The sequence below is a fragment of the Puma concolor genome, chromosome B1 (genome assembly GCF_028749965.1).
Source record: "Puma concolor isolate L17-30 chromosome B1, mPumCon1.1.hap2, whole genome shotgun sequence".
Classification (NCBI taxonomy): domain Eukaryota; kingdom Metazoa; phylum Chordata; class Mammalia; order Carnivora; family Felidae; genus Puma; species Puma concolor.
In genome coordinates, this window is record NC_141670.1 from 144,678,818 (window position 1) to 145,255,533 (window position 576,716).

General features: G+C 41.7%; 4 protein-coding genes, 2 long non-coding RNA genes, 2 other non-coding genes and 1 pseudogene across 29 annotated transcripts; 5 read left to right on the forward strand and 4 right to left on the reverse strand.

Annotated features, from left to right (window-relative positions):
• The first annotated feature begins 19,741 nt into the window (after positions 1-19,741).
• On the forward strand, positions 19,742-134,312 carry LOC147581916 (uncharacterized). Its single transcript, XR_015250396.1, has 4 exons — positions 19,742-19,957; positions 75,908-75,966; positions 132,183-132,323; positions 132,728-134,312. It is a non-coding gene; the product is annotated as an uncharacterized LOC147581916 (long non-coding RNA).
• Positions 34,852-43,452, reverse strand: LOC112858748 (farnesyl pyrophosphate synthase pseudogene; annotated as a pseudogene).
• On the reverse strand, positions 47,939-375,933 carry SHROOM3 (shroom family member 3). 8 transcript variants are annotated; one of them, XM_086704805.1, is made up of 12 exons: positions 375,827-375,933; positions 375,114-375,560; positions 260,661-260,815; positions 113,226-113,357; positions 94,369-94,500; positions 84,327-87,525; positions 76,906-76,979; positions 70,636-71,532; positions 69,008-69,499; positions 65,542-65,692; positions 54,375-54,647; positions 47,939-48,925 (listed from the first exon to the last, which is right to left on the reverse strand). In XM_086704805.1, the coding sequence occupies exons 2-12, from the start codon at positions 375,279-375,281 to the stop codon at positions 48,557-48,559; spliced, it is 6,042 nt and encodes a 2,013-aa protein (XP_086560931.1). In that variant the 5' UTR covers positions 375,282-375,560; positions 375,827-375,933; the 3' UTR covers positions 47,939-48,556. The 8 variants fall into 8 exon arrangements, with proteins under 8 accessions (XP_086560931.1, XP_025777768.1, XP_086560932.1 ...); XM_025921983.2 differs by lacking the exon at positions 375,827-375,933 and having other exon boundaries at positions 69,008-69,496; positions 375,114-375,568; XM_086704806.1 differs by lacking the exons at positions 375,114-375,560; positions 375,827-375,933 and adding an exon at positions 323,180-323,373.
• On the forward strand, positions 87,944-93,970 carry LOC147581917 (uncharacterized). Its single transcript, XR_015250398.1, has 2 exons — positions 87,944-88,274; positions 91,746-93,970. It is a non-coding gene; the product is annotated as an uncharacterized LOC147581917 (long non-coding RNA).
• Positions 288,806-288,938, forward strand: LOC112859195 (small nucleolar RNA SNORA3/SNORA45 family). The gene has a single exon (XR_003223494.1). It is a non-coding gene; the product is annotated as a small nucleolar RNA SNORA3/SNORA45 family (small nucleolar RNA).
• Positions 375,934-396,097: 20,164 nt separating the features above from the next.
• CCDC158 (coiled-coil domain containing 158) lies at positions 396,098-502,128 on the forward strand. 14 transcript variants are annotated; one of them, XM_086704795.1, is made up of 25 exons: positions 396,098-396,242; positions 402,543-402,585; positions 409,417-409,559; positions 415,846-416,063; positions 420,090-420,199; positions 420,313-420,640; positions 420,996-421,072; positions 421,943-422,053; positions 423,145-423,259; positions 430,187-430,306; positions 432,533-432,730; positions 433,869-434,351; positions 441,892-442,081; positions 444,056-444,208; positions 446,957-447,069; positions 448,875-449,033; positions 450,149-450,241; positions 451,042-451,167; positions 488,451-488,611; positions 489,948-490,007; positions 490,902-490,961; positions 494,712-494,779; positions 497,665-497,823; positions 499,627-499,726; positions 501,919-502,128. In XM_086704795.1, the coding sequence occupies exons 3-25, from the start codon at positions 409,490-409,492 to the stop codon at positions 502,037-502,039; spliced, it is 3,393 nt and encodes a 1,130-aa protein (XP_086560921.1). In that variant the 5' UTR covers positions 396,098-396,242; positions 402,543-402,585; positions 409,417-409,489; the 3' UTR covers positions 502,040-502,128. The 14 variants fall into 14 exon arrangements, with proteins under 14 accessions (XP_086560921.1, XP_086560928.1, XP_086560925.1 ...); XM_086704799.1 differs by lacking the exon at positions 396,098-396,242 and adding an exon at positions 396,759-396,920 and having other exon boundaries at positions 450,161-450,241; XM_086704801.1 differs by lacking the exon at positions 396,098-396,242 and adding an exon at positions 396,759-396,920 and having other exon boundaries at positions 415,951-416,063.
• LOC112859184 (U6 spliceosomal RNA) lies at positions 445,086-445,192 on the forward strand. The gene has a single exon (XR_003223485.1). It is a non-coding gene; the product is annotated as a U6 spliceosomal RNA (small nuclear RNA).
• Positions 502,129-505,432: 3,304 nt separating the features above from the next.
• STBD1 (starch binding domain 1) lies at positions 505,433-508,710 on the reverse strand. The gene is made up of 2 exons (XM_025922356.2): positions 508,500-508,710; positions 505,433-506,373 (listed from the first exon to the last, which is right to left on the reverse strand). Exons 1-2 carry the CDS (start codon positions 508,699-508,701, stop codon positions 505,514-505,516), a joined length of 1,062 nt encoding a protein of 353 aa, XP_025778141.1. The 5' UTR covers positions 508,702-508,710; the 3' UTR covers positions 505,433-505,513.
• Positions 508,711-525,247: 16,537 nt separating this feature from the next.
• On the reverse strand, positions 525,248-561,858 carry FAM47E (family with sequence similarity 47 member E). Of its 2 annotated transcripts, XM_086704816.1 has the most exons (8): positions 561,624-561,804; positions 556,186-556,555; positions 553,845-553,984; positions 548,077-548,227; positions 545,112-545,294; positions 539,144-539,299; positions 528,732-528,809; positions 525,248-525,655 (listed from the first exon to the last, which is right to left on the reverse strand). In XM_086704816.1, the coding sequence occupies exons 1-8, from the start codon at positions 561,695-561,697 to the stop codon at positions 525,620-525,622; spliced, it is 1,188 nt and encodes a 395-aa protein (XP_086560942.1). In that variant the 5' UTR covers positions 561,698-561,804; the 3' UTR covers positions 525,248-525,619. The 2 variants fall into 2 exon arrangements, with proteins under 2 accessions (XP_086560942.1, XP_086560943.1); XM_086704817.1 differs by lacking the exon at positions 525,248-525,655 and having other exon boundaries at positions 526,949-528,809; positions 561,624-561,858.
• Positions 561,859-576,716: the final 14,858 nt, after the last annotated feature.

Here is a 576,716-nt window from a genome sequence, read left to right on the forward strand (position 1 = left end):
ACATCATGTGAATTCAGTATAGAGGGCAAATGGGAGTTCTGTAAGTTTAAAGGAAAGAGGATTAGTGTAGTGTGAAAAGATAAAGGAAGGCTTCATGGAAGAGGTAGACTTTGAGCCCTGAAGGATAGGTAGGATTTTGGGGGGAGAGGGGTGGGTGGGAAAGCACAAGCAGGGGAAGGGCAGAGAGAGGGTGCAGAGAATCCCAAGGGGGCTCAGTGCTCACAGGCTGACAGCAGTGAGCCCAATGTGGGGCTCAAACTCACAACCAGTGAGATCATGACCTGAGCCAAAGTCTAACACTCAACTGACTGAGTCACCCAGGTGCCCCAGGTAGGATTTTGATAAATGGAAAGACAGAGGGTCTGACCCTACAGGGAGGTGGAGGGTACTACACCCTGGAAAGAGCATGGTGGGTATGTCTTTTGTGTCTATGAGATGCTTCAGATTGTGTGTTAAGGATGCAGTAAAAGTCCATGTGATGTCAGGTTGAGCAGTGGGTCCGTGGTAGGTTTGGGCAGCTTATACAGGGGGAATGCCTTCTGCAAAGGGTAAAGGTGAGTTTCAGGCATTGTGAAGATGTCATAGTTTCTATTTCAGTATTTCTGAAAGTGTGGTCTGGGATGCTTTTTATTTTTTTTTTTTATTATTTTTTTTTTAATTTTTTTTTTTCAACGTTTATTTATTTTTGGGACAGAGAGAGACAGAGCATGAACGGGGGAGGGGCAGAGAGAGAGGGAGACACAGAATCGGAAGCAGGCTCCAGGCTCTGAGCCATCAGCCCAGAGCCTGACGCGGGGCTCGAACCCACGGACCGCGAGATCGTGACCTGGCTGAAGTCGGACGCTTAACCGACTGCGCCACCCAGGCGCCCCTGGGATGCTTTTTAAACATGCAGATTTCAGCACTGGTCCCCGACTGATAGAATCAGAATCTCAGAGGGAGTAGGTCCTTAGCCTTTTTGTCTGGGGCTCAGCCCAAGCAGATTGTGAGATGTTCTCCAAGCCTACATTCAGCTCTGCCTATCATTTTGACAGGAAGGCCCACTTCCGGTCGCATTACAATAAAAACCTTGTAGCCCTTCCAGAAGACTAAGATTCTTCTGCTCTGCCCCACCTTTACGGCTGTGGCTGGAACCAGAGGCAAGGTGTCACAGCCTCTGGGCTGAGAAGAGTAGAGCTGATCATGGATCCAGAAGGGGGGCAGGATACAGGCCTCTCTTGACCCGAAGGAAGAAAGCGAGAGCCTTATCAGATCCACAGAATTGGCCAAGTAGTTCTTCCTGTCACTGTTCTTAATTGGGTAATAGGTACAGACCAAGAAGAGAGGCTTTCGGATTTTGTTTGGAAAAACCCAGACTGCGTGACGTCTGTCAGCACTTAATCTCCAAGCGCACTGAGTACTAACAGACACAAAATGCAATCAGTGGCCTCCCATCCTTTGTAGTGGTGGGCGGGTTTACACTGCAGGTAAATAAACACTTCCATTTCGCACACATTGCCAATAGCTTACATTTTTTTTTTGCCTGCCACGGCGCTCCGCATGGAGTAGCCTGAACACTATTATTCTTAAATTAAAGGCTGTTTCCTCTGAGGAAGAAAGCCTGAGCCTGCTGGTAGTCCGCTACAGCAGCTTTTCTGAGTTCATGGTCCTCCTCACACCTTGGGAACTGCGTTAGCATTTTTTGAGACGGGTAAAAGTGGACCGTGCTGTTTATATTCTTTAAATTGAATCAAGATTCACCTGAAACATACAACGCTCTACCAGAAGTGGAAAAGATAAGCTAAAGGGCAGACACGCCCAGGTGGGCCTTGTCGTTTTCTTCTCTGCTTGTTAGTGCAGATGCCTGTTGCCGGAAGACCTGGGACACCAAGTTGGGGGGCCCTGGCTTCTGTGCAGTCCTCCACCTAACCATTGCCTCCACCTCCCTCTTCTGAGATGGACTCAATTAGCAGGGCTGCCTGGAGTCCCCTTCCCAAGATCAGGTTCAGGAGGAGGGCACACATGGGCTGCCCAGGGGAATCGCCAGTGAACATGCCTTTCCAACCCTGGTCTGTGTCTCCATGGTACCCTGGTGTCCTCTGTGGCCCCAAGCTCATGCCACTCAGGGCAGGCAAACTCAGGCAAAGACAGTATCTGAGCCCAGGAGCTCATTCTTCAATTAGTTGGCTCCCCTTGGCCTGGGACACCAGCGGCGTTCTTTCCCTAACTCTGCCTACTTCCTCCTCCTCATTTTATTTTGTTCTCAATTTTCAATCCCTTTGGAAGAGAAGTGCGATTCTAATTCCTCCTGGGTGATTCCTAGCATGGTGATGAGTCTTTGCTTTCAGCTTCCTGGCTCTGCTATCATGCGTGACCTTTGGAATTTCATGGCTCCCTGCCAGAAACCCTGGTTCTTCCCAGCATCTGTTTAAACACCGTGCTTCCGGTATCAATGCCCTTTGCCTTTCCAACCTTTTTGTCATCTGGCTCCGAGTTCCAAAGGGGATTTTACTGCCTGTCAGGTCAATAATGTTGCCCTGTGGCTGGAAGAAAAGCCTTAATAATACATCTTTTTTGTGTGTGTATAGAGTTGCTGAATTTTAAAGATTAGCAGTTGGAGAAAATTTCAAGCCTTCTTTTTACATCTTGAAAAGACCAGCCCTTAGTCTGGCATTCAGTGCCCTCCTCCATGTGGGCTAGCTTGCCTTCGAACCTTTCCTCCAATCACCACTACTTTCTTTTTGCTTCTACTTGTACTTTATCCAGTACCCTGGCCTCCTGGACTTTGCTTAAGCTGTTACTTCTGCCTGGATCACCTCCCCCCCAGCCTGTTTTCGATTTCTGCATGGTGCAATTTCCACCCACATTCTAAGTGTCAATGTCCATTCCAGAAAGCTTCCCCAGATCTCACTGCATCTGATTTACTCTCCCCACTCCCCCACACCAGACCCTGCCCTCCCAACCTGCTATTTTAAAAGAATTTTTTTAATGTTTACTTACTTTTGAGAGAGAGACAGACAAAGCACAAGTGGGGGATGAGCAAAGAGAAAGAGGGAGACACAGAATCGGAAGCAAGCTCCAGGCTCTTAGCTATCAGCACAGAGCCCAATGTGGGGCTCGAATCCACAAACTGTGAGCTCATGACCTGACCTGAAGTCAGATGCTTAGCCGACCAAGCCACCCAGATGTCCGGCAACCTGCTATTTTGAGACATAGCCACATTGATACAGCTGTACTGAGATATAATTCAGGTACCACTCAAATGCATCCATTTAAAATGTTGCAATTCAATGGCTTTTAGCATAATCACAGAGTTGTACAACCAGCCCATAATCAGTTCTAGAATATTTTCATCATCCCATAACCCAATTCCATACTCTCTAGCCATCAATCTGCTCCCTGCCCCCGATCTTCTCCAGCGCTAAGCAACCACTGATCTACTTTCTATCTCTATAGATTTGCGTGGTCAGGACATTGCATATAAGTAAAATCACACTATATGTGGTCTTTTGTGACTGACTTCCGCCACATAGAATAGTGTCTTCAAGATTCATCCATGTTGTTAGTTGCATCAGTAGTATTTCATCGAAGAGGCACAGTTTAAAAGCATTATAACATCTCTGAAATAAGGATGCATCTTCAAAGCAATGCTGTGCATATGTTAACTAGCAGCAACTTTTTTTTTTTAGTACTTCTTAATGATGCATCGTCCAATCAATGGCATCAAATGCAATGAAATGTTATATTCACATCTCTGCTCTAACCCCTATTGCAATCAGCGTTGCAGCCAACCCATTTGTTTATGTGTCTATCTTGTCCTGTAAACTATAGGCTCCAGAAGGATAGCAACTGTCTCTTCATTATCTTTGGATGCTTTAAATGACCTGGCATAGCACTTGGATTTTAGAAAGTGCTCAGTAAATGTGAAGAATATGTTCTATTCAGAGACACATACTTTAACAGTAACATGGCAGAGCAGGAGAAAGGTGCAAAATCTTCATGCACACTTTTTTTTTCATGCACACTTAATGAGTATGTGGTGTGCTTGTGATTGTTAAGTTTTTGGTGACTGATATAGTTATTTAACTAAATATTTAGGCACCTACTGTGTGCCACATCCTGTGTTCTAGGCAGACATGGTACAAAAATGATCATGACACATTCCCGCTCCCAAGGAACTCATATTTTGGAAAGACATTTATATAAATGGTTATACAACAAGGAGAATGGGTGTGGTGTAGGGGCTCCCAATTCCCTGAGACAGAGAGGTGGAAGAAGCTAATTAGAAAGTGGTGCCTGTTGGAGTGCCTTGGTGGCTCAATTGGTTAAGCATCTGACTCTTCTTGGTTTTGGCTCAAGTCATGATCTCACAGTTTGTGAGTTTGAGCCCCATTATCGGGCTCCATGCTGTCAGCTTGGGATTCTGTCTCTCTCCCTCTCTCTCTCTGTCTCTCTCTCTGCTTCTCCCCTGCTCATGCTCTCTCTGACTCTCTCTCTCTCTGTCTCTCTGTCTCTCAAAAACAAAACAAAACAAAAAAAGGAAGTGTTCCTTGTCGTTAATACACAGGCATTACAAACATGGGCTTTACAGTCTGATAGTCTTGAGTGACCTTGTGATCATGACATTGAATTCTCCATGTCTCTATTTCATTATCTGTATATCTCTTACAGTTTTAAGAATCAAATGAGGCAATGAATATAAAATACCTGACATATTAATAAATGCTCAAATAAATGATAGTCATTCTTGTGAATTTTAGATCATTCAGCCTTGGGGGATTTTACAAGTTATTTAGCCAGGGCACCTGGTGGCTCATTAGTTAAGCATCTGACTTTGGCTCAGGTCATGATCTCATTGTTCATGAGTTTGAGCCCTGCATTGGGCTCTGTGCTGACAGCTCAGAACCTGGAGCCTGCTTCGTATTCTGTGTCTCCTTCTCTCTCTGCCCCTCCCCTGCTCATGCTCTGTCTCTGTCTCTAAAAAAAAAAAAAAAAAAAAAAATAGATACTATTTAGCCAACCCTCCCCTAATTTTATGCTTTTGGAAGCAAAGCACCTAGGGCTTAACCTCTAGCTGGAGGAGGTGGAGTGGGCATCCAGGAGACACTGGAAGCAGGAGACATTAAAATGGCCAAGAATTTCTGGCAAGATGGGCACTTCGGAGGTGAGTTTGTGAAGGCCCATTCCTCTAGCCCAACCCATTGGCTCTCTCCTTTTTTCTCCCCCACAGGCAGCCACTTTGTTCACTTAGGCTTCCTATTCATGTATGTAAAATGTGCCCTGTATTTGGACAGCCCTTAGCAGGAAAGTCTCAGCCCAGCCTGGACCATAAGTTCCGGTTCCTTCCTGGGTATGATTTTTCTCTTCTCAACTAACCTGTACATTCCTTGGACTGTCAGGGGCTGAGGTTTCTGCATTTCTGTTCCTCAAATACTTAGCTTGATTGGCAAAGGAGTTCTACTTAAGTTTTTCATGTTTTTTTTAAACTTTTTCCTTTGAAATACTAACAAGTATTTTTGAATGAAAGAATGGGGAATGAGTATATTTGAGATGAATTATGAATAAATGCACAAACAAATGGTTACAGGGCTGGCTATAACAATTGTTCCTCAAGCAAATTACATTTTTCTTTCAAGGGGGAAAATGAAGTATAGAATGAAGCTAAAAGAATTATACTCCTTTATTAATATTTTTTCAGTTTTATGAATAACATCTTATAATATCACTGTTCAATCAACAGAGCTAGAATGATTGGGTTTTGATAGTTGGTTTCTTTTCTAATAGACATGGCATCTGGAAAACAGTGTTTTATTTTTTTTCTGCTAACTAGACAGACTGATGAAGCTGTTGGTCCCATGGTTACCAATCTTTGTCTAAAAGAAGATGCTGAAGGATATAGAAGGCTAAGAAGTATTTTTAGAAACTGTGTATGTTCTCCTCTCCCTCTGGGTGGTGGAGGAAGGGGTGGGACTACAGTTTCAGGACGCTGGTCTTTCAAACCTGGGTCTGAGCACAGGAAGGCCCATGGGTACACTGTCAGAAGTGGGGTTCTACTAAACAGAGGGCATGAGTGTTGACTCAGTTAATAAAAAATGTGACAGAAAATCTGAACTAATAGTAGTTTAAGCAAGATAAAGTTCATTTCTTCCTCACATAAAACAGCTCCAGATGAAGATAGTGCAGGGCAAGAATAGCTCCATGGTATAGGTTCCTTTCAGCTCTGTGCTCCATTCCAAGGGGTGTGGTCCTCCAGTTTCCAAGATGGCAGCTGGAAACCCAGCCACCTAACTGGAGGGACAGGAAGGAGGCAAAAAGCTCAAACCTCTTCCTTATAAGTTTCTTGAAGATGGCAAAGAACTCTTGTTTTTAATTTTTTTTTTTATGTTTATTTTTGAGAGAGAGAGATAGAGCGCAAGAAGAGGAGGGGTAGAGAGAGAAGGAGAAGCAGAATCTGAAGCAGGCTCCAGGCCCTGAGCTGTCAGCACAGACCCTGATGCGGGGTTGAAACTCACTAACCATGAGATAATGTCCCAAGCTGAGGTCAGACAGTTAACCAACTGAGCCACCGAGGCGCCCTGGCAAAGAACTCTTTTTTTTTTTTATGTTTATTTATTTTTGAAGAGAGACAGAGCATGAGTGGGGGAGGAGCAGAGAGAGAATGGGAGACACTGAATCTGAAGCAGGCTCCAGGCTCTGAGCTGTCAGTACAGAGCCTGATGTGGGGCTCAAACCCACAAACCATGAGATCATGACCTGAGCTGAAGTCAGACGGTCAATGAACTGAGCCACCCAGGCGCCCCAAGAACTCTTTAACTAATATTTCATCAACCAGAACATAACCATGGTGACACCAGGCTTCAGAAGAGGCTGGGAGATGTAGTCTTGATTCCAGGTGATCATGTGCCCAGATTAAAAACCACAGTTGGATTACCAAAAAGGAGAGGAAGAATGAATACAAGGATAGCAAGTAGCTATCTCTGCCATAAGGGCACAGGGTCCCAATACCGGCCCCTGAGTGTTAGGATAGGTGTGGATGGTGGGTGGGGAGCTGGGGCTTGTCAGCGTCTCCCAGGCAAGTTCTGCCTGGTAACAGGCCTATGTAAAGTGCTGTCCTGGGAGTTAGTAGCTCCCCTCCCCCTCCCCATAAGAATGGTTCACAAGACTTTGCCCTACCCCCTGGAAGGCCCCCACTCTCACCCTAGGATCTCTTCTGAATGCAACAGGAATATTTCATCCCTCTACTTCACCCCTTGACTGCTTTCCTTTGAGAGAGATTTAAAACTAGGCTCAGGCACTTGGTGAACATGTCGTCTTGGCCAAGTGATTGAACATCTCTGAAGCTCATTTTCCACACCTCTGAAATGTTAATAATCTATAATAAAACATAATAATAATAATCAGGCCCAACACAAAGTAGGTAATTAAAACAAATGTTAACTACTTTCCCAACCAAATGGGCTGTGTGAAAGTGGAACCCCTAGTCAAATTAGCACTTTCCTCAGATATTCCAAACTTTACCCATACTCTGATCCAATTCTGATTTTGTTAAAAAGGCCAGAACTTACGAAGAGCGTACTATGTGCTAGGCACTATTCTAAGTGTTTTGTGTGTTTTAACTTCATGACAATCCTATGAACTAACCTTTACTATCCCCATTTTACAGAGAAAGTTTAAGTAATGTGCCAAAGCTCTCCTAGCTAGGAAGTAACAGAAACTCTGGATCCAGGTGGTCTGGGCCCAGGGCCTGTGAGCTTAACTGCTAGTGATAAAACTTCCCCAGGAACTCTCCTCCCGCCCTCTCACCTGTTTAAGATTTTAATCAAAGCTTTGTAAATTTAGCCAGGATCTGACCCTTTTGAAGGCCCCCAACCCCTCCAATCCTTTATCTTCTTAACTTTGTCTCTTACAAAATCTTTTTGGCTGGGGTTAATGATCAGTTATTTAACAAATATTTGTGTCAAGACTCCGTCTTTCTCTTAAGAGTTCACAGTCTTATTAGAGAGATAAGAAATTGAACGACAGCTACACCATATGACTCAGCAATTACACTTCTGAGTTATATAGCCAGAAGGATTGAAAGCATGGACTTGAACCATGTCTAATGTTCACAGCAGCATGTTCACAATAGCCAAAGAGTGGAAACCACCCAAGTATCCACTGATGGATGAATGGATAAACAAAATGTGGTGTATACATACAATGGAATATTATTCAACCTTCATAAGGAATGAAATGCTGATACATGCTACAACATGCGTGAATCTTGAAGGCTTATTCTAAGTGAAATAAGCCACACACAAAAGGAGACATATGGTATGATGCCACTAATATGAGCCACCTAGAAGAGCTGGCTTCATAGAGACTGAGAATAGAATGGTTGTTGCTGGGACCCGGAAGAAGGGAGCATAGTGTTTAATGGGCACAGAGTTTCAGTTTGGGAAGATTGAAGAGTTCTGGAGATAGTTGGTGGTGGTATTTGCACAAGTGTGTGAATGTATTAAAGTCACAGAACTTTACCCTTAAAAATGGCTATAATTGCTAAGAGGCGGCAGAATAGAGGCACTTGGCCTGGTCATCTATTCGGTCGCTGATATGACCTTTGCCCATCTGCTCAGTTCCTTTTCCTTGGTGGGTCTCAAAGCCTTCCCATCTCTTGGTCTTCAGCGTGGGCCTGTGGGGGCCGTTAGGAGGCCAGGAGCCGCCTGGAAGAGTAGCTCTGTTGCTCCGGGGTAAGATGGGAATCCTGCGCGTGTGGTGCAGTTTGCTGAGGTCTGGACTGGAGCAAAGTGCAGGCAGTCTGGGGCTTAGAAGCTGAGGTCTGACGCCTGTCCTGCTATCTTAGCCATCCGGGTGAGTGAGGATGAGGGTGTGAATGAAGGGGGCAAGAGGAGATGGAGGGAAGTGTAGGGATCAGAGAAGGTTTGATAGAGCTCAGTTAGCATGAAGGAAAAGAGCACTCACAGAGGACGCCCGGATTTCCAGTCTGGGTGACTGGGTGGATGGGAGCGCCACTCCTGAGATGTGGAATACACGGGGAAGAATGTGTTTTTTGGGGAAACCCATGCGTTCCCTTTTCCACTTTTGGATATGCCGAGTTGAAGGTTCTTATGATACATTGGAGTAGCCAGTTACCCTAAAGGAAATATTGGTTTTAATTTTATACAGCAAAGACTCAGAAGGATACACTAGGAGGAGAGCAGATTGAGATTTAAAAAGAAAAAAGAAGAAAGAAAGAAAGAAAGAAAGAAAGAAAGAGAAAAAAAAGTGGTGTTTAGAGACCTTCCAAAGGGACTACAGGACCAGATGTACAGCTTGCATAATTTTGTGAAAGTCTGGTTTCTGATTTATGTTTATTTTCAGCCAGTAACCCACACTCATTTTGCTTCTCTTGGTTCTTCTTAGTGAAGACACTGATTGGGATCCAGAAGCATGTGTGAAATCCAAACCATCATCATTCCCAGTGCTTGAAAGGAAGCGGCAAAACCCCGTTGGTTTTGGTTTATAAAATGCATCCTTAATAGTGTGTCATTGCCCTTGCTGTCTCTGTTTCTGAGCTTGACTTCCCTTCAGAAGCATTTTCATTGGGGACATGTTTCTATTATTTAATTTGCTTTGTTTTTTAGATTATTAGTGTTGAGCTCCCATTCTACACCTAGTATCACTCCAGCTGCAATCTTCAGACATTAACTTCTGGGAGCACTGAACTGGCCTCAGCCTGTCCAGCCTGTCCCCTCCCTCAGCCAGCCCTCCCAGGCTTGTGGATTCAACTACAGCAGTCAGCAAACTCATACCTTTCTCCTTCTGCCTGAACTTGGGACTGTCTTTCTTTATACGCTAGCCTTCTTTTGAGTTTTCCTTCTTCTGAAGAAAGACATGGGACAATGACCTTTGGGCACTGTCCCTTTGCTTATCAGTTTGTGTTACAACAAAAACCCAGAAACAGTCTTGTTTTTGTGTGCTATGCTGTGGTATACTGAGTGCTTTTACATTCATTATCTTCTTATCACCTCCTGGACCTTAATTTCTTCATCTGTGAAATGGGGATTAACATATCTACTCATCTTTCATACTTCACACACTTGTAAAGACTGTGATTGATAAGGGATATAAGAGCCGATGGGAAATGACCAAATCTGATTTGTTAAAAAATATATATAGTGTTAAACTTATAGCTCTGTTTCTGAAGCTCCTCAGCAGCTTACACTCCTATTTTTTTGTTGTTGTTTTTTCAAAAGAAACTGCCAGCTCCCATTTTAGTGTTCTTTTACATGAGTAATATTAATTATAATAAAACTCCATTAATCGAGCACTTCCTGGAGCAGATAATAATTACATTAAGAATCCCATTGGGATGCCTGGGTGGCTCAGTCGGTTAAGCATCCTACTCTTGGTTTTGGCTCAGGTCATGATCTCACAGTTCATGAGTTCAAGCCCTGCATCGGGCTCTGCGGGGACAGCACGGAGCCTGCTTCAGATTCTTTCTTTCTCTCTCTCTCTCTCTCTCTCTCTCTCTCTCTCTCTCTCTCCCCCTGTCTCTCTGACTCTTTCCTGCTCTCTCTCTCTCTGTCTCTCTCAGAATAAATAAATAACTTAAAAAAAAAAATCCCACTTAGTTCTCAGCCTTGAAAGCGGGTACAAATATGCCTATTTTACAGGTGAGGAAACAGGCTCAGAGAGGTTAAAACAGCCAAGTCTAATTCACACCGTGAATAAGTGGCAGAGACGGGTTGTCAACCATGTTTGATGTGAATCTGGAGCCTCTGCCCTTAACCACTACAATTTCCTAACTCACTAGCTCTCCATTTTTCAAAGCAATTTCTTTTGCTCCTCCTCCGCCTCCTCCATCCCTTCCCTAAAAGCATCTTTACCCTCAGGCCTCTGAAAGTGTCTATTTTGGAAACCACAAGTAAATAAAAGAAACCTGGTCAGATGCTCTCCACAAGCTTGGGGCAAGTCTTGAGTGTGGGGTGGGAAGCTGGAGGCAGAGGGAAGGGAGGGGAGGGGGCTCCCTCCCTTACCCAAAGGTAAACACTTTGGACTGTTTGCTGTACCTCTTTGTCTTCACCCAGACAGGAGTGGACAGATCCATGGAATACATCTCCCAATGGAGAGGTTCTGCCTCCTCTCCCCTCCACGCCCCCACCCCTGCTCCTCTCAGCTTCCCAGTCCCTGGACTCCTCCCTTTCGACAGTGATGTTTTCCACCCGAAATCTAGCATGGCTTGGGGGTTGGCCAGAGGAGGGAGGGATTGGGGGCCCAGCCGGAAAGGGGGCTGGGGAGAGGAGGAAGATTAAGAAAAGAAAAGCAGCTGGAACTCATCTCCTGGGGAAGGTCCAAGAAGGAGGCCCAGGCCCTGGGAAATCTGCTCGCCTCCTGTTATGCACACCCCCCCCCCAGCTTCCTTTTCAGTCTGTGTAACCCAAGGATTCTAATCATTCGTGGCAGTTCCCCACAGCAAGCGGTGCAGATATCCCAGCAGACACAGGGACCCCCACTGCGAGAGAATACGTGCTTTCAAGCTGCAGGGAGCCCGTTGCCAGAACTTAAAAGATGTCCTTCCAAATGTCAACATTGCAAATCAGGAAAAAAAAAAAAAAAATCACTGGGTGTACATGACTCCGGTCAGCAGGATGGTGTGGACAGCAAATATGTGGATATTTAGTGACAAAGGATGATAAAGGTACTGAACTTGATAGGCAGAGAATTTTAAAACTTCAGTATTTCTGCAGGACTGGTCTCCAGAGGAGCTCCGCAGAGGGTCCGAGCCCATGTGTAAGGAAAGGAACCAGGAAATGAGTTTAACTGACTGAATGTGGGGGAGAGTAAGAGTATCCTCTAAGGAGGGTCTTAAAGTCATTCCAAGCTTGTTTTAAATTTAGAGAAAATTAGGTCATTCTGGAATCATCCTTTGGACCGAGCATGAGGTCAGGAGAAACTATTTTAGAAAATAGATCATATCATGTCACTCCCCTGCTTGAAACCACTGGGAGCTCCCATTAGAATAAAAATAAATCCTGAACTTCCTGCTGCAGCCTGCAGATTTCATGACAGACCCCTGCTGATGTTTCCCACCTCATTTCCCATCCAATAGGCTGTAGCCTTGCTGGCCTTCTTAGGTGTTGAGAGCATCTGCTCTTCCCTTTGGCTAGAAAAATGTTCCTGGCCTCAGCTTATGATGGTGCTTTTCAAATTACAGGTCATAACCAATTAGTGGGTGGTAAAATTAATTTAGTGGGTCATAACCAATTTTTTAAAAGAAGAACTTAAATATCATAGAAATATTAGACTATACCATAAAGTAAGGATGGGTATTGTTTTTATGAAATACATATGCGTGTATGTGTATCCTGGATTATGATGTAAAATAAAATTCTTACTAATGAATCTCAGTCCATAAGCTTTGACAGTCAGTGACTTGGGAGTTGGTGATAGGTAATTTAGGCTTTTCCACCCCCACCCACCCCTAACCAGGAGCACTTTTTTTTTTTTTTTAATTTTTTTTTCAACGTTTTTTATTTATTTTTGGGACAGAGAGAGACAGAGCATGAACGGGGGAGGGGCAGAGAGAGAGGGAGACACAGAATCGGAAACCGGCTCCAGGCTCTGAGCCATCAGCCCAGAGCCTGACGCGGGGCTCGAACTCACGGACCGCGAGATCGTGACCTGGCTGAAGCCGGACGCTTAACCGACTGCGCCACCCAGGCGCCCCAGGAGCACTTTTGATTTAAAAGAAGCTTTCTGATTTCTTTGTAGAGGCATTATTATAAATGTTCAATAGAAATGAATTGAGCCTAGGGCACCTGGGTGGCTCAGTCAGTTAAGCGTCTGACTTCAGCTTAGGTCATGATCTCATGGTTTGTGAGTTCAAGCCCCAAATTGGGCCCTATACTGACAGCTCAGACCTGGAGCCTGCTTCAGATTCTGTGTCTCCCTCCCTCTGTTCCTCCCCTGCCCGCACTCTGTCTCTCTCTCTCAAAAATAAATAAAGATTAAAATAAAATTAAAAAAAAGAAATGAATTGAGCCCGGCCTCAAAGACCATTAACCAGCTTTAAAAAGTTTTTATGGATCATACCTGAAAAACGGTTAATGTCTTATGTCTTTATGTTGTATGACCTTGTTGTACTCATAGGAGAATGGCTGCATATGGGATCCATGGTTAAAAGTCTTATGACAAGTTGGGCTTAAATGGCTCTGCTGGTTAAACATCTGACTTTTGATTTGGGTCCAGGTCATGATCTCAGGGTTGTGAGATCAAGTCCCATGTTGGGCTCAGTGCTGGGCATGGAGCCTGCTTGAGATTCTCTCCTTCTCCCTCTGCCCCTACCCTGCATGTGCTCTCTCTCTCTCTCTAAAGAAAAAAAAAATTATAAAGAAGATAAAAAATTTTTCAAAAGTCCTATGACAGTTATTGCTACTTAGCCGACCCAACAACCTTTCCCAAGTCCTATTCACTTGTCCTATTTTACTACGGAGGCTGGCAAAACTAAATGTTCCACTTTCTCGACTCCCTGGCAGCTAAGAAGGGCCATCACACAGATGTGGTCAAAGATATAGGTGAAAATCTGTTCAAATGTGGCTGAAATTTTTTTTTCCTTTTCTAATAAAAGAAACTTTGGTTGGCATTGTCTCCATCTCTTTGTTTCCTCCTGCTTTGAATGAAGACGAGAAGCCTATAACTGCTTTGGATCTGCAGCCACCATCTTTGGATGATGAAGGAAAGTCCTAGAAAATCACAGAGATTCTGGCGCCGATGGGAATTCTGCAAGTTCTGCTTGTGTCATATTTGCTGATGTCCCGAAGGCTAAAGCCGCGCTCAGAGTCAGTATGGCAGTGGACTACACAAAGGTGTGGATACCAGAACACATGATTCATTGGAGCCATTAATATAACAATCTGCCATTTCCTTCCTCAAGACACTTTATTTTCATCTGTTGAAAACTGGTTGTAGTATATTCATTTTATTAATATAAGACACTTGGCTGCCATCTCCAAAAAATTATCACAGTAAGTATGCAAATCTATGATGTATAAAATGTGAATGGTACCTTTATAGATGCAGTGTTGTGGTGCAGTGCGCAACCTGCACAACCATACTTATGGCCCTAATAACTCTTAGCAGCCCATGTTGTGTGTGAGGGTTAGTTTCAAGCCTTAGGTGTCTTTAGTACTTCGCATCTAATACCATGCCTGACATTTTATGAATACAGGTCTTCTGTCACTTTCTCCAAATTCTGTTTGCCTACCACAGAGCTGCCAGAGTTAGATTTTTAAGCAAAATAACAATGGCAACGAATATATTTTGAGCCCTTCCAATGTTCCAAGCACTGTGCTAAGTAGCTCACTTAATCCTTACAATAACCTTAGAAAGCAAGTGTCTTTATTATTCCCATTTTATAGGTGAGAAAATTGAGATTTAGACATATGTAACCTGCCACAGATAAGCCAGCCAGTACACGGCAGAGCAAAACCAGAAGTCAGGTCTATTTGCCTCCAAAGTACATGTCACGTGTCCTCTGGGATCCTTGGACCACCTGCATCAAAATTACCTACAGTACTTGTTAAAATGCAGAGTCCTGAGCCACATCTTAGACTTAATAAAGCTTGAACTTAGCATGGTTTATGAAGTTCCTCCTAATTTCGCCTTTGCTCCCCTAACTTCATCTTGGCTGGTCCTCTCCATTGCACTTGCTGCCCCCTGCACACAAGTACGCACACTGCAGATGCACACAGAGGCGTTGGGCATACTTGGAATATGCTGGCCCCTTACCCTTGTACCTGAATTCACACAATTCCTTCTCAGAATAACTCCACGTCTGCTTCTTCCCACTTACTCACTCTGGTGAAATTCCTTTTACTCCTCAAGTTCCAGTTGAAAAGCCAGCCTTTCTGAGAACCTTTCTTATTGCCCCTTCCACAGACAGGCTGCTGCTTCTTCGGAGCTTTTCTTGGTATTTACCAGATAGCTCTACTCCACACTTACTGACAAGTTGATTTTTTCTTCTCACCCTACTTGCTGCATCCTCAGTGAGGCATTTAGTAAGTCTTTTTTTTGTTTGTTTGTCTAAAGGTATGATTGACATGTAACATGAGTTTCAAGTGTACAACATAATGATTCAATATTGTATATATTGCAAAAATGGCCACAGTAAGTCTGGTTAACGTCCATCACCATACATAGTTAGGAATTTTTTTCTTGTAATAAGGACTTTTAAGATCTTCTCTCTTAGCAACTCTCAAATATGCAACACAGTATTATTTTTATTGGTTGATTGATTGATTGATTGATTTGAGAGAGAGAGAGAGAGAGAGCGCGCACTCAAGCATGTGGGGAGAGGGAGAATCTGAAACAGGCTTCCTGATGTCAGCACAGAGTCCTATGCAGGGCTCTGTCTCATGACCGCAAGATCGTGACCTGAGCCCAAACCAAGAGTTAGATGCTTAACCGACTGAGCCACCCAGGTGCTCCCACAACACAGTATTATCACCTGTAGTGATCATGCTATACGTTTCCATTTCCATGGCATTTGATAACTGGAAGTTTGTGTCTTCATAAGTTTTAATAAATGTTTTTCAAGAGTCAAATGATTTAAAACAATATTTCTAATGTAAAAATCATAATTTAATAATAAAGTAGGTCTTAAACCTCAGATTATATTGGAAAGAAAAAAAAACACACACACGACCACAAAGCAAGATCATTAAAAAAACAAAACAAAACAAAACCAGAAAATAGGAAGAGCTAAAATGTCATGTTCTCGACTTACAAAGGGAAATTCAGACTATTTTATTCTAAATGCTAGTATTTAGAGCAAATATAGAATCAAGAATATTTACTTGTTTTTGTTCTATTTTATTATAGAAAATTCAAATCTACCCACAAGTAGAGAGATCAGTGCACGGATTCCCTGAGTACCTATCACCCAGTTCCAATAGTTACCAACATTCTTCTGTTCTTCTTTCAAATGATGCCAACAATTAAGTTAATTTAAAAATACCCTTGGGTGTGACATTGCAAAACCAGTCATGCTTTTTAAAAGAATGACAGCAACGGCTACCATCTGGTCATTAGTGAACACCTAAAGACAGGAATCACTGTGTGATCATTAGTTTCCTCTCCATGTTGTTATCAGGGAGCAGGGAGGAAGAGGACCCAGACTGCCTTGGGGGGGGGGGGGGCTGACAGCTTGGGGGTGGAGGGGAATCAAAAACCCTTTCCCTTTGTTGCTCAAATTCATCAGAAGCTGGTTGAAAGCTTGAAAAGAAGAAGAAGAATTCGACCAGAAGTTTCTTTGAAGGGAAGCAGATAAAGGTTTTGACTGGAGCCCTAAATTCACAGTGACCTGTATCTAGACTTTACATGATATCCTTCAGAAACAGTCCAACTATATTGTTTTGTGAGTGTGTGTTAGGGATTAATTTGTGTAATGTAAACATCTAGAATATTTCACTCTTGTGACTTTATTGGCATTTATCAATTTCTTTAAAAGGTATTCTGGGGGGCGCCTGGGTGGCTCAGTCGGTTGAGCTTCCAACTTCGGCTCAGGTCATGATCTCATGGTCTGTGAGTTCGAGCACCGCGTTGGGCTCTGTGCTGACAGCTCAGAGCTTGGAGCCTGCTTCTGATTTTGTGTCTCCCTCTGTCTCTGACACCCCCCCACCCCGTTCCTGCTCTGTCTCTCTCTGCCTCAAAAATAAATAAACATTTAAAAAAATAAAAAAAAATAAAAGGTATTCTGGGAACCTCAGCAAATGGAAGTTCCCTGGGATGCTCTTGACCCCTGAAAGACTGGTGGAGGTTGGGATTCAGAAAAAGTTGAGGTCTTCAGTGTTGTCCCCACTTTTCATCATGAGGGGCTCCTGTCTGACGCTGGTGGAAAGAGTGCCAAGGTTACAATTGGGTCCAAGAGTGGCAAAAAAGGAAAAAAGACAAAGAAGTCACTGGTGACGGGGGAACATTTGGCTGGAGAGGCAGCAAGAAGGAAAAAACAGGAGAGAGATGTGGCGGACAGACTGAGACTGGAAGTGTGAGAAAGGGGAGGGCACCACGCTCTTGGGGTCCATGAAAGGAAATCTGAACTTAGCTTTTATTTAATCCAAATGTCTTCAACTTTCCTAGGAGAAACCAAGGCCCAAAAGGTGGAATCCTAGTAATTAAATCTGTAAAACCTTGAAAGCAAGTCCCACGATGCCTGCCCTAGAGATTTCCAGGCGGATGCTCACCACAGCACAGACAAATGGAAAAGGGAATTTCTGCCCTAAAGGAAAAGGAATACCCTGAGGCACCCATCTCCCCCCCCCCCCCCACACACACCAGAGCCCTCTCAATTAGATCCCAGAGGGCTCTCCACCCCCTCCCTGGGCTGTCCAGCTTCCCAGTAAGGGGGAACAATGAAGGAATTCGGGGTTTCCTACCAAGCATGCACTGACCAGATTGGAAGCAACCCCTTGGTAAAGCACGCAGTCAGAATTGCTGACGAGGTCCACCCTCCTTCCCTAGAAACCCGGGGAGTGGGGGTAGGGGAGGCATTGCTGAGTTGGTGATGTCCTGGAGAAAGGGTGGCCTTTGTGAAAAGTGCCGGTTCAGCTGGATGCTTGGGATGACTCCTCCCAACCACCCTGAGTACTCCTCCAGGAGGGAGAAGGGTGCACAATGAGAGGGTGTGAGGACTTGCTTGGCCAGGCTGGGAAGGCTTGTTGACCATGGCAGTGACAGGCTGTAGAGTGGGGAAGGACAACTAGGGTCCGGGAGAATAGCCAATAGAGAAGGCCTCTGGGGCGGTTCGTTAATGAGCTCATTCATCCAGGCAGGTTAAATGGCCAGCAACTGTGGTGCCCAAGAAGCAGTTCACACAGCTGAAGGTTATTGCTAAACAATATGCAGTCATGATGGTTTCCTCCGCCTGTGAGTCAGCACGCAGTATGTGCAGGAGAGGGTGTGGATAGACCAAGAGAATGTTCTTTCTCCTTTCTAGTAGCAAGTGTGGTGAGCATGTGCAATGGCAATAACTCAGAAATACATTGCCCAGAAATCTAAAAATAATGTGATTTTATTACAGCAATAATTATTAATAACATTTTGAAACTATTTTTAATTTGTACCGCCTAGTTAATTTGATCGACTTTAAGCTGTGCGGGGCTCTCTGTAATGAATCAACAACACATGTTAGGCTTTTGCGGTCGAACACCTTTATGTAACAAGCTGCATCCTTTTGGATGTTTATGCACGAAGACCAGCTACACGGAAATGTGGATGAGGCATGAAATTCCAAGATGGCAATAAACAGCAAACACAGGGAAAAACTACTTATTTGGGATGAATGATGCTCTTTGCCAACTGCCTGTTAAAGCATTTTGATTCCAAGTCAGGAAGGAGGGGAGGGAGGAAACATCTTCAGGGTGCATTTAGTAATGCATTCCTGCCTCCCGAGTCCATGCATCTTTCTTCCTTAGAACTCTGTTTTTATCTTTGTTCTCCTTATAGCCTCTTTCAACATTCTTCAGCTGATAGATAGGCAATGAGGCGTGAAGAAGGTGAAGTATCCAAGCTGGAATCCAGCACGAACCTGGTTCTCAAGGAGACTTACTCTTAAGACCTCACTACCTCTAGAACAGGCTTAATTCCCAGCCCCTGTGTCCCCCCCCCCCCCCCCCCCCCCCCCCCCCGCTTTGAAGCTACTTCCTCTCCCATTCCTGAGCATTTGTAGGCACAAAGCCAACATCAGGGGTGGCAGAGGAGCAGAAGGGCCATTCGGTTCTGGCTTCATGTACATCCAGAGCCTCACATATGGCCTCTGGCAGAATCAGACGAGCTTCTACCGGCGCATGCGTGCCATGAAAGGATCTTTAAAATATACCACAATTAAAATGTCTGTAACTTGTTTTGGCGTGTCTTCATTTAAACTTTTTTTTCATGTTTTATTTATTTTTGAGAGAGAGAGAGACATCATGAGCAGGCGAGGGGCAGACACAGAATCTGAAGACAGGCTCCAGGCTCTGAGCTAGCTGCGAGCACAGTGCCTGATGCGGGGCTCGAACCCAGGAACGGTGAGATCATGACCTGAGCTGAAGTCGGATGTTTAACTGACTGAGCCACCCAGGTGCCCCTGGCGTGTCTTCTTCATTTTAAAGATACGTTCAGAGCCTCAAAACGGAGAGGCCTCTTGCACCTTCGGAGACCTGAGCGCAGAGTTCTCAAAGGCACACACGCTGCGTAGCCTTTCGGTTACACAGCGTCAGGGTTGAGGAATGGAGGGTAGAGGTTCTCCGCATGCAGTGGTCCGCCTCTCTAAGAAGCCCGGGGGAAGACGGCAGAATCTATCTTGCAGGGTCTCCAGAAAGACTCCCTCTCTCCACCCGTCTCCACCGGCGCCCTCCACCGTCTGTGGCCTGTGCGGGCGCCCAGCAGACACGAAGCGCACGCAGACAGGGGCCCACGCTGTTCTCTGGACGCCCTGAGGCTCCATCCTCAGGGCCCGGAGAGCCCGGCAGTGTGGGGTCTGCTCACCCTGCTCCCTCCTGCCCTCACAGTGTCATCAGACGAAAACCTAATTTGCCCTTGGAAGCAAGGCGCCTTCTAGCGGGGGAATCTCAGCTGGGGGGCATAGGGGAAGGAGGCGCCATCATGCGGGCCCGGGATTGGATGTAAATGCACCGAGGGGAGCAAATGAGGGCGAGTCAAGGAGAAAAACCAGGTCTGAGACTTTAATTAGCGGCTTTCCCCCCTTTGGGATTCCTGAGAGCAAATGGAGAGGAGAGAGGAAGGGATCCAGAGAGAGAGGACGCTGGGCTGCTGGCTGTGGAGGAGCACCTGGGGGGAGACTGAGGCCCGCGGGGCGGAAGGACTGACAAGGCTCTGAGCAGGCCCTTAGGGCTGAGCACCCCCTTCGCGTGTGGTGTCACTGCCCCAGCACGGCCCCCCGACTCTTGTGGTCAACAAGGATAGTCGCCAGGGCCTGGGAGGGCCACCGGGTGCCAAGGTAAGGAACAAGCCGCCGCTGCTCTCTGTGCGCAGCGGGGCCCTCAGCCAAGGGGGAAGTGAATTAGAAGACGGCGTGGTGGGTGCTAATGTGGATATTCTAGACGGTGTTCACAAGGCGCAGTCAGGGCCCGGCGTGGGTTAAGTCAGTGTTGTTACAATAATTTAATGTTTATTGTTATTTGGGGTGCAAATGGGGGCCGGCAGCAACCGAGGGTGTTTGTCTTGTTCACTGCTCCCTCACTCTCACCTAGAGTAAGTCCTGGCAGATGTAATGAGAGCGTCCATTGACTAAGTGTTTATGAGATATTTATTATATGTACATATATGTATAATGTAAAGTTATATGTATGTAAAGTTATATGTAAAGTGTGCCTTTGTGTGTACAGATGCCTCATTTTACAGACGAGCAAACTAAGGCATGAGATAATCAAGCAGCTTGTGCAAGGTGGCATGGCGAATCTGGGTTTGAATCTGGAATGTAGGCTGGCTGGCTACAAAACTAATGTTTTTCATCACCATCCTGTAAATAAGAGATCATTTGAAATGAGATATTTTGAAATGAAAAATTGATTTGCGCTGGAGAATCTAAAGCCTTCAGAGATGAGGAAGCATTTCATTCAGGACTTAAAGAATGACTAGGAGACATGGGAGGGCTTTTGGGGGCTGGGGGGGATCTTTTATTTTCACCTTTCTGCTCTTTAGACACTTGAGAGTAGGGCACCCTAAAAGTCTTGCTCATATTTTGCATTCACTGCGGTTCATTAGGAGTTGGGCCAATTACCTGAGTTCTGAGGCACAGACATTATTGCTCATGGTGCAGGGAGACAGTGATCACAAGGGGAAAACGAAATTCCAGTACCTTTGTACAGAATTTTTAAAAAATATTCTGTGAGAAAGTGAAGAGGTGGGGCCATATTCAGCTGGATAAATGTGAATGGAACGAATTTTGTCTGAGTGGTCTACATTTTCCCACCTAGATCTTAACTCTTAGAAAGTCAACTTTTTCTTTCTGTCTAGACCTGTACCTGGAAAAAGAAGAGAAATTCATTCACACCAAGGTGAAAATGACTAATAACATTTATATCTCGAATAGGCATTTATTGAAAGAGCCTACCCTGCAAGATAGGTAGGTGAATAGAATAGATAGATTAGGGGGCACCTGGGTGACTCAGTGGGTTAAGTGTCCAACATCAGCTCTGGTCATGATCTCGGGATTCCCGAGTTCAAGCCCCATGTCAGGTTCTGTGCTAACAGCTCAGAGCCCGGAGCCTGCTTTGGATTCTTTGTCTCCCTCTCTTTCTACCCCTCCCCCACTTGCACTCCATCTCTGTCTCAAAAATAAATAAACATTAAAAAATTTTTTTTTAAATAGATTAAGACAGGAAAAGGAAAATGTTGGTAGAATCTAGGTAGTGAGTATATGTGTTTTTACGATAAAATTCTTTTATTTTTGTTGCATGTTTGTAAATTTTCAAGGCCTTATTTCCTATGTGGGAAAGGGGAGGAATGAGTATGAGTTTAGGGAAAAAAAAGACAAATTTTTGTTCTTAAAGAGCTTTTAGTCAGGAGAGGAGATAAAGCACATACACAAATAATTGGGTTCTAAATCTGGGGTAAGATTTTTAGATAAGTCAGGTCTTTTTCCTCTCTGTGTTCTTTTCTTCCTCCTGACCTAGGGCAAGGGTTATGGCTGACTGGGGAAACTGGAAGGAGACTGCTCCTCTTTTTGGCTTTTATATCTAAAAGTCCAAACTCTTAAGAAAAGGAGATGCCCTAGGACAAACAATCCCTCTTAGAAGAATAGAGGAGTGGTGCAGATTCTTAACCCCTAGATGAGAAAGAGATTCTGGAAATGGGGCCCTTCTGCCGGCTTATGTTAGGAAGTAGTAAGTACTCAGATTAGAAATGGCTGTGTGTGGTTTAGGAGAAGATAGCCACCCTCTCCTAATTTATTGACTGAACGAGGACCATTACACTGGGGCACTAAGCATAAAGCAGGACTGTCCCAGGTAAACTGGGAACACAGGCTGCCTCAGAAAAGACTTGAATGCCCTAAGCAGAGCACAGAAGGATGGAGCCCCTGGGCCCGAAGGGGCCTGTAAATAAGAGAAATCGGTGGATGTCCCAGTGATAACCTGGGTGATAGTTAATTGGTGGTGCGCTTCCCCAACCCCAAGTCTCAGCACTGCCTGAGCCCTGGGGGCCTTGGCACATCTCTGGGTGATGCTGGGAGTGGGGAGTGGGCCTACATGCCATCAAGGTAAAATGAATATCATTAAACCTGGAAAGGGAAAAAGGGAGAAGGAACAACTAGATGGTAATACGCTATGCGCCTCTCAAGAACAGGGATCGTGAGGCACCTGGGTGGCCCAGTAGGCTAAGCAGCTGACTTGATTTCGGCTCAGGTCATGACCTCATGTTTGGTGAGTTTGAGCCCCCTGTCTGGCTCCTCGCTGACAGTGTGGAGCCTGCTTGGGACTTTGCCCCTCTCTCTCTGCCCCTCCTTTGCTTTCACTCTCTCGCAAAGTAAATAAATAAACTTAAAAATAAGGATCATGTCTTTTTTGCTCAATACCCCTAGCAGAAGCATTTCAAAGTAAAACTTCAAAACTGTTTGTTGAATAAATGAATGAATAAGGTAAATGTATGCCCTGGGAAGGATGGTAATGCTGATAACTGAAATAGAGACAGGAAGTAAAAAGGGTTTAGGAGGGAAGATAGTTTTGGTTTTGAAAATACTCGCTTTGAGGTAACAGGGGTATAGTTCCCAGGACCTGAGTGCAAATCAGCTGGATGCTTGGGAGTGGAGCTTCAAGACAGGAGGTCAGTGCTGGGTTTAGGAGCCAGATGCATTCTGGTAGTGAATGTTATGGAATGAATATATCAGTTAGGGATAGGGGGCTGGGGCATACAGGAAACAAGGCCAAAGGAGACAATAAGAAACAATCAGGCTATTTGAATTTCAACAAGGCTTAATTTTAGTTAAAGGCATGCCTCTCTAAGGACGCAATTTAACTCACTAGGAAGGTGGGATGGAAGGGAATGGGCCACCTCAGACAACTGGTAAACATTATCTACGGAGGCTTGCTGTTGTTTCCAATATCTATTTTAAATTGGTTCATTTAGTAATAAAGAAACTTTTCCCTCACTGAGTTTTTACCCTCAACAATTCACTTTGCAAAATTTCAAACATACAACAAAAATAAAAGAATTTTGCAGCATGAACATATTGACCCACTACCTAGATTCTACTGATATTTTACTCTTCTTTTTGTTAATTTTTATCAATCCATTCTATCCCTCTACTCACCCTTCAATCCATTTAAATTTTTGACACATTTCAAAGATAATTGCAGAAACTCCTAAATTCTTTAGCATGCTTGTTAATAACCAGAATTTAGTACTTATTTTTTTTTAATATTTATTTATTTTGAGAGAGAGAGAGAGAGTGAGAGAGAGAGTGGGTTTTTGCAAGAGAGGGTGGGGCAGAGATAGCACCACAAACCATGAGATCATGACCTGAGCTGAAATTAAGAATCAAACACTTAACCAACTGAGCCACCCAGGTGCCCCTATTTTTTTCTTTTGATGTAAAATTTAAATACAATAAAATGCACCCATCTTCATAGTATAAGCCGAGTTTGTCCCCAAACATTTTGTTATAAAAGTTTTCCAAATATACAAAAAAGTTGAAAGAATTTTATAGTGATCCCTTGTATACTCACCACCTAGTTTCTTGATTAGCATTTTCTTTGATTTGTTTTAGCATAGTCTATTCAGTCATGTGTTTCTCTATCCATTAATCCACCTAATTTATGAGGCATTGCAGAAACTTCCTTCTCCCCAATACTTCAGCATGCATACCATAAATCAGAGCTAAACCTGTGTTCAGTTTTCTTTCTTTTGATGTAAAATTTACATGTAGTAAAATGCACAAGTCTTAAAGCGTACCTTTGCTGACTCTCAACAAATGCACATAACTGTATATCTCAAACCCTTTTTAAGACATGGAACATTACTGTCACCTCAGAAAGTTCCCTCATGCTCTTTCCCACTCAATCTCTGTCCTCTCTTTCCCCAGAGACGATCACATTTTAAATTTTTTCCACCGTAGGTTCAATTTGCAAATAGAACCATAAAGCATGTACTTTTTTTTGTGAAAGGCTTCTGTCCCACAGCATAATATTTTTTGAGATCCATTCATGTTATTGCTTATGTCAGTAGTTCATGTCTTTTTATTACCGAGTAGTAAGCCATTATATGAAATACCAAATGGTTATTCTATTGGTGGATACCTGGGCTATTTACAGTTTGGGAGTATAATGAATAAAACTGCTATAAACATTCTCATATTCTTTTTGTGGACATATTGGAATTGCTGGGTGTTAAGGGTGGTCTGTGTGTAGTTTTCTAAAAAAATTGTCCACTGATTTCTCTAATGTACTATTTCGCACTCATGTGGATGGTGTCTTAAAGTTCTGGTTGCTCCACATACTTACCAACGTTTGGAATTGTCCGTCTTTGTAATTTTAGCCATTTTTGTGGGTGTATAGTGGTAACTCATGGTGTTTTAAATTCGGATTTCCCTGATGATTAAGGATAGTGAGCACTTTTTTATTTGGTGATTGGCCATTTGTCTATCTTATGTGAAGTATTTGCTCAGCTCTTTTGCCCATTTTAAAAATTGCTTGATTGTCTTTTTCTTCTGATTATTAATTTTAAGGATTTTAAGTAATCTTTATTCTCAACATGGGGCTCGAACTCACAACCCCGAGATTGAGTTGAATGGCTGTTAGGAGAGCCAGCCAAGTATCCCTCTCTTTTTCTTATTATATTGTAGTTTTTTGTATGTTCTCGGTACCAGTTCTTTGTCAGATATATGATTTGTGAATATTTTCTCCCAATCAGCGGCTTATGAATTTGTTAGCTTAATGATAGCTTGTGATGAGCAGCTTTTAATTTTGATGAAGTTAAATTTTTTGTGAGCAGTTTGCCAAAACTTTGCCTACTCCCAAGTCAAAGATATTCTCTCATTTTCCTCTAAAAAGTTTATGATTTTAGCTTTTACTTTAGGTCTATAACTCATTTAATATTAACTTTTTTTTTGTATGGTGAAGAAGAAGGGGCCAGATTCATATTTTCTCATATGAACATCTAGTTATTACAGCTTTATTTGTTGAAAGAACTTTTTCCCCTATTTAACTGCTTTGGCGACTTTTTTTTTTTTTTTTTTTTTTTTTTTTTCAAATGACCATCTAAGTGCCAGCCTATTTCTGGGCTCTATTCTGTTCTGCAGATCTATTATTGATCCTTAAGCCAGGAGCTCACTTTTTTGATGAATTTAGTTTTATAGTAAATCTTGAAGTCTGTAAATGATGTAAGTATTCTAAATTTGTTGTTATTTTCCAAAATACTTCAGGTATCCTGCCTAGATTCTTTGAATTTCTGTACTAATTTTTGAATGTTTGTCAGTGAAAAAAGTCTCCTTAGACTATGATTAGAGTACAAGGAATCTATGATCCATTTGGGGGAAAACTGTTATCTTTCCACTTATTTAAACTTACTGAATTTCCTTCAACAATGTTTTTAATTGTAAATATAGAGTTCTTGCATGTCTTTGGCTAAATGTATTCCTAAATGTTTTATGTTTTTTTATATAATTATAAATTAAGTTTCTAGTTCAATTTTCTTTTTAAAATTGAGTTAAAATTGACATGTGACATGTTAAGTTTATGGTGTATAATGTGTTGATTTGATATATTTATAGAATGCAATATGATTGCCATTGTAGCCTTAGCTAACACTTCCATCACATTACATAATTATCATTTATTACTTTGTGGTGGGAATAATTAAGATCTAGTTTCTTAGCAAGCTCATTTATAACACTATTATTGTCTGTAATTACTATACTATGCATTGGATCTTCAGGACTTATCTACTGGTTCTAGTTCAATTTTCAATTGTTTGCTGCTAGTATATAAGAACCTAATTATTTTTGTCTATTACCATGTATCCTGAATCCCTGTTAATTTCACTTATTATTTTAACAGTTGTTTGTAGGTTACTTAGGAATTTTTTTGGTAAACAATTTTGCCATATGCAAATAGAGATAGTTTTACTTCTTCCTTTGCAAACTTTTGCCTCTTATCTTTTCTTTCTGCCTTATGGCAGAGGCTAGGACCTGCGGAGGCTAAGACTTCCAATACTATGTTGAGTAACAGTGGTGAGAATGGACATCCCTGTCTTGTTCCTGACCTTAGGGGGAAAGCTCTCAGTTTTTCCCCATTGAGGATGATATTCGCATTGGGTCATTCATATACGGTTTTTATGATCTCGAGGTATGATCCTTCTATCCCCACTTTCTTTAGAGTTTTTATCAAGAAAGGATGCTGTATTTTGTCAAATGCTTTCTCTGCATCTATTGAGAGGATTATATGGCCCTTGTCCTTTCTTTTATTGATGTGATGAATCACATTAATTGTTTTGCAGATATTGAACCAGCCCTACATCCCAGGTATAAATCCCACTTGGTCGCGGTGAATAATTTTTTTAATGTATTGTTGGATCCGGCTGGCTAATATCTTGTTGAGGATTTTTGCATCCATGTTCATCAGGGAAACTGGTCTATAGTTCTCCTTTTTAGTGGGGTCTTTGTCTGGTTTTGGAATCAAGATAATGCTGGCCTCATAGAAAGAGTTTGGGAGTTTTCCTTCCATTTCTATTTTTTTGGAACAGCTTCAAGAGAATAGGTGTTAACTCTTCCTTAAATGTTTAGTAGAATTCCCCTGGAAAGCCATCTGGCCCTGGACTCCTATTTTTTTGGGAGATTTTTGATTACTAATTCAATTTCTTTACTGGTTATGGGTCTGTTCGAATTTTCTATTTCTTCCTGTTTCAGTTTTGGTAGTATATATGTTTCTTTTTTTTTTTTCTTTTTTTTTTAATGTTTATTTATTTTTGAGATAGAGCATGAATGGGGGAGGGTCAGAGAGAGGGAGATACAGAATCTGAAACAGGCTCCAGGCTCTGAGCCGTCAGCACAGAGCCCGACGCGGGGCTCGAACTCATGGACCGCGAGATCATGACCTGAGCCGAAGTCGGCCGCTTAACCGACTGAGCCACCCAGGCGCCCCGGTAGTATATATGTTTCTAGGAATTTGTCCATTTCTTCCAGATTGCCCATTTTATTGGCATATAATTGGTCATAATATTCTCTTATTATTGTTTTTATTTCTGCTGTGTTGGTTGTGATCTCTCTTTCATTCTTGATTTTATTTATTTGGGTCTTTTCCTTTTTCTTTCTGATCAAACTGGCTAGTGGTTTATCAATTTTGTTAATTCCTTCAAAGAACAAGCTTCTGGTTTCATTGATCTGTTTGTTCTACTGTTTTTTTGTTTTGATAGCATTAATTTCTGCTCTAATCTTTATTATTTGCAGTCTTCTGCTGGTTTTGGGTTTTATTTGCTGGTCTTTTTCCAGCTCTTTAAGGCATAAGGTTAGGCTGTGTATCTGAGATCTTTCTTCCTTCTTTAAGAAGGCCTGGATTGCTATATACTTTCCTCTTAATGACCACCTTTGCTGCGTCCCAGAGGTTTTGGGTTGTGGTGTTATCATTTTCATTGGCTTCTGTATACTTTTTAATTTCCTCTTTAACTTCTTGGTTAGCCCTTTCGTTCTTTAGTAGTATGTTCTTTAGTCTCCAAGTATTTGTTACCTTTCCAAATTTTTTCTTGTGGTTGATATCAAGTTTCAGTGTTGTGGTCTGAAAATATGCACAGTATGATCTCGATCTTTTTGTACTTGCTCAGGGCTGATTTGTGTCCCAGTATGTGGTCTATTCTGGAGAACATTCTATGTACACTGGAGAAGAATGTATATTCTGCTTTAGGATGAAATGTTCTGGATATATCTGTTAAGTCCATCTGGTCCAGTGTGTCATTCAAAGCCATTGTTTCCTTGTTGACTTTTTGATTAGATGATCTGTCCATTGCTGTGAGTGGGGTGTTGAAGTCTCCTACTCTTAGGGTATTACTATTGATGAGTTTTTTTATGTTTGTGATTAATTGATATATATATTTGGGTGCATCCACATTTGGCACATAAATGTTTACAATTGTTAGGTCTTCTTGGTGGATAGACCCCTTAATTATGATATAATGCCCTTCTGCATCTCTTGATACAGTCTTTATTTTAAAGTCTAGATTGTCTGATATAAGTATGGCTACTCTGGCTTTCTTTTGCTGACAATTAGCATGATAGATGGTTCTCCATCCCCTTATTTTCAATCTGAACATGTCTTTAGGTCTAAAGTGGGTCTCTTATAAACAGCATATAGATGGATTTTGTTTTCTTACCCATTCTGTTACCCTATGTCTTTTGATTGGAGCATTTAGTCCATTGACATTTAGAGTGAGTACTGAAAGATATGAATTTATTGCCATTAAGTTGCTTGTAGAGTTGGAGTTTCTGGTGGTGTTCTCTGGTCCTTTCTAATCTTTGTTGCTTTTGGTATGTATGTATGTATGTATGTATGTATGTATGTATGTATGTATCTATCTATCTATCTATCTATCTATCTTTTCTCCCCTCAGAGAGTCCCCCTTAAAGTTTCTTGCAGGGCTGGTTTAGTGGTCACAAACTCCTTTAATTTTTGCTTGTCTGGGAAACTTTTTATCTCTCCTTCTATTTTGAATGACACTCTTGCTGGATAAAGAATTCTTGGCTGCATATTTTTCTGATTCAGCATATTGAATATATCCTGCCACTCTTTCTGGCCTGCCAAGTTTCTGTGGATAGGTCTGCTGCAAACCTGATCTGTCTTCCCTTATAGGCTAAGGACTTTTTTCCCTTGCTGCTTTCATGATTCTCTCCTTGCCTGAGTATTTTGTGAATTTGACTATGATATACCTTGTTTATGGTCGGTTTTTGTTGAATCTAATGGGAGTCCTCTGTGTTTCCTGGATTTTGATGTCTGTGTCTTTCCCCAGGTTAGGAAAGTTTTCCGCTATGATTTGCTCACATAACCCTTCTACCCCTATTTCTCTCTCTTCCTCTTCTGGGACCCCTATGATTCTGATGTTGTACCTTTTTAATGAGTCACTGATTTCTCTAATTCTTAAATTGTGCTCTTTTGCCTTAATCTCCCTCTTTTTTTTCTGCTTCATTCTCCATAAATTTGTCCTCTCTATCGCTGATTCTCTGTTCTGCCTCATCCATCCTTGCTGCTGCGGCAGCCATTCGAGATTGCAGCTCAGTTATAGAATTTTTTATTTCATCCTGATTAGCTTTTACTTCTTTTATATCCGCAAAAGGGATTCTAATCTATTTTGGACTCCAGCTAGTATTCTTATTATCGTGATTCTAATTCTGGTTCAGACATCTTGCTTGTGTCTGTGTTGGTTAAGTCCCTGGCTGTCGTTTCTTCCTGCTCTTTCTTTTGGGGTGAATTCCTGCTGAATTCTGTGGTTCAGCTTGTGCAGATTGTTGTGTTAATCCTCAGATCAGTTTTCTATGTGTGTAGGATGGTTTAGTGTTGGTCTGGCTGTATTTCATGGAGACTCTTATTACCCTTTTAATATTGATACAATTTCTAGATCCTTCCTGATATAGGATATTTGTGTTCTTGCTTTTCTTTCTGGATTAGATACCTTAGGGATTTATCAATGTTGTTGCCTTTTGCCTTTGTTAATTTCTTATCTTTTTAATTTTGTTAATTTCCACTTTTGCCCTTATTATTTCCTTATTTCTCCTTACTTTGGGCATACATCGCTCTTTCTTTAGCTTTTTGAAGTTGAAACTTAAGTATTGATTTTAGAGTGTTCTTTCCTAATATAAGTGTCTAAAGCTATCAATTTCCTTCTATTCATTTTTGTAAGTATATCACACAATTGTTGGTATGTTTCATACCAGTTTAAAATATTTTCTGATTTTACTTATGATTTGTATTTTGATCCAGGTATGTTATAGAATAGTGGTTTAATTTCCAAATATTTGGGGTTTTTCTAAGTATCTTGCTGGTATTTCTAATTTAATTCCACAAAGAACATAATCTGTATGTACAATCAGTGTGCTTATAATCAATATGCTTCAATCCTTTTTATTCATACTTATTTTATGGCCATGCATATAGTCTATCTTGGTACATATTATATGTAATGACAATGATTGTATTCTTCTATTGTTGGCTGTAATGTTCTATAAATATCATTTAGGTCAAGGTGGTTTGGAATAGTGGTCAAATTATTTGTGTTCTTACTGAGTTTTTTTTTTTGTCTGGTTTTTCTGTCAGTTGATGAGGGAGAGATGTTACAAATCATGGATTTGTGTTCTGTCCTCAGTTTTGTCCATTTTTGCTTTGTTAATTTTGAAGTTCTTTTAATAAGTACATAGATATTTATGACTGCTATATCTTTCTGAAGAATTGACACTTCTGTCATTATTAAACGTCCCTCTTTATCTGTGGTAATACTTTTCATCTTGAAGTCTATTTAATCTGATATTAATTTAACCACTTCAGTTTTATGACTAGTGTTTGCTTCATTTATCTTTTCTCATCTATTTACTTTCAATCTATCGGTTTCTTTATATATATAAATGTGTCTTGTAGAAAATAAACACTTGGATCTTGATTTTTATAATTTATTTAGACCGTTTCCACTTTTAAATTGGAGTGTTTAGGCCATTAAAATATAATGCAATTATTCATAAGGTTTAGTTATAGGCCGACAACACTGTTTTCTCTTTGTTTCTGTTTTCTGTTTCTCTGTTCTTCCTTTCCTGCCTTATTTTGGATTTAGCATTTTTTGAAATTCCATTTTAATTTACGAATTGGCTATGTTAGAGTTTTTTGCAGTTTTTAAATTTTTTATTTTTTAATTTTTTTAAAGTTTATTTATTTATTTTGATAGAGTGAGCGAGAGTGTGAGCATGAGTCAGGGAAGGGCACAGAGGGAGAATTCCAAGCAGGCTCAGTGCTGCCAGCCCAGAGCCAGACGTGAGGCTTGATCCTACCAACCATAAGATCATGACCTGCCCCCATGAACCTGTGAGATCATGACCTGAGCTGAAACCAAGAGTCAGGTGTTTAACCGACTGAGCCACCAGGTGCCCCGAGTTTTTGCATTTTTAACTTGATAGCTTAAGGATTACAATTACAGGTCTTGATTCTTTGTAGTTTTTTAAAATCCTTATTTTTTTCTGTTCTTCAAATTGGATAATGCCTATTGATCTATTCTGAAGTTCACTGATGCTTTCCTTTATTACTTCTGTTTTGCTTTTAAATCCATCCAGTGTATTTTTCATCTCAGGTATTATATGTTTACCTGATAATTTTACTTGGTTTCCTTTGTATAGTTTTTATTTATCTTGAGATTTCCTATCTCTTTGATTCACTATGCACCTTCATTAACAAACATTTTCCTTTGTCTCACTGAGCATATTTATAGTAGTTTAAAATGGTTTAAAATCTTTTGTGGTTTAAAATCTTTTTGTGTTAATTCTAGCCTGTGGGTCATCTCAGGGTTGCTCTTTGCTGATTATCTTTTCTCTTGAGATTGGGTCACAAATTGCTTCTTTTTCCTATGTCAAGTAATTTTGGATTCTAACCTGGATGATGTGAATAGTATATCCTGGAAACTCTGTATTCTGTTATATATTTCTCCAAAAAGTTTTGATATTTTTTTTTAATTTTTTTTTTCAACGTTTATTTATTTTTGGGACAGAGAGAGACAGAGCATGAATGGGGGAGGGGCAGAGAGAGAGGGAGACACAGAATCGGAAATAGACTCCAGGCTCTGAGCCATCAGCCCAGAACCTGACGCAGGGCTCGAACTCCCGGACAGCGAGATCGTGACCTGGCTGAAGTCGGACGCTCAACCGACTGCGCCACCCAGGCGCCCCTTGATATTTTTGTTTTGATAGACCATGAAGTTGGAATTAAATCTCAAGCTCTATCTTTGGGACAACTCAAATTTCAGTTCAATTATTATATCTTTATTTATTTATTTTTTAAATTTATTAACCTTTAAAATTTATATCCAAGTTAGCATATAGTGCAATAATGATTTCAGGAGCAGAATCCTGTGATTCATCCCCTACATATAACACCCAGTGCTCATCCCAACAAGTGTCTTCCTTAATGCCCCTTGCCCATTTAGCCCTTCCCCCCACCCACACCCCCTCCAGCAACCCTCAGCTTATTTTCTGTATTTAAGTCTCTTATGTTTTGTCCCCCTCCCTGTTTTTATATATTTTTTTGCCTCCCTTCCCCTATGTTCATCTGTTTTGTATTTTAAATTACACATATAGTGAAGTCATATGATATGTCATTCTCTGACTAATTTCACTTCGCATAATACAATCTAGTTCTATCTACATTGTTGCAAATGGCAAGATTTCATTCTTTTTGATTGCCGAGTAATACTCCATTGTATTTATATATATGACATCTTCTTCATCCATTCATCCATCGGTGGACATTTGGGCTCTTTCCATACTTTGGCTATTGTTGATAGTGCTGCTATAAACATTGGGGTACATATGTCCCTTCGAAACTGCACACCTGTATCCCTTGGATAAATACCTAGTAGTGCAATTGCTGGGTCGTAGGGTAGTTCTATTTTTAGTTTTTTGAGGAACCTCCATACTGTTTTCCAGAGTGGCTGCACCAGCTTGCATTCCCACTGGCAGTGCAAAAGGGTTCCTCTTTCTCCACAACCTTGCCAACATCTGTCATTGCCTGAGTTGTTAATTTTAGCCAGTCTGACTAGTGTGAAGTGGTATCTCATTGTAGTTTTAATTTGTATTTCCCTGATGATGAGTGATGTTGAGCATTTTTTCATGTGTCTGTTAGCAATCTGGATGTCTTCTTTAGAAAAGTGTCTATTCATGTCTTTTGCCCATTTCTTCACTGGATTATTTGTTTTTTGAGTGTTGAGTTTGATAAGTTCTCTATAGATTTTGGATACTAACCCTTTATCTGATATATCATTTGCAAATATCTTCTATTCCATCGGTTGCCTTTTAGTTTTGCTAATTGTTTCCTTTGCTGTTCAGAAGCTTTTTATCTTGATGAGGTCCCAATAGTTCATTTTTGCTTTTGTTTCCCTTGCCTCTGGAGACATGTTGAGTAAGAAGCTGCTGCAGCCAAGGTTAAAGAGGTTTTTTCTGGCTTTTTCCTCGAGGATTTTGATGGCTTCCTATCTTACATTGAGGTCTTTCATCCATTTTGAGTTTATTTTTGTGTATGGTGTAAGAAAGTGGTCCAGGTTCATTCTTCTGCACGTCTGCACTGCACTGCACTTCTGCACGTCTGGACTGCACTGTCCAGTTTTCCCAGCACCACTTGCTGAAGAGATTGTCTTTATTCCATTGGATATTCTTTCCTGCTTTGTCAAAGATTGGTTTCCATATGTTTGTGGGTCCATTTCTGGGTTCTCTATTCTGTTCCATTGATCTATGTGTCTGTTTTTGTGCCAGTACCATACTGTCTTGATGTTTACAGCATTGTAATACATCTTGAAATTTGGAATTGTGATGCCTTCAGCTTTGGTTTTCTTTTTCAAGATTGCTTTGGCTATTTTGGGGTCTTTTCTGGTTCCATTCTAATTTTAAGATTAGAAGTTAAAAATTAGTTAAAAGATTAACTAAGATTAGGGGCGCCTGGGTGGCGCAGTCGGTTAAGCATCCGACTTCAGCCAGGTCACGATCTTGCGGTCCGCGAGTTCGAGCCCCGCGTCAGGCTCTGGGCTGATGGCTCGGAGCCTGGAGCCTGTTTCCGATTCTGTGTCTCCCTCTCTCTCTGCCCCTCCCCCGTTCATGCTCTGTCTCTGTCTGTCCCATAAATAAATAAAAACGTTGAAAAAAAAAATTAAAAAAAAAAAAAAGATTAACTAAGATTTAAGATTAGTTTAAGATTAGTTAAGATTGTTCTAGCTTTGTGAAGAATGTTGGTGTCATTTTGATAGAGATTGCACTGAATATGTAGATTGCTTTGGGTAGTATCAACATTTTAACAACATTATTCCATTCCATGAACATGGAATATTTTTCCATTTTTGTGTGTGTGTGTCTTCTTCAATTTCTTTTATAAGGTTTCTATAGTTTTCAGTGTATAGATTTTTCGCCTCTTTGGTTAGGTTTATTCCAAGGTATTTATGGTTATTATATCTTTATTTTTGTTCATTTATTTTTAACGGGAGCCATGGGTGTTTTTAATACATGAAAAAAATTGACATTTCATCTCAGTAGTAAAGGGGTAAATTATTCAATAATAGAGCCTACCAGACAATCATTTGAATGCAAATAAAAGTATACCCTTACGTCATACCAAATATTGTCAACTAGCATTGTAGCAATGATTCATGAATAATAATGTAAATTAAATTAACTCAACAGAATTTATGTTAAGCATTATAAAAAGGGAGGTATACTGCCATTATATCAAGTTCAAAAGTTAATTTCTTAAGTCAGTGATACAGCAATTTAAGAAAGTGTACCCATTTGTTTCTTGCTGATTTATAATGTTCAAACTATGTATGTCAAAATGTACAGAAAACAGATCTCTATATCAATACATCAAAATAAATGATCTACTTAAAGTCTACATCTGAATTACATAACTCCTACAAAAATTGAAATTTGTACCTTCCATTATTACTAACAGAGCACCCTAAATCAACTGTCTTAAAGATAAATTTAGTCCTTCACAAAAGAAATAGTCCAGAGGTGTCCTTTACAAAAAAACAATAGTCCAGAGGCAGAATGGCTACAAGACTGGTTGGTTCAGTGGCTCAGTAACAACATTCAGGTACCAGGTTCTTTTTTTTTTTTTTTTTGAAGTTTAGGTAGTTTACTGAGAGCCTCCCTCTCCCACCCTTAGAATCTCTAGGTCACTTTTTCCTCTTATAGATCTTGTGTGCTAGCCCCAGGAAGATGGCTAGAGGTGGGGGCATGGCCTACTGCTCGATGAGGCTCATAGGGTGGCTTTAGCTGTCTTCACACTGTGTGAACACAACTGGCAGGTTCAGCTCCTCATATAGTGCCTTCACCCGGGGTACATCCTCGGCCATAATTCTCCTGAAGGACCCGGTGCTGTTCTGGAGAGGCCCGCTGCGGACACTAAACTATCAACCAGCTGCATTTGTTGTCCTGGATGTCAGTGCCAATCTTACCTGTCACACTGGGTCCCCAAAGAGATCAAGATAATCATCCTGAATCTGGAAGAACTCCCCCATCTCAGGATCTTATTGGCATTGGCATGTTCTTTCTCTTCGTCCGTGCACGCCACATACATGGCAGCAGTACAGGAAGATAGAGGGAGTAGAAAGCTGTCTTGTGCTTGACAATAGATTTGTACCTCTTTGCAGTGAATCTGCCAAGATCCCCATTGCCCTGGGGGGCTGTGATGAGGTCAGGGTCTGGCAGATCTCAGTCTGATAGGAACTCTGTAGGAAAAGCTAAAGGATAGCAGAATTTCATCTAGCACTTCTCGCAGATTGTCACGGTGCTGAGGATGGAATGGACCATCCAGAGACAGGAGAGGCAATTGCCTGGCTCAAGGAGGTCTTGGAGTACGGTGCGAATGGAGACCAGTGTCAGCAGAGTTTGACAGCACTGAGAGCATTTCAGGAGCTGGTGGAGCCAAGGAAGCAGGATGATGATAGTCTCTGGTGGGCTGGTGTGTGGAACTGCTCTAAGCTTTCTTCCTGGTGTCATGATGGTTATCAGAAGACAGGCATAGGTTTGGATGCCATCAATGACGCTTTGCTTCTGGAAGCATGTATCTACCATCTGCTGAAGCCCTAGTGGCAGGAGTAGCCTTCTTACCTGAACTTAAGTTGTAATTCGTTTTTCAAAGACATAATGAGACATTACATCCAGACAAGGAGGTGTCCAAAAAAAGATTAAGATTCCATTTCACCCTGCATGGTTTCTTGAATCTTTGAGGAAATCTTTTCCAGAAATAATCTGTCAGATACATCTTTTGTTTATCTGTCTAGAATTGGGTCCTATGAGCAGTCTAAACCAATTGCTAGCAATGAGAAAAGGATTATCATTAATGACAGAAACTGATCTGTGTTTATTCCCTGTCCTGTGATGGGAAATTGACACTCAAACTGCCAGTAAACTGTAAGGAAGCAGTGACTAAGATAGTCACTGAATGTCTGCCACAAGCACATACTGTGTTCTTAATTCATTCAGTAATAAGAAGGAGTAGAACCTAATGTTTGAAAATGCTATTATATCACATAAAAATACAGATAATTCTTAAGTTACATGGTATTTGTGCTCTACACACTTTCCCTATGTAGGCATCCAAATAGAATAATAGATGAAAAAATTAAAAGTGGGAATATTTTTAAAAATGTTTTATTTATTTTTGAGATAGAGACAGAGTACGAGTGGGGGAGGGGCAGAGAGAGGGAGACACAGAATCGGAAGCAGGCTCCAGGCTCTGAGCTGTCAGCACAAAGCCCAACACAGGGCTCAAACTCACGAACCACGAGATCATGGCCTGAGCCGAAGTAGGACGCTTAACTGATTGAGCCACCCAGACACCCCTAAAAGTGGGAATATTTTGAGTACATTTTAAAGCTGTATAGACCACAGTAAGTGTTACAGTTCTTTCTCTCTACTGGAGACTTCTGGCATTAACAATTTAGAATTATGCAGAGTTTTCTATCTCTTTTATATATAGATTTCTAATTATTTTGCTGACTCAAATACAGTTGAAAATATTATTTTAAAAACACTGGTTTTTTCTTTTAATTTTTCTTTTCTTTTTTTTCTTTTTTTTTCTTTTTTTTTTTTTTGAGTTTATTTGAGAGAGAGAATAGGGGAAGGGCAGAGAGAGATGGAGAGAGAGAATCCCAAGCAGGCTCCACACTGTCAGCAAGGACCCCAACGTGGAGCTTGAACCCACGAAACATGAGATCATGACCTGAACTGAAATCAAGAGTGAGACACCTAACAGACTGTGCCATCCAGGTGTCCCTAATTTTTATTTTATTTTAATTCCAGTGTAGTTAACATACAGTGTGATATTCATTTGGGTGTACAATGTAGTGATTCACCAATTCCATACATTGCTAGTGTTCATCATGATAAGTGTGCTCTTAATCCCCTTCACCTATTTCGCCCATCCCCCTTCCCACCTCTGGTAGCCATCTGTTCTCTAGAGTTAAGAGTCTTTTTTTGGTTTGTCTCTTTTTTTTACCCTTTGTTCATTTGTTTTTTAATTTCACATGTGAGTGAAATCATATGGTATTTGTCTTTCTCTGTCTTGTTTCATTTAGCATTATACTGTCTAGATCCATCCATATTGTTGCAAATGACAAGATTTCATTCTTTTTACGGCCAAATAATATTCCATTGTATATATACACTACATCTTTTTTATCTATACATCTATTGATGGACACCTGGGCTGCTTCCATAATTTGGCTCTTGTAAATAATCCTGCAATAAACGTAGTACTATATATATATATATCCTTTTGAATTAGTGTTATTGTATTCTTTGGGTAAATACCCAGTAGTGCAGTTACTGGATTGTAGGGTGGTTCTGTTTTTAATTTTTTGAGGAACCTCCATACTATCTTCCACAGTGGCTGCAGCAGTTTGCATTCCCACCAACAGTGCAGGAGTGTTCCTTTTTCTCCAAATCCTTAGCAACATTTGTTGTTTCTTGAGCTTTTGATTTTAGCCATTCTGACAGGTGTGAGGTGATATCTCACTGTGGTTTTGATTTGCATTTCCCTGATTATGAGTGATGTTTAGCGTCTATTCATGTGTCTGTTGGCCATCTGTATGTCTTCTTTGGAGAAATGTCTATTCATGTTTTCTGCCCTCTTTTAACTGGATTAATTGTGTGTGTGTGTGTGTGTGTGTGTGCTTTTTTTTTTCTTTTCATGTTGAGTTGTAATTTTTTGTCTTGTGATGAGAACTCTTAAGATCTATTTTCCTAGCAACTTTGGAATACATAATGCAATCTAGTCATAATGTTGCCCTGTTAACTATAGTCAACCCTCTGCATTGTATCCCTAGGGCCTATTTATCTTATAACTGAAAGTTTGTATTTTCTGGAAACGTTCACCCATTTCACCCACCTCATTCACCCACTCATCTATTGATGGACACTTGGGTGGTTTCCATCTCTTGGCTATTGTAAATAATGTTGCATGAACATGGGAATGCTGATATCTTTTTGAGATAGTGATTTTGTTTACTTCACATAAATACCCAGAAGTAGAATTGCTGAATCATGTGGTAGTTCTATTTTTAACTTTTTGAGAAACCTCCATATTATTTTCCATAGTGATTGTACTAATTTACATTCCCACCAACAATGCACAAGGGTTCTCTCTTCCACATCCTCACCAACACTTGTTGTTTTCTTGTCTTTTTGATACATGGACATTCTAACAGGTGTGAGGTAGTACTTTATTGTCATTTTGATTTGCATTTCCCTGATGATTTGTGATGTTGAGCACCTTTTCATGTATCTGTTGACTTTTTTTTTTAAGATTTTATTTTTAAGTAATTTCTGCACCCAATATGGGGCTCGAACCTACAACCTGACCTTCAGGCCACAGCTTTTAAGATGTGCAAATAGGCCTCTTTCACAGAAAGACCTGTTTTTCAGTCTGCTGCCCCTGCACTGGGTCCTGGGGAAATAGGTGCAGTGAGTCTGTGTGAATCCATTAAGAACAGTTTCTTAGTTTGCGATACCCGTGTGGGGCTTGTGTATGAAAGCCCCATTGTCTTTCAGAGCTGGATGTTTTGGGGGCTCTCTTAGTTGGAAATCTTAAAAGTTGGGGTGACAGATATGTGTTCAAATCTTTTCACTCCTCAAGGAGAAGCTGGGAGTTGTGGGTTCCCTCCTGCTTGTGTGTTGTTATGCCTGGGGTGGAGTTTTGTGAGATTGTGTCTTATCCTCTCCTACCTGTTCTGATATGGGTCCCCCACCCTGCCATTTCTCATTTACCTGATGTATAGGAGTAGTTCAGCTAGTTTCTGGATTTCCACCCTTCCCCCCGCCCCCCCCCCCCCCAGGGAATTGTTCCATATGTAGGTGTGGTTCAGTGTGTCCATGGGAGGAAGTGAGCCTGAAGCCTCTATGTCATCATCTTGAACCACACTCTGTATTTCTTTGTAAAAATCTCTTTGTTACAGCAGCTTAAACTACACCTAGCTATGATAAAAATACCTGGGAGTGTCTGTCTTCAGGATCTCTAATAACTGCATGAAGGATAAAACCCAGTTACCCATTTAGTCAATCAATAACAGATAACTAATTTGCCTTAGTTTCTCACTTTTTTCTCCACTGTTTTTTAAAGTTGAGGTATAACCCACAGTCAATATAATACATAGGTCTTAAATGTTCATTTTGATGAATTTTGACAATTTTTATATACTCATGTAACTATCACTGAAAGGAAGATACAACAGATTATTTCCATCATTCTAGAAGGTTCTCTTGCATTCCATTTCAGTCAATTAGCTTCCCCCCATTCCCAGGCAACCACTTTCTCATTTCTATCATTATAGATTAGTTTTGCCAGTTCTAGAAATTGATATGTGGAATCATACAGTACGAACTTTTTGTCACTTCTTTTGATTAATTAACGTAATGGTTTTCATTGACGTTGTTACATGTATATCAATAGTTGTTTTTTACTTTGTATTTATTTATTTATTTTTATTAAAACAATTTTTTTTAATATTTATTTTTGAGAGACAGAGAAACAGGGCACGAGTGGGGACGGGGCAGAGAGAGAGAGGGAGACAGAATCTGAAGCAGGCTCCAGGCTCTGAGCTGTCAGCACAGAGACTGATGAGGGGCCCAAACCCACAAACCATGAGATCATGACCTGAGCTGAAATCAGATGCTGAACCTACTGAGCCACCCAGATGCCCCTACTTTCTATTTTTTTAAGTTTATTTATTTAAAAAAAAATTTTAAATGTTTATTTATTTTTGAGAGACAGAGAGACAGAACGTGAGTGGGGGAGGGGCAGAGAGTGAGGGAGACAGAATCTGAAGCAGGCTCCAGGCTCTGAGCTGTCAGCACAGAGCCTGATGCAGGGCTTGAACCCACGAACTGCAAGATCATGACCTGAGCTGAAGTCAGATGCTTAACCAACTGAGCCACCCAGGTGCCCCTTAAGTTTATTTATTTTGAAAGAGAGGGAGAGGGAGAGAGAATGCATGCACATTCAAGCATGGGAGGGGCAGAGAGAGAGAGAAGAGAGAGAGAATCCCAAGCAGGCTCCACACTGTCAGCGCAGAACCCAATGCAGGGCTCAATCCCATAAATGGTGAGATCATGGCCTCAGCAGAAATCAGGTGTTAGATGCTCAGCTGACTGAGCTGCCCAGACGTCCCAATAGTTGTTTTTTACTGATGAATACTATTTCACTGTATTAATGTACTGCTAATGGTAATTTGTTAACCTGTTGATGGAGATTTGAGCTGTTTTGAGTTTTTTGACTATTGTGATTCAAGCTTCTATTAACATTCTTCTACAAGTCTTTTTATGGAGATATATTCATTTCTCCAGAGTAATTATCTAAAAGTGGAATTACTGGGGCGCCTGGGTGGCTCAGTCTTTAAACATCTGACTTCAGCTCAGGTCATGATCTCATGATTAGTGAGTTCTGGTCCCACATCGAGTGAGCTGGAGCCCTGTTTTGTGTGAGCCCTGCTTCTCCCTCTCCTCCTCTCTCCCTCTCCTCCTCTCTCCCTCTCCTCCTCTCTCCCTCTCCTCCTCTTCCTCTCCCCCTCTCCCAGGATTCTCTCTCTCTCTCTGTCCCTCACTCACTTGTACCCTTTCTCTCAAAAAGAAAAAAAGGGGAGTTGCTACACTGTAGAGTAAATATATGTATAATTTTGTAAAAACCTACCAGTTCTCTAGTGTGTTACACACTCACCGGCAAAGCATAAGAACCTCATTTGCTCCACAGACCCACCAACACTTGATTTTAGTCACTCTAGCGAGTGGGTAATGGGATCTTTTGTGGTTTGAATTTATATTTCTCTGATGATTTAAATATGTTCCTCACCTTTTCATGTGCTTCTTGACCAACAATATATCTTCCTTTGTGAAATGTCTACTTCTTTTGCCAAGCTTTAAAAACTTGGATTGTTTTTATTGCTGATTTGTATTCATGTGTCATGCATATTTGCATTTATGCATTATGGACAGAAGACTTTTTGTAAGCTACCTCCCACTGACTTCTGATCAATTTGATCTGAAGAGCTGTGGTTCTACTTTTCTTAGCAGGCAACTCCTATATCTTCAAAATTAGCTGGGCCAGTGTGCAAACTTAAGTATCCAGAGTGATGATGAGCATGCATGTTTCCCACTGTGCCCTTCAAAGATGCTACTCTCTTATCTACCTGTGGAGGCACATTTTTATTTTTTTATTTTATTTTATTATTTTATCTACCTGTGGAAGCACATTTTTATTTTTTATTTTATTATTTTATTTTGTTTACTTTTTTTTTTTTTTTTGAGAGAGAAAGAGCACACGAGCAGGGGAGAGGGCCAGAGGGAAAGTCAGAGAATCCCAAGCAGGCTCCACGCTCAGCACAGAGCCCAACGTGGGGCTTGATTCCGCCACCCTGGGATCATGGCCTGAGCTGATATCAAGAGCCAGACGTTCAACCAACTGAGTCACCCAGGCACCCTACAATTTGTTCTTAAACCCTGTTATATCATTTTCAAAATGTATTCAAAAACAAGTCTTCAGTAAGATTTGTAGAAAAGGTCAAGGAATCCATTTTTAAAAGAAGGAAAAATGGAGGAATAAGAGGAGTTGCATTCTCAACGCGACAATATATGACTGCTCAGGGTTTTAAACTCAGATTAAAATGATTATCCTTGGGGGCACCTGGGTGGCTCAGTCAGTTGAGTGTCTGACTCTTGGTTTCAGCTCAGGTCATGATCTCACGATTTCATGGGTTCAAGCCCTACGTTGGGCTCTGTGTTGGCCGTGTGGAGCCTGCTTGGGATTCCCTGTCTCCTCTCTCTCACCCTCCCACACTCACACTGTCCGTGTCTCTCTCAAAATAAGTAAACTTAAAAAAATTATTCCTTGATTAGGGGGAAGTTTCTCTGGAGTTTTACATAATAACATCAAAACACATTCAGTGATACATTATTAAACTGAGTTTATTATTAACTTCATTATTAAACTTCTGGAGTAAACTTTGAAAATGTGTTTCTATCCTAAGCTGAAGTTGCTTTTCTACCTGTCTATTGGCACAGAATCCTAGTCCTGGATGGACATCAGACTGTCTTCTTGCCCTTTATTTATTTATTTTATTTATTTAATTTTTTTAATTTTTTTAATTTATTTTTTTAACTTTTTTTTACGTTTATTTATTTTTGAGATAGAGAGAGACAGAGCATGAACGGGGGAGGGTCAGAGAGAGGGAGACACAGAATCTGAAACAGGCTCCAGGCTCTGAGCTGTCAGCACAGAGCCCGACGCGGGGCTGGAACTCATGGACCGCGAGATCATGACCTGAGCTGAAGTCCGCCGCCCAACCAACTGAGCCACCCAGGCGCCCCTTCTTGCCCTTTAATAAATCCATGTGATACCACATGGATCTGTGTTCTTTTTTTTTTTTTCTTTTAAGTGTCAGATAGGAAGATTGGTATTTTAAATTCTCATTCCAGTGCTCTGAACCCTCTTTGCTGGGTTGTTCCTTCTTACCAACTCAGCTCCTGTTGTCACATAATATAGTCAAATCCTGTATTCTGTTCTAATTAGGAAGGGACATTACTCTCTTTCATTCTTATACACATTTAAACATATTGCAAAATATTCCTTTAGGTTTTTTTTTTTTTTTTTTTTTTTGCTTGGATTTTTTTTTCTTGAAAATGAAAAAAAATGCATGTTTTTAACTTTACTCACAGGTCTTTGCTTTAGTTCTTTACTCATTCCCACTTGATCCTTTGTAAGTCACCAGAAAGAAAAAGAAAGAAAGGATATAATTGGACTCCCTTTGGGAGTGGACGGGCAGGACGATGACATGTGTACAGGGTGAGGTGGAGCAAAGCACACGCAGAGACAGAGGCTTACCCCCCTGGACACACCAGGAGACGTAGAGGGACATGGAAGCAGAGCAAGGCAGAGATGAACAGATAGAGAAGTTATGTATGTTCCTAAATAGGCCTAAGTCTAAATCTGTTGCTTTAGGCACTTTGAGGAATAAGGGCGTAGGAAGCTCGTTTGAGAACTTGCTTTCCTTCTGATCCCTTCTCCTTCAAGAGGTCTGAAGTCACTAGTTTTTCTTTGTTGTCATGGAAGTAGTTCTTGAAGAATTAACAACTACAGAATTCTTTATGATGCCAGAAGATGACGCTAGGGTGAAAATCCAGAAGGAGAAATCTGTGTCAGTTATCACCTTACTGCGTCTTCGCTCCATGTCTACTCTTGAATGTATGTTCTGCAGTAGTGGACAGATCGCTTCGATCTCCATTACGGTGACTGTGATGTTAGGCTTTCTCAGCCGAGGGCACTGGAGGAGCAGGAGGGAAGAAAAGGACTGTCCTGCTGGTTTGGCTGGTGAATGAGAGTGTGTGTATGGGACATCTGATGGAGTTCTGCCCCAACCATGGATTGTCTTGATGACCTTGCAGCCTTAACAGGCGATAGCCATCTCCTGGCCCTGTGGACGAGAGGCCTGTTCCCTGAAGGATTCATGCTTTGCATCGGTGATTCTGCCAACACCTGCTCCACCATGCAGATCACCTGTGACTCAGATGGTTTCCACTGAGAGGCTGCCCCCCACCCCTGCCCCCCGCAGGTCCCCACTGCTTGTGAACATCCTTGCCATTGGCTGCTGACAGACTGTACCCAGCTTGTGCTCTGGAGGGTTGCTTCCTGCTTGCCCAGGGATTGCAGACCAGCTCTGGCCTGGGTAAACCAACACATTCTTCTGCTGAGGGTGCACTAAGTTCTCCAGTGAGGTCTGAACCCAAGCCTTGGGGAAGGGGACCCTTTCCCAGATTGTCTTTCCTTAGGTACTCTCCCTTAGCTCAGGGTATCAAATTTCCTTATATCCTATAGGCACTCATCAGAATTAAGTAATTCTTTATATTAAACTTACCCTGTTCAACCCGCTGTGTCAAGGGGTGGCAATACTGATGTTTTAGCAAGAAACAGAGTTGTTTTTCCACTGATAGAATATTAGAGAGGAATCTATAGAATGAAGTAGGAATAAATGAGCTGGTTTCTTCATTTGCAGCTTTTTTCTTACCCAATTCTGATTTTAGAGTTTGGAAATTTGACATTTTTGTGTCATAAGCTAGACTGTCCAATCCATGCTGAGAGAAATTCTAATTCCTGTGTACCTGAGACTTGGGATGGGGCAACAGAAATCTAAGTAAGGTCCCCGCTGAAAAGGTCAGTCATGATTTCAGGTTAGTGCAGATCTCATGGCAGAACTTCAGATTACTGACATTGTGTGACAGGTTGATTCCTTTTGAGGAAAAATAGTGCAGTTGAGCCTCAAGATGTGCTTAGCTTGTTCAAATTTAAAGCAGATCTGGGAGAAAGTGAGCAGGGAAAAACACCCATATCATAACCTGGGGATTGCACAAAAAATGGGACAATATTAACTCATAATGAGTTGTTATTACATAAATTTATGTTAGTCTTTCTGTGATATTAATAAAGACTGTACAATGATTGGTATCAGTGGCCCTCAAACAGTGAAGTATATCAGGATAACCCAGAGAACTTAGAGATGCAGATTCCTAGCCCCCTTGGTGGTGTCTCAACAATGGGCATTTTTTTTTTAAGTTTATGTATGTATTTTTGAGAGAGAAAGCACAAGTAGAGGAGGGACAGAGAGAGAAGGAGAGAGAATCCCAAGCAGGCTCCACACTGTCAGCCCGGAGCCTGATTTGGGGCTCAAACCCACAAACCATGAGATCGTGAACAGAGCCAAAGCTGGATGCTTAACCAGCTGAGCCACCCAGGCACCCCAACGATGGGCATTTTTAACAAGCACTCCCATGATTCTCATGCATGGTATTTTTGAGAAACCATGCATTAGCTGGTGTCTGAATGAGCTTCCAGAAGAAAGGTGAGGTTTTTATTTAGAAATAAGAATTAAAAAAAAAAAACCCCAAACTGTTCATGTGTTCCTTTCTGATTTTAAAACGGTTTTTATCATTTTATCCCATTCTTCATCACCGAGTTAAGGCAACAATGAATATCTCGTCCCCAATATACTATTTCTGTGTAGAACGGCACCTTCACGTTTGATCATTTTATACTTTGCCAGAGATGGAGAAGTTACTTAAGGCTGAAAGTTCTCCCTTTTTCTTGCCAGTAATAAGGTGCATAAGACTCATGCTCTTCTAAAGAAACAAAAAATAATTTCAACCCAACAGAATAAAGCCAGTAACATGGAAAATTAAAGGCACTTGGAACAATAAAAGAATAAAAAGCCCATGTTTTCCCAGTATCCAGAAAAAAACCCAAAACACCCACTATCTTGGTAAAAGATGCTTGAATAAAATATAAACTTAAGGTAGTGCTCATATTAGGAACAACTGTGATCTTTTACACTCAGAAGTGATTTTAGATCAGATATTAACAGTGGAATAATAGGAAAACTGGGATGTCGCAGGCTGGGTTCTCTCTTGTATGCCTCAAAGGCCCTCACTTCAACAGATAGCTTCTGATTCTCAGGGGTTGACCCACGCTTGCTAATCTTCAAGTTTGGAAATCAGTTGTGCAAAACAGAACCTAAAATGTTCTCCTGGAGAGGAGGAAAAAGTTTTGGTTTCTACAGTGTCTCTTGGAAAAACTCAGACACTTTCACTATGGAACCTCCCTGCATTCTTTGGGGTTAAGCAGCCACCACAAGAAACAAAACAGCAGGAGAAAGCCCTGAGTCAGCCAGCATGTAGCAACATGCCCAGAACTTCTCAAGTGGCCCAGGAAGTTGGGAGACCTCCCAGTTGTCACAAGACCTCGTCCTTTCTTAGAACTTCACAGGTTTCTTGAGTATCAGCATTTGGATTATTGTGAGGCCACCTCACATCCACCACTTCTGACGGGACATGGCATTTCAGAAATGATCACGTCCACAGTACCGACTGAACAAACATCCTTGAAGTCTTGACCAACAACATGCTTATAACTGATTTGCTCATGATCTTGGCTGAGGATATTGCTGGGAGGAAAAAGGATGGCCTCCACTGTAGACGATTGTTTTTAATAGTGGGTAGAGAATGGAAAATAGGAAAGGGATAGAGAACAGGCTTACTGTTGGGCCTAAAGGTATTTGAAAGTTAATAACGGTGAAGTTAGCCGTCTCTTCTCACCAAGCAAGGGTCAAGTTTTGCTACAGTAGGGATCACACCCACCTGAGAATTCATTTTCAGAGTTGCATGTAAAACCTCCCTCATTTCATGTAACAACAGACAACAGTTCAGTGTAGCAGAGGAGGGAGTGATATCCTGGCAGGTCCTATGCTTTCAGGTGTTTATGTCATGACAAGCATCTGTTACTCTGAAGGCCACTTATTTTGACATGTATAGATCAGAAAAGTGATTGAAAAAAAGACTGTGCAAAGTGTATCCAGTCAAATCCTTCAGAGGAATAATTTTGGAGAGTGTTAGGAACTGGGAGCCCCCAGAATCCCCTTGAGGAATTTGACTAAGAGCAGCTGAAGACATTTACTGGCTGGCTTCCACCTGGTCTAATGCAGGGAGCCACTCAGTATCAGCAAGACACAGCTAATTACCAACGAGTTGATTTGGGGCTCCTGTGTTGGCCTAAGTCTGAGGAAATGTCAGATGCACTCTATTTCTCTACCTCAAAAGAACCATGAGGTGTGGCTGCTGAACACTGTCACTGGTTCCACAGAGTCCCTGGGAAATGGGAACTCTGGATGTAAGAGAGAAGCTTTGACGACATTCCTGGGAAACAGAGGTGCTCTCCTTCTGTACTGATGCAGTCAGCGTATAGCCTCCAAAAAAGGAAAGCTTTGGCTTTGGTGTTGATGGCTCACAAGAAACTTCTGGGTGGCCTGTTCATTCAAGCTCTTCAAAAGACATCTATATTGGGGACCAAAACTATAGTTTGGAAGTTCTTAAAACCAGGAGATACATTTCATTAAGTAATTAAAATGTCTAGGACAGAAGAGGGCATTTGGTCTCTCGAACAAATTTTCTCCCAATTCTCTCTAGTACTTGCCGCTCAAATGAGCAGAACTGGCCACTAGCCACGGGTCAAGCACATGTGAAAACAACAACAAAAAAAAAACCCTAAAAGCCTAGGTTGCACCACCTGCTCAAAGTACTAGGCCATCTCCGGCAGCCATTAGCACAGCCTGGCCGCTGGTCCTCGCCTCCTGCCACCTCCCGCTCTGTTTGAATAGACTTATAACTTGGGCTCTAGAGTACCCTCCAAAAAGTCATAACTTTGAAGCAAAATCACAGTCTTCAGATGCCCCGTCCAAATTCCAAACGGATAGTGCAAAATCACTCTTTGGATATTGAGACAGTTTTTGATGGTGGTTGATAGGCTTAAGAATTTAGGAAAACTTTTTAAAAAGCATCATTAAAACAGCCTACGAATAGATCTCTTGATGTAGGCTACATTTAGCCCAAATCCCCTGCAGAAGCACTGCATGACTTCAGTGGAATTGATTTGGTTGCTGACTTTCCTCTTACACAGATTAGCTGTCGTCCTTGTTGGTAAAATTTAGCTCTGTCTCCCCGCCCCAGCGATCGTGCCGTGAAGCACTAGGAAATGATGTGACAGCCATGTGGCACAAAACCTCCTTCCCGGGGAAGGTGGTGTTCCTGTTGGTTGTGGAAGTGAAGCAGCGATGACTGTCAGCAGAAACTGGGATTCCCCCGTACCCATTCTAACACAAACGAAAAAGGTACAAATCAGGCAGACAAGCCAAGGGCTTAAGAAAAAAGTCTCCACGCTCAATGTGATTATCTTTGGAATTCTTCATTTCATTAAGGTTTTCACAAAGTACAAAGCTCAAACATAACTGCCTATGTCCACCACAAAACAGAATCAAATAAGTGGTTAGCACACAAACATAATGATCTTTCTCATTTTAAAAAATATAAATAACGACAATGTTCAAGGTTTTACAGTTTTCTTCTGTGGGTGTTTCTCTTTAAGGCTTTATGTTGCAGACCCTTCATTAATGAGTTCTTACACCTGTTGTCAAGATATACCACCCACAAGCAAGGAAGGCCACTGTGAATACATTCCTGAGGGTGACACTCATTATGTTGCCTCAGCCTGTTAAAAACTAAATCGAACGCCCTCCCATCGGTTCTCACAGTTTCATTAATTTTCCTTCTACTAGAAAGTGATCATAGAAAGGAGTAAGTTCCCAGCAGCATTCAAGCTCTCAGATCAATCATGTAGGGTGAGAAGGAAGAAACAGGCTTTTTCCTGGATAGTTTGTTTGTTTTCCTTTCATCCAGAAAAACCCCAATAACCCATAGAGTTTAAATGGTGGTTTATACTGAAACATTTTTCAGATTAAATAGTGTTGAGAGAAAGGGTGATCTTTTGGTTGGGTGTTTTAGAAGAGGTTAAAGTGGGGAGGTTAATGTCGGAAAAATACCACTTAAAGTACACCCCCCAACAGGAGCCGTTTCACTCTCAAGGTTTGGGGGCAGAACCAAGGCCCCTGCCTTGGGAATGAAATCAGACGGGAGGCTCTCCAGCAGACACTTGACTTGTTCCTGGCCTAGCTTGATCTTGTCGTCCAGCTTTCGCTGCTCAATGAGGAGTGTTGACTTCATTTTCACGAAATGCTGGTAATCCTGGAGCTGCTCCTCTGACAGGTAGTTGGCCAGGATGTCCAACACTACACGCTCCCTCCGATCCAGGTTCTCCTTGAGCTCCCGGGCATCCTCGTGCTGCCCAGCCAGGACCTTCCTCTTCTCGTTGAGGGAGCTCTGCCAGGGCAAAACCAAGAGATCAGCAGAGGGCAAGGGCAAGGAAGGAAACTGCAAAAACACCTTTTACAGGACTGTGAAATCTCCAAGGGTGTATTTCAACTGTTGCTCTAGAGTAAGGAGGCTTACTTTTTGGAAAATCAGTTTATTACCCTTCTGTTGCATGTATATAGTTCTCTAACTTGTCAAATTATGTGGCAGCTTTAAGAGAGATTACATTAAACTGGCTGGGGTAAAAGCTCGGCTCTAGGCTTCTAGGTTTAAAAGGACAATCAGTGATTCCACTCACATGAAGTATTAAAGGTTGCATGTATCTATATGAGTAATCAAAAACATAGAGATACAAAGTAGAATGGTGGTTGCCAGGAGCTGGGGGGGAAGGGGTGTATATGGACTCGTTTAATGGATATAAAGTTTCAGTTTTACAAGAAGAAAAAGTTCTAGAGATCTGTTGCACAACAATGTGAACATACTTATCACTACTGAATACTTTAAAATGGTTAAGGCAGCAAATTTTAGGTTATATGTAGTTTATCATGATAGAAAACTAAAGGGGGCATGGTGCACCTGGGGGGCTCAGTCGGTTAAGCATCCAACTTCGGCTCAGGTCATGATCTCATGGTTTGTGGGTTCAAGCCCCACATCCGGCTCTGTGCTGACAGCTCAGAGCCTGGGGCCTGCTTCCGATTCTGTGTCTCCCTCTCTGCCCCTCCCCACCCCCTTGTTCTCTCTCTCTCTCTCTAAAATAAACATTAAAAAAAGTTAACTTAAAGGGGGGAAAGAAAGGCCAATCTTCACAGTACAAGTATTTACATTGATAGCGGTTCTCAAAGTGTGGACCAGCAGTGGCACATCTCCTGGGAACTTGTTAGAAATGCAAATTTTCAGGGGCTGTTTGATCTATTGAATCCACAGCTTGGGAGCTGGGGCCCAGAAATCTGTGGTTTAATAAGCCTTCCAGGCAATTGTTCCACAGCTGAAGTTTGAGAACCTCTGCTCTGATCCACAAACCATGGGAACATCAGATTTTCCACATCGAAAGAAATCTGTTACCAATTTTTACGCCTCTGAATCTACTATGAGAAGTTCTGTTTAACGATGATGGTAGTTTCATATTCTGAGCGTTTCTTACACAAACCCAATGGTAAGATAGCATGTGTAGGCTAATTTACTTTATAAAAATCTTTAACATGGCTTTTTACTCATCATGTTGACATATAATGAATCTTTTTTTTTTTTATGTTTAATCATTTAAATTTTTCAGGCCAAAGTCATTGAGAAATATTAAAATGAAAATCTAATTACAAGGTAGATCTGTAATTTTATTTCAATATAAATTGGCTATGTAGGCTTATGAAAGGCTCACAGGCCATGTGCCTTATCTTCCCTTGAACTAGCATGTCAGATCTTACAAAATAATGCCCAGGGGGGGAAAGTACAAAGTTTTAGGTTTATCTTACAGATATCTCCATTTTCATGGCTTCCTTCCCCTAATAAGAAAAACACATCTAAAACAACAACAACAACAACAAAAAACCCTTAGGTGAGGGGCCTGGTTGGCTCACTCAGTGGAGTATGTAACTCTTGATCTCGGGGTTACGAGTTAGAGCTCCACATTGGGTGTAGAGATTGCTTAAAAGTCTTTAATGAAATCTTGCCATTTGCAACGACATGGATGCAGCTAGAGTGTATGATGCTAAGCGAAGTAGGTCAATCAGAGAAAGACACATACCATATGCTTTACTCATGTGGAGTTTTAGGAGACAATACAGATGAACATATGAGAAGGGGGGAAAAACGGAAACAAACCATAAGAGATTTTTTTTTTTTTAACGTTTTATTTTTGAGACAGAGCATGAAGGGGGGAGGGTCAGAGAGAGGGGGAGACACAGAATCTGAAACAGGCTCCAGGCTCTGAGCAGTCAGCACAGAGCCCAACGCGGGGCTTGAACTCATGGACCACGAGATCGTGACCTGAGCTGAAGTCGGACGCTTAACCGACTGAGCCACCCAGGCGCCCCGAGAGATTCTTAATGATAGAGAACAAACTGAGGGTTGATGGAAAGAGGTGGGTGGGGGATGGGCTAGATGGGTGATGACGGGCATTAAGGAGGGCACTTGTGAGGAGCACTGGGTGTTGTATGTTAAGTGATGAATCACTAAATTCTTCTCCTGAAACCAATATTGTACTGCATGTTAACTAACTAGAATTTAAATAAAAATTTGGAAAAAAAAAAAAAAGCCCTTAGGGACACATGCACCCCAATGTTTATAGCAGCATTATCTATGATAGCCAAATTATGGAAGCAGCACAAGTGTCCATCAATAGACGAATGGATAAGGAAGATGTGCTTTATATACTATGGAGTATTAGCCATCAAAAAGACTGAAATCTTGCCATTTGCAATGACATGGACAAAGCTAGAGCGTATGATGCTAAGTGAAATACGTCAGAGAAAGACAAATACCATATGATTTTGTTCGTATGTGGAATTTAAGAAACAAAGCAAACGAGCACAGGGAAAAAAGAGAAAGAGGCAAACCAAAAAAGAGACTCTCAAATACAGAGAGCAAACTGGGGAGGTGGGTGGAGGGGCGGGTTAAATAGAGGATGGGGATACAGGAGTGCACTTCCTGTGGCGAGCACAGGATGATGTTTGGAGGTGTTGAATCACTATATTGTACACCTGGAACTAACATTAAACTGCATGTTAACTGGAATTTAAAAAAAAACCAAAACACCTTAAATACCTTTAGGGACTGAATTTGAATGAAGACACCTTTCAAAATGCTGTAAAGAAAAAGTGAAAACCTCTTTCTCACCTTTAAAAAATTAGCAAGTATTTTAAACATGAGGAATAGAGAGAGAATAATACCTGTGTGCCCATCATTAGCCATGCCAATTCTTAACAGGGGCATTTATCATATTTGCTTCAGATTAAAAGCAAAAACTGGAGATTCAGTTGAAGCCTTACATATATTCCCCTTCGCCCCACTGGTGACCATTCTACATTTTGCATTTGTTGAACCACTTCTTCTTCCTTCAAATTTCTATTATACTGGGTTTCTTAATGAAGACTGATCATGATAAAAACGAGTATGGATGTATTATGCATGTGAGCAAGCACACATCTGTATTCGAGGGTGTGTACATTTAAACGTTGAGCGGAGTTCCATTCTGGAACAACTCCTCTTCCCCTAACGAAAACTGCTTCACTGTTTCTTCTCTCACAGACCTGTGGCATCCATCCCAGCGGCCAAACAGGAAACTTAAAGTTAGCTTCCGCTCTGCCCTACCTCTCGTCCAGCTTGCCTTACTATTTCAAACTCATTCTCTCACTCCCTAGTCTGTACCCCTGTGGTAGTTGCCTAAGTGAATGGCCTGACTCCTTCTTGGTAGACTCTTAGCCTAAGCCCCACCACTCTCCAGGCTAATTAGGTGATGAAATTAGTTTATGGCTCTTCCTGGCCTCCAGGCTAAAGTCCTAAGTCTGTAAAGTGTGACCCACAAGGTCTCTGTGACTATTTTCTGTGCTGGATACTGCCTGTGCCTCTAGATCCACTTTTCTCAGCCATGCCCTGGGCCTAAGGAAGCTGAATGGTGAAGGCTGCATCAACTGGTGTCCTCTCCCTCTGGGCTTGATCATGGGTGTCATGGGCAGGAGACTAGAGGGAGGGTGCAGGAGGAAGAGCCTGGGATATATATCCCTGGCTCCTTCCTTGCCAGGTAGTGGGGACTACATTTGCTCACCATGGCCTCAGGGCTGTAGGACAGACACAGTTAGAATTCTGATAAGGGCTCTCTTCCTCCTCCAAGTGATGCTAACCTTGGGGGGACAGGGAAGCTTCATCATCCCTTCTTCCTCACCCCTTCCCACACCTTCACTGAACATTGTTTATCCCTTTTGAATGAGCCCTCTATTTCCTGTCAATTTCCTGACTGTACACTTTTTTTAATATTTCCTGCAATCCACGATTTTTAAAAACCAAGCAACCATGTATAGTTCTTGAACATGCCATGGTTGTTCTTGACTTTGTCCATGACATTGCTTCTAAACGGTGAAGCCCTCCACGTAGAATTAAGAAATTCTTCTATACCCTGGTCAAGTGTCACCTGTGCCAAGTCTTTCCTGGCCTCCCCCCACCACCTGAGAAGCGTTTCGTGGCTGTGTCTGTCGCTATGCTGCAGCATTGTGGATGCACTTGCTGCTTCCATACTGGTTTTCCTCACTACATGGTGAGTTCCTTGAGGGCGGGGCCTGTGTTTTGGCTGGTGTTCATCTCCAGAATGCGCAGCACCAGACATTTGGTAGGTGCTTGTTTGCTGAGTGGAGGGAAGGAGGAAAGGATGATACTTTTGAGGCAGGCACTTCTAGACGATTTCTAGATGAGGAAGCAAAGACTCAGCACATTTGCATGAGGAGGGCACTCACCGGAAGGGGACAGGAGCTGCAGAAAGTTTTTGGATGCCCAAGCACATTCAGAATACCATCTAGACTTTTTCTATTTCAAAAAATGACATCTTCCCTTTTAATTTAATACATTAGGAGAAATAACTGGGAAATCCCTGATAGCCCCGAAAGAAAGAGCTATAGATAGGAGGAGCCAGAAAGCAAAGGAGTCTCTTAGTGGCTAGAGTACTCATCACCTTTTAGCATAAATATCTACGTACAATAGTTACAGGTATGTTTATTGTCTGATTTGTCTTGATAGGGTCCCTGAAGGCAGGGATCTGTCTGCTTTGTTCATGAGCCTCATGCATCCCAGCAAATAGTTGCTGTACTGATGAGTAGGTGAAGAATGCTATGCAGCTCTGGAATTATGTTCATCATAGAGAATAAAACTTGGGGTCTGCAGCAGGACCCCTCAGATCCTGGTTCCATCACTTGCTGGCTTGTTGTGAGGATCCAGCGAGCCCAGTGCTGGGCAAAGAGGAAAGGACTTGAATGTTATCCAGTGTTGCTACCGCTGTTACTACCTGTCCTCTTTCTTCCAGTAGAGGGCGCAGTGGAGACACCTGGGTACATCGTCCCCAAGTGCCTGCAGACCCTTGCTCACAGATTCCCCGGAGCTTGAGTCCACGTTCCCACGTGGGAACTCTCCTCAGCCCCAGCAGGTTTTTTTTTTTTCTTTTTGTCCCTCTCTCCCTTTCTAATGTCACCCTCCCACCATGCTTCTGTCTCTTCCTTTTCCTAGGAAAGAAGGTTAGGAAAGAAAACTCTGGTACCTGTGTTTTTACTTTCCTAAGTATTCCCTGAGCCTGAAGTGCCAGCATTACCTCTTGGCATACAAGATGACTTCTTTGGTGTTTCCCAGTAATCTATACATTGGACCACCCTCCCTGCCCCAGAGATCATAATCTTCTCCAGAGAAGGGGTCATGTTCAATTGCACCTATGTGCGTGGGTTCAGAGGGAAAAGCCGTTGAACTAAATCGCTAGTCCACCTACCCTTTCTTCATTACTGGCATCTTCACCGAGGCCGCTAAGGACGTTTTCCACACGGGCCAGGCGCCCTGAGAGGGAGAGCAGCAGGTTTACCACCTTGTCCAAGTCCCCGATGAACATCTTGTACTTGTCAAACTCATTCGGCTTGCAGAGCTCACTGATCAAAGCCTCCACCTCTTCCCCCAAGGCATTATTGAGCTTGATGTCCATCAGCAGACTCCCTTTCGCTTCCTGCAGGGTCTCAAGCTTGTGGGTGAGGCTTCCAATGAGCTCGGCCTGTAACCCCAGAGGAGACACACAGCAAACGTTAGCCAGCGGAATTGTCAATGGAAAGAGGATTCATTTCTCCCAGGCACATCCTGTCTTTTCAAGGCTAAGCTGAAGGTCCCCTACTCTGTCTGGACTGCCTCTCAACATGACGCCACAATATTCTTTCCTTTCCCTGAATGTCTACAACTGCCTTTCTCTGAGCCTATTCAGTCTTCACAGGCCAACACTTGACTACACATCATCGCCTTGTAATGTTTCCCAATTGAGTCATGCTCTGTACAGCTCAGTTTTCCCAACTGGCTTGTCAACTCACTTTTATTTTACTATTAAGTTCAATTTTTTGAGAGAGAGAGTGCACATGAGCAGGTGAGGGGCAGCCAGAGAGGGAGACAGACTCCAAAGCAGGATCCCCGCTGTCAGCTCAAAGTGCGATATGAGGCTCAAATCCACAAACTGTGAGATCATGACCTTAGCCCAAGTCGGACCTCAACCGACTGAGCCACCCAGATGCCCCATTTACTCACTTTTATAAGGCTTTTCAAGACATGCTCTCTTTTGGTCCTCATAACGATACCACAGGCAGGTAGGGTATAGATTTCTTGTTTTACAAATAGAGAAGCCAAGAGTTAAAGGAACGAAGGGACTTACCCAAGGTCAGAGAGCTAAGTGGAGTATTGAAGATAGTTACCATTCAACAGAGCAGTTACTATGTGCCAGACACTGTGCAATAAACTCTACATGGATTATCTCATTTAGTCTTCCCAACAATCATACATATACAGCAGGTGAAGAAACAGACTCCGGTGAGGTGATGGCCCAAGACACACATACCATTAAGCGGGGCTGCCTTGAACTCAAGTTAGCTTGATTCAGGAACTAGCCTTGTACAGTCATCATAAATATTCACCGAGACCTTTATCAGAAGTCAGCCGTGTGATCTTTCCATCATGCTCCACTATCTCCACTTGCCTGAGTTATATAATTTGCCATTTTTATTGCAAATGTCTATGCATATGAAACAGTTACACAAGTATCCAATATATTTAACTGAAGGAATGAAGTAAAGGTCTTAGTGGTTTCCAGTTTGATTACACTTATACTAAATGTCTACTAGTTTGCTACAAGAGAAATTAAACTTCATGATTTTTAAATTAGTCTTTTGTTTTTCTCTTAGCCTAAGGTAGCCAGATGGAAAAAGGACATAATCTTTTTTTGGTTAAAACCTATTTCTTTACCACTAAAACAGTTCCAGCTCAAAAAAAAATTTTTTTTATGCATATATATAAAATCAAGCCATGTGGCTTCAATTGGAAACTTGGTAAGAAAGGATCACAATTTTGATGTTAGAGTAAAATCTTCATTTTTAAAGGAAGGAAAAGGGGAAAAATAGAAATAATTTTGACTAACAGAACTGAAGGGTCCTGAGGATTTTTGGTACTATTTCTTCATCACCAGAAAATACAACAATTACAATGACATGGGGAAATATTTCTCCATGTTGTGCTCATCTTGGAGCTGGACCATCAGAGGTACTCTGTCTTCCAATCTAAGGTTCAGAGTGTCCTTGAAATGTCTACGTTTTGGCCTTCATGGTGACAACTTGTCTTCTCGACTTGCCAAAGCCCAAAGGCTAAACAGTGACTAACACAATTCTCATCTGCTGCACTGCCTCGTCATAGGTTATAATCTTTGGCTTTCCTCAAGCTGTGTAGTTAAGACAAAGTCAATGCAAGGATACCTTCAGTAGAGGAAAACCCCGTACAGTCTATATCACTCCCCAACTGAGGAGTCTAAACCCAGAAAAAATGCAGGTGGCAGAGAATATTGTTTAATATTCCTAATGTTCTCCTGGAAAACAGATTTTCCAGAAAACCCCCACCAAGTGTGGCTGGCATTTTTGGTATTTGCCTGCTACCCAGCCTGCTAGGCAGCTCCAGAGACACGCCCAGCAGGGTGTGACGATCCTGCGTGGTGTTATCCGTTCTTACGAAGAGAACAGCAAGGAGACGGATGGAAAGCAGTAGGAAAAATAAACCCTGCCTGCTGTTACAGCTTCCAGCATTCCCACCAGACAAGGTTCAGAGAAGTCAAATGTCATTACAGCTGCTTTTCAGGTAGACGGTGAGAGACTCTGACATCTCCATGAAGTCAGGCCAGGAGGTTTTCATCTTGCTGCCTGCATTCCCTAGGCTCACCACTCCGTCACCGGACGATACCTTCTCACAGTCACACCAAATCCAAAGGGGCAGATGACTGCGCAGCATTTCTATACTCCAGCCTCAGGGAAAGGTCTCTGATTATTCAAATGTGGGATCCATTTCAGCCTCTTGTCTTGAGAAGTATAGTTTCTAGAAAAGTCTTGAAACAGAACTAGGAGATGGAAAAGAAGGTAACGGCGTTGCGTTTTTCATTCCTCTCACTAGGACTTCTTTTGAAACTAATACTGTGTCATCACTTCTGGAACTCAAAAGCACTTTTGTTGATAGTTTATCTGATATCATTAAAAAACAAACCCTCATCATGGCCTCAGAAGCTGGTATTTGAAGGGACAGGAGACTCTGAATGTGTGAATGAGCAGAGACCAGGAAGGATACGTCCGTCCTCACGTGTTGGGCGGAGTTTCTTCTGGACTCAGCTGGGGGCTCCTATGCCGGGTCAGTAGTGCCGAAAGGGCAGCCCCCAGGCAGGCCTGGTCCAGTGGGCGGGCAGCGGGCAAAGAAGTGACACAGCGGAACAGCAATGGGAGATCAGGCTCAGCAGCCTAATCCTCTCAGTCTGTCCTCTGCACAGCCTGTTTGGGTTTTCAAAGACCCAGACGCCAGGCAGAACCACAGCCTCTCTGTGCAGGAGCTGATGTGTACTGTGGGCTTCAGGGTAGAAGGAAGAATAGAAGGAGACGGAAATGTCCGGGAGTGATGCAGGGAGGATTCAGTGGGAAGAACCAGGGCACATTTCGTGGCACTCTGGTTTCTGAAAGCTATTTGCCGGGCCATAAGGTGATGTGTTAGCACGTATGGCCATGCTGTGATATAGAAGTTACTGAGCAATCTCATCCGTCACTCCTGGCCCAAATGGTACATATTTGGATGGTATTTGATTTTTTAAAATGCTTCTACACTTAAGTGACGGAAATTTGGATTTAAAACTGCAGTTAAAAGGGATGTGAGTAACTGAAGGCAACAAGGGAAAGTTGGCTATACCAAACAACCGTTTCTCTGCCAGGCAGACCTCTTCAAAAAAAACCAAAAAACAAAAACAAAAAACCAAACCCTACCAACTTCTAGCTGCAGAATTCACTGTGGGAGGGACAACAGGTCTTTTGAGGGGTTTTGTTTCAATGACATACTAGTCTCTCAGGAGCTACTTAATTTGCAAAGTCATTCACATTTTTTCACTTCTCATCTGGTGCGAACTGTTACGTCACCCTGTGTGCGATGCAATTTATAGGGTTTTTTTCCCTCTAAATATAGTTTAACAGACCCTCCCCCTCCCACCTCACCATTTGCTTGCAGCAACCCTGCTGGGCCCCTTCCGGCCTCCTCACTGCCTCCAGGAGTCAGGAACCTAGGCTCTGACAGAAAACTCACCCCCCATCAAACCACTTGACCTTTGGTGCCTCCATTTTCTCACTCATAGCCAGGGGATAATAATATCTGCCTAAAACTAATAATGTTTGAATATTAAGCTCTTTCTCTGTGCCGGGAACCACTTAAATATTTTACTATTCAATTACTACTCCCAATAACCTGATGAGACAGGTAGTATATTATTATCCCGGTTTTACTGCTGCACAAAGTGAGGTGGCTAGAAGTTATTTAACTTGCGAGAGCCAGGTCGTCTGGCTTCAGGGATCAGGGTTTTAGTCACTACGTTAAAATAGCTCATTGGAATGTTCTGAGGCTCAACTATAATAAAGCTTGTGCGAGCATTCTGGGAAATATAAAAGTACTATACACATTCAAGTTATTGCTACTTGTGCTATCATTAAGATTCAGCAATAGTCTGGGGAACACTCATTTTAGGGCGCACCTCTAGAGGAATACTCAACGTCTCCCCCACGTGACCATGCCACCTTGCCTTCTGCTCAGGGATCTGTGCTGACCATGTTCCCAATCACGTTGCTAATAACATGGCTGGCCTGTGCTGATGGATCATCTTCATCTCAAAGAAGAGTAATTCAGGACTCCTAGCTGCATGGCTGGAATTCAGGGGCAGAGTGGAGTTCAGGCTCCTGCTAGTAAAAATGATGAAGATGAAGACACTTCAACCACAGGCTTTGTTGTTTCTTTCTTTGGTTTTTTTTTTTTTTTTTTTTTTTTTTTTTTTTTTTTTTTTTTTTTTCAACGTTTATTTTTATTTTTGGGACAGAGAGAGACAGAGCATGAACGGGGGAGGGGCAGAGAGAGAGGGAAACACAGAATCGGAAACAGGCTCCAGGCTCTGAGCCATCAGCCCAGAGCCCGACGCGGGGCTCGAACTCAAGGACCGAGAGATCGTGACCTGGCTGAAGTCGGACGCTTAACCGACTGCGCCACCCAGGCGCCCCTTCTTTCTTTGGTTTTAAATGGGAGGATCTAGGCAGTAGTACATGGTTGTTTTCACAGCTGAACTTCATCCAGGAGAAAAGTCAGGGGTGATTTTTGTCCCAGTGACAGAAATGGGATCAAACCTCCATCCCATGTTGTGGGACCTCAACGAAAACAGGTCTTGGGGACTCAACTACCATTTCAAATATTCTCTGGCACATTCTCTGGCAAGAGTGGCTCTTTACCATTCACTTCCTCTCAGGAAGGCTTGTGATCAGAACGCTGTCCTATTTACTTAGTACGGTCTCTTGGTTCTGGGTATCAGGACTCTCTGACAAGAAACAGTATTAAATTTCTTTAAATTCAGCTAAGCCCAGGGGCGCCTGGGTGGCTCAGTCAGTTAAGTGTCGAATTTGGCCCAGGTCATGATCTCATGGCTTTTGAGCTTGAGCCCCGCATTGGGCTGTGTGCTGACAGCTTAGAGCCTGGGAGCCAGCTTCAGATTCTGTGTCTCCCTCTTGCTCTGCCCTTCCCCCCTCATGCTCTCTCTCTCCTTCAAAAATAAATAAAACATTAAAAAAAAATTTTTTTTAATTCAACTAAGCCCATCATCCTCCCTCCCTAAATGACCTGTTTCCCTATTTCAGTTATGACAGCCATGTAAGGCCAAGAGCTCGAGAGTCATCCTTGACCCTTTCCTCTCTACCATGCTCCACATCTAATCTGTCCCCACGTTCTGTCCACTCTGCTTCCCCCCCCACCTTTTTTTTAAATCCACCTGTTTCTCACAGCCCCTACTGCACTGCCTTTACACAGGTACCGTCACTTTCCCTGTAACACCCTCCCAACTGCCGCCTCTGCCTCCACAGCTGCCAGAGAGACTTTTCTAAAATGCCTGTCAGCTCTCTCCCTGATGGTAAACCCCAGGGTGGAGGAAGGATGAGGGACTCCTGGCGTTAGCCAACATGGTATACGCCCCCTACCGCCTCCGGCCCCACTTACCACAACTAACATCCCTGGACTCTGAAGGGGACTCTGTAAAGTGAAGGATGGCAGCGTGTCGGGACGGGGAGCCAAATGTGAAGTATGACCCGGAATGGGGGTTAGTTGCCTGCCTCCCCCTTCTATGTTCTAGCTCTGAAGTGCACGCAGAGAGTGGCAGCAAAACTCTGAGAAAAGTCCTGCCTTTCGAACAAAGGACCAAAAAAAGGGGCCTCCTCGAGCTAAAACGTGTGGGGAAAATCCTGTTTTTAACCCTCCTTATTTTCTTCCCCTAGCCCTGGCTCCCAAGAGTAGCTCTACTCCCTGAGCTGCACTCGCAGTGGGGGCACAGGCACTGAAAACCCCGAGAGAGAGAAGCAAAAACAAAAACAACAAGTCTTCTTTATGGTCAGGGGAAGTGGTCCAAACGGTGTGAGGGGAATTCCCACTCTTTTTTCTTTCTCTTTTATTGAGGGAGGTCCCAGCCATGCAGAACAGCATAGCAGCCCAGGCTGCTATAGTCATGAGAACTGGTCTTTCTAGCCAGAGGCCCAGGAAGAGGGGTGGCTGGGAGCCAGACAGTGTTGGCCGGGGGGGCGGGGGGGGAGATACTGCACGGTACAGCCAGAAAGAAGATCCCCTAATTCTGTGTATGAACTGACAGAAGTCCTAGGCTCACGCTCAAGTAGACCCAAAGCAGCACAACAAAGACTCTGAGAACTGAACTATGATAGAAGCACTAACCAAGTCCCACACTAACCTCTGAATGGTGCATGTTTGGGAAGGATCTGTGCAACACAGCAAAGGCTCTGAAAACCGAAATGATGTTGGAATTGGCACCTGAAGGTGGGACAGAACATATAGTCAAGGGGCACCTGGGTGGCTCAGTCAAGCGTCTCTGACTCTTAATTTCGGCTCAGGTTGTGATCTCACAGTGTGTGATATCAAGTTCTGCATCTGGCTCAGTGCTGACAGTATAGAGCCTGCTTGGGATTCTCTCTCTCCCTCTCTCTCTGCCCCTCCCCTGCTCTCTTTCTTCCTCAAAATAAATAAACTTTAAATACAAAAAGAACTTGTAGTCAAGCTGAATAGATTGCTTGCTAAAATGAAAACAAAAAAATCAACATTCTGTAGAGGATTTTAACAGAACCCAGAGGCTCAAAACGTAATACTCAAAATGTTCAGAATACAACACAAAATTACCCAATATTAAAAAAAAAAAACAAAAAAACAGTAAAACATGAGCAATTCCCAGGGGAAGACAATCCTGAGGAAACCCCAGTGCTGGGATTTCCAAAGCCTTTAAAATAACTTTTATAACCTTCCTCCATGGTAAAAGTAAACACTCTTGAACACAGAAGTCTTTGGCAAAGAAACAGACACTACAAAAAACTGAGTCAATGGAAATTTTGGAACTCAAAACTATATTTGAAATTAAGAGAATTACTGGTGGAATGAAGATAGTCCTACAGAAATTATCCAATCTGAAGAACTGACAGAAAACAGATTCTTAAAAATGAACTAGGGCTTCAGGGACTTGTGAGGCAACATCAAAAGGTCTAATATTTGTGGTACTCGAGTCTCAAAAGCAGAAGAAAGATTAGTGCATAAAAAATATTTGAAGACATTATGGCTGAGAACTTCCCTGAATTTGGTGAAAGACCTAAATGTACAGAATCAAGAAGTCAGTAAATGCCAAATAGGAATCACCAAAGAAAATCAGGCTCATGCACGTCATAATCAAGCTGGTGAAAATTGAAGACCAAGAAAAAAAAAAAAATTGAAAGCAGCCAGAGAAAAACAACACATTGCATACAGGAGAATCAATATTTAAATGACTGTGCAGTTTTTGTCAGAAACCATGGGAGCGAGAAGGCGGAATGACAACTTTAAAGTGCTAAAAGAAAAAGAACAGTCAACCCCCAATTCCATATCCAGTGAGAATATCCTTCAGGCATGACGGCAGAATAATGACATTCTTAGATGAAGGAAAACTAAGAGAAACCGTCACCAGTAGACCTATTTTAAAGGAAATGGAAGGAAGGAAGGAAGACTGAGGTTTTTCAGGCTGAAAGGAAGAAAGACCACAGAGAAATCTGGAACTTGAGGAATGAAGGAAGAGCAACAAAAATGGGCAGCTGAGAACCATCTGGGTCACTAATGATCTCCTGGGGAAAGCCAATTCTGCGGAACAACAGATTCTTTTTGCCTTCTGAAATATTCCACTAAGTCTCTAAGCCAAAGCCCTTTGGCCTTCAGAATAAAGAGTCATGGGACCTGTTGAAGCAGATTTTTGCCTAATAGACATAGCTGGGTTAGGCAAAGAACTTAAAGCTCTAATTATTAGACTGTCTTTAGATTTTTTGTTCAGATAGTTCAGACAATGAAAGTGTTTCAAACTTCTGTTTACTTGGAACATTATAATTCATCATCTATGATGTATACATAGAAAATATATAAAATAGAATTGGTTTAAAAGGCTGATTTCAATTTTTAAAAATATTTATTAATTGGGACTCTGGTTTCCATGGAGTCTTAGTGAATTTCATGACTAGTGATGTATCTTAGGTTACTAGTAACTTTAAATATCAGGTAATAAGTTATTTCTTTGGGAAGGTTGGTGGGAGGCTAGTCTCTGCCTTGGAACAATCTTGATGAAGCATAATTTTTTAAAATCACCCTTAGAAAAGCTTGCTGTATATCAGGAAGGGAACTGCATTTTCAACTCTATGCTGCAAATATTAATAGATGCCTTCTACAACATCATTTAAAACTCACATATTTTTGGGGTACCTGGATGGCTCACTCAGTTAAACGTCCAACTCCTGATTTCAGCTCAGGTCGTGATCTCACGGTTCATGAGTTCGGGCCCCAAGTTAGGCAGTGTGCTGACAGCACAGAGTCTGCTTGGGAGTCTCTCCCTCTCTCTGCCCCTCTCCATATTTTCTGTTTCTTAAAAAAAAAATTTTAAGTTTATTTATTTTGAGAGAGAGCACACAAGCTGGGGAGGGGCAAAAGAGAAGGAGAGACAGAATCTCAAGAAGGCTGCACACCATCAGCAGAGAGCCGGATGTGGGGCTCAAACTCACAAACCACGAGATCATGACCAGAGCCAAGATCAAGAGTCGGACGCTTAACTGACTGCACCACCCAGGCGCCCCTGTATATTTTCTGTTTTAAATTTTTTTTAATGTTTATTTTTGAGAGAGAGAGAGCGAGCACATGAGTGGGGAGGGCAAGAGACAGAGGGAGACACAGAATCTGAAGCAGGCTCCAGGCTCTGGGCTGTCAGCACAGAGCCTGACACAGGGCTCGAACTCATGGACCGCGAGACCATGACCTGAGCCGAAGTTGGATGAGTAACTGACTGAGCTACCCAGGCGCTCCATATTTTCTGTTTTAAGTCAGGAATATAAACACAAATGACGCTAATGAAAATTCTATTACGCACGGATAAGCTTGCAGTTCATTAAAAACATCTCATAGGATTCTCTAGTGCCATGCAGTAAGATCTGAACTCTTCAGGATTTCAAACAAAGCCCTATGTGACCTCCATGACCTTCTGGCCCCTGTGGAGCCTCCCAGCCTTATCTTCTGGGATCCATTGCCTTCCTGTGTGATCCTCTAAATTTGGTCATTTCTAACTGAGGCATGAGCCTTTTTGTTTGGCATTCCAAAGTATCAAACTGCTGGCGATACCTTCTTCAGTACAGACACTCCCTGTGTTTTTCCACATCTCTGGGTCTTTACCCAGGCCAGTCCCTTTGTCTTGAATGCCTGATGTTCTTCTCTTGCCCTGACTCCTGACTCATTCTGATTACTTCGGTGTAAAATGTGGCAGTATAGGTATCAGAGCAGTTTTGTGGAAATAAAGAGAATATAGCAGTATGAAAAACACAGCCCACACTTAACAAGGTAAGAAGTGCTCAGCACATTGTACCTAATGTTATTTCCTGTGAGGATTAATCCTCTGTGCCTTTATACTCTCAATCTAAAAATACTTTTGCCATATAATCATCAGAGTGAGAGGCTGATAATAAACTGATGGGAAAGCATTTTTTTTTTAAAAAGCAATGAGTAATTTGTCACACTGCTACTATAAAATAAGGTATCTCTACATGCAAAAAAATGAAACAAAAAAGTGTAAAATATTCAGTGAAAGGCGCCATGGCAACTTGGTACCTGTAATGGTGTTTATATAGCTCCCTCTTTGGGATAAGTAGAGAGACTAGAGCACGTGCCTCATCGGAGGACCCGTTCAATGGGGGCATTCGGCGGCATTTGAAGTAGGGATATGCCGGAAGTAGGGGAGCCATGAAGCCGGTGTTTAAATGGGAAAACCTCGGGCTGGGAGAGCTCAGTACTACAGTGCCAGCCGTGCGCTTGTGCGTCCACGGAGCCAGGAGCAGTGGGAGGGAGAAGAACACCCCTGACAGAGGTGCTTCTAAAATCCCCAAATCCTCCTGCCCCGTTACTCCCTGCTCGAGGGTCTATGTCCTGTGGTCTCGTTCCACACACAAACAAGAGAGCCTGGGACAGATGGAGTAAATGAAATAGAATCACCTAAGAAGGCTTCTCCTGGGATTGGTACCACTGAGAACCACTTACATTCCAGGCTCAGCAAGAGACAAGCGTTTGAACAGAGTCCTTTTTCAGTGTACGGGCCTGGCTTGTATGAAGAGCTGAAAACTCAGTGGCAGGTGGCCCTTCCGGGGCTGTAGGGAAGGCGGAATGGCAAGAACTTTCTCCCCGGCAGGCACAGCTGGGCTTAGATCTTCAGGGTATGTGGGAAGACAGCAGCGGCATCATGGTGTCATTTTTAAAATGTCTTACATGTAAAATTTCTGTAGGAGTATCAAATGCTAACTAAATTTCAGTGCTGTGCTTCCAAGCTATTCACTGGGGTGCTGCAGACAGAGTTGGGGGAACGTAAAGATTAACATTACCACCTCTCAGAAGTGTCTTTTGACAATCGGTCTTTTTCCTTAAAGTTTCTATATTTTCTGGTTTCCCTTTTGGCCATGAAACATGAAAGGAAAATTACAGACTGCGGGCATTGGCTGGTCAGCTCAGAGAAGAGAGCTGGGGTCTCTGTGTTGGACTAAGTGAAGGTAGGGCACCTGGGTTTTAGTCTCAGCTATGAGACTTTTAGGAAGTAACTTATTCCCTGTAATGACTTTCACTTTTGTCATCTGTAAAGATGAAAATGACAGGAAAGCTATGAGGAAGTCACTCAAAGTGCCACGTGAGTCAGGAGTCCAAGGACCGTATGGGCAAGGTTGGTGATGTGACAGACCTTTCTTCCTCTCCTGCCCTAAGGAGCCAGTATCCTTGCTCAGACCTTGACTCTCTTTTTGGAGAGAGCAGAACACAGGCCTCAATTCTTCCTTTACCTTCTTTTCATTGACATCCACCTGCTCCTCTTCCTCATTCACCTCCTCTGGCATATCCTTGATCTTGTTCAGAAGCTCAGCCTTGGGAGCAGACACACTGTAGTAGGCAGGACAGTTCACCAGCATGCCCACTGCCTCCTTGTCTTCACTCCTGAGGCATAAAGAACAAAAAAGTACACAGCACATTCCAGAAGCTTCATTTTACCACATGTCTGTGCATTCAGAAAGGTGTAAAAAATGCTATTCATTCCCTTCCCAGAAATTAGGATGAACAAATACTTACCAAAGAGTGATTACTATGTATAGGGCTCTTGGAAGCCAGGCAGACCTGGGCTGGAAAACACCAAAGGGAGTGCTGGGAAGGAGACTGGACATCAGGCCTGTGGATTTGCTAGATGACTCTGGATAAGTCATTTGACCTCCCTACGTGTTTCTCCTTTTGTGATAAATATGAGTTCCTGAGATACAGGAGTGCTGATGCACGGGGGCACTTGTACCCCCAATGTTTATAGCAGCACTTTCAACAATAGCCAAATTATGGAAAGAGCCTAAATGTCCATCAACTGATGAATGGATAAAGAAGATGTGGTTTATATATACAATGGAATGCTACTTGGCAATGAGAAAGAATGAAATCTGGCCATTTGTGACAACATGGATGGAACTGGAGAGTGTTATGCTAAGTGAAATAAGTCAGTCAGAGAAAGACAGATACCGTATATTTTCACTCATATGTGGATCCTGAGAAACTCAACAGAAGACCAGGGGGGAGGGGAAGGGGGAAAAAAGTTACAGAGAGGGAGGGAGCCAAACCATAAGAGACTCTTAAATACTGAGAACAAACTGAGGGTTGATGGGGGGTGGGGAGGGGAAGCGGGTGATGGGCATTGAGGGCACCTGCTGGGATGAGCACTGGGTGTTGTATGGAAGCCAATTTGACAATAAATTATATATAAAAAGTATGAGTCCCTGAGTGTGAGGGTATTTTGAAGGTGCTGCACCATCTCCAGTTGTGGGTTATTTCCTACTCTTCAGGGTTACCCGTCATCTTTCTGATGCCTACTATGATTGTTGCATGGACACTTGGCCATGTTTCCTTCTCATATAAAAGCATGACAGCCCAGATAAGCCTAAGAAATCAACAGCTTTCTGGTCAACGGCCAAGAGATGTGAAGTCTACTCCTTAGGTACACAGCAGGGGTTTCGAGGCTGGGGAACAAACTAGGAATTGAGAAACCTGATGTCTAGTGTTCTCTGCTTGACTATCACCAAGCTGTCTTTCAGAGTAGAGGTCAGAGCCTACTAACTGAATAAATGACTCTATGGAAGTAGGTGAGGTTCTCTTGGAGAGGTATTTCAATCTTGTGACTTTATTTTTAACATCTAGGCCATCATTTTACTTTGGAATAAAGAGCCACAGAAGAAGTCATTTTTACTCATTTCCTGTTTGATAGGACTATTCTTCTAAGCAATATAGTTACATTTAATTCAGTTAATTGAAAAAATAGGAAAAAAGTCTTCTGATATGCTCCCTCCCCCCCCCCCCCCCATATATTCATAGCATTACAAATGCTTCTCAGGCTTTTGACTGACTAAACCTCACAATGGCTAGTCTCATGCACAATAGGACATTGCTTGTTTTCACCAGAAGATGGCGCACGCCAGCCTTTTGAAATTCCTCCAGGTCTCCGTGCCTCAAAAGCTACATGACAATTTATTTCTAAATTGAGAGAACGAATGTTCTCCGTGATAATGCTAGGAAATACTTTGCTAAGGATGTATTTGTAAGTTGCCTTGGCCTTTTTACAGCAAGTGGTCAGAGAACAGAATGAATGGAAGCCCCTAACTCTGATCTATGACACCCACCCACAGGGAACTGACACACCCAGAGAAACCCATCTTTGGGTCCTTCGTGGAACCCAGTGGATTGATTGTCTTGCGCATTGTGGGTACTCAGTAAATGTGTGCTAACCAGCTGACCCTGGATAAGTCACTTCACCTCAATAAGTCTCTGTTTGCCAAATCTGAAGAAGGGGACGGACAAGGTGACAGTTCAGGCCTTGTATTAGGAGAGTCTCCAACAACCTATCAAAGAGCTTGTAAGGACTCCATCGCTCTTTCCTCTCTCCCCCTCCCCCAAATCAAAACATAGTATTCCTGTTGGTAATTTAGTTAGGATCAGTTGGAAATTTCTAAAGGCAAGCCCAAATTTAGACAAAAAGCTCTGTTTTTATTTAGTCTAGAAGCCACTAACTGTGGAGTACCAATCCATCAATCCACATAGTTTTCAATGAAAATTAAAAAGAAAACAAAAACCACTCTAAACCTTTCCCATAGTAGTCCTTTAAGGAAATCAAACATACAAGAAAATATGCGATCACCCAGGAGAAATCAAAAGAATGAAAAATACAGATTGCTCAGGGTCCTTTCACCCCTGTGGCTGGGGGCTGGGACGCACTGCACGACTGTAAACACGTGCCATCAGGGAGCTTCAGGAGCAGAGGCTCGCTGGCTGAACAACACTGTGAGACTGCATCCACGTTCAGATCTCTCTTGATTTTTAGGGTTACACAACATCCACCTAACTCTTGAAAAGGGCGAATGTCAGTGTAGTAAATCCATTTGTCTGGGCTTGCTGCTTTTTTTTTTTTTTCTGAGAGAGATAGGGTGCAAGTGAGCAAGGGGCAGAGAGGGGGAGGTGGGGAGAGAAAGAAGCGGGGCTCACCCAAAATGGGGCTTGAGCTCACCTAATGGGGGGCTCAAACTCACAAACCGTGAGATCACAGCCTGAGCCAAAGTCAGATGCCTAACCAACTGAACCACCCAGGCGCCCTGGGCTCTCTTCCTTCTTAGAAGTCTGTGCTCACCTCCACCTTGAGGAGGCCTCTGCTCTGCTCACCACTTCTCCCTGTCACTCAGCACTGACCCCGGTGGTGCTGTCTGCAAAGGTGACTCTGTTGCTTATTGAGTTAGGGGCACTGTGAAATCATTATGAGAGCAGGCACAGTCACCAGGCCAAGCTCAAATCCAGACGCCATCACTCACATGTTCTGGGGCTTTGGTTGGGCAGTCTTAATTTCTCTGCGTTTCAGTGACCTCACTTGTAAAAGGGAGGTAAGATTGGTCGCAACCTCAGGAGGTTCTTGTGAAGATTCAGTGAGATAATGTTTATATAAAAAATTACTACAAGGGCTAACACAAAGACATCAACAATATTAATGGTTTTAATGGCAATTGTCACCACTATTACTATTTTTGCTGTTGGGCAAGTGCCTAGTAACTCAAGGTCAGTCTGCCCCACCTTCTACTCCTCAGAGCCATTCTGCTAAGGCTGAGATGGCGTGTCATTCTTGGGTCAGAATCTTTGGAAGCAGGAAAATGTCACACAAGTTGTCCTAGACCTATTACCACCCCCATGGAAGGAGGTTAAATATAAGTCTCTTTGAGGGCATTACCAGGGACTTACCTCTTGCTTTCATATCCTGCACAGTTGACAGTTCTTTGCATGGCCTTTCTCTTTATGCTGTTCTCCTTCAACAAGTTTACATCTCGGGGAAACAAACCTTCCATCAGGTCCATAGTTGTCTTCATTCTGGAGTCTGGATCCAAAATGTCTGCCAGAGATTTGTCTTGGTGGACAATTTCCTTTGCCAGAACCTCTGTTCTGATGTCTTCTGAGGTCTTCTGAGGACCAGAACTAACATTCTTTTCTAAACTCTGAGTCCCACTGACTGGGTTGTGGATGGGAGATGGCTGCCCGGGGCCTGGCTGCTTGCCAAGAGCCCCAGCAAGTTGGGGCAGAGCGCCCATGGTGGAGGGTGGGTTGGTCTCGTTGGCTTCTGAACCCTTGATAGAAGTTTGCAATCTGGAAGCTGGTATCTGACTGCCAACCAAATGGACTGTACCAGGCATGGGCCTTTCCTTGGCAACCGTCACCTTGGCAAATTTGCTGGAGCTGCTAGGGATATTAAAAAAGAGAAGGTAAGAGAGGAGTCAACAGAAGGGTAGGAAGACTGAAGGAGAAGTTTTCCACATCAGGGCTGTGGCTTCCCACATGAGGAGTGGTGGGGTGGGGGCAAGGTAGTCATGCCCTGAGGTTATCATTCCCCACAAATTGCAAGGTCCTGAGGGCTTTCTCCTCACCCCAGCAGTTGGTCACATGGGAGTGTGTAACTTTTTAAGGGAACTAGTAGGAATTCAGTTTTGGTGAATGTTGCTGTGAGATTCTAGAGCTTTCTGGAAGGTCCAGGTGAACAGAAGGAGTTAATCGCAAAGGCAACGTGTTCTCTTGGTGTTTAGAGACTGCTTGTCCTGGGAAGTATTTGTTGGGAAATGCTTCTTCTCTATTCTTCTGGCTTCCGAGAGGTTTTCCCTCAACATTACTGACCTTTAGCTCTGTTCTTTATCCTTTCCAATGGACACGGAGTGACTGTGGAAAGAAAGCTGACCATATCCTGTCCATAATCCAGCTTCTTCTCTTTCTTTTGAGAGTGAGGCTACCTCTAGGCTAATCTACACCTCTCTCTCTCTCTCCCTCCATACACACACACACACACACACACACCAGTGTGTATCTAGCATGGCCTGAGACTAGGCAGGTAAACCTGTTTGGGGTTCACCATCAGGAGGCTCGCTTACACTCAAGAGAGGAGCCATATTTTCCAGTATCAGCTCTATCAGTAACAAGAGCGATACTTTTGTCTTCTATATGTCTTCCTCCTTTGTCTTATTTCTTAATTGATTCAGAACTCAAGCAGGAATGAGGGATGCTATTTATTTAAGACCTTTTGAACTTATCGTGTCCACAGAAGTGAACTATGCCTTTTGGGCTTTGGTGTCCATTTTCACTACTCTTGTTCCTCTGTTCTCGATGCTAGTATGGGGTACTAGGGTCACAGCCTGCCAAGGTAAACAAATGAAACCATTCTGCCAGTCGCGCGACTTAAGCTTCTGTAGAAAATGTCCACAACAGGGCTCTCCTGTGGCCAATGAAAGGAGGATCCGGGGAGCCTGCAGGGTAAAACTCTTACTGGAGAGGGGCACCCTTTTGTTCCTCAGCTGGGAGCTTGTCCTATCCAGAGTCTGCTCACTTACCTGGTACAGGGCTCCTTGTGATCCTCACTGTCCAGCTCTGCCTCATACAGAGCGTGGGGAGGAGGTGGAGGAAAGTCATCCAAGCTATTCACTGGGGTGTCCTGGCTCAGCGGAGGCGGTGGGGGTGGGGGAAGTTCAAATGTGGGGCTGGAAGCGGCGTTGGGGTACAAGTCCTTCACAAACACCTCATCATCATCATCTTCCCGAGGTGGTGGGGAGGCCAGCAGGACCGACTCAGATATTCGGAGGGAGATCCTCCCTGGAGTGCTTGGGGCCCCAAGAGGCGAGTCTAGAGTGCTGCCTGAGCTTGGAGGAGTCTGCTGTGTTTTGTAGTGCTTCAGGTCTCCAAAATCAGGTGACGAGGATTCTTCAGGGAGGCTGTCCTCTCTGACCGTGTGGGCCCACTTCACCCGAGGTGGGGCAGGCCGCTGAGGCAACGAGACCCGCTTCCTTGTTGCCTCTTCTAGCCCATGCTCCGGGCTGTTGGGCTCGTGGCCTCTTGGACTGGCAGGCTGGACCAGGCTGTGACCATTGCTTCTGTGGGTCACTGCTGGGGTGTATGGAGGAAGAGGCTGTTGCCCTGTCTGACAGTCCCTTCCAGTCAGCTGATCGGTCGCAGCCTGGGAGCTGGAGGGAACGGGGGAAGGCAGAGCTGAGCTGAGCGGGGTCAGGGATGCAGCCCTAGTGTCTGTGAGATGCCCTTGCATTCCTGTGGGCAACAGCCTGGGGCAAGGCGTTGTTCTGCTGGCCTGCCTCTGATGGTCCAGGGGTCCAGGACATTCGCTGGGTACAGAGGAATCACCAACTGCTTTGCAGCCTGAACCACCCCAACGAAGGCTAGGATGGTGTTTGAGCAACAGCATGTCTTCGTGGCCTCTTTCTGAACAACTGACGGACCTGGAGCAGGATATACAAACACAAGGGTTACAGCTCAGAAGGGGCAAACTCTGAACCCTAAGTTCATTACACAGACGGGAAAAGCATTTAGGAAGCAGGGCCTCAGAGGGCCTCAGAGGAGCCACACACTGTCCCTCAGGCTGCTCACACAAAGAACCAAGTTTAAAAAGGACGCCTGGTGCACAGTTGGTTAGGTGTCCAACTTCTGCTCAGGTCATGATCTTGCGGCTCATGGGTTCAAGCCCCACATGAGGGTCTGTGCTGACAGCTTAGAGCCTGGAGCCTGCAGTGTGCCTCAGATTCTGTGTCTCCCTCCCTTTTTCCCTCTTAGAAATAAATAGTAAACATTAAAAAACAAAATAAGATTCCAGGGGCTCCTGGGTGGCTCAGTTGGTTAGGTGACGGACTTCAGCTCAGGTCATGATCTCACAGTTCGTGGGTTCAAGTCCCGCATCGGGCTCTGTGCTGACAGCTCAGAGCCTGGAGCCTGCTTCGGATTCTGTGTCTCCCCCTCTCTCTACCCCTCCCCTGCTCACGCTGTGTCTGTCTCTCAATAATAAATAAACGTTAAAAAAAATTAAAAAAAGATTCCAGACATACAGTCCTACAGGAAATGTCAGATGGTAGACATGGGGGTCACAAGGCATTTCCTTTTATTAGCTCTCTCTCACTGACCTCCCCACCCCCTCTACACATCCCACATAAGGCAGCTTTTCGGGGCAGGCTTTGGGGTATAAAAGGAAACCGGTACATTTCTTCTGCCCCTTTCAGGACTACTTTGGGAAAGTAGTCCCAGTGTGATCCCCATGGAAGAGGTCTGTTTGGAAAGCACCTGTGTGGGCTGTGAACTTGACGGTTTTATTTACAGTTTTCCCTCAGTTTCCTCCTGTTTTCACTTTTTACAATGGAAGGTCAGGAGGGGGAGGGGAGTCTCCCCAAGGAGCTAATAAGCAATCATCTCTGGAGAAAGAGAGCAATAGCAATGGGCAAATGAGGTACGTGGTGAGTTAAACACCTGTCCTCTATCTAGGCTCTGAGGAAAAACCCAACAACTTCCCATACTTTTGTCATTATGCTCTAAAGGAAGAAAGGAAAACAAAACAGAAATCTGTAGCACTGCCTGCTGCCACCCAAGAGTTAATGTGGGGAAAAAACAAAGCGCCGGCAAACCACCCTAATTTGAAAATTCCACATTTGGCGCTCCTTGACTCGTATGCAAGTGAATCTGGAGAGCAGATGGAACTTCTCATTTTGCAGATCTGAGTCCCGAGGGAAGCTGTGGCTCAGTCCCCAGGAGAACCCCAGCCCAGGCCTGCCACAAAACCATCCAAGTGCCAGGCAAGGATAATGCAGCATATGGAAGGAGAAGACTGCAAAGAACCAAATTAGCTCTTCTCGGGATGTTATTTTTTCTGTATTATAAATGCAGATGGCTAAGGGGCCCATCTCTCTCTCGGATGCAGCCCCTCCCTTCCCCTCAGATATCCTTTTCATTCAGAGGCAGTATCTTTACCAGGAAAGTCTCAATATCTAAGATTGGCTACTTTGTACTTCTTGGTGGGTTCCCAAATGGGGGTACTGAAAACCCAGAGGCAGGAAATTCGCTGGGGGGCTTTTCTCTCATGTCTTACTCATGTTGGTATCCTCAGTACCTGGTACAAAGTCCTGTCTTGGGGGTGCCTGGGTGGCTCAGTCACTTAAGCTTCTGACTCTTCAGCTCAGGTCATGATCTCGCAGTTCGTGAGTTCAAGCCTTGCATCGGGCTCTGTACTGACATTGTGGAGCCTGCTTCAGAGTCTCTGTCTCCCCTCTCTCTGCTTCCCCTACTCATGCTCACGTGCTCTCTCTCTCTCAAAATAAATAAATGAACTTAAGAAAAAAAGGACTCTCTCAGTAAGTGTCTGTTGAACAACTCTGCCCAACTGCAGTTTAGACTGTAGGATATAAACTCTGATTTTCAAACTCCATACCCTCTAATAGGACACAGAATAACTGGAATCAGTTTTAATGACTAACCTGGGTACCTTCATTTTATTATATTTGTATCTTGAGACTTTTTTAAAAGGGGAAGCATCACTAAAAAAAAAAACCCACAAAATATAATATTTATCCTTTATTTAAAGCCCAAATAAACTTTGAGTTATATATATATTTTAATTTATTTTTGAGAGAGCGGGGGAGGGATAGAGAAAGATGGAGACAGAAGATCTGCACTGACAGTGCAGAGCCTGATGTGGGGCTTGAACTCACAAACCGAGAGATCACAACCTGAGCAGAAGCTGGACACCTAACCGACTGAGCCACCCAGGCACCTCTAATCTTTCATGTATTTTTAGTTTATGTTGAATCTTCTTAGTTTATAGGAGCCATACTTCAATTGTATATTTTTGAAGGTAATATTGGAGTTAAATGCTTAGTCTAGTTGAGAATGCTTCTCCTAGGGGATTGTTTTGTATGTTTTCAAGAACAAAAGATAGGGTGAAAGAGATGTTTGAGTCTCTTTTATACTAGAGTGTGAGAGGCAAACATCTGTTCACAGGTATCCAGGAATCCTAACATTCAAGAATGGAGTTTGAAAGCAATTAGTCTTCTTTTTTTCCTTCATAGCTTTTTTTAAAATGTGATAAACACAGAAAATTTACTATTCTATTTTTTTTAAGTTTATTTATTTTGAGAGCACACACGTGCGAGAAAGCCAACAAGGAAGGGACAGAGGGAGAGGGAGAGAGAGAGGATCCCAAGCAGGTTCCACACTGTCAGCACAGAGCCCGATGAAGAGCTTGAACTCATGAACTGTGAGATCATGACCTGAGCTGAGATCAAGAGTAGGCCACTAATTAACCTACTGAGCCACCCAGGTACCCCTATGACTGTATTTTTAAATGTTCAGTCCAGAAGTGTTAAGTATATCCATATTGCTGTGCAACAGATTTCCAGAACTTTCTCTACCTGTAAATCCAAAACTCGATACCTAAGCAACAACTCTTTTCCCTTCCCCCAGCCCTGAAACCTCTACTTTCTGTTTCTATGCATTTCATTAGTTTATAGATGCCTTATGTAAATGGAATCAGAGTATTTGTCCTTTTGTGTCCAGCCTGTTTCACTTAGCATAATGTCCTCAAGGTTCATCCATGTTGTAGCATGTGTCAGATTCCCTTTTTAAGACTAAATAATATCCCAGTATATGTATATACCACATTTGTATCTATTGATGGGCATTTGGGCTGCTTCACCTCTTTGCTATTGTGAGTAGTGATGCTATGAACACGGGTGTGAAAATATCTCTTTGAGATACTGCTTTCAACTCTTAAGGATGTATGCTCAGATATGGTAGATTTTTAATTTTTTTGAGGAACTGACATACTGTTTCCCAAAGCAATGGAGACTATTTTGCAATCTCACCAACTATTATTTCTGGTGGAGGGAAAGACATTTATTACTGAGCTATAAATTAGAGGTGGCAGGAGCCTAGTAGTCATGTTTGCACAAGGGGACCAACGTCTCCACATCCCTTTCGATATATCTGATAGTAGCCACCCAAATGGGTATGAGGTGGTTTTGATTTGTTTCTCTCATCATTAGTGATGTGAAGCACCTTTTCATCTGCTTGTTGGGCATTTTTTATCATCTTTGGAGAAATGTCTCGTCAAGTTCTGTTTAAAAAATTTTTTTTTAGTGTTTGTTTATTTTTGAGAGAGCATGAGCGGAGGAGGAGCAGAGAGGGAGACAGAATCCAAAGCAGGCTCCAGGCTCTGAGCTGTCAGCACAGAACCCAACACGGGGCTCAAACTCATGAACTGTGGGATCATGACTTGAGCTGAAGTGGGACACTTAACCAACTGAGCCACCCAGGCGCACGTTTGTTTTTTAAGTAGGCTTGGGATACCTGGGTGGCTCAGTTAGTTAAGTGTCTGACTCTTTGTTTTGGCTCAAATCATGATCTTATGGTTTGTGGGATCGAGCCCCGCCTCAGGCTTGGGATTCTCTCTCCCTCTCTCTGCCCCTCCTCTGCTGGTCTCTCTCTCTCTCTCTCTCTCAAAATAAATAAATAAACTTAAAAAAAAAAAGTAGGCTTTACGCCCAGTGTAGAGCCCACCTTGGGGCTTGAACTCACGACCCTGAGATCAAGACCTCAGCTGAGATCAAGAGTCAGATGCTTAACCAACTGAGCCACCCAGGCGCCCCTCAAATTTTTTTTGTAACTAAGGCATTTGATTTTTTTTTTGGTTGAGTTACTTTCGCCTTTGACTTCAGACAGTTCTCTTTTGGCAGTACGTTAGGTCACTGTTACTTTTCCCTTGTTTCTAGCTTGTAAGCAATGCACCCAAACCAACCAAAGTTCTCAGCCTCACCTTGAATATTTTCTTCACTTTAGGCACAGCTATGGGAGCAAGAGCACATAACCGTGGACGTCTGCTCTTGGCCATAAAGAAGGTAACTTAATACCCACCTCCTGATACCACATAGGCTGCTTTAAGGTGGCAGTATTAGGCTGAGCTACTGAGAAGGTGAATACAGTATAGAAACAAAGAGAAACAAGGATTGAATTAAATGTAAGAAAAAGAAACTGGCTTCAAAAAACATGGAAGGTAGGAGGGAAGATGTAAATGCATACTACAAATTATAGTAGATAGCCCTATGATGTTGCCTTAAAACCACATCAGGCACGTGCTTCAGGAGAAATTCCTTGGAAATTTCTACTTAAGCTCCATGTGAATAGCTCAAAAATTCAAAGTCTAAACAAGTATCCATTATATGTTTCTACTTAGGAGAAATGATTTTGATGACAATTTTTAACTTTCCTGCTATTTTTTTTTTTATCCCTAAATGCCTAAAAATTATGATTTGGGAGCTTTACTTTTTATTTTGTGTGCTTCCTGTAAATTTGTCTTGCTCTGTGAAGCTGTTCATGAAATGGTCACTCCTCCTCTAGTGTTCTAGTCACCAGACCTGACCCTTTGTGCACAAGACTGGAAGACAGCCACACAAAGAGGCCCCATGTGTGACAGCCATCATAGGATATGCATGGAGCATCTCCATGAACTATTCTGAGGCTACTCTTACTTGAAGTCAACCACTGCTTCAACAGTACACATTCTAAATCTATTTTGAAGAAGTCTCATCCTTAAAGGAAGTCATCTGTAAATAAAAAACGTAGAAGGTCCCTATGGTACAGACAAATGGCAGAGGCAGCACACAGTCCTATGAAACATCTTAATGTCACGTTTCCCTTCCTTGGAGAGAAGAACAGAAACATTTTTTAAAAATTTTTTAAGTTTATTCATTTCTGAGAGAGAGAGAGAGAGGGAGACACAGAATCTGAACTCTGGCGGCATTCCTAAGGCAGAGGGCATCATAAATACACGTACATACCTGGACCCAGGGCCAGCCAAATAACACGGATCCTTCACAGGGCCAAAGCTGTTGTTTTCCCCCAAAACCACATCCTTGAAACACAAGAAAGGCACAGCGTTATTCCCAAAAAAACAGGCACTGAAATTTACCAAGAAGGTGGAGGTAGAAAGGAGAAGGAACCTTTATTGGATGCCTACTCCTTACGGTCAGGTACCAATGCAGGACTGTTACATACTACCCCTCCTCATCCTCAATGCCCCAGGAAGTGTTGTGAACCCTGGTGCATTGAGGAAGACACAGATCCAAAGCACTTAACTGTCTCAAGGTCACAAGTGGCAGAGCCAGGATTTGCACCTCAGTCTGTCTCGCCGGGTGCCTCTCCTAACAAGGACATTTTCTAAGCAGAAGTCTGATAGCATTTATCTCCAGGGTTCAAAATAACCACTGGACTTGAAACAGAACAATGAAAATTAATTCAAAGGGCCAAACTTTTGAACCAGCAATAGGGAAATATGGGAGATGACAAGAAAAGGATAGTTTATTGAATTTAGCAAAAATCTCAAATGTTCTGATGTATTAGAAAAACTGTAAGTATCTGGCTTGTAATCAGGTTGAAGTATATTCTCTCCAGGAAAAACATCTCACCCACAGGTACTATCAGTAACTCTGGTAACTTTTCAGGGATTTTCTTTTGGTTCTTTCTTTCTATCTATCTATATCTATCTATCTATCTATCTTAGAGGGTGCGAGAGGCAGAGAGAGAAAGAATCCCAGGAGGGGAAGAGGGAGAGAAGTGGGGCTCAAGCTCACGAACCATAAGATCGTGACCTCTGCCAAAATCAGATGCTTCGTGACTGAGCCACCCAGGCACCTGTGTTTTTGGTTTTAGTAAGGGTATATATTGGTTTCCCAAAAGGGTGGTAGGTGAGATTTGTTTGGTTTGTGTGAGTTTTCGATAGTATAAAATTTGGCCCATGTGAACAGGTCCCTGATGAAGACAATGATATTGCTATTGATAATACACTTAATTTTCAATTATAAATTGAAAATTTATTGAATATAATTATTTCAATTATTTATAACAGGCGACAGGCAGAAAACAGAGAAATTAAATCCATATATGATCTTCCACTTAGTTTTAGCAACTCATTTCACCATTTATTCTCTCCAATGGGCTAATTGCTTTCCAATCTTTTTTTTTGGCCCAGTCAGTGGTAGAGGTACTCAAAGGCAACAGGAAAGAGCCAAAGGCAGTAGTAGGTCTGAAGGGAAAACAAACCCCTGAATATTAATAGCAGTGATCCCTTATTGCATTTACTGAGTGCCACTCTGCTAAGTACCTTACAATGCTCAAATTATGTGTCTGGAATTGTATCAGGCCCCTGATGGTCCTTCTGTAAGTTAACCTGTAATAAGAGGGAGCAGGGAGGGAACTGCAGCTCAGAGAGGTTAAGTATTTTGTCCACAGTTAAAGTGGAGGAGGGAGGATTCAAACCATCATCTCTTCAAAGCTCCAGATTTTTCCTTGGGATCTTCCAGGTGAGTAGAGGCTGTGCTGGATGCAATGAGATTTCAATGCTTTGAGAGAAAGGAGTTCCATGTGTCTCTTATTTGCTCAAATATTGGTAGAGGGAATGGGAATTCCTGCTCTCCACAAAACCTTCTGGTCCTTCTGAGGACCTGTTCCACTCCCTCTTGACAAGAATGTACAGCTTTGCCAATAATTAAGTGGGAACGCTTCTACCTCCCCCTTAAGCTCCTTCCCCACTAACAATTAGGTATATTTTTCCATTTTTCTTATTTCCTTTGAATTTCAGTATGAGTTTAACTTCTGTGGTCACATGAGTTGGCCCTCAGAATAAGGCGCTTAAGTTGATATTTATGTGGGTATGCGTAAGATACAGGAAGGAAAAAAAGACTTCATAGGATAGCAAAACACCAAAATAAATAAATAAATAAATAAATAAATAAATAAATAAATAAATAAATAAATAAATAAATAAATAAATAAAAATAAATAAAGGAAGTGAGACCCACTCACAGGCCATTGAGAGAACTCTCTAAACTTCCTGTTGCTGACAATACCATTTGGACAGAAGTCCAGCCTAGTACAAGCCCAAGGAGGCTCAATTTCTGTTGCATTTACTTGCTATGATTTGGACATACATTCACTGCCAAAGAAGACTTTATTTTCTATAACCTGTTAAGAAGTATAAAGTACTTAGGGCAATTTAGGAAAAAGCAATGGCTCTGGGAGAAATACAAGGTATTGAGTTATTCTAGTAGACACTTGGACAAGTGTCTATTTGTGTCTATTAGTTATCTGATTTTTGATGACGGACTTCAAAATACCCCAGTTCTTATTCTTCATTAGGAATAGCAAACTTAAAATTACAAACCTAAAGTCTATGGAGTCCCCATCCTCCCTCTTGCTTTGGGTTTTGAGTTACTTAGTTAGTATCTTCATAGCCAATAAAATATGAAGACAATAGTATTCATCTATTTTGGAATACCAGTTTCAAGTATCTGCTAAAATGAATCAAATCCACTTGAGAAATCTTAAAATTTTTTTTAAATGTAAATAACAGTAATCAGTAGATGTTAAAATGAAATCAATTCATTGACTGAAGTTTTCAGATAGATATTTAATGCTAGCCTCCTCCTTTTCCCAAACTTTTTTATTCAGGGAGGGAGCATGGTATAGGGATTTGCAGAATCTGGTGTCCAACAACATGGGGTCAAAACCTTGCTCCCACCACCTGGGGCAAATTTCCCATCCTTTATGTGCTCACCTTCTGTAATACAGAGATAACAACAGTATCTCCTTTGCACAGATGTAAGGATTATTTTTATGCTTCTAAAACATGTAGTTCGACAACTGGTACATACATAGTAAACATTTATTATTAGCTATTTGCAACTTTCCCTTTGGTGGAAAGGTGATTCTGTTTATGCACAAGCTTGAATGGGTGCTTACTAAAGGGGTGCCAAAATGAGTTACAAGCTGCATTCTACAGAATCAAGCCTACATCCGACATGGTAGGATGCATTAAACACTTTCCTCAGTAGTTAAATGATGTTTGTCACACCATCACATGGTGAGCATCTTATATATCAGGAACCAGGGTCTTTGAGAAAACAGGCAGAAGGAGAGAAGCCTCTAACTCAGCATCTGGAAAAACAACTCCCAGCCAGGAATCTTATTTCTCCAAAGGCTTCTTTTTATAGCCTTTGCTGTATTTTAAATCTATGCGATGAATAGGTGTAAATTTCCATCTCCCAAGCAGAATTACTTGGATGTTCTCTGGCAGCTTTGCAGGGCACATCCACTTTAAAAAGGTTAAATTTTCTAAAGCTTCATAGAAAGTAGGAAATAGGTAAGAATTTGGTGTGCCCTTCAGCTCCATCACTAATATCCACTGTTCTGTAATTATACTTTTCAAATGAAGAGAAGGTAAAGGAGAAGTAACAAGAGGCTGCATGTTCTAGAGAGGCCCATAGCTGGCTAACGAGAGGTCCAGGGCTGCTGACTGAGCAGGTCTCAGTCTACAAGTGGTGGCGGCCTTCTGTAGTTATTTAGGCCCAAGAGTGATCAATTTTTATTAACAGAAGAATTGATTTTTTAAGATACTTTAATTTTTTTTAGATGTTTATTTTAGAGAGAGATTGAGAGACAGAGTACAAGTGGGGGAGGGGCAGAGAGAGAGAGAGAAGGTGACAGAATCCGAAGCAGGCTCCAGGCCCTGAGCGGTCAGCACAGAGCCCGACGCGGGGCTCGAACTCACAAATTGTGAGATCATGACCTGAGCCGACGTCAGATGCTTAACCGACTGAGCCACCCAGGCGCCCCTTGGAAGAGTTGATGTCTATGCTGGCCTTGTTTTAGAGGCAGAAACAATCCTCGATAATGGATGTTTGAAAAGGAATCCTTGTCAAAAGCTTGTAAGATCCTGCTCTAGCATCTGGCTGGCGTGAACAAGCAGCATGTGTTCAGGACCATAAACAGACTCCATATTTTGGGTTTAACTGAGGCAGACAGTTTCCACAGGGTTCCTTAATTTCTCAGAGTTCTCTAAAGCTCGGATTGAGACAAATTCCTACTGAATACCTTCATTAAAGCTTAATAATAATGGTAAAGTTTCTCGAATTTATGCAGATAAAAAAACCAATAAAATATCCTAAAATAATAACAGTAATTGTGTGGAGCCTAGTTTTGTTTTTTTTTTTTTAACTAGTTCCACAAATAGGGTAGATGATGGCTGTGTGAAGAAGAATCAAGGAGCAGACCTTGCCATGGACCTGGTCTCCAGGCTGGCAAGGTCAGGTGCTGGGTGGGAGAACAGGAGAAGGAAGGTCAGGAGCACAGTCCTGGCTCCGTTACAATCTGGGGGATGATATTCTATTTTCAGAATTTATAGGAGCAAGGCAGCACAGATAAACTCTTTGATTTTGAAATGTTTCCCCCCCCTCTGGCATCACAGTCCCCAAATTAAATAATATCTAAATATGGTACTCTATTGCAGAGGATGTAAATAATGTTCTGTATTCGTCTTTTGAAAAAGTGTTTCAAATAACATATTTAGCTGGGATTTAGAAGAATTTCATCACTTCTCCATACCACCTATGTTTTAGCTTTATTTCCCAGTTTACCAGGCTTGAGAGGTATTTGGGGAGAAAGCAAAGGAACATTCATAGCCATCCAATCAATTCCCCAAGGGAGAAGGAGGCCATCTCATAAGAAACAAATAGCAGAAGATGATTTAGTTTTCACCTAAACATTTGTTTTCTGTAGAACATGGGAAGAAAAATTAAGAAGATGTTTGGATTACTATGCTCCTGAAGCCCATCAAACTCGCTGAAATTTTATGTTACATACGTGGGTTTTAAGTGTTTTAGTTGTAGGATAAGAAGTAGAAATTAGCTCTGTTTTTCCTTCTGAGGGGAGGAAAATGGTTAGGGAATGCTTATGGAGGATTGCCTCTGTACAGTTTTTTTGTGGGTTTATACTGGGGAGAAAAATGTTTCTGGATATTTTGAAACAGAAAATATCTCGATGGGTACAGAATTTTGTTTCAGAAATGGTGCAGCAAAGTACTTCTCAGGCAGTAATGTCTGAATCTTTCTTTTTTTTTTTTTTTAATTTTTTTTTTTTTTCAACATTTATTTTTGGGACAGAGAGAGACAGAGCATGAACGGGGGAGGGGCAGAGAGAGAGGGAGACACAGAATCGGAAACAGGCTCCAGGCTCCGAGCCATCAGCCCAGAGCCTGACGCGGGGCTCGAACTCACGGACCGCGAGATCGTGACCTGGCTGAAGTCGGACGCTTAACCGACTGCGCCACCCAGGCGCCCCTGAATCTTTCTTTTTTTGAAGCTGTTTCTACCAACTAATGCCTCCCCCCACACAACCCCCAATCCTTTATAAACCTCCTGCCCCATCCTTCACAGCCTGGTTCAAAGACCATCTCCTTCACCACACTGAGATATCACCTCACACCAGTCAGAATGGCTATAATGAACAAATCAGGAGACTACAGGTGCTGGAGAGGATGTGGAGAAACGGGAACCCTCTTGCACTGTTGGTGGGAATGCAACCTGGTGCAGCCACTTTGGAAAACAGTGTGGAGGTTCCTCAAAAGATTAAAAATAGATCTACCCTATGACCCAGCAATAGCACTGCTAAGAATTTACCCAAGGGATACAGGAGTGCTGATGCATAAGGGCACTTGTACCCCAATGTTTATAGCAGCACTTTCAACAATAGCCAAATCATGGAAAGAGCCTAAATGTCCATCAACTGATGAATGGATAAAGAAATTGTGGTTTATATACACAATGGAATACTATGTGGCAATGAGAAAGAATGAAATATGGCCTTTTGTAGCAACGTGGATGGAACTGGAGAATGTTATGCTAGTGAAATAAGTCAGTCAGAGAAAGAGATTCCGTATGTTTTCACTCGTATGTGGATCCTGAGAAACTTAACAGAAGACCATGGGGGGGGGGGGGGGGAGGAAAAAAAAAAAAAAGGGAGGGAGGGAGGCAAACCATAAGAGACTCTTAAAAACTGAGAATAAACTGAGGGCTGATGGGAGGTGGGAGGGATGGGAGGGTGGGTGATGGGCATTGAGGAGGGCACCTGTTTGGGGTGAGCCCTGGGTGTTGCATGGAAACCAATTTGACAATAAATTTCATATTAAAAAGATAAATAAAAAATTTTAGAAATGATCAAAAAACCCCATCTTCTTCAAGAGAAGCCCTGAGATCCCCTCAGTTAGAATTAATAACTCTCCCCTCTATAGCATATTATTTATCACTGCTCCCAAAGCATTCACTAGTCATGTTAGTTATTTATAGTTAAGTTCAAGTCCTTGTTCAGTTGTGAACCCCAGAAAGGCATGAACCTTATTTTGTTTTGTGTTTCTTTCAACCTTCTAATACAGTGCTTTTCATACAACACGTGTTCTACAGATGCTTGCTAAATGGTGGACTTCTCTGCTGGGGAAAACAGAATTTGAGAAGGGACAATGGAGGCGTGTTCCCCTGAGCTAACATAAATATGAATGCCTAATATATATATTAGTTCCTGATATCATCTTTGGTGGGAAGGGAACTATGAGGTGAGCCTTTGATCTGCAGGGCCTGCACAGCGAGGAGCCACTGAGAATTAGGGAAATTAATACACTCCTGGGACTTAGTGCTCGGGTTCTATTGCGAACTGTGCTGAAATTTCCAGTGGAAAGCACTTGATAAACTTTGAGTAGTTTGAAACCTTTATGAGAACATTCTTTTATGAGAGAATTTGAAAGCGTATGATTCTCCTATCTCCTCAAGACAGTGCACAGAAAGGATCCAGATGGGAGCAGGGAGACATAGGTTTGGTGTGGGTAATATAACTACACAGGATGATTGTGAGAATCAATGAGATAAAAAATGTAAAGCATACTTAGCTGAGGGCCAGGACTTCAATAACTATAACTATTAAAGTCAGTAATTCTACATGTTTTATAAATGCATAAGTCTAATAGAGGATGCAAAGCCAAAATCTTTAAAATTCCAAGACACAGTTTGTATTCCCCGGGGGTGGGGGACACAGTAAAAAAGAAAATCACTAACTTTTCCTAACCATGCATTCTTGCACTGAGAGATGGTGACTTCCTAAAATGAAGTGTGTACGTGTACACACACACACACACACACAATCTGTATGTATGTGTACCTCTATGTAAGATGTATGGGTCTATATAAGATACCTATACAACTCTATATATCTACATATCAATCTCTAGATCTCTGTAAGGGTACCGGGCACCCAGAAAGAAATCACCCCATGAAAACAAATGCTACCCTTTTGCATGTCAAAGGAAAATTAAAGGGGAGCCTCACTAAAGCTCCAGGGCCAGAAGGGCCCCATCCTAGGACCCTCTGATTGCACCTACCTGACGCTTGTCTGCAGTGGGAGAGGACCGTGATCTCACATGGACAGGAACCGCCAGGACATCTGAGCGCTCCAGCAGGTCCTCAGCAGACATGGACTTCCCAGCCCTCCTGGCTGCGGCCCCCCACGAGGAGGGCTCCCCAGGGGTCCTGTCCACCCTCTGGGTGCCCTTCGGCCCATAGTTAGCTCCAGCGAGCAGCTCCCTCGGGGCTTGGTCCCCACGTCGCAGTTCCCCAAAGACATGGCCACCAGCGAAGGAGCTGCTGCGATCTCTGGGGGCCCGTGGGGACTCCCCCACGTCCCCCACTGCTGCGGCGGGCAGGAGGGCAGCCTCCCTGCGGAGCTGCAGGCTCGGTTCCCGCAGCGAGCAGAGGCTGGAGGCCGAGGTGAGGCCGGGGCCCTCGGAGGCCGCGGGGCCGGGCTGTAGGTAGGTGCTCTGGGAGCGCTCCCGCGGTGGCCCGGGCTCCTGGAGGCTGCAGGCGGCGGAGGAGGGCCGCTTGCCGGTCTTGCGCTGGATGTAGTCGGCCAGGGCGCTCTGCTGGAACTGCTTCAGCTCGGGGCCCGACAGGCTGAGCGTCGAGCAGGCCTTGCCGTCGCGCTCGAAGATGCGGCGCCGGTCTGCCACCGTGCTCTCGGCGAAACGCAGCCCCTTCTTCTGCACGCTAGAGGGCGCCGGCTCGGCCTCCTCCGAGATCCCCACCTCGTTCATCTTCTCGGGCTCCGAATAGGAGCGCTTCTTCTGCTCGGGGGTCAGGCGACGGCGCGGCCCCCTTCGGGTGGCAGGGAGCGCGGGTCGGGCAGGGTCGCCCTCGGCCGGGGTCACGCTGTGCCGCTCACGAGGGGTGTGCGGGGAGGCAGAAGCCGCCGCCTCCGGGCTCCGCAGCCCCACGTGGGCCGAGGCGGGCCTTGGACGCCAGGCTCTCGAAGCCGCGGGTGTCCCCGGCTCGAGGTCCCGGCGTCGAAAGGAGGTGGCCCCCAGGACGCGGGACTGCGCGTCCTTGATGCTGTTCCGGTAGGCACGGCTGAAGGGGGCGTCCAGCACCGGTGACTCGGGCGTGCTGGGCCTGTCGTCCAGCCACACGGGCTCCTGCTCCGTCTCGCCGAAGAGCTGAAAGGTGCTCTGGCTGCGGAGCAGGTGCGTGTCCCGCCTCGGGGGCTCGCTGCCTTGGAGCTGGGGGCCACGGCCGCCATCCGCACCCCTCCTCAACTGCTGACCGTGTGGCTGCCGGGTAACCTCTTCCAGCTTTGGCTCCTCCTTTTTGAAGTGCTGCTGCTCCCCATTGCCTATGGGTTCAGTGGGGTCGGAAAAACGGATATTGCCTTTTGTCTCCTCAAAGTCCTTCCCGAAAGGATGAGAATTTGGAACCGTCCTGTTGGGCCTGTAGTTATGGCCATAATGAGAGCTGCCCACACTTAGGGGTCTCTGGCTCCCTTGTTCTCGCTGCTCTATCTTGGAAACCTTCTCCAGCACGGAGCAGTGAGGCTTCCCATACTGAAAGCCTTGCAGAGCCGAGGCGCTGCCGGAGCTGAGCCGCCTCCGGCCCAGACTGGATGTCTGCTGGTGGGGTGGAGAGGGAGGGTCCTCGTACCTTGGGTCTGAACTTGGGAAAGAGGCCAAGGCACTGGTTCTCGCCTCGGGCCTTGGATAGGAAACTGGCCTGTCCAGGTGGCTCCTGTGATCGGGAACAGCTTTCCTGCCAGAGTCCTCCCCCTTGCTGTTGACTACACAGGTGGACCTGCCATCCTGGTAGCCGTCCTGGGCTCCTCTTCCTGGCTCCACGCTGCTCTGCCTTCTTAGATTCTCAGGAATGTTCTGGAGAGAGGAGAAGGCTGACTTGGTCCTGCCAAAGTTGTTCGGCGGGCTCTGGAGGCTCTCCCTCTCCAGCCTGTGCTGCAGGTTGGCATTGTGGTCTGCGTGTAAATCACCCTCCCAGGGCTCTGAGGGCCTGGAAGATCTCTTGTCTTCACCCACTTTGAGGCTGTGGTGATTAGAATATGGTTTGTTGCTGTGGGTGCTCTTTCTCTCATCGGGATGTGGGCTGCTGCCGTGGAGAGGGGCGAGCGGTCTCTCCAGTGAGGTATCCTCCTCATTTTCAGGTACTGAAGGGAAATGGACTCTGTAGGGGACACATTTGGCTGAAGTTTCAGGTTTCCTCTCTACCAGGGACATTGAATCAGGTTCTAGAGGCTGGGAGAAGGCGAACCCAGGCCGGCTAGATCCATTTTGGTTCCCATTCTCGTCAAAGGTAGCCATTTTGTCACAAGCTCCGTGGGGAGCTATATACCCACTCTCCTTGGCCAGTGCTGGGTAGAGCGTGCCGTTACCACTCACAGAAGGCTGGGGCACCTGGGCAAAGTGTGGCTCCAGAGAAGGTACCGGGTAGATGCCAGTTGGCAGTAGAGGTTGGCCGGGTTGGGCCTTCTGGGGGTAATTATGCTTGGGCTTCGCTGGGGGGCTGTTCTCTGGACTCTTCTCTAGCACAGTATGCAGCTGTTCCTCTATGAAGGGAGATTTCAGGGAGGCTGCGACGTTTGCCTGAGGCCGACAGAACCGCTTCTGATCAAGGCTAGACCAAGAGTTGGGCCGTTCTCGCTGCCGAAAGGCTGCATAACTGTCGCTCCGAGCTGGGGGCGGCGGTGCGGCCGCTTTAGGAGCCAGGTTGGAAGTGGCCATCTCCGAGGAACCGGGACATTGCTGGCTCCAGGATGGGGGGGGCGCCCCCTTGCCCCGAGGAACACTGTGCCATTTATCATAGCCCTGGCCATCTGCTGATGCTTGGGCCTCCCTCCCTTGGAGAAGCAGGGCTGAAGAGTTCACCTCATACTCTGCTGAGACTCCCCTCCGGGGATCATAGACTGTCTTGACATAGCGAATGTCTGCCTGCCTCATCCCTTCTAGGAGGCCGCCCCGGGCAGAAGTGGTGTCCACGGAGCCTGAACGCTCCCGGCTAGAGATGCCGGGGGGCGGATACTCTAGGATGCTAGAGCTGGTGGAGAAGGAGCTGTACGCCGAGTCTCTCTTGTTGTGGAGGTGGCTGAGCTGGTCAATGCTGCTGGTGGACTTGGCAGGGGACAGAAGATGGCAGGGTGGGTATCCCCCACTGGGCTCCAGGCTCTCCATGCTCCCCTGGGAGCTGCAGTGGTCAGGGCTTCGCCTCAGGTATGCGTGGTCATAGCTGGAGAGGTCACTGGTAGAGGAGCTGGAAGAAAGGGAGACACAGCAGTCAGCACCATGAGCCGCTACCGTTTGGTAGGCTTGCAGGCACAGGACCCAGCTTATAAACGTACTCTTGTGCAAGATGTTTCGTTTTTGGAAGGGTGGGTGAAAAGGGCCATATTTGGGCCTTGCTCGGCCTCCTTGTATGTTGTTACTAGGAGTAATTGCCCGACAGTGTAACCTATGTGACTCTAATTAATCACCCAGGCTTGCAAGGGGAGGAACAGGGAGCAGAGAGGAAGCCATGTGACCAAATCACATTGATGTGATTTGCTCCGTGCTACAAATGACATTCTACATGTGCCAAGAAAGGAGAGAGGTGGGGGAGGAAAGGAGAGAGGAAGAGGAGGAGGGGTGAGAGACACTGCAATTTTGTCTCTCTTGGGGCTGTTTGTGGGAAGAAGAGGAAGAGCTCACTAAGAGACCAGGCACGTGAACCGGGTGAGGGAGACTCAGTGTGCACGTGTGTATGTTTTTAGTTAATATCTTTCCTTTTTATGGAATTGAAAGGCTACACCTTGGCAATCTTCCTGGAATCTCGACTGTACTAGAGACAATTTGTTTGTAGTGTGAAAGCTAAACACAAAGCTGAATGAGAGAAATACAGAGAAATGGGAGTCAGAGAAGGCTAACAGGAGAGGGAAGCTTACTAAGAAGTCTTAATCGCGGGAGTCCATCCCTATGAATGACTTCCCAAAGCCTGAGCAAAGCCTTCTTCATACACTCAGAAAGGTAAGCCTTTCTCCTTTACAAAATCCTCTGCCAGCAAGAGGGGGAATGACTTTCAATCCTGGCATGGCATAGCCCAAAAAGTTGCCTCAAAACAAACTTACTTATAATTAGCTTTAGTTATAAACTCAAGATATACTTCACTCAGCATGTTGGGGAAGTGAGGGCATACAGGAAGAAGTAAGTGGGGGCACCTGGGTGGCTCAGTCACTTGGGCATCTGACTCTTGATTTCAGCTCAGGTCATGATCTTGCAGTTCGTGAGTTCAAACCTTGTGTTGGGCTCTAGCTGTCAATGTGGGATTCTCTCCCTCCCTCTCTCTCTGCCCTTTCCCGGCTCTTGCTCTGTCTCTCTCTCAAAATAAATAAACAAACATGAAACATGAAATAAAATAAAAATAAATAAGGAAGGAATATAGGGTCCAGAAGTCAAACAATAATCTCAAAACTGTTCAAATGTTTGTGACTTACTGCTCTCTACTGAAGGATAAATCACTCAAAGTTTTTGCTAAGCTTTTCTATTTTTATTTTCTTAAAAAATTTTTTTAATGTTTTTCTTTATTTTTGAGAGAAAGACACAGAGTGCAAGCTGGGGAGGAGCAGAGAGAGAGAGAGGGAGGCACAGAATCCGAAGCAGGCTCCAGGCTCTCAGCTGTCAGCACAGAGCCCAACACTGGGCTCGAACCCATGAACCATGAGATCATGACCTGAACCAAAGTTGGACGCTTAACCAACTGAACCACCCAGGTGCCCCTAAGCTTTTCTACTTTTAAATGAGTACTGTTTAAGTACTGTTACAATTCATGGGGTTATTACTATATTTCTAGATCTCATGTAAGTAAATACAGTGTTTTATTGGCTAAGGAAGTGCCTTATTGGCTTTGTGGCTGGCATAAATCCAGGGTCTATGCCAAGAGACTAAAAGGATCATATTCTGACTCAAAACTGGCACCGGAATTCAAGGAAGAGTACATTTTCAGCAACTCACCTCAAGAATGTAACTCTCCTTTTTTAGAGAAAGTCAGTTTACTGAATGGAGCATCCTACTTTGGGAGGAACAGGTAGAGATTCAAGGGAGACAGGAAGGAACAGCTCACGAGCCAGCCAGATTACAGATATCAGTCCTGGCACTCAATGGCATGGCATATGTCACTGCCAGATTTTACCCCTCCTCCCTCCCTTCCCAGCTCTTTGAAATGAAGAGATTGTGTTAAAAATGTACATGACAGCTCAGCTGGGGATAATCCCACATGACCCACTTCTGCTTCCCTTTATCTCCTCTAAGAGAGATTCAGAGCTAACACTTCTAATGGAAATGGAAGCCGTATATCCATAATGGCTGTTTTGCTCACCAATTCCATGCAGGTGGTAGGCACGACTCAATCCCCCTCCAAACTGCTGAGAGTTTTAGCAGTCTTTCACTGAAAGGATAATTCACATCTACTTGGGAACACACAAAAAGTCAAAGAGAATAAACTGAATAACTGAAACTCTCACTACTGAGCGGGAACAAGGGTCATCACTAACCTATCTCAAAATGTAGATGATGTCTAGAAATACAAAATCACTGGTAGAACTATCTCTAGGCAGAGCAAGGGCAGAATGGGTTACAGAGCTCAAGGAAACTTAAGCCACCACACCTCAGGTGGAATGCGCCATGTGAGGACTGCAACATGCTCTTTGCTACTCGGGGAGAGCTCCACCCCTTTGGAATCCCCCTTCCCAAGCTGCGCGGGGAGTATGACCAATCGGTATGCTATGCCACGAGTGTGCTGACATCACCCTCTGCAAAGTTCTTCTGCCACTTTCTGGAAGTAGTCATTTTGACTATCTTTGCCATTCCTGCTTCCAAGATGGCACTTTAAAAAAAATTTTTTTTTAGTGTTTATTTTTGAGAGAGACAGAGAGATAGAACACAAGTGGGGGAGGGACACACACACACACACACACACACACACACACACACACACACACACACAGAATCTGAAGCTCCAGGTTCTGAGCTGTCAGCACAGAGCCTCATGTGGGGCTGGAATCCATGAACTGTGAGATCATGACCTGAGCCAAAGTCGGATGCTAACCAACTGAGCCACCCAGGCACCCCCCAAGATGGTACTTTTAATAGTGGGGAAGAACAACTTGGAATGAGGTCTTCACTCCCTGCAACGGTTCCAGCCCACAGAGACAGCCTGACTGTCAAGATAAGTATGTCAAGCTTCTTACTGTGGTCTGGCTAGCTCTCAACCTCATTTTCCATTAGACTCCTCTCGATCACTGCATTCCAGTGCAATGGCCTCTTTACTGTAACTCAGACCCATGAAAGGCATCCCCATGTCTCAGGGCCTTTGTACCCACCATTCCCGCCACACACTATGCTCTTCTCCTGGCTCACTTCTTCCCTTTATTCAAGTCTCTACTTGAGGGAAGATTTCCTGGAACTATCTAAAGAGCATCTCCTCCATTCTTCCCTGTTAGTCTGCTTACTTCCTTCACAGCACTTACCACTACTCAACGTTACCTTTTATTCCTTTCATTGTATGAAAGAGACTTCAGTTGTGTCTGTACTGCTTAAGATCTGAAGCAACTATGACAAGATGTTAATTCTGTGGTAGATCTATGTGTTCTTGTATTACTCTTTATTGTGGGTGTTTGAAAGTATTTTCTAGGGATGCCTGGGTGGCTCAGTTGGTTAAGCGTCCATCTCTTGATTTTGGCTCAGGTCATGATCTTACAGTCTCTGTTGGTCCTAGAAACTTTTTTCCAAAAAGCATCTAAATGGATTATCATTCCATGGAACAGACCTTGGTACACAAATATTACAGGGTGGGGGCTTTTTATGTCTCATTCAGCATTATACCATCTGAGACACAGTACTGGTTCTTTAGCATTTTGATACTGTTACTTCAGCCTCCTGTGAGGGGGCTGGATTACCTGACTTTTCAAGATCTCTTCTGAAGTACTTTAACTACTTAGGACCATCGTGTGGTTTCTGTAGAACAGCAGAAAGACAGTGACTTGGTCTGACAGGAAGCAGCTGCAATACAGTTTCAGTGAAATTCAGATCTAAACCAGCTCGCAGGCAGTTAAAATTACTTGTCCTGTGCTTCCCTCTGCCCCAAGCTCCCTGATTCTCCCACTTCTTAATGACAAACGGATCCATAAACTTAGGACTGAGATTGGGTTTCTAGAACTAAAGGAGGGCTACCAGAGGGATGCCACCCAACTGGTTCGGCACACCAGACCACTAGATGCCACTGTGCTCCTTGGAAACGCGCCGGAAGCACTTCTCCATCGACAGCCACCAACCTCAGGCCCTCTGAGGGGAACAGAGTTGGGGTGAAGCCCTCGGCACAGCTGCAAGCCTGAGGTGTGGACCAGACACACCAGACCACAGGGTGACCCGTGCCGGGGAAGAAGAGCATACCCAGGTCTGTAGCGCTGTGGGTCATGCGAGTTTGCCTTTCTTCCTTTGTAGCCCACACAGTGCTTTGTGCAGACGGTCGGGGGGAATCTGTCCTGAAGCTTGTATTAGAGGGGCACGGCGATAGATCGACCTACTGAAGCCCTTCTGGAGGCTGGACAGGAAGGAGGAAGCAGGACATGCAGAAATGCATTCTTCGGAGCTACTGCCCTTCTGAAGCCCGCTCTGCCATTCTCTAGCGGCCTCCTGGAGCTCACCACAGTTCCCGCACGCAGCTCTTCTGAGCGCTGGCTACAGTAGTCTTAACTTCGGCCCATGTTTTTCAGGTCACAGTATGACCAGATTTAGAGGCTCTGGTGCGGCGTAGGCGTGAGGAGGCCCCACAGGGCTCCACTCTTTAGGGACACTCTGGTAATGCACAGTTGCATTTTATGTGCATGCTGGTTTATGCCATTAACCTTAACATTTATTATCAGGTTTCACTGTGCCTCTGGTAAGTCTTCAGCCTAATTATTATCATTGTCAAAATTACTGAATGCTTATTACGTTGCAGGAACTGCACTAAATGTTTTACATGTTCTGTTTAATCCTCACTGTGATCGAATGGGATACATATTATTAATTTCATCTTATAGACAAGAAAAACAAGATCAAAGAGGTTAAATGATTTGCTCAAGCTCATCCAGTAGGTGGTGAAGTTGGGATTTAAACCTAGGTTTGACTTAAAAGCCCAAGTACCATATCACCGTGCCTTCTTTCCTTCACACTGCAAGGCCCTCCACATCTAACCTTCTAATTTTTTTTAATATTTATTTATTTTTGAGAGAGAGAGAGAGAGAGAGAGAGGGAGAGAGAGAGAGAGACAGAGCACAAGCTGGGGAGGGGCAGAGAGAGAGGGAGACACAGAATCTGAAGCAGGCTCCAGGCTCTGAGCTGTCAGCGCAGAGCTGGATACAGGGCTCGAACTCACGAACCACGAGATCATAACCTGTGCTGAAGTTGGACACTTAACCGACTGAGCCACGCAGGAGCCCCTATTCTTCTAAAGGCCCAGAGAGTGAAAACGCTGTGCCTGGGTACCAACAGCACCCTGCTGGTGGGCCCTGTTCTCTGAGCTTAGATGGCAAGAATAAATTTTTTCAAGGTTTACTGGGAGGGACATGGGCAAGGGAGAGGAGTGTCTGTAACAAGGAGGGTCACCAGGAAATTCTTTTCTATGACCTGAAACCTACCCAGATGTGCTAAGAGCCATGTCTATCCATGAGAAGTCTAGGAATTGGCTCTTGATTTGACCAGACCTGAGTGTTAAGGGCTCTGAGTCCTGTCCTTGCTAAATGCAGAGCCACCATCTGTCAGTTAAGTAATCCTTCCAGAAGTCACCCCCTCCCCCACCTGATTCATGAGCACTTGTATCTCATTTGTATGTAGGACCCATATTCTCTTGACCGTCCCACCTCTCTGCCATTACCCTTATCCAAGCACTTTCAAAAAGTCCTAAGCGAGAGTCTAACTCCCTGGCATCAGAAAATGGGTTCTAATTTGCATGGATTCTGAGTTTGTCATAAATGTAGGGGAGTCCTGACTGAGTACTTTAATATGTCTGGATGGTCAAAGTTTGGCTTCCTTCTCCCCAGTCCCTCTCAGTTGTGTAAGATCTGATGACTACAATAAATCCCTTCTCCCGGGACACCGGTGGTGGCCTTGCCTTTTTCTGACTGAACCTTGACTGACACAATGACTAGAAAAGCAGAGGAAGTATAACTCGGTTATGCACAGGGGCTCTGACACCTGGCTTGGACTTGAGTCTGGACTCAGGTCCTGATCAATTGTTTGACTTTGGACAAATTTGTCTCTCGAAGCTTCAATTTCAGGTTCTGTAAAATGGGGTTAAGAATAACGTATCTGTTTTAGAGGCACCTGGGTGGCTCAGTGGGTTAAACGTCCAACTTCGGCTCAGGTCATGACCTCACGGCTCCTGGGCTCGAGCCCCGCATCGGGTTCTGTGCTGCCACCTCGGAGCCTGGAACCTGCTTCAGATTCTGTGTCTCCCTCTCTCTCTGCCCCTCCCCGGCTAATGCGCTCGCTCGCTCTCTCGCTCTCCTTCAAAAATAAGTAAACAATAAAAAAAATAAAAGAACACTGTATCTGATTTAAAGGTGGAGATGAAGGTGTGTATCACAGGAGATAATCACAGGAGTGCACACTGAGTAGCCCTAAGTGTGTTCGTTTTTTTGGTTGGAGCTAAGTTGGATAACTAGCCTTAACAGAAGGATATAAAGCAAGTAAGGAGTTCAAATACATGAATAAAATCACTCCATAAAAAGCAGACACATACTGGGTTGAGAAGGACATTAAGCACTGAGGAAAGAAGTTTGTCAGTTTTTCTAGTGAAGTGCTACAGTGTGCAATTGAGAAAGGTCTGACTGAGAATGAGCAGACCCTGCAATGATCTCACATGGCCTCCCTTCCTGCCAGTCTAGCCCAGGGTATGAAGGTGACGTATACATTAAGAGTTTGAAGAGGAAGAGGAAGAGGAAGAGGAAGAGGAAGGTGGTGGATAGAGAGGTTTGATCCTCAGGTTGAGTGTAAGGAAATGTTCTCAAAACAGAAGAACACCTTTTCTGGGAACAAGAGCTCTGAAAGAAGCAAAGCCCTGCATCTCGGCTGGGTCACTTACCTGGAATGGTATCTTTGGGGCCAAGGACTGCCGATCGTGCCCGGAGTGATTTGCATCATGCTGCCCTCTGGTTGGTTCTCCCCCAATTTGGTTAAATGCCAAGAGTGAGGTCGGCCTGCAGGGTCGCTGCGCCTGAGGAGACATGGGAGAGAGACCTCTCAACATCAGGAGCATTCTCAGCAGAGTCTCGTCACTGATGTGATTTACTGATTGAAAAGCAGAGTCTGCTGTAGTCTTAGAGATAAAAAAATAATTAAGTAAATACTGGAAGGTAGAGCTTACTGCTTATTTCTCTTACTAACCATTGCTCCCTTCTGCTTTATAATATTTTTACTTTCATTTTGACATGATTTCAGACTTACCTAAAAATGTTGTAACTTAGTATAAAGAATTCTCACACAAACTCTAGTGCACTATGTGAATGCAAATTGGTAGTCACTATGAAAAACAGTATGGAGATTCCTTTAAAAAATTAAATAGAACTACCATATGATCCAGCAACCCCACTTCTGGGTGTATATCCAAAGAAACTGAAATCAGGATCTTATAGAGAATATCTACTCTCCCAGGTTCACTGCAGCATTGCCCACAAGAGCCAATATATGGAAACAATCCAAGCGTCTATCACCTGATGAATGGAGAAGATGGGGGACACACACACACACACACACACACACACACACACACACACACACACACACACAGTGGAATATTACTCAGCCATGACAAAGTAGCAGATCCTGCCGTTTGCATCACCTTGGATGGACCTTGGGGGCATAATGCTAAGTGAAATAAGGCAGACAAAGATAAATACCGTACAATCTTACTTCTATGTGGAATCTTTTTAAAAAAGACAAACTCAGGGGCACCTGGGTGGCTCAGTCAGATGAGCATCCAATTTCGGCTCAGATTATGATCTCGTGGTTCATGAGTTTGAGCCCCACATTGGGCTCTGGGCTGACAGCTGGGAGCCTGGAGCCTGCTTCTGATTCTGTGTCTCTCTCTCTGTCCCTCCCGTGCTTGCACTCTGTCTCTGTCTCTCTCTCTAAAAAATGAGTCAACATTTAAAAAATATTTAAAAAATAAAAAAATTAAAAAGACAACTCAGAATAACAGAGTATTGGTAACTAGAGGCTGGGGAGATGGGAGAAAGGGGAAGATTTGGTTAAAGAGCACAAACTTTAAGTTCTAAGATTTACAGGTTTGGGGATCTAATGTACAGCATGGTGATTATAACTAATAATACTGTATCATACACGTGAGTGTTGCTAAGAGATTAGATCTTAAATGTTCTCAGACAAAAAAGAAATTGTAATTACGTGACAGGATGGACGAGTGGCTAATACTATGGAGGGAATCATTCTGCAATTTATAAATGTATCAAACCAGTATATTGTACACCTTAAACTTATACAATGTTACACACTAATTATATCCCAATAAAAACTGGAAGAAAAAAAAAGAATGAATTTCACCTTCACCTAGATTTTTTGTATGTTAACATTTTATGCTTTATTAATTTAAAGCACACGGAGTTGCCTTGCTGTTTGTTGGTCTCTGCTTATCCACATATGAAAATGGGAGCAGTAATTCCTTGCCACCTCCCAAGGGACTTTTGTGTGGCTGTATGGTAAAAAGCTTTCTGGTGATTTTGAAGTCCTCTGTCCTATCCTGATGCTGGATAAATTACATTATTTTAATTTCTTGGTAAGAACTACATAAAAATTAGCAGCTACCTCAGGGTTAACACTGCTCTAAGCTACATGGTCTAAATGGCAAGATGTTCTCGAAAATAGTTTTTCATTTTGCAAGTCAAGGACTTCAACTTTTAAATATCCTGCCTTTATAACACAAAGAGCTGACAAAGCCAAACGGAAAAAAACGGGTGTCCTTTAGGTACGATACTGAAGAATAAATTTGGTAAGGATTACACTGCTATAGAAGGTCAGAGTCAGGAGAGAGGGGCTGTGCCGTACTTTTGGCAAAAAAGTGAGGTGTGCTAGGGTATCTCATGCTGAAAACGTTGGAACTGTAGGAACGCAGGGGCATTTTTCTGCAGTTTAGAAACACGTGTATGAGATCCAGGAGTGCATTTGGATACACTGAAAATAAAGCTGAAAGTACACACACCTGTTTCTTTTCTATGAAACGATAAATTGGCATTTGCTAAATTAAATGAAAAAACCGTTCCCCCAATATGAGTCAAATTTCAAAAGTGTTAAGTATATCAGAATAATATTAGGCCAGGAGTCAAGACATGGGTTCTTACCCTGACTTTATTAACTTGCTGTATGACTCTGTATAAGTTACTTTAACCTCTCTGAGCCTTTGTTCATGTAAAAAAAATGACGACATTAATCAAAGAAGCTGTATTAGCCTCATTTCAATCTGAAATAACTTTTAAAAAATCTGTAAGAGTGTAGGGAGGACTGCAAGAGAGATAATGACTTCCCAAAAGTGCACATATTTTTTTCTGAAGAAAAATAGGAAAAGATAGGAAAATGGTCTTCTGTGAAGCAAGAGATACAGACATACAAGATTTTTAGCTGTCAGTCAGTAAATGCTGATTGAACTGAGGAACGTATAGTCATATGCTAACATCTGTGTTGCCACATGGGCCAAGGAAAGTGAGAAAAATGGAAATCTCTCTTGATAAAACACTGGGGATAGACAGAAGGTGGAATGTGGCAAGGTTATCAGCTCTGGGATCAGATAGACCGGGATTCTAATGCTGATACCTCAAATCCAAAAGCTAAAAACTGGTGGTAAATTTCTTAATCATTCTGAGCTACCTCATCTGTAAAAGGCAGATTATAACAGAACCTATTCACAGGGTTTTGTAAGATTAAAAATGAGGTCATGTACTGGCACATAGTAGAGCTCAACGAATGTTAAGTATGATTATCTTCCATCATTCATTACTAAAGAATTGTTAAAGACTAGAGGGTTAGGGAGACAACCCCATCAGGGAGATCTACAATGCAGGACAGGAAAGGGGTGAGAGAAGCCTGGAGTGAATGGTGGAGGCAAGGGGAATGGGCAGGAACCGTTGATGGCACAGAGTCACCCACATCTGAGCTCCCCAGGAAGGTAGATCTAGAAGGTAGATCTAAGAGTAGATCACTACAGCAGAGAGTTATGGTGCTCACAGCCTGGAGGACCCTGGCCACAGTGGTGAAGCAGAGAGCTGCCAGGGCAGTGGCCATGACCTCTAGTCAGGGAAGTAAACACGGGCCAACAGGGAACAGACCTTGCCCACCTGGAAGCTAGGAAAGAATGAAAGCAAGTAATAGCACAGTCTTGGGGCAAAAGAGAGAAAGTAGGGTGCAAAGTCAGGAGATCAACAGTGGAAGGCAAAATATTACAACTGTCTGGCTCTTTGCCCCCATACCTCTCTAATCTCCCTAACAGGTCCCAGGCAACCCATACCCTCTGCCCCAAAGTTGAACCTGCCCTCTTCTCAGAGGGGCCATCTGGGAGCCCCAGGTTAATGGCTCAGTGTCTCCACAGTTTGCCATTCTTGCTGCTAGCTTCCCTCTGACCTTGGACACACAGCCTCCCAGAAACTGGCTCCTCACCTAGCTCCTCAAAGCCAGGCTACCTCCCTGGAACCTCAATTCCTCACTGACTTAGATTTCCTGCTTTGTCTTCCAGTTCCATCCAGGGATTAGAAATCCTTTCTGGTGCCCCAAGCCCCTCAGAGGCTGGCTCAAATCACACAGCCCTAAGTCCCACAGTCAGGATTGAAACCCAGTTGCCTATGACTTCAGACACTCAAGAGATGTTACTGAATAACCATAAAGGAAAAACTGAGAACTTGCTGAAAAAATATAGTCTCTTTTTTGCACGAGGCACCTGGAGACATTTCATATGGGTTCAAATGATCCAAATGGGTCCAAAATACATACGGAGAAAGAATAAACTGTCATCTTCCCACCTCATGTCTGGTTACCTAGGGAGAGGAGTTGGCAGGACCTGTGACTAGGGACTTTGAGAAGCCAATGGATATAGCTGCAGAGTGAGGTTGGCCCGGCACCTGAGGGTGGTAATCCTAGGGATGACCCTTCAGCAGCTTCATCTACCAGCGGTATCTGACCACGCCTACCTAAAAACACTGGTGCCAAGAAGCCTTCCCTGCCCAAGAGAAATAGACAGGCCCTGATAAACTCAAAAGGCTCTACAGAAACATCTCGCTTCTAGTCAAGGAGATGAGGCGTGAGCTACTGTTTTCCAATAATAATTTCAGGAGTTCCGGAGAAGCCCTCTAGTCTGAAATCTCAAAGGAAAAAAGAGAGGAGGTGCCCTGAAGTGCAATCTACTCACCCAGACTTTGTATATCAGTTAGTACAGCACCTTCATGAAGGGTCAGACATCCCACTGAAAGTTCTGAATCAGACTGAGGTGTACAAGGAGGCTGTGCACAGAACAGTGAAGACAAGTGGAGCTGTTTCACCTACATTAAGGGAAGAAAATTTCTCCTTGTGCTTTGGAGGCAAGAGCGAGGCTTTTCAAAAAAATGTAACCCATGAAACCTTTCTTTGGTTTCTTTCCCATTCATTCAGGAGACATCCAGGGAGACTTTCTATATCCTAGTCACTATGCTGGCAGTGGGGATACAAAGAGCAACAAAGGATCAGTAGACCCACATAATTCACAGTATAGAGGAGGGTGGCCAAGTAACCTGGGATGCGATGGGCTCCATGATTGAGACCCATACAAGATGCTTGGTAAACACAGGGGAGGGACTCACTAACACTGTGAGAAAGCTTCACTTTAACCTAGATCATGAAAGGTTTTCCAGATGGAAGAGGGTGGGGAAAGGAAGGTTTTCCAGATGGAAGAGGGTAGGGAAAGGAAGGCCATCTAGCTAGAATAGCATGACTAATGCATGGAGATGTACAAGAATATGGTAAAACAACACAAAGAAGCTGGAGAGGAGACGATGAGTAAAGGGAAGAACAGTAGATAAAGGTGATGAGGTAGGAGGGGCCAGATCTTAACAGGCCTCACTAGACAGTCTGGACAGTGTCCTGTGGATTTGGAAGCCCCCAAAGAACCTTAGCCAGGGAGGAGCATGTTCAAATATGGGTTTCAGTAAGATCCTGACAATGACAAGGAGAATACATTTGAGAGAGACAAGACTGGAGGCTTTTCTCTTGGCCAGGGTAAAAGATAATGAGGTCTGGCACTTAAGGCAGTGGCAGTGAACTTAAAGAGATAACCGATCATGGGGCACCTGGGTGGCTCAGTTGCTTGTGCATGGAGCCGAATGGCGGGGCTTGAACTCATGAACCATGAGATCATGACCAGAGCCAAAGTCAGATGCTTAACCAACTGAGCCTCCCGGGGACCCCTATTTTAAACAAAGAGAAGTATAAGCAAGTTTATGTGAGACAGGGAGCTAAGGATACAGGACAAAGAGGACACTCCTCAAGACTCATGAGAAAGTAGGAAGGGATGGCATTCTACAGTACATGTGGGCAGTATACCTCATTTATGTATGCGTAAAGGCAGTTCCACTGAAATAAGAAAGTAGGAGGTAAGATGTTGATGCTCCTAAGTATGAAAGAGGGCAGATGGGAGGCGAGTCAGGGAGATTTCACACCCAATGTCCTCTATTTTCATTATGATGATGCCAGAAGAGGGAAACATGAGGGGGTTGATGTGGCAGGTCGGGGCTCAAGGCACATAACAGTGAGACCAGAAGAGCTAAAATTTGATGAGCATTTGTAACTAAGAGTTAATAACTAAGAATTAATACTAAGATATGGTCCTGCCCTTAAGGAGCTTACATCCTGGTAGGGAGACCAAAAGAACGAATTCCTACAGTAAATAATACGTCACAAAGAAATAATTCCTACAGTAAAGATAAAATATATGTCCAAGACTTGTAATGCCAAGGCAGGAAACCTAACTTGGAGAGATTTTTCTCTCTGGAGCTTGGACAGGTAACTATTGGCCCTTGGGTGGGTGTCAGGTCTCACCACAGGTCTAAGACATTAAGAACAGAGTGATCTTGAAACAAACAAACAAAAGGTCTTAAAAAACAAAAATGCGTCTGTTGGGAGAAGGCTTCAGAGAGAAGTTCTTTTTTTATAAGATTCTTCCACGTGGGCAGTGAAGTGATGAAATGAGGGAAAAGAACAATAAAAACGAGGACCAGAATGGAGCCCAGTGACTCTTACGCTTTGCTAGGGGAAGTATACATCAGCACAACCTGAAGAAAGAGCAGTCTGGCAACATCTAGAAAAAAAAAGTTTTTTAATTTTTTAAAAATGTTTATTTTTGAAAGAGAGAGAGAGAGAGAGAGCATGAACAGGGGAGGGGCAGAGAGAGAGAGGGAGACACAGAATCTGAAGCAGGCTCCAGGTTGTCAGCACAGAGCCCGATGCGAGGCTCAAACCCACAAACCGCGAGATCATGACCTGAGCTGAAGTCGGATGCTTAACTGACTGAGCCACCCACGCACCCCTAGAAAAAAAAATTTTTTTATGTTTCTTCATTTTTGAAACACAGAGAACACAAGCAGGGGTGGCGCGTAGAGAGAGGGGGGCACAGAATCTGAAGCAGGCTTCAGGCTCTGAGCTATCAGCACAGAGCCCGACACGGGGCTTGAACTCACGAACCGCGAGATCATGACCTGAGCCGAAGTTGGAAGCTCAACCGACTGAGCCACCCAGGCACCCCGAAAAAAATTTTTAAATAACACATCTATCAAAAGATTGAAAAACAAGCTAAATGTTCATCAGTAGCAGACCAGTTAAATCTTTGCAGTACATCCATAAAACAGAATACTTTTGTGGCCATTAAAAGAATGGAGTAGCTCTATACATATTGATATGTAAAGATCTCCAAAATCTATGACAACTATAAGGTTGTGAGTACAGTATGATGCAGTATGCAAGAGAAAATATACGTAACCCCTAACAGGTCTTAGTGGAAAGAATATTTCTGGAGTGATGCTTGTGAAACTAGGAAAATGAGTGACTCTGGGCAGGAAAACTTATTTTTTTCACGGTTATTTCCTTTTGTAACCTTTGAATTGTGTATCATGCACTTGTATTACCTATTTAAAAGCACAGCATTTTAAAAATAGCTGGAGATAACCAAAAAAAAAAAAGTCAAACAGCTGTTTACTGACTTTTTCAATGATGCAAATAATTTAATAAACATTCCTAAAGAGCACAGCATGCTTTCATATTTTGGGATCACTTTGATCTTCAAGAAGATAAGGAAATACTTTCCTAAAGGGCATTACATCATGAGCATATCAATAAGGGTCAGAAGACAATTTAATTTTAAAATTTGAGCAGACTGAGTTTTGTGTGTGGGTGTAATTCAAACAAAGCCCTTTTGTTGCATTCCTAACCACAAACAAGGAAGCTTAACTGCGTGGGATGGGTAGGCTGATGAAACTGGAACTAGCAAGTGACATGGTGTCCTTCTTAGATGATTTTGTCCTAACACAGAGTCAGGAATGCAGAGCATATTTCTGAGAACTCTATAATAAAGAAGTTCAGGTATTTCAAGCAGTTTTCGTTGATCACCTACTGTGTGCCTTCTACCCAGATGAATTCTAGTTGGGAGTTCTGAGATGGCCACAAGGAGCTTACAATCTTGCTGGGGACTCTTAGATGCAAGAAAAAGTGTTAAACAGAATCAGACTTAATCATTCATTCAAAAAATACCTGAGTGCCTGCTGAGTGCCAAGCACCATTCTAGACACTTGATGCCTATTTTCTCACTTACTCTTTGTCCTATCTTTACATGCAGGGCTATTAATGGGGAAATGAGGTAAATAAGAAAAATTAAGCAACTTGTCCACAGTCACAAGGGTAGTAAGCACAGTTGATATTTTTATTTAAAAAAATTTTTTTAAACGTCTATTTATTTTTGAAAGAGAGAGACAGAGTACGAGCAGGGGAGGAGCAGAGAGAAGGAGGCAGAATCCGAAGCAGGCTCCAGGCTCTGAGCTGTCAGCACAGAGCTCGACGAGGGGCTCGAACCCACAGACCGTGAGATCATGACCTGAGCCGAAGTCGGACGCTTAACAGACTGAGCCACCCAGGCACCCCCCCGAAGAGCTGATATTTAAACTCACACATCTGGCCCCAGAGCTTGTGCTCTTACCATCTAAGCAACGAGCAGTGTAAATGAGGTAGGGTGGGCAGAGTAGGAAGACAGACAGTAAGCAGATAAACAGGATATTTTCACACAGTTCTAAGGGTTCTGAAGGACATAAAACTGGGTAATGTGAGAGTGAGATGAGGGTCCTGCTTTTGGACAGCATCTTTGAGAGGGGCATTTGAACAGAGACCTAAATGATGATGATAAACCATGCAAAGAGTTGGGGGCACAGTATTTAGGATGGAAGGAACAATGAAATGCAAAGGCCTTGATGTGGGAATAAATCTGGGGTTTTCAAGAAGCACAACAGTGTGACTGAAGCCTTAGGAGCAAAAAGCAGATGGTAGGAGAAGTCATCAAATGGTACTGGGCCACGTAAGCTCTAGAGGGACTTTGGATGTAAGCATCAAACATCTCACATGCTGCCCATGATCAGGAATAGGGTCTGAAGCTGGCCAAAAGGTCTAGAAATAGAGCGGGACTTCAGATGACCTTGAAGGATCGGTATGCTTTGCATAAATCAAGAAGGTAACAACCACAACTTGGAACATAAAAAATTCCAAGAGCTAGAGTTCAGTTTTCTGTTGATGCTGTGCTTCAATGAGCTATTATGACTGACACTTTGAGTTGACTCTTCTGGGTGCGCGAACATTATAAAACCTTGCCAGTTATCAACCAGACATGAGCTGAATATGTAAGAATACAAGATAGACTACCTGCACTACCAAATAAAACATCCTGTTTTCTAATCCACTTACTAACCCACCTACCTGCCCACCCATCATCTGTTTAGTACACAATATGCTTTAATAGATGACCAAGTCCAGGCAAACCATAAAAGACTCTTAAATACAGAGAACAAAATGAGGGTTGCTGGAGGGGAGGTGGGGGGGAGTGGTTGGGCTAAATGGGTGATGGGCATTAAGGAGGGCACTTGTGTTGAGCACTGGGTGTTAATCACTAAATTCTACTCCTGAAACTAACACTACACTGTATGTTAACGAACTTGAATAAAACAAAAAAACAATAGATGACCAAGTCCAACTTAACAAGATTCCGGTCTTAACCCCCCACTTTTGACCCCCCAAAACAATATATTAATATATTCTGTAAATCAGGTCTGAGTTAACGTGTCATGGATGTGGGTTGAGGGTCTTCCTGATAGACTTACTGAACACCATATGCTTGGCCCAGGATAAAATATGTTTCCTAAGGTTCCTTTTGTGTGTCACTGCTATTTTCCCCTAATCTATTTTTAAAATTATAAAGTCCTTCAAACATATATAAATGTATTCAAATTAATATAAAGATCACCACATCACCAAGATTAATCAAATCTTCATATTTTCCCCATTTTATTTGAGGTACTCTTTTGAATAGGTATAGGTACTCTTTTGAATTCATATAGTTTTTTTGTTAAAAAAAAGATCAAAGCCATTGAGAAGTCTTACTCTCCACATTTCCTAGCCCACTCCCCCCATTTCTCTTCAGTATTTAGAAAGCTTCTTCATACCATTTTTTCCTTTTAGCTGCCTGGTATTCCCTTGAATGCATACATCATATTCACTCACCAGACCCTTTCTGTAGATACTTTTTGATTTCTAGTCTCTTGCTATTACAAATAATGCTTCAGTGAATAACCATGCCCATACACTGATTTCTATCTATGCAGAGTTATTGCAGCAAAAATTCCCAGAAGTAGAATTGTTGGCTCAAAATAGGCACTTGTGATTTTGATAGTTAAAGCTAAATTGCCCCTTTCACACTTTAAAGAGGAAACAAATTCAGTATGAACAATTAAGCGTCACTGTACAAGTAATTTGCGGGGGGGGGGGGGGAGGATATTATATCTTTAGTATAGTGGAACAGATGATCTGTATTTGAACAATGCCTTTTTTAGGCATTTCCTGTTTACAGGAAAATGATAGGCCCCAAATACTGATGACAAAAATATACAGCAAGTGAAAACCATGACTGAGTCAAGCTACACTGAGCTGTACTCATAACACTGTTTTATTCCATAGATCCCCATGGAACTCTCTCTGGAATAAAAATTACCCCACATTGAGATAGGTTTTCTACATGTTCACAGGAGGCAGAAAAGCTCCTAAAATTTTTAAAGGGTTGAAAAAGCCCATTATCTTCCAAGATACAAAAGACAAGAAAAGAGAAAAGAAAAGGAAAGAAAAAAGGTGGTAATTGTCCCATAACACTATTGGCAAAGACATTGTTCTTGATAAATCCTTTACCCCCCCTTTACAGCATCGCTAACCTCTAGTTTCTAGGACTACAGGACTCTTCAAGACTGTATTTCAGACTTTTGAGATTGACAGAAAAATCCAAGCAAAGTTTTCTAAGGCTTTTATAATTGCCTCACCAACATCTGTGTCTTAAACAAGTGGTTCCGTGGGTAGAAAGGTATGCATTAGGTAATATAACCCCATAGCAACACACAGTCCTTTCTGGAAAGAGAAGTTCTTTTTAAATGTCACATCCTGGTAATACGCCCTGGGGACGTTTGGCTTTGAGGAGTGAATCATAAGTAAGAGTGAAGTGTGCTAATAGATAGACATAAGACGCTAACACCTAAAATTTGCATAAAAGATGAAAAACCTTTTCAAGTAAGATGCTTTACCCCACTTCTCACACCTGTCCCAATGTCCTTTCACTAGTGGTTTATCTCCTCCCCACTCTCTATTCTGACATATTTTTTTTTTCAGATTTAAATTTTATTAATGTCCAAACAAAGCTATTATCCTACAGGAGAGGGACCACCAATGGGGTGGGCGTCTTTCACTTAGTCACCAATGGATGATGGCGTTGAAATGTCTTTTTCTCAATATCCCTCTCTTTCTATCCTCCTCCTCTCAACTCTGAGGAAGCAGAAAAGTCAACTCTCCTTCCCACACTTCAACATTTGCATCCAAGCCATGGCAGAAGTTGACACAGACATTCTAACATCTCTGATCTCTAACAGCATTCATCTCGTCTTTCATGGACTTTCAAAATCCAATTACAATAAATAGCATAGCATAAATAGAGAAGCATAAGTTCTAATTATTGATAATTTCTTCTTCTCAAATCTCAATTTGCAATCGGTTATTTTATTTGTTGGAGGAAGAAGGAGAGATTGGCTTTTACCAATTTCTTTAGATATCAGATATTATGATTTTAGGATTTTCTTCTCTACTTCCGTGTGCCATAGAATGTGCCATAGAATGCTTCCGTGTGCCATAGAATGCTAGAGCTCATATAGGAAAAATCACTTCTGTGCTGGTTTGTTTTTATCTTCCACACACAGATGGAATAAACGTACCCTCATGGACCTCAGGGTAAGATAGTTGCAGAGAACTGGAAATATCGTTGTGTGTCCCTGCATTACTGCTCCCCTTGACAGAGAAGTTGCTTAGAGGTCTGCCAGAGGACTCCCATTGGATAAGTTAGAAGCAGTTCAGCAGGGCACAATAAAGGTGTGTATGGCTCTTTCCCTCCACCCAGTGGGCTTTGGGGCGGGAGGGGAAGGGTATCTACCACAGCAGCTGGAAACACTCCTCCTTAATATATAAATCCACACAAGACTGTCCTTGGAGAGTTTAAAGGAGGCCAAATACCAACCAAGATATTTCAAAATTAAGCTAATTAATTTTCATACAATGCCAAAGTATACATTGCTTTTCATTTGCCAAAACAGGCGGAGGAAGGGTTTTTGTGTGTGTGAGGCAAAAGCCTTACCTTTTGGGAGGGACTTTTTTCCAAACACCACTCCATTAAACAAAAACAAATAGATGGCCCCCAAACCTCCAACACTAAAGACACTGGCTCTTTTGGGATAAGTCTGATGCATCCCATTGTTTTTCTCTTCTTTATTTCACCTGCTTGTCATTTAGAGAAAGAGGCCACAAATAAGCAATTAAAGGCAACAAGAAAACAAAGGAAAGGACAGAAAGCATTCATTTTTAGAGAAAAACTTCCAACAGTGGTCAAAAGAATCTACCTTTAAAAATCATACCAGAAAGGGATCGCTCACTAAAAGAAAACTTTTAAAGATCATTGACACCTGATTGAAAAGATGACAGAGAAGCTAAAAACTCTAAGAATACTTGCTCCAGCCCCTCTGTTCCTACCTACCTGTATCTTCATAATAAATTTTACACCAGGCGTTTAACCACCACCAGCCACCCCTATCACCACTCACACATAACCTGACACCGGTGGGGGAGAAAATAATACAGCTCAGAAGAATGCTTCCCTCTTATTCCCTTTCAAATGAAAGAATGCCAAATAAAACTTGAAAAACCAGCCCTGTGATCCTTCTCTGTGTTGGATAAAATAAGCAGTTCATATTTTCAGTTTTACCTTTTACATGGTCTGATGATCAGAGGAATCTCCATAGTAATCAATACTCCAATCACCTTGAGATCTAGAACATGACCATGACTGCTGCACCCACCTGTTCTTTCCCATGCCATATGTTCTCTTAAGTGACAGTATTCCCTAGAAGCAAGCACTCGCATTAAGCGGACCTCTGAGCAAAAACTTTGAATCAAGATTATATAAGAATAAAAGCGGATTCAAATGAGTGGGAATGGGGAAAAGATAATCAAGCATTATACCTTCAGCTGTGATGGGGTTACATAATGTACAGCCGGCAATCTCAGTAACCACTTCTTTTCATGTAACTTTAAAGTTGAATGAGAAGACCCACCTTTCCTCTAACTTTGAGAACACAGTCACAGGTTCCTTCTCTTCCAACAAATGTTGGCAATGAGAACAGAGAAGAACTTGGCTGCTAGGACACAGACAGCCATTCCTTGTGAGAAATGGAAACAGTCATCTAGGAATTCCCCAGGGAAATGGGGAAGCAAAGCCATGAAGTACACAACACAAAGCAATTGCTAATTTGAAGGAGATAAAAAGCCACTCCAAATACGCACGTGCATCCTAAGACATATGGTGACTGTGGGGCACCTGGGGGGCTCAGTCAGTTAAGTGTCCGACTCTAGGTTTGGGCTCAGGTCGTGATCTCACGGTTCCTGAGTTTGAGCCCCGCATCAGGCTCTCTGATGTCAGTGCAGAGCCTGCTTCGGATCCTCTGTCTCCCTTTCTCTCTGCCCCTCCCTTGCCCCCCCCCCCAAAAATAAATAACATTAAAAAAAAAAAAGAAACTTAAAAAAAGGAAATATGATGACTGCATACACAGGAGAGAATAATTAAACATTCCTATGCAGAAATACTAATAGTACTGAATTACATGAATGTGCATATAATGAGAAACTTAAGCATGCAGTTGTTTTTTTTTATAAACAGGTATAACACAACATCAAAAAGACACCTGTGAAAGGCTTGTCAGTTGCGAACGCTGCAATGAAAGCACGAACTCTCATTCTCACATAGTAGTGGACTTACCTTGTGGCAAACAGAAGCATCCTAGATAACAGCCCTCTGGCCAACTGCATGTCATATTCAGGGCTGGGATAAAAAGCCATTTCTCCCAACTACTGCCCTCTCTGCTCCTGTCGGGGTTGCAAAGGCTTCCCAACAGTCCCCTGCACCTCCTGTCACACCGCCCAAACCACCCGGAACTCGCTTAGTGTGCAGCTAGCTGGGTGGGACTCACATTGCCAGTCACCTCTGCAAAAAGGCCAATTAAAATTCAATTCCTGCCAAATAAGAGGGAAGAAGAGAAGGTGACCCTTGGTAACTTTTCCGGCAAGAGCCAGCACCTTAGACAATAGCGTGCAGCTTAGAAATGCTAGAATTCCATTTTGTGGGCAGGAGGAGGAGGGAAGCAAGGAAAACCATCTGCTGATAAAATGCATCAAACTGGAATCAGGAAGTTCCCTTGAATGATCTCTGCCAAACCCTCAGCCTCCTCCACATGCAAAAATGCCACTGTCTGCAAAAGTGTGTGTTAATTGCTTTAAGCTTCCCAGTTTGGGAGGCTACTGAGGCAGGGGTCCAAATCAACATCCCCTGAGACCTGCTAGGCACACTGTCCGGAGAACACGAAGTCAGCAGCCCCGGGACAAAACTCACTGCCAAGGGACGTACAGAGTCCCAGCTGAACTAACCGTGTTGCTCCACTGAGAATTAGGAGTGAAACCCTGAGCTTGTGTTATCTATTTGTCTTGATTTATTTTACAGAGCACAGACCACCATGTGGTAAATGCTTAGTGAGTAAATGAGGCAGTTATTATAATGATGGTACAACTGGTGGGGGCGGGGGGAGAGGTTTGTGGAGGAAAGCACTGGTTCAGGAAATACTGAATTTCAAGCTAGAACATTTTGTCTCCTTTACCAACTCACTGAACTAGCTTCAGTAAGTTGACAGGTTTTATGGAGATGTTTCTGTTAAGATAAATGAGATCACAGGATTCCTACTGACAGAGTTAGATAAGAGAGCATTCAGGGGTCTCAGCAGGAAGGGAAGGATGGGATTGGATCTGTGAGAATATTAAGCCCTGGGCCAGAAAGAGTTTCTCTCTCTAAATCTGGTTGCTTGGCTGGTCACTGTCTACATCTGGGGGAGGATGGAGTTTCTTGCTCTTACTCTTGTTTTTCTTATGCGTAAATGAGAAAAATCCTTCCTGGCTATTTGCTCCATGAAAAAGGAACTATCTATAACTCTGACCCAGTGCACTTGGAATTGGCTCATGAAGTAGCCCCAGCACTTTCCAATTCCAAGAGTTGCGACTTATCACAAAGTAGACTTGCTCAATGGCCACTACTAACCTACCAACTCGACACTTGGAAGACTCCTAAGGAGCTGATAAGCACATCGTTTCTGCCCTAAGTGGAAGACCAGGACATCAGCACCTCACCCCTTTCCATATTTCAAGACAGGATTTAGACCAGAGCCAGCCTGAAAGAGAAACAATGACCAAAGCTGGAATAATGTAAGCAATGAAAATAATGTAAGAGCAAAAGTGCATTGGATTACAACACAGAGAAGAAAATAAACATGAAAGAGTCCTTACTGATACAGTTAAAATAAGTAGGGAAAGAGACAGCTCTTCCTTACAGAAGAATTCCAACTAATAAATACAGAAGGAATGAAGAAAATATGGAATCACCTTAGAACATTATAGTAATCACTGTTGCAGGGACTATATCCACGAATGGAGAAAGTCTGAGGACAAATAGGATATTCACATAGTCTCAAAGTTATCTCTGCCAAGATATTAATTACAAAGAGATGAATAACTGTACGGTAGAGAAACCTGGCAGACTTTACCTCAACCCAGTCATCAAGGTTGACATCACCAGGAGTAAAACATATGGACATAACGTAATCCCTGATAGGACATGCAACCAGGACGCCATCACTTCTGTGGTATTCTTGCCAAAAATGTATAGCTTCAATCTAATCATAAGACAATATCAAACAAACCGAAAAAGAAGGCATTCTACAAAATAACTGGCCCATACTCTTTCAGTGTGTCAAGGTTGGAAAAGACAAGGAAAAACTAAGGAAATATCAGATTAGAGGAAACTAAGGAAACATGCCAAATACAATATAGAATCCTGGAACAAAAAAGGGATGTTCATAGGGGAAAAAATGATAAAAACTGAATAAAGTCTTCTGTATATAGCCTGTAGTTAATAGCACTTTATCAATAGCAATGTCTCAGTTGTTTTTTTTTCAATATATGAAATTTATTGTCAAATCGGTTTCCATACAACACCCAGTGCTCATCCCAAAAGGTGCCCTCCTCAATACCCATCACCCACCCTCCCTGCCCTCCCACCCCCCATCAACCCTCAGTTTGTTCTCAGTTTTTAAGAGTCTCTTATGCTCTGGCTCTCTTCCACCCTAACCTCTTTTTTTTTTTTTTTCTTCCCCTCCCCCATGGGTTTCTGTTAAGTTTCTCAGGATCCACATAAGAGTGAAAACATACAGTATCTGTCTTTCTCTGTATGGCTTATTTCACTTAGCATCACACTCTCCAGTTCCATCCACGTTGCTACAAAGGGCCGTATTTCGTTCCTTCTCATTGCCACGTAGTACTCCATTGTGTATATAAACCACAATTTCTTTATCCATTCATCAGTTGATGGACATTTAGGCTCTTTCCATAATTTGGCTATTGTTGAGAGTGCTGCTATGAACATTGGGGTACAAGTGCCCCTATGCATCAGTACTCCTGTGTCCCTTGGATAAATTCCTAGCAGTGCTATTGCTGGGTCATAGGGTAGGTCTATTTTTAATTTTCTGAGGAACCTCCACACTGCTTTCCAGAGCGGCTGCACCAATTTGCATTCCCACCAACAGTGCAAGAGGGTTCCCGTTTCTCCACATCCTCTCCAGCATCCATAGTCTCCTGATTTGTTCATTTTGGCCACTCTGACTGGCGTGAGGTGATATCTGAGTGTGGTTTTGATTTGTATTTCCCTGATAAGGAGCGACGTTGAGCATCTTTTCATGTGCCTGTTGGCCATCCGGATGTCTTCTTTAGAGAAGTGTCTATTCATGTTTTCTGCCCATTTCTGGGTTATTTGTTTTTCGGGTGTGGAGTTTGGTGAGCTCTTTATAGATTTTGGATACTAGCCCTTTGTCCGATATGTCATTTGCAAATATCTTTTCCCATTCCGTTGGTTGCCTTTTAGTTTTGTTGGTTGTTTCCTTTGCTGTGCAGAAGCTTTTTATCTTCATAAGGTCCCAGTAGCAATTTCTTAGTTTTGATATTTGGATTATGATGATAAAAGATGTAAACATTAGGGAGAGCTAGGTGATGGGTGTACTGGAAATCTCTGTACTATTTTTGCAACTTTTTTATGACTCTAAAATTATTTTGAAATAAAAAGTAAAACCCAAAATGGGCAGGATTTAGGATCGGAGTATAATTGGATGAGAACCACTCCCATTTCCAAGTTCAGTCCTACATCAGTAACACTTGGGATACAGAGATCTCTTCCTCTAGGAAAGAGGAAGCCAGCTATTGCAGGGGCTTACAATAAATATAGTTGTGGAGTCAAGACACACACGTGAAATTCCTAGAGTATACGGAGTTAAAGGGATATGTGTGGGAGCAATGTATCCTTTTTAAAAAGGAAGTTGCTTGCCCATCCACTCCCTTCCTGTCCCCCTTCACACAGACAGACCACTGATGGCCAGCTTTGACCATGCTGATGAAGGCAACCCCCAAAAATTTTTTAATGTTTATTTATTATTGAGACAGAGAGACACAGAGCATGAGCAGGGGAGGGGGGAGACAGAATCTGAAGTAGGCTCCAGGCTCTGTCAGCACAGAGCCCAACATGGGGCTTGAACCCACAGACCGTGAGATCATGACCTGAGCCGAAGTCGGTGACCTAACCAACTGAGCCACCCAGGTGCCCCAACCCCGGCTCATTTTAAAGACTGTCTCTTCATGGATAGGACACCATCCAGGTATACAATTAGGTTCATTTGTTTATCCAACTGTTAAAGATCGATTTATAAAATCTTTTCCTTGTTTCAAGCTCAAACTCAGGTCTGTGTGATTCCAGTGCTCAAGTACGGCTTCAGTCAATCTATGCTTTTCCTGCCTTCATCAGCCTAATGGTCCCACACTTATTCCCAAGGGCCCCACTGGCAGCAGCGTGGAAGTCACACTCTTTAATCTGTCTTCTCCCTTCTCCCATCCTCATCTGCTATCGATCTGCTTCCTAAATTCATCTCGAATCATGTCTCCTCTCTTGTCCCATCACCGCTTGTGTGGTTCAATCCTGATCATTTTCTTCCCAGGCTATCGCAGTAACTTCTTAACTACAACCTCTGGCCTTGAGCACATTGGTGCTGATGCCACACCAACCTACACAGCCCAGTGGAGTCTTCCCAAGTAGAAGGCTCTGGTTCTCTACATTGACAATCCAAGGAGGCTAAAGGACATAGTTCTCAGGGCTCTGCCTCTTCAGGCTGGCCCCAGAACAGCCTTTGCCAGCTGGCTCCCTTGTAGCCAGCACCTTCTGCAAATCTGACCTGTCCTCTACCACTAACCGAATTCCTACAGCTGTGGGAGCACACAGGAGCACAGAGGATGCACAGGTGAGTAGCTGCAAATGTTTTTTAGGCTAACTTTACAATCTCAGGACACTCCTCAGTTAACAGAGGACAAGAGTTTTATATGATCATCAGTTCAAAGATGAATTAATCTTGCTGTACAATTTAACACATTTGTCATTTCCAAAGTGTAAGACCTTGGTTGGTATATTGCTGTGAGTGTTTTCCACTGTAGTTTCAAAAACAGTTACGGATGTGGTTTTTAAAAAGATATCTGAATCAGGGGTGCCTGGGTGGCTCAGCTGGTAAAGCTTCTGACTTCAGCTCAGGTCATGATCTCGCGGTTCATGAGTTCGAGCCTTGCGTCAGGCTCTGTGCTGACAGCTCAGAGCCTGGAGCCTGCTGCTTCACATTCTGTGTCTCCCTCTCTCTCTTCCCCTCCCCTGCTCACACTCTGTATGTCTCTCTCTCTCTTTCTCTCTCTCTCTCTCTCAAAAATAAACAAACATACAAAAAAAAAGAGAGCTCTGACTCAAATGATTTGAGGGAGCCCCAGACTACCTCCCGGGAACTTTAGGGTTCTTCAGAACCTATTTTGAAAACCATCATTATTGTACTCTGAGCTGCTATCAGACCTCTTTGTTCAGCCCCTCCTACCTGTATCTTGACCAGCCTTGCCCCAGTCCCTTTTCTTCCAGCAGCTGAATTCCTTTTCTGAACTGCTTGGCACAGACTCTGTGTCTCTTACCTGTGCTTCGGCCGAAGCTTAACTCCTCCTGACCATGCTGCTTTCCTGTGCTGGGTGTCCGAGGTGAGGGGCCCTGGGCTGAGGGAGTCAGAGGTACCGGTACCTGCAGGGCCTGGGTCTGCACACGCATCTCTGGCAAAACAAAAGAATGGGAAAACGGGAAAATATGATGGTGTTCATGGGAAGGGCGCACTAATGAATCAACAAGAAAAATGCATGAAAATTAACTGAGCGGTTAAAGCAGAACTGCAGGCTGAGTACAGACTTCTCAGCCTGCACCCACTGAAGTGCTCTGCTCCAAAGAAGGCAGGGCCCATGCCTGAGGGGCTTCATCCTTTCCCATGTTTCTGTGCAGCACTAAAGTAGACTTCCCAGTTTAAAATACCAGGTTTTCCAACCAAGGGGGAAGAAAGAGACACTACAATGAAGGTGAACTCCCCCTATATTTCAGCCTCCATCAGTAAATAAGTGAGAAACTGGACTCACTAAAGCAAATGGCCAGGCAACGTCCCTGAAACCCAGTCCCCACTGCCTCCCTTCTTTTTTTTAATGTTTAGAGAGAGAGTGCGTTTGCGTGAACAGGAGGAAGGGGAGGAGGAGGAGGAGGAGGAGGAGGAGGAGGAGGAGGAGGAGGAGAGACAGACAGACAGACAGACAGAGTCCCAAGCAGGCTCCGTGCCATCAGAGCAGAGCCCAAAATGGGGCTTGATCTCACAAACTGTGACCAGAGCGGAAATCAAGAGTCGGACGTTTACCCGACTGAGCCACCCAGGCACCCCAGACCGCTGCCTCCCTTCTCAATTCATTATAAGGAGAGTGACCCCCAAGGGGAGCAGGCCTCCTCTGTTCAGTGAGTGGCAGCTCAGAAGAGCATGCCAACTCTTAAGCCTTAGCTGTTTCAGATTGTCTAGATTCCACCGTGCTGGAGGCAAGCCTTTTATGTGTCCATTTAAGTCCACCCTCCCACCCTCCAGGTCCCTAACACCATTCTCTTTTCCTCCCCAGTCCCAAGCAGAGAAAATTTTAAGCCCTGCGTGACCAATATGTGGCACACATTCTGCCACAAGAACAGGTGTATTTCTTCCCCTTAGGAGACTCTCAGCTTCTGAATTTCCAAATGCCTAACTTGAAGGCCCCCTCTTGATCAGACGGTCGCCTGCATCAGGCTCTGAAGCAGTTTTGTCATTATTCTGCTCTGCTGGGTACCAGTGATGTGTTTTCAGTGTGGGTCTTTGAGGATCATTCTGAGACTAGGAGAGCCTACCGGTGGCCCCCACACATGTCCTGTGAGCAGGAATCGGAGAAGAGGCAAATGCATGCAGCTTCTCCTCTGTGTGAGCCTTGGCTGAGAAGAGGCGGGATTATCAAATGGCTGTCAATTTCTTTTATTTCAGGACACAGAGGGAGATGACCAAGGAGTTTCCATTTCTAAGATATGCTTCCTTAGCTAAGTACCCTTACCCCTTTCTGTACATTACTTTTTCTCATCAAATTTAGGATTCCTGGAGTTGAATATGGTCAATATAAGTCTAGGCTTGAAGTCTGAAGGCTCAGTTGAGGTTCTGTCACTTAATTGAAAGACATTGGGCAAATGCCCTCTGAACCTAGGCCCCACATCTGTAATATGAATATAAGAGGCAGGGCACAGCATGACTAGGGGGCTGGTTCCGTAGGCAGCCTCTCTGATTTGGAGTCCTGACTCTTCCTACTGACTAGCTCTGTGACTCTGACCCCTCTGTGTCCCGGCTGTCTCATCTCTGAAAGGGGCGTAAAAGAACACCGTTTTTCATAGAGCTGTTGAGAAGCTGAAGCTAATTCAGATGAAGCACTTAGGATAGAGCCTGGCACATGCTCAGTACTCAGCAAATTAGCCAATATTATCATGCCCATCTTGCGAAATTGCTGCTGAGTCTTCTAGATGATGTCTGTTACCTGTCTAGCACACTGCCTACAGGTGGTATTTGACTTACTTTCACAATCATTTTACTGCAGTACCTCCATGTTAGAGGTCCTTTCAGCAAAGATGTTCTACGAAACAGACACCACTAAAAAGACCGAATCTATGCTTGGAATAATCGCAGGAAGAGCTTTGGCCAGAGAGTTAATATGTCAAAGCCTTTTGCAGAATTCATCCCGTAGTCCCCAATTAGGATTACTCCTACAACCCTCAGAGGCACCAACACCACCTGGCTTAAACCGGGGGCGGAAAACAGACTCAAGGGTATCTCACCATCAGATGTGTGAATGTAAATATTACATGTGCATCACGAGCACACCCAGGACCACTCACCGGTATAATCCATTCTGACAGCAAGCTTTCCTTTCTAGTCTCCTCTAGATGCCTATGTGTCTGCTAGTGGAGAACAAAGGCCAAGCCTGAGCTTTCATAAAACCTCTGTGGCGTTTAATACCTTCCTCATTTGGGGCCTGAACCACAATTGCTGGCTCTGTCCTTTCTTCCACAGCGAAGCCCTTTCCTCTTTCCTCGCCCGCTCCCCCTTCCTGGGAGGTGCCAGGTGATGGAAGGTCCAGGAGGGCACTGTCACGGGGAAGTGTTGGCAGGAAGGACAGGCAAATGGGAAAGAGATGGAAGCACAAGGAACAGGAGATGATCTCATCCTTTCAAGGACTTTCAATACAGGATTCCTCGCAACCCTAGGAAAGCAGAGACCGGCACCCCAGCATTGCTCTCCAGGCCACTGGCTGTCTGGTCACCTGCCACCTCCAGGAGACCGACTGAGGTCAGCAACTGGGTGTGAGGGTTCATGGAACTCATGTAGCTTGTTGCTGACTGCGGTCCCCCCACTCTCCCCCTTGCTAAACCACAGCACGGCCTCCCTGCTAATCTACGCCTCCCCCCACCCTGGATGGGCTGGCTCCAGAGGCCAGATGGAGGTCCTGGCACTCTCTGAGTGGGCTTTCTGGATGTATCATACAAACTAGAAAAGAGGCTAGAGAGAATGCAGGAAGAATCGCCAGCACTTAGAACACAGCTTTTCTGCCTTAAACTCTTTCCAGAATCATCTGGACGACAAACATTTAAAACATTTATATGTTCTAATGAAAAAAAAAATCCATGATGAATCTAGACCTAAATTAGTCCTGGAATGAGTGTTGGGAAGCCTATTACCCCAAAGACCTCCCCGTTGGACTCCTCACTTCGCCTTTTAATCCCCTCGCCAGTTATCTTATCTGCACCTTGAACTTGGCCTGTCTCTGCAATGCACATTTTCCCACCCACCTAAGGTTACTATGCTTCCGGCCTCTCAGCAGAGTGGAACTGGCAAAGCCTACAATGTGCTCTGATCTCGTGCCCCACTGGTGTTACTGTGATTCCACACGCCCGGGACAGATTATTCCAAGTCTTTCCTATAGAAGGAGATGTGTGCTTTCCCATATACCAGGAGTCATTCTCACAACTTCTCTATAAAGGCAAAACCTAATTGTTTGGGCCCCATCTTCCAGATGAATACGCCGAGACAGACAGGTTGTATATCTTGGCTCAAACCATACATGGAATCACACTCACACAGGATAAAAATCACCAACCATTAGTTACTCTTCTTCCTTTCAGTGTAAAAGCTTCAAACTTGTCTACTTTATATCACAAATTCTGTAGGCCTTCGAACTACACCCAGATTTGGTCAGAATGGGTGGAGATGGTGATGGTGGGGACTTCAATTAAACATGTTGCCAAATGAGCTTATTTTTTAGTTAAAAGATACTCAAAGGTAGACACCCACAGATACACTGCAGAAGCCTTAGACTCAATGAAACAAGTTCAAGTGAAAAAATACAGAGGTAAACCATATGCCTCTCCAGCCTTATGGAGCTACTTCCAGATCCCAAAAGGCACCACATTCTCCTGGCTTATCCATACTTGCCCTTCAGGTTTCGGTTTGGACATCATCTCCTCCGGGTGCAAGTTGGCATGAGGTGCTGCGCCCCGTGCTAGCTATAGGTGTGCATTTCAAAGCGCAATGCACACTGTCTTCTGACCACCTGTTTGCTGGTCTGTCTTCCTCTACATGCTTAGAAAGGCAAGCAGACCAGCTTGCTGCCTGGCACACTGAGTTGCTTGATAATCATTTGTTAAATGAACGAAATATTGCCAAATGTTCAACAGATCTGTAATGTGTCTTCTTTCCCATCTCCTTTTTGTTCACTTAACTGGCTGGCAAAGCTAATGAGGGTTGCGGGGGCGGGGGGAACTGTTTGTACATTGCTTCTTGCTCTTCCCCAGTCTCAAGATCAAGGTTTAGGAGGAGCTAAAAACAAAATTGTGAACCACAATCCTCTTGTCATCTTTCTTCCCCAGACAGTTAAGAAACAAGAAATCCAGGCCAACTGCCTCCATTTCTACTTCCTGTGATGATTACACTCATATTTTGTCCACCCTCTCCTCCCCCACCCCCAATATTCCTAACTCATGAATATACACTGGCTACTTTACTATTTGATATTTTAGTAGAGTTATTCACTGCTTTCTGAACTGAGTGTCAGCCAACATCAGAAGTTCCAGATCATTCTGTTCCCTGTGGCTCTCCTGAACAGCATGAAAATTGGGGGGAGGCCTGGAGAAGCTGGAGTAAGAGCTGTGAGGAACTGAGCCAGACATTTTAAATGGTCTTTCCAGATCCCTTTAGATTCCTGCTTTCTACTGAGTTTAAATACTTTTATTTTGTCTTGGGGCAGAGTGGCAAAGAATCATCTCTCCTTGGCAGGGACTGTTACAACATTAGGGAAATGCAGCAATTCCTCCCTTTTTGTGGTGTTTCATCCAACAGGGAAGAGCTTCCTCACTGGCTGCTTCCACTCCTGTCCCCCTTCAATCCAGCGTCTACCCAGCAGCCAGTGACACTTTTAAAAAATGTACATGGCTCAGGGCACCTGGGTGGCTTGGTCAGTTGAACATCCGTCTCTTGATTTTAGCTCAGGTCATGGGATCGAGCTCCTCGTTGATCTCTTTGAGGAGCCTGGTGACTGCTTGAGATCCTCTCTCTCTCTCTCTCTCTCTCTTCCCTGTTCACACTCTAAAATTTCTTTTTAAAAATTAAAAAATAAAAAATAAGTTAAAAAAATGCAAATGGCTCATGTCACTTTCTAATAAAACCCTGTGTATCTACCCCCTGCACTTCAGATAGAATTCAAGTTCCTTAAGTTGGCTGTTGAGGCCCAAGTGACCTGGCTTCCAGTCCTCCCTTACACATCACCCTCCTACTTCGCCCTGACCTCACAGGCCAGCCTTAAGCTCCCATCCCACCAACCTCTTCACCTTTACACATGCTGTTCCCACTGCCCGGAACAGTCTTCCTCCCAATTTCTTCACTTGGCTGGCTCCTCCTTAGCCTTCTGGTCCCAGGTCGAACATCACCCCATCTACTGCCAAAGTCTCCTTCCTGGCACCTGGTCTTTTCTTTCATGGCACTACTGGCCGCATGTAATTATTCACTGGCACATGGTCTATTTCCTCTACTAAATGGCAAGCTCAGTGAAGTCTGGGCCCCTGGCTGGTCTGTCTCCAATTTTGTTTTTTTAAGCCACTACACACCTAGGGCCTAGCACATTGAGTGGTTCACAGTAGGCACATAATACAGATTTGTTGAATGGATCACAGGAGACTGTAAAAGGACTAGTTGGGATGCTTCCAGAATGGAGCTCTCTGCCTGTCAACTCTTAAAGGTATTAAGTTCTTTACTGCACATGTTTTGGGGAAGGTGGTTCTCTCTTCTTTCAGTTGCTTTCTCTACAAGACTGTCAGCCAATTTCTTTGAGAAAGCACAGTTTGGCCCTATTGGTCCATCTCATTAGCAGCAGGGTTTGTGGGGTGGGGAGGACCGGTGTTGAGGGACCTTGGCCAAGCCTTCCAAACAAACAGTTGGCACGGCCTGGTGCAGTTTCGCTGCCTGATGTTTTGAAGCAGCCAGAATGCTTTCTCAGATTAAGCAGACAGAAGTGCATTTATATAGGCCTGAGCCTGTCCTCAGAGCCCACTGGAGAAATTCCCGTGGATTTATGCTGGATGCCACTGTGTGCTCATTTTCATAATTTGCCTTATTAAAAGTTGTGTTCTTGGTTTCCTGTGTGTTTGTTTGCTTTGTTTTGTCCTGTTCCATGTCCATCATGCATGAAGCTGGCCTAATTACCAGGTCTCTCTCGGTAGCAGGTTTGAGGGTCATTACTAAAGGCTTCCCACACATTTCTCCTCCGTCTCCTGGAGGGGGTAAAAAGCCTGGACTCTTGGTTTCTCTAGTGTCTGGAAGAAGAGTGGAAGAATTGATGCCATTGGGAACAGATTTCTATTCTTAGCCTAATATAGCTGTTCTCCATTCTTGGATGATTGAGCCATTTATCAAAGTTTTCAGACATCCTCAGTGAACTGTCCTTTCTTTAAAAGCCCCCCGTTCCTTTTGGTTCCTATGTATTTAGACTTAGCCTTCTGGGTCAGGGTCCCTCCATTACTCTCTTTTTTTAATTTTATTTTTTGCTTTTAAAATCACTATTTACCCACCTAGGAAGCTCACTCTGTATTCTCTCAGGCCTAAACCCTATCTGGTGCTCTCCATCATAGCGATGTCACTGATTTGTATTTAAAAACCTCTTCTTTCTGGGGCACCTGCTATGGCTCAGTCGGTTAAGTGCCTGACTTTGGCTCAGGTCATGATCTCACAGTTTGTGAGTTCGAGACCGCATCGGGCTCTCTGTCAGCACAGCTCTCTGTCTGCTTCAGATCCTCTGTCCCCGCCTCTCTCTCTGCCCCTCCCCTGCTCGTTCTCTACCTCTCTCTCAAATAAATAAATAAACTTAAAAAAAAACTTAAAAAAAAAAACAAACCTCTTCCTTCTGCTCATGCACCCTCATTTGGCAGCTTGCTCACTCCAGGAAGGCCACACATAACCCTTCAGTCAGGCGTTGTCGTGATCGGTAGGCCTCAGACCGTGTCCGTCTGTACCTCCTGCTCTTGCTGCTGCTTTTTCTCACTTCATATCCCTTGAAACCTCCCAATGGATCCACGTGTACAATTTGTACCACCGGCATTCAACGTATTTCTGATGATGTTTGAAACCACAGTAAGCTTAACCATATCTAGATCTTAGGTAATGACTTCTATGTTGACCTTGCACAAGGACTAGAAAAGGGTGGGTAGGGGAAAAAGCCAGATGACTGGCCAGATCTTTTCACCTACCTAATAAATATTTAATCACTTCAGATTTACCTTTGACTGTAATCCCTCCACCCACTGAAGCCTATGCACAGGCAGCCCAGAGCAAGTGCGTGAGAAAACCAAGGGCACTCATGCAAGGCCCTATAGTTAAATTGATGATATCTTTACCACTGGAGGAGTACAGTCCTCCCCTCAAATACTCAGAGCCTGACCTTAAATCAACTCTGATAAGTGGCAGGCTGTGTAATATGGATTAATGTGGATTCTGGAGCCAGCTGCTCACATTCTTATTTGGGCTCTATTACCTAATAGGTGTTCGACCTTTGGCAGATCACTTATAACCTCTTATGCCTCAGTTTCCTCCGCCACAAAATAGGATAATAATAGCACGTACACCAAAGGGTAGTTGTGAGGCTTAAACAAGTTGATATGCCTAAAGCACTTAGAACAGAGCCTGGCAATAAATGTTAACTTAGAATAGAAACTTACATTTATTGGGCACATGGTATGTATCCGATACTGGACTTTAAAAACAGCTATTCAGTGAATTTTCTTATCATGTGAAACAGTGATGATCCTCATTACAGATAAAGAAAGGAAAATGAAATAAAACAAGTAGAAATGGGAATGGCTGAAGGCCACACCCTCTCCTCCATGTCACCCCTCGTTAAATGCCCCTGAGATCACTGGCTTTGAATACTCTTTTCCTTTTTTTTTTTTTTTAATATTTACTTTTGACAGGGAGAGAGAGAGACACACACACAGCGAGAACAGGGGAGGGGCAGAGAGAGAGAGAGAGAGAGAGAGAGAGAGAGAGAGAGAGAGAGAAACACAGAATCAGAAGCAGGCTCCAGGCTCTGAGCTGTCAGCACAGAGCCCGAAGCGGGGCTCGAACCCACAAACCATGAGATCATGACCTGAGCCGAAGTCGGACACTCAACCGACTGAGCCACCCAGGCGCCCCGAATAATCTTTTCTTTTTTTTTAATTTTTTTTTCAACGTTTTTATTTATTTTTGGGACAGAGAGAGACAGAGCATGAACGGGGGAGGGGCAGAGAGAGAGGGAGACACAGAATCGGAAACAGGCTCCAGGCTCCGAGCCATCAGCCCAGAGCCTGACGCGCTCCGAGCCATCAGCCCAGAGCCTGACGCGGGGCTCGAACTCACGGACCACGAGATCGTGACCTGGCTGAAGTCGGACGCTTAACCGACTGCACCACCCAGGTGCCCCTGAATACTCTTTTCTTAAGCATTGCCACATGTTAAGCCATGCATGCCTGGCATTTCTTCCACATCACCCTTTTGCTACTTATAGGAGACAAAAAGATATGCATGAAAACAAAAGACTAGCAAATATACCAGAATGTTACTACTGGGTGATTATAGATGATATTTTTCTTTTTCTGTATCTTGCAAATTGTTTACGATTAACAGTATAATTACCAGAAAAAGTAAATTAGCCTTATTTTTTTCCTAACTAAAATGAGTCTAAGAGTCTGGTTTCTCCATATTTTTAAAGGGAAATCTTTGTCAGGGAATGAAAGTGGATAGATCTCTCCTGGGAGGAAATCTGGGCAGTGGAAAGACTACACTCGTGGCAGGTTTACTTTGGGAGCTCTAGCAACCACTGAAAATCCTTGTTGGAGGAGGAAGCAGAATTTCTGGGAAGCCAGTATCAGTAGAGAAATGAACGCTTCCTGAGAAAATTCAGCCTCCATCTTTCTTTTCCAACACCCCCTCTCATGCATTCCCAAAGAACCATGCAAATCTCTACACTGAACTGTAATAATTCCTTACTTTATTCTCACCCATTATAGCTTAAAAGTACCTTCCATACATTATTCCTTTTGGCCTTCATAATAATCCTACATAATAGAATGGGTACTATTTAGCCCCACTGAACAGATCTACATTCACAGCCTCACAGAGAGACACTAACTTGCCCTAGTGCAGGACTTGTAAGATACACAACTGGCATATGAAGCCAGGGCCCCTAACTCCAACTCTCACCCTCTCTCATTTCATATTACTTTTGGATCCTACAGTCCTAAAAGTCCATAGATACAGGTGACAAACATTTAATACCAAGACTTCTTCAAAGGGAAATCTTCTTTGGAAGAAAATAGAAAGCTACTGAAATCCAAACGGGACCCTCTCCAGCCCTAGCCTAAATGTCCCTAGATCTAGAGAGATGATGAGGTCAGATTTTGAAAGACTCCTCATCCTTACCTCTGCCGCCAAAACTGCATTCCTGTTTTTGACTCAGAACTTCCTAACACTGGTCACGCTGCTGAAAACATACAGCACATGTTTCATGCCAAGACTCAGAGGCCACTTCTATACCCTGCCCAATCATCCAACCCCTCCATCAACAATCACTAAGGTCCACAATGGACCACACGATGGATTAGGCCCTGGGCTTGCAATGGCAGTTGAGTGGACCCCTCCTGTGAAATTACAAACTAATGGGAAGACAGGCAAGACAACTGTACAAATATACAATGACAAACCATGGTAAGCGCTAGAGAGAGAGTACATGAGACCACAAGAGTAGTCCACACTCAGCACACCTTCCTCTCCTTTCCATTCCCTCTCTTTCATTGTCTATATATATGCTTGTTTCCCGGGGCGCCTGGGTGGCGCAGTCGGTTAAGCGTCCGACTTCAGCCAGGTCACGATCTCGCGGTCCAGGAGTTCGAGCCCCGCATCGGGCTCTGGGCTGATGGCTCAGAGCCTGGAGCCTGTTTCCGATTCTGTGTCTCCCTCTCTCTCTGCCCCTCCCCCGTTCATGCTCTGTCTCTCTCTGTCCCAAAAATAAATAAACGTTGAAAAAAAAAAAATTTATATGCTTGTTTCCCCTGGTCATATGCTTCAAGGAGGGCAGGTTATCAAAGCACAGTCCCAGATGCTGTAATTACCCTATGGAGTGCTCCGAGCCAGGCCATAATCATTACCTGCACAGCCTAATGTAATCCTCACAACCAGTCTCTAAGGCAGGTACTTTTATGCTGTTACATCTCCACTTTCCAGATGAGGAAAAGGAAGCTCAGAGAAGCAGAGAAAATTGAACACGCTCTACTGGAACAAAAATTAAATCCAGATCTGGCTGATGATAAAGTCTGTGCTCCTCACCCCCATGCAATAGTCTTAGTTTCTCTTTTCTTCCTTGGCCAGGTAAGGTGCTCTTCTAAGAGATGATGCCCAATGAATATTTAATAAAACTATGCTCCGAGTGGACATTTGGCCAGCTTCCTGGTGGGCTCCCTGCAGTTGCCCACTCTGTCTCACGTGGATGGGCACTGCTGTCTTCCCGGAGGGAAGTTTTGTTGCTGATGCCCTACTTGGACCAGACCGGTATGTTTTTGGTCTCATGAGGCAGGTGGGGAGGGATGCACAGAATATAATGCAATCAGCCCCCAGACCCTCAGCTGACACAGCAAAGAACACAGGAAACAATCTTGACATCCTACATCATGGGAGGGTAAGGTTGGAGCCAAATACAAAATGTCCCAGTCCAAATTCCTATGGCTTCCCTCTCCCAGACCACAGTGCATGGCATAGTCCCAGCGATGACCACTAGGACAGGGTGTTAGAAAGGATCTACTTGAGGGGCACCTGGGTGGCTCAGTCGGTTAAGCGTCCCACTTCGGCTCAGGTCACAACCTCAAAGTTCGTGGGTTCGAGCCCCGCATTGAGCTCTGTGCTGACAGCTCGGAGACTGGAGCCTGCTTCTGATTCTGTGTCTCCCTTTCTCTCTCTGCCCCTCCCCTGCTCACACTCTGTCTCTGTTTCTCAAAAATAAATAAATGTAAAAAAAAAAAATTAAGAAAGGATCCACTTGAGGTGAGAGGAGCAAGAGAGAGAGAATAAGCAGCAATGTGGTAGAAGTAACATAGGAAAACATTTGGTAACACTTCCTCCCTTCTTTCCACACATTAGGAAAAAGCAGTTGGGATGATTAAGCGGAACACCCAAAATGGCCATATGCGCACACACTAACATAGAGGGAGATAATACTGGACCGGCAGCCGGGAGACCTGCACTGGGTTAGGACAGGTGAGCTATAGGGTTTCTTCTACCTGTAATGGTCTATGAACCCAGGTGAGACAAAAAGAGCATAAGTAACAATCCTGAGTGAGAAAACACAATTTCTGAGTACCTTCATCCATTAAGTGATGAGTGCTTTCTACAGGCAGGTTCCAAGTTAGAATCTGTGTGGAATAAAAGACAATTTCTGATCTCCAGTCTCGCTGGAGACACATACACACGATTTGGATCAGATTGACCTGGGTTGCATCTGAGCTCGGCCAGTCCCTGGCCATGATTCTGACCCTCAGGACCTCATGTATAAAAAAGGGGACAGAGTATTATCTGCCTTGTGGCAAGGCTGTGAGATCCAGGGAGACTGGCTCGTGGGAACCACTACCAGACACAGCCACGATCACATGATCACAGTGGTCTACATGAGAGAGACGAACAGGATAAGTCATCAAGGGGTGTGACCGCATGGTTGGTATAATGACGGGCTCTTTAATTCCTCAAAACAGGAAAACTGCAAATGTCCAAAGCATTTAGGGAGGGATATAAATATTTAACTCCAGGGTGGAGGATTTTTTGCACATAATTAACAAGAAATATGGAGCATGAGGAAGGCCCCTTGGGAAGGGACGAACACAGAGGACCTAGCAGCTGGTATGAAAGAAATAGTTCCTCAACCATAAGGATGACAGAATTAGCCTAAGGAGCTCTTCCAGGGGCCTCCTCTCACCAGAGGAGCCCCAGGCACCGGACAGAAATGGCACTTCAGGGAATATATGTGCACGGATATGTTAAAAACATGACTTTGGGCCCAGGGTGGTTTTTTTTTTTTTTTTTTTTGAGTCCCTGGAGTCCTCCCACATCAGGCTCGGAGCGAGACATCCCTCCCCTCCTCCTGGCTCTGGAAGGTTCCTGGGGTTGCAACGTAGTCAGTGGGAGCCAGCGTTTCACTCTCCATCTACATGCAAACTAAGTCACTCCTGTCCTAAACCTGCCCAGAGAAGAGGGGTGGACCTTAAAACTGGAAATGGAGACCGTCATTCATTGAGAGAAAATAGGTCCCTTGCTCAATTTGGCATCAGCTGAGGAATCTTAGAAAAAATGAACTCACCCCCTTGTTTGTGAGGAAGGCCTAATCCTCACTTTGCCCAAGAGGATTATTGGGTGTTAGAAGGAAGCTTGCATGCACTTTTTTTAAGCTCGTGCCAACTGCATTTGTGTCCACAGTATCCAAGATTCGTTCTGCTGTTTAGGGGAGATAATAGACATTCCAGGCTATTTTAATGCCTCTGAATCACAAACCTGAATGTTTCCAACCTTTGCTATCACCCAACACAGGACCCTGTCTCCCAAGCTTTCCCACAGCTGTTGCTTTATATTCTTGGGAAGCAAGTCTGAATGGAAGCCAAGGTACCAAGGTGGAAAAGTAATGGTTTGCCATTTACAATATACCTTTCCAAGGTGTTTGTCACTATGGTCCACAGGCTGAGTTTCAACTTAGCCCCATCATTTTTCCTTTCCTTTGGTTACTATAGGATTAATGTAATACAGTCTAGAAATTTTATTTCTTTTAAATCCTGTATGTCCCTACTCACTCCAACACTGTCCTATCCTCCTCAGGGGAGTTCTGGACCCACGAACATATGTCACACAAGAGTGGGACTGACCTGACAAAATCTGTCTTGAGTTTAGCATAGCATTCTCAAAACATCATTTAAAAATATTACAAATTGGCACCTGTGTTAGGCTTTATAATTTAGAAAGTATTTTTACATGACAAATTTAATTCTTATAACAACCCCGTGAGACATGGCCCCCTTTCACAGAAGTGAAAACTGAGGCACAGGTAATTTTTTTAAATGTCTATTTATCTTGAGAGAAAGAGGGAGAGCATGCACATGAGCAGAGGGAGGGGCAGAGTGAGAGGGAGACACAGAATCCCAAGCAGGTTCTGTGCTGTTGACCACAGAGCCAGACATGAGGCTCATTCCTACAAACCATGATAGCATGACCTGAGCTGAGATCATGAGTCAGATGCTTAACTGACTGAGCCACCCAGGCACCCTGAGGCACAGATAGTTTAAATAAGGCACACCTCATTTTATTGTGCTTCACAGACATTGTGTTTTTTTACAAAACGAAGGTTTGTGGCAACCCTGCATTGAGCAAGCCTATTAGCAGCATTTTTCCAACAGCATTTGCTCACTTCCTGTCTCTGTGGCACATTTTGGTAATTCTTGCCAACATTTCAAACTTTTTCAGTATTATAACATTTGTTACGGTAATCTGTGATCAGTGATTACAACTTGCTGAAAGATCAGATGATGGTTAGGATTTTTGGCAATTTTTTTTTTTTTAAGTAAAGGATATACACTGGTTTTTTTTTTTAGACACGATGCTATTGCCCACTTAAAAGACTACAGCGTAGGATAAACCTAAGTTTATATGCATTGGGAAACCAAAAAGGTCATCTGACTCACTTTCTGGCAGTGGTCTGGAGATGAACCTGCAGTATCTCTGAGGTATACTTTTAAGTTGCTTGAGATCACAATGAAAGTGGTAAAGCCAGGACCCAACAGATTATAAGGCTCCAAAGGGTGGCCTTAACCACCTTTTATAACAGTCATGTCGCCTACAGCTCAGTTAGATTATCTGCAGGCTGATGGGTCTCTAGAAAACAGGGTAGCCTTGCCCTAGGAAGAACAGAACAATTCATCCAGTATGGTCTTCCTCGGAAGTGACGATTTCTGGTGGTTTCTAATTGGTAACTACCTTTCCTTCCCTTCACTATCAAGGCTGTTTAATTTCCACCTGTAGTTACAAGTTCTATCTTGACTCTGAGGCCAGCTGGACTCCAAAGGAGAATCTCAGGAGAGAGCTTCAAAACAAATTCTTAGCTAGTACATTCTCATCTTGAGCCTCAAGTCCCTGGGCTACACCCCAGTTTCCAGTGCCTGCCTGATCTTCCAAGCTGGATGGAAACCTGTTTTTAAAAAAAAATTTTTTTTTTTTTATTTTGAGAGAGAGTGAGCACGCAAGCAGGGGAGGGGCAGAGGTTCACAGCAGGGCTGTGAAGCCTGATTCGAGGTTCGATCCCATGGCCCTGGGATCATGACCTGAGCTGAAATCAAGAGCCAGATGTTCAACTGACTGAGCCACCCAGGTGCCCTAGAAATTTGCTTTTGACACCAATTCCTTCAAGAACACAGTCTGGACTTACTATTGTTGACTAAGCCATAAACAGATGGTATTGGGAACAAAAGCCAAAGGGAGACAGGGAAGTGAGGGGTCGTTTTTATCTGACTGGGCAGAGCAGGTCCTTCCCCTCTCCACCTGGCACTAACACACAGAAGGAGATGGCATCAGGCTGGAGTTTGGCAGGTCGTGGACGGGGCAGCCAGGCCAGCCCAGGGCAAGAAACACCCTGTATATCACCCCTCATCTCCCCTCCCACTGCAACCCAACTTGCCAAGCCTGGAAAAGGTACAGCACCCATGACAAAGAGAAGGTACTGGACTGTGACCCCACGTCACGAACCCACGGATAGAAGGGTGGCCTCCGCCCAGCCAGACCTGGCTCAGTAGGGGAGGCGGCCTTTTCTCACTAGCATTCCAGCTGCTAGCGGTGAAGAGGTAACCATGGGAACTGACACAAAGGGCTTAAAGTTGAGGGGCAGAGGCTGGAAGCAATGGTGAAGAAGCAAAGAGGGACTTCAAGAGACAGCCCTGCAACTCTCCTCACGTTAGCCATGCACATCTATTGTGAGTCACACTCAAAGATAAGTGGAACTTGCACACGGCACAGCAGGCTTGAAGGGTCAGGGACAGCCAGAGAGCAAAGATCCTTGCAGGTTCTTCCTCCAGATTGCTTCTCCCCCCCCTCTCCAGAGAGAAGAAACCTCAGGGTTTCATCTGCCAGGAGTGTTGCAGATGGGTGGGTGGACACAACTGGTACACAATAGCCTTTAAATACAAGGCTGCAAGCAACACTTCCTAATGGGAGTCCTCCTCACACCCCCAGCTTCAGCCCACTGCTTCCAGGGGGACTTCCAGCACGTGCCGGGGAACCTCTCTGGAGGATCCGTAAGTAGACCTGGCACCATTTGGGTAGTTGAGGAAAAAGTCCTGAGATTCTGGCTGTTTAGCTGCACTGCAAAGGAGAGGCTTGGATGTTGAGAACACTAACACAGAGCACCTTGTACAACAACGGGGACTTGCAGAAGCAAGAGGCTGCTCCAGTGCAAAGGCTCTTATCTACACAGTAAATCAGATCTATAATTTCTGTAACTACATTTCTCCCCTAGACCTCCACACATTAAAAAAATTAAAAAATAATAAAATAATGTTTATTTTTGAGAGAGACAGAGTGTGAGCAGGGAAGGGGCAGAGAGAGAAGGAGACACAGAATCTGAAGCAGGCTCCAGGCTCCGAGCTGTCAGCACAGAGCCCGACGTGAGGCTCAAACTCACAAACTGTGAGATCATGACCTGAGCCAAAGTTGGAAGCTTCACCGACTGAGCCACCCAGGCGCTCCACCACACATTATTTTAATTGGCCAATGTAACTCTTAAGTCTTCATTAAATCAGTAGGGTTCTCAACCTGCACTTGGCTTTCATTTTTTTTAAATTTTTTTTTTTAACGTTTATTTATTTTTGAGACAGAGAGAGACAGAGCATGAACGGGGGAGGGTCAGAGAGAGAGGGAGACACAGAATCTGAAACAGGCTCCAGGCTCTGAGCGGTCAGCATAGAGCCTGACGCGGGGCTCGAACTCACGGAGTGTGAGATCGTGACCTGAGCCGAAGTCGGCCGCTTAACCGACTGAGCCACCCAGGTGCCCCTTGGCTTTCATTTTTTTAAAGTTCTAGCTCAGGTTCTTCTGCATCTATTGAGGAAATGCCAATGGAAATAGGGAACAGCAACATCCCAGGTCAGTTTACTTTTCCTCTTACTATGACAGGGCTCTGGAGACCATCTTTCACCTGGCCTTCCCTCTTGGACCAAGGTAATCTAGGTCAATCCTTGCAAGGGCTTCACACAGCCTAGACCAAATCCTAACAGGTGGCCTAGTTCTCCATATGTCTTTATTCCCAAATTGATTTTTTTTTTTAAAGCTTATTTATTTTGAGAGAGAGAGAGCGTGCGTGAGCACAAGCAGGGGAGGGGGCAGAGAGAGGGAGAAAGAATTCCAAGCAGGCTCCACACTGTCAGTGCAGAGCCTTATGCGGGGCTCAAACTCAAGAACAGTGAGATCATGACCTGAGCCAAAATCAAGAGTCAGACTCTTAACTGAGAGACCCTGGTGCCTCTCCCAAACTGACTTCTTAGTCGGAGCCATTGGGGTGGTAGGAGGGTGAAGGACAGGGTCAGAGAGCGTCACTGACAGGCAGAGTTTTGAGAGTCTGGGGAAAGAATCTGAAGTGTTCATTAGCACCCCCCTGCCCCCCATCCCTTGGTCAACTAATTCCTCATCACCCGTGTTCACTTGTGTGCCATCCATAATGGTGGCACCAGTGCCACTTATTGGTGTTACTTTCTCCCTGTAGTAATTAAATCTTAAAAATAATTTTACCTAAAAGGGAAAAGCGACTGACCTCCATTCCGAGAGACTCCTCAGTTGAGGAGCAGGATCCTGTGGAGCTTCAACCCTGGCACCATCATGCCCTCAGCAAGCTATTTAATCTCTTTGTGTTTGGGTTTCCTCACCTCTAAAGGGGAGAACAATCACAGGTAGTGTGAAGAAGATAGAAGACATTCAGGTAGTGCTCCACTCTTAGCAAGTACTCAATCAATTTCAGAAATTAACACCCACCAAGGTGCCAGGCTATTTACTTTTACATGTACTTTGTCATTGAATTGTGAGAATTGCCTGAATCTGACACTATTGACACCTCTTTCAAGGTATTATCATCACAGTTCTGCAGATGAGGAAACTAAGGCTTAAACAATTAGGAACTTGCCCTAAACCACTAGCAGATAGCAGAGCTCAGATTCAGACGTAGGGTGCTCTGTCTCCACAGTCTTAGGACCTTTTCACTACACTGCCTTTTTACACAAGAATATCTTGTTATTCTTATTTTTAGGAAGATAAAAAGAGAAAACCTTAGGAAGAAACTCTGGTGTTTAATGGGGGTGGGAATGGGGAGAGGACAGGATTTAAACTTCCTCAAGCAAGAGGCTTTATAAAACAAACAAACAAAAAACAAGACTAGCCTAAGACGGAGCCCTTTGCCCTGAAAAAAATTCCCAGAAAAATGGATACACATTCACACTTAAGAGTCGGGGCATCTATGAACCCTTGGGTGTGAAATGTCTTATCAGTCATGATTGAATTCCCAGGGCTAATATGTTCTCAGTAAATGTGTGATAAATGTTTACTGAATGAATACCAACCCAACAACAAAATGCCTCTGCTGGAGTTGGCAAAGCACAGAACATCTTTCCCAAACACTTTGTTGAACTGAAATAATTAAAGCTTAATAGATTAAATAAACTATTATCATATTGACCACTCTGTCCAAGGTATTTTACTGAAAATTGAAGTTATATAGTCTGTCTCTTTAAAAAGAAGCACAGGGATGCCTGGGTGGCTCAGCTGGTTAAGCGTCCAACTTGGGCTCAGGTCATGATCTCACAGTTCGTGAGTTCGAGCCTTACGTTGGGCTCTGTGCTGACAGCTCAGAGCCTGGAGCCTGCTTCAGATTCTGTGTCTCCTTCTCTCTCTGCCCCTTCCCTGCTCACACTCTGTCTCTCTCAAAAATAAACATTATAATAACATTTTAAAATAAAATAAAAAGCAGCACAGTATCAGTTTGATATAGAGTTCAAGCGTTTCGTTGCCCCCTCCCCCCACATCTTTAGAAAGAGGATGTAAAATGTAACCTTTTCACCCACCTCTGGGTTCCCAGAGGAAGCTATCAACCTAGTCTGGGAGTTCAGCTTCAACAAATTTCATAAAATCAGTCCTCTAACACAGAGGGGTTTGCCTAGTGGGTATTTCCTCTCCAGGGTTCACCTCTGGTGGCAAAGAAAAGCCACACTGGTACTCTGAACAAGTAAGGTTGTAGGCAAGAACTTTAAATTCCCCATAACCTCAAAAACAGAACTCATTAAAAAAAAAAAAAAGATATATAGAATGCTAAGGATATCAGTTAATAGGTTACAGGATCCTTGATAATCTTAAATGAGATGGCTTTTACAAAAAGTACAAATAATTTTATATACACCAATACCACATTTATATTTATCACAGCGCATGGGATTATCAGCTGACATTTACTGAGCCCTCGCTAAGCTAAATACTTTCATTAACTCAATCCACACAACAACTCTATGAAGAAGCTTCATTATTGTCCAAAGCTTTCAGATTCAGAGGCATTTAATAATTTGCTCAAGGCAATATATACCTAGAGGCAGAGATGGGATGTGTACTCTGTCTGGTCTATCTCCAGAATCTAGGTTTTTTCTTCTCCTGATTGAACTAATGTTTTGCATACAGTAAAATGCGTAAGTCCTTAAGTGTTCAATTTGATGGAGCTTGAAAATTGTGTATATCTATGCAACCATCTCTCGAAACAAGACCTAGAACCTTTCCATTGCTCCAGAGAGCTTCTTCTTACCTCTTTCCAGTCACTCTCTCCACCCCTCAAGAGGCAGCCACTAACACCTGCCACCATAGATTAGTTTTGCCTGTTCTCGTTCTTCATAAATAGAATTGCTTTTGTATTCTCTTGTCTGTTTTTTTTTTTTTTTAGGTTTATTCATTTTTGAGAGTACGAGGAAGAAGGGGCAAAGAGAGAGGAGGGCAGAGGCTCTGAAGCAGGCTCTGCACTGACAGCAGTGAGCCCTACGCAGGGCTCAAACCCACGAACCGTGAAATCATGACCTGAGCCAAGGTCAGATGCTCAATCGACTGAGCCACCCAGATGCCCCACCTGTGACTGGCTTCTTTAACATAATGGTTCTGAGATTCATCCAGCTGGTTGTATATATCAGGAGTTCATTCTTTTTGATTGCTGAGAAGTAGGTCATTGTATGGATGTACCACAGTGTATCCATTCTCTTAGTGAACACAGGGTTGTCTCCAGCTGTTGGCAATTATTAATAAAGTTGCTATGAACATTCTGTACAAGACTTTTTGTGGACATTTGTTTTCATCTATCTTGGGTAAATAGCTAGGCATGGAAATGTTGGGTCATAGGGTTGGGATATGTTTAACTTACAATAAACCTAAATTCTTAACCCCTATCCTCCCTCACAATGGCATTAGCTTATTAACATCTGATTTCTCCTCTTACAGGACAAGAACCCAGAGGGCAAAGAACCCATCTCCATTTCCAGGGCTGCCTCCCACATAGTAAATGTTTGCTGAACAAATGAAAGACCATTGTTACACTCCTGTTCCTTCTTTGGGCGTTACTATAGCATAAGAAAACATGCTTGGCATGCATGGAGAAATATGACAAGCTGGCGGGTGTGGAGGGGAGGCACTGCTCATTCAAGCAAAGTGAAAAACCGCCCAGCCAGGAGACTCTTGACTTCCCCATTTTCCTCTTGAGGTGACCTTTCCTAGAAAGTGAACCCCTCCCAGTGATCCTGGGGGGAGAAAGCGTGGTGGCTGCTCCTGATCCAGTGACGTGACAGAAAGGGAGGAAGGTGTCACTGCAATTGAGGTCACACAGTGGTTAGAATTACAGGATACTTCTGTCAAACGGGAGAGGAGAGGAAGCAGCAACCCATGAAATCCCGACCTTCTGAAAGAAACCACAAACCAGCAGCACCGCTGGCCCAGGGGAACAGCCTCCAACAGAAGTTACAGGAATACGTGGTCTGGACAAAAGCGCTACACAAGAACACATTTTGAGGAATAAAGTAAAACGTAATGTTGACGTAAAGATGTCATCAGATTTAACATACAAAATAGGAATCCTGAAGAGAAAGTTGAATCCAGAGTGAAGAGAGCTCCCAAGGACACCATCTTTAGTTGAGAGTTTTAGGACACATGTACCCCTCCCCCACCTTTCAGGAAGAACTTTTAATTCCTGTGAATCAACCCATTCATTTACTTCAAACCACACAACTTATGCTGTATTCAACTTCTGTAACTTCCTAGACAGCAATTAAATCATTGCTGATTTTTCTATCCATAAACAGAAAAGAATTGGCAAGTCCTAGGAGTAATTATAAATCTTCCTTATCAAAGGAGGATTTTCATTTTATGTAAATCCAAACAGGGCTTCACCTCTTACTGGACTCAGGTGCTTTGGGGGTGGGGGATCTTTATACTCTTTGGTCCCAGGTTATTGAAGGCTGAAATAGAATTAGAATTCCTCGATTTGGGGTTTGGAGATGTGACCCAGTCTTCCTTTATCCAGACAGTACCGCACTGAAGGCAGATGGATGTTTATCCTATTCTTAAAACCGCCAGGGAATTAAATTCTCTACAACATCCCTTGGTAACCTTCTCCAGGGTTTTATCAAGCATACAGTGAAGAAGTTCTGATGTAGAAACCAATAAAAATATTAACTCTACCAGCCTAGCTACAAGCACTGGTAAGGGATATGTGTTTGGGCACTTTGCCTTAATGGTAGAGATGTATTTACAAAACAGGCTATACAAACAGAAACCATTTGTCAGGAGCAGATGTGGGAAGCTGACTCAAGAGAAATTGCCACAATAAATTCTGCTCCATGAACTCTGTGAAGAAGTTATTGTTGGTTACAACCTTTTTTAAAGTACAAGGTTATTCCCTGGTCATTTCCTAGTTTTAGTTCCTAAACCAGATTTGTGAGCAATTAAAAAAATGTCTGCAAAGTTTTCAAATGACTAAGCTTTTATGAAACACAAGCCTTAACCTACAATATAAACATTGTTGTGAATAACCGTTTACTTCTTTTTCAGTTCTGTATGATCCACCTTTTCTGCAATGACCATGTGATACTTTCACAATCAGGAAAAAAAAAAAGATTTTAAAAGACAAAAATAACCATCAAAATTAATTAAAATGGAAACCAACTTCTGGTGAAATCATTTTGGGGTGGGATTTAGCTATACGTCTAACACGCCTTTGATAACTAGTCCTTAAATATTAAATGACTAGAAACAGAAAACGCACAGAACAATCTTTAGAAGCCTCTGTGCTAATCTCTCCGTGGAGATTATACGCATGTGGGTGCTCGTTCATTCCCAGCCCAAAAGCCTCCCTGCACAGAAGTTCACTACACCACTATGATTAAAAAAAAAAAATAAAAAGTAATACATCGCAGAGAAAGAGACAAACATACTCCCCCACCCCCCACCCCCATGCTCCCAGTATTGAAATTTTTTTTAAGCTTTCCCTTCGGCAAAGCACTTTTATCCCTCTGGCAATTCAGAGTAGAGCGTGTGTCAGGTATAATTTAATTCCTTGATTTAATTTCTGCTACAGACCGGAGAACACACCTTTTTAAAAACTGCCTTAAGATCTGGAACAAGTCGGGGGCGGGGGGTGCGCCTCAAAGCACATTTGAGACCTTTCCTACAGAAACCAATCCAGTAAAATTACGAAAGAGAAGTCTTTCTAAACCCAGTAGGGGCCCTTGTGCGGAGCGATTTATCAAAATTAAAATATTTCACAGATCATTTCTTCTGAAAAGTTTTCACGCTGTCAATAATCTGCAATTATTTTCCTCTTGGAGTGGCAGTTCCTGCCTCCATTAAAAAAAAAAAAAAAAAAAAAAAGCCAAGGCCCAGGAGTGTCAGGAGACCTTTGGAGAGCGCCGCCCCCCTCCCCCCACCTGGCCAGCCCCGGGACCCATCCCCACAGAAAGGGTTTTTCCACAGTCGCGGAAGGGACTGAAATAGACACCCTTTAGAAAGCAGACGGCGGGGCACGCCCGCCCCCCTCCTTCAAAGACAGCAGTGCGCCCCGGCCGCACCCACCGCCGGCCAGGGGGAGCGGACCCGAGCCCAGCACTCACCATCGCCGCTCGCGGGGCCGCCGCCGCCTCCCGGGCGGTGCAGGACTCCAGGCCGACGCCAAGTTCAAACCTCGCCGCCGCTCCAAGGAGGCGGCGCAGGGCATCGCCGGGCGTTTCGGCCGCGCTCAACAATGGGCGGCTCGGCCGCGCCCTGCGCCGCCGCGCCCCGGCTACTGCAGCTGCGGCGCGGCGAGCCCGGGGCGCTCGGCTCCAGGGGCCGAATCTCGGCGCGGGGGACCCGGGGGCGGGGGGTGCGGGGGCGCCCGACGACCACGCCTCCGGGCCTCTGGGGCCGCGCCGGAGGGGCAGCGCTCGCTCCGCGCTCGCCACCAGGTAATCCCACAGGAAGCCTCCCGGATTGGCCCGGGCGCTCAAGACAGGATTTGCATTTCAATGGCAGAAAAGGCTCCCCAAGGTTTGAAAACGGATTCCGGGATGGAAGAGTCCGGCTGCCCTCGCCCCTCCGCGGGCTACGTCCTCTGGTCCTCGTGGTATTAAGGGGACCGACACACATGCTCCCTGTCTCTCCTTTCTCAGCTCACCCTCAGAAAGGTGGCTTACCTCCCCCCACCCCGCCCCATTTTGAAATGAAAAGGAATCCGAGAGCAAAATACCAACTTTAAGAAGCCCGCGCTCGCTTTTCAGGGGCCATACAGTTAGTAATTGATCAAATGAAGCATGAATGAAGCAAGGTAAAAAGTTCACAGCTTGGAAGGAAAAAAAAAAAAAGCTCACATTACAAGGAAAATAACCATCCTTTTTCTTCGTATGTCCTCTTCAGTAGAAGTCAACCGGAGAGATCCAGGTTGTTGCCGACCGGCTAATGCTGTTGAAACCTCCCTTCCCAGTCCCTTTTTGTTTCCATGAGCATCATCTCTACATGAGAGACAGGTGATTATTCCAGTAGTTATGGCTGTTATCTCTCGGGAGCTTGGATACAGCTTTGCAAACTCTTGGGTTTTAGACAATATACACATTTGCATTTGTTTTGCTTTTACGATACAAGTGCCCAGTTGATAGTCTTAAGGAAGGTAGGGTGTTATGTTTAGTTTCATCTTTCTTCAAAGGCTCTTCCAACCTCTTTCAATGGGGGTGAGAGTTTTTTCTTAGAGCACCTTTCTTAATTGCTTTCACATGTTGTCGCCAGAAATTAAGAAAACAGGTCTGAAATTGGTTTTATTTCTTCTCACTCAAGCAGAATCCCTGTTGTTAACATTTCAGGTTCTATATTTAAGGCAGTAAATATATATATACAGACACAGAGAAGAGAATGCCCAATTAAGTAGGAACTAGAAGCCTCGGTTCCAGGAGGGTTGATACCATTTGTCTTTACTTGGCTGTATTCTTTGTTATTAGAAGCATTAGCTACCACAGCAACCACTGAATAAACCTCTTTACTGAAATCTTTATGGACAGGCTTCCTTCCCACTTCCAAAAAGGTATTATCCCCCTTAAAACTGGATTTTGTCTTCAAAATGATATTACAAACATGCACAAACACATCCACACCTATCATGCAGTCAACAGGGTACGCATATACACTGTTGCTAAGTGTTGGAAGCAGGAAGGCTAATGTGTGCCTGCCCTGTGTGTAATGTCCTGTGGAAATCTAGTTTTGGGTGAAGGTGATGTTCACAGCTTAAGCTTTAAATAAGTGACCAGCCCTTCAGTATAGACAGCACATTGCGTCTGCCACCATGTTGAGGAAATAGCAAGTATTAGCTAGAAGACTCAGCCAGGAGCTCTGCGGGAAGAACAGATAAGACCTGTGGCTTCTTTATCTTGTTTTCTCAGTGCTCAGGGTCAGGTGAAATCTCATGAGGGTGGAACAGATCCCTCTATTCTTATATGAAATATCACTTTAAATTGGTGATTAAAGCCATACTTTGGGTCCAAATCTTACCTTCCATGCAGCCTGTATTATACCAGTGAAATCCGTCACTATGGTGAGAGACCCTGGGCTTCCATTGTACAGTTGTATCTGTAACTCAGAGGCATTGTCAGATATTTGTAGATGAAAGGAAAACAACCTATCTCATGGGATCAAAGCTGAGACTGGAAATGAAGAAATCTCTGCAGCAATACAAAATTATGCTAACGTCTCTCTGCACAAGCTAGAGGTAAGTTCCCTCACCTGGCGCCTCACCTGGAGTTCCCTCTCAGTGCTCCTGCAGAATGATCCATCCCTTCCTTCACAAAGCATAACTTGTAAATGACCATGAAACAGTTACACATGTCAAGTATATGTATGGGTAAACTCTAAGACAACTATTAAAGATGGCCTCTGTAAAGTCATGCTGTCTTTTCGTTCCTATTAAGACTGTAATCAGGAATCATACTTTCACACTAGAATCCAAAGCATTTTTTGTAACCCTAGGATTAGGGTCTCAAGCAAAGGCCTTTATGAAACCTGGCTGTCACCTGCAAAGCTACTTAGAATCTTACAGAGGTCAGAACCCAAGGAAAAGATAGGATAGGCCTAGGTAGGTAAAAGTTCACTCGTTATGTGTGCCACTACAATTTTTGTTAGTATAGCACCCAGCTGCCATGTGCATAGCTTAGGGGGTCAGATCTGGGATCCTGCATCAAACCTGCATAGGTCTAAATGGAAGCCAAAAGGAAGAACAGAACAAAATTAGCAGATGAGACTGGAAGGGATTGCTTCATGGACATGTAAGAGACAAAGGACATTTTCAATGTTATGGGGGGGTCACTGGTTAAGTAACAGTCACTCATGTCAGCAGCCTCAGGTCACTAAGGAGACAAGGATGGACAGCATTCTACTGGGAAAGTCTTGATTGAAAGATTAGAATTGCCTCCTGGAAACTGGAAGCAACATAAGTGTTCATACCGAAAATGGTTAATTCTGAAGCATATAATGCAGCATTTACAAGAGGTAGACCTATATGTAGTATCCAGAGATTTCCATGTAGTTAAATGACAAAGCTATATACACAGTATATACAACGTTTATCATGCTTTACAAAAGTCTAAACATCTGAAAGCGAATACTAAATTATTTCTAGAGTGGGGGTGGGGGGGTAAATATAAATGTACCTTTAAAAATTTTTATTTATTTATGTAAAGGTTTTTTTTTTAATTTTATTTTTGAGAGAGAGAGAAAGAGAGGCAGAGCATGAGCGGGGGAGGGGAAGAGAGAGAAGCAGGCTCTAGGCTCTGAGCTGTCAGCACATAGCCCAATGTGGGGCTCGAACTCACAAACTGCAAGTCATGACCTGAGCTGAAGTCAGATGCTTAACCGACAAGCCACCCAGTTGCCCCTAAAGCTTACTTATTTATTGTGTGAGAGAGAGGGGGGTGTTGGGGAGGAGTGGGGGAGGGGCAGAGAGAGAGGGAGAGAGAGAATCCTGAGCAGGTTTCCCCTGTCACCACACAGCCCCACACAGGGCTCAATCCCACTGACTGTGAGATCAAGAGTTTGATGCTTAACTGACTGAGGCACTCCTTATTTGTTTATTTTTAAGTAATCTCTACACCCATTATGGGACTTGAACTCATGACCCTGAGACCAAGAATCACATGCTCTTCTGACTGAGCCAGCCAGACACCCCTAAATTTACCTTTTGCTTTTAACATTTCTAGAGAATTGGGGCATTTTTAAAACAATAAGTATAATTTTAAAACAGTAAGTATAATTTACTCTTTGAATTGAATGTTTACAATATTGTAATAATTATGTGTTCTGAAATATATCAGCCAAATAAGCTAATTTTGATAAACTGAATATTTTATTTCTTCCCACACGTGCTCCCCACTTTCTCAGGCTGAGGCTTTGCAAGACAGCAGGCAACCCAAGGAATAAAGTCCATCCCCCAAGCTCAGACGGAGCTGCCACATCTTGAGGGTGAAAACTCAATTTCCTAGAGCCTGGGTACTGCAAGGCTAAGAGGGAATAAGAGAGGAAAACGTGGATGATTAAAAATAGAGAGGAGGGAAGACAGAGGAAGAGAAGGGATGGAGAAAGGAAGAGGGAAGGAATGAGAGATGGTAGCTGGAGGATAAAAGACAAGGGGGGAGGGGCGCCTGGGTGGCGCAGTCGGTTAAGCGTCCGACTTCAGCCAGGTCACGATCTCGCGGTCTGGGAGTTCGAGCCCCGCGTCAGGCTCTGGGCCGATGGCTCAGAGCCTGGAGCCGGTTTCCGATTCTGTGTCTCCCTCTCTCTCTGCCCCTCCCCGTTCATGCTCTGTCTCTCTCTGTCCCAAAAATAAATAAATGTTGAAAAAAAAAATTAAAAAAAAAAAAAAAAAGACAAGGGGGGAGCGCAGGAGGGAGGATAGAAAAAGGAACATCTAGCTCCTAGAAACATGAAGATGTGCTGGAACACATATGTTAAACACACAGGGAAGAACATACACCAGCCTTTGATGGAAGTTACCAGAAAGAGGTAGCATGGAAGAATGTTAACTTTATTGTTTTACTTTTATTGTGTCATAGTATTTGCCATAACATCAAATAATAACATTTTTTAAAAGTAAACTCTACCCCCAGCATGGGTCTCAAACTCACGACCCCAAGATCAAGAATCATGTGTTCCACTGACTGAGCCAGCCAGATGCCCCAATAACATCAAATAAGAAAACATTTAAAAATAAGGCACATCGTAAATAAGCAATTATGAAGAAGGAGGAAAATCATCCAGCAAACCTGCCTTTGATTGTAACTTGGGCATGTCACAGCCTGAAGCTTTAACCCTTCACCTAGATGCATAGTCTAATAAATAGGATATTTGTTATCGGAGGGATTTATGTAATGCGGGGTAACGAGTTTTCAGACAAAAATTTAATAGAAAGTTGTGAAATTCAAGAAGTTATCAGATTTATACACCACCAGCGTCTTGGATGACAATGTCTAGAAAGTCAATAAATGTCAACTAGGACTGCATTGACTGATAACAACTTTCACTAGTTCTGGTCGTACTGCTCACATATGCATATGATCATCATTTGTTATCGCTGTGTCACCAGTGACATTACACCCTTTTCTGGACATAAGGAAATAATTTCTATGCCTTGAATAATATGAGAGTACAATGTACAGAGAGTCCTCTTCTGGACATGATTTAGATGATACCAGCAAATTCCACTTATATTTTGATTGACAGAATATCATTTGGAAAGTTTCGGGACAGCCTAAGATAAGATTTTCCCATTGACTCCCCCCCCCCTTCTCTTTCTTTCTCTCTCTTTGACCCGTTTCATTTCCGATACCACCGTCTGAGTGCCTGCAGAGTGCCAGACTTTGAGGATATCAAGTTGGATGAGGTCCTAGCCTTGACTTCAAGGTGCTCATCAGAAACTCAGACATCTAAAGAAATTATTTCAGTACCACGAGATAAGAAGAGAGTGTGGTTATCAAAAGTATGGGCTGGATTAAAGAGCTTGCTAGCTGTGTGGAAGGTTAATTGATCTTACTAAGCCTTAGTTTTTTCCTCTAGGTAAGAATAATTATACCTCCCATAGGTTTTTGTGAAGATAACATGAGATAGTTACTGAGTGTGTGTCTGGGGGGTGGGAATAACTGTTCGTTATAGTCCTGTCTTTCCTCCCAGCCAGTGCCATCCATTGACCAAAGAAAGGGTGACTGAGCAGAACTCATAGAACAAAGGCAACCAGGCACAAGTCTTAAGATTTTTGAGAACACTCAATTAGAGCCAGTTTTCCCTCCACCACAGACATTACAGCTTTCTAGGACTAACAAAGCAAGGCAAGGCGAGTCGGAGAGAAGTGAAGGGGAATTAGAAGCTAGAGCAACTCTGGGTCCTATGTGGGGCAAGACGGTAGCTCCAGAAAGGCTTAGAGATTTGAGAGCAGAAAGTATGTGGGCCCTGACCCCAAGCAAGAGTCTGGAGATCTGGCTTAGTCCCAGAGTCGTTGGAAACTCGGTCAGGAGTAGGAGTCACAAAGAAATGTCTGTGTGGTGTGCTTAGGCAGGAGAGAGCTTTGTGCTTCCCACCAATCCTCCCAATCAAGAGTGGTCCAAGAGAGGCAGGATGTTTCTGGTAAGGCCAAGACAGCATAGATGCTGGATGGATCTGAGGAAGCTGTAGATACCACTGTCCCAGCTTGGATGGTCAGCAGACACATCAGACAGCAGCATAGGGAGATGGTGACATGGAGGCCAAAGGTGCAATTTCACTTAGCCTCCCTATGACACACACACGTACCTGCCTAAGGCCCTGACAACTCTCCAGCAGCCCCAGAAACAGGAGGAGACTCGGAATTAGCTGATACTAAGTTTCTCTCTGACGAATGAGGTCCCAAAAGAGAAATTACAGTCAGTTTCTAAAAAAGAAACGGTTACCTTCTTCCATAACTGTGTTTGTGGCTCAGGATTTGTACCCACCAGGGGTGCCTGAGGGCTCAGTCAGTTAGGCGTCTGACTCTTGACTGCGGCTCAGGTCATGATTTCATGGTTCGTAGGATCAAGCCCCATGCTGGGCTCGGTGCTGACTGAGCAGAGCCTGCTTGGGATTCTCTCTCTCCCTCTCTCTCTGCCCCCCCCCACTTGTTCTCTCACTCCCTCTCTCAAAAATAAACACTAAAAAAAATATGTAAAAAAAAAAAAACCATTTGCCTGGGTGGCTCAGTCGGTTAAGTGTCCAATTTAGGCTCAGGTTATGATCTCACAGCTTGTGAGTTCGAGCCCCACATCAGGCTCTGTGCTGACAGCTCAGAGCCTGGAGTCTGCTTTAGATTCTCTGTCTCCCTCTGTCTCTGCCCCTTCCCTGCTTGCTGACTCTTTCTCTCTCTGTCTCAAAAATAAATAAACATTAAAAAATTTTCAAAAAAAAAATTTCTACCCACCAAACATATAAAATAAGCAGCACTGTGTGGCTAATATGTGAGAGCTAAAAAAAAAAAAAAAAAAAAGATAGCTATTTTTTATTTTGATTAATCTATGTACTGGCAGCAGAGGAGAGGCTATGTATAGCAGGGAAGGGTGCAGAGATGTTTGAGAGAGGTCCTGAAGCATGTGCATGGGCTGACTGGCATAACAGGAGGGGAGAAAAAGGTCAGCTCAGAAAGTTTTAAGGTCCTGAAGCCAACTGGGGGTCAGCAAGTAACACGGCTAGGCAGGGGGCAGGTGATAAACAGTGTAGATGGAGAGGTGGATGATGGGAGTGAAGCCTTCTGGGCTATCTTCAGGACTTACACTTTATCTCGTAGGCCATGAGAAGTCACTAAAAGTTTTACACCAGTGTCATGACCAGATCGGCACCTTTAAGAAGTCACACTGATGGTGAATGGAGTCACAGTGATGGAGGAAGGCTGAATGGGAGGTGCAGGCCTCACAGATTTTGACCATAAGGCCTAAGGGAGAATCCCAGTCCTGTGAGGCCAGCATTGCATCATGGTTCAGAGTACAGTCTCTGGAAGCAGAATACTTGAACTGGAATTCTGGCCTCAGGCTCTACTATGTGACCTTGGGCTGGTCATTACCTGCCCCATGAGGCAAATTCCTCATCTATAAAATGGGAGCTTAAAAACTGAACCTGATTCACAGGATTGCCGGAGGTTTCGTGGTAATAACTCCCCATGAAGCACGTAGAATGGAGCCTGACATAAAGTAAATGCTTATTGCATTTTAGCTCTTATTAATTAAGCTGCACATAAAATCATGATTAGCTTTATATGGGCAAATGATGATTATGTTGGATAATTATGGTAAAATCTTCAACTCCTGGTATTCATTTAAATGTTGGTCACCAAGCAAAACTTCAGGAAGAACATCTTCCTTGTAAATTTACTTATAAAAGGCACAGGTCAGGCTGCAATTCAGACTAGCCCGCACTAGTGATTACAGTTGTTTGTGCTGGCGTAGGTGTTTATCCTTTTCAGCTCCGAAGCTCTAACAGGGTTGATGTGAACTGCTAACAGCTGCTACCTCCTGTTAGCGGAAGCAACCTCCTAGAGCAAGGTGAAGTGCGCTTGGTATGTGAAGGGCATTTGACTCTTAGGAAAAGGCATGTGATAGAGGTGACACTGAGTACTGACGGCCCAGAATCCTGAAAGGTAAAACTCCACAAGTGACAGGTCGTTAACAGCCCGGGTTCATCGGGAGTGCAAACACTGGCGTGCCCTTGTCACTGGGGAGAATGTACACGGGGGAAGGGGGGAGGCGGTGCGGGCAAGGAAGGGCAGACAAGGCTGAGCCAGTCAGCATTCTCAACCTAACCGGTGCCTGAGCAGAAGCACCAACATGATCTTCTGTCAAGGAAAGCAAGTATTTCAGTTGATGTCCAAGAAGCGTCAGAACTGAGGATTAAAATCTTTTCTGAGACATGATCCGAAATGTTCCGATGGAAGCTTTAAATATTTTCTCTTTCCATGGGCACCTGGGTGGCTCAGTCGGTCGAGGGTGCGACTTCGGCTCAGGTCACGATCTCATGGTCCATGAGTTCAAGCCCTGCATTGGGCTCTGTGCTGACAGCTCAGAGCCTGGAACCCGCTTCGGATTCTGTGTCTCCCTCTCTCTGGCCCTTCCCTGCTCACAGCCTCTCTCTCTTGAAAAATGAATAAACATTAAAAAAAAAAATTTTTTTTTTAAACACAAAACTTTTCTTTCCAGAAAAATGTACATATGTTTCTGAAGATATAGATAAAGATAAATAAGGATTTGGGGGGAAATCTGAGGAGGAAGAAGCATACCCATTTAGAGATGGAGTTCAGTGCAATTCCTGTCATGGTTTGCGCTTTTTATTTGGGTAGAAACTGCTTCTCTGAGAACCCACATGATGATTGGTGGGGAGTGAGTGCCACTGAGACTGTGCAGGAGCTAAGAAAGACTGAGCGAAGGGCAGACCTGGGGTGGAAAACACCTGCATGCCCAGAGGGCGGTAGGTGGAGAGCTTTAAAGCAAGTACCTGAATCTGATCACGGGTGATACCTAAGGAGAGAGTAGGTGTGGAAATGGAGACTGGTGTGATGTTTTAAGTTGGCATACAAACTGAACAGCTGATTTATAGAAATCTGTTTTAATGACTAAAAGTATGTTATTCCACTACGTGCTAACCTCTGATTTATTTTTGGTTAAAGAGCTGCTTCCCTGACCAAGAGAATTCATCAGCGTCACCAGCAATGGTTTCTTTATAACAATGCAAATCATCTACAAACTTTTTTTTAAAGCTTATTTATTCATTTTTTGAGAGAGAGAGGGGGAGAGACAGAAGATCCCAAGCAGGGTCCACACTGCCAGTGCAGAGCCCGATGTGGGTCTTGAACCCGTGAACCATGAGATCATGACCTGAGCTGAAGAGTCGGACACTTAACCGACTGAGTCATTACCCACCCCCACCCTCACCACAAATCACTTTTTAAAAGAATTGTTCAGGGGCGCCTGGGTGGCGCAGTCGGTTAAGCGACCGACTTCAGCCAGGTCACGATCTCGCGGTCCGTGAGTTCGAGCCCCGCGTCGGGCTCTGGGCTGATGGCTCAGAGCCCGGAGCCTGCTTCCGATTCTGTGTCTCCCTCTCTCTCTCTGCCCCTCCCCCGTTCATGCTCTGTCTCTCTCTGTCCCAAAAATAAATAAAAAACGTTGAAAAAATTAAAAAAAAAAAGAATTGTTCAATGATTTGGCACTTTTTGTCTTTGCCTTGTATCAGAATCTTAGCCTTTCAAAAAGGATGTCTTAATTTTATTCAAAGCATCAAGACACCTGTTCCACTGGCCAGTCTTTCTTCCTAAGACTGTGTTATATGAAATCTTGACCACGTATAAATATTTTAAACACTTAAATTTCATCAACATTGCCATATACTGCTTTAAGAACAACCCAAGGTGCTATAGAAGTGTAACTTCAAGAGACAAAAACAAGTTGCTGGGGTAAGTTGCTAGGGAAAAGCAATTGGAATTTTTGAAATGTAGATGACTCACTTTGATGATTTACTGCTACTAAGGTTTAGACAATATGGTATTTGATGTCTACATGTTTTTCAAAAGGGCTTAAATCCTCTTTGGTGCTTTAGGTTTAAAAAAAAGTCACCTTATCTTCATTTGTAAGCTTATTTTTGAAAATAAAATTTTCCACTAGCTAGTTGGCAGCTTCACTGGTCTTGAAGTATTAACTTCTCTGGCTCCCAAAAGAAAAACAGAGAAATTAAATGTAGCTCCTGTTTACTTTTTTGGCAGTCTCACTTTATTGACTTAAAGAAGCCAATTCATCTCCCCTTATTCTTTAAAAACCCACAAGCAATGTGCTTTTAAAAAGGATTCTAGCCACTGAGCATCACGCTAATAGTTCATTTTCTAAGATCTCTTTCATTCCCCTCAAGTCCCACAGTTTTATGTTGTACTTTCACATGTAGATTCAGGCGATGAAAAAAATTTTTCTTTACTCTCCAGCTGATTTGTTTTTAAGCCCAACTTTCTCCCAGTAGGTGTTCAGGAAACTGTTCTACTCCAAGCCGGATGTCAGTGTTATTTCACATACTTTAGTGCTCTTGCCTAGGAACCAGAAAATAAGATGGGAGAGAAAACTTACGTTTAAAGTTCTTGTAATCAGCACCTTTGGGAGGTGTCTGGAGTGTGCTTATACTGACCAAAGGCGAGAAGATAACAGCGTCCTGGGCAGATCTCGGTAGACTGTTGGCTGCCATTTTTTGCTGGTAAACCAGAAAGAGCTGAGCCACAGCCTATCAGTTATAGTAAGAGCACCCTTCATTTTGTGCCTAGTACTAGTCACGCACCATGCCTCAGGCTTTATATACCTTAGTTCTAACTTTTACAATAATACCTCGAGATTATCACCAGTCCCATTTTATTTTTTTTTTAATTTTTTTTCAACGTTTATTTATTTTTGGGACAGAGAGAGACAGAGCATGAACGGGGGAGGGGCAGAGAGAGAGGGAGACACAAAATCGGAAACAGGCTCCAGGCTCTGAGCCATCAGGCAAGAGCCCGACGCGGGGCTCGAACTCCCGGACCGCGAGATCGTGACCTGGCTGAAGTCGGACGCTTAACCGACTGCGCCACCCAGGCGCCCCACCAGTCCCATTTTAAAGACTAGAAATGAAGCTCAGATTTTAAGTAACTTGCCAAAGTGCAACAGCATCTCGGGGACAGAATGAAGAATCTGACTCTAAAGCCTTGTCCTTATAACCATCCTGGATGACCAAGATAACACTGCAGGTTAAACTGCTTTAATAATAGGACAGGTTTTGTTTTCTCCTAGGGGGTGAAGGAAAGTGAACATATCCATTCTCTACAGGCAAAGTTTTTATCGGCATTCAGAGCACCAAGAAAAAGAAAACTACTTAGAAAAAAACCCATTTGCCTTATGAGTCTAATGGAGGATAAACAAAGGGCCATTTCTCTCTAGAACGATCTTTTTTTCCTCTTGGTAAATGGAAAGTTACTTTCTTTTCCTTTAAAAATGATGCCTTTTCCCAAATGAAGGTCACTTAACTTTGCCTGATTCCCTCCTTATTAACTCAGCTATAAGGGAGAGTTTTGCTAACTACCTTTAATGAATCCAGTAGTTACCATTTTTGCAAGCATGCTTTGGTTTCCCTCTCTGGAATTTTATTTACCTACCCGCCCACCCCCCCCCACCCCCCCCTCTCTGGGTTGGGGTGAGATTCCTTCCTCAACTCCAATCTCTCTTCTAAGGAATTCTAGCCAACCTCCCAGGACCAGAAGTATGTTTATTTCACAATGAAACTTCTCTGATCCTTAACCAAAAGCAATTTCTCTCTCCTCTGAATGTTCAAAAATACATAATTTAATCATCAACTATTGCCTTTATCACATTTTACCTTGAATACAGCTATTGGTGCCATTAAAACAGAAATCTCCCCTCCTAGACTAATAGTGTTTCAGGAGCACGGATTGTCTGATGCCCATGGTGTGCAGCATGTGTCGGTATTGGGTAAATTAATGTTCCTAGACCATTATACACATGGCCATCATCTCCTTTTTGAGACCAAGTTTTTCTTGTCCCCCTTTCTTTATAAGTCATATTCTTTCAAGATCTTTCCCCAACTGCTTTAACCATTTCCCACCCCAAATTTATGAACTAAATTTTTGGTGCTTATTATATACTGCTTTGAAGCATTGTTTGTTTTATTATGTGTATGCCCTGTATTCCCAATTAGAGCTACTCCTGGGGCCAATGTCTATCTGGATGATGGGATTATCACTGTTGTTATTAATGACTTTGATTTATTGAATGCTATTCTCACGCACTCTGCTGAGGGCTTCATTTACCTTATCATATCCCTGATAGAACACTGGGGTCCCCTGGCTTTGTTCCTCAGCTTGCATCAGCCCTCAGCCTTCTTTACTGTAATACAGTCCAGGGGGTTGATGACTGGATGGTGAGATTCTGGAGGGCAGGGACCACATCTTTTCTACTCATCTGGGAACTTACAGTGTCTATCGCCATACATGATAGAGAATAGATCCCCAAAAAATATTCCATTGCAGTTTTTTTTTTTCCATTTCCTTTGTCTTGGATTAGGAGTTGTTTGTTTTTTTTTAAGTTTATTTATTTATTTTTAAGTAATCTCTACACCCAATGTGGGGCTTGAACTCATAACTCTGAGGTCAGGAGTCACCTGTTCTTCTTTTTTTGTTTAAATTTTTTTTTAATGTTAATTTATTTTTGAGAGACAGAGAGAGAGAGAGTGTGAGCAGGGGAGGGACAGAGAGAGAGGGAGACACAGAATCCGAAGCAGGCTCCAGGCTCTGAGCTGTCAGTGCAGAGCCCGATGTGGGGCTCCAACTCACAAACTGTGAGAATCATAACCTGAGCCGAAGTCGGACGCTTAACTGACTGAGCGACCCAGGTGCCCAAGTGACCCGCTCTTCTGACGGAGCCAGCCGGGCACCCCTCCATCAGAGTTTTGGAGCTACATAGCTGACAAAACAAACAGTGGTTTAAAACCTAGTTTTAGAAATACCAGTGTTTAATTCCATATTCCTATCAAGTGAGAACTCTTCCTCTGTCTGTACTGGAACTGCCAGATTAAGAATTTGGCTATTTTTCCTTAAATCCAGCATGAGATCCCCACTCTTCAGTAAATGAATGTGCTTTAGGCAAAAGAATGAAAACCCGTGTGCCCTGACGCTGAGCTTCCCAACATGCTCCCCGTCTGCATCCCACCTTGCTCATCTCTGGTCTATGTTTGTATTCGTCTCTGAAGGGAGCAATGGTCTCCTCTCCATGTGCTGGAATGAAAAGATCTGATCAGAACCTAAAAGCTCCCCCACAGGAAACTGTCTGAGCCTGTGATTTACATCCCTGGTTTTCTTATTAACTAACTGCCAGCCTTCAGAAAACTGGAGCCAACCCAAGTGGGGACCCTGGCAGCTGGTGTGAAATGTGACACCAGAGACCAGCAAGTCATGGCTGCTGGAGAGTGGGGGGAAATGCAGAGGTTTGTGCGGGAGGGAGAAAACGTCTTCTGGAAGTTTGATGTGTGCTCCTGGGAAGGAGTATAATTCTGTCTGATTAGAAGACAACTCACCCTTGATCACTCTGTTAGACAGACAGCCAGAGACCAGTCTGCTAAAGGTTCAAGGATAGGATTCGTTTCCTCCTTCGCCTATCTCAGAATGTGTAGGAGAAGGGAAAAGATAAGTTACCTAGAGAAATGTGGAGAAGTGATCACAGTTCATGGAAAACAGGTATCTTTTATTTTTCATAAACATTTAATTTTTTTACTTCCTGACATGTGAGGTCATGAGAACATTATACAGAATCAGAAGAATCCATCTTTTTAGTTCTAATTTAAAAACAACAGTTGGGGTGCCTGGGTGGCGCAGTCAGTTAAGTGTCTGACTCTTGATTTCGGCTCAGGTCATGATCCCAGGTGGGATCCAGCCCCGCGTCACACTCTGCGCTGAGCGCGGAACCTGCTTAAGATTTTCTTTTTCTCTTCCTCTCCCCCTCTCACACACACACTCTCTCTTTCTCTCTAAAATAAAACATAAAAAATAAATAAAAGCAACAGTAAAGGGGGAAATGAGATACTGTTCAACAAGCATCACAGTTTCAATTTAAGGAGATGGAAGGTTCTGGAGATCTGCTGCATAACAATGTGAGTGTACTTAACATTGCTGAGTGGCACACTTTAAAATGGGAAAGATGGTGGGGCACCTGGTGGCTCAGTCGGTTGAGAGCCCGACTTCAGCTCAGGTCACGATCTCACGGTGCGTGGGTTCGAGCCCCGCGTCGGGCTCTGTGCTGACAGCTCGGAGCCTGGAGCCTGCTCCCGATTCTGTGTCTCCCTCTCTCTCTGCCCCTCCCCTGCTCGTGTTCTGTCTCTCTCTCTCTCTCTCAAAAATAAATAAACATTTAAAAAAAATTTGTTTTAATGGGAAAGATGGTGAATGTCATGTGTTTTTACCACGACTAGAAATGTTTATAAACTTAAAAAAAAATTAAGGGATAAATAAGAAAAAGAAGAAAGTAGCCAAATACATTCTGAAGAGGAAAATACATTACTGCTCCTTTGGCTGCTATTTCTTCTCCATCCCTGCCCTTTTCTTTCTCTTACCAAGCTGCCTCACAGTTACACATCAATATCCTTTGTCTTTATGTGGACAAAAGAGGAAAAAAAAGAGAAAGATGTAAGAGTTTGCAGACGCAGTGAGGAAGGCTGTGGAGAAATGTCTCTTTCTGAACCACCAGCCAATTGGATGTTTTAAAAATTACGTATGTAATGTTATGGCAGAAGACATGTTTTTTTAAATTTTAGATAAACTTTTTTTCCACAAGTGTTTTTTTTAATATGAAATTTATTGTCAAATTGGTTTCCATACAACACCCAGTGTTCATGCCAACAGGTGCCCTCTTCAATGCCCATCACCCACCCTCCCCGCCCTCCCAGCCCCCATCAACCCTCAGTTTATTCTCAGTTTTTTAAGAGTCTCTTATGCTTTGGCTCCCTCCCTCTCTAACCTCTTTTGGCCGAAGACATTTTTGAAGTCTACACAACAGACTAATTGGGTTCTTGCTAATGGATTCCAGATCACAAGTCTGAGAGAGATCCCGGGAGCTAACAGGACAGTCATGCCAACAGGCAAAATAAAGAACATAAGAATCCCAACCCAATTTCCTTTCAAATTCTCTTCCTATCCCCACCCCATCCCATTTGTTCTTTCTTATCCAGTTGGGACAGTAGTTTATATTGACTGATTTATTTTAGAGAAGGAACTGTTTTTAAAATCTATCCTAGTTTAGAGTTTTTTCTTTTGGAGATAAGTGTTTGTTGATCAAAGCAACAAGCAACAACTGTTGTTTTAATTTATGTTTCCTTTAGTTTTGCAAATTTGGGAAGGAGGAGGGCTTTTTTTATAAGAGGTAATGAGGCAGAATCCTCTTAATGGCGAGGATATTTTCTCACCAGATTAAAACCCATGTATGCTAAAAAAAAAATAATGAAATAAAAGTAGCTTTTCTTAAGGGAGTAAATAAATTTTAAAGCAAGAAACATCCCACACAGTTTGAGCTTACTGTTCCTATCAATACAAGCTGGGAAGGGAGGCAAACAGGGTATTTTCTCTCTCTCTCTCTCTTTCTTTTTTTTTTTTTTTCAACGTTTATTTATTTTTGGGACAGAGAGAGACAGAGCATGAACGGGGGAGGAGCACAGAGAGAGGGAGACACAGAATGGGAAACAGGCTCCAGGCTCTGAGCCGTCAGCCCAGAGCCCGACGCGGGGCTCGAACTCACGGACCGCGAGATCGTGACCTGGCTGAAGTCGGACACTTAACCGACTGCGCCACCCAGGCGCCCCTATTTCTTTTTTTTTTTTTTAAGTCCCTGACTTGAAGTAACAGAATTAATTCACGGTAAGAAGAATCTGATCAAAATATTTAAGACAAATGACTGCTAACGCGATCACCTTAAATGCCAACAGTAGGGACAGATTTTTTTTCTGTTTTATTTCTCTCTGAAAATATATTACCTTAGTTTACTTTAGGCAAATGAACTCCGAGCTTTGTAGGAACATCACTTCATTAATATTTGTCCCATGCATGCAATTAGAACAGAGAGTCTTGTTAATGTTCATTTTTTTTCAAAGAGGGATAAATAATCTTGACTTTCTCAGTGTATCCTTACTACATCGAGTTCCCATTTCCTATATCAGAACTCTGAGAAATACTCTTTCCCTTAAGCGTGGAGGCATAGAATCACATAAATAACAAAGTCAATACCAGTTAAACCTGTCTCTCTACAGATTCTTCTTTCTGGGTGTTTATCCATCTAGCACACATGTTTTATTGAGCAGCTACTAGGCCGTGGGTGCCGTGTGATGGAATCTGTCTGGCAGGCTGGAGGACTGTAGGAAGGCATCCTAAACCAGAACTGATGAAATGGGAAAGGACTCTCAGCTGAGGTCGAGAGAGTGAATGGGAGTTAGCTGGGCAAAGAGAATGGAGGGAGGAGAGCTCAGGAAGACCCAGGAATGGGACGAAATCAGTGTGGCTGGAGAGGAGCCCAAAGGAGGAAGTGGCTAAGGGGGTGGACAGAGCCCGAGGCTTGAGCCGGCCCTGGACGTGTAGGTCAGGTCCCGGTTAGGAGTTTGAAGCTTAACCAAAACGCAATGGGAAAGCATTGGAACACTTGAAGCAGAGGGACGGGGTCACATCTGTGCTTCAAAAGGATCACCTTGCCTGCAGTGCCACTGGTGGGAAAGGGACAAGGCCAGAGCCCAGTCAGGACATAGCTGCGGGAGTACCGCCTGGAGGCGATGTATTCTCTCCACCCTAGAATATAAGCTCCAGGAGGGCAGGGCTTTTTGCTTGGTTTACTTCACTCTAACTCAGGCACCTGGTGTGTGGCACATAGTAGGTGCTCAAAGATTTGTTGAACAAACAATTAAATGGCTGGCATAGGGTAATGTTGGAGAAGAGTAAAGGGAGAGGCACATAGAGAGAAAAATGATAAATCTACGATTCAATAGCTATGTGTTTTTCCCAAATAAAATGCTAACTTTAATAAAAGTGTACAAATCAATGATGTTTAATAAATGCATACAGTTGTGCAGCCATCACCATAATCCAGTTTTAGGACATTTCTAAACCTCTGGAAGTTCACTTGTGCCTAACCCCTGCCCCCACTCCCAACCTCTAGCAACTATTGATCTGTTTGTTTTATAGATTTGCCTTTCCTAACGATTTCAAATAAGTGCAAACATAAGCTATGTTATCTTCTGTGTCTGGCTTCTTTCACTTGGCATGTTTTTTGTTTTGTTTTTTTTTAATTTTTTTTTTTTTAACATTTATTTATTTTTGAGACAGAGAGAGACAGAGCATGAATGGGGGGAGGGCCAGAGAGAGAGGGAGACACAGAATCTGAAGCAGGCTCCAGGCTCTGAGCTGTCGGCACAGAGCCTGATGCGGGGCTCGAACTCATGGACCGTGAGATCGTGACCTGAGCGAAGTCGGACGCTCAACCGACTGAGCCACCCAGGCACCCCTCACTTGGCATGTTTTTGAGGCTCATGCATGTCGTGGCTTGTTTCAATAGTTCATTCCTTTTTACTGTTAAATAGTTTTCCATTATAAATATGCCATATTTTGCTGACTCATTTCCCAGGTGACAGACGTTTGGACTGTCTGCACATTTTCTCTATTAGGAATAGCGCTGCTGTGAATATTTGTGCACAAGTCTTTGAGAGGACAGGGGCCTTGTTTGTTTGGATTAGATGCAGGAGTTGGTGAGAAAAATGGAGGGGTCGAGGAAGACACCCAGATTTCAGGCTGGGGCAACTGCACAGGTGACACTGCAACACACTGAAACGTGGGGGAGCAGATGTGGAGCAGCTGTGATGGGAAAGTGGCCTCGGTTTGGGGCAATGGCCTCTGAGACAGGAGTGGATATCCCCCGCAGGCAGGTGGGCACATAGATTTGGAAGGTGAGTTTGCTCAAACTAATGTCTAACAAGGGACCATTTTTTGAACGGCTTGTTGCACATTTCAGATTTATTTCTCTGGCACGGGCACCAGGGTGGCTCAGTCGGTTAAGCATTTGACTCTTGGTTTCAGCTCGGGTCATGCTCTCACAGTTCCTGAATTCAAGCCCCACGTCGGGCTCTGTGGTGACAGTGTGGAACCTGCTTGGGATTCTCTCTCTCTCTCTCTCTCTCTCTCTCTCTCTCTGCCCTTCCCCTGCTCTCTCTCTGTCTCTCTCAAAACAAATAAGTAAATAAACTTAAAATAAAATGCAAAAAAAGATTTATTTCTCAGTCATCATAAAAGCACTTCTCTGGAACTTAGGCTCTTCTCTATATCAACCTGACCAAAGAAGAAATTCGTAAAGACACATCGCATGCTCACTTTGGTTTGCATAATAATTATAATAACATCTTCTACTTGCTCAGCATTTCCTTTCTGAAAATTGTGGTAAAATGCACAGTATACAGCTTGACACCTTAACCATGTTTACGTGAGCAGTTTAGGGGCCCAAGGTACGTTCGTGCTATTGTGCCTCCATCCCACCATCCTTCTCCAGAAGGCTCTCATCTTCCCAAGAGTCGGTTACGCGTCCGACTCCTGGTTTCGGCTCAGGTCATGATCTCACGAGCCCCATGTGCATTGGGCTCCTTGATGACAGTGCGGAGCCTGTTTGGAAACTGCACTGATTAAACACCAACCCCCATTTCCCTGTCCCCCCATCCCCTAGCAAGCACCATTGCACTTTCCGTGTCTATGAATTTAGCCACTCTAGGTACATCGTATAAATGGAAGCATACAATATCTGTTCTTGTGACTGGCTTGCTTCACTTACATGTCAAGGCTCATCCCTGTTGTAGCATGTGGAAGATTTCCTTCCTTTTTGAGGCTGAACAATATTCTGTTCCATGTATGTAACACGTTTTGCTTATCCATTCATCTGTCACTGGACACTTACATGGGTTGCTTCTATCGTTTTTTTTCCTTCAAATGTTTATTCCTTTTTGAGAGAGAGAGACTGAGAGACAGAGAGAATGTGTGGGGGAGGGGTAGAGAGAGAGGGAGACACAGAATCTGAAACAGGCTCCAGGCTCCGAGCTGTCAGCACAGAGCCCGACGCGGGGCTCAAACTCACAAACTGCAAGATCATGACCTGAATCGAGGTCAGATGCTTAACCAACTGAGCCACCCAGGCGCCCCTCTCTTTTGAGTAATGTAAATAATACTGCTACAAAGATATCTCTTTGGGTCCCTGCTTCCTTAGCATGTCCATTCAAGGAATTAAAAGATATGAGAGCTGAAAGATCATCATACTTTAACTCAGGCAAGCTGTAATACACCATCACTTGAAATAATAGGTGATCACATGACCAGTTCAAAATTATAATTACAAATATCCATCTGTACTGAGTGAGGCCAGAACCTTTTCCAGCTTTTTTTGTTTTTAATTTTTTTTTTTAATGTTTATTTTTGAGACAGAGAGAGACAGAGCATGAACGGGGGAGGGTCAGAGAGAGAGGGAGTCACAGAATCCGAAGCAAGCTCCAGGCTCTGAGCTGTTAGCACAGAGCCCGACGTGGGGCTCGAACTCACGGACCGTGAGATCATGACCTGAGCCGAAGTCAGACGCTTAACCGACTGAGCCACCCAGGCGCCCCACCTTTTCTAGCTTTAAGAGACACTGGGAATCACCAGACTTTTCCTAACCTCTAGACCCACAACGCAGCAATCTACTCTTTTTTTTTTTTTTCTTTTTTAGGATTTTGGCGATACTATTTTAGCCCAAAAGGAAATCCCTTATAAAATTCTTGCTTTTACCCATAATCCTTAGGGTCCTGAAAATGACCCACTTCTGTTTGGTTGTGTGATAAAGCGTTCGGTGGGAATTTCCGAATGCACTTAAAGTTTTCTGTGGTATGTCAGGTCAGGCAGGTCTGAGCTGATACAGTCGAATTCACCAGGACAGCACTTAACAGGGAATGAAGTTATGACATGGGATCAGGATGTCATGCCAGATGTCAGAGAGAAAGATTAGACATAGCAAACACCAGGCAGAGGTTCTGAAGGAAGGGGCAAGCACTGTCCCGGCTCAGTTAACTTGTATCTGTCTCTCAAAAACACCACACTCTCCATACATGAATAGGGCAGGCAGTTCGTGGAAAATACTAGAACGGGGCAGTGTTTTCATTCCACCAGGCTCATGGGAGACTAATGAAAATTGCCAGGAATTAAGCTAATAAAATCAGCAAGCTTAGATAGCCATCAACATCAGAAAACACCATTTTAGGGGTGTCTGGGTAGCTCGGTCCGTTAAGCGTCCGACTCTTGGTGTCAGTTCAGGTCATGATCTCACAGTTGGTGAGTTTGAGCCCCTCATTGGGCTCCTTGATGACGATGCAGAGTCTTCTTTGGATTCTCTCTCTCTCTCTCTCTCTCTCTCTCTCTCTCTGTCCCTCCCCCACTTGCTTTGTTTTTCTCGAGATAAATAAACTTTAAATTAAAAAAAAAAAAGAAAGAAAATGCCATTTTAATTGTAAGAGATGTGGCAAAAAGCAGCCCAGTCCACAGGAGAGTCCAACACTCCAGCAAGGCCCTGGCTCTCTCGGCTGCTAGGGAAGGTAAACTGTATGGATCTAGGCCTTAATAGTACTCTCCTCCCAATGGCTCTTTCTTGTGTCAGTCTCTAAGCTCTAGGCCCAGGGTACTGAGGGAAGGCCAAAACCCTCCTAGCGCCCCATCCTCAACTGGTATGGAGGGTGGGACAAGAAATTAAACACAAGCTATCAGGGGCAGGGACATAGGAGATTTAAAAACAAAACAAAACAAAAAAAACCACCCAGGATCCCAGCCAGGTCACCACACTGCATGAGTAAGTGTGTGCCTCATAGGCAGAGCTGTGGCTTTTCTGCAGACCTGAAGTGGTTCATTTTTACTCAAGGCCTTCAGAAGTCCTGTTACACAGGCAACAAACCTATCCCATCAATTTCTGGATATCATTGTCAGCTGAGGAAAACCCGGGTGACAAATGTAGAAGCCTCAGTCCCTTTTAGGGAGGGACACCCTTCTCTCTACATCAATGGTTCTTACTTCAGGCTGCACCTCTGAACCACCTTGGATGCCTTTATTATTTATTTTTATTATTATTTTTTAATGTTTATTCATCTTTAAGAGAGACAGAGCATGAGCAGGGGAGAGGCAGAGAGAGAGAGAGAGAGAGGGAGACACAGAATCCGAAGCAGGCTCCAGGCTCTGAGCTGTCAGCACAGAGCCTGACGCGGGGCTCAAACTCACAAACCACAAGATCATGACCTGAACTGAAGTCAGAAGTTCAACCGCCTGAGCCACCCAGGCGTCCCTAGGGATGCCCTTAAAACCAGAAGCCCAAGACCAACCCCAACCAAAGGAGTCAGAATTTTAGGCAATGATCCCAGGCACTGTTATTTTTTAAAACTCTCCAAATGATGCTCATGTGCAACCGAAATCCATAATCACAGCTGTCAGTCAGCTAGGGATTCGAGCTGCAGAAACTGAAGAATTATCCATTAACAACTGCACATATTTCATAAGGCGATACAGAGCTTCTTCCAAAGAAACACAACTTAGGAAGCTGGATAAGTTAGCTAGGGCCGCCATAACAAAATACCAAAAACAAGGTGGCTGAAACAACAGAAATTAGTCTTCTCCAAGTTCTGGAGGCTGAGTGTTCAAGATCAAGATGGCAACAGGTTTGGTTTCTCCTGAGGCCTCTCTCCTTGGCAGGCAGGTGGCTGCCTTTTCACTGTGTCCTCGTACAGTCTTTCCTCTGTGTGCATCTCTACCGCCTCTTTGTGTGTTCAAATTTCTTCCTTTTATAAAGACATGAGTCAGACTGGATTAGGGCCCACCCTAAGGGCCTCATTTCCACTTAATCACCTCTTGAAGGACTCTGTCTCTAAATACAGTCACATTTTGAGCTGCTGGAGTTTGGGACTCTAACAATATGAATGTGGGAGGGTACAAAACGCAGCCCATAAGAGAAGTTCTTTATTTTTATTTTTTTTTTATTTTTAAAAAATGTTTTTATTTATTTTTGAGACAGAGCACGAGCAGGGGAGGGGCAGAGAAAGAGGGAGACGCAGAATCTGAAGCAGGCTGCAGGCTCTGAGCAGTCAGCACAGAGCCGGACGTGGGGCTTGAACTCACGGACCATGAGATCATGACCTGAGCTGAAGTTGGCCGCTTAACCGACTGAGCCACCCAGGTGCCCTAACAGAAGTTCTTTAGATGAGAAGGTGCTTTTCCTAAGTAAACCCTTTGGCTTCACAAGTACCAAACGTTTTATTTACTTAAACTCAATTTTCAGAATAGCCCATTAAAAAAGGTATTTTTTGAAATTATACGAATGCTGAACACTCCAGATAGTAACTATGGGCCTACAGAGAAAATTCTGTTTTATGTATGTATGTATGTATGTATGTATGTATGTATTTATGGAAGAGAGCGTGAACAGGGGAGAGGGGCAGAGAGGAGAGACAGAGAGAGAGAGATAGAGAGAGAGAAAGAGAAAGAGAGATTCTCAAGCAGGCTCCATACTCCACACAGAGCCTGACACAGGGCTCCATCCCATGACCCATAGATCATGACCTGAGCCAAAACCAAGAGTCAGAAGCTCAGTGACTAAGCCCCAAGAAAATGCTCTTTTAAGTGGCCAGAATTAATGTCAGGGAGTAGCCCACCTGTTTTAAATATCTGGCTCATTCTCTTCAACTGCTAGGAAATAAGAGCCCAACACAGTTGGTATGTATAACCCAGATAAGAAATTGTTTGAACAGTTAGACAAGGTGTCTCAAAACTGTAGCTTAGAGTGAAGTCGGTGTTATGACTCAGATTTCTGTAGAAACCAGGAAGGAAAGTGGATGAAGTGAACCAGGGAAATGGGGGCACATGTAGCACCCATGCCCTGTCTACTTGCAGAAAGTGGGTACGCTATTCTCAGGAAAAGAAAAGTGGACATCTGGGCTTGTATGTGAAATTTTTTGGCTTTTATATGTTGGAAATTAATTCAAATAAGCAACACTACCATTCTGGGGGCCAAATAAAACACAACTTCAGGAGAGATTGGGCTGGTTTGCTGCTAGTGATTACCTCTGGTGTAAAGCTAATCTTAACTTGCCAAGTCTTGTGACATTGCAACCGCCTTCTTTAGAATCCATCTTCAAAACCAGGGGGCTAAGAGTTTCTTGAAAAGTCGGGCATATAATTCCTTTATTCCCTGTTGGAGGAAATGCAAAGTGCCCATGTCCGGTGAGATTTCAAGCACAGAATTAAGGACTCTGAAGACCATAGCATCTAAACAGGAGAAGGTCAACTCCATTGGCTCATTTCCTTCCTTAGCTAGTTTCAAGCTGAAAAAAGATAACTTTTCTTGGAATGGATTTAGCAAGTTTAAAATTCATGGTTTGGAACTAAGGAAAACACTATAATCTATGCATAATTTTCAATGTTTTCTAGGTTGCCAGAGATTTATATGGTGACCTAAATCAACAAATCTCAAAGTCCCTTTGCAGGATCAGACACCTCTCTAGAAACAAGGAGGCATTCAAGTATGGTGGATAATTCAAGTGTATTCTAGCCCGGGGAATATAGAGCCATGGCTCTGGGCTCATCTCTAAGTAACCAACTGTACGAATCAATTTCTCTGATCTTTAGCTAGACTGTAAAGATCTTGGGACTTTTCATCATTAGATCCTATTATTCTAGTTACCAAATTAAAATATTAGTTTTCAATTCTATAAACACCAAGACATGACACAAATCACTTGTTTAAAGCACTTTCACCTGTGTCTCGATTGTCTAGCGTTAATATTGCTAGTTACTTAACTTGATCATTTTGAATGGGGCTGTCAAACTCAACATTGGAGAAGCACTTAGATGCTTTCAAATGTAGTAAGTTTTATAAATGCACAGACTACAAATGATAAGGGATAATTATTAAAACCACGGTAGGCATGATTCTTTTGGAGAAAAATATATTTGAAATCTCTAGCTTTAAAAGCAGCTGGATAATGGAAAATGATGTTTGTTTTAAGGCTTCACCATGGAGTGTTGTGGTAGGCAGAATTCTAAAGGTGGCCCCGAGATTTCTGTCCCCTGGTTATCCAATCAAACATTAATTTGGGTACTGCTGTGAAGGGAGTTTGCAGATGCAATTCAAGTCCCAAGTCAACTGCCCTTAAGATACAGAGATTATTTACTAAGTCTGACCCAAACAGGTGAGCCTTTTTTTTTTCAATGTTTATTTATTTTTGAGAGAGAGAGCGAGAGAGCGAGAGAGAGAGAGAGAGCTCGTGCAAGTCGGGGAGGGCCAGAGAGAGGGGGATAGAGCACCTGAAGTGAGCTCTGCACTGACAGCGGCGAAATGGATGTGGGGCTCCAACTCACAAACTGTGAGGCCATGACCTGAGCCAAAGGCAGATGCTCAACCAACTGAGTCACCCAGGCGCCCCCAGGTGAGCCTTTTAAAAGTGGAGTTTTCCCTGGACAATAGCAGAATAAGAAGTCAGACACCTTCAAAGCATGAGGGGGATTCAACAGGTCTTACAGTCTTGAAGATGGAGGGGGCCGCAGGAGAAGAAACGCACCCAGTCTCTATAAGCAGAGAGCTGCCCACAGTGAGAACTGAATTCAACCAACAATCCGAATGAGCTTGGACATGGATTCTCCCAAGAGAATCCAGATAAGAGCCCCGCCCAGGTGGCATCTTCATTTCAGCCTTGTGACCAGAAGCAGAAGAGTCCACAGAGTCTTATGGGATTTCTGATCTAGAGAACTGTGAGCGAATGCTGCTTTAAGATGCTATGTTTTGTGGTGATTTGTTACAATGCATTAGAAAAGGAACACAACTGCTACAACCAAATGTTGAGAAGGTTCTGGAGCAACTGTTACTGGGTTGTAAAGCAATAGAACCACTTTGGAAAATGGTATGAAAGTTTCTTATAAAGTCAAAAATACATCCACTGTATGATCCAGAGTTTCACTCCTAGGTATTTACCCAACAGAAGTGAAAACATATGTCTACAAAAAGACTTGTATGCATAGCAGCACCTGGGTGGCTCAGTTGGTTAAGTGTCCAACTCTTGATTTTGGCTCGGGTCATGAGCTCACAGTTCATGAGTTTGAGCCCCGAATCGGGCTCCACACTGACAGTTCAGAGCCTGCTTGGAATTCTCTCTCTCTTGCTTCCCCTCCCCCGCTTTCTCTCTCTCTATATATAAATAAACTTAAAAAAAAAAAAAAAAGACTTATGCACTAATATCCACAGCAGCTTTATTTGTACTAGCCCCAAACTGAGCATAGCACAAATGTCCATCAACAGGAGATTGGATAAAAAATGAGCTGCTGGGGCGCCTGGGTGGCGCAGTCGGTTAAGCGTCCGACTTCAGCCAGGTCACGATCTCACGGTCCGTGAGTTCGAGCCCCGCGTCGGGCTCTGGGCTGATGGCTCAGAGCCTGGAGCCTGTTTCCAATTCTGTGTCTCCCTCTCTCTCTGCCCCTCCCCCGTTCATGCTCTGTCTCTCTCTGTCCCAAAAATAAATAAAAAACGTTGAAAAAAAAAAAATGAGCTGCTAATAAAAGCAACAACATGAATGAAGTTCAAAAACATTATGTTGAGTAACAAATACCAACACAGAAGAGCACATACTGTGTTATTTCATTTATAAGAAGTTATAGAACAGGCAAAACTAATCTATGCTGAAATAAATCAGAACAGTGGATGCTTAGATGTAGGGGATGGACCCGAAGAGGCACAAGGAAACTTTTCAAGGTGGTGAAAATAGTCTATATCTTGATAGAGGAATGGATTACACCAGTGTGATACATTTGCCAAGATTCTTGGAAACATAACACTTAGGATTTATATATTTCAGTTTGTAACTTATCTCTTAATAAAAATATATTTTAAACCAAATTAAAAAATAATTTAAGCCTATATGTGACAAACTGGTTATCATTAAAGTGTTAATGACTCTCTCCTGGGGGAGAGATTATATACATTTATAAGCAGACAGAGCAAGAGTGAAACCAAAGAGACTAGTCCCCATTAGAGGCATATGGGGCCCTAAGCAGCTGGGTGAAAGATTTGGGGACAGTGAGACCTATCTAGAGGACGCAGACCTCTCCACGGATTTAACTGAATAGTCCTACAAAGGGCTAGTATGGGTTTCTTTTATGCCCAATTCCAAAATGCTGAAGGCTGAATGTGAAGATGCCATGGTGCTGAAGCTACCCAAAGCCGGAAGGCTCTGGAAGGGAGTGGGGTGCACAGAGATAAGTGACAGTTCTCTGAGCCCCCCCTCCCCCACCCGCTGTGTGAGGGAGATGGCTGAGGGACAGCAACTGAGGGACAACAACACTTAGCATACTGAGCACTGAAGGGCTCTGGGGACATTATCAAGCAGCTTCATTCTTGGTTTCTTTAGTATTAACATATTGGGGAATACATGTATTTTGGATGGGTTCCCTTGGTTAAAATGAACTCATCTTTTCTTATTTTGTGAAAGAGGCTTCTCAAAGCCCATAGAAATTTCACAGAGATTCCTCAGACTTATACTTTGGTTCATGTGAAAGGTTTCTTCTTCTTTTTAAATGTTTATTTCTGAGAGAGAGACAGAGCAAGAGTCGGGGAGGGGCAGAGAGAGAGGGAGACAGAATCAGAAGCAGGCTCCAGACTCTGAGCTGTCAGCCCAGAGCTGGACATGGGGCTCAAACCCACAAACCTTGAGATCATGACCTGAGCTGAAGTTGTATGCTTAACGGACTGAGCCACCCAGGTGCCCCAGTAAAACTTGTTTAAAAAAAAAAAAATGTTGGGGAGGGGCGCCTGGGTGGCGCAGTCGGTTAAGCGTCCAACTTCAGCCAGGTCACGATCTCGCGGTCCGTGAGTTCGAGCCCCGCGTCAGGCTCTGGGCTGATGGCTCAGAGCCTGGAGCCTGTTTCCAATTCTGTGTCTCCCTCTCTCTCTGCCCCTCCCCCATTCATGCTGTGTCTCTCTCTGTCCCAAAAATAAATAAACGTTGAAAAAAAAATTAAAAAAAAATTTTTTTTAATGTTTATTTCTGGGAGAGAGAGAGAGAGAGAGAGAGAGAGAGAGGCAGAGCATGAGTGGGGGAAGGGCAGAGAGAGGAGACACAGAATCCTAAGCAGGCTCTAGGCTTTGAGCTGTCAGCACAGAGCCCGACATGGGGCTCAAACTCAGGAACCCTGAGATCATGACCTGAGCTAAAGTTGGAGGCTCAACCAACTGAGCCACCCAGGCACCGCCATGTGGAAAGGTTTCTAAACACAGCCAACAACTGTCGGCTAAAATGTTCTCAGTGACACAAACACACACACGTGGTTCTAAACGAAAACGACCAATATGAGAAGTGATGTTTTACAGTGTGGGCTCTGATTTTTCCAAGAAGTCCCAATGGTTGGAGAGTGTGGAGGGAAGAAGTAAAAGAACTCATAGTCATGGGGCCAACCCATTTGGCAGGTGTCTTGGCCTCTGTCTGCAGAAAGCCCCACCTGTAAATGCGAAGTAGTAGGTTCACGTGGGGCAGCTGTTGCTAGGGAGCTGAGAGGTGGCCTAAAGGATATTGAGTATTTACAATGAGAGTTAAAGTAAGACAATCTAACTAGAGGGAACATTGGAACCAAGCTTTCCTGGCCAACCAGGGAGGGAAGAATGGAATCTGAATGAGATTTTTAGATGAGTCTTTGGGGTTTTTTTTTGGTTTGTTTAACCATAACAACGATTTGAAGAAACTGTACCAGTGAGTCAGTAATGGATCTGGCTACACACACCACGATTTAGTTACAAATTCCCTAATTATTTCCCCCAAAAAGAGAAAGGCTTCACCAGGAAATGATACAGAGTGTAATTGAATCCGCTGGGTTTTTGTTTTTTAACGTTTTATTTATTTTTGAGAGAGTGTGAGCAGGGGAGGGGCAGAGAGAGGGGGACAGAGGATCTGAAACAGGCTCCAGGTTCTGTGCTGACAGCAGGGAGCCTGATGTGGGGCTTGAACTCACGAACCGTGAGATCATGACCTGAGCTGAAGTCAGAAGCTTAACCGAGTGAGCCGCCCAGGTGCCCCTGTGGGTCTTGTTTCTTATGGAAGTGTTAGGTATTTGACTGTCAGTTTGCAGCCTGCTCGATTTTGATACTGAGAAGTGTTTGATATTTTGACTTCATGTGGAACTGAGACTATCCGCTGTTTTTCCATCCAAAGGTGCCTTCGTTAGCCACTACTTGGGTCCTGTCAATCACACACACATACACACACACACACACACGCTGGGGGTGTTCCCACAGCACGCTGCAGGACATAATACTTACCACATTATTATAATTCGCTGTTCCTGGTTTGTATCCTTCACTTGAAAAATGAGGTACTTGAGGGTATGCAATGGTCTGTCTTATTTATCTTTCATGCTTAATGGTTAACAGAGTATCTATCACATAGTAGGTGGAAATATTTTTGGTCTTGCTATTTCCTGTTATGTTCTCCATGGAGATGAAAACCAGCACTGTATATCTTTTTCTACATGCAGACACTCACTCATTGCTCAATCTCATATCTAGCCATATAAACTTTCCTTTGATTTCCTACCTTTAGGAACTTTCCCCATTCCTCCAGAAATGAAGGGGTTTCTGAGTGACCTGGTTAATTCCAACTAGGGCAGTGAACATAAGTCACTAAGGCTTATGGTTTGGAAACCTGTGATTTCGTGCTCAGCTTCCCATCCTTACAATCTGGTGGATGGTAAAAGGATGTGATTTGTGCTTTCTTAATTTCCACAGCAATAGCCATGGGGTTGTGGGAACTTATTATAAAATATACAGAAAAGTCCTTGGTAAATGCAAGACAGGTACTGTTATCAGTTTCGTGTTACTAGTGTAGAAAAGGCTCAGAGGTGGAAGTGATTTGCCCTGGCCTATGCATTCAAGAGCATATCTGAACCCCAAACCAGTATTTTCCCCATAGTCCTATGAATTTACTGAACTCCATAAAGAGAGGACCAATTCCAGGACTGTCCCACATGACCACAAGGGAATACCTGGTGGCACTGATCTGAGAACGCGTGTCCTGGGGAAGGTCCTAAAACCAGCCCACTTTGCAGGGGACCAGGTGCTGACCTATCTTAACTTGCTGGCCCCAGAGAATGCTCTCTTTTTCTTTACCAGGAAACCCAATAGTCACAGAGCCGAGAAGCAGGTTTGCTCCATAATTGGCACAACAGGCCAATGGATGTCACTGTTGCACCACAGAAAAAGAATCCCAGTCCCAAGGGGACCTTGAATGGCAGTACATTTTCTATTTGGTACAGAGCAGAGCACACCTTGCACAATAGGAAAACTATTTGTAAGTGGGATGGTAATTAATATTTCACTGCTACTTTTGGAGCTAGTAAGGAGAAGGCACATTTGGGTTAAGGCACATCGTTCAAGTTAAGGCAAACAGCTTTGAGCAGAGTGAGTAGGTACATATGAATGTGTATGTCACTTATCAGGGGAAAAGATAACAAAATGAATCCAACTAAGCCCTCTGACTTCAGATATTATGTTTCTTCCACTTTACATGACTGTTTTCACAATTAGATCATGAGCAAAATTATTTAAAAATACATATGCTGATACTTAGAATGAGATCTCTCACCATATCGATGGCCCAGCACAAACATTTGGAAGGACTTTCTAATCCTCAACTTAGTACAAAAATCAAAGGAATAAATATATTTATTAGGCACGAGCTCTATGTCAGGCATACTGTGATAGACTTTATACAACTCTTTCAGGTAAGTATTATTATTTCCATTTTTTCATATGGGGAAATTGGGGTTCAGTAGGAGTAAGCTACGTTTCCAGTTATACAGCTGGTAAGTGACAGCATGGCTGTGAGCCCACGTCTGCCAGCCACAAAAGTTCTGCACATCCCCACGTGCTCCAGTTCAGTCCAAACCTTGTCTAATAGCCCACTGTGTCTTCATTATTGGAGATACCACAATGAGTATGGTACCATCTCTGCCCCAAAGAAACTCTTAGGCAATTGTTGACAATTGTATTACAACACAGAGTGAGAAGGGCTCTTGGCAGGTGCTATTGAATCGAGAGAGTAGAGAAAGCCTGGAGGAAATCACATCTAAGTTGAGATATGAAGCATGAGTCAAGTATGGTGGGGCCAAGGGGAATATAGATCAAGGGTGTTTTACCTGGAGGGATATCCAGCGCCTCAGCATATAGTGGAGGAACATTACTGTTACCTACGATTTAAACCCAACCAAGATTTTTTTTTTTTTAACTTGGACTGAGTGTGAACTCTAAATAAGGAGTTATTGCCTAGCAATAGTTTCTAAAGAGAACCACAGTATAAGGCCGTGCTTGGGGTGGAATGTCAAGCCCTGCCTTGGGACTCTGGTACCACAAATGCATAAGGAATATCTCCTTGGGTTGTCTTCTCGTTGGAACCCAAGCAGGAGCAGTAGGAATAAAGAATGAGGAATGTGCTCTCCTGAGGCCCTGACCCCAGGACCAGAGAATCCCTGATTCTGCAGGGTTAAGAACAAGCCACTGCAGAGGGCCCTGGCCTGAATCTCTATATTATAATTTCTAGAAGTACAAAATCATGAATGTGTCTCCATATTCAGCTCTGGTCCAAATCCTCACGTGCACAGCTAGCAAATGTAAGCAGCGATAGGTAATCTTCTTCTATCCCAGTTCAGAAATTTCTTTCTCTGGCAGTGAAGGAAGATGATCCCTAGAGACAAATACCAGTGACATTTCCTGGCAATTCTTAACAGGCGTTACAGATGTCACAGGTCACAGGCTATAATCAGTCTTAAATTTTCTGGTGATGAGAACTGTCACTGCTGTCAGACAGGCTTAACTGGCCTTTTTGGACACTTGCTTAACATATAAGTAAATTAGGCAACTAATCCTACACTTTTGTGTCTTGTTTCTCCTAGGAGCCTTGAAGACTAGATTTGGAGAAGGAAAGGTGAAGGGAGAAATCCTAGAGAGAAGTAGCACTGAAATTTCTTTGTGTTTATTTTAACCACATCCATAAAATTCAACTCGTAGCCCAGTGGCCATCTTCCAATTTTTCCCACCCAACAGTCATTCTCAGTCACATTTAATATTTGCAGATAGAAATGACAAGGGGAGTGGAGGTCCTCTTGCTGGACCTCTAGAACTTAATGGTAATGCTAAAAAAATAATGCAAATTATCAAATCATAGAACAAGTACTTGTTATACCTATGTCCCTGGCTCTGTGTCAGTGAGCATTTAAACAAATGGGCAGAACAATGGACTATGGGGTCTCATGACTTCACTGGTAGGTGCCAGGAACCTGAGAAGAAACTAAAGCTGCCACTCAGGTGGGTGATATTTGCATGTGATACTTGGCAAGATACTTCTTTATCCCCTCAACAATTTGGAATGCATGAAAATTGTAAGTAAATATATTGGTACCATTTTCATGAAAATCAATCATTCCTCCATTCAGTAAATACTGAGCACCTGCCAAACATAAAAGCCACTGGTGACCAAGTCCATTTCTTTCTGAGTGAATTCATATTCATCAGTTTCATCCACACTTGGTCAAAGCCATGTAGTAGGATAGGATAGGGTGGAAGTCAGACATTCAAATAGAGTTCGAATCATAGCTCCTCCGTTCACTAGCTGTGTGAATTTGAGCTTTCCTGGAAGCTTCAATTTTCTCATTTGCAAAATAGGGACAAGAAAAAGTTGGTATGATAACATAATTCAATGGCTACCTCACCGAGTATTTCTTATACGCTAGATACCAAGAGTGGTACCTGACAACAAGTTTGACAGGCAGCCACCCTCTATCGTTCCCTCTTTCTCATCTCACATCCTCAAAGAGTCACCAAGTCATGCCATTTTATCTCTGAACCATTTCTCGAGTCTCTCTTCTACTTCCACTGCCCTAGTTTGGGCCTCATTATCTCTTGGCCTCCTAAGTTGTTCCCCCTGATTTCTGTGCCCCTTAAATCATTCTCTACATACTGACCAAAGCAATTGGTTTAAACAAAAACATGTCACTTAAAACCTCTCCATGGCTCCGCAACTCCTGCAATAAAGCACAAGCTCTTAGAATGGTCAACAGGTCATTCTGTCTACCCCTCAGACTTTTAGCATTCCCTGCCCAACATGCAACACACACTAGGCTTGTTTTCCTCCCCAGGTCTTGTTTTATATTTCATTATTGCCCTTGTGTGACTCTGTTCAGTGTTCTCACCTCATCCATTTACTTATTTTTTTAGACTCAGCTCAGACCAGGCAGCTCAGGACAGCCTTTTTTGATGCCCCAGCTCCAACTTCCAAGCTAAGTGAGGTGCTTTCTACCCCCACCTCCTGTGCATGTCTAGCTCACTGCATTTAATACACTGATTGGTCATTTATTTATACATGAGTTTTTCTCTCTTACGAGGCTCTTTTCTCTAAGACAAAATGTCTTATTCATCCTTGTATCCCCATTAGCTGGTACAGCTCCTGGCACACAGCAAAGGCCAGTAAAAAAAGTAAATGAAGGACTTAAGCCAGCAACGTGACTCCCAGCTCATGCTCTTTGTGTACACCTCATATCTCCAACATATCATGTATCTAGAACAGTGGTTCACAACCAGAGGCAATTTTGCTCCCAGAGGACATTTCACAATGTCTAGAGACATTCGAGTTGTCACAACTGGGGGTGGAGGGCATGTGCTTCTAGCATCTAGTGGGTAGAGGTCAGGGTTGCAGCCAAGCATCCCACAGTGACCAGGACGGCCCCACCCCACCCCCCACAACAAAGAATTATTCAGGACAAAATGTTAGTAAGAGCCAAGATTGAAAAATACTGGCCTAGGACAGGGTCTGGCACATGGAAGACAACCTTTTTTGATGCCCCGGCTCCAACTTCCAAACTAAGTGAGGTGCTTTCTCACTTAGGATTCCTCAGTAGGATTGAGGATATAGGATTCCTACATATATAGGATTCCTAACCTTGGCAGCTAGTGGCAGAAATGATAATCATGCTTGATGTAAATCATATAATTATATGGTATACTGTTTTAAGTTTATTGAGCAGTCCTTCATGATATTAGCTCATTTCACAGCATTAGACCTAAGGGAGTTCCGTTCTACTTTTATAATTATTCTTTAAATAAAGAAAGCAAAGTTAGGTCCCACTCAGAGGGATCAATGGAGTATGATGCATGAGTCTCTCTCCTACTTCTCTCCCAGCACACACACACCATGTATCTGCTCCAGGCCCACATCCCCGAACAACCAGCTTGAATACCTGGACCATAGGCATAAACCTGTATTAGCTCATCAGCTATGATGTTGTTCAAATGTGTGTGTGTGTGTGTGTGTGTGTGTGTGTGTGTGCGCACGCGCGCACGTATTCAAGTGCATTTCATACCCTGTGTGAACTCATAATCTGGAATGCCCTCTCCAGGAAGGCCTGGCTTCCCTGGGATCTTAAGGAAATGAAAGGTTAAACAATTTTAAGTTGTCAGGTGAGTTTTTTTTGTTTTTTTTTTTATTAGCTGTTTGACATGGCACAGCTGAGGCAGTAGCCTGTGACACGGGACACAGGCTGACCTACTTTTCCGGGACTTTGTAGTCCCATCAATGATGCATAACCTCTAACACATGTTCATACTGGGCAATTCTTTTCATCTATGCATATCCCACCACCTAATGTTTGGAGATGAGGTGCATGGTGAAGAGGCTGCCTGAAGGTATCAAAGCTAGGACACAGGTTCTAAATTCACCACAGTAACCCCTGCCTGTAATTCAGCTGCGTGACCCTCTGTCTGAACCGTGAGGCAAATTTATGATCAGTTTCTCCTGGTTATCTTTAGCTCCCCTTTCAGTTGCCCTTTTATCAGCCCGGATGTCTTCTGCTTTTGAGAAAAGCCATATTTCTTGTCTCAACAACTCCCTTTTCTCTTTATCTAGCTCAAATTATTAAACCACCAAAACTGACTGCCAACACTGAAAATGTTTGCCTCTGCTTAATACACATTGGCACAGAAGTGGCTGTGCATTTCTTTTTTGTAATTGAATTTAACACAATTCATCCTAGAATTTCCAAGCCGAGATGAGGCATCCTGGGCCCTTTAAGGTAGCTTTGAGTCCCAGTATAAGTAGGAGTGACCTGCTTTATTCTAGAAAACCTTTTTAGGGGCGCCTAGGTGGCTCAGTAGGTTAAGCGTCTGACTTGGGCTCAGGTCATGATCTCACTGTCCGTGGGTTCAAGCCCCGCATCAAGCTCTGTGCTGACAGCTCGGATCCTGGAGCCTGCTTCAGATTCTGCGTCTCCCCCCTCTCTGCCCCTCCCGTGCTCATGCTGTGTCTCTGTCTCTCAACAATAAATAAAGAAATTTAGAAATTAAAGAAATTAAGAAAAAATTAAGAAAAAATCTAGAAAACCTTTTTAATTCTAAAATAATGGTTTTATCCACTTTTAAAACCATAGCCAGGTCAAAATTCAGCAGTAGTAAGTTGGACTCTGTGAGGCTTTCTTTGCTAATGACCTGATTTGCTGGATAGATAACCAATGTCCAAAAGTGATAGCTTATGATAGAGAATTTCCCATGGACTATCATGCCATTAGACAAATCTCAAGGAAGTTAAAGCAAATTTGTAATGAAGAGACTTCTGTTGGTTATGTCAAGGATGTGGTACCCCTTGGCTTGAGCAATTTAGTTCATTTATTATTTAAACAGAAAATGAAGCACTAGCCTGCTCGTAGGTTTCCTGATGACTTGTTAGACACTCCTTTAACTACTGTGTAAGGATAAATGAGGTCATAAGGGTGGGGCCCTGAACTAAGAAAATTAGTGTCCTCATAAGAAACACCAGACAGCTTACTTCCCGCCCTCTTTCTGTATGCACACTGTTGTATGTACCAGGGAAAAGCCACATGAGGACATAGAGAGAAGGTGGCCATCTGCAAACCAGGAAGAAAGCTCTCACGAGAAACCAAGTCATGCTAGAACCTTGACCTTAGAATTTCCAGCCTCCAGAACTGTGAGAAAATAAATTGCTGTTTAACCCATGCAGTCTGTGGTATTCTATTACGGCAGACTGAGCAGACTAGCATAGATGGTTACTATCAACTGTATTCAGGAGTGAGCCACATACCAAGGTTATAATAATTACCATCACAGCAATCATCTAACAGTTGTCACTGTGTGCATCACAGGTCATCAAAATGCTAGGTTTTGGAAATTAAGAAAACAATCCCACTTGCAATTGCATCAAAAAATAAAATACCCAGGAATGAATTTAGCCAAGGAGGGGAAAGAGCTGTGCACTGAAAACTATAAGACATTGGTGAAAGAAGTTGAAGGAGACATAAATAAATGGTAAGATATCCCATGCTCATGAATGGGAAAAATATTGTTCAAATGTCCATACTACCCAAAGCAACCTACAGATTCAGTGTAAGCCCTATCAAAATTCCAGTGGCATTTTTTTCATGGAAAGACAGTGAACAATACTAAGACTTGCATGGAACCATAAAAGGCCACAAAAAGCCAAAGCAGTCTTGAGAAGAAGAACACAGCCAGAACTATCACACTTCCTGATTTCAAACTATACTTCAAAGCTGTAGTAAACAGAACAGGGTGGTGCTGACATAAAAACAGACCCACAGATCAATGCAACACAATAGAGAGCCCAGAAATAAACCCACGCATATATGGTCAATTCATTTATGAGAAAAGACCCATGAATATACAATGGAGAAAGGAGAGTCTCTTCAGCAGATGGCATTGGGAGAGCTACAGAGCTGTAAACGAAACAAGGAAACTGTACCGGCATCTTACACCATATGCAAAAATTAACTCAAAATGGATTAAAGACTGGAACATAAGACCTGAAACCATAAAGCTCCTAGAATAAAACATAGGAAGTAAGCTCTTTGATATTGGTCTTGGCGATGATTTTTTGGATTTTTATACCAAAAGCAACATAAGCAAAAACATACAAGTGGGACTGCATCAAACTAAAGTCTTCTGCATGCAAAGGAAACCATCAACAAAATGAAAAGGTGGCCTCTAGAAGGGGAGAAAACATTTGCAAATCATATTTCTAATAAGTGGTTAATATCTAAAATATGTAAGGCACTCATACAGTTGAAGAGCAAAGATAATTTTTAAGAATTCAAGTTAAAAACGGGTAAAGGGAATGAATAGATATTTTTTTCAAAGAAGACATAACAAGGGCTAACAGGTACATGACAATGTGCTCAACATCACACATCATCAGGCAACTGCAACCCAGAACTGCAATGAGGCTTCACTTCATGAGTGTTAGAATGATTATCAAAAAGATAAGAAATAGCAAGTATTGGTGAGGATGTGGAGAAAAGGGAACCCTTGGGCACTGTTGGTAGGAATGTAAATTGGTACAGCCACTGTAGAAGACCCTATGGGGATTCCTCAAAAAGTTAAAACTACAATTACCATATGATCCAGTAATTCCACTTGTGGGTATTTATCTGAGGAAAACAAAGATACTCACTTGCTCTTCCATGTTCATTGTAGCATTATTTCCAATAGAAAGACATGGAAACAACCCAAGTGTCTATCGATAAATAAATGGATAAAGAAGTTGTGGTATATATATACAATGGAATATTATTTGGCCACGTAAAGAAAGAAATGCGGCCATTTACAACAAGATGAGTGGACCTTGAGGGCATTATGTGAGGTGAAATATGTAACACAGAGAAAAACAAATACTAAATGATCTCATTTATATGTGGAATCTAAAACGACAACAACAATAAAAAAAAAACCTCACAGATACAGAGAACAGATTGGTGTTTGCCAGAGGCAGGGGGGTGGGGGATGGGCACAATGGGTGAAGGGTAGTCAAATGGTGCAAACTTCCAGACATAAAATAAGTGCTGGGGATGAAATGTGTAATATGGTAACCAGAGTTAACAATACTGTATTGTATATTTGGAAGTTGCTAAGAGAGTAAATCTTAACAGTCTTCTATCACAGATAAGAAGGATGTATCTTCTTATCACAAGGAAAAAAATCATAACTAGGGGTGGCGCTGGATGTTAACTAAACTTACCGTGGTAATCATTTTGCAATGCATAGACATATCAAATCATTATTTCGTACACCTAAAACTGGTATAATGTTATATACATCAACTATATTTCTATGTTTTAAAATGCTAGCTTTTTAACTCTGGAATTATTTTGTCAGATGGGGAATCAATTATAAATCAATCTTATACACACTATATTTTATTGTTATCCTTTCAATATGTACTTAATTTGAGAGACAAACTAGTTTATCTTTCATGACATTATCGTAAATACATGTAGCACATTCCTTCCAAAAAGTTCAAAGGATTTTGCTCAAAACTTCTTACCACTTTTGACTGAAGCCCTAGGATGTAGGTGAAAGGCTGATTCCATTGCCCCATTTTTCATCAAAAATCATTTTGCTTTCTCTTGGTATTTGATGAGAAAAGCTGCTCTTTGATTTGGAGATCTTTTTAAAAATTGACTTTGTTCTTTTTTAATCCCAACTGCTCTAGGCATCATTAGCTCCTTTTAATAGAAGTTTCAATTTCCTTTTATCCCTTTGAGCATGGGTTCCAATATCCTCAAAGCAGCACCTTTTAATTGCCCTGGAAAAGGTCACCCTTTTCAGAGTGGAAACCATATCACACATTTTACAAAGTCAATGTAGGTCTTTGAGATCAGAAGGGGATGGTTGCAGGGGGTGGATTTATTCCCCAGCAAATGTTTAGGTGGCATGTGATTACATTTTCAATATAATTACTATATAATTACATATAACCACTCTTTCCAACACATTCCCTGCTATAATTAGTTGTTGTTTATTTAAAATTCATTTGTCTTTAAGATTTTGCCCTTCCTTTCCACATTGGACAGTGCTCTTTGTTTAGAGAGCTATTAAAGATACTATAGTAAGCGGGGGAAAAAAAAAAGATTTTGCCCTTCTTTTCTTATTTAGCAAATGGCTGAAGAACAGTGTTAATTTTGACAGTGGTTTCCTTATATGTACCGACTTTTGATGACATTTTTCCGTACAGACCCCCAATCATACACTTTTTAGAAAATGGTACAAGAGCGTCTAATGTACTCCCACCTTCATATACCCTCACCACCCATTTTCTTGTATATCCCAACACTAATTTTTCCAGAGAAGTCTAAGGTGTAATCAAATCTTACATGTACATGGACACAGTTTATAATCAAAGAAAGCTTTTTGAGGGAAACCTACTCTATTATTTTACTTTCTTCTCGTGTTACAAAAACTAATCTGGATCTGGAGTGGGGACCTAAATCCTGTGGTAGAGGAGGGAAGTAGTAAACCTTTCAAGGCAATCTGAAAGAGTTCACAGAAACTTGATTCCATCAAGGCAGCAGCAGTAAGGTGGTGGTGGGGGCGGGGAGGGGAGCTGCTAACAAAATATCCTGGTCTTTAAGAGGCTAGCTCTCCACTTCAAAGAATCACTGGCATCCAGAAATACTCTACAATATTTTATCTCTTCAATTTTTAAGACACTTTTAAGAAGCCCCAGGAGTCACGACTTAACACTAATGAAATTTAAGCACCGTTTTCCCACACAATTCCTAGCATATAGATGGACCATGGATGAATATTATGACAAAAAGTGGCATATAAGAAAGATGCTAAAATACACCAAATGAAAAATGTAGGTCCATAGGTTTCTTTTCCCTATATTATTGCTTGAAGAAAAATAAATTGGTGAATTGATTTATTTACAAACTTTCCAGAATAAAGTTCCTTGGTTTCCCCTTGTTTTGAAGAATTGGGCAAAGTCCTACGTTTAGTGCACCTGATCGAAGTAGACCATCAAGAACAAGGTAAGCAATTTGCCTCATCCGGTCCTCCCTGAAGTACTGTGTTCTGTGTTACATGTCACCCATCTGAAAGGGTCATGGACAATCTGGAACACAATCAAGGAAGAAAAACCTTAGCATCCAGGACTCTAGATCATGACACGGGAATGGTGGGTGAAGGAATTCAAGACTAACCTAAAAAGACAAGAGTTGGCAGGGAAATGGTAACTGTGCTCAAAAGGTTGCAAGGTGGTGAAGTGGAAAAACCATTCAATGGCTTCTGTTTGGTCCAAGAAGGATGAAAGGACTGAAGGTAGGAGACAGCTCAAGCAGGGGAGGGGCAGAGAGAGCCAGAAAGAGAGAATCCCAAGCAGGCCCCCCCTGCACACTAAGGAGCCCGATGCGGGGCTCAAACCCAAGAACATGAGATCACGACCTGAGCCAAAACCGAGTCAGACGCTTAACCAACTGAGCCACCCAGGTGCCCTGAGACAGCCTGTTTCTGTACTTAGTGAGTTCACTTTCCCTGACAGTATTCAAATGGAAGCTCCTTGCCTACTTCAGGGGGCTGTTGTAAAACATATGAGACAAGAATCTGAACTGCTTAACTTTTCAGTTCCCTTCTGATGCCGAAGCACTGTGAAAATGCCTACCTTGGGAAGAAATAATTTGATAATTTTATATGTCCTAGCTAGGCTCTCCTAGCACAAAGCAAAGGAGTTGCTTTATTCCATTAAAGGGGGCTGTTTGTTAAACCAGTCTAGTTCACTTAGACAAAACAAAACAAAACAAAACAAAACAAAACAAAACAAAAACAAAAGAACAAAGTTCTTGTAAGGACGCTCCACCAAGATTGTTTATCTACGCTTATCCACTTAAATTGTCTGTTTTGAAATTTGTGTGTGGGTTGTACTGGGTGGATAGATAGAGCCTTGCTGCTGCTGTCATGTCACTCGATTGGAAAGTGGGGAACTCCGCTTCACCCAAGGAACCTTTGAGACTCCCCTTCCCTGGCCTCCACCAGCAGGAAAGACACTGAACGAGGTTCGAGTCCTAGGAAGTGTCCCCTGGGACTGCTGGGAGATAGTGGGTCACATTCCACACTAACTAGTGACCCACAGGGAGGGGATGTGCTTCTTTAGACAACACCCCTTTTCCGTGCAGGTATTTGTGAAGTGTGCCTTAATGAGAAATAGCAGAGCTCACCTTTATTGACTAACTTTTCCTCTGCAGCTGACTGCAATATGATGCTATGGAACCCCCTTCCTATTACTCAGGTAAAAGACTTGTAAAAAGAGATAAAGGGAAAGGGTGGTGCTAAATAAACAGGCTTTGCAGGCACAAGAGCCTGGGTTCAGGTTCTGACTCTCTAATGTCTAACTGTATGACCTTGCACAAGTATAAGTTACTTAATCTCTCTAGTTTCCCCATCTATAAAGTGGGGCTAGGAATAGTTGCTGGATCATAGGGATACTAGAGAAACGCCAGCTTCTGTTATTTTCCCAGAAACAGAAAACTGAGTCCCACTCGAGCTTGCTTCTCCTTGAGCCCTGTATCCCAGACACAGAAGGAACAAAGTGGCATTGAGGTAAGAATCTAGGTCATGTCAGACGTATTGCTCTGTTAATCGGAAAAGAACATGAATCCAGACTGGAGGTCATGTTGAAAGTGACTGTGAATCCCTGTGTAACTTTTAAAGGCAAGAAAACTGTGTGTCCTCACACGGAAAGATGTACAAAATATATTAAATAAAAAAGCATATTACAAAACAGAGTGATTACCTCTGAGCAAAAGGATTATTATTAACATAAATGATGAGAATGAAGATAATATGATGACATTATATAAGCATATATAAAAGAAAAAGGCTGGAGGAATTTTCACACAACAATGGAGAATGATTTAAGGAGCAATTAGGATTGCTCAGGATATTCACTTTATATCTGCTATTTCTGGAATATTTTGATGTTTATTGTGAATATTATTTTTTTAATGCTTATTTATTTTTGAGAGAGAGAGGGGCAGGGCATGAGCGGGGGAGGGGCAGAGAGAGAGAGGGAGACACAGAATCCGAAGCAGGCTCCAGGCTCTGAGCTGTCAGCGCAGAGCCCGACGTGGGTCTCGAACTCACAGACCGCGAGATCATGACCTGAGCTGAAGTCAGATGCTTAACCAGCTGAGCCACCCAGGTGCCCCTATTGTGAATATTATTAATTTTTAAATTAGGAAAATCAATGTTTAAAAAGAAGCATATTATCCTGTTACAGATTCTAAATTTTAATGAATACTGATCAGTATAAACCAGAGTAGGCAACTAATAATGATGATAGATAAGCTAATGTAAGAAATGCTTCTCTATTCTCCTTTCGAAATGGTGATAACACACATCACATTTTAGAACCTCCTCCATCATACATAAACCCTCCCATGAACTTGTTTAAGTATTTGTGGTGAACACTTTGAGGTATGCAGTCTTACGACCTGTTTTGAATCCTGGCTCTATGTCTCACTCACTGTATGATCTTGGGCACGTTTCTTAATCTCCATGCCTCAGTTAATTTATCTGTCAAACAGGGCTAATAATAATAATACCTCAAAGAGGTGTTGTGAGGGTGTATTGAGATACTATGTAAAAATGCTAATAGTGACTGGCATAGATTAAGCACTAAGAGTTCAGCCATCATTATTTGAATCCTTATTTACAGAAAATTGTGAATACAAATGATGCACTTGTCTCAAAACAGTCTCCCCACCAAATCTGGAAAATCATTCCCACTGTCACCTTTCTAAGATCAGAATTTGATCACTTAACTCATAGATTGTTGCTGTCCCTTCTGACGTAGGCTCCTTGCCTCTAGCACTTAATGCTCCAAGCTGTCTTGCCTGGCATGGCTGGGGCATTGCTGGGTTCAGCTCTTCTGAGCTCTCCTTTTATCTTTTAAAGCCTAGCTCAAATGACTTCTGTGATTCCCACTGTTGAAAATTTCAATTGCAAACAATTTTATTTGTCCCTTCACACACTGGCCTCACCCTGCCTTTTTTGTACGTGACACCAACATTTCAAACAGGACCCCTCTGCTTCAGCCTCACTGGCCCATTCATCGTTCCCTGGGAACCACAAGAGTACCCCCAATTCTGAGCCTTTGCCTCAGGCAATTGCCCACCTCCCACTCTCAATCCCATCATCTCAGATCCCAGAGAATAATACTATATTCAAGAAAGCTGTCAGACCCCTCCAATCCATAGTTACCTCTGTTTTGAATTCCTAGAGCATCTAACATCCTGGCCCAAGTTCTCATTGGAAATTCAGCTATAGTCACTGAGGTGGGTATCATATGTAAATTCAGGAAGCATTTATTGATCAGGCTTTGGGAATTCAGAGGTGAAGAAGACAAAGACCCTGCCCTCATTGAGTTCATGTTCCATTGGAGGAGATGGAGAGTAAACAAACAATTGCTTGGTAATGGCTGGCCACGTGCTTTGTCAGAGGCACATACAAGGCACAGGGGTAGCCCAAAGACAGAAACAACCACAAAGGAATGAATTAACATTAAATGCACGAAGTGTGTGACTCATTTTTCCCTCTCCCACCCAAGTTTGCCTGTTCTCTGGCTGATCAAAAACATGGAGCTGGATCTGAAATATTTTAAGATCCGTCCTACTTAAGCTCTCAAAATGACAGGCTCTGACCGGTTTTCCCTCTCTGGCACCAGCCTCTCCCTGGAGTATATTTCCACCTTCCCTTCTACTTAGTTCACCTCTATCTGCCTATTTATTTGTTTAAAATGTGAACCAACTGGTCAGGTATAGTAATCTAATTCTGCATTTGGTTTGAGGCCAATGCATTGAGGGCATTCAATAAATAATGTTGCCTGGTGTGCCTTTCCTAGATCCTGGCTGCATACGTCTGAGATGAAGCTGGGATCCAGGAGGCAAGCTCAAGAGATAGTGGATGAAGGGTGGTGGACCTCTGGAGACCTGGGGGGCAAATTCGCTCTGATTGCCTGACCCAGAGAGTATACACCTGTGTTGGGTTTGCTGCAGTGAAGGCTATAACATGAAAATGCTACTCCCCTGAGTTGGCTAGGGTGTGGCCTTCTTCCTGACATGGTTTTCCCAGATTCAATCTGGGTAAAAGTATATAAAGCCTTCCTCCCTGTGGGCACACAGCCCATGTTCACGGGCCTTCATTAAGGAAATTCTCCTTCCTGCGAGTGGGTGGTTCTGGGAGGGGTGAGGCAGGAGTCTCTGTTGAACTGCATGGGCCCTCCCAAGGGAGGAAGAGCGGTGGGGAGAAGACAGGAAGTCCTTAAAAGAAAATTTCATGGACAACGTGTGTCCACCTATCCATCAATCCATCCATTCATCTAATCTATCTACCATGTGACAGGCAGTGAGGTTATAAAGATGAATTGCATAGGATTCAGCTCATGGGAGACAATAAATAAATATTTACTAAATTAATGATTTAAGTTTATGCATTAGCTTTCCTTTGACTACCATTTCCTACTGGAGGATATTCTGTATTTGCTGTATGACATATATTATCTAGCATATTTCAGCCCACAGTTAAGAGAGGCGTCGTGGCCTGCATAAAAAGGATATTCCCTACATTCTTGGACTTACATCCCAGATTCCCTCATTTTTAGCCTCATTCCCTGCTGCCTTCTCCCAATCTCCATTTGTGCATCCACTGTTTGATCCAGTTTCTCCTGGCTTCTGACTGATACTTCACATACAGATCACTTTCAGGCAACACTGCAGTTTCAACTGAGCCTCCGGGTCTCTCGGCTAAGCCGCATCGTCTGAGACAGCAAGGGGTTGGAGAGAAGTCAAGGGAGTTGGCTCCCCATTCTAGCTAGATCACCTGGCTTTGGGGTAATTTGGCTTGCCCAGCTGCATCTCCCATTCTGCGTCTGTAGAATGGCAGTGATGCCAACTGGCCCAGAGATAGAGCAAGTGTTGGTGAGCTCATAGCTGGAAAGGGTGATGTATCTGAGAACAAAGCAATCTTAGGAGATGAAATTCTGATTTTATGGTCCATCAATACCAAGGCTCATACTGTTTCTGGCTTTTCTGCTCTGTGATTTTGGCACATTACCTCCAAGGAAGGGGTCTGAGTAATTAGCATGACTCATCTTCTCAAGCACAGACCGCCATGTATAGAATGGATTTGGCACAAATACGAACACCCGTTGTAGCTGGCTGCTAATCAAACACTGCCAGCAGGTGAGCATGAAGAGCACCTGGTTTGGAGAAATGCTTCTGATGCGGGAGAGCATTTTTTAAAGTGTCACTCAAAGCTAGATTCAATTAAGCTACAAGTTTGGAAAGAAATCATGTTACAAAATGAGAAACTGATATTTATGCTAAAAGATGCAGAAACTGCGGGTTACAGCTACCAAAAAAAAAAAAAAAAAGAAAAGAAAAGAAAAAAGAAAAAGAAGAAGAAAAGTAAGAAAGAAAGAAACCATAGACACACACACAAAGATACTAATGAATTACTTTCTTCCTCTGTAGGGTATACAAACATATCCTTTGAGCATGAACTGTGAAGGTTTCTCCAGAAGAAAACTCCCCTTTATATCTGCTTGTAATAATCTGGCAGCCAGCAAACAAGTTAGTGAGACACACAAAAGAGCAACTAAAATCCAAAACAAACATTATTCTCAAAACCAGAATGGAAAATGGCAAATCAATGTATGGAGTATAAAGTATGGATAACCATAATTGCTCTTATATCGTAATGTTCAAACATAAGAATGAACAAACATGTTATTTCTGTTTTAAAAAAAGAGACAGGAAGAAAAAAGAAAGAAAGAAAGAAAGAAAGAAAGAAAGAAAGAAAGAAAGAAAGAAAGAAAGAAAGAAAGAAAGAAGAAAAGAAAGAAAGAAAGAAAGAAACTTGCCAGAATTAAGATTCTTTTGCAGAAAAGGCCATCTAACCTAAAATCAGCCCAAAAGTCACTGGAAGGTGCATTCACCATCCATTTTGCTCTTGCGTGCCAAGCGAGCACTTTCAATTTACCTAATGGAGGAAGTAGGAGTGACAAACGCTCTTTGACTACCTTTGCATTTGCCACTTCTCCCCAGAAGCCCTCATGCAGGAATACTGGCTAGTAGGACACAGGCCAATGCAGCCCTCACTTACGGATTTTGCTGCCTTCTCGAGTTTTGAGTTCTGAGCCTGGGGAGCATCAGAGCCAGGCAGCCGCCCTTGCTTAGCACCATATCCGAAACAGGCCAGCAACAAGATTGGCATGGGAGACGAGGGCAGCCCAGAGGGAAGAGGAAGAGGCTCTTACTCACCATCTACTCAGAGCTGGCACCGGTTATAAAAACAAGAGAACTCCCCCATGCGGGAGCACCTCCCAGCCACCTTGCCTCATCACCAATTTGCAGTAATAGGCTCTGCTGTGCCCATGAAAAGGAAGAGAGCTGGACATGGCAGAAAGGGCCAACAGCAGAAAACAAACAAGAGAACCCAAACACTCCTCAGAGAAAACACTCATTTCAAGGGGGGCCTTGTGATACCAGGGGCACTTCAACGAAATGCACATCCCTCAATAGCAGGGATTTTGGAGTTCCATTTGGATTTATTAGGGACTCAGTAAGTAGCTACTTTCTGGGGTTGTTTAGAAGGTCTCTCTGTAACCAGAACCAAGCCTGCTTAGGGTTGCTAGCCAAAGGTGTTAGCAGTTCTTTGAAACCCAAGTTAAGGTAGGTTCTGAGACCTCTCAAAGATCTGGCTTCTGGCTGCTTCCAGGGGACTGCCTTACAAATGTGTGTGCGGGATGATGACTCCTCCCTCCCCAAAGCCCACTCTGGTTTCTACAGAGGCAAGAGCTTATAGATCCATGAGAGTTCTGGGTTTGTATATGTTATTCATGACCTAAAATATCCCTCCCTCCTGAAGAGCTTAGGTCACTTTGAGGTTTGACAAAAGCTTTAGAGTCTTCAGAGGTGGCGAACACGCCATCTCTCTGGATATGATCCCCGGAGGACTCCTTCTCTAAGACCATACTTCAGGGGAAATAGACATGAAAGATTTCTGTCTTTCTAAATTTGCTTTAAAAAAAGTCAGCTATGTTGCCTTATCCCTGAAGGTAATTTTAAAGCTGTGCAGATGATGACTCAAAAGAAAATGAGAAGGGATGATCTTCATGGATGACTCATGCTCTTTAAGGTGTTGAACCCACTTGGCCGGGTCCCACTGCATCCTAGACAAATTTGACTAAAAATATTTTTTGACTAAAAATATTTTTGATTTGTTTAACACTAATACCTGGAGTTTAAAGACAGTCCATGCATTGACAATAACTAACAACCTATCAACCAACCATGTAACTTTCTCTTTGTAGGGGTAAATAGAAGTATACAGTATCAGACAATTCATTTCAGAAGTTTCTATACATTCAGTGCTATTTTTGAAAAAAATTTAGAATGGACAACAGTTGAGATTCAGTTCTCCTGGTGACTCACCTAACAGGTTGGCAAAAGATTTTTTTTACCTCCCCCAAAAGACCACCTTTTAGGCATCCAGCTCTCTATCCCTCCACCTGCTCTCCAACCCCTGTGCCAATTTTGTGCTGTTGCCAGTCCCCCTGGGCTATCCAGATGCCACTCATTGCAGAGATTCAGAGTCATTAAATCCTGCCAGACCTGACCTGGAGGCCTGGGAGGGGAAAAGCATTACAGAAGAGGCGCCAATCCCAGAACCTAGCACACTCCCTTTCAAGGCCCAACACACACAGACTTAGCGAGGTTCCAGTCCTTGGCTTTGACTCATGATCCCCAAACCTAGAGACAAGGGTGTTTCCCCAATGCAAGCAATTGAAAGAGTTTCACTTCTGACTGAGGACAGTCCCACAGCTTCTGAAGTTTGGATTCATCCTTAGAACATATAGATTTGTCATTCAGGGTAGAATTTTCTACTTTCATACTTTGTTTCTCCTGTGGTGAGATTCCCATTGCCCAGAGAAGCCAGTGACTCTGAGGTTGTCTTTGGCTTCTAAAGCCCCTAAGCGTATCTTCTCAAAATGATATCACCACCTGTAAAGGCTAAACAGAGAATGGAAACATTCCATTTCACACAAGAAAAAGAGAAAAGGAGCCTGAATTATTTGGAGTAGTCTCTCTCTCTCTCTCTCTCTCTCTCTCTTTTTTTTTTGAGACCTTTCCTTCTCTAAACATAATGGTTCTTCTGTTGTCCTCATTATTTGCTACCAAGCTTCCATTCCTGATTATATCACCAGGGTGAGGCCCAGCCTTCGATCCTTATGTTTTCACTAGACCTAGAAAAACAATGTGAAATAGAGAGCCCCTCCCTATGGCATCCACGGTGTTTTGGTTCACCCCTCCAGGCCCATCTTTCCATGACAGAGTATGCCCATTCAGAAAAGCACTGTAAAATTTTCTTTCTTGTGAAAACTTCTAATTACTTAAATAAATGTGTATATTGCATAGAACTATCTTTCCTCCCATTCAGAACTGAATTCAAAGACTGTAACTCTTCAGAAATTATAGGCAAATGGGATTGCCAGGCACATTAGGAAAAGTGACTTTAAATCAGTAGTAATTTCAGGGATGAAGTGAAAGCCTGCTTCTGAGTCCCTATACTTTATGTGAGAATAGTCACATAGCATGTCCATTAATTACCAACTTGTTTCCCCTTGGGTTCCTAATGATTGGAGTATCTGTCGAATGAGCAGAGATGTATGTTTGTTTCTGCACTGTTAAGTCTGCCGAATGATTTAAAATAGCTGAATGTTCCTTCAAAAAAATTTTTTAAGGTTTTATTATTAAGTAATTTATATACCCAACATGGGGCTTGAACTTATAACCCTGAGATCAAGAATCTCATGCTCTACCAACTAAGCTAGCCAGGCACCCCATTCCTTCAAATATTTATCCCATGGCACTTAAAGTAATGAAGAACATGTTGAAATTTCTGAATTTCTATAGAAATTCAGAAAAAACAATCTTCAAATAAAATAAAGGGGGCATCAACCACTCATTCTGCCTGTTTATTAAATATACTCAGGGCAAGAAGAGTTCCCAGGAACACATATTGAAGAATTGGATTTAGCAACATGAGAACTGGGTAGTCCCAACTCTTAGTTTCAGATAGTCTAGAACCAAGAGAAGCTGTTGGAACACCAGAAGGATAATTTTCATATAAGGTGCCAGGGCCAATGTCCACATATTCTATGCAGGACAATGATGGACATCTCTGATGCTGAAATCCAGGACTGGTGTGTTAACACTAACCAAATGCCAGAAGCCTTCCTGGGGTTCTGCTTTGCATTTTGGCCAACGCTGAAGATCCCAGAAGATCTCATGTCTTGAGTTGCTCCTATGGCAGAAGATATAATGGAGTTTCTTTGAGCACCTAGGGTTACTGTGCCCCAAGGATGCATTAGAATATGGAAGGGAAAGATATTTGAGGGATTCCCAACAGGAACTCTGATGGAAGTCTCAGAGTAAGTACCATTAGAAAGATACTGTTCCATTTCTCGAGAGGTCTTTTCAATGTGGTCTGGGCAGGATGGAAGTCACTTCGAAGAATCGTGGTAACTTGAGCTCCATATTTCTAGAATTCCAGAATCTAAATTATAGGTCTGACTGTCCCCACATCAAACTGTAGAAATGAATGTTTTCATCAAGGGATTAGAAGTCATTTTGTGACCAGCTCATGTCAGGTTCCAAAATGAAGAGGAAAGCACTAGGTCCCGTAAGAGAAAAGATTGTATTTCTTCCCACTAGCAGGAGGATTATGATCTCAAGAGTATGGCTGATCAGGGAGTGATTTTTGAACCAGAAAAACCTGAGGCCACTATGCAGTGCCATATTGATAAGAAGACAGTCAGAGGTATGGTGGCCAAGATGATCCAGCAAGGACCCTTTCCTACCTTTAGCTGGACCGCTTTGAAGACATTTAATGTGTGGTCTTCCAGGCCTACATAATCTTCTGGGTAATCTTGAAGACAGAAATTATTAAGATTGGGTTCCAAGCCCAGTAAGGACAGGAGTTTTTGTCTCCTTGCTGTATCCTCAACATTTAGAATAGTGCCTAGCACAAAGTAGGTGCTCAATCAATATTTGTGGAGTACATGTAACGATGCTATTTCTGGAATTAATGGATAGTCAAGCATGCTCTCAGGAAAGCATGTGGAATTGTCACAAAAAGAGCCTTAAAGGATACATGGCCTATTGATTTATTGATTTTACTTTTGTTTTAGTAGGCACACGTGTGTGTGTGTGTGTGTGTGTGTGTACACAGTTCAATACATCTCTATTAAAGCCACATAAACATTTTTTCCTGCTTATGTAATAATTGTTATTTCAAAAAAACTTGGAAAATAACAAAGTCAGCCTTTGATGAACAAATTAACACTCACATATGAAATATGCTTGGAGAGATTGTCTTTAATCAGTTTGGAATTGGAGGATGCTTTCTCTTTTTGCAACACTGCAAATGAAGAGCTTAGAATCTGATAAATTATAAACCTAATGAGGCTTCTAACTCCTTTAGCTAGTTATTAGCTGTCAGGAAATGATCGTTGTTACTTAATTATAAGACGAAACTAAACACTGGGAAATGTTGAAAGTGATCTGGTTGGCCAGTATTCTGAGGACTAATTCCACAAGCATGCCTTCCACATACCAATTAAAGCTGCATCACCCATAATAAAATGCTTCATGCCTTCGGCTGTGTTCTATGCTGTCATTTTCAGATTAGAACAACAAGACAATGCCAGTCTAGGGCACTTCCTGGGCACCAATGAGTGCTAGGCTTTTCTAATTTAGAGGATAAAGACTCCTCCTACGGGCTTGTTACTCCTCAGGAAATACCCTTATTTTCATTATAACCCCACCCAAAATAAGAATCGGTCTTAGAGATAGTAAAAGTATCCAATCAATCATCTGTTTTACTAGCTGTCAGGTAGGAAAATGCCAAAACACTTTCAAAAGAAAAATGAATATGCATGACAGTCTATCTCGATTTTCAGGGGCAATTCATTATCAAGGTGAAAATGAGTTTTGGAGGGAGAATGTGGAGTAATGTTACAGGACTAGCATTCTGTAAATGCAGTCTCTATTGGTATGCAGATTTTTTTTCTTTTTTAAACACCGCTAAGAGGTTTCCAGAATAAAATTTTCATTTCTAGCTCACTTCATTATTACTGGTATGCAATTTTTTAGCAACACTGATTTTATCAAATGCCATCTGCTTTTCCTTTCTGGAGTCTCCTTTCCATGTGCCTTGAGAGAAAGGATGTTCATTAAGCAGCAGGGGGCTGGAGCTCCCAGATTGCCTGGGTTCCAATCCCACACTGCTGTATAAGCGTGGTTAGGGGTATTTGGGTGACAGGAAAAGGAAAAAGATAAAATAAATAATTTTGTTGAAATACAAGCATTTCCCAAGTTAAGTTCAAGCTGTGTTGCAAGATTTCAATTATAAATTAACTACCTGGATTTTAGAGGAGGCCATGTGATCTTATCAGAAAGGGATTAAATAGCCCCTACCATTTGAAGTATTAAATGAACTAATCACCACTAAACAGCACACTAAGTGCTCCATAAATGCTGGCTTTTATTATTTTTGCCTTTTGTTCTATCTGGGGATTGCTGCAGAAAACAGCCCCAAGAAACTAGTGTCAAAGAATGATTAGAACTGCATGTATAAACATCAAGGGGACTCCATGAAAGCTTAATCCGCCCAACTACACACAGGAGATCAAATGTCCTATGAATGTATATTAGTTTTTGGTTTTTTTTTTTTAAACTGAGTTGAATCCTTAGCAGCTTTTTTTTTTTTTAAGTTTATTTATTTTTGAGACAGAGAGAGACAGAGCATGAATGGGGGAGGGGCAGAGAGAGAGGGATACACAGAATCGGAAGCAGGCTCCAGGCTCTGAGCCATCAGCCCAGAGCCCGATGCGGGGCTCGAACCCACGGACCGCGAGATCGTGACCTGAAGTCGGACGCTTAACCGACCGAGCCACCCAGGCGCCCCATATTAGTTTTAATTCACCAAACACCTAAGATTAGGGACACCTGGTGACTCAGTTAGTTAAGCGTCCAACTTCAGCTCAGATCATGATCTCACGATTTGGGAGTTCGAGCCCCGCGTTGGGCTCTGTGCTGACAGCTCAGAGCATGGAGCCTGCTTCAGATTCTGTCTCCCTTTCTCTCTGCCCTCCCCCGTTCCCTCTCTCTCTCTCTCTTTGAAAAAGGAATAAACATTAAAAAAAATTTTTTTTAAACCCCTAATATTAGCACCTTTCTAACAATACTGGTTACAGTCCTACCTCATCACTGCATCCCTATCTGAAATGGTGAAAGAAACCACAGATATAAATAAATCGTCTGCACTTGTCTCCATGCCATCATCACCTGTTCTCTTCAACCCCTACAGTCCAACTTTCACCACGTCATTCCTTTGCACTTGCTCTTGTCAAGGTCACCACACTCTGTTTGCCAAGGTCAGTGGTTTGGGATCATCTCCTGGGATCCCTTGCAGCAGTTTTCATCACAGATGACTATTCCCTCCTAAGAAATCTTTTCCTTTCTGGAGTTGCACAACACTAAGCCCTCCCCCAACTCACTGAAGTTGCTTCTCAGTTAGTTTCCTTTGCTGGGTCGGCCTGCTCTCAAGGTTGATGTGTCCAGGCTTTGGTCTTCACAGCTTTTCTCTCCTCTCTGGAAATTCTTGCAGGTGAGCGAATCAGGTCCTGTGACCTTAAATACTATTTATATATGTTGATGACTCTCAACTTTCTCTGTCTAGCTCTGATCAGCCCCTTGGATTCCAAACTCTTTTGTACAGCTACCTCTCCAGATAGCTGATTGGTATATTAGACATAATATGTTTGAAAGGAACTCTCACTTCTGCTATTCATGAGCACCTTCCACCCCAACCCCTGCCCTCCAGACTCATGGTTCTCTGGTTTTCCCCATCTTACCCAATAGCTCCATCATCATCCTAACTGTACAGCCCCAAACCCACAGTCACCTTCATTATTCTTTCCCTTATGTTTTATTCAGTCATCAGCCAGTTGACACTATCTCAGAAATCTGTCTCAAATCCTATCACATTAGCCATCTCCACTGCTACCATCCCAGAGTGACCTACTATTAACTCCTTAGATCAGTATATTAGCTTCCTGATGGGTCTCCTTGCTCCTACTCTTGCTCTCCTATACCCTATTCTTCAAAAAGGAATCTCAGTGTTATTGCAAATAAATAAATTGATAATATTGTTCCTTTGCTTAAGATCCTCTAGTGGCCTCCTGCTACACTTAGGCTACAATTTGGTTCCTCCCTATGGTCTACGAGGTCCTACCCGATGTGAGCCTAGCCTACTCTGTTCACTATGCTTAAACCATACTGACTTGCTTTCATTATCTCCAACATCCCAGGACTGTTCTCACCTCAAGGCCCTTGCTCTTAAACTTTTCCTTTGCCTGGAATGCCTCACACTTCCATGCAGCACGTTCCTTCTTATTATTTAGATTTGTAGTCCAAAAGTCACCTGACCCACCTACTTAAGGTAGCTCACCTAAGCTCTCTCCATCTCTTGACAGTGTTGTTTCCTTCATAGCACTTACGACTATCTGGATTTATCTTGTTCACTTATTTAGTTTCTTGTTTATTGTCTATGTAACCCCGTGACAATGTAAGTTCTGTGAAAACATATACCTTACCTGTCTTGACCACTGCATTTCTCATGCCTGCCATATAGTAGTGGATACTCCATAAACATCTGTTGAATGAAAGAACTGTCTCCAAATATAATGTCGGTTTGCAAACTATATATAATAACCCATTGGAACTTATTAGCTAATCCAAATAACTCACCAATAGCTAAGAAAGGACTAGAACCAGGGACAAATTGAAGTGGAGCATATGTCTGATTGCAATCTATAGTCAAATAAAAATGATGTTCAATTGTATGCCGATTTAGCTCTTTCCAGCCTTCTCCAAGTCATCATCAAGAATCATCAAGGGGTGCCTGGGTGGCTCAGTCGGTTGAGCGTCTGACTTTGGCTCAGGTCATAATCTCATGGTTCGTGGGTTTGTGCCCTGCGTCGGGCTTTGAGCTGACAGCTCAGAGCCTGGAGCCTCTCTTGGATTCTGTGTCTCCCTCTCTCTCTGTCCCTCCCTCACTCACACTCTGTCTCTCTCTGCCTCTCAAAAGTAAATAAATGTCAAAAAAAAAGAATCATCAAAAGCTGATGGCAGAGTTACCCACATTCTCTTTCTTCTCTTGCCTTCTCTAGTTTCCAAGTCGAAGAGGAAAAGAATAATTTATTGTGACTGATTAAAGAAATTATTCCTTATTCACCCACCTTTCTAGAATTCAAAAATCATTCCCCAGTTTATTCAAAACCAGGCCTGCACAACTCTGGAAGGTGCCTTCCAGCTCTCCCTTTGAGAGTGGGTCAGCTGAAGTTCACTCTGTGGCTTTTTACACTACGGGATGCAAGTGCAGCCAAAATTACTGCATTAAGACAGCTCTCCTGTGTCGACTTTTTTCTGAAGGAAACAGTTGGTGGCAGAAATGATCTTTGACTTTACCTCTCTGTGATCACCTTTCTTGTTCCATTTAATAAAAGTGTAAGTGCTCCAGATGGCATAAAGAACGGTACTGAGCTAGAAGGCCATTTTACTCCCAGGTCCGTTACCCTCACTACAATTCTGGTGAAATCATTTAACCTCTCTGAGCCTCTCTTTTTATCTGTAAGATGAGAAACGTTTAGTAGATGGCCTCTAGCTCTAACTGTGCATGGTGTGGAAATATTTGTGTCCAGGAAACACCGAATGATTAAACTAATTGGTGTAGCGGGTTATGACTGATGCTATCCTGCTATCCTCAAAAAACAATAGAAGGTGGGGTCAACTTGGCCCGAGGATTGGAACACATCTTATGCCATGGGCTGCAGCTTCTAGAAATGGAGCTTCCAGGAATCAGTGACTTCCCGTGGGATATTTCATGGTCTTAGGTACCGTAGAGGTGCCAAATACTCCAAATGTACATCTCCAGACCCATCTTCAATTTTGAATGCCAGATGTCTCGCTGGAATTCCTTTTGCCCTTGCCTGCCTGCTCCAGCCTTTCACAGCCAAAACAATTCTTTCATTTATTTTTATTTATTTTTTAATTTAAATCCAAGGTAGTTAACATATAATGCAATATTGGTTTCAGGAGTAGAATTGAGTGATTCATCACTTACATATGACACCCAGTGCTCATCCCAACAAGTGCCCTCCTTAATGCCCCTCACCCATTTAGCCTATCCCCCCACCAAAACAATTCTTTTAGAACACTAGTCAGTCATGTCTGCTCAAAACTCTGCAATGTATCCTTATTTCACTCAGAATGAAGGCTAACTAGAGTCCTTACGATGATCTGCAAGTCCACAAGTGGTCTACCTTTCCCCACTCACCGGTGACTCCTTTGTCGTGATCTGCTACTGCTCTCCCCCTCTCACTCTACTCCAGCCACGGTGACCTCCTTGCTATTCTCAAACACACCTGCTCCTGCCTTAGGGCCTTTGCACAGAAAATTTCCTTATTTCAGTGTACCCATGGCTACCTCTTTTGCCTCCTTCAAATATAACTTTTGCATTATGGCCTACCCTGATCAGCCTGTTTAAAATGACAACCTGTCCCCCTTGTAGAATTCCTGACCCCCATCCCATTTTTTTCCATGCGCTAATCTAATATTCATTATAATGCAGTTATGTATTATGTTGAATTTTCATTGTCTATACCCCTGCTCTGAATATAATCTCAATAAAAGCAGGGATTTGGGTATATTTTGTGTCTAGTACAAATAGCCATTCCATAAGTATGTGCTGAGTTACGTGAAGAATGAGTATCACCATTAGTGAGGAGTATCCCAACATCTGTGCCCCCCCCACCACCGCCAGTGCACGCAGTTCCTAGAAAAACTTGTGCAAGGTTCACAGAGTATTGTCCAAATTCCCTCTTAATTGCTCCCATCCTGTCAAGAATCTCTCATGAGATAAAACGTGCTAACTGAACCATAATGGCACATAAAGACGATTCTTGCTTTCTTTGATTTCAGTTTTTAAGCTTATTTATTTATTTTGAGAGACAGAGAGAGAGAGAGACCACGCACATGAGTGGGGCCAACGTGGAGGCTTGCCTGGGGGCTAGATCTCACAACCACTGTGAGATCATGAACTGAGCCAAAATCAAGAGTCTGCTGCTTAACCAACTGAGCCACCCAGACACCCCTGCTTTCTTTGATTTTAAGACTATTTTCTCCATTGAACCGTGGATTTTAGAAATAGAGAAAACCCAGTGATCCACAATCAACTAATATGCTAATAGTGAAAGGAATACCCAAATATCCTTCTAATATAAGATTTAGTTTCCCTTCCTCGACTACTTTCCTAACATCAACTTGAACTCTATAATTTTTTAAAAATCTCACCTTCTATAATTTTTAAGGTCATTTCTACATTCTTTGGGGAAATCATACCTGTATTTTCAATACCCTTGCATACAGACTTGATAGTCTGCTCAAATATCATTAAGCAGGATTTCTAATTCCAATAGCCCCATTTGGTAATCCAACAGAGAGAAGGAGAGTGGAATCATCTAAAAGGAAATTTCCATCAAAGGGGAGGGTGTTAGTGTCAAATTATAGTAATTCACTTGGTTCTAATAGTCCACAATCTATAAATTGGAGTCAATACCCCAACTTCTGAATCACCTTTGTCATTGAAAAGCAACAGTAAGACTTCTGCAAAGCAGAGTAATGTGTATGTGCTTAAACCCATGATAATCACAGACTTTGTGGATTATCTTAGGAAGATTGCTGGTTTTATTGGTAGTTGACTTTCAGGCAGCTTAAAACAGGCAATCTCCCCAAATCCTTGTCACCTCCATCATCATATACGGAATACAAATAATAGAGAACACTGCACTGGATAGAATCCACTATCAAGTGGACATTTCACTGGAATAATTGTAAAAGACTTGAAAACTTAGGTTTCTTAAAACATTAGGACTAATTCAGCCACAAGTCCCAAAAGAAATGGCTGTTGGGTTGTATCTCATTCTGAGAAATAAAACTGCAGGTCTAGAGAATCTGACTCGGTCCCCAGGTTTGAGACTGTTTCTTAAGCTTTACGTGGACCCTAGGATCTTACCCCTGCAGGTTACATTCCAGAAGCTCCTGGATTCACCTCCTCGGACTAGTCAGGAAGTTGGGAGCAAGTCCGATAAAAGTGTTAGAGAAAACGCCTGTATTAGTGTCCCCAAAAGTGGTGTGATCCTAATAAATAATATAGCATGGGCGAACATAGCCTATGTATCTTGACATGTCTATAGAATTCTGGGAAACAATCAAAGACTCATCAGCCTGGCGATTGCTAATCACTTGAGCTTTTGTGGCAGACTCCCAACAGTTTGAATTAAAATCCCAAAGTTCTCCAAACACTGTCTGTGGTCACAAATTCAAGAATAATGAGAGAATGCTCCCATCAGCCGCTGTGTCATCATTGTGCATTCAACAATAGTATTCAACAATGATATGCACCAACATCCAATGCCTAAGAAAACAATAGTGCTTTCATCATGAAGAAAAATATACAGTAAAGAACAGGGGCTGTGGGACACACCAACCAAATTTCAAACCCCAGATCTACCACATACATACTAAGTGATCATGTCAAGGCATTTCACCTCTGAGCCTCAATTCTTTCATCCGTAAAGAGGGATGATAGCACCCACTTGCCACGGTTGCTGGGATGATCAAAGATGATGTAGATAAAATGCCTGGCATTGACTCTGCACAGTGGTAGTTACTTTATGTAATTCTACCCACACTAACCTAAGATTATATTTCTTAATCCCAGCAATTTTTTTTAATGTTTATTTATTTTTGAGACAGAGAGAGACAGAGCATGAACGGGGGAGGGTCAGAGAGAGAGGGAGACACAGAATCGGAAGCAGGCTCCAGGCTCCGAGCTGTCAGCACAGAGCCTAACGCGGGGCTCGAACCCACGAACCTCAAGATCATGACCTGAGCCGAAGTCGGACGCCCAACCGACTGAGCCACCCAGGCGCCCCATTAATCCCAGCAATTTCTTAAGTACAAACATCATTATCAGGCATTTTTATTATTCAGGCAACATGGAGATGGTAAGCAATATTTGAGATAGACAGTGGGTATGTACACTTAACAATGAATAGTTTAAGGAAGAAAAATTTTAAGCCACCTTTATAGTAGAAACGCAATAGTAAGGGGCATTGGTTAGGCTCAGCCTATTTTATTTAAATACCAACAGTTCATGTTCTGGCAGATAGGTTACTTCTAACGTAGCAGGCAATCCTCTCGTAATTCACTAAAGATAAAGGGCAAATTTAAAATAATCTTGATATTAAGATAATAATTACGTGATTTAGGGCAAGCCCGGTGTAGTGCCCCTACATGCTTCCTCATCATAGCCCTATTGTGCTTCAGCTTGAAATCTGTATAATGCCATTCCTACCCTGCAACCAGAAAAGAGCTGACTCCTGCAGACTTATGAAGCACTCCAGGTACATTCTGCCCCTCTGCTCCTCTCTCCAGGAGTAAGCTGAAAGGTCAAGTTACTTCTCTGCATGTAAAGCAAGCTGAGTGACATCCAGACTCAGTTGAGCCTTTGACAACAATTCACCGAACGTCTACTATATACCAGGCACCGTGAGGAACTCTAGGGGTGCAATGGTGAACAAAATAAACACAGTCTTGCTTACAAGTCACTTAGAGTCTAGAAGGGAAGACAAATAGTTTACCATACGCTGTAGTTGGTTATACGGGTAAACGAAGACAGGATATTATGAGAATACTCACCGGCTTTAGGGAGGGGAGGGTGAACATTCTAGAGAAGTAACGCATGCCAGGGCAAGGGAGAGAATAAGCATGGTACGCTCAGGCACTGGGAGTGGTTCAGTGATTGGAGTGTGAAGCAGGGAGGGAAGCAAGTCTTCCCTGGTCAGCTGTGAGGCTGGAGAGAAAAACCTTGCATACAGAGTATAATTCCTGACCTTATCATGAAGACAGTGCTGAGCAATTAGGGCCTTCAGTAATTCAAGAGAGAAGAGATAGAGGGAGGAAGGAAGGGAGAGAAAGAGAAAGGGAGAAGGGAGGAGGAGAGAGAGAAAGAGGGAATCATTGTTGAAAATGGACACATTTGTCTTACAAAAGAAGAATTCTCTTGTGTTTCATTTTGGCATAGTTGCATAACCAAGTAGCTGCTTCTTGGGGTTAGGTAAAAAAAAATTAAAAACAACAAGTTGAAGGCTCCCAGCTTTTCATTAGGAAAAATAAAAACGTTTTCTAATGTTTATTTATTTTTGAGAGAAAGAGAGAGGGAGAGAGAATGTCAAGCAGGCCGGGGGGGGCGGGGGGGGGGGGTGCTGTCAGCACAGAACCTGTCACGGGACTTGATCTCACAAACTGTGAGATCACGACCTGAACTGAAATCAAGAGTTGGACACTTAACCGACTGAGCCACCTAGGCACCCCCATTAGAAAATTTTAAACTATATGTTTCGTAGTACCTACTAGAATTAATGGGGGTATGACGAAGCTGAACCTGTAACCCCACTGCCACTGTAGCCTGGAAATTATTCTGGCTTCCAGGAGAAGCAAAGATTTGGCCAATCATCTCCAGGCTAATCCAGGAACTGCACCCTAAAAGCTGTGAATAAACGAGGAGTCGGACATTAAAATATTTCTGCTCTTTTTATGCAATTCAAGGGTACCTGAATTACCGAGAAAGGCTTACATATTAGCTCTGCACATAAGGACCTTTTCGCTTCCAATAATATCATAGTATGTGATATCATGGCAGTGGGGTTAATAAGGGAACAATAGCTCATAAAGGTAAAAATTATAAATCATATGCTACGGTTCCTTCCAACTCAGAAAAGTATTAAAATCTGTTACAGACTGCCTCAAAAATGTTTGCAAATATGGCAAGTCTCATCCGGCTTTAATTCAGTCTTTCCAGTGCTCAAGATTATTATTAAATCTAAAAAGGATTTGAGGCTGTTCTGGAAGATGCAACACACACGCTTACCCCCTAGTAGTTCAGGGGTGCTTTTAACACACGGACTCACTTCAAACATTTCAGTCTAATTTCTGTCCGGCTTCTTCAAGCCCGGCCTAACTTTTAAAACACCACAATAACCACTCGGTAGAAAACTGTGACAGAGGAGGAATGCACGGCCCCAATTTTTAACAAGAAGTGGTAATGGCCCTTGCTGGGAATTCTCATGCCCCGCACCCACTCTTGGAAACCTGCAGAACAAAACAGGACTCCAGGCCTTCTGAAATTACTCAGGCTGGAGCAAATGCTGCTCATGCTCCATCTCCTGGGAAACTCAGAAACTTCCCAAGAATGAAGTTCCAGCGGCAAAGCAGGCAGCTGAGTGAACCCTGGAGCTGTAATATACTGTCTTTTGCAGACAACAGTGCTTCAGTGTCAAAGCCACAAGACCAAGAGCAGGCACAAAACCTCTATCAGCAAGCACAAAACAGTGATCACAGATAGGTGGCCCAGGACGAGAGGGGGACAGAAGGGCGACACGCCGAAACGTCTGAAAGCAGGGCATGCCCTCCGCCGTTTGTCACTCTGGCATTTTAATGAGAAATAAAGGGGAAATGTGAAGGTTTTATGATAATTTTATTGATGTACTAGAAATAGCTCTTTTAGAATGTCTATTTCACTCCAACAGAAATGAATATTCTCTAAAAATATTTGATTAGAAAAATTGAAATAATCTGAATTTAAAATGCATGCACATAAATTACAAATACTATCATGCTGGGGATTATAAGCCAAACAGAGCTAAATACAAGTTTCAGACTTATACTCTCTCCACTAAATGCTTTAGAAAGGAAATGCAGAATCCTCAGTTATGGTCCATCTGAGAGCACAGGGAATTTATTTACTCCTCCCCGCCCCCCCCCCCCCCCCCACCATGGTCTCTTATTTCAAATTCCAAGAGTGTTCTTTTTCTTTTAGTCCCACACTCAGCTCACACTGCTGAAAAACCCTTTGGTGTTTCACGTAAAAATGGAACCGAAACAGGAAAGGGGCAGAAAAAGATTGATGTATAATAATCTTCAAAGAAGTAGTTTTGTTAGTTACAGGGGAAAAAAGGACTTTAAGAAATATTGAATTGACTAATAATTTTTAAAATTCTTATTACTGTTGTCACCTTTCTTAAAAGAAATATTTGTGTCAATTAGATGAGGAAAATAGAAAATGTTCTTACTAACTCCTTGAAAAGTCCAGACCATCATTTGGACCAATGAAGGGTTCTGAGTGAGAGCCCGGTGCTTTCCTTGAGCCCTCTGGCAATTAGCTTTCTAGCCGGGAGTCAAGTTTTATAAACTGCTAAGTGACCAGACAGACAGACTGGCTCTGCAAGGTAATGTTTTCAATTTGACTCTTGCTTATGATAGGTCTTTGACCTTAACAGTCATTTGTGGTCCAAGTGCCACTCGAAGTTCTGACTTAAGGTGACTTCTTGCCTTGCTGTCTACAGTATTGGGACAGCAGGAGATGCATGTTGTAGGGAGGAAGGAGGGAAGGAAGGAAAGAAGGGAGGCAGAAAGAAAGGAAGAAAGGGAGGAAGAGAGAAAGGGAAGAAGGAAAGAAAGAAGGGAGGGAGGGAGGGAGAGAGGGAGGAAGGAAGGAAGGAAGGAAGGAAAGAAGGAAGGAAGGGGGAGAGGAAGGAAGGAAGGAAGGAAGGAAGGAAGGAAGGAAGGAAGGAAGGAAGGAAGGAAGGAAGGAAGGGAGGGAGGAAGGGGCAAGAAAAAAATCAAAATACATTTCCTGAAGACAAAATATCTCAAACTTAAGAGTCATAAAAGAAGTCAAAAGCATAAAATATGTCTTTTAAGGAGCTCCTTTTCCTAAAATAAACAAATATATCACTAAAAGAGTAAACAGAGGTGAGTTGTAAATCAAAATCTTCTACCTAATGCATTCCTAGAGTTTCTTCCTGAGAGCAAATGCCAGTCAGAAATGGGTGCTCAGGAGCCCAGACAACTCAGAGGTCAAAAGAAAGCTGACTCAAGTAATTTTCATTAGAGAGATAACATCACCTGGCCCTCTTCAGTAGCTTTAATAGCTAATGTCCCTCCATCTAATTCTCAAAACTATAAACTGAGAAGAAAAAACCCCTTTGCTTTTAGCCATCACCGCCCATAATTTAAGCAAAGACAGCCTAGGGAACAATAAAAATATTCATGGCCTTCAATAAGATTTACCATTGCATTCATTATTCTTTGCTGGCAGACTTAGTTCCCCATGGCCTCCTTGCCTCAACTAAGGGAAAAATATGCCTTTCAGATCCTACTTTTTGTTCCTTCTCAAACCAAACTCCATGGAATATAATCTCTCTTTGCTTAAAGAGGGTTCTGGAAAGCAAAAGAAGCTTTATCTGCCTGTGGGAAATAGAATTAGTTGGAATCCTAATGGAAACTTCGGGAGGAATACTATGGTGAATAGTTAAATATTTACAACATAAGAACCAGTTCATTTGAAAACAAATGTAACAAGTGCCTGGCTTCCTTCCCTGCCTCAGGAATCAAGAATGTTCCCTTGCTGAGAGCTACCATTTTATTGACATTCAACTAAGAACTGAGTCCGGGAAAAGAGGACAGGAGTGAGCTTAGGAACTACATTGTAGTAGATGAGTTCATCCGCTGTGGCTATCCACTAAGTGACAAACTCACAAAGAAGAAATCTCTGGGGGGGTGGGGAAGCACAATTTTAATATCAAATACAGGAGTGTTCCTATGGAAACTCATCAGTTTACTCATCCAATTGCCCAAACTAAATAAGTTACAAAGAATAGAAGAAAATCCAAATTACATGAGAATTGGAAAAACAGAAAACCAAACAAGTAGAACTACATATCTATATTTTTAAAGTTTATTTATTTATTTTGAGACACACACACACACACACACACACACACACACACACGCAGAGAGAGAGACTCCCAAGTAGGCTCCACGCTGTCGGTGCAGAGCCTAATGTGGGGCTTGAACTCACAAACCATAAGATCATGACCTGAGCCTAAAACGAGTCAGCCACTTCACTGACTGAGCCACACAGCTGCCCCAAGAGCTGTATTTTTTATGCAACTGGGACCTGTAACTCATCTAAGGGAAAAGAAAGAATGGGGAAGAGAAAATAAAGCTTTGCCCAAACCACTGTATAAATAACTGAAAGGGCGGGCCTACGCCGGCCAACTCCATCTTGTTCTGTGTCCTTCACCTTGACCACACCTCCTCCCCTTGAGTAAACCCCCCCTCACCTGCCTAACAGGACTCGGACCCTTCCCCAGGACCCTTCCCCAGCCAATCGGCTGAGGCCATAGCCATTACCTCACCAACTGCCCCCAGGCCCCAATAAAACCTTTGTCCTTTTGAAACTCACTCTCTTTCCCTGGTATCTCACCGCTGCGTCAGTGCAGGTAGGGGATTGAGCTCGAGCTAGCTCGAATAAAGGCTCTTTGCTTTTGCATCGGACTCGGCTCCCTAGTGGTCTTTGGGGATCACGAATTCTGGGCATAACATAACCTCCAAGGGTCAATGTCCCAAGTTTGCTTCGGTACACATGTGGTGATTTGGGGATTAGGAAAGCATATAAAGTCATTCTTATTAGAAATCCTTCTTTGTGCTATTTGTGCTTTGCCTTCGTCAGTGAAAGTCAGCTCAGCTTCTCTGCAGTGATCCTTCTGGAGCATCAGTGACATTCTCAGACAACCTGTAACTGGCAGATCACCTGAGCCTGCACTGGTGGTTGTAACTTCCTGGTGACCGTGTTGGCCAAGTGGGAGGCTCCCAGCAGTGCTTAGACTCTGCCCTTGATTGATAGAGACTTTTTTTTTTAATCTGGCAATAAGAGGCTCTTGGAGATGGAAGCAGAAAAACGAAGGAGAAAACCACAAAAATCCATCAAAGTCAGCCTCACTTTTCCAAACTTTTTCAATCACAGGGGGCTGCTTTTGTGTTTTTGCATTCCCTCGAGAGGGCTGAGGATTTTAATTTGGGTGATCCAGGACCATCCATATCACCTAACGTGCACATAAAGTGCTGCTCTCTGGCAGAACCTGAGCTCTGAGGCCAGAGGGCTAGCCCAGGGCAAACACCCCTTCATTCATTCATCTGCTTCTGGGATAGGAGTGACTGTTGAATTATTTTAAAGATGCATTAAAGAGTGGAGAATGCCTCTAGGCTACAGTGAAAGACAAGAGTCACAAAGGAAGATAGTTGTGGGGTCCCCTAACCTGGAGACCCGCACCCCCTTCCTCTCACTGGTCCTACAGTTGGACATCTCCAAAGCATCCCTGTCCTTTCAGCGCCTGCCTTCTACTCCACTGACATTTATTAAGCCTCCACAGTTAGGCTTTGGAGCTCATGGTTGTCCAAACTTCTCCCTCTCGATTGTCAAATCTGGCTGGCCCTTCTCAGGGTCCACCCCTCCCCTCTTTGATGTTGGCATTGTTAACCCCCTTCCTCCCCTTAAAACTCTTCCCCTTAGTTTCCAGAACAGCGTGTTCTTATTCCTCCTTATGTCCCTTTTGCTCTACTTTTTCTTCCTGTAAGTACCGATGTACAAGGCTCTTCTGTCTTTGCTGCTTCTGCTCTCTTCCTCAGGGATCTCATTTTTTTTTAATGTCTTATTTTTTGATAGAGAGAGAGAGAAAGAGAGAGAGAGAGAGAGAGAGTGCATGCTTGGGCAATGGAGGGGCAGAGAGAGAGGGAGACACAGAATCTGAAACAGGCTCCAGGCTCTGAGCTGTCAGCACAGAGTCAGATGCGGGGCTCTAACCCACAAACTGGGAGATCAGGACCTGAGCCAAAGTTAGATGCTTAACCAACTGAGCCACCTAGCACCTCAGCGGATCTCATCTTTAATGGTCACCTCTATGGAGATAATTCCCAAATCTATACCACAGCTTCAGGTGCCTTCTCCAGCTTTGTTCTTCATTTCCAACTGCCTGTTGGGCACCTTCATGAACAAAGCCAAAGACCAGTCCAAGATTAAAAGCATCATTTTTTTCCCATCAAGAGAGACCCAGATTCACCGTCCTGAGTGGCCTGTTTCTATGAATACACAATCCCACAAGTCAATGGGTTTTAAACATCCTTCCCTAACAATTAGTGGTCAAACCCTATTGCTTCTTTGAGCCTGCTGATCACCATGGCCCCTCATTTCGATATCGCTGCCCTAATTCAGGTCTTCATTACCTTCTCCCTGAACTGTTCCATGTGTTTCTCTTACAGCAAAAACACCAGCTCACCCTCTCACTGCTTTTCTGGAAGAATAGGAATCCCCCAGTCTCCACTGAGCTTCTTTCTACTTACTTCAGGGAAGTCACCACTTGCTCTCACACGCCTATGGAAATAAATGAACAAGAGATCATGGAATTATTTATTTGGTGTTTTGGAAATTTTAAAAATAAGCAAACACTGGTATGTTCACAAATTTCACGAAGATGTGAGGACAGGTGGTCAATGGTTTCATTAAACCTCCTCGAGGGCAGGCTGCTCTCTCATGAGGGGATTGGTGCATATAGCAAACTCATATCAGGTCTAAGCACCATGACACAGGGAGTCACCGAGTGATCATAGGGCTCAGCCTGAGAACTCATCAGAATATATCATCCTTCTTTCAAACACATTGTAAGTCAGAAGGTCAAATGAAGTGTCCTCAGCATTCTATTGAAAAAAAAAAAAAAGGTAGATTGTGTTCTTCAAAAATGACCAATCTTGTTAAAGACAAAGAAAGGCTGTGCACATGTTCCAGACTAAAAGAGGCTAAAAAAGACATGATAACTACCTACAATACCTGGCCCAGGGCTGGATCCTGTACTGGGAGGGAAAAAAAGGCTATAAAGGACATTGTTGTGTCAGTGGATAAAAGTAAAGTTTAACGTGTTGCATCCATGTTCAAACCACCAGAGTTGGGAACTGAATATCCCTATTCTTAGGAAACACATGTGGAAGTATTTAGAAGAAAGAGTCACGCTATAACTTGCCGACAAGTGGTTCAAAAAGTATCATAGAGAGAAAGCACTTATGATAAAGAAAATAAGGTAAAGGGTAGGTAATACGTGAATCCAGGTAAAGGATACGGGGGTGTCCTATGTGCTGTTCATATTCTTGCAACTTTTCTTTAATTTTTAAATTACTTTCAAATAAAAAGTTAAAAGACTGAAACAAAAGTAAGTCCTTGTATCTGTACTAATGATCTGCAGGGAGGCCCTGCATATTGCAGAAAATCAAACAGTATCGGAGGAATGAATGTCCACTGCGTGAACCTTTAGTTTAATACCTGCTTATGTAACATTTGTGTTCATGACATTCAACTTTCCATGCTTTCTGACATCTTGTTCCTAAACTCAGCTCGGATTAGAGTAATATGAGGATAAATTTGAGGATTCCATACTACAAAAAATATGTGTACAAATACATGTAGTATATGCAAAATACAATATATGTATTCAAACACGATTGTGTTTGTTAGTTTCAAATTGTCATTCCAACAGTTCATATTTTAATGCTAAAGAATTAGCTTTCTATAGGACTACGCAGACATCTTAAGTTTGGCTTTCATATATATATATACACACACACATATATACACACACACACGCACACACACATATATATACACATATATATGTATATATATATTAATATATATATATTAATGTTTATTTATTTTTGAGACAGAGAGAGACAGAGCATGAGTGGAGGAGGGGTAGAGAGAGAGAGAAGGAGACCCAGAATTCGAAGCAGGCTCCAGGCTCTGAGCTGTTGGCACAGAGCCCAATGCGGGGCTCGAACTCATGAGCTGTGAGACCATGACCTGAGCCAAAGCCGGACGCTTAATCGACTGAGCCACCCAGGCACCCCGGCTTTTACATTTTAATTAAGATACTCTGTGTTAATTCTTGGTCAAATAAAATAAGAGTGGCCAATTTCTAGAACTCAGAATATATCATCAGGCTGAAACTACATCTTAGAAAATTAAATTCTTCGATGATTAATAAGCAAAATACCCTTAAATGGTTAAGTTACATTTCTGTAATGCAATGAAGTAATCACACATATTAGTGTAGGTCTGTAAGGCTAAAGGTCTCTAAGTCTGAAAAATACCCAGCTGCGATCAAAGGTAAATTTCCTCAGTTACCAAAAACTTCCTTCAAATCCTTTCATCAAATGTATCATCATTCTGACAAAGAGTCTTTGTAACGTTGGATAGGAAAACATTCAGTTAAAGCATATACCATTCAAACCCCAACATGGGCTGTTATTTGAAGGAAATAAATTGTTTAGGGAAGAAAAGTAGAATTTAGTCCAAACACAGCCTATCATTCTGCATAACGATACCTATCAATCTCCTACTGTGTGCAATGCTCAGTTCCAAATATTTTATTTGCCCTCAATCTTCTTACTCTTCCCACCAATGCTATGAGGCAGGAATTATCATTAACTCCATTTCACAGATGACAAAACTGAGGCACTGAAAAGCCGAGTGATTTGCTCAAGGTCTAGTCTGAGACAGAACTAGGACCTGAACACAGGCAGTCTGGCTCTGGGGTCTAGGCTCTTCATCGCCAGTTGTATTTATTTGGATAAAATGCAAACCACTCTGACTCAGCTTTCCTGTGTGAAGTAAGTTGATTTTTAAACACACATTTGCTTACCTTTGACTTCTGAGACTTCCTCCCATTTCATATTGCCTATATAACCTGCTTAACTTCACTATCAGGTGCATGTTAATTTCTGCATTAGGGAAACCCATATGGTAGACAAAGAAGCTGGATTATTGTTTTCAAAACATGATTTACAACCCAGGAAGCAGGAAGCGCAGGAGGGTTGATCCTTTCAGAATTCCAAGCCAGATTATTAGAATCATAGTATGTCTAGGGCTACTTAAGAACAGGGACTCCATGTTACCTAGGCCCCGTTGGACACCTGAATGTCTTTTAGAATACCCAACACCAGGCCACTGTTCAACCCTGACCCAAGGCCTCTTCTATTTTCAAACAGCTCTAATTCCTAGAAAATTCTTCCTAAAGTCAAATCTGACTCCTGCTTCCCTTTAACTTCAGGCCATTGGTCCTAATTCTGCCATCTGAAGCCTAGTCTTGCTTTCACATTTTTGACATATTGAAGGGAAGACACAAGCCATCTGCGTCTTCTAATATGCCCGTATCTGATGACCACGAAGCTTGAGATTTAGATCAGCCTGAGAGTCCACAAAGTGAAGGCTTTCTCTCCCTCCCTTGATGTATTCCTCACATTATATATATATGTTTGAAACTGAGGGACTGGATGGACTGTCCCTTGATCCTTAAACCCAATCAAAACTCCAGATGCCACCCAATTCTGAACCACCTCCGCATTCAACAGGGACAAGAATTACAGGCAGAAGCACTTTCGGCACCTTTCTAGGCTAAATGTCATACCGGCCACAGACCCCTTTTGCTTCACTCCCTCACATGCCTCCATCGGTGAGTTCACTCTCGGTCCCCTCTAAAATTCTTAGCTGTAAAACAGCCACGAAGCAGCAGGATGATGACTTACTTTCAACTTCAGCCAGGATTTGTAAACACCGTGATAAATGAGGAGAGGCACTGGAGCTGCATTCCTCCAGCAGGTCCTCTTAAATGAAAACATACTGCATTTTAGCATCCGTTGGCATAAATCATTTGTTTCCAATCAGGGCGGAATTTCCCCAGCATTCCTGCCAGGCACCTTATCTGTCTGATCCCCCAAAGAGCACACGTTGGTAGAAATTATAGGTAACTAGTCCATCACTGTATCCCGCAAGACTAAAGAGCACTGATTTCAAATCGATTAACTGTGCTTTGGGTTGAAGGTGGTACTTGGACTGTGGACTAAGTAACGGGACTTTTTCAGGAAAGAGAAACAAAATTTTGAGTTTTTAACACCACAAGTTTAGACATGTTTTCAAATGGGCTTGACCTTTCTGTGGCTCTGTGTTCCTGCTCTTTTCTTGCCTATTTTGTGTATTCATTCCCCACGCTCACATTCTCAGCTAGCTTCCTCCTTTGCACCCTGATAAGGTCAAGTGATCTCAGAGGGCAACCAGGCATTTCTCTGCGGGTGATGCAGAGCTTAACTCCATCTTTGCTGAAGAAGGGGGAGGGGGTGGCAAAGGCCAACTGCAGAAAACCATCTGGATCCACTCACAGTCCCACTCTGTAATGCCCTTCCTCAGGACACAACCCACCCATGAGCTTCCCGAATGCTGGAATAGCATCTGCAAACAGATTTTGGCTCACAGGCTTGATTGGGTTGGCCTGCATTGTGTTGGTCCACACAGTGCTTTCAGCTTGAACATTTAATCATTTGGGATCATTCACACAAAAATCCAGACTTCTGGCAACACTGGGACTGTATGCCTTCATAATAATAATCTATTGGCGCTGAGAGTCCCCTGCCTTCTTGAGAGGGGGCGTTAGCCTTCCAGTTTGCTTCAGTCCTCACCACTCCCCATCGTGTTCTTGGATAAAGGGCAGTTTACATTTTGTACCTTGCCCACTTCATTCATTTGTGTTTCTTCCTTGGTCTTATAGCCATCTAAGTTTGCAAGCCTGGCAGATGTTCTATGAAAGATTATTAAATCAATTTTCCTATCTGTAAAATACTGGCCTTCTAGCTCCATGATTATATATATGATTTAGTGGCTTACCGAGCAAAAGTGATACCGTGCTGTTTTTGGTCCCATTTCCTCAGGAATGAAAAAGAGGAAACAGCACAGCGAATGACAGCCATGACTGAGTGACTTCCTACTCCTCTAGCCCTCCTCTCAACTACACTTAAAAAAAAAAAACATTTTTTTTAATGTTTATTCATTTTTGAGAGACAGAGCATGAGCAGGGAAGGGACAGAGAGAGGGAGACACAGAATCCGAAGCGGGCTCCAGGCTCCGAGCTGTCAGCACAGAGCCCAACGTGGGGCTCAAACTCACGAGCTGCAAGATCATGACCTGAACTGAAGTCGGACGCTCCACCGACTGAGCCACCCAGGCGCCCCTCAACTATACTTTTACTTGAACCTAGGTAGGACCCTCTCTTCCTTGGCAACAACAAGAGAAGCCAAACGGAAGTTGAAAATGAAGTTCAGGTTTGAAGGTTTTTCAACTCCTACACTAATCTGCCCATCTGTAGCATGTTCCCAGGACTACCTGGGAGCTTTTCATCAAAGCAAAGGAAGGAGATGTTGATGAAAAAGATTAAGACCTTTCCCATGTAACATTGCTACCTAACTCCTTGCAGAATAACAACTCTGCTAAAATACTAACAAGTCTATGGAAAACACTTTGTGTGAGCTATGCACATACGTTCATAAAATTTGACGGCATAGAATAACACTTTGCCTTGGCAAAAAGTATGGTCAGTGGTTACTTAAAGGAGTTCAGGACTCTTGGATTCAACCTTCCTACAATTGGAGGCACACAAATAAGGAATGAGCTGACCTGTCAGGTACAGAGCTCCCTGACCCTGAAACTGTGCCAAGAGAAACTGGTGAGCCTCTGTGCTACGTATCATACAGGAACTTCCTGCATTGGACACAGTGGTGGGGTGAGGGCTAGGGAAGTATGGAAGTAACAGAGGACCATCCTATAACACCCCCTCCAGCTTCACATTCTGGGAATTCTCCCTTCTCCTTGTTTTTTGTTTTTTCTGTAACTTAGAAGTCCAGTAACTTCATGTGTACCCCCCACGCAAGAAGGTAGGATGATGGATATTATATGGCTTTGGCTCTATCCTGGTTATTCAATAATGTTTAAGAAGAACCTAAATTCATAACTTTGTACTTTTCAGAGTATTTGTGACATGTGACTAAATCTTGCCTGAAATAAATGTCATTATGAAACTAAATTATTTTTCAGTATAGAAAATTTAATAATAATAGCAACTAGTACAAAATATGAGGACCACTAAAGTTCTGGCTAAAAGGAAACAAATTTAACCCTGACGAAAACCTCTTTTGAGGCTACTTAGTATCTCACAAGTAGTGACCTGGGATTTATTAGCAATTATAGAGGAAATTACAATCTACTGGCTAATACACCATTAGGTTTTCAGTTTGTCTCCACAAAGTTTTAAGTATTCCTATATTATGAGGACCACTTCCACTCCTATTTATCTTGTTTGACTAAATAAACTAGTTCCACACCCCAATATTATTGTCAATTAGCCAGAGCTTTAACTAGAAAATCCTTCCTTAGGTGACACAAGATATGCAAGAGATGCCCGTAGACTAAAATTTTGCTATTTGTGTTTGATAAAATATTCCTGGACATTGCCATATCTGGAAGAAAAGAATACCTCCAAAACAAAATGCAAGATTTTCCCCGGGGTGCCTGGGTGGCTCAGTTGGTCTAGTGTCTGACTCTTGATCTCAGCTCAGGTCATGATTTTATGGTTTGTGAGTTCGAGCCCTGCATTGGGCTCTGTACCAACAGCACTGAGCCTGCTTGGGATTCTCTGTCTTCCTCTCTCTCTGCCCCTCCCCCCACTATCTCCCTCAAAAATAAGTGAATAAACATTTTTTTTTTTAATGCAGAATTTTCCCAGAGAGAGTTTAGAGCACAGGAATAGAAACATGTGGGGTTTATAACAATGGGGGTTGGTGGAGGAGGGCAAGGTGCGGATCAAAAAGAAATGCGTCTGAGTAAGTTTCTCTTTGGGCAAAAGGCAATTAAATTGCTCCAGGAATAGTCCAAGAAGTAACGTGTATCTTTTTCAACATGTGACTGATTCAGTCAGTATTGTACAAACACACTTGCCGGGCAGGTGATCTAGACACCGGGTGAAGATGGCTATAATCCCTTGGGCTATCCCCCAGAAACCCAGGAACCAGCAGAGGGTACGCCTCCAGGGACGTCTTCCCTCATCAGGCTGAGCTAGAGGCTGGGCAGTTCCATGTGGCTGTGGTAGAGTTCCTGGTATGCTGTGCACATTAAGTAAATATTAAAGAACTTCCTCCATCCAGCTTAATGGGAACCCAAGGGCACCATGACCTTAAGAAGCTCTTATCAATGGACAGCAAATACAAAAACAGTAAGGAGCTTGCCCTAAGGTACAGCCAGAAGGTTTCCCAGGTAAAAACTGGGAGTCTTTGTTCGTTGAGAGTGCCAACATGCCCCTTTAGCACCTCCAACATATTTCCAGGAATAATTTAATATCATCTCATATCATTTCCTTTTTTTGCTAAAGTGACTCACAAGAGATGCTTCCCCTTCTCCCCTTCACCTCTGCCATCTCTCTTAGGAAAAAATTCAGCATTCCTGATAAGAAATAACCAAAACAAGATCGTTTGAATTCCACCGAAACCAATTCATCATGCAGTGTTAAAAAAAAAGAAAGAAAGAAAGAAAGAAAAAGCCTTCCACTCTCCAAGTTAAATAATCAGGAGAGGAACAGACTTTGAGAGACAGAGAGAGGGCACGGAGTCAACTAGAATCTGATAACTGAGGCCAGAAATGAATAAAAAATCACCTTGAAATTCTGGAGATGGGCGGTGGTGGTGGTTGCCCAACAACGAGAATGTACTTAATGCCACTGAATGATACACTTAAAAGCAGTTAAAGCGGTCGATTTTACGTTGCATATATGTCTTAGTCTGTTTGCACTGCCATTATAAAATACCATAGACTGAGTGGCTTATAAACAAGAGAAAATTATTTTTCATAGATCTGGAGCCTGGAAGTCCAAGATCAAGGCACCAGCAGATTGTGTCTGGTGAGAGCCCCCTTCCTGGTTCATAGATTAACTGTCTGTTGGCTTCTGCCTCTCACGGCAGAAGGTGTGAGAGAACTCTCTGGGGTCTCTCTTGTAAGAACACTAATCCCATTATGAGGGCTCCACCCATATGACTAATCACCCCCTAAAGACACCCACCAACACACTGGGGATTAGATTTCAACATACAAATTTGGGGTAGAGGGACACATATGCCATCTATGTCAGCATACTTTACCACAATGTTTTTTAATGAGGGAAAATCACCTTATAACCAATGCTTCAAGCAGGTCCTCCCATCCCCACCCACAGTGGAAGACAAATAGATTGAGATGGTTAAACCTCCAAACGGTTTCCGTTTCTCATTTGAAAAAGGACTACTGCACTCAAGTGAAATCAACACCTCTCATCACCAGTCCCCAGAATCCTAACCCCACCTTAGCTGGGTCTGCAGAGAGCTTGTCCATTAGTGAGAAGTTGCACGTGGGGAGAGGGAGAGAATCAAGATTTGGCTTGCAGGGAGATCTGGCTGCGGATCCTTCCACAGAGAGGCCAGTAGCATTTTATAATGAAACCCCAGATTACAGAGGAAAACATGGACAAGTTAGGGATGGGTTCCCAGGGGGCATCTCACTGGAAGAAATACACATACAAACCAAACAAGAATCACTACAAGAGTGTATCAAGATATGTGGGACGCCTAGGTGGCTCAGTCCGTTAAACGACCGACGGTTGATTTCGGCTCAGGTCATGATTTCACAGTTTGTGAGCCCGAGGCTTGGGATTCTCTCTCTCCCTCTCTCTCTGCCCCTCCCCTGCTCTCACACACGCTCTGTCAAAATAAATAAACTTCAAAAAAAAGAAAAAAAAGATACGTGGCCATTTGAAAAATATATAAAAGTGAATGGTATAAAACAAAGGGGTATAGTTATTTCTGCAAAAGAGGAGGTGTAACCTCCAAATTTCACATTAATACATATAATGCTAACCACTTGGCTTTTGTGCATGCGTGTGTGTGTGTGTGTGTGTGTGTGTGTGTGTGTGTGTATTTTCTCATTTTCAAAGCAGAAAACTCCCCCGAACCCATTCTCTTCCTTCCAGAAAGTCAAAATTACCAAAAATTAACAGCCGTGGTCTAGCTAAACAAATAGAACCTTTCCACAAACGCAGTAACTTAACTCATACCTTGATGGCACATCACTCACTGAGAGCAGGAAAGTAAACATTCTCTGAAATGAGGGTGGTTTTCTTTGGCTAGACACACCACATGGCGGTTACTCTCTGTCCTGATTTTACAATAAAGAAAGACTGGCACTGGCTTGTTTGCTTTGGTTTGACAGATGATGGTCAAGTGCAGCACTGAGATTATATCCACATTGCCCTTTGTAAAGGAAAATAACATACCATCAGGTTTCCTTGCAGAAATGCTTCTCTTTGCTTGTCTAGGGGATTCTTCAAAGCCCTTCGCCCTTTGCCCTCCAAAAGATAAATAAAAACAAAGCAAAATGTGTACCAGGTGGCGAGAACCACCTGAAACAAGTTTGATAATCTAAACTGAAGGCTAATAAGATGTTTACAATTCAGGAGTATCTACTGAAAAAGTGAATTAATGCTGCCTCTGCTGTTAACTTCAGTCAGAATCTCAAATGGTGTGGGTATATGATAACACTACATTGTCCGTTTAGTTGAGTGTTGGAAAGTTGTAGATGGACACAAAGCTATATTCTAACACTGTTCTTGACATCTGTTCTGATTCTAATGGGGCCATTTGAAAGGAAAAGTTTGCTACATTATTTGGCTTTTCACATATTAAACAAAAATGTAGGACTGTGTTCCTAAAGGCAATATTGGTCAGAAACAGATTCTAGAAATGTTCTGTATAGACTATGAGGTCCTGAGATGATTACTTGGCTTTACAAGGCTGAAAAGTACACTCTAGAAATTAAATAGCTGTTTTTCTCCATTCAGCTATCAGGAAATTAGAAACATATACAAGCTTTCCAAAATATAAAATTGTTAGGAAGAGGAAAGTTCCTGATAATTGTATATACCAAATTCACTTAGCAGGATTTTCCAAATACAACTCACTAATTTTTAAAAATTAGATTATCAAGTACATTTTATGTTTTTAAATGTTTGTTTATTTATTTTGAGAGAGTACATGCATGAGTGGGAGAGGGGCAGAAAGAGAGGGAGAGAGAGAGAGAGAGAATTTCAAGCAGGTTCTGTGCTGATAGCATGGCTGATAGCATGGCCCCGGCATGGGGCTTGAACTCACGAAACATGACATCATGACCTAAGCCGAAATCAAGAGTCAGGTGCTCTGTTGGGATGAGCATTGGGTATTGTATGGAAACCAATTTGACAATAAATTTCATTAAAAAAAAAAGAGTCAGGTGCTTAACCAACTGAGCCACCTATGTGCCCCTCAAGTACACTTTAAACTATACTGAACATCATTTATAACTTACTGATACATGTATAATAATATTATTATTAAAGCAGCCACCATTAATTAAATGCTTGCTCTATATTGGAGTTTTTCAATCTTGAACAAGCATCAGAACCACTCAGAGTGCTTACTGAAACTCCTACTACCGAGTTCCACCCTTGAATTTTTAAAAAATTATGGTAAGATACACGTAAGATTTTTTACCTTTAACCATTTTTAACTCTACAGTTCAGTAATGTCAAGTGCATTTATACTGTTGTGCAACTAGTATTATTCCCTGTGCTGTACTTTTTATCTCACACCTATCTGCTTTCTGTCTCTATAAATGACACTGCTCTAGGTACATCATGTAAATAGAAGCACAGAATTTATCTTTTTGTGACCTGCTTATTTCACGTAGTATAATGTCCTCCAGGTTCATCCACATTGTAACATGTGTCAGAAATTCCTCCCTTTCTAAGACTGAATAATATTCCCCTGTTTGGCTAGACCACATTTTGTTTATGCATTTATTATGGATGGACACTTAAGTTGCTTTTGACTTAAGCAATAGTCTTTTGAATATTATGAATAATACTGCTATGAACCTGGGTGTACAAATACCTCTTAGACACCCTGTTTTAAATTATTTGGAGTCTATACCCAGAAGTGAAATTGGTAATCTTATGTTTCATTTTTTAAAATGTTTATTTCTTTATTTTGAGAGAGAGAGGGGGGAAGAGAGAGAATCCCAAGCAGGCTCTGCACTGCCAGCACAGAGCCCAATGCAGGGCTTGATCCCATGAACCATAAGACCACGACACCATGACCCAAGCCAAAACTGAGTTGGATGCTCAACTGACTGAGCCACCCAGGCACCCCAATCCTATATTTAATTTTTTGAGGAACCACCACATTGTTTTCCATAGTACTTCCACCAACGGTGCACCAGGGTTCCAATTTCTCCACATCCTCTCCAATGTCTATTTTTTTAAATGTTTTTATTTTATTTTGGAGAGGGAGAGAGAAACAGTATGAGTGGGGGAGGAGGAGAGAAAGAGGGAGGCATAGAATCCGAAGCAGGCTCCAGGCTCCGAACTGTCAGCACAGACCCCGATGCGGGGCTCGAACTCCTGAACCATGAGATCATAACCTTAGCTGAAGTCAGACATTTAACCAACTGAGCCACCTAGGTGCCCGTGTTTTTGTTTGTTTGTTGGTGATAGTAACCATCTAGTGATGGGTATGAGGCGGTATCTTATTGTGGTTTTGATTTGCATTTCCCTAATTACTAGTAATGTTGAGCATCTTCTCATATACTTATTGGACATCTGTATATCATCTTAGGAGAAATGTCTATTCAAGTTCTTGCCCTTTATTATAATCAGGTTGTTTGTTTTGTTGTTGAGTTTCATATATTCCAGATATTAACCCCTTATCAGATACATAATTTGCAAGTACTTTCTCCCATCCCTGAGTTTTTTATTTGGAGCCTGAGATTTTGCATTTCTAACAAGTTCCTAACTTACACTGATGGCCCAGAGGCCCACTTTGAGAAACTGCTCTCCACAGCAATATTGTGAAGCGTGTAACACATATTATCTCAGCTAAGCCTCACATTATCATTCCTGTTTTACAGAAGTGGAAACGAATGCTCAAAGAGGTAAAGCTTGCTCCAGGTTTTCCACTAAGAAGTAGTAAAGCAGGGGCTTTCACCTCATGCTGAGCTGGCACCACACTACACCATCTCTGCCACAATTAAGTCAAAAAAGGTCCACAGAGAATATGGTCTAATGACCAAGTCAATGGACTTGAGAGAACAGTTGATGCTTTGCAAGTTCTGTCTCTCTTCCTTTAAATCGGGCCTAAAGTTTCTGGACTCCTTTCATTGGATGCTATGTTCTGGCTTTGTTAATGTGAATTGAGAAAGCAAAGGGATCTGCTTTAAGTCAATGGGGAAAATGATGGTGGTGGGAGGTGTGGATGGGACATGCTGCCGAAGAACCATAGACCAGACTGACCTGATGAATGAACTCGCTCAAGGGCTAAATGTTTAGCTTTGGTCGACTAGGCAGACCTTGTGCTTCCCCCCAAAGCTGTCTGTGTTTAGACATTTCTCTGATAGCAGTAACCAGTCAGGACCGGAGCTAGTCTATAAGGGCCTTTCTTTGCATCATGATGAAAAGTGTCATGTCATGGGCACTTCTCAGGACCTATGCAGCCAGGCCCGCCGTGCTTGGCCAGGTCAGCAAGGGTGGGTGGGTTTCGGCACCTGTGCGCTCGCTCTTTAACTGGGCACGATTCAGTGAGCAGCTAGAGGAAGGTGTGATAAGGTGGAGAGTCAGTGCCACTGTTGCTATACTTTAACAACCCTGATAAAAATTAGTGTAACTACTGGTTAAAGGGTATATATGGCCATAAACATACACATACATATACACGCACGTATCTGTATTATATAGAGATATATATGGCCTCCTGGTTAGTCATTTCCATGGATAGCCAAAAGCTGGTGTTAACTTAATATCCATGATGGTTTTATGTACTGAGAGTAAACACAATTCATAGTTTAGTGAATTCATCAATTTCGGTGCGTACCAGCACATCAAATTAGTGACCTATTCTGATGTAAAGCTGGCCCTTTAAGGCCCGCCTATTCCTTAACAGGCATGAGATAAAAATCCATAGAAATCAAGCGCAAACAGTATTCTTGCAGAACCTGGTTCTTTGTGTTGGATTCCACAGCTGCAAGCCAAAGTGTGGTGGTTCACGGCACTTATACATAGAAAATGTGGAGGTCTCTGGATGAAGACATGGGCTTTATTCGTCTTCAGATGTTGACATTCCCCAGAGCCACCACAACAAAAACAGAATTAAGACGTAAAAGGAATTCAGAACCTTCCTTTGCTATCCCAAGCCTGGGAATCTTTTCAAATTTAAATGAATATCTGTCAAACTAATTAAGAGAAGATGCAACGCTCTCCTTCTGTGCTCATTAGAGAACTTTACTGGTCATAAATTCCTCAGAGAGTGGGAGTGAATAGATCTCCACACTCTTGCTTAAGATTCCTGGCTTTGTTTATTTCCAGTTTGGCCTGTTCATCTTCTAGATCCAGAAAGACCACAAAACATGGCTTGGATCACATTTTAATTGTATAAAACAGAAAAATCAGAAATGATGAGACCCAAAAACTATGATGAGATGTTGCAATGGATTTTTTTAGTCAACAAAACTGGGGGAAATGACAAGTAATCATTTATAACGGAGTGGCATCGTTTTCCTCTAAGATGTTTTATTAGTAGATCGCAAATCTCAAATGTTTCACAGACACACACACACACACACACACACACACACACACTTGAGTTTTCCCATTATTTTTGCATATTTTGAAATTGATGTTTAGTAAACTGATTGGGTAGAACATATGCAAATTGTGTCTGTCTGGGTACAATGTGACATACCAAGACCACTACCCATATGCCCCTATAGCATTTATTGGACTCCTGCCAGCTACCCAGTGCAATACTGTGTATGTAATTTAATGTATATGTATGAAATTAGTAACCGGGTAACTCTGTAGGTAGAGCTTTTTACCCCCATTTTCCTGATAAACAGATTCAGAGTGATTACCTTGCATTATGTGAGTATGCAGCAAAGTCAGGAGCAAGCAGGGTATTTCAAAATACTTGTTTGTTTAAAACATAGTGCATTGTGCCTTTAACAAATTTTTAGAAATTTGAAATGATAAAGAATACTTCTGCACCTAAAATTGCATTATTAGAAAGAAATTTAACTGTAGCTATTAGAATTTCTACCAATGTCTTTAAAGATACATCTAGAAAACAAGGATTTTTCCATCTGTTTAAAGCCTACATCTTTTCCTTGGTTTTTTTTTTTATTTGCCCTGGGATTTATGCCACTGAAAATACATTTTTCCCTTTTTCATCAATTCCACTAGATTTTCCCTATAGGTGTCACTTAGCTGAAGTGCACAGTGCTCTCAACAACTTGGGCAGTGCCTTTTGACCATTTCTTTATTACTTCTTCCTTTTTCTATTTATATCTTAAATAGGATAATTATAATTTTTTTTTACCCATGTTAGAGGGACGGGTCACACTTACTCGCTCTCTGACAGCATATCAGTAGTTTAAAGGGATATGGAATAGCTAAAGGGATACAGAGTATGGGGCTACAGTGCCAGTCAAATTGAAATCTAATTTATTTTTTCCAACTTTCCTTAGGATCTCTGTAATAGGAATTATTCTCTCCCACTGATGTGCCATAAAATGGTTCTTGAAAATCTCTCTTCTGGGCTGACGATCACTGACACACTGTTGTTCTCTGGGTAAATTTCCACTCTTGTTTTTCATTAAAGTTGCCATCAAAGCCACCATTTCCCCTGCTGTGTCCACACTGTTAAAAGTCAGGGTGAAATAGAACCAGTCTATCTTCTTCTAGCAAGTTCTTCACATGTACCCCCATACTGAAACTCATCAACAGAGGGTTTTTACAGCCAACGTTGTAAACGAGGATATTTAAATCTTCTACAATGTTGTAGAAGAGGATATTTAAATCAAAACAAGTTTAATGTTTACTATTAAGGCTTTGTTCAGCACTGAATTAAATGTGCACCTATTTGCCCCTTGAGGAATTCAGTCCAAAAGTCACATTAGATTGATTTTCACATGTTAGAGATGAAATTACCTTAGACATCAACTAGTTCACATTTTTGGTTTTATAGATGAGTAAATCCCTAACTTTATGGACACAAATAATTAGTCATTTATTCAAACTTCTATCTAGAATGAATAGAATATAATTCCCAGATCTCTTTCTCTGAGTACAATATCACTTTTTTTCTCACAAAACTTACAACTGCAGTGTTTCTATACCTCCTTCTCCCCTGTCCACACTGCTTTAGGTGGCTATGATTTCAAAAGTTACTGACACAATTACTAACCTCGATCTTTGAAAAACAATGATTTCTAAAATGTCCAAGGCATTCCTCACATGGATGATTCTCACTTTAACATTTTAACAAGAAAATTCAGACTCTGAAGAGATCATTCTGATCAACCGCTTTGTTTACTGAAATAACACACAGGCAATTTAGATGCTGACAAGACGCTAAGTAGGAGGCATATACTTAAATGATAAAGCTCAAAAGCAATCATGTGTCTTCACTTAGGAAATAAAAGTGAAAAACCAAAGCTGTAAAATCATCTCCACCTATTTGTGCTCAGCATTTTAATTCTATCCTGCTTTAGGGACAATAAAAATATGTCAGCAATTTGACACATGTCAAATTTGATATAGTATATATTTGATATCCATATCCCTTAGAGCAGTTATCCACACTCCCTGGTACTACACAGGCAAGAAGGATTGAAAGCATCCTCTTCTAAGGCAATCAGAAGCTCAAATTCTAATATATGGCCCCTGTTGCCTGAAGACTGGAATGTATTTGAGCCTTAGGATTTTATTCCAGTATTTCATATGGTGTTACTGTACAGAAAGTCACAGGATTCAGTTATAAATTAATACATCACAGTCCTTTAAAGATTTCAAAGTATGCATTTTTCAAAGATAACTGTCTCAAGGAACTCAAGATGATCAACATCAGGTGCATATACACCATGTTGGATTTGGGCAAGCTGCAGTGGGCTCATCTATAGTCTCCTGCTTAGTACAAACACGGAATAATAAAATATGATGCAATGTGATAATGATGACGGCAAAAATAACACAGATTGAGCACTTTGTGTTAGTTACTTGCATTAGCTCATTTAACCCTTATAATCATCCTCTGAAGAAAATACTATTATCCTTATTTTGAAGATAAAAAAAAAAAAAAAAGACTTCAAAGTTCAGTGGTCTCAGAGAGTCAGTGCCAGAGCCAGGATCTGAATGCAAGCCATCCGGCTTCAGACTCTCCCCTTTCACTCTTACATCATGTTTGTGCAGTGAGTTTTATTTATTTATTTATTTATTTATTTATTTATTTATTCATTCATTCATTCATTCAATTATATCAATTTATTTATTTTTGAGAGAGAGAGTGCCATCAGGGAAGGGGCAGAGAGAGAGAGAGAGAGAGAGAGAGAGAGAGGGAATCCCAAGCAGGGTCAGCACAGAGCCCAACACTTTGCAGGGCTCCATCTCACGAGCTGTGAGATCATGACCCGAGTGAGAGTCAAACACTTACACGACTCAGCCACCCAGGCGTCTCTGTGCAGTGAGTTCTACTGAAGTATCTGAAGATGTACTAACATTCATCATAATGAAAAGTAATTTGACTTCCTACAGACTAAGAGAGATTTGACTTTAAAACTATTTCCTATAAATAAATTTATGTATTGTAGTCAATTTTACTCTTGCGTCCTATTTCCCAATACATGTCCATTAGTAAGCCCCAGACCTGGGTAATCTTTCAGAGATAAAGCAAAAGCTTTCCACAGAGAGTAAATCAAGAAAACTTACATGGCGGGGCGCCTGGGTGGCGCAGTCGGTTAAGCGTCCGACTTCAGCCAGGTCACGATCTCGCAGTCCGTGAGTTCGAGCCCCGCGTCAGGCTCTGGGCTGATGGCTCAGAGCCTGGAGCCTGTTTCCGATTCTGTGTCTTCCTCTCTCTCTGCCCCTCCCCCGTTCATGCTCTGTCTCTCTCTGTCCCAAAAATAAATAAACGTTGAAAAAAAAAAATTAAAAAAAAAAAAAAAGAAAACTTACATGGCTATCGCAGTCACTTGTCATGAATTTATATATTTTTAAAGTGTTCAATAAGGCACAATAAGGCGTACCAAAATGTGGGTTAATCTTATAATTAAACTTGTAAGATATAAATACATAATATCTGGGAGAGAAGTCCTTTGTCCAACTTTTCCCTTTTGAGATAACATGGTTATCTGTAGGGCTTTGTAATTTTCTTTTAGCTGTTATTAGAACCATATGAGTTTTTTGCATCATGAGCAGTACTTACAACAGGAATTGGGTTGGAAAGTACTCAATAAATAGTTTGTGAAAGAACAACAATCAAAGAGGACAGAGAAGAAAAAACAAAAGGAAGTTTCTGTGCCCACCCCTGGATGGCTTCACACTTGGCAAGCATTTGAAAAGCCACCTTTCTTTTCCTTAAAGGAGAGCACTGAAATGTGAAGGCATTTCCTCACCTCTCTCCTCTACTCCACCCTTTACAACCACAAAACAGCTGTGTGTCCACAGAGTGATAAACCAACCAGTTTGAAAAGTGAATGTTTTAGTCAGCCCGGTTGTTGTTTTCTCCCACCCACAATCGCCTCTGCCACTGGCCCGATGGCTTGGGGACTGAACTGCCTGACGATGTGAGAGTTACGTACAAAGAGGACAGCCCAGTCTGAGCCTAAAAGAAGGTATAGCAGTTTTTTCCCCTATATGAACTGAGGAAAATAATTTCAATTCTCAGAAAGCAATGAGAAGGCTTATCTCTTGCTGAAAGAGACAGTCCAAACAGCCATCAGTTAACTCAGGGTTTCTCAGCCAGTTGGTCCAGACAAGCCTTCGTTATGTGGACCATCCTGTGCAGTGCAAGCTGTTCAGTAGCATCCCTGACCACTGTCCGCTGGAGGCCGGTAGCACACCCCCTCGACGGTGGCGACCAAAAGTGTCTTCAGATTTTGTTAAATGTCCCCTGGGGGATAAGATCACCTCAGTTGAGGACTACTGGTTTAAATTTTTAACTGTCACTGAATTTTCTTCTTTCTCTTTTATAGCAAACAATTATGGATGGCTAATTTTTTAAAGAAATGTTCATTTGTTTATTTTGAGAGAGACAAGGAGAGAGAGAGAGAGAAAGAGCAGGGGAGGGGCAGACAGAGAAGGAGGGAGAGAATCTCAAGGGGGCTCTGTGCTGTCAGCACTAAGACCGACACGGGGCTCGATCTAACCAACCGTGAGGTCATGACCCGAACCGAAATCAAGAGTTGGACATATAACTGGCTGAGCCACCCAGGTGCCCTGGATGGCTAATTTGAAACATTTTGAAATCTTTTTCATTTCTTACTCAAAGGCATAACAGATTTCAGAGTAGTATGGAAAACAGACTTTCCACTTTTCTCTGTTTGATTTTCAGACTCAGTTTGATCCTCGTGTTGCTTCACAAGGATTCGGGGGCAACCAAGAACAATAATACTTCATGCTTAAACATGGAGTTCTTATCCTAGGCCCTTTAACAATATTAACTCCTGAATTCTCATTATTCCTCTTTTTGCAGGAGAGATAGAAGGACACTAGTTGTTTGTTTTCAATTCCAGAGCGGCATAAAAACATTTTCAATCTGTAAAAGCATAAATGAAGGCACTTACAAAAACATCACACCTGTGGGCAATGAAAACTGGCGGGGACATTCCAGAGCAATGACCAAAGTTACAGTCGCCAATGTCTTATCGAGACTATTTCTTGATAAGAAAGTTAAGCACATTTTCCTTGGGTGCAGCCGGCCGCTGAAGCCTCATGCTGGGAGTTAACGATAAATATTCTTTGTTGAATTATTAAATGTAATACCAAGGGTAGCTTCAGTAGCCTGAAGCTGGTCATGTGAAAGCCAAAAGTACCAGAGTTCTCTGCATTCTTTCTAGTGGTTTCTATAGTATAATAGTGTGCTCCTTTAGCCTGAATATAATTAGCCCGATATCCCAAGGCACGTCGGGAAGGAGCAATCAGTGTATGTCACCTGCCCTCTGACTCACATGGCATCATGGCGTGCACCTCTTGCTCCTGGGGCCAATTCATGAAGAAGGCAACATGGCGTGTAGTCTCTACCTAACAGATGCAGGCCCAAGAACTAATTAAAGTCTGCAAAATCAAATTGTATCTTTTCTTAATGTGTGAAATCGGCATTAAAAAAAGAACAACAGCGGGGCACCTGGGTGGCTCAGTCGGTTAAGTGTCTGACTACAGCTCAGGTCACAATCTCGTGTGGTCCGTGAGTTCAAGCCCCACGTCAGGTTCTTTGCTGACAGCTCAGAGCCTGGAGCCTGCTTCAGATTCTGTGTCTCCCTCTCTCTGTCCCTCTGCCACTCACACTCTGTCTCCCTCTGTCTCTCAAAAATGAATAAATGTTAAAAAAAATAAATAAACAAAACAAGAACAACAGCAACAACGGCCACCTCTACCACCACCACATAGCCAGACCCTATGCCAAGCCCTCCACTTTATTGTCCCTTAACCTTCATAACAGCACTGTGAGGTAGGTCCTATTCCCCCCCATGCTGTAGATGAGGTTCATAGAGATGTGTCCTGCCCCAAGCGATAGAAGGCGATGAACTTGGAATTCAAACCCAGAAACCATTCATCTCCAAAGCCTGAGCTACTCTACCATCATGGGAAGCACGGGGAGACAGAAAGAATGCCGCTGGAATGTCTGCCATCAGAAACAAAAGAAACAAAACCCTGCTTTCTCCAAAAGAATGGGAAAAGGTTTGGGGTTCTCTAGGCTTCTATCATTTTACTCTTGAAAGCAAGAATAACGGTGACGAACTAGCTATCTACAGCTGGGCATTACTCTGTGTCTGTCTTGAAAGGACTGATGGTCTATGGCAGGAGGTTTTGTGGTACTTGGACGGGGTAGTGACAATTTCTTTTAATATCAATTGCCCATTCTCTGAAGGGGCACAGCTCAAGATCAGGGTGTTTTTCCTCTGTCTCAACTACTCAAGCTACTATTGAAGCCTTCCTTTTAATCTTTAACCATAATGCTTATATAAGGAACTTTTTATTGTTATTCAATCAGTAACACCTTACCAAACTCTATGTCAAAGTTCTTGGGTTTATCAGTCTTTGCTGGGAAGCTATAACCTCCCATTGAGGTGCTGAAGCTAAAAACCAGGGAATCATCCTAACCGCCTCTCTCTCCCTCACCCAAAGAGCCAACTTGTCATCAAGTCTTCCTATTCTACCTTCTGGATATCGAATCCACCCACTCTTCTTGCCCCACCATAGCCTACGTGACTGCTCACCTGGACCAGTCCTCTCTCACTAGTTTTTTTTTTTTTTTTTCCCCTCCAGAATTGCCATCTTCCAAAATGAAGCCAGAATGGTCTTTCTCAAACACAGATCTGATTTTTGTTGCTGGTCTGCCTTTTAAATCCTTCATTAGCTCCCCATTACCTTCAGGATCCTGTTCAAACTCAAGGGCATCCTCACATATGCTCCCTAAAGAATACCAAATACATTCAGACAGGGCTACCCCCAGCCCACGCGGCACCTTGTGCAAATCAGACAAAACAACTTCTTTTCTAGGTGGTTGCCGCTGCTCCAGGGGGCAGGGCCTGGGCTGGATTGCAGCCCTGCTCCCACCCCATCTCTGCCTCTCTTTCAGTAGGTCACAAGCAGACAGTCGGACCCACAGCCCTGCCTTGAGGATCTGCTCAAGTACCTCTTTGTTTACTTTGTCTAGAAGCCTTTCCTTACCCACTAAATCCATCTACCTAACTCCTATTCTCCCCTCTGGAAAACAAGACCCTCATCTTCCTACAAGAAGCTTTCACCTATTCTACACCACCAGAAAAATTCTAGGCTACCATGGCATGCCTGTTATGGATTTTCTTGTCTATTCCTCCCCACCCCGAGATGCTGCATTCTGTGAAAGCGAGGACGCTGTCTTTCAGACCTGCGTGCCTGTAAAGCCTAGCACAGTGCCTAGGTTGGTGCAGACCAACGGTTCTGAATGTCAAATGTGCAGACCAATGGTTCTGAACGTCAAATGAATGATGCCTCCTCCTCCCAGCTACTTAGTCTTGTCACCGTGTAAGACCCCCAGCCACTTGAAGATTAGGCCATGGGGTCTGCTTCCTCAAATTACATAATCCCTACTCAAAGAACAAGAAGGCAGATCTCATTTAGTAATTATTTCATTAGCCTATGATTAAGAAGAACAAACATCTTGGATTTCAACTTTTTGTCCACTTCTGACAGTTCACTAATACACCTGTCATTGACTATTTAGTCCTTCACTGGATCCTGCTTCTTTCTTTAGCTTTCCCTTCCCTCTCCCAGACTTGTTCTACTTAACATCCAGCCAGATAGGGGGGTGCATGGGAATTTGTGGTACTCTCTACTTTCACAAATGTTTGGACATTTTCGTAATAAAAAAATAAATATTAAAAAATAAACAGCGCATCTGGCTGGCTCAGTCGGTTAAGTGTCCGACTTTGGCTCAGGTCGTGATCTCACAGCTCTTGAGTTTGAGCCCTGCATCGGGCTCTGTGCTGACAGCTCAGAGCCTGGAGCCTGCTTCGGATTCTGTGTCTCCCTCTCTCTCTGCCCCTCCCCCACTCATTCTCTCCCTCTCTCTTTCTCTCTCTCAAAAATAAACATTAGGGGCGCCTGGGTGGCGCAGTCGGTTAAGCGTCCGACTTCAGCCAGGTCACGATCTCGCGCTCCGTGAGTTCGAGCCCCGCGTCAGGCTCTGGGCTGATGGCTCCGAGCCTGGAGCCTGTTTCCGATTCTGTGTCTCCCTCTCTCTCTGCCCCTCCCCCGTTCATGCTCTGTCTCTCTCTGTCCCAAAAATAAATAAAACGTTGAAAAAAAAAATTTAAAAAATAAATAAATAAATAAACATTAAAAAAAAAGAAAAACTACTTACCCATACTCATTGAACCACAGGCTTGACTCTTACATTTATGCCTTTCTTGGGATTTTCCTTATCAGTCCTCCTTGGTTCTCCCAATTGCCATCAGGGGCAGGTCACACGGATTTCATTTATGACTTCACTCAGCAACCCTAGTCTCCTCCCCCTCAAATCTCTCACTATTTCCCTCCTGATACGAACCCAGAATTCTCTCTCTTCTCCTATTTAAATTAGGCCAAAGGGAGTGGAGCCACCAGACTTTAACTCCCTGTCAAAGGCACTTATATATCTGAAATCTAACCATTTTGCTTATGAAAAATATACTTTTCAATTGGATACAGAGCCATTTTAGGAAGGACTGGGCAGGGCTATCATGTGTTTTTGTCTGAGACAAATGATATTGTCTCCTTGCTCGCAACTATTCTAGGAGAACATGGCCCTGCCCAAGCCTTCACTGAAGGGATGAGGCTGGACCAGCTCGCCCCTGGCTACCAGTTTGTTGCCCATGGTGCTTGGAACTGGAGCCCAGAGGCTGAGTTAACCAGGTGAAGAAAGCTCAAGATCTGTGAGGGAATCTGGAGTAGAATCCAGCGACAGCTCTGTGGTGAGCCAGGGCCACACATAAGCCCATATGAAGAACAGAAACCCACAAGTCTGAGAACATGCATCAGACAGCATTTTGTTGCTATTATTGAAAGTGATACAAGTGACATTGGACCCACAAAGAAATTGAAGCACAAATGGGAACTTCTTGGGAAGGGCAAGAATGGAGGTGGCCTCAGGGATTAAAAACTATTGTCAGCTTTTCCCTTCCCCTATCAGGTACTACCGCTGTGTGTGTGTGTGTGTGTGTGTGTGTGTGTGTGTGTGTGTGTGTGTCCCCATCATATATATATATATATATATATATATATATATATATATATATATATAACTTTTTCTATAGAAATAGGATTCTTAAATGTGTGTGTGTGTGTGTGTGTGTGTGCGCGTGCGCGCACCCTTCTTCCTCACAGACATAATTCTGTTTCAGTTGCAATATCAGATGACCATGTATTCAGGAAGGTGGATCCTTCCATAGCCCCAAGAGATAAATCATTCTTGATCTACACCAATCATGGCATTCTGACTTCATTGCCAGTTATTAGTCTATTCATGGGCATAGGACACAACCCTAGCTAATGAGATCTGACTCAAAGAAAAATTTGCAGGAGGGATTTTGGAAACGCATTCTTCATTCTTGATAAAATACACAAAACTGAGACTCCTTCCTGCCCTTGGACAAAATTGTGTGAGTATATGATTCCTGGAGCTGCAGCAGCCTTCTTGTAATCATGAGGGGGCAAATCTGGGGATGAAAATCATCATGCTAAAGATGGTAGAATGGAAAGAGATGAGCCTGGAGCCTTGACATCACTATGCCATTCGATTAACCGTGGAACCACGTTTTCCAGGAAGCTAGTCTGCAAGAAGAATAATGGAACTGATGTTTAAAGTGAACTAAAATGAGGGACTATGCAATCCAGTGAGAAAGTGAATAGCTGCCTACTTGCCAAATCATAACAAACGCTAATGGTTAGTGTTCTCTTACCACGTGTCAGGCAGTGTTCCAAGTGCCTTAGACGTATGGTCTCATTTAATCTATACAACAATGCAACCAATAGATACTTTCATTATTTCCTACTTTTCAGGTGACTTGATAAGGTCCAGAAATAGTGAATAATTTATCCAAGGTCACAAACTCAGCAATGCCAAGGTGGGAACGCACACTAGGCTTCTGACTCCTTCTGACTGAATCATTTGGTTAAACCTAAAGAGTTCCTGGCTTCCTACAATTGGATTTCCATAAGCTTCTTTCATATCTGTGCAAAGAACCCCTTTTTTAAAAAAAATTTTTAATGTTTTATTCTTGAGAGAGACAGAGCGAAAGAAAGCAGGGGAGGGGTAGAGAGAGAGGGAGACAGAATCCAAAGCAGGCTCCAGGCTCCGAGCTGTCAGCACAGAGCCCAACGCAGGACTCAGACTCACCGCAAGGTCATGACCTGAGGTGAGTTGGACACCCAACCGACTGAGCCACCCAGGCACCCCTAAAGAACCTTTTTTTAATCCGAGCTGGTATGAGTGGGTTTATGTTCACTGTACCCAAATATTCCCCCAGGCACTGGCATTGGCCAGACTCAGGCTTTCTTTCTCCACCCCATAATAAGTCTGTTAGTCTCAATATCCATATGTTAGATGCACTGAGTCCAAATCCCGCATTAAAACTCTGAGTCAGAGGAATTCATGGTTCCCTGGTTTGTCCCCTCCCCAATTCTCACATGGCAGGTGTGTCTGAGGGCACAACTTTTTGGGGGAGCGCACTTTTATGGGCACTACTTCCAGTGGGATGTGACTACTAACATGTCAATGGACACCTGACAAGGGATGCAACTGTTGACGCTGGTTCAAATAACTGCCCTATTAAACCCTCACGTCTAATTGTACCTGTTTTGTAACCTCAAAATTTTTGTGTTAAGTGACAGCCCACAATCACATATGTCTCTGTAGCTCCGTGCGATCAGGAAGGCATTTCTATGGCCTTCCTACTGTTTATTCATGTCACACCCTCACTCCCTCACTCATTCAACAAATATTTGAGTATCTGCCATGCCCCAGGTACTATGCTAGGCACTGGGTATCAACAGGTTACATTCTCTGCCCTCACAGAGGGCAATAAAGTGTAATCATATGCCAGATCACTTGTTTCTCTAATCCACAGGACAGCCACGACAAATGAAAAAGGCACACAGGAGCAGACAGAACATTTTGTGGGCATATCCAATGTACGAGTTAAGAGTGCAGACCCTGCCGGCCGACTGCCTGGGTTCAGTCACAGCTCTGTCACTGCGTGACCTTGGATAGATTAGTTACTGAACTGGTTATATCAATTATATAACGATTAAATGGGGGTTAAAAGTGTAGCTGTGTTCATAGGGTAGTTATGACAGCATTTTAATAAATCATGTAGAACAGAACAAGTATAATACAAGTGTTCGTTCAATAGAAAAAATGAGCTGTAGCCTGTTCCACCCACTGATCATAACTTAGCAACTTTGCAGCAAGCAGTAGTGCTATGACAACATGCTAACCTCAGAATCTGCAAATGGAACATAGCATGGTCAGCCCCGGGGAGGACCGGGACTCCAGACGCCAGGACCAGGGCACCACTGCAGGAGTCTGACCAGCCTGGCCACCCCTTACCAAAGTAAAATAGAGCTTCTACAACCAGTTGTTTCTTGCTCTCAGAATCCCCACACTAAGATGTTGGTGAAAGAGAATTTGGGGTGCCTGGGTGCTCAGTCAGTTAAGCATCCAACTCGATTTTGGCTCAGGTCATAATCTCACGGTTGGTGGGATCAAGCCCCACAGCAGGCTCTGTGTTGACAGCACAGAGCCTGCTTGGGATTCTCTCTCTCCCTCTCTCTCTGCCCCTCCCCCACTCATGCTCTGTCCGTCTCTCTCTCTGTCTCTCAAAAATGAATGTTAAAAAAAATTTTTTTTAAAGAGAGAATGTAAGGTGACTTTCCTGCAGAGTTCAGTTTTCAATAAGCAGATCTTAGAAGAAAGGAGAACCACAAATTTGGAAGAAATTTTTGAAGTCAAGCTGGAGTCCAAATGTTGGACAACCCCTCTGACCGTTGGTTACCCATCCTCTCCCGGAACATTTCCATTGATGAGAATGTACATTTTTAGAGAGCCTTTCTCTTTATTGCTCATCAAGTTGCCATCAAGTTTTTTCTTTAATTGTTTCCAAACCATTTATTTTGGTTCTGGAGCAAGGATAGCCCCAATTCTAAATGGTGGTCTTCAAATGCCTGGAGAAAAGGTTTCCCTCTTTTCTAATTTCTGAGCTCGTCATCACTTGACGTGAGTTATGACCCATATCCTTCAAGTTCAAAGGAGGACATCAATAGAATCTAGATATTCAAAGGTGTGTCCGGGAAGGTTATTTTGAGAGGGGGTTCTTGAACTGCCTTTGAAATCCAATCTTGCTTCTGGGCTCTGGAGAGAAGGAAAAGACCCCGATTCCTCATTTTCATTATATCTGCAATACATTCCTTCCCTCCTCAAATCCTGTGGCCTAGAGAAGGGTATTGACATCAAAACTCAAACATGAGTACATTACAATAGCATATGAATTCAGTGGAATTCAATAGGATTTTGTAGCTGAAACTTAAGCCAAATGTCTCAAAATACACCTGTCCTTGGAGAGTATGGACTTTGTACTTTCATAATAGAAACAATGGTTTGGCTGAAACAAGGCCAATTTTTATTTTGTATTTATTTATTTTTTTAAGGCCAGTTTTTAAAAAGTACACTTTTCCCTCTATATGTGTGAAGATATAGAATTGGGACATTTTTAGGTGATAGAATTGAATACTTACGGAGCCAAGCTTGAGAGTTTAATTCTCTTAAGAACAATCGGTTTTGATCTCAACAAAGCTGTCTTCTGTGTGCTCACATCATCCTGTATTTAAATCCCAGGTAGCAGTAATAATAAACAAATGGACAATTGCTAACCATTATGGAAAATTTTCTATGGCATTGGCACTCTGCTAAAGGCTTTACACAAATGATTTCATTGAAACCTGTCAACAGAACAGCTCAGTGAAGTAAGTCATAGGGTTCATTCAGAGGAAAAGCCAAATGCCTTCTGGTGGCCCAGAAGGCCTTGACCTCTGTCCCTCCTTACACTGGCCTCTCCTCTTCCTCACACAAGTCCTTTATACTTTCCTCCCAGGGCCTTTGCACCTGCTGTTCTCTCTGTTTCCAGTGCTCTTCCCCAGCTCACCATAAGCCTCGTTCTCTCCCCTCCTTCAAGCCTTTTTTCAAATGTCACCTTGTGGGGTCTTCTCCAACATCCCTCTAAGAAACGGCAATATCCCTCTCTGCCATGATATGCCTATCATATATCACACTTCCCTGCTTTATGTGTTTCCATGAAAGTTATTTTATAATCTTCAACACAAGTCACATATTTGGGGGTTTGTTACCTGTCTCCCTTGACCAGAACGTGTGCAAAAATTTTTGTCTACATTTGTTCATGACCCTAAACCCAGCATCTAGAAGTAAAGCTGGCACATGGTAGGTACTCCATAAATATTTACTGGTTAAATTTTTTACGTGGGGCAATAGGCACAGAGAGGGTAAGTGGTCTGGCTTTTTATAGAAAGAAAGACTTCCTAGGAACCCACAGTCCAGATGTCCATATCCATTTCCTTTGACCATCAGGGGCAGTACATCAGATCTGAATAATACTTCATGAGTCGAAACACACACCATCAATCAAGAATATAAAGAAGTGTTTTACGTATGTTCTATATTCAAGAATGGCATATACGTACGCCTGTTGGACTATCTTGCAACTCCCCTGGGACATTTTACTTGGTAAGACTGGAAGGACATTTTAAAACGTCAAACTGAAAACGGAAGAGGATATAAAGTTCTCATGAAAATATTTTCGCAGGGTTGTACAACGGCAAGAGTGACGGCCTGTAATCCTCCTTCATAAATGCCATTCACATTCAAGGATTGTTTTCCCGAGTGCCTTTTATGTGATTACATTTAACCTTCCACACAATGCAGAAATCCAATTGGCAGATGAGGAACATGCTCTAAGAGGTTGCTTACCTTCCTAAAATAGCCCCATAAGTGCCAGAACTTGGGATATAATTCTCTTGTCTCTATCTGGTGTACCTGCCCCTGTGGAAACAGCTGCTGGTTAGGCTTCAGGTGTTCGTCATTTTCCAGACTCTCCTATCCGGAGGAACAAACTTGGTTTTTGTAGATGGCTAATTTAATGCCTCATCAATTGAAAAATAACAAACGACAGACACTACTTCCCCTCTGTCTTTTTTAAAGGGCTACTGTTAACACAGATTCAAGAGACTCATGTTGGAACACACATATGGTCACAGGAAAACTAGCATCTTTGTCTGAAGTTCATTTCACTAACTAAACAGCCAGGCTTATAAAGCTCACGTTATTACAGAGGGAAAAATGCAGCTGCCGACAGGGTCGTTAAATGCAACAAACACCAGAAAAATCTCAAAACACCAACCACTTTTTTCTGAACCATATATTTGCCAATTTTTTCTCCACGGCTTTGGAAACTTGTTTCCATCTCTACCCTTTTTCCAAAAAGAATTCTACCGTAGGCAAAAAATAAAAAAAAAAATTAAGACCTCAAAACCAAGTACAAATTGCTCATTTAAAGAGCAGGAATTAAGGATGTGGGGGCTTTTCTTCCTTAAAAGCTCATCATTCTGTAGAAAGAATCCGAATCCTGTCCTGATTCTTCGTGAGCAATGGAGCAGTTTTGGGTTTTGTGTTAGTTAATTTTAATTAAAAAAAAGGGGGGGGGCACCATTCTTGAGAAGCTGTTGCTACGAGACTTCCTGAGCCTCAACAGATGGCCACAGAGCGGTTCTCAGCCCTGAGCTCTGTGCTGTGAAGCCCTCCACTCAGGCATACCATTAACATTCCTGAAATACCTTTGGAGGCGATGCGGGCCAGCGCCCTCAGACTGGCTCACCCGCAGCTCCTGGGCTGGCCTCCCTTGTCAAGGGGCCCAGGCTGAAATCTGTTGTAAACGAATGATCAGGCCTCTCTAGGAAAAGGCCAGAGCAGAGAGGTTGCTGTCCTTCTCTGTTAAGCTTTGGACAAACATTAACAACAAATCCCTGGGGTCGTGAGCTGTTTGGGTGAGCACGTGGGCACACATACATGTGCACAAATACATGTACACACGTGTGCACATGCACATGCACGCACACCACCCCCCATGCCCCATTCACTTCCTTGTTTGTAAGCCCCTGACCCCCTCTCCCAGCCACAGAGTGATCCAGTTAAGACAGCAGCATATTTTTGGACTGAAGCATTTTTAGTGCCCAAACAGAACTGCTGAGCGAGAGGCTTAGGACTTTCTGATTTCTCTTTTGACAGAAAGACAGAAAAGGAAGGTGCAGCGCATAGGATTTGAGTTTCTACATCCTCGCTAGTTTCTTGGTGCTATTGGACAAATCATTCCCTTTCATCACCTTTCTCTCTCTTCCCAACTGCCATGATGATACTGACCTACATGCATCAGATGGACGGATTAATGAGGCGTGTTTAATAAACAACCTAGAAACCACTGCATAAATATCAGGTCAGTAAGACCAGCCTCCACTGCTGCCAGGGAAAAGATAAGGCAGGGACTTGGGAGACCGGACCTCGGGGTCCGAGTGCCGGGACCACCCCCCTGAAGGTCTGGTCTGGAATGCTGACCACAGTTATTGGAGGAAAAAGTCTCCTGGTAGCTTTATTGGTCACTGAGGAGCTTTGGTACTTGGAAAAAAACAAGGATTCTAAACAGCCATAGCTTTTCAGGGTGGGGCTCATTTAAATTCTATCCCCAGAGCTGTCGCTTTAAAACCGGGTCTGGACTGTACAAGAAAAGTCCTACTTAAAGTATCTGACGCCAGTGCTCACTGGATCACTTGACAGAACATCAGAGCAGTCCCAAGTTTCAGTTCACAGAAGTTTTTTAAAAGCTTTTTGCCCAATGATATCAGATGATAAGCTACAAATACCACACGGTCTCCATCATTTGACATTTATTTTTTAGTCCTGTCTGCCCAACTAAGAGGCCTGACACTGCTTAAGCTCCTGCCTTCCAAAACCATCCATTTGTCCTAAGGAATGGTCTCCCCTTTGTCTCCCAAATGTGAACATTAGGATTGCTGGAAAGGTGTTTTTTGTTTTTTGGGTTTTTTTTTTTTAATATGCCTTTTAGAGGTTTGGCCTAACAAGGAAGGCCATTTTTTTCCTATTAACCAGACATCAAAATTAAAATGAAGCTACCTATAGAGGAGTAGACATGAAAAGCTGCTTCTTTTTCCATGTGTCTGGAGCTAAGGACCCAGCTTGTTTGTCTGTCGCTGTGGCCACAGCACATTGAGCAAAGGGAACTTTCACCAAGCTGTTCTGGCTTCTGAGCTCACAGGCCTGCCCAGCTTAGCAAAGTCAGGGGCAAAAGGCTGAGATCAGGGCCATTCAGAGGGAGGGAGGGAGGGAGAGAACAAGAGGGGGAGGGAGAGAGGCAGCTGACGTAGGCAGCTTTCATTTGCATAACTGAATGTTTCAAGCAGAGCCAATGGGACACACAATGTGTGTCTGGGAGGGGGAGGCTGAGTGTGCTCTATTATGTCCCATTGTGTGTTGTCCACAACACCAGAAGGGACCTTCACCAAGCTGCACTGGAGGGAGTCAGGCAGGCATTCCACAGTTGTAGAAGGGATACTTTTAAAAATTGTCACCGGAGAAAAAATGAATTTAAGGTATTAATTCCCTGTCCCAATCTAACTCTCTAACGCTATTGTTCTTGGGATGAAATGTATGCGTGTGTGTCTTAACAACTGTGTTAAATTACATATTTGGGGGTCCCCGAATACTGTGCAGATATGTACAATGGCTTTCTATGTGAATGTGAAATGTGGGGTTTCCATGACTTCATTTTTAACCAGAAATAAAGAAGTTTTTCGACTAACTCCGTCTGCCTGTCTGTACCTTTTTAAATCACGGGGGTTTTTATGAATAGTGTTTTGTGGGGATTTTTTTAAAGATCATGATTAGAGCTAAGATAATATTTGTCCTCCTCCATACAAAAATGACTTGTCCTTGCCCCAGGAAATCATCTTTGGTTTATACACACTCTAGGTTGTAATTCCTAAGGGAAGGTAGATTTTTGAAATTTAAATTGATGCTGAATACACAATATTTATTTAGCTTTCCAACATCCATTTCTCCTTTAACTCCCTCGACATTTATAAATTTACTTGGCATCTACCTCTACCTACCAACCAATCTAATTTTTCACTTACCATCAATCACCTGTGCTATTTGACACACATAATATTTAAAATGGGGTGACCACACCCCACCCCATGGGTAATGTTATTCTTGATGCTTTCATTCACCAAAGCAGTCATTTTTAGTACTTATATTCAGTATTACTACTGTGCTGAATGTATTAGAGGAAAGTGTTTTTAGAAAAACAAGGTAGCTAACAGATGAGAAAGATGGAAATTTCCAACTGGCTACAAACATGGTAAGAAAAAGATCTATTTCAGGATAATTGACATAGCTTGCGAGGGAACAGTTTCTGAATGCTTGTCTGCTTTTCTACCACCTCTATCTGTACTCTCCATTATTGTTTACTACTTGAACAAATCATTCCGAGCTGGTGAATTAAGAAAGCTTTGTTTCATGGATGGTGTTTATATCTTTGGAGTTAATACAGTGGGAAAAGTAGTCTCAGAACCTCTTTGGATTTATAAGTGGACCTTCACCCACTTGTAGAAATTTCTCATTAAAAATATCAAAATCAAAGGGAAAATCACTTCCTCCCTATCACAACAAAACAGGCCAGGGGGTAAACACTAGTCCCAAGCCACTAGCCTTTTTGCCAACCTTGAATTAGTAAACCCAAGCATTATTACATGGATGCTGATAGCTGCCCAAGAGGGGAGACAGGACGGTCCCTGAAGTATCTGTCAATCAACTTATAAGGCAAATGAAATCAGGACAGACCTTAATATTCCTAAGCATGTCACTGTTGCTCGAATTTAGGTGCTTGAATTTAGAAACTGCCTTTTCCTCAAATATCAGGATGGGCGAAGCGAGCCAAGCAATACAATCAAACCCCTCAGGGAAGTGAAATTCACTAATTCTACCATGTTGAACAAACCTTAGAAAGAAAAACTGCTTTCGTTATCGCAAAAGGAAAAGTTAAAGACAGCTTTAAAAATAAGTGGTAATTAGAATCAGATTATAAATTCTGGGGTTGCATCATTGAAAGGAGCCAAGATAGTCAAACTGACTTTATCTTATTGCATGAGCTGGCATGTGTATTTGCTGGCCTTGATTAAAAGTTACTTTATTCTGTCATCACTTGGGCGTCTCATCAAATAGGAAGGAGTGCACAGTGAGGTGTCAACTGCCTGCAAGGGTCACAACAACTTGTCGAGTACCCCCCTCCCCATTTAGATCTTTATTTATGCCTTGGGATCACTTTGCCAACGCTTCTGACAGCCGAATAACATAGTGATTTCATCATAAAGGTCTAAACTAAACAACGACCCTGCCTCTCTTTCATTTACCTTCCCAATACTGGCATTTCTGTCAAGATCAATGTAGAAATAATGTCGAGAAATATCTGGTTTAAAGTGGACTTACCACGGGGCGCCTGGGTGGCGCAGTCGGTTAAGCGTCCGACTTCAGCCAGGTCACGATCTCGCGGTCCGTGAGTTCGAGCCCCGCGTCAGGCTCTGGGCTGATGGCTCAGGGCCTGGAGCCTGTTTCCGATTCTGTGTCTCCCTCTCTCTCTGCCCCTCCCCCGTTCATGCTCTGTCTCTCTCTGTCCCAAAAATAAATAAACGTTGAAAAAAAAAAAAAATTTAAAAAAAAAAAAAAAAAAAAAAAAAAAAAAAAAATAAAATGGACTTACCTTAAGGACGTCTAGGCCGGCAGGTCCGTTGTCCTCAGTTATCTGTTGAACACCTCTGTCCAGCATGACACTGTGCCATGCTGGCCTGCCGAGGGGGCTCGGTGGCTTGGGGGGAAGGTGACCTAGAGGCACGATTCTGGCACGGAAAGAAGCCACGGGCACCAGCCCCAGGAAGGCCAGAGCTAAGACACAGGTGTTTGACACCACCGAGGCACCTCTGCTCGGAACCTGCAATCAAACGGCTGCCCTGATTAGGCAAGTACAAAAGGCAGTTCAGATTACTACCCTCCTCCCAACCAATCGCCAGCCAGCCTGCCTGACAGCAGCAGGCCCCCTGTCGTAAGGGGAAGTATGCGCGGCCAGAACCTGAGAACCGGTTTCTACGGCGGCGGTGGCGGCCAGGTCCCGCGTGCACTCCCGCCCTGCACGCTGGAGAAGCTGTTTGTCAGACTGTTGTAAGGAGAGCTTGTGGTAACTGGCAAGCCATCTCCTGCCCTTCCCCAAAGAGTGTCTCTCCAGGTCCTTTGACCTATAAACACCACGCACCCTGAGTACAAAGTGAAGGTAAGGAAGAATGAATGGCTTTGGTAGCTTTAACCACTGAGTGCCCCTGTCTGCTCCCTCCCTCCCCTTGCGATTCTCCACTAGGGTTTCTCTGCAGCTGCATAAGTTCAATTTTTAATTAGTTATGCTTTGTGCAAGCAACAGTTTCTCATAGAAACTAGGAGAAGGCAAGGGAGAATCAAATACGAAGAAAAACCTTTCCACGGCTCTTGTGTCCAGCAATAAAATTCAATATTGTAAAAATCACCTCCGACAGAAAAACGTATAAACACAGTGCTTATAAAGCAAAACAATGACATTACAGCACTGCGTTTTAAAATTCAGCACAAGTGAAGTGCCATGGAGTTCACCTTTGTGGATGGAGTCCTAACAGGTTTCCTAAACTACAACCAGCTAAAGGAATTTTGCTTGAATCTATCATCTGAGCCTCTGAGGCCACAATCCTTTGCAGCTGTATGGAGAAGTAGTGCTTGATTCAAGTTTTGGTATTTGCCCCAGACTGTACGGGTCAGCTTAACAGTAACCATAGACACAAAGAGAGAGAAAAGGAATAGCGCACACGGAAAAAGCCAGTCTTCAAGTGTGTCTGAGTGCGCGGGTATGTAAATGCATTTTCATCAGTTTACAGCTGCTGTGGTGGGAAAAAACAAATTATAGGATCCACAGCTAATCTGTAAACCTTGCTACAAACTCGTAAGAAGACTTTTACATTATTTTTTAGGTGTGGAAAAAAAGAAGAGGGAAAGGGAGCATGCCCCCAGAGACCTGCTCGCGCGTGCACACGTGCGTGCACACACACACACACACACACACACACTCAAACAACAGAAGTCTGAAATCACAGAAAGCATTACAGTCTAAATACAGTAGTAATCTCCATTCCAGACACCAAGAAAGTCGAAAGAATCCCTGAAGGTGTTGTTACATTTCAAAGGTGAGACTAATTTTATTTAAAGACAGTTCCTGTATTAACAAGAAGGGCTGTCTCTCAGAGATAGCTCTTGAATTCCAGAGCTATTTATGTATCTATACTGTGAATTCTAAGGAAATAGGATTGAGGCAAGTGCAAGATGGGAACAGTGGTCAGGATGGGGCAGAAAATCATCTTGCAGAAGACAGATATCCCACTGGATCATGTACCACATGCTTCATGTACCACATGGTTCTTCCCAAAGTCACCAGCTATCCTCTTAAGAAGGCAAAATCCTTATCCCGGTTTTGTTTTCCTCCCCTACTCTATAACCTCCCCAAACACCACAACTGAATTGCACGTCCTTCCGTCCTAGGCTACCCCCACAAAGCCAGAGGTCAAGGGCAGCCGGGCCACAAAATTCATTTTGAATGTGTCAAATTTAATAACCTCCTGCCGCTGACCAGGAGCTTGCCTCCGCAGCACAGAATGACAACTGGCTACTCTTGACATCTGTCTATCACAATCACCCATCTAATATGGGAATGCCATTCCCTCAAATGGCAGAACACTCAACAATGGTTTAAACGAGCCAGATGTCTCCTCCCTCTTCATTTCACCAGCGTTTTCCTTCTAGTCCTGCTCTGCCCAACCCCAGCTCACTTCAAACCCACTCTCCTCTAACTTCGCTGTGGCAACATCCTCAACAGATTAGTGGCTCCGGGGGACTGTGGACATTGTGTAAGGTCTTCATGGCTGCTTTGTTACATTAGAAGAGAAGATTTCTTCATGCGGTTCTTTACAGAAGCTAAAACAAGCAGGCAAGTAAAAGAAAAAAATATTACTGAAGCACTGAATCACCTGCCTTTTCACAAATTATGAGATGAATAAGAGAATTGCTGTTCTATTTACAAAGAATGGAAACCTATGTAGTACTAGACTGAACCACATTAAACTGTTGATATTTGACCACTTTTGGTCTACCGCAATAGCAATTTCATGTGAGTCAACCTGTAGTTGAACTACAGCTAAGTACTACACAACTAGTCGATAGTTACTATGTTGCATTCTCTAATCATCACCACAATTCCATAAATACTATAATTATTGTTACAGCTTCACAGATGAAGAAACGGGGGGCTTGGGGAGGTTGAGGAATATGTTGAAAATGTCCAGCTCACAAGCAGCCAAGCTGGGATTCACACTGTGGCAACGTGACTTTTCAGAGCCCACGCTTTGAACCACCAACCTCCGCAAAGGAGAATCTGAATTCTGATTTTGGTATTCACTTAGCTTCGTGACCCTGGACCAGTTACTAAACTTCTCTAAGCCTCTGTGTCCTCTCCTTGGAAATAGGACTGATAATAGAATCCATCTGACATGAGGACCAAACACAATAATTAATGTAAGTAAAGCACTTAGCACGTTGTCTGGCCCTCGGGAAGAGCTCAAATGTTACCTAATAGTAGTGGTATGGGCGGGATGATCACTCTCCCACCTGCACCAGGACCAGAAGGGAGACAGCACACGGTGTGTCCCCATCACCCTTTGCCATGGTCCAGTGGCCACTCATGGGCAGAAAGACAGTGGAGTCTGGGGTCCTTCGGTCTGGAAGTGACACCTGTCCTAGTCAGCACACATTACTTCGGCGTGTAGGAAGTTCTTCACACAAAAGCGTACACCAGCTCCCCCTCATTTAGAAGAGAGAGCACCCACGCCAGGCCGGCCCCTCACAGACGCCCCTGGTAAAATCTGCTCTCAGCCCCGTCTTCTATTTCCTGCTTACTCTACTTCAGATTTCTGTTGAGAATCTGAAACCCTTTCACAAACACCTTAGACTTCTCATTCATTTCCTACCTCGCTTCTTTGGCAATCAGCAGTACAGGGTTATGCAATCCGTGTTTGAAGACACATTGATGGTCTAATCTAGAAGCAATGCTATGGAACCCAGAAGGCGGAGGTTGGGCTCTCCCTTCTGGTTCTGCCACTGACCTGCTAAGTGACCTTGAACAAGCCACTTATCGTCTCTGGGCTCCAGTCCTCACTCTAATCCTAAGGACATCACTAAGTGTCCTTCCAGCACTAATGTCTGCGGTAAAGAGAGAATAAAAGAATACTAGATGAGATTTTAAAGGAATACGGGATTTTTATTTTTCCTTTTCTCTAAAAGCTAGTACATCTACTCAGGGACACCCTATTTTCTTCTGTTTACCTTTTTAAAAACAAGCCCACAGGCAGGAGAGTTTTATGTTACTCTTGATAAATCAAGATAGAGAGCCTTGATCTCAGAATGCCAGATTTCCACTGGTATTTTTCCTTAATGATTTGCACATGTCCCTGTGGGGTGCGATTTGCGGTTAGAAATGGGGATCTGTGGAGAAAAAGCCTCACAACATAAAGTAGAAAATGTGGTTTCCTTACTTATTTTCAATTTCTTTTTGGCTATGAATCATAGTTACACTGTTCTCCAGAAGTGTAAGTTAGACTCATCCATGTGTAAGGTATTTGATTGCCTGGCACTTAGCTGCCAGGCCTTATATTTTTATGATATGCTCCAGAGCTCAAAGTACTTTTTACAGAGTATGCTTTCATTTTTATATTATTTTATTTTTAATCTTTTAATTTGAGCACAGCTGACACACAATGTTACCTTAGTTTCAGGTGTACAACCCAGTGATTCAACTTCTCTCTATGTTGTGCTACACAGAGTATGTTTTTAAAAATTAAAAGCTTGTCCTCAATACTCCCAGGAGGAATTGAAAGAATTTTATGAATGGAGGCGATAGAAACAATCTCTTGGCCTCTGGCCCGCTTTCTTTTCACAGAGCACTCACCACCTTCTAACATACTGTATAACTTATATACATATCGTATGTATTGTTCATTTCCTCTGCTCACAAGAATGTCAGCTTTGCAAGGGGAGAGACATTTGCTTTAATCGTGGCTGACTCCCAAGCATCTAGAGCAATGACTGACATATAGTGTATATTCAATAAATAAATTAAACTTTATAAAGTCACATAAATAATTCAGGTAGAATTAGTACCCTGCACATCTCACTTTTAGAAGTCACACTCTTTCAGGGTGCCTGGATGGCTCAGTTGGTTAAGCGTCCGACTTTGGCTCAGGTCACGATCTCACAGGTTGTGGGTTCGAGCCCCACAGTGGGCTCTGTGTGACAGCTCAGAGGCTGGAGACTGCTTCAGATTCTGTGTCTCCCTCTCTCGCTGCCCCTCCCCTGCTCGTGCTCTGTCTCTCTCTCTCTCTCAAAAATAAATAAACATTGAAAAAAACTTCTTAAAAAAAAAAAAAGGAACTCACACTGTTTCATTAGAAGGAAGAGTAGGTCACACTGGCAAGGATAATTATGATGACCAAGGTGATGATGATGCGTGAGGCGAAAAAAGTAAACTTTTGTGGAGTTCAGAATTAGTTAAGCTCAGCTCTGCAAGTTCCCACATAGAAGTTGCAGGCTAAAAGAAAACTGGGCAGGGAGCCTAAAAAGAAACTTAATAAGCTCAGTTTCTCTTTTCTAGCCCATTTTTGTTTAATTTCATGGGAAATTATCTTTGCTGGAGAACTCCACGTGTGTCTAAAGGAGTCAGCTCCTTGAGGACACTTTAAGGAAAGCGGACACGCCCCCAGCTGAGCCATGCTCACTTTGTACTTCAACATTTTTTATCCCAGTCTGACCGCACACCAACATCAAGGTTGATGAGATCATGCCTGTAGGCCTCTGAGAGTCATAAAAGATGTCAGTTAAGTCCAAAGTATTAATACACAATATCTTCCCGGTATAGTAATTGTAGGACAGACATAAACCAGAAATCAGAAGGCATGACATTTTTTCACTGCTGGTCTTAATCATGCGAGTCACACTTTTCAATTTAAATTCTGAATCTCTTGTGCTCCCTTTGACCTTAGGGTCTAACACGCCAAAGGAACATGTCAGTCCTGTTCATTTTTCTCTCTTCCCCATTCCCTGGTTCTTTGGGGAAACCTAGGTATTTACTCACAAGAATGTTAGTGGCCAGAAGGTAGCAAGGCACGGCCTTAAGCTCAGTCACACCTTCAAAGTCCCAACACCCCAGATAGGGAACCCCAAGTGAACATTTAGTGCTAAGAATAACAGGCAGAGGAATTACATTTGGGTTCACATTTTACCGTTGGGATGAAAAGAATTCAGAAGAAACAGCATTGTAGAACACAAATGACAGCATTATTGATGAGTCGTTTCAAGTTCAGGGAAAATTACACAGCTAACGTAAAAAATGAATGAGGTGTAAAGGTAACAGCAAATATCAGTTCCATTTACATACTTACATATGTACTTAGTTTATCAGCAGGGTGCTTACTATGTATCAGGAAGGATACTAAGTACTTTACATATTTTGTTTTAACTTCCAATAACCCTACTTGGAAAGTACTATTATTATAATACCTACATTAGAGCTAAAGCGTCTCAGGCACAGAGAGTAAAAACTTGCTCAAGGTGGGGCACCTGGGTGGCTCAGTTGGTTGAGCCTCTGACCTCCGCTCAGGTCATGATCTCCGGGTTCGTGAGCTTGAGCCCCGTGTCGGGCTCTGTGCTGACCGCTCAGAGCCTGGAGCCTGCTTCGGATTCTGTGCCTCCCTCTCTTTCTGCCCCTCCCCTGCTTATGCTCTGTTGCTCTCTGTCTCAAAAATAAATTAAAGTTAAAACAAAAATTTTTTTTGACTTGTCCAAGATCACAACAGTAGCAAGTGGTGGTAACAGGATTTGAACCCAGGCAGCCCGACTTGAGAATATATGCACTTACACACTACTGTATATGTTAGACTCGTTATGACTTAGAAACGTGGTGTGTACAATGTTTAGGAATTTGGGACGTTTTTCCAGCCAGCAGATTTCTCCTTAGGGAGAATATGCCATACCACCCCCAGCCAGATATCAGCAGAGAAGATCAGCTCAATGGCGCCAGCCAGCAGTAACGAGAGAGGCTGTCAAGCAATTAGCCTGATGATAATTTGGTATAATAAAACCGGCTTCAAATCATAATTTAAACAGACAGTGTGGAGAACATTTTCCCTTTCTCTTTCCCTATCCTCCATCTTGTGCCATAGTACAAAGAGGCAGTTTGGATCACAGTGAGGCTAGTGAACCCACATGCCTTGAAACGAAACGTGACAGGAGACACACAGGAGCAGGCAGTCAGCACCTTATGTAGGGGTTTTCACTCACTTGGCAAACATTTCATGAGGGCTCACCAGAGTGGGCACTGGAGAGGTCAGAAAGAGCAAGACGCCATAATTCCCTGCCTTTGTTTAGTATTAGAAAGTGTCAACCATCCCTCTCCTGGAAAAGACTCAGTCTGGACAAGGGGCTGGAGATGGAAAAAGATAGCTAGCCAACCTGGGTTTGGGTACCAGGCTGGCAAACTCAAATGCCTACTGGGCCAGGCAGAGTAAATGGGCAAAATGGCGGGTGTAAGGTCATAGGAAGCTGTGGGGCCCCACCTCACCCGAAATGGGTACACGGAGTTCCAAGCCGCTGCTTCCAGATCAGATGTTTTGCCAGAAGACAGAAAGCCAGATTCTTACGTAAAACATTCAGATTTTGAACACAGATGAAACAAATGTTTGCAGGCCAAATATTTCCACAACATGTAGTTTTCAAATTCTGCCGAAGAACTTAATTAAATTCACTGAGTAGCATTTTAAAAATAAATTTGCTTTCATAGTAGATTTGGAATATGTAGACCTTCTGACCCTTATGGACCCCTCATTCAAATCATTTTTAAAATTTGTATTAAGATGTGTAGCATAGACATAACATAGGTTGTGTAACATGCACTAATCTTACACAAATGGTAAAAATGATAGTGAATATTTCCAGCTTCTGCATAAGGTTCCTTCTAGACTTTTCCAGCCCTCTACTTTTGACTTCCATTATTAATTTGTTTTGCCTGTTATTGCCTTGTTCAAATCTTAATCACAAGAAATTGATAACAGATTTAGTTGCTTCAGGTCTGAACAAAATAAAATTGGATTTAAACAAATGAAGGTACAACCAAAAAGAATCATGGTAAACCCAAATCAAGGAGTCCACTAACTTAGCCAAGGGCTTCTTAAAGTTCCACACATCTAGAGGCGCCTGGGTGGCTCAGTCAGCTAAGCATCCGACTTTGGCTCAAGTCATGATCTCATGGTTTGTGAGTTCGAGCCCTGCATCAGGCTCTGTGCTGACAGCTCGGAGCCTGGAGCCTGCTTCAGATTCTGTGTCTCCCTCTCTCTCTACCCCTCCCCTGTTCATGCTGTCTCTCTCTGTCTCAAAAATAAATAAACATTAAAAAAAATTAGAAAAAAAATTTAGAAAAAAAAAGTCTCACACATCTATTCTTTCCAGTACCTAGCATTTTCTATGTGAATACCATATGCCAAGTATGCACTTGTCACTCTGTACAGAGTATCTCATTTAAGAATTACAAAAATCCTCTGAGATACAATTGAGAAAAAATCTATACCTACTGTACAGCTAAAGAAAACCAGACTTGCAGTAGGTTCTGAGCTAGATCCATGGCCAGTACAAAGGCAGGGCTGTTACAAAGCCCAGGTATTTATCCACCGGACTACAGAGCCTCCCTTAAAATTAGTAAATGGTGTGTTTTCTTAACGCTTCCCTGAGAGTGTGATACACTCCAATTCTTAACCAGGAGCATAATGAACCTTATTCAGTTTCGAATCTGACTAGGAATTCATGCTTCACATTATAAAGATTGGTAATGGTTGTAGAGGTATTGAAAGCCAATGTTTATCATGTAGGTCCCACATGCTTTACGGACCGAGTCAGCCAGGAACCCCACAGATACTTTTATTTTTATTTTTATTTATTTATTTATTTATTTTTTAATTTATTTTTGGGACAGAGAGAGACAGAGCATGAATGGGGGAGGGGCAGAGAGAGAGGGAGACACAGAATCGGAAACAGGCTCCAGGCTCCAAGCCATCAGCCCAGAGCCTGACGCCGGGCTCGAACTCACGGACCGCGAGATCGTGACCTGGCTGAAGTTGGACGCTTAACCGACTGCGCCACCCAGGCGCCCCTATAATGTGTGTGTATTACACATTGTGTGTGTGTGTGTGTGTGTGTGTGTGTGTGTGTGTGTGTGTATCAGCTACCTTTTATTAGCATATGTCCTACCTAGCTTTATTTACCTAATTTCCTGGGACTCATGAGAACAGTGTCTTGTACAAATGTAGTCCTGAGACAGGAGGCAGATTTGGATGTTTAAAGATTTTTCTCTTGGGAAATTTGTGCAGCATGGAAATGGGATTAGAACTTCCTATAAGAGGGGCTTCCTGGTGATGAGTGGACTGCAAAGGAATTGCAGAGAACTTGTTTTGAAGCTGTGTTCTGCGTAGCAGACTCATTGTTTTCACTTAGGAGCGGTTCTCATTAGTTTTTTAACAAGATTGAGAAAACATGAATTGTTTATAGCAAAGAATATTATTTTACTGGGTGCGCAACTCACATATATGTTTTTGGGAGGTGGGCGGGCATCTAAAGCCCCGTCATCTGCCAATACCAACCGTTCATGGCTGCCTGTAGAGAAGGCAGGCTTATTCACCTGAAACCAAGTGATTGGAAGAGTAGAACAGTAAGAGGACTTACGAGGCCTTCTATTCAAACCAGTGGACAGAACTGCCAGGCCCTTCCCAGTGGCTCATCCTTTCGGCAAATGGGAAGAAGTTAAAGGCTTGCCAATACTTTTTAGCTACACGGATATAGGCCACTAGGGATTCATTTACGCCCAATGCATTTTAGCCTCAGATATGCAAAAATTTCAAGTATATGTTACTTTTCATCTCAGTAGCCACACTGAGAGCAACTATCCTGTTTGACTCGCTTCTTCCTACATTTCAGGTAGCTCAGAAACTCAAGTAAGGTCTGGTAAAACACCCAGATTTCCCCAGAGCATCTGTTCCAAAATTTACATCTGAACTCTCAGATCTAGGATTATGTTCCACGGGCAACCTGCTGAGTTAGCCTCGCGACCTTTCCTCAAATCAATACCTGTTAAGCCATTTTTAACCCACGACTTTAATTTTTGCTTTAGTCGTGGTATTATTTTTTTTAATTTTATTTTTAAGTAAAATATTTTAATTGTGGTGAAATTCACATAACATGAAATTTACCATCTTAACCGTCTTTGAGGATGTGGTTCAGTGGTACAAAGTACAGCCCACCATCCTGTTCAGGATTCCTTTCATCTTATAGAACTGAAGCTCTGTAACCATAAAACAATAACTCCCCAGGCCCCTCTCCCCCACCCTCCAGGCCCTGGCAACCACCATTCTACTTTCCATATCTATGAACGTGGACTACTGTTCCCATAAGTGGAGCAGACAGTATTTGTCTTTTTGTGCCTGCTCGTTTCATTTAGCAAGAACGTCCTCAAGGGTCGTCCACGCTGCAGCATGGAATTTCATCGTCTTTAAGACTGCAAACTCCTTGTTTTTAACTGTAAAGTGTTTCCAGTTTATCTAGCAAGTTAATAAATCAACTAGATGGAGGAGGAGTACTTGTGTGTTTAATAAGACTTTAGGCTTGGATACCATAAGCGAAGGGGGTGATAAAATTTGTTGAAATGCTGAAAGCTGTGGTTCTTCACGGTGCATCAGAATCACCTGGGAAGCTTGGTAAACCACTGGCTGCTAAGCCCAAACCCTAGAATATCGGGCATAGTATAGTGGTATCTAGAGTGGGGCCAAAGACCTCGAATTTCACAAGAGTTCCTGGTCAGTGAACCATGCTTTTGAGAACTGCTGTATCCTATTGGGGGGGGGGGGGGGTAGGTAAACCTGAAGGATTCCAACACCAAATATTTGCCACAGTGCAAGAAGGCTACGCCTCCCACCTAAGATAGGAGGCACAGAGCAGAGTAAGAATAGTGAGAAAGTCCAGTCCTTGCAATCCCAGGGTATTGTGGGAATGAAGCGTAGAACGTGGCAAGTCAGAACAAAGCTGTGGGGACCACATCTGCTTTCGCCTGTCTGGCCTCAGGGAGAAGATGGCAAGCACAGGAGGTGAGTGAGGGGGATATTTAGGAAGCTGGGGACTCTTGGCTCCATCACTCCCTCTGAGGCTCTAGGGAAAGGTCACCGTGAGGAGTGCCTGGCCCACCTCAATTTAGGCAGACGTGAGATGCCAGCCGGTAGACTTGGAATGAGCGGCTATGAAGGTGTGAGATGATCCTGGGCCAGACCCCTGGGCTGGGCGTTGCTGAGATGGGGAACTTGGCAGACGCTGTGTCTGAAGCAGATGGGAACACAGCAGACTGAGTCTGCCAGTGGGAGTTGCTAGCAATCCCCAGGGGCAGGGCTCACGCCAGCTCTGAACACAGTGACCGGGAGACCATGGTCACAGCCAAGACACCAGGGGACAGCGTGCTCAAAGACCTACACTCGTTACTGCCCCAAGCCCTCAGACACTGTTTTGGCAAAGCAGCCAGGCAGTTGAAACAAAAGATGACATCTGAGAAAGAGGGCAATGTATGTTAAGAGACTGAGCATTACCTCAAGGGACTATTCCAACCATTAGACCAGCCTAGCTTCTAATTTGGCTGGGATGAAACTTTATATTTTTTGTTTCCTTGCTAACCAGCAGGTATGAGTTTGTGAGGAAGACCAGATTAAGTTCTGACAGAGTAAAGAATCACAGTTTAAAAAAAAATTTTTTAATGTTTATTCACTTTTGAGAGAAAGAGAGAGAGAGAGAATCAGCAGGGAAGGGGCAGAGAGAGAGGGCGAGACACAGAATCTGAAAGCAGGCTCCGGGCTCTGAGCTGTCAGCACAGAGCCTGAGGCGGGGCTTGAACCCACCAGCCGTAAGATCATGACCTGAGCTGAAGTAGGAGACTTAACCAACTGAGCCACCCAGGTGCCCCAAGAACTGTGTTTGTGTTTTTTTTTTTCTTCCTGTATGTCTAAGTTATCATTTGACTAGGGTTGTTAGGTAAAATCAGGGACATACTTTTACTAAAAAATTGTTATCTGAAATTCAAATATAACTGGGCATCCTGCATTTTGATTCGCTAAATGTGTCAGCCCTGCATGTGACCTACTACGATGTGCATGCACGTGGCTTTTAGAACATCCCCTTGCCCCACTGCTTACTTCAGTCCACAAATCTCAATCGTTACACGGTCTCATTATTGCACCACTTGAGGGCAACTGCCAAAGAGTTAAATCCCAATTTGTGAATCCTGGGTTTCAAGCTTGTGTTATTATTTCAGAAACAGTGGAGTAGCAGAGAACTAGCTGAGCATAAAACTCCCCCTGTAGACAATCTACAAATGGGCAAATTCAACCTGAGACATACCAATGGCTTTCTTTTCACTGTGAAAAGAAACATTCATTTAGATGAATGTCCATCCAAACATGGACATTCACATTTGAATTGTTGTAATACACCTGTAAGTGATTTCCAAAATTGTGAAATGAGCAAGCATTTCAGCTATTCCGTGAGGATATATGATGTATCCTCTAACCCTCAGCTCCAGGGCACAGTTTCTGGCCACTCCTCAGAGCTGTGTCAGCCACACAGGCTGACATGGCCAAGGTCAGCCTTTTGAGGTTGAGGTCACCTTGTGCCCATGACTTGAAGGCTTCTAATGAGAAGACCCACCTATCTATCCATGGCTCCAGCCAATGTGTCACAGGGATAACACCATATTGATTACCTGCAAAATCACTTTAAAAAATATGAATAATAGTTTTATTACTGCTATTTGGTATTAGGGTAAGATTATATTGTTCTCAAAAGACTTCAGCTGTTCTTAGCCATGTCTTTAGGGCTTGGCTCACCTCCAGCAAGGTTCTGAGAAAGGGAGAAAGGGAAAGGTAAGTTCGAATGAGGAACCAGGAAAGAGGTGTGGAGGAACGATTCCTAGGTGAGGAAAAATTTGAGCCAGACGGGGTGGATGTGCAGAGAGCACTGGGTCCTGAAACAAGGAGATTCATTAGGGTGCTGGCAAGAACAGGGCATAAAGACAGATTTCGTCTTCTCTAGAAGCTGGATCAGACCTCAGTTGAGTCACTCTGCAATGGATGGAGTTTTCTAGGGCTACGTGTCAGTACTCATAAAGCTAGCACTTAAACCCAGCATTATTTTTCCACCATCTACTATGTGGGAAAGAAGTGATACATGCTCCATGCTCTCTTACAAAATGATGAATGTGCCAACATTTCCATATTAAACAAGTGTCATAACCATTTAAAAATTACAGAACAAGTTGTGATCGGAATCAAGCGGTGGGGTGTGTTGTTTTGGGGGAAAATAAAAATGTTGGGCTGTACTGATTTTTTTATTTTTAGTTTATTTATTTAGTTTGTGAGAGAGAGAGAGAGAGAGAGAGAGGCAGAGAGAGAGGGAGAGAGAGAATCCCAAGCGGGCTCCACGCTGTCAGCATAGACTCCAACACAGGGCTCCATCTCATGAACCGTGAGATCATGACCTGAGCCTAATGAAATCAAGTGTCAGACATTCAAGCAACTGAGCCACCCAGACGCCCCTGTATTGATTTCTTAATAACCATAACCCACCCCCCCCCATCACTTCTCCCTTCTTGCTGTGTTGTTTCTCCCATTTCCATCTTGACTGGCATGTGAACTTGATCCCATCAAATGAGTTAGACAAGATGGGAAGGTTAATTTATTTAAGGGAATGCGAATCAACACTGCAGGGCAAACAAAAGACAGCAGTGTGCGACTGTCCTTAAAGCAAAACAAATAAAAGCACCAGCAGAATCAAACTGTGGTCACCCAGAGGCCGAAGAATCCACGTTGTTTCAGGGGTTTGAGCAATTACCGAAAACCAGCTCCTCTGAACACCTACTGGCTTAAACGTTGGGGCTCTTGTGTCAGACGGACTGGAGTTCAAATCCACACTTAATAGATGTGCCCCCTTGGCCAGGCTGCACAATGGAAAGTCTGGTTCCTGGCCTATTAAAGTAGCGTAATAATAACACCATTTCATGGGTTGTAAGAATTAAATGGGAGGATGAAATGCTTGGAATAGTCAGAGCCAACAAGTGAGAGCTTTCTAGAATTTGTTATCTAAAGGCAGCAGGCAAACTGGTAAAGCAGAATTGATTCCTATATCTGATCTGAATTAATCCACATCTTCAGAACCTACTATGAATCTTACAAATGTGACTGCCCAGTTGGTCCAGTTCAACCACCTCATGTAAATTCAGCGTCAAGTGCCCCCACTCTTTTATCCTCTTTCCTTAATTTTGGAATGTTAATCCCAAGAAAATTTAATTCTAATACCACCCACGTCGTCTGCATTTAGGGGACAAGACAGGAGTGTCCATGAATTATTACACAAAAAGAAAAGACCTCTCACTATTGGAGGGCTGTTCCAAAAGGGTTAAGGATAAGTCAGCCTTTTCAGAACATTTTACAGAAAGGTCTCAAACTTAAATTTGCAACAATATGATGCCTTGTAAACTGACATGTTTGTAAAGAGGAAAAATGCAAGACGGATTAAATAAAACAAAACAAAATACTGTGGGTCTTAAATTCCTGAACATGAGTTTATTTTTCTGTTCGTTAGTATCTCGTAAAATGACCTGGAGTTTTTGACCTCTGCCCCTGACTTTGAGACAGTGATGGAAAGGGGATGACGAATCAAGAAGCAAAGGTTGAAAGGGCCCTTAATCCAAACACTGCTGGTCTCAGTAGGGATGCTGTTCAATGTTCGTGGGGCTGCAGCCCTGGGACGCACTTACCATGAATTCCCACAGACGAATGTCGGTCCTCACGCCTCACCAAGTCAGTACTGTTTTTATGAAGGTGTCAGATGTGAAACTATGTAAACAGAGTGACACGGAGGCCATTCCTGCCTAGTGACCTGTACCAGAAAGTTCTATTTTTAGAAACTGCCGCAAGCTGCTCTGCCCTTGGAAAGAAGGCAAGCCCCACATTCTTGCTATTTTGGAACATTTCTGTGCATTTGGGTTGTGTTCTGAAATGTTTGTCAAAGAGTAAAGAGAAGAACCATCCTCGATCTCTCAAGCTGAAAATCTGAATTTTGAATTTTACTTATATATCATGGCCAAGAAGGGGCAGGAAGCTAGTCTTTTATTCCAAGGAATAACCAGGGGATCCCATCCTTTTGGGTCTTCTGTGGGCTAAAGGGACAAGGGAAGATCATAGGAATGGCCGACGCAGCAGAGGAAAGCTACCGGCAAAGTTACCTGGCAAGTTTGTTAAAAAGCAGGCCTCCCCCCAACCCCTAATCCTGAGAGTCTGATTTAAGGAAGAGTACAGACATCTGCATGTTAAACAGGCAAACAGGTGATTTTGAGGCCCTTAAAGTTCACACTTTGAGGGTTGCCTGGGTGGCTCTATCGGTTAGGCATCCAACTTCAGCTCAGATCACGATCTCGGGGTTTGCAAGTTGGAGGCCCACATCGGGCTCTCTGCTTTCAGCCCAGGGCCAGCTTCGGATGCTCTAGCCCCGGGCTCTCTCTGCCCCTCCCCCACTCATGCTGTCCCCCCAAAACAAACAAACATTAAAGTTCACACATTGAGGAAAACCCGCTACAGGAAGAAGATAGGAAAGCATGCAAGATGCTGAAGAGTGAGAAGCGAAAATCATCGAATAAAACATGAACACACCAAGTGATCAGTTCTTTTCTTTTTTTTTTTTTTTTTTTATTTATTTAAAAAAAAATTTTTTTTTTCAACGTTTATTTATTTTTGGGACAGAGAGAGACAGAGCATGAACGGGGGAGGGGCAGAGAGAGAGGGAGACACAGAATCGGAAACAGGCTCCAGGCTCTGAGCCATCAGCCCAGAGCCTGACGCGGGGCTCGAACTCACGGACCGCGAGATCGTGACCTGGCTGAAGTCGTGACCTGGCTGAAGTCGGACGCTTAACCGACTGCGCCACCCAGGCTCCCCTGATCAGTTCTTTTCTATCAGAAAGGAAAAGCCATACGACTGAGGCAGAGCAGAGCCCTGGCATCGGAGTCATTACATATGTATGCCCTGACACAGCTGGCTTGGTGGTAGGAAACTTGGCTTCTCCTCCTGGGCCTGTGTTTCTAGCCCGGTGACCTAAGGCTGAGTCCTTCCATTTCTGGGGCCGTCAACTTACAGAAAGTAGGCAGCAGTTTCTCCAGAATGACTTCTTGGGGGTCAGAAGAGGGGCTCTGCTCGTCCACTCCTAGACCAAAGTTCTTCTACGTCTACAGTCACAAGCAGGTCACCTCTTCCCCTTGATTTTTTTTTTCCTGACACATTGATTTCTGTCCAGTTTTGTTTGACTTTCACTGGCAGGAAACACAAGCCCCCATCCACCCCGTGTCCTGCTCTCTCACCTACATCTTCTGGACTCTGGGGCAGAAAAATTGGGCTAAAAGCAGGGAGGAAATCACTTCTCTTTGAAAAAGATGGGGGGGGGGAGGGTGTCTGGGTGGTTCAGTCGGTTAAGCATCCAACTCTTGGTCTCAACTCAGGTCATGATCTCATGGTTTGTGAGATCGAACCCTGAATCAGACTGTGCTGACAGTGTGGAGCCCCCTTGGAATTCTCTCTCTCCCTCTCTCTCTCCCCCTCTCTCAGAATAAATAAACTTTAAAAAAAAAAGAAAGAAAAGGATGGGAATGCCTCCCCCTAACAAGAAGTAAGTAAGCAGCAGGTGCAGCATCTATTGGGTGACTATTCAGTGATTGGATAGGATTGCACCAAACCCAGGGCCACATACTGTTTTCCTTGGCATATGTTGTCTTTATTATTACAGCCTTAATACAAAGTAGGGACAATTGTCTTCACTTCCCAGAGGAAAAACAAGGGAAGTAAGAGGGGAAAGTCAGTTGGCCCAGAACTCAGAGTTAGGAGTGGGTTGCACACCAAGGTCGGTCAGATTCAAAGCCAGAACTCTAACCACTGCCCAGCACTGCCGCTGGAGTAGGGGGCTTGGGGAAGGAATCTAAATCTCCACGTGACAAGGTGGCTGCAAGGCCCGCATTCCAGTTAGGCCGGCAGAGCTGGGGGACAGAGAAAAGCCACCAGAAGCATTCTGAAAGCCGAGTTCCCAGGACCTAACTCCCAGGCAAGAGCCCCAGAAGGCTACCTTACTAACAGGAGGCACAGGGGAGTGAATTAGGCCCATCTCGTTTCACAGAGGGGAGACATATCCTTTCAAATACAATCCTTCTTGGGTGAAGGATACAGGTGAAAAGTGTGGTCAGTTCAGTGACCACAGTGGTCAGTTCTTAACCATGAGGGAACAGAGAGAGCAGTGAGGGTGAGCCCAACCTATCCAGTGAACTTTTAATGTAAGAAAAAGGACTACCCTGTCTAACGACATAATTCATAGCAGCCAACATTTATTTATATGGCAACTTACTCTACCAGCGAGGGAGATATTGCCATTACGTCCCTTCTGCAGACAGCGAAACTAAGGTAGAGGTTAAGGTCCTCAACCAGCAAATGGTAAGGCTGGGATTCAAAGTCACACAAACTGGCTGAGAGCCTGTACTCATAACCACCATGCCACCCGGCTGCTGTTGGGTAGAGTTTTGTTTTCATTTCAGGGATATCCAGTGAGCACATATCATGTGCCAGGAACCATTCCAGGCACTGCAGACACCACACTGAACAAAATCGCTACTAGTATGGAGTTTATATTCTAAAGAAAGGAAGCAGAATGAGTAACTTTGCGAGCATATGTCTCATAGGTAAAAAAATAAAAAAATAAGGGGTGTTAGGGATACAGCACGAAAGGGGCTGCAATTTTTTTTAATTATTATTTTAAATTATTTTAAAAAAATGTTTTTTATTTTAGAGAGGGTGCAGAGGGGGAGAGAAAGAGAATCCCAAGGCTCCACGTTCAGCGCAGAGCCCGATGTGGGGCTTGATCCCATGACCCTGGGATCATGACCTGAGCTGAAATCAAGAGGTGGACACTCAACCAAGTGAGCCACCCAGGTGCCTGGGGCTGCAATTTTTAATTGGCTGTACAGGGAAGGCTGACATTTGAGCAAATACCTAAAGGAAGTGAGGGGGCAAGTCAAAGGGGTATAATAAAAACTTTTTTAACTTATTTTTTTAAATAAATAATTTAAACCTGGTGGTTCCATCGAAGAGCAGGTGACTCTTGATCTCGGGGTCATGAGTTCGAGCCCCACGTTGGATTTAGAGATTACTTAACTAAATAAAACTTTAAAAAAATAATAAAAAAACTTAACTAACATGCAGCCACTAGTGAAAAAACAATGATTCTCTTTCACCACTTGGTCGTTTAAGTTATACAGGTGAAGGACAAAAGCTTAGGAAAATGTCTCACTCCCGTGACTACACCATGAAATACTGTTTCAGGTGTCCAGGGCTCATGGGCCCTGCTTATTCACAAGTGACAGATAAAAATGGCTGATTCCTAACAGACACCCTTAAAGAAACATCCCAAAGAATCCTTTTAAAAATACTCCTTAGAGGGGCGCCTGGGTGGCTCAGTCGGTTGAGCGGCTGACTTCAGCTCAGGTCATGATCTCGCCGCCCATGAGTTTGAGCCCCGCGTCAGGCTCTGTGCTAACAGCTCAGAGCCTGGAGCCTGTTTCCGATTCTGTGTCTCCCTCTCTCTGACCCTCCCCCTTTCATGCTCTGTCTTTCTCTGTCTCAAAAATAAATAAACATTAAAAAAAAAATTAAAAAAAAAATACTCCTTAGAGGTGCCTAGGTGGCTCAGGTGGTTGACTGTCGGATTTCGGCTCAGGTCATGATCTCACAGTTCACAGGTTCAAGCCCCGCATCAGGCTCTCTACTGTCAGCAAAGAGCCTGCTTTGGATCCTCTGTCCCCCTCTCTCTCTGCCCCTCCCCTGCTTGTGCTATCTCTCTCAAAATAAATAAACTTAAAAAAATTTTTTTTTAATTTTAAAAATGCTCCTTAGATCCACAGTCCTCATGGAAACAATGTAGCAACCTTCCTACATAGACAATAAACACACTAACCAAGCAACCGTCCCCCCAAGGATGGATAATTTTACACCTCCTACGCACTAAGCAAACAACATCAGACAGGAAGTCGACAGCAGAATAAAGGGGGAGTGGAAATTTTGCATTTTTCAAATGCACTGACAAACTGTTACAGTTGACCCTTAAACATCCCGGGGTTTAGGGGCATTCGCCACTGCACAGTCAAAAATCTGTGCATAACTTTTGACTCCCCAAAAGCTTACCTACTCCTAGCCCACTGTTGACTGGAAGCCTTACTGAGAACAGTCTGTTGACATATTTCGCCTGTTACAGGGATTATAAACTGTATTGCTAAAATAAAGTCAGGTAGAGAAAAGGAAAGGGAATCATAAGGAAGAGAAAATACATGTACAGTGCTGTACTACACTTGTTTAAAAAACAAAAAACAAAAAACCCTTGCATAAGTGGACCGGAGCAGTTCAAATCCGTGTTGTTCAAGGGTTGACTTTGCTACAACAGCAGTCCTGCAGCTAGTAAGCGGAGAGTGAGCCTCTAAACCGTGAGGCAGTTGAACAAACGTTTTAGTAACAGAGGCAAACGTGCAAAGAGGCTGACCTTAGAGCGGTTATTTTACTAAGGACTAAAAAGTCTCTTCAAGACTGCCACATGCGAGGACTCCGGAGGCAACAGAACCATGAGGAGGTGGTAACAAATACCTATTTGGGGTCACCACCTGAAATAGCAATGGTCGAAGGGGCACCTGGGTGGCTCCGTCTGTGGAGCGTCTGACTTTGGCTCAGGTCATGATCTCTGGGTTCGTGGGTTCAAGCCCCGCCTTAGGCTTGCTGCTGTCAGCCTGTCAGTGCGGAGCCCACTTTGGATCCCAAGGGGTCATCTCAACTCAGCCAGACCCAGGGGTTTCTCTGCCTTTTGAAAGCTAAGAGTCTGCATAGGGCTCTTAGTGCTTCAAAACCTGTATTTTAAGCCTCTTCCCAGGACTTTAGTAGGACACCTGTGATCTTAGAGCCATGATAATTAAATAAGACATAAAAATATATCATCTGGAAGGAAAGTGGACAGTAAAACAGTGGAATTACCCAGAACAGGACAAAACTGCCAGGACCTTCCAAGCTTGGATTTCCCATTGAGGACACATGTAGTGTATTTAACAATGGGTGGCATTTAACAATTCTTTCTGGAAACCGTTTCTCTACCCATCACTCCCAAGAAGTGTGGGATTTGTGCTAAGGCTATACAAAGTGTGGTTTAAAAAAAAAAAAAAAAAAAAAAAAAACAGGGACTGACAAAATAAGTGAATATCCCATGAAGACAGATAGATGCTCACATGTTCATTCAACTTTACTACCTCTTGACATTGTCGTCATGGAGCATGTCCCATTAGATCGAGTAAGTTCAATGGCACTGAGCAAGCCATCTTTCTTTCGTGGTTTGTCTCCTGGCGGCACCATCCAGAAACGACACGTAGACTGAACATGGCAACTGTGGCATGATGGGTATGGTTTTACCCGTTCAGAACAGCTGGATGGCCCCCACACCTGCTGGCAAAAATGAGCTCCCGACTCAATGACATGTGGTAACAGCTCAGGCCACAGACATTCACGGGCGGGGGCCGGGGCTGATGGCAGAACAAGTGCAGCCCAGGGACAACCCCTCCCCTGGCCACGCCCACTTATCAGTAGCAACATCTCTTAATGAGCTTTTAAAGAAAATTCCACCTCCATATAGCAGCAATGAGAAACAGGTCTCACAGAAATGCAAGGAACAGGAGCCACTGGTGGGGTGGCCCTTCCCCGGCAGACCTCTCTAGACCTTAGTCCTGAAATCTCTGAAGCAGGGGTCTTTGTGTTTGCTCTTCAGTTCCCTGTGTGAACAAGGCTCTGGTCCGCCCTTGCCTCCCCTGGTCTGCTTCCTGATTCTCCTCCTGCTACTATCCTAATGTCCCCTTCCACTCTGTGGGTCTTTCTTCTACCTCTCAGTTCCTGCCTCCTTGTTGTTTCCCTTTATCACTTTGACTTACAGCTTAAACTGGTGGTTCTCAAACTTTGCACAACAGAATCACCCAGGCAGCTTTAAAAATGCTCGGTGCTAGGTTACACCCTATACCAATTCAATTAGAACTCTAGGGGTGGGACCCGGGCATTGGTTTGTTTTTTATTAACTTCCTATATAAATTCCAACGTGTAGCCAAGTTTGACAAGGAGCAGCTTTAAGCCATTTTGGATCAGGGGTGCAGATTTACAAACGTTTGGTTCATATTCTAAATCGGAATCACCCAGACTTATCTGTTCTAGCTGATAAACCCACATTTGGAACCGGGGGAAAGGATGCCACCATAACTTCTGAGTGATCTCAGAACTCAGACTTCATATCCTTCATAAAGGCTCAGACGGATATTTGAGTGCCATTCTTTAATAGTTGGGCATGGAGTGGTGACTCCCACTTGGAATACATTTGTTCAAAGTCAAGCCATGTTATCCCAGGAATGAAACCGGGTCTTTCATCATCAAACCTCCTTCGTTGAGAAGCGGTACGGCATTCCTTTGCATGCGGCTAGCGTTCAGCGCATAGCCAGTGAGCATATGTAATCCACTGAATAAAAATAGTGGTTATCATTATGGGCTACAGGAAAAAAAAATGTCCCTTTTCTCATTACAGTAAGGGAGTCTTATCGTGCACTCTTAGGAAACCTAATAATGTGTTACATGAATTTTCCATGGGAAGGAACAACTGGTTAGGAAATCAAATACTATACTTCTAGACAGTGACATTCAAACCTAGGACTCCAGGGGAGCCAAAAACTGCTCTGAGTATGGTCCCAGCAGGATTGAAATACCTCCTCAAAGCATACTGAGCAAATTCCCATGATGCCAGGCCTCTTGGAAAAGTTTCTGGGGGTCGAAGGCCACTGCAGCTGCCTCCTTCCCCTCCTCTCCACCACTTGCTCAAGTGGAAAAAATGTTTCAAGGGTAAGTTACCACAGTTCTCAGTTATGCTGGTTTCCCCTCTGGGGAAGCCTAACCCTGGGTCCCGAGACGGGATGTGGACTATACTGCAGCTTGGGGGTTTGTATTCACATCCAGCTATGTGCCAGCCCTTTGCTCAAATTAAGAACTGAAAAGGGCGAAAGAGCCAGAAGGACAAGTGAAGTCATGGTGAGGGTCACTGGGCATGGGATGGGCGTGGGGTGGCGACAAGAGGGGCATCACAAGTGCTGGGGGGGGAGGTGGGGGTGGGAGGTATCATATGGAAGACATGGAAAGCTTCCAAGACAGACGGCACAAGAGTGATACCGCCTGCCATCCTGGCCGCCACTATAGCTGCATGGTCTCCTGAGAGGGCATTGGTGTAACACACCCCCTTCTTACACTTCCACAGAGGACTCAGCCGCAGAGCACAGCATGGAGCCCTTTTTCACGTCTTGAGAGGCAAATCTTGGGACTTGCACACACATCTTTCTCATCTGGCTTCTGTGTCCAGGTAAGGTGGAGGAAGGCACCTGTGTTGTGCACCGAGGCAAGCACCTGGAGCTCCAAGAACAGTTTTGCAACGGTCTCTAAAAAGATCATTGCTCCTTTTCTAATCGTCCTCAACTCCTCCTGCCTGCCCACTTGCGAGTTATCTTTTGACATCCTACTTTTCCCAAAGGCCACATGCTGTGCCGCCTAGAGAGCATTACATTTTCAAATTGTTCAGCCTGTGCCACATGTGCTTATATAACCTAAGCATTTAATTCGGTGGAACAAAGATGCACGGGCAGATGAAAGTCACTTCCTAGAAAGCCCAGTCTGCAGCCTGAGGGGCCTTTCCTGTAGTTCAGCCTCCCGCCAGTGAGCCACAACTGCTGACTTGTTTTAGAATCAGAACTCTTTTTACATAAGTTCTTCGGGAAAGATGGTCTTTAGAAAAAAAAAAAACCCATTCTGAACTTGCGCCTCATTGACACTGTCCTTTAAAATTAAATTTCCTTCTAGCAAAACAGTTATAATCAGAATCTTTAAAATTCATAGATTCTCATTTGCATGAGTAAATCAAATCAGTTCATTAAATAGAAAAATCGGGGCGCCTGGATGGCTCAGTTGGTTGAGTGTCCGACTTCAACTCAGGTCACGATCTCCGGTTCGTGAATTTGAGCCCCACAGGGTCACTGCTGTCAGCGTGGAGCCCACTTCAGATCCTCTGTCTCCCTCTCTTTCTCCGCCTCCTCTCCCCCGTTCGCCCTCTCCCCCACCACCTCAAAAATAATTAAACATTAAAAAAAAATAGATCAAAACAGAATGCAGTCAGGTAAATTTTCATGAGCTGGAGCTGTATAATATATACTGTACAAAATCATGGAATAATGATTGGACATTTTATTACAGTGAAGCATTTTCAAATATACTGTCTTATTTTACCCTTCTAGCAACTGAGTAGGGAAGACATTATTATTGTTCTCCATTTTAAGAAGCAACTTAATCTCAGAGAGATTGATTTGTGCCCATGATACCATGGGAGATTGGAATCCAAGTGATAGGGACTCCCCTTTGGCATGCACCTGAGAGTATGCTGGCATACTCTGGTTGAGAGATTGTCAATTTATAAGGACAAAACACAGGTTTTTTACGTTCTAGAAAAGTTCAACCCATCCTTCAAACTTTGTTGCTTTGAAAATAGGGACTTCTGTACTTTTTAAAGCTCTTAATAAATTCTTTCCTTAAACTACCTTCAAAAAGTTAAAAAGAGACATCAGATGGTTAATCAGAGTAAGTTGCTTTAAGAATATAGACATTTTTAAGGGAACAGACTCAGGCAGGTAGTAGGGAGGGGAGGGGAGATAGCAAAATAGTGTGAAGGAAGAAGGGAATGGAGAGTGATCATATCCCAAGAAATTATTTTCTTTTGTAAATAATAACCATGAGTTGAAAAAGGAACTTGTTTGCAAAATCCTTTTCTTTTTTTTTTTAATTAATAGTGAATAAAGCTCATTTTTTTTTTTTATCCTTTAAGACTCTTGGAGCATCTGGGTGGCTCAGTTGGTTGAGTGCCCAACACTTGATTTTGGCTCAGGTCACAGTCCCAGATCCTAGGGTCATGGGATTGAGCCCCACATTGGGCTCCACACTGAGCATGGAGTCTGCTTAAGATTCTCTCTCTCTCTCTTCTTTCACTTTCCCTCTGCCCCTCTCCCCCCTGTCGCATGCATTCTCTCTCTGAAATAAATAATAATAATGATAATAATAAAACAAAAAGGCCTTAAAATGCATTCTGTTCATTACCAGATACTTCTTTTGAGATCACTGACTTGCAAATCCTAAATGAGCTATATCTCACAACTCAATCTAGACACGAAAAAGAATTCTGTGTCACAGAAATCTGACACAGAGGTAGCAAGTGTGTGAGCCACCCATCCCATTCCATTCCAATAATGTCATCTCACCCGTTTATAAAAAGAACTATTCTGCTAACCCTCAGATATGTGGGATGGGTTTGGGGGACGGGGGGAGGTGTGGGCCTGAGGGCTGTGGTGAACTTAATTCCATCCCCATTTTTGTTAAAGGGAGGAAGCAACTCTATTTTTTTTAAATGTTTATTTGTGTGGGTGAGAGAGAGAGACAGAGTGTGAGCAGGGGAGGGGCAGGGAGAGAGGGAGACACAGAATCTGAAGCAGGCTCCAGGCTCCAAGCTGTCAGCAGAGAGCTTGACGCGGGGCTCGAACTCAAACGGCAAAATCATGACCTGAGCCAAAGTCAGAGGCTCAACCGACTAACCCACCCAGGTGCCCCGAGGGAGGAAGCAACTCTAAAGCAACAAACGGTTTTACTTCCAGAGGCTGATGAAGAACCTGGGTGCACAAAGCAGTGACGTGAGGCCCCATGACCTGTGTTCTCAGAGAACAAGCTTCTCACTTAGGCTACTAGCATTTGGCCTTGGGCAAGTCACTACACATCTTTGGATGCAGTTGTGTCATTTCTTCCTCTAGGCAGAGCCATGGACCGAAAGTAACAAAACCTAGATTCTCACTTTGGCCCTACTACACCAGGCAGTTCACATATTCTAGGCAGATGCTTATGTTTTTCTGCTAATTCAACCCCCCTTTCTCCTTTGTCCCTCTTTTTCAGTAAAATGTGATCGACTCCTACTTCTCACATATACACATATAGTCGGTCAAAACAACAACAAAAACAACAACAAAAAAATTCCCTTCCAACACCATCAATTCATAGAATCATGAATGGGGAGGGAAAATGCTTATTCAAATTTCCAGAAATGCTGGGAAGGTTTGGGAGTAAGATTTCATTCTGAAAAGGGGCTCACTTTTCCCCACCCTTCCCTTACTGTTCTGAATCAGGCATACTGCCTCCTATGCGCAGAAGGAAATGGTCCTCTTATTAACTGGGACCTCCAATCACATGCTATGTTCTAGAGATTAGAGTAGACTTCTCACAAGAGGTAATTTACTTAACAAATATGCATTATATTTCCAGGAGAGCTCATGCTTTAATCACCATGCTATGTACTGCATATACATATCTCTCTTTTAAACCTCACAACCTTCAGATAGATTAAATGACTTGCCCAGGGTCACAGAGCTAGTACCTAATGCCATCAGACTTCATATCCAGGCAGCCTCAAACCTTCATCATCATCTCATGCATCCTCTCAGAAAGAATGAGTCTGACTTTCATGTGGCTACCCTCAGGAATGTTAAACCTGAAGATCTTTTCCTTTGTTTCCACTTTAACAGTTAACTTGGCTCTAAGACTTGTATTTTACGTGTATCTGTCAAATAAAGTCTCTATTGATTTGAAAGAGGGTTTGGAGTATTGACTCTTACTTGTGTACATGTCTGCTTTCCTAATTTAAATGCTCTGCATTCCACAAAGGTTTTCCTTCTTCAGTTTTCCTTCAGCTAAGATGTTTGTTTTCCTTTTGGAAGGTCTTTTCTTGGGCCGCCTTCTTACTTTATCATTTTTTTTTTCCCATTTATCCATTACTAGCTGTAGACCTTCCCTCTTTATATACCCAGCACCCAAAACATTCTCTGCCCCTGCAGCAAGCACACTGCCCCTTCACTCCCTGTTCCTGGAGGACTGACTCTGCCTTCTTCATGGGTCAGCAGATCTTGTAAGGTCTTTGACTCACAACTCACTCGAGACTGCATTTCTCTTGTCACTGTAGCCTTCAAAGAAGGTGTTTCCACGTTTGATTGTTTCTGCTCACTGGGTAAGACACCCTCAAAACGTATATAAACACCACTTCTCTGCTCAACATTCTTGGCACTTTTATGATGGATGTGAGCTGTTGCCCTCAACTACCCAAACCTAACTTGAATGGAAAAAGAGGCAGGTACAGTTAGACCTGCTGATATGTAAATTTTCACTACACAAATGATTTCTCTATAAAACAGAGCCTCCAGTTATGTTTCCAGGAAGCCACCTCAAACTTTTTTAAACGTACAGAGATCACTCAGGAAAAGAAGGAAATTTAATAAATGATATACACAAGTCACTCTATCATGAATGAATAGAAGGAAATGAAATCTCAGGACATGACAGGTGCTAGAAAGGCAAGACTTCTCAAGAAAATGACAGCGCTACTCAATACAAAGTCAGATTGATCCAGAGCAAAGGGGTTTACATTTACCCAGTTCTCTGAAAGGTCACGGAGGAATGTCCATCCATGTCTACCAAAGCATGTTTATAATCTCCATCTCTAAGTATGTGTGAGAAGTAAAGACAGCCTCCTTTTCCTTAAACTCTGAGAGTTCAACTATAAAAATCGACACATAATAGATGAGATAAGACATATTCAAAAGACATCTGAGAGACGAAATGTTTCCCACACCAGAAGCAGGGAATGCAAAGACTCTCCAGTAACCTTATCGATCACATTAGCATATCTAAAGAAAGAATGTGTCAATCAGAAAGGGGATTTGGTGTGGAGGCACAGGGAAGAAATGAGACTGGAGAGCAGGGCTTAGGCAGCATGACTCCCTGCCGTCCAGAGGGGAAAGGGTCCCCACTCACCAGTGAGAGCATCTGGGCCACCTGGCAGATGAGTCCCTAGTGGAAGCTGGGCCATCTGGCCATCAGAACAGATGTCGGCACTTGCTGGGGTCCCAGAGCCTGTACCTTCACCCTGACAGAGATCACCGTGCAACCATCTCACCTCACCATGGTCAGACTTCTTAGTTTTCCTGTCAGATAAAGTACTGGCTCTTGGACCACTTGGGATACTTGTTCTACTTAGAGTCATCTTTTGCAAAATGAGTTAATACATTAACATTGTGGTATACATCCTTCAATTTCTCGTGAGTTTGGATAACATAAATTAACATTCCTAAATTTCACGAACTCCTGGGCACTGTCATGACCAGTTCTGTACCTGTAAGGCTGGTGACCAGCCCCTTAACGATAATAAATTCACCAAGGGAATAAAGGAGGTGGGGGGGGAGGAAAGGAGCAGTAAGGAGGGCTTCTTGATAACCAGGCAATCAGCATATTTGGCAATATGGCAATTCTCTTCCATTTTGCCACATGCCCCTCTAACCCAACCCAGAATAATAACGATCAAATATTGCATACCTACTATGTACTTATTATTCTATTCATTAAATCCACATAATGTGCTTTTGTGGCAAGAATTTCTATTTTATAAATGAAAAAATTGAGGCTTAGAGAGGCCCAAGGTCATGCAGCTTGCAAATGACAAGGCCAGATTTCAGCCCTGAGACTGGTTCCTGTTCTGCTAGAACACATAATTCAAATCTCATGGCATCATCCACTGGAAGGCAGAACAGGAGGCCAGCATGACTACTTTTCATAGCAAAAAACAGAGCAGCTTTCTCCAGAAGTTAATCTATCCCTAGAGTCCCATCAAAACAAATCAAGCCTATGGATTCCGCTATTGGTCCTAAACAGATAGAATGCCAGGGTTCTAAAGTTGGGCTTTGGGTTTCAATGCCAAAGCGAGTTCAAAACCTTCAACACTCTTCTGAACACATGGAACAGGCCTCATGGTTGAGTCTTTCTATGCATCCGTTTGAGAAATCAGCCATCATGTTTGGGATGACTGCTTTTGCTTTACTCAAATCATGACCTGTAAGGAATTAGCCTATGCCTACAGTTAGCCAATAATAATGTAAAGAGCAGCAGCATCTGTTGCAACCATGTTATTACCATGAGTATGGAGAGTATTTCATTTCACCTTTCCAATCGCCCTATAAAGTAGATTTTTTAATCTCCACTTAGAGATGTGGAAACTGAATCTTCAATGAGGTTAACTAAGTTGCCCAAGGTCACACAGCTAGATGACAGCCCTGGGAATTTGAACCTGGGCCTGATCTAACTCTGTGCTTTGAGCCACTCTACATCCCTGGCCACCAGAGAAGCAATGGCTACTTAGATGGTCCTGAAGAGAAACCAAACACAGCCCAGCACTGAAGACTAACACAGTGAGACCACACCCAGGGCTGTGTTTTTGTGGTTGGGAGTTGCTGCTCTATTCCCCTATGCAAGGGCTCACTCAGTAAAGTTTGGAAAATGAATGAAGGTAGGAGTGAATGGTCCCATAAGAGGGTCTCTTATGAGTGATGAAAAGATTAGGTAACTTTTCACATCCTGAAAACAGTGTAGCATGATGAATGACTCCTAGAGTTCCAGCCAACTTGAACATTCTCAAATATCATAACATATAGTTGCCATATGAGGCAGCCAAAACCTGATTAGTGAAGAAATATCCAAATAAGCAAAACGCGCAGGCATAGGGCTTAATAGGACAAGGTAATGACTCGCAAGTGGTGCGGTGAAGCAGAACCAGGGGCATTTGGAGTCTCTTCTGGTTCTTCCACTTATCAGCTCTGCTGCCTTCAGTAATTTAGGTAACCTCTTGCCTGTAAGTGGGGCTAGTGATGGCTATCTCACCAGATTCTTATGAGGTTAAATGAGCTAACGTATGTAAAACACCGGAGTAGCGCTTGGTTTGTAACAGTGCTAAAAAATTTTTTTAACCCCTATCCCTTTTTATAAATACTTCCCTCCACCAAGATGCTGGCTTCCCAGGAGTGGGAAACATCTCATTTTAAGGCATTATAACCAATCACAACCCATACCTTTTCCAAGAAAAGAGCCACCACAATTGCAAACAGGAAAACAAGACAACACAAACAAAAGAAGGAATTTGCTTGTTTTGATGACTGCCGTGGTATAGGTGAGGCTAGTGGAATGGCACCTAAAGCTCCAAGCTAACTGCTTTCTCTAGTTCCACAATGAGACAAGGCTTCATAGCGCTCTGACCACCTCGGGGATTAGAGTCACCTTTCATTACACCTAGAAATTTAGGAAGTACTGTGAGGCAGAGCTCTACCAAGCCAATACCTGCTGGGAAAGCCAGTGTTTGAAAAGAAAGTGGTATCTGAAATGTCTTTACTCAACTTCCTCCTCACATGCCACAAGATGGGCATGGAAAAAACCAGGGCGGGTGCGGGGGCGGTAAACGGGGTGGAGGCAGGGAGGCATAAGGATCCACACAGGGAGGTTTAAAAAACAAGGTAGTGAACCCAGCTCTTCTAGGGAGGTGGGTCAGGGTGGGGGCACCGGCTCAGCCTACCTGCGTACCAGCAGCCTGAGGGTCTTGTAGGATCCTTTCACCAGGGAAACGGCCTCCCTCCTGGAGCTGCTCAACACAACCTCGTTGATGTGCACCACCTCATCCCCAGCCCGCAGCTTGGAGCTCACCGAGTCAGCTTTGCCCCCTTCTTCGATCTGCTCAGAGAGAAGAGAGAACCATAGGTAAGCTGCCCCAGGCCCTGCTGGACTTCTGCAGAGCAGACAGACCGGTTATGACCACGCCCCACTGGTAGCCAACCCGAGGGTATGGGGGGGGGGAGAAGGTAGGGATTGCCTCCTGTTTTCCACACCCTCTCGCACCCAGCACCCTGCCTGCCCACAGAGGGCGCTCGGAAACATTAGCCAAAGGGGTGAAACTAGTTTCCATCCAAAAGCAGCCATCCCATTCCGCTCTTGATCCCCACCCCTTTCCAGCTTCAACTCCCCAAGTCCACTCAAAATAACTGTTTTGTTCCTTTACAAGTTGAGTTCTTCTTATCTCATTTTTTTTAATCTAAAATTATAATTCAGTGGATAAGTAAGCTGTGGTACACCCAGACAATGGAGTGTTACTTAGCACTAAAAAGAAATGAGCTGTTGGGGCGCCTGGGTGGCGCAGTCGGTTAAGCGTCCGACTTCAGCCAGGTCACGATCTTGCGGTCCGTGAGTTCGAGCCCCGCGTCAGGCTCTGGGCTGATGGCTCGGAGCCTGGAGCCTGTTTCCGATTCTGTGTCTCCCTCTCTCTCTGCCCCTCCCCTGTTCATGCTCTGTCTCTCTATCCCAAAAATAAAAAATAAAACGTTGAAAAAAAAAAAAATTTAAAAAAAAAAAAAGAAATGAGCTGTCAAGCCATGGGAAAACATGGAGGAAACTTAAATGCATATTACTAAGCGAAAGAAGCCAATCTGAAAGGCTACCTACTGCATAATTCCAACTACATGACCTTCCAGAAGGGAAAAACTATGGGAACAGTAGAAAGATCAGTGGTTGCCTGGATTAGGGGGAAGGGAGTAAGTGTAAGGCAATGAAACTACTCTGTGTGAGAGTAGACAGGTTGATAACATGACATTATACCATAGATGTGTAACACCAAGATTGAACCCTAGTGAAAGCTCTAGACTTTGGGGGATAACGATGAGTCAGTATAGTTTCACCGACTAACGAATGTACCACCCTGGCAGGGGATGTTGATAATGGGGGATGCTATCCAAGGGAGGGGGAACAGGAGGTATATGGGAACTTTACTCCACTCAATTTTGCTGTGAACCAAAAACTGCTGTAATAAATGAAATCTATAAAAATGTTATAATTTATTCAACAAAGGGATTCAACACTGGCTTTATGCAAGAAATTGTTCTAGGTGCTAAGGGTGTAACAGTGGACAAAACAGAAACCCTTGCTCTTCTGGTGGTTAGGGTAGAAGTGGGGAGGCAAACCCTAAACATAAAAAACAAGTAACTGATGTAGTACATTAGAAGTTGATGATGTCTTTTAGAAAGTAACAGAGCAAAAGAATTGCTCGGTCCAGTCATCAGATGCCAATGGATGCTTGTGGAATGTCCATAATGATGAAAGAGATTTAAAAAAGGAAAAAAGAAAAGAAAACAAAAAACACATAAACAAAACCCGACCCATATTTTATCTCTTTTCAATAATTACTCACTAGAATTGCCCACATTTTCATAAACCTTCAATCGGTCTTAATATATATAAAATGGACCAAATTCCTAGACTGAATTTGTAAGTATGGCCCTTGCTGGCCTTTGTTTTTAATTATTAATATATGCTAAAACCGATGCTTTAACTAACTTAAAATGATATTCGTGAGTTTACTCTTAAATCACATGTTCATTAATTTATTAGAAAGGATGAAAATAAGAAAGCACATAAGAGGAAAAGGGACAGTGAGTCTTCCCCCTGCTCCCTCCATGTTACTCTCTAAAGGTAACTACTGTTTACAGTTTAGTTTATAAATTTCATTTCTTTTTCTTTTTTCTACAAAAATAATATCACACTACCCATACCTCCTCCATCTTCTTTTGGCACTTAACAGAGAGGCATTAAAGTGAGGTGGTTAAGAGTTTGAAGAGTCAAACAGAGACCTTGAGTAAGGGGAAGTCACTTACTCTAAGCTTCAGATTGATCATCTGCGAAATGAGAGACAATAATAATACCCACCCCAGAAAGCTGCAGTGAGGACTAATGAGATAAGCCACATGAATGGGTTAACACAGACCCTGGCTTATGGTAAGATTTAAAAAGTGGTAGCTATTGTTTTCATAATTCATATAGCATGAAGATCTTTCCATTCATAAAATATTCTACTGTAACATCATGGTGTGAATGTAACCCAGTGTATGTAGCCATCCCCTCTTGATCATTTCCTCCTGCCTTTCTCATCCTACTAAACTTCCCTGTCAACCTTCTGTAAATGTGCTTTTTTCCAAGCACATTGGGCATGCTCTAAACACAAGGTTACACCAGCGGTTCGGTGTAGCAGTTCAGTTTTGCTTCTTGGAAATCCAACTTAGATCGCTCTCCACACCTGTAGCACCCTTGAGCCACCTATGAAAACTGCATTATGCCATTGTGCTGAAGAGCTGGTGCGCTGGAACCAGAGAGCGTGGTTCTATCCCTGGCTGTGTGACTTTGAGCAGCTTATTTAACTTTATTGTACCCCAGTTTCCTCCTTCGTACGAAAATCATGCTCTTCGCAGAGGCTGTCATGAGGAGTAAGTGAGTTCTTCATTTACTGATAAAGCAAGTAAAGTGCTTAAGCCCAGCACACAGCATGTATTCACTGAAGGTTACCTCTAATTTCTACCCATCCTTTGAGGTCATGTTCAAATCCTGTCTCCTTAAAGCTTTTCCAGATCTCTCATCCATACCACCCAATTCCCTTACCCTTGCAATCTGTCCTTTAAGAAGTAACTCCGGGGGCGCCTGGGTGGCGCAGTTGGTTAAGCGTCCAACTTCAGCCAGGTCACGATCTCGCGGTCCGTGAGTTCGAGCCCCACGTCAGGCTCTGGGCTGATGGCTCAGAGCCTGGAGCCTGTTTCCGATTCTGTGTCTCCCTCTCTCTCTGCCCCTCCCCCGTTCATGCTCTGTCTCTCTCTGTCCCAAAAATAAACGTTGAAAAAAAAAAATTAAAAAAAAAAAAAAGAAGTAACTCCGTTTTCCCCCATTTTTAAAGAATCAGATGAGTAAAGTAATACACAAACTGTGAAGTGGCATCTAAATAGTTTATTATGTTTACACCACTTTCACATGCTGCTTGTCATTTTCACGCCCTGTCTTCCTGATTGCAGAGCCCTGTCTACCTGTGCCTGTTCCCTGCCCACAGCCCCAGCTCACCCCCCGCTGGAGCTGTGAACTCTTTGAAGGTGGGAACCGTGGTTCCATCTTCACTTGTGCCTCCTTTACCTCCCCAGAGCCTGGCACATAGGACCCCTCCAGAAATATCGATTCATCCAGCAAGTACCTACTGAGCATCTACTGAGTGCCAGGTATGGAGCTAAAGGCTGTGGGTACAATTATGAGCACCACAGACACAGTCCTGCTCAAGTTATGGTTTGTGGAGCCAAATCCTCCCTGTATGATTTGCCAGCATTTTCAATAAAATGAGAATGAAACAAGGCCGAGGAAATGATTGATTTCTTACAAGAAAGGATGTCAAGGAAGCCCATTTGTATATTTTACATTATATCCATCTTGTGACTGATTTATGTGAAAGCAAACAGGAGGGATAAGGTCATAAAGAGTTTCACTGTCATTCACTGCTCTCACCGACTATATTTATGACCCTCTGTATTTACAGAGAACTTCTCATAATCTCTTCACTTGGCGCAGAACTTTGAGGTTTAAAATGCTCACTTTTTAAAAGTCGATCAATATAATTATTTATAAGATTGAGAAAAAGTGGAGGTTGGGATGACTTTTTGAAATGGTATTTATTTATCAAACCTAAGTTGGGCACTTTGATTCTCTTATACTTTGTCAAATTTCTCCATACTCTTTCTTTGTGATTCATGCTATCTTGGGGCTTTAATTATTACCAGGGATGACTTCAATATCATAATGACATAATACTAATTATTATTAATGTAATGACAATGATATTAATCTTTTTACATAAGTCCCTATCCTGTGTTTTCAGTTTCTCTTTTCCTCTTCCCCCTTTTCCCCCCAACTACCCCTCCTTCATTACAAAACTTCTCTTCAACCCAGACAGAATCTCTGTCCTCTAAATGATTTCTACCTGTCTTAAAACAACCCACAAAACGGGGCGCATGGGTGGCGCAGTCGGTTAAGCGTCCGACTTCAGCCAGGTCACGATCTCGCGCTCCGTGAGTTCGAGCCCCGCGTCAGGCTCTGGGCTGATGGCTCCGAGCCTGGAGCCTGTTTCCGATTCTGTGTCTCCCTCTCTCTCTGCCCCTCCCCCGTTCATGCTCTGTCTCTCTCTGTCCCAAAAATAAAAATAAACGTTGAAAACAACAACAACCCACAATCCCAACCTTTGCTGGGGGGATTTCTGATTATGACCTTCTTCTAGGTTTTAAACTCCTTCAGATCAGAAACTTAGTGAACATATTCATTCACAAATATTTTGTAAGCAGCTATCTTGTGTCAGACACTGTTCTAGGACTGGAGAAACATCGATGAAGGAAACAGTATTCTCTCCTTTGCTGAGTTTACATTCTAGTACATTTTTCATTTATTGCATACCTTTGTATGAAACAACACACACATGCACTGAGGTAGGTCAGAGAGCCTGCAGGGAGGAAAACAAGGCTGGATTCTTTGTGTTCTTAGGGTGCTGAAATTTACCCATGTAAAGAACTCTCTCCGGGAGGTCAGGCAATTTCTGGGGAATCAGGGGAGCCCTGGGAGGTTTGTTCTGTGCTAGGATACATCCAGGGGCTCTACTCCAAAAGGTAGAGATCCAGTAGGACCAAGTGAGGCCTTGAGTTGAGCCAGTGGGCACAAAGTGTAGCCCCCTGGTCTAACTTGTTTCAGCTAACCAGATTAAGGGCCGCTCTCCTGTTGTGAACACTCAGGACGCCCATATTCCCCTCTCCTCCTTTGCTGCTACGGGCCCTTTCACCGACTTTCTTTTTGGTACCATCACTGTCTGTGGATATTCTGTTTGTTGACCACTCAGGTAATTGAGTGGTTGCCAAGAAAGGTGAAACTATTGACTAAAACCAGGCTGTGAATTACCTTAATCTATATTGTTGTCTCCATTTACTATCAGCAACGATAAATTGAGATACTGAGGTACTTTGGCTGATGCACCGGCAATGATATAATTGATTTCAATGTTCTGAGGCAAACTAAATGCATAAATCTTAAGTTGATGTCAATTATTCACACAGTTTATCTAAAATAACTATTATGACTTTAGAAAAACATTTACAAAAGGTTTAACAATAATTTTCCTGAACTATTCATCAAAGAGGATTATACTTCTTCTAACTCCAAGCCCTGCTGATACTGTCTGTCAACAAGACCGAGTGAAAAATGAAGCTTATTATTTTAAACCTTTGGACCAATACTTGAGCAGCTAAAAAGGTCACTGGCATTGTTTGTCCAATTTCACCTGCCGAGAACTTACTTATTCCAAGAATGTGATTGTCAACAGGTTAAATGACTTCAGATAATACACCATGTACAGCTGGTGGGAAATCCCTAGGCTAACAAAGTAGGGAGAAGGTGAGCATACCCCTGGAAAATTAGCATACCGTCTTCTTTCTCAAATCCTAAATGTGTCCACATCGACAGGATTAAGTTGAATTTTCTTTGACGACCATGTGAGGGATTGGCTTTTGAATTATTTATAATCTTTCACGTTGCTGTAAATTTAGCACCTGAAATAGTGCCTGCACATAATGATGATTGATAAACATTTATTAAACAAATGTGAAGGGGCTGGCTTTAGAGAAAAAAAATACAGGACTGAACGATACATAATATGATAGAAATATATTCAAAACACAGGTATGGGCAGAAATGCAGGAGTTCAGTGTGCCAGGGTCAGTAGCTGGATCTCCTTCTCTCTCCCTTAACCCCTCTAGCTCAGGCTAAATGAAGAAAAGGGGCACTGTCAATTTGCTGGTGTTAATTTTTTTAAATGTTTGTTTATTTTTGAGAGGGAGAGAAAGAGAGAGAGAGGGAATGCAAGACAGAGAGAGTGCAAGCAGGGCAGGGGCAGAGAGAGAGGGAGACAAAGAATCCGAAGCAGGCTCCAGGCTCTGAGCTGTCAGCACAGAGTCTGATGCAGGGCTCAAACTCACAAAACAGTGAGATCATGACCTGAGCTGAAGTCGAACGCTTAACCGACTGAGCCACCCAGGTGCCCCAGGACACCGCCATTATGGATTGGTCCTGTGTTCTGCTCCTGGGTTTGTGCTCTCCAAACCCAAATGCCCCGTCTCTCCGCTTCCCCAGCCCTATTTTCCATCTTATGTCATTGGTTTCAGCTTTACCATAATTATAAGCACGCCTTTGGCAGTGACCTAGTGACCCTGGTACAATTTCGATTAGATCAGGTCACACCCCTCTTTCTTGCATGACTCTACTCATCACACTCAGAGTAGAAATCAAAATCCTCCCTATCTGTGCACCAAGGACCCTGTTGGATTTGGCCACCTTACCTTTCTACTTCCTACCGCCCTCCTCCTTGCTTACTCAACACCAGCACCCACCTCCTCACCTCCTGGCGGCATGTGGAGTTTGCCAGGCACACGCTCATCTCAGCCCTTGTACCTGCTGTGCCCCCCAGGTAATCATTTGCTTTTCCTCCTCACCTACTCTAAGCCTTTAGACAAATTCAACTTCTGGGGGAGGCTCTTCCTGACCACTCCTCTAAAATTTCAGCCTCCCCTAATATTGCTTATCTCCCTTCCTGTCCTTATTTTTTTCTTTAGCTTTTAGAAACTCACTATAGGTTTCTGTTATGCTTCTTGTTTAGTGTCCATCTCCTCACTTAGAATGCCAGCTTCCTAAGGGCAGGGATTTGGGTCTGTCTTGTCCACTGCTGTATTCCCAGTGCACATAATAGCATGAGGCACATAGACGTGCTAATATTTGTTGAGTGCCTTCTGTGTTCCAGTAACTATCGCATCATCTTAAAAGTCACAACGACTCAGTAAAATATTTATCTCCCTTTTATAATTTTTTTTTTCCTTTTGAGAGTGAGAGTGTGTATGAGCAGGGGAGGGGCAGAGGGAGAGGGAGAGAGAGAGACTCTTAGGCAGGCTCCACACCCAGCCCAGCACAGAGCTCAAGAAGTGATGTGGGACTCAATCTCACAACCACGAGATCATGACCTGAGCTGAAATCAAGAGCCAGACGCTTAACTGACGGAGCCACCCAGGCACCCCAAAATCTCCTTTTTCTATGAATGCCAAAACTAGGGCTCACAGGAGCCAGATGATTTGTTCAAGTTTTCAAAGTCAAAAAAAAACAACAGAGCTGGGACTGGAATTCAAGATTTTGACTTCAGGGCCCTCAGTCTCCAGCCTGCTGCCTCTGAGGATCCCCAGATCTTTGTCCCTAAACTAACACTTCTTTACTTGTCTGCTAAACACTTCAAGTGCCTGAGAAATCTGACATCCTGTACTTCTGTGTTCTGACCCTTCTCTTTCAGAGATGCTAAGAACTCTGAAACTATTGTGGGAACTCTGCAGTCAACAGAGTGCAGCTTACCCATGAGAAAAAGTTGGTGTGCACCACTGCTGGGGCAGGTGCACATAAAACTGAACATGTAAGGAGGTCCATGTACGTACATTTCTGTCTGCAGTTGTAACTAAAATTGAGCCCGTCCTGTACAAGTCTACCACAACTGAATGAAGTTCACCTGCATTTTAATGTCTAAATTCTTGAATGATTTTTTTTTTCCTTTCCTGACTGCTTTCATTCCAGGATGACAAGGTAGAAGGAAGGGAGGAAAGGATAATTGAATAATTCACAGTCAACGCAAGGTGACGTACAATTTGTTTGCTGTGTTGTGCAGTTGCTGTTTCGAAGAGAAATATGTTCTCTGTAAGTACAAAAACTGTACTAAAGCAATAAGCAAAATAAAGAAAGAAAAAGATAAGTAGATTAAAAAATATATTGGGACACCTGGGGGGCTCAGTTGGTTAAGCGTCCAACTCTTGATTTCAGCAGGTCATGATGTTATGGTTTTGTTGGTGAGTTTGAGCCCCATATCAGGCTCTGTGCTGACAGCACGGAGCCTGCTTGGGATTCTCTCTCTCTGCCTCCCTCCTGCTCCCTTGTATGTGTGTGCGTGTGTGCATACTCCTCTCTCAAAATAAATAAATAAACTTAAATATATACATATAAAGAATCTCTAAAGCAAAGCTTTTGAGTGTTGCTTTTTATTTACCAGGGATTATCATTACTCACAGCTTGGTTTTAAACTATATGTAAAGTGGGAATAATGAAATAAAGTCAAATCAATCAAAGTTCCTCCCTGGAACTTTATCTGGCTCTCAGGTCCTATGAAATTAGTAAGCGTTCTTTGGAACCCAGGACTAGATTTCAACTGCTGAACTTTAAACAAAACAGAGAAACCTTCCCATGATTGTACCGAGTGGCATGAGGGTACAAATGTGAGTCCCCTCCATTCTCTCCACCTGCTTCTCATCTAATCCCAAATAATTAGGTATATACTGTTGGAAATTCCTTTTTGGATTACAGAATTGTGTATGTATTAGTAGAAGAAAGAACCCTAGGTTAGGACTCAGGAATCCTGTGTTCTGATCCTGATTCTGGCCCTTTTTATCTGTAGGGCCCCAGATGAGTCTATTATTTATAAAATATGTGTGACATTGTTTGCTGTGCATTTACGATAAGACAGTGCCTTAGAAATGGAAGTATGTGTTTCTTATACTTAAAATGACCAACAGGGAAAATGTCACAGTTTTACTTGAAATTGGAATTCACATATAACACTTACTATTAAAATTATATAATCACTTTCTTTTGTTACCTTCTAAATAGGAAGTATGTTATTTCCCATGCAAGGTTCATTCAGCCCTGAGCTGGAGGCAGGGCAGTGTGGTGTATAAAGACTGAGCGTTCTACAGCCAGAACAACATGGGTAGGAGTCTCACTCCCAGGACTGGGTGATCTCTGGCAAAATACATGCCATCTCAGAGCATCTGTTTCTTCAGCCTAAGTATGAGAACAAGAAGACTCACCACACAGAGTTAGTATGAAGATTCCATGAACTAACACATGGAAGTCTCCATACACATAGCAAGGCCTCCATACAAGTGAATTGCAGGGGTTTGTAGTTTAATTAATAAGTTTAATTCTTTTCTGACTGTTCCCACCACAAGAATCATGTGTTAGCAACTGCAGAGACCAAGGGGAAGACACTTACTGAGAGGAAGAGAGAGGTCATTTTCTTAAAGTCAAAGAATACGAGTTAGTTAACTTGAATTATATATGAAACAGAAGACAGCCTTTCCTTTGGAGGGAAGTTTCCGGGGCAGGAAGTTACCCAGTGACACCCTATGGACCATCCAAATGAGCTGCAGCCCCAGAAAGCCAAGACATGCCCATAATTCTTGATTTACTGCCCACTGAGTGGAGGAAACCAATCTCAAAGTAGGATAAAAGTCAGGCTTCAGCAAAGGCACCTCAGCCACTCAACTTTCTTCATTGCCTGCAGAAAGTTTTCCAGACTTCATTTCCCCCAACACAGATGATTCCATAAGTTTGGTGGTAATTAAGAAGTTAAGTTATAGGGGTGCCTGGGTGGTGACTCGGTTGGCTAAGCATCCAACTTCAGCTCAGGTCATGATCTCACAGTTTGTGGGTTTGAGCCCTGCATCAGGCTTTGTACTGACAGCTCAGAGCCTGGAGCCTGCTTCAGATTCTGTGCCTCCCTCTCTCTCTGCCCCTCCCCCACTGGTGTTCTGTCTCTCTCTCTCAAAAATAAACATTAAAAATAAATGAATAAAAATAAAAAAGTTGTCAGTGTTTATTTCCGTGTGTTGATAGATAGTCTGCCTCATCTTACAAAAGATTTGAGAAAACTCCTTGTAAATACAAAAGAATAAAGAAAATAGCTGAAGGAATCTAAGCAAAAAGGAAAAACTAAAATAAAATCAAAGCCGAGATTAAGATGAACCTTGAGAAATACATCACATACATGAGGATTCTCATTATCTGGGTATTCATTGTTCAGGTCTCCCCAGTTACAGGGTTTCAGAGGGAGACAAAGTCTTCATAATTTATAAATATTCACTAGTGAAGAGACACTAAGGCCTCACTCGAGTAGTTAAGCACTAGCCCCTGTCTCCTGCTACTATATCAATGTCTTTGACAGTCTGGTTGCATGTGAGGTTGCAAATCATCAATACAACAAGCAAATAAAATGCAAATCAATTGCATAGTTAACCAGAATATCTTTCAAAAGAGGCAGGATGTAAAATAAAATGCAAACATAGTTAACTTGACTATCTTCCTAATGAGGCAGAGTATAAAGGTTAAAACATTGCACGATCTTAAAATTTTGTGAGAAAATTAGGACCAAAAAAGTCAACATAATTAATTCTTCATTCTGAGGATTAGCACATGGTTGCAGTTGTAACTTAATTTTTTTAAAAAGGTTGAATAAACTTATTTCCATAGTTTGTTTTATTTTAAAACTACATATAATCTGAAAAAAAATTTAAAAAAATTTTTTCAATGTTTATTTTTGAGAGACAACATGAACGAGGGAGGGGCAGAGAGAGAGAGGGAGGCACAGAATCCGAAGCAGGCTCCAGGCTCTGAGCTGTCAGCACAGAGCCTGATGTGGGGCTCGAATTCATGAACTGTGTGAGATCATGACCTGAGCTGAAGTCGGACACTGCTTAACCGACTGAGCCACGCAGGTTCCCCCTATATATAATCTAATACAATTGTTTATAGATAATAAAAGCCACCTGGAGTATAGGATAGTGTCATTTTTGGCTCTTGGCCTCTTGGTAGCAAAAACAAAATGGAAACATAGTTAGCAAAGTCATAGGTTATTAATATAAAAACAGGAAATCATTGTGGAGCATTGGGGATGACAGTACTGAAATCTCCTACTGGAGAAGACTTAAGACCCTTAGTGGCTAGTAAGAGGTCTAAGAAAGTAGAGACCAGTCTTTCTAAACTACTTTGTGTTTGCCTTAACAGAGTCATAGGCTAAATGGCTAATGAAAACAGTGATGGTCATTAATGCTGTTCAACAAGTGTTCCTGGGTCTCTACCTTGGCTGCAGTTGAAGTTGCTTCTCTTTCTCTGAGTGCTAGGCTGGGACTCTTATAGTTGAGTGGAGCCATGTAACTATTTCTGATCAGTGTGTTTTGAGCAGAAGAAACATGTGTCACCTCCAGGCAGAAGCCCTCTAACATTTCCTTTCCCTTTGGCATAATGACTGGCAATGTTTGAGACAGTGACTGCTCTCCAGCAAGGGTCCCTGAGTAACTGAAATGAGCTGCCACCCTGAAGACACACCATGAGTTTATAGAATGAGTAAGAAATAAACCTCTGGTTTAAGCCACCAAGATTTGGGAGCTGTTTGTTACTGCAGCATAATCTAGTCTCTACTGACTGATACAAAGATCATCTTGCCAGTGATAGAAAATATAAAATGAAACAAAGTTGTGTGGAGACAAGTTGCATATGATGCTCAGATCCCTAAATAAAGATCCCACCTAGCAACAATGACATTCTGGATAATTTGGGCAAGATAGGTCCAGGAACAAGCCTGGATCTCTGATGTGTACTCTAGCCTATTTTTCTCCCTTTATTTTGTGGTACATCTCGCCCAGATGTATGCAGACCTGAGAGTCCCTACTTTTCGTATATATAGTGAATAATTTTAATGTATATTAAGCTTTAGAAATGGGAATATTTTTATTGAAGTGAGATAAACTGAAAGATTATCATTAACAACTGGGGGAAAAATTACTAATCATAAAAGGAATATAGAAGCAGGGATAAAAGGAAGACAGCCTGTTTGGGGAGAAACTACAGCTAATAAAATAAGAATGGCTGCAAAGAATGGACACTAGAAAAAGTGGGGAACCCTGAAAGCAAGAGAGTGGGGGAACAACACACATGAAGAAGAGTGTACAATAATTCCAAGAAACCAGGACCCGAGCAGAGAGGTGCTGAGGCTTGAATCCAGGAGCAGATCTCAGGTCGGGGATGGAAAAAGTAAAGTGAGAGTTCACTCATTTTGGAATTGAGCAGTGAACCCGGGACTAGAACCCTAGGCAGGAGGGTTTCCCACACGGTAAGGGAACTGAGGGCAATGAGTTTTGGCCAGGCCCAGGGGAGCCAGTATCCTGTGGATTAAGGCTAGGAAACGGACCCAAGCCTGGAAAAGATAGAGTTCTAGGCTTTTAAAGAGTTTTATTATTTATACTTCCTTAGTTTCATCCAAGAGGTTCTGGGTCAGTGTTCAGTGAGGTTTCTTCACATACCTCAGTCAAGTCCTTTTTGCACTATATGTAGCTGCCTGTTAGGGAACCAGAGAGGGTGGACTGAGGCATTGCAGCAACTTCTTGGCTGCTCTTCCTGACAGTTGTCTAGTCCCTGCCCTGCCACTGGATCCACTGTTGTTCCTCTACAGGCCACCAAAGAGGTCTAACTGTTGCAAGTCTGACTGTAGCACTTCTAGGTATAAAACCCTACAGTGGCTCCACATTTTTCATAGGATGATCCAAATTCCTGAGCTCAGCATCAAAGCTCTTCCTGGTTTCTGTCTGCCTCTCCTGCCTCATTTTTCCTACTCTCTCACCTTTGGCTGTAGCAAACCTGTGTACGGCTTTTGGGTAACCCATATTCTAGATGCCTCCAGTACTTTCCACCTGCAGCGGTCTCCTCTCCAACCCTCAGCTCCCCCATATCCCTCAAAGTCAACTTTCAAGACATAGTTCAGTGATCACCTTCTCCAGGGAGCCATCCCTGAACCCCTGAAACCAGTCACATACCTTTCCTATGCTTTTCCATATACAACATCTCGGCACTACTCCACTGAAAGGTAATTGTCTGTTTACTTGACTGTGTCCCCCACTAGACTGTTACACCCGAAAGACCAGACACAACTTCCTTGCTTTGGTATCTTTTGCACCTAACGCAGTGCCTACTCTTAGCAGATATTCAGTCTGTGTTTGAAGAGTAAGTGTAAATGATGTAACGCCAAGGTTGCGAGGGTTCAGTGTTTTCATGAGATGAGAACTTACTTGCCCCGCTCCTAGCCCATCCCACCATTCCCTTATTTGATGGGGACAGATAATTTGCCATTCCTGAGGTGTTCATGGTCTGGTTGGTGTTTCTCCAGTCTTTTCAAGCCCAGGGCTTTCTGGTGGAGCTGCTAAGTACAGTGGCTTATTCTCTTCTACCAAGGCCTGTGCTACTCTCTATTCCTATGGCTCCCCATAGCTCTGCACTATAAGGGTGGTGTTGAGGGCCCCACCTCCAGAGCCAGACTTCAGACCTCAGATTTATCGCTGTTTTAGTTTCCTATTACTGCTTAGTGGCTTAAAGCAACACAAATTATTATCTTGCAGTTCTGGAGGTCAGAAGCTCAAAATGGGTCTCACTGGGATAACACCTGTCTAATCAAAGCTATGTTCTTTCTGGAGACTCTAAGGGAGAATCCATTTTCTTGCCTTTTCCAGTTTCTAGAGGCTGCTCGAATTCCTTGGCTCATGACCCCTCTCCTCCGTATTCAAATCTAGCAATGGCCAATTGAGACTTTCTCACAGCGCATCACTCTGACACTGACCCTCTGGCCTCCCCCTTTCATTTATGAGAACCCTGGTGATTACATTGGGCCCACCCAGATAATTTGGGAGAATCCCTTCAACTCAAGATCCGTTGCTTAGTAACCTTAATTCCATCTGCAACCTTAATTCACCTGTTCCATGTGATACATTCACAGGTTCCAAGAATTAGGGTGTGGACATTTGGTGGGGGGGGGGGGGGCGGTGGTGGTGGAGGAGGGCGTGGTATTCTACTTACCATAACTTACTAGCTGTGTGACCTTAGGCAATTTATTCCTTTCCTCTAAAACTCTGTTTACTTCTCTGAAAAATAGGGAAGGTGATAATAATAGTCCCTACTCCTGAGAATTATGGAGAGAATGAAAGTAAATTATGATAATAAATGGAAAGCTTATCACAATACCTGACACAGAGTAAGGATCAACAAATGGTAGCCTTTATCATCATCATCATCATTTGCAGGGGGAAGTAGGTAAAGGTTCCATACACTCAATCCTCCGTCCTTGTTACATGCAATAGAACGAGCACCATCATAGAGACTTCCTACCTTTCCCCCCATTCTTCCTTTGCCCAACCCCTATTTCGAGACACAGAAGGAGGAGCAAGTCCAGCAAACACGACCAATAGACAGGAGACCACCGCAGTCCAAGCTGAGTTCTCTGAGCTTCTGGTATTTGAACTCTGTCAGTCAGCTACTGGGCTCTCATGTCATAGAAAGAGGCTCATGAGGGGCGCCTGGGTGGCGCAGTCGGTTAAGCGACCGACTTCAGCCAGGTCACGATCTCGCGGTCCATGAGTTCGAGCCCCGCGTCAGGCTCTGGGCTGATGGCTCAGAGCCTGGAGCCTGCTTCTGATTCTGTGTCTCCCTCTCTCTCTGCCCCTCCCCCGTTCATGCTCTGTCTCTCTCTGTCTCAAAAATAAATAAAAAACATTAAAAAAAAAAAAAAATTAAAAAAAAAAAAAAAAAAAAAAAAAAGAAAGAGGCTCATGAGATAGTCCTAGCTCAAAACAAGTTTTTCAGAGTCACCTGAATGTGTGGAGGAGCCCCGGGAACCCCTAGGCTGTGATAAGGGCAAAATTCTCCAGTTCCTGGAGCTTGGGTCTGTGTGCCTGTGTGTGCCCACATGCGTGAATCCACATCTGTGAACCTTTGCCTCCTTAGAACAGGTACTGGTATCGCTTTCCCTCTCACTGAATTCCCAAGCCCCCACAGTCATTATGTGACCCATCGCAGTGAACTCCACCAAACTTCAAAGAGAAGTTCTCTTTAGAGAACAGGAGGCCAGGGCTAGATGAACCCCAGGTAGCCTCAATTCCCCCCTCTGCTCCATTTAGATTAAAGATTTGGGCATTTCTTTACATTTAAAGGCATTTATTTATATTTTACTCCATTCTTCAAATAATTTTAGCCATCGCAGTTAGCATGGTTATGTCATGTTCCTAAGAAAGACCCTTTGTCTCATTTGTTTCCATTCAAGTCATAATGTTTTCATTTATTAGACTGATTCTGCTGTATTTATCCATGGAAAGATAGTATATTATGTATAATATACATATATGTATAGGACATCTATTAAAATGCACATATATGGAGAATGTATATATAAACCATTTTATAAATAAGAGAAGGAGGACTTTTATTAACCACATCAATGGAGAGTTCCGATCTTTGGAAAATAAATAAAATCTATAAATTACATATGATCTCATGTATTTTATAAGTATACAGAATAAGTCCACTTCTTCTTACCAAATAGAAATAGGAATCACAGGACAATAGTTAAATACACATATACGCACACAATGAAAATATATATAACCTTAATCTCATTTTATTTTTTTTTAATTTTTTTTCAAAGTTTTTTATTTATTTTTGGGACAGAGAGAGACAGAGCATGAACGGGGGAGGGGCAGAGAGAGAGGGAGACACAGAATCGGAAACAGGCTCCAGGCTCTGAGCCATCAGCCCAGAGCCTGACGCGGGGCTCAAACTCACGGACCGTGAGATCGTGACCTGGCTGAAGTCGGACGCTTAATCGACTGCGCCACCCAGGCGCCCCAAATCTCATTTTAGATAACCATTTCCAACTTGTCCTTCGTCAAATTCACATCAAAGTTTCTGACATGCTAAAATGATCAGGCTTTAGTTTTATCTTCTCTTTTTTTCTCTACTCCCAGTTTGGGAGAAATCCTAGTGATCAAAAACTGAAATCAGTGGCAGCAGGAAGAAAAATGACAAATCTCTAAGTGTTTTGAATGTTTGGTCATCCACTCCTAAAAAAGCCACCTTAGCTATCAGACCTCTAGCACTTAGTAATGACACTTTAGTCCTGTGGTTCTGAGACGAGTTTCATGAGTGCCCAATGGTACAGTTTCAGACCATATACTCTTCTGCTTCCCAAGGAAAGGTCCGCCTGAACCAGAGAATCATTATGAGGTTCATTTAGCTTTATGAACTATTTGTTTCCCAAAGTTTTCCAAAGTTTCCCCTAGGTTTTTAGATTTATAATATTGAGAAAAGTTGGACTTTCAACAAGCAGAACTGTTAACGTGACAAGGGTGACTATTTGTACTGCTATTATCTTAGAGGGATTGACTTCTTTGTCTCTACAAAAGAATTCTCAGGGGTGGCTGAGCTAGAAGGAAGTCAGGTAATAAAACTCATACAGGCTCCCCTCTTGTATAAGATAACAATAGTATTCTATTAGTCACTGTTGTGAATTACCAACATTTTCAAGCCACATGACATTCCGGAGGCCAGAAAGATACCTGAGCAGTAACTGGCAAAAGGATTTCTTCACTCAGGAGTTCTAAACAATGATTTGTTTACTTACCTTCTATCAGAGCCATATAGTGTTTAAGCTTTGGAACTAGACTGCCCAGGTTCAAATCCTGCCTCCATGCTTAGAAACTATGTGATCTTCAACAAGGTCACGTATTTGACCTCTCTGTGCCTGTTTCCCTTTCCATGAGATAAGGTTAATAATACCCCTCATAGGATTATTGTGAGGATTAAGTTAATGCACATAAAGTGTTTAGAAAAATGCCAGTTAGTAAATAGCCAGTAAATGTCAGTTACTCTCAGTACCTTATATTGTCTTCCATCAATTAGGAACACTAATACCTCCTTTTTATACCTCACAGGTTATTTTAAAGGTTGAAATTAGAAAAATTTCATGAAATACTTTAAGAAGCCTAGAAAAAGGCTTCTGATTAGAAGCCAGATATTGGAACTGCTGGAAGCTGGAAATCAAACAGTAGGAACGTCATCAGCATCAAGGCAAAGGATGGAGAGAAAGGGAGAGAACAGGACATTTGTGCCCATGCCTACTGTCTACTAGGAGCGTGACAGGCATGAAGCCATTTAATTCTCACCTATGCTTACAAGGTAGGTTTTTGTCAACAACAAAACTAAGACTCAGTGAGCTTACAGTTATAAATAGCAGAGCCACAATCCAAACCCAGATCCATCCAAAGCCAAAGCCCATCATTCATTCTCCCACCCAACTCTAAAACAGGCAGCAGCCACCCCCTTCAAAAAAATAAAGCCATTCACTGTGTTAGTGACAGCCAGTATTATGCCTGTGATCAAGGAATGGTGACATACTGCTCAGCACAGCCTTCTACTCTGCTGGTGGCCAACAGGTTCGAGGGAAGCCCAATGAAAGAAGACTATCCTATAGCAGCAGGGGCAGGGACACTGCAGCCATCCTGAGTCATCTCTACTGTGCTTGGCTACAGCCAAATGAGTACGGAAGGTGCCAGAAAACGAATAAATAGGAGTTGCATGAATAAATAATTGAAGAAAGGAAAAGGTACAGTAAGCGCTTAATACTTCGGGCTATTTTAAGTCCTTCACAAATACCCAAATTCCAGAATATTCCCTCTAACCCCACCCCAGCTTTGAACTGCTTGCTATCAGATTTCCACTAGCTTTGATACTTCTTTGTTGTAGTCACTTGCAAACCCTCAGGTCGTCCTCCTCATTCCCCGAAGATCTTCCCCCACACAAACTGACTGTCAGACTCCTCCCTGACATTACTCCTGCCACCATACTTGATGCCAATTATCTCGTGGGTGCTCCTCCAGCACTCTGGCAGCACCCCGGAGTCTTCCTGACTCTAGATCATCCCGGTTTCTCACTTCCATGGACAGACCCTAGCTCCTGTCATTACCAACATGCAAACCCTCCATAATGCCAGTTTCAAGCACCCCATTCTCTGACCACCTCCTCCTTTTCTTTTTTTTGTATCAGCTTTATTGTGATGAGTTACATATACCATAAAATTCACCCTTTTAAAGTATACAATTTAATGGTTTTGGTGTATTCACAGAGTTGTACAACCATTACCACAAGGAACTTTAGAATATTTTAATCCGACCCCCTCCAAAAAACCACCATAACTTTTAGCCTTCACCACCCCTCTCAGTTCTCCCATTGCTCCAGTTCTAGGCAGCCACCAATTTACTTTCTGTCTCTATATATTTGTCTACTCTGAATATTTCACATTACATAGGACGTGGCCTTTTCCAACTGGTTTCTTTCACTTCGCATGTTTCGGAGATTCATCCAAATCGTAGCATGTATCAGAATTTCCTTCCTTTTTTGTTGCCAAATAGTATTGTATCATATGGATATATTTTTTTTAATCCATTCATCAGTTGATGGACATTTGGGTTGTTTCCACTTTTTGGTTACCATGAATAATGCTGCAATAAACACTGCGTACGTCTTTTTATGTGAGGTATGCTTTCATTCCTCTGGGGTCTGTACCTAGGAATGGAATCACTGGATCATGTGGTAATTCTATGTTTAATATTTTGGGGAACTGCCAGATTGTTTTGCAGTCACTGCACCATTTTGTACTCCTACCCAAGATGAATGAGGACTCCGATTTCTCAACATCCTCCTCAGCACTTGTTATTATCTCTTTTATTATAGTCATCCTGGTAAGTATGGATACAATGATATCTCACTGTGGTTTTGATTTGCATTTCCCCCTCCTCTCTTTTTGGTTCATTTGTTTTAATATTCTGACTCCAGTTTTTGATTCCATAAAGACCTGCCTATGGTCCTCTGGCTCTTTCACTGCTTCTCACCCATTTCATGTGCTCACTTCCTTCCTTACCTCTCTTAATGCCCATCAGCTATCATTATCATTAGTTATTTGCATAAACCCTCAGCTCTTTTGCCCTTCTCTCCCTTCCTTATAAGTCAACTGGCAAAACCCCAGTCTTGGTTAAATTGAGATTTCTATCTTCTCTACACTTTTATCTGCATAGATGAAAGTGGCTGCTCTCAGTTTAAATCCATGACCTTCAACCTCAAGTCAGCTCTTAATGCTACTTGGCAATTCTAAATGCATTCAGTTGGCAATCCCAAATCCATTCATTCTTCCACTCCCCTGGTCAATCATGGCTTTGTCGTTCTCCCGAGACCTTCAACCCCTCATCACCACCCTCACATTGACTTTGTCTTCCAGTTTCACCAAGAAAATACATGCAGTCAGAAGATGACTCCTCAAAATCATACCACCACATGACTCATTCTATCTACATATATTTTGTCATCCTTTCTGTTACTAGGGATGGACCAGCTATAGCAATGCTTTGGTTTGTGCACAAGATCCCATCCTTTGTCATCTGTTTAAATATACTATTCCAGCAATTGTCCCCTCTCAGGCATTATCACATTTTTCCATTCTATTGGATTATTCTCACCGCTGGAAAACATTCTATTATTTCTTCATCTTAAATTAATTTAAATTCTCCCAATCCTACCTCCTTACCCAGCTCTAACTCCTTTTCTCCATATATGGCCTATATCTAATCTGAACTCCAGGGTAACATATTCAATTGCTTACTGATGGATGTTTATTTGGCATCTCAAATTTTATAAGGCTAAAATTAAACTCCTGGTATTCTTCCTGAATCTTCATGGTGTTCTTTTATGGCAAATAGCATCACTATCTTCCAATGTTTTGGATCAAAAACCTTGAAGAAGTTGCTCTCACGTTACACATTGAATCCTTCAGCAAAGCCTAAATTGCTACCTTCAAAATATGTTCACAATCTGACTACTTCTCACCCCCTAACTGATCTCTGACCTGCCATCATCTCCTACCTGGATATTTAGTGGGATCCAAACTGGTGTTCCTGCTTCTGCCCATATGTTCTTCCTACTCACTCCACATCCCTACCCCATAATGTGTATTCTTTCTCTCTTTTTAATTTTTTCCAGATTTATTGAGATATTATTGACATATAACATATATAAGTTTAAGGGGCACAACATGATGGTTTCATACATGCCCCATAATGTATTTTCAGCACTGTAGCCAGAGTGATCTTTCTAAAACTAAGTCAAACAAGGGCACCTGGGTGGCTCAGTTGGTTAAGCATCGGACTCTTGATCTCAGCCCAGATCATGATCTCACTGAGATTGAGCCCCACATCAGACTCTGCACTGTGTAGAGCCTGCTTAGGATTCTCTCTCTCTCTCTCTCTCTCTCTCTCTCTGCCCCTCCCCTGCTCACACGTGCATATGTGTGTGCACATGCTCTGTGTGTGCACGTGCTCTCTCTCTCAAAATAAATAAACTTAAGGGGCGCCTGGGTGGCGCAGTCGGTTAAGCGTCCGACTTCAGCCAGGTCACGATCTCGCGGTCCGTGAGTTCGAGCCCCGCGTCAGGCTCTGGGCTGATGGCTCAGAGCCTGGAGCCTGTTTCCAATTCTGTGTCTCCCTCTCTCTCTGCCCCTCCCCCGTTCATGCTCTGTCTCTCTCTGTCCCAAAAATAAATAAACGTTGAAAAAAAAATTTTTAAAAATAAATAAATAAAATAAAAAAATAAAATAAATAAACTTAAAAAAGAAGAAACAAGTCAAACATGTCACTCCTCAGCTTTAAACCATCTAATGGCTTCCCAACCCACTCAGGGCAATAACTCAAGTCCTCTTAATGGCTTTCTTGGTCCTACACAATCACACAATCTGCCCCCTCTGTATCTCCTTGACCTTTTCTTCTGTCACTCTCCCTTGGGGGTATTCTACTTCAGCCACCCTGGCTTCCCTAAGATTTCCTGACTGCCCAAGTACACATCTACTGCATGGTCTTTGCACTTGATGGTTTTGTTGTTGTTGTTTGGGGCACTTTCTCCCAGGTAGCCACCTGACTCATTCCCTCTCTTTCTTCAGGTCTCCTACATTATTCATAAGTTTAGCAAAGACTGTTCTAAATTAGAAAATTGCTGGCATGAGATTGGAAGGAGTTTGGAATAAAAGAGAGAAGAGAAAAGAAAAAGCATGTTTAAACTTTGAGGTTCTCCAAAGGCCAGGGTCTAGTTGCTTTACTATTTGGTTGAATCCTCACATCCTATGAGATGAGGATGATTATATAACCATTTCACAGATGAGATACAAAGGCAGAGAGGGATTAAGTCATAATCTCTCATAAATGTCTAGCAAATGGTGGAGCTAAGTGTCCAATCAAAAATCTAACCTCAGGGGCGCCTGGGTGGCGCAGTCGGTTAAGCGTCCGACTTCAGCCAGGTCGTCGGGCTCTGGGCTGATAGCTCGGAGCCTGGAGCCCGTTTCAGATTCTGTGTCTCCCTCTCTCTCTGCCCCTCCCCCGTTCATGCTCTGTCTCTCTCTGTCCCAAAAATAAATTTTAAAAAAACGTTGAAAAAAAAATTAAAAAAAAAAAATCTAACCTCAAAACCAGTCTACTACATCACAGATTTCTAGCTTCCTATTTGGTTGAGAGCAAGCTGGGATGCCTGTTACAAAATTCAAATATTTGCAAAAGTAAAGAAATCAATATGGCTTATTTTTGTAAATTCTTCACCTTGACTGTACCCTCAAGTGAAACTTATGTGTTCAACTGAGGGTTAGATTCCAGGGATTCCTGGCAATCTTTCAACTAATCATCTGGGATCATTTTTTCAAGATGAAATTTCCAACAAGTAGTCCACTACACATGGATGCTTGTCAGCAGATTTACTCCTTCCAGTTGCTACTAAGGAGGCATCAACTGCAGGGCCTGCTAGGGAAGGAACTGAAAGGAAAGTAATTTGTCAATGGCTTTACTCAACAGGGTCACTTCCCAAAATTCCATGCTGGGTGGCCCAAATGTTTAGAAATCCATGCTCCATAGACCTTCTTTTGAGATGAGTTGTAACACTGGTCCTCATGCAGATGCCTGAGAAAGCATGGGGGTGTCTGACTCCCCCTGTTATTATGCTGCTGTGACCCACCCCCACATCCATTATCTTTCAATTATCAGCTCAGCATTTCTTCCACCCCCTCTGGCCTATTCTTTGCTTCTGACCTCTGACTTACGTATTTGCTTTTCCCTGTCTGGAATCCTTGCCCAAACTGACTTCAATCACTCAAAACTCTGTGCTGTAAGGAGGGAGATGGATGTAGGGGAGCAGTAATAACCAAGTGACTCCAATGGAATTGTTTGCGGCATGCCTTACAGCCAACCTCTCTCCACTTATTTTATGGTGGTGGGTTATTCATTAAGTGACCATGAACCATCAGCAAGAGGCTGGTTTCTATTCTAGATTAGTTTTCTATAAACATTAAATCAGCTCAATAAAATAGCTAATGTAAAATTTCTTACCAAATCTTGTTTCAACTTCCTACAGTGGAAGTTGAATGAAATGATGGTCAGAATATTATGGAACAGTCCCCTACGTCTTATTAATTGCCATCAGTATAACTGCAACTTCCAGCTAGAAATGTTTCCCAGGTGCTAATTAAAGTTCATCAACCTAACAATCTGAAGAGGTCAAAGAGTATTGTACCCATTTTACAAAGGGGGAATGTGATGTAACTTGCTACAGAGCCCAATCTTAAATATGAGCAAGGAATTGGAATTCACACTGAGTGTAACTCCAGAGCCCATTAGGCAACACACCTTCTGATGGCTGGCAGTATCCCATGGAAAGATTAAATTTTGTTTTTCTTGTACTGGTTTATTTAAAAAAAAACAATATATTGAGTACCTACTGTGTGCTGGGTTTGGAAGATATATTAACATTTGGTTTTTATTCCCTTATAAGCTAGTTAAAAAGGAAGGGGATATAAAAAGGAAAGATGGCTAGCAATGTAAGGTAGCATTTCCAAGTGTCAAACGTGAATTAGAAAAAGGAAATGCTGTGTGAGCTCTGGTTCAGACCAGAGAATAACCACTGACGCCAGGCAGGACCAGGATGGTCTTTTAGATGGAACGGGTATTGACCTGGACCTGGTTGGCTCTTAGGCCATTTGCTGTAAGGGCTCTTGAATGATATAAAACTTGAGTTGGAGAGGTAATCTTTTCTATGGTCCCCAAGGAAGAAATTGAAAAAAGGACAATGGAACCTGCCCTGTTAAGGCCAGTTTCTCCTTTTAGAAAAAAATTCATGGTCAGTGAATACTTTAACATCAGGTGCAGACGTTAAAACAACCATCTTGAGGTTTAGACATTATTTGTGGTTTATCCAAAATTCAAATTTAATGTCCAATATTTGAATTTGCTACATCTGGCAACCCTACTCTCACTGCCACAACCTGTTCAGAACTCCCTTCCTTGAATATCTTTTATTGGCTTTGAAAAGAAGAACCTTTGGAAAGGGGAAGAAAACAGGTCAACTTTGCAGACCTAGGAGCTTGATTTGGCCACTGCAGGCAGAGGTGAGTTCAGAGGGGGAGAAACCTCACATGAATCAAACTCATAGGAGACTGACACATGGATCAAAACCACCCAGCCTTGTGGTTCTAAACTACCATGTTTTCAGCCAGTGCCTGGAATGGCCTTCTTCCATCATTTGCTTGGTAAACTCATTTACTCATTTATTTATTTAGTCAATTCATCCATTGAGTTAGCTAGTATCGGTTGAAGATTATATTAGAAGCTGAACATCTAGACTTCCTTCGCTGTTGCAGCAACAATCATCCCAATAACAGCTAATACTTTGGGGGGCTTGCCATGAGCTAGGCACTGTATTAAATGCTTTCTATCCGTTAAGCCATTTCATGTTTACAGAACACTATAATGTATGACTATTATTTACATTTGACCAAAAAGGACATTGAGGCATAACAAGGCTAAAACAAAACAAAATAAAACAAAACAAAAAAACCCCACTTGTTTTCGGTCATGCATCTAATACTTGTGGGAGGCAGGATTTGAATCTAGCAGTTTTCAGAGCCTGTATAGTGTCTAAACACTATATTAAGCTGCCTCCTTTTAAAAACCCTTTCCTCCTGATTCTCCCCTTCCCCAAGTTAGTTATTTCTGTCCCCAGGCACATGTACCACTGTGAACTTAGTAAACTTCATTAGTAAATTTGTTTCAACTGCATCATAGTAAATTTGAATTTGTTTCAAATTCGAATTAGTAAATTTGTTCTCTGCTTACATGTCTGTCTCCTCAATCAGACAGTAAGCTTCTCCAGGGCAAAGACAACACCTTATTTATTTTGTATCTTCAGTGCCTAGTACAGTTTATGTCCTAAAATAAGTGGTCAATACATACAGTTGTACTAATTTCTTGCTAGCTGTGGTAAGCTAGAGTGATCCAAGTATTAGTCAGGGTTGATGGAGGAAAACAGAAATTAACCTAAGTATTTTAAACACAGGGAATGTAACAGAGGGAATTGGTTGTATAGATAGTGGATGAGCTCCCAAGCCACGGTGGGAAGCCACCTGCACCCCTGCCTCCATCTCCAAGAGGCCGGAAATCTGCCTGATGGAGCCATGGCCGGCAGGATCTAGTGCATTAGAAAAGATAAAACCATCATCACGCTGTCTGAGCTCAAGAGACAGGAGATATAGCCTGGCTCTGCCTTCCTCCCCTCATCCCTCCAATCATTCATCTCTCATTGGCCAAACCCTGCTAGAAACCTGTTGACTATGGAGATTGAGAAGTGTGGCCTGCAGGGTTAGCCCTCTTGGGGGAGGGGCCAGACTGACTTCAAGGGCAAAAAGACCCAGAACAAGAGGCAGAGCACCCATCAGAAAATGCACCTCTTTTGTGACCATGCTGAGAAACTGCAGGGTAATGAAGCTGACCACCCCTGCGGTGCTAGGTGACAGTGTCATGTGCTTGTCCTTTGGTGTCCCATCATCATCTAGGCTCCATGAGGATACCACTTTTCTGCTAACTTACTATGTGTCAGCTAAGTCTAAATTCACTTGGATTGGTCTACATCTTTCTTTAGGTTTCAGGTGACAATGACAATGAACGCTTGCTGAGCTTCTGCTTTGCATCGGACATTGTGCCAGGTCCCGGGCCATAGATCCCAAAAAGTGAGAGAGCCTGTACATCACAGAATTCTTGGTCAAGGGAAAACAGACAACTAAACAGCTGATTTATCTGCCACATGGTAAGATATGACTATGGTAAGCACATACGTGCAGTTGGGGACTCCAATGAGAGTCACACCCACCTCCAAAGGGTTGGAAATGTAGGGGTATGATCGTTTTATGAGAGTTTAATCTACAAAATCAATGCAAGTGGTTCAGAGTGGAGACAAGCAAGGACAAATGAAAGATATGTAATAGCCCCTAAAGCTCCACGCAGCTCTGAAATCCCAGGAGAACTCTGTGTTCTACACACACATCGGAACACCACCTTAGAGCGCACCTATTATATACCACGCATTGAGCCAGGTTGTTCCATGCATAATTTCTTTTACAGGGCCTCTGAGTCTCTGAATTTCAATCCCTGAATGCTTGAACTTCATAAATAAAAATTTTACAAACGGAGAATGATGCAAGACTTTCTTGGTCCTGCTCACAGTCATAGAACCAAATAGTTGCAGAGCAGACATTAGAAACCCAGGCTCCAGATTCCCATTTCTGCTCTAAGACACAAACTACCCCAGACACAGGAGTGTGTTCTACCATTGCAAAAATAAAACTTGGCTAAAGTAAGACTCCCTTGATTTCCATTTAGTTGGTAGCTTCCCAGGCTGAGTGCCAACTCCTTTTTTTAAAAAATTAAGTGCATGTAATATTTGGATAATATTTTTCACATTCAAACAGTTGATTGGGTCAATAAAAGAAGGTGGTGGTTTTATATGTTTATCATTATGTTTTTAATTGTTTTTTTTTTTTTTTTAAGTAGGCTTCATGCCCAGCTTACAGCCCAACGTGGGGCTTGAATCCTGAGTTCAAGACCCTGAGCTCAAGATGTGGGCTGAGATCAAGAGTTGGACATTTAACCAACTGAACCACCCAGGTGCCCCTTATCATTTTGTTTTTTAAATACAAAACCTTTGCAGGGTATGTTGCATTTAAACGTTCTACACCAGTAGCGAGCTCATTCTTGGCTTTTCCACAACAGTGTTCTCTAAGATGAGATAGAGACTCTTCACCTCTGTCTTCTGTCCCCAGTCATCTACCGGTGGAGCTGGGGGAGCAGCTGGCTCCCTGAAGACAAATGGGAACAGCCTGGAAACAGGCTTTAGAGCGAGGAGTACAACAGTTTCTGACTCCATTGGGTTTCTCTGGGAAATCACAAAACCTCCCATAGGTTTTTACGTGTTTATTCCAGTTTAAGCATGCTACTGCCTTTTATAGTCTTACCACTTCTCTGACCCTAATATATACATAGCTACGGTGAGCACAGCAGTGAAGTGAACTATTATGAGGCATCCGTAAGTAAAATGAAACAAAACAATAGCTCATCAAGACACATTTAAAAAAAATCCCAGCCCTGATTCTTCCTGTGTATTGGAAATGAACCACAGGTGGCTCTAAAGTTTGAGGAAATTATTTTATTCCCACTGGAACAAGACACTGAAGTGTTTGTGCTTTCTAGCTACTTATTGTAAAAGAAGGAAACTTGAGGAGCAAGTGGACAGAGAGAGTTGGGGTTTATTCCAATGACCACCATCGCTGACATTCCTGGAAAGGAATTATTTGTTTGATGGCTTTGCTCATGGCTTTCAGGATTCTCCTTGTGCAATGGAGTGGGACGTAATTATCTGTTAGACATTTTCCAAATGCTAGCTGAACTGGATGGCTGGCCATGGACTCTACACACAGGGCCTGCTGTCATTTGGTAATCACTAGGTGCTGTAGTGAACACTTTTCAGGGGGGCGGGGATCTGTATTTAAATCTTTAAACAAATCCCATGCGGAAGATACAGTTATGATTAACGGATGCAGAAGTTCAGATTATGGTGATATTTCTAATCCTTTTCCCATCACAGCACCTCCATCTCTTGAGGGAAGGCTCAAGTTTGGACAGGGTTAATGTATCTTGCCGAGGTTAAGAAAGTGACCCAGCTGAGATTTAAACCCAAGGCTGTGACTACAAAAATTGTGCTCTTAAATGTGATTCTAGGAACAAAATCAATAAGAAATAAAGCCTTGGTATGCTATACCATTCAATTCGTGAGAAAGTTCTATCGTATTGCTAACATTGAGAAGATAGTACCAAATCACATGAGTGCGGTCAACATTAAGGCCTAGAGCAAAGCTACTAAGCAGTGTGATTTATGCCCTAACAAAGATATTCAAAAGAATAAAAATTATGTAAACCTTCCCCCTCCCCCCAAGCTAGATAGAGAGGTAATTAGGGGCGCCTGGGTGGCGCAGTTGGTTAAGCGTCCGACTTCAGCCAGGTCACGATCTCGCGGTCCGTGAGTTCGAGCCCCGCATCAGGCTCTGGGCTGATGGCTCAGAGTCTGGAGCCTGTTTCCGATTCTGTGTCTCCCTCTCTCTCTGCCCCTCCCCCGTTCATGTTCTGTCTCTCTCTGTCCCCAAAATAAATAAACGTTGAAAAAAAAAATTAAAAATAAATAAATAAATAAAAATATATATATTTGTTGGGCTAGAAGAAAAGCAAGAAAGAGAGTAAGTCACTGGTCAGTGTGATTAACAGAAAGTCCAAACCTGGGGTTAGGGGTGATAGAAACCCTCAGAAGAGTTTGAGGATCTCAGAGCAGGAGACTTGTGCCTTCACTCCCCATTAATAATCCTGCAAGGAAAGATTCTCACAGAGAGCCTACACCAACACAAGGGGCTATAGTAGAGTAGGACAAGTTAAGCCAGAGAGACCATCTGAGATAAATCTGCCACCACCAAGCCCATATTTCCTGGAGTGTCAGAGCAACACTCTGAGCAGCCGATGCTTTCCCATGGCTTCCCTCACACCCTTCCCGCGTGAGACTGGGCAAAAGTGGCTGAAGGAAAGCCAGTGGCTTGGGAATGCCCTTATCACCATGTGTAACTGGAAGCCAAAGAACAGAGGTGTACTATGGTCATCAGCAGTGAATGGCAGTGAGGATAGACACCAACAGCCAAAGCCAGTTCAGGAGAGACCTCCTCACAAGGAGAACCTCGCAGTGGCCCTCTACTTAAATGTCCAGATCCTGTAGAGAGTCCCATCCTGACATAGTTCTTATCCTGATGTGCTGGAGTTTTCAGAGAGAGAGTCTGCTGGTCTTGAATCACCGGCGAGGGTAGGCAGCACCCCCAGTGGTGCCCACATCAGAAACATGCACTCACTAGTTCCTAGATGAAGTAGCTTGGCAGGCATCTTTTCTCATACCCATGAGGGAATTGGCAGCTGCCGTGGTGTGTTATAAACCCTTTTCTCTTTCCTCTAGGACTACTTTGAAGTTCTGGGGAAGGAAAACCTCTCAAAGCAGACTGTCATTGTACAGGTAAAATTCTTTAGCAAGAACTGAAGAGAAGATTAAGGGTGTGGCTTTTTTTGAGGCGGGGGGGGGGGGGACAGAGGGTTGTGTCCCGGTGGTTTGAAGTCATGGAGGAAGGGCCGTTGAATACTAACCAGTGCTTTTCAAAAGAGGAAAAAAAAAAAAAAAAAAAAGGACTGGATTTTAAATCACAAGTAGTTGAATTTTACTTTGAATTAGAAAGATTTAGTTTTCTATTATCAAGAAGAAATTGGGGCTTATGAGTTAATTTAATTCAATTTTAGGGAAATAAAATTACTTCTTAGCTCACTTGACATTTATAAGAACAAAAATTTATTCCCTTGACACATTTTAGTGTAAATTCACTGTTAACTATTTCATTTTTTTTTTTACCACTTCAATTTTATCTCAAGTTTCAGAATGAGAGGCTTGAGGTCTTCCTAAAGGAGTTCTAAGTGCAGGAATTAAAAGGATCTTTTTAGGAGATGTAGCAGGGAGCACTGGGGTTGACACCCAGTATTCACTGCCCCCTTCCTTCACTCTGAAGCAGACTAGGTGACTGTGCCTCCTGTCGCATCAGGGTGAGCCACTGTGTGGCTGCCGGACTGGTTCAGGAAAGCCCAGCGTCAGCCAGTCAGCACATGACATGTGTTGGCCAGGGTGTTAGTTGAGGATGATCAGCCAGCACCAAGGGCAGGCCTCCTCTCTCTCGAGATGAACCCTGAAACATGGAGCCAGCCTTAGTTTGAAACTGACACCAGAAGAAGGTAAAGATGTCTGGCAAAGTACTAAACCAAATCAACCCTGAAACCACTGCTTCTGAACTTTCCAGTACTGAGTCAGTTGCTCTCTTACTGTTTAACCCAGTTTGAGTTGAGCTTTGTGTTACATGCAGCCAAAAAGCCCTGAAATGTTGCAATTGGACGAAGGGACTTTCTTAGCTTCTAAATCTCAATATATGAGTAAGAAACCTCATACTTTAATGCCTTTTTTTTTTTCTATAAGAGTATTCAATGCGAAAAGCCAACAAAGAAGTAAAAACACCTTCTACCAAGTGAAAAACCCAGGGCATCCTTTGTTTCCTGTATTTCACATTTATCTTCTGTCCAACCTGTGGCATCATTCTCCTGGTGACCTCCGCACAATGGGTCTAGCTTTCTTTCCCTTCCTCTCTCTTCTTTCCTGAGGAGGATGAGGAGAAGGAGAGAGAGAAGACAGGCAGATAGGCAGGCAGTTGGACATCAGCAACAGCTCCCTGCTTCTGATTGGGTGGGAGGAACATTCCTTCTTAGCTCTTATATAAAACCAAGAATGTGTGCTCCCATTGTTCAGGGATATTGGGTGACTCCAAGAGAACAATCCATTCCACAAATTCCACTGACAACTCATGACCAGGTGATGCAAGCAGGGGACACAATACATGTTGATTGTTTGATCTGTCGTGGCTCTCGGGGCTGGCAGCTACAGGATTATTATATTTCACTCACTGTTTCTCTCTCACAAACCACTCCTAGTCTCTCTTGGTTACCTCCCAGGCCAGAGTTTAGAACAAGCCACCGGACAGGAACTTATCAGAGTGCAAACATTGACTTTACAATGTGGCAGTTAAAAATAACCTGCCAGAGACTCCAAGTGCGTCAGGGAGGCGATTGTCCTGCATGGTATACGTGTACCCAAGACTTCCTCCGGGAGGCCTTCTCTCCCACATTCTTTTCTTTCCTTCCTGTAGCTACAAACTGATGATATTTGAAGGGAGCCACTGTCTTTAGGATGTTAGATATTTAAATTTCTTCCCTTTCCCATCTACTCTTTGCCTTTTGGGATAACAGACAAATCCCAAAGTTCCTGGTGCATAGAATAGCCATGCATAGGAGCCTACTACCGTTAACTCATTCATTCATTCATTCATTCATTCATCCATCCATCTGGCATCCAGATCATGTGGATGCAGGAAGAGAGGTACAATTCCCAAGGCTTGGTTTCAGCTCACAAAGCCAGCAACGAGGTCAGGAGGAAATCCGAGGCTAAAGTCCAGATTGCTCTGTGGGCAGCACACGGGTAAAGCTCAGGGCATGGCCAGGGAAGAGCAGAGTATAAAGCAAAATATTTTCAAATGTGATATAGGTGGGTAAATGTCCCCTGCTAAATAATAATAATTGGATCCCTACACCCATGCTGAAGCAAGGATGGGTTTAGAGTCAACACCCTGGTAGTTAGAGCTAAATTAGAGTGGGTTCTGTGCTTGGAAGAGTGAGATGAAAGAACCTTGAAAAACTCTACTGAAAAAAACTCTCAAAACCTCTACATTAAACAATCCAATTGGAAAATGGGCAAAAGACATGAAGAGACATTTAAACCAAGAGAATATATGATGAACATGAAAAGGTGTTCAACAGGACTAACCATTACAGAAGTGAAAATTAAGATCACATTGAGATATCATTAAATACCTGTTAGAGTAACTAAAATAAAAATATAGTAATAATGCCAAATGCTGGCAAAGATATGGAGAAATTTGATCTCTCATACATTGATGGTGAGAATGTAAAATGTCACAGCCACTCTGGAAAGTAGTTTGGTAGCTTCTTTAAAAACTAAACATACACTTACCATATGACCCAGCAACTATACTCCTAGGCATTTATCCCAGAGAAATGAAAACTTATGTTCTGCATAAGTACACAACTGATGACAGTAGCTTTATTTGTAATAGCCCATGACTGTAAACAACAAAAACATCCCTCAGTAGGTGAGTGGTTAAACAACCTATGGTATATCCATACCATGGAATACCACTCAGCAATAAAAAGGAATAGCATTTATATTATATAACATTACCAAAGTGACAAAATTAGAAATGGAAAACATATTAGTGGTTGCCAGTGATTAGGGACTATGTAGGAGTAACATGAAGGGGCTCTTTGTGGTGATAGAATTGTCCTGTATCTTAATTATACTAGTGACTACATGAATTTATATATGTGATAAATGGCATTTTCAGACAATATATGTGATATTCTTAAAGAGCCTAGGCCAGTTTTATAGATTGTCCCCAAATTTAGATTTGTCTGATTATTTCTTCATGATTAGATTCAGGTTAAATTTCATATATATATCATGAATTTATATATGTGATAAAAGTATACACATGCATTGTACCAATATCAAATTCCTGGACTTGTTACTGTACTATAATTAGGTAAGATATAATAAACATTTAGGGAAATTGGGTAAAAGATTCACCAGAACACTTTTGTACTATTTTTTGCAACTTCCTGTAAATCTATAATTATTTTTTTAGTGTTTATTTATTTTGAGAGAGAGAGAGCAGGGGAGAGGCAGAGAGAGAGGGAGAGAAAATCCCAAGCAGGCTCCAAACTGTTAGCACAGAGTCTGACATGGTGCTTGAGCTCATGAACCGTGAGATCATGACCCGAGCCAAAATCAAGAGCCAGATGCTTAATCTGCTGAGCCACCCAGGCTCCCCTCTATAATTATTATTTAAAAAAAATTTTTTTAACCCTACAAAGAATTTCTGGACATAAGCCAGATGCTGTGAATTCTGTGGTTTGGTCTATCCAGTATCCATTGACCAACAGTCTCCTGTTTACTATGCCCATGTTTCCTCAGTGGAACCCCCTCTTGGTCACTTTCCACCCAGATAGTTCCAGTGAAAACATATGACCTGGGCCTGAGTGGTGAATACATCATGTTCTCCTAAGCCAGTCTAGACTGGACTTTGCTGGAGCTGGGATAGAAATGATTGCTCTTTTGCACTGGACTCAAATCTGGAAGGATGGAGGTCTAGGAACCACATAGGGGGCTGTGAATGGTGCTGTTGCCAGGGAAACATAAGTGAGAAATAGAGGAAGAAATTCCTTTTAGAGGAAATCACGTAAGCCTTGTGTCCAGTCATGCCTGCCTTTGGACTGTTCTGCTTGTGAGCCAACACATCTCCTAAATTCCGGACCAGGTGGCCCTCTGCTGGTTACCATAACACCTATATACTTAACAGTTAATGTAATCCCAGGAGAGAAAACGGTCTACTCTTTCAAAAACCAAAAACACACACAGCTCTCAGGGTTGCCCACAAACCCATCTCCCTGTACCGGTGGTATTGATGGAAACCTGTTCTCTGGGGATCCTGGCCACAAAGCCACTGAAGCAAGACTTGTAGGAGCTGATGCTGAACCCTAACATCTCCCTTGTGGGAACCTAAGGGGTGGGGTGGGAAGAAGTCACGTCTCGTTAAACAAGGAGGAATACTGATCTCCTGAGGGGATAATATTTGGGTCCCTGTCTCTGCCTCTAACTCTACATGTCATTCTGATTTTTCATTTTCACATGTTATTTTGCTTACCATTTTGCTTCCAAATTCCCTCATGGGTCACTCTGTTTTTGCCTCCTTTCTCTGGTCTGCCCCAGTCACAATATCCATAGTTCTGACCCAGCCTGGTCTCTGTCCACCTCTCTCTTCTCCCTCATGAGGCCCCACAGAGGTCTGAGGCCCACGCCTTCCCTCTCCTGTAGCCCCTGCCTCACCATCTCGGTGAAAATGGGGTTCTTCCCAGCTGTGATCTGGGTCCCAGCTCCTCAGGTCTTGTGTGGTCAATGATCTCTGCTCTCTGTTATCTTCAGCCTGAACTTTCTGCTGGCTCCTTCTCCTCAGCCTGTACACATGCCCCAGTTTCTCTCCTCGTGTGAAAACAAACACTGATCCTAACCCTTTGCCTCCTGATAACTATTGCCTATCTCTCTGCCCTTCTCAGGCAAGTTTCTGGAAAGAACATTCTACCTTGATCGGCTCTATGCTTCCTTCCCTTTTATTAAATGCCCAGTCCTTGGCCATCTGGCCTCTGCCTTATTGAAACTGCTGTCAGAGACTTCCCAATTGCAAAATGGAAAGGACTGGTGTGAGTCTCAGTGCCTTCGGTCCCTGTGTGCTGTCTGATGTGGCCACCCACTCCCTCCTCACAAACACCCTCTCATGGACTTCACTGATGCCACGCTCCTGGCTTTCCTCCCACCTCTCTCCCTGTCCTCCTCTCCTTGGTCTCCTTTGCCAGGCCTTCTTTGTTTGCCCTGCTTCTCAGAGTGTCTGGCCTTCTACTTGTCATTACATTCTTATTGTCTCCCCACTATAACTGGGAAATCTCCTCAGAATCCATGACTTCACCTAACACCAATATGTGTACAAGTTGCCAAGTCCATTTCCTGGGCTTCAGGTCACCTCCCTGGAGGCCCTCTACCTGGGCCTTCAAGTTCCACATGTCCAAAGTGAGCATAGCCTAGATCTCCCTCCACCACTCTCTGTCTGCAGCCCTTCCTCTCTTCCTCCTGCACCCCCTGCAGGGAGGGACAGCACCAACCACCCAGGCACCCACGCCTCCCCTTCCTCTCTCTATGTGGTCAGCAAAAAAGCCCTCTGGGTTCTAGCTCCCCCCCAGCTCTCCCCTCACCCACATCCTCCCCTCCTGTGATGTCCCTTGTTTCTTATCTGTTTGTCCCACCTGGCTTGGCTCCAGGCTTCTCCACATACCTAGCCCCCAAACAAAAATGTGCTCTGTTTATACCTTGCTTAGAGCCCTGCCTTGGCTCCTCCTGGTCTTCCTGGTGAAAGGCTTCTCTCGATGCAGCACCCTCACTGACATTCTTCCTGCCTCTCTGCAGGCTCCACTCCCACCATCTTCCAGCATGCACCCTTTGCTCCAACCATTCCGGGCTGCTGGCAGCTCCCCAAGTGTGCCCTCACCCCTGCGAATGACCCCTACACTGTTCTTCAAAACTGTTGGTTTGGTTTGGGTGTCACTTCTCATGGAAACCCTTCCTGATGTGCCCAAGCCAAATTAGCTTCATTGTCTCTGTTTTTGTCACACATGCACTGAGATCATGATGATGCATGTCCCTCAACTGTGTCCTCCATAACTTTGAGATAGCCTATGGGCAAGGGCAGCAGCTGCTGCTGCTGCTGCTGCTGCTGCTGCTGCTGCTGCTGCTTCTTCTTCTTCTTTTCTTCTTCTTCTTCTTCTTTTGTATAGCCTATTTTTTCCCCAAATTTTGTTTTATTTTGAAACACTTCAGACATTCAGAAAGTTTGAAAGAATGGTGCAATAAACACATACCTTTCACCCAAATTCACCGTGTATTTACATTTCGTCACATTGTGCACTCTTCCATCCTCTCCCCTCCCTCTATACCATCTTTATGTGCTATGCTGGGTTGAATAGGGTCCTCCCAGGATTCTATCTACCCAGTACCTCTGAATACAACCTTATATGGAAATAGGGTCCTTGCAGATATAATCAAGACATGATGTGGTCATACTGGATTAGAATGGGCCCTAATCCAGTGATTGGTGCCCTTATAAGAAGAGGGAAATTTGGACAAACACACAGAGAGAATATCACGTTAAGATAGAAGCAAAGATGGAAGTGATACCTGGAAGAGACAAGGAAGGCTTGTCTCACCTACAGGCTTCAGAGTGAGCGTGGCCCTGTCCCCACCCTGATTTCAGGCATCTGACCTCTCAGACAATGAGAAAATGAATTTCTGTTGCTTTAAGCCCCCCAGTTTGTGGTAATTTCTTATGGCAGCCCCCAAAAACTAATAAAATTACTTTATTTAGAGAGAAACACAATAATATGCAGTTGACCCTTGAACAATGTGGGGGTTAGGGGCACTGACCCGATGCAGTTGAAAATCCACTTATAACTTTTGACTCCCCAAAACTTTACTAATAGCCCACTTTGACTGAAAACCTTACCAATGACATAAATAATTTGTTAACACATATTCTTTATGTTATATGTGTTATATGCTTATTATAATAAAGTAAGGTAGAGAAAAGAAGATGCTATTAAGATCATAAGAAAGAGAAAATACATTTACAGTGCTGCATTTATCAAAAAAATTATGCAAATAGACCTGCACAATTCAAACCTATGTTGTTCAAGGGTCAACTGTAGATATTAATATACCTATTAATATAAAATATAAAGTCAATGGGGTGCCTGGGTGACTCGGTTAAGTGTCCGACTTCAGCTCAGGTCGTGACTTCATGGTTTGTGGGTTCGAGCCCCATGTCAGGCTCTGTGCTGACAGCTCAGAGCCTGGAGCCTGCTTCAGACTCTCTCTCTCTCAAAAATAAAAATAAACATGAAATAAATAAATAAATACATAAAATAAAATATAAAGTCAGTGTGTAACATAAATATAAAATAGTTATTAATATATCTATTAATATAGATATAAAACCTTTTTTTTTACTGAATCATTTGAAAGTTTTAAAGATCATAACATTTCTCTCTCAATACTTTAGTATATATCTGTCAAGAGTAAAGACGTTCTTTCATAATTACGATTATCACCATACTCCAAAAATGTAGCCTCAATACAATATACTATAGATTACATGCAACACATAATATATAAGTAATATATATTTGAACTTCCCAATGGCCATAACAGTGACTTAATAGCTTTAAAAAAAAGTTCAGGATTCAATCAAAATTTAGTTATTTATTTATCATGTTTCTATAATCTCCTTATACTGCAACAGTTCCTTGTCTTTTTTTCTTTTTTCTTTTCTTAACATTGATATTCTTAAAGGGCCTAGGCCAGTTTTATAGATTGTCCCCAAATTTAGATTTGTCTGATTGTTTCTTCATGATTAGATTCAGGTTAAACAACTATGGCAAAGAACGACAAGGGTGACATTGTGTCTTAGTACATCACATCAGGAAGCATACTATGACATTCATTGTTTTGTTTTTTCTTAATTTATTCCTTTGAGTATAGCTGACCCATAATGTTTATTTCAGGCATACAACACAGTGATTTGACAGGTTATATGTCATGTGGTGCTCACCACCAATGTAGCTCCAGCTATCTGTATGATACTTGATTTGATTACCAATACTTATTATTGATAATGGTAAGCTTGATCACATGGTTAAGGTAAAGGACTGTGTCTTATTGTATTCCCAGTATTTATCAATAGGCCTGCGAGTCAGTAATTGTCCACTGAATGAATGAGTAAAAGAATAAATCAGTAAATGAAGTAGAGTAGTATGTACTGGAAGTAAAAAAATTTGAAAATTTAACAACATGTGCAACTTCACGTTAATCATCTACATCACCTCCTGTTAATCCTGGACGTCACTGGGCCACAGTGACTATGCCATCCACACTTGTACCATGTTAATGTTCTGCACTAAAATGTGAAATTTTTGTGCAAGCAGAGTGGTATTGGCTTATAGAGAATTCAGCTGGGAGCTGGGAGCTTTGGAACATAGCTGTCAGGATGGCTGGATGTAACACTCAAAAATAAAGCAAACTACATCTTACTGACTTGACTGTCATTATTTTCTTCCAGGATATTTTATTTAGGTCCCAGAAATTTAGGCCAGTTTTCAGAGTTCACTAATATGTTTGTAACAGCAAATTATAAAATGTTAATTTCGAAAATTATCTGTTTATCTTTCAACACACATACAGCCTTCTGATCACTTAAAACCTCAGGGCTTATTGCCTGTAAATCAGTTTCTGTCCACCATGTTTAATCATTGGTCAATATTTTTACAAAGATACTCACTTTAATCAAAATGAATGTTAGAGATAAGATCATGAATGATTAAAAAAAAATAAAAGCCTTTTATTATAGAACCAAATACTAATGGAACCATATGATTTAGCTAACTCTTTTGATTTTAACAGCAGCTACCTCAGCAAGTTACCTCATATCCAAAGATGGAAATAATGAACTTTGATTGCTATAACAGGAGTTGTTGATTCTCTTACACAGTGCGAATTCTCTTTTATAATACATGGTCCCTAGTTTTGGTTGCCCAAATATTGGGGAAAAGCTGTGGTAATTATTCTAAGTGGCTTTGTCTGGACTAACTTCCCACATTGTGTGAGGCACCGGCATAACCACACTGGTTAAAAAAAAAAAAGTTGATGAGCTCCCCTTTGCTTCAGTGTTTATGAGGTACAGCATGCAACTAACGGAAACGTGGGTGGCACTAACAGAAATTTAGTAGGTATAAAAATGCAGTCCATAGACCGTGCTTGTTGCACTGTATCCACTTCTGGACGTCATTCTAACAGAGATGGGGCAATCTGGATCACACACAGGAGTGTCATCAAGCAATGGTATTAAAAGGGAAGTCTTGGGAGCCAAACCACCTGGGTTCAAAGTTAGGCTCTGTTATTACAAGCTGTATAGCTTTGGGCACATGACCAAACCTCTCTCTGCCTCAGTTTCCTCATCTATAAAATGGGGGTAGTGCTTACCTCATAAAGTTGTTAAGGGATTTACATGAATTAATATATATGAGTTGCTCAGAATGACACCTGGCACATAATATGTAACCAATAAATGTTGACTATTATTACTAGCATTGTCATCAACATCACCATGATCATCAGGAACACCTGGTGAAAATAAAGCAGGGAAAATTAAAAAAAAAAAAAGACTTGGAGGGATATGACTCATCTTCTCAAAGGCTTGAAATGCTGCCAACAGGAAGAGGGATTAGATGATTTCCATGTGACCCGGGAGCACATCTAACATCAAAGGGTATCAATTACAGGAATTCAGAACGGAGCTCACTATATGGGCAATATCGTTTTAATGGTCAGAGTTACCTGAAGATTAGAGGCTTGCCCTAAATGAGGGGTGTCCTAGGTTACTGAGGTATTCAATCCTACCCTGGATGATCCTGTGGGATTTAGGAATTAGCTGGAAGACTGAATTAGATGATCCAAAAGAACCTAGCCTTGTGGGTCTATGGTCAAGTACACCCATTAAAGCATCAAGCAGAAGGTTGAAGAATGATTAAGATATAAGAAGCTCTATACATATCAGAGCCCCTATATTGCAACACTACCACAACTCACACCTCCCAAATCTACTCATGAGTCATCCTGATTTCTACCTGATACTCACATAAACAGGAAAGATGTAGTAAAGACATATCACCTCAATAATACACTCAGAATCACATACAGAAACATAAGAAGCACCTTAATTTCTAAAATCAGTCAGTGTATATAGTAAGAATCACATAGTCAAAATTGGCCTGAAAAGTCAAGAAACGCACCACCTTAGCAACTGCCTCTTTGTAAGCTGAGCACAGTTAGTTGTCCCCTGCCCGCCCCCACGCCCCCACAAAGTGTTGGAAATGATCTCTGCTTTTCTGGTTCAGCACTAAATAAAGGGGTTGGCTTGAATTTAAGTGCCAAGTTCTATGAAGAACATATATGTTTAGACAGTACATTCAGTCAGGGGGAAGAGAGATTGTTCCATGGCAAGATGAGAATAAATGAGACCAAGGAGATTCACGCCACACGCCGCACCCCCCTTCTCACTTCAGGACACACTCAATGAGTAGAACATCAAGCCAAGTTGATTCTCCTATTTTGCCTATTTCTTTTCTTTTTCCTGTTTATCCAAATGCACAGAGTTGAAGTCACTCAAGTTAAATGCACCCTTCTGAACATTTAGGAGCAAACTGGGGATTCTTGTCAGCAATCACTCTTTCAGTCCATGGTTTCTATGACTTCTCCCTGGCCCCTGAAGATGTGCTTGATTGTTTATCCAACGCCCTCCTCTCTTCTGGGAAAGGCACCCCCTTCTTTGCAGGAACTGCCCCTTCCTGGCTGCAGTCTGTGATTCCAGGGTACCAACCAGAGTGCCTCAGTGGCCACATGGCAGGCATGTGACCTAAGCAAGGCCAATCAGGAGCCTTCCCTGGGATTTCTGCATTTGCAGGGAGTAGATCTCAGCCTACTGGGCTGAAGAAGACAACAAGCAGAAAGAGGCGATGTTGAGGGATGGAGAAAGGGTTCCTGGCTCCACTCAATGTCCCAGTTCCACTTGTCTCTAGGGTCTGGCATGCCCCTGTCCTTCCTGTGGTGATCCAATAAATAGCTTCTTTTTGCTTAATTGGGTGTATGTCATTTCCAATAAAAAGAAACTTCAATACAGCCCTTAAGGGTTTGATTCCCTAACCTGTACCAATCTTAATATTCTGCAGGTAAATAAGAGAGTACACAGAAATAAGCTTGGATGCCTGGCACCAAACTTGTTATGGTACATGTTTGGAAATATGTTCATTTTCCAGCAGCCTCCATAGAGCACTACCAAACCTGAAGAGCCATTTAAATCCTTTCAAATCATTCAGATCATGTAACACACACACATACAAAGAAAAGGAAGAGAAGAGAAGAGAGGAAAAGGAGGGGGCGTGGAGGAGAAGACAGAAAATGAAAGAAAACTGTATGCCTTAATGAGAATTCACTCTACTTTTGCCTGTCTTTCAAAGTTACCAGATAGGGGTGCCTGGATGGCTCAGTTGGTTAAGCATCCAACTCTTGGTTTCAGCTCAGGTCATGGTCTCACAGTTTATGAGATTGAGCCCCGCATTAGGCTCTGTACTGACAGTGCAGAGCCTGCTTGGGGTTCTCTCTCATCCTCTCTCTCTGCCCCTCCCCTGCTTGTGCGCTCTCTCTCTCTCTCTCTCAAAATAAATAAATAAACTTAAAAAAAAAAAAGAATTCAAAGTTACCAAATAAAGGCTCCCATTTAACCACAACAAACATTTACTGAGCACCTGGTATGTGCTAGAGGGGGGTATGGGTCAGAGACTATACAGATGAATACATGTAGTCCCTGCCCTCAGGGCGCTGAGCACCTAAAGGATTCTTGAGGTTTGAGACTTCTCAAAGTACCTCTAACAGATTCATTGATTCTTTCCCCCCTATGTATCAGAAGTTGAGATAATTTGATACTTGATATGATTAGTAAAAGTGTAGCTCTCATTCTTCATTAGGAACACACATAGACACACATACATACAGTATCAAAATAACCATCTTGCAATTTCTAAGAATTATTTGAGTAGAAATTTTCCTACAACAAATACATCTCTTGTTTTGAAATACGACCTTCTGGATTAAAAAAAAAAAAAACTGAATTAAGGAAGTTTACCACGAATAATTCATAGCGTTTGCTTTGGAAGAAAAAAAGGCTTTGTGTCCCATTCCTAACATTTGCCATTGTTCTGTTGTAGCCACAATGCTGCAGTGAGGCAGCTAGTAGGTTGTTCAACCCACATCCTTTTACAGGTGTGCACCTAGGAGGCCTTGGCTCCAGGAGCAGTCTGAGGTCACAGGGTGACGAGTTCTGGCCCAGGGTGCTACTTTGCAAACACCTGGCCATTTCTTCTCTCTGCTAGCATACTTAGGTCCTCATTGGCCTGGGAATTAACAGAAGAGATCCCATGACGTTTAAGAAATTTCCAAAATGACTTCAGTCACTGACTGAAGTCTTAATTTCCAAAAAGAAAAAGAAAAAACCCTAAGATTTCTCTAGTAAGTCGGCAACTCAACTAAGAGAAATTCTTTAAATTTCATTTGCATGGACAAGAATCCCAAATCTTATCTCTCTATCTAGCACAGCATCTGAAAAAATGACAAGTTAGTCAGAGAGGAATTCTGAGAGGCCACACAATCTGAGTTTAGATCAGCAGAGCTGAGACCAGTCTGCTGGGCATGCAGGGTTAGGAATATTTTGTACTTGGGATGCATGCATCTTTACTGCTGGGAATGGGGAAGGGAAGGGAGTGGACCTCTGGACATTCTGTCTTTAACAGTCCAGGTAATTTGCCTACACCCATTCAGTGCCCACTGCTAATAAACGAGGGTGACTCACCAGTTCCTAGACAATGAGGGTGTGATCCAGGATGGGCAAATACATGGACTCTTCCCCATCTGCACCATGGCAGGCATAGTTCACCTATCAAAGCTCAGACTCCTTTTACAACAGAGCAGACCAGGCAATTGTGATTTAGCAGAAACCTTACTGTTACCCTTCAAAGGGTCTTTTGAGCACTAAGTATCTAGTCCCTTTGTAAGATTGGGGATAAGAAAGTCACCAAGTCATATCACCAGGGAATGTATTTGAAGACAGTTTTAATGATAATGAGATGAACAGAAGTCTCACAAAGTAGGAAAGGACTTTCTCAAGTGAGAACATAAATACCACATCAATGAATTCTGGGTATGATGAAAGTTTGGCTGGAAACAAAACTCCCTGCATTGGCTCACTCAGAGGAGGTTCCCAGGTCTCCCTATAATACTTTTGTTCACAAATTTCCCCTGTATTTGTGGACTGGAGCTGGAATTAGAGGTAGCAGCATAATTCATGAAAGGGACCCAGGACCAGAAGCTTAGAGAACCAAGACTAGAGGCCGAAGTCTCCATTGATTGGACTTTTCCCAGGGACTGGCACTGGGACTTTGTATTTCTGTAAGGTATTTAATGCATTATTTCTATTCGCTGATGGTTTGGGTTTCTTTTCTGTTTTTTTTTTTGTTTGTTTTTTGTTTTTTGTTTTTAATCATATTCATTTTCTCATAAATCATGACCAAAGTGCTGTTACTGGCGTGTCAGCTGACTCAGGCCATTCAGTGCAGGGACTACTCTGGGTTCCCAGGGAGGGGCTCAAGTAAGGTAAGGTCTGATGGCCTTGCAAGGGAACCCCATCCTTCACACCATGAGCATCTCTGCTTAGAGCTTCATCTGCTCTCAACGCAGAAAACTAATGGGGCAGAGACATAGCATAATTTGAACTTTAGAAATATTTTCATAATATGAAGGGTGGATTTTAGGGGGGGACAAGATTAGAGACTAGGAAACAACAATACTGCAATGGATCAGGCTAGAGGTGAAGAAATATGGAGAAAAAAGAATAAGTTTGAGTAGTAGGACGAGGTCAAATTAGCAGCCTCGGTAACTGATTGACCACAGAAGGTGGAGGAGAGGGAAGACTATGTGGTGGACCAGAGGAAGAGAAGGACCAGAACCCCCATCTCCTCTTAGTCTACTGTTCGTTTCCATAATTTTCCACTAACCTGACTTTCCCGACCTCTCTCATTGTATTTGTGTCATTATGTAGTATCATTTCTGATTATTAGAAGTGACTCACATGTAATCATAGCGATGCCAGGCCCTATGTCAATAAGCTGAGCTTTCTACCCATCTGTTGTTTGAGAATAGGTCAAGACCAATTCACGTGCAAGATTGACTTCATAAAGTTGTACCAGTTGGGTAAGAGTGATAAGTCATCGATCCTACGTCAGAAGAAAGACTTCTCAATGTGGGACTTCTCAGTATGACCATAAATAATGGAATTATATTTGGCGATGGAGAACCTTTATTCAGACAAGCCTCAGCTTGAATTTGAATGGTTTTTAAATGTAATATCCAACTCTAGTTAATGACTGATTCTGCAAACCAAGACAACTTTCACATCCTCAGTTCATTAATTCCACTGAAATAAAAACAAAGCCACTGAACCATTTAAGGGCAGATGTCAACTAGAAGACTGGAAACAATGGTCAATTTGTTAATTAGAAATGCAAAAGGTGGGGCGCCTGGGTGGTGCAGTCGGTTAAGTGTCCGACTTCAGCCAGGTCACGATCTCACGGTCCGTGAGTTCGAGCCCAGCGTCGGGCTCTGGGCTGATGGCTCAGAGCCTGGAGCCTGTTTCCAATTCTGTGTCTCCCTCTCTCTCTGCCCCTCCCCCGTTCATGCTCTGTCTCTCTCTGTCCCAAAAATAAATAAACGTTGAAAAAAAAAATTAAAAAAAAAAAAAGAAATACAAAAGGCAATAATAAATAGGCAATAACAATTTGAAGACCACAGTTCAAATGACCCCCAAAGAACAATGAGAGAAATTTTCTATTATGTCAAAAATCATGGAATCAGTCTCCCTTTCTCCTCTTTTAGTCTCAGTTTCTTTCTTGTGCTAAATATTTTTGTTTGTTTTTTAAATGTTTTCTCTTCCACTTTTCCCCATTGCTTTTTTCTCCTTCCCCATACTTCATTTTTTATTATAATTGGGTTATATTTCAAATAGTACTTCTCTTTTTTTTTTAAGTTTACTTACTTATTTTGAGAGACAAAGAGCGTGGGCTGGAGAAGGACAGAGAGAGAGGAAGAGAGAGAATCCCAAGCAGGCACTGTGCTATCAGTGCAGAGCCCAACTCGGGACTTGATCTCACTAAGCATGAGATCATGACCTGAGCTGATACCATGTCAGACACTTAACCAACTGAGCCACCCAGGCGCCCCTCAAATAGTATATTTTTCAAATAAAGTTTCATGCTTCATAGTTTATCATGATATAATTTACATACCATAAAATTAAATTCACGTGTCATAAAATTCACCTTTGTTAATCACACAATTCAGTGGTTTTTAGTATATTCACGTTGTCATGCAACCATCACCACCATCTAATTTCAGAACATTTTCATCACCCCAAAAAGGGGCTTCATATGCATTAGCAGTTACTTCTCATTCTCCCCCACACCCAGCCCTGGCAACCACTAATCTTTCAATCTGTATGGATTTACCTATTCTGTACATTTCATATAAATGGAGTCATACAACATGTGGCCTTTGTGACAATTTCACTTAGCACAATGTTTTCAAGGTTCCTCCATGTTGTAGCATATATCGGTGCTTTGTTCCTTTTTTATGGCTGAATAATATCCCACAGAATGGATATATTCCATTCAGTTTATCGATTATCAGTTAATAGATATCTAGGTTTCCCTTATTTGGGGGATATTATGAATAATGCTATTGTGAACATTCATATGAACATTTGTGTGGATGTGTGTTTTTACCTCTCTTGGGTATATACCTAAGAGTGGAGTTCCTGCTTCTATGGTAACTCTACATTTAACTTTTTCGAGGAACTTCTAAACTGTTTTCCAAAGTGCCTACAAAATGTTACTACACTTCATACTTTTCACTTAAATACTTAGGCTTTTAGAAACTGAAAAAAAAAAATCCATTAAGTTGCCTCTTGCTTTCTATTAGCCTTTGATTTAGTTTTTATAGGTCATTCATCCTCAGTAAACTCATGGGTTCTACCCCAGTCCAGAAACTGTAGCAGCAGAATATTATAATGATGAGCTAATGAATATGCAGTAGTATATCACTTTTTAAGGATCAAAAATGTCTGACCTAGATAAGAAAAAGCAAAGTCCCAAGTCCTCTAAATTTCTCCCTTATCTTCAGCATTTTCTCAATGCCTCCCAAGTGAGGACAGAGATTTGTCACTGTGAGTGTTTGCTAATGACAATGAAGTCATTTTCTTTTAAAGGCTTTCCTTCAGCAATTGCCCAGTTCTCCTTTCACCCTTGAAATAACTAGCTGTAAATGTGACCAAGGAGACGGAAGTATTGTTTTTTCCCAAACTTTAGAGTTGGAATCAGCAAACAGCTCTCCCTTCTCCCATAGTCAGCTTGAAAAGCATTTTCTTTTTCTTTTGTTTTTAAAAAAATTTTTAATGTGTATTTATTTTTGAGAGAGAGTAAGAGACAGAGCACGAGTGGGAGAGGGGCAGAGAGAGAGATGGAATCTGAAGCAGGCTCCAGGCTGTCAGCACAGAGCCCGATGGGGGGCTCCAACTCATTAACCACGAAATCATGACCTGAGTCTAAGTCAGACACTTAACCAACTGAGCCACCAAGGTGCCCCCTTGAACAGCTTTTTCTTGTGTTTACCTGGAGTTCTCTCTCTTTCAGAGACTACAACATATGCGCAAACATCTGTTAGGGAGTCGTGAAAGATCCAACAGTACAACAGCTCCATGGAGTGTCCTCTGAAGGACCTGGAAATCCAGGACCAGTCTCTGACACAGAATCAACCACCTGCTCCAGCTCCCTGACTGGAAACTTAACACCAGGCTGGCCTGAGTGGCACTGTGCAAAGCGGTGAGGCATTTTATAGGACTCGTTCATGCAGAGTGGGCGTGCTCCACAGTTGGGTACTTTTATGAAATTGCCAAGGAAATCAGTTACAATCCAAGACTCAGTTGTGATTCTTTTTTCCCTGCATTTTAGCAAAATACTAACCATTTTCCACCTTAGCCCCTCCATAAAGCTCTCTTCAGTTAGTCATCATTCAGGTCTATGATAGGTCTTTACTGGATTTTTTGCTAATTCTCCCTCCCTAGGAACGCCCTCATCAACCTGTAAGATAAATGTGTGATTCAAGTTTGTTGCATTCTTCCTGTCACCCCAAGCTCCCTAGAGCCATGTTAAGTCCTCTTTACCCACCCCAACCCCACTCATTTTGGAGGTAATTTGGGTAGTGGTTCCCAAAAAGGCCACCAAATTCAAAGATTAAGCATTTTCCCTCTTTGTGCCTTGAGCCCCATATACCCTGCAAAGGCTATAGCATCTAAAGCAGGCACATGAAGGTGGAAAGCAAAGTAATTTCGAGGAAATGGTCAGTATTCCAAATCTGCCAGCTTCCTGCTGCTGTTCTCCTTGATTATTCTGTTCTTACCACTCAGCAGGGAAAAAAAGAAGAAAGAAGGAGGAGAATTTTCTCTGCAAATCAAGACTCGGTTCATAAACTGACAGTAACATGGCCCTGCTTTCCTTTCTCTGGACATGTCCTCCCTACAGAGATCTAGAGCATCCCAAAAATCTGTTCAAGATGACAGCCAATCATTCTTTACCATCATGGGAGCAAATCTCAGGAACGAGCTGAATGCTATTGGGAGGGTGGGGGTTATAAACACAGTTTCAAATTGCTCAAGTCATATGGCATGCATTTAAACCATTAAATGCCTTCTTCCCAATATTATGTATCAGTTTCCTTCTAGTCTTTAACCTGACCCTTGGCCCTGTCTTTTTAGCCTTTCCATTCTACTTCCATCTGCACTCTTAGGCTGACTTCTGTCTTGAAGCACTCAGTCCTTGGAGAAAGGTCATGTATTTTGGACCTCATGCCCACTCCCTTAGGCCTCAGGTTGAAATTCCTTTCCTAAAGGTCACCTGGCCTGCACCCAAACCGGGACCCTGGCCTCTGCCCCTAGGAATCCTCAGAAGCACCCTCTCTAGCTCCTCGATTTTGCAACATGTTTGCCCATCTCACTTCATGGTCAGTCTCCTGCCTTTTCCCCACCCCCTCCCAGCCCACCTGGCCGGGGGTCACAGGCAACCAAGGATCACAATGTCCCAAACAGCTTTGCCTCTCCTACCACAGACTGGAACCGGGACACATATAAATGCAACCACAACACAAGGGTGTTTTATTTGAAATTTATTTCCCCGGGTAAGCACTACCAGCCCACTATGTTTTGGAGGAAAAAAAAGTCCTCATAGATTTGGAAGAAAGAAATTATTGTTTTTACCTCGCAAAGCACACAGCTGCCAGCCTGCCATGTAGCCCCCAGCTTATCACGGGTGAAAACTTGGCAGGTATTTTTCTGAAAAGCAGTAGCCATGATGAAAAGGGCCTTGGGAAGGGTTGTGAGAGAGTGTGTGTGTGTGTGTGTGTGTGTGTGTGTGTGTGTGTGTATGGCAGGTGCTGAGTAATGGCTCCATACCTTCTGTGTATATGTATTGGAAGAACAGGAAAATTCTGACGATAGTGATATAAGCATCATTCTAGGGACTTTAAACTTTAGCCCCATAGAAACCCCTAAGAGTGGGTTCTCATTTTAAGTCATTTGCATTCTTATTACACCCAGTAGGTTGGGGAACATTAGTTTATCCTACCGGCAAATGGCAGCCAAGAGTCTTGTCTTCCGCTGCCACCTTGTGTCTAAGTGAAGAAAGTCCAATTTCATAGAGTTGGTCTGGGAATGAGAAACCTGTATTTCAGAGCTGGAAGACATCTAAGAAATTCCCTAGCTCAGCTCCCTTAAATTTACAAATAAGAAAACCAAGACCCAGACTGAAACGAAGAGCGGCACACCGCTTCTCGGGACAATTACACTGGTAGCATGTACACGTGGGTCAAGTCCTCAACACCTCAGACCCTCAATGTACATGGCAGCAAGAACCAGTGTGTCCAAATCTATTATATGTCTCATCCAGTAAAAGCATTTCCAAGGGATTGCGGTCATCTGTAACACAGCCAAGGAAGCAAAAGTGAGAGCCAACATTTATAGAGCACCCGAATCGGATCAGATACTGCGGTAACTGCTGTTGTCTGTTATCTCAGTTCTTTCAGTCACCCTCTGAAGCGACAACTATTATTATCCTCATCTTACACTTAAGGAAACTCAAGTTAAGCAACTTACCAAAAATCACACAGCTCCCTCTGGCAGAGCGGGCGTTCAAACTTGGGTCTGTACAGTACAGAGTCTGTGCTTTTAACTCTTTATCACTATGCATCACATTGACTTCACCCCTATCCAGTTTCACTTTATAAGATCCCCTAAGCGCCCATTCACCTAGTACCTTTCTTCATCCACATCCTGTGATCTCCCTTCCTTCTGCTCTCATTTACCACGGTCCTCAGACCCGCAGCTACACCATGACTCACAAACTTGTTAGAAATGCAAATTCTCAGTTTGCATCCCAGACCTACTGAATCAGGATCTCTAGCGGTTGGACCTCCCAATCCGACTTTAACAAGCTCTCGGGGGATCCCGATGTCTATCAAGTTTGCGATTCACTGCTATGAACATATAGGTAGTCCGACCATTGTTTGAAATTAAAGCGTGAATGAACACGGCAATTTCGGGATGGGTCTGAAAACAGAAAACAGAAAACAGAGAGAATGTATTTAGTTTAGGGAGAGGCGAAACTCCAGTCTCACTTAGCTAGAGGGAAAAGACTCCTGGAATTTTTAGTTTCTTCCAAATACCACCTGACCCCTTCCCTGTAGGCCTTGAGAGAGAAAGGTTTTCCACTTAGCAAGAGAAGCAAAAAATGAAGAGCTTCACGGATGGGCACAGATGCAAGAGGAGACAAATTTCCATCCTCAGGCTGGTATCCGGTACCACTATCCTAATGCTCTTGCTCTCATCTGGGGCAGGGGAGGGGAGGGGGGGCACTGGCTAAATGTTGTACTCATAAGCTCCCAGGCCTTTTGGACAGTGTTCTAAAATTCTCAAGCCACTTTTTTAACAATACATTTTTCTGGTGATAAAGTAATACACGCTAATAACCCTAAAACTCTAGAAAACTATGGAAACTATAAGGACAGTTAAAATAACCCATTCTCGGGGCGCCTGGGTGGCTCAGTCGGTTAAGCGTCCGACTTCAGCTCAGGTCACGATCTCGCGGTCCGTGAGTTCGAGCCCCGCGTCGGGCTCTGGGCTGATGGCTCAGAGCCTGGAGCCTGCTTCCGATTCTGTGTCTCCCTCTCTCTCTGCCCCTCCCCCGTTCATGCTCTGTCTCTCTCTGTCTCAAAAATAAATAAAAAACATTTAAAAAAAAAAATAACCCATTCTCTAATTCCTCAGAGATAACATTAACAGTTTGTTGCATCTCCTGCCAGTCTTGTTCCATGCAGAGATAAATATTTTTCATGGCACATATAGATTGATTTGAACATTTTCACACTATAAAATAATACTGATGAAGACTCTCTATAAATCTTGATGTGACTATTAGATTTATAGGAAGAGAATTATAGTGTTAAAAGTTACAACCTTTATCTTTTGTTATTGGCAAACTGATTTTCAAGAGCCTGTAGCATTTTATAGTTCCACCAACAGTACCTGCAAGTACCCACTTAAACCCTTCCTGAGTCAACCCTGAAAATGTTCAGATTTTCCCAACTGTGCTGAGAGTGATCTGAATTTTTGGCATTATTCAAGGATTTGGAAGGTGAGAACAGCATGTATTCCATCCTCCTCCTCTATCTGAGAATGCCAGACCTAGATAACCTAAATGATCAGATAAGAACAAGTTCACTTTGGGATACATTAGTCTCTACATGGAAAAAGTTATTAGATGGGGCGTCTGGGTGGCTTAGTGGGTTAAGTGTCCCACTTTGGCTCAGATCATGATCTCATGGTTCGTGAGTTCGGACCCCACGTTGGACTCAATGCTGACAGCTTAGAGCTTGGAGCCTGCTTCAGATTCTGTGTCTCCTTCTCTTTCTGCCCCTCCCCTCCCCCTCTCAAATATAAACATTAAAAAAAAATTTTTAACAAGTTGTTACATACATGTCCAAAACTTCCTAATGGAGTATTTACAGAGTATAAGAAGTACCTACTAATTATCCTTACAACCCACATACGTAAAAAGAACTTTTTAAATGCTTTAAATCAGGATTCAAAAATTCGAATGTTTTCAGGAGTTACATAGGTACATAAATTACAGTAAACAAACCAGGGAAATAAAATAGTCAGCATTTTGGAGCAAATGTAGACTGTACACCAAAGGAAAAGCATTCAAATTTATGTTTGTTTTTTTTTAATTTTTTTAAAATGTTTTATTTATTTTTGACACAGAGAGAGACAGAGCATAAATAAGCAAGGGAGGGGCAGAGAGAGAGGGAGACACAGAATCTGAAGCAGGCTCCAGGATCTGAGCTGTCAGCACAGAGCCCGACGCGGGGCTCGAACTCACGAACCGCGAGCCGAAGTCGGATGCTTAACTGACTGAGCCACCCAGGTGCCCCTCAAATTTATGTTTAAAAAATGATCTGTGTATACTTGCAATGAGAAATCTGAAAATGAAGTTTAAACATAATCCCATTTATGACATCAAAAAGAAGAAAATACTTAGGAATAAATTTGACAAAAGAAGTACAAAACATTCTTAACATGTACAAAACATTATCAAAATAAATTAAAGAAGACATAAATAAGTAGCAGAACATCCATGGTCATGGATCAGAAGACTTAATATTGTTAAGATAGCAATATTCCCCAAACTGATTCAATGCAACTTCTATCAAAATCTCATTTGACTTCTTTGTAGAAATTGACAAGCTGATTCTAAAATTCATATGTATACTCCAGGAATCTAGAATACCTAATAATAATCTTGAAAAAGAAGAACAAAGTTGGAGAACTAACACTTTCTGATTTAAAACTTATCATAAAGTCATTAATACAGCATGGTACAGAGGACAGACATAAATAGAATGGGATAGAACTGAGAGTCCAGAAATAAACCTTCATATTTATAGTCAATTGGTTTTTGACAAGAGCATCAAGATAATTAAGTGGGGAAGGAACAACCACTTTAACAAAAGCTACTGAGACACCTGGATATCCAAGGGCAAAGGAAGAAGATAGACTCTTACCTGATACTATATTCAAAAATTAACTCAGTACATCAAAGACCTAAATGTAAGAGCTACAACTATGCAACTTTTAGAAGAAAACATAGGCATAAATTTTCATGACTCTGAATTAGACAATGGTGTCTTGGATATGATAGCAAAAGCATAAGTAACAAAAGAAAAAAATTTTAAATTGGACATTATCAAAATTTTAAATTTTTGTGTTTCAAATGACACCATCAAGAAAGGGCAAAGACAGAGGGCGCCTGGGTAGCTCAGACGGAGCACAAGTGGGGTTGAGGCAGAGAGAGAGGGAGACACAGAATCTGAAGCAGGCTCCAGGCTCTGAGCTGTCAGCACAGAGCCCTACGCAGGGCTCAAACTCACAAACCATGAGATCATGACCTGAGCCAAAGTCAGACTCTTAACCGATTGAGCCACCCCGGTGCCCCTAAATTGTATTTTTTAACTATAAATTTATCTCTTTGCCTCATTTAAGACTCAACTCCAGTGTTGTTCAACATTAACAATATGAATCTAAGTTTCTTTTGTTAGTATTCACTCTTTTGTGCCTTTCTCCATCCTTTTGGTGGAGAGGGCCAACTATAAAAATATAAATATAAAAATATATAATTAAATTATCTTTACAAATTATATCTGTATAAATTATCCCATTTATAAATGGAGAAGACTTGGGGATATAGGGAGAGAACTATAAGAGAGCTATATTTTCATCTTACCTAATAGAAAGTCAACAGACAGTACCAGCATCTGACAAAAATCAAGAAAAATCCATATAGGCACATTATTAAAAATATGGTCACAGATATTTTTAAAAATGGTTAAGAGTTGAGTTGTTGCCTCAGAGAATCAGGAATAAGGTAGAATGGCATGGGGGGAGAGGAGACTATTAGCACCTTTAGCCAAGTTGTTTTAGGATAGAGCATTCTATTTACCTTTCCCTACCTTCTGGATTTACTGTTAAGAATATTGATAATATTCACAGATATGATTTATTGAGAATGTACTATGTGCTAGTATAAGTATTATAAGTATACAAAGTGGAAGTAAAGTCAACTTCTGGGAAAAACCTGTAATATTAGGTCCCAAAACAAAACATACAAAACAAAGTGGATACCTTAAAAGATCTCCCCCTCCCCAAAAAAAGCATTTGATAAGATTCAACGCATATTCATGTTTCAAACAAAATCTTAGGAAAGTAGGAATGGAAGGACATTTCCTTAAACCTCCTTTAATCTTTTCGAGAACCTTCGTAAACTGAATGCTGTTATTATCGCCATTTATCAGATAAGGAACCTAACGTTCACCAGGCTTGTAAAGCAACCCTCTGTCTGGCTGCATGACTTGAGATCTTGCTACCATCAGATTCACCTTAGATTAATGGGACACAAGTACACAAAGTAGTCCTCAGGATGAAAAAAACAAAACTCAAAGCAGTACTCTGTATATTGTCTCATATCCACAAGAGGGCACTGGGGCTCATTCAAACCCAAGTGTAATGTTCAAAGAATGAAGTAATTGTATAGTATCAAACTGTAATAGTAAATTTGGAAACCCGCAAGTATATATTCTTCAAGGTCCATCTGCAACTTGGGCCACAATTGACAGCTTTTCACTTTTCAATGACAACCCTCCATAGCTAGTTAGAGTCTTCATATGCTTCTCTCTATCTATCTTCTAGATAGAGAAGTCTATCTATGCTTCTCTCATCAAGGGACACTCAGGCCATATTAAGAATAGACTGCAAAACCAGCTGATCAGTACCTCCTTCGTGTAGTGGTGATGTATGGATGCTATTTCAATGATTTTAAATTAAGAGTACTGAGGGAGAATATTCTTCTAGGGAGAATGTTTCAGACTTTGGGAATGGGGGAATATTGTGTGTGTGATTTGGAAAAAAAAAAGCATGATCAACTCTTCATTTGAGAAATTGGTTATTATTTCTATAATACAAATATTAAACAAAGGTGTGAGGGATTTTTATGTTTACCAAAAAGGCAGAAGTTTTAAAAACTGAGAAATCTTGTTCATTTAAACCCATTTGGGGCTGTACAAAATATTTTCTATTATAAAACATCAAGGTCTCTAAACGTTCATCTCCTCCTTCCATGTTTACAGCCACTTCCTTGGTTCAAGTCCGTATTTATCCACTATCTGTTTCTGGGGTTTTATAAATGGGGGCATAGTCTAGCCCAGGGAAAGAGCTGTAGTATTGGGTTCTAGAGGTGTGTCAAAACAGAAGTGGACAGGGGCACCTAGGTTGGCTCAGTTGGTTAAGTATCTGACTTCAGCTCAAGTCATGATCTTGCAGTTCATGAGTTCAAGCCCTGCATTGGGCTCTGTACTGACAGCTTGGAGCCTGCAGCCTTCTTCAGATTCTGTGTCTCCTTCTCTTTCTGCTCCTCCCCTGCTCTCACTCTGTCTCTCTCTCCCTCGAAATAAATAAACATTAAAAAAAACCCAGAGAAGTGGACATTTTGAGAGATGCAGAAAAAACATTTTATGAAAGTTTGCACCCATGCTTGGTTTTAAACAAAATCTTAGGAAATTAGGAATAGAAGGGTACATCTTTAAATTAGTAAAAGATATCTTCAAAACTCCTTCTACAAATATACTTTATTTAACTTACAAGGTAAAGGGTCAACATACAAAAAATGAATTAAATGCTACACATTAGCAACAACAACAACAACAAAAAAACCCCCAGAAAACAAAAATTTTTAAATAGTACCATTTACCAAAGCAAATCAAACACCTGGGAATAAATCTAATAAAATATGTATAAGACCTCTCTGCTGGCTATTACAAAATATTATTGGGCAAAATTAAAGAAGACCTAAATAAGTAAAAAGATAAACGATGTTCATGGATTGAAAGACTCAATACTGTTAAGATGTTAATTTCTGTTAAGATGTTAATTTCTCTAGAATAAATGTATAGATTCATCACAGGATTAATCAAAATTCAAGCATTTCTTTGTGGAAATTGACAAGCTGATTCTAAAATACTTCTGAAAACACAAAAGACCAAGAATAGCTGAGGCAACCTTAAAGAAGAACAAAGGTGGATGACTTCCACTTCCAGACGTCAAGACTTGTTTTAAAACTGTAATAGTCAAGGTTGTACAATATTGGCACAAGGTTAGAAAAGCTGACCAATGGAGTAGAATGCAGAGAGCAAAAATAGAAGCTCAGATATACAGTTACCTGATTTATGAAAAGGTGACATTGCAGTAAACCAAGAGAGAGGGTTTTGGGTTCACTGAATAACCATATAAGAAAAAGTATCAGGATTCTAATCTCACACCACACACAAAAATCGATTTCAGATGAATTACAGATCCAAATGTGAAAGATAAAACCATACAGCTTTTAGAAGAAAGCATAGGAAAACATCTATGTTAGGGTAGCAAACATATCTTTGAAAACTATAAAAAGCAGTAAGCATAAGAATACAAATTTTTAAATTAGAGTATATTAAAATTAAGAACATCTGTTCACCAAAATATATTATTACAAGAATGAAAAGGTTAAGTCTCAGATTAAAGGACATTTGCAACATTTGTCTTTGACAAAGTATTTGTACCCATAATATATAATTAACTTTCACAAATCAATAAGAAAAAGACACTATATCAAAATAAAAAGCTTGTGTACAACAAAGGAAACAATCAATAAAATTAAAAGACAACCTACTAAATGGAAGAAGGTATTTGCAAATGACATATCTGATAAAGTGTCAGTCTCCAAAATATATAAAGAACTTACACAACTCAATACCAAAAAACCACAAATAATCCAATGAAAAAAATGGGTAGAAGACATGAACAGACATTTCTCCAAAGAAGACATACAGTTGGCCAACAGACACGTGAAAGATGCTCAACATCACTCATTAACAGGGAAATGCAAATCAAAACCACAAAGAGATATCATTTCACACCTGCCAGAATGGCTGAAAACAAAAACACAAAAAGCAAGTGTTGGTGAGAATGTGGAAAAAAAGAAACCCTCGTGCACTGTTGGTAGGAATGCAAATTTGTGGAGCCACTGTGGAAAAGAGTATGGAGATTCCTCAAAAAGTTAAAAATACAATTCCCATATGATCCAGTAATTGTACTACTGGGTATTTATCCAAAGAATATGAAAACACAAGTTCAAAAGGTTATGCACCCCTATGTTTATTGCAGCATTATTTACAATAGCCAAATTATGGAGGCAGCCCAAGTGTCCATTGTTTGAGGAATGGATAAAGAAGTTATTGTGTACACACACACACACACACACACACACACACACACACACACACACACAGAGGAATATTACTTAGCCATAAAAAAGAATGAAATCTTGCCATTTGCAACAACACAGATGGATCTAGAAGGTATAATGCTAAGCAAAATAAGTCAGTCAGAGAAAGGCAAATACCATATGATTTCATTCACATATGGAATTTAAGAAACAAAACAAGTGAACAAAGGGGAAAAAAAGAGAGAGAGAGAGAGAAACCAAACCAAGAAATAGACTCTTAACTATAAAGAACAAACTGAGGGAAGCAGGTGAGGGGATGGGTAAAATAGGTGATGGGGATTAAGAGTACACTTATGATGAACACTGAGTGATGTATAGAATTGTTGAATCACTATACAGTACACTTGAAACTAATATAACACTGTATGTTCATTATACTGGAATTAAAATTTAAAAAATAAGAAAAGACAGGAAACCCAACTTAAAATGGCAAAAGACTTGGACACTTCACCAAAGATAGCCAAATGGCCAATAAACACATGAAAAGGTGTCCAACTTCCTTCGCTGTCAGAGAAATGCAAACTAAAACCACAATGAGACACCACTTTATACTCACTAGAATGGCTAAATAAAAAAGACCAAGCATTGGCAAGGGTGTGAAGCAACTAGAACTCTCATACTCTACTAGCAGGAGTATAGATTGTTATAACCATTCTTCACAAAGATGTGGATGGAGTTTAACAACAACAACCAGGGATGGTGAAGAACCCTGGGGCCAGAAATATCTTCCTCAGGGCAAGGATAAGGAGAGGGAATGGTTCTGAAACACAATGAGGCCTGTAGCTCCAGGAGAGGCTGGCCAACAGGAGCCATGGCGTTCATTAGAGGAATGCAGCCCCAGTAAACCTAAGGCCCACTTTCCAATTTCCCATCCACTATTGCAACTAGAAACCAGAGGGCAAGAGATCAGGCTGCTAGAGTCCATACAGCTCAGCTTCTTGGGGCCCAGAGCAGGGTGAAGGGAAAAGTGTGGATCTGGAGGCACAAAAAGAAAGTCAAAACTTCTTTTAGGGACACCTGGGTGGCTCAGTCAGTTAAGCCTCCCACTCTTGGTTTCGGCTTAGGTCATGATCTCGCAGTTTTGTGAGTTTAAGCCCCACATCGGGCTCTGTGCAGGCAGCACAGAGCCTGCTTGGGATTCTCTCTCGCTCTCTCTCGCTCTCTCTCTCTCTCTCTTTCTCTCATCTTCTCTCTCTGCTCATTCCCCACTCACACTGTCTCTGTCTCTCTCAAAATAAATAAACTTAAAAAAACTTGTTTTAGGGGTGCCTGCGTGGCTCAGTCAGTTAAGTGGCCGACTTTGGCTCAGGTCATGATCTCACAGTTCGGCTCTGTGCTGACAGCTCAGAGCCTGGAGCCTGCTCCAGATTCTGTGTCTCCCTCTCTCTCTGCCCCTCCCTGGCTCATTCTCTGTCTCTCTCTCAAAAATAAATAAACATTCAAAATTTTTAAGAAAAAACTTGTTTTAAAATAACAAAAAACTTTTGCCAGAAATGTCAAAACTGGAGCATGGACTCTGGAGTCAGAGTCCATTGGACCTGGGCCCAAGTTTGGCTCTGTTACAAACCAGCCAAGAGGTCTTTAGGCTATACACTTAACCTCTCTCTGCCTCAGCTCTTCATCTGTAAAATGGGGATAAAAATAATAATCTACCTCATAGAATTGTATAATAAGCAAAAGAAGGAATATAGGAGAAGAATTTAGCACACAACAAGTGTTTCATAAGTGATGGGTACTATCTTTAAATTTAAGTGTCCCCCTTTACATATGCTATTCTCATTTAAAGAGTTTATTAAATCTAAATATATCCTATATTTGTGCCTATGAGTAAGAAGCTCCTTTCAATAGAAGTGTTCCCCAATCTCTTTTCTAGAACCTTCCAAAAAGTGTCTCAAATTTGACTTTCTCCATCAAGACTTCCCTGAGCCCTCATCCAGAAGAAGACTTTTCTGTGCATTTAGAGGCCAATGTCCATTCCTCTCTAGTGGCACTTACCACAGTCCTTACTGAAATACAGCCCAATATACACATGTCTATTCTAACTTCCTTAAGAGCAGGAGCCATACCTAAATCTTAATTATTTTGGAGTTAACTATAGTGCCTCACAAAATACTTGATATATAAATGTTTGTTATCGTGAATTATATTGGAATTTTTGTGTATTGAATATTACTTGAAGCAGGTTTACCATCGGTTGACGTTTCTAAATTCTATAGTTACACTGAGTATTTGTTGAGAGAATTTCCATTCTGTTCCATCACTGGCAGCAAAAAGGAGCTAATCATAATGCTATTTACTGACCATCTTCTCTGTGCCAGGGCTTTACATATTATGTCATGTAATGTTCACAACCAGCCCTTGAGGTAGGGACAGATGAGGGAAATAAGAATCAGAGAGATAATATGATTTGCCCAAGGCCACAGCATCTAATTAAACCTCCACAAAGTTCTCTACCCAGACCTCCACAAAGCCTATATTATTTCCACGATGTCATGTGACTTCACACACTTAGTGTAGCCTGATGGCAGGTATGAACAGGAACTTCTGGCCTTTACTTGTTTCCTTCATTTGTACAATGAGGGAGAACCAGATGCACTCTGTTCTAAAATGTATGATTTTAAAGAAGTAGCTTTGTGTGTTCATATCATGTGCCTGTGTTGATTACTGCTGGGGACATTTCTTTCTTCATAAAATTGGTTAGAAAATACAGGTGTTCTCAGTTTCCATCACAAATGGGAGAGGCAGGTTTGGTGAAACTGCCTTCTATGGGACTCAAATTTCCCCTTCTTCAGTTTCTGGGTTAGAGTGAAGTCAACAAAAGTGTGATTTGTGTTTGCATAAAACCAGAACACAAAAGAAAAGATTTGGGCATTATTGAGTATTCCCATACTGAAAGGGCAAAGTTCACTTTCCGTAGCAAATCTCTTTATTCAGCAAATATGCCTTTTATCCACTGGTGATATCCCAAATCTCTCTAGCTTTCCCACTATCTTTGGGAGATAGGCAGAAACCCAGCCACCGTTTCGTTAAAATAGAATATACTCGATGATTAAGGGAGTGGAGTCAAGGTAGCATTAATTAACCATGAAATTTGTGAACTCCATGTTTGTGATTCATAAAGAAAGAAAAAGTAAACCGGTCCTCCTGATACATTGCCTAAAAGAGGAAGATCCCTCCTTCATCCTCTCTCTCCCTACAATCTATCCATCTATCCATCCATCCCTCCACCCATCTCTATATCCATCCATCTATCTTCCTTGAGCTATCTACCCATCTGAACCTCAGACCACCTCAGGAAAAGTAGGCATACAGCATTAACATTGCACTTAGGACAAAGTGGTTACCCCTACCTGTGGGAACTCTTTGGGAACCAAAAGTACAAGCTCTCCATCTGTCAACATGAAATAAAAAGCTGCCCAAAGAAGAATCCTATCTCTGATCATATAAAACTAGATTTTTCTACCTCACAACCAGAAAAAACAAACCTGCATGACTAGAGTCAAGAGAATAAACTAGAATTCACACAATGGGAAAGGACTGAAGACTTCAGATCACCTCACCTCACTCAAAACCCTCCAACGGTTCCCCATCCCACTCAGAGGAAGAGCCAAAGTCCTCACCTGGTCAAGGGTCCCAACATGATATGGCTGCCCCCTACTATCCCCCTTGCTTCCTCTGCCCTAGCTCCTCAGGGCCTCTTTCCGGATCTTCTCACATGTGTGCCACGCCTCTATAGGACCCTGGGACTAGCAGTACCCTCTGCCTTGTATATTCTTTCCTTTCATATCCCCATGGTCTACTGTCTTACCTCCTTGTTATTCTATTACAATTTCATTGATTTTCACTCTATTCTCTATTACTACCTTTCCTACTTCTTTGAGATAATAAATTATTGTTTAAGCCATTAAATGTGGGAAGTAGTTGTTACTTAGCAATAGATTACTGAAACACAAAGGAAAACAGTTTCTCTCCAAATGTGCTACTTTAAGAGGTTCTGAGAGAACAGTTTTAGTAAGCCCAGACATACCGCTGAGGTTAAGAATTGTTAATGTGTCCAGGGGGCCTGGGTGGCTCAGTTAGTTAAGCATCTGACTTCAGCTCAGGTCATGATCTCACAGTTTGAGGGCTCGAGCCCCATGTTGAGTCCCATGCTGAGTTCCTACAGCTTGGAGGCTGGAGCCTCCTTCAGATTCTGTGTCTCCCTCTGTCTCTCTCCCTGCCCCGCTCGCACTCTATCTCTCTCTCTTAAAAATAAGTAAACATTGGGGCGCCTGAGTGGCTTGGTCGGTTAAGCGTCCGACTTCGGCTCAGGTCATGATCTCACGGTCTGTGAGTTCGAGCCCCGCATCAGGCTCTGTGCTGACAGCTCAGAGCCTGAAGCCTGTTTCAGATTCTGTGTCTCCCTCTCTCTCTGACCCTCCCCCGTTCATGCTCTGTCTCTCTCTGTCTCAAAAATAAATAAACGTTAAAAAAAAACTTTTTTTTTTAAATAATAAGTAAACATTAAAAAAAATTTAAAAAAATTGTTAAGGTGTTCGGCTGATACGCTGTAAAATCAGAACTTATACCATGTTAAAGTGAATAAAAATGTGTTTTGCTCAGAGAGTTGAAATGACTTGTCCAAGATCACATAGCCAAGTAGGAATAGATCTAGAGATACAGCTGGTGTTTTCCTAACTCTCAGTTCACTGTACATTTATTTACTTGTTCTACAAATATTTACTGAGCACATTCTTTATTTAAGACACTATGTCATGAGATAAGGATACAGAGATGGTCCTTGTCCTTGGAGAGAGTACATTTCATCAGATGAGATAGACCTTAAGCAATGAATTACTTAATTTTGTTTGTTTAATTACAACTGGTATTAAGAGTCACGGGGGGAATAGGGTGCTTTAAGAGTATTTGATGGAGGGAGGGGATCCTGAAATAATCTGGAGAGAACAAAACAGTTAAGCTAAATCCAAAGGATGAGTAAGAATTAATTAAATGTGGAACTAGAGTGTATTATACTAAGTGAAATCAGTCAGAGAAAGACAAATATATGATTTCATTCATATGTGGAATTTAAGAAACACCTCAGATGAACACAGGGGAAGGAAAGGAAAAATAAGATGAAAACAGGGAGGGAGGAAAACCACAAGAGACTCTTAAATACAGAGAACAAACTGAAGGTTGATAGAGGGGAGGTGGGTGGGGGGATGGGCTAAATGGTTGATGGGCATTAAGGAGGGCACTTGTTGTGATAAGCACTGGGTGTGGTATGTAAGTGATGAATCGCTGGGTTCTACCCCTGAAACCAATACTACCCTGATGTTAACTAATTTGAATTTAAATAAATAAAGTAAAAAAAAAATAAATAAAGTAAAAAATGAAAAGAATTAACTGAATGAAGAAGGGAATGGGGAACATTCTAGGCAGAAGTAAAAGCATGTATCTTTTCCACAACATCAGTGGCTTCTTCTACAATATGGTGTTCCTTATTCTTTGATGCCTGGGTCAGCAAGATAATTAGGAGACAACATAAGAGGAAATATATATATATATATTATATATATTTTTATATTATATGTATACATATATAATTATATATATATAATTATATATATATTATATATTTTTATATTATATATATAATTATATATATATAATTATATATGGAGATATATATGGAGAGAGAGATCAAATAAGAGTGAAGCTCTCCTGAGATTTAACAAGAAAGTAACTAGTCCAGGAGAACATGTAATACCATGAAAACTGAAAGATGGGAATATTCAAGCTGTTAACAAGTGGTTTGGGTTATATACCACCAACAAAAAGGGTGTCACCAGAAAATCCTGTACCTCCAATAATTTGTCTTTGCCCACCTACTGCACAATGGGTCAGATACAGAGAGTGATGGCATCTTTTGGGGCTGGGGGTAGGTTAGAGCTACATGTTCAACGTGATTTCTCAGGTCACAACCACTTTTCATGGCTGACAATGTCTGTGAAGACGGATCATCCAACTCCCTAAAACTTTAGTGCTTTGACTTCCTCATCCCAGAAACTTCCCCTCCACTTGATTCAGACACCTGTGTTCATGACATATCCTAGACCTATCAACAGGCAGAAATGCTCTCACCCTCAAATCTTAAATGCTTACACTCCAAACTCTGAACAAACCTTCCCAGTCTCCCAACCTTGCCACAGGTTCTCTGTGTTGTACTCGCCACACATTTTCTCCTACCTTAACAACATGTTTGGCCCGTTGCCACCTGCGTTTTGTTTCAAACTGTTCCTTCCTACCTTCAAGTCCTTGCCCATCATGGCTGGTGCCTTGTCTTCCTATGGCATTCATCTGTCAGGACTACAACCTTGTGCCATCTACTTCTGTTTTATATCCAGGCTGTTGAGCGCTGAAGGAAATGATACCAATACACATTGGTGCGATATCATGGTCTCTCAACTAAGTTGACAACCAACACTGCTCCTATTCCCCTGAACCACACACTTCCCACATCAGATGTTCACACTGATCTTGTCCACTATCTCTCTTCCGTCAGAAAAAAAGATAAGTAAAAGCTCACAACACCAGAAGTACATCAACTTTCTGCTCCTCTACCATCAGATGAGGTTGCCTAGAAACAGAGCCCGAAACAGGGATTCATGTGTGAGTGATTTACTGAAAGGTGTTCTTGGGAGAAACCTGTATAGAAGTGACAGGGGCAGCTGACGTCTAGCCTCTCAGCCTGACCCCACAAGATCTCTGAAGCATGAAAAACAGCACAAGCACAGAGTTGTCCACTTGGAGGCAAGAGGGACAGATTTTTGTACTCTCTCAATCAGTCATTGGCTATCAGCCATCCCCAGAGGATGGTATGTAACCTGTAGGTGTTTTCTGCTTTCAGCAGAGGACAAGTTTCTATGAAAGAGTACAGCTAGGAACCCTAGCAGCCCATAGAACAACAGCTCAGGGTTAGCAACACCAGTCAACCAAGGGGACCTGGGCATAGCACCAACAGCAGCTCTCACAGCAAACCCACAACCTTATTTACATGAACACTCTCTCTCTCTCTCTCTCTCTCTCTCTCTCTCTCTCTCTCTCTCTCCCTCTCCCTCTCCCTCTCCCTCTCCCTCTCCCTCTCCCTCTCCCTCTCCCTCTCCCTCTCTTGTTGCTGAATTCCTCAGTATCTCCCACCCCACAACAAGCTCCTAACCCAGCGTGAATGATCACTGCAGCACTCATTATACTGTAGTTTAACCATCAGCTTACTTTCTTTCTAAACTCCCACGCAGTGGGGGCCATTCATTCTTGTCAGGATCCCTGGTGCCTAGCACATAGAAGAAACTTGTTCTGAATGAATATTTTTGACTCATTATGGTTCTAGAAACAGGAATTTCAGGTCGGTTAAGCAAGAATTTCTCAAAAAGAGAAGACCCTTTCACCCTTTGAATCAGTTTGCAGAAATGACAAGCTTAAGCAGCCCCTTTAGAACTGGCTTTGATGGATGACCTCCACTGGCCAAATTCCACATCTCGCACGTCCCAGTGTCAAAGGCTACCACATGAGGACCACAGAGAGCGCCACACAGAAGGCACCACAGAGCCCTCCTGCTACTCATCTCCAGATAAATGACCAAAAATTCAGGGTGTGTGGCTGCACTCGAGTTGCCAGGATTGGGGAGCTTCCCTTATCATTGGGCACCTACCTTAACCATTCCTCATGCCATGTGTGTGTCACTATCCGCACTTTCTTTTCCCCGTTCATCCTCTTGCTGCTTTCAGCATAAGGGCCTTGTGCCCTGAAGTGTTCACCATCTGGGAGATGCCTCCCCTATTTCTCCAGCTCCACCGTCCTCTCACTTTGTGGGAAAGTACAGTTGCCTAATCCAAAGGTGTTGGGTGATCTTGTTTGACAAACAGGAACAAACCAGCAATACACAATGTTGATTCTGCCTCTTACGGGCCACAGGCAGCTAGCTACAGGGTGAAAACCCAAGTGCCGTGTGGTCCCTCCATTTCTTGTAAAGACTCAGGCTGTTCACTTCCTTAAAGACATGCCATGTGGGTAGAGAGTGTACAGCTGAACGTGACAACTGAATGATGAGCATAAATCAAATCTGGAAAGGCCTGGAAATTTGGAAAAGAGCTTGAGAGATTTGGCAATCATTTTTTCTATTGAGAAAGAGCTAGTCCACAGCAGGGAGGGGGAAATCAATCTGGGGCACACACCATGAGAAATCAATTTAATGAGGGAGGGGGCAGTGAGCATGGAGAATGAGAAAATAAACAAGGGCCAACATACTCATTTCAAAATTCAGAACAAGCACCATAAATGGATATTAGGACTACAGCCTATGATAAAAAGTTAATTATTTTCATTTTTGTTAAAGCCATTTTGGGTAATAAAAAAGAAAGGGGTAGAAGAGAAGTTCAAGGGTAAGTAGAACTTACCTTTGTACCTCAGTATTCATACCCCTCACCCCTGGCTGAACCCTCTCAGCCCCCGATGGGACATGAGATCTATCAAACCTACAGAATCCTCCAGTAGCTTTCCCTCTACCCTTTCTTGAGCAACTTAGGCAAATGCCATTACATCAGTTATTTCCCCCAGAATTAGCATTGCTAGATTTAGCAAATACAAATATAGAACTCCCAGTTAAATTTGAATTTCAGGGGCGTATGGGTGGCTCAGTGAGTTGAGCATTTGACTTCGGCTCAGGTCATGATCTCACAGTTCGTGAGTTCAAGTCCCGCATTGGGCTCTGTGCTGACAGCTCAGAGCCTGGTGCCTGCTTTGTATTCTATCTCTCTCTCTCTCTCTCTCTGCCCCTCTCCCACTTGCACTCTGTCCCTGTCTCTCAAAAATGAATAAAGGTTGAAAAAAAATTTTTTAATTGAATTTCAAATAGATAATGAATAATTTTTTAGCATAAATATGCCCCATGCAGTTCTTGGGATATATTTATACTAAAATAATAATAATAATAATAATAATAATAATAATAATAATATCCTTATTTACCTGAAATTGAAACTTAATTAGGTATCTTGGATTTTATCCAGCATCTCCACCCAGAATCCCACCATCAGAACCAAATCTCATTGAAATTATAACACTAGTAAGATTTGTATTTGTTTCTAGCATGTTCTCTGAGAGGAATGTAGGGAAGACCTACCTACACCTTGCAACAGCCTCCACATAGAACATGGGAATCTGAGCCTAAACTCTAAGGTCAAGTGGATAAGATTGTACACATGATATAGTCAAATATTTTCACTGACAAATATAGAAATGTGAAAACAATAGGTGGCTTTCCCTGGTGCCACTTATTAATACGAAGTTAGGATGGGAGACTATATAGGATGTTTCTTTTTTTTCTTCCTCTCTTACCAGAATTTTCTTATTATAAACTTTATAAATGGCACACAAAGTTTTAGGAGCCACATGGTGAAACGGGTACGGAATTCTAAAATAATTTTGTAAATAAAAAAAAAATCAAGTGAGTAAAAGGAAGCATATAATGAAGAAAGTGTTGAATTTTGTGAAATCAAACGTGGTAATGTACCTTTTGAATCTCACTTTTAAATTCCACAATCAATTACTTTTCAATCAATCTGTCATTCAGACCTTCAGAATGCACGCTTGCCCCAGTTCAACAGCTCTGCAAAGCAGGCCAATTCTTGCGAGCACATCCATCACTGGGCTAAACCAGAAGACACTAGCAAATTCAAGGAAGGTAGGAGGAAGCAACTGAAAAAAGCAGCCGTTTTGGAAGAAGAAAATTCTTCCTTTGCCTTGTGTGTATCTAAGAGCTGTGGAAATGCTTCAGATTTACTAATGAGCCCTGTTGCCATTTCAGAAGCATATTGCAACACTAGAACCTGACAGGGACTTTCACCTCATAGCAAACCAGGTTGAAGATCAGGGCCAGGATGTTTGACCTTTAGAGACTTTTGTTAAAAAGCCTTCATTTTCTAGAAATGGTATCCGAAGTGCATTCTCCTTTGTAGGAACTCGCTTTCTTTGTAGGCTTCAGTAGACAATTCTGATGATCACTCCCCACATGGTGTTTTTCCAAAATTAATGTCTACATCAGTTTGGATGTTCTGGCTACAAATAGTAGAATATCCATCTAAAAATGACTTGGACAATGGAGGGTTTGTTTTTGTCACATGACACGTCAAGAGATAGATGGTCCCAGTGTTGCTCAGGAGCTCCCTAATGTCAGGGCTCTGAGTTAATGCCCAGTCTTGGCCCATGCCTCAAGACTACAAGATGGCTGCAGCTGCTCCCTGGGTGATACAAGTGCATTTGAAATGCCAAGCAGAAAGATATTTTTCTTACTGGACTTTTTATCATTAGAGAGAATTTTTTTCCTGAAAATCCCCAACAGGTATCCACTTGTGTCTCATGACCAGAGCTAGGTCATAGGCAAGGGAATCTAGGAAAGCAAGAATCCAGAATTTCTAGCTTCTGCATTAGTGAGATGAAGTTCTCCAAAAGCAAGGAGAGAGAGAGCTGCCAGGCTGCTCACGGACTGGTACACGTTGCACATTAGTGCCCTGCCGTCATCACAGGCCCAAACCATCACCACAGGCTTTTGCCCTTCCAACTGTCTTTATCTCTTGATTTCCCTATATCCATTCATGATGCCAGCAATCTTTCTGTCACTACTCTGGAGACCTCAGATTACTCTTAGACTCCTTCCCTTCCCTCATTCCTATAACCAACCAGTCTCCATGTCTCAGAATCATTTATCCCTTCTCAAGGGGTCTTCTCTCCCTCCTCTCCTTTTGGTTCTAATCTATCATATTAATTTGGACCCTTACCCTTATCACTTCACAGCCAGACTAAAGTGCAAAAGCCACCAAGCCATTCTGCCCTCATCCCAGGTGCACTTTTTCATGTTTCCCATCCAGAACGTTTTCAAGGATTCCACCATTAACCACAGAAGATATTTAAAACACTTTAGCCTAGTCCTTAAGATCAGCCACAATGGACAGCAGTGACTAAGAAAGCAGACCTTGTGGTTAAATTACTTGTATGATATTTGGCTACTAACTTAACTCTCCAAGACTCAGTTTACCCATTCATAAAATGGAGGTGAGAATACAGAGCACACATGGAAAGTGTCAATAAATGGTAATTATGATTTCTGCCGTTCTTGTTATTAAGCAGCAGGCACTCTACTATGAATTAGGATGCATGGGTGGCTAATAGACACATTGAGCCTGTCCTCATTGGGCCGATTTCAATTGCTGAAATAAAATCCAACTATTCCATATTTATCTTCATTTGACATCTTTGCAACTGCAAAAAGTAGAAATTAAGGTGTGGATCTTCTTTGTCTCTGTAAATTTTAAGTACTAGAGATTAAAGGCCACACCAGGGATTAAGGAGACACACAAATTACATTCTTCTCACTTGGCTATGGTCTTGGGAGTTTGCTTTTTCATCTTCAAATTTTCACTTCTCTTAATTTGACTCTTTGGCCACTTCCTGCAAATCAGCCATTAATAAAAGACAATATTGTATACTAGAGCACTCATCCTCTGTTAAGAAAAAAAAAGAATAAAGGGCATATGTTAAAGATAAGCAAGATCTGTACCCGGCTAATCCTTTCAGCCAGAAAAGAATTCCATGTAGTTAATGCTCCTGTTGCCCTCTGAAATTATCCCAGCAGTAAAACGCCAGGACAATGCCTCAGTTCACCATTTCATTTTGGCAAAGTGCTGGCAGGGAACTGAGCCCTGTCCTCCTTCCCTCCTCCAGAATCCTGGCCAGAGGCAGGCATGAGAGTTTCTCCATGATTCCAGTCTGTGCAGCAACACTTAATGGTTAGGGGCACCAACTCTGGAAATAGACCACCTGGGTTCAGATCATGGCTGTGTGACCTTCAGCAAGATCCTTAACTTCTCTGTGCCTGATATTTCTCCTCTAAACTGAGGATAAAAATTGACTGGCCTCATAGGATTGCTGTGAGAATCATGTGAGTGAATACATGTAACGTGCTTAGGGCACTGCCTGACATGTGATTAAGAGCTATGTAAGAGTGAGCTCTTGTCATTACTAATACCCTTTCCCTTGGCTTGGCCACCTGTCAACAGTCTTGACGGCTTACTGGAATACTTCCTAAACATTCCCCCAAAGCGCTCTATTCAAAACCTCAGGCCAGCCTATGAATCAACCAATTTCATTCTGTGGAAAAGAGTCCAAGAAGAATAAATGGGGAATGCTGGATACGGTGGGGCTAATGCTTTATCGGCTTCTTAAGAAATGTGGCCAGGCTAATGCTTTATCAGGTTCTTAAGAAATCTGGACAATAGAAATGCAAACTGCTTTGCTTAAAGGGGAGTCCATATTTTATTCCTCTCCAATGAAACAATGTTCTCCTTAAAAGTCAAACAGCATCCCTCTCATTGCCTACTCGTTGTAGGCTCCTACTCAAATATACATGCCACAAGAAAACTGGTAATGTCTGCACAGTTCGAATAGCTTTGGCTCATTAACAAATCAGACTCTTGACAAGTCCATTAATCCTAGGATCTCAACTCCAAGGTCATGTTCACTTTACAAAATCATAACCAGAGCACCTATGTATAAAGTCACTCTTATGATACAAATATGGTCTATTTTTAAAAATCTTTCTAGTGGTCCTTATTCTCACTTAGCAATGTTGTTTTTTTTTTAAAAAAAAAAAAATCAATGCTATAATTTATACACTATACCAGCCAAGCCAGATTTGTCTCCCATACTGTAAGTTTTTTGTTGTTGTTGTTTTGTTTTAACTGTCTTCAATAATACCTCTAATAAATAGCACAATACTGAAAACTTCCTAAGAAGAGGTTGAAAAGCAGTTTGCAACTTCTCCATAGTTTGAGGATAAACACAAGTTACAGGGCACATAAAAAACATGATGACACACATAGTAAAAGTTCTTTTCACCAGAAGACTATATAAATACTTTGACTGAATTGTCTGTGTTTCAGGTTTCCTAGCTCAGTAAATGACACTAATGAAAAGCAAAAGGACCAAAAGAAAGAAGGATGGCAAGCAACTAAGAAAGCAAAGACCCTGGAATAATCTAAAATCGACTGCATCCATCCTTTGAGAGTTGAGTAATGGAAACAGGGAACCTCTGTTTCCACTCTACAGTTCCACTTCTTAGTGAATACTGTCTGTGTTCCAAGTCCAGTAGCAAAATAATAAATCAGAGTGAATTCAATGCAAGTATGACCCTGTTCGAAGAGACTGCACATTTAGTACAATTCAGTTTTCTGTGGTTCACCTACTAGTTCACAACATGGGTTGGGGTGGGAGGTGGGTCCAGGATACATACCATTGATAAGATGACTTTTAATATGATAGTTAGTAAAGGAGATATTTGTAAATTGAAAAATTACTTTTCTTGGGGGGTGGGAGAATGGGTAAATAGGTGATGGGGATTAAGGAGAGCCCTTGTCGCGAGGAGCACTGGGTGATGAACAGAATTGTTGAATCGCTATATTGTACACCTGAAACTAATATAACACTATAGGTTAACTAACTGGAATTAAAATAAAAACTTTTTTAGAATTACCTTTCTTCCCAGCAATCCTACTCCTGGGTACATATCCAAGGGAATTGAAAATATATGTCCACACAAATACTGTGTATGTGAATATTCATAACAGCATTTTTCATAACGGCCAAAGGTAGAAATAACTCAGATATCCACTAACTGATAAATGGAAAACTAAAATGTGGTACGGCCACATAACGGAATATAATTTGGCAATAAAAAGAAATGAAAACATTATGCTAATAGGCCAGTCACAAAAGGCCACACAATGTATGATTCCATTTTATGAAATGTCCAAAGTACGTAAATCTATAGGGACAGAAAGAAAGTAGATGAGTGCCTATCAGCGGCTGGGTAAGCAGAGAACAGAGAATGACTGTTAATGGGTATGGGTTTTTTGAGGGGGAGGAGGAATAATAAAATGATTAAAAACTGATTGTGGTGATAGTTGAATTACTCCATAAATATACTAAAACCCATTAAATTGTACAGTTTAAATGGGTGAATTTTGTGATAAGTGAATTCTATTTCAATAAAATGTTTTTTTAAGTTTCTTTTCTCCCATTCTTCACCAAATAAATATTTATTAAGTAGTTAGTCAGTACAAGTTACAGGGTTACTAGTAACGTATAGAAGATACACAGTAGACCTTTGTCTTTTCACAAGGGATATTTCTGGAAACATTTCCAAATCATCAAATAAATGATTACCAGTAGGGCTGAGACATTGCACAATTATAGAATGTGTCATTCATTTTGGAATCTACGTGCATGATATTCCTAGAGTCATACAGAGCAAAATCTAATGGCCATACAGTGTGGTCCTGGCTACCTTTAAGAGACTAGCATGTGGCTTTCTTTCCTAGAAACCCCCCCCCCTTTTTTTTTTTTACTTCACAAGAATCACTGAATATGTGCTGATGGATTGGGATATGGATAGTTGCTCACCCAAGCTATATGGTTTATTGCCAGCACACAACAAGGATCTACAAGGAAAAGTTCCATGATCAACTCTACTGCTTTGACCCCACCTCATTCAAATGTTTATGAAGGAGGTTCCAATCCATCATGAAGTTACAAATTGTCAATCTTATCAGTAGTGAAATAATCTTTCTCTGCCTATTTGAAACATCCTTTCCAAAATATACTAATTGCCACCCTCTGTCTACTCTGGCCTTTTTGAACTACTAAATATACAACTTTCTGAGCTTTTGATGTAAATATAGTCAGCAATGCAAATACTTATGCTTTATCTATCAAACTTGGTTTGTGTTCACTTCCATTCCAACCAGCAGTGATGTAAGGTGTTGATCTCTCAGCAATTGGCAATTCACACATATGTGTGTATGTCTCATCTGTATGTCAGACAGAGTGGAAAGCAGCAAGTCACATCTATAACATTCCTTTTGTGTTTGCTCAAGTGGTAGGAAAGCAGAAAAAAACATGAATGACCCAACTGAGACCATAGTAATATCTATGCAAATGAATCATATGACCATGTGGGACTAATTCCCCAAAACCATTTATTCTATTTGGTTTAAAAAAAAAACATTTAATTATTACGATACATTTCAGACATATAAGGTTTAAAAATAATAAACATCCCTATGTCTACTACCGCCGTCCATAAGCAATAGATACAATTGAAGCCCTGATCACATTGTTCTCTTTTATGTTTATTCCGTTTATTATGACTTGGGAAAAGACAAAAAGGTGACGCATAAATCCTTTTCAGGAACCGCAGAACAAAACATGGGTCACAGCCAAGCCAATGTTCGTAAAGATGCTGCCTATAATCTGATATAAAGGATTTATCTGACCAAAGCTAATTCCACTCCCCCAAACCCATTCTGCCAGGATGTCTCAAATAATCATTACTAAAGCATCAAAGCCTTACCCAGGTATAGCCGGCAGATGGGTTCATGAAACTGTCATAAATGGCTACATCTCTATAAATATTTATTTCTGGAATAAAATCTCCCAAACGACTAAACATATAACTCTTCCCTCATAAATGTTCTATCAGTTTTTGTATTTATATTAGGGGAAAAATACTCAATTAGGAGTTTATCTACTTTAGAAACCTTCTTACCCACTCTAGCCAAAGAGAGGTTTAAGTCCTCCTTTTCACCCAGAAATTAAAAAAAAAAAAAAAAAAGCCCAGGGCCCAGGCTATTTTCAGACAGCTGGTAGCAGTGAGAGGCAGGAAAGTGGGGACATAAGGTAGGGGGTACAAGACATGGCTGCCCCCCAATTTGACATCTCAACTCCTGAATCCAGAGAACACAGGACATTGAAACAATATGGACAGAGGACTAGGATAGGTTTCCTATATGATCTGAGAAGGGAATGAGTTTTTTGATTATCTAATATTTACTGCGAATTTGTGCATCGCATTGGATTGCATCTCCTAAGAGAAACTAGAGGGAACAAACACAGGAAGGTGAAATTCTGGTTAGCAGAGTAGAGAGAAGGGCCAAGGGCTTCAGTGTGCTCTCCGTTTGACAAGCCTGGCTGGGCAGCGTGAGTCCTTGGGTCTGAGAGAGGAAAGTGCGGGAGGAGGAGGGGAGAGCGACAAAGGACTGGCTTGCCCTGGCCATTTTCTCAGATGTCAGGCCCACCACCCAGGCTCTGATACTTAGATTGTAATCACAGCCCTCTTGCTTTCTGCTCACAGATGTTGAGTCTCTGAGTCACTACATCTCAACCACATTTTCGCAATCTGAGTAAAATCCCTGGTATTAGAAAGAAAGGAAAATTGAAAGCCTGTTTCCTGCTGAACCATAACCAACCCTCTCGAGACCTATTTTTTAGTTTGCTTTTTATTTTGTGTCTTCTTTCTATATTCCCTGTTCATAATGAGCTTCGTTCCTCCTTTGATATAAAGGAAAATGTTAACTAAAGGTTATGCACAGAAAAAGAACCATTCTGCACACTTCATGTGTTGTTTATCAAGCATTTATGTCTCACTGTTTTCTGAAAACAAGTATAGATTACTTTATAAGAGAAAAATTGTATGTACATATACTCACAAATATATCAATCAGGTAAACCTTACAAACATATATGTGATAAAGTAGAAAGAAAAAAATCATGACAACGATTTAAAAATTTAAAAATGATTACAGTCACTGTAACTAAGCATTAAGAATGGTTTTGAGCCTCCAGACAATTCAGGCAAAACCAGAAAAAGGACAAGTTACATGTCATCTTGCTGCAAGGGCAATGGCCTGAGTCTCCCTCAGGAGGGGGGTGGGGCGTCTATCCTTTTCTCTTTCTACACATCAAGTTAAATCAAATATTACTTAGTTTCAGAAATGTTGCCTCTAGTGTCTCAGTCTTATTTCAGTCATATGAACTAGATAAGATACATTGCATGAACATTATCTTGTGTCTTTAATCCTTACTTATTTCTTCAAATTCATAGGAGCTCCAGACTCACAGAGATTGTAGCCAAACCTATCCTAGCTCCCCAGCACTCATGCACATCATAGAAACCCATAGCACATTCCCAGAGGCATTATCTTAATGCAATAGGTTATACATGGGGGATTAAGAGATGAAAGGAGAGGCTACATATCCTAATTCTTAATCTTTTGCTATTTCTGCTTAAGGGAAACAAAGACATTTCAGTAGACCAAAGGAAAATAAATTTATACATGACAAGTATCTAAGACAGGACAAAATGCTATATGGTCAAATCTTTTGAGAGTAAGTACAGTTGATAAGCAAATAGGCCCATGGACTTATTTGCAGCTCTTCTTTACGAAACAGAAAAAAATAGGACCCAGCTAAAAAACCCAATGTCTAGAGATGAATTGGATTTTGTTGGCACTAAGCTGGTTTACAAGAAAAGCAGTAATCTGATGCTTGGAGGCCACGGGCTCCTTAATAATGGATGGATCAGCATTTAGAAAACTATAGAAAACAGATCCTTCAGTGTTTAGTGGAGGTCATCTAATTGAAGCAAATGGCTTTGGGAGTCTAGGAAAAGAGTAGAGAGATCATCTCCCCTTGTGTATGGAACACACATGACTCTCTAACCTAATTAGGTAACTGACTCTTTCAAAACAAAGTTTCCAAATTACTCTAAAAAATGGCTGCCTCCAGGGGCGTCTGGGTGGCTCAGTCGGTTAAGCGTCCGACTTCGGCTCAGATCATGATCTTGCCGTTTATGAGTTCCAGCCCCGCGTCGGGCTTTGTGCTGACAGATCAGAGCCTGGAGCCTGCTTTGGATTCTGTATCTCGCTCTCTCTGTGCCCCTTCCCTGCTTGTGCTCTGTCTCTCCCTGTCTCTCAAAAGTAAATAAACATTAAATTTTCTTTTTAAAATGGCTACCTCCAGATTGAGATCTTAGAGTCCCCAGTGAAGTCTTATTTCCCCCATATGCCAGTCCTCAGCACACGGCCTGACTTGTAGAAATATTCTGCTGGCACAGCTGGTCTAAGATTGTTTTGTATGCTCCTGCATTTCACCAGGTTTAAATAAAATAAAATACGTTGTAATACAGGCAAGATTGTTTCATGTGATTTCTGTAACAAGGGGATTTTTTTTTTGAAAGAGTATTGTTTTGTGATTAAACCATATGGATCTCAAGGAATATTGTAGGAAATACCACGAGAATTCACTACTGAATGCTTTTTCATTCACTGTATTTTTTTCTCCACCTTAGAGTATTAAAGAAGGCTGAGGTGAACAGTGAATTTGCAGTGAACATATTTTGGTGAACCTGTCCTTCTGAAAGAACTGCATTGAGAAAGTTAAATACTATGTATAAATTCCAGTGATTTGCTTTGGATTCCTTAACGTTCTATTTCAGTTTGTAGTTCTTAACCCAAAAAGCCAATATTTGCTTTATAAGCTTTTGAAATGTCCAATAAACATATATTCAAAAAGCAATATGGAAAACAGATTTTATGTATTTTCTGCATTCAATATTTTATTTTAAAGTAGGTATACTTATTAGAGCTTCCAAATACTAATTTGATATTTCTAAAAATTCTGTAAATAGTAACTCTTCCATTAAAGTAGAAATTGACTATGGTAAAATGCAGAGTAAAAAAGTCCTTTATCTCTGACCCAGGAATTTTGTGTCTTCTACGAGTAACTAATGAATCTGTGGCAGGTTCTTTGTTAGCTTGTTAGTAGGGTAAATTCTCCTACTCTTCACAGTCCCTGACAACTCTCATTGAATTATTGTAATGGAAGTGTCTTGTTGAGACATGGACTGATAACACTCGTGTTTCTCTTCTCCTATTTTCCGAATCAGGGATGTGCATTAGTGAACATGACCAAAATCTCACTTTCATCTTCTATCACTTTGCTATGAAAAAAAAGTCATACCTATATATGTCCATAATGCTTTACATTCGTTTTTTTTTAATTTACTTATTTTTGAAAGAGATAGAGACAGCATGAGTGGGGAAGGGGCAGAGAGAGGTGGGGGAGAGAGAATCCTAAACAGGCCCTGAGCTGTCCATGCAGAGCTGGATACGGGGCTTGAACTCATGAAACCATGAAATCATGATCTGAGCTGAAGTTGGACGCTTAACTGACTGAGCCATCCTGCAACCCCCATAATGCTTTACATTCTTATGAAGGTTTGTATAATTCAATTTGCCAGGCTGATATAATTAACTCCTTTGGGGGAAAATTTCCAAAATCACATACATTCCTTAACATAGAACCAACCTGCCAAGTACAAAATCACCTGTACTCTCTGGAACAAGGCCAAGGAAAGATGCAGAGATGATGATAAAAATGATGCTGGACTAAATTTCCTGAACCATTCTCTAATCACATGACTTACTTTCTCAATAACATTTAATGGTTCTCCATAGCCAGCTGTCCAGCCATCTTTTTATAATTTGATACCCATTTATATATTTTGTTTACCAATTTATATTTTCAATTTTATTTCCTATTACTTTCTTCATACACTGTACAATTTAATCAAATGCAACCATTCAAAGTACGAAATTGTCCCATACTTTAAATTTTATTTTGAGATATAATTCACCTACCATGATATTCACCTTATTAGACTATACAAGCCCGTGGTTTTAGTATATTCACAGAGTTTTTCAACCATTACCATTATCTAATTCCATAACATTTTTATCACCCCAAAAAGAAATTCTGTTCGTTAGTAGTCACTCTCTAACCCACCCCCGCCCCCACTCTCTGCTCCCCACAGCCACTGGCAACTTTGTTGTTTCTATGGATTTGACTGTTCTGGGCATTGCAAAAGACTGGAATCGTACAACATGGGGTCTTTTGTGACTGGCTTCTTTCACTTAGCATAATGTTTTCAAGATTTATCAGTGATGCAGCAGGAGTCAGTATCTCATTCTTTTATATGATTGAATAATATTCCATTGTATGGATACCATATTTTGTTTATCCATCAGTTGATGAACATTTAGGGGTTTTCCCCCCACTTTCTGACTATGCTGAACAGTCCTGCTATAAACATTCATGTTTTCATGTACAAGATTTTGTTTGGACATATGTTTTCATTTTCTTGGGCATATACCTAGGAGTGGAGTTTCTGGGTTGTGCAGTAACTTTATGTTTAACTTTTTGAGGAACTATGCAATCGTTTTCCAAAGTGGCTATACCATTTTACATTCCCACTAGCAATGCATGAAAGTTTCAACTTCTCCATATCCTTGTCAACCCTTGCTATTGTCTTCTTCATCACAGCCATCCTAGTGGATGGGAGGTAGCACCTCTTGTGATTTATAATTTTGAGATGCATCTCTCTGATGACAGAGGATGTTGAGCATCTTTTCATGTGTTTGTTGGCCATTTGCACATCTTTTTTTGAGAAATGTCTATTGAAGTCTTGTGTTCATTTTTAATGGCATTGTCTCTTTTTGTTGTTGAGTTTTAATAGGTGGTTTTCTTCTTTTATTATTTTAGCTTTATTGAGGTATTATTGATGAATATAATGGTTCTTTATATATTCTACATAATAGACCCTATCAAATGTGTGATTTGCAAATATCTATTCCATTTTGTGGGCTGTCTTCTGAAACAAGTTTTTAATTTTGATAAAGCCAATTTATCTAATTTTTTTCCTTTGGTTGCTTGTGTTTTGCATGCCCTAGCTGAGAAACTATTCCCTAATTCAAAGTCAGAAATATCCCATAACTTTTAAAATTGAGATATAGTTCACATACCATTCTTAAAGAATTTTTTATTATGACTGTAACAAGTACACCAAAAAGTACACACAACGTAATTGCATAACTTAATTTATTATTATAGAACTACCATCCAGGTCAAGAAACAGAATGTTGCCAGATCCCAAGCAGGCTTCCTCCAGTATTCCATCACTCCTTCCCAATTATAATACCTTCTCGCCTCCAAGACAAGACTGTGGTTTTTGAAAGCAAGTCCCAAATTAGATCCATTTTTTTTTTTACTTGAACAGTGTTTATTACATTAGAATGAATTAACAAAGAACGGAAATTAATTTTGCCATTTAATAGTATCTCCTATAATTTTTGACTGGTGAAGAATTTTAAATTACTACACAAGGCTGTGTTTCTCAATCTGTTTTTGGCTTTTTCTTGTTTTCCCCCAATCTATCTTAGGTACATGACACATTTTGATCAGTTAATGATTTACTGTAGAAAAGGGAAAGAAAATAATAGTATTAATAAAATACCCAATAGTTATTGCATGCTTACTGTATGCGTGAAACTCGGCCAAGCATTATGTCAGTCAGTCATCACAATGCCCTTAATGAGATGTCTATTTTTATCACTTCCTGTATCTGCTCCCCACCCCTATTCTTTAATTTTTACCAACAGAAGTCCTAAGGCTTGACAAGGCTAAGTAACACGTCCCAGATCACATAACCAACAAACAGCAGTGACAGGATGCAAAACTGGGCAATCTGACTCCAGAGACTACATGACACAATCCTCAACTCTTCCCAGATCATTCTGACGCCCAAAGTACCTGAGAGCTGTCCTTAAATCTGGTTAGGAAAAAAAGATGCTCACTAAATCCCTGATATCTTTCCCAGATGTTCTTTCAAATGTACAGAGCCTTGGAACAGTATGTGTTCAATAAACAGTGTTTATTACAACACATTTTCTTATTGTTGGATGTTGGACCCATTCCTGATGCATTCATGTGTCACTCTCTGAACAGAAAGCTGTATCTGTATTAGGACTGAATAAGGCCTCTCTTTGGGTAACATTCCAACTGTCCCTGTTTTTTAGATTTGCAGTATAAGGGAAAGTATGTGGTCATAAAGAAAGAAGGAAGTGGTACTTACAAAAGTTAACTATCTTCAGGTAACCTTAGAGCTGTGTGATTCTTTAAAAAGATACCCATATCAGATTAAGGGTCACTCAGAGGTGCTTTCTTTGGTCAAGACCTTAATGGTTCTCTTTTGATATGAGGATAAGTGACATTTCATAAGAAAAATGTAGCTGGATATTATAAAGTAGTGCATGTGTGCACACGCACGCGCGCGCGCGCGCACACACACACACACACACACCTGTTATCTCTTCCCTTTAAAAAGACACAGACATAGCACAAGATCGGAACTTGATTGATATCCTTGGCAAATTTTTGAGCCAGGTTTTAATGAGAATATAACCAAGACTTAACTGAAGAACTCTCCACTATCCTCACTACTTTCTGTTTATGGCCCTACTGACAGGCTGTCACCTGATCATAGGGTATTTGTCTCATTTACAGCACACAGAAGTGAATGTATTAGATGAATTAAATTCTGCTTGAAATGTGGCATGCTAAATTGCCCGTGGCTGGCTTGGTGGCAGTACTCTAACAAAATAATGAATTCAGTGTAAGCCTAGAGAACACGTCCTTGGCAAAAGGCTTCTTGGCATTTTTAGCCTCATTCATTAAGTGGGGATACATTATCCAAGAGCTTCATTAGCAGCTGAAGGTGGGAAGAATCTATTAGGTCATGCAATTATCCCTTTATAGCCAGGTCAGTCCTGTTCCAATGACTGTTCTACACAATGTGGCAATCCAATCTCTCTTCTCAGCTTCGTGAAAAACTCTCAGTCAACAAAGATGATTTTTTATTACACCTTACCTTTATACATCACTTTTTCTTTTTATCTTTATGTTTTTCTTAATACTTATTCTGCCATCTAGAAGTGTTCCTTTATCTGCGGTTAATTTTATTGTAGCTTCAACAGTAACTCACTTTCCAAGTACTGTATGAAAAGGAGGGTTCCACAGAGTAGAGTGAATAACATTTTCTATCTCTTAGGAACTGGCTTTCAAGTATCTAGTGGTTTGTGGTTTCAAAGCATTTTCACACACAAAAACTCATTTGATCCTCACAGAAACCCTATGGGGTAGATAGAGAGACACGGTATAGTTAGTGGCTCTTAGTCTAGGGTCAAATGACTGAGTCTTTAGGTCACTTCAACTGCAAAATGGGGTTTATAATAGGACTTCATAGGTGTGCTGTAAAGAAGAAGTGAATTAACACCTATAGAGCATTAAACTTGGGCACACGTTAAATACTACTTGAGAGTTAGCTGTACTTTTTGTTTTAAAAATGTCGCTAAATCTTCCCTGTCAATGGTAAGTAAAGCTTTAAGTGAGAACTTTTCAAGAATTTTACCAGACCAGATAGGACTCAGCTGACCCATTCTTGACATTTTTCACCTTAAATCTCAATCTTCCTTTCTATAAAGCTCCATATCTTCACCTGTCCATTGTCTCGTCTTAGTTTCAAGTGTGCAGCACAGTTATTCAACATGTTTATACGTTATGCTATGCTCTCCACAAGTGTGACTACCATTTTTCACCATACAACATTATTACAATACTATTGACTATATTCCCTATGCTGTACCTCTTATTCCCATGACTTATTCATTTCATAACTGGAAGCCTGTATCTCCCACTCCCCTTCACCCATTTTGCCCATTCCCCGACTCTTCCTCCCCTCTGGCAACCATCTGTTCGTTCTCCGTACTTAAGGTCTTTTTCAGTTTTTTGTTTGTGTGTCTGTTTTGTTCCTTAGATTCCACACCTAAGTGAAATCATACAGTATTTCTCTTTCTCTGTCTGATTTATTTTACTTCACATAATACCCTTTAGGTCCATCCATGTTGTCTCAAATGGCATGATCTCATTCTTTTTTATGGCTGAGTAATATTCCACCATATATATACATATATATACCACATCTTCTTTATCCATTCATCAATTGATGGACACTTGGGGTTGCTTCCATAAATTGGCTATTGTAGATAATGCTTCTAAAAACACTGGGGTGGGGGCGCCTGGGTGGCTCAGTGGGTTAAGCCTCTGACTTCAGCCCAGGTCATGATCTCACAGTTTGTGGGTTCGAGCCCCGCATTGGGCTTTAGGCTGACAGCTCGGAGCCTGGAGCCTGATTTGGATTCTGTGTCTCCCTCTCTCTGCCCCTTCCCCACTCACACTCTCGCTCGCACGCTTGCTCTTTTTCTCACTAATAAATAAACATTCAAAAAAATTTTTTAAATAAAAAAATAAAAACACTGGGGTGCATATATCTTTTTTAATTAATATTTTTGTTTTCTTTGAGTAAATATCCAGTCAGTACTGGAATTCCTGGGTCACATGATATCTCTATTTTTTTTTTTTTTTTGAGGGACTTCCACGTTTTCCTCAGTGGCTGAACCAGTTTACATTCTCACCAACAGTGTAAAAGTGTTCCATGTCCTCACCAACACTTGTTATTTTTTGTCTTTTTGATTCTAGCCATTCATACAGGTGTAAAATGAGATTATGGATTTTTTTTAAGTTTTATTTATCTTGAAAGGAATGGCGAGGAGGGGCATAGAGAGAGGGAGGGAGAGAGAGAATCCCAAACAGGCTATGCACTGTCAGCACAGAGCCCGACCTGGGGCTCGAACTCACGAACTGTGAGATCATGACCTGAGCCAAAGTCGGACACTTAACTGAGTCACCCAGATGCCCCAAAATTATGGTTTTGATTTGCATTTCCCTGATGATGAATGATACTAAACTTCTTTTCACGTGCCTGGTTGGCATCTCTATATGTCTTCTTTGGAAAAATGTCCATTCAGGTCCTCTATTTTTTCAGTTGGATTTTTAGGGTTTTGTTTGTTTGTTGCTGTTGAGTTGTATTACTTCTTTATATATTTTGAATATTAATCCCTTATTGGATATATCATTCGCAAATATATTCTCCCACTCATCGGTTGACATTTTGTTTTGTTGATGGGTTATTTCACTGTACAAAATCTTTTTATTTGGTGTAGTTCCAATAGTTTATTTTTGCTTTTGTTTTCCTTGCCTTAAGAGATATATCTAGAAAAAAATATTGCTATGGCTGATGCCAAAGAAATTATTGTCTATGCTCTCTTCTTGGCATTTTATGATTTCAGGTCTCACATTTAAGTCTTTAATTCACCTGGAGTTTATTTTTGTGTGTCGTGTAAGAAAGTGGTCCTGTTTTATTCTTTTGCATGTTGCTGTCTAGTTTCCCCGACACACTTATTGAAGAGGAAATCTTTTTCCCCCTTGTATATTTTTCCTCCTTTGTCATAGATTAATTGACCATCTAAATTTCTGGGCTCTCCATTTTGTTCCATTGATATACATGTCTATTTTTGTGCCAGTACCCTACTGTTTTGAGTACTACAGCTTTGTAGTATATTTTGAAGTCTAAGATTATAATATACTTCTAGATTTGTTCTGCTTTCTCAAGATTGCTTTGCTATTCAGGGTTTTTTTGTGTGTGGTTCCATACAAATTTTAGTATTATTTGTTCTAGTTCTGTGAAAAATGCTATTGATATTTTGATGGAGATTGCATTGAATGTGTAGGTTGCTTTGGGTGGTGTGGTCATCTTGATGACATTTGTTCTTCCAATCCATGAGCATGGAATATCATTCCATTTGTTTGCATTGTCTTCAATGTCTTTCATCAACTTTGTATAGTTTTCAGAGTACAGGTCTTTTATCTCCTTAATTAAGTTTATTCCTAGATATTTTATTCTTTTTGGTACAATTATAAATGGAATTGTTTCATAAATTCTTTTTCTGCTATGTTGTTATTAGTGTATAGAAATGCTACCAATTTCTGTGTATTGATTTTTTATCTTAATACTTCCTGAATTCATTTATTATTTATAATAGTTTTTTTGGTGGAGCCTTCAGGGTTTTTGACAGATAGTATCATGTCATCTACAAATAGTGGCCATTCGACTGCTTTCTTACCAATATGGATGCCTTTTTGTTGTCTAATTGCTCTGGCTAGGACTTCTAGTACTATGTTGAATAAAAGTGACAGTGGATATTTTTGTCTCGTGCCTGATCTTAGAGGAAAAGCTCTCCATTTTTCACCATTGAGTATGATGTTAACTGCAGGTTTTTCATACATGGCCCTTATCATATTGAGGTATATTCCCTCTAAATACACTTTGTTGAGAGTTTTTATCATGAACAAATATTGAATACTATCAAATTATTTTTATCTATTGATAAAGATAATAAAAATCACATGATTTTTATTCTTCATTTTGTTGATATATCACATTAGTTGATCCATGCATCCCCAGAATAAATTCAACCCGATTATGGTGAATGATTTGTTTAAATGTGTTGTTGGATTTGGTATGCTAATATTTTGTTGAGGATTTTTGCATCTATGTTTATCAGGGATATTGGCCTAGAGTTTTCTTTTTTTGTAGTTTCTTTGTCTGGTTTTGGTATCAGAGTAATGTTGGCCTCACAGAATGCATTAGGAAGCTTTCCTTTCTCTTCTATTTTTTTGAAATAATTTGAAGAAAATAGGTATTACCTCCTTGTTAAATGTTTGTTAGAATTTGGCTGTGAATCCATCTGGTCCTGGACTTTTGTTTGTTGGGAGTTTTTTGATTGAAGGTTCAATTTTGTACTAGTAATTGGTCTGTTCAGATTTTCTGTTTCTTCCTGATTCAGCTTTGGAAATTGTATGTTTCTAGGAATTTTTCCATTTCTTCTAGGTTGTCCAATTTGTTGGCATATAAATTTTCAAAGTGGTCTCTTATAAATAATCCTTTGTATTTCTGTGGTGTTGGTTATTACTTCTCTTTCATTTCTGGTTTTATTTCTCTTTTTTTTTTCTTTGATGAGTCTAGTTAAAGGTTTATTAATTTTATCTTTTCATAGAACCAGCTCTTGGTTTCATTGATCTTTTCTACTGTTTTTTTCTTCTTCTTTTTTTTTTTTAGTCTTCATTTCATTTATTTCTGCTATGATATTTATTACTTCCTTCCATCTATTCACCTTGGGCTTTGTTTGTTCTTCTTTTTCTAGTTCCTTTAGGTGTAAGTTATATTGTTTATTTGAGATTTTTCTTTTTCTTTTTTTTTTTTTTTAATTTTTTTTTTCAACGTTTATTTATTTTTGGGACAGAGAGAGACAGAGCATGAACGGGGGAGGGGCAGAGAGAGGGAGACACAGAATCGGAAACAGGCTCCAGGTTCTGAGCCATCAGCCCAGAGCCTGACGCGGGGCTCGGACTCACGGACCGCGAGATCGTGACCTGGCTGAAGTCGGACGCTTAACTGACTGCGCCACCCAGGCGCCCCGAGATTTTTCTTATTTCTTGAGGTAGACCTGTACCACCATAAATTTCCCTCTTAGAATTGTTTTTGGTGTGTCTCCAAAATTTTGGACTATTGTGTTTTCATTTTTATTTATCTCCACTTAATTTCTTCTTTGATTTTTTTGTTGATTCATTGGTTGTCTAGTAGCATGTCATTTAGCCTCCACGTGTTTGTGTTTTTTTTCAGTGTTTTTCTTGATTGATTTCTAGTTTCATACTGATGTGGTTGTAAAATATGCGGACTATGATTCCAATCTTCTAAATTTATTGAGACTTGTTTTATGGCCTAACATGTAACTCATCCTGGAGAATGTTCCATGTGCACTTGAAAAGAATGTATATTCTGTTGTCTTTGGATGGAATGTTCTACATATATCTGTTACGTACATTTGGTCTAATGTGTCATTTAAAGATACTATTTCCTTATTGATTTTCTACCTGGATGATCTATCCATTGATATAAGTAGGTGTAAGCTTGGTGCTGACAGCAGTGAGCCCATTGTGGGGCTTGAACTCCAGAACCATGAGATCATGACCTGAGCTGAAGTTGGACCCTCAACCGACGGAGCCCCCAGGCACCCCTCCATTTTCAAAATTAAGTGTTGGAAAGTAGGGTGCACTGCTTGGAAGTCAACCTTATGACCAAGTCATTTCCCTAAGTTCTGGTTCTAACTTCTGCAAGCCAGGGCAAATGAAGACTCAGCATGCGAAGGTCATCAGAATTATTCAAACTATGATTAAGTTTATGAAAGTTGCGACTATATATCTTTATCTTGATCTTCCTATGCTTTCCCTTTTTCCTTGAAGATCACCAGTTGAAGTTTGTGTCTTCATTGGTAAGGTCTCTGAGACCCTAATTAGGATTATCAATGTATGTACAGGGTGATCACCTTTGCTTGCTCTAGACTGGACCTCACTACTTAGCTGCCTCAGCCGTTAGTTTCTCTTACCAGTATTTGCTCTCTCCTTTATAGTTCCATGACCATTCTCCTTCATTCATATTTTTAAAGTCAGACAGGCCTGGGTTTGAATCCCAGAGGGACTGCAAAGAGGCCATATGATTTTAGGTTAATTTAACTTCTCTAAGCCTCAGTTCACTCATCAATAAAATGGAGATAACATGCTTTCTTTTCTGCGTTCTGGGGAGGACCAAGGTTATATGTATAAAAATCATCTAGCACAAGGGTTGGCACAAAGTACAAATGCAACAAATAATTTCCTTCTATTACACTCTTCACAGAGAAGCGAAATACTATGTTAGCAGTAGTTTACTTTCTCTTAATCCCATATTATCATTGTATCTTCAGCCCAAACCCAGGCATAATCCTTCCTTACTTCTTATTATTGCTAAATGTAAAATTCAACAAATAAACCAAACAAAGAGATCTCTTATTGCCCTTAGAACTTGGTTTTTGTTGTTGTTGTTGTTAGTTTTGTTTAATTTGATTATTTTTTGCAAGGCTTCTGCTGATTCTAGACTTGGAATTATTGTTATTATTATAAGGTGAATGTTTTAGATTCTTCCCTGAATAAATGAATCATTATCACTGTCTGAAAGGCTAAATAAAGCATCCGGGAAACAGCAGGCCCCTCCTGCTGCATTTGGTAAAAAAGATATTACAGAGAGGCCATGCCTCGGTGCCTGATGCTTCCCGACAGGGCTCTCAGTAACAGAGGGAGTCTGCCTACAGGACACAAGACACAGATTCACACAACTGTCCCTGTAACCAAAACCTCTATCCCACTATGAACACTAAATTGTACCAGGTCTTGAAAATTCACAGGGCAAGTTGGAAGTGAACATAAAAGAGGAAGAACACGAAGGACCAGATGCCGTGGGAGTAGGGAAAAACAATTTTGCTTTCAGTCTATCTGATTAGGCTGTGCGAATGCCTTCTACAGAACTGTCCATCACCACCTCGCTTAGGTCAGACAAGAGTCTGACCCGAATGCCTAGGCAACAAAGGGCAAACAATGCCAAATTCAATTTTAGCTGATCCTTGAAAGAAGGAAAAAACATTCTGCAAGGAGCCCGTTGAGAGCACCACACGAACCCCATATTTTTCATTTTTGACATGTTGGAGTTTATATTAGCACTTTCTCTTTTTTAAATTTTTTTAATGTTTATTTATTTTTGAGAGAGAGAAACACACGCACACAGTGCGAGAAGGGGAGGGGCAGAGAGAGGGAGACACAGAATCCGAAGCAGGCTCCAGGCTCTTAGCTGTCAGCACAGAGCCCAACACAGGGCTCGAACTCTCGATCTGTGAGATCATGACCTGAGCCAAAGTCAGACGCTCAACTGACTGAGCCACCCAGGTGTCCCTGTTAGCACTTTCTGGTATAAAGTAGAAACCAAAATAGAGTGAGATAAGGAGCGCAGAGACAGACAAACACGCAAGCGCTGCTCACGATCTCTGTTTCGGCTCCCACTCCCAGAAACTTAGTGTCTTTCCTGTCTCCACTTTAAAATCTTATTTTCAAAAGTGACACTTTCTCACTTGAGGCCTAGGCTTTTTTCCAAGGGAAAGAAACCCAGTTCTATTCAGGCCTTTCATGTATGGCACACTTCATTAAGTTTTCCAAACACTTTTCAGGTACCAGAAATAGGTAAGAGTGTTCCCCAAAGCCTGGCAATCCTGTTTGTCAACAATCTAACATTCAACGGACTTCGGACTTCGGCTTTTTTGCACTGGAGGTGATTTTTGTGTCAGCTCAAGTTCTTGGAGAAACAAAAGCCCAAGAGGAACTCGATCTGCCAGACATGTTCTTGGGGGAACACCCCTGGAAGATAAGGGGGAAGGGTGGGAACAGGAGGGGAGGGCCTTCTGACCACAGGCAGTCTGACAACTGTGAAGGGAGAGCCGGAAGGAAGGAGGACCGAGGAGGGGGAGCTTCGGCCTGGGTGCAATCCTGGGAAAGTCCTGGCCAGGTTGAACCTCGGGCTAAGACTGCCATCACAGCAGGCATCGGGCAGGAATGCCCCAACCTTCATCCTTCATCTGCTCAGCCATCCACTGTAGCAGCCTGGCAAGCATGGCCTTGATGTGAACGCTGCAGCAGACAAAAGGTGGCAACGGTGGGAGGCTGACAATTATCTTCCTTACCGCAGCGTCTCTTGAAGGAAGATCTGGACAGGGCACCTCCTTGGCAGCTACGACTTCTTAGACTAGTGGCAGCTTTCAATCATTTTTGGAATAAGGTGGGTATACACACACACATACACACACATATACTAGCTCTTTGGATAAATAAGTGATGTGGATCAACTCTGCTAATGGGATTCAGGCGAAGTCTTCACCTTTGGAAAATTAAGGAGTCTATAGGTCTTTGAAAGTTTCTTGATATTGGTTCTAAATGCATGTGAATTCCTGGAAACGCAAAACACCACTGAAGATCAGTAGTCAAAGAGAGGACTTATGGCGCTCTGATGATAAATGAAGTTTGGGCTCAGGTTTACTTTACGGGATCCACACTATGGTTATTTCCTTAGCTCTTGAATGCATAATCGATGTAGACATGCTTGGAAACAGGTCTAATCTCCACACTGGAATGTGCCAAATAGAGCTAATACTGTAGGAGGGCCAAGTGGAAGCTCTTGGAACTATCTCCACCCCACTCTATGCAATAAACCACATCCCTGGGAGAACTGCCAAGATTAATGTCACCACCAAAGACTTAAAAGATACAGGTGTGGTGATTCCTAACATTTCCATTTAGCTTGCCTGTTTAGTCTGTGCAGAAGATGTATTCATCTTGGATAATGATCATGGATTACCATAAACTTAATCAAGCAACACCAATTGTAGCTGCTATTTTAGATGTGGTTACTTGGGCAAATGAACATAAGTATCTGGCATCTGGTATACAGCAATTGATCTAATTTTTTGCTCATCAAACAAGTCTCAAGCATCATCACAGGCTTTTGCTTTCAATTAACAGGCATAACAGTATCCCTTCAGTCTCTTACCCCAGGGCTATGTCAACTCTCCTGGTCTCTGTCATAGTCTAGTCCCCAAAGGTTTTGATCATCTTGACATCCCACAGAACATCACGTGTCCACTTCGTTGATGATATTCCACGTTCGTTCCTTCTCATGAGCAAGTATCTTTATGCTTATTCCTTATGTTAAATTTCCTCTGCTGAAATAACTAGTTTAAGTTCTATTCTCCTGACACAAATTCTACTTTCTAAACTCTTTATGGACCAAACCCAACATTATTGTCAAATGTCAATTTTTTTTCCATGAAAGGCTGAGTTTCCCCATAAAAGTCAGCTATCCTTCTTTTTTTTAATTTTCTTTTTAATGTTTATTCTTGAGAGAGAGAGAGACAGACAGACAGAGCGCAAGTGGGGGAGGGGCAAAGAGGGAGGGAGACACAGAATCTGAAGCAGGCTCCAAGCTCTGAGCTGTCTGCATAGAGCGCGGTGTGAGGCTCAAATTCACAAACTGTAAGATCATGACCTGAGCTGAAGTCAGATGCCCAACTGACTGAGCCACCCAGGTGCCCTTCAGCTATCCTTCTTATGATTAAAATAAGTACCATGTGAGATATTCAAACAAACTTTTCTATTGGACTCACAATTGCCTTTGACTCCTTCATATGATACTGGAATAAATTCTGGTCCTTTAGTTAATTTTTCATTATCTCTGGGGCAAAAAGCATTAAAAGAATTTTTTTAACATTCATTTATTTTTGAGAGACAGAGACAGAGAGAGAGAGAATGCAAGCAGGAGAGGGGCAGAGAGAGAGGGAGACACAGAATCTGAAGCAGGTTCCAGGCTCTGAGCTGTCAGCACAGAGTCAAACACAGGGCTCAAACTTGCGGACTGTGTGAGATCACACCTGAGCTGAAGTCAGACACTTAACTGACTGAGTCATTCAGGCACCCCTGGGGCACAAAGCATTTGTTGCCAGTTATGGGCTGAATTATATCCCCCCTCCCATGCCAATTCATATGCTGAAGCCTTAACCCCAGTGCCTCAGAATATGATTGCATTTGAAAATAGGGTATTTAAAGATGCAGTTAAGTTAAAATGCAGCTATTAGAGTCAAATGCCTTAACCCAGTATGACTAGTGTCTTATAAGAAGAGGGAATTTGGATACACAAGGAAATACCAGGGCTGTGCACACACAGAGGGAAGACCACGTGGGGGACACAGTGAGAAGGTATCATCTGCAAACCAAGGAGAAAGGCCTCAGAAGAAACCAAACCTGCTTAACACTTTGATCATGGACGTCTAGCTTCAAGAACTGTGAAAAAAATTTCTGTTGTTTAAGCGTCCGTGTGTGTGTGTGTGTGTGTGTGTGTGTGTGTGTGTGTGTGATTTTGTTAAGGCAGCTCTAGCAAGCTAACACATAGCTTATGGTGCAAAGATGTAGTATGGCTTTAAAAAAATTTTTTTTAACATTTATTTATTTTTGAGACAGAGAGAGACAGAGCATGAACGGGGGAGGGGCAGAGAGAGGGAGACACAGAATCTGAAGCAGCCTCCAGGCTCTGAGCCATCAGCCCAGAGTCCGATGCGGGGCTCGAACTCACAGACCATGAGATCATGACCTGAGCTGAAGTCGGCCGCTTAACCGACTGAGCCACCCAGGCGCCCCGTAGTATGGCTTTTAAAACCTTCCATTGTAAGAAACATAAAGGTCATAAAGACAAGAATGAAAGCATCCGCGTCTTGGTGTCTGTGTTGGTGTCTTGGTGTGTTTGTGGGTCTGTGTCTCTCTCTGGATCCCTACCTTCCTCCCCGCCTCTCTCTCTCTCTCTTGACCACTCTGTCCTGTTTGGTTTGGTTTGGGCAAGGAGGGAAGCTTTAGTTGACCCTCTCTTTCTCCTTCCTTCCCCCAAATTCTATTTCAATTAACCAGATAACACTAGTGACACTTACTGTGTATTAGCCACTGTTCCAGGGGCTTTACTTCTTTTAACTCATTAAAACTTCACATGATCTTATGAAGCAATTATCACCTTTTATCCCAGTTTTAAAAAATGGGAAACACAGAGATAACACTGTTAGCAAGTGACAGTGCTCGAATCTGAGCCCCCAAATTCTGGCTCTGGAGTTCCTGCTGTAAGTCACTATGCGACACCAGATTTTATACGAGAGGGAAGGACGCCTGTGGATGTGTCCATTCACCATTATGCTATTTTTACTGAACTGAAGGTAAATGGGGAGATGCGTTTTATCTTATACATAAGTGAAGGTCATTTTTAAACTTATATAGCCCTCAACACTTTTCCTTGGGTAATATGAAAAAGTTCTCTCCTTTGGTAATGGTAAAGTCCATACCCACACAATCCAGAAGAAGCATATACACACAACTTCTAAATTCAAATATAAAAATCTAATGGATAATGGATATTGCAACAAATGTGAGTTGGCCCTGTTTGATCCTCCCAAGAACATTGTGAATTAGAAGGAGCAGGTATATATTGGTTACCTTACAGATCAGGAGCTAGAGGCTAGGAGAGATTGACAAGGAGAGGGATGGAAGGCCATAAGGTACCTTCGGTAGCAACGACGGGTCCCCCAGCTCTTTCGCACAACTCTTGCCACTTCTCAAAGCAGTCAAGTAAATTGCAATACTAATGCAATACACTTGTTCAACCGTCCTGACATTACTTCAGCCAAAGCCCCGAGAAGACACAATGCGGTTAGAATGAGGATATTACAGTTTTCTGAGCCTTCGCGTAGACTGCATCATGACTCAGCATCAGTGAAAGGAAAATTGCCTCCATGGCACTATATCTGGCCGTGTGGGATTTCCTCCATTGATTTTTTTTTCCCCATATACGGCTCCAACTTGATCCTGTTTAGTGAATGAGGCCTGACGGCAAATCGAAGACTGAATAAAAAGCTCCCCGCTGAAGCGCTGTCACAGCCGCTCAACCTAGGCTCCAGGGAACTTTGGCAAGCGGAAGAATCCTTTGTCTTCAGACTATGACAAGAGTGGAAAAAAATCTCAACTATTCGGCTGTGTAGCATCACTCAAGCATGCCTTAATGGGGAAGGTCTAATGAGGAATGTGGTCTTTGAAAAATCTCGCTTTAAAAACTCCCAAAGCATTCTCACTGTACAACTCCACACAATTATAATTAATAGGATTCAAACTACAAACCAGAGATTATGTTACTATTTTACCCAGTTTGATGGCCACGGATGCTTCTTTTCTTTACTGGTTATGTTCAAAGAGATCTTGGCCTGTTATTATAATCAAATGTGTAGGAGAAAACATCCCCATTCTTCATGGATTCTATGGAGGTAGCAGGAATAAGAGAATAAAAGAAAAGCCAATTTTAAACTACCAAATGAACCGCAGCTGCCCTCGGCCCTTTCCAATCCTCCTGCTTCCTCTCCTGCTGTTGACCTATTAATGGATTCCTGCTCTTGAGTTTAACTCAACTTTTGGAGGGGAACTGGACCTAAAACCAGTTTGAACAGTTTTTGAAGATAACCAGAATTCCTTTCCAAAAACAGACACAGGTTTCTAGCAGATAAAATTTTCATTTACAATTATTCCTCTCTCATCGTTCCTAAAGAAATTCAAGCACATTCACCCCGACAGTGGACTTCATGCATAGGTATAATATTTCCAATTAAAAAAAAAGGAAAAGAGGGCTGAAATACTTCAAAAGTGTCTGTGTGATAGTATGTGAATTATATCTCAATAAAATTGTTATTTTTTAAGTATGTGTGTAGTTGAGAAGGGGAAAGAATAGACAAAGATGATTAAATATAGATTTTTTTTTATTTTAACTAGCTATCACTAGAGGAGGAAGTAATGGGAACTTATTGCTGAATGAGTACAGAGTTTCAGTTTGGAAAGATGAAAAGGTTCTGGAGATGGATGGTGGTGATGGTTACACAAAACAGTATGAACATACTGAATATTGCTGAATTATACACTTAAAAATGGTTAAAATGGTAAATATTATGTGTGTATATTTTACCACAATTAAAAAAGTCATCACTGTTTTTTTAATTAACCACCATGACTACAACAAGACTACCTCATTTGTTCTAGAAACATTAAAGAAATGAAAAAAGAGGAAAATACAACTCACTCAAAATCCTGCTATCCAGACACATTCATTTTTAATACTTTCATATCTATATTCTCCCAAATTTTGTCACAAACATGTAAGTCAATAAAACAGGAGTTGTACTAGCAATATTATTTATCAATTTGCTTTTCACTAAAAAATATATAAATACAAATATATATATACATTTCCATTTCCGTACCTATAGATAGATAGATACACGTATAAATGTGTGTTTGTATGTTATACACTACACTGACATCATCATTTTTACTGGCGCCATAGTTTTGGACATTCAAAGTTTTTTCCAACCTTTTGCTGTTTTAGATAACATATCAGTGAACATCCTTGCACATACATCTTGTGTGATTTTTTTTTAGGATAAACCCAGACTTCTAAAATTGTTAAATATGCATATTTTTAGAGCTAATATGTGGTGCTCTCCAGAAAGGACTCAACCAATTTGTATTCCCATGGAAAATGTATGAAATCGGGGCGCCTGGGTGGCGCAGTCGGTTAAGCGTCCGACTTCAGCCAGGTCACGATCTCGCGGTCCGTGAGTTCGAGCCCCGTGTCAGGCTCTGGGCTGATGGCTCAGAGCCTGGAGCCTGTTTCCGATTCTGTGTCTCCCTCTCTCTCTGCCCCTCCCCCGTTCAGGCTCTGTCTCTCTCTGTCCCAAAAATAAATAAGCATTGAAAAAAATTAAAAAAATTAAAAATTAAAAAAAAGAAAGAAAGAAAATGTATGAAATTACTTCTACCAAGTGCATGTTATCACCCTTCCTGATCTTTGTCAGTCTTATAGGTTAAAAAAAAGGTTTAAAATTTTAAAAAAGTTAAATTCTATCTCTTTTCAGTTTTTCTTTTTTTAATTATGGGGAGAATAAATGCTTTTCCTAGATATTCCTTGACTCTGTTATTCTCTTCTTGTGAATTACATGTTCATGGTCTTTGCCAATTTAGCTTTTATGTGTGGCTTTTTCTTCTTGTTTATATATAAGAGCTCTCTTATATTAAGGACCTTACCCCTATTTATCATATCATTTTATTTTGTGGAGCTTTTACTACATATTTTCTTTTCTTTTCTTTTCTTTTTTTTTTTTTTTTTTACATAACCAAACCTATCACCCTTTTATTTACCATAGAATTTTTGCGTTTGTTTATCATATTTTCCTTCCTCTAAATGACATAAATATTTCTCTACAATTTTAGTACTTTTATAGATTTAAAAAAATTTTTTTAATGTTATTTATTTTTGAGAGAGACAGAGACAGAATGCTAGTGGGTTAGGGGCAGAGAGAGAGGGAGACACAGAATCTGAAGCAGGCTCCAGGCTCCAAGCTGTCAGCACAGAGCCCGATGTGGGGCTCGAACTCATGAGCTGTGAGATCATGACCTGGGCTGAAGTCGGATGCTCAACTGACCGAGCCACCCAGGTGCCCCATTTGTATAAATTATTTTAAGGTGTGACATAATAGAGGTCGTATATGAAAAACTCGTGGCTAACATACATACTCGGTGGTGAAAGACTGAAAACCTTAACTCTAAGAATAGAAATAAGAGAAAGACGCTCACTTTCACCACTTCTGTTCAACATAATATTAGAAATTCTAGCCAGAGCAATTAAGCAAGAAAAGGAAATAAGAGGTCCAAACTGGAAAGGAAGAAGTAAAATTACCTCTATTCGCAGATGACTTAATCTTCTATATAGAACCACCCTCCACCACACTATACCACAAAATCTGTTAGAACTAATAAATGGATTCATCAGAGCTGCAGGATACAAAGTCAACGTACAACAATTATTGTTTCTGTGCATTAACAATGAAGATTCTGAAAAAGGAAATTAAGAAAACAATTCCACTTACAAAAACATCAAAAGGAAACAGTACTTAGGAATAAACTTAACCAAGGAGGCAAAAGACTGATCAAGTGAAAACCACAAAACATTGCTGAAAGATTAAAGAAGATACAAATAAATGGAAGGACTCTTCATGTTCATGGAGTGGAAGACTTAAAACTGTTAAAATGTTAATACTATCCAAAGCTATCTACAAATTCAGTACAATCCCTATCAAAATTCCGATGACATTTGTTGCAGAGATAGAAAACCCTAAAATCCATATGGAATCTTAAGGGATCCCAAATAGCCTAAAAAAGCTTTTTTTAATTTTTTTTTAATGTTTATTTATTTTTGAGAGAGAGAGAGACCAAGCATGAGTGTGGAAGGAACAGAGAAAAAGGGAGACATAGAATTCAAAGCAGGCTCCAGGCTCTGAGCTGTCAGCACAGAGTCTGACACAGGGCTCAAACTCACGAACTGCAGGATCATGACCTGACCCAAAGTTGGATGCTCAACCGACTGAGCCACCCAGGCACCCTGCCAAAAAAGCCTTTAAAAAGAAGGATAAAACTGTAGATCTCATACTTCTTGATTCCAAAACGTATGGGGTTGAACTAGCATACAGACAAACATAGACCAACGGAATAGAATATGGAACTCAGTAATAAGCTCTCACATATATGGACAAATGATTTTCCACAAGAGTGCCAATATTGAATTCAATATTGAAAAGACAGTCTTTTTAATATATAGTGTCAGGAAAACTAGATATCTACATGCAAAAGAATGAGGTTTGACCCTTACTTTATACTATATACAGAAGTTAACTCAAAATGGATAAAAGACCTAGAGGTAAAAGCTAAAACTATGAAACTCTTAAAAGAAGATATTACGAAAAAGCTTCATGACATTTAATTTCAGTAATGATTTCTTAGATGTGATACCAGAAGCACAGGCAACAAAAGAAAAAATAGTGGTCTTCATCATAATTAAAAACTTTTTTTTAATGTTTATTTATTATTGAGAGACAGAGAGAGAGACAGAGCATGAGCATGGGAGGGGCAGAGACAGGAGGAGACACAGAATCCAAAGCAGCCTCCAGGCTGCTGAACTGTCCAGCCTCTGAACTGTCAGCACAGAGCCGGACGTGGGGCTTGAACTCACAAACTGTGAGATCATGACCTGAGCCTAAGTTGGACGCCCAACCGACTGAGCCATCCAGGCGCCCCACATAATTAAAACTTTTGTGCATCACAGGACACTATCAACAGAGTAAAAAGGCAACCCAAAGAATGAGAAAGAAAAAATTCAAAACATATATCTGATAAGGCATTAATATCCAGAATATATATCTAAAAACTACAACACAACAGCAACAACAAATAATCTGAATAAAAATTGGGCAAAGACTTAAATAGACGTTGCTCCAAAGATGATATACAGATGGCCAATAAACACATGAAAAGATACTCAACATCACTAATCATTAAGGAAAAGCAATCAAAACCACAATGAGATCCCACTTCACACTAGGTAGGAGGGCTATTATTTCAAAAGAAAGAGGAGGAGGAGGAGGAGGAAAACAAGTCTTGGCAAGGATGTGGAGAAATTGGAACTCTTTGAACATTACTGCTAAGAATGTAAAATGGTGCAGCTGCTGTGGAAAAGAGTTTCTTAAAAAGTAAACAATTCCACTTCTAGGTATATATTTTTAAAAAATGAAAGAAGGTATAGTGAACTAAATATTTGTGTCCTCCCCACAAAACACATAAGAATGGCTGTATTTGGACTAAGGAAGTAATTAAGACTCAATGAGATCATGGGTGGGGTGACCTTGTCTGATAGATGTAGTGTTCTTATAAGAGGAGGCATAAGAGAGCTCCCCTCAAACCCTACCCTACCCCATCTCTGCCTGTAAGCCAAGAAGAGAGCTTTCACCAGAAACCAAGTTGGCCAAAAACTTGACCTTGAACTTCTAGCCTCCAAGAACTGTGACGAAATAGGAGTTCCTGGGTGGCTCCGGTTAAGCATCTGACTTCGGCTCAGGTCATGAGCTTATGGTTCACAAGTTTGAGCCCACATCAGGCTCTGTGCTCACATTTCAGAGCCTGGAGTCTGCTTCAGATTCTGTGTCTCCCTCTCTCTCTGCCCCTATCCTGCTCATATTCTGTCTCTCTCTCTCAAAAATAAATAAAAAATTAGAGAAAAAAAAAAGAACTGTGAGAAAATAAAGTTATGTTGTTTAAGGTACCCAGTAGTTTGTTATGGCAATACGAATAGACTAAGAAGGTATTTTAATAACATTTATATACCTACGTTTATAGCAACACTATTCACAATAGCCAAATGGTAGAAACAATTCATATGTCTATCAATGAATTAGTGGAAAGACAAAATACAATGAAATACATTCAGCCTTTAAAAATAAGGAAGTCTGACTCATGCTACAACATGGATGGATCCTGAAAACATTATGCAAAGTGAAATAAGCCAGTCACAGAAAGACAACTATTGATTCCACTTACATAAAGTACCTAGAATAGTCAAATTTATAAAGACAGAAAGTAGATTTGCGAGGAGAGGTGCCAGGGATTTGGAAGAGAGGATGGGGGAGTTGCTTAATGGGTACAGAGTTTCAGTTTGGGAAGATGAAGAATTCTGGAGATGGATGGTGATGATGGTTATACAATAATGTGACACTAAAATATACTCATAAAAATGGTTAAAATGGTAAATTTATTTTTTTTTATTTAAAAAAAAATTTTTTTTTAACGTTTATTTTATTTTTGAGACAGAGAGAGACAGAGCATGAACGGGGGAGGAGCAGAGAGAGAGGGAGACACAGAATCGGAAGCAGGCTCCAGGCTCTGAGCCATCAGCCCAGAGCCCGATGCGGGGCTCGAACTCACGGACCGTGAGATCGTGACCTGAGCTGAAGTCGGACGCTTAACCAACTGAGCCACCCAGGCGCCCCTAAAATGGTAAATTTAATGTTATGTATATTTTACCATAATCAAAACATTTTGAAAAGTGTGTTTGCCGGAAGAATTCAAACAATAGAGAAATACATGAAGTAGATGTATTTCACTTTTTATATGGAAATCTTTAATTCATCTGCCTTTATTTTGGTATCAGGAATGAAGTAGATCCAGCTTTTATCTTTCCTGGCTCTGACATTATTAATCCTTTTCCCCCACCCACCCTTACTGATTTAAAATTCCTCTTCTAGACAGTGGACCCATTTTTAAATTTTTTGTTTTGTTCCATAATGCTGCTGGCCAATTTGTTCCTGCCTTACACATATAAATTACAGAAAGTGTAATTTATATGAAGTAAAAGGTACAGATCTTAAAGGGTACAATTCACTGAGTTTTAACAAGCATACATCTAGAAAGCCCACACCGCTATTAAGACATAAGACATTTCCAGGGTGACTGGGGGGCTCAGTTGATTAAGTATCCGACTTGATTTTGGCTTGGGTCATGATCTCTTAGTTGGTGAAATGGAGCCTCACGTTGGGCTCTACAATGACAGTGTGGAGATTCTCTCCCTCTTTCTCTGCCCCACACCTGCTCATCCTCTCTCTCTCTCTCTCTTTCTCTCTCTCTCTCAAAATAAACAAATAAACATTAAAAATATATATACAAAACATTTCCTTCACCCAGAGAGATGCCTTGTGCCTCAGTCAGTTACCAAACCCATCTACCACAGAGGCAACCTCTGTTCTGATTTCTTTCACCAGTGCTTAGATTTTCTAGTTCTAAAAATTCACACAAATGGAATAATTCAGTATGTACTCTATTGTGTCCTGCCTTTGATCACTCAGCACAATATTTTGGCAGTTCATCCATTTTGTTGCATATAGTTTATTCCTTTTTATGGTTGAGCAGTATTCCATTGTGTGAACATACCACAATTCCTTTAACTGTTTCTCATTGTCAGACATTTAGATTGCTTCTAGTTTGGAGCTATTATCAATACAACTGCTACAAACATTCCCGTACAAGTCTTTTTGTGACAATGTATTTCCATGTCCCTTGGAGAACCATACTTGTAAATGACCATAGCTTTATAATAAATATTAATATTTGCTAGAGAAACTCTTCACTCTTTCTTTTCTTTCTTTCTTTCTTTCTTTCTTTCTTTCTTTCTTTCTTTCTTTCTTTCTTTCTTTCTTTCTTTCTTTTGAGAGACAGAGAGAGAGAGAGAGAGCATAATCAGTAGAGGGACAGAGAGAGACAATCAAGCAGGCTCCATGCTCAACATAGAGCCCAACATGGGGCTTGATCTCACAACCCTGAGATTGTGACCTGAGCCAAAATCAAGAGTTGGACGCTTAACTAAATGAGACACCCAGGCACCTCTTCCCTCATTCTTTTTGTATTTTCTCCAAAAAAAAAAAATGGCTATTTTTTACGTTATTCTGCCAAAACATGCCTTTGGAAATTTTTGGATTTTGATAGATTAATTTGAGAAGAACTAGGTCTTGATAATAATTTTCCCATCCTAAAATATGTCGTATTTTTCCATTTGGTCATGTCTTTTTTCATGTCCCTCAATAAAGCTCTTAGTTTTTGTCAAAACGTACTGAATATTTACAGCTAAGTTAATTCCTAGGTAGTTTTTATCTCTGATCACTATTAAAATTGGTCCCCCTCCCCCATTATTTTTTCTTATTATTATTGCTTTTCCATAGGGGAGATCCTGGCTTTTTAAGAATTATCTTTTTTTTTTTAATTTTTTTTTTCAACGTTTATTTATTTTGGGGACAGAGAGAGACAGAGCATGAACGGGGGAGGGGCAGAGAGAGAGGGAGACACAGAATCTGAAACAGGCTCCAGGCTCTGAGCCATCAGCCCAGAGCCCGACGCGGGGCTCGAACTCACGGACTGCGAGATCGTGACCTGGCTGAAGTCGGACACTTAACCGACTGCGCCACCCAGGCACCCCAAGAATTATCTTATATCCAATTGCCTTACTGAATTATTTTTCTAGTTATTCTACTATAAACATTTTTTTTAAGAATTCTTCAAAGATTTAGAATTTCTGGTCGTGAAACTGATGCTACATTGCAAAGCAAACATTCACAGGCTTAGTACTGTGAACTATTTTAAATATTTACTTTGCGGAGGATTTTTTTCCCAGAAGAAAATGGCAAAAAAATTGTGGTTTTCTAAAGCCTCACGAGATTGCTCTCCAGTCTTTCTTTCATTATCACACTTCCTCCTAATCAGTGATTTTCTCTGCCAACAGCCTCCACCACCATTTCTTTTCTTCTGCGTCAGTCACAAACTTTGGAGAAATCAAAAACAAACCATCAACAGGGAAATGTGATTTATAACATTCAAGAACACGCTTCTGAATTAAGTCTAGTGCATGTAAGAGCTAGAAGCTCTAGCAGGAAAAGATAGATGATTATTGATCAGTTCACTGCAAAACAGATACCTATCATCCCTTTCCACGAAGAGGAAGCCACGACACTTTAGCAATTGTACATGGAAACATTCACTGTAGATCCCTTGGAGCTGATAAAGTTTTGAGCAGCAGGTGCTAGAATGGAGGATGGCAGGGGACTCTGTAGACTTTTGAGAGACTCTTCCTTCCCCCCGCACCACCTCTTCTCCCATATGTCAAGTGTCCCCATTAGAAGTCAGAGAGGACAGCCAAGACAGACAGCACCGGTCGGAGGAGCAACGCGGCATCATCAATGACCAAGAAGCCCCTGCTCTTAGGTGACGCATGCCCCCCACAAGCTTTGCAAAGTGTAAGATGGCCCTTGTGAGATGCTTCTTTGTCTTCCTTATAATCTAACTAGGTTAGCAGCTTATTCACCTTTATGAACCCTAATGTGGTAAGATTTCACTATACGTCCATAGTCTCAGTGAATAAGAATTTCTCAAGCTTGAGTTGCCAGCACCCCTCACTCCTCTTCTGCAACACAACAGGTTTTTGTTACAACGTTAAAGGCCTTTGTGACCTCAAACTCCACGAACGAAATTCTATCCTTAGTAATTTAGCAAAAATTTTCATATTTTACATTATTTTACTTTCCCAGGGCACTGCACTTTAATTCCTCCAAAGACACACAGTACACAAAACACGGGCAGAATTGAACATAGAGATTTAAAATCCCAATATCTGGGGCGCCTGGGTGGCTCAGTCGGTTAAGCGTCCAACTTCAGCTCAGGTCCTGATCTCAGGGTTTGTGAGTTCGAGCCCCATGTCAGACTCTGTGCTGACAGCTCAGAGCCCAGAGCCTGTTTAGGATTCTGTGTCTCCCTCTCTCTCTGTCCTTCCCCTGCCCATGCTCTGTCTCTCTCTGTCTCTCCTTCAAAAATAAATACACATTAAAAACAATTTTTTTAAATCCTGATATCTGACAATGCGAAAGGCATTCTTCAATTCTTCCTTCAGAGAAAATCCTAGAATGCACTGCCTCAGTCTTCTGAATGTGGCCTATTCTTTGTCATTCCCTAAATTGACTCATGAACAACTTTTTAGATTGTCCTGTTCCTTTAAGTAATTAGGACTCTGCTATACACTTTTGAGGCCTTCATTTTGGTCATCTTCCTCTACTATTTTAAATTTCAGTTAATTCAGTCAATACTGAAGACTTGACATGGTGAGTGATAATCTACTTTATGATTCTTACTTACTTTCTATCTTTCTCTTTTATGTTCCTTCTCATTTTTATTACCAGGAGAAAAATGGCTTTTTCCTTACAATTCAGTGATTTTTTAATAAAGAGTTATGCAATCATCACTGTCATCTACTCTCAGAATATTTCCATGACTTCAGAAAGAAACTTTGTACCCATTTACAGTCACTCTGTATTCCCATCTCTAGCCTCACACAACCATTCGTTTACTCTGTCTCTATATATTTGCCTTCTTTGAATATCTCATATAAATGAAATTGCATAATATGGGTATTTTTTGAGTGTATCTGGCTTCTTTAACTGAGCATAATATTTTTAAAAAATTTTTTAATGTGTATTTATTTTTGAGAGAGAGAGAGACAGACAGAGCATGAGCAGGGGAGGGGCAAATCTGAAGCAGGCTCCAGGTTCCCAGCTATCAGCACAGAGCCCGATGCGGGGCCCGAACCCACAAACTGTGAGATTGTGACCCAAGCCAAAGTTGGACCCTTAACCGACTGAGCCACCCAGGTGCCCCCTGAGCAAAACAGTTTTGAGGTTAATCAATGTTGTAACATCTATCCGTATTCAGTTCCTTTTTCTCACAAATAGTATTCCATTATATAGCTATATCATATTTTGTTTATCCAGTTGATGGATATTTGGATTTTTTCCACTTTGTGACTATTGTAAACAATGCGGCCGTGAACATTTGAGAATGTTTTTACAGACGTGTTTTCCTTTCTCCCGAGCGTCTACTTGGAGGTCTAATTGTTGGGCAAAGATAACTCTTGCGTTTAACATTTCAAAAAACTGCCGTATGTTTTTCCAAAGTGCCTGCACCACTGTACATTCTCAGCAACAGATCGAAAGGTATATTTTTAACCTCCGTGAAATGACAGCGTGAATAGGACAAGCCAAGGAATTTTGACCAAGAAGGATTTTTCCCCTGCTTCAGAGATGGGAAGATGGGAGGTCATTTTCCTCTGCACCACTTTCTGAATCTCTTTGCTATCTCGCGGGCTCCCTGCAGTCAGGGCACTCACCAGTGTGTTCTGCGATCAACACCATGAAGTTAAAATGAACGCTGACTTGCCAAGACCTCCCTCGTGGTGATGAAAGGCCCCTCCCTGTGCCCACATCCACACAAACACAATTTTTAAAAATGCTTGTGAATTCCTGCGCGTACAGAGAGGCAAATACCTTCCTCACTCGCTCTTTTTTTACTGGAATATAACTCTATTGCTCTATTATTTAGAGTTCAGTCTGCTGTAATGATGCTTGAACGGAAAAAAGGAACAATGCCTTTTGCACCGTGGTATTCAAATATTAATTTAGGAAGGAGGGGACTGCAAGCATAGCTGGCCCCTCTTGAGCTGCCAATTTCGTGTAGCTGACAACGTGAATTGTCCTGCATAAAATCTGTTCATTATTCCATCCATTCAGCATCGCGCTGGGGTTTAAGGCAGACTAATGGCTGTCACATGAAGCTACTGCTCGTCAGTCTTCAGTGAACTCAAGCAAAAAACGAGGGAACTGGCAAAGGACAACATAGTGAGTCAAAGAATATTCATATTGAGGGGAAACAGCTTCAAAAGCAGCTTCTTGTATTGAATCTGGCAGTGACAAGTTACTTGAAAACACTACATTTTAGTGCTGGAAAGTTATTGTGTTATTTTGAGGTTGGGATGGATTCAAAATTACGTTCTATTTTATTGCTTGCTTAGGTACCAAACTTCACACCACTGCCATGTTATAACGTCAAATATGCTGGGCTAAAAACTGGTATGGCGCCCACTTTCTTTTTGTGCTATGTTTATAGTATGAATTGAGGAAGCATAGAAGCAACATAGGTAAAATTCTAGAGAAGAAACTATGTTCAGAGAGCCCCCCAGAGAATCAGATATTTTCTCTGTCTACTCTGCTCAGGGGAGCACATTTTCCTTAACCACTAACCTGTAAAGCCCATAAAACAGAGCAATCTGCAGAACAAACAGGACACTGGATTGTCCTCTCAGGAGGGAGGAGAAATTTTCATGGTGCTTGATTGATACAGCAAAAAAGAAGTGGTGATAAAAACAGTGTGACTCATCAACCCATTCAGCGGGGAAAGAAAAAGTCAGTCCTGTGAAGGGGCAGCAGATGAAGGAGATAGTTACAAAATACTCTATCCAAGAATGGATTTCTCTTTGTCTTAGCACCCAAGAAAACACAGCTCTCAGATACCATGGGAGTCCTCTGACTTGAAGTCCACGGCTCCATAGACTTTGGAAACAAATCTACATTAGGCTTTAGGATCTGGCTTTTCCTTAGGAAGCATTCCCTAAAGGGTGGTAATCTTGGTTTGCTTTTCCCCAGAAGCAGACTCTGACACAAGAGTTCAAATGCAAGTGCTAGTTTATCTGGAAAGTGAAGAAAACTGAGAGGGAAGTGGATGGGGGAGGCAGGAAAAGGAAGGTAGTCTATACAGATGCATTATCAAGCCCCCTACAATCGTGAGTCAGTGGAGCTCAATTCTGCCAGGGCAACTCTAGGAGCTGGTGGAAAACACTCACCTCAGAGTTATCCATCCCATGGATGAGAGAGCTGGGCTGTTGGTCAACTCAACTCACTCAGTCCCGGGCTGAGGGCTGCTCCCAGAGTCCTTAAGCAGGTGGCAAAGGGGAGGCAAAATAAAGTCTTTAAGCCAAGAAATGCGGGTGCTGACAGATGGAAGTCAAGCCAACATACACAGAAGTGAAAGGTGAGGGAACATGGTGTGGCAGTGACTGGATCAGCTTCAAGCGGTAGAAAATGAAACCGAGAACACAGGCTCTTTGGGTGCAGGGACCTTGTTTGCTGTTGTTTCCCCAATGCTGTCATATTTTTAGGCATTCAGTAAACACTGTGTGCACCAAATATGTTAGTGAACGCATGAAATAGCTTTAAATTCTGGCTCCATCATTTATGAAGAATCTCTTTTTTCATATGTAAAATCAAATCTCATTCTACAAAATAATAAATAACCTAACATAGGATCTGAGCCACAGCAGGAACTGAGTAAATATAAATATTGTTACTACGTATCCATTTCCTTCTACCTTGCAGTCCTGCCCGCTTTATTTTGCCTTCTTTTATGAAGAGAAAAGGTGACTGCAATACCTCCGAGGGCCTAGGTTCAGAATTTGCCCTACACCTGGGCACACTGGAAGGGTCCACACCACAGTGTCTTCATAAAGGTCAAATTCATCGGCTTACATGTGTATGGAAAGCTGTGATAGCAATTCTCTCAAGACACTGCCAGCAACTTTATTTAGTTGTAAATGTTGAGTCAAGAGCACCAATGGGCAACCGTGAAAGCCATCCTGAAGAACAAGACTAATTCTTTTATTTTCCTGCCGCTTATACTTAGGTCAATGGCTGCCTTGTTTTCGATATTCTGCTCAAAGGTGAAAATTTGAAAAACAACCACCCGCCCCCTCCCAAAAAATCAAGGAATACGAGGAAAACGTCACGTATTTTCTGCAAACTCATTCCTCAAAATTTACTCACTCTTCTATTCCTTTAATATCTTATCTCAACACCCAATATGTGTATTTATTTCTGGAACCCAGCCAGATCCTGCGTCTGAATTCCAGCGCTCACTTCCCAGTTTCCCTGAGGACAAGGCCTAAAAAATGTGAGCTTCTCAGCTATTCAAGATGATAAAACACACAAGATGATAAAAGCTTAAATTATGCCTATACGACTTCCTCCATTAAAAGTTACAACTTTTCAAAACAAAGGAGTAAGACGATGAGTTCTAGAAGTTTAATATTTCTTCCTACCTTCCAGCAAATGTGTGGTTTAGGATATAATTTGATACTCAAAGTGTGAGACACTTTAGTCCAACCCACCTGAAGTATGCTTGTTCCATTTAAATTGCCTGTGTTTTAATTTCAATTTCATATCATGGTTCTTTTTCATTTTCAGATCTTTAGAACTCTAGGATCTGTCTAAACTGTTTCCAGGAGCCAAGAATGGGTTAGGGAGGAGGCAAGTTGAGCTAGGACCCTACTAGGCAGCAATGGCTTTGAGCAATTGTGTGTGGAGGTCCCAGGATTATGCCAAGTAAACATACTGTTAGGAGAGCCAGAAAGTCTGCCTTTCAGGAAGTGTGGGTACTAATGGGACTAATGGGAGCAGGCAGGTTAGCCATGGAGAGAGTCAGCTAAGTAGTAGACTCAGCCGGAAGAGCAGTGGAGATTATGGAGTGATGTACAAATACACAGTAGTTTATTTATGTTATAAGGTAAGCCAGAGCTAGAAAGGGACAAACAAAATAAAGGTTGGTACAATGGACACTCCTCCGTGAAACACTTGTGGTGCTGATCTCTTCACCATGTTGGAATGCACGAACTTGAAGTACCCCGGAAAATCAGTCTCTATCAGTAAGAACCTCAAGCCTGATCCCCTGTACTAACTGCATCCAGCCCCTGTTAGCTTTAGACTGCTTAATATTTATTTAGTCAGTTAGTGTTTCTCCTTGGGTAGCTGGCCTGATTTGAGAGTTAAGGTTTTATTTCTCGTGGCCTATCCAGGTGATGGAATGTATCCAATCCAAGAGATAAGCCCTCGGGTTTAGGCTGGTGGGGAGTAGGAGTTTAAGTCAACTGAGAAGATAGGACATGATAGAGAAACAAAGGTACTGTTGATGACTATATGTTAAGATGAAACTCAACAAAATCCCAGTTGAAAAACAACAATCAGAGGGGTGCCTGGGTGGCTCAGTAGGTTAAGTGTCTGACTTGACTCAGTTGTCTCACAGTTCATGGGTTCGAGCCTCATGTCGGGCTCCATGCTGACAGCTCAGAGCCTGGAGCCTGCTTCAGATTCTGTGTCTCTCTGCCCCTCCCCCACTAGCATTCTGTCTGTCTGTCTGTCTCTCTCTCTCTCTCAAAAATAAATAAACATTTAAAAAAATTTTAAGACAAACAGCAATCAGAGAGGAGAACTGAGACCAAGACTGGAACCTTGCAGAAGTGAAAGGCAGGAAGCAGGGTCTGGGAAGATGTGGGAGTCCAATTTAATTCCTGAGGTTGACATGTCAGGTATGTTCCTCATGTCATAGTACAAGCTATCTTCAAGATGCCTGGCTTTTTCCCACAGTTCATACATCCCACTCTTTCTACCAGTTTATCGTGACTTGGGATGAATAGATGGAAGCATTCTTTGGAACGCCAAAATGACAATGGAGCTTTTACTTTCAAAGGTATTTTTCAGGCTTACAGTTTAAACAGTCTTAGATTAGCACCTAGTTTTATGATCTTAATTAAGCCAGCCTCCATTTTATCTATAGAATGGAAATAATAACAGGACCTCTACCTCACAGAGTTTTGTGAAACTTATATGAGATAGCATGCCTGTTATAGAGCAGGAAGGACCTCAGCAAAGTTAGTCATTACTATGGCAAAAGCAACCCCAGCAGACCTTGTTGCCTTGAAGTGATAAATAACCCAAGAGGTGAACAGTTACGAGACAGATAACCTTCTCTCAACTAATCAAAAGAAGAATATTTACCATTTATTTGTATATCACTCCATAAATTATAATAAATTTTGATAGTTGTCTTTTGGAAGGCCCTACCCTGTTGTAGACCCAAGAAGTGCCTTAGAAATTCATAGGAGGGAGAAAAGAGAAGCTGACTTTAAGAACCAGCACTAAAAATCTCCCAGAGTTTAAATACACACCATTAGTCTGGCTCACCATAAGTAGAGAAAGACTCGTGATGTGATGTATCCTCACATCTGTACTGAAACCCAGTCCAGCATCCTTCCCACAACCTATAGGATCTGTTATGATCTGACCCCTGACTTTCCATTTTCATATCATACCTCTCTCTCTCTTGCTTACTTCTATAGACTGATTATGTGCCCCCCACCCTGTATGGGGCTAGGGGGGGGCACATAATTTTAAATATTGGTTGTTTTACGATCGTGTTATAATTGTTGCAAAAGTGTCTTAGAATGTCTCGAGCCTTCGTGGGGTGCCTGGGTGGCTCAGTCGGTTAAGCGTCTGACTTCGGCTCAGGTCATGATCTCACGGTCTGTGGGTTCAAGCCCACAGCTGTGCTGACAGCTCAGAGCCTGGAGCCTGCTTCTGATCCTGTGTCTTCCTCTCTCTTTGCCTCTCCCCCACTCTCACTTGGTCTCACTCTGTCTCTCAAAAATAAATAAATGTAAAAAAACAAGATTAGAATATCTTGAGCATTGCATTCGTCTAATTTCCCCAGTGAGACTGCAGGTCCTCTGGCGGCCTGCCTGTATGCGGCTGAGAGCACTCTGAGAGGAACATTGACAGGTATCAGGCTCCAGGCAACATTCAATTCATATGTTGAAACCTATTCCCCCAAGGTGATAATATTTGGAGTTTGCGAACTTTGGAGGTGATTAAGTCATGAGGGTGGAGCCTTCATGAGTGAGAGTCTTGACCTTATAAGAGACTGCAGAAAGCTCCCTCACCCTTCTGCCATCTAAGGACGCAGTGAGAAGACAGTCATCCATGGACCCTCGCAAGATACCAAATCTCCAGGCACCTTCATCTTGGACTTTTCAGTCTCCCAAACTGTGAGAAATACATTTCTGTTGTTTTTCAAGCCCTCTGACTATGGTACTCTGTTACAGCAGTCTGAACAGAGTAAGACACTTACTACAATCCAGTAACACTGACTTTATTTTTATTTTGAACATTCCAAGACTCTCCTGCCTAGCCGCACTTATAAAGCTCTTTGCATGTCTGATTTCATATTTCTCATCTATCAGGTCTTAGCTCAGATGTGATCTTATCAGAAAACTCTTCTCTGGTCACCTATTTAAAGTGAGCCCTGCTTCTCATACCTCTACCCCACAAACACTACCATTCTGGGACCCATCATATTGTTTGTGTTTTAATGACACTTACCAACCCTGAAATTATCATGGACAAACATATCTATTGCCACTCTCTTTCTACTGGAATATAAGCTCCATGAGAGCCGAGAATTATCTGTTCAGTGTTTCAGTGGGAGATAGCAAGTGCTGCTGTGGTACAGAAATCAGTCAGGTGTCATCGTTGTTATGTGGGTTGCTAACTTCTGTTTGATACCTACTATTCTCCCACCAGTCCATATCATCGTATCGTAACTAAACTCTGGATCGTGTTTTGTCTTTTCTAAACACTGTTGTTGTTTTCTTTAACCTAATCCATTGGGTACTTATAACAACTCCATTAGTTAGGATATTTCACTTTTAAAGATGAGGAAACTGAGGTCCAAGAAAGCTGAGTTACTCCCATGGTCACATAGTCAATGGAGACTATGGTAGAAATGAAACAGACATTTTTACTCCAAGCCCTACATAGTCTGTAATGTGTCTTGTGCTACACTGGACAGCCTTGCCTGAAATGGGGGGCGAAAAAGATAACTAAATCATAACCCCAAATCAATACAAACATACCAAAGAGCATTTAAAAATAAAGACTTTAGATAAACCTCATAAATCTCTAAGATAAAATGCAGTTCAAAATGGAGAAGGATATAATGAATAGATGTGTGGATGGCCGAGGAATGAAAAAATGCAGTTGACGTAAGAGCAAATTCAGGCTCAGATGCCCAGGACAGAGTGTTCTGCACATCAGTCTGCCAAGTTAGACAAGCCTCCTCTGAAGGCAGGAAAGAATTGTCCCTTCCATTCAGTGGATCGAGATACACAAGTTATCTTTTGTGGGGAAAGTCATTAGAAGATTGGGGGGAAACAGTACTTTGGGCAGAGAAACTTGGCCTCGCTTCATTTCATTGAGAAGGGGCTGGGATGTCAGAGCACGAGAGATGGATGGACCAGGGAGAACACCAACTCTGCAGTTCTTTGGATCAAGATGTTCACTGCTTGGAAGTACATCAAAGGGAGAGATGTGGAAAAATCGGTCTATGGGTTAGTTAATACCCAGACTATTCTTCGGGGTTTTGTTTTTTTCAAAGATGAATAGAAAGTCTCTCATTATGTGTCTCCAGTCACATTGTGGGTTCATTAAAATGAGACAAATATTTCTTAAGTTGTGTTCCCTGCATAGAAAGCAATGCCTTGAGAACCTATTAGCTTTTAAAGAAAGCAGAATTCTTGCTAATATCCATTTGGCATACCACCTCAGCGTGCTACTTGAATAAAGGTTATTTCCAGCAACATTGATGGGATCACAAGCATAGTTTGTGACAAAAAAGGACATAACACTTTAAGCAATTCCTAAATTAGGTAATTTCTAAAAAATTCAATAAAACCATGAATTTCTTTTTTCCAATCTAATTCAACTCAACTAACATTTGCCAGACATTAAGTATAGGCATCATTAAATGAAGACTCAAGCTCAACCTACTTGCCTTATTTTTCAAGAGGTTTTTCTAGGACCTTGTTTGCACATCTTTCTAACAAAGATTTTTAAAGAAGATCCTCTTTAATATTCATTTATCTTCATCTTCATCCATTAATATATTTTCATTTTCATCATTGATATGCATAATTTGAGCACTGTGGATAACAGAAAGAAAAGAAAGAAGGAAGAGAAGAGGAAGGGAGGAAGAGAAGGAGGGGGAAACATCCTTAGCTTCTAGAAGTTAATAGTCTAACAGGAGCTAGGATTCATTGGAAAGTACAAATGGCACAACCAGAAACCACGTATTCCCTCACTAGAGAGCTTTATACACACACACACATACACACACACACACACACACACACAGGTTTTTTTTTTGCTAAGGCAGTAACCATCTTGGCAAATAAATGAACTTTGCTGAGTCTCAGTTTTCTATGTAATGAGGAAGTTGGATTAAATGATTGCTTAGATTCTTTATAGCTCTAAGATCCTATAAATCATTTCACATTCATTAAACATTTGTTGTATGTGAAATGGGAAATATTTTGCTAGGAAAAACAGGATACACAGCATGAGTAAACCTCATTTGGCTTTAAAGAGATTATAATATATTGGCAAGAAGCCAAATGCAAACAACTACCTGTATCTGAAGATAATGTGAATAGAGGTGTTGGAAAGATGAGAGGAAGGAGGAATTCATACAAATGCAGGACAGGGGTGGATTTGAGGGAACAAACAAATTGTTTAAGGACAGTAGAGAGAAGAGGCTGCCCTAGCAGAAAGGCAAAGGATCTTAAAAGCAAAAGCAAGAACAGTAAGGAAAGAAACTCAGAAAGAACTGGCTGTGTTAAAAGGTTGATAGCAAGCTGATCTAGTTCGGTACTTGGAAGGAAATCAAAGAGATGACTTTGGGGTGAACTAAATCAACCAGCCCAAGGACTTGGGGGACTGCCTAGACATCTACTTCAAATTGAACTCAGGGGCCATGGCTGAAAAACTAGTAAAACTGTTTTAGTGGGAAGAGATGGGCCAAGAGATAGTATGGTTGATGCTGGTGTGTTGAAACTGAGGGGCACTAAGGAAGCCAGAAGGTTGGAAAATACTGAATCTAGATAGATTGATAGAGAAAATCCAGAAATGAGGAAATCTCAACATGATCATCCAATTTAATTATGTTTCAAATGAGTAATTTCCTAACCATGGACTATTGGTATTTCCAAGTTTCCTCGCAGTGCAGTAAAGCAGTTCATTTCACTTTAAAATGGCAGGTTGAGGGCACCTGGGTGGCTCAGTCAGTTAAGCAGCCGACTTCGGCTCGGGTCATGACCTCGCGGTCCGTGAGTTCGAGCCCTGCGTCGGGCTCTGTGCTGACAGCTCAGAGCTTGGAGCCTGTTTCAGATTCTGTGTCTCCCTCTCTCTGACCCTCCCCCGTTCATGCTCTGTCTCTCTCCATCTCAAAAATCAATAAACGTTAAAAAAAAATTTTTTTTAAATGGCAGGTTGATTGGGAGGCTTTGGATAATTCTCTCCAGAGGAGGAATAGTAAAGAGGGCTTAGGGATTAGATCAAATCTCTAAGGCTAGAAGAACCCAGTGAGAGACTCCATTTAAAAATCTGAGTAGTGTTAGCCAACAGGAAGCTTGGGGAACCATGTTCGAGGATGTCTCTGACTTCACATAAAAAACATGCCCACCTATAGAGAAAGAATGGGAAGTTGGGAATACGATAGTGTCCATGAGCTGAGCCTTGGTAGACAAGGCCTAGAGGAAGGCCTTGTTTTAGATTGAGAGCAAGAAGATGATGGTGTTATAAGCAGAAGGGCTTTCCGAGAAGGTGAGGGTGTAGAAGATGGAACCACAGGATTTTTTAAAGTTTATTTATTTATTTTGAGAGAGAAAGAGAGAGAGGGAGCGTGAGTGGGGTAGGGGCACAGAGAGAGGGAGAGAGAGAATCCCAAGCAGGCTTCGTGCTGCCTGTGCAGAGCCCGATACGGGGTTCAATCCCATGAACTGGGAGATCATGACATGAGCCAAAACCAAGAGTCAGATGTTTAACCGAATGAGCCACCCAAGCGTCCTGGAACCACAGGATTTATACACAAAGAGAGTCCAGCTAAAGCAAATTCATTGCCCAGGGGAGCAGGAATCAGGAATATATGTTCTGAATGTTGATAACATAAGAGACATAAGAGGCCTGGAACAATGTCTTATTCAGAAGACCATGTTTGAAGAGCACTAAAAGGTGCCTCTCTAGGTGAAGACAACACCAAGATACTCGCCAAGAACTCTTAAGCGGCCCCTCCTTCTATAGGTGTAGAACTGCTTTAAAAGCGCTGCTTAAGCAGCCGTCACCTATTTTATGGTACTTACAGGTAAGGTTTTTTGGGGGGAAAAAAACTGTTTTCCTGTAACAAATTTTATTTTTAAATGTTTGTTTGTTTGTTTGTTTTGAGAGGGGGGACACAAGTGAACCAGGGGCAGAGAGAGAAAGAGAATTCCCGGAGGGGGAGAGGGGGAGAAGGGGAGAGGGAGAGAGAGAGAAGTGGGACTCACCCGAAGCGGGGGCTCGAGCTCACCTGATGTGGGACTTGAACTCACGAACCGTGAGATCATGACCTGAGCAGAAGTCAGATGCTTAAGGACTTAGCCACCCCAGTGCCCACCTCTAATAAATTTTAAGCCATACATAACAAAAGATGATTCCCATATTTTACCCAAATAATGGCTCCAGAATCTAGACAGAGCCAAATACTTGGTAGGCAATGGTGACAAAATGGCCCAGTGTTCAGTGCATTAGACTCTGGGGAACCAGAACGCCTGGATTCAAATTCCAATTCTATGACCGACTAGCTGTGAGAGCTGCAGAAAGTGACTCAAATACCATGTCTCGGTTTGTCGTGTATAAATTTGCATAATCTATTACCTTCCTCATGGTGCTGTCGAAATTAAATGAGTTCACATGTGTGGATGTCTTGGCATAGAGCCTGGCATGTAGTAAGCACTCAGTAAGTGTCATCAGTTGTTGTCGTTGCTGTTTATTGTTGTTACACTTGTTATTTGATTTCTGAGCCCTCGAGCAGGTGCACCCCACCGCAGGTGGGACTGCTCTTTTCAGCCACAATGCAGAGTGAGTCATAATAAAATCATGCTGCCAACTTCCTGATCTATTGAATTACTTGAGCTTCCACATACAATCACTACTAAAAGAAAGTTGCCCTTTCTTTTTGAAGTTCACAGATTACCAAGGCTCTTTCCTCAACCCCGCCTTTCCTTTTCAAGGACAGTAAATCTCAAAGAAAAAGATTTGAAAATGATTTCTTTTATCGCCACCCTTTTATAGTTCCTTTTCCCCATTCATTCGCCTGTCTCATTTGTACCTAAAGAAAAATAATTCTTCATATTTCTTCATAATAATTCTTCATAAGCTCCATACCTGGCAGCTTATAATTGCTTTTGTATAAGTGTACGTGCCTTTTGCATGTATGATTCGAGGTGTACGATCCTTTCCCTTCCCCTATCATGGGGGTCACCCGACCTTGAGGGAATAGTGGACATCTGGATGCCAATGTACGAGCTGGTGTGCGTTTTGTTTTTACCATTCTAGAAAGAAGATATGGGATATGCACGATCAGCCACTAAATTTCACTTTAGTCTCAACTCTGGTACAGTCTTAACTTACATGGACTTTCATCAATGCTCAAATGCTCACATGACAGGCAAATAAAACCCTCTTCCTGCAAAGACATCCACGTTCCAATCCCTGGAAACTGTGAATACATTAGATTACATGGCTAAGGGGAATGAAGTTTGCAGATGGAATGAAGGTTGTTACTCAGCTGACCTTAGGGAGATTATCTTAGTGGGCCCAATGTACTCTCAAGGGCCTTTCAAATTGGAAGAGGGGCACCTGGATGGCTCAGTTGGCTAAGTATTCGATTCTTGAGATCAGCTCAAGTCTTGATCTCAGGGTGGTGAGTTCAAGTTCCACACTGGGCTCCATGTTGTACACAGAACCTACTTATAGAAAACAATAAAACAAAACATAAAATAACATAGGAAAAGGGAGGCAGAAGTTAGAGATCAGAGTAACGCAATGTGGGAGGGACTTAGCCTGCTATTACGGGCTTTGCAAATGGAGGAAGGGGACTGGGCACCAGGGAATGTGGGCGGCCTCTAGAAGCTAGAAAGGGCAAGGAAATAGATTCTCTCCTAGAGCCCTGGTCCCAAATTAATACCCAGTGCTTGATCTGTGCTAGAGACCTGTGCTAACTTCTGACCTACAGAACTATAAGATGCTATCTCTGTGTTGGTTTAAACCGCTAAGATTGTGGTAGTTTTTACAGCAGCAATGGGAAACCAATACATGCTCCATCTTGGAGATCTGGCAGGCATCCTCATTTCATGGGACTCTACCTCCCCGCCTCCCCCTGCCTACTGCTCTGTTTCATCTTTGCTTATAATGCCATAGCAGTTACTGAGCACACTCTCTGTGCCAGGTACTCTGGCAGATCCTGGAAATGCAAGATGAATAAGACATAGCCCACATCCTTTCATTTACTCAACAAATATTTGTGTACCCGGGCTACCCACATTAGATGTGGCAGGAATGAAAACAGTCCCTGCCCTAAAGAAGCTCTCACACTTCTGAGAAGACAATCAACATAACTAAAAAAATTGTGATTTCATATACTATGTGCATGTTCTAAGAGTATAGAAGAGAGACCACCTAACTCAGCTTGATGAAATCAAGAACACTTCAGAGAGAGGAAGAAATGGAGCTTTAATGAATCAGTTCGCCAAAGAGACAAGAGCTTCAAAGAAATGGGACCCTTGAAATGTGGCTAGTGCAGATGAGGAACAGAATTTTAAATTTTATTTCATTTTACTTTTAATTGAAACGGAAGTAGCTGTATGTGGCTGTGGCTACCATACTGGACAGAGCATTTTGCACCAGATTATACCCTTGAAAGGAAAGAGATTACCCTCTCCGTCTCCTTTTGCCACTTCTTTTTTATTTAAAATTTTTTTTTAAGTTTATTTATTTTTGAGAGAGAGAAAGATACAGAGCACAAGTGGGAGAGGGGCAGAGAGAAAGGGAGACACGGAATCTGAAGCAGCTTCCAGGCTCTGAGTTGTTAGCACAGGGCCCAATGCAGGGCTCAAACCCATGAACCATGAGATCATGACCTGATCTGAAGTCGGACACTTAACCGACTGAGCCACCCAGGCGCCCGTCTTTTTTCCACTTCTTAATGACTGGAAAGCAGATGTTGTGGCAAGTCACCTGGGACCCTGCAGATAGGATATCACCTCAAGGATGGAAGTAAGAGAAGTAGGAGGAACGTGGGTCTGTGACATCACGCAACCATCTTTCAGTTTGGCTTATGCTCAGATTGTTAGGTGAGAGCGACAGAAGCTCCTATGTCATTTAAGCTACTGTTATTTTGGATCTTTGCACAGCAGCCAAATCTGTATCCTAGTACAAATGTCCCTAGAATAATAAAAAGCAATAGCCATGGTCTTTGCTGAGTTTTTGAGCTCCTTTGTGTACCCCGCACTATGCTAATTGCTCTAGATGCATGGTCTCTGGGAGCCTGGCTGGCTCAGTTGGTAGAGAACACGACTCTTGATCTCAGGGTTGTGGGTTTGAGACCCACACTGGGTGTAGAGATTACTTGAAAATAAAATCATAAATGAATAAATAGTCTCATCTAATCTCCACACATTCCAATAAGGGAGATAATAGTACACCCCCATTCTGCAGGTTAAATGGAGCCTCAGAGGAGTGGCTCGTTAGTGGTAGCATTAGGTTGTCCTACAGCAAACTGTATTCCAGTGTATGGATACATATCTCATCACATAAGGCAAGGGAAATTGGGTATACAACCAGAATTCTAAATGCAGTGTATGTATATTTCTGGCAGACATTCTCAGCTGTCTACCTAGCACCCATTTCCTCCTTCCTCTTGAAAAGAGAACCCCAACTTATTCAGATAGTGGACAGAGATTCCTTGACATCAGGAAAGGGAGGTTCTTATTAAAGAACCCAGGAAAGAAATCCTGACTGGTCTAAACCAGTCATGATAATCTCAGGCCCCTCGGCCAGTAATTGGTCTGAGCACAGGTCCTTGGCACAGTTCTGGTCAATGAGATGTAAGTTAATGGAGGGTGTCCCTTTGCAAACAACAAGCCAAAACCCTGCCCAGAATAAAGATGCAACACTGGAGGTGTGGCATCCATCATGTAACCATGAGGACAAAAGCCAAGATGATGGCGGAGTTGGAGAGATAACTGAAGTCCATGTAGACATGATTGAGCTCTGGCTCCTAGGGAGGACAGCCTACTTTCAGACTTCTTGCAATATGGGAAAAACACACCCCAATTTACTACTTAGGCCACTGTAAATCAGGTGTCAGTTACTTAGAGCTGGATGCCCCCTAACCGATACACATATGCATACATATCTTTTGTTTTCTTAGAAAAGATAAAGAAAAGTCACAAACCTTAAGATGGTATCCTTTACAGTCTTGACTGCTGGAAACCTGGATCCCATCGGCTCATTCACAGTAAGAATCATTTCCGTCTCTCTCAAAACACATGCTTTTGGGTATATGAAAACTAACCTTAAATGGATAGCAAAGTTTAGGCGAAATGCCTATTGATCCCTTTCTGACCCTCAACCTAAAAACTTTTCCCCTCAATTGTAAATGTTTCTAAGTAATGCATAATGTGTGAAAAGCGTTTAGGTTCTATTGTTTTAGACTGTTAATATTCTGAAATATTAAAAGAAACTTCTGTTCTCTCTCGATCTATGTAGCTGATGAGAAAAGTGGACACACTAAGCCTAATACATAAAAAGGATTAATTCAGTAGGAATACCTAATCATACCAAAGATAAATAAAGAAGTGAGGCATGTCATAGACGACTAAGGTTTAAAAACTGGTTTAAATAAATACATAGATAAATAAAAGAAGCAGAAATGATGTTTTGTGTTTGATCTATACTGAAAGTTGATTTAATTCTCCTGAGTGTGCAAAAAGGAATAAATAATATTTATGTAATCAGTTATTCCAGAATTATAAACAAATTCTAAAGTATTCTGGAATGCTAGATATGTTCATGTGACGGAGAAAGCAGATATTTTTCTAGCCATAGGCTACATAAAACCCACATTCATAAACATATATCATGCCACCACCTTCACCACGTTGTTAATCTTTAATCTGATTTATAACTGAAAAGATCATGTGGTAGCTGCTTTTACACTATTTCATTCACAAAAAGAGATTATCCATTGAGCAAGCACATTTTTCCCCCGGGATTTCGCAGACTAAACGAGCTAGACACATTTTTTTCTTTCAAACACTAAGCCAATAAGATATATTTCCAGATATAATCTGAAAGGTAGGAAACAGCAAAGTAAGCAACATTCAGGCAATCCTCCGCATGGTGGTGGCATTTCTGACAGACCTGACAGAAGTTTTAAGGTTGAAAAAGTCATATGAATAAAGACAATATTGTAATATTGTAATACTGTAATATTACATTGTAATATTCTTTTTGTAAAAAGAAACATACCTTAGAGATGATTAATGGTTCTCCGTGCTCCAGGCCACCTTTCAAAGTAAAGCCCCAGGGAGCTCCTCCCTGCAGGAACGCTTCTAGATAAATGTACCTGCCCTTGGGGGTCCTGTTGTGGTTCAGTACGGCAGTAGTCTTATCCAGGTTCTCTGTGGCCTTCATCATGCCCAACACATGATCCCTGGAGTTAAATTTTAAATGCCTGAAGCAGATTCAGAGTAGTGCTTCTATTCACAACACCTCATCCCATCCTTCATGATACTCGCCGGCCAAAATAAAGAGGTTTTGAGAAACAAATTCTTTCAGATGTAAAATGTTCTTCTGAACTTAAGTCCAAGATGCTGAACCAGGAGGACTTTTCACTCCAACATTTCTGAATGTAAATTCTCCTCCTGGGATCCCGGGATCTCACTGAAGCCCCCCAGTGCTCTATATCTCCCCACTCTGTTCAAAAAAAAAAAAAAAAAAACTTCTTTCTGTGTTACTCCCAAGACGGCTTTTATTTCGCATGCACACACCCCAAAACTTTTTCTGTACGTTTTCCAGAGAAAATTCAAAATCAAATTCTCCAGAGAGAATTGCAAAAACTCAAACAAATACCTAATTTTTGATTGATTATCAGCCCTTTCTTCCTCTCCGAGTGAAATTTACCATTACAATAGCCTCCCCTCTCCCCCTAGAAGTAGCTTTAAAAGAAAGAAAGCACTTACTATGCTTCTGCTGGCTTGAGAATTTTCTAACTTGTCCCCAAGAGACAGAGCTGTGCTAAAACTTTTTGCTTATGTTTTTCAGCTATAAGATCATGGTTTGCTTCTTGCAAAAAAAAAAAAAAAAATAGTTTTTGCAGGATGGACGGAAAAATGAAAAAAGCATGGCAAGTTAATCCCCAGTGGAAAAAACTACCCAGGAGGCGGCCGAGTTCTTTTCTTTGGTATTTTCAGTGATGATCAGCCACTGCTGCTACCACAGCAGCCACTTGCCTCCTCTGCGTGAAAGAGCAAGGAAGTGAGAGGAAAATGGATTAAGGCAAATAGAGCCACTGCAACCTTTCTGCACAGTGAGCCCTGCCATGCAGAATTCGGTTCAGCACAAAAACTTGACCAATCCAAACAGTCGCACAGCTGATAAAACGTAGAAAGTTAAAAATACCATACAGATGGCTAATTACCGAGGAGTAATTACATAGAATAGCTCCCACCTTGTACCAATTAAAGCGGAATCCCTGGGGGTGAGACACAGGCACTGGCATTTTTTAAAACTCTGGGCAATTCCGCTGTGCAGCCAAGTTTGAGAAGCAGTGCCTGGAGCAGTTTCAGTAAACATTTAAGCGTCAAGGTGGTGGCACGAGGGCTTTATTTTTTTCGTTAGAGGAAAATACCAAGTGTAATACATGACCAGCTTCTCAGCTTGAAATTTGACTCTCCAATCAAATTCCTGCTTGCTTGACTCAAAACAAATAGGAAGCAGGCTTTCTTCTACATTTTAATTGTTATCTACTCCAAGACTATTGTCCATTCTTTAAATGAAAAGGAATATTCTTAATGCCTGGCAAGCAGTAGGTACTCACAGTTGAATGCTGTTCTAACTTCAGGTTGTCAATAGAATTTTGTAATAATGTGACATACAATTTAACATGACTTCTTTTGATTCAAAATTTGAACAGTGCAAGGTAACTACATATTTTACAAAGCGGTTCAGCCATTAAATTATTAGAACAATTTAGAATTCTTTCCAAGGGATATGTTTGCTAACACTTTTTCTATTTAAAAGTATGTGATAATATGAGTTTTGTTGGTAATGGAGGTTAAAAATTACTGTGGGTTTGGATGCCAATTTAATTTGAGTGTACTTATAATTAATGAAAATATAATAGAGAAGCAGACATAGTATGCAAGTAAGTCCAGGTGATATTCAATGTACAACATACAAGTATTATTTGATTTTCAGCAGTAACTTCATCTGAAGGGCTCCATAACCAAAAAAATGGTAAAATCTCATTTTTCTGTAATGATAATATTCTAGTGGAAATATAAAGCATACCAAGTGAAAGTATATGTAAATATTGTCTGATTCTTAATAGTAATTTATGCAATTTTTATTGCTCTTTCCTTTTGCAGCTTAACCTATAAATTAAGAATAAAAGGAGAAACACTGGCTTTTTTTTCACTTGATTATTCAAAGTGTGTGTCATTAAAAAATTCCTAAGTAAATGAATAATTTTTTTCTGAAAATTATTTTCTGTGGCATTTATGATCGTATTACTCATTCACTTTGTAAAAAGTGGGATTTTATAGAATCAACATTTAATATTAAAAGTAATAAAGCTGAAAACAAAAGGCAAAAGAAAAGGGACAAAGGTAAGCAATGAAGATATACCACTTGGTGCTTATAGACTGATGAAACCTCTATTTTATATTCTTGTCAAAAATATTGAGGGACTAAATATTTAATGAAAATTGATATATACTCTGAAAAAAATGTCAAAATTCATTTGGCAGATATGTAGAATAGTAACAGATAGATCGAAGTTAGACAACTTTTTTCCCCATCTTCCACCGCTCAGAGTCAAAGAATGTATGCTTGTTTCTAGAGGTAAGCACATAGAGGCCAGTAAAAGGTTAACCGATGTGGCCAGAGTCATCTTTCAAGCAGCATAAACGGGCACAAAATTAAAATCTTCAGACACTTAGGAATGGAATCTCAGTGTAAGGTAGGTCTTTTGCATAATTTATGGCAAAGAAACAACTTTCTATGAGGCCAGCATTGCTAATTCATAGGAAGAACTTTTGTTAGGGCACATAATTGGGACCCAAACTCTAATTAGAGAATGAAATTAGACCCCAGCTCCTCCCAAGGGAAAGAGAAACAGCCCTATTGTCTCAAGATGCTGACAGTAGAAGGGACAGGATTCTGAGAACAGCGCAGTTTTCTTTCTAAATCTTTGCCTTCAGATTCAGGCGTTCTGATGAAGGATTTGCTTTTTGTCTGCCTGGTATCTCTCTGGGGAGCCACTCCTCCACCTATCCTGTGGTGCTGGTGGGCTGACCCTGCTCTTGGGCTCCAGGGGTGGACATATGATCCAGGCATCAACCGCCCTTTGGCTCAAATGATTGGCATATGGATGGGCATGTGACTCAAGCTGGGCCAATGTAATAACTAGAAATTGTATCAGAGCTATCGCTAAGGAGCCTTCTCTCCTATGGGATTGCTAAACTGATAGGTTTAGCAAACCTGGAATTGCTGGAGGCCATCCTTGCAGTCACAAGCCTCAGAAGAAAGACAACCCCTAGGAAATCAGTTCAAGATAACGTAAATCGGTGTTCTGGGTCCAACCAGACCTCATTTACACCAGCAGCAACTCTCCAACTTCTTGGTTTCAGGACGATTTTATCTTAAATATCAATAATCTTAAAAATTATTGAGGACTCCAAATAAATTGTTTATGTGTGTTATATCCATCGGTGTTTCCTGTATTAGAAAATTAAAACAGAAAAGAACATTTAAAATATTTATTAATCATTTTAAAATAGAAAAGCCATTATATGTTAAAATGACTAACACATTTTGCTGAAAAATAACTATATTTTCTCAAACAAAAAACAAATCACTGAGAAGCATGACATTGTTTTACATAGTTGCAAATCTCCTTCGTGGCCAGTTCAGTAGAAGATAGCGGGATTCAACTATCTTTCTGCATTCTATCTGATGGAGGTCACAGTTCATGTAGTCACTGGAAAATTCCACTACACACTTGTGAAAGAACAAGCAGACAAAGGCAAACAATGTCTTAGTTTTTATGAAAACGATTTTGACCTTACGAAACCCAAAGGGTCTCAGGGACCCCTTGGGGTCCCCACATCACACTTTGAGAATTGCTGCCTTAACCAGATACAGCCATACCTGAAGCCATCACACTCCTACTAGTTGTATGAGACCATAAATATCTGTTTAATTTTTTCCTTTAAACAGCTAGAGTTGGTGTCCTGCGACTTGCAATTGAAAGAGTTCTAAGCAATACGCAATGAAATCCTTCATGGTTCTTCCTGCTTTGGGAGACAGTTTAAGGAAGCTGAGTGCAGTCTCAGAGATGTAGCTTTGCATCTTATTTTCTCTCTTTCTACTGCTTCCCTTCTTCTTAGAATTACTCCTTTTTTAAAAAATCGAATTGGCTTTATTCCACCATTCATGAATAGGACAGCAACCCCTCTAGGGAGTAGAAAGGAGCTCCCAGAACTACTATTTTTAACCAAATTCTTTCTTCATGACAAATAGATTCAACACAGCTCACAACTTCACTTTCTGTCTCCACATGAAAAATCCCCACTGTTGGTAACCGAGTTCATCATATTGCTCTGTTACTGCGAAGATGGCCCCAGGGCAGAAAATATTTTAATCATATTGACTCTCCCGTTTGCCTGACATTCCTGTACCAAACACTTACAAATGTCATTTGCCTACTCACTGTTTTGACTTGGAAATCATACATCACTCTATTTGCTAACATCATTTAAAGAAAAATTGACTTATTCTTCTCAAAATTTTAATTTTTCATAGTAATGTTTAATGCTTTTATCTTTATGTTTGCTGGGATTTTAAGTATGATTTTTTAACTGAGTGGATTTTTTAATGCCTCTCAATTTAATCTTCCGAAGATTAAAAATGCCCCTAGATTATCTCCGAAAATAAAGTAGGAGCGACATCTAGTGGCTCTTCTGGCTCACTAAGTAATCACTAAAGTAACCGTAAGATATTAAATTATTAAATCAGTGGTTTGGAAGGTTATTTACTCTTTCTTAGAAAGGACATCTCAGAATCATCCCAAATAGACAAAAATTAACCTTACTTTAAAGTTTTCAGAGTCTTTAGGCAATGTTTCAGAGGCAAAAAGAATCATCCCTTCATGTGTCTCCTTAGGACTGGGGACCACTTTCCCAACAGACCTCCCCTCACCTCTAAATGCCAAGAAGCCTCCCCTGAAAACAGTCACTTGGAAGAGAAAAGAGAAAAGAAAGCCCAAAGATCAGTTTGAAATAAGGGAAGGAAAAGATAATATAAAAACAGGGAGGGAGGCAAACCATAAGAGACTCTTAAATACAGAGAACTGAAACGCCCAGAGTCTAAGAGACCCCCCAAAACGAACCACCAGAGTCCAGAGTCAAAGCTAAGCAGCAAGGGTCATTTATTGCAGGTTCGAACCTGGACCTCTGTGCCCCCGTTGCCGGTGACGCCAAGAGGCCCTGAGAGAGGTTTTTACACCCCTTTTATAGACAGGTACAAACAAGTCATGGGGAAATCAGGAATTTTCCACAGTTACAGAGCTGCGATTGGTTGGTGTTTAAAGTTGGACACTTAACAGTATTCGATTGGTTCCTGCCTTTAGGTCAGACCACAACCGGGGGTACGGGTATCACAATGATTGATCAGGAACATACGGATGTGCCAAGCAACAATGATTGATCAGGAGTACACGGATGTGCCAAGTAACAATGGTTGATCAAGAATATACGGATGTGGGGCGCCTGGGTGGCGCAGTCGGTTAAGCGTCCGACTTCAGCCAGGTCACGATCTCGCCGTCCGGGAGTTCGAGCCCCGCGTCGGGCTCTGGGCTGATGGCTCAGAGCCTGGAGCCTGTTTCCGATTCTGTGTCTCCCTCTCTCTCTGCCCCTCCCCCGTTCATGCTCTGTCTCTCTCTGTCCCAGAAATAAATAAACGTTGAAAAAAAAATTTAAAAAAAAAAAGAATATACGGATGTGCCAGGCAATAATGATTGATCAGGAATACATGGGCGCGCCAAGCAATTGTACAGAAGCGGAACAAGCTGGTTAAGCTTGGTTAGGTTTCAGTTTCCCGTAACTTAAGCTTTTAAGTTTCAATTTTCTCAGGCCTTTCAGAACAAACTGAGGGTTGTTGGAGGGGTTTGGGGTGGGGGGATGGGCTAAATGGGTGAAGGACATTAAGGAGGGCATGTGTTGGGATGAACGCTGGGTGTTACATGTAAGGGATGAATCACTGGGTTCTACTCCTGAGATCAAAAAACTAACTGACGGATGAGAAATTCGAACTTCTTATAACATAAAAATAGTAAAATAAAATAAAATAATCAGAATCCCTCAGCTAGAACTTCCCTTGAAGTGGTGTCAAACATTGTGTTGAATGCTCCAACACGACAGATGCTCTGAGAAAAGAGGAAGGGGAAATGGATGTTGGGTATGCAACTTACAGCATCTGCTTCACCAACTATCCTAACAGTTGTTGCAAAACTATCAAAAGACAATCAATTTAAATCTTTTGAGAATGATCAAAACGTCCTGTGTCTCAACTGAGACAATTATTCCACAGGTGTATATATCTGTCAAAACGTCAATTGATACACTTTAAATGGATACAATTTATGAAATGGCAACTATATCTCAATAAAGTTACTTTTTTTAAAAACTTGGGGACTCAGTCAACAGATGGCTGGGCAAACAAAATGTGGCTTACACATACAACAGAATATTATCCAGCCTTAAAGTGGGGGGCAATTCTGACACACGTTACAAGGTGGATGGACCTTAAGGACACTGTTAAGTGAAATAAGCCAGTCACAGGACTGTCACAGGACAAATACTGTAAAACTCCACTTATCTTAGATACGTAGAAGAGGTCAAATTCTACAAAAAGTAGCAGCGTGGTTGCCAGGGTCTGGGAAAAGGGGAATGGGGAGTTAGCGTTGAATGGGTACAAAGTTCAGTTTGGGGGAATGAAAGAGTTCTGGAGAGGGACAGTGGTGACGTTTGTAAAACGATGTGAATATACTTAATGCCACTGAACTGGACACTTAAACATGGCTGAAGTGGTAAATTTTATGTTATGTATATTTTATCACAATAACTAATGTTTTTTGTAAAAAAAATACTTGTAAAAGGTAAAAAAAATGTCAAATATGATACTATAATTAATCAGTTCAGTATTCATCACTTAACCATCCTGAGCAAGATTGTACATGGATGCCACAAAATTGCCAGATGCATAAAAAGCCAGATAATAATACCTGATAGGATAGAGTAAATATAGACACCTAACAGAGTTATAACTGTTACAGGAATTCTTAAGGTAGGTTATTATTTAAAAGCTGGTAGAGAGGTGCCTGGGTGGCTCAGTTGGTTGAGCCTCTGACTTCAGCTGAGGTCGTGATCTTGTGGTTGTAGGTTCGAGTCCTGCGTCAGGCTCTGTGCTGACAGCTCAGAGCCTGGAGCCTGCTTCCAATTCTGTGTCTCCCTCTCTCTCTCTCTCTCTCTCTCTCTCTCTCTCTCTGCCCCTCTCCTGCTCAGGTTCTATCTCAAGAATAAATAAACATTAGAAATTTTTGAAATAAATAAATAAAAGCTGGTAGAAATATATCCATACCCTTATTTTATTTCTTAGGTAAAAAGTAAAAGACCTAAGAAAAATATACTCAGCTGAAATGCTGGATGGTTACAATAAAGGATACAGTTTTTCTTTTCCTTTGGAAGAAACAGAGACAGCTTCAAAGACGCTGGTAATGATGGTGATTGGCGTCAACAGCAGAAACACAGGCTAGAGGAGAAACGATGATCTGCCTTTATTTCTTATTTGACATCTATCTCCCACTTCTACCCCTTTTTTCAATCTTCCGTAAAATAAATTGTCTTAGAAACGAACAAACGAACTCAAAAACTTGTATTTTTAAAAAACTCATTTTAATATTAAAAGAATAACCACAGCTGAACCTTCTGGGTAAATGGAAAGATTCTACATGTATTGGAGAGCTTGATACTAAATGTATACATTTCCCAAAAGTCATCAATCTGTACATTAAAAATGTACATGAAGTATCATCATACATGAAGTATACCTCAATAAGGTTGATTTTAAAAACCTCAATCAACTCTAAAAAGTAGAAACTTCCCTGCATTTAGGATGGTATATGAAAGTCTTCTTTTACAACTAGTTTCAAAAGAAACCCCAAATTAGAAATCACTCATCTTCTTAGTCCACCCTGCCAGGAAATGTTCCTAGAAATCCAATCACATCTGTTCCTGGGAAGCAGGTGGGTGTTCCCTGCTCTATTTAAATTTCCACCCATCCCACATTCCTTCTTCTTCCCTGCTTCCACAGCACTTAACCCCTTCTAATATGTTAACTAGGTCAGCGAGATTATTTCTAGTCTCTCTCAACTAGAATGTTAAGTTCTGTGAGGGCAGGGTTTGGTCTGTTTTGTTCACCAATGTTCCTGGTATATAGTTGGTGTTTAATAAATATTTGCTGAATGAACTCAAGCTTTCTTATTAAATATATTTATTTTCTTATGTCCTTGGTGGAGAGAAGAATGTCAGAACTTTAATACTTTTTTAATGTTTATTTATTTTTGACAGAGAGAGACAGACAGACAGTGTGAGCAGAGGAGGAGCAGAGAGAGAGGGAGACACAGAATCTGAAGCAGGCTCCAGGCTCTGAGCTGTCAGCACAGAGCCCAATGTGGGGCTCAAACTCACAAACCATGAGATCGTGACCTGAGCCGAAGTCAGATGCTTAATTGACTGAGCCACCCAGGTGCCCCTATACCCTTTAATATTTTATAGTCTATCAACTTGCCAAAATTATTGGAGATGATTTGCCATTTATTTCCTTTCCACTATACATTGAGTTACTTCTATGTGTCCATGTTGTACCAGGCACTGGGGAAATAAGCCCGCCAGATAAGACTTAACATAGAAACTCTTAAATCCTAATCAGAGAGGGAAAATATCTACACTAAAAATCCAGGCTACTCTGTAACTCTGATCTAGCATTGCATTTAGTTTTGAAGATCTTTGGCAAATCCTTAAAGTTCAAAGTGATAAAGGAAACACAACGCTTAAAATTTTTTTATAATATATGCTATATTTTTGACTATCGCCTATTTACAAAACTGATAGTGTTTTGTGAAACAAGATCGTTTTTTAAACTAAGCAAATCACGAATTAAATTATGGGGCGCCTGGGTGGCGCAGTCGGTTAAGCGTCCGACTTCAGCCAGGTCACGATCTCGCGGTCCGTGAGTTCGAGCCCCGCATCGGGCTCTGGGCTGATGGCTCGGAGCCTGGAGCCTGTTTCCGATTCTGTGTCTCCCTCTCTCTCTGCCCCTCCCCCGTTCATGCTCTGTCTCTCTCTGTCCCAAAAATAAATAAAAAACGTTGAAAAAAATTAAAAAAAAAAAAAATTTTAAGTGACTCCACATATATATCATGATTACGATGTATCAATTTGGGTATCAACTTTTGGGTACAATTTTAATAAATGCTTTTATACTAAGATAAAATTCTTTGATTTTATAGAATCATAGTTCTTTTTTTTTTAAAAAAAATTTAGTTACCCATAACCAGTAAGGAAATCAAATTAGTAATCAAAAATCTCCCAAAAAACAAGAATCCAGGGCCAGATAGCTTTCCAGGGAATTCTACCAAACATTTAAGGAAGAGTTAACACCTATTCTCTTGAAGCTATTCCAAAAACTAGAAATGGAAGGAAAACTTCCAAACTTATTCTAAGAAGCCAGCATTACCTTGATTCCAAAACCAGACAGATACCCCACTAAAAAGGAGAACTATAGACCAATTTCCCTGATGAACATGGATGCAAAAATCCTCAACAAGATATTAGCCAACCGGCTCCAACAATACATTAAAAAAATTATTCACCACGACCAAGTGGGATTTATACCTGGGATGCAGGGCTGGTTCAATATCCACAAAACTATTAATGTGATTCATCACATCAATAAAAGAAAGGACGAGAACCATATGACCCTCTCAATAGATGCAGAGAAAGCATTTGACAAAATACAGCATCCTTTCTTGATATAAACCCTCACGAAAGTAGGGATACAAGGAGCATAACTTGAGATCATAAAAGCCATATATGAACTACCGAACGCTAATATCATCCTCAATGGGGAAAAACTGAGAGCTTTCCCCCTAAGGTCAGGAACAAGACAGGGATGTCCACTCTCACCACTGTTATTCAACATACTATTGGAAGTCTTAGCCTCTGCCATCAGACAACACAAAGAAATAAAAGGCATCCAAATCAGCCAGGAGGAGGTCAAACTTTCACTCTTCGCAGATGACATGATACTCTATATGGAAAACCCTAAATATTCCACCAAAAACCTGCTAGAACTGATTCATGAATTCGGCAAAGTTGCAGGATATAAAATCAATGCACAGAAATTGGTTGCATTCCTATACACCAACAATGAAGCAACAGAAAGAGAAATCAAGGAATCGATCCCATTTACAGTTGCACCAAAAACCATAAAATACCTAGGAATAAATCTAACCAAAGGGGTGAAAAATCTATACACTGAAAACTATAGAAAGCTTATGAAAGAAATTGAAGACGACACAAAAAAATGGAAAAAGATTCCATGCTCCTGGATAGGAAAAACAAATATTGTTAAAATGTCGATACTACCCAGAGCAATCTACATATTCAATGCAATCCTTATCAAAATAACACCAGCATTCTCCACAGATCTAGAACAAATAATCCTAAAATTTGTATGGAACCAGAAAAGACCCCAAATAGCCAAAACAATCTTGAAAAAGAAAACCAAAGCAGAAGGCATCACAATCCCAGACTTCAAGCTATACTACAAAGCTGTAATCATCAAGACAGTATGGTACTGGCCCAAGAACAGACACTCAGATCAATGGAACAGAATAGAGAACCCAGAAATGGACCCACAAACGTATGGCCAACTAATCTTTGACAAAGCAGGAAAGAAGATCCAGTGGAATAAAGACAGTTTCTTCAGCAAGTGGTGCTGAGAAAACTGGACAGTGACATGCAGAAGAACGAACCTGGACCACTTTCTTACACCATACACAGAAATAAACTCAAAATGGATGAAAGACCTCAATGTAAGACAGGAAACCATCAAAATCCTTGAGGAGAAAGCAGGCAAAAACCTCTTTGATCTTGCCCACAGCAACTTCTTACTCAACACATCTCCGGAGGCAAGGGAAACAAAAGCAAAAATGAACTACTGGGACCTCCTCAAAATAAAAATCTTCTGCACAGCGAACGAAACAATCAACAAAACTAAAAGACAACTGACAGAATGGGAGAAGATACTTGCAAACGACATAGCAGATAAAGGGTTAGTATCCAAAATCTATAAAGAACTTATCAAACTCAACACTCAAAAAACAAATCATCCAGTGAAGAAATGGGCAAAAGACATGAATAGAGACTTCTCCAAAGAAGACACCCAGATGGCCAACCGACACATGAAAAGATGCTCAACATCACTCATCATGAGGGAAATATAAATCAAAACCACAATGAGATACCACCTTACACCTGTCAGAATGGCTAACATTAACAACTTAGTCAACAACAGATGTTGGTGAGGATGCGGAGAAAGAGGATCTCTTTTGCATTGTTGGTGGGAATTCGAGCTGGTGCAGCCACTCTGGAAAAGAGTGTGGAGGTTCCTCAAAAAACTAAAAATAGAACCACCTACGACCCAGCAATTGCACTACCAGGTATTTATCCACGAGATACAGGTGTGCTGTTTCAAAGGGACACATGCACCCCCATGTTTATAGCAACACTATCAACAATAGCCAAAGTATGGAAAGAGCCCAAATGTCCATCAATGGTTGAATGGATAAAGAAGATGTGGTATATATATATGTATATATACAATGGAGTATTACTCAGCAATCAAAAAGAATGAAATCTTGCCATTTGCAACTATCTGGATGGAACTGGAGGGTATTATGGTAAGTGAAATTAGTCAGAGAAAGACAAGTATCATATGATTTCACTCGTATGAGGACTTTTAGAGACAAAACAGATGAACATAAAGGAAGGGAAACAAAAATAATATAAAAACGGGGAGGGGGACAAAACATAAGAGACTCTTTTTTTTTTTTTTAATTTTTTTTTTCAACGTTTATTTATTTTTGCGACAGAGAGAGACAGAGCATGAACGGGGGAGGGGCAGAGAGAGAGGGAGACACAGAATCGGAAACAGGCTCCAGGCTCTGAGCCATCAGCCCAGAGCCTGACGCGGGGCTCGAACTCACGGACCGCGAGATCGTGACCTGGCTGAAGTCGGACGCTTAACCGACTGCGCCACCCAGGCGCCCCAAGAGACTCTTAAATATGGAGAACAAAAACAAACAGAGGGTTACTGGAGGGGTTGGGGGAGGGGGAATGTGCTAAATGGGTAAGGGGCATTAAGGAATCTACTCCTGAAATCATTGTTGCACTATATGCTAATTTGGATGTAAATTTAAAAAGTAATAAAATTAATAAAAAAATAAAAATATATAAAAAAAATTTTTAGTTAGAAAAATCTCTTGCAATAGTTTCTTCATCTATCATTTGGCAGATGAAATACTAATGCTCTAACCTGTTAAATGGCTTGCCCAAGGTCATATAGTTAGTATCAAAGCTCAGACCAGATCTGAGCTCCTTATTCCTGAATCATTCTTGAATAACCCACCCTTCTCAACTGCACCTCATAAAGGCCAGCAGCCATTTGGATTGACAATAATAAGAAGGATACTGGCTCCTTGAAGGCAAAAACTGAAGCTTCTATATATCTCTCACTCCCATCCCAGTGCCCAGCACAGGGTCTGGTCCAGAGTAGGAAATCAATGAAGGGAGACAAATAACTCTGGGTCCATGTATAGACTCTTACTAAAGAGATCTTGGAGACTTAGGCCCTATGTGACTGGAACCTCAACCTTCTCCTTATGGCCCACTCTACTCAGGCCTCACTGGTTGATTCTCAAATACACCGAGCATGTGCCTGGACACTCCCTACAGTATACATATGGCTCCTCCCTGTGGTCCTATAGGTCTCTGCTCTATGTCACTTTATCAATGAGGCCTTCTCCGTGCACAGTATGAAATGGCACTTGATAAAATAAAATTTTCGGGGGATTCTAGGGAAGATGGCGGCGTAGGAGGACGCTGGGCTCACCGCGTCCTGCTGGTCACTTAGATTCCACCCACACCTGCCTAAATAACCCAGAAAACCGCCAGGAGACTAGCAGAACGGAGTCTCTGGAGCCAAGCACAGACGAGAGGCCCACGGAAGAGGGTAGGAAGGGCGGAGAGGCGGTGCACACTCCACGGACTGGCGGGAGGGAGCCGGGGCAGAGGGGCGGCCCGCCGGGCAAGCAGAGCCCCGAGTCTGGCTTGCAAAAGCGGAGGGGCCGGACAGAGTGTGTTCCGACAGCAAGCGGGACTTAACATCTGGAAGGTTATAAGTTAACAGCTCTACTTGGAGAGCGGGAAGGCTGGAGGACAAAGGGAGGGAGAGTTGCTGAGCCCCGGGACGACAGAGTTCAGTTTGGCGGGGAACAAAGGCGCCAGCCAGCCCCATCTCCCCCGCCCATCCCCCAGCCAAAATCCCAAAGGGAACCAGTTCCTGCCAGGGAACTTGCTTGCACCGAGCAAACACCCAACACTGTGCTTCTGTGGACCCATCCTTCCGGCAGCGGGTCTGACTCCCTCCTGCTGCCACAGGGCCCCTCCCAAAGCCGATCACCGAAGGAGAAGTAAGCTGAGCCTGCCCCTCCCACCCCCGTGCACCTTGCCTATCCACCCCAGCTAATACACCAGATTCCCAGCACCACAAGCCTGGCAGTGTGCAAGTAGCCCAGACGGGCCACACCACCCCACAGTGAATCCCACCCCTAGGAGAGGGGAAGAGAAGGTACACACCAGTCTGACTGTGGCCCCAGCAGTGGGCTGGGGGCAGACCTCAGGTCTGACTGTGGCCCCGCCCACCAACTCCAGTTATTCAAGACAGCACAGGGGAAGTGCCCTGCAGGTCTGCACCACTCCAGGGACCATCCAAAATGACCAAACGGAAGAATTCCCCTCAAAAGAATCTCCAGGAAATAACAACAGCTAACGAACTGATCAAAAACGATTTAAACAATATAACAGAAAGTGAATTTAGAATAATAGTCATAAAATTAATCACTGGGCTTGAAAACAGTATAGAGGACAGCAGAGAATCTGTTGCTACAGAGATCAAGGGACTAAGGAATAGTCAGGAGGAGCTAAAAAATTCTATAAACGAGCTGCAAAATAAAATGGAAATGACCACAGCTCAGATTGAAGAGGTAGAGGAGAGAATAGGTGAACTAGAAGATAAAATTATGGAAAAAGAGGAAGCTGAGAAAAAGAGAGATTAAAAAATCCAGGAGTATGAGGGGAAAATTAGAGAACTAAGTGACGCACTAAAGAGAAATAATCTACACATAATTGGTATTCCAGAGGAGGAAGAGAGAGGGAAAGGTGCTGAAGGTGTACTTGAAGAAATAATAGCTGAGAACTTCCCTGAACTGGGGAAGGAAAAAGGCATTGAAATCCAAGAGGCACAGAAAACTCCCTTCAGACGTAACTTGAATCGATCTTCTGCATGACATACCATAGTGAAACTGGCAAAATACAAGGATAAAGAGAAAATTCTGAAAGCAGCGAGGGATAAATGTGCCCTAACATATAAAGGGAGACCTATAAGACTCGTGACTGATCTCTCTACTGAAACTTGGCAGGCCAGAAAGGAATGGCAGGAGATCTTCAATGTGCTGAACAGAAAAAATATTCAGCCGAGAATCCTTTATCCAGCAAGTCTGTCATTTAGAATAGAAGGAAAGATAAAGGTCTTCCCAAACAAACAAAAACTGAAGGAATTCATCACCACTAAACCAGCCCTACAAGAGATCCTAAGGGGGATCCTGTGAGACAAAGTACCAGAGACATCGCTACAAGCATAAAACATACAGACATCACAATGACTCTAAACCCGTATCTTTCTATAATAACACTGAATGTAAAAGGACTAAATGTGCCAACCAAAAGACACAGGGTATCAGAATGGATAAAAAAAACAAGACCCATCTATTCGCTGTCTACAAGAGACTCATTTTAGACCTGAGGACACCTTCAGATTGAGAGTGAGGGGATGGAGAACTATTTATCATGCTACTGGAAGCCAAAAGAAAGCTGGAATAGCCATACTTATATCAGACAAACTAGACTTTAAATTAAAAGCTGTAACAAGAGATGAAGAAGGGCATTATATAATAATTACAGGGTCTATCCATCAGGAAGAGCTAACAATTATAAATGTCTATGCGCCTAATACCGGAGCCCCCAAATATATAAAACAATTACTCATAAACATAAGCAACCTTATTGATAAGAATGTGGTAATTGCAGGGGACTTTAACACTCCACTTACAGAAATGGATAGATCATCTAGACACACGGTCAATAAAGAAACAAGGGCCCTGAATGATACATTGGATCAGATGGACTTGACAGATATATTTAGAACTCTGCATCCCAAAGCAACAGAATATACTTTCTTCTCGAGTGCACATAGAACATTCTCCAAGATAGATCACATACTGGGTCACAAAACAGCCCTTCATAAGTTTACAAGAATTGAAATCATACCATGCATACTTTCAGACCACAATGCTATGAAGCTTGAAATCAACCACAGGAAAAAGTCTGGAAAACCTCCAAAAGCATGGAGGTTAAAGAACACTCTAGTAAAGAATGAATGGGTCAACCAGGCAATTAGAGACGAAATTAAAAATATATGGAAACAAACGAAAATGAAAATACAACAATCCAAACGCTTTGGGATGCAGCAAAGGCAGTCCTGAGAGGAAAATACATTGCAAAATACATTGCACTCCAGGCGTATCTCAAGAAACAAGAAAAATCCCAAATACAAAATCTAACAGCACACCTAAAGGAAATAGAAGCAGAACAGCAAAGACAGCCTAAACCCATCAGAAGAAGAGAAATAATAAAGATCAGAGCAGAAATAAACAATACGGAATCTAAAAAAACTGTAGAGCAGATCAACGAAACCAAGAGTTGGTTTCTTGAAAAAATAAATAAAATTGATAAACCTCTAGCCAGGCTTCTCAAAAAGAAAAGGGAGATGACCCAAATAGATAAAATCATGAATGAAAATGGAATTATTACAACCAATCCCTCAGAGATACAAGCAATTATCAGGGAATACTATGAAAAATTATATGCCAACAAACTGGACAACCTGGAAGAAATGGACAAATTCCTAAACACCCACACACTTCCAAAACTCAATCAGGAGGAAATAGAAAGCTTGAACAGACCCATAACCAGCAAAGAAATTGAATCAGTTATCAAAAATCTCCCAACAAATAAGAGTTCAGGACCAGATGGCTTCCCTCGGGAGTTCTACCAGACGTTTAAAGCAGAGATAATACCTATCCTTCTCAAGCTATTCCGAAAAATAGAAAGGGAAGGAAAACTTCCAGACTCATTCTACGAAGCCAGTATTACTTATATTCCTAAACCAGACAGAGACCCAGTAAAAAAAGAGAACTACAGGCCAATATCCCTGATGAATATGGATGCAAAAATTCTCAATAAGATACTAGCAAATAGAATTCAACGGCATATAAAAAGAATTATTCACCACAATCAAGTGGGATTCATTCCTGGGATGCAGGGCTGGTTCAACATTCGCAAATCAATCAATGTGATACATCACATTAATAAAAGAAAAGATAAGAACCACATGATCCTGTCAAGCGATGCAGAAAAGGCATTTGACAAAATTCAGCACCCTTTCTTAATAAAAACCCTTCAGAAAGTCGGGATAGAAGGAACATACTTGAACATCATAAAAGCCATTTATGAAAAGCCCACAGCTAACATCATCCTCAATAGGGAAAAACTGAGAGCTTTTTCCCTGAGATCAGGAACACGACAGGGATGTGCACTCTCACCGCTGTTGTTTAACATAGTGTTGGAAGTTCTAGCATCAGCAATCAGACAACAAAAGGAAATCAAAGGCATCAAAATTGGCAAAGATGAAGTCAAGCTTTCACTTTTTGCAGATGACATGATATTATACATGGAAAATCCGATAGACTCCACCAAAAGGCTGCTAGAACTGATACATGAATTCAGCAAAGTTGCAGGATACAAAATCAATGTACAGAAATCAGTTGCATTATCATACACTAATAATGAAGCAACAGAAAGACAAAGAAACTGATCCCATTCACAATTGCACCAAGAAGCATAAAATACCTAGGGATAAATCTAACCAAAGATGTAAAAGATCTGTATGCTGAAAACTATAGAAAGCTTATGAAGGAAATTGAAGAAGATATAAAGAAATGGAAAAACATTCCATGCTCATGGATGAAGAATAAATATTGTCAAAATGTCAATACTACCCAAAGCTATCTACACATTCAATGCAATCCCAATCAAAATTGCACCAGCATTCTTCTCGAAACTAGAACAAGCAATCCTAAAATTTGTATGGAACCACAAAAGGCCCTGAATAGCCAAAGTAATTTTGAAGAAGACCAAAGCAGGAGGCATCACAATCCCAGACTTTAGCCTCTACTACAAAGGTGTCATCATCAAGACAGCATGGTATTTGCACAAAAACAGACACATAGACCAATGGAATAGAATAGAAACCCCAGAACTAGACCCACAAACGTATGGCCAACTAATCTTTGACAAAGCAGGAAAGAACATCCAATGGAAAAAAGACAGTCTCTTTAACAAATGGTGCTGGGAGAACTGGACAGCAACATGCAGAAGATTGAAACTAGACCGCTTTCTCACTCCATTCACAAAAATAAACTCAAAATGGATAAAGGACCTGAATGTGAGACAGGAAACCATCAAAACCCTAGAGGAGAAAGCAGGAAAAGACCTCTGAGACCTCAGCTGTAGCAATCTCTTACTTGACACATCCCCAAAGGCAAGGGAATTAAAAGCAAAAATGAACTACTGGGACCTTATGAAGATAAAAAGCTTCTGCACAGCAAAGGAAACAACCAACAAAACTAAAAGGCAACCAACGGAATGGGAAAAGATATTTGCAAATGACATATCGGACAAAGGGCTAGTATCCAAAATCTATAAAGAGCTCACCAAACTCCACACCCGAAAAACAAATAACCCAGTGAAGAAATGGGCAGAAAACATGAATAGACACTTCTCTAAAGAAGACATCCGGATGGCCAACAGGCACATGAAAAGATGCTCAACATCGCTCCTCATCAGGGAAATACAAATCAAAACCACACTCAGATATCACCTCACGCCAGTCAGAGTGGCCAAAATGAACAAATCAGGAGACTATAGATGCTGGAGAGGATGTGGAGAAACGGGAACCCTCTTGCACTGTTGGTGGGAATGCAAATTGGTGCAGCCGCTCTGGAAAGCAGTGTGGAGGTTCCTCAGAAAATTAAAAATAGACCTACCCTATGACCCAGCAATAGCACTGCTAGGAACTTACCCAAGGGATACAGGAGTACTGATGCATAGGGGCACTTGTACCCCAATGTTTATAGCAGCACTCTCAACAATAGCCAGATTATGGAAAGAGCCTAAATGTCCATCAACTGATGAATGGATAAAGAAATTGTGGTTTATATACACAATGGAGTACTACATGGCAATGAGAAAAATGAAATACGGCCCTTTGTAGCAACGTGGATGGAACTGGAGAGTGTGATGCTAAGTGAAATAAGCCATACAGAGAAAGACAGATACCATATGTTTTCATTCTTAGGTGGATTCTGAGAAACTTAACAGAAACCCATGGGGGAGGGGAAGTAAAAAAAAAAAAAAAAAAAAAAAAAGAGGTTAGAGTGGGAGAGAGCCAAAGCATAAGAGACTCTTAAAAACTGAGAACAAACTGAGGGTTGATGGGGGGTGGGAGGGAGAGGTGGGTGGGTGATGGGTATTGAGGAGGGCACCTTTTGGGATGAGCACTGGGTGTTGTATGGAAACCAATCTGACAATAAATTTCATATATTGAAAAAATAAAAATTAAAAAAAAGAAAAAAAGAAAAAATAATAAAATAAAATAAAATAAAAATTTCAACTTTTCATGTTTGTGGGCCCTGCCCCTAGGCTCCCAGAGAAGCTATACTGTAACATTTATCAACTTGAAAATAAGCAAGACCTCAAAGGACGGGCTCTATTTCTGCCCCAAGCACACATTGTACATCTGCTTCATTAAAAACATAACCAAAAAGGAGCACTGCAAACATGAAGATAGGAAAAAGAAAAAAGCCTTCCTGATTCCCACAAGATTAAAGTCATACAGCCTTGCACATATAAAAAACACAAGATAAAGCCTATAACCTTCTGGAATGTCCTTCATCATGATGATTTGCAACTCTTTATGTGGAAAAACAAAACAAAAAAGGAAAACAAAACAAAACAACCACACACACATAACCTGGGGAAGAAAGTGTTCTTTCCCCAGGGAACTATGTGTATCCCAGGCAGCTGTCTTAACTTGGGCTCAAATAAAACTCTTTTCCTTTCTCTTTATAATTTTAAAAAAGGCTTGTTTTAAAAAGGCTTTGCGTTGACTCACCCCACACTCCCTAATCTCCTCACCCTGTCTCCATAACACTTATCTTAGTCAGACATATTTGAACTTGTCCCTTTGTGCCTTATTCTTCTTCCTCCACAAAAATGTAAACTCCCAGAGGATGGGGACTTTATTTGGTTCATGGCTATATTTTCAGCACCTTCATGTGGCCTGTGATAGGTGCTTCATGAATATATGTGAAATGGCTGAATGAATGTTAAAGGAAATCTGGACCCCCTTCATCTTTAAATTCTCTATTTTAAAAGCTAAGAAACCCTTTTTGATTCAGAATAAAAAAATATTGAGGAGTAAAACTGCAAGATACTTCAAATGCAGAGAATTGTATGAGAAAATGTAGCACACATAATTGCATGCATATATACAGGTTAAAGTAGGTTGTTTTTTAAGTTTATTTATTTTTCTTAGCAATCTCTACACCCAACATGAGGCTCAAACTCACAACCCTGAGATCAAGTCTTATGCTCCTTGGACTGAGCCAGCCAAGCGCCCCTAGTTTTATATGGTTTTAATGAACATGTTATGTTCATTAAAAACTTTAAAAAGAAAAGAAAAAAGGAACTTTCCTAGTTCTTAGGGTTCAGCATACAAATATAAACATCAGACACCAATGGAAATCCCTTAATAGTAACTAAAATATTTTCTTGCTGTAATAACACTCATACTTTGAATAAAAGATTAAAACAAAATAGGGGCGCCTGGGTGGCTCAGTCGGTTGTACATTCCACTCTCGATTTCTGCTTGGGTCATGATCCCAGGGCATGGGATAGATAAGCTTGTTCTCTCTCTCTCTCTCTCTCTCTCTCTGTCTGTCTGTCTCTCTCTCTCTCTCTTCCTTTGCCCCTCTCCAGAGAGCCCTGTTCACACTCTCTCTCTAAAATGAGGGGGGAGGGGGGAGATTAAAACAAAATAATTGGGGCGCCTGGGTGGCGCAGTCGGTTAAGCGTCCGACTTCAGCCAGGTCACGATCTCGCGGTCCGTGAGTTCGAGCCCCGCGTCAGGCTCTGGGCTGATGGCTCAGAGCCTGGAGCCTGTTTCTGATTCTGTGTCTCCCTCTCTCTCTGCCCCTCCCCCGTTCATGCTCTGTCTCTCTCTGTCCCAAAAATAAAATTAAAAACGTTGAAAAAAAAAAAAAAACAAAATAATTAAAAATTGCTTTCTGTGTCGCTACAAAACTTAAACTGTTGTCCTTTCTACTTAATACTTTCACTCCCCATTAAAACACTTCATTCTGTAGGTAATCTTAAATCTTGGCCGGTCAATAAATGAAATAATTTAAATTACAGATATGATCAACAGCAATCTTTAGTGGCGTTTGGTACTATTTAATTAAAATCCATAATTACATTAAATAATGTATGATTTGTTAATATTTCCAATCAATTTAGACATAAAAGGTTTTTGCTGTAGGTGTGTGTAATGTGACTGCTAACAGTATTAATGTCACTGGTTGTATCGGTCACACGTAGCCCTTTCTGAATTCCTTCCATTTGAGCACTAATTCGGGCAGCACTGAAACGTTTGCGTGTGTGATCATCTCATCCGATAAATTCTCTATCAGAGAGCAACTGAAACACAGGGAAGGAAACAACTCTCCGAGAACACACGTGAACATTGCAAGTCCTTCCAGCCAGAGGATCAGCATAAGCAAAGGCAGAGCTGCGAAATGTGAATTCTGTTAACTTGAAGTAGTCAAATGGGACATTAAGGGTGGGACTGGAGAAAGTGTCAGAAACTGAAGCAGGATGGAGGTGAGGCAGGGTGAAGGCCTGATAGGCCAAGCCAGGATTGGGATTAAGTTAGAGGTAGGATTTGTGTGGGTTGGTTAAGACTTTGGGAAGACTATTTGAGGGACAACTGCGAGAACGGTCTGGGGTGTTGGGGTGCATGTACTGGGGAGAGCAAGAATAGGACGGGGAGACCGGTTAAGGGGCTGCAGAAAAGGGGAGAAGCTTTGAGTCACAGAGAGTCCAAGTGGAGGCCCGAACCCAGGGTTTGATGCAAACAACCCCTTACTCAGAGCTGAGGGGAGGGGGGCGGAAATGGCGCTCGGTTGCCCCGGCGACGGCGTCTGGGGGCGGAGTCGGGAGTGGGAGGTGCCCGCACGCCACGCCGAAGGGCCCAACGGTCGCCGGCGCGGCGCGCGTGGAACCGGCGGAGGCCAGATCCCGAGCGCCGCGAGGGGCGGGGCGCGGAGGCGGGGCGGCAGAGCACCCGCGCTGCCGCCGACGACGAGGAGCCGCCCCCGCCGCCACCGCAGCCGCCCGGCCGACGCAGGTGCGGCCGCCGCGCCCGCCGGCGCCCCGCGGGGATGCGGCCAATGTCTTAAGATGGTGTTGGTTGCAGGTACACGGGCGGGGCGCGGCGAGGGGGTGGGTCGTGCTCCAGAGGACCCGGAGCAGCGCATCTTCATTACTGGAACCTTCCAGACCTTTGTGTTTGTTTTGCACGTGGCAGATGCCCAATAAATTGGTTTTTTTAACGGAAAAGGACTTCTGCTCTTCGGGGATCGCAAGATCTCCGGGTCCAGTGGCTGTAACTCTGGCACCAGAGAGTCCTGTGCAAAATATTCCACCTGGGGGGGAATAACCGCGGATCTTGTCCCAACACTACCGCAAAGTCCTGTCCCTATCCTGTTTCCCGTGGACCAGGGGATGAGTCAGGGGACACATGGAAATAAAGAGGAGTGTCTAGCCTTGGATAGTCACCAACCTGTCATCAAAATGAGATTGTAATAAATGTGTAAGGGCCTTTTCAGCTGGAGCCCTCCCTGTAAGTGACATTAGGAATCTGGCTCTACCCGGTCATTGGCATCAGTCAGAAACAGTGAGTTCTCAAATGAGTCCATCCGTGTCCACAGAACTCTGTTCCAGGTCTGCACTCGGGCTGTTCCAGGATTTGTCCCTGCATCTTGGTGTACCTTAAGGTCAGGAGAAAGTAGAAGTGAGGTCTGTTGCTGTTTGTCAGCGTGTTATTGACTTGGCAACCGCTTCTCTCTTGCTTTCTCTGTCAGCTGCTGATTCAGGAAAGGTCTAGCACCTACCACACAGCCCAGAGACTAGCTAGGCAGGACTGTTTTTCTGTGGGTAAAGAATTGGGGTGGGGGTGGGAGAGTGGTGGGTGAGATCTGGGCCTCCCAGCTCCATACCACACTTACTGTTTTTCATTTTACACAGTTATGTGTTGTGGGTAAATGGTCTTTATGCCATAGAGGTATTATACTCTCCAAATAAATTGAGGGCAGAAATGGACAATTTATTTGGTATGTGCAAAGCCCTTACTATCGTGTTTTACAAAGAAGAGTCGGTGTTATCTAGTGTGTTAGGATCACGCACTTTGGGGCCTCTGTCAACCACATATTCACACACTAGGTGACCCCAAATTATATGGTGTATCAGGTTGAGTAAGAACCACCTGAAACATCAGGCCCTAATCCTTGGAACCAGTAAATGTTCTAAGGGGAAAAAAAGGGTCTTTACATGTATGATGAAGTCAAAGATCTTGAAATGGGAAAATTATCCTGGATTAGCTGGGTGAGCTTTAAATGCAAACACAAGTGTCATCATAAGAGAGGGGCAGAAGGAGATTTGATACAGACAGAAGAGGAGAGTGCAATATGACCACAGAGGCAGAGAGCGGAGTGATGAGGCCCCAAGTCAGTAAGTAATGCCAGCAGCCAACAGAAGCTCAAGGAATAGAAGGGGCAAGGAATAGATTATTTCCCAGAGCCTCGGGTGAGAGCTCGGCCCTGCCAACAACCTTGATTTCAGCCCTGTGAGACTGATTTTGGACTTCTGGCCTCCAGAACCGTGAGAGAATAAATAGCTATTGTTTTAAGCCACCAGGATTGTGGTAATTTGTTACAGCAACTACAGGAAACTAATACATTATGTTCATTGTTATAAATCACATAGAATCAATCCTGTATTAATGAATATTTTAAAGCCCTCCAGCTGGGGCAGTGCCAGATGGAGTAGTGGAGACTACGAAGTATTTTCTTGAACCCTATAAATCCCAAGGAAAATACTTGACTAAGGAATTTGATCAGAAGTGAAAATAACTTAGGTACATTGGAGGGGCGCCTGGGTGGCGCAGTCGGTTAAGCGTCTGACTTCAGCCAGGTCACGATCTCGTGGTCTGTGAGTTCGAGCCCCGCGTCGGGCTCTGGGCTGATGGCTCAGAGCCTGGAGCCTGTTTCCGATTCTGTGTCTCCCTCTCTCTCTGCCCCTCCCCCGTTCATGCTCTGTCTCTCTCTGTCCCAAAAATAAATAAACGTTGAAAAAAAAAAAAAAGAAGTGAAAATAACTTAGGTACATTGGAAAGAACTAGCCTAACACTTAGAGCAATTTTTGGACTTTCATTTGTATTCCTATTAATACATCACTGTATTTGCTCTAGTTAAGGGAATAAAGGTGACTTAAGCTTGGTTTTCAGCTAATACTTTACTGGCTATTCATCGTGTGTATATCAAGTAAGAGTTGCACATGGCTCAGTCGGTTGAGCATCTGACTCTTGATTTCAGCTCAGGTCGTGTTCTCACACTTGTGGGACTGAGCCCCACGTCAGGCTCCGCTCTGAGTGTGGAGCCTGTTTAGGATTCTCTCTCTCCCTCTGCCTCTCTCCTGGGCTCGTGTGCTCTCTTTTTCTAAAGCAACAACAACAATAATAATAGTTGCAGACACCTGGAGATTGAAGTCCAAGCCTGGGGAAAGTAGGCAATGCAGAAGTGCTTCCATGTGTGGGGATGTTAGAATCGGGATAAAAGCAACCTGTAGTCATCTTGAAATTAACATACTTTGGAGTTCACAGGGTGTAGGAACAGAACAGTGTTCAGTGTTCAGGAAAAAAACAGTGTTCAGTGTTTAATCGATTGACTTCTGGGATCCAGGCAGTTAATTTGCACCCCAACTCTTACTCCACAAAACATAAGGACAATGTCCATACAAAGGGTAGCTGGTCTGCTTTCTTTCTGAACTGCTTTTCTGAGGTATGATTTATATACCATAACATTCACTCATTGTAAGTGTCAAATCCAATGCTTTTTAGTGAATTTACAGAATGGTGCAGCTATCACAGTTCAGTTTTAGAAAATGTCCATCACCCAAAAAAGATCCTTCATACCCACTTGCAGTCAGTCCCCATTCCCAGCCTCAGCCAGGTTTAGAGTTAGGTTTTAGTCCTTCTGTTGGGCTATTCAAATGGCATCCTAACTGGCCTGGGCTTCCACTCAGTATATTTTTCACCTGACTTCTGGAGGATCCTATGCCTCTGATAAAAATCCTCCAGTGGCTTTCCATTGCAATTAGAAAAAACCCCAAAGTCCTTTTCAAGGCCCTGTGAGCTCTACCCCTGTGAACCTCACCAACACCTTCTCGGATAATTTCGGAAAGGAACTGGGAATAAGCTCTCCTTTGGGCATGATACACAGTCGGCTGTCCATAAGCAGGCCTCTCACCCTCCCTTGTCCACACCGCAGCCTCACTGCCTCTTTCGGTGAACGCTGAGCCCCTTTCATCTCAAGGCTTTTGCATGTGGTATTTCCTCTCCGGAACTTACCCAGTTCTCTTTGGGAGTGATCCTTTTTGATATTCAGCTCAAATGTAACCTCCTCAGAAAGGCCTTCCCTGACTTACCCTAACGAAAGTAGCCTCAATTCCATCTCTCTGTATACCGCCACCTGTGGTATTTGCTTCATTGCACTTAACCGCTCTCCATAATTCTATTTTTGATGTGTTTCTTTGGTGTCTCTTTCCCCATTAAAGTTTAAGATCTGTGGGGTGGTGGCAGTTTGATTCGTCTTGATCTTCGTTTTATCTCTAGGATTTACAGAAGCACTGTTCATAGCAGCAGTACGTTTTAAGCCATCAAAATGCCAGCAATGGTAACTAATGCTTGTTGAATGCTTACTACGTCAGGCCGTGTGCTGAGTGCTTTGCATGCATGAATGATTTAACTGAAGCTTATTACTTTTGATGTGGGAAGAGTAAGGAGAGCATGTCCTCCAAATATAGTCCCTCATATCAAATTATTTTTTTTCAGAGGCACTGGGCAGTTTTCTTTCTCTTATTATTGAACATTGATTTGTAGGGACTGCATCAACCAGCAATATAGTATTGAACCTCTTCCACAGCTCTTAAAACTGCACTGGAGGCTTTTGCTAAGAAGGAGAGGAAGAACTAAAAGAAGAGTGTAAATAAAAGCAGAATGCTAAAAGAGTAGGATGCACTCAGGACATGGCAGGTAGACCTCAGCTGAGGCACAGTATATGTCAGGGGAGGTTGGTTATGCCAGATCCCAAAGGGCTTTTGTGCTAGTCTTAGCTTGGACTTTAGTCTTTGAGCAAGTCACAGCAAAAGGGTTTTATTTTTTTTTTTTTTATTTTTTTTTAACATTTATTTATTTTTTTGGGACAGAGAGAGACAGAGCATGAACGGGGGAGGGGCAGAGAGAGAGACACAGAATCGGAAACAGGCTCCAGGCTCCGAGCCATCAGCCCAGAGCCCGACGCGGGGCTCGAACTCACGGACCGCGAGATTGTGACCTGGCTGAAGTCGGACGCTTAACCGACTGCGCCACCCAGGCGCCCCAGCAAAAGGGTTTTAAAGGAAACTCTTAAAGATTGTAAGAAACTGACACTAGAAAGATCACTTTGAAGTATTCTGTAGTAGGTCTGGCAAGAGCTGATTAAAGCATGAAAGACACAGTAGGCGTAAAATTAACTAAATTTCATATTCAAGCAGTCCTTCTTTGTGACTTAATTACCACGCATAAGTAAGTCATCTTTGCTGACTTAAAAGGTATTACAGAGATAACACCCTAGGAAGCAGATTTGGTGGGAATAATGAAGACATAGATGTGGGATAAGATGAATTTAAGGTGACTGTAAACATATATGCAGAGGTGCTAAGGAAAAGATATTCGTTAAAATTTACCTAGAGCCCCAACTTTTAAAACAAAGTCGCACGAAACCTCCTGGCAGCAGCGGAATTGTCCCGATCATTGTCCCGATCTGGCTCTGCTGTTGACTGAAATCACCTGTGAGAAGTCATCATATTTTTGGTCATCTGTCTGCTGAATGTTTTCCATAGGAAATCATAGAATGTCCAAGTTGGAGAAGATTTTAGAGATCTTCTAGTCCAACTCTCTGCCCAAGAGAGGACACCCGGTGGCAGTTGTCATCCCAACAAATGCTCATCCCCTCTCAGCTTGAACACCTCACAAGGAAGTTCTCCGCATATACATTCAAGGTGCTCCGGCTTTAGAAAGCTCATCTCCACCCTGTAGAACCTACCTCCCTTTACTTCTGTTCATTAGTCCTAATTCTGCACATGGAGTACTGTCACTTATTTTTCCACTGTGGCAACTACTCACTAAGATTTCACTGAGCTATGCCAAAAATCCTAGTTGGTTGTCATTTCAACTCCGCTGCTTAAAATGTATAGACCTATTTCTGATTGACCAGGTAGAAACTCTACCTCGCAAATCTGCTCTCCAAGCTCAAGAGCTGTGCCTGGTTCAGAGCATCTCCAGCCACTGGAAAGTAATTTAAATGGTCAGAAGACATGGTCTATTTAAGTCACTTTGGACTATACCGTAGAAAGGTCTAGTCTGGAAAGGCCTGGGCAAGGGATTTACTTGCTGTGTCATCTTGATAATGCCGATGAGAGCAAAATTAGCATCGGACCAACAGGGGGCTTATACTTGCGTATGTTTTGTTGTACAGTCCTAGCCTAGATAAGTGCCACAAGCTATTAATTCAAACATACTTTTATATACAAGACAAGCCCAAAGGAAAAGGAATTTAAAGTTTTTTGTGGTGGTGGTGGTGGTTATATGCGTGTGTGTTGTTGTCAGGATCTTAGCTGATGAAAATGAACTTGTGAATTGAACTTTTCAAACAATGAATTTAGATAATGGAGTATGGTTATATATTAATATACAGATTTTAAAATATTTTCTTCTTTTCAGGTGTTAATAGGATAAGTGAAAATAAGAATATCCAGATATTAAGGTATCTCTTGTTTTACTTTCATTTATATTTAAGAATTGTGAACATATATGACCAATATGCTAATTTATTGTATCTGTGTCTGTATCTAATTTATTTTAGAGCCTGAGGCCTTGAACTTGATGAATGCCTAGGCTGGAATCTCTAAGATAATAAAGCTACAAAGGCTTTCTTTTTGTGGTTTTCAAACTCTGCTCAGTGGAGCCATTGCATTCCATAAAGATGTCTCTGGGGCAGAGAGGAGGGTGTATAGTTGGGGCTCTGAAGATTTACAGAAAGCCTTCCTCTGCTTAAGAATAGTTTACAAAACACAACTGTATTCTCATTTAGTAATGGTGGAAATTGAGGCCCAAGGATATGAAAAGATTTGCCCATGCCCTCACGGGTAACCAGTGGCAGTATTAAGTTCCTAATTCTAAATCCTATGCTTCTTTCATATTGCCTTTTTACAAGACGGTATTATGTACTAGTGAAGGATATCTTAAATAGCTTCATTCTGTATTAGATTATAATAGTCTCTGGGTTTACTCAATGCAATATAAATCTACTTTCCTTTCTGTTAGTGGACCTGTATGAAACTTATATCTTCTTTCTAGATGAATGGAAAGATACACATTTATTATCAGAAAGTGAGTATACACTGCCTAAATTACAAAGACTGTGTTTTTGTTCATGTTTTACTATCCTGTTATGCAGTGATACTATATACATATGGTATATAGCAAACAGATCGAGGCAAGTACTGTATGGTTAACACTGCACACGAGTTTTCTTTTGAGGTATATACTCTCTATCTTCTTCTTATAGTCTTAAAGAGGCTAAATACTGTTCTCACAGTCACAAAGCCAGTAGATCACAGAGATAGGATTTGAAACCTAGTAGGGAACAACATCTAGAGAGAAAGAATGTGATTGGGAAAACAGACATTAAGAGCAATGTGAAGTCAATAAGCAGTTAACAGGAAATCAGGCAGTGAAGTTGTGGTCAACAGTAACTGTTCTCTGTTGCATTTCAGAGATGGCACCAGCCTAGGTGTGTTGTATTTGGATCAGTTGTGGGGTGCCTTAGAATTTCCCAAGGAAAACATACCTGCACACACTCATTCTTCGAGAGTATGGACCAGCTTTATAAGATCCCCAGTCTCAGGCTTCTGTGGAAAGTAGGATGGTTCGGCCTCCCAGGGGCTTGAGTCATTGGTTGATAAATCTAGGAGTCCTTCAAAAGTCTTCTTTTTGTGGTCTGTGGTGTCTCAAGCCTTTTCTGCAGCATTCCAATCAAATAACCAGAGTGGAATCTTTACCTAGCTGTTACTTGTCAGAAATTTAAGGCTCCTTTCAGTGTGAACCTATTCATAATTTTAAATCCGCCAGAATTGTTTGTAACATGTAAGGTCGTGTTATGATCCCCAAATCAACAAAATGTAGCATTTTAACAACTTTCTGTCTTATTGTGGCAAAAAAAAAACCCTTTATTTTCCCAGAAATCCTTAATAATTTAATAAGCTTTATGCCTGAAAATAGGAATAATGTTTCAATTCTTAGTGTCGTGAAAATAGAGAAACACTGAATGATTTCACCGAATTGAGGATATGGTCAATCTAAAATTGTGAAAATGTGAATTACAAATACCTTTTTTTTTTTTTTTTTTTTTACAAATACAGATTTTTTTTTTTTTAAATCTTTTTTTTTAAAGACAGATTTCTTTAACTAGCAGCATTGGCGAATGGGTGTACTAAATATCTTTACAAATGTTTGTTTAAAAATCCTTGTTTAATAAACCTATGCTGTCTTCTTTAAACTATTAATTTCCTTTTTTTTTTCACATTTATTCATTTTTTAGAGACAGAGAGAGAGCACAAGCGGGGGAGGGGCAGAGAGAGAGGGAGATATAGAATCGGAAGCAGGCTCCAGGCTCCAAGCTGTCAGCACAGAGCCTGACTCGGGGCTCAAACTCACAAACCATGAGATCATGACCTGAGCTCAAGTCGACGCTCAACCGCCTGAGCCACCCAGGCACCCCAATCTTCTTTTCTTTTTTAAGCTGTTTATTCTCTTAAGAAAAAAATTTCCCTCGGAAGGACTGCCACTCTTCGAAGGCCTGCTGCCCATCAGGGGAGACTGAATTAATGAGTTTATGACATTCATCACCCTACCCAGAATCAGGAAACTTGGTTTTTATATCAGAATAGTTTCTAAAGTCAAACCTTCTCCTTTCTTATGTGTTCTCCAACTTTTAGGTTCAGTTCTGCTTACCTTACTCATAGGTTCTGTTTCCTGCTTGATACCAAAACTTTTGGTGTCTAGAAGAGTGGAGCGGTGTGTGACTTCCCAACACTGGGCTATGAGTCTCTCTGTCCTACTCATTCCTTTCTGTCTTTGATCAATCAGTAATTTATAATCATAACATTACTGAGTAATTTGAATTTCCTTAGTGTCTTTCATCATCCTGAAGAATCCCCAAGTGCATCATTTTAGTATATAAGTTATACAGCAATCATTCCTCCCCCACGTACCAATCTCTCCTATTCAGAACATTCGAATTGCCTAGCAATCTGGACTAAGATTCCATTTGTTATCATTCTTTATGGAATGTCTCCCTCCCTACTGCCTATTTGCTAAACATGGTAGTATGAAACACACAGTAGAATTTATCTGACCGTAGTGTTGACAGATGGCGCCTCAGTAATCAAAAGGGAGAAACTGTGAGTGAAATAAAAAGGAATTCTGTTCCATAAAAATTCTTTAGTTCACAGTTTTAAAAAATGTTTAATACTGTACTTGCAATCATGAATTATTGTAAAAATGATAAGCGCTATGTTATATGTGACCTTCCTCTTTCCATCACTCTGATAGTCCTTGCCTATATTTTGTTTCTGTTTGTTTTTTTAAAGAGAATCAGGATTCTGATTCATTAATTTGATTTATTGTTTTTCTGTTTTCTGCCTCATTAATTTCTGTTTGTATCTTTATTATTTCCCACCCTGTGCTTTCTTTAGTCTTACTTTTCTTCTTTTTGTATTAGAAATTTAGTTCACTTAGTGTCATTCTCTCTTTTTTGTTGAGACCAGGTGCTCAAAGTCAAATTTTCCTTTTTTTCACTGCTTTACTGTATCTCCAGTTCTCCTGGTAGTGTGTTCATTGTCATTTTTCGGAAATTCTTTCATTTTCCTTTATATTTTCTTTATCACAGAACAGTTATTTAATAGGAGGTCTTCTCATTTCCAGGAGGAAAGGCCTCTTTGCTTTGCGGTTTCACTTTTCGTTTTTAGTTTTATGAACTTGTGAGCAGAGGGTGTTGTTTGTAACGTTTCTACTTTGTGGAACCTGCTGATCTGTTACTTGTGCCCTAGAATGTGCTTGGTTTTTGTCAATGTTCCTTCCATGTGCACTTGAGAGGAAGGTATATTCTCTTATCAAAGTGTCGTGTTGGATATATATCGAAAAAGTCTACCTTAGTAATAACCTCATCTAAATCTTTTCTATCCTTATTTTTTTATCGGTGTGACCTGTCTCATACTGAGTGGCCTACTAACACCACATCATCACTGTGCTTCTGGTTCTTATTGTACCTCCTATAAAGCATGTTTTATCTAAGAGGGTGCTGCGTTATGTGGTACATAGAGTCAGAAGTATTCTATCTTTATTGTGGATCGTGACTTCTAATGCTAAGTGCCCTTGTCATTATTTAATGCTCTAGCTTGCAGACTACTGGTATCAGGATATTGACTGATGCTTTCTTATTGTTTTTATTCACTGGCAAATCTTTGTCCATCACTTTATTAGCAGTCTTTTTGAATCAGTGTATTTAAGTGTCCTCTTGTATAGAGCATAGAGTCGAAATTTTGAAGAACTAATTTGACAGTCCTTCCCTTTGAATAGGCAAGTTAAGTCCCATCATGTTTATTGACATGACTTTTATGTTTGGCCTACGTTCTGTGACATTATTCTTACATTATCTTCTGGTGTTATAATTACTGTACGTATGATACTCTGTTCGATGTTTTTTTTCTTTTTCTTAAAAAAATTTTTTGTCACTTAAGGTTTGTATTTTTATTCTGGTGGTTACCTTTGCATTAATACTTTTAATAGTATACCTATAGAGCCCTTTTCTTCTTACTGTTTCCTTCCTGTCAGTCTTAAATGATATCTTTTGACAACCAGTGGTCTTCTACTTTCCCCTTTTCTATCTCATATCTTCCCATTTTGAGTTACATTTGTCCTCCTTTTTCACACATGTGATATTTATGTATTATCCTCAGTGCCATTACTCCACCTATGTTTTGGTCTCAACCTTACGAGCTGAATAGTTCATGTTCCCCATCACATCTCTTGCACAATATCCCCAGTCATGTTTTTTTTTTTTTTTAATGTTCATCTTTCCCTTTTTTTCCAGATTTTATTTTGAAAAATGTAAAGCTTACAGAAAACCCAAAAGATTTTCACCAGTTGTTAACACGTTGCCACATTTGCCAGCTGTCTTTCGGTTGGATGAAGCCTCACCTCTAGCAGATTCCTCAGAATCTGTGTGTATGTTGCATGTATACAGTGCTCTGGCACATTCAAAACTGTTTTCCTATGGCTTTGACTCTTTGGAAAATCTTGGCTGGATATAGTATCCTCAGTTTGTAGTTTCATTCCTTGCATTTCTTTAAAATCCTGCTGTACTACTGCCTTGCTTTGTATCTTATTTTTGAATAACCTGATGCCATTGTAGGCCTATTGCCTTTGTAAATTATTTCTTCTCTTTTTTTTGCCTGAAGGCCCTGAGGACTTTTTCATCTTTAAAGTCTTAATACAGTTTTGGGGTTTTTTAAAAATATAGTTTCATTAGGATACGTTTTAAAGTTGATCATTCTTGGTCGATATTCCCTAGTGCGAAAATGTATAGACTCAGAGAGCTTTCTTTGTTTCTAGGAAACTTTCTTGGATTATAGTTTTAAATAATAGATCTGTTTCATTGTTTTGATTTTTTTTTTCTTCAGGGTCACCAATTATCTTCAACCTCCTTTGCCAGTCTTCCATTCACTTCCTCTCTCATCCTTTTTACTTGTTTATCTCAGTTTTCATCTTCTGTTTTCCTAATTTTCTTCATTGCCTTTGTTAAGCTTGCATTGCAGTCTATCCTCCCTTGTGTAGTCTGTAATTTGGGCTTCATTCATGATATAATATAGTGTTTTTCTCACGTTTCTTTCCTGACTTCATCCAACCCTCATTTCATTCCTTCTTGTTTGTTTGCTTGCTTGTTTTATGTGTTTCTTGTCCATTTCTGTTCCTAGGTTTTACATTTCTGATTCAGAAATGTAAATCTAATTGTGATCTGATTTTTCTTTTTCTTTCTTTTTTTTTAACTTTTTTTTTTTTTTTTTTTTTTTTTGAGAGAGAGAGAGAGAGAGAGCAGGGGAGGGGCAGAAAGAGAGGAGGAGAGAGAATCCCAAACAGGCTTCACACTGAGCACAGAGCCTGGTGCAGGGCACAAACTCACGAATCGTGAGATCATGACCTGAGCTGAAGTCAAGAGTTGGCCACTTAACTGACTAAGCCACCCAGGCATCCCTGTGATCTGATTTTTCATTTCCTCCAATGATTGAGAATACTTAGTGCAGTTTGAAGGTGTGTTGTGTGTTAGTTTTCTTCGACTATGACTGTCGGAGTGGGGGCACTTCTCATCAGCAGAAAAGATCTTATTCATATTTTCTGACGTTTTATAATAGTTTTGTATGGGTGTGGTCTGCTTTTATCTATCCCTATTCATTTTATGGGCAGGATTCTTAGTTTGAGAGTGCCCTCTTCCAGGCAGTTTCTGTTAAGCATGGTGGTGGTGGAGCGGGAGGGGTAGACGAAGGGTAGGCATATCTTGTTTTTGTTTGTTTCTGCTGGTGCCTGAATTTTCCCTCCTTTCCCTCTGTGGCCGTATCTGCTGGGGAGATCACCTCTTCTTCCCCAGAAACACTGCTTCTCTGAGGCTGCTACTTCTGGCCCCTGCACACTTTCAAGCCATTACTGAGTAGCCGGGGCTGTGGACTACCTAGTCGCAACCTGTGCCTACCATCTTGGCTTTTCCTGTTCACTTCTGGGTTGTGGGGGAGGTCTGTGCTTCCTCCAGCCCTCTGCTCCTTTTCCATTTTTCAGCCTCTCCTCTCCCATTCTCCACACCTACAGGCCCGCGGCGCTGGCAGATGGACTGTGGGAGCAAGTTTGGAAAAAAATCTCCCCCTGTTAACTTGAAGGTTGCAGTATTCTCTGTATTCTAGAGATGCTGAAGGCATAGAGCCCATGTGCTTTTCTTTATTTGTTCTCCTTGTTGATTTTATAGTTGTTTTCGCAGGATAAGGGCGAGATTTGGAATCAGGCCACCACCATTGTTCTCCAAACCCCGAAGTCCTCTTGGCCTAATCTAAAATTATGAGCATTGTTTGATATTAAAGAAGTTTTTCACCTTTTATTAATGATTTCCAATTTGCTGATTTGTGATTTTTTTTAACTAATTTGTGACTTTTTACTAAAGAGATGTTTTCTAACATTATTTGACAATGTAAGAGAGAGACTTAAGAAAAAACTCTGCCCTGAATCAGAGTGCTGATCATCCTAACAATTAAAATATTCATGTTTGATTTTCAGCTTATCTTTAATAAGCTACTTAGCCATTAAAAGGAACAGTTTTTACAACAAGATTCTATTCACTTACTAATTTTATGTAATAAAATATTTCTGTATAAATACTTTTCTGGTGAAGAGTTATTCCAAACTAAACTAAACAGACTTTGTTAGCTCCCCTTCTATGAATTTTGTTCTCATAATACCTTATTAATAAAGATCAAATGCCTGTCTTTTATAGATAAGAACTAAAAAAAACAAACAGGGAAGCACTCATATTTCAAGATCTCAACGAAAAGGTAGCAATAGTTAATATGGAACAAAAAGCTGGTGAACCAAATAATGAAGATCTTTTATCAAGTAGTGGCGTCACATCCAACGGAGGTAAGTATTCTTTATCAGACAAAATGGGGAACGAATTGGAATTAAGCAGTCCTCATAGTATTCATTCAGGCTGCAGGGTTGTAACAAACAAACATACTGTATTGTTGAAAATTCTACTTTTTAGGGAAGAAATTGTTTAGTCTTTTAAAAATAGCATATCTGTTTTTTAACATCTGTGTACCTTACATTTTTAGTTTAAAAATTGTTTCCATGTTTTCCTAACACCTTTTCTTCCCCTGTCTGCTCTAAGCCAGATATCTGTATCATTTTGACTCCTTTTCCCTCTCTACCTCCATCCCCTCGGGTATGCTCTTTCTAGTCCCAGCAGTGGCTCATGAGTCCATTTTTCCCTCTCCGCTGCCATTACTGCTGTTCTAGTTCAGGGCCCCCTCACCTCTGCCTGAACTGATTTCAGTGAAAGGATGGCCTTCAGGAAAACAAAGAGGTGGCATGAATATGTGGAACGTTGCAGGGAATCGGTAACTCTAGTATTGAAAGAGCTGAGAAGCCTCACTGGGGAAGAGGGCAACCCAGAGATGAGCAGCTGCAGGAAGCCACTACCAGCCTTGGGCTAAAAGGACAATGAGAAGAGGAACTGTTGCAAAGGCCGAACGAGGGCTGCCTGGAGGGACCAGCAGCCACCACTCCCAGCAGGAAGCCACTGAGGCTGGTGAGAGGGAGTGGTACTCAGCTTCTCCCCCACTCCTGCCCCAGATCTTTCACCAGCACCACCCACTGTGACCTCCCTAGACTTCAGGGGGGAAGGGAGCCTGGGAAGAGTAGTTCTCTGCACCACACAGCAGAATAGGAGAAGGACAGAGAATGGGTTTTCTGGCTGTCAGGCCAATGGCCTGTAGCATCCTTGACCGCTTTCCCTGCCTGTCTCTCATCCAGAAGAATACACCCAGAGTTTATTCTCAATTACAGATCTGTTGTCTTACTGGTCTGCTTCAAAACCTTTATTTCAGCACACTTAATTTGCAAAAGTCTCTGCTTTTTAGGATGCTCATGCCATCCTAAGATGTCACTGTCACCTCCACACCGCTGTTCCCATCTCCCCTGCCCACTTCCATGCACTCACCTCCACACTTATACTCTGCCTTGTACTCCCCAGGGACACCGGCACTTAGGTCTGGGGTCATCTCCTCTGCCTTGGGCCCATCATCATCCCATAGTATTGTTGTCCTCATGTGGACCCATCTGAGATCTTAGACTTCCAGTTTCTTGACCTTTTTAGTTCTTCTCATCTTGACCTTTAGCCACCCACTTGTCTTACTTGGATCTGATTACCAAGAGCTGTTAGGCTTCTGAAACCCAACCCCCTGTCTTCCAGCCCTCTCGGTCCCTTATTCCTAGAGCATCTATTTTTCTGCCTCATGAAAATAGTGGTTCTCAACCATGGCTCCATGCCAGACTCATTTTTTGAGATTTTAAACATTTACATGGCTTAGATCTACACCCGCAGATTCTGATTCAGTAGGTCTGGAATGGCGCTTAGATGCCACAGATTTTTTTTTTTTTAAGCTCCCCTGGTGATGCTAATTCCCAGCAAGTATTGCAAATAACTACTCTAGATTCTCCCATTTTCTCCTAAATTACCAACCTCTTCCTATCCTCACTTTTTTTTTTTTTTTGGTACTATTCATTATTTCAGCCCATCACTTGCCTGTCTCTTCAACTTCCTTTTTCTCTTACTCTTCTGTTGCACTCTTACAGGAAACTCCCCATCTTTATCAGGCTGACTGCCTTTTCCGTTTTTGTACTGGGCTGCTGGAATATTCTGCGAGAGAAAACACAAATGGTGGATTTTCTACCAGTTTGCCACCTCACAGTCACAGTCATCCCTCTCTCAACTCTGTCCTTGATGCTGCTAGTGGAGACTTTCTCACTATCTCAGGCAGTTCTCTCTCCAATTTCCCACACTACTTATTTCAGGATTGTACCATTCTTGGGTCCCTCACCCCACCACCTTCTTGTTCACTCTCAGCATCACTTCCTAATTTCCAGAGACATTAGGAGCCCTTAGGCTGGTACTCTCTTACTTTCTCATATCCTGCCCCACGACCCACTGTTTTTCATAATCCATGCCTGCCTTCTCTCAAAGCTCCATGGAGGAGGCAGCTTTTTAATTTGCTACCCGTGATGTAATTCCTGTGCCTGTCACCACGTCATCTGCCTCAGAGATTTGCCAAAAACTGTCCCCCCTCACTCGGCTAGCTTCAGTCCCTTTTCGCCATTTGCACTCACCCATCCACGTAAACATGCTACATCTCTCCCAACCTAAAATGCTACAGATGCAACAAACCAGGACAACAAAAAATAAAACCTTTTCCTTGATCTGTCCTCCTTTATTTCTTCTTTCCTTCTTAGCCATGGCTTCTAAATGAAGATTTGTATTCAGTGTCTTCACATCTTCACCATCCATTCATTCTGCAAACTACTGCCTTATGACTTTTGAACCTAATAATCCAATGAAACCACTCTGGCCAACATGACTAAATTTTCCCTTTTTTGCTAAGTTCAGTGACTTCTTCCCCCACCCCAACATTTTGTTTTGAAATTTTTTAAGTTGTTGAAAAATTGAAAAATAGTACATTGAATACTTTATATATTCTTAGACTGGATGCAGCAGTTGTCAACATTTTATTGTATTTGCTTTATGTCTATACCTACAATTTGTATTTCATTTACCTGAAGTTGAAGACATCATGATTCTTGCCTCAAAATCTGACATGCATCTCCTTAGAATAAGGATGATTTCCTACATTGCCACATTATCATTTCTGAGAAATTTACTATCAGTGCAGTGTCATCTGATATGCATTCATATTAAAATTCACCCAGGGGCACTTGGGTGGCTCGGTCAATTAAATGTCAGACTTCGGCTCAGGTCATGATCTCAGGGTTCGTGAGTTTGAGCCCCGTGTCAGGCTCTGTGCTGACAGCTTGGAGCCTGGAGCCTGCTTCAGATTCTGTGTCTCCATCTCTCTCTCTGCCCCTCCCCTGCTCACGCTCTGTCTCTCTATCTCAAAAATAATTAAACGTGAAAAAAAAAATTAAAAATCAAAATTCAGCCAGTTGTCCCTATAAAAAGCTTTCATTAGTTTTTGGGTTTTTTTTAAATGTAATCAGAGATCATGGATTGTATGGTGGTGGTTCTCTTCATTCTTGCTCCTTTGTTGTTTCTGCTGGCATTGGCTTTAAGAGTCTAGTTGTATTGTAGAATATTCAACATTCTAGATCTTTCTGATTGTTTCTCATGTTTAGATAAAGATTAAACTCACTTGGCAAGAGTTTGTGAATATCCTGGTACTAAATAGCTTTGTATCCAATGGTTTTAGGATCAATTGAAGATCCTTGCCTGAATCAATTATTACATTGTTGATTTTCTAATTTTACCATAGTTACTAGCTGACATCCTTCAGGAAAGAAGAGCTTTCCTTTAATTATTAACACTACAGATCCACAGAGTGTTCTTTAGTTCAAAGTGCTAGAATGCATCGGTGCCACTGTTGTTTCTGATGCTCAGTTGTATCACATTTAGCCAGTCCTTTTAAGCTAGGTCCTGTGTCTTTTTATTTTTTTTAATTTTTTAAATAAACAATTATATGTTATTCCAATTCAGAGGCTCTAAGTAAAATAATGCAGAATTACACATCCCTGTGTCTTTTTAAAACATGACCCCCTTCATTGCTTTCTGGCCCATCCAAATGTTCCAGACTCTCAAATGTACTTGGCCTGTTCCCTACAAATGAGCCATTTCTCTAAGGAGCCCTGGGTCCTTTTAGTAGGGAGGAGTATATAGAATCCAAAATCTGGTGCGCATATTGCTACTGAAGTATCACTTTGTCTGGGAGCATTCAGTGGATAAAGTTTCAAAATAGATTTTTTTAATAAGTTCACATGGCTTACAAACGCAAAATCAAATCCAGTACCACGGAGTTCCTCATCTTCCCTCATTCCAAATCTGCAACTCCCCTGCATGAAAACTCTAGTGTCCAAAACCTTCAGTATACTCAGTCATTTTCTCTCTTCCACAGTACATACCAAATAGTTCCAGAATTACAACAGCGCTGCCGCCATTCGCAACTTACCTGCCAAGTGAAGCTCGCTAAGGCCACACGGTCAGAGCGCTAACAGAGTCCTAAAGTTATTTGAAGGAACTACTTTCTGTGTGAAGTTATGTTATCAACTTACCGTACACTTAGGTTTATTTGTTTCTATTAGTATTCACTTTTGGCTTATTTTTTGAATACGGATAACGTGTATGGCTCAAAAGTAAAAACTGTATGAAAATGTATATTCAGTCAAGTCTAGCTGCCATCCCTATTCCTTCCACTCCATTTCCACCTATCTCTATACCCCTATAACCATTTTCTTGAGTTTGTTTTATTCTTCCAGTGGTCCTTTTGCAAAAGTAAGCAATTGCTACCCCCCCCCCCCCACAGATATGTGCATGTGCTTAACACATACACTCTTATTTTTCCTTTCTTACAAAGAGGAGGGTAATTAACCTCTACCTATTCAAGGGAGGAGTATCAAAGAACTTATGGACATATTTTCAAAACACCACAGTTTGCCCTATGGTCACAAATTATTTACATTTCTCTCACATGCATAGTTCATTCACTCTCTCCCAAGAAGGCCCCTAACAGTCTCATCCCATTATAGCATCCACTCAGAGGCCAGAATCTCTTTTTATTTTTATTTTTTAATCTGGGGGGGGTGGGTGGGTGGGGAGGGCCAGAAGGAGAAGGAGAGAGAATCTTAAGCAGGCTCCACTCTCAGTGCAGAGCCCGATACAGGACTCCTTCTCACAAACATGAGACCATGACCTGAGCAGAAATCAAGAGCGGGACCTTAACCCACTGAGCCACCTAGGCACCCTGAGACCAGAATCCCTTCACTGAAATTAGATTCAGGTATGGATAAAGCTCCTCAGTTGTAAGTCCTTAAGTACAACTCCTTAGTTCTTTTTCGTCTGAAGACCTGTGACAGCCAACATACAGTGGCAGGCAGGCATAGGATAACCTCTTTCAACACAACCATCCCAAATGGGGTAAACAGGCACACAGTCCGTCTCAATTCTGAAATCTAGCTGAGCACAGGTTGACCATCCCCTCATGAGGACTCAGGCCTGAGAATACTTCTCCGTGGGTCTTGACACCATCCTCTGTACTCTTGGGTCTGACTTTGAGACCTCCTTCCTTTTACGTGAAAGGTAGTATATGTATTCAGCTGGGGGGGTTCTCGGCCTGCTTATGGGGAGGCCTCTTTTCATCTCACACTCTCTCTGTCACTCAGTCAAAACCCGTGGTGTTTCTTGAATATAATTCTCTAATATCTTTGTGGGTCTTCTGTGAACCTTCCCAGATTTTACTTCCTTCATCTTCTCTTTCAATATTGGTATTTTCTCCTGGATCCTCTTCTGTTTTCACTCTGTACACCTGCCCCTGGATGATCCCATTGACTCCAAGGATTCACTAGAATTCAGATGCCGATGACTCCCAAATCCTTATCTGTAAAGCACATCATACTCCTGAACTGCACAAATCAAACAGCGTTACTTGATGTTGAAGCTCAAACCCCAAGAGAGATCTTTGACACCTCTCTGTCTTTTACTTACCGCATGTATTTCTCAAATCCACACCCTGGTGTCTGTGACCACAGTCTCCACTTCAGGGTAGACCCTTGCCATTTCTTGCCGGCATTGTTGGAAGGCCTTCTCGGACTTGATTCTCTACCTTCAGCTTATCTCCATGCAGTGCATTCTCCGCGCTGAAGCCGGAGAGCCTTTTCAAACTACGGACGTAGTTAACTGTTCTCTCACTTTCAAATCCGTTAATAACTTCCCAAAGCTTTTGAGATGAAATTCAAACTCCTTGTCGTGACCACGAGGCCCTTCACGATCTGGACTATGTTTTAGTTCTCATATCTGGCTGCTACTTTCCTGTCACCTGGAATACGCAGTGCTGTCTCAAGCCTCCTCACCAGTAACTGTGGTGTTCCCACTGCCACAATGCCTTTCCTCTTCTCCTTAATATACCGCAAGGCTCGTTCAAGCTCAGGTATCACTTGATCGCTATCAAGTAAAACTCCCTCCTCCTCCCTGATCTCTTCCTTTTTACCTTGTGTCCTCTTAGAGCTGTTACCAATCTTTTACTTGTCTATTTTCTGCCATGAGACCTTGAGCCCCTTGAGTGTTCACTAAGGAGATCACCTGGGATGATGTTTGCCGTAAAATTGTTTTATTACTAAGTTGATTGATGAATTCTTTAATATCTAGGTTCTTCAAGTCCATTTTTTATGTCGTCTATTCGTGGTACAATAATTGAAAACACATCTTCAGCTGGGACATTGACACAGATTCCTTTTTTCCCCAAATATGAAGTGGAGCTTGATTCTCCTAGAAAAGTTATCCCTTACCCTGGAAAGGAACACATTGAACGTGTTTTGGAAGAATATTCACATCAAGTCAAAGATCTGCAGAGAAGACTAAATGAAGTGAGTTACATTCTTTTCTTCTAGAACTTCGTGCCATTCGGGGATGACAGTGAGGCACATTGCCTTGGAACAGAACCTAAACTTCCTAGAAGAAACACTTAGCAATAGATTTATTAAAGTTATTAATTTGACCTATGCTTTCTATTTCACTGTTAAAAATTGGGCACATAAAGTTTCCATACATATTCCTTGGTTTCATGGCTAATTTTAATGAAACTTGAATAGCTCAAAATGTTATAATTAATGGCATTTATCTGTAATTATAATAATTGGTTCAGGCCTGCTGTCCTCCTATCATGATACCTGGTTTTTCTTTACAAAGCAGTTGTACGGATAGACCTTTACATGTAGGTATACACGTAACAGCTAAATAGTATATAGAAGTTATTTGCTAAAAATTGTAAGTCGACCTTATGTGGAATGAGGTCAGCTTTAGCCAGATTTACAACTGTATACTGGTTTCCGGTAGTCTATAGTCTAAAAGTCAAACTTACCATTGTATCCTAAGCCTTTTGATGATATAACCCCTCTCTTGTGCATTTGAGCCTCATCTCCTGCCTGTTCCCCAAATGTACCCTCTGTTCCAGCAGTATGAAGCTACTTGCTCTTCCTTGGATGTAGCATGCTATTCTAGAGCTTCATACTTTGGTCCAGGCCATTACCTCTTCTTTACCCTGTCTGCCTGGCAAATTCTTATTATCCACCAAGAACTCAGTGCAAGCATTTCCTTCTTTGAATCCTTCCCCCTAGACAGCATTAGGTATATTCCCTGTCCAGCTGTTGCCCTATGTGCACATGTCTGTTGTAGTATTTAGTACACGTTACTGTGTTCATTAACACGTTGTTCCATCTCATTAGACTACATAAGCACATTTAAGGGAAAAGCTACAACTGTATTAAGTGCTGAAAATTATATACTATTGTATTACGTACAGGGGTACAAAGATGATTAAGGTAGGACTCAAGGGGTTCATAGACTTGAAGAGGAGCTGGTATATAAACAAATAGTGATTATACTTATGATAAATACACTAATAAAAAGAGCGGGTGGGTGGGTGGGTTGGTTGGTTAGATGGATGGAAGAAGCACAGAGATACCAATGAAGTAAACAGTGTCTTAATTCATTTTCCATATCCATCCTCTGGCAGAGTATCTTGACACTTGATTGGCTCCCAGTGAATGTGTGTTAAATCACTAAATGAACAACAGGGCTATTTGGATACTTATAATATTTAGCGTGAACCTCCTGTGTAACAGATGTGCTGGGTATATAAAGATGGAAAAGACATCATCCTTTCTATGTACACATTTATAGTCTGTGGCTGAGATATTTAAATAGAAAATGATAGCAACAGTGAGATCTGTGCTATAGTAGGGTAAGCAACCATGCTTTCCATTCCTTTTCTTACTTTTCAGCAACATTTGACACAGGTGATTATCCTCTTCCTCTTGAAGCACTCTTTTCTGCTAGGTCTGAGAAGAAACACACTCTCCTGATTTTCCTTGAGCTTACTCATTTTGTTTCTTGTTCCAGCAAAAATACCATCCAAAATAGTCATAGTGATTCCCATGGCATCTATTGCCATTTATATGCCAATGATTGTTCAACTTACATTTCTAGTACAGACCTCTTATCTTAGCTCTGGCACCAGTTAGTGTATCCACGTACCTACTTGACATTTCTACATGAGATGTTTCTGAGGCTCTATGAACTCAACGTTTCTAGCTGTATACGTGATCTCGCCCCCAAACCTACTCTTGTCCCAGTGTTCCTTCTCTAACTATATGCGATGCCACCCTTACATAGTAGCACGAGGCAAAAACCTCACTTATTCTTGATACCTCTTCCCTGGCATCGCTTTATCACCATGTCCGTCCGGTGTATCTCATATATATTTCTCAAACCTGTTTCCATTTCCACTGTTGCCATCCAAAGTTCAGACTATACTGTAGTTATTCACCTGGACTATAAGAGGAAAAGCTAAAGGACCTTAACCCTATATTGACTGTATAAACATTGCCGACTGCAGAATCCACTAGGATCATATTACATTTCCTTTCCTGTGTAGTGTTTTTTCTGGTGGTTCTTTAACAAAAAAAATTTTTTAACGTTTATTTAGTCTTGAGAGACAGAGAGACACAGAGCGTGTGCGGGGGCGGGGTAGAGAGAGGGGGAGACACAGGATCTAAAGTAGGCTCCAGGCTCTGAGCTGTCAGCACAGAGCCCGACACGGGGCTGGAACTCACAAGCTGCAAGATTATGACCTGAGCCGAAGTCAGTCGCCCAACCAACTGAGCCACCCAGGCACCCCTCTGGTGGTTCTTAATTGCCTGTCTTTTTCTTTGTGCGGTTTTCCTTTATCATATTGTCATTTTTTTTTTTTTTCTTAAAGAACCATCATGTAGGTTTTCTCTCAAATTCCCCTTTGACCCAGGGCTCTTCAGGAGTCTTCTGACCTGTTTTCCAGTCTATGTGAGTTTCTCCTCAGGTCTGCATATAACGAACTGTTTTCTTCTTATCACTGCTTTCCTGAATGGATCCATGATTTCCAGGGCTCACCATTTGCTGGCTTCCTTTTTCTTGATCTACTTCTTCATTTAGTCAAAGCACATCTTCAGAAATTTCAGAAAGGGTATATGGGACATACATTTTATGGATTTTTGCATTCTGAGGATGACTTTAGTTTGGTAAGTTAGCAGTCATTTTCTCTCAATCCTTTGAAAATATTGTGTCCTTGAATTTTGTATTGCTACTGAGAAGTAGATGTCGGATACTTGCTCCTTTGTAGATGATATGTTTTTGGTTAATTGAGGTTTGTATTTGGAGGCTTTAGGCTCTTCTGTCTCTGAAATTCTACCATAATGTGCACAGCTGTGGGTTTTAGTTTTTTCATTCACTGTGCTGGGGATTCAGTGGATCATTTTGGTCTGCAGATATGTACTTTTCAGCTTTGAAGAATTCAGTTGTTTTTTTCTTTGATAGTTTCTTTCCCTCTGTTTTCTCAGTTCTCTCTTTTGCAGCTCCTTTTAGTCAGTTAGTGTCTCCTAGGTTGACCCTCTAAGTCTCTTACTTTTTCTTTCAAAAGTTTTACCTACTTTTCCTACTTTGGGGGGACATTTCTTGACTTCCAGTGTTCCTATTGCAGCTTTTTTAGTGTGTAAGTATATTTTTAATTTCCAAGAACTCTTTCTTCTGCCCCCGATCACTTCTTTGGCATAGTATTTCGTTCTTTATAGCTGTAATGTCCCTCAAATTTCTCTGCAAATGTAAGTTTTAAAAAGTGTTCTTCCATTGCTTCATAACTTTGATTCTTTGGGTCCTTTTGTGTGTGTGTGTGTGTGTGTGTGTTTCTTTGTTTAACTTGGTCTCTGTTTTTTTATTTTATAATCTTTCTTCAGGAGTTCAGTGGTATTTGTTTGTTGGTTTGTTTGCTTTTGTTCATACTCAAAGATGAGCAGTAAAAAAGCTGATGGCAAGCTCTCTATCACTGGCGGAAATCAATGGCTTGGCTTTGGGATGATTAGCTGTCACCAGTTATTATGCTGGAAGATGCCTCAGTGCCTGATTTTAGAGATCTGAATGAATTTCTTTGTAGTAGAACACTTTGCATTTTGGGTACTGGTTGTCTGCTGTCAAGTGTTTAAGTGGGTTGGGGGTGGGGATTGACTTTTTTTTAAATTTTTTAGATCAACTTTTCTGTTTACAGAATTTTAACCAATTCCCTGTTTTCAAGAACAAAATTTCGTTCTATCTCTATCTTGAGCTGGATGTCTGATTTGTTTTAGAAATAGTGTTTTGGTTATTAAATAAAGAAGTGATTCTGAAAGGGGCCAAGTTTTGAGTCTAGTTAAGATAGTTCAGTAACCTGTGAGGTATGATTAATTAGACCCTGAACTATGGTGAAAGGAGAAGGAAGTACGCATAAAAGTAAATTAATAATATATGGATTTTTTGGAGATTATTAGCTGTAAGGAAATACATTCCTCTGGTGAAGACTGATTTGCGTGGCTTTTTTTTTTTTTCAGAGCAATGAATTGCATGAGAAACAAAAGTTTTACTTAAGGCAATCCGTCATTGATTTGCAAACAAAACTTCAAGAGATGCAAATGGAGAGAGATGCCATGGCTGACATCAGGTTGGGATTCGCTACCTAAAATTATTTTAAAGTTTGACTCTTTGTAGCATAAAACTACTTGTGTGAACATGAGTTTTGTCAATATTGTTTCTTCTCTTTCACTTACTTCCTAGGCGAAGGGAGAGTCAGTCCCAGGAAGATTTAAGAAATCAGCTTCAAAATACAGTTCATGAACTTGAAGCTGCCAAATGCCTTAAGGAGGACATGCTGAGAGATAGCAACACACAGATAGAGCAGCTGAGAAAGATGATGCTGAGTCATGAGGGAGTGCTTCAAGATATCAGATCAGTCCTAGTTGACTTTGAAGAAGCCTCAGGCAAGAAGATATATGAACATGACAGCGTGTCTACTCTCCACTTCCGCAACATGGGCTCAGCTATTAGCAAAATCCTAAGAGAATTAGACACAGAGATATCTTATCTTAAAGGGAGGATATTTCCAGTAAGTGGTGAGAACACTATTCAATTTTATATTAAAATCCATTAAGAGAATAGTACTAAGTGTATAATTTTCTGAGTTCTTAAAAGTAAGGCAAGTTCTCATTTTTGTTCTCTAAAATAAGTTATTTACAATGATCTCTCAATAAATTAAGGGAACTAGCTCGATTTGCCTGTGTGGCTTCGTGAGAGTATAACCAAAGTCAATGCTCTAATGAAATACAGTGATAGAATGTATTCAGTTTCAGTATTACTTTTATTTGCTTCTTTCCAAAGAGTTCCTTTAGTTGGAAGCTCTCCAACTTTTCCAAAATGTAGATTTACCAGTCCCTAAATCATTGTCTCTTTTTTATAACTAGGTAGAGGAGCAGCTTGAAGCACTGAAGTCTGAATCACAGAACAAAATAGAACTGCTTCTTCAACAACATCAAGATAGGTGGGTTTCTGACTGAAGTATAGATAGTCATAGTGAAGAAACCATAGGTTTACAGTCCCTCATCAGAAATTCCAAAATCTAAAATGTTCTGAAACAAAGCAGTTTTCTTCATAGGTTTGTGGTAAATTCATGTGAAAAGAAAAATTATTCTGATACTTATTAAGAGGGTTAAGGAAGACTTTATTCAAAGCTATTGTTGTAGGAGTTTTGCATTAGGGGAGAGAGTTGAGCCTTAGCTCTCTCACCTCAACCAAGAAAGCAGGGATTTACAGCCAAGGAGCAGGTGAGAGGGGCAGTGGATGGAAAATCACTAAGAGGACACATCAAGGACAGGGGATTTTTACTAAGCCTGAGCAGGCCAAGGGCAGGGGTGAAGGGTGCCAAAGTCAAGACCTAGAAGAGGCCTCGGAGGAGCCTGACTTAAGTTTGGTCAAAGAGAGAGCCTTTGTCATTCATTTGTTGGCAAAACCTGACCTGAGCCTAATGCATAGCTTTATGATGTAAAGTCTTTATGATTTAGTGTGAATATTTAAAAACCTGTTTTTGTATTTCTAATATTTTGGCGTAGAGGACACTTCCCTAGGTGTGTCATATAATATTTAGTACTTGGAATTTATTACCATTGTAAAATTTTTTAAAAATCTGACTTCCAAAACCTAAAATGAGTAGCATATTCAAAGTCAAAACAAAATACTGAATTTGAGAGTGTTGAAAATCATTAGTTTTTTTTTAATATATGAAATTTATTGTCAAATTGGTTTCCATACAACACCCAGTGCTCATCCCAAAGAAAATCATTAGTTTTTAGAATAAGTAATAGTCAAACAAAATGTTATGTATCAAATAACAAACACCACATTCTTCTTATAGGATTGAGCAGTTAATAAGTGAACATGAAATTGAAATAACAGGACTTACCGAGAAAGCTAGCAGTGCTCGAAGCCAAGCCAATAGCATCCAGAGTCAACTGGAAATCATTCAGTATGTGTGTCCTGGTGGTTTGAAATTGGTAGCCATTTATCTTCATTTTAGAGATACTATTTCATTTATGTTGTGTCCTAAAATCTTTTAAACTTTGCTTACAGATTCCACAAGAAAGTAAAACTTTTCTAACATTTAAATGAATTGAGAAGATTACTTAAATGATAATGTCGTATGACCATCTAAGCAGTGTTATTTGCAGGGCGCCTGGGTGGCTCAGTTGTTGAGCATCCAATTTCGGCTCAGGTCATGATCTCACGGTTCGTGGGTTTGAGCCCCGCGTCAGGCTCTGTGCTGACAGCTCAGAGCCTGGAGCCTGCTTTGGATTCTGTGTCTGTCTGTCTCTCTCTCTCCCCCTCCACACTCATGCTTTGTCTTTCTCTCTCTCTCAAAAATAAATATTAAAAAAAATTGTTTAAAAAAAAGGAATATTATTGCAAGTATTTAAGACTCTTGGAATTGGATGTTTTAAATATTGTTCATATCTCAACTGATAGGACCAAACACACTCACACTATGTGTGTATATATATACTTACGTATATATTTATATGTATACATATAAATAACTTTATAATTTGAGGTTATGTATTAAAAGTTTTTCTAGGGACATTTTTAATCACATATAAAAGTAGAGAGAAAATAGTATGCATGAACTCATATATACACCATCTAGCTTCAACAGTTAACAACATTGTTGAGCTGAAGCTTTTAGGAAGCAATTTTGGAAAATAAAAGACTTTGGGGGAGCCTGGGTGGCTCAGTTGGTTGAGCATCCAACTTCAGCTCGGTCATGATCTTACAGTTTGCCCTGCATCGGGCTCTGTGCTGACAGCTCAGAGCCTGGAGCCTTCTTCGGATTCTGTGTCTCCGTCTCTGTCCCTGCCCTGCTTGTACTCTCTGTTTCTCAAAAATGGATGAGTGAACATTAAAAACAAAAACAAAGAAACAAAAACAGACTTTTGGCCTAGCAATGCCATATAAAGGAAGTATATGGCAGTATGGAAGTATCTAAATGCTAGAGTATTCTTAGATATCACACTTAGTCTCAGTTTGCTGTTTGCTTTTATTCTCCTTTTAAACCCTTCTTAGAGAACAAGCAAGAAACCAAAATTCAATGTATATGCGTCAACTCAGTGATCTGGAATCTACTGTTTCTCAGCTACGTTCTGAATTAAGGGAAGCCAAAAGGCTGTATGAAGACAAGGTGAGATTAGATTTTGCTGCTCTGTTACCACAGACTATTATACACAGATTTAATTACACATTTTTAAATAGTTAATTTGAAAATGAGGAATCAAAGTAATATCACATTAAAAGCAGTTTTTAAGATGGAGTAGGAGGATGCCAAATATCTATATGTTAAATTGTAAACAAGTTTAATTTAACTTGTTTGCTCAAATTAATTCATTTCTGGAAAAAGAAAGTTTTGCACACTTACAAGTAAGTTTCTAGAAACATAAGTTAAAAATAAGACCACAAATTATTTTTACAAGGCTTAGTTTTAACAAGTATTCTGGTACCAAGTGGTCCCCCCCTACTACTTTAGGGGCCTACCTCCTAGGTTGTACTTCAACTCCTAGTTATTAATCATCGTGTGGCTAGCAAACCAAATTAATAAGATTAGTCTAAGTAAAAAATAATTAGGAAGATAAATCATCTTTCATCACACAATTCCTTTTAAAAGCAGATATTAATGAATATTTGATTTTCTGGGGGTTTTTTTGTTCTCTCACTTTCCATAGCTAAAGACAAGCTATTCACTATCATTACCAACCATTTATCCAGAGCTCATGCTTGTGTTAATCTCAGGCATTTGTAAAGCAGTCTCAGAGACCCTAAAAAATAAGCAAAGAGCTACCATCCAGAGGAGCTCATGTTCTTTATTCCATGTGAGAAAGGCGACCAACTATACATGCCTGTTTGCCGGCAACAGTCCAGTCTGCACCTGCTATCCCAGTGTCCTGTTTTGTGAATACCACCTTTCATCTCCAAATTGTCCCAGTTTCGCCAAAAAGTCATCCTACCTCGTAAGAGAGCCTCCAGTTCTAACCGTTGCTTTTAGCCGATTTCTCACACCTTAGCTGATGGGGAAGAAATAGAATATAAGGAAGCTGCCAGATTTCCCTAAAATATAGCCCAATTCTACAGGGTAACAGTACCAGATAAACACTTCACATGGGAAGAAGCAGTTGAATATCGCAGCACTAATTCTTTTTTTTTAAATATATGAAATTTATTGTCAAATTGGTTTCCATACAACACCCAGTGCTCATCCCAAAAGGTGCCCTCCTCAATACCCATCACCCACCCTCTCCTCCCTCCCACCCCCCCATCAACCCTCAGTTTGTTCTCAGTTTTTAAGAGTCTCTTATGCTTTGGCTCTCTCCCACTCTAACCTCTTTTTTTTTTTTTCCTTCCCCTCCCCCATGGGTTTCTGTTAAGTTTCTCAGGATCCACATAAGAGTGAAAACATATGGTATCTGTCTTTCTCTGTATGGCTTATTTCACTTAGCATCACACTCTCCAGTTCCATCCACGTTGCTACACAGGGCCATATTTCATTCTTTCTCATTGCCATGTAGTACTCCATTGTGTATATAAACCACAATTTCTTTATCCATTCGTCAGTTGATGGACATTTAGGCTCTTTCCATAATTTGGCTATTGTTGAGAGTGCTGCTATAAACATTGGGGTACAAGTGCCCCTCTGCATCAGCACTCCTGTATCCCTTGGGTAAATTCCTAGCAGTGCTACTGCTGGGTCATAGGGTAAGTCTATTTTTAATTTTCTGAGGAACCTCCACACTGTTTTCCAGAGCGGCGCAGCACTAATTCTTCCAGACATTTGCCCTCCTATGGGCAGCCCCTCATTTAATTACCGCTGTCACCCCTGTGCTGGCCACAGGAGGGGGCTGTTCCTCCTTGGTTCTCGAGTGGAGTGCAAGCCCAGAATGTAATAGCGTGACCTTCATTCCCTGTGGCACAGTCAAAATAAGAATGGAAAATTTAGACATGACTTCGCTAAATTCTAAAACAATACAGAGTAACATGATACTATATAATCTCAGTTATGAGATTTAGATGCTCTTATAGCCTTGGCTTTTAAACAATTGTTGATCACTACCCACAGTAAGAAATAGCTTACCTTATGATCTATCTACTACACACATACTAACTGAAGCAACTTTCACTGAACAGTATTTACCCCGGTTACATGTGATGCTGGCTCTTCTCTGTTCTTTTCAGATGCTGATATTTTTACTCACTAAGTTGATACCATTATTCACTGGCCTCCTTGCAGTTTGAATAACACTGCCTTACTAGACTGCATGCTTAACTCTTAGCCAAAATCCTTGTGTCAAGGTCATTTCAACCACTGCCACTTAAGAGTAGCCTTCAGGAATCTTGGACTGCTTAGAGGCTAAACCAACAAACAGAAGCCTAGAGAGAAATGTTTGTTTTTTTCTGCTTCTCTGAGCCCTGCTTTTTGTGTTCTAGTTTCTTTTCTCAAAGTGAGCTTTTCCCCTGAAGATTGATAGCAGGAATGTCCACCCCTTTCTGGGCAAACCAAGCCTGCATGAAAGGTTTTGATGTCGCCTTGCAGGATGGGCCTGCTTTCAGCACAGCATGGGGCAGAAAGAGGCTCTAGTACTTGGTCTGGTGGAGGCAGGCACATTGGCAGAAGTGAGCCCGGAAAGTCCCAGCAGTGAGAGACTAGACGGGAGAGCTGTTGTGTTATAGCCCAATCCACTGACTGATACTCAGCACTACTCAACCCATTTTGAACAGATTGAATATTCATTGTTTATTGACAGACTCTTTGAAAAGCTGTGAAGTACTAAGCAAAACTCAACTTACTTGTGTCTCCTTACATAATTTGAAAGTGCTATATGTAGCTTTCCATTGTTTTTTTTTTTTTTTAATTCTTTTGATGTTACGCAATTATGTGTTTTAAGATAGAACTCGACAAGTTTTTTTTTTTTTTTTTTCAACATTTATTTATTTTTGGGACAGAGAGAGACAGAGCATGAACGGGGGAGGGGCAGAGAGAGAGGGAGACACAGAATTGGAAACAGGCTCCAGGCTCTGAGCCATCAGCCCAGAGCCCGACGCGGGGCTCAAACTCACGGAGCGCGAGATCGTGACCTGGCTGAAGTCGGACGCTTAACCGACTGCACCACCCAGGCGCCCCTGTAGCTTTCCATTGTAACGGAAAAATGTTGCTTGGAAAAATTACCCCTCCATAAGCTATCACCCATTGTTTGCTAATTCACATACAGTCTGTATACAGCACCATACTTATCAACTCTAAATTTCAGCATGGTGAGAAATTTAGTTACATATAAGGAATACAAAATAGTTTATGAATTTTTATAAATATTAATCTCTTTGGCATTGTAGAAGCATAAGCATCCTGATGAATGACTGTAGACTTTTTCATATGAATGCTTTGAGGCGATATAGATATACAATGATACATATAGTAGAAGGTTAGAACAGTTACCTTATTTTGCCCTAATGTAAACAGTGGAGTGCTAATAATGTTGTTAGCCTTAAGCAGTCAACATTGAATAGAAAGAAGGGTGTATGTATTAGCTTAGCTAATTTTAATCCAGATCACTGAGATTCATAACATGTTGAACCTGTGGAGTTGGTACCTAGATGGTGGTTAACTGGGCTCTCTTAATAGTAACTCCCTTTAGTCAGGGAACACTGACAGATGATTATCTGTCATCTTACTATAGAGTTGAATATACTTTGGCCTGAAATGTCATCAGTACATGGTGCAACTGAGCAGGAAAGATCAAGCTAATTAACAGAAGGATTTCATTTTGGGGGCCCTGAAAAATTCTATTGTTACGAAATGCTTTTGTTGTAATGAATTGAATACAAAATCTAAAAACCACAAATTCTTCTGTTTAATTTTTTTTCATTGTCATGTACCTTGACTCTACATTGCTAAAGCCTTTGAGAACTTTAAAATCTATTTTCTACTGCTCGTGTGAACATTTTAGTATACACTATCCAAATAACAATAAGGTAAAAAAGCCAAAGAGAATAACACGTAAAAACTGTGATTAAAAGTGAGATTTGTGTGAAAAGAAACATCAAAGAGTGTGCTGATACTATGCATCAACATATTTTATGAGAGACAGTATTAGTGTTTTCTCCTGAGGTCAGATTCCTTCAGAAAAAAAAAAAAAGTTTTTATTATTTAAAAAAAAATGATGATGTGATAGGTCTGAACCAAACTTTTCTAACTAAAAAGCATAAATTGAGAGAAGACTCGTTAGGGCCATGTGTCTCTTCAGAATAACAGAAGTATTTTCATATTGATGAAAATAGACACTGTATTTCAAAGAAAATTGTAGATGTAGTTTTTATAGCTTGCATAAGTGTTCTACTGTAATGCTTTTTTTCTATTCTTCTCTTTCCATTTTAGGAGAGCCTCCAGAATCCCCCTTTACGAATTTGGACCAGTAGAAGCTGTCACTATTGGCTCTGTAGATTTGGCTTTACTCTTAACTTTCGCTTTTTGACAACAAAAATATCTCATGATCTTGACTCTAAGTTTATTTTTTCCTACTCTGAAAGCATTTGGGGCTGAATTTCGTACTCAAAAAGTAAAGATTTAGTAGCACTGGCTGGAGCTCTGTACCGTGCAGGAAGATTCTGTGCAAACATCTTTGCATAGTTCTGCCCATGCACCTCCGTGCTGACCTGCAGTGTCCCTCATTATCCAACATCTGTGCCGTCTTTGAGCACAGAACACAAAAGATACAATTTGGTGTGATTGGTAACATCTCTAAAATTACTGTAAAGATTAGAGTGAGATCCAAGTATTTGTCCAGTGATCTAAAACAAAAAGTAGATTCATAGATGGTGAAAGGGAAAACCAGTGCTGCTATGGAAAAAGAAAAGAAAAAGAAAAACCTTTGATATATCTCAGATGTCAGTAAATATTTATTCTGGACATTTCAAAAGGCTTCGAGGTGTTTTGTACAGCTGTTTGTATCAGCTCAGCTGCTACGTCAGTGGTTTTCCCTTTCACTCTCCATTTATCTTTGTGATTGGTTAACTAATATAAATATTTTTATTCTAAAAAGTGAAAGGTAAAAGCAGAGCTATAGCAGCTGAGTCAGTACTGACAAGTACAAAACCAATGTTCCTGCAGGGGTCTGGAGGAACTTCTGATGCTCAGTAAACTTAGACGAAAGAGAAGACTTGGCTCTTTTCTTTTTCTTTGTTCCTTTCTTCCTTTCCTTTTTAAAAATTTGGCCTCATAGATTTTCACCATCTAGTTTGATGTTATCAAATGGTCATCCAGAACTTTTTTTTTTAATGACAACAGACAAAATAGCAAGTCTTAATTTAAGCTTTTAAAGCACATCTACAAATACTTTGCTCAAAGAGAAAATAGTTTTATGCCAAGCTCAGCCTAGAAAATGTTTGTTTTAGTCATGTGAGCAACTCTTCAAGTTGAAACTGTTCAAGTTGAAACTGTTCTTATTAAACGTATAGCTCAAAATATGGTTTCTTTGGCCATACTTTGTTTCCAAAGACAGGTGGAAATTATAGAATTTCAGCCTATTAATACTGTTCTTCTCGTGCAAAAAAAAAAAAAAAGCATTTGAAAGATCTTCTAGATTACTTTTTTCAAATTATAGATGAAAAAAATTGAGACTCAGAGAGGTTATGTGACAGCACCTCTACCAGAACCTAAGGTGTTTGGCTCTTAGCCTGATCATGTTGCCTCTCTGATGATATTTGTCCACCCACATAAAAGTTTGCGGGCTTTTCCGTAAGTATTCCTAATGCCATTACTAGGTGTGTGCTGACTTAGTCTTTCCCAATAATAATAGAGCTCAAGGGATCATATCAACTGACACTGTTCATCCATTTTCCTTAGGAAGCTACTCATGCCACAGAGGTGGAGTTGTTGTATGGCTTTTTTCCATACATGCCCCCAAAGGAGTGCCAGAGTGCAAGAATTTCCTTTATAGGATTAGTAGAACCTATTAACACATTTCTGCTGTAGCCTAATGTTTTATGTATATTTCATTCTTGTGAAATACTTGTTTATATCTAACATACAGTCAAATGTAAAGCCAGTTTTAAAATATATCCGAGGCAAATATTAAAATGTATATTCCAATCCTTGAAGGCTCTGATTCTACTCTGTAGGCAAATGTGAAACTGTTTGATGAGCCTATATAATCTACTTTTTTAAAGGTATATAATTCTGTATATACAGAAAGGTATATAAATTCTGTGTATTCATACTTAGCATTTATCAAAGAGGTAGTTGCATGTATGTGTGTTCATATAAGCACTAAGTATGTGTTGAATTAATAAATGAAGATCTTAAATGAACCTGGTCCAGGTAAAAATAGAGACTCATCAAGAAAAAATTACTCTTGCTCATATATTCTCGAAGAAATTTTAATCACAGTTCATTATCCAAACCAATAAGTTTTATTCTTGACATAATAAATCTGGAAGCCTATTGAATAGATGCCTTAGAAGTAAGAAGGAATATGTAGCATTTATGCAGATACCGGGGATTTCTTTTTACTGGTTGTGGAAGTAGTATTTTAGTGATAACACTAAGTAGCAACATGGTCCCATTATTTTAATATCTCAATACCTAAATTATGAATTTGTGTGGCTCCGCTAAAATCCAAACCTGGAGTCTCCATTGTCTGAGATCTTAACCTCAGCCTACCTTGCATATTCGATGCCTTTTATTATTGAAACTCTGATACTCTAAAACAAAATAACTCTTCTGCGTGTAATGCATGTCATTTGTGTGGGCTGTATACAATGTTATTTATGCCACACCAAATTTCCTTAAGTACCAAATGACAGAACACATACTCAAAGGAGACAAACCTTGAATGGTGTGAAAAAGAGAGATTACAAACAGTGCCCATATCTAACAGCATCAAATATTTCGTTTTGGCTAATTTCCCTCTTACAATTCTACATAGATCTTAAGTTTAAAAAACTTTGCAAAACATATCATAGTAAGCTTTTATTTTTGCCCCCAAAATAATACCGCTTTCCAAAGACTGTATTTATTTTATATTCCCCACTAACATAGTCAGATTGATTTCTGCTTTCCTTCTAGATAGAAGAGCTCGAAAAGCAGTTAGTCCTTGCCAACTCTGAGCTAACTGAGGCACGGACAGAACGTGATCAGTTCAGTCAGGAATCAGGAAATTTGGACGATCAGCTTCAAAAGCTGTTGGTAAGACTATGCTCTAAATATGAATGAGATTAATTCTAGGAAGTTTCTCACCAAAATGTTTCATAAAACTGGTTTTATTTATTAAATTACAAATTTTACAAAACATTTGTGCATACATACACAACAGAATATCTTGACATTATTCAAGTTTTGAATATAAATGTTCTAAACTTTACCTATTTTGTTTTCCTTAAGCAGAACTGTTAAAGCTTATAAATTAGGTGAAGCTAGTCTTCAGTTGACCCATCTTTCAATTAGATAAATGTGTTCTACTAAACCGAGGTAGTATGGAGTGTTTGTTTTCAAGTCAAATAACATTCAAAACACAGACGCGTGTGTACAGAAAATTTGAATGGAAGTTGAGGTTAAAAAAAATTATTTTAAAGAAAGGAAATAGGATCCCAATAGTAGTGAAGCAACCTGTGCCCTCTGTCAGAGGTACTGTAGGGTAAGAAATTTAGGAAAGGAGATGTTTGGTATTCCTATATGTGATATTGGCAGTACAGTAGAATACACTTCTCACTCCCAGACCCCTCTGTAGGGTATAGTGCCCTCTGCTGGTGGAGCCGTCCTTCATAGGCTGACAAGGGGTTTGAGGAGCAAACGTTAAAGGTAGAGTCGGCAGCTGTGTGTGACCAGCTCCAAACCTTGGGATAGTCCTTCACATCTTTCCCTCCTATTGCGTGTGTCCCCAAGTCCTCAGATCTAATTTGAAAATCTTGCAGATTTTTTGAAAGACCTTGAAAACCCTCCCCTCCTTTTCATTCTTACCACCACTACCCCTTGGTCCAAGCCCCTCATTCAACCTGGAGCAGGGCAACGTCTCCTTACTAGGGTTCCTACCTCCAGCTTTCCCCCTCCTCGGTCTGGCCTGTAAAGTGCTGCCATACTCATCTTCTAAAATATCACTCTGATCATGTCACTATGACTCCAAAATTATTTTCCCCATAAAAGTCAGACTCTATCTATACCTTTCAACCTGTTCATAATCTGACGACAGCTTACCTTTCTGATCCTTTCTCTCTACATGCCCCCAGTACTCCAATCAAATCACACATCCACCTTTCCAGTCCCTTCTTCCTGATCTCTGCATTTCCAAGCTGGTCATAAGGTCCGACTCAAATGCCTTCTTGAAGAATTTTGATCTCCTCAGTGATTTCTTTCTGTTTTTGCTTAGCTGGGTCTCTCTTTTTAAATTATTTATTTTAGAGAGAGAGTGTAAGCGGGGGGGGTGGGAGGAACAGAGAGAGGGCGTCAGAGGATCAGAGAGAGAGGGGCTCTGACAGCACAGAGCCCAAAATGGGGCTTGAACTCATGAACCAGGAGATCATGACCTGAGCTGAAGTCAGATGCTTAACTGAGCCACCAGGTGCCCTGCTTAGAGACACCAGGTGTCTCTTTAATGACAAACCACTTCCAGTTTTTTGTGTCTGTGTCTTACTTTTTCCTTTGTCTTTGTTTCTCCCATTATACTGAATTTTCGCTGTCAGTAAACACTATGTGTTTTTTTTTCGCTGTGGAAGAGGAACAGAATTCTGTTCACAGCCAACTGCTACTCCCCTCTCAGTACCAAACGCTGTTCTGCCATTTCTGAAGCAGTTAACCAAAGACTGTTGCTATTCTTTCAAGCTTTTGAACATTTCTTTATTACAGGAGCACACTTGGTGTGAGGCATAATGCCTTTGCTAGAAAACCCAAACCTTGGGGCGCCTGGGTGGCGCAGTCGGTTAAGCGTCCGACTTCAGCCAGGTCACGATCTCGCGGTCCGGGAGTTCGAGCCCCGCGTCGGGCTCTGGGCTGATGGCTCGGAGCCTGGAGCCTGTTTCCAATTCTGTGTCTCCCTCTCTCTCTGCCCCTCCCCCGTTCATGCTCTGTCTCTCTCTGTCCCAAAAATAAATAAACGTTGAAAAAAAAAAAAAAAAAAAGAAAACCCAAACCTTAAAAACAGGATGACTTTAAAAATCTACTGTGTTCTCCTTTTAGTTTTATATTATTTGGGGACTAGTCCATTGAGGTTTACTTGTGATGCTAGAAATTACAAGTAAGCGAACTGCTACCATGTTCTTCTAGGACATAGTTGTCCTTAAGCCATTAAAAAAAAATAACAAGATTCCAAAACCAGAGGCTTCTCAAATCATATAAAAATTCCAAAGATGATATAAGGAAAATAAGAGTTTTTCTTGAATTATTTAATACAAATCGGGGGACACACCTCACTTCTTGTAGGCTGATCTGCATAAAAGAGAGAAGGAGCTGAGTCTGGAGAAGGAGCAGAATAAGCGGCTGTGGGACCGGGACACGGGCAACAGCATCACCATTGACCACCTGCGGCGGGAGCTGGATGATAGGAACATGGAGTTGCAGCGCCTGGAAGCCCTCCTCAAGGCCATGAAGAGCGAGTGTCAGGGCCAGATGGAGCGGCAGGTCAGGCACGGCCCGGGATGGCTTCCCCAGGCTCTTCTCAGGGAAAAATGTGTGTTGGTAGAGCCTTAAAAAAAAAAAAAAAAAAAGTATGGGCCTAGGAACAGCTCTGAAATAGAGCTATGGATTCTTTGAGCAAGTCATAAAAACCTGTTGCTTATTTCTATATTTTTGACCACTGATTAAATTAAAATGTTAAGCTTTATCTCTTTTTCGTTCATTGTTGAGTAATGAAATTCCCATCCGGTTGCTTTTTGTTTTCACGTACACATTGGCAACCTAATAGTTGCTTATTTCAGAAAAGCGTCAAACCATAGGGACATCTAGGGAACAGCAGGGTTGAAGGTTTCCAACATGTCTTCTGGTTTTGGTTTTCCCCTAAACTGATTGGTGCGCAAGATGTATCAAGACTGATAGATGCACAAGATGGTTGCACTGCATTTCAGTGCGGCAGTAACAAAATGTTGAATGCTTTATTAACAGCACCATACCTTTGGTACCGAAGGGACATGGTTCCAGGGCCACTTATTGCCACAGAGACATAAAAAGCATCCCACAAAAGACTAAGTTCCCCCAAATGTGAAAGCAAACCAAAGAGACCAGTCTTGGCTTAAAATCCAGGCAAAGCCATTTTCCTACTCTTTGGCCCAAGCTGGGCAAGAAGAAAGGTGACAGGAGACACTGGGAGTTAGATTCTTAACTCTTTTCCAAACAAGACCTGAGAAGGTAAGTGCATGTTGCATACAAGCCGTCACTCACTTTTCCCTCAGGGGTAGAATTAAGGGGCACATTGGAGGGAAATCGTGAGGAAGGGCAGTTATCATCCTACCGTGCTTCCCCCTATCGCCAGTGCTATCCTAAGTTAAATTGTTACAGAAAACATCCTCAGAGGAAACTTCCCAAGCTCCCACACTAGAAAGCCATTCTGAAGGAGCACTGTTACTTAATGAAGTTCTCTCCACCTTGGTCTAATTACCTGTATTTGGTCTGTGGCCTGTACGGAGTTCTGGCAGCAAAACAATTTGAGTTAGTCTAAGTAGATATTATGAGTCATGATTTCATGTTTGTGAGCTAGCTTGTTATATCTCTTGAGGGTGCCTCTACCTATCCCCAAATCCATGAAATTTTCTTTAACAATCAGATGGCGGCAATTCAGGGAAAGAATGAAAGTCTAGAAAAAGTGTCCTCCCTGACTGCTCAGCTTGAATCCACCAAAGAGATGCTCCGAAAAGTGGTCGAAGAGTTGACCGCCAAGAAAATGACCCTGGAGAGCTCAGAGAGGACCGTTTCAGACCTGACAGCTTCCCTCCAGGAAAAAGAGAGAGCCATCGAGGCTACCAATTCGGAGATCACAAAGCTGCGCTCCCGGGTGGACTTGAAATTGCAGGAGCTGCAGCACCTTAAGACGGAGGGAGATCACCTCAGAAACGTGCAGACGGAGTGTGAGGCCCTCAGGCTCCAGATGGCAGAGAAGGACAAGGTGATCGAGATTTTGCGACAGCAGATCGAAAACATGACACAGCTGGTTGGCCAGCATGGACGAACGGCTGGTGCCATGCAAGTGGAAAAGGCTCAGCTCGAAAAGGAGATCAATGATAGGAGACTGGAGCTACAGGAATTCAAGGTCTGTAGAGATTTTTTTGTGGCTTAGCTTCTGAAATAGCTTTCCCCTCATTAAGGAAGTTTGACTCAAGTCACTGAAGAGGGGCTCTGTGAAGAGGGCCTGTGAACCCTCTGAGCTTGTTTGAAACTAATTGTGTCTGAGTGCATCTGTGTGTTTTTGTGAGAAAGGATCCATACTTTTATTAGATTCCAGAAGGAGTGGGTGGCCCCAAACTGGTTCAGGACTACTGATATGAAAGAGAAAAAAAATCAGAAAATCCAGGTTCCTCATGAAGCCATTTCTGATTCCACAGTTTGAAGTATTTTCTCCCTCTTCAGATAGACCCATGTTTGAATCCCATCTCTCACCACTCAATGACTATAAAACACTGCATTGTTCACTAAATCTTGGCCTCCATATCTGTAAAAAAAAAGAACAGCTAACATATTTTGTAGTATGAGTTTCAGTTGTGCAATATAGTGATTCAGCACTTCCATACATCACCCGATGCTCATCACACCAAGGGCCCTCCTTAATCCCCATCACCCGTTTAACCATCCCCCTCATCTGCCTCCCCTCTGGTAACCATCAGTTTGTCCCCATACTTAAGAGTCTGTTCTTGCTTTGTCTTTCTCTCTCTCTCTCTCTCTTCCCCCCCGCCCTTTCTTTTGTCAGATTCCACATATGAGGGAAGTCAGTATCTGTCTTTCTCTGATTTATTTTGCTTAGTGTGTAATACTTTCTAGCTTCATCCATGTCATTGCAAAATGGCAAGATTTCATTCTTTTCATGTCTGAGTAATATTCCATTGTATGTATATTTCACATTTCTTTATCCATTCATCAATCGATAGACACTTGGGCTGTTTCCATAACTTGGCTATTGTAGATCATGCTTCTGTAAACTTCGGGGCGCATGTATCCCTTTGAATTAGTATTTTTGTATTCTAAATTTTTTTTTTTGTTTTGTTTATTTTGAGATAGAGCATACAAGTGGAGAAGGGGCAGAGAGAGAGAGAGAATCCCAAGCAGGCTCTGCGCTGTCAGCTCAGAGCCCAATGTGGGGCTCAGACTCACAAACCTTGAGATCATGACCTGGGTTGAAACCAAGAGTTGGACGCTTAACTAACTGAGCCACCCAGGTGCTGCTAGTATTTTTGTATTCTTTGGGTAAATACACAGTAGGGCAATTGCTCTATGTAGGGTGGTTCTATTTTTTTTTAAACTTTTTGAGAAACTTCTGTACTGTTTTCCACAGTGGCTGCACCAGTTTGCATTCCCACCAACAGTGCTTGGTGGCAGAAGTTGTGCATGTGCATTTTTAACCCACTTTAAAAGACTGGGATTTCTTGAACAGGTGCTGGCAAGGATGTGGATAAAAAAGAACCCTCATGCATTGTTGGTGGGAATGCAAACTGGTGCAGCCACTGTGGAAAACAGTATAGAAATTCTTCAAAAAGTTAAAAGTAGAACTACCCTATGATCCAGAAATCTTACTACTATTTACCCAAAGAATACAAAAACACTCATTCAAAGGGATACATCCATCCCTGTATTTATGGCAGCATCATAAATATATAAATAATACATATTGATGAATGGATAAAGAAAATGTGATATATACATACAATGGAATATTACTCAGCCATAAAAAAGAATGAAATCTTGCCATTTGCAATGACACGGATGGAGCTAGAGAATATTATGCTAAACAAAATAAGAGAAAGACAAATATTATATGCTTTCACCCATATGTAGAATTTAAGAAACAAAATGAGAAAGGGGGGGCGGGAAGAGACATACAAAGCAAGAACAGACTCTTATGTAAGGAGAACAAACTGATGGTTACCAGAGGGGAGGTCGGTGGGTGATGGGTTAAATAGGTGGTGGGATTAAGGAGAGCACTTGTCATGATGAGCACTAGGTGTCATAGGCAAGTGTTGAATCACTATATTGTACACCTGAAACTAATACAATACTATATGTTAACTAACTGAAATTAAAATTAAAAAAAAAGAAAATAAAAAAAAAAAGAAAGGGGTACCTGAGTGGCTCAGTCGGTTGAGCATCTGACTTCGACTCAGGTCATGATCACATGGTTTGTGAGTTTGAGCCCCAAATTGGGCTCTCTGCTGTCAGAGCAGATCCTGCTTTGGATCCTCTGTCCCCCTCTCTGCCCCTCCTCCACACGCGTGCACTCTCTCTCGCAAAAATAAACATTAAAAAAAAGAAAGAAAGACAAAGAAAAGAACAAACAAAAAGACCCCCAATAACTTTACTTGGTTACTAGAGGCTTAAATGAGAAAATATGTATCAAGGACTTAGCCTAATTCCAGGTCTACAGAAGATGTTTAGTAAATGTTCCCTTCCCCCATCCCATTCTCCTTCAGAAGCTTATCGCTCTTTATCTCTATCTGTCATAACCTGGTCACATTCTCTGTTGCACTGAGTGGGTTTAAACAGCAGTGTCCCCTCATCCCCATAAGACAGCAGACTCTTCAAAATAGGATACACATCTTTTTCATTTTTGTACCCCCTGCCCTGTATTTTTATGCATTGCACCCAGCAGGTACCCAAATATATGATTGGATGAATTATTGTAAAATTTGATATCCCAAGCTTTACATCACCTGTATCTCTGACTTGGTGAGTAAAAGGAGACAAATCACATAAACCTTAGATGACTCAGTTTCCTCATTCTAAAAGTAGGGCCAATGATAGTTACTTAATCTTATAGAAATATACAGGTTCATTGCATAAAGAACTGTGCTTAAGTTTTCTTGATTATAAAATTGTTTTGATTTCCTAGTATTTAAGTTTTTACTTGATTATATCATGAGGATATTTTATGATGGTCAAATTCACCATGAAAGAGATTTATAAAGGCTTCTCAATGGCCAGTGTTTACAATGAAAACTTTAGATAGGTTTACAGACCTACTAGAGGAGAAAAGAAGATTGTTGTACCTTTTGTTAAGGAAAAAAGAGACTTGTACCCTATAATTGTTGAGTCTTATACCCTAAAAATTAAATTTAATCTTCACAAAAACCTAATGAGGTGGGCATGTTGTTATCCCATCTTAAAGATGCGGAAGCTGAGACAGAGAGACTCAATAACTTACCTGAGAGCAACACTACCTTGGGATTTGACCCTAGGCAGTCTATGAGTAAATATTATATAGGGCAGTGCTTCTCAGTCAGAACCAGAGTCACCTGGAGGGCTTGTTAAAACACAGACTGCTGAGCCCCACCCCAGGGTTTCTGATACAGTAGGTTTAGGATGAGGCCGGAGACTCAGTGTTTTTAGATACATTTCCAGACAGCACACATCACCTTCTAGTATCAGAGTGGCCCCAGAGCAGCGTGGATCTCTGTGACCGCGGTGGCTCATGAAGACTTCATAGAGAAGCGGGGACTTGAAATAGGCAAAGAGGAGGAATGAGGTATTTCTAGGAAGGGGAAGTTCAGTGTGTGCTTCAGCCTAGAGATGGTGTGAGAGCCATTAAGGGTTTTGGATAGAGAGGAGGAGGTGACACGACAAAGGCCATGTTGGGGTAGATTAACGGGGCAAAGTTTGGACAGAGAATTCAAAGATAGATCGGAGAGGGTGGAAACTAGTTTTCAGTTCCCAAATGTGGAGCAGGAGCAGCTTCAGGGAAATTCCTCCAGTGAGAAGAGCTTCACACAGGCACAGAGGATGTAGGTAGAAACCTGAGCTTTACTGCCACAACCATTTCCCTCTACAGCCCAAGCAGCAGAAGGGAGGGGAATCCGAGCCCCAGAACATGTGGTTTCTCTCAACTCTTCAGGCTGGGTCCTGCACACACTGACAGCACAGAACCAGGATGAGCTGTGGGCCCTCAAAGCCGGATCCTTTCTGAAAAGGCTAAGAAAGGACTGAAAGTCCATCAGCTGATTCCATGAGGTGGAACAGGGTAGCATATGCCCAATACATGTGATGCCTCAGGCTGTCCCAGGGATTGTGCAGTGAGAGAGGCCTGTGCTCTCCACCAGTCCTTTCTGAAGCAGCTGGAAGCCTGTTACCTGTTTACATTGCAAACACAGCATTGGCCTCTACGTTGAAACTGCTACTGTACAAACTGCATTAGCTAATATTATATTTCTGGACGACAGGTCTTACTTTGGGGGAACAATCTGGTGACCAAAAAGTAAGTTTTTTTTTTTTTGAACGGTGTTAACTTGGAAGGATCTAAGCCTGCTCTGTCCACTAGAAATTACATGAGCCACATATAGAATTTTTAAATTTTTTAGTAGACACTTGAAAAGAAACAGATGAAAGGACTTTTATTTAACCAATATATGTCAAATACGGTGATATTTTTATATTGCGATCAATGTAACAAATTATTGAGGTGTTTTACATTGTCTTTTAATATGAAGTCCTTGAAATCCAGTGCGTTTTCCACTTGTAGCACATGTCCCCTTAGATTAGCTACATTTCAGGTGCTCAGTGGTCACATGTGGGTATTGCAGACCTAGGTCCTGGTAAGGGGGTTTCATCCTAGGAAGGCTTACCAATACAGAGACCAGTTAAGAGGCAGTTGTAGGAATCCACATGAGAGGCGAGGATAATCTGCATTGCCTAGGGAAGGATTTGGAGAACAGTTGAGTATAAGGGGTTAGGAGAAAGGGACAGACATAGCAGACTTTGAGATTTCAAACTTCAGTGCCTGACTCAGAGTAGGCGGTGCCCCTACAGAAGGATGGGGAAGAAGTCCAGAGAAAAAGCCTTCTGTAAGAAATAGGAGTGGTTTGGTCAGAGTTTGCAGAGGCATACCAAGCTGGGAACTTCTGACAGCTGGAAATGCAAAATCAGACTTTCCATGTTGCTATTACCTGTTTCACCCAAGGACCAGATCCAGCCACCACCGCACTCACTTGTTCTTGCAACTGCCTACTCATTGGTCTCCCTGCTTCCCCTACTACCTCCACCCCCCACTACTGTTTATGCTTCACACAGGAACCAGAATCCTATTTTAAAGTGTTACATCACTCCCATGCTCAAAACTGTCCAACAGCTTCTTATCTCACTCAGAATGAACTCTCACATCCTTACACTGCCTCTAAGGTCAGTCTTACCCACGGCTCCCTCCCTGACTTCATCTCCAACTCCTTTTTTCCCCCATGCTCAGTCCACTCCAGTGTAGAGCAGGAGAAATCCTTCTCCTTCTGTCTTTCTGAAGTCTCGGTTGAACCCCTGAAACCAAGGCAGATCAACAAGAAAAGAACAAACAGAAATTTATTAATACATATATCTCATATATACAAGGGAGAAGCCCAGGGAAATGAGTAACTCAGAGGTGGCTTGGAATTCACTCTTAGGGGCACTTGGGTGGCTCAGTCAGTGAAGCATCCAACTCTTGATCTCAGCTTTTTTTTTTTTTTTAATGTTTATTTTTGAGAGAGAGAGAGAGAGAGAGCACACAAGTGAGGGAGGGGCAGAGAGAGAGAGAGGGAGACACAGGGTCTGAAGTAGGCTCTGGGCCCCAGGCTCCAGGCTGTCAGTTCAGATTCCGACATAGGGCTCGAACCCACGAACCATGAGACCATGACCTGAGGTGAAGTTGGACCAACTGAGGCACCCAGGCACTCTTCAGCTCGGGTCTTGAGCTCATAGTCTCGAGACTATGTTAGGCTCTGCATTGGTGTGAAGCCTACTTAAAACAAAAACAAAAACAAACAAACAAACAAAAAAAAGATTTCAGGCTTAAATACTTAAATATCATCTTTAGCTAAAACAAAGAAGGAGGTGAGAGAGGCAAGTTTTGGGAAGGTGATCAGGAGAACTATGGAGAACAGGGATGAGGTTTGTTTTGCAGATTTAAACTGTGCCTTCCCCATTGATAAGATTCTCTTATAATTTAGAGTCATCCTTTCTTTTGTGGTTCACAGAGGGAGACACCCTTACAAATGGAGACTTCCTTTGTAAATAGAAATATCCCTTAAAGGGCAATTTCTCTGTTTTCAGACCTTCTCCCATGTCTGCTGTTTCTCAAAATAATCAGCTTGAAATAATCTTTACGCCAAAGAAACATGTTTGGGGTGGCAGATTCCAGTCTCCCCCCACTAGCCATTCTGATGGCTGTGCTGTTTCCTGAACACATTCCCTGTGCCTAGAGCTGTCCCCAAGCCTGTAACATGGGTTGCTCCTTCACCTCCCTCTTTGAGGTTTCTGCTCATCAGAGAGGGTCAGGGTCCCCAAGACTACCCCCGGGTTCAAACATTGGCTAGGAGGACTCCCGGGACTCAGCATAGAGTTGTGCCCATGGGTACAGTTTATTACAGTGAAAGAATAGAAGGTAAAATCAGCAAAGGGAAAAGGTACATGGGAGGAAAGTAGGCCCAGGCTTCCAAAACTCCTCTCTGGCAGAGTCCATGCAGGATGTACTTGACTCCTCCAGCAATGAGCTGTGACAGCACACACGTCACATACTGCTAAGGAAGCTCATTGCAGACTCAGTCCCCAGGGTTTTTATACTGGGGACTGGTCACACAGACACCCGTTGCCTGGCAAGTATTCCAGTCCTTCAGAAGGAAAGCGGGTACTCAGCATAAATAATTTTGTCTGCAGAAATGGTTTAGGCGCAGTGAGCTACTCTTACAGTTTGAGTGGGGGACACTCTCCTAAATCCAAGTCCCCAGATACCAGCCAGGGGCCAGCCTTGTTGCAGGCTTTAATAAGAATAGCAGTTGGGTGCTTTTCTACCTGCCAACTTATCTCTTACGTGCAGAGCTCCTCCCCTGCATTCATTCTCTACCCCCTCACCTTCTTTTATTCTTTTTTTAAGTCACTTATTATTACACTATTAAATATTTGTTACCCTCTGCCACCTCTGACTGGATTGTAAGCCCCGTGGGGACAAGGACATTGTTTGTTTTACTTCCTGTGTTTCAAGACTGGGACAGGGCAAGGCTAATGAGGCTCCTAGGACACAGAACTCGGGGAGGCAAGTGAGGCCTCACCCCAGTCCCTGCCCTGCTGCTGTTCCCAACATGTAAAATAGTTCCTGCCACAAAGTAGGTGCTCAGTACGTTTGTTTTGTGTTTTTTTTTTTTTTTTAATGGGGAAAAAAAAAAGGAACATCTGAGTGGCTCAAACACCTGACTCGATCTCGGCTTAGGTAACGATCTCACACAGTTCAGTTCATGAGATTGAGCCCCAAGCGGGACTCTGTGCTGACAGAGAGGAGCCTGCTTGGGATTCTCTCTCTACCTCTGTCTCTGCCCCCACCCCAAGTGCACACGTGCACACTCTCTCTCGCTGTCTCAAAATAAATAAACTTAAAAAAAATAGGGATAAGAATAATGAAGGAGCTACAGCAAATGATACTGGAGATTGACACCTAAGGTTAAAAGGAAGGTAAAATATTCCTTTTGTTTTCCCATTTACTGTTGAGGTTTTATAATAAAATAGAAATTTAATATTGTAGGAAAGAGGGAAAAGATATTAAACATAGATAAGATACTAATACAATGTCAATTATAAGTACATCTACATAATTTTTTTCTTACTCTGTCCTTTGTATTTGTCCCAATGTTTAGATTTTAAAAGATAAAAAAGATGCAAAGATACGGGAACTTGAGGCCCGAGTGAGTGACCTGGAGCTGGAAAAGGTGAAGCTGGTGAATGCAGGCTCTGAGCGGCTCCGTGCAGTGAAGGACATCAGGCAGGAGAGGGACCAGTTATTAAATGAGGTGAAGACCAGCAGGAATGAGTTGCACAGTCTTTCAGGTACGTTCCTTCGGTTCACGGTCTACTGACTGCTCAGAGCGCTGCCCTTGAGGTCCAGCATGGACGCCAGAGGGTAGCCGCACCTCCCACGTCACCAACAGGGATAATTATGCTGCCCAGAAGTCTTGACGCCTCTCCTAGCAGAGCTCCTGTATCTTGCACTCATTAACTGTTAACATTAGTCACCTCTCAGAGTCCAGGAAATTCTTCGCTGTGTTTTCAAGAAAAGGGGGAAGGAAGTGGAAACCTTGAGTCCTTTGAGTCAAATAGCTTGATCAGAAGTTTCATAATGAAGCAACATATGTAACAGACTTGGCATAGATTTCTGGAAAGGAGAAATCTAACATCTTAAATTTAAAACCAAAACACTCCTAGTTCACAATTACTGTGATACAGGTATCATTTACTTCACACACACACACACACACACACACACGCAGAGTCCATGATTCCTGAGCATGTACTAGGCCAGATACTGAGATAGGCCTTAGAAACACAACAGGGGGGACCCCGGCTAGTTGGGAGCCAGACCTCTATAGAACGGGTTAGTACAGCAGATGAGGATCAGTGTGCTGGGTGCAGAAGGGAAGAGTATAGAAAGTCTCCTGTAGGACTCAAACCTCCCCTGCTGAGTCTGAAGGAAGCACTGGGATTTGGCAGGTAAAAAAGAAGTAGAAGGGCAACCCAGGTGGAGAGAACATTATGGGCTAAAGCATGAGGCATGAAATAACAATATGACCTCAGAAGTAGTTGAGTATTTGAGGCACGAAGGCTAAGGTATGAGGCAGAGTAGATAGGCAGAGCCAGACAGTGTGGAACCAGCAGAAGACATTAAGCAGGAGATTATTGTCATCTAACATATTTTGGAAGGACAGTGTCAGCAGGTAGAGAAAGGCCAGGGGCCAGCCAGCCCAAGAGGGTCTTGCAATGGCCCCAGGAGCTATGAGAACTTGAACCAAGGCAGTGGCGGTGAGAATGAGAGGAAGGATTAGAGTATTTTGGCAGTTGAACAGCAGTACTTAGTGATTAGAGGGGTTATGTGTGGCCTTCAGGTTGTAGGTCTGTGTTACTGGGAAAACGATGGTACCAACAGCTGAGAGGGGGAAGCTGTTAGAGGGGCAGGCTTAAGGGCCAGAGGATGATACATAGCCAGCATGAGCTGGTTGGTGTGGGTGGTGCTAGGACATCCACATGGAAATGTGTGGGGAGACAGATTTCAGCAAAGAGGTCTTGGCTCTGCCTGTTCCCTCTGTATATAAATCTAGCATATATAAATATATAAAAAGGTGTGTTTGTGTGTGTGTTCTTGTGTATAAATGATGAATGTGTGCCAGGTCTTTTAATAGTTACTAGAGATAAAAAGAGGGGCGCCTGGATGGCTCAGTCAGTTAAACATCCAATTCTTGATTTTGGCTCAGGCCGTGGTCTCACAGTTCTGAGACGGAGCTCGGCATCTGCACCAACAATGTGGAGCCTGCTTGAGATTCTCTCTCTCTCTCCCTCTCTCTCTCTCTGCCCCTCCCCTGCTCGTGCTCCGATTTGCATACCCACATGCTCGCTCTCTCTCTCGCTCTCACTCTCTCTCTCTCTGTCTCTCTCAAAATAAATAAACATTGAAAGAAAAAAGCTAGAACACAGAGCAACCTCAGGTTACTGATCACATCATGGAGATTCGCCTGCCTACAAATGGTGGTGAGATCCTTAGTGGTGGGTACGACCATCCAAGAAAGTTTAAGATGCAATTGACGTGAGCCAATTACACTGGCTGGAAAAAGCCATGAATAGTAAGCGGGTAGAGAAGGAGGATCCACTCGGGAAATGTGTATGTACATCTAATTTCTATAACAAATGGTGATGGAGCTAGATGAGGTCTTTTCTGGCTTTAAAATTCTGTGATCATCAATCACAAATAAAACATACTTCATACAGTGGGGCAGAAAAAAAGTAACCTTCTATAATTATCACACTGTACAGAGGACTATGAAGTCTTAAAAAGGAATTTTCGAAACAAAACTGAAGAGATGGAAGCTACTACAAATAAACTGAAAATGCAATTAAAATCTGCACAGTCTGAACTCGAACAAACAAGAAATACGTTAAAGTCGATGGAAGGATCCGATGGTCATGGTATGTTCTATTAGATTTTATTCTTCTGTTTTTAATTCCATTGGTCTAGATTTATTACAACACAAACCTGGATGCATTGCCTGGCACCTTTCCCGGGTCCTGGTGCACAGTGACAGGCACCAACGGTGGGTGTTAGCAGTCGTTCTACTCGGGGGTTTTGGGGGAAAATGCTGTGTGCTTAATTTAAGCCCTGAAGTATCTGAATCTTTCTTTTCCTGTGGCTGTTTTAGTAATCTCTAATAGATCTCAATGTCTATAAATGCCAATTACGTTTAAGGAAGTGTTGATAAAAATACACGTCACCAATAATTTTCATTCAACCCGTTATTTTTCACATGTTCATTACCAACATAAACTATAAATTTGTGGTTAATTGTCAGTTCCTGATTCCTTTTCTGCGATATAAACGGGATGAACCCTGGGAATTGAACGGCTGGCATGAGTGGTCCCTTTCACCCCTTGGACCTCTTCCCTTTGTCCCTTGCTGCCTGTATTAATTCTGAGAGAGAAGGTTATCTGCTGTTTTATATCATTATTTATTAGTGTTGGTATGGCTATATTAGCTGACTGTAAGAATAAGTAAGTCCTATATTTTTTATCTCTCAACATTTTTTTTTTTTTTTTAAATTTTTTTTTCAACGTTTATTTATTTTTGGGACAGAGAGAGACAGAGCATGAACGGGCGAGGGGCAGAGAGAGAGGGAGACACAGAATCGGAAACAGGCTCCAGGCTCTGAGCCATCAGCCCAGAGCCCGACGCGGGGCTCGAACCCACGGACCGCGAGATCGTGACCTGGCTGAAGTCGGATGCTTAACCGACTGCGCCACCCAGGCGCCCCACTCTCTCAACATTTTTTAGTGTCAAAGATTTATTTCTGTGCCTGCTTCAGCAGCACATACATTAAAACTAGAATGATATAGAGAAGATGATCATGATCCCTGTCCAGAGACCGAATGCATGTTCTCGAAGTGTTCTGTATTTTGTGTAGTCCTTAAAGGTTCATCTCTTTCTTGCTTGGTGTTAAGCAGCAAGCAAATGGTGGGGTTTGGAGAAGTCGCTCAGGAGGCCCATTTGGGGGTCCGTTCCCTTCCCCCACCACCAGAGAGAGCCCTCTCTTCAGTGCCCTGCTGGCATCTCCACAACAGCCCCAGTCATATTACAATGATTCAATTCACTCAGTAATCCTGTTTTTGCATTCAAATGCTAATTTTTATTGATTAAAATTATCTTAAAATAAATGAGATTTAAGAAAACAAGCTTGAAGGCCAACCTTGATCCGCTTAATGAGACCAGAGTTCTTCAGAGTGCTTGAATTAGGTGAGTGGTGAGCAAATGATGTCAGACTGCTGCTCTGTTAATAGATTGATGTGCCATGCCTGATGAGCCCTGTTTCAACAGTTTCGCTATAGCAACTACTCCTTAGCAAGAAGTGAGACCTTTTATCCTCTCTGATGGTTTTTTTAAAGAATGGTACATTTTTTGGGTACCTGGGTGGCTCAGTCGTTTATGTGACCGACTCTTGATTTCAGCTCAGGTCATGATCTCGCTGTTTGTGGGTTCGAGCCCCAGGTCAGGCTCTGTGCTGACAGCCTGGAGCCTGCTTCAGATTCTCTCTTCCTCTTCTTCTCCCTCTCCCTCTCACTCTCACTCTCCCTTTCTCATTCTTTTTTTCCCTCTCCCTCTCCCCCGCCTCAAAAATAAATAAATATTTTTAAAAATTAAAAAAAAAAAGAAGAATGATACATTTTCTCTTTTCCTTTTAACCTCTAAGCTGTATCTGGACCTGACTCAACTCAAAGGCAGTGGCATTTTCAAACCTCTTTCCTGTAGGAAACAACACTGGGTCTCTGGCTTTGAATTTCCAAGCAAGGATGAGCTTCATACGTCTTTTCAATGGTCTTCCATATCTGAAGTATTCAGTGCCTACTACCTGCCCTGAACATTCTCACCCCATCACCAGTTTTACTAAAATAATTCCATATGTGCTAATGCTGCCAATTTTACTATTGAAATAGTAGTGAGTTCCAAGCACATGCAATAGCCGTGAGAATGAAAATTGAATGGTTTGTGGTATCATTGGAATCTTTAAAAAGGTCACTTAATAATAGAAGTCTTACACAATCACTTATGACATTTTTATAGGATATCATATGAAAAAAAATAAATAATAGATGTCTTTTGTGGGTTTTTTTTTGTTTCTTTGTTTTTTTTTAAGTAGACTCTACACCCAACGTGGAGTCCAATGCAGGGCTTGAGCTCACGACCGTGAGATCAAGACCTGAGCTGAGATCAGAAGTCAGACGCTTAACCTACTGAGCCACCCAGGCACCCCATTTGTGGTATTTTAAATACGAATTTCTAGAAAATTCTACATTCAGTATACAACTATTGTTATATATATATATTCGATACGTGTAAGTATGAATTTGATCAGTATTATATAACCATTGGAGATACAGCAAATTATGATGGTCAGTGAAATTAATACCAGTAGCAAGGAAATCACAAAATATCATTCTCAATTCAAAATCTCTCTGTAATTGCTGAAATTGTTATATCCCAATATTGTGAAGTCTGAAGGTTTATTTTGTTTTGTTTTGTTTTTTCCCATGATCAGTCTCTTGAAACTGTCCAAGTGCCTTGGAGAATCTTGTCACCTTCTCATAATGTTTAACCATCAATTTATAGTAGCCTCCCCAAATTTAGACACTAAAAACTAAGGCAGTTTATTTTCTTTTTCCCCCCAGCTATGAAAGTGGCAATGGGGATGCAAAAGCAAATCACGGCTAAAAGAGGTCAGATAGATGCCCTTCAAAGCAAGATACAGTTTTTGGAAGAGGCAATGACAACTGCAAATAAGGTGAGTCCCTGTGCTCAGAATGAGGGAAGCCAGTGTGTTCACTCTTTAATATACTGCAGGCAGGATAAGACGTAGCAGAGTTACCAAGTAAAATGGAGAAAAGAGTTTATTTCTGACTGAGAGAGTGAGGGGAAAGTTCCTGAAGGAACATTTGAGTAGGATTTTTTTTTTATTGTTTTTAATGTTTATTTATTTTTGAGAGATGAGACAGAATGTAAGCAAGGGAAGGGCAGAGACAGAGGGAGACAGAATCAGAAGCAGGCTCCAGGCTCCGAGCTGTCAGCACAGAGTCCGGCTTGAACTCATGAACCATGAGATAGATTATGACCTCAGCTAAAGTCAGACACTTAACCGACTGGGCCACCCAGGTGCCTCTGAATAGGACCTTGAAGGAGCTAGTATTTTAAATGCAGAAAATGGACAAAGGACATTCCTGGTATAGACAGGGAACGACTATTAACAAAGCATGGGCAGTTCTGCTATAATGTGACACGTGTGTCTACAAAATTGTGCAGAAAAGGCCACGGGGGTTGTGAGAACAATGGGATTAGGAGTACCTCACTAACAAATTTCATCAATAACACACGAAAAGGAGGGACCTAATGAAAACTGGTGGTGCAGTTTTACATGTGTTAAATGGCTAAGAAATACATAAATACTACAAGAAATATGGTCCTTTATCTTGAAAAAGACCTGAAGTCTGCTTGTAGAAGTGTGCATCAAAGGGCTGCAGCTTGTGAGTTACTATGAGGGGGTAGAAGGGAGGTTTTTTGTGACACCAGATGTGCACGGATGTGACTCAGAACACAAAATAAACTGAGGTAGTAGCAGATTGGTGTTTGAGGAGCGTGCATGTGTGCTTTTTGTGTATTCCCACACAGCTCTGTTTAGCCGGATGCAGTTTTGTGTTGACTTAGTATTTCTTATAAGTGCAACTGTGCATAGTAAGTGTGAAACTTATGTTGTGCTCAAATGTTCCCTGATAGTTCAATCACTTTGGAACAAATCAACATTTGTAAAAGCGGGGTTTGTGAGCACTGGCTGTAGTGGGGGTGAAGAGGTATGTAGCGTATGTAGAAAGTGAGCGTGGGTCAGGCATTTGCTCTTCCCAGACCCAAAATGAACCTTTTTATCTTTTTTATTATTTTTTTAATTAAAAATATTTTTAATACATGTTTTGATTCAGTAAGTCCAGGAGTGGAGGAGCAAGGGATTCTGCATTTCTTTGTTTGTTTTTTTAAATTATTTATTTATTTTTTAATTTACATCCAAGTTAGTTAACATATAATGCAACAATGATTTCAGGAGCAGATTCCTTAATGCCCCTTACCCATTTAGCCCATCCCCCTCCCACCACCCCTCCATCAACCCAATGTTTGTTCACTGTATTTAAATTTTTCTTATATTTTGTCCCCCTCCCTGCCAAAATGAGCTTTTAAAAATGAAGCTACCCTTGGGGCGCCTGAGTGACTCAGTCAGTTAAGCGTCTGACTTCGGTTCAGGTCATGATCTCTCTGTTCACAAGTTCGAACCCCACATCAGGCTCTGTGCTGACAGCTCAGAGCCTGGAGCCTACTTTGGATTCTGTGTCTCCCTCTCTCTCTGCCACTCCCCTGCTCTCTTATAAAAATAAGAGAGTACATGGTGACATGGTTCTAATAGCTCCCAGCTCCAACTCAGAACAATTAAGTGACATATGAATTGAACTGTAGTTCAGATCTTTATGTTAGTTTTATATTTCCCTCACATCTGAGCATCTACATCAGCATATTATTTCTGGTATTTTTTTTCCTCTATAATTATAGGAAAAGCATTTTCTAAAAGAAGAGAAGAATAAATTAAGCCAGGAATTGAGTACTGTTGCAACAGAAAAAAACAAGATGGCTGGAGAACTGGAAGTCCTGAGATCACAGGAGCGCCGTTTGAAAGAAAAAGTTGCTAATATGGAAGTTGCTCTTGATAAGGTAGTTACTAAGTGTGTAAAGTAATCATCAACTAAATAGCTATTAACTGAGGAGACATGTTCTGAATAAAAGCTCCATGCTGATAGGAACCAAATCTCTACTAGATCCCAGTCACCTAGCGCAAGGAAAAACCATAGCCTATAGAGTAGAGAAGGCTCTTCTAAGCTTTAAAGCACAGTTATACTGTGTGCTTTTTACAAAATTCTTTTTGAGGCTAACTCGGTCACAGGAGCAGTAAGATACAAGATGCAAGATACACCTGGGGTCCTCACTGGACTGAATAAATAAATGTCTTCAATCTAACTTACTGCCACAAAATGACTTGAACACTAGGTAGAATACAGTCTGTTAATAATATCAGTAAAATGCTAACCTAATGCTAATGTCTGGCATTCATTGGAGTCCAGAAAATGCCGGTAGAAAACACAACTCAGGGGACACCTAGGTGGCCCGGTTGGTTAAGCGTCAGCTCAGGGCATGATCTCATGGTTTGTGAGTTCAAGTCCTGCAGTGGGTGAGCTCAAGCCCCATTCGGGTGAGCACGAGCCCCACTTCGGGTAAAAAAAAAAAACATTAGCCCTGCTTCTCTCTCTCTCTCTCTCTGTCTCAAAAAACAAAAACAAAAACAAAAACAAAGAATGAGAAGGGTTAGTGACATTGTATTTGTTATTGCAATGTATCATAAAGGCATAAATCTTCCTTGTGAGAACTCTGGAAGGCAAAAATATACCCAAACTAGTCCTGATTATTAAGAAATCCAGAGCCTTTATGGTTAGGTAAAATGACCTGTGAACCCACCTATGCCAGCTTTGATCTTAAAACATGATATGTTGATTTAATGAATTTCAGTTGTGGTCATTTTTTTACATTACTAAAGTGATTTGCTTATTCCATCCTTAGTTCATTCTTACTAAATGCTACATAGATGCCAGGGATACAGAGGGTAAAGGCATGGCCTCCAGTTCTAAGTTTAATGAACAAAACTGATAAGTAGATAAATGCAAGTTAGTGTGGGGGGGTTCCCTTGAAGAGATGGCAACTCTGTATTTATAGGTTAACAAAACAAAATTGTGTAGAGAATGGAAGACAAACCACATGTGGTTGTTTGATTGTAGGCATCTTTGCAGTTTGCAGAATGTCAAGATATCATACAGCGTCAGGAACAAGAATCTGTGCGCCTAAAACTTCAACACACTTTGGATGTAAAAGTAAGGCCTTTTTTCCATCAGAAATAATTCAAGTGAAATTAATGCCATTCTTTGATATACTTTTATATTTACTTCATGTACCTTGGACACAGTCAAGTGTACTTCAACATTATCTGATACTAGCAGTTCTAAAATCTGCATAAACATCATTATGTCTATACCTGTCCTCTTCCTATAGTAACAAATTGAAACACCGTACTCTCTGTTAAGTTTATAAGAGAGGCAAACACCTTCTTCAGGTATGCCATGGGGATACCTGAAGGAAGAATTTTCCACACAGAAGGGGGTCAAGCAAGTGCAGAGGTCCAAAGTGTGAGTGTGCTCAGCTTGTTTGGAGAAGAGCAAAAATGATTTAATCTGCATCACCAAAACATGTGTCCTTTAAAAACAGTGCATTTTCCACTGAAATTTATGTCTGCTTTCCAAGTATGTCTTAAAGTTGCAGACATACGTTAAAGTGTCCGTAATGGATACTTTTGCGGGCTGGAGCACGCGATAGTTGTAGAGGACCTTTCTCAGTAGTATGCCCCAACTAGCGTAGAGTCTTTGGCAAAAGTTAGAAACCAGCTAAGTAGCGTACCATCCGAGGTGTTTTCACATCGCAAATGCCTCTTTCAAAATCAGCAGTGTGAAGGCATCTTCTTAGCATATGCTTAGTCCTCAAAGAGTGACTCAGAATCATCTTGCTTTATAGATGTTCAACATGTAAAATTGAAATTATGTTTGTGAAATACGTTTTGATTTCACAATTGTAGGTGTAGGTGGACAATTATTTTGCTCACATCTATATTGTTTTCTAGGAACTTCAGGGCCCTGGATACACCTCAAATACTTCTGTGAAGCCACGCCTTCTACAGCCATCCTCAGCCACCCGTTCCCATTCTAATGTACCGTCATCCCAGTCCACAGCCAGCTTCCTGTCTCATGTAAGCACCTAGTCTCATAATCCATGATGCAAATGACCTAATATGTAAGTAATTTTAAATGGAGAAAATTTCATTTAAAAATATATCTATAGTTATAACATTTTCAATTACTGGATTGTAGATTTATACATACCAGATGAATGAAAACATTTACTTCACTATTTGGTGTTTCCCCTGGGGAAAACATGAATTATTCAGTAGGATTAATGTTAACAATAATTGAGTTTTTTTAAGTTTTCATTTTAATTCCAGTTAGTTAACATACAGTGTTATATTAGTTTCAGGTGCACATTATAGTGATTCAACAATTCCATACATCACTCAGTGCTCATCATGACAAGTGCACTCCTTACGCCCCCTCACCTATAAAAGCCATCCCTCACCCCCTTCCCTCTGGTAATCATCAGTTTGTTCTCCATTGTTAACAGTCTGTTTCCTGATTTGCTTCTTTCTTTCTTTTTTTTCCTTTCATTTGTTTATCTTGCTTCTTAAATGCCACATATGAGTGAAATCATATGATATCTGTCTTTCTCTGATGGACTTATTTCACTTAGCATTATACTTTTTAGCTCTATCTGTATCATTACAAATGGCAAGATTTCATTCTTTTTTATGGCTGAAGTAATATTCCATTGTATAATATACCACATCTTTTTTTTTTTTTATCAGTTCATCATTTGATGGACATTTGGGCTGCTTCTGTATCTTGGCTATTGTAAATAATGCTGTTCTAAACATAAGGGTTTCTGTCTCCCCTTGTATTAGTGTTTTTGTATTCTTTGGGTAAATACCAAGTAGTACGATTACTGGATTATACAGTAGTTCTGTTTTTAACTTTTTGAGGAACCTCCGTACTGTTTTCCAGAGTGGCTGCACCAGTTTGCATTCCCACCAAACAGACTGGTCATCTGTATATCTTTGGAGAAATGTCTGTTAATGTCTTCTGCCCATTTTTTCATTAGATTATTCATTTGGGGGGTGTTGAGTTTGATAAATTCTTTATACATTTTGAATACTAACCCTCTATCAGATATGTCATTTGCAAATATCTTCTCCCATTCTGCAGGTTGCCCTTTAGTTTCGTTGATTGTTTCCTTCACTGTACAGAAGTTTTTATTTCAATGAAGTCTCAATAGTTTATTTTTGCTTTTGTTTTCTTTGCCTCAGGAGACATATCTAGAAAAAAGTTGCTTCAGCCGATGACAAAGCAGTTATTGCCTATGTTCTCTTCGAGGATTTTTATGGTTTCAGGACTTACGGTTTTAGGTTTTTAATTCATTTTGAGTTTATTTTTGTGTATGGTGTAAGAAAGTAAAAAAAAAAACTTTGCATGTTGCTTTCCAGTTTTCTCAATATCATTGTTTGAACAGACTGTCTTTTTCCAATTGTATATTCTTTCCTACTTTGTCAAAGATTTAATTGACCATATGGTTGAGGGTTTATTTCTGGGTTTTCTGTTCTCTTCCATTGCTCTCTGTGCTATTTTTTGTGCCAGTTTCCTACTGTTTTGATTGCAACAGCTTTGTGATATAACTTAAACTCCAGAATTATGATGCTTCCAGCTTTGCTTTGCTTTTTCGAGATTGCTTTGGCTATTCAGGGTCTTTTGTGGTTCCATACGAAGTTTAGAATTGTTCTAGTTCTGTGAAAAATGCTATTGGTATTTTGATAGGAATTGCATTAAATGTGTATATTGCTTTGAGTAGTACAGAAATTTTAACAATATTTGTTCCTCCAATCAATGAGCATGGGATGTTTTCCCTTTTCTTTGTGTTGTTGTAAATTTCTGTCATCAGGTTGTTTTGTTTTGTTTTGTTTTTTTATAGTTTTCAGAGTACAGATCTATCACCTCTTTGGTTAGGTTTATTCCTAGGCATCTTATTATTTTTGAGATTGTTTTCTTAATTTCTCTTTCTGCTGCTTCATTATTGGTGTTTATAAATGCTGTATTGGTTTTGTATCCTGTGAGTTTACTGAAAGTTCTCACAGTCTTTTGGTGGAGTCTTTGGGGTTTTCTATATATAGTATCATGTCATCTGCAAATAGTGAAAGTTGTACTTAGGAGTGCCCGGGTGGCTCAGTCAACTGAGCATCTGACTCTTGATTTTGGCTCAGGTCATAATCTCATGATATGTGAGTTTTAACCCCACGTTGGGCTCTGTGCTGGCAGCGTGCAGCCTTCTTGGGATTTTCTCTCTCCCTCTCTCTCTCTGCCCCTCCTCTGCTTGTGTGTTCTCTCTCTCTCTCTCTCTCTCTCTCTCTCTCAAAAAAAAATAATATAAACTTGGAAAAAAAAAAAGGAAATTGTACTTCTTTCTTACCAGTTTGGATGCCTTTTATTTCTTTTTGTTGTCTAATTGCTGCAGCTAGGATTTCCGGTACAGTATTGAATAAAAGCGGTAAGAGTGGACATTCCTGTCTTGTTCCTGACCTTAGACGAAAAGCTCTCAGTTTTTCCCCATTGAGGATGATGGTAGCTGGGGGTCTTTCATATGTGACCTTTATTATGGTGAGGTATGTTCCCTCTAAACCTACTTTGAAGGTTTTTATCTTGAATGGATGTTGTATTTTGTCAAATGCTTTTTCTACATTTTTCAAAATGATCATATGGAGAATATGTTTTCTCTTATTGATATGATGTATCACATTTATTGATTTGTGAATGTCAAACCATGCTTGCAACCCAAGAATAAATCCCACTTGATTTTGGTGAATAATTTTTTTTTAAAGTTTTATTGGACTTGGTTTGGTAGTTGAGGATTTTTGCATCTATGTTTACCAGGAATATTAGCCTGTAGTTCTCTATTTTAGTGATGTCTTTATCTGGTTTTGGTATGAGAGAATTAATGGCCTCATAGAATGAGTTGGGGTTTTCCTTCCTTTTCTATTTTTTGAAATAGTTTGAGAATAGGTATTAACTCTTCCTTAAATGTTTGGTAAAATTCTCCTGTGAAGCCATCTGATCCTGGATGTTTGTTTGTCAGGAGTTTTTTGATTACTGATTCAGCTTCTTTGTTTGTTGTTGGTTTGTTCAAATTTTCTATTTCTTCCTGTTATAGTTTTGGTAGATTATATGCTTCTAGGAATTTATCTATTTCTTTAGGTTGTCCAACTTGTTGGCATATAGTTTTCATAATATTCTCTTATAATTGTATTTCTGTGGCATTGACTGTTATTTCCCCTCTCTCATTTGTGATTTTATTTGAGGCCTTTCTCCTTTTTTCTTGATAAGTATGGCTAAAGGTTTTTGGCATTTTTTTTTTAGTTTATTTATTTATTGGGCAGGCAGAGAGAGGGAGAATCCCAAGCAAGCTCCACACTGTCAGCACACAGCCCAGTGCTGGGCTTGATCCCACAAATCCTGAGATCACTTGAGCCAAAAACCAAGAGTCGATCACTTAATTGAGCCATCCAGGTGCCCCTAAGTCTGGCTTGATCTGTTCTGTTTTGTTTTTTTTTTTATTTCTGTATCATTTATTTCTGTTCTAATCTTTATTATTTCCTTCCTTCCTTCTGCTGGCTTTAGTCTTTTTTTGTTCTTTTTCTAGCTCCTTGCGGTGTGTGCTTAGGTTGTTTATTTGAAATTTTTCTTGCTTCTTGAGGAAGACTTATATTGCTATAAACTTCCCTCTTATGACCACTTTTGCTGCATCCCAAAGGTTTTGACCAATGTGTTTTCATTTTCATTTGTTTCCATGTACTTTTTAATTTCATCTTTTATTTCCTGGTTGACCCATTCATTCCCTAGTAGCATGTTCTTTAACCTCCTTGTATTTATCATCTTTACAGATTTTTCTTGTGGCTGACTTCTAGTTTCATAACATTGTGGTCAGAAAAGATGCACAGTATGACTTCAATCTTCCTCAATTTGTTGAGGCTTATTTTAAGGTCTAACATTCTCTTCTGGAGAATGTTCCACGTGTATTTGAAAACAGAATGTCTATTCTGCTGTTTTAGGATGTAATGTACTGAATATGTCTGTTAAATCCATCTGTGCAAGTGCGTCATTCAAAGCCATTGTTTTCTTGTTGATTTTATAAGGATTTTTTTTGTTTGTTTTTTTTTGTTGTTGTTGTTGATGATCTTCTGTTTAGATGACTTGTCTGTTGATGTACATGGGGTGTTAAAGTCATCTTCTCTTGTTGCATTATTATCTATTAGTTCTTTTATTTTTGTTATTAACTGTTTTATGTATTAAGGTGTTTCTATGAGGGTACGTAAATATTTACAATTGTTATATCTTCTTGTTAGATTGTCCCTTTTATTATTATATAGTGTCCTTTGTCTCTTGTTACAGTCTTTGTTCTAAAGTCTGTTTTGTCTGATAATATATATTGCTACTCCAGCTTTCTTTTGACATCCATCTGCATGATAGGTATTTCTCCATACCCTTTCAATCTGTAGGTTTCTTTAGATCTAATATGTGTCTCTTGTAGGCAGCATATAGATGGGTCTTGTTTTACTTTTTTAATCCATTCTGTCACCCTATGTTTTTCTTTAATTTTTTTTTTTAACATTTATTTATTGTTGAGAGACAGAGACAGAGCATGAGCAGGGGAGGGGCAGAGAGAGAGGGAGACACAGAATCCAAAGCAGGCTCCAGGCTCTGAGCTGTCAGCACATAGCCCGACACGGGGCTCGAACCCACGAACTGTGAGATCATGACCTGAGCCAAAGTCAGATGCTCAACCTACTAAGCCACCCAGGTGCCCCTGTCACCCTATGTTTTTTATTGGAATGTTTACCCAATTTACATTGAAAATAATTATTGATGGATATGTATTCATTGTCATTTTGTTGTGCTTTTTGTGGTTGTTTTTGAAGATTTGCTTTGATCCTTTGGCTTTCTCTCTTTCATGTTTTGACAATTTTCTTTAATGACACATTTGGATTTTTTTCTCTTTATTCTTTGCGTATTTATTAGTGGTTTTAGATGTATGGTTCCGTTAGGTTTGTATATAACATCTTCTGCATATAGCAATCTATATTAAGTTGATGGTCATGTAAGTTTGAACTCATTCTTACTCCTCCCCACATTTTAAGTATATATTGTTAAATTTTACATCCTTTTATTTTGTGCATTCCATGAATTTTTTTTTTACAGAAATATTCATTTTGGGGGTGCCTGGGTGGCTCAGTAGGTTAATAAGTGTCTGACTTCAGCTCAGATCACAATCCCGCAGTTTGTGAGTTTGAACCCCGCATCAGCTCTCTGCTGTCAATGCAGACTGTCCCCCTCCTTTCCTCCTCCCCCACTCACACACTCTCTCTCCAAAAAATTAAACACTAAAAAACAAAAAAAGAAATACTCATTTTTGCTTCTTTTATGTTTCCTACCTTTATACTGTTACTTTGGTCTCTCCTTTCCACTCAGAGAGTCCCCTTTAATATTTCTTGTAGGGCTGGTTTAGTGGTCCTGGACTCCTGTAGTTTGTTTGTCTGGGAAACTCTTTATCTCTCCTTTTATTCTGAATTATAGCCTTGCTTGACAGTATTCTTGGCTGCACATTTTTCCCATTCAGCACTTTGAATATATCATGCCACTCCTTTCTGGCTTGAAAAGTTTCTGTTGAAAAAATCTCCTGCTAGCCTTATGGGTTTTCCCTTGTAAGTTACTGTCTTCTTTTCTTGTTGCTTTAAATTTTTTTTCTTTATAACTGTGTTTTGCCAGTTTAATTACAGTATGTCTTGGTGTGGATCTGCTTTTGTTAATTTTGATGGGAGTTCCCTGTGCCTTCTGGATCTGGATATCTGTTTCCTTCCCCAGATTAGGTAAGTTTTCAGCTATTATTTCTTCAAATAAATTTTCTGCCCCCTTTCCTCTTTCTTCTTCTTGTAGGAGTTCTATACTATCAATATTACTATGTATGATGCAGTCACTGAGTTCCCTAAGTCTGTTCTTGTTTTGCATAATTCTTTTCTCTCTGTCTTCTAGGTCACTTCTTCTTTTCTCTGCTTCTTCCATCCTACTGTTCATTCCATCAAGCGTGTTTCTCATTTTGTTTATTATACCCTTTATCTCTGGTACACTATTCCTTATGTCTGCGTTAAGGGTCTCACTCATTTCTTCCATTCTTTTCTCAAGTACGGTGAGTATTCTTATGATCGTTGCTTTAAATACTGATAGAGTATATCAGTATATCAGTATAAGGTATGTTACTTATATCTGTTTCACTTAGATCTCTGGACATCGCCTTGTCTTGTTCTTCCATTTGGAATAAATTTCTCTGTCTTCTCATTTTTGTCTAAGTCTCTGTGCCAGTTCTTGTGTGTTAGGAAAGTAAACTATATCTCTTGTTCTTGAGGGTTATGGCCTTAATAAGAGGTTCTCTAGTGCCCTGTCATGTGGTGTCCCCATTTCCCCAGGGCCTGGTGCTCGTGGGAGTGTCTCTAATGTATGCTGTGTGTGCCCCAATGTTTAGTCCTGGCCACTTTATTCTTTGGGCCAGTTGTCTGCCCAGGCTCTCTTTGCCTGTTGTGGGCAGTGTTTGGTCCCTGGCCTGAATGTAGCATGTTTTAGATAGGTGTGCTCTGGTCTGTTTGTGAAATGAGACCTGTCACCACCAGTGCTGGAACCAAGTCTTGGCAAATATCTCAAGTTGGAAGATGTGTGAGCAGGGATTTGGGTTGTTCTTCTAGGGGAGGGGGCCCACCACACTGGGACTGAGACAAGCATGACAGGCAGGGTGGTGACACCAGAGTGTGGATGGGGGAGGCTTGATGTAAGCAAGTGAGATAGCGAGTGTCAGTGCTGCACTGGTTCCCACTGGTAGCCCTGTATGCTGAGGGATGGGGAAGGAAAATGGTGCCAGCCAGTTCCTTTGTTCCTGGAGGGGTCTCTCTGTGAATGCTGTCTTTTCTTACTGTGTGCCCCTGGTGCTCTTCAGATCACTGTTTCCATGCTGGGTGTCCATGGGTTGTTTGCCTGCCATCTCTCCAAGAGCAGTTCAGTGCCCTCTGGGCTCTATCTCAGCCAAGCCCACTGACCTTCAAGCCTAATCATCAGGCTTTAAGCCCTGATGATTTCCAGAAGTCACACAATTCAGCCCTTCTTGCTTTCCAAGCCAACTGCTATGGGGATTCATTTTCCCTGTGTGCTCCCCTTTGTGTTAGTCTGTCTCTTGCCCTTCTCCAAGAGAATGGCTCCCTCCCCACTGCAGCAGCCACAATCCATTTCTCTCCTAAACCACATCTCCACATTTCCTACCTTCTTCAATGTGGTTTCTTCTCTACCTTTATCGTAGAGTTTGTTCTGCCTGTCTTCAAGTCAATTTCCAGGTTATTTAGGATGATTTGGTAGTTACCTAGTTGTATTCATGGGATGAGGCAAGCATAGGGTCCTCCTGCTTTGCTGCCATCTTCCAACCCACCAATAATAATTGTCAAAATAAATTATTTAGTAGTCTTATGTTCAGTGCTTTCCATCACAAGCATTTCCACATTACAAAGCAAATGCTGAGATAGCTAAAATAAGCACCGCTTCAAATGCCAAAGGCAAATTAATGGTATATTGATATCCCACCAAGATGAAAATGATTTGCTTATATAGTTTCTTCAGGAACTATATGTAAATGTACTTATAATCATAAAATTTTAGTAACTGTAAGATATTTTTATTCCCTTCATTTAAAATGTTCAAGACTTTAGGGGCTCCTGGGTGGCTCAGTTGGTTGGGCGTCCGACTTCATTCGGCTCAGGGCATGATCTCACAGTCTGTGAGTTTGAGCCCCGCGTCAGGCTCTGTGCTGACAGCTCAGGGCCTGGAGCCTGCTTCAGATTCTGTGTCTCCCTCTCTCTCTGCCCCTCCCCTGCTCGTGCTCTGTCTCTGTCTCTCAAAAAATAAATAAAAACTTTTTTTTTAATTAAAGAAAAATAAAATGTTCAAGACCTTAGAAAAGTTTTGGTTTTAACCTTTTTTTTTTCTTTAAAGCTAAGGAAAAAACTTGTACGGTGTAAAATTCAGACTTTGTTCTGAAAATATACATTTATGGAACCACTAATCCCCTGTAACCAGTATTCAGCTCCAACTCTAGAGAAATGAAACTTATTCCATAAATCGCACATGAAAATCAATTTCATTAGTTAACAGTCCTGTCTAATGAATAGCAACAGGATGACCAGTGACCGGCCAGTTATTCCACCTGTGCTCTTAAATGAAAGGCATGCACTGCAAAATGGCTAAAAGTGGAAAAGGACCCCTCTCAGACACTTCAGATGTGTGCACTGAAAAGCAAGCTGTTACACAACAAATAAGAGAACATTCTATCAAATAACAGAATGATAATCTTCATATTAGAAGGTAAACGTGCTTCTCTCTGGAGACTGGGACTTGGAGGTGGTCAGAGGAAGAGGAAGGGATTACTGTTTTTTGTTTTAAGTGTTATAAAATTACCTTTAAAGTTTATTTATACATTTTGAGAGAGAGACAGGGAGGGAATGTCACGGAGGTACAGAGAGAGAGAGGAAGAGAATCCCAAGCAAGCTCCATGCTGTCAGCACAGAGCACGATAAAGGGCTTGAACTCATGAATCTTAAGATCACGACCTGCGCTGAAAGCAAGAGTCAGGCACTTAACTGACTGAGCCACCCAGGCGCCCCTAAAATAAGCTTTAAAATTATGTACATGTTAACATTGATACAAAGTAAATCCCCCTCCCAAAATAACCCCACAAACCAAACAACAAATAAACAACAACAAAGAACATTTGACCAGGAGTCATTGGTGGGTCTCCCTACTTGTGTGACCTTGAAAAGCCAAATATATTGTGCCTTGCTCTTTTCATGTCTAAAGATGAGTGTGGACTAGACGACCTCTAGGGTCATCTAGAAACATCAGCTCTGAAATTGCATGACTTTTCATTACCCAAAAGCCAGCCTGAGAGATTTTGTCTAGTTGTGCAATAAACAGACTACTTGATTATAAAGAATCTCATCCATCACTGAAAAAGTACCAGTCATATCTATGAAGTCAAAATTTTAAGTAACAATTCTAACAGCAAAAAATGAACTGTATTTCCTAAATAGACTGTCAAACATGCCGTATGCAATTTCTCCTCTTAAAAATGTTTATTATTTCTCCTCTTAAAAATGTTTGTTATAGAGGCACCTAGGTGGCTCAGTCAGTTGAACATTCAACTCTCAATTTTTATCTCAGGTCATGCATGGGTCCCAGGGTTGTGTGATTGAACCCTGCACCCAGCTCCATGCTGGGCGTGGAGCCTGCTTATATTTATTTATTTATTCATTTATTCATCCATTCATATTCTCTCTCTCTCTCTCTCTCTCTCTCTCTCTCTCTCTCTCTCTCTCCCTCTCTCTCTCCCCCTCCCTCCCTTCCTCCCTCCCTCCCTCTCCCTCTCCCCCTCCCCCCCACCAAAAAGAAAAATGTTTGTTATATAATTTTACACAATAGAAGTAACATTCTTTGTTGTATTCACTGATGCATCCCAAAGTACCTAGAACAGTGTCTAGCATATAGTAGATAATAAATATTTGTCTAATGAGTGAGTGAATTGAATTCATTGTAGAACATTGTATTCAGGTTTCCATTGTTTCTACTGATAAGTCAGTTTTAAGTCTTCTTGTTGCTCTTTTGGAGGTAATTTTGTCTCTGACCACTTTTAAGATTTTCTCTTTGTATCGGTTTATAGAAATTTGACTGTGATGTGCTAGGTGTGTTCTTCTTTGTATTTGTCTTTCTTGAGGTTCACTGATCTCAGTAGACGTATGGATTGATATGTTTCATTGATTTAGGAAGTTTTTACTCCTTACCTTCTCAATTATTTTTTCTACCCCATTCTCTTGTTTCCTTCTGGTACTTGTACTATTAAAAACATTTTTTTTTTTTAATGGTATATGATAACGCCATTATCTGAATCCCCTCTGGGCCTGTGACCATTGTTTCTCTTGGTTTTCAGTCATGTTGTTGTCCAGTCCTGCTTTTTTTCCCAATAGTTTAACTTTTTTAGAGTAATTTTAGGTTCACAACAAAATTGAGAGAAAGGTGTAGAGATTTCCCCATATATGCACAGCCTCCCACATTATCAACATCACTCACTGGAGTGGTACATTTGCTACCAAGGATCTACAGTGACACATTATCATTACTCAAAGTACATAGTTTACATTGGGGTTCACTCTGGTGTTGTATATTCTGTAAGTTTGGACAGATGTACAATGACATAATACCCATTATTATTACACAGAGTATTCTTACTGCCTTCAAAACCTTCTGTGCTCCTTCTTATTCATCCCTCCCATTCGCTTCCACCCTGGCAACCAGTGAACTTTTTATTGTCTCCATAGTTTTGCCTTTTCCAGAAGGTCATATAGATGGAATCATACAGTATGAAGCTTTTTAAGATTGGCTTCTTGGGGCACCTGGGTGGCTCAGTTGGTTGAGCGTCTGGCTTCACCTCAGGTCATGATCTCACAGTCCATGAGTTCGAGCCGCACATCGGGCTCTGTGCTGACAGCTCAGAGCCTGGAGCCTGCTTCAGATTCTGTGTCTCCCTCTCTCTATGCCCCTCCCCTGCTCACCCTCTGTCTCTGTCTCTGTCTCTGTCTCTGTCTCTCTCTCTCTCTCTTTCTCTCTCTCTCTCTCAAAAATCAATAAACATCAAAAAAAATTTAAAAAAGATAGGCTTCTTTCATTTAGTAAAATGCATTGAAGTTTCCTCCATGTCTTTTCATGGCTTGGTAGCTTATTTCTTCTTAATGCTGAGTAATATTCCACTGTCTAGATGTACCACAGTTTGTTTATTCATTTGCCTACTGAATGGTATCTTCGTTACTTCCAAGTTTTTGTAGTTGTGAACAAAGCTTCTATAAACATTTATGTGCAAGCTTTTGTGTGGACCTAAGTTTTCAGCTCCTTTGAGTAAGTATCCAGGAGTATGATTACTAAATCATATGATAGTAATATGTTTCGTTTTGTAAGAAACTGCCAAACTGTATTCCACAGTGGTTGTACCATTTTGCACTCCCACCAGCAATGAATGAGAGTTCCTGTTGTTCCATATCCTTGGCAGTATTTGCTGTTGTCTATGTTTTGGATTTTGGACATTCTAATAAGAGTATAATAGTATCTCATTTTATTTATTTTTTTTTTAATTTTTTTAATGTTTATTTATTTTTGAGAGAGACAGACACAGAGCACAAACAGGGGAGGGGCAGAGACAGAGGGAGACACAGAATCTGAAGGAAGTTCCAGGCTCCGAGCTGTCGACACAGAGCCTGACACAGGGCTTAAACTCATGAACTGTGAGATCATGACCTGAGCCAAAGTCGGATGCTCAACCGACTGAGCCACCCAGGCACCCCTAATAGTATCTCATTTTAATTTGGGTTTCCCTGATGCCATATGTCCTGGAACATCTTTTTATATGCTTATTTGACATCTGTGTATCTTCTTTGGTTGAGGTGTCTGTTAAGGTCTTTAGCCCATTTTTTGTTTGCTTCCTTTCTAAATAAAGTTCTGGACATTGTGAAAAATTAGATCATTTTGGTTTCTAGATGACATTTTTTTTTCCTTCATAGAGGATTTACGTCAGCTTCTGGCTGGTAGCTAAAGTAAGGGCACTAACAATCCCATATCACCTTAATTCATTCAAGGATTGAGATGATTCAGATTAAGGCTCTTATCCTGAAGCCTGATGTTTACCAGTTTATCTTCTAACCTCTTTGATAGAGTTCTAGTTTTTTATCCCTCTAGCTTCTTGATTCTGCCAAAAGCTCATCTCATCTTCCCAACCTCTCAACTGGTTCTTTTCGAATTCGCAGGGGCGCCTGGGTGGCTCAGTCGGTTGAGCGTCCGACTTCAGCTCAGGTCACGATCTCACGGTCCGTGAGTTCGAGCCCTGCGTCGGGCTCTGGGCTGATGGCTCAGAGCCTGGAGCCTGCTTCCGATTCTGTGTCTCCTTCTCTCTCTGCCCCTCCCCCATTCATGCTCTGTCTCTCTCTGTCTCAAAAATAAATAAAAATGTTTAAAAAAAAATTTAAAAAAAAAAAAAAAAAAAAAAGAATTCGCAAATGCTTCTAGAGAAAATGGCATTTTGTTCCGGACTTTGGCCCCATAATTCTTAACTGTGTTGGTAGCTCTCTAATATTGTCAGGTAGACTTAAAAATTTTGTGTGTATACTTTTCTAGTGAATTTCTAAACAGAAGGGTTGTTCTACCATTACTGGAAAAAGAACTCCTCTACTGTTAGTCTTTGCTCAATTTTAGATATTATTTATAAACTTATGCTGTAGAATATAAAAAATTATCTCTTTAAACCACACATGCATGCGCACATATACATCTTCCTTTTCCCTGCATAATCCTCCCTATATAATCATATCATATCATATGTTTTGGTTAAGTCACATTGAGTGTTTAGATTATTATGACAATGTAAATATTGTTCTCTAGCTGAACTGTGCAGTGAACTGTGATTATATTTCCTTTATGCCCTTAGACTTAATAATTGTCTTGTTTTACTTTGGTTAGTTTTCTAAATATCTATAACCAATTATCCCTCAAACGTTCTCTGAAAAACAACTGTAAAATTCCTTTTAGTATGAGCAAAGTAGTAAGATTATTTTATTAGTTTCTTTACTTGTTCATATATTCATGTGTTAGGTGTCATGCCTTTAGAGCCCTCCAACATTCCTGTTCTGATCGGGAGTGGTTGCCTTCTAGGCTTGCCACGCAGTTGGCTTCTTGGATTTTCCTTCTCTCAAAACCCAGGGAATTCCCTTCACCTTTTTTTCTGTTTTTTAATTTTAATTCCCTTTCTTGGTTTCTTTCTTTCTTTTGGTGGAGCCTAGGATGCAGCGGCTAACTATGGAAGGGTGTATTTTAAAATTTTGCATTTCTGAAAATACTGGGTTTTTTTCACTTACATATGATTGATACTTAAAATTTTATTGCTGTTGTCCATTTTGGCTCCAGGGCCTTTGTTTGTGACTAGTTTTTGTTCGTTTTCTTAGTTTGTAGGGTCTTTTCTTTATCCTGCATACTGATTTCAAGACATTCCCTGCTGAGGGTCTTTTTCTTTTCATTGTGCTGCGTCCTTAGCAGACTCTTGAGTTCTTTTATTCTCAGAAATTTTCTAGTGTCATTTATTTGATCATTCTCCCCCCTCATTTTCTCAGTTCTCTCTTTTTAGAATTCCTGTTAGTCACCTATTAGACCGCTTGGACCACTCCAGTCATCTTTAATTCTGACTTCCATGCTCACCTCATCTTTTATTCCCACCTTTCAGGAAATTTCCTCAACTGAATTGTTTTTCTGATATCATTTTTTTTTTTTTTTAATTTCCAGGAGCCATTTTCTCTTCACATAGTTTTGTGTTCTTTTGTGATGTAATCTTTTTCCCATTTTTTTTAAGTTTATTGATTTATTTTGAGAGACAGAGAGAGCGAGTGCGGGAGGGGCAGAAAGAAAGGGACAGAGAGTCACAGGCAGGCTCTGCACTCTAGCACAGGGCTCGAACCCACAAACTGTGAGCTCATGACTTGAGCTGAAACCAAGAGTTAGACACTCAGCCAACTGAACCACCCAGGCGCCCCTCTCATTTCTGTTTAAAGATATTCATTTAGGTTTTTCAGTAACTGCTCCTGTCATCTGAATTATTGATGTTTTTTCAAATTCATTTTTTTTTTTTTTTGGTTTGTTTTGATGTCTGTCATTAATGTTAAAGACTTTCCTTCAATGTTTAGTGGTCATTGGCTCTTCATTCATATTTAAGATTGAGGCCCTAAAAAGCTGATTAAAAGCTCTTTGTAAGGTTGACAGGATTTGTCAACTGGTAGGTAGTTAGGTATTGCTTTTTTATTGAGGGACCCAAAAATTATCTGTACATCTTTTCTCTTGGGCCTGTCAGTTCTCCAAAAGAGGGATTCTCTTACTACTGCCTTGTTAGGTGCCAATCACCTGCCAAAATTCTGAAAGCTGAGTGGGGTGGGGAATCTGCAGTATCTATCTATCTATACAATCTCACTTCATGCTCATATTTTCAACTTGCAGCCTTACCCCTGCTGTGCCACGTATCTATCCTTTTGGAGCCAAATGTCCTCTGGCTCTACCTCATGCAGAAATCAAGCCTCTAAATTCCTTTAGGGCAAAAGAATGAGTAATCACCTGATTGTGGGGGGAGAGCATCGGGGATTCTAACAGCTTCTCCCATAGACTTTTAGCCAATCCTCCCATTTTGCTGCCCTTTCTCTTCCCTGGCCTTTAGAAATACATGAGCCTCCAGTTCCTGAGCCTTTCTGGAATACTCCCATGCAGAGCAGCTTGCTTCTTGTTGGCTACTTCTGTGAGGCTACTTTAAGTTTTAGCTTTCTTTGTTCTGTGTAATCAGTTACAAATTATACATTTGCTTTCCATCTCCTAAAATTTCATTATTATTACTCATATCTAATGTTACCTGTTTTTTCCTTTTTATTTTATTAATTTTTTTAGTGTCATTTCAGTTGGGCTGTAATTAAAGTAGACCTAAATGTATCATATTTAGAAGTGGAATATGACTGCATTGTTCTATATCGCCTCTTCATTTATCTTGTTTCATTTTAGTTTTCCTGTTCAGTTATTCTAATGATAGCTGATATTTATTGAACACCAGGCACTATCCAAAGTACTTTCCTAAATTATCTGACTTAGTCCTCACAACTGCCCACATAAGGTGAGTGCTGTTATACATACTTTACAGATGAAGAAACCAAGGCTGGGAAAAGCTAAATGACTTACACAGGGTTCACATACCAAAAACACAGTTTTGCCAACACTTAACCAAGACAGCTTGAGTCTAGACCAATGTTCTTAGCCATTATTCTGTACTGCTTCTCTACACTACACTGCTGAATGCTGTTTATTTTAAAAAAAAACCACACACACACATTTAAATAATTAATGACATAATTAGATTCTCTGTATGAACTAATACTGTATTTCATAAATGTATACACACACACACACACACACACATATACATACATACAAATACACATACTTGTAATTGGTATCTTGACGTGGAAAAATTTGAATGTTTCAGATAAAGGCTATTTTGCATTTAAAAAGAAAATATTTTCAGGATAGTATAGTTTTTTTTATTGATATGTCAGAATCTATGCGCATGCACTGTATGTAATGTATACTAGCTGTGCCTGATCTCTGCCACCAAAGTACCCACGATGTGGGCAATATTTTTAGTAACACTTTATGTTTGTCTTGTTTCCTACTCACCCACTCTCGAAATACAGTATAAATAATGCTTTTATATTCTATGTAGGATATTTATATCCCACTTTTATTATAGTCTTCTAATAGAAATAATTGTAAGAGATAGACTTGGTCAGACATTCTCAAAATAGAATAGTCTAATTCAAACTCAATGAGATCAAGTTCTTATATTTAGCACTTCCATTTATCTTCTATCTTTGGAGAACGGAGATAGGAGCAGTTGAGAAGCACATAGTCTCCTTAGACATTACTTATCTTACATCATAACTCATACATTTGTCTGTAATGGACTCAAGGCCATTAGAGAGAACCATATTTGAAGAAGATGGGGGTGCATTAGAGATATAATTTAGGAGTCATTTTGGCAACAAATCTAATATAAGATGATTTCAGAGTCAAAATGTACTAGGAAACTAATCTAATCACAAGATAAACCTTAAGTTGAACTGAAAAGTATAAATTTATATTCTTCCTTTGAAACCAAAAGCTTGTGGAAATTTTAACCTAAAAATGTATATCCTCTAGAAGTAGTCTTAATGTGTATCCTAAGGGTCAAAAGATTGGGTGGGGGAGAGCACAGTTCTTTAACGGGCTCTCGTAACTTCAGGAGGATCTATGTTTAGTTATTTCTTTACCAGCGAGACAAGTCAGATAAAAAGAATGTTTTAGAATTTTTCACTTCCCAGCTACTTTCTAATTGTACAAAGTATTTTGTTCACATTACATATCAAAATATTTCCATATGAATTAAAAGTAATGTATTAAAAATTAATGTATCGCAAGATGTACAAACATTAAAAGATTGGCAATTTTGACTAAACGAAACTAATATTGTCTATGACTAATAAAAATCACAAAGCCACCATAAACAAAATTAAAGGGAAATCAGGAACTAAAAAATATTTTAAGGGGCGCCTGGGTGGCGCAGTCGGTTAAGCGTCCGACTTCAGCCAGGTCACGATCTCGCGGTCCGTGAGTTCGAGCCCCGCATCGGGCTCTGGGCTGATGGCTCAGAGCCTGGAGCCTGTTTCCGATTCTGTGTCTCCCTCTCTCTCTGCCCCTCCCCCGTTCATGCTCTGTCTCTCTCTGTCCCAAAAATAAATAAACGTTGAAAAAAAAAAATAAAAAAAAAATAAAAAATATTTTAAGTAGATAAAAGACCAGTAGCTATCATTTAGAGAGTTTTTACATACCCGGAGGAAGATAGCACATACTCTAAAAAGAAAAGTGTACTGAATAGACAAATTTTGTGGGTAGAAAATTCATAAATAAGAAATGCATATATCCAATAAACATGACAAAAATGTTCAAATTCATACATAAATAACAACTACATATTACAGCAAAAACAGGGATGCCAGGGTGGCTCAGTTGGTTAAGCATCTGCCTTCGGCTCAGGTCATGATCTCATGAACCCCATGTTGGGCTCTGTGCTGACAGCTTGGAGCCCTGAGCCTGCTTCGGATTCTGTGTCTCCTCTCTGTCTGCCCCTCCCCTGTGCCCACTCACATGCTCTCACTCGCTCTCTCTCTCTCTCTCTCAAAAATAAACAATAAAAAATTTAATCTTAAAGCAAAAACAAACTACCAGTTTTGTATATAAAATGATAAAGTGGTAGTAGGGAGGGTATAGCATAACAGCCACTCTTATATCATATCCTACTGATAAGTGTATAAACTGACATGACTCTTTGTTGTTGTTTTTGCCTCCGAAGCCTACAATTTCTTTTTTTTTTTTTTAATAGACCTGATATTTCTAAAGTAGTTTTAGATTTACAGAAAAACTGAGCAGAAGCTATGGAAGGCTTCCCTAGACTCCCTTTTCCCCCACCCTACAGTTAACGTCTTTCATGACTGTGGTACATTTATCACAAAGGATGAGCCAATATTGATACATTATTAACTGAAGTCTGTAGTTTACATTGGCGTTTACCCCTTGTGTTGTACATTCTATGGGTTTTGAAAATGTATAATCACATGTATCTACCTTTGCAATATCATAAAGGAATAGGTTCACCACCCTAAAAGTGCCCTGCTTTTCACCTATTTATTACTCCCTTCCTTCCTTCCTCTGAACCCTTGGCAACCAGTGGTCTTTTGACTCTGTCCATAGTTTTCCTTTTCCAGTGTGTCCTATAATTAGAATCATTTAACATGTTTTTTCAGATTGGCCTCTTTCACTTAGCCCTATGCTTACAAGATTCTTTCATTTCTTGTCATGAATTAATAGCTAATTTCTTTTTATCACTGAATAACATCCCATAATATGGATAGAACCACACTTTGTTCATCCATTCACCTATTAAAGAACATCTTGTTTGCTTCCAAGTTTTGGCAGTTATGCATAAAGCTCCTGTATGCATCCATATGTAGGTTTTGTGTGGACATAAGTTTTTAATTCTGCTGGGTGAACACTAAAGAGAGTGATTGCTGGATTGCACAGTAAGAACATCTTTAGGTTTTTAAGAACCTGCCAAACTGTCTTCCAAAGTGTTTGTACCATTTTGCAGTCTCACCAGCAATGAATGAGAGTACCTGTTGCTCCATATCTTCATCAGCATTTGATATTATCGGTGTTTGGATTTGGGCCATTCTAATAGAAGTGTAGTAGTATCTCATTGTTGCTTTAGTTTGCAATTCCTTCCTTAATGACATATAATGGTGAACATATTTTCAAATGCCTTTTTGCCATCAGTAAGTATGTCTTCTATAGGGAGATGGCTGTTCTAGACTGTTGCCCAATTTTTAAGTGGGTTGCTTTTTCCTTATTGTTGAGTTTTAAGAGTTTGGGGAGGGGGCACATTTTGGATACTAATTCTTTATCATATATGTGTTTTGAGAAGATTTTTTTTCCAGGTCTACATCTGGATTCATTTTTTTTTTTTACATGTGGATGTCCAGTTCCAACACCCCATTTGTTGAAAATACTGCCCTATCTCTATTGAGTTGCCTTTGCTGTTTTGTTAAAGATCAGTTGACTGTATTTGTGTGGGACTGTTTTTGGCTCTTAATTCTGTTCCATTGATTTATTTGTTTACTATTTCACCAGTACCACTCTGTATTACTATGTTAAGTCTTGAAATGGGGTATTGTCAATTCTTCAACTTTGTTCTCTGTCAATATTGTGTTTGCTATTCTGGGTTTTTTGCCTTTCCATATAGACTTTAGAATCAACTTGTCAGTAGCCACAAAATTTAAAAATTACTGAGATTTTGATTGGGATTGCATTGAATTCATAAATCAGGTTGGGAAGAACTGACATCTTAACAATATTGAGTCTTCTTTATCCATGAATATGGAATATTTCTCTACTTATTTATATTTTTTTATTATGTCAGAATTTTGTAGTGTTACTCACATAGATCTTGTATGTATTTTGTTAGATTTATGCCTAAGTATTTTATATTTTTGATATTAATGTAAATGATACTGTGTTTCTAATTTTTTAATTCCAGTTCATTTCTGGTATGTAGGAAAGCATCTGACTCTTATATATTAATCTTGTATCCTGACATCTTTCAATAATCTCTTATTTGTTCCAGGAGTTTTGTTATTGTTGATTCTTTGAAATTTTCTACATAAAGAATCATGTCATTTGTGAAAAAAAAAAAAAGAGAGTCTTAATTCCTCCTTTGCAAATCTGTACACCTCTTATTTTCTTTCTTTTAACTTTTTGTTTTATTAGCTATGACTTCTGGGATGATTTTGAGTATAAGTGGTGAGAGGGGACAGTCTTTCCTTGTTTTTTGTGGTTTTGTTTGTTTGTTTGTTTTAACTTTTTTTTTTCTTAATTTTGGAGAAAAAGAGTGAGCAGTGGGCAAAGGGAAAGAGAGAGAATCCCAAGCACGTTCCATGCTTAGCTCAGAGCCTGACATGGGGCTCGATCCCATGATCCTGGGATCATGACCTGTGCCGAAATCAAGAGTAAGATGCCTTACTGACTAAGCCACCCAACTGTCGCTGTTTGTTAGTTTTTAAGTCATGCCCAGCACATATCCAGTACAAAGCTTGCATTCATGACCATGAAATCAACACCTGAGCTGAGATCAAGAGTCAGAGGCTTAACCAACTGAGCCACCCAGACACCCCTTGCCTTGTTTTTGACCTTAGCAGGATAGCATCTAGTTTCTTACTGTTAAGTATGATGTTAGCTATAGGTTCTTTGTAGATGTTCTTTACCAAATTGAGGAAGTTCCTCCTGTATTCCTAGTTTGCTGAGAATTTTTTATGATAACTTGGTGTTGGATTTTGTCAAATCCTTTTCTTCATCTATTAATATGATTATGTGATTTTTTTCTTCTTTAGCCTGTGTTATAAGCTGCTTTAAGTTTCTGTATGGACGTAAGTTTTTAATATAATCTTATAATTAATTGATTTTTGACTGTTAAACTACCTTTGATTACCTGGGATAAATCCCCCTTGATTGTGTTATGTAGCTTTTTCATAAATTATTGGATTATATCTGCTAATATTAAGTATATTTATATCTTATGTTCATGAGAGATAGAGGCCTTTAGTTTTCTTTTCTTGGAATGTTTTTTATTTTGGTCTTAGGGTACTGATATCCTCATAGAATGAACAAGGAAGTACTCCTGTACCTCTGTTTTCTAGAAGAGATTGTAGGAAATTGGTATAATTTCTTCCTTAAATGTTTGGTAGAGTTCACTATTTAGGCCTGGTTCTTTCTGTTTTGAAAGGTTATTAATTATTGATTTAATTTCTTTAATACATTTACATCTACTCATATTGTCTGTTTCTTTTTATGAAATTGGTCCATTTCATCTCTGTTATCAAATTAGTGGGCATAGAATTGTTCATAATATTCTTTTTTTTTTTCTCTTTTGAGGCAGAGTCAGAAGTTTTTGTTTAACTTCTTTAGAACTCATATCTAACACAATAGGGATAGTTGTATTCTCTGTCTGCCTGTTTAAAATTTAATCTAAGCACAGGCTCCTTTACAGATTTACTTGGAGACCAATCAGATCTGAAAACAGATGACCTAAGGGATATATTCTTAAATCTAACCTAAGAGAGATTTGTTTACACCATTTTGGGAAGGAAACAAATTTTTTCTCATGAACATTCTATCTAGGAAGAGTTCAGCAAAGAGTGAGTAGCTTAACATATTTCGATTTTTATAGTCTGCTTTAAAACTTTTATGTTAAAAATAAAAGATAAAAGCCTGACATCACTTCCAAGCTTCCCTCTACACACTCAGGCACTTAGTCATTTTATATGTCTGGCAGGATGGTGTTTGTTTCTGGTCAGTCTCTGCCTTTTCCAACCTCCTTGGCACTGAGAGGGTGGTAGTGAGGATTAATTAGTCTATGAAATGACTATGCAAATCCATGCTGCACCCTTCCAGAATGAAAAAAGACTGAAGAGATAGGACTACTACATTATAACATTAGCTTCTGTAAAGGAATATTAGTCTTTATCTTAATAATGTCCATGGGATCTGGCAGTTATGTCCCCTCTTTCATTTCTGATATTAGTCATTTGTATGTTCTCTTTTTTTTCTTAGTCAGCCTGGCTAAAGGCTTATTGATTTCCTTGATCTTTTCAAGGATTCTGTTTTTGGGTTGTTGATTTTCTCTGCTGATTTCCTATTTTTAATTCCATTGATTTCTGCTCTAATTTTTATTATTTATTTTATTTGCTTACTTTGGATTTAAAAACATTTTTTTAATGTTTATTCATTTTTTGAGAGAGAGGAAGAGACAGAGCACGAGTGGGGAAGGGGCAGAGAGAAAGGGAGACACAGAATCCAAAGCAGGCTCCAGGCTCTGAGCTATCATCACAGAGCCCAGGGCAGGGCTTGAACCCACAACCATGAGATCATGACCTGAGCTGAAGTCAGACACTTAACCAACTGAGCCACCTAGGCGCCCCACTTTGGATTTTTTTATTTTTTTAATATTTATTTACTTTTGAGAAAAAGAGCTCAAGTCAGGGAGGGGCAGAGAGAGAGGGAGACACAGAATCCAAAGCAGGCTCCAGGCTCTGAGCTGTCAGCACAGAGCCTGACACGGGGCTTGAACCTACAAACCACGAGATCATGACCTAAGCCTAGGTTGGACACTTAACTGACTGAGCCACCCAGGTGCCCAGCTTACTTTGGATTTAATTTGCTCTTCTTTTTCTATTTTCCCAATTAACAACTTTGGATTATTAGTTTCAGATCCTTCTTTTTTTTCTAATATGTGCATTCAGTGCTATAAATTTCCCTCTGAGCCCTGCTTTTGATAAGTTGTATTCTCATTTTCACTGTGTCAAAAATATTTTTAAATTTCTGTTGAGATTTCTTTTTTGGTCCATGTGTTATTTAGAAATGGACTGTTTAGGGGCACCTGGGTGGCTCAGTCGGTTAAGCATCTGACTTCGGCTCAGGTCATGATCTCACTGTCCGTGAGTTCGAGCCCCACATCGGGCTCTGTGCTGACTGCTCAGAGCCTGGAGCCTGTTTCAGGTTCTGTGTCTCCCTCTCTCTCTGCCCCTCCCCTGTTCATGCTCTGTCTCTCTCTGTCTCAAAAATAAATAAACGTTAAAAAAAATAAAAAAAAAAAAAAAGAAATGGACTGTTTAATCTCCAATTGTTTGGGAATTTTTCAGCTTTTATTGATTTCAAATTCAATTCTATTGTATTCCTAGAGTAGACATTGTATGATTTTTATTCTTTAAAAGTTATTAATATGTACTTATGGCCCAAAATGTGGTCTATCTTGATGGTTGTTCCATGTAAACTTAAGAATATATATTCTGCTGTTTTGGGGTGTATTGGTCTATAGATGTCAATTATTCCAATTGATTGATGATGCTGTAAGTTTCAGCTATGTCCTTACTGATTTTCTGCCTGCTGAATTTGTCCATTGTTGATAGTTATTGAAGTGTCTTCAACTCTAATAGTGGATTTATCTATTTCTCCTTGCAGTTTAACAGTTTTTGCCTCACATATTTTAATGCCCTGCTGCTAAGTGTATACACTTCAAGAATTATTATATCTTCTTGGAGAATTGACCCCCTTAACATTATGTAATGCCCCTCTTTTCCTTGTTCTGAAGTTTGCTCTGTCTGAAATTAGTGTAGCTGCTACAACATTTTTCTTTTTTTTTTTTTTTCTGAGTAGGCTTCATGCCCAGCACAGAGCCCAGCATGGGGCTTGAACTCATGACCCTGAGATCAAAACGTGAGCTGAGATCGAGAGATGCTTAACCAACTGAGTTGAGGCATCCCTCCAACTTTCTTTTGATTAGTATTAGCATGATGTATCTTTCTCCATCTCCTTACTTTTAATCTATATGTGTCTTTATATTTAAAGTAGGTTTCTTACAGACAGCATATAGTCGGTCTTATTTTTTGATGCATGCTGACAATCTCTTTTAATTGGTATATTTGGACCATTGATATTTAAATTGATTATTCATATAGCTAGATTAATATTATCATGTTTTTTATTATTTTCTTGTCATTGCCTTTGTTTTTATTCCTGTTTTTGGTTTTTACTCTTTTTCTGCCTTTTGTGGCTTTAACTGAGTATTTAAAAATATAATTTCATTTTCTCTCCCTTCTTAGCATATTAAATTATATTTATTTTTTTCCTTTTTTTAGTGGTTGTCCCGGATTTTGTAGTATACATTTGCAACTAATCCAAGTCTACTTTGAAATGACCCTATCCCATGTCATGGACCTTATAATAACAAAATCGTCCTAATTCCTCCCCCTTGTCCCGCTTATCATTGTGGTCATTTGTTTTACTTATGCTTAAGCATATATATATACACATATATTTTGTATATATTATTATTTATATTATGTATACATAATTGGATGCATTGTTCCTGTTATTTGAATATATTGCTTTAGAGCAGTCAAGAGAAGGTTTTTTATTTTACCTTCCCTTATTCCTTCTCTAGTGTTTTTTCCTTTCTTTATGTAAATCTTGAGTTTCTGACCTATATAATTTTCCTTCCCTCTGAAGAACTTTTTTTTTAAATATATTTATTTATTTATTTATTTATTTATTTATTTATTTATTTATTTTTTAAGAAAGAGAGACAGAGTGCAAGCTAGGGAGGGGTAGAAACAGGGAGACACAGAATCTGAAGCAGGCTTCAGGCTCTGAGCGGTCAGCACAGGACATGATGTGGGGCTCGAACTCACGAACCATGAGATCATGACCTGAGCTGAAGCCAGAAGCTGAACCCACTGAGCCACTCAGGTGCCCCTGAAGAACTTTTCTTAACATTTCTTGCAAGGCAGGTCTACTGACAACAAATTCCCTCAGTTTTTGTTTGTCTGAGAAAGTCTTTATTTCTCCTTCATTTCTGAAGGATAATTTTGCAGGGTACATAGTTCTAGATTGGTGGCAGGGGGTAGGATGGTGGGTTCTCTCAATATTTTAAATATTTCACTTAAGTCTCTTCTTGCTTGCATGGTTTCTGAAGAGAAGTCTGATGCAGTTTTCATCCTTGCTATTCTGTGTTTTTTTCCCCCCCTCTGGCCTCTTTAAAAATTTTCTATCTTTGAGTTTCTGCAGTTTTCATATAATATGCTATGGGTAGATTTTTTTTTTTTTTTTTTGGTGTCTGTATTGCTTATGTTTCTGAGGTTCCTGGATCTGTGGCTTGATGTCTGTCACTAATCTTGGGAAGTTCTCAGCCATTATTACTTCAAATATTGATTCTATCTCTCTCTTTTCCTTCTGGTATCCCCATTATGCTACATTCTGTAACACCTCTGACAGTGGTCCCACAGCAATTAGACATTCTAGTCCATCTTTTTCATTTCTTTTCTTTTTGCATTTCAGTTTTAGAAGTTTCCATTAACATATCTTCAAGCTCACTGATTATTTCTTGGTCATGCCCAGTCTGTTGATGTACCTTTCAAAGGCCTCTTTCATTTCTTTATAATTTTTTCTAGGATATCCTTTTGATTCCATCTTAGAATTTCAGTTTTTCTGCTTACATTATCTGTTTTTGTATGTTGTCCACTCCTTCCATTAGAACCCTTAGAGTATTAATCATAATTAAATTCCTACTCTAATAGTTCCCACATCTCTGCCATATCTGAGTCTGATTCTGATGCTGGCTCTGTATCTTCAACTGTGTGTTTTGGGGTTTGTTTGTTTTTTTGTCTTTTTTAGTATCAGTTTAATTTTTTTGTTGAAAGCTGGACATGATGTACTGGGTAAAAAGAACTGAGATAAGTAGACCTTTAGTGTGAGGCTTTTGTGTTTATTTGGCTAGGAGTTAGGACTGTGTTTGCTGCTTAGGTAGCTAGCTATACAGGTGTCAGAGGCTAAAATTTCCTCTGATGTCTTTGGTTTTTTTTCCTCTTCTTTGGGTTTCCCTAGAGACTTCTTAAATAAGGTCTTTGACATGCATTTCTTTCTGTTTTAATCCCATTATTATACAGAAGCGTTATTGATGTCATGGGTTGTAGTAAGGTGTGAGGAGAGGGGAAGCATGCTATAGTCATGATTAGGTCTCAGTCTGCTAGTGAGCCTGTGCCACTGGGATGAGGCCCTTCCAAGTTCTCAGTTTTGTTACCTCTGCCACCACCACCGTTAAGTGAGAAAGGAAGAGGTTGAGATGGGTATTTGCCTTCCCCCACATTGGTCAGGTTCTGGTATAATCCAAGGTATTTAGGGTCTCTGGTTTAATAGTGTCCCTTGAGGGCTGGATTTGCTCAAAGAATGGAATGCTCTGAGCAGATTTCAAAATATGTACTTTCCCCCCATTCCTGACAGAAACACAAGGGGATTTTTCTCCAGTAGTCACCCTGAGAACCCAGTGCTGGGCTCCTGGATGTAAAACTCACAGAAGTATGTGGCCCCAACTTGGAGTTTTTAACTCTTAAGTTTGTCCACACTGAGCCTCTAGCAATTCATCAATTAAAATTTTTCTACCCATTACTGGCTTAAATGAAGGGTTTCTGCTTCAGTCAGCCGTGATTCTGTATATTTGCCTCTACTTTGGAGGGTAGCACTTTGCCCTGTGACCTCACTTCTCAGACAGACCTAAGAAGAGTTTCTGATTATTAGTTTGTTCAGCTCTTTTCTTATTGTGAGGACAGAGGTGATGACTTACCAGCTCCTCACATACTGCCCTGGACTGTTATGACTTCTCTAGAAGATGCTATCTCAAGTCCAAAAAATGCCCTTTGACTCAATAATATCATTTCTAGAATTTGGTCTTGAGGAAATAATCAGAGTTAGGCACCAAGGTAAATATAGGAAGATGGTCACCGAACATTATTTCTAATAGCAAAACCTGGAAATAGGGCCTGACAATTGGGCATTGATTTAAAAATTATGAAACATCAGTGTCACCATTAACAGTTATGTCTTTTTAAAGATTTTTTTAAAATTTATTTATTTATTTTCAGAGAGAGAGAGAGAGAGAGAGTCCCAAGCAGAGCCTGGTATGGAATTCAAACTCACGAACTGTGAGATCATGACCTGAGCAAAAGTCAGATGCGTAACTGCCTAAGTCACCCAGGCGCCCCATCAATTATGTTTTAAACTAATATTTAGAGGGAAAATGTTCATGGTATGTCAAATGACTAAAAATTTGATGAAAAAGTAGTATATACATATACGGATGGCCTCTCAGTTTTGCGTGAGGCCCCAAAGCCAGGAATAAGACAGAGACATCCCAAAGCAAGGTACTAGACCCCCTGTGGGGCACAAGGGAGAAGATTGCAGAACCAGTTTTACTACCCTTGACTCATCAGTTCAAGGTTTTAAAAGAGAGGTTGCAAGTTGAAGAGGCCCACAGAGAACTATTTAGAAGAGACTTGCTGCACCCTCCCCTGCCTCAAGTGGAGATAAAGAAGCTTCAGGGAATACTCTTCCAGTGCCAGACAAATGTCCCCTGGGGTTTGGTTTCTGAGTCCCCTCAAGAGAAATTCCTAATCCAGAGCCTCTTGTCACTGGCAAAGTAGAAAAGAGGACTGCCTTGGTGGCATATAGCACTTCCCCAGTGGGGGGCAAATGTAAGGCATGTACTTCTCATGGACTGAATATAGGCCCTAGAGAAAGGGTCATTTTTAAAGACCCCAGCATGATCTTCATAGGGGTATAAACTGCTGGGAGACCGGCGCCGGGCGCGGCTCATAAACCAGCTCACCTGCTAGTGAAGACCCCAGACATCACCGCAGGGACCATTCAAGTGGGGCTCACCTTCCTCCTCTGCTTTCCTCCCTTTCTTTCTGTCCCCAACCATGGAGGGCCCAAATGGGCAGCTAACAAGTGAGGAAAGAGGCAAAAAAGGACAAAGACTTAACACTCCTCTTCACTGAAGTCTTCCAAGCCAGAAACCATCCTCTCCACTCATTCGGTAACTTTAGAGATTGCAAAAACACAGGAGGGAAACACATAAAAATGTTGAAATGTTAACAGCGTTTATCTTCTGGCATGTGGGATTTTTAATCATGTTTTTTTTTTTTTATTTTTAAGTGAAAATGTAATACCTTTATAATCAGAACAAAGCATGTATATATTCAGAAAATATAAGTGGGTTTTTTTAAATAAAAACCCTTCAAGAATTAATTTGTTGTTTATAAAATATTATCTATCAGGCAACTAACTTCTCAGAAATATGTTTTTGCATGGTATAACTTCATTTGAGGCCTTGTCCTCCATAATAATTCTCTTTTAATTTGTCAAGTTGCTAATAAAAATTGTATTATTTTTCACCAAAATGGATTCTGTTTTGATTAAAAGGTAATTATTGACTTAATACTAACAATAGGCCATTTGCCTTAAATACATTATTTCTAATCCTAACAGTAATCCAGCAGGATAGATTGTATGGTCTCCATTTTTAAAAATTTATTTATTTAAAACCAAGTCATTTAACATATAGTGTAATAATAGTTTCAGGAGTAGAACCCAGTGATTCATCACTTCCATATAGTACCCAATACTTATCCCAACGAGTGCCCTCCTTAATGCCCATCACCCATCTAGCCCATCTCCCACCCAATTCCCCTCCAGCAACCCTCAGTTTATTCTCTATATTTAAGAGGCTCTATGGTTTGCTTCCCTCTCTGTTTTTATCTTATTTTTCCTTCCCTTTCCCTGTGTTCATCTGTTTCTTAAATTCCACATATGAGTGAAATCATGTGATATTTTTCTTTCTCTGCCTGACTTATTTCACTTAGCATAATATGTTCTAGTTCTGTGTTATTGCAAATGGCAAGATTTCATTCTTTTTGATTGCCAAGTAATATTCCATTGTGTGTGTGTATACATATATACATACGTGTATATACATATATATATAAGCTTATGAAAGAAATGGAATACATACACGTATGTATATGTGTGTGTGTGTATATGTATATGTATATGTATATGTATATGTATATGTATATGTATATGTATACCTCATCTTCTTTATCCACTCATCTGTCAATGAACACTTGGGCTTTTTCCATACTTTGGCTATTGGTGATAGTGCTGCTATAAACATTGGGGTGCATGTGTCCCTTCAAATCAGCATTTTTATATCCTTTGGGTAAATATAGTAGTGCAATTGCTGGGTGTAAGGGTAGTTCTGTTTTTAACTTTTTGAGGAATCTCCATACTATTTCCAGAGTGGGTGTACCAGTTTGCACTCCCACCGTTAGTGTAAAAAGGTTCCCCTTTCTCTGCATCCTCACCAACATCTCTTGTTTCCTGAGTTGTTCATTTTAGCCATTCTGACAGGTGTGAGGTGGTATCTCATTGTTGTTTTGATTTGTATTTCTCTGAGGATGAATGACGTTGAGCATCTTTTCATGTGTCTATTAGCCATCTGGATGCCTTTTTTGGAAAGGTATCTATTATGTCTTCTGCCTACTTCTTCACTAGATAATTTGTTTTTTGGGTGTTGAGTTTGATAAATTCATTATAGATTTTGAATACTCCCCCTTTATCCAATATATCCTTTGCAAATATCTTCTCCCATTCCATCGGTTCTTTTAGTTTTGTTGAATGTTTCCTTTGCTCTGTAGAAACTTTTTATCTTGATGAGGTCCCAATAGTTCATTTTTGCCTTTGTTTCCATTGCCTCTGGAGACATGTCAAGTAAGAATTTGCCGCAGCCAAGGTCACAGAGGTTGCTGCCTGTGTTCTCTAGGATTTTGATGGTTTCCTGTCTCACATTTAGGTTTTTCATTCATTTTGACTTTATTTTTGTGCATGGTGTAAGAAAGTGGTCCAGTTTCATTCTTCTGCATGTTGGTGTCCAGTTCTCCCAGCACCATTTGCTAGAGAGAATATCTTTTTTCCATTGGATACTCTTTCCTACTTTGTTGAAGATTAGTGGGCCATACATTTGTGGGTCCATTTCTGGGTCTCTATTCTGTTCCATTGATCTATGCATCTATTTTTGTTGCCAGTACCATACTGTCTTGATGATTACAGCTTTGTAATACGGCTTTAAGTCCAGAATTGTGACGCCTCCAGCTTTGGTTTTCTTTTCCAACATTACTTTGGCTATTCAGGGTCTTTTCTGGTTCCATACAAATTTTAGAATTGTTTGTTCTAGCTCTGTGAAGAATACTGGTGTTATTTTGATATGGATTGAATTAAATGTGTAGATTGCTTTGGGTGGTGTTGACATTTTAACAATATTTGGTCTTCTAATCCATGAGCATGGAATGTTTTTCCATTTTTTGTGTCTTCTTCCATTTCTTTCATAAGCTTTCTATAGTTTTCAGTATACGTATCTTTTACCTGATTGGTTAGGTTTATTCCTAGGTATCTTATTGTTTTTGGTGCAGTTGTAAATGGGATTGATTCCGTGATTTCTCTCTGTGCTGCTTCATTATTGGTGTATAGAAATGCAACTGATTTCTATATGTTGGTTTTATATCCTGTGACTTTGCCGAATTAATGGATCAGTTCTAGCAGTTTTTTGGTGGAGTCTTTTGGGGCTTTATGCAGCGTATCATGTCATCTGCAAAGAGTAAAAGTTTGACTTCTTCCTTGCCAATTGTGTTGCCTTTTATTTCTTTTTGTCTGATTGCTGAGACTAGGACTTCCAGTGCCAAGTTGAACAACATGGTGAGAATGGACATCCCAGTCATGTTCCTGATCTTAAGGGGGAAAGCTCTCAGTTTTTACCCAATGAGGATGATATTAGCTGTGAGCCTTTCATATATGGCCTTTATGATGTTGAGGTATGTTCCAAACCCTTTGGGATGCAGCAAAGGCAGTCCTAAGAGGAAAGTACACTGCAATTCAGGCCTATCTCAAGAAGCAAGAAAAGTCCCAAATATACAAGCTAACCCTACACCTAAAGGAGCTAGAAAAAGTGCAGCAAATAAAGCCTAAAGCCAGCAGAAGAAGGGAAATAGTAAAGGTTAGAGTAGAAATAAATAGAAACAAACCAAAAACCCAGTAGAACAGATCAATGAAACTAAATCAATGAAACTACACTAAATCAATGAAATTAAATAAACTAAATTTATTTGAAAGAATAAAAAAAATTGATAAACCCCTAACCAGACTTACCAAAAAGAAAAGAGAGAGGACCCAAATAGACAAAATCACGAATGAAAGAGGAGAGACCACAAACAACACAAACAATACAATCGTAAGAGAAATACAAACAATCATAAGAGAATACTATGAAAAATTAAATGCCAACAAACTGGGCAATCTGGAAGAAATGGACAAATTCCTAGAAACATAGAAACTACCAAAACTGAAACAGGAAGAAATAGAAAATTTTCACAGACCCATAGCCAGTAAAGAAATGGAATCAGTTGTTCAAAATCTCCCAACAAACAAGAATCCTGGGCCAAATGGTTTCCCAGGGGAATTCTACCAAACATCTAAAGAAGATCAATACCTATTGTTCTCAAACTGATTCTATGAGGCCAGCATTACCTTTATTCCAAAACCAAAGACTCCACTAAAAAGGAGAATTATAGGCTAATATCCCTGATGAACCTGCATGCAAAAATTCTCAACAAGATACTAGCAAGTCAAATTCAACATAATATAAAAAGAATTATTCACCATGATCAAATGGGATTCATTCCTGGGCTGTAGGACTGGCTCAGTATCTGCAAATCAATCATGATACATCACATTAATAAAAGAAAGGATAAGAACCATATGATCCTCTCAATAGATGCAGAAAAGGCATTTGACAAAATACAGCATCCTTTCTTGTTAAGCCCTCAGAAAAGTAGAGATAGACGGATCATACCTCAACATCATAATGTCCCTGTTTTTAAATTGAGGAAGTGGGCACTCAGAGTGGTCAAGTTTCCTGAGGTCCCACAACTAGTACACGGAGGAGCCAGTATTAGCACTCAAGTCTGTTTGATTCTAATCTCATGCTCGTCATGCTGTTTAAGAATTCCCAGATAACTTATATGTTCTTTCTCTGTCCTCTTTTATGTTTGTGTTAAAGAAAAGTTTCGGTTCACACACTGAACTTGCACAGAATTGGTACATAGGAATGGCTTAGTCATAATCCTTGATCTATGACACACTGTCATTGTTGAACCCTATATAGCTTTATTTGGTTGTTTAAAATAATACTTAATACAACTGAACACATTGCCCAGCCCACAACTAGAGCTTTACCAGTAACTTACCTCTGTGGTCCTCCCTATTCCACCACCCCCCAAGAAGTAACCACTCTCCTATAATTTTGATACAGTAGTAATCTATAAACAAATCTTCAACAAAAAGTGAACTAATACACACACGATTTTAATAATACTATACATATACTATACAATACTATACAATACTATACATATTGGCTTGCAATTTGCTTTTTTTTACACTTAATATTTCTTGGAGGTTTTCTCCACAAGATTCCCTAATGAAACCAAATTCTCTAAAGTTTATGGATGCATGAGGACAGTGTCTATAGGTAAATTATATTGTCTGCTTTGGTTCCACAACCATTAGGGGACCTTTGCCACAGCCTTGAGATTCCTTGGTTTGAGCTAAATGTATGTGATATCTGGAGGTAGTTCCTATGCCTCAGCATGTAGCAAAATCTTTTACATATTGCAGGACATATGTGCACACACTGCCCCCCACCACACACACACACACACACACACACACACACACACACACACACCTCAACAAATAACACTTGTTAAATAGTTAACATTTGTTATAATTGTGTCAAGTTTACTTCTCCTTTAGTTAAAGAAAATAATGTTGTTTGCATAGAAAAGTAATTATACTTTTTAAAAAATAGACCCAATACTTTATTTGAACACATACTTATAACAAAGAAATACTGTTTTTAAGTGGTAGTTATAAAATTTACTGAGATATAACTTTCAGGCTGTGCACTTTTGCCCCTATTTATTGGCTGTTCATTGTATAAGTGTTTAATTTTCTGCTATTTAATTCAAGCCTCTAGAATCCCATTTTATCCCATTCCTAATATTTCCTTCCATGGCTCACTTATATTTTACTGGGAAGACTAAAGAGAGAAAGAATTATTTTCTTCCAGGTGTATAGGAGGTTCAATTCTAGAGCCACCATATTACCGTTTTGTGAATGTCAGCGTAGAGAGTATTGTGTAAAACCACAAAGGTAAATGCTTTCCTCCCTATGTGGGCTCCAGAAGAAAAGGTAAGCTATTGGGGCGCCTGGGTGGCTTGGTTGGTTAAGTGTCCGACTTCGGCTCAGGTCATGATCTCGCGGTCCGTGAGTTCGAGCCCCGCGTCGGGCTCTGTGCAGACAGCTCAGAGCCTGGAGCCTGTTTCAGATTCTGTGTCTCCCTCTCTCTCTGCCCCTCCCCTGTTCATGCTCTGTCTCTCTCTGTCTCAAAAATAAATAAACGTTAAAAAACAAAAAAGAGAGAAAAAAGAAAAGGTAAGCTATTGAACATGTTTCCCCCTTACAAGAAACTGTTTAAAAAACTACTTTGGGGGAACCTAGGTAGTTTAGTCAGTTGAGCAACCAACTCTTGATTTCAGCTCAGGTCATGATCCCAAGGTTGTGGGATCGAGCCCACATCAGGCTCCATGCTGAGCATGGAGCTTGCTTGAGATTCTCTCTCTTTCTCTCTCTCTCTCTCTCTCTCTCTCTCTCTCTCTCTCTCTCTCATCCACTGCCCCTTTCCCTCACTCATGCTCTCTCTCTCTCTAAAAAAAATTAAATTAAAAAATTAAATTAAAAATAATTTAATTAAGAAAATAATAAAACTATTTGAAAAGAAAGAGGAGATAAGTTTCTGACAGTAACCATGTTAACTTTTCCCCTGAAATTTGAAAGAAAAATAAAGGAAAAAGAGTGGTAGTATCTCTACTTCTGTCAAGGGGAGCATAGTAGCTGGAATGCACAACTAACTCTGATAACTTTTATTAGTGGCTGGTACTAACTATATGTTATAGTACCTTTCTGGTGATTCTAGATCAGTAATATGGAGCATAAAAAATATGTTTTCGTATTAAGGGGAGAGTGAGGTGGAAACCAGCCTTTCTTGGATACTTACCATGCACACATTAGTACTTCTCACTGCTTATGCCATCCTTGTAAAGTAACAGGCATTTTCCTCCTTTTTACAGGTGAGGAAATAGAGATGAGAAGAAGCATTCCACTAGTTAATGAAATTATCTGTTTATGCATTTGCCTCCCATATTAATCGGTACAGTCTCCACAGACAGAGGCCAGACACATTTGTCATTTTACTTTAGCTTTTTAATGGAGTGTCTGGCCCATAGTAGGTGTCCTGCGAATTTTCTTGAATGTAGAAGGTAACTTGCCCTAGATCACATACATAGTGGAAGAATGGTGGAGGCAAAAGCCTGTGCTCTTTTCCACTGTATCACACTGTCTATTCCCTGTCACCTCAAGAATGGGTTAGGAAATGGTACTGGCATTTGTGTTAATATCTCTTGAGTAGTTTTAAAGATTCCCAGGGTGCATTTAACTTATAAATCAATCTTTGTTTAATGCCTCTGAGTTTGGGGTAATTTCCCTCATGTGATTTGTGAACTACTTTCAGTAATAACCAGACTGTAATTATGTTGAGGCCAGCTGCTCAACTATGTTATTTACTCTGTGCCCATATTCTGTAATTTTGTGATCCTAAATTTGGATACCTCGTAGCATGCTGATCACATTTCCTAATGAATATACCCAGCGAGAACCAGGCAGTGTGCCACCGTGGAAAGACCATGGGCTTTGAAGTCAGACAGATGACAGTCTTCATTCCAGTTTTGCCATTTACCCCTCGTGTAATTTTGACCAAATTATTTAACCTCTCTGTGCCTGAGTTGTCTCATTTCTAAAAGGGAAGTGATTATTTATACCTTATTGGGTGGTTTGAAAATTGAAGTTCAAATGAGATAATATATAGAGTGCCTGGTGTCTGGCAAGCACTAGATAAATGGTGCTTCTACTTATTTATCTTGACAGTTTGGAATGATGATCTAAGTCTAGGAAGAGAAAGTTTCATTAGAATAAATGTCGTCTAGGGGTGCCTGGGTGGCTCAGTCATTTGGGGGTCTGAATTCAGCTCAGGTCATGATCTCGCAGTTCATGGGTTTGAGCCCCACATCGGGCTGTGTACTGACAGCTCAGAGCCTGGAGTCTGCTTGGAATTCTGTGTCTCCCTCTCTCTTTCTGCCCCTACCCCACTCGCACTCTGTCTCTCTCTGTCTCAAAAATAAACAAACATTAAAAAAAATTTTTTTAAAGAATAAATGTAGTCTAGAACTCGGTAAGAAATACACAGAAATGCAAAGTATAGGATATGGAAGATGGGGCTTATCAATAACATGTGGAAAAGACCTAGGGAACCTCCGTTGACTCTCTGCTCAGTCTGAGTCCACAGTATTACGTGGCAGTCAAACAAGGTTTTAATGATAGCATCCAGATCCCAGAGGGGGACAGCTCTTCTCCACACTGCTCTGGACTCTCCCTGAATTCTAGATTTCATTTTTTGGGCATGGTTGTTTAAGAGACTCACCGATCAAGCAGAGTCTGTCCAAAGAGATGGAACCAGAGTGGTGAGAAATTGTGAGCCCATGCCTTATGAAAAGAGTAGACGGCTTGAGGAGATTTAGCCTGCAGTGTGTGTTAGAAAGTGGAGGTAGGGGAGTGGAGGCTGGAGCGACAAAATAAGTGTCCATTTCTTGAGGGTTACGTTTGACTTGTTCTGTATGGCCTAAGGGGTAAAATGATGACCAGTATAGAAGTATGGAGGAGATTGAGTTTAATAAGCCTTTCTCTCAAAGGATTAAAGGTATATAAAAATTAAACTGCCTTCCCTGGTGTTTGGTGATCATGCAAAGGCCAGATAAGTGTACTGCTAGGGGAGATTGGACTGTACTGTTTGGAGATTGGACTAAGCCCAAATGATCTTTAAGACCCCTCCAACCTTGATAGTTTTGTGATTTCATACACAAGCCAAGTATAGCTTATTTGTAATGGAGTATATAAAGAGTGATGATCAAACCCAGTCCTTGCTTCTGTAAAGCAGCTTACATTTTAATTAGAGGAGCAACACACATTTCAAAAGCTCTTAAAAGTATTAGGATGAAGTCATAATAAGAAAATGTCATAGGACTGATTATGATCAATTGCTAAGTGAATGTTGGAATTGAATTTTTTTCAAACTTTTCTGTCTTATAAAGCACCAGTCACTCTCAAAGAAACAAGTGCCCTGATGTCAGGGTGAAAAAAAGCCATATTTATATGTTTGTAGGCTATTATACTATCACTTATAATAAATGTCAAGGCCTGAACATTTTTAATAATTACTAAACTTCTCTAATAAACTTCCTAATGGGCAGATGATATGAATGAAAGTCCAGGTGCTACACTGAGATTTTAAGGTAAGAACTAAGGTGACTGAAGATTGCAATAGGATAAGGTTTTCCTTATAAAGTTTTTGAAGTTTTATTCCATAACAGACATTATGTCCAACAGGGCTAGGACAAGACAAAGCCAGTATTTGGTAAAATTGGATCATCTGCTTAGAGACAAAAGTTTTTATTCATATTATGAGAAACCAGTTTAGCACCTATGTAATCAGGGATATATATGGGAAATCTCTGTACCTTTCACTCAATTTTTCTGTGAACCTAAAACTGCTCTAAAAATTAAGGCTATTAAAAATTGGTCCACATTTGTATATATTTTAAATTAATGGAGACAAATTTAATCATTAAATTGAGTCTGATTTATGAAACTCTGAACTCATGGTAATTTCCAGGTAAGGTCACCATCAATAAACTGAAAAGACCATACTTACCACCATTCAGTTAGTCATAACTCTTGACATCTTCAGCTAAATGTTATATGTGGTTTGTCAGCAGGGTTAGGACGGGGAGGGGATGGGAGTGTTATATCAGTAACATTAACACTCGTTTGGCGTGGACTCTAGACAAGCAAAGCTGGCGTTCATTCAGCACCCAATGTGTATGGCAGGTTTAACTCTACATTGAGATAGACACCTCCAGCTTTATAACTTGATGATGGGGGTGCTGGATGGCTCAGTCGGTTAAGCGTCCAACTCTTGGTTTCAGCTCAGGTCATGATCTCACGGTTCATGGGATCGAGCCCATGGGATCAAGCCCCACGGGGGGAGCTTGAGATTCTCTCTCTCCTCTCTCTCTCTGCCCCTCCCTAGCTTGTGTTGTGTCTGTCTCTCTCAAAATAAATAAATAAACTTAAAAAAATAGCTTGACAATTGATGATTTTCTAGCCATGAATGTCCTCCTACTAAGACCACCTGCTCACCAGTGCAACTTCTATCATTTGGTTTCCCCTTTTGAGGTGCCTTTTGGGAACATCTGTAAGTTTTATTGTAGTATAAATATTCATCAGCAAATACTTGTATATCTGAAAATCTTTTATTTAAAAAAAATTTTTTTAATGTTTATTTTTTTTTTCTAGATTTTTTTTTCAACGTTTTTTATTTATTTTGGGACAGAGAGAGACAGAGCATGAACGGGGGAGGGGCAGAGAGAGAGGGAGACACAGAATCGGAAACAGGCTCCAGGCTCCGAGCCATCAGCCCAGAGCCCGACGCGGGGCCCGAACTCACGGACCGCGAGATCGTGACCTGGCTGAAGTCGGACGCCTAACCGACTGCGCCACCCAGGCACCCCAATTAATGTTTATTTCTTTGAGAGAGAGAGAGAGAGAGAAAGAGGGCAGGGGAGGGAGACACAGAATCCAAAGCAGGCTCCAGGCTCTGAGCTGTCAGCACAGAGCTGGATGTGGGGCTCAAACTCAGAGACCAAGAGATCATGACCTGAGCCGAAGTCAGACGCTTAATGGACTGAGCCCCCCAGGCACCCAATCTGAAAATATTTTTAAAACTTATTCTCAAATAGTAACTAACACAGTTTGAAAATATTGAATGTCTCTTTCCTCATCAGTAAAATGGGGGAGTAAATTAATTCATCTCTAAAGAATTTCTTACTTTTTTTTTTTTTTTAACGTTTATTTACTTTTGAGAGGGAGAGAGGCAGAGTGTGAGCAGGGGAGGGACAGAGAGAAAGAGGGAGACACAGAATCTGAAGCAAGCTCCAGGCTCTGAGCTGTCAGCACAGAGCCCAAAGCAGGGCTCAAACTCAGGAACTGTGAGATCATGACCTGAGCTGAAATCTGACACTCAACTGACTGAGCCATCCAGGCACGCCTAGAATTCCTTACTTTTAAAATTCTGTAGTTTTATAAAATTAGTTCAACCGTAAACAAAGTATTGGAATTATTTTCCTGGATATAGTTGTAAATATTTAATGACTTCATACTACATTATTAAAATTGTTTAAAAATGATTTAAAGATAGATGTGTATAGTGTGATTCTATGTGTGTATATTTTAATTTAAATATATATATATAAATAAGTATATACACATTTATAAATTAGATATAGCACTGTGTTTATTATTGGTTGGTTAGTACTGATTATCCCTGAGTAGTAAGATTACAGATGATTCTTGTTTTTTCTTCTTTTCCTCCAAAATTTCTACTTACCAGCTGAATTAATTTTATAATAGGAAATAACATACAACTCTAAAAATAAAAACCAGGGTGTTCGTTTTGTAAATTGTGTTAATGCAGCACTCGTTGAAACCTAACACGTTGAAGGAAGATCCAACGAGGGACCTGAAACAGCTTCTCCAAGAGTTGAGAAGTGTGATCAACGAGGAGCCAGCTGTGCCTCTGGGCAAGCCCGAAGAAGAAGGGAGAACACCATCCCTGGGAGCGTCCTATGTGGCTGTGTAAGACTGGGTGTGCTGCAGAGTGGGCAAGCTGCTGTCACCAGCGGTTTGCCATTAGTTGTCTACATGATACTCTGTGGGAGGTTGATGTTTAAACAACTTTGAAGAATATCTGACGTTACCAGGGGAAACAGTATGAAAGTGGAGAAGCTAAGCAAAAGTAAAACAACTTGATATCAAGAGTAAATAATGCCGTTATTCTGCTCATAAGCTGTCAAAGCAAGGTGTTACCCAAAGTTACAGTCATATAATAATGTATAGTTCCCAACAGATTTCACATCTAAGATCGCTTTTTAAATCTTTCTTTAATTTTTATATTGAGGGAGAGAGAGCACGCATTTAAAAATACATGGAATCTGGAAATTGTTCTTTGTATAATTAACTGAGACTTATATTTATCTATACAGAGATGATAGAGTAAGAGATTGCATTACTGAATCTCTCTCACTCGAGAGAGAGTGGGGAAGGGGCAGAGAGAGGAGACAGAGAATCCCAAGCAGGCTCTACACTGTCCATACGGAGCCTGACGCAGGGCTCAAACCCATGAACCGAACCCACGAACCATGAGATCATGACCTGAGTCAAAATCAAGAGTCAGATGCTTAACCTACTGAGCCACCCAAGTACCCCTCACACCCATAATCTTATTTGATTATCACAACCGTTTGAGCTAAGACAGAGCAGGATTTATTTATCCCATTTTACAGATGAGATAAACATAAGTTTCAAAATTTTGACTTGCCTGCAGCCGCACAATTTCGATGGTGGAGCTAAACTAGAACCTTGAAAACTACATGACTCTCAAGGTATAATCTAATAGGAAAGTCCTTGGTTCTCATTTGACAGATGAGTAAATTTAGGCATAGACTGAGTTGCCTTCTCCTATAAAGCAAAGAAGCAAAGCCAAAAGTGAAAGTTAGACCCCCTGGCTCCCCACACCAATCAGTCCACAAAGATTACCATGATCTCCCTGATGAGATGATTTCATCACTTTAGCCATTAATTATGGGCTTGAACTATTTTGGACTATATTGAACATGAATATATTTGGTACCTGCCTTTAAAGAATGTATGTTAATTTGCTATAATCTTACAAATAACCTTGTCACCAAAGCCTAAACTCAGCCGAAAGCTTTTGGGAGTCCATGGAACAGAAAATATTTCTGAGTTGAACTCCAGGGACAGCCTTCTGCAAAATTTGCTTGGAGGCCTAAGATCTACTTTTACACTTTAAAGAAGAGTTAAATACATAGGAGCAGTTGATTATTCTAAAAATAGATGGAATCAGGAAATTATTCTTTGTATAATTCACTGAAAGTTATATTTATCTGTACAGAGATGATAGAGTAAGAGATTGCATTACTGAATCAAGCCTGAGATCAGAGATATGCCAGAGGTAAGAAGAATCTGAGATTCTGAATCTAATTAATTGTCTAAGAATTTTTTATGTTTCCAGGTAATTTGGGAAGTCTGGACAGTTTACATGGGAATTTAGGGGCATTTGGGGTTCACTGAAGGAAAGCTGTTTACATTGTTTAACTGAAACTAAAGTGGATTTCAGTGCAATGTACTTTCTCAAAATCAATACGATTTTTTTTTTGCTTATTTTAAATTTTGCTACTGTTTACCCATATTAAGATATTTATAGGTATGCCATACCAAAAATGGAAGATTTTTCTACATTTACACTCATTTACAATGGCTTACATAACTTTTGAGAGGAAGGTAGTCCAGAAGGAGATGCTAACAATCTCAGTACAGGATTCTAAGAACCTCACGGAAAACAATCCTATTTTCCTCAGTAATTGAATAGCTGAATTTTTAAATGAAATCCTAAAAAGAGCGTAAAGAAATTAAATCCATAACCCCTTAACAGAGACAACTTCTGAGAACTGACTTTAACCAAAAAGGAAAAAAGGCTAATGTTAATTTGTTAATTCAGGTAAAACACAGAGGCCATTGCCCGCAGGTTTTCATGAGCTCCTCACTGCCTGCTGATTAGGTACCTGGTTCCTTAGTCTGAGGTTGAAGGAGGTCCCTAACTTGTCACCAGCCCGGTTACTCCCGTAGTGTGCTCTAACCGAAACAGACTACTGGGTCCAAGAGGAGTTCACTCCTTTTCATCTCCACACTTTTCTTCACACTGTTTCTCCACCTGGAAGAGCCATTAGCCCTAGTCTCACCTTTGAATCAGCGTTGGTGTAAAAGCAATGTTCAAACAGTGTTGTTTTATCAGTAAGTAAAAATAACACCGTGTAGTCTTTCATTTCTCCCCTCCTTCTGCCAACAGAAGCAACAACTCATTAAGGGACTCCACCGAAGGTAGCAAATCCAGTGAAACTCTTAGCAGGTAAGAAATGATCTTAGCAATGCCTGAATGTCCTAATGTCCTCATTACTACTGTTTATTCATTAATTCAGCAGATTGTTAACTGTCCGTGAAGTGTCATACTCCACACTGGGTCCTTAAAATGTAACAGTGGGCAAGACAGACAAACGTGGGCTTACAATGATAAGATCTGTTTATTGACTGACTGCATGGAAAAAAAAAAAAACTTACTTTTATCTTTTCTATTTTCACCACCTAAAAAAAAAAAAATAAGAGGAATCAGAGCCTTTTTTATATCCTCAGAATAAGAAAAAGAATTCTGTTCAAATTCAGTTAGGCAGAGGCTTATTCATTGCTGTATCTTCAGCGTCAGCCATATTGCCTGACACACAGTAGCCTTTCAGTAAAGTTTTGTGTAATGAGTGAATTAAGGCAGTATTAAAAATATTTTCTTACTGTCCCTACTGCTTGATCAACAATGAACTTTTTAAGTATATCTTTATCAAAACAAATTTTGATTTTCTTCTCACCTATGTATGTGACACTACGTAACACCTATTAACAATATTTTTATTTTTACATTTTTTATTTTACATATTTTTATTTTTACATTTTCTGGATGCCATAGATATTTCATTTAGTCTGTATAGCCTAATTTTTTTTAATGTTTATTTATTTTTGAGAGAGAGCATGAGCAGGGGAGGAGCAGAGAGAGAGGAAGACACAGAATCCGAAGCACAGTCTATCTAACCTGATCTTATATCCATATGTGGGTTAGAAATGAAGACTCACATTGTTTAAGCAGCTTGCCAGGGTCATACAGCTTGTAAACAGTGGAGCCAGATTTGAACTCAGGTCTAGCTGGCTCCTGAGCTCAGGTGTGTGACCACCTCCGTGTTCGGCCTCTGTGTACCTGCACTGAGCTCCTGGGAAAGGGCCCTGTGCTAGGCACAGGGCACAGAAGGGCTGCTCCCCTGAGATGCGTCAAGCTCTGCTATAGTTTTTCCATGACCAGAAAAGTCTATTTCCTTCAGCAATGATGTGTTCGTGAAGAGACAGATTGGAGAGGAAAAGATGGGACCTAGCCCCTACCTGTGTTTGAATATTTAATAGAAGAAGAAAAGGTTTTCAGATATTTAATAGAAGTTCTGAAAAGCATGAAACATACTAGAAAATTAAAAATGCATTTGAATGCTCTATACTGTACTTCAGCACACTGGCCATTTTGGAAACTCACAAACAAAGAATACCACAGTTGCTGTTTTACTACAACGTTTCACTGTAACTGCAGCACCTTTGCTTGACTCGGCATCTTACAGCAATGTTTCTTCATTTAGAAACTTCTGCAGCCTTTTAAGCTAAATCAATATGGTCCATATACCCAAAACAGAATAAAAAAATTAAAGAAACGAACAACTCTGGTGTGTGGATTTGTGCTCGAATTATTCTGAGAGCCACATTTCTCAGAAGTTTGTGGACAATTGACTTTTCTTATTTTGTTATATTATTATAACTTAATGAGCAACATTATGCCCTAAGGAGGGTTCCCAATAGAGGCTTCAAAACATCCAGCTCCTTTTTACACATCTCCGTGTGGATGTTTCAGGAGATGAAACATAATGACCTGAAGATCACAGTGACCAAAATAAAACAAAGGCGGTCATTCCACAAAACCATTCCCCTCCAGCTCATCTTGTTTCTGTAAATGGCCCCCTGCTTTCCAGGGCACCTCTGCTTAACCCTAACGTTCTCTTTGATTCTTCTTTCTTCTTTGTCGTGTTTCTCTAGTCACCAAATCTTATTCATTTTGCCTCTAAAACAGTTCTCAAATCCATTTTCTTCTTTGTACATCCTCTGGAACGGCCTGTGTTAATCTCCTATGTCTGCTGTAACAAAATTAGTTGCTTAAAATGACACAAATTGATCTCTCTTACATTTCCAAGGAGGCCCGAAGTCCCAAATCAGTTCCACCAGGTGGAGTCAGGATGTTGGCAGGTCCACACTCCCTCCAGAAGCCCTTGGGGTTAATCCATTTCCTTACTTTTTTCCAGCTTCTAGAGCTTTGTTCCTTGCACTCTGGCTTGTGGCTTCTCCCTTTATCTTCAGATAGCAGCAGAGCATAGCATCTTCAAACCTCTCTGCTGAGATTGCCACAATCGTCTTCTCTCTCACATGAAATCCCCCCTGCCTCCTTTTTACAGACCTTTGGGATGGCAGTTAGCCCCCCTCCTAAGAAACCCAGAATAATCTCTCCATCTCAGGATCTTTGATTTCATCACATCACATCACATAAGGCAACACTCATAGCACATATTTTTGGCAGCCATTATACAGCCTGCCACACTGCTCTAGGCCTTCTTACCTTTCTTATAGACTATTGCAGTGGTCTTGACAGCATTGAGTGTGGGTATTTTTAAACTCCAGTCTCATAAACATTCCAGTCACTTCTATATATTAATTTCAAATTGATCTGCCTGAAGCACACCTCAGAGTATGACCTTCCCCAAGCCCCAGAACCTTCAAAGGCTCCCCCACTGCCTCCTGCAGCAAAAACACTCTTTGCCCTGATAATTAAGACTATCCATGGCTTCCCTTTCTAGGGCTTTTCTCCTAATAGAGCTATCCTCAAACTTTTTGGTCTCAGGACCCCTTTTAGTCACAAATATTGACGATTCCTGAGAACTTTTGTTTATTGCTATTCTAAGTATTGGAAAATAAGTTTTCATATTAGCATTTTAAAAATAGAAAACATTTTGATATACCTTTAGAAACAACAGTGTGTATCACATGTTCACCTAATAGCATTTTATTATGAAAAATAACTTTTTCAAACAAATGGTTGAGAAGGCATTCTTTTACAATTTAACATGTGACTTCACAGAAGATAGCCGATTCTCATATCTGCAGTGGCATTTAATCTGTTGTGGTATCAGATCTTGTGGATCCTCTGGGAGACTCCACTGCTCATTTGCAAGAGACTGAGAGTTCAAAGCAGATGCTGATGTTAGTGTCATAATTAAGACAGTGTGGGCATCACACACCCCCTGCAAGGGAACCGCTGCCATAGTATCCTCGTGCCGTCACCCAAACCACAGAGAACAGTGTGGTTTATTTCAACCTGTTGATTTAAGTAAGTCTAATAGTTTTGTAAAGTGATACGACTATTGCTAAGAGAGGTTCCCTTTTTTTTGTCTTTTTTTTTTTTTCATTTTAAAATAAGTTATAAAGATTGTGCCTCTTAGAATCTATGAGAGAAATACTTCGGGTTTATAGCTATTATAAAAATGAATTTCCTGGGGCGCCTGGGTGGCGCAGTCGGTTAAGCGTCCGACTTCAGCCAGGTCACGATCTCGCGGTCCGGGAGTTCGAGCCCCGCGTCAGGCTCTGGGCTGATGGCTCGGAGCCTGGAGCCTGTTTCCGATTCTGTGTCTCCCTCTCTCTCTGCCCCTCCCCCGTTCATGCTCTGTCTCTCTCTGTCGCAAAAATAAATGTTGAAAAAAAAAATTTTTTAAATAAAAAAAAAAAAGAATTTTCTAACCAATATCATTATATTTTCATTCTGCAAAATGTTCATGGGCCCTGAACGATTAACAATAATGCAACTTGGGATCTCCCTGATATTTTTTGATTTCTGCGATTTAGGGTCATAACTGCCATCCTTAGCTTGTATTTTAGTCTGTCACTTTTGTGTGCATTAGCTTGCTTCTGTCCATAAATCTTAGTACTGTATTTGTGAATTGGAATGTCTGCATGACCATTCTTATGCTTCCAGAGAGCCGGTCACATTACAGACAGGAGACCTAGAAGATCCATCTAGTTGTTTTACATTCCCATCTACAGGTGAGTGAAAAGTACACAAGACAGGCCTGCTTCAGACTCTGCAGTGGCTTCTCATTTCCATGTGAGTGGAAGCCAGGTATGACAGCAGCCTGTAAGTCCGCATTAACTCTCTAGGCTTATTTCCTCCTACTCCCCCCCCCCCCCCCCCATTCACTCTGTGTCATCTACCCTTGAATTGCTCCTTGAACATCCCAGGCAGCTTCTGTACTAAGGCCTTTACACCACTGTTCCTTACACATTGCTAACCCTTCACCTCCTTTAAAGGCTCTGCTCAGATGTCACTTACCCAGTGAAACTACTCTCATGACCTTCCGCCAGAATTGTAACTCTCCCATGCTCCCAATCACCCTTTTTTGTTTTTTTTTAATTACACTTAGTATCTTTTAATATGTAACTTACTAATTTACGTTGTTCATAAAGGTGACTCTGTCGCCTCCTGTTAGACAAAAGCCGCACAAGGGCAAGTATCATTTGGTTTCCTGATATATCCCAGGCACATAGCAGGTGCTCAATAAATACTTATTGAACGGATGAAAAGAAAAAGAGAAGAATTGAGACAGATGGTTCTTTTTATAATTTCCAAAGACATAATGCTATCTGTTAAACAAGGGAGTCAAGGAAGAGATTGAAAGATAACAGAATCTGTTGAAAAGCAAAATGGCATAACAGACTAGAAATGGAAGAGAAAATAAAAACATTACAGGGGGAAGAAAACCTTAGGAAAAAACATAAATGGGATAGGCATGACTGAAATCACAGGGACTTGATAGACCTTCTGTGGGGAAATTACACAAAAAGAGTTTTTAAAACTAAGACAAAAATAATTACAGAGAATATGTTATGGGGAGCCTGGGTGGCTCGTTGGTTGAGCATCCAACTTTGGCTCAGGTCATGATCTCAGAGCTCATGGGTTCAAGCCCCACATTGGGCTCTGTGCTGACAGCTCAGAGCCTGGGGCCTGCTTCAGATTCTGTCTTCGTCTGTCTCAGCCCCTCCCCTGCTTGCACACTGTCTCTCTCTCTTTCTTTCTCTCTCTCTCTCAAACATAAATAAACATTTAGAAAAATTTTTAAAAAGATTTGGAAGGTGTAATTGGCCTTCCTATAGAAGAGACTAAAATGAATAGAAAAGAATGAAGCTGTGAAAATGATGGTTATTCAACAAAGGCTTAGCTGTAAATCTGGACAGTAATATAATACAGAAATAATGTAAATAAGGAAAGTTGAGGTATGAGGTGAAAGAGATAGGAGAAAGATAAATCTCCATATTTTCTTGTTTTTTATGGAAGATTGTCAGTATATATCTAAAAAAACAAAACAGTTTTAATAAAATAAATGCAAATTCTTAATTTTTGAATAATCTTTAACTTGTGAGAAATCTTTTAAGAACTATATTTTGAAGAAAAGGACCATTTATTTGAAGTTAATGCTTTGAGGTTTACTTCACTTACATGTTTTACTGTTGTTTTAATAATTACCCAAGAGGGGCGCCTGGGTGGCGCAGTCGGTTAAGCGTCCGACTTCAGCCAGGTCACGATCTCGCGGTCCGTGAGTTCGAGCCCCACGTCAGGCTCTGGGCTGATGGCTCAGAGCCTGGAGCCTGTTTCCGATTCTGTGTCTCCCTCTCTCTCTGCCCCTCCCCCGTTCATGCTCTGTCTCTCTGTCCCAAAAATAAATAAACGTTGAAAAAAAAATTAAAAAAAAAAAAATAATAATTACCCAAGAGAATACAACATGTATTCTTGCCTTGTTAGATTAATATAAATGAGAGCTTTACTTTTTTCTTGCATTGTGAGTACTTTAGAACATGTTAATTCCACTCACTATTCTTTCACATTATATAACACTTGTTGTCACATGTATATTTTAATTATAAAGGTAAACATCACAATGGATAATTTGCATTGTTTTATACAGTTAATATCCATTTAGATATACCCATGTGTTTATACTTTACTTTCTCTCTGGTGTCATTTTACCCTCAATGCCTTTAATTTTTCCTTTAAGGTAAGTCTGCTGGTGATATATTCTCTCAGTTTCTGTTTTTCTGCAGTTGTCTTTATTTCGTCATCATTTTTGAAGAATATTTTTGTTGAGTTTAGAATTTTAGGACATTTTTCTTTCACTTTGAAAATATTCCATGGTTTTCTGGTTTCCACTGTTTCTATGAGAAGTCAGCTCTGAATTTAATTGTTGCTCATTTAAATGTAATCTTTTTTGCCCTTTTGGCAACTTTAGGATTGTTTTTGTCTTTGATTTGTTTTTTGAGGTTTTTGGGGTGTTTTTCTTTTTCTTTTTTAGCAGTTGTTATTGATATGTTCAGGTATGGTTTTCTTTATGTAAGAAGTACCTGTTTAGGGTTTGGAATAATGCTGCTTAAATCTGTGGTTGTCTGTGCCTCCACTATCCAGATCTTGTGGGTCTATACCTATTACTTGTATATATGATTTTTTTCTCTTGGTTTTCTGCCATATCGTTTTGTCTCCTTCTATGCCTGTTTGTTTTTATTCTATGAAAGACATCTGTGAAAAATTGTTCAAATGGTTGGAGGCAAAGAATGAGGTTACCTTCCTCCAGATAGCATTCATGCTTGCTTCTGGTAGACAACTAAGAACACCACAATCCCAGATCAATTTAATCCAATCGGGAATTAAGATAATTTGAAGCTAGATCTCAAGATCCCCAAAGGCAGGTCTTGTTCCTGTTCATCCTTATTTCTAAGACAGCCCTTTGCAGTTCTAACCCAAAGCCTTGGGTATTTATCGGAACATCCCCTTACCCCCATCATTGGGAATATTTTCTCATGAAAGTTTGACTTTTTGAGAAGTGCAGTATACTATTTTTAACTATTTCTGTCCTTTTGCTTCTGTTCTTGCAAAATTTTAGCAAGTCCATCTGTGAAAAATTCAGCTTCTCGTTCATTCCATTCTTCTCCTAAGAAGTCTCCAGTTCACTCACTCCTAACTAGTTCGGTTGAAGATTCAGTAGGTTCCACATCACCATATAGATCCACGAAACCCGTTCTTTCACCTGATTCTGTTAAAGGTAAGAATGATCTGATGTCATTGATGAGCTTAATTGGTTTCCTCCTCTGGTGAATTGAAAGTTCTTTTCCATAATCAGAATTAATAAGATCTTATATGGTGTTCTTATATGCAAACTCTAACTGATGCTGTGTAATTTAAGTGAGTCTTAATAAATAAGCTTAAATAAAACAGCTATTGCATGCATGCACACACTCTCTTCTTAATAAATATGCATAGATATTGTATGTGAATATTTTCTCTATTACTCTGACATGAATAATGAACTCCCCCCCCCCTGCATTTTATTATAAGATTTTGGTCTTTTTTTTTTTTTTTAATGTTGTGACTTTTCTTTCTTATTTACATTCTCTCAAATCATGACTCTCTTCAGTCTCTGCCTTTGTAAGTGCAAGTATTTATCATACAAATTTGTCAGATGTCCTCATTTCTTAAATGTTAAGTTCATTTGTTATTTGCTAAAACAGATAAGGAAAATGGTTTTATTTAGATTAAGCGCATGATAAATAAGTGGACATTGTGTGTGTGTGTGTGTGTGTGTGTGTGTGTATACTGACTTGAACTTGAAATGTTTTTACCATATATTGACAGCAATGCAAACAACCCCGTGCTCTCTGGCATCAGTCCCTTTGATAAGGGATAAACTAGGCAAATTGTTGCATCACTGTTAAGTCAGCTCTCAGCCTTTAGAAATTCTATGCCTCATACATTTCTACATCTCCCCAAAATCTGCAAACCACAACATAATCACAGATTTTAGTACATTTTACCATCTTTTTTCTGTATTTTGTCCTCCATCCTCTCTTACATTTCTGAGTTATTCCTTGGTGTCTTTAAAAATACTAAATACTAAATAAAAATACTTTTTAAAAAGGGCAAATTCTTGAGCTCTAATAAGAGCTGTGACTACTCTAGAAGTAGAACAGTACTTCTGGTCACCTCATTATTAATTTGTGATTACATAATAGCATGGAATTTCCTTTTTTTTTCTATTGTCAGGTCCTAATCAAACATCATGTATTTTATATTATCCATGTGAAAAATATCTCTCTGAGGAAGTGGTTTTCATCCTCTTGAACTAAAGTAATTCTTAGATGATTGCCTCTAATACTAATGTCTGTTACTGAAAAGAGTGGTTTTTTTTTTGATAGGAAAATGAGCCACCAAAAAATATTTCCAAGATTATACAGCAAGTCAGGGACTAAGATCAAAGTTAGGATTTCAGGGTTGCCAATCAACTATCTTTTAGAGATCAGCAAAACGTAGCATACTTAGTAGAGGTTAGCTTACCGGCTTCCAACCCCTCTTCACTTGCTCCTCCCACATGTATTCCAGGCTCACTGTGGCCATGTCAGGATCCAGACTCCCTCTCCCACCATGTAAAACTGTCCTCATTCAGGTGACAGCCACTAAAATGGGCACTTGGTCTCACACACATTCAAAACTATTGCCAGTGTCGGTATTAAGTCTTGCTCTTCCAAATCCTAAATTAACATATCTACACAGGTTTGGTATGAAAAGCTGTCATTTAGAATGAATGTATCATTAAATTTAAAGTATTCCTCTCGCTCATCCCATTTAATGCTATGTAGTTAAATAATAAAAAGCCAGATTGTTTTGAAACAAATTCAAATAAGCTAGTGTTGGAATATTTAGATAAAACACTTTTTAATTTGTATAGTGTTTTAAAGTTTCCATTATTTTAAAAGAAAGGTTGTTTAACTTGTAATTGGAAGATTTCTAAAAAGAAATACTGAATAGACTTTTAATATCACATCTAAGCAATTTTCTAATAGCTTCACAGTCTCAGCCAATAGAAACAACAGGAAAAACATGTCGGAAGCTTCAGAACAGACTGGAAAGCTTGCAAACTCTGGTAGAAGATTTACAGATGAAGAACCAAGGTACAGTGTACATTTCGGAGAGATCTCCCTTGCTCAAAAGAGTACTCACCTTCCCTTCAGGTTAAGCCTGTTGTCTATAGACCCGCAGAAGAGGATATTGAATAAGCAATTCAGAAACATCAAGTCAAAACATGAAGGTCTTAACCATGACTAACCCCCAGATTAATTGTGTGACCTCGGGCATGTCACTTTAGCCCTGCTCTACTCCGTCATCTAACAGGGATGGTAATACTGCTGACCAACCCTCCGTAGGACACGTTTTGAGCAGTTTTTCACACGACACTTTCCCACCCATTATCTTTCTTATCCCTGTTAGGTCTGCACATAAGCATTTGTATGACGGTAGCCAGGATAAGCTTGTAGTTGATAGCTGGAAGACAAAATAACCATATTTCACCTTACACGGAATTTAAATTAGCATAGGCTAGAAGAGACTATGCCACCCAGTGAATCACTAACTAAAAAGATAAACTACTTTCAAATGCACTAAAGCTGTTTGAATGAGAAACTGTCATACTCTGCAGATGGTAGGTAAATTTGGGGGCATAAGTTCTAAGTGGTTGTTCCTGTGGATGTGGGAAGCCCATCATGTTTTATGCTTTTCTGGTATAAATTCACGAATCCAGGAGTCTGTCAGAGAGAAATGATTTTGGAGTATACTTGTTAATTCTTAGCCCATCTTTCTATCTCTAGAGAATATAAGCTGCTAGATGAAGGATAGTAAATATTTTTCTAAGAACAATTCCTTATAAAGAAAATTTAACCTTATCAATAATAATAGTTGCTATTAATATTTCTTGAACACTTACCAGCTGTGTGGCAGGCCCCGTATTCAGTGTTTGATTATTTATGTTTTCTTCATGTGAGCCTCACAATACTGGGAGGTGGGTACTGATATCAGGTCATTTGAAAATGAGGAAACTGATGATCAGATTACAATCAGTAAATCGTTAAGTCACACAACGAGTAGTATATCTGAGACTTGATCTCTGCAATTGCTGCTTCCAAAGTCCACGTTTTTCAACATGCTGTGGCTATGCCAAATTGTTATTAAGGCAAGTTCCAGATCCTTTCTGTTAATCCCAGATCCTTGTGTATACAAACATTAAGAAAACATTTGATTTTAAGTTTGTTGTGATATTTTTAAAGGATGCGTTATCTTATTGGCCCCATTTTTATTCACACTTTGACTTATATTTCTGAATATATATCTGAGTAATGCTGCCATATAATAATCCAAATGGGAGACATGTTATATTTGTTTAAAAAATAAAAAGACCTTTTTATTTGATGAATTGCCTGGATGGAGTGTCTCTTGGAAGTTATGAAACAAATATTTTGGGAGCATTTATCAAAACTTAAAGTGTATATATGCTTTGACCCAGAAATTCTACCTCTAGCAATTTATTCAAGAAAAAATTGTACAAGCACACAAAAGTCTGTTTATAAAAGTATAGGAAATAAAAGTATAGGAAAAGTATAGGAAATACTTTTATAAACAGACTTTTGTGTGCCACCAATGCCACCATAAATCGCTATTACAATACCACTGACTATATTTCCTGTGCTGTACCTTTCATCCCCATGACTCATTCATTCCATAATTGAAAACCTGAGAAATCAACTTGTAAGAATTTTATTTACTAACATGTTGGTACATCCATATAATGGAATACTGTACAGTCATAACAAAACATGAGCTGAACTGGAAAAATGTTGACATTTTTTAAGTGAATAAAGCAAGCTACAGAACAATCTATACTACATATTTCCACTTGTGCAAAGAAGGAAAGTGTGTGCACGTGCGTGCATGTACACGAAGATATTTACCAAACTGCTTTCGGTGACGACTTCTGAGGGGAGTTCAGCAGGTTGAGGGAGCAGAGACGAATACCTTCACCTTCATCTCTCTTTGCACCCTTCTGAGGTGTTCAAATTATTTACAATTAGTATGTATTATTTCTATAATGAGTATGCTCACTTAAAACAACTGAAAGAGTAAAGATTTACCCTTAGCTCTGTCCATAACATCAGTCTTTTCAAAAATATGCTGCTTTGCAATTTTTAAGAACTTCCCGATCTCAGAATGTGTCTCTTCTATAGTAGCAAGCTGACCTTTTAAGAAGCACATTATAAAATTCAAAGGCAGAGTAGATGTTGCTAATCTAATTTTGTTTTATCATCACTTTCAGCAATGTCTTCAATGATCAGAAATCAAGAAAAGAGGATACAGAAAGTGAAAGACCAGGAAAAAATGTTACTAAAATGATACATTGCTTGCCTGTTCTTTACAGAGGGATGATGCCCAAATAATTGTGGTGTTGCTTATAATTAGTGCCCTGTGTAGTTTTTTTCTTTTTATGTGAAAATTTAATAAAAGATACCTTCCCCTGTAAACTCTATTTTGAAATAAACTATTCTTCAATGCTCTCACAGTAAAACTTCAAACAGTTCTAACTAGATGTGAAAGTCTGCATCCCTTAAAAGGTATTAATTTGTGCTAAGACCCATGTGCTGGAACAATTGTGTGGTTTTTATTATCTTTACTGGTGCTGAAGCAATAGTTATTCTTTCCAGCTTCAAAAAAACTTGACACACAAGTAAAATATGTGGTATAATGCCCAGAAGGACAAACTCCAAGGTACTGACAGGGATCCTTTTGTGACCCTGAACTCACTGTTCCATCAGTATCAATGAATGTCATCAGATAACACAACATCGGGGCCCCTAATCAAAACTTTTAGAAAAGTTTTTTTCTAAAAAAACGTTTACATATTAATAACTGTAAAGAAAGAAACAAGAATGTGTTCTTCAGCCGGTGGGTAACTTCTAGATTGAATGGATTCAGCCTGTTTACTTACATTTTATTAGATTAGGAGGGTTTTGCATGTGGATTGTTTTCTAGCACCAATAACCAGCTAGGTGTCCTAGGAGTCCATTCAACTCTAACACTAACTACCTGGAGTTAGTATCAGATTCTCCAGGTCTAAGGGTTCAGTCCCACAAGACCTCCCCCCACTTCAGATGCAGTTGCAAGTTCTGGGCTACCTGTACTCTGGCTATAAATTGGAGTTTCCCACACCCCCCTCCCCAGTTTCACTAACTTGCTAGAACAGATCACAACTCAGAAAAGCACTTTACTTACTATTACCAGTTTATTTTAAAGAACACAACTCAGGAACAGCCAAATGTAAGAGAGGCACAGGGCAAAGTATAGTGTTTGGTACACGAGGCTTTCATGCACTCTCAAGGCATGTCACCCTCCCAGGACCTAGACGTGTTTACCAACCTGGAAGCTTCTGAAATCTTATTCAAGAGTTTTTATAGAGCTTAATCCGCAGTCCCCTTCTCCTCTTTGGAGATCAGGGAAGCGGGCTGGAAGTTCCAATCCTCTAATCACTGGTCTTCCTGCCAGAGACGACAGGGACAGCAGAAGGGTAGCTGTCTAAAAGATGTCACCAAGAAATGACTGCCCTGCTAGAGACTATTCCCCAGCCCCAGCACCACCACATCTACTGACCAGGCCTCACTAAAGGCTTGTGGACAAAGCAATATGCAGCACTTTCTGGCCAAAAAGTTTAGTAAGCATTTGTGTTTTTCCTCACTTTATTTCCCCTTCCATGAGCTGGACACAGTGGACAGCAGGGTCCTAGGGGATGGCAGAGCCGCAGGACAGAAGCAGCTTGGGCAACAATCTGCAGGGAGAGCTGCCCTCCTGCCAGAAATACCCACTGCTGATTATTTAGTGAGCAAGAAACAGGCTTCCGGTGCAGCCTTCTTAACATGCATGGTGTCTGTCTGTGACAGCAGCGGTATTAGTCCCAACTGGTGCAGATAATAGTGACTAAATCCTCCTGTTTCTCCTCTAAATGACAGTGTTAACATGCTAAGCATGTCCAATTTTACAGTATTTTTTTAAAATATGAACTTTAAGGGGCACCTAGGTGGCTAAGTCGGTTAAGTGTCCGATTTCGGCTCAGGTCATGATCTCACGGCTCATGGGTTGGAGCCCAGCTCAGAGCCTGGAACCTGCTTCGGATTCTGTCTCCCTCTCTCTCTGCCCCTCCCCCACCTGCGCTCTTCCTCTCGAAAATAAACATTAAAAAAAATTTTTAGTATGAATTTTAATATATGTATCTCTTACCTCAATTGGTTTTACCAAAAGATTTTTATTTCATCAGGTAATGATAAAATTGCTAGTGAAAGAACTCTAAAGAAATTTTTATTGCAAACTGTTTTACTTTAAATTTTACCTAATAGAAATGCTTGGGCATTTTGTGCAGTAATAGTAAATGCCCTCTGAAGACCTTAGTGGTAGAGTGTGAAATTCATTATAAAGTATATGAAAAGTATATGTGGATTTTACATATACATGCTAGGAGCCAAAAACTATCATAGTTCTTATAAGCACTTTCTATTTTCTTTTGGGTTTATGCTCTTTTCAGCAAACACCACCTGTAACCAGGATTAAACACTGTTTTGCCAAACGATGTTATACTTACTACAAGTTGTTTTAACATATAAGAGCTCATTTTCGAGTACAAGCATGCATAATATCCCTCCAAATAATGGTGAAGTTTTTAAAAAGTTCTAAAATGTTTTCCCCAAAGAGAGGAGAAAACGGACCTCTCTTGCGTCTTGATTTTTTCTATGCATCTGTTACTAGTGGAGGAAAATATTGGCATTTTATATCTAGGCTATTATGGTACTAAGATTTGGACAAATAATTCAGACATTTAATGAAGGTATTAAAACTCAGGTTTTATTTCTTCAGTATAATAAAGTTTAAATGTCTTACTTCTTCTCAGAACAAGGATGTACCTGTGTGTCACTGTCCTATTACAGTTTTGTCACCCAGGATAGCTATCGGTATGAAAGGGAAGGGCAGGGGAAATGATTGCTATGGGACAGTCCTGTCAGTCCAGACCCCCTGTGAGACAGGAGGGGTGGGGGTGGGGCAGTCCTGCAAAGGCCCTGGAGGTAAATGATGGCTGAGTCTGTCTTCTCTGCGGTCAGGCTATACCTGGACCTCCCAGCCCTCTAAGAGGCGTCACTCAGGCCACCTAGCTCAGCCTAGCTCACCTTCATCCAGTTCACACTTCCTCTCTTCGTGGTCTCCTCCCAATGACAGACCCGGACTAGGCTCCTTGTTTCTACACCGGTCTGCAATCATTAAGACAAAGACTTACTTGCTACTTTCAAACCGGGGCTAGCACGTAAAATCAAGCAAAAAAAACCAAAACAAACAAACAAAAAAAACACTGGGGAGTCTTAACGTATAACCTCATATCCTTGCTAACCACCTCTTGTGACCGTATTTTTTTTTCACAGTTCCACATGGCATTAACTATTTTTAAATATAGAGTGTGCACGTAGTAAGGAGTTTCTCCAGTCGTACCAGTAGGAAGGCAGCTCTTTATGAATGAGACGTGTTTCACTCTCTTGGTTTAAGGGTCACCCAAAGGCTCAAGCTTGAACCCTGTGCAGCTGGTTGGTTTCTGCGTGCTCTGGCCAGTCCACACCTGAAGCTTAGCCAAGTCACTCCCCAAGAGGACTAAGCTCTGAAATAACGATGGATCAGCAAAGACCCACCCATCGATGCCACAGGGGAAAAAAAAGTCCATGCTCACCGAAAGCATATACCTACATCTGTATTTCTGCACATTAGACAAAAGCCGCTAGCAAATTTGAAACAACTCTGATGGCTATATTTGGAGTTATACTTCCTTTATTTAAAATTATTCAGTGTGCTCCACAAATAGCTTCTCTAGTACTTTGAAAACTGAGTCACTGAATCCCCCACCGCTTTTGTACCACTCTATCCTCACGGCCAGTCTCCAGGAACCTATTGCTGCATTCTTCCCAGCGGGTAATTTTCCCATCGTCTACCACTACGAACTTCCATTCCACCACTGTGTCTGCTGGCAGGGACACAGAGTGAGACCAGAACCCGTCCTCGCTATACTGGAGTGGGATGTAAGTGTTCCACCTCCCAAGGCTCTCATGGTCTCCAGTTACTGCAATGAATTGCCCACCAGTGCTTGTGACATAATGGACCTGGAACCTGATACTAACTTGCTGAGACTCTGAAGACATTGCTACCCCCTTTTTGCGTTTCACATCCATTTCCTGACCTCTTGGTTCCATACGAGTGCTTCTGCCACAGTCCATTCCCTGGTTTGGGCTTAACCCTGGAGCCTCAAGACCGCCACCCAAACCAACATCTCCCCAAGAGGAGTGCCTGGACACCATTTCCCAGTCCTCATTGTCAGCCCGGTCCCGACTGCTCAACTCGGCAAGGCTCACTTCTTTCCCTCTGTCAACGACCAGGTTGCTAGAATACAACTTTTCGGCAAAACATGGAGCTGCTTTAGCGAGTGTCTCTTGTCCTTTCTGGAATCCCCATTCTGCCAGAGGAGACTGAAGCCTTTCATTTCTTGAAACTGCAGAGTAACCCCTAGAGTCACCAGTCCCAGATGTAGCTAGAGATTCTGTGTCTGGAAACTGTCCAGAAGGAACATGCTCTCTCGAACTGTCACAATCACCGTCTTTTCCAGAAGGACTCTGCTGTCTCCATGTTGCTTCCTGCAGGTTACCATGGCCTTTGGTCTCTGAAACCAAACATCCATTGCTTTCTTGAAGATGCTCTAAAAAGCAAAAGGAAAAATGTAATAGTGTCAGGCAGTTCATGTGAGAAAAAAGGCTAAGAAAATAGGTTTATTGAAGACTTTACCACTAATCTATCTGCAGTCCACGAAATCCATCTCTATTAAAAGCAAGTGCTTAATTACCTAGTTAAGACACTAACTGAACCAACAGCACGCTTTAAGAACATACATGTATACGCAACAATAAAAGGCACATCTGGGAGTGTCCGTGTGCTCACACAAGAATGTAAATGAAGTGGCCAGTTGTAGAGGCAGCAGTTTAACCCTGTCATGGTCCTTGATCTCTGCAGTCCAGGCTTTATTGGCATACAGCCAAGTTTGGTTTCTATCAGCAGAAAATGCCGTCTACCTGTGGGGCAAAGATCCACACAGCTACCCTACAGACCCTACGAGTACACCTGTACTCCCAGGAACTGCCAGCAGCCCAGGGATCAGCTCTCACAGATGTGGGCAGATCCACAGCAGCTGTTGCTATGGTTGGGGGGCTGGGGAGGCGGGGGGGGGGGGGGAGAGATACAAAGGATAGCAGTGCATCATCGAACAAGGATTGGGGGTGAGGGTAGGGGGAGAGGGCTGGTTTCTCCTTGCCAACCCCATATGCATCAGAAGTAAACCTTGGGGGGCCTGGATGGCTCAGTTGGTTAAGCTTCCTAGTCTTGGTTTCGGCTTAGGTCATGATCTCACAGTTTCATAAGTTTGAGCCCCACCTCACCGGCTCTGCGATGGCACTGTGGGCCTGCTTGGGATTCTCTCACCCTCCCTCTCTGCCCCTTCCCTGCTTGTGTGGTCTCTGTCTCTCTCAAATAAATAAAGTAAACCTTTTTAACAAAACAGAGCCTTTTTACATCCCCTCCCATTGTACACTTTTAAAAAACATGTTCTTACAGTACACAGTCCAAGCTCCCTAAAGGCTCAGTTTCCTTCTTGGCCACCTCACTGACAGTCGGGATAGTTCCCTACAAGATGGAAGTGTCCCAAGTCATACAATCAGCATAGATGGGAGGGTCTCTTTCTTTTGGGGGTGGGGGTTGGCCTTGTTTAATTTTATCTCCTTTTAATGGTGGAGTTGTGAGACGTAAAAACATTGCCCTGAATTCTCAATCTTTCAATCTAAAACATGAGACTGGCTTCATGAAGACGGAGGAGCTCTCTGCTCATCTCAAACCAATCGCAGGAAAGGCACAGAGGCAGTCTTTCAAATGGCTACACATGAACACCGACTCCACTAAAAATAAAGTTCCCAGATGTCATTTTCACCGCTCGGCTGGAGTCCAGGCATGGGCAGCTGGCCAAGGGAGGGCACTGGGAGCTAAGGTTTTCTGCCAGTCCTCTTACTTTGTGTAGCACAGTCTCTAACATGTACACATGTAAACCTGGATGTCAATTCTACTCATTGGAGTTGGGTGCCCTATTAGGTAGGTCCCCTCCCGGGGCATTAGACAACCCTATGCTTTGGGGTCCCACGACCCTGAAATGGGCAGCCAGCATACAGCCCTAGGGCTTCAGCTGAGGCCTTCCTGGCCAGAGTCCAACCTGAACTTTGCCTTCCTGACAGAAGCATCCAGATAGCGGGAGGTGCTCAGCGCCTGGGAGTTAGTTCCCAGACCCAGCTCCTCCATGGGGTGAGGTAGGGGAGGACGTGAGGTTATGGGATTGGGACTGAGAAAGTGTCCCTGCTCGGTCTGAGATTGAAGAGGGTTGTAGGATCTCTCTGAACCTAGGCATGCCCTTTGTAAGGCCCGGAAGGGGCGCCGCCGCCGCCGCCGCGGCCGCCCGCACTGCGCCAAGCTCAGCCACGCAAAGGAGCCCATCCCCCTCGGGGTCCTCGGGGGCGGGCGCCCAGGGTAGAGACTCTGCTCGCTCTGCCCTCGGACGATGGGTCGGGGAACCTTCGGAGCCTCCGAGGAGGGCGAGAAACCTGCCCGGCGCGTGCGCACTAGCCTGGGAAAAAAATGAGAGGCGTGGGGAGGGTCCTACCCGGGGTAGGGGAGGTTAGTCGGTGGAAAGGGCCAAGAGAAAAACTCCAGGTGGGTTTTTTTTCCTCCCTCGGTGAACTCCAAAGCCCCCATGGCAGATCTGCCCTCGAGACGTGGGAGGAAGAATACCTGCTTTGGTGACCAGATCCCGCCTGGAAGGTACAGGGCTCGGTCCCCCGCCGCCACCCTGATCGCTTCCCGGAGCCGCAGCCTCCCCCTGAGGGGCGTTCCGCTCCGCGTCGCTCTCATTCCCCGCGTCCCGCAGCAGCCAAACGAAAATCGCTCCGGCCAGGCCCCCTCCGACCAGCAGGGCCGACCAGACGGCGCCCATGGCTGAGAGGCCGCAGCTGCGGGAGACGACGGCGACCGGGAACCGGGACTCGGGTCACGCAGGCAGAGCCACACCTACCCCGCCCGGCCCAGCCTTCTACGGTCCCGGCGGCCGGCGCTCCTGCGCGGAGCCCAGCCCACGGCGACTAATACTCAACTTTCCCAGCCCCGCCCCGCTTCCCGCCCCGGGGCTGCAGCCCCAGGCTCCGGCCGGGCGGAGACTCGGGCGCCCTCCTTTTCCAGCATATTCATTCCCGACCCCGCCCCGCGGCTGGCGGCCGAGCGCCCGGGTGCCCGGTTCCACGTGTGGCCCGCGCGCGGAAAGAGCCCAAGTGCGCACAGCTGCCGCGCGCCGGCCGGGCTCTGCCCCACCGCCGTTCCTCCCCGCTCCAGCTGCCCGCAGGGCCGGGTCGCGCTTCGGCCTGCGCCCGGCGCCTCGGCGCCTCCTCCCCGTAGCCTCTCAGCGGCGGCGCGGCCAGCCAGAGACCCGGGCTTCCAGGAACTTAGACGCGGGAGAGGCCGACGTGCGTCGGTGACGCGCGGGGTTGGGGCTCTGGCTGGTGGGGAAGCCGGCCGGATCGGGTGGAGTGGGTTGGAAGCACAGCGGGCGGCGGGCGGGGAAACCCTGTGGAAGCTCCATTCGGCCGCCACTCAGCTGCGCGTAGCCTCCGCAAGCCTCCGCCACCCGCCGGTACCATGAAAGGATTGTACTGAGACCCGTCCATCTATCAACGTTTATTTATTTATTTATTTGGGGGGGGGGGGGGGGACAGAGAGAGACAGAGCATGAACGGGGGAGGGGCAGAGAGAGAGGGAGACACAGAATCGGAAACAGGCTCCAGGCTCTGAGCCATCAGCCCAGAGCCCGACGCGGGGCTCGAACTCACGGACCGCGAGATCGTGACCTGGCTGAAGTCGGACGCTTAACCGACTGCGCCACCCAGGCGCCCCTCCGTCCATCTATCAATGCCAGTCTTCTCAACCACATCCAGTCGTTGTTTCTTCCTCGACCTCTTTTTAGGGTGTGTGGTTGTTGCAAAATGCGTGCCCTCTTGTCTGGACTGGATGTTGCCCAGGGACAAGCTCCTACAGCAGCGTTTATTAATAAAAATAGCAACCCTCTTTGTTAAGCGCTGTGTGCCAGGTAATGTATATGTTTAATTTGATCCTCACAAACCCACATCCATGTGAGATCAGAATTACACAGATTCCCTCCTCAATTCACTCCTCTGTTTATCTGATGGCTTTGCACACCAGCTTCAAGCTGATAATTCCCACGCTTGTATCTGCAGCGGGAGCCTTTCCCATGAACCTCATTTCTACACCCAACTGCTAAAGCCACAGCTGGCAAATATCCGCCTGGGAATAATTAGTAAAATGGCTCCCTCTGGTAAAACAAATCCTTCAAATATGTCCCATGTTGAGGCACACAGCAACCCCTGAAGGAGTTACTAGAGGGCTGGTGCCTCCTTAGGGTCACGACTCCTACAATCCTAAAGGAAGAGGGGCGGGGGGAGGGTGGAGACCGGGCCTCTCTTCCCGGATGCTAACAGACATTTCAAACCCAACTCACTCAAGTCTGACCCCCTGTCTTCCTCCCCAAATCCGCTTGCCCCGCCTACCTCATGGGGTGGGGGGGGGGGGGCGGAGTGGAGAGTGGCAACCACATCCTTTCCCATTGCTGGAACACCAACAACTTTGAGTCCTCGGCTTTCCTTCTTCCCCTCTCTCAGAAGGCAGGAAGTAGCAAACCGCCACTCTTTCTTCAAAATACTATGTTAAGAGAGAGTTCTGCTTCTCTGCAGACACCCTGATCTGCCACCATCATCTCACCTTGGATTACTGCAGTCACCTCCCTCTGCTCTCCCTGCTTCCACCCTGAAGGCTCTACAGGCTACTTTCAAAGCATTGGTCGGAATGATTCTTTAAAGCATCCTCTGAGCCCAGGACCCTCCACTTGCTCTCTATCTCATGACAAAGAGTCCTTGTTGGTTTGCAACCATCTCAGGAGCTTCTCAGGTGTGATCTGAAAATGGCCCCAGTGCATGGAGCACAGGGAGAAACTAAAGACCAAGGCAAACCACTCCAGATTGGTAGGTCACGATTTTAATAAGCAAGGGGACTTAGGGAGCTTGTTTTGGGCCCTGAAAGATGAGTGGAGTAGTCTGCAGACATCCGTCCAGATATCTATCCTTTCTCCCTCACCCTCTACAGGTTGTTGCACAAGGGCAATCTGCCCTATGAGCCCTTCCCTGAAAATCCTAATTTTAATTACAACCCCCTTCACCCCATACCATTCTTCGGTTTATTTTTCTCCCTAGCATTTAGGGCATCACTTCTAATACAATGTAAAACTGACGGGTTCGTTCTACTTGATTTGCTTCCTTATCTTCAGAATGTAAACTACACGAGAGAAGGGTTTATTGTTTATTGTTCTCACTGAATTCCTGGCACCTAGAAAATGCCCAGAATAGGCCCTCAAGAAGTACAGGTTGGGGGGGGGGGGTGCGGGGTGGCGCCTGGGTGGCTCAGTCGCTTGAGCATCTGACTCTTGATTTCTGCTCAGGTCATGATACTGGGATCGTGGGATCAAGCCCCGCATCGGACTCTGAGCTGTACATGGAGCCTGCTTGAAATTCTCTCTCTCCCCCTTATGCCCTCCCCAGCTTGTGCTCTCGTGCTCTCTCCCTCTCACCCATGCTTTCTCTCACACACACACAAAAATAAATACATAAATACATACATAAATAAAACATTTTTTTAAAAAAACTACAGGCTGAGTGAATGAATCAAAAGCTCAATGTATTCTCAGTCTAGAGCTTAATGTCATCTTCTTAATTTTTTAATTTTTTTTTTTCAACGTTTATTTATTTCTGGGACAGAGAGAGACAGAGCATGAACGGGGGAGGGGCAGAGAGAGAGGGAGACACAGAATCGGAAACAGGCCCCAGGCTCCGAGCCATCAGCCCAGAGCCTGACGCGGGGCTCGAACTCACGGACCGCGAGATCGTGACCTGGCTGAAGTCGGACGCTTAACCGACTGCACCACCCAGGCGCCCCAATGTCATCTTCTTTATACAAGTTCGATCTGCGTTTTTTAGCACAATGTAGATGCTACTTTTTTGTCAAATAGGTTTCATGTCTTAGGCTAATTAGGAAGTCAATGGTGAACTTTTTAAAGACTTCTAAAGTTTAAAACTACCCATACATCTCGATTCAGGCAGCTTTAAGATTAAAAAAAATCGAGTTGAAAATACTGAAAAGTGGTATCAGAGCTAAATTTTTAAGAAAATAATGTCACTATATAAAATAACATTCTCATGGACTCTGTCTTGCTAACTGGTTCTTAAATCTTAAGATTATTATAGAGCTGGTTTTTTTAATAGTCAGAATTTTGTAGAAAATTTTAGAATTATTCTACTTTTGTCAAAGTAAAACTTGATGTCATAGGATGTCCTTGAATTTTACTAACTCTAAAACCAATCGAGTGAATGATTTTTATAAACAGAATGAAAATTCTTGAAGATTTTCTTTTTATTTCCTCACTGAGAACTTCAGTTCCCACTTCATTGGTCTAAGTGTCTTTATAAAATGTGCTTGCAAATGAAATCCCAGAAGATCTGTAAAATCATAGAAAGCAAGCCCCCTTATTCATTTCCAATAATTAGACGGTTTATTGTTGTCATCAATTGCTATTTATGAAAAATATAACCAATTAGTGACGTAATTCTTTCCACCCATCAGAATTATTTTTACATTGGTATCAGACTTCTCATGCAGCATTTTAAAAGAACATTATTTATTTGGCCTTCCTTTTGGCTTTTCGAAACTTAAATGTTGACTGATTTTTGTGTTGTTGCTTTAGAAAAAAGCAGCACTCCACTCACTACCACACTTCTTAAAAGTCTATGGCTACATATTCTAAAATCATGCTCACTGCACTGACTGTACATGTTTATCACACACAATTGAAGAGTGTTGCCTCTATATAGAAGTCCTTTGAGCCTAGGAAGACAGAAACAAAAAAGGAAGGCAAATTCGATAGAAACAGGGGTGGAAGATGATGCGTTCTGCTGGGATGTGTTGAGTTTGAGGCAATAGAGGGAAACTGGAACTGGGGGCATGTAGTTTAATAAGAGATACTGGAAATTCCTCACAGAGAGGTGGCAGTAAAATCCGTGGTAGAGATTAATGTTACAAAGGGAAATCAAGAGTGCACTTCAGCCTTTGGCAAAATTCCAAGAAGACTGGAACTCTGCCTCCCTGTTGCTACTTCTGTTGCAATTATGTCTTTATGATATATTTTCAGGGCCATAATGTAGTGCCAATTTTCTAATTGATCACTATTCTATTAAATTGAATATAAACAGATAGCTATAGATATGGATGATATTTATATATATATATTTTTTTTATTTATTTGATTTATTTATTTATTTTTTATTTTTTTTCAATATATGATATTTATTGTCAAAATGGTTTCCATACAACACCCAGTGCTCATCCCAAAAGATGCCCTCTTCAATACCCATCGCCTACCCTCCCCTCCCTCCTACCCCCCATCAACCCTTAGTTTGTTCTCAGTTCTCAACAGTCTCTTATGCTTTGGCTCTCTCCCACTCTAACCTCTTTTTTTTTTTTTTTTCCTTCCCCTCCCCCATGGGTTTCTGTCAAGTTTCTCAGGATCCACATAAGAGTGAAAACATATGGTATCTGTCTTTCTCTGTATGGCTTATTTCACTTAGCATCACACTCTCCAGTTCCATGGATGATATTTTTTAAATAAGTTAAAAATGTCCTATATATAAGGAAGTCAGTGATGGAGTTTTAAAGACCATTCATATTTATATTTATTTATACTTATATATGTTAATATTTATGTGTATTAAGACATATGTGTATACTTACATGTAATTTTTTTTTTCTTTAACTTCATGCAAGAAAAGAGTCCTCCCTCCTTGTGTGGAAGGATGAAGACAAAACAATTTAAATCAGCTTTGTTTTCAGGGCCAGGGGATTAAAGAGGGTGGGAAGGAAGAATTAGGGAAGAGAGAGAACAGGGAGACTTGTTTCTTGTTTCCAAAGTCGGTGCAAGAAGGTGTTGGGAAGGGGGGTAAAGGGGTGTCACTCAGCTGAATTTAAAAGGAGACAGGACTAATAAGAAATGGTTGGATATACAAGGTCATCGGTAACTCTTCAGTATTTGTGACAGTAAGCATTCAAGTTTGGAAGGCTGAGGAATAAATGTGAAGGCTGTGAAGTCCAACGCTGAGTTAGCCTCCTCTTGAGAAATTTGGAGGCAAAAGGTAGGAGAGAAATAGAAGTGTCTCTTAAGAACAGAACAAGGTCCAAAGGAAGTTCTTTCAGACCAAGAGAGACTTACCTGGGCATGTTTGTATCCAGGAAATAACCAGCGAAGACTGAAAATTAATAAAAGGAAGCCTCCTTTTAAATGGAGTCAGGAGACCAGGAGGGGGAGTTCTGGGGGCCTACCACCTGTGGTCAATTGCAGACCCAACAGGAACAGAAGTACTTTGCAAGGTGATACTGCGTTAGCTAGTTAGCTACTAAGCTACTACTGCACTAGCCCAACAGGAGGAAGAAATGTTTCTTTGCCCAGCAACAGCCCAGCCAATGAGAGACTGCCACAACTCAGCCAATGAGAAGCCACTATACTTTGACCTCCCAGTTTACGCCAATGGACTTTTTGTTATTAATAGACCTCCAACTTCCCCCTTCCTCTAGAAAAGGGTGTTTCTCTCCTTTGTTCTCCACGCTAGTGTCTGGTTTTGCTGGTGTTTGCTTGTTTCCCGTTGCAATTCTCTACTATTCCTGAATAATCCCATTTTGCTGGTAAAGTAACTGGCAGTGTCAGTTTTAAGATTACTATGACAGCGACTGAAGATGTGAGGAGAGGAAATACTTAATGGGAATCCCAAAAAGGAGGAGGAAGCAGTGGTTCCGGGGCCACCAGTGGAAGGGCTGGCCTCCGACGAATGGAGAGGACACGGGCATTCAAAAAGAAAAGAATGAACATAAGAAACGTTTTGAGGTAAAAGGAGGCAAGGAATGAGGTTATCAGCTGAGTGAGAGAAAGGAGGTGCAGCTGAGGTTTGAAGGAGCAGCCACAGGCAGAAGAGATTACCTATTGGGAGACTTGCCCGTCCTGGATCATATTGATTCTTCAGTTCCAGGCCTCTGTTCTGCTCCCTTCCCCGATATTCCCAGGGCCCTCACCCACACTCAGACCTCACCTAAGTGTCCAGAAGAACACAAAACACTTGCTGGTTCTGTCTGCACTTCCCTCCCGTCTGGCTGTGACCCACTCTGCAACCACTCCTGACTTAATCCTCCTAAAGTACAGCTCCCAGCAGGCCATCTCCTCTATCAGATTAAATTCAACCCCACTTTAGCCTTCCAAGGTCTCAATGACACAATCGCAAGGACCACGCCTGGGCCATTCTCTTACCACTGATCTGCACTCCAGCCAAACTGGGAATCTCCCAGCTGGAACCTTCGCTCATTGGTCTAGAGATTTCCTAAAAACCACTTCCTTCCATGAAACTTCCCCAGTCCACAATGCCATTCCCCGGCCCCCAGCCCTCAAATTGGTAGGTAGTCAGACTTCAAAGAAAAGAGTTACAGATTGTAACTCTCTTAGAGCAAAATAGGAGATTTTCTATTATGGTACAATTAATTTTGTAGTTTTTCTCATCCTCACATTAGATCATAGATTCCTTGAGGGCCAGAGTTTGTTCTTTGTATTTCGTGGAATGCAAAGTCTATGATCTAATAGGCCTTTTTGTCCTCTTTTTTCAATGAATACCTGCTGTATACTGGCACTAGGCTAAGTGCTTTATAAGGATTATCTCATATAATGCCCAGAGAGAAGTAAGCTTCCCAGGGTCACACAGCTAATGAGTGACCTAGCTGTGATTTGAACCCACTATTCTGACCTCCCAGGACTCATGCTCTGAAATTCTAGCTATGCTGAATCCTGAGGGGTCTTAAGCCATGTCCGAATTTCGAAGCATAAATTTTAGACGTGAGTGTGCAAATTTGGATGTGTGACACATTTATGGTGAATTTCAGTCTCGTTCTTAATTTGTAGTTGCCCGCTCTGCAAGCCCTCCTTAGGAAAATGTCCTCACCACCACCAGCACCTGTCCACCGCTGTCAAGCCCCTGGCTCTTGCTGCTCCACATAACATTAGCCACAAGTGAAACCTTTCTGCAAAGCAGTCACACTGGAGCTGCCCGGTTTCAGATTTCACAGAGACATTTTCTAACTGCAAATGTTTGCAAACCTCTGACTCATCTTAGTTCCAGAATAGATTCAACCCTGAGATCTCTGATGCTAACTGATGAAGCCTTTAGAGAAAAGGGAAATCTGTGTTGGGCGAATCCAGCTCACTGTATAGAAAGAAACAAAGTTAGATTACTGCTTTGTACCCCATAAAATGGACTCCAGATGGAATAAAGCACTAACTGTAAATGGTAAAACTACTACAAAACTACAAACATTACTAAAAGCTAATAGAACAAAATGTAAGAGACCGTCACTGTGATATTGCATAATATAGGAGGCCAAGATACGTCTTGACTTTATCAAAAGAAGGCTGTCTAATCATCAAAGGATGCCATAGACAAAGTTAATAGACAGATTCAGATGGGGAGATTTTTGTGGTTATTTATTTATATTTGAGAGAGACAGAGAGACCACGAGTGGAGGAGGGACAGAGAGGGAGAGAGAGAGAATCCCAACAGCCTCCAGACTGTCAGTGAGACCGAAGCAGGGCTCAAACCCACAAAACTGAGATCATGACCTGAGCTGAAACCAAGAGTCGGAAGCTTAACCAACTGAGCCACCCAGGTGCCCTGATTTTTGTGTTGTTAAAACAGTAGATATATGTGGGATTAATATGTAGATATACAATGAACTTTGACAAATTCACACACACACACACACACACACACACACACACACACAAACATGAGACCCAATGTAAACTGAATAGGGAATACTTTTACCTGGGGCCTAGCATGGTGCCTGGAGCATAAAAGGCGCTCATAGTAATTTTTGGTCAAATAAATAAATAGCTAGCAAAAAGATACAGAAATACTTAAATTCACTGGTAATCAGATAAATGCAAATTAAAACAATGATATTACACCATTTTACATCCAAATATTAGAAGATGTGATGTTGCTGGTGAGAGAGTAAACAGGTAGAAATGATCTGGAGAACAATCTGGAAGAATTTTGTGAAATTAAGTATGCATATACCTCATGACCCAGTAATCCCACCCCTGAACATGTCTGGCCCAGGGAAAATTTTGCACAAGACCATAAGGGGACACACAGTGTTATTTGGGGTGACCAAGTTCAAAGCCACCTAGACGCCCATCATGGGGAAATAGCTAAAGATGGTGGATGCCTGTGAAATCCTATGCAGTAGACCAACGAACTAGACCAATGAACTAGACCAATGAACTAGATCTACACATTACAACATAACTAAATCATAAATACATGAAGGTGACAAAAGGTACGAAATGATAAGGTTTCTCATACATTCACATTTATGTAAATTGAAAATATATACACACTCAACACTACCGTTTCAAAAATACATGCATATTTAAGGTCAGTTATGTAAACAGACTAAAGACAGTGACTTTGGTGGACAAATGATAGGAATGGGCATTGGAATAAAGGGGAATGAGTAACCAGAGGAAGGCCTTTCCCAGACATGTGAGGATAATATCTCTGAGGTAGGGCTTCTCAAACTCGCATCTGCTAAATGCAGATTCCTGTTCAGTAGATCTGCGGTTCTGCTTTTCTTCTAAGCTGCAGTTGATACTGGCCCTGCTGGTCTCGGAACCTCACTTTAGGTAGCAAGGAGACCAAGGGATAAGGTTAACAGCTCTGGAAGGTTTAAAAAGGAAGGGAAGGAGGAAGGGGATCAGAAAGGGAGACACAAATCACTTAAGGGTGGTGTCAGGGACATCCAGAGCAGGGGCAGTGGGTCTGGAACACACAAAGAGAAAGAGGTAGTAGCCACGATCTCTGATTCTTGCAATCTGTCATGCCAGCCTATACCACACACCCAACTCTTCACCAAGTGGAAACAGTTCATATGTTTGTAGTAAGGAGAAAGAGAGAGCAAGAGCGAGAGAGGGAGAGACTCCCATTCCCACCAGGTGCAAACTGTTACTGAAGAGAATGTAGGTCAAAATTCTTTAGGAAGATCTTTCCAAACCTTTCTATTCAGAGCCATGCCCTCAGCACCACCCTCAGCAGGGCTGCTGTCACCCCTCATTGATTGCGGTCATATTGTGCATCACTGACCGTACTATCTTCTTTGGTTACTCCTTAATGGTGTGTTTCCCTCATTAGAGTATAAGCTCATGAGGGTAGGGAATTTATAGGTTTTCTTCTCGTGTTCTATAGAGTGCCTCAAGCTCTACAAGGTAGAGGCTCTAACTATATAATTTTTGAATGAATAATGAATGAATGAATGAGCAAATGAATATCAGTGTTGATGAAGCACTAGAATGTAATACCAAATTATTGGAGGCAAATGTTCAGAACGAAATTTTTTAAAATTTTTTAAATGTTTGTTTTTGAGAGACAGAGAGCAGAGGAGGGGCAGAGAGAGAGAGGGAGACACAGAATCCGAAGCAGGCTCCAGGCTCTGAGCTGTCAGCACAGAGCCCAATGCAGGGACCAAACCTATGACTTGACTTGAGCTGAAATCGGACACCCAACCAACTGAACCACCCAGGCACCCCAGAACAAAAAATTTTTAAGAACTGACCATGATCAGGGCACCTGGGTGGCTCAGTCGGTTGAGTGTTGGATTCTTGACTTGGGCTTAGGTCATGATCTCATGGCAGTGAGATCCACATCGGACTCTGCGCTGGGTATGGAGACTGCCTAAGATTCTCTCTCCCTCTCTCACTCTCCCTCTCTCTCTCTCTCTCTCTCCCTTTGCCCTTCTCCCCCACTTGCGCTCTAAAATAAAAAATAAAGAATTGACCATTATCTGCTTGGGAGAGAGTGAGGTAGGTTAGAAAAGGACAGACCTAAGCAGAACTATGGTGAGGGAAAAGTTTGGGGTGACTGTTATCCCCTGTTTCTTCTACCTCTTTTCAGTATTACTTTTAACTACTTCCTGATCCCACCCACCTACCTGACCAAGGCACTGTCAGTATTGTTGTCTGTTAACATGTGTCATCTAGAAAGTTGTGTCACCGGTTCTCTCTCTCTCCTCTCTCTCTCTCTCTTTCTCTCTTTGAAGGTCTCCTATGAATCTTACTGGGTCCATACCACAAACCCACAGATCTCTTCAAGATAATCCCTTCTCTACCTTGAGATTAGGCTGAAAAACATCCTTCAGTTTCTTGGAAGTTCTAATGTTTGAGTGAAAGAATTTGTGAGGCAACTTTAAAAATTTTTAGTAGGTCTTTTGTCTGACTGAAAGGTACTCGGGGGCACCTGGGTGGCTCAGTCAGTTGAGCGTCCAACTATTGGTTTCAGCTCAGGTCATGATCCCAGGGTTGTGGGATCAAGCCCTGTGTCAGGCTCCACACTGTGCATGGAGCCTCCTTGACATTCTTTCTCTTCCTCTGCCCCTCTCCCCGGCGCATGCTAGCCCTCTCTCTCTTTCTCTAAAAAATAATATGGGGCATCTGGGTGGCTCAGTCGATTAAGCATCCATCTCTTAGATTCAGCTCAGGTCACGATCTCACGGTTTCATTAGTTTGAGCCCCATGTCAGGCTCTGTGCTACCAGCTCAGAGCTTGCTTGGGATTCTCTCTCTTTCCCTCTCTCTCTGCCCCTCCCCCACTTGCACTGTCTCTGTCTCTCTCAAATAATAAATACACTTTTAAAATATAAAACAAAATAAAAACTAATATATTTTTTTTAAATGAGAGGTACAAAGCATCATCTTTGATCTTTCTGAGGTCTTAACAGTTTTAACAATTACATCCTTGGATTCATCTTTATACTGTTTTCATGGAAATGTCCTTTTATGTGTCCTTTTGGATTTGATCTTTGCTACAAATCATTTCTAAATTTAAACATCATTTGTCATCTGAGAGGCTAGGAATTTTTCAAAACCATAAAGTCCTGGTTCCTTTTTGTTTAGCTGTCCTTATTCCAGCTTATCTACCTCCTCTTGCATTTTACTGTAAGCAGCAAGAAGCAGTATCTTCAGTACCTTCAACACTCTGTAGAACAATCGCTTTAGTTATATCACCCAGTTCATTAGGTACCGTCTCTACTTTCCATGTTACTTTGGGTGACAGTGTGGCTAAAATTCCTGCTATTGTATAACAAGGAAACCATTTCTCACCATTTCCAAAGTGTTTAACCTCATTTCCCTGCAAGCCTTCACTCACAGCCTCCTCAAAGTCCATGAGGCTTCTGCTACCAATTTCTTCAAAGTTCTTTAATCTTTCATTAACACTGTCCTCAAACTTCTTCCTGCTTTAACCTACTTCCCAGTCCTGCTCCCGTCCAGCATCCTACTTCCAGGCATTAAAATTCTATATTGGTCTGGGGTGTCTGAGTGGCACAGTCAGTTAAGCATCTGACTTTGGCTCAGGCCATGATCTCACGGTTTGTGAGATCGAGCCCCGTGTCTTGCTCTGTGCTGGCAGCTCAAAGCCTGGAGCCTACTTCGGATTCTGTGTCTCCCTCTCTTTCTACCCCTCCCCAACTCATGCTCTGTCTCTTTCTCTCAAAGATAAATAAACATTAAGCAAATTAATTAAAAAATTTTAATCTATATTGTTCATCTATTGCCACATAACGAATAATCCCTAAATGTAATGGCTTAACACAAGAATCATCAGAGTAGTGTTTATGGGTCAGGAATTCAGAAGCACCTTAGTTGGGTGGTTGAGGCTCAGAATCTGTTATGTGGCTGCAGTCAGGATGTCGGTCGGGCTTCCAGTATCATCTGAAGTCTTCATGGGGCTGGAGGATCCACTTCCAAGATGGCTTATTCACATGGCTGTTTGCAGAAGGCTTCCATTCCTTTCCATGGGGGCCTTTCTATAGGTAGGATGGGTGTCCTCACAACATAACAGCTAGTCTCTCCCAGAGCAAAGGATCCAAGTGAGAATAAGGAGGAAGCCACAATGTCTTATGATTTAGTATTAGAAATCACCCATCATCACTTCTCCCACATTGTCCTGCTAAAAACCAAGTGTAGATACAGCCCACACTCAGGGAAAAGGAGTTACACACCACATGTTGAAGGGAGAAGCATCAAATAATTTGTGGACATTTTAAAATCAAACACAGATCCCCCCCTCAAATCAGGAACTCCTTAAAGGACTTTCTAAAGGAATTTCATGTCTTGCATCTATTAGAGAGAGAAAGAGGGGGAGAAATGGACCTTTTGAATGAGCTGAATTAAAATACCATTTGAATTCACAGCTTTGCCAGATCTCTTTTGTGAAGATAGAACATTGCTTGGGAAAGAGTGAGACCCTGAATGCTGAAATGTGAACACACAGGAAGATTCAGATGGCTTCTAGTTCCCCAAACCCCCGAGCCTATGGAAATATACCACTCAGATCTCCTGCTGCACAGAGTATAACTGACACTGGGTTGCTGCTGACCCTTGCACTGAGGCCATGCTCTCTGGGGCTGCTCTCAAACCAATGACAGAGCACACGGAAGTACCAAGGCTGGGCCCATTCTGGCAAGATGTGAGAATCCGCCTTTTGGCAGCTTTGACTTGAAGACTCCCCATTGGCCTGGCCAAACCGTTATTTGAATTATGTTGCAGTTCAAGATTCTTCCTTCCCCAATCCCCCTTCCTTCCCTCTCTCCTTCCACAGGCATCACACATGCACTGTCATCTAAAGGCTGTCCCCATGTCCTCCTGCTTCCTCTCCCAGGAAATCTCTTTAACTTCGAATCCCATTTTGCCATCTGCTCCTTGGCAGACACAAGCTAACACAGACTTCCTTGTCAGATTCTCCCTACTCCCCTGTGTGTGAGGCTTTTCCCACCTCGCACAAAGCCTCTGTAATGACCTTTGTGGAAATAGCTGATTCTCTTCATTCTCCACCCCTAACATCTTTCATACCCCTGAATTCTCCCATCAGTAATGTGCTAGAGACTCTTTGTACCAGATCACAAAAGTCAATTAATAAATTCTCAGGAATTTAGTGAGCTGTTTGGTACATGTAGTCATTATTAAAACTTAAATATACTTACAGTTAAATAAATTGCATTCACAGGGTGCCTGGGTGGCTCAGTCAGTTAAGCCTCCGACTCTTGATTTAGGCTCAGTTCATGGTCTCATGGTTCATGAGTTCGAGCTTCACATCGGGCTCTGTGCTGATGGTGCAGAGCCCGCTTGCACTATCTCTCTCTCTCAAAATAAATAAATAAATAAACTAAAAAAACTTTAAAAAAAATTTTTTTTCAACGTTTATTTATTTTTGGGACAGAGAGAGACAGAGCATGAACGGGGGAGGGTCAGAGAGAGAGGGAGACACAGAATCGGAAACAGGCTCCAGGCTCTGAGCCATCAGCCCAGAGCCCGACGCGGGGCTCGAACTCACGGACCGCGAGATCGTGACCTGGCTGAAGTCGGACGCTTAACCAACTGCGCCACCCAGGCGCCCCTAAAAAAACTTTTTAAATAATAAATTACATTAACCACAAAGGTAATAAAAACTCAAAGACGTATCACTTTCTAGTTGTTAACAAACTTTCGTTAGTATCTATGCTCTTGAAGTTATTTACATCTATTATATCTGGGTGTTGGAAATAAAATATAATGGTGTACTAGCCTTCTCTTTGGATATTGAAGGCCAGATTTAGATGTGCTGTTTCAGCTCCTTTCTTCAGTAATCTGAGAGGTTGCCAGCTTTGAGTGCAGCCTGCAGCAAGAGAAGACTTGTAGCTGGTCCAGGAAGCTCTGGCCTCTGATCCAATGAATCCAATGTGCTTGAAACACCTGTGGCAGATAAGGCTGCAGAATGGAGCTTTGTCACGTCCAGAAAGGCGAAGCGGAGCACAGGCCCCCAGGATTTTGCAGCCTGGCCCTGAACTCTGTGGCATATAACTGTTCTCCTTTTGAGAGACCGATCTTGGTTTGTTGCTTGGCGCTGATAAATATGGGGGCCTGATCATGAGCCATTAGGTAACCAAGCGACTGGTGCCCATTATAAACTTGGGGTCATCTGATCCACCAATCCATAAAGTCAGCTAGTATTTAGTGTGTGCACACACTGTGCCAGGCTCTCTTATGAGCACTTTACGCGTAGCATTTCCTTTGATCTTCACCAAAATTCTGGGAGGCAGTTCTGTTATTACTGCTATTATCCCTACGTTAGCTGAGAAAACTGACACGGAGAGAGGATGAGCAGTTTGCCCTCTAGTCATCGAGCTCATAAGTAGCAGAGCTTGGCGTGAACCCAGGCCCTCTGGCTCCAAAGTCCACATGTTTAATTACCAAATTATATTGCTTCTCACGATCACGTGGAAGTTTTCTGTATGGGATTGGGCTTGAGCAGAAATTGAAGACACAACAAATTGCATGGAGTGCCCAGTCCTCTCACACGGCAGCTCTTCCTCAGCCTACACATCTGACTAGGGATGGTCTCTGAGATCAGGTCTCTGAACAGACAACCTGCACAATACGATCACAGCAGCCACAAGTGGATGCCACAACACTAAAGCCCAACTCAAGGCTGGCCCTGAAGAACAACTAGGGAGAATTTTCCAGTAGGGCGAATTCTTAGGATTTCATCCTGTTGACCACATTGTCTGAAAGGAGAAATGGCCTGAGATGCACATGTCACCTATACTAGTCAGTAGCTGAGGATTTAGCTCAGCAGCCAGACTCGGAAGGATCACAGATGCAAGGCTGATGGTGACAAAGATGCTTGGGAGAAGAGGTATTCAGGGGATCTCTCAGAACAGATCCTCTGGAGTATGAGGATATTTGGTTCTTCGTGAATACCCACCAAAGGTCTCCACTGTAGAGGAAGTGCTCAATAATCAGGTGAAAAGGTTTACCTAGCTTTGGATGTCAGCCCACTTCTTTCCCCAGGCACTCCAGCGTTGCCTGGTGATCTCATGAACAATGTGGGCATAGAGGCAGAAATGCAGACTATACGTGGGTTTCAGAAACTTGGACTTTCCCCTCACCAAGGCTTATCTGGCTTCTGCTCCTGTTGAATATTTAGTTGTCCGGCAATTAAAACTAAACCCGAATGCCTGATATAAATTAGGCATGAATGTAACAAAGCCAGGAGCAGTGGGCCAGAAAAAGAAGTAGATTCTCTCCAGACCACCACTGCCAACACCACTTCTTACTCAGCACCTGACTGTCAGATCCCAGCACTGATTGCCCAAATCCTGCCCCAGCCTGTCTCATCGAACCGGATTCTTCCTCCACTGGGCGTGCGGGAGGAGCAGCTGTCCTTCTGTTGCTCTTGTGGGCTACCACACATGTGGGCATGTGTGATGAGTTGAAAACATCCAGGAAGTCTGAGAAAAGTGGCCTAACTGGAATAGCTACGTTTTCTGATTTGGATTTGTTTTCCTGTTTAACAAACCTCTGCCCACACCAACACTGATAGATGTAACGAATGTTTATTCACCGCCATGGAATTCTACCCAACACTGGTTCTCACTAAGTAACTAATTTTACAGGAGTGGGCTGACACTGTGGGGTTCATGCTTCTATCATGTACTCCGTCACCCTAAACTCTGGCCTCACAGAGGGCATGGCAAAGACTCATTTTATGGCACAATTGCTATGTAGTCAGTACAACATATAGATGATTGAGATGAAATCAGGACAGTCCCTAAGGATGAAAGGTCATCACCCAAAAACTTAATATTTGAAGACAGATTCAGTAACTCACAAAACTTTGGGACTCAATATGCTTTTAATAAATTCCCTTTTTGATTAAATTTTACACAGTGGGTTTCATAGAGAAAGATCTAGAAGGCTATGTTCCAATGAGTTAAGAGTGGTTATTGTTGACTCTATAGGAATTAGTCACATTTTCAATATTATTTTTGTTAGTTTACTTTTTCTGATTTTCCTAACAGGAGCATTAACATTTTTAACAAAAAATAATTTTTGGAAAATTAACTTAAAAATCTATATCATTCTGAGGGGCGCCTGGGTGGTTCAATCGGTTAAGCATCCAACTCTAGATTTTTGCTCAAGTCATAATTTCACAGTTTGTGAGATCAAGCCCCATGCTGGGCTCTGCACTGGCAGTGAAGAGCCTGCTTGGGATTCTCTCCCTCTCCCACTTCCCCTCCTTCATGCATGTGCGTGCTCTTTCTCTCTCTCTCAAAATAAATAAATATTTTAAAATTAAAAAATAGAAATATATATCATCTTGAGTCACCATTAAACTTTATGACTTATGACATTTATTATCAAGACTAACATGTCTTAGTCTTTAGTTCAAAATTAAAGAAAATAATATTCTAAAGAAAGAATAAAGGAGGTGTTCACTCAAAACCAAGGAAAATAATACTATTGGAAAATGCAATAGAGTAATTCTGCTTTTATTATGGTTTTATACATTTTTTACAAATAGCTGATATAACTATGTTATATTGACAATGCCACAAAAATATGAGAAGACTATATGTGAATATTGATCTCACAGTTGATATGATACATAAGATACTGATTAACAGAAGCAGAGAGCCATTGTGAAATGTTTGTATTAGGTATGAAATTATGAACGTTGCCAAGTCAAAGTTGTACAACCACGGAACACTCATAAATTGTATTTAAGGTTTAAAAATGAGGTAGAGAAATAGCCAAGTATGTAGTAAATAAAATTGGTCTAATCATCCTCCCAAGATTCTTCTATGCTTGAGTTATTTTATAGACGTCTTATTACACTCACATTAACATTCCTTCCTGATGTACATCTTCTCAAGGAACTTAAAAAAAAAAAACACAAAAGATGAGTAAACCGTCATTAGATTGGAAAACAAAAATTGTACAGTCCTGCCCACAACCACTACCATACACAAATTCACAATCTCACACTCGGACCTATACCCTTCTGGTACTCAAAATCTCATGTTGGTAATTGGCCACGATAGATGTGGGACTTTGGAAGGTAGTTTCACAGCATCAGAAATACCTAGATCTAATTCCCATTTGTTCTCTACCCAAGTCCAGCCCAGCTCAGCTCAAGCTCAACAAAACCTTGTGCTGCTCATCCCTTCTATTAAAAACCCAGGACCCACCTGTGTAGCAGACAGAATGAAGCCAAGAGTAATGAATAGAGTGGACAATCCAGCAGCAGATGCTGGAATGTGTGTAAAGCACCTGTGTTCATGTAACATATGAATGTGTAGGTACAATGTACATAGACCTTATGGGAGTAGAAAGAGAATATTTATGTATATATGACATACATATGTGAAATATATGTATTACATATTTATGAAATAGATATAGTAAAATATATTCCCTCCTCTCTTTTAGTTGAAATTATAGGGGCGCCTGGGTGGCGCAGTCGGTTAAGCGTCCGACTTCAGCCAGGTCACGATCTCGCGGTCCGTGAGTTCGAGCCCCGCGTCGGGCTCTGGGCTGATGGCTCGGAGCCTGGAGCCTGTTTCCGATTCTGTGTCTCCCTCTCTCTCTGCCCCTCCCCCGTTCATGCTCTGTCTCTCTCTGTCCCAAAAATAAATAAACGTTGAAAAAAAAAAAATTTAGTTGAAATTATATTGATAAAATAGATGATATGGGATGTAAGAATAAAGGAAGAAGATATATTCCAGGGTTTTGAATGACAGGGGTTCTCAGAGGACTCAGCTGTGGTCAGGGGGATCATCTATCTTTAGTTAATGCAGCTAAAAGAGTATAGTCAACTTTGCCCAAAGTTGAACTAAATATTCATCAACAAAATGAATAGAACCAAAAGGGGACAGATCAAAATGAAAAAAAAAAAGTTCTGAGTTCTGCCACTAAAAATATTATGACAGAACTGAGTTATTATAACAGCAAACAAGGATTACATATATATATACATATATATACATATTTACATATATACATACATATATATACATATATAAGGATTATATATATATATATATATAAACAAGGATTATATATAATCTTTGGCAAGAGGAATATATATGTGTGTGTATACACACACATCACATTTATATATACATCACATAATTATCATATATATATCACATAATTATACTTGTGCTTAAGTGCATTTATATATGTTATAAAATCTATAATATGTGCAATTATGTTATCATATAAAATATTATCAACATATTGTATATTTCACACATGTAAATATGTAAATGTACATTTATGTGACCCTCACATACAGATTAGGCAGTTATAAGTACATAAATGTATATAAGTATGGTAAATATATCTCACAGGCCTCTTATTGATGCTCAAAGCTAAAGGAGATATTTCATCCAGTTTTTTTTTTAACTTTTATTTATTTTTGAGAGACAGAGAGAGATAGAGCATGAGTGAGAGGGGCAGAGAGAGAGGGAGACACAGAATCTGAAGCAGGCTCCAGGCTCTGAGCTGTCAGCACAGAGCCCAACATGGGGCTCGAACCCACAGACTGTGAGATGAGGACTTGCGCCAAAGTCGGATGCTTCACCGACTGAGCCACCCAGGCACCCCTCATCCCAGTTATGTAATGGAGTCTTTTCACCCTTCTCTCCTCACACTCTGACTTCCCCTCACATTTAACTTTGAAACCAGTCTGCATCTGAGTTTTGTCAATATATTTATTTGCCAGTAAGTATAAGCTATTGTTAGTTCTATCATTCATGGGAAAAAAGAAATCCAGTGTCCCATCTCCCAACCTTCTGACCATCTTGGCTGCACGGCTTCCTAAAGACTCATGGGATGTGCACACAGAGGGCCCTGAATAAACACATGACTTAACAGCTATGACTTTGGCAGCATGACTAGCTGGTTTCTTGCTGTGGTGACAGGGCTGGTCTGGACACAGAACTCTGGGCTCTGAGGCCCTCCTGCTAAAAATGGTCCACTCTGCCAACCTCCCACCCCACCCATGTTGCAACTGGCCTTCCAAAGGTGGCCGCTCCAAGTGGGAGGCAGCTGGGGCTAGCTTTACAAGTTAAGAGAGGAGAAACTAGATGAAGGGTGAGAGAAAGTGGGAAAAATACGAAGATATTGGTGGGCCCCTGGGAAGTGAACTTTTGCCCTAGTCTGTTTCCACACAAGGCTGACCCACACAGGCTAATTCCTATTGTGAATCTCAACTCCATTTTGTCCTGACCCAAGCCATAGCTCTCTGTCCTTAGATGTGGAAGTAAAAGACACTCAAAGACTTCCTAGTGACATCAGAGTGTTTGAGTAACAGAGTTTGCAAGATACATGCCCTGCACATAGACCCCTTCCACTTTGCCCCCATTAAGGCCAAACTCCAGGCAGGTGAGTCGGCAGGAAGACAGCACCTCTGACAGCAGAAACCAAATAGGTAGAATAAAAAAAGCAAAAGCCAAATCCTATCTCTGGGCCTTTGTCTAGGGAAAAGCATGCCCTTCCTTCCAGGAACCTGAGTCCTGGTATGAGAAGTACTAATGACCCTTGAACATTACTACAGGGGTTGGGGGCACCAACCCCCCACTCAGCTGAAACTTCGTGTATAAGCTTTGACTCCCCAAGGACTTTACCAATAGCTTACTGTTGACCAGAAGCCTTACTGATAACATAGACAGTTGATTAACATAGATTTTGTGTATTACATTTATTACAGACTGTCTTCTTACATTAAAGTAAGCTAAAGAAAAAATGTTATTAAGAAACTCATAAGGAAGAGAAAATATGTTTACAGTAACATACATTTATCAAAAAAAAAAAAAAAGTAGACCTGCACAGTTTAAGCCTATGTTGTTCAAGACTCAACCATATTTTGCTTTGGAGAGGGTGCTGACTCTGCCCCATCAACAACCGGGAGCCCCTCAGCAAGCCTTTCTGAAATGACCCTTTACTCACCTTCGGCATCCTGTAGCCCCTGCTTAGAATGAAATCCTTAAAGGCAATTGTTCCATGAAGGTCTGCAAGTAACTCCCCCTAAAAGAGGAATCACATGTAAAAAAAAAAAAAAAAAAAAAGTGAGCTGTCAGAAGCCTGATTTCATTCTTGTCCTAATTAAAAGCATTTAGCTCCTTATGAAGTACCTTATTTTAAATCAGTTCCTCCTCATCTGAGAGTGTATGTGTGGATAATGTTCTCAAATCGGCGAATATAAAGGCTTTCAAAAGATGTCCCACTTTCTCTCCTTTCTCTATCATTGTATTAAAGATAAGCAATACAGTTTAGCAATTAAACAATTATTAAGTCAAGATGTCTGGAATCTAACCTTTTTGAGATTAATAAGTATGATACTGTGATTTTTATTTTTATCTTTTTTTAATGTTCATTTATTTATTTTGAGAGAGAGCATGTGGATAAGCAGCAGAGGGGCAGAGAGAGAGAGAGAGAGAGAGAGAGAGAGAGGGAATCCCACGTGTGGGGCTCCACGTGTGGGGCTCCATCCCACGAACCATGAGATTGTGACCTGAGCTGAAATCAAGAGTTAGACGCTTAACCAACTGAGCCACCCAGGCACAATACTGTGATTTTCTTTTCTTTTTTTATTATGATTTTTAAAAATTTTTTTTTAATTTACATCCACATTAGTTAGCATATAGTGCAATAATGATTTCAGAAGTAGATTCCAGTGATCCATCCCTTATGTATAATACCCAATGCTCATCCCAACAAGTGTCTTCTCTAGTGCCCTTTACCCATTTGCCCATCCCCCCACCCACAACCCCTCCAGCAACCCTCAGTTTGTTCTCTGTATTTAAGAGTGTCTTATGTTTTGTGTCTCTCCTTGATTTTGTATTATTTTTACTTCCTTTCCCTTATGTTTACCTGTTTTGTATCTTAAATTCTTCATATGAGTGAAGTCATATATTTGTCTTTCCCTGACTGACTGACTTCGCTTAGCATAATACCCTCAAGTTCTATCCACGTAGTTGCAAATGGCAAGATTTCATTCTTTTTGATAGCTGAGTACTACTCCATTGGACAATATTGTGATTTTTAATAAGAAATATATCTGGTCTTCTTCCCATTCCCAGCATAGAGCTCCTAAAACCATTGCAATTTCCAAGTAATAAGAGCCACAAAGATGAAAGGAGAATTTTTTGTTCTTCACAACTAGCCCCTTTTAGTCACAACAGAGTTTATTTTAATGAAGTGATTTTTGGAAAGTCCCTCAATAGCCACAGGATGGGGTCAGGTTGCCAGAGGAAACAACCATGTATTGGAACTTTTGACTCCACCCTGAAACCTCTGGCTGAATTAATCACTGGTGACCAATGATTGAAACAACCATTCCTACTTATGAAAGCCTCCATAAAAACCCAAAAGGATAGGGTTCAGAGAACTTCCAGCCTGGTGAGCATGTGGAGATTTCAGGAGGGTGGTGTGCCTGGCTAGGGCACAGAAGCTCTGCACCCTTTTTCATATACCTCGCTCTGTGCATCTGGCTATTCTTGAGTTATATCCTTTTATAATAAAGCCATAATCTGGTAAATTGTTTTCCTAAATTTTCGAGCAGATGATAGAACCTGAGGAGGAGGTGTGGGGGAATCCCAGCTGAATGGTCAGAAGCACAGGTGATAATCTCAATTTGTGATTGTGAGGGCAGTGTTGTGAGACTGAGCCCTGAACCTGTGGGGTCTGATGCAAACTCCAAGTAGAGTGTCAGAAATGAGTTAAGTTGGAGGACACCCAGCTGATGTCTGGTGAATCAGAGAATTGTTTGGGGGTGAGGGGGGAATCTGGATACATTTGGTGACCAGAACTGAGAGTAGTAGAGGAAGAAACAGGAGTGTTTTTCCCACAGGAAAAATAGCCACAATTTTTAGATGTTAAAAAAGAACAACAACCCCAACAAGGAGTCACTTCTGTTAAGCCCCACCCAGATTTAACACCTAACCTAACTGCCATTTCAGCCTCTCCCAGGAGTGGGATTTTAAGCCAGTCAGTCTGGGATTTCCTGATGAGCACTAGTGAGGTACTCTGCATAAGGACCCCAGCCCCTCACTCTAAGGAAGGTGACCTTGCCTAAAACAATCCTTTCTTTTCTTTTGCTAATAACTTCCTTATCCTGCCCTATTTCTGCCTATAGAAGCCTTCCATTTTGTTCAAGTCCTTGGAGCACACTTCTGTCTATTAGATGGGATGCTGCCCAATTCATGGAACACTGAATAAAGGCAATTAGATCTTCAAATTAACTTGGTTGAATTTTTGTTCTCTGACGGTTTGGTGGCAGCAGGGGGACCAAAGGAGACTTCCAGTGGCTTTGGGGAACAACAAGAAACAGGCATGGTGCCTGAGAACACTTCATTCTCTTGCTGCTTCTGAGGGCCATTGGTCACTTCGTTTCAGTTCTGAGCTCCGCTTCCTGCATCAAGCTGGTGATCTAACTGGCTTTCCACATTTCCCTTCCACTGGAAAGCCCCGCCCTTGGTTCTATCACCAGATCCATGTTGGGAACCGCTTGGTGGCAGCTATAGTTCCCCATTTGTTTGGGATCAGTCCACAGCCCCTATAATTTCAGGTCTGCTGGTTCAACCCTTTTTCTAATCTCCAGATTCCACACAGGGAACTCTAGTGGTTATGGGTCAGAGTTGGACTGGGTCCAACTTCAAAACCAGACTGGGTCTGATTTGGGATTGGACTGGGTCCAATTTCAGCTGCTCTGGGCCTGACTTGGGCTGGATGGGTCCAGTGGGAGGCCTCAGGTATTAAGTATTAAATAAGGGCTAGTTGCTAATAATAATCTCAGAAGCTGAGCAGAAAAGATTGGTGGGGTGGGGTTGAGCATTTAAAGGTTGTTACAGTGCTTGCCACTTTAAGAGGACTTCTGTGATAGGCAATCTGAGTATCAATTTAGCTCCAAGAAACCCGAAGACCTGCTAGCTAAAAGAAATGGGATCCTTTATATCCAGAGATCCACCTCCCCACATGCTTGTCTATTTTAATGTCTGAGAACTATGGTCCCAGAGATTGCAGATATCTAGCAAAATGGCAAAATTTTACTAAAAATAACCTAGAGTAACAATGGCCATTATGGGGAACATTCCAATTAGACAAGATCACTTATTTTGAAAATGCTCTTGAGAGGGGTGCCTGGGTGGGTCAGTTGGTTAAGCATCCAACTCTTGATTTCGGCTCAGGTCATGATCTCACGACCCTGAGATCAAGCCCTGCTGCATCAGGCTCTGTACTTACAGTATGGGGCCTGCTTGGGATTTTCTCTCTCCCTCTCCCTCTGCCCCTCCCCCATTCATGCTCTCCCTCCCTCCCTCTCTCTCTCTCAAAATAAATAAACATTTTTTAAAAAGGGAAAAAAGCACTTGAGGGCAAGAGGGTCCAAGTTGAACACACAGAATGGGATGCTTACTTTAGTTGGTATGCAGACGTCTCCACAACGTTTGAAGATTCCAAAATAGCCTCATTAAAAGACTTGGTTACAAAAAGCCAGTGAAAAATTAAAGACACTAGAGGTACAGGAAACAAAAGACCACAGGACTGATGTAACTCCTACTGCTCCCCCATCCTTTTTCACCTGACAACTCATGTTTTATTAATCCTCTGTCTGAACATCCTTTCCACTCTTAAGAGACTATTGGACAGTTACCAGTTACCTTTTAAAATAAAACTACCCGGGGCGGGGGGGGGGGGGGCCTGAGTGGCTCAGTCAGTTAAGGGACCAACTCTTGATCTTGGCTCAGGTCATGATTTCACAGGTGGAGCCCCACATCGGGCTCCACAATGACAGCTTAGAGCCTGCTTGGGATTCTCTCTCTCCCTCTCTCTCTCTGCCCCTCTCCTGCACATTCTCTCTGGCTCTCTGGCTCTCTCTCTCTAAGTAAATAATACACTTTAAAAAATAAATAAAATTAAAATAAAATAAAACTACCAAGGTTGCAAACGAATTTCTCAGTTATCTTTTATCTCTTGGTCAACGACTGAACATTTAATGGCTGTAATTAAAGAAATTCCTAAATCTAGGGAGGAAGCCTGAAAGTTTTTTAAAGAATCTGAGTCCTTATCAGTGCCTATGACACCAAGATGCCAGGTCTTTATCAGCATGTAAACATGTGAAGCCCAAAAATGGATGCAGTCAGCAAGACAGCAAAACCCCATGGATGATATTCAAGCTCTTTGGTCTTCAACATCTCAGGGACTAGAAAAAGCTCACAAAATAGCAGCTGAGCTGTTACACATTCCTAGGTATAACTAAGCCTCTCCCTAAATCACCTCAATAACCATTAAAGCCTGAAGCGTCAAACCCATAAAAGACCTAATTGCTCAGGGTTAATCATTCCCTGTACCAGTTCCTGCAACAGCTACCCAGTCTTGCAGTCTAGAAACCTAATGGACTGGGATGTTGATTTTTTTCCAGGATTTGAGACCTATTAATAAGACATTTATTCCCCACCTCCCAGTCATTCCAAACCTGAACACCCCTTCGTCACAAGTTCTACCAGACTCAAAATGGTCCACTACCGTGGACCTCTGTTTAGCCTTTTTCAACATCCTTGGAGACCCCAGTAGCCAGTATCTATTTGCCTTACTTGGAACTATCAACACTATACCTGGACAATCATGCCTCAAGAGTTCATTGAGGCTCTTTCTCACCTCTCTAGAGCACTTCACCCAGGGTTAAGCACACTCCAGTTCCAAGGGAAATCAACCCTTTTACAATATATAGAAGACCTCTTGCTATGCTCAGCTACTAAAGAGGAATCCATAAAAGATTCCATTTATTTGCTACAGCAGTTAGCTGAAAAGAGACACAAAGTCTCTAAGAAAAAATTATAATTATCTCTAGACATTGTTCATTACCTGGGTCATTATCTACGCCCTGGAGGAATTCAGCTGTCTCCCAAAAGAATTAAGTTAATCCAGGAATTTCTGTCAACTAGGTGACAGATTTGTGGATTACTAGGCTTGGCTTGCTACTGCAGCCTATGGACTCCTAAATTTTCTCTATTAGCTATCCAACTCTAGGAACTGACTAAAATTTCAGTCCCTGAACACTTTCCTTGGGAAGACAAACAGGAACAGACTTTTAGGAGACTAAAGCAAGAGCCTTAAGAACTGCCTGCCTTGGGGCCACCTAACTATCCAAAACCTTTCACCTTATTTGTGCAGGAAAGGGATAATCAAGCCCTGGGAATGCACACACAAGAGCATGGTAATAAATGTAGACCTATTGCCTCGTACAGTACACAACCTGATTGAATTGCTCATGCCTATGTAGCCATCTTAAGGCTACAGCCACAGTTGCAAAGCAAATATAACCCTCATCAGATCTGACCCTAGGAAATGTTTCCTTGCAAACTTCACCCACTGTCCAAAGTCTTCTTAACTCAGAATTGACAACATTTCTTGCAAGTAGACTAACTTCCTATGAGATCCTTCTGCTTTCACCAATCTGTGTCTTAAACTTTGCAACACCTTTAGGGCGCCTGGGTGACTCAGTTGGTTAAGCATCCAACTCTTGATTTTGGCTCAGATAGTGATCTCGCAGTTCATGGGATCAAGCTCCACGTCAGGCTCTGTGCTATCAACACAGAGCTTGGGATTATCCCTTTTTCTCTTCCCCTTCCCCACTTGCACTCTCTTTCTCTCTCTCTCAATATAAATAAATAAACTTAAAAAAAAAAAACTATTAAACTTTGCAACACCATTAATCCTGCTATGTTACTACCTCGGTTTGAAGGAGGCGAATCCATGACCACTAATGTCCCATTTTGTGATACCATGTCCTTATGGATGAGATACTCCTTTACTCCTGATCTAACCTTTGTGATGGGTCATACTGTAGAAATGAAAAAAATGGATTTCTAGGCTGGCTGTGCTGTTACCGAACATGACCTACTCGAAAGAGGAAATATTTCATAAGCTACATCCATGCAACAAGCAGAGCTCCACGCCCTTTCCAGAGCATGCCAATTATCAGAAGGACAAACTTAAAATACTGATAGCCAGTATACCTTGGGGGTCATCCATGAGTCAGGGATATTACAGAGAAAAAGGGGCTTTCTTATGTCCTCTGGGACTCAGTCCAAAATGGACAAGTAAATGATCTTCTTACTGCTATCCTCTCACCTCCTGAAATTGCTGTCATCAAAATTGAGGCTCATACTGAAAGATTGAACCTGAGTGTCAGGCAAATGCCCCAGCTGACTTTCATGCAAAGGCAACAGCAAAAAAGTCTATAAAGATTGTGGCACATATGGATGAAATCCATTCTGCTTCTGCAAAAAACAAAACAAAACAAAACAAAAACAAAAACAAAAAAACAAAAAAACAAAAAAACAAAAACAACCCCTCATTGCCAGATTTTTCCATCCTAATGGCCTTGTAACATGGCAATAGTCTGCTCCGGAGTCAGAAATTAAGATGGGTAAGCAAGGGCTGTAAATTAAATGAACAGTTGGGGCCATGGGAAACCCAAGACAGCTGCTTGGCTCTTCCTGGATCCCTGACAAACCCCACTTTTTGGTTTTTGCATTACTAAACCCACCACTGGGCATTTAAGATGAACTCAAATTATGAATTGACATTGGGGGAGAGACTTCTATAAAATTGCAAAAAGAGTCTGCAGCAATCTGACCTGCCAAGTCCATAATCCTAGAAAAACTATTTTTGTCTTCAAAGACCTCAGACCTCCTCCCTCTGGACCCTTTGAACAGCTGCAGCTGGACTTCATTAAACTGCCACTTCATGTGGGTTTCAGTATGTTCTTGTCACTGCACTTGTGTGTTGTAGATTCCTTGAAGCCTTCCCCTGCTGCAAGGGTGATGCCCTCACAGTACAAAGACACTGTCAGAGAATTTGTTTCCCATTGGGGGATAGCTTCCACAATCTCCAGTGATCAAGTACCCATTGCCAAGTACCCATTTGACTTGACATATCATATGAGGCTTAATGAAAACCTTGCCGACTTTTTGGAATTATCATTGTCTTTATCACCCTGACTCATCGGGCAAGGTTGGGAGAACTAATGGGATCCCCAAACTTAAAATTTCTAAACTTGCTGAAATAACTGGGCTCCCCTGGCTGACAGCATTGCCTTTGGTCTTCCTGACTGTTTGCAGCACCCCCTTTGGGAAACATAAACTCACTCCTCAGGATCTGGTCACCAGCAGACCAATGTCTTATACAACCTTCGGCTGATCCCTTGTTGTCTCATGCTAGTATGACCAGCTACTGTCTTTACTGTCTGATGCTTAAGCCTATCATCAACAGATTAAAGAAGACTTCCCTGATCCCAATTCAAGGGATCCTGTTGGTCAGTCTAGGGCCTGGTGATTGGGTACTCTAGAAGCATCATCAGAGGAAGACAACCCTTGAGCCCCATTAGAAGGGATCTTACCAAGTACTCCAGACCACTGACACTACTACAAAACTAGAGGGCATTGAGCCCTGGACACACATCTCACAGCTAAAGAAACCTCCACTTGAAATCTGGTCCTGTACAGATGCTGGAGACCTTCAAATCACATTGATGAGGAAGAGAAGTATCTGGCACCAAAGTAGACTGCTTCTACCCAAAACACTAGGTAGTCAACATTTCATAATTTGACTAAACATGAAACCCCTTCTTCTTCTATTTCTTTTCATTACTCTAACATTGGCCAGGAAAGATAATTCTATCATCTGTCTCTCCCAGTCCATTGCTAAGGGAGGCAAACTTTCAGATTTGTCAAACTGGATTTGTCATCATGCAAGAGACAAGAGACCCACTGGTCCTCCCTGTGACTAATTTCTCTTATATTCCCAATGTCACCACAAACTACAGTCGACCCCTGCTCAGAAGTAGACACATTTACCTACGTGAATCTTCATACATTTGCACCCCCACATTCCCATGATTATCAAGATCAGATCTGCCCCCACTCACCAAGAGATCTCAGCAGCAGCATCCATCTTTGTAAGGCACTTAGGATGACTTTTTATTTCAGGCTAGGTGATTCTCTTCCCATATGCACTAAAAACCTGACTGACCTCTGGTTTAGGAACAAATACAAATCAGACTATGACCAGAGACTTCTCCTTAACTCTTGGGGACATTGCAGATTCCATTGCTAAGACACGAGCTGCCCAGGAAAGATCCGTAGACTCTCTGGCCAAAGCCATTCTTGATAACAGGATTAGCTTTTAGCTGAGCCAGGAGGTGTCTGTGCTGTGGCCAACACCACATGCTGTACCTGGATTAACACTTCTTGGGAAGCTGAAACTCAGTTACATAACATCACCGAGCAAGCCACTTGGCTTCAAAGGGTGACTCTTACTGCTGGGTCGTTCTCCGTTTTCCGATTAGTTGGGTCTCAGGAACCATGGCTCCAAAGAGCACTCCAAACAGTGGGAATTAGCCTGCTTAGAATTTTCATAACAATCCCCCTGGTGTGTTCCAGTCTCTCAAAAACTCGAAATGCATGTTTATAGCTGCTAATCACCAAGCAAATGATCTCCTTAAGGCTGGAACATCAAAAAAGGGACAAAGAGAATGACTGGCTAAAAAATTGTGAGCCTGGAGTCATGACCTGTAAATGCCACAGAGATTCATGAAAAAAACAGGATCCACAAAAGCTTTGAGAACTACAGAGCACTAGCTGAGATTGGCACTAATACCTTATATTTTGATCACACCTCTCAGTTTGGCTGACAGTTTCATGAAAAGGAAGGGCATTGTTAAAAAGAAACAAATGGAGGGGTGTCTTGGTGGCTCAAACGTCCCACTCTTGATCTTGGCTCAGGTCACGATCTCACCATTTGTGAGACTGAGCCCTGCTTTGGGCTCTGCACTGACAGAGTGTGGGATTCTCTCTCTCCCTCTCTCCCTGCCCCTCCCTTCCCTGCTCACTTGTGCTCTCTCTCTCTCTCTCTCCCTCTCAAAATAAATAAATAAACTTAAAAAGAAAAAGAAGCAAATGGAGTCACTTACGTTAAGTGCCACCAAGATTTAATACCTAATCTAATTGCAGTTTCAGCCTCCCCCAGGAGCGGAATTTTAAACCCATTAGTCTGGGATTTCCAGATCAGCACTAGTGATGTACTCTGCATAGGACCCCGTGCTTCCACCTTAGAAAGGAGACCTTGCCGGAACAATCTTTTCTTTTGCTGATAATTTCCTTGACCCAGCCCATTTCTGCCTATAAAAGCCTTCCATTTTATACAGCTCTTTGGAGCACCCTTCTATTTGTTAGGTAGGATGCCGCCCAATTCATGAGTCATTGACTAGAGCCAATCACACCTGTAAATTCACTTGGTTGACTTAAACTTCAAAGGGCATGATAATCCGAAAAGATTTGATGCAGTCCCAACATCTTTGGGGCATTCACATATCTTTTTGGTTTTACCTTTCATTTATTTGAATTTGAAAATTGGATGGATAAGTTTATGTTATTGTAATTCAGTTCTTTAAAACCATTTCACCTTCCAAATGAACTCTGTCAAGAACATACCAAAGTCATGTGTTCCCAGCAAGATAGCCAAGTCCTCATAGTGACTGTCCCCTCCCAACATCCTGTCACTCCTGTGTCTTGTGAATTGGGATGCTATAGTCAAGTGGCACCAACTAAAGTTAACAGGGAAATTCAATCTTTAGGAAGTACAAAAGTGTGATTTATAAAAATCATTAGAGAACAATCCCATTGTTTTGACTCCTCCCTATGTCTAAGCTGCCTGGTAAACAATCTTTTACTGTAATATATAACTGAATTTCCAAAATTTAAACATCACTTCTTTTTCATGAACTGACTGTCACCGTTGTGGCAAACATCTTTACTCGTGTTCACCATCAAAATGGAATAATTTTGCAAAATTCCTTACGCCTTTAAGAATTAGTCTTTAAGAATATATTTCTAAAAAAGAGAACTTATAGACACCTTAAAACAAAAGTTTTGCATCTATTTTTGAACTCTTTAACAGGCACCCATTGCTGACAAAAAAAACCAGCTTCACATGTATTTACTCAAAGAGAACCTATGATGTTATATCCACTCTGAGTACTGGGGTGGTCCTACCAGGTCACACCCCCCTTTGAACAGCCAATTTATCCATAGAATCCATTGTTCCAAGAATTCTAGGAATATGATGAATGGTTGCCCCATCTTTTCAGACATTGTGTCTACCATAAAGCCAGGAGATTTCAAGTCTTACTTACTACACATACAATGTGTATATGTGTAACCTCCTAGAATGGCTTGGCTTTCTCATTGCCGAGTTCAATACACAAGCAGTAAGACCTTCTGGAACCTCTGTTCCACCCAGAACTCTAACTTCACCATGAGATGGCAATCGGATGATCAAATCTCAGCACATACACGTACCCGTTCCTGCAGCTCCTTTTTAAAATTCTCATCTTGAGCTTTACATGAGACCTTAGGGTCAACCAAAGGTTCGTCTGCTCTTTGCTTTTTCCACAACTTGGTGTTCAGGTACCAGGCTCCATACTTCATCTTCACATACTTTGGTTTATAAGAATTCTACAGAAAATAACAGAATTCCCAATTTCATTAGGTTTTTTTTTATGTTTGTCACTTCAATAAGTCTAGGATTTAGCTTATGAAAGCAGTAGGATTTTTTTAAGTTTATTTCGTTTGAGAGAGAAAGAGCGGGGGTGGGGGGTGGAGGCAAAAAGAGGGAGAGAGAGGGAATCCCAAGCAGGCTCCTTGCTGTCAGCACAAAGCCTGACATGGGGCTCGATCTCATAAATCATGAGATCATGACCTGAGCAGAAATTGAGAATCAGACGCTTCATGGACTGAGCCACTCAGGTGCCCTGAAAGCAGTAGCATTTATATTTAGCTTATGATTGATCCTTGCCAAAGTATTTTATGAAGTTTCTGTATGCTTTGACTTACAAAGGTATCATGAAAGTTTCATAATTGAGAAAATAATGTAATGGTTAAGCATGGCCTTTGCATTTAGACAAACCGGGGTTTAAATCCAGCCTCCCCTACTTAGTAGCTATGAGTCCGTGGGCAAATTAGTTAATTCTTCATCTGCAGAATGGAAACAATAGTATCCATCCATAGGGTTGTAGGAAACATTAAAGGAGGAAGGTATGTAAAGCAGCTAGAAATCATATAAAAATCACATATTTCACTGAAGGGGTAATGACCTTAAACAATACTTAGTCAACCAAAATAATGAGTTATAGACTTACTATGAGCCCAGCACTGTGCTTAACCTTATAAATGCTATACTACTTTTCATCAAAATGCTATCCAACAACAGCAACAACAATAACAAAATTGCCATCTAACACCAATCTCTTGCCTCTGATTGGAAGAGAGAAAGAGGAGGGAGAATAGATGTCATTCCTTTCTTTCTCCCGTTCCTCAGTAGTGCAGGAAGGATGTAAAGAGATCTGTTGGAACATAGCCTGACAGTGTAGATGTAATACCCACAATGTCTCATAACAAAAAGGGGTCTAACTCTTGAGCAAGGCAAATATGAAACCACCAAGATTCTGCTCCTCTCTGTTCTCACTCACATTTAAACCTGAGGCAGAGGGGCGCCTGGGTGGCTCAGTCGGTTAAGCATCCAACTTCAGCTCAGGTCATGATCTCGCGGTCTGTGAGTTCAAGCCTCGCGTCGGGCTCCGTACTGACAGCTCAGAGCCTGGAGCCTGCTTCGGATTCTGTGTCTCCCTCTCTGCCCCTCCTCCGCTCATACTCTGCCTCTCTTTCTCTCTCTCAAAAATAAATAAACATTTTTAAAAATGTAAAAAACCTGAGGCACAACGTGTGGGTCATTCCAGAGTCAGGTCAGATTGTCTTTCTGAAGCAGAGAGGACAGGACAGTGCAGAGGGAGGGGAAATCCCTTCTCAGATCTGGATTCAGAACTTTGATCCCTCTGTTTCAAGCATACTGTTGAAAAATTGCAACCACCTCCAACACTCCTTGTCTCCCTTCCCTGTGTCATTTCTCTTTCACAGTACAGATCATCATTTCATATGCTATATATTCTTCTCATTGCTTGTCTCACCTCTCATCTTTTAAAATGTAAGCCTCAGAGATTGTTCCCAGATACAACCCCCTGGGCATCTAGAGCAAAACTTATGACATAATAGGTGCTCAACAAATATTTGTGTTTTTTTTTAAATTTTTTTAATGTTTATTTATTTTTTGAGAGACAGAGACAGAGCATGAGCTGGGGAGGAGACAGAGATGGGGGGGGGGAGCGGGGAGTCACAGATTCTGAAGCAGGCTCCAGGCTCCGAGCTGTCAGCACAGAGCCTGACCCGGGGCTTGAATTCATGAACCATGAGATCATGACCTTAGCTAAAGTCAGACGCCTGACTGAGCCACCCAGGCACCCCATTATTTGTTGAATGAAAATTGGGTTGCTCAAGTTTGGCATCATTGACACTTTGAGCTGGATAGTCCTTTGTTGGGGGGTTGGGGAGGGGGCTGTCCTGTGCACTGTAGGAACTTTAGCAGCCTCTCTGATCTCTCCTCACTAGATGCCAGTAGCACTGCCTCCCCCAAATTGTGACAACGAAAAATATCATCTGCAGACATAGCCAAATAACCCCAGGTGGGAAGGGGGGCAAAAATCACCATCAATTGAGAATCACTGAATAAACGGAAAGCAGGAAGGAGAGAGAAGAAAAAAATTAAAAGGAGGGGATGAAATCTATAGTACAGATCTGAGTTCTGAAATATGTTATGCTGTTGGGTGACTGGTAATCATTCAAGACTCAGCACAAACGTGATTTCTTCTGGGAGGCTTTACCTGAATCCCCCCCCTCAGCCCGTGCTTGGTGGAATTGATTACTTCTTCCCATGTCTTCTATGAACCTTGACCGCATGCCATGACAGTTCATCATTTGCCTGTTGACCCAACTAAGCTGTAAGCTCCTTAAGTGCAGGAAACAGGCCTTCGTGTCACCTTTGTTTGTCCCCAGCACTTCTCGGCACACAGCAGTGGATACCCAGAAATGTTTGTTGAAGGATTGTACAGACAAATGGGTGGATTAACATCCGGGGCAAAGGGAGATGCGGAATAGAGGCACAGACTGCTGTGAGAGATCAGAAGTAAGAATAAAGTAATGTCAACCTGAAAAATCTCCATAGAAAAGCTGGCATATGACCTGTGTCTAAAGGAAGATATAAGAAGGTGGACGTGAAAGAGGGGCACTTCAGACAGAATACTGTGAGCAAAAGTAAGGTAGTGGGAAAGCTCAGAGTTTTAAAGACCAAAGAGGAGTGTAACAGGCCTGAGAGTATGTGGGGTAAAAAAAAAAACAAAAACAAAAACATGGGGATTTCCACTTCTGAGAGGGACCAGATTTACCCCTCCACGTGCAACTACCAGAAAACAGGAATAAATATAAATATGAATATAAATGTAAAAGCTTATAAGACACTAGACATCAAAGAGCAAGGACAGGGATCCCTGACAGACAAGAAACAAACAAGGTAAGTCCCACAATTGTCCCAGCTCACTGTGTTGAGCGACTTTCCAGGCCACCGCACAGACAGACGCTCAGAGTTGAGGAGACAGAATTGAGAGTCCAGACCAAGGAGGTTACATTTTGCAGCAGAGGAACAGAATGTGAGAACTGCATAGAGAGGGAACTCCAGACATTTGTAGAGGGTCTCCCTCAGCACATGTAGGGGAGGAAACGACCTGAGCACAGGGACAGAACCAACCAAAAGGATTAGAAGAAACAGTGCCCGACATGTACACAGAGCCAGGGACCATTCCCTGGCCTATTCCCTTCTGAGAAACCTGAAGATTCACAGGACACTGGGTAGAAGAGACTGAAGGGTCTTCCCGCAGTTGTAGAGAATTAGCTACAGACTGAACATCATTTCAACCCTTCCTAACAAATTTTAAAAGCCAAGACCCAAAAGGATCAAACTTTTCCAAATAACTTTAACTACATCCCAGAGCAAAACTCAAGTTTATAATAAAAATACCCTGCCCAAATAAGGTAAAATCCACAATGTCTGGCATCTACTAAAAAATCACCAGGCATACAGAGAGGCAAGAAAACATGATCCACAACGAAGAGATAAATCAATTCATGGCAACTCACATAGAACTGATGCAGATGTTAGAAGTGGCAAACAAGATCAAAAACAGTTATTATAACTGCATTCCACATGTGTAAGATTAAGGAGAGACGTGGAAATGGTTTTTTAAACACTCAAGTCAAATTTCTTGAAATGAAAATTATAACGTATGAGATGAAAAACACACTAGACAGGATCAGCGGCTGATTAGACATTGCAGAAAGAACAGATTAGAACGTTTAAAGACAGCAGTAGCAACAGAGAAAAAGAAGAATCAAAACTGAACAGAAAAAGAAAAGCTTCACAGAGCAGCTGAGTTGGGAGACCACTCCATGCAGCCTAATTACACGTAATTGGAGTCTTTGGAGGGGGCAGGGGAGGGGCTGAGACAAAAAAATGTTTGAAGGAATAATGGTCAAGATGTCTCCAAATTTGATGAAAACTATAAACCCATGGATCAAAGAGGTCAACAAACCCCAAGCACAAGAAATATATACCAAGGTGTATATAATAATCACATCACCCACCACCAGTGACAAAGAGAACATCTTTAAAGTCGCCACAGAAGAACACACATCCAGAAAGACAGACAAGGAAGGCATCAGGTTTCTCACCAGAAACAATACAACCAAGACAAAAAATAAAAATAAAGTACCAAAAAAACAAAAATAAAAAACTGTGAGCCAAGCATTCTATACCCACAAAAACATCTTTCAGAAGGAAGGCAGAATAAGGATATTTTCAGACATGCAAAAGCTGAAGGGTTCAATCACCAGCAGATCGACACTAGAAGCAGTGTTAAAGGAGGCCCTCCAGGCGGAAGGAAAGTGATACCACATGGAAACGTATTTGAACTTTTACATAGTGACCCTCTGCCTGCCAGTCAAAAGTTCAATTTTGGCAATAACCACCACGGTTTATAGAGCCATGGTTGTGCAACTATTGTACATACAGGGAATTGAGCAATTTGATTCAGCACAGATTCAGGACAAGCTGTGGTTCAGACCTCAGGTGTGATGGACATGATTTGCCTGTCCAGCATCACTTTGCATTTTACCTTTTAGAAAGATGAGGTTGGGGTGGGGGGAGGGGGGGTGCCTGGGTGGCGCAGTTGGTTAAGTGTCCAGCTCTTGGTTCTGGCTCAGGTCATGATCTCATGGTTCATGAGTTCAAGCCCCTCATCTGACTCCACACTGCCAGTGCTTAGGACTGCTTAGGATTCTCTCTCTCTCTCTCTCTCTCTCTCTCTCTCTGCTCCTCTCCTGTTTGTGCTCATGCTCTCTCTCTCCCTTTCTCTCTCTCTCTCTCAAAAAAAAAAAAAAAATAGAAAGATGAGGGGGAAATGGGAAATTTAAAGTGCTATTAGTGCTGGAATGCATAGTTTTCATAAACCTTATACAACAGAACCAAGGATGGAAAACATCACCTTTGTAAAAACAGCTCAGCTGACTGTATTCAACTATAAAGGACAACGTTAATATGTTTATACGTTAGAAATACAGCATCAAAGATTACATGTAAAAGACAGAGGGAAATTGGAGATAATATATTCTTTTTCATTCAGAGAAAGGAGCTTCTCCACTCTCACCACCACCCCACCACCACTTAGCTACTTAAATCTGTCGTTGCACTGATACAATTTGATACATATGTATATGCATTTGCACTGTACATTGTGTAGAAAACTAGAAAAGAACTTAAGAGTCCATACTTCTTCCCTTAGGAACACAGAATGTTTTTTCTCCTCTGTTTCCTTCTATCTTCACCGGCAAGAGGTGTTGAAGAACTGAGCCATTTGTTAATAATCAGGCAAACATGTGGTCAAGAGTAATGGTTTGTGGTCATTAAGACTCTCCCCAAAATTCAAGAATTCTTTACACAGAATAAACAACTTTCATGATCATTAATGGCAGCATTCAACTCTTGGATTAGTAAACATTCGTATATATTCCCATCAACTGTTAGGATTTCAACATATAAAACACAACAAGAGAGAGGATGTCAACCTATAAACACATAGAAATAACAATGATTATTCAGTTATTAACAATAATGCTGAATGGCATGCCTTGTTTGTATAAATGGCTTTATTATATATATTAAATATTCATTGATTTAACAAATATTTATTAAACACCAAAAAAAAAAATTCAAGAATCTTACTCAAAAAAGCCAATGCCCTGCTGAAGTACCAGAAATCAAGAACATTTAAGGTTTTAATTCAACTGAGTTTTCTTGATTTTTAGACTTCTCCTCATTGGCAATTACCTGCAGTTTCCAGTGTTTCTGCTCATAGTCTAGTTTCTGGAAAAATCGTGGCTCCCGCAGTTTCTTTACCTCCAGAGGAACCTGGTTGAGTCTCATTGTGTGGAGCACATCATGGCTTGGTTTGCTCCAGTAGTCAATGTCAAACTGTTTCAGGATGAACTCTTCATCAATGTTTGAACTTCCCTGGAAGAATACCACATTGCATGAATCAAGGACAAATGGTGAAATTCTTCTTTAATCTAAGGGAGGCACTTGACTATGGCTAGAGAGGAGGTAGCTTGAAAGAGAGGTAGAAAATGCTCAGTCAGCATTTACCAGAGACAAGACCTTCTGGGGCTCCGGAGGGCTTTGTCAGTGCATTAAGAGACAACTTAGGGGGCGCCTGGGTGGCTTGGTCGGTTAAGCGTCCGACTTCAGCTCAGGTCATGATCTCACGGTCTGTTAGTTCGAGCCCCGCGTCGGGCTCTGTGCTGACAGCTCAGAGCCTGCAGCCTGTTTCGGATTCTGTGTCTCCCTCTCTCTCTGCCCCTCCCCTGTTCATGCTCTGTCTCTCTCTGTCTCAAAAATAAATAAATGTTTAAAAAAAAAATTTTTTTAAATAAATAAAAAAAAGAGACAACTAGCACCAGCCAGCATGAGTCCCTGAGCTGAGAAAAATTCAGTCGATTTAATCATAAGCAGACTTCTGAGTGCATAAAGAAGATGTGATACACACACACACACACACACACACACATACACACACACACACTGAAATAGTACTCAGCCATAAAAAAGAATGAGATCTTGCCATTGGTGACAACATCAACGGATCCAGAAGGTATTGTGCAAAATGAATTGAGACAAACAGAGAAAGACATATGATTTCACCTATGTGTGGAATCTAAAAAGCAACACAAATGAACAAACAAATGAGAAAACAGAAAGTGACCCATAAATAGAGGACAAATTGGTGGTCATCAGAGGGAGGGTGTGGGGGAATAGGCGAAATGGGTGAAGGGGACTGGGAAGTACAGCTTTCTAGTTATGGAAGGAATAAGTCATGGGGATAAAAGGTACAATATAGGAATATAATCAGTAGTATTGTAATAGCATTTTATGGTGACAGATGGTAACTACACTTGTGATGAACATAGCCAAATGTATAGAACTGGCAAATCACTATGTTGTACACCTGAAACTGAAATCAGATAAATGGATTCAGATAGAGGAGAGCAGCCAAGAGACAGAGAGAACGCCTAACAACGTTTTAGCACCTAGATCCAGCTATACCTGAAACTCCCTGGATGGTTCCCTTTCTACCTTAATCCAGTCTGAACTATATTTCAGTCACCTGCCAATGAAATAGTCCTAAATAATACACTGACTAAAACTGATTAATGTTCTAAAAAAGGGAAGGAAGATTGCAAATCCTAGAAGGTCTTAAATCCAGTAAAAACCTAAGGAATCTGTATCTACAGGGACTCAGAAACACAACCCAATAAGTAGGTTCTTAGAAGGAGGGAAAGAAAAGACTTTAATAACTAAGTCAAAAATCCATTTATGTCAGAAATACCTTTTGTGAAGGTTGTAGTTAAGCATAACTGCCCAAGTACTTAAATATACTGAGAAAAACGAGTTGAAGAAGGAGTGAAGGACAGAAAGAAAGAAAGACATTGAAATAGAAAATAAAGATATGAAACAACAGAGTAGGGGAAATGAATAGTTATTAGCCAAAGTATACAAACTTTCAGTTATAAGATGAGTAGTTCTGGGAATCTAAGTTACAGCGTGGTGACTATAATTAACAATATTGTATTTAGGCTTGAAAGTTACCAAGAGAGTAGATCTTAAATGTTCTCACTGCACTCAAAAAAAAGTAATTATATGAGGTGATGGATGTGTTAACTAACCCTATTGTGGCAATCATTTTGCAATATGTGTGTGTGTGTGTGTGTGTGTGTGTGTGTAAAATTATCACATTGTACACCTTAAACTTATATAATGTTATATGTCAGTTATATCTCAATAAAGATGGCAAAGAAAGAGAGCCACTAAAAAGAAAGAAAGAAACAACAGCAACGTGGCATATAAACAATAAACATTTGAATAGGCTGCAAGTTTGCAAACTTTCCAGAAACATCATCTACAGGACACATTTCTATTATAAATGGTGACAGAGTCATAAAGATTCCTTTATGACTTTGATTATTTATCATATGTGAACACTGTTTTTTAGTAATAGTAACTCCAAGCTTGACTTTAATGTTTATTTTTGAGAGACAGACAGCAAGCGACAGAGGGGCAGAGAGAGACGGAACACAGAATCTGAAGCAGGTTCCAGGCTCTGAGCCGTCAGCACAGAGCCCGACGCGGGGCTCGAACTCACGAATCGTGAGATCATGATCTGAGCCGAAGTCAGACACTTAACTAACTGAGCCACCCAGACGTCCCGTGAGCTTAACTTTAAAAAGTAGGCTGTAACCAGGTGCCTGGGTGTCTCAGGCTGTTAAGCATCAGACTCATCATTTTGGCTCAGGTCATGATCTCATGGGTTGGTGAGTTCAAGCCCTGCATCGGGCTCCATGCTGACAGTGTAGAGCCTGCTTGGGATTCTCTCTCCTTCTCTTTCTGCACTTCCCAGACTCAAGCGCTCTCTCGCTCTCGCTCTCTCTCTCTCTCTCTCTCTCTCTCCTCTCAAAATAAATAATTAAACTTAAAAAATAACAGTAGGTTGAGAGGCGCCTGGGTGGCTCAGTCGGTTGAGCATCCGACTTCGGCTCAAGTCATGATCTCACAGTCCGTGAGTTGAGCCCTGTGTCGGGCTCTGTGCTGACAGCTCGGAGCCTGGAGCCTGCTTCGGATTCTGTGTCTCCCTCCCTCTGACCCTCCCCCGTTCATGCTCTGTTTCTCTCCGTCTCAAAAATAAACATTAAAAAATTAAAAAAAAAATAAAAGTAGGTTGTAAATCCTACTACTAACTTACAAAAGAAGTAGCCCAGTTGCAGAAGTCACTAACTCCTTTGCGTACATTTTCATGAAGAAGAGGACCATCTTGGTGTAGCAAATCTGTTTCACTTGGCTTCTTTTCTTTAAAAAGCCATTGACCTGGATGCGACCCAGGAGTCTTCTTGGGACTAAGGACAGTGAGATCACCAAAGAATCGCAACATGAGACACCATGAATCCAAATAGATTTCAAACACTATCTTGAGGGAAGAAGATGATAATGCAAGCATTTCAAACAGTCTCTCACAAGCTCACTAGGTCTACGCTAATTTTCCAAAAACCACATCCTCATTATCAGTATCATAAAGGCAAATATATCATGATTAGTTATAATAATTAAAATGTATGCAGCATTTTACCATTATAAGTTGATTTTTTGAAACTATGAGTGCCATTTATTAAGACATGTGCCAGGTAAAAGCCCAAATTACTGTGCTTGGAGACAGCCAAAGCCAGGAGATATCCTTGACTTCTCTCTCTCTTGTCCCTAAAATCCAGCCCATTAATAAATCTTGTAGGTTTTAACTCTGTCTCTTTCTCTGGACTCTTTCTCTGCAGTGCTCCTCACTGGTGTCTCTGATCTTCTCTTGGGGCCCAAACCCCAAACTGCTAATTCATCTCTGCACTGCAGCTAAAACAGTCATTTCAAAATATAAATCTGGCCGTACCAAATGCTGCTACCCTTCACCCTCAATTAAACCTCTCGATAGTTTCTTTTTTTAAATTGAGTTATAATTCCCATACCATAATACTTACCGTTTCAAAATATACAATTCAGTGGCTTTCATATATTTACAAAGTTATGCCACAGATACCATGATCTCATTCGGGAACATCTTCATCACCCCAGAAAGAAGCTTGTAAGCATTGACAGTCATTCTTCATTTCCCCCATTCTCTCTGCTCCTGAAAACCAGAAATCTACATTCCATCTCTAAGGGTTTGCCTATTCTGGACAATTTATCTGAATAGAACCTTATACTATATGGTATTTTGTGTCTGGTTTCCTTCACTTAGCATAACATTTCAAGGTGTGTACATGCTATGACATGTATCAGTACTTTATCCCTTTTTATGGCTAAGATTCCATTGTTAGACCACATTTTGTTCATCTATCATCAGTTGATGGGCACCCGAGTTGCTGCCCCTTTGGGCTATTGGGCATGGTGCTGCTCTGAACATTCAGGTACAAGTTTTTGTGTTCAGTAGCTTCTTGTGACTCTTCCAATGAAGACCTAAGTCTTAATTCAGTTTCCAAGGCTATTCATGGCCTGGTCCTTGCCTGTATCTCCAGATTCTTCTGGAATTGTGCCATCCTCCCTCACTCTCTGAGCTCCAGCCATAGTGGCCTTCTCTCAGTTGCATGAATTCATCATGCTGCCTTCAGCCACGGACCCTTTGTACACGTTGTACCATCTGACTGCAACGCCTTCTGCATTTCCTCATCCCCCCGTTATGTTTCAACACACACGTCCCTTCCTCAGGAAAGCATTCACATAGGCTTTCCCCAGAACCCACATTTCATTCCTGGCAACATGTACCTTCTTTTCACAGCACCTAAATATTAATTCATCCATCCACTCATTCAACAAGTATTTACTAAACACCAATTATGTACTAGGCACTGTCCTAGGCATTAGAATTTAGCTGTAAATAAAGCTTAGGCCCTGTCCTCACATAATTTGCAATTGATTAGGGAGAGACAGATAGGAAAGAGGTAAACATATGCCAGGTGATTACAAGTGATATAAAGAAAAATAAAACAAGACAGGAGGGATGGAGAGTGAGGACGGGGGCTTTTAATTTGTACAGAGAAATCCTTGCTACCAAAGTGATAGTTGAACAGAGACCCAAAAGAAGAAATTAATCAAGCCATGCAGATATCAAACTATGCAGACACCAGGCAGAAAAGAAAAGGCTCCAAGGAATGAGCGTGCTAAGTGTGGATGAGGAACAGCAAAGAGGCCAGTATGGTTGGAGGGGCAGGATTAAAGGACAGAGTAGCAGACAGTGAGGCCTGAGAGGTCACAGGGGGCCTGATCATAGGGATCTTAGAGGTAACTGTAGGACTCTGGGTTTTAATCTGAACGAGTAAGCAACTGGAGAATTTTTGTTAATCAGGCAAACAAAAACATAGCATTTGTTGTCATCATATATATCCTGCAGTAAATTTTTTTAAATTGAAGTACAGTTGATACACAATGTCTTATTAGTTTCAAGTACACAACACGGTGATTTGACATGTCTGTATGTTATGCTGCGCTCACCTCAGCTGTCACCGTGCAATGCTATTACAATACCATTGACTCCATTCCCTATGCTGTACCTTAACTGGAGAAGTTTGAGCACAGGAATGAGGCTGAAAGAATCATTTTAACTATTGTGTGAAAAATAGACTGGGGCAGGGAGTGGGGTTAACTCCGGAAGCCATGAGACTAGCTAGAAACTATTTCAATCATCCAGGCAAGAGCTGATGGTATCTTGGAAGACAGTGACAGTAGTACTGTAGCTGAGAGTCCAGATATATTTCAAAAGGAAAGCCATGAGGGTTTGTTGGCAGGTCGCAACTATTGTTTCAAAAGTAACTGGAAGAAGGGCATTGCCATTTACTGATCAGGAGAAGACAGAAGGGTGAGTAGTGCTGGGGAAGAAATCAAGAGTTCGGTTTTGACTCATTGAGTTTGAGATGCCAATTACACACCCAAGGGCAAATGTTGAACATCCATATAAAGAGGGATTGGATGAGGTCACTTAGGTGTGAGTAAACATACAGAAAAGATGTCAGAGACTGATGCATTTAATATTAAAAGGAAGATGAGAAGGGACCAGCAAAAGAAGGTTGGGGAGAGGGTCATAGAAGTAGGAGGAGAAACAAGAAAGGGTGTATTCAAGAGGCTAAGTGAAAAAAACTGTTTCAAGAAAGAGGACATCATCAATTTTGTCAACTGCTACTGACACATCAAGCATGATGATCACAGAGAACTGATCAGGTGACACAAAGGTCAATGGTGACCTTGACCAAGGGCAGACCCATCACAGTGCTGATGAGTTAAAGAAAGAAGAGGAAGTAAGTACGGGCACCTTTTTCAAAGAGTTTGCTGTAAGGGAAAGCAGAGTCTGTGCTCAATGAGAGTTGTTTTGAAATGGGAGATATTAACTCATGCTATGGTAGGCTGATAACGCCCCGAAAGAGATCAGGTACTAATCGTTGCACTTTACTTGGAGAAACCATCTATATAGATACAACTAATTTAAGGAGCTTGAGATGGTAAGATTATCCTGGATTACCTGGGTGGGCCCTAAATGCCATCACTAGTGTCCTTGTAAGAGGAAGGCAGAGGGAGGTTTGACACACACACAGAGAAGGGGATGTGAAGACAGAGCAGAGAGAGACTTGAAGATGTTGACCTTGAAGACTGGAGTGATGTGGCCATGGCCATGGAATACCAATAGCCACCAGAAGCCTGAAGAAGCAAGGAATGGATTCTCCCCCAGAGCCTCTGGAAGGAACATGGCCTGCTGATACTTTGATTTCAGCACAGTAATACTGATTTTGGACTTCTGGCCCCCTAAACTGTGAGATAATAAATTTCTGTTGCTTTAAACCACTAAATTTGTGTCACTTTGGGGTTTTTTTGGGGGGAGGAGGATATTTTTAGAGAGAAAGAGCACAAGTGGGAGAGGGGCAGAGGGAGAGGGAGAGAGAGAGAGAGAGAGAGAGAGAGAGAGAGAGAGAGAGAATCTTAAGCAGGCTCCATGCTCAGAGAGGATCCCATGACCCTGGGATCATGACCTGAGCTGAAATCAAGAGTTGGACACGTAACCGACTGAGCCACCCAGGCACCCCCAATTCGTGTTACTTTGTACAGCAGCCACTGTACAAGAATATGCTAACAGAATATGCTAAGAGTATGCTGACAGAAAAACTTGCCATTACATACTTATACATTCATTTTGCGATGATAATTTATTAAGATATTAGTTTTGTTCATTTCCTCTATACTTTTACCTTCTCTCTTTTCAAGTAGATAACCCATTTGTTTTTCATTTCTTGCCCTGGAGATTTCTTCAGGGTTGACCAGGGAAACTGCCTGCAGTTAAAGGCACAGCCCGCACTGTGCAGAACCCCAAGCTCATTGCAGCAGTCATGCTAGATGTGACAGGTGACGCAGGAAGACACGGGTGGGTGGACAGAGTGTACCACAAATGGCAAGAATAGACAGAAGAATGAGTCCCAAAGACCAGAAAGAAGTTCAAGATCCATCCTGCGATTATTGGGGACCTATCCCACTTTCTTATAGTGTAAGTAACGACCATGATTGAAAGTTTGCTACTCAGTGGGATGAGATGATATAAATAGAAAAAGGAAAGTGGTTTTTGGTAAACACATGGCTTTGTGAACTAAGATTCATACCTTCTGTCTGTACTCGTGCTCCCTTCCACAGCACACTGCAATCACCGTGAGGACAGGGTCCTAGCCTGTTCACCACTAGGTCCTCAGAACCTAGCATTGTCCCTAGGTGCTCAGTAGTACTGTGGTTTGTTGTTGTTGTTGTTATTTTGCATAAAGAAAACCAGCTAATAATTCACTGAAGATCCATTAACTCAAAGATGCTCCTAGGGCCACACCAACCCACACTGTTAAAGTCTCCAAGGGGAGCCCTACTTAGAACACTCCTCTCTCTTCCTCAGCCAGGTTCTGAGCAAAATAATACAAAGGGCAAAGATGGAAGCTAAAATATGACCTTTACTACTGACAGCGGCCATGTTGGAGCACATGGATCTAGGTTCAAAAGGACTTGTGAAGTGAAATCCTGTAACAGGTGGACTGTCCCATGGGGACCCCAGCGGGGACTGGCTGGGGTGGGGCTCCCTTCAGGAAAGGGAGCTGCGTTTCCCATGGGCCATCTCGCTTCCTAGTGGAAGAAAGACAGAGTGTGCCCAGTTGTCTCCCCGGTTTTACCAGGGGGGTACACTCAGCAGCCAGAATGGTGGGGCTCCTGTCACCTTGTGCGTCACTTTAGCAAACATGTATAATTTAATAAAAGCTCTTCGTAGCCATGGGCCTGGGTTCTCTGTGAGTGGTCTAGGGTCTGTGGGTAGGCTGCTCTCCAGTTGTCCCACACTCCCGAGGGCCCACCAGTGATATCATTTAAAGTCACAAGGCGAATTGGTATCCCAAATCTATTTTTGTCAAGCATGTTTACCACGGCATTAACATTTTAGGTTAAATATTACATGACCTGGGAATAGAAGAGTGTGATACAAAGGAAGGTTGCTGTGAAAATTAAACAAGTGAATGTACAGGTATGTTTGAGGGTAAAATAGAATGCGTTGAAAGTACTTAAGCATCATCTTTTTTAAGAAGTTTTTAGTTTTTTTAGTTTTTTTTTTTTTTTCCTGCCCTACAAACTACTAGTCCCAATCGTAGTGAATAAAAGGGCTTTTGCCATAGATGATTCAAAGAGCCACTGTGGGCCAATGAATCCGGTTTTCTGCAGTTTTCCCCTTCTCGAACAGCTCTCCTACAGTCATATACACACACCCATGTTGTATTGCTGGATAATTCACATCCATTTATGAAGTAAACACTAAGAATAGGACCCAAGGCTCCTCTCCTTTCTCCTTGGGAACTTAGTTATTTTGCTTCTCACAATTATTCCAAAGATGAGGGGCTTTGAGAAGGTCAGTCCTCGAAGGTTTCATCAGGTGACAGGAAAGAGCGAGGGGGTAAGGACAATACTTACAGTCCCGGGTGGATTTCAGTAGAATGTTTTTTTAAAAGTTTTGCCGGTTCCTTTGTTCTTTTCCTGATGCCCTGACAATAAGCCCAGGTGTCCTCCAGTTTCCTGACGGGATCCAGCACTTCCAGCACCTTTAATAAGAGCTACAAACAGAAAACAGCCTTGAAGAGAAGAAAAATGTGCTGAAAAAGAAGGCTCCTTGATTCTAAAATGGACCAGACCAACAACATGCCCCTCTGCTTTGCTTTTCCAGCTGGTTATGCCCTTCATCAGTTTCTGTGCAGGAACCGTGCCGGGCGCTGGGGTAAGCATCCACCGCCTAGACATTAGGCAGTGCCTCTAGAGGGCTTCTGTAGTTTTTGATGGCCAGGCGTCGATTCTTCCTCCTATAAATAACAGTATCTAGATTTTTCTTTGGACTCCAGCCTCGCTCCACAGGCAGATCAGGTCAAGCAAGACCACAGTGACTGGTTTAGGAACAGGCACCTAATCCAAAGTTTACTCATGGGAACTGGGCTATGGGATTTTGCTGGAAGCACGCATGCAAAAAGAGGTGTTCTTGGTAGCATTTCAATCTAGAGCTGCTCGTGGCCATCATAATACCGCAGGAAGGGATCCTGCCTCAGAAAGAAGCCAACACACCCAGTTGGGGAGGTCAGACATGGAAATAGGGGCCACAATCCTACGCACCGTCTGCAAGGATGTGGAAATTATCTGTTTGTCACAGGCTCCAAAGCTCTGGCCTGCAGGAGACGGTGGAGAAAAGCCCCAAGTGGAAAACAATTGATGAGGAATTCTAGTTGTCCTTTCTGTAAACTTCCCTGACACGAATCATTTGTTTATCCATTCGCTCATTCATTATGCACAAATATTGACTGAACGCCAGGTATTGGTGGAACACAGTGAGAGACACAGATAAAGTCCCTGCCCTTGCAGAGATTTTATTCCAGTGAGGAGCCCAGTGGTGACAAGTGCTGTGATGAAAAACAGATCACAGTAAGGGATAGAGAATGAGAGTACAGGAAGTGTTATTTCATGAGACACGTGAGCAAAGATCTGAGGGAAGCGAAGGAGTGAGCCAGACAGATATGTGGGGGCAGGTGTCCCGGGCACGGAAGAGAGATCTGAACCAGCATGCTGGTTCACAGAGCTATGTTCACAGAGCAGCCAGGAGGCCAGAGTGGCTGGAGCAGGGTGAGAGCAGAGGAGTAGGTGGTGAGGTTGGAGGAGGAACAGAGCAGGGGTGGGGCAGAGAGCAGGCTGTGCAGGGCCTTTTGGACCATAACGAGGACTTTAAGAAAGGGCCATCAGAGGGCTTAGCAGAGAAGTTTTCCTTCTTTTCTTTCTCTTTCTCTTTCCTTTCTTTCTTTTCTCTTTCTTTCTTTCTTTCTTTCTTTCTTTCTTTCTTTCTTTCTTTCTTTCTTTCTTTCTTTCATTATATTTTGAGAGAGACAAAGAGAATCTCATGCAGGCTCCACACCCAGCATGGAGGCCCGGCTTAATTGCTGGACCCTGGGATCATGACCTGAGCCAAAATCGAGTCCAACGCTCAACTGACTGAGCCACCCAGACTCAGTTTACTTTTCTGAACAACTGCCATGCTGACTGACCTAGGGAACAGACTCCACGGGTGGGGGTGGGGTAGCAGGCACTGCTAGTTCCCTGCCCGATATCCATTCTGCCTTTTTTCTGAAATCTAACAGAACCGTGTTCTAGGTTTTGTTCAACACTGCAATGTCCCAACCAAGAAACTCAATTTTCTAGACTCCCTAGAAGCTAGAAGTGGTCAGATGAATGAGATGTTTACCGGGAAAGTTATTATTTGTCTAGTTAACCTTTGCCCCATTCCCCCTTCTTGTTTGAAAGACAGACTTGATGCCTGGAGGTGTGGAAGCCATCCTGAGATCCAGGAACAAGAGACATACGTTAAGGACTGTGGAGCTTGGAATCAAAAGCAGCCCAGGACACTGGTGACATAATGGAGCTGCCCCCTCAACCCCAGGCTAGAGTCACAGAAGCAAGACTGGACAATTCCCCCCTTGGTTTCTCCCTCCAAAATATCCCAAGCAAAAGTAGGCTGGTAGAACGTTAAGGGAAAAGAAGTCAAATGTTTCTGGCGTGCTGGACCTTCATAAGTTGGCCTCACAGGAAGCAAAGGGAGTGGTGAGTATGTTGCCGGGAGCAGAGAAAGGAGGGCTGCTCCAGCCCCCAGGAAAACTCTCAGCCCCGGGGATGTTCATCGTCCTCTTCCCTACATAAACATGTCACCCCCTCGAGAGAACTCCCAGGCCACTAAGGAGAATTATTTTCAAGGCTCTCCCACACCCCTAGGTCAGGAGGTCACCTCAACAGGCATGTCTTCCCCCAGATTCGGGTAGAGAGCCAAGGGGTGCGGGGTCAGCTGGGCTTGAACATCCGCCAGGAAGGCCTTCTGTGCCTGCTGGGCTGGCGAGAGCTTCGAAAACGAGGCTGCTTCCTTGGGCCGCCTGTGCTGCCTCTTCTTTGGGGCAGGTTGAGGAGCTGTGGGATGAATCTGGGGGAGAAAGGCCTCCTGAGGACCCCGAGTGATCAGACCCTCACAAGGTGGGCAGCCTTTCCGGAAGTCATCCAGTCCTTTCTTCACAAATATCCATCGCAGGCTGTTCAGGGAGGTGGGGCACGTTGGCCTGTGCTTGTGCTTTCTGTAACACTTGGAAGGTAGATTCTCTTTGTACCTGGAAGAAAACACACCACAGGGATAGGGGTGGGAACAGAGGTTGGACACAGGTTGGAAGGAGGCTGACCTCCACCTTTCTTTTATTTCTTTTTTCTTTTTTTTTTTTAAATGTTTATTCATTTTTGAGAGAGAGCATGTGAGCAGGGGAGAGACAGAGAGAAAAGGACACAGGAAGATCTGAAGCAGGCTCTATGCTGACAGCAGCGAGCCCCATGCAGGGCTCCTCAAACTCATGAATTGTGAGATCATGACCTGAGCCAAAGTCAGACACAACCAACCGAGCCACCCAGGTGCCCCCGGCCTCCACCTTTCTTGAGGAGGTGAGATAGGGGAGGACGGGTTCTGTGGAGAGGGTCCAACGAAGCAGACTCCTGCCTCAGGGCACATTATCACTGGTCTCTGCAAGGCTCCTCCCCTGTTTCCTTGAGTGCGTGTTATCCCACATCCCATTCTCATTGCTCTCCCTGCACAGGCAAACCACTCTCACAGATTTAAGACAAACCCTTTTGGGGAACGTGGGTGGCTCAGTTGGTTAAACGTCTGACTTTGGCTCAGGTCGTGATCTCATGGTTCGTGGTTGGAGCCCCGCATTGGGCTCTATGCTGACAGCTCGGAGCCTGGAGCCTGTTTCGGATTCTGTATCTCCCTTTCTCTCTGCCCCTCCCCTGCTTGCACTCTGTCTCTGTCTCTCAAAATTAAACATTTAAACATATTTTTTAAATAAATAAATAATGAAACAAACCCTTTTGCTTGTATGTTCCTTAGGATACCTGTGTTGTCTTTTTACACGCATGTATTCTTAATTTACATAAATGGTACTATTCTGTTTCTTACTCGTTTGCCAGGCACCATATTATAAAGCCCGTCCATGTAAATCTAATTCTTTATTGCCAACCTGCTGCCACCATGGTTCATCTATCCACTCTCCTTGTGAAGGACACTTACAAGCTGCAGCTGCTCTGGCGACTTTTTCTTGTCCTTTAAAGGACCACAGTGCCACAGTGGCAAGAAGCTGGATCCCAGTGACAACTAACTAGCCGAATGACCTTGGCACATCATTGAACCTCTGTGGGCCTCAGTTAACCTCCTAAACTCAGAGGGTCAAAGGTTGCAAATTGGCAGTCCATGGGCTGCATGGGGGGCCTACAAACCTGTCATTTGGTCCCTTTTCTGTTTGAATAAGAATTATAATGGTTAACACACATCAAGGACTTTTATACAACAGGCATGTTCTAGTGCTTTACATGTATTAACTTACTTAAATCTCATAACAATCCAATGAAGTGGGTACCGTGTACTATTTCCACATATTAAGGAAATTGCGGTACAAAGAAGTTTAAAAACAAAACAAACACTTGTGAAAGATCCCACAGGTAATAAGTCCTAGAGGTGGGATTTTTTTTTTAATTTTTTTTTTTAACGTTTATTTATTTTTGAGACAGAGAGAGGCAGAGCATGAATGGGGGAGGGTCAGAGAGAGAGGGAGACACAGAATCGGAAGCAGGCTCCAGGCTCTGGGCCATCATCAGCCCAGAGCCCGACGCGGGGCTCGAACTCACGGACCGTGAGATCATGACCTGAGCTGAAGTCGGATGCTTAACCAACTGAGCCACCCAGGCGCCCCGAGGTGGGATTTTAATCCAGGTAGTGTGACTCCAGAGAAAGGTGTTTAGCCACATTGCTAGAGCTTCTTTTTTTTTTTTTTTTTTTAATTTTTTTTTTCAATGTTTATTTATTTTTGGGACAGGGAGAGACAGAGCATGAACGGGGGAGGGTCAGACAGAGAGGGAGGCACAGAATCCGAAACAGGCTCCAGGCTCTGAGCCATCAGCCCAGAGCCTGACGCGGGGCTCGAACTCACGGACCGCAAGATCGTGTCCTGGCTGAAGTCGGATGCTTAACCGACTGCGCCACCCAGGCGCCCCAAGAGCTTCTGACATATAAAAAAAGTTCACATGAATAATCTAGAATAAAAATCAGGCTCTCTGGGGACACTGGGTCCACTTTTCCATGGAGCTGCAATTGGCACAGTGGTGCCTTCTATAGATGAGTCCTACACCCTCTTATTCACAGTCTCTCCCTACTGCTTTATTACACCCAGTCTGTCTGCTTCAGTCAATCTCCTTACCCACCAGGTCCCTGTTTGCACTGAGCTGTTAGGACATAAAGATGAGATGGAAGAGGTTGACGGAAGAAAAATGAGACCAGTTCCTGGACAATCTAACACTCCCAGACATTGCCTAAGTCAGGACTTACAGACAGGTCACTCATTATCTTATTACCCTGCCCTAGTCAGATAATTCTATATTATTGCCGTCTTTCTCTGAAGCCTCTTCCACCTCCAGACCCCTTTCATCTGTAATGGCTCATTACACCTAATCTACTCTTTTTACACTCATCCTTATAGGCCCAAAGCATTTTTAAGAGCATTCAGCTCGGGGCACCAGATGGCTCACTCCGTTACACATCTGCCTCTTGATTTCCGGCTCAGGTCACGATCTTGCGGTTGTGGGATCAAGCCCAGGTCATGCTCTGCACTGAGTGTGCAGCCTCCTTGAGATTCTCTCTCTCCATTGTCTCCCTCTGCTCCTCCCAGGCTTATGCTAGCCTCTATCTCTCAAAAAAAAAGGAGGTTCCAGCTTGAGCCCTATTATTTTCTTGTGAGTCCTAGAAACTTCTTGCTTGCTGTGTGTGCGTGTGTTTGGGCTTAAACCAGTCCTACTGTGCAGATCTAGAATGAAAGGCTACAAAAAGTTGCTCTTTGAAACGAATAAATCATTCTCAAATAGCTAAGTGCTGGGGGTGTTGAAATTACATCGAACCTTGCAATTTGCTGACCCATTCGGCATGACCTACTAGCAAGTAACTTTCTTAATATTAGATATCTTTACAGAGTTTATGTTCCATACATTTACAACTAACTCAAACATCCAAGCACTTCACACAATCAGATCTGATGACTGGTATTTTTGCTAAAGAACAGTTCTACAGCTCCAAATGGGGATAGTATGGCAGCCAGCTCAAACCTCATAGCATGTCAGATCTTGCAGAACCTGAAGGAAATCCAGGCTACCTCCTCCCTTCTAAATGAAGAAACTGAGTTCTGAGAGGCTAACAGGAAACCAGTGCAGCACAAGAGCTTCCTACCACTCTGCTTTGCCTCTTGTAGCTAAGAAACGTGGCTCTGCATTTTGTTAAGCTTATGAAAAAAACTTGATCCAGAAAGTAAAACTGAAAACATTTTTTTCCCTAAACATTGACTATTTTCAGAGTTACTAGCGTATGCTCATAGATATCTCCATTTTTAAGAACTGCGAAAGAGATGGGGTGCCTGGGTGGCTCAGTCGGTTAAGCATCGGACTTTCGGCTCAGGTCATGATCTCGCGGTCTGTGAGTTCAAGCCCCGCGTTGGGCTCTGTGCTGACACGCCAGAGCCTGGATCCTGCTTCGGATTTTGTGTGTGTCTCTCTCTCTGCACCCCCCCCCCCCGGTCCCCCCCACACACCCTGCTTGCTCTCTTTCTCTCTCAAAAATAAAATATTAAAAAAATTGCAAAGGAGTATTGGGCATTTATCCTAAAGAAATGACAACTTATGTTTGTACAAAAACCTGAACACAAATGTTGATAGCAACAGCCAAAAGCTAGAAGCACCTGAATGTCCTTCAATAGGTGAAACAAATAAACAGTCATACAACCATACGAGCAATAAAAATGAACAAACCGCTGATACACAGTGTCCTGTTAGCAGCCTCATGCTGACGGAAAAAAAGCCCATCTCAAAAGGTGTTATACTGTGTTATTCTACTTGTCTCACATCCTCAAAAGAACAGAGTTACAGAAATGAAGAACAAGTGTGGTTGCTAAAGGTTGGGGGTGGGAAAAGGAGTGCTGATAAAGGGGTTGCAAGAAGTAGTTCCCTCGTGGTGAGGAAATACTTTTGTATCTTGGTGAATACATATGACAACATTTTATAGAAGGACACACACAACTGCAAGCAAAATCTGATGAAATCCAAGTAAGGCCTATAGCCTAATATATTGTGCCAATGCCCGTTTCCTGCTTTGGTAATGAAATACAGTTGTGTAAGATGGCAGCCCTGGAAGCAGCTGGGGGAGGGGTGCATGGGACCTCTGTGCTATTTTTGCAACTTCTTGTGCAGCTAATTAGTTCAGTACAAAAACTTTGAAAATGTGGGAAAAAAGATTCCCAAAGGGTTGATAATTGCGAAAATGCATACGGTACACACTCTATGTCAGTAACTGCTTTACATGTGACATAGCAGTTAATCCTCACGACGATCATATGAAGGTGATTCATTTTGTTGTTCCCATTTTACAGTTAAGCAAACTGAGCCCAGAAGCAGCAAGTAACTTCTCTAAGGTCGCTAGGCAAACAAGAAGAGAACTGACCTTCGACTCCAGCCTTTCTGATTCTAGACTTTGGAATCAACTACCATACCGGGCGGCCTCCGAGAGAGCCGAATTCCATTCTCATAAATAGCTCAAGGAATCCGCAAAGTCAAAAAGTCTTGGGTTCCTGCCCTGTGGCTGTGACACCATCCATTCAAAATGGCAGCAGACCGCCCCAGTATGTGAGGCACTCCCTCCCCACCCCCCACCCCCCCCCTCCCCCCCCCCCCCCCCCCCGCCCCCAAGCAGAGGCTCAGTCACAAGGTGGGTGGCCAAAGGCTCCAGATCCAATTGGCTAACCCGCAGAAGGGTGGGTGGTAAGCTAAGCCAGTCTCCGCAGAGCACTCTGTGGCCATCAGTTTCCCATCCGGAATGGCCATGTCAATCTACATCCCCTGGGAGGTTGGGAGCAAAACAGAAAAAAAGTGTGCTTTGCGACAGGAGCATCAAGCGTTTATTATCTCACATGATAATCATTTAGGTGCCGAGGACCTTGTGGAGAAAAGACGAGCAGCACGCCCAGCAGAGCCCTCCTTGGCCATTTGCCGCCCCGCCCCCCCTCCGCCACCGCCGCCCCTACCCCCAGCAAGCACGGGGTGCAGGCGCCCCCTCGCGGCACCCGCGGGGTGCGCCTCGCCTGGGCGGGGCGCGCTTACCCGGGCCCGCAGTCCCTGCCCACTGGCACGCGGGTTGGCGCCCCGGGCCCACACAGCCGCTTGTGGTCGTCCATGGTGTCCCTGGCTCTGCGACGACAGCCGGGCCTTCGTGGTGTGTATTCCCAGCCACTCGGGTCGCTAGGAGACCGCCTGGCTGTGCGCTGGCCAGATTCGCGCCGGATGGCCCTGGCGCCCCCTGGCGCACGCCGGTTTCCCCCAGGAGCGCGCTGCCCAGCCCCCACGTCGCACCCGATTCTCCAATGCCTGGGGCGGTGGACCGTGGTGGGGGGTGGGGGGTGGGGGGTGGGGGGTGGGGGGGGGGGAGGCAAGAGAAAAGGATCAGGTCTTTGGTTTAAAAGTGTTTTAGTCTGTTGGCAAGGCATCTTCTTCCCACTGAAATTTAACGTAGGCTGGGCCATGCCCATTTTTCAAAAAGGGTTTGTTGAAGGAAAGGAAGAAGGCAGCTGGAGACATAGTGATGAAATTTGAAGTGGGCTCCGTGAGCAAAGGGCTAGGAAAGAATTCTTGAGACGTTTTTGGTGCAAAAAGGTGATTTTATTATAGCATGGGCACAGGACCCGTGGGCAGAAAGAACTGCACTGGGATTGTGGGGAGTGACTGATTATATACTTTTCAAGTTTGTGGAGGGAGGGAGATAGAGATAAATTAAGTTTCTAAGGAATTTTGGAAGCAGGGCTTTCAGGGCCTTGAAGGGCTAGCTGCTGTTAAGATAAGGTTAGTCTTTAATACAACATAAACACTAGGCACTAAGGCTGCCAGGAGTTCCTTGAGGAAGGTCACACCCTGCCTGTTTCAGGTGGCTATCAGTGGACTGCAAGCTGTAAGGAGATTTAATTTAAGCTACATTTCTCTTGCCTTTGTTTCCCTCATCAATAGCAATAGAAAAAGAGTGGAAAGGGAAGGAAGGCGATAGACTGATTGCTGACAGTGGGAAAGCCTTTTAGCATGGAATGTTTTCTTGGAGGTTTTGCAAATCCCTGAGCTTCACGGCCTTCATAAACTGAGGGCTGAGTACTCCTGTCTAGTCACCAGCTGGTTACCAGAATCCCTTCCAGCTCTTGTGTTATTTGATTCTTCTGCCTGGATCCACTTGCGATGGTGAAGTTACCATCCTGTGGCGCCTGGCAGGCAGTTGCCCATGTAAGTGTGGATAGCATGAGGCTGTGTGTTTGGCTTTGTTAAGTTCTCTTACTACTTCTGAGGAGTAAATATTAAACATTGCTTCCAGAGGAAATAGCAGCAGAACATGCTCCTGTCCCCAAATGTTAAATTGTACTTAACATGTTTCTGTTACCGTGGGATAATTTTCGTAGTCATTTAAAGATGCGTCTTCTCATCTTCAACTCTCTGGGAATATATTAGCTTCACCTTTGGAAATCTGTTCAGCATCTGGGTAGTAATCAAAGTTGCTCTGCTTGATACTAGTGTTACCGGACAGAAGCAGGTCCGAACTCATGTATGGCTGCCTGAAGCTGGAAAGTCCACATTCAGAGACAAGTGGTGGTAGGAAGGAAAGGTTGCTTTATTCATGAAGCCAGCAGTGTGGAGAGTGTGGGCAGATGGGGGGCTAAAGTCTCAAAGACCGTCTTCCCCATCCAGGTGAATCTGGAGGGGTTTCTGTTTTTTGTTTTGTTTTGTTTTGTTTTTTGTTTTTAAAGGGGAAGGCCTGGGGAAAAGGGAGGGGGATTACGTGCCGGAGAAGCAGGTGCCCACTCGGTTGGTTGTATGCCCTCGTGACCCTGAACAGACTTGCTGGCATCGTGGCAGCTGATTTTGAATATCAGGCCCCTATCTTCTGGGAAAGCTTCGTCCTTCACCTCTCAAGGCCATTGGTCTGCCAATCTCAAAGTAAGTTAGTTCCGCTACAGATCCAGAGACTTCAATCAGCAAGCAAGAAGTGCATGAGCTTGAGGCAGGTTAACCCTTAACCCTGGCTGGAGTGCTTTTCCACTAGTTCCAGCACCTTCATTTGCTATTGCCGTCCAGCTCCCTTTTCTGTGCAGTGTGAGCCCTGGAGTTCCACCACCTGAGATGAATCCTGATTCAACTAGCTAATCATTGCACACCCCTGGGCACAATTACTTAGACTTCTTTTTAACTCCATTGATTTTCTAGTCTGAAATGGAGGAAATAACAGTATCTCCTTATAAGGGTTACTGATGGATCAATGAGACGATGAATGTAAAGCACTTAGCAGTGCTGGCAATTAAGAATCCCTCAGTAAGTGCTGAGCGGCAGTATTATCTCAGCTGTGAACTGGGGGTGGTAATGTTTGCCCTGCCTGCTTCACAGAGTTGCTGTAAGAGTCAGTTAACGGAGAAAGCTACACATGCAATCGTTATAAAGAGTCTGATTGTTTTCATTATCTTTGATAATATCTTTCGTGTTCATTTGTTTGATTGCACACTCAAGCTTCTATTACTTTGAGGAGGTAGTATTTTTTCATAAGACTGAGGGTAAAGGATTATGTCTGTCATGCTCCTACTACTGTGCCTGGCATATAGTAGATACTTACTCAACAAATATTGTCTGGTATGGACATCGTAGGCCCTAGGGATGCAATGGGGAATAAAACAGACTTGGTCCTTGTCAGCTTGATTCTTAGGTGCTAGTGTTTGTTGCATGAACTAATCAGAAACCACCTATTCCGTGGCTTTTGCATCCTCACAAGTTGATATTTGCTTCATGTAGGAACTTGGACTCCATATCTAGTAGTAGACAAATAGCATCCTTTTTATTTCATCGCATTCTATACCTTAATTATACTCATTACTCACGGGATCTCTCATTCATTCTCTCTGTGTCTCTCTTTTGCAACACAAAAGTAAAATGTGTTCCATATAGTAATCTAACGAGCAGATGTTATTTAAGAGTGAGGATAATGAGATTCTAGGTGTTTTTCCTCTCTTTGTTGCCAGTAGAACCATTTTATTTCCAAATAGGATTACTCAAATACCCATAACAGGGTTGCCAAACACTATTACTGCATCCTTCCCCCCAGCAAGGACTAATTACTGTCTCTGTAGCATTCTATTACATACTCAGCAATACTTGGTTCATAGTACTTCCCAGAAAAAAAAAAAAAAAAAAAAAGCACTGGAACAACAAAAGCAACAGAACATTAAGCTGAGAAATCATAAAGTGGTCCTGGAAATTATAAAACAGAAACCTTTGGCATCTGTACAAAATATTACCAGTCATTCCTTCAGGACTTCATGGAGTCTAGACAACTCTACCCTCAGCCCAGTTCTCACAGCATTTCTACGGATAAATTCACAGTGTCCATGAGCTCACCAACAAAAATAAAATCCACGAGGAGACAAGGCACAATGACTAAGAAACAGCAGAAATAACAAAGAACAGAATCTTATCTGCAGAAACTTTATGTACTGGGATGTTCAGATACAGAATCTATGTAAATAAGATTAGTGATGTACAAATATGTTTAGGTACCGAAAATAAGCATGTTTAGTGTGTTTTGGAAATAATAGAGGGAGTTAGAAACATGAGCAAAGTACAAGAAACTATTTTTAAAAGAAATTTGAAAAAGAGCCAGATAGAACTTACAGAAATGTAGACTATAATCCTTTCAATTAAAAACTCTATGGACTGGTTAAACTGATTAGTCCAGCTAAAGAGAGATAACTCTGAATAAATGAGAGATAGCTCTAAGTAAATGCTGAGAGTACAGCACAAAGAGGTAAAGAAATAGAAAACATGGAAGAGAAGAAAGTTGAATATATGGAGGAAAGTGTGAGAAGGTCTACCATGCTCCTCATTAGATTTCCATAAGAAGATGGTAAACAGGCAATATTTTAACAGATAATGACTGAGAATGTTCCAGAATTTTTTAAAGACACACATCTTCAATTTCAGGAAGAACTGTGGACCCCAAATAAGGTAAATAAGAGGTATACCTGGCTGGCTCAGTCGGTGGATGATGTGAGTCTTAATCTCAGGGTTGTGAGTTCGAGCCCCACTTTAGGTGTAGAGATTACTTAAAAATAAAATATTTAAAAAATATATTTTCATACAAACAAAAACTGTCAGAATTTGTCATCAACAGACCATAACTAAAGAAAATTCTAAAGGTTGCCTTTAAGATAAAATGACTCCCAAAATGAATATTAGAAGTGAGATGGGGAGGTGCCTGGATGGCTCAGTCAGTTAAGCGTCTGACTTCAGCTCAGGTCATGATCTTGCAGTTCGCGAGTTCGAGCCCCGAATCAGGCTCTGTGCTGACAGCTCAGAGCCTGGAGCCTGCTTTGGATTCTGTGTCTCCCTGTCTTCTGCCCCTCCACTGCTTGCTCACTCTCTCTCTCACAATAAAAATAAACATTAAAAAATTTTTAAAAAGAAGTGAGAATGTTAAGCAGAGGAAATTATAAATATGTCGGTATTCTTTTAAAAGGGGGGTTGTATAAAATAATAATAAAGTCCAGTTGGCAGAGATAAACAAAAAGGAATTATCTGAAATACTAAATTATTTTATTTAATAGAGAAGAGGGTAAATATATTGATTAAAGTAATATAAAGAAAGATGTACCAGGCAGGTATTAACCAAAAGAAACGATGCAACTATATTAATATCAGACAGAATAGACTGACAAAAAGACAAAAATATCATTAGAGATATGCGAACATTTTTAAAGGTATAATTATGCAAAATGATAAAAAGTTCAATTCACACACATACATACATACTAGATAGAGATATACAATTCTGAACTTGTATGCACTAACGACATTGGTTAAAATATAAAAGGAAAAATTGATAGGCCTACAAAGAGAAGTTGATTAAAATTCTATCCTAATGAAAAGATTTTAATACAGCTCTCATTAACAAATCAAACAGACAAAAAAAGCAGTGAAGACGAAGAATTTAAAGCCTGATCTAATGTATATATGTAAAACTTTGCATCCAACATCACAGAAAACACATTCTTCTCAAAATATATAGAACATTATATTTGCAAATTCATAAAGCAAGTTTTAACATATCTGAATTGATGTAATTTAACCCACATCCCTGATCAGAATGCAGTTAAGTTAAATATCAATAATAAAATCAGGGGCACTTGGGTGGTTTAGTCAGTTGAGCATCCGACTCCTGATTTCAGCTCAGGTCATGATCCCAGAGTCCTGGGACTAAGCCGCACTTGGGACTTGGGATTCTCTCTCCCTCTCCTTTTGCTCCTTTCCCCCGCTCATGGGGGCGCTCTCCCTCTTTCTAAAATAAAAAAATTTTTAAATAATAAATTGATGTCACTTAAAAAATAATAACAAATATAAAATCATACTTGAAACCATTTATTTGGAAATAAAATACAAATTCATAGGTTAAGAAAGAAAATATAAATTAAAATAAATGTAAAAACATAAAAAAATTGTGGGATGCTGCTAAAATGATACTTTGGATGAAATCACCTAATTACTAAACTAAAAAAGAAGGTTAAGACCTAAATAAATGGAAATATGTATTATGTTCACGGATCTGAAGACCTCATATTAAGATGACAGTACAACCCAAAGCAAGATACTGATTCAGTACAATCCCTACCAAAATCCCAACAGTGTTTTTTGCAGTAATGGGAAAACCCATCCTAAAATGCATATGGAATTTTGGGTTAAGGGACCCAAACAACCTTGGGTTAAGAGACAAAACAACCTTGAAAAAGAAGAACAAAGTTGGAGAACTCGCTTTCTTCAAAACTTTCTACTACAAAACTAGAATACTCAAAACAGTCTATATAGACCAATGGAATAAAATCGAGAGCCCAAACTAAGCCCTCACAGCTATGGTTAATCGATTTTGGACAAGTGTGCCAAGACCATTCAGAGAGAGAAGTATAGTCTCTTCAATAAATGGTGCTGGGAAAACTAGGAAGACACATGCAAAAGAGTGAAGTCAAACTCTTACCTTATACAGTATACAAAAATTAACCCCCAAATGGACTAACGACTTGAATTTAAGAGCTAAAACTGTAAATCTCTCAGCAGAAAACACAGGGGCAGATCTGCATAACCTTGGATATAGCAATGGTTTCTTACATGGGACACCAAAAGCAGAGGCAACAAAGAAAAAATAGATAAATCAGACTTCGTAAAAATTACAAACCATTGTGCATCAAAGGGCACTATCTATCAAGACAGTGAAAAGACAACCCACAAGATGGGAAAAATATTTGCAAGTCATGTATCTGATAAGAGTATGATATTCAGCATATGTGTTTTAAAAAAAGACCTAGTACCACTCAACAACAAAAAGACAACCCAATTAGAAAATAGGCAGAGGGCTGTGGATAACAGTTTTGTGGTCCTCAAAAAGCTAAATGTAAACTTACTGTATGGGCCAGCAACTCCACTCCTACATATATACTCAAAAGAACTGAAAACATGGACCCAGATAGTTGTACACCAATATTCATAACAGCATTATTCATTATAAACAAAAGGTGAAAACAAACCAAGTGTCCATCAACAGACAAGTGGATAAACAAAATGTGATATATACATGTAACGGAATGCTATTCAGCCATAAAAGGAAATGCTATACGTGCTACACTATAGATGAACCTTGAAAATATTATGGTAAGTAAAATAAGCCAAATACAAAAGGACAGATTTTGTATGACTCCACCTTTAGGAAATATAGGTTGGAGATCCAATGTAGGTTGGAGATCACTAGGGACTTGGGGGACAGAGGAACAGTTATTCCCTAATGGGTGCCCTTCTGCTTGAGAGGATGAAAATTTTGGAACTAGATAGTGGTAATGGTGGTAGAACATTGTGAACATAATCAACTCCCCTGAATTTTACACTTAAAAATGGTTACAGTGGCAAATTTTATATGTTTTCTGCTACAGCTTTTAAAAGTTAAAAAATGCAACAACAAAAAAAGGTTGATACTTGTGATGAGCACAAGGTGTTGTAAGGAGGTGTTGAATCACTATATTGTACACCTGAAACTAATATTACACTGTATGTTAACTGGAACTTAAATAAAAAGTCTAAGAAAAAGAAAATTAATGAGCTAAGAATCCAACAACAAATTAGAAAATGGCCACTTATATAAACCCCCCTCCCCAAAGAAGGATATTTTTCATGTTGAGCAAAAGAAGCCAGACTCCCAAGCATATATACTCTGTACTTTCACTTGGGCAAAGCTTTGACACGGGCAAAACTAATTTCTAGTGATAGATGTCAGAATGTGGTTACATGGGGATAATTGATGGAAAGAAGGCCTAAGGAAGCCAGCTGGGAGGCAGGAAATGTTCTATACCTTCATCTGGGGGTGGACACGTGGATCACATAAGTAAAACTTCCATGAGCTGTGTACTTCAGGATGTGCACTTTGCTGTGTGCATTATGCAATAGTCTCCCCCTAATCCAGTTTCATTTTCTGCAGTTTCAGTTACCCATGGTCAGCCACAGTCTGGAAGCAGAGTTTCCTCCTTCTGACAAATCCAGAAGGTCGGTAGTAGACTAATTCTACATCCCAATGCCTATGTCATTCATCTCACTTCCTCTCATCACATAGGCACTTTATCATCTCACATTACCCCAAGGGTGAGGACAGTACAATAAGATATTCCGAAAGAGAGAGATCACATTCACATTACTTTTCTTACAGTATATTATTATAATTGTTCTATTTTATTATTATATTGTTAGTCTCTTGCTGTGACTAATTTATAAATTAAACTTTATCATACATATGTACGTATAGGAAAAAAACATAGCATGTGTAGGGTTTGGTACTATTTATGGTTTCAGGCATCCACTGAGGGTCTTGGAACATATCCCCAATAGATAAGAGGGTAACTGCTATCCACTAAGAGAAAAGCAAGAAACATGAGCATTTTCCATCAGGAAAATAATCCTGGAGAATTCTCTCCCCCATCATCATATATAGAAATGAGGGTCCAGGGAGCCCTAGGATGTCCAAAGGTCTGCAGACTTTCCTCTATACTTCTTTTGTGACACTCCTCCAGGGGAGGGATATTTAAAATATTCAACAACCAGTAAGGCAATAACCAAATCAGGAAAACGGCCAGCCAGATTGCAACAACAGGGTTCTGGGGCCCCCTGGCCATGCCAGGCATACCCCTTTAGTTGGTGGGAGGGACAGTTTCAAGGAAGTGGTTAGGGCAGTCAGAGTACCATGGCCACTCAGGATTGTTCAAAGCAGAGGCTATTTACCAAAAAACCCAGTGTTTCGACAATAATTGTGGTCTTTAACTGTGCTTGCTGGCTGAATATCATCTCTCTCCCTCACCCACAGGATCTCCCAACAGACATCCCTCCACAATGTCACAGGTGGCTTTTTGAAAACTGCCGTCCGTGTTGTCTGCAAGCCAGAATAATAACAATAAGGGGTAAGGCGTGACGCCAGTAATCAACAAGAACATCACTTGGTCAGTAGCATGAGGACAATGCCAGGTAAGGGCTTACAAATAATACTGCTGAGGTGGCTGCCCTCAGGAGGTTATGGCCCAATGGATGGACGGGTCCCTGAGATCCAGCAGGCTGATAGATATGAGGACTAGTACGTTAGACACATTCAAAGGAAGATGGAAGAGATCTCAGCTGTTACTTTTGGAGAATGGTGGGCCATAGGCTATGAAGGAGTAGATGAGATGTGGAGATAGGCTGCGGGTAAGAGTGGAGACAGTGCATTAACTATGGACAGCAATCTAAATGGACTTAGCCAAATCAAGTCAACTGTGTATTTATCACCGTCTGCCCCGTGATTTGTTCCCACCTATCCCTATTCTGTCCCTACACCTACAGGCTACAGTTGGGGGTGGGTTCAACTAGCAGAAAGCACTGATTGGGGCTAGGGTGGGAGGCAGGGAGGGAAAAGTCAGGGTAATTTCCCTCTCCTCTGTCTCCTAGGGAGTATCTGTATTTTTTCCTTCACTTTCAGCTCCCATCAGGCAGCCCTGGTACAATTCCTACTTCCATCAGACTCGGGTTCCTGTTATGAGTAATTCCTGTGGTTTGGATGTGGGAAGGGCTTTCCTGCTACTAATCTCTTATCCTCATATCCTCTGCTTGGCTCTCAGTTCTTCCATCACCTCTGTAATCTGTTCTTGCATTAAGATCTCTCAGTTTTAACATGCTTAGTGTGGCTACTGTTTTCCTGGTTGGGCCTTAACAGACACATATGTTACTTATGACCTAGCATTTCCCTGGCAGGGTATAGAAATCCAGAGGAATTCTCACCCATAAGGGGAGATATGTATGAGGATATTTGTCGCAGCATTATTAGTGGTATTGGTGAATTGAGGGTGATGTGTGTGTCTATTTGTGTGATGCAGATCCATAAAATGGATGAAGAGCTAGGCATCAATTAGAAGCAACAGTCTAGATATATACTCAGGAACATGGTTAGACTTTTTAAAATATCATGCTGGGTTAAGAAAGAGAGGGAAGTTTGTTGTTTTTTTTTTTTTTACTACAGTATGATTTATATAAATTAAAATGCATGCATACAAAACAAAAATATTTTACAAGCACTCTTACAGAGAGAAGGGTATACTTCAACACTTAGGAATGGTTGCTTCTGGAGAAGGCAGAGGAATAGAAGTGGAGAATGGAGAAGAAAAGGAACGTATGAATGAATGAATGAATGAATGAATGAATGAATACAAGCGGGCCTTGCACACCCAATTGATAATGGAATGTCCTGGATTAAAGAGTAAGATTAACCAATGTGCTACACCTGAAGTTGAAAAAAAAAAAAAGCGTTACTAGGTGGCACTGAGACATAATTTCAAAGGACACACTGTAGATTGTGAAATGTTGAAACAGTAACTGCTCCAAAGCCAGGTTAGTTTGTGGTAATAAGAGCAAGAACATGGGAAAGATGGTGAAGGAAGGAGCCAGAGCTCGTGACAAGTACTGCATAAAGCAGGGGTGCTGTTGAAATTCCATGGCAATTTTATGTGAGCCCAGCTTGAAGAGGATTCTAGGTCTCCTGATTTTCTTGTCAGTTGCATTTAGATGTATTAATGTCCCCAAAAAATCCTGGTCCGTGGCTTTTAAGGGTCAACTACAGCCTCAAAGGCTGGGCCACTTTTTCAAGTGGGGCTCAGATTATGATCAATACGTGCCCTAAAAAAAAATTAGAAACAAGGAGCAGTGGAGTGTGTTAGGGGGGACTTGAGTTCTCATCAGTGTAATTAAATTAAAATATGACAATAATAAAAAAGAAATATTTAACCTTGACATTGGGTTTTACTTTCCCTTGCTTGTATTTTTAGAGTTGGTATGACTTCCTTGGTTCAAAAGCATTCAAGTTCTGGAAGATTCTTTTGTAAAAGGTTGTAGGAATACTTGAAAAATGACCCTATGTAGAGCCCCTGATATAATCAATATCAGTTAAAAACCATATTGTGTCTGTTGTTCAATAAGCTTCAAGTGAGCATTGCCCTTCTCTTTACAAATGGAGATGTTAAAGTATGTTTTCTTCATTAAGTCTGGTGCTGGTCCAAACATAATTAACTGCCTCTCAGCAATTAACATATTTGATGGTGTTTACTTGGGCTTTTTCATATGTATACATAATGATGCTAAACAAATATTTGGGAAGTTGAACTGACTTTTCCCCCCCAGTTTGTGAAGCCAAAGAAGCAATTCAAATAAAATAATGCATTACTGACTCACTAAACTTATTAAGCTCATGTCTTAATGACATGAGATTAAGACAATCACTCAAACCCATGCCACCAATTAGTGGGGGAATCCCATCATGACTCAGAGCTCTTCACTGAGTCACTTGGCAAAAAGTTGACAAAGAAACCAAGCTAAAGAGTCAATATAATATAGTGGCTAAGCTGGGTGACCAACCTGGGTTTGAATCATAGCCCCACCATGTAATAACACTGGGCAAGTATCTACACCTCAGCAGTTTCTTCTTCAGGAAAACAGACTTAATAATATTCCACGTTATAAGGTTGTTATGTGGGAGCAGTACAGAAATAATCTAAAACTGTGCTGTCCAATAGAAATATAATGCAAGCCACAAATGTGAGCCATATATATAATTTAAAATTTTGCAATACTCATATTTAAAAATTAAAAAGAAACAGATACAATTAATTTTAATAATATATCTTATTTAACCCAATGAATCAAAATATTACTTTATTAACACACAATCAACATAAAAATATTAGTGAGATATGTTATGTTCTTTTTTTCATACTAAGTCTTTGAAATTTAAGCACATCTCAGTTTGGACTAGTCACAGTTCAATGCTTCTCAGCCACGTGGGGCTGGTGGCTACCATACCAGACAAGATAAAAATTCAGTATTTAGCCAAGTGCCTAGCACAAAGGAAGTACTCAAGGAATATTGGCTCAAAAACATTGCCTGGGTTTATCTGTAGGTGGATTGCATTTGATACTCAGTTATAAGGATAGAAAATATATGTTATTATCAAGTTTGAAATCTCATACTTTCATAAGTATGTGCCTCCATTTCAGTTATTCTTGTTCTGTTTACTCCAGGAAATAAGATGTTGCCCTTTTTTTCCCTTTGACGTGAGCAGAGTGTTGTCAGTCCTGGAGCTATTCAGATGAGGGACTTTCCCTGAGAACCAAGATAAGAAAGTAACCTCCATAAAGAATTTCACAGAATTTTTGTCCTAGTGAACAAATTAAATTTGGCTGAGTAGATACTTAATGTGCTCTGATTACCACTAGGGTACATCTGCGACCAAAATTATCATTTTATTTTATAGTGTTTTATATTATAATGTTATTTCTTTGAACCTGACATGAGTAAGCACTCTCTTTTTCTCCTTCCAATCACATCCCTCCTAGACTTCCTTGGGAATCTGGCCCTCAACAGGTGCAATAAATTCATTTGAATTGGCTCTACTCCATGCTGACCTCATAGTTGCCTTTACCAGCCGAATTCTTGGTGATCAGAGCTGAGCTAGGAACCCAGCCTTCTGCATGTGGCTGTCCTAAAGATAAGTGTGGGATGAGGGGTCAAATTCGCCAGGGCCCTGGCAGGATCCCTCAGCCAGTCCACAGAGCAGTGTATGACTGTCTTGGAAAGACCATACTCATATATGTAGAATGGTAGGAACAGATTCCCTGGGCTAGATCAAACACTGACAAAAGAGGGCAGGTAAAGGAGATTCCGTCCCTAGTCCCTGAAGGCGAGCCAGGCCAGGAAACACTAGCCTAACCCAACGTGACTTGGAGACATTCAGCCTCAACCCTGATGCAGAAGAATCTTTAGAGCCTTGGGAAGCACAGACCTAATAATGCCATAACCTTCCTTAAAACCTTCTACAGACGCCATTAGACACAGAATACATTCAGACTCCCCAGACTGGCATTCAGACCCCACATATCTGACCTGCTCGCATATTTCCCTTATTTCTCACTCCTTCTCCTCCAATGATATTTCCACTTTCTGCTCTTCCATCTCATACTCTTTCTTTCTTAATGTTGTTCATGTTGTACACTTTGGCTAAAAGTGTCTTAGTAGCGGGTCTCCACTACTGTCTCTGAAATCCTGACTCCAATCCCACACCTTTTAGAGATGGAATTTTTCTTTCCCCCTTCACCTCCAAGAGAGCTCTCTTCATAATATTTCTTCTATTAAGCATCAAGCATTTAACATTTTCAGTGGACATTACAGATGCTTCTTCAGTGATTATCCTACCCCTTCCCCACTCATTTTGGGAGAATGACTGAACTCAACTCTAATGAAGGACCCTGACTAGTATAAACCACTATAATCTTATTCCACATGTGACTGGCTCAGGTCTGGACAAGAACGCAGCTCCTGTCAATCAGTGCATGGCATTCCTTGGGGATATGACTCAGTTGGGCCAGTGTTCAATGCAAGTTCAATAGCTGGGGGGAAAGAAGACTTTTCTCATGCTCTCAGTGGCATTTATTATTACAATTTACAATTAATTTTTTAAATTTTTTAATGTTTTTATTTATTTTTGAGAGACAGAACATGAGCGGGGTGAGGGGGGGCGCTGCAGAGAGAGAGGAGAGACACAGAGTCTGAAGCAGGCTCCAGGCTCTGAGCTGTCAGCACAGAACCTGATGCAGGGCTCGAACCCACAAACCATGAGATCATGAACTGAGCTGAAGTCAGACGCTTAACTGACTGAGCCACCCAGGTGCCCCACAATTAATTTTTTATTCACTGAAAGTAGTTGAGGTGGTTGACTTCACCATTAAATCTGAGCTATTGGAGAGAAAGAAATCATTTACCATCCTACCTAGCTCCTTAGAGTGGTACCTTTCAAGGAGCTCTACAAATTGTGGTTGAATTCACGTTGAGTCTGTATGGACTTGGAGGACACACAGCAAACTCATCCATGGGCCCAAACTCCTGGGTATGTACTTAGAATGGTTGGATTTCTTCCAGGAAGCACAGAGAACTCCCATTAGATTCAATAAAAACTGACCATAAACAAGGCATATCATAGTCAAATTCACAAAATGCTCAGACAAGGAAAGAATCATGAAAGCGGCAAGGGAAAAAAAGTCCTTAACCTACAAGGGAAGACAGGTCAGGTTTGCAGCAGACTTATCCACAGAAACTTGGCAGACCAGAAAGGAGTGGCAGGATATATTCAATGTGCTGAATCGGAAAAATACGCAGCCAAGAATTCTTTATCCAGCCAGGCTGTCATTCAAAATAGAAGAGATAAAAAGTTTTCCAGACAAACAAAAATTAAAGGAGTTCGTGAGCACTAAACCAGCCCTGCAAGAAATTTTACGGGGGACTCTCTGAGGGGAGAAAAGACAAAGAAAAAAAAAAAAAAGACCAAAAGCACGAAAGACTAGAAAGGACCAGAGAACACCACCAGAAACTCCAACTCTATAGGCAACATAATGGCAATAAATTCCTATCTTTCAGTACTCCCTCTAAATGTCAGTGGACTCAATGCTCCAATCAAAAGACATAGGGTAACAGAATGGATACGAAAACAAGATACATCTATATGCTGTTTACAAGAGACCCGCTTTAGACCAAAAGAGACCCTCAGATTGAAAGTAAGGGGATGGAGAACCATCTATCATGCTAATGGTCAACAAAAGAAAGCCGGAGTAGCCATACTTATATCAGACAATCTAGACTTTAAAATAAAGACTGTAACAAGAGATGAAGAAGGGCATTATATCATAATTAAGGGGTCTATCCACCAAGAGGACCTAACAATTGTGAACATCTATGCTCCAAATGTGGAGCACCCAAATATTAAATCAATTAATCACAAACATAAAGAAATTCATTGATAATAATGCCATAATAGTAGAGGACTTCAACACCCCACTTACAGTAATAGAGAGATCATCTAAACAGAATATCAACAAGGAAACAATGGCTTTGAATGACACACTGGACCAGATGGACTTCACAGATATATTCAGAACATTTCGTCCTAAAGCAGCGGGATACACATTCTTCTCCAGTGCACATGGAATGTTCTCCAGAATAGATCACATGCTGGGACACAAAGCAGCCTTCAACAAGTACAAAAAGATCAAGATCATACTGTGAATATTTTCAGACCACAATGCTATGAAACTTGAAATCAACCACAAGAAAAAATTTGGAAAGATAACAAATAGTTGGAGACTAAAGACCATCCTACTAAAGAATGAATGGGCTAACCAAGAAGTTAAAGAGGAATTAAAAAGTATATGAAAGCCAATGAAAATGATAACCACAGCCCAAAACCTCTGGGATACAGCAAAGGCAGTCATGAGAGGGAAGTATTTAGCAATCCAGGACTTCCTAAAGAAGGAAGAAAGGTCTCAGATACACAACCTAACTTTACACCTAAAAGAGCTGGACAAAGAACAGCAAATAAAACCCAAAACCAGCAGAAGACCGGAAATAATAAAGATTAGGGCAGAAATCAATGCTATTGAAACAAAAAACAAAACAAAACAAACAAACAAACAAAACAGTAGAACAGATCAATGAAACCAGAAACTGGTTCTTTGAAAGAATTAACAAAATTGAAAACCCCTAGCCAGTTTGATCGAAAAAGAAAAAAGAAAGGACCCAAATAAATAA

Excerpts from the sequence above, each read along its gene's own strand:
- SHROOM3 (XM_086704805.1), bottom strand. The coding sequence starts at position 375,281 with ATGATGAAGGCCACAGAGAACCTGGATAAGACTACTGCCGTACTGAAC. Across the intron at positions 69,500-70,635 it reads CACAAGGAGCCCTGTACCAG|CAGCTCCAGCAAATTTGCCA; the intron begins GTAAGTGAGCAG and ends TAATATCCCTAG. Across the intron at positions 48,926-54,374 it reads ATGCCAGTAATGAAGAAAGG|AGCTCCCTCAACGAGAAGAG; the intron begins GTAGGTGGACTA and ends TTGCCCTGGCAG.
- CCDC158 (XM_086704795.1), top strand. The coding sequence starts at position 409,490 with ATGGAACAAAAAGCTGGTGAACCAAATAATGAAGATCTTTTATCAAGT. Across the intron at positions 420,641-420,995 it reads TTAAAGGGAGGATATTTCCA|GTAGAGGAGCAGCTTGAAGC; the intron begins GTAAGTGGTGAG and ends TTTTATAACTAG. Across the intron at positions 490,962-494,711 it reads TCCAGTGAAACTCTTAGCAG|AGAGCCGGTCACATTACAGA; the intron begins GTAAGAAATGAT and ends TTATGCTTCCAG.
- STBD1 (XM_025922356.2), bottom strand. The coding sequence starts at position 508,701 with ATGGGCGCCGTCTGGTCGGCCCTGCTGGTCGGAGGGGGCCTGGCCGGA. Across the intron at positions 506,374-508,499 it reads GGATCTGGTCACCAAAGCAG|AGCATCTTCAAGAAAGCAAT; the intron begins GTATTCTTCCTC and ends TTTGCTTTTTAG.
- FAM47E (XM_086704817.1), bottom strand. The coding sequence starts at position 561,697 with ATGGACGACCACAAGCGGCTGTGTGGGCCCGGGGCGCCAACCCGCGTG. Across the intron at positions 545,295-548,076 it reads GCAACTGGGCTACTTCTTTT|GGAAGTTCAAACATTGATGA; the intron begins GTAAGTTAGTAG and ends GTATTCTTCCAG. Across the intron at positions 539,300-545,111 it reads AGAAACACTGGAAACTGCAG|AATTCTTATAAACCAAAGTA; the intron begins GTAATTGCCAAT and ends TATTTTCTGTAG.